General features: G+C 44.2%; 1 protein-coding gene across 8 annotated transcripts; it reads right to left on the bottom strand.

The window, feature by feature from the left end:
- Positions 1-109477: 109477 nt before the first annotated feature.
- Positions 109478-380807, bottom strand: CFAP20DC (CFAP20 domain containing). Of its 8 annotated transcripts, XM_084840504.1 has the most exons (19): positions 380586-380644; positions 377707-377772; positions 365761-365795; positions 362788-362877; positions 359340-359433; positions 351394-351466; positions 318424-318553; positions 290703-290817; positions 287520-287676; positions 279377-279517; positions 264812-264948; positions 262791-262971; positions 245717-246033; positions 223434-223808; positions 196792-196995; positions 173862-173923; positions 122753-122844; positions 114101-114190; positions 109478-110075 (listed from the first exon to the last, which is right to left on the bottom strand). In XM_084840504.1, exons 6-19 carry the CDS (start codon positions 351428-351430, stop codon positions 109966-109968), a joined length of 2148 nt encoding a protein of 715 aa, XP_084696630.1. In that variant the 5' UTR covers positions 351431-351466; positions 359340-359433; positions 362788-362877; positions 365761-365795; positions 377707-377772; positions 380586-380644; the 3' UTR covers positions 109478-109965. The 8 variants fall into 8 exon arrangements, with proteins under 8 accessions (XP_084696630.1, XP_084696627.1, XP_084696625.1 ...); XM_084840501.1 differs by lacking the exons at positions 114101-114190; positions 318424-318553 and having other exon boundaries at positions 380586-380807; XM_084840499.1 differs by lacking the exons at positions 318424-318553; positions 377707-377772 and having other exon boundaries at positions 380586-380807.
- Positions 380808-471269: the final 90462 nt, after the last annotated feature.

The raw sequence follows: 471269 nt of genomic DNA, 5'->3' as shown, positions 1-471269 counted from the left end.
TATCTCTCTCTCTCTTTCATTTTCAAATTTTTCTCTACCATCTCTCCAATTTACCCTTCATGATGCCCATCCCTGTGTCACTACATTCCGAATTTGGCCCATTGCACCTAGACCTGCAATTTGTTGTTTATTCGTTCAGTCGCTTCCAACTCTTTGTGACTTCATGGAAGAGCCCATGCCAGAGCTTCCTGTCGGCCGTCGCCACCCCCAGCAACCCCAAGGTCAAGCCCGTCACCTCCAGAATATCATCCTTCCATCTTGCCCCTCTTCCTTTTGCCTTCCACTTTCCCTAGCATCAGCATCTTCTCCAGGGTATCCTGTCTTCTCATTATGTGGCCAAAGTACTTCCGTTTTGCCTTTAATGTCATGCCCTGAAGTGAGCAGTCTGGCTTGATTTCCTGGAGTATGGACTGGTTTGATCTTCTTGCAGTCCAAGGCACTCTCAGCATTTTCCTCCAGCACCACAGTTCAAAAGCATCTATCTTCCTTCGCTCAGCCTTCCTTATGGTCCAGCTCTCGCAGCCATAGGTCACTATGGGGAATACCAGTGCTTTAACTATGCGGACCTTTGTTGTCATTGTGATGTCTCTGCTCTTCACTATTTTATCAAGATTTGTCATTGCTCCCCTCCCAAGAAGTAAGCGTCTTCTGCAGTCAGCATCTGCAGTAATCTTTGCACCTAGAAATACAAAGTCTGTCACTGCCTCCACGTTTTCTCCCTCTATTTGCCAGTTATCAATCCAGCTGGTTGCCATAATCTTGGTTTTTTTGAGGTTAAACTGCAACCCAGCTTTTGCACTTTCTTCTTTCACCTTCGTCATAAGGTTCCTCAGCTCCTCCTCGCTTTCAGCCATCGAAGTGGTATCATCTGCAGATCTGAGATTGTTAATGTTTCTTCCAGCGATTTTAACTCCAACCTTGGATTCATCAAGCCCAGCATGTCACATGATGTGTTCTACGTACAGGTTGAATAGGTAGGGTGAGAGTATACAGCCCTGCTGTACTCCTTTCCCAATCTTAAACCAGTCCATTGTTCCGTGGTCTGTTCTTACTGTTGCTACTTGGTCGTTATACAGATTCCTCAGGAGGCAGACAAGATGACTTGATATCCCCATACCATCAAGAACTTGCCACAATTTGTTATGATACACACAGTCAAAGGCTTTAGAATAGTCAATAAAACAGAAATAGAAGTATTTCTGAAACTCCCTGGCTTTCTCCATTATCCAGTGGATACTGGCAATTTGGTCTGTAGTTCCTCTGCCTTTTCGAAACCCAGCTTGTACATCTAGCATTCCTCGTTCCATGAATTGCTGGAGTCTACCTTGCAAGATCTTGAGCATTACCTTACTGGCATGTGAAATAAGTGCCACTGTTTGATAGTTTGAACATTATTTATTTTATTGATTGATTAAATTTATTAATCGCCCATCTGGCTGGTCACCCAGCCACTCTGGGCAATGTACAACATATAATAAAACAGTTTAAAACAATAAAATTCTACAATAAAAACATTTTCTAAAATACCCTAACCCACCCCAAATTTAGTGTTTCCGTTTTTTGGTATGGGGATATAAATTGATTTTTTCCAATCTGGTGTTTTCCAAATTTGCTGGCATATGGCATGCATCACCTTGACAGCATCATCTTGCAAGATTTTAAACAGTTCAGCTGGGATACCATCGTCTCCTGCTGCCTTGTTATTAGCAATGCTTCTTAAGGCCCATTCAACCTCACTCTTCAGGATGTCTAACTCACTGACCACACCATTAAATCTATCCCCAATATTATTATCCTTCCTATACAGATCTTCCATATATTCTTGCCACCTTTTCTTGATCTCTTCTGCTTCTGTTAGGTCCTTGCCATCTTTGTTTTTGATCACACCCATTTTTGCCTGGAATTTACCTCCGATGTTTCTGATTTTCTGGAAGAGGTCTCTTGTCCTTCCTATTCTATTATCTTCTTCCACTTCCGCACATTGCTTGTTTAAAAATAATTCCATATTTCTTCTGGATAAACTCTGGAATTTTGCATTTAATTGGGCATATCTCCCCCTATCACTGTTGCCTTTTGCTTTCCTTCTTTCTTGGGCTACTTCCAGTGTCTCAGCAGACAGCCATCTTGCCTTCTTGGTTTTCTTTTTCTTTGGGACTTTTTTGTTGCCGCCTCCTGAACAATGTGGCGAACTTCTGTCCATAGTTCTTCCGGGACCCTATGTACTAAATCTAGTCCCTTAAATCTATTCTTCACCTCCACTGCATATTCATTAGGAATATTCGTGAGCTCATATCTAACTGATCTGTGGGTCTTCCCTATTCTCTTTAGTCTGGTTCTAAATTGTGCAATAAGAAGTTCGTGATTTGAACTACAGTCAGCTCCAGGTCTTGTTTTTACCAACTGTATAGATGTCCACCACCTTTGGCTACAAAGGATGTAGTCAATCTGATTTCGGTGTCGACCATCTGGTGAAGTCCATGTATAAAGTCGTCCTTTAGGTTGTTGGAAGAGAGTGTTTGTTATGCACAGTGAGTTGTCTTGGCAAAATTCTATCAGCCTATGTCCCGCTTCATTTTGTTCTCCCAGGCCATGCTTGCCTGTAATTCCAGGTGTCATTTGACTACCCACCTTAGCATTCCAGTCTCCCGTAATGAAAATAACATCTCTTTTTGGCATATTATCCAGTATGTGCTGCAGATCCTCATAGAACTGATCTACTTCTGCTTCTTCAGCATTTGTGGTTGGGGTGTATATTTGGATCACTGTGATGTTAAATGGCTTACCCTGAATTCGAATTGAGATCATTCTATCGTTTTTTGGATTGTATCCAAGCACTGCTTTAGCCACTTTATTATTAATTATGAAGGCTACTCCATTTTTTCTGTGGTCCTCTTGTCCACAGTAGTAGATCTGGTGGTCATCTGATGTGAAGTGGCCCATTCCAGTCCATTTCTGTTCACTGACACCCAAAATGTCTATATTTAATCTTGACATCTCCCCAATAACCACATCCACTTTGCCCTGGCTCATAGATGTTACATTCCTGGTCCCTATGGTGTATTGATCTTTAGAACATCAGATTCGTCATTCACCACCAACACCGTCAGCCGCTAGCCATCATTTCGGCTTTGAACTAGCTGCGTCATCACATCTGGGGCTAGTTGAACTTATCCTCTGTTCCTCCCCAGTAGCATTTTGACCGTCTTCTGACCTGGGAGTCCCATCTTCCGATGGTATACCGACATATCTCTGGTTGTACTGATCCATTTAGTTTTCACGGCAAGAATACTGGGGTGGGTTGCCGTTACCTTCCCCAGGGATCGTATTTAGTCTGACCTCTCTGCCATGACCCTCCCATCTTGGGTGTCCCTTCATGGCATCATTGAGGTGCTCAAGCTCCAGCACCATGACAAGGTAACAATCTCCTTTGCTGGAGAGACCTGCAATACCACCTACCAAACCTCTAGCATCTTCCCCATTCTTTTTTTGGGCAGCTGTAACTTCCTTGTCTTGGCCACTTTCTTTCACTATTTCTGGGTGCTACATATATATTTCTCCAGCAAAGGAGATCATTACCTTGTCATGGTGCTGGAGCTTGAGCACCTCAAAGATGCCATGAGCTAAACGGTGAAGGGACACCCAAGACGGTAAGGTCATGGCAGAGAGGTCAGACTAAATACGATCCCTGGGGAAGGTAATGGCAACCCACCCCAGTATTCTTGCTGTGAAAAGTAAATGGATCAGTACAACCAGAGATATGTCGTTATACCATCGAAAGATGGGACTCCCAGGTCGGAAGATGGTCAACGGCCAACAGGAAGCTCTGGCATGGGCTGGTCCATGAAGTCACGAAGAGTCGGAAGTGACTGAACGAATAAACAACAGAACATATATATTTAGTGATGGGTGCCGGTCCAAGCTGACTTGGCTTAATCTAATCAACATTCTGTGTCAAAGACTTACATTCAGCAATCACAGATATATTATCATTAAGCTTATATTATTTGATTCAAGTCTTAGCTTGTGTTTAATAGATAATTTCCTCTTTGTATACATGTAAAACATATACCCCTAAACCCAGGGTCAGTGCTTACATGTGTCAGTGAGTAACATGTGTACACTTGCGTGTTGGAGTGCATGTGCGATCAAGGACATGCGGTAACAGTGATGATCCCCATGATGGCTACTAAGACTGGTATAATCAGCACAGGCAGCACAGTTATCATGGCAAAATGATGACAGGCCTTCTCTCCACCCCCTCCCACAGAGATCCTGATACAGACCAATCTTTCCTTGCTATTGCTATCAGGAAACAGCAATCTGTATCAGGATTGCAGGGGTGGTGGTGGTGGTAGTGGAGGGAAGACTAGCACTTGGTGGCAAATGTAGCAGCCACAACCACAATGGTGCAATCAAGGGGGGGGGGTGATGGTCATGGGCTGGGCTCAGGGAACCCTGAAGGGCCACAGTTAAGGCCTTAAGGGGCCACATGTGGCCCCCAGGCCAAGGTTATGCACCCCTGCTCTAAACCCATGAAACAGGGAGTACCTCTTTTGCATTACTACTTGGATCAAGTATCATCCAGAAGTCCCCTTATTCCTCTTTCAGTTTTCTCACTGGTAGCTCCAAATTCAACATGGAGTACTTTGAATTTTTATGTTTATTGGGATCCCTAGTAGAAAATTTAGTTCCAGTGAAAAGATACAGGTTTAGATAAGCACAGGAGGCCCTTATGTCTCTGGGGAAATATCCTCACTATTAGTTTGTTTAGCTGCTGGTAACAGTGGCTCAGCACAATAATAAACAGCCTTAGTGGTATGGGGCTCTGCTGCCTGTCCACAGAGGCAGGATCCTTGTGATTTGGGGGAACTGTAATTATTGCCATTTCCTACCTTAGCTCAGACTAGGTTTCCTGTGCTGAGCCTGGAGCTCTTTTCCACCAGGATAATAACATATTACACTATTTGGAAATACGCCCCACTGGTTTCACTGGAGCTTTCTTTAGATATAGAATGACAAGGCTCATCTTCGTTCTTACTTAAGAAAACAAAAGTGAGAGAGAGAGAGAGAGAGAGAGAGAGATCCTCTGAGCTTGCTTAGAATCTTTTGGTGGCAGTTCCCTTTGTGGCTGAAAAAGGGAAAGGTGGCTGCAAGCAATGATAACATGAACAATGATAATGGGGTCTGGATTGGAGGAACCATTCCTTAGGAAGACATGGAAGGAAAGATAACCTAAGAATGTAAGAATGGCTTTGCTGGATCCTCATGGTAAGGACCCAGGCCTACAGCCAGAAAGTGTATGGTGTTTACGCTTTAAGGGTACAATAGCTCTTAAGAGGCAACAGTTCTTAAGACTTAACAAAATATTATTGATAGCCCATTATATTGATGTGATGTATCTCAATAGGAGCTAAGATAGCTCAAGAAGGCATAGGCGATGGGCGGAGAGGACTCATACTTATTCCCCCACTCCCACCCACTAAACTGGGGATATGGGCAAATTTGGTCTCTGTGTAAGCAGGAAAGCAAAAAACAAGCCTGCAGTTTTGGACTAGGACTGGAAGAGACACACAGAGAGTCATTCTCTGCAAGAATCCTATGGCACTGGTGACACCCCCTCCCGCCCCTGAAATCTGACAGAGGAGCATTGTTTGATGGAGTGGGTTTAAGCTGTGACCCTCCATCTATGCTCAGCCGGTAAATTTGTAATAAACACAAATACTACATGTCTCCAGTGACCTCATTCAAAGGAAACCAAACCCTAGGTAAAATGCTTGGACACTTTTGAGTTCTCACCACTCAAGAGTTTTGCAGTGCAAGGCCATAACAATAGTATACTTTGATAATTAGTGACAATTATGGAATGGTTAATATTTGTAGTCATATACTTTTTTCCAGTTTGTTAGCGCTAAACTTTCCTGCAGCACTCCCCAATGTATGGTGTCTTACTCCTTTTCTAGTTTGTTATAAAAATGTTAGAACCCAATGACAGATTTTCCAGTAGTTCTCTGTTCCTTTTTTATATTGTGCCTTTTATTATTTAATAAAATGACCTGCAGCAGAGGCATAAATTCATTTATTTCCCTATGAACTTCTAATATGAACTTTTAAGTAACTTTCCAGTGCCACCAAATATGTAAGAAACTAGCATCTTTAGCCTGTCACTTCTAGCATCCACTAATGTTGGTATTATGAGTTTGGATGTCTTGATTAGGGTGAATTTTCCTGTTGTTAAAGGTTTCCTTAAATATTATCTTAAGGAGATAATGGATCTATCAAAGAACAATAATGTTCTTTGATGGCTGGAGATCATTCTCCTCTTCCTTTGGAATGTGACACCAACCAGAGTTTTGAAAAGGGACCAAGAGAGATAGAAACAGCAAGAAATACCTGCAACTTTAATTGAGACAGACGTTGGAGGAAGGTAGTGAAAGAGCAAGGCTATTTTTTCAGACCAAGGACTCCATCGGGTATCTGCTGGGGCTGCGGGAGCCACATGTATGTGCACATACACATGCATGTGCATGTACACACATTCACATACAACTCATATATAATGTTTACAACTCTTTCTCTCTCACACACCTCTCTCTCTCTCTCTCTCTCTCTCTCTCACACACACACACACACACACACACACACCACCACCACCACTCCCTCACTGAAGCACACACACTCAACACTCAGTCACTCAATTCCTGCCCAAGAGTGCTTCAGAGGCCTGGCACCCACTTTGCTCTTCCCAGAAACCTCCATTCTCAAACCACCAGCCATCCAGGCACCTAGCCCTTCCCCCTCCTCTAATCTTCTCTAAGCCACCTGGAACTTTTTCTTTTCTTTTTTTAAAGAGTGGGGGAATCACTCTAGAAACAGGCTCTATGATTCCTGCCATAGAAGCCCAGTTCCTAGAGCAACCTAGGGAGCAGGCAGGAGCCTTCTAGCACTGTTTCTTGGGACACTCCCAGGTGCTATAGGAATGAGGCTTCTATGGCAGGAACCTTAGGTCAGTATCCACTGGAGCCTTTGTGCAGGAGGCCCAAGACTGCTGGCCCTGGTGTGCGTGTGGCCAACCCTGCCACCACAACTGCACACGTGGTCCCTACCACTGGCGGCTGCCATGTAGCGCTTCTGGGGGCAAGCGCCACAAAGAGCAGAAATGCTCATTTCTGGAAGGGACAGGTCACGCCTGTTGTGTCCTTTCTAACTTTTTTTGGCTAGAAAGACACAGGAGTCAGGAGTGGGGGGTTTCTGCTGCTTGCTTTATTGAAAGTTCTAGAAGAACTGAGAACACAAAATGGGGCTTGCCTGGATCTGTTTGCAAGGAGCCCTAATCCAAAGGGGAACAATAGATCACAGACACACTCAATCAGCTAGAGTCACAACACTACTGACCCACTATATATACTCCTCCCCCTTCGATATAACCCACAGTAGATGTACAAATTCAGCTGTTCTGGTGGTTTTATTTAAGTGGGCTGGCATCTGTCACTGCAGGGAGAAGCATTTAGTGTGTCTGGCGATACGGGTAATTGTGGAGCAACCACTAGTGGCACATTCACTTTGGGGGCAGGTATTGATGGAGGTAGCTCAGAAATTTCAGTTGGAATTCCAGCCACATGTGGTGCTACTCGTTTGATCTGTACTTCTGATCTCCTTAGCTGGTCAACGTGTCGTCTCCAAATATTGTTGGGAGCAATCTCTAGTGTATAAGAGATTGAGTGTTCTTTGATTGTTCCAGCTACCCACTTCTGTTCTCCTCTGTAGCCTCCTGCTAGTACAGGTTGTCCAATGGATAAGTGTCATGCTTGTTCATGAGAAGATTGCTCAACTTGTTTCCGCTGTTTTGAACACTTCTTCTCAAATTAAGCTTGAGATGATTTAACCTGGAACATAAGGTACGACCCAAGAACAACACTGCAGGTGCTTGGTTTGTTGCTGCGTGAACTGCATTGGGATATGCAGTTAAACAATTGGCAAGCTTTTGGTTCAGTGTAATGTTTTCCTCAGTCATTGCTTGCAAAGCATTCTTCAGGCTTTGAAGAAACCTTTCAGCCAATCCATTGTAGCTGGATGATATGGTGCTGATGTTACATGTTTAATTCCATTCTTTTTCAAGAATGTCTAAAACTGTTCAGCTACAAATTGTGGTCCGTTGTCACTCACTAGTCATTCAGGAACACCTGTTCTTGCAAAGAGTTCTCTCAATAAATCTGTGGTATGTGTGGCTGTTGTTGAAATCACTGGACACACTTCTGGCCACTTGGAACATGCGTCCACCACAACTAAAAGGTTGTGCTCAGACATGGTCCTGCAAAGTCTATGTGAAGCTTTTGCCAGGGCAATGCAGACCTTTTCCACAGGTGAAGTGGAGCCATTTTTGGCCTCTTTTGGACACGTTGACAACCTGCCAGCTGTTCCATTTGTTGGTCTATTCCCAGCTACCAAACAAAACTATGAGCTAATGCCTTCATCTTTACTTCTTCTATATGTCCAACATGTAGCTCCTCCAACACTCGAGTTCTCAGCTTGGACAGAATGATGACTCTTAGCCCCCATATTAGACAGCCACTGTCAAGTGTAAGCTCATCACAGCATTGATAGAACTTTATGAACTGAGATTTGTGCTGTGCATTTCAGCCATTTTGGGTTGCTGTGTAGACTTGAGACAGAGTTGGGTCTCTTCTAGTTTCTCTTTGTATCATCTTCACTGTGATGGGAAGACTCTCAATGTCTGTGAGAGAAAACATGTCAAAGGAATCTCCATCTGATGTGTGTGTCTCGGATTTTTCACCCTCTAGGGGCCAACGGGATAATCCATCTGCATTTGTGTGACTGTGTGGCTTCTTAAATTCTGTGTTCTGTGTTTATTTTTTGTTTTTGTTAAGGTTTTTTTGTTTTGGTTTGTTAGGGGTTTTTTTTTTTTTTGGCACTTTTTTGATATTAGATAAAAGAGGTGGACCCAAATTGGACTATTTGAGTTTTATTTTTATTTTGTTTTTTTTTAATTTTCAACTATTCCTATTTTTGAATTATTTTATTTTTTTCTCAGTTTCTATGTAATAAGAACTATTCTGATGATGTCTGAAATGGTTAGTCCTACATGTAAACTAAGGATGCATTTGTTATACCACTTATGGTATATAAATTTAGTTATTGTTTGTAAATTTGGAAAAATGTGCTTGGGTGGAGGGGCAAATAATTTGCTTTTGTTTTTTCAATGTTTAACATGACTTCATGGAATGTCAAGGGGCTGCAAAATGTAAACAAACAGAAAAGAGTTCTTAATAAGTTAAAAGAGCTTAATGTTGACATGGCTTTTTTTTTTTTTAACAAGAAACCCATTTGATGGCTGCAGAATGACAAATGTTGGGAAAGGACTGGGTTGGTGGGGCTTATGTCACAGATACCTCAACACGGTGTAAAGGGGTTGTGATTTTAACTCATAAGCAACTTCCTATTTCAGTTCAACAGGTGATTCTTGATACTGAGGGGCATTTTTTTGATTCTGGTAGGAAAGTATATAGGTACATTAATTGCTATGATCAATGTATATGAACCAAATATTGATTCTCCAGCTATGTTCTATGATTGTTTTGCTAAACTGATATTGCTTATGATTATTTGATTGTGGGTGGGGATTTTAATGAGGTCTTAGATCCTTTGTTAGATAGGAGTACACCTTCTCCTAAGACCCAATCTGTTGTGAGGCTGGCATATGATGGAATATAGTTTAATTGATGCTTGGAGAATTTTACATCCTGCTGACAGAGAGTATACTTTCATTTCACCAGTTCCCCATAATTGCTTTAGATTAGACTACTTTTTTATTTCTATACCTTTAGTGTGTCAAATCAAAGACTGCAAGACTGACACATTGGTAGTGTCAGAACATGCCCCAGTATATTTGGAACTGCAATTTTCTGATACTCCTAGGGCCCCCAGTCTTTGGCGTTGTAATGTTTCTCTTCTCAGTGATGAGGAGTTTAAAGCACAGATGTTAGCTGAACTAACAGAGTATTTCAATACTAATGAGGATACAGTGGGTTCATGCACCATTGAATGGGAGGCTAGTAAAACTTTTATAAGGGGACAAATTATCTCTTATGCGTATCAAAAGAAGAAGTAAAAAACTCAACAGACACTTTTAAACAAGAAGCTGAAATCTCTTATAACTCATTTTGCCACTTCCCCCACAGCACAACTTTATCAAGAGCTACAGAATACTAAGCACGAGCTGAATAATATTCTTTCACAACAGGCGGGATTTGCTCTGACCTGTCTACAACAGAAATATTGGGAAAATAGTGAATGTCCTAGTAAGATCCTTGCACATCATCTTAAACAGCATCAACATCAAAATATCATTTCAGCCATTAAAGATGAGAGTGGCAAAGTACATATTTCTCCTACAGACATAAACTCACAATTTTATACCTTTTATTCTGATCTGTATAGTACTGGTAACAAGATACCAGAGCAAGATATGGATGGGGTTTTTCTCAGATTAATCTTCCATGTTTAGATTCTTCACAGCAACAGCTCCTTTCAGCTCCTCTACATTTAGAGGAAATTATGAATGCAATAATGAAAATGAATACTGGGAAATCACCCAGACTGGATGGATTCCCAACTGAATGGTATAAAACAGGGGTCCCCAACCCCTGGTCTGTGGACTGGTACTGGTCCGTGGCCTGTTAGGAACCAAGCCGGAAAGGGGTGTGTGAAACCCCCTTACCTTGGGTCCGCGGGGGTCCACGGGGGGGGAATCCATCCCTCCTCCCCAGAATCCTCGCTGGCCCTGGCTGGCTCCACTCCATGGCAAGTCCGCGGAGCTGTTGGCCAGCCCCGGCTGCCGGGCAGCCCCGGCTGCTGGTGGACTTCCGGCTGCTGGGATGCAAATGGTGTCTGCATAGCGGACGCCATTTGCATCCCCGTTCTTCAAGTAATAGGCTACATAAATCTTTACATAGCCTATTACTGCAAAGAACAGGGATGCCATTTCATAGAATCATAGAATAGTAGGGTTGGAAGGGGCCTACAAGGCCATCGAGTCCAACCCCTACAAGGCCATTTGCGTCCCAGCGGCTGGAAGTCCACCCCCCCCCCCGGTCCATGGTGCAAAAAAGGTTGGGGACCGCTGGTATAAAACGTTCTCTAGTTTTTTAGCCCCAAAGATGTATTGCCTCTATAACCATATTTTTGAGGTGGGCTCCCTTTCTTCATCGTTAAATGATGTTTATATTACCGTGATTCCTAAACCAGACAAGGATCATACTTATTGTGCTAACTATTGACCTATATCATTAATTAATGTAGATATCAAATTATTAACAGCAATCTTGGCCAATAGATTGCAACAAGTTATGGCTGCATTGGTTAGACCAGACCAGGTGGGATTTATTAAAAATAGACAGGGGGCTGATAATCTTAGATTAGTTATTGATCTAGTTGCTTTAAACTCTGAAAGAACTGACCAGGCAGCCATCATTTCCTTGGATGAAGAAAAGGCTTTGATAAAATTCATTGGAAATTTATTTTTACCACATTGACTAATTTTGGTTTTCCTATAGAATTTTTGAAATGGGTTAAAATCTTATACTCAGCTCCAAGAACAAGAGTAATGGCTAATGGTTTATTTTCAGCTTTTTTTTTCTTACTTGGGTGGGGCACCAGACAAGGTTGTCCACTGTCCCCATTGATATTCAATTTATGTTTGGAACCCCTGGCATGTGCTATTAGACAAAATAGTAGTATTCATGGATTTATCCATTTTGATTTAGAATTTAAAATTAGCCTTTATGCTGATGATCCTTTGTTGTTTCCAGTCGTCGGTTTCAGCTTTGATGAAATTGATTAATACTTTTGGTGAATTGTCCGACCAACTAATTGGTCAAAGTCGGAAATAATGTCAATTGGAGATAGGGTATACGCTCATGTATTACTCAACTGACAATTTCAACGGTGCCCAGAGTTTATTACTTTTGTTGTTGCTGTTCAGTCGTTCAGTCGTGTCCAACTCTTCGTGACCCCATGGACCATAGCACGCCAGGCCTTCCTGTCCTGCACTCTCTCCCGGAGCATGCTCAAGTCCATATTCATTGCATCAGTGATGCTATCTAGCCATCTCATCCTCTGCCGTCCCCTTCTCCTTTTGCCTTCAGCCTTTCCCAGCCTCAGGGTCTTTTCCAGAGAGTTTTCTCTTTGCATTAGATGGCCAAAATATTTGAGCTTCAGTTTCAGTATCTGTCCTTCCAATGAGCACTCAGGGTTGATTTCCAGTTTATTACTTACTTGAGAATAATTATCCCTAGAGATATATCTCAAATGATTAGGCTAAATTTAAAAAGTTCATTAATTATATTTCATGAGATATAGATAGATGGGCATCTTTAAAGTTGAGTTTATGGGGTAAGGTTAATGCACTTAAGATGAATACCATACCTCGAATTATTTATGTTATATGTGGGATCCCCATACTTAAATCTGGCAAGTATTTCCAAAAACTTAATGCTTTTTTTTCATAAATTCTTTTGGGGTTCATTTCCAGTCCACTGCCATGTCTTCCCCACTTGTAGCAAATCATTCAAGGATTGTAGCACAGAGGCTAAGTTGGGCAGGAATCTGCTGGAATAATTAACAAATCCTAAGAAAGATTGTAGCTGTGACACATCTTTTGGCCTTGGAGTGTTTACGACTGCTTGGATTTTTGTCTGCATGCTTGTGTAGGCCTTGCGCATCAGTAGTGTGACCACAGTATGTAATACTAGGTTTAAAGAAATCACATTTGTCACTTCGTGCTCTGAGTCCATAGTCTGCCAGTCTCTGCAGAACTGTCTTGAGGTTTTGTAGATGCATCTCATCATTCACTCTGGTGAGAATGATGTCATCTAAGTAGCACTGGGTGCCAGGACAACCTTGTAGCACCTGATCCATGGCTCTCTGCCAAAGTGCTGGTGCTTCTGCAAAGACATGTCTTTATAACGATAGAGTCCTTTGTGTGTATTTATAGTGAGAAACACCTTAGAATCTTCCTCCATTTCCATTTGTAAATAAGTCTCTGCTAGGTCTATTTTGCTGAAACATTGCCCCCAGCTAGGTTAATGAAAATGTCCTCAATTCTGGGCAGTGGATATTGTTCAGCCTGTAATACTGGAATAATGGTAACTTTAAAATCACCACGGCTCTGGTCTTCTTAGCTATGGGAACCACAGGTGTAGCCTATGCTCTCCAATCAACTTTTGAAATAATTCCCTCAGCTTCCATGTGACCCAGCTCAGTTTCCACTTTCTTATGTATGGGATATGGAATTGGGCAGGCCTTTGAAACTTGGGTTTGGTGTTCTCTTGTAACACTGTTTTACCCTTTTGTGCCCTAGTGTGTCAATGCCAGCTTTGGACACAGGCGCAGCATCATCCAACACCTTTTTTAGACTACTCTCGGTCCACTCTGACATGGCGAGTGTGGCATGCAGACTGCTGATGGCACTCCAATCCAGCTGCAACTCCCTCAGCCAATCATGATCCCAGAGCGCAGGTCCACCTGTTTTCACAACATATAAGGTCAATACCTTTTGCTGGTTATTATATCTCAGTTACAGGCTTCATTCTAATGGAAATGATATTTTTTCCAGTATAAGTTTGTAACTGTATTTCTAAAGGCCTTAGTTTAGCATGTTTGAAATGTTGCACAAATTCATGTTGTGATATAACTGATACAGCAGAACCAGTGTCCAACTGCATGGATATTATTTTTGCCATTCCCTTCTGTGCAACCCATATTGCTCGTCTTAGTCCGCTCATTATGTTATAAATTTCCATGCTAGCTAGCCCTGTTTCACCTTCATTATCAGGTTCTTCATCCATAGAATGTACCTCTGCATGCTTGGTTGTTTATCTTTATCTTTGTCATTAGCAGACAGTTGGCTTTCTTCTGAGTGACAGGCTCTCTAAATATGTTTCATTTTATTACATCTTCCGTACATTTCACAGCTAAATTTGCACTGGGCTAGTGTGTGTGAACCTCTGCCAAAATGATAGCCCTGCTCATTTGAATCTGTTACTCCCTTTTTGTATCTTATTGCAAGCTTATTCACATTTACTTTCACTCCTGACTGCAACTCTGTTGCATCTCTGGCAGCCTTTTCCATGGATACAGCAATTCCAATTGCTCTCTTAAATGTTAACTCTACCTGTGTTCAGATTTTATTTATTTATTTATTTACTTACTTACTTACTTACTTACTTATTTCATTTCATTTCTATACCGCTCAATAGCTGAAGCTCTTTGGGCGGTTCACAAAAATTAAAAATTCAGAGTCTTTTCTGAATGCTTTCTTTTAGAATCCCGCAGATCACCTGGTCTCTCAATGCATCATTTAGCCCCTCTCCAAAGTGGCAATGCTCAGATAAACTTTAAGTTCACCTACATATGCTGCAATTGACTCTCTGATTTTTTTATGGAAGCTGAAACGCTCTGCAATCAGTAATGGTTTGGGTGCAAAATGCCCCTGCATTATTTTTACTAATTCTGCAAAGCTGAATTGGGAAGGTTTTTGTGGAGCAGTTGAACTTCTCAATAAGCTGTATGGTTTGCCTCCCACAACACTTAGTAAAACTGGCACTCTTTTTTCAGCAGCAATCTCATTTGCTTCAAAATGCTGTTCAAGTCTCTCTGTATATAATGTCCAATCATCTGTTGCACTATCAAACACAGCAATCTTTCTAATACAGCTAGTTATCCTGCTGTGGTCCCCGCTCCATTGTCTTTACTCACTGTGGCTAGGCCTAGTCTTGTTTTTGGGTGCGTGTTTTTTTTTTTTTTACAACTCCTCTCTCCCCCTCTGGAGATGAGGCTAGGCTTGAGGGCTTCTAATATTCCATCTTGTCACCACTGTTGTGTCCTTTCTACCTTCTTTGGCTAGAAAGACACAGGAGTCAGAAGTGGGGTTTTTCTGCTGTTTGCTTTATTGAACTTCTAGAAGAACTGAGAACACAAAATGGGGTTTGCCTGTATCTGTTTGCAGGCAGCCCTGAATAATGAAAAGGAGAACAATAGATCACAGGTACACTCAATGAATCAGAGATCGGAATTAAGATTGCCGGGAGAATTATCAACAACCTCCGATATGCAGACGATACCACCCTAATGGCAGAAAGCGAAGAGGATCTCAAGAGCCTCTTGTTGAGGGTGAAAGAGGAGAGTGCAAAAGCTGGTTTGAAACTCAACATTAAAAAAACTAAGATCATGGCATCTGGCCCCATCACTTCCTGGCATATAGAAGGGGAAGAAATGGAAGCAGTGACAGATTTTACTTTCTTGGGCTCCAAGATCACCGCAGACAGTGACTGTAGCCATGAAATTAAAAGACGCTTGCTCCTTGGGAGGAAAGCTATGGCAAACCTAGACAGCATAGTAAGAAGCAGAGACATCACCTTGCCGACAAAGGTCCGTCTAATCAAAGCTATGGTTTTCCCAGTAGTAATGTATGGCTGTGAGAGCTGGACTATAAGGAAGGCTGAGCGCCGAAGAATTGATGCTTTCGAACTGTGGTGCTGGAGAAGACTCTTACGAGTCCCCTGGACTGCAAGGAGGTCAAATCAGTCCATCCTAAAGGAAATCAACCCTGACTGCTCATTGGAAGGACAGATAATGAAGCTGAAGCTCCAATATTTTGGCCACCTAATGCGAAGAGAAAACTCTCTGGAAAAGACCCTGATGCTGGGAAAGACTGAAGGCAAAAGGAGAAGGGGACGGCAGAGGATGAGATGGCTAGATAGCATCACGGATGCAATGAATATGAACTTGAGCACGCTCCGGGAGAGAACGCAGGACAGGAAGGCCTGGCGTGCTATGGTCCATGGGGTCACGAAGAGTCGGACACGACTGAACGACTGAACAACAACAACAACACTCAATCAACAACAGTCACAACAACACTGACCCAATGAATTGCAGCGCCCCTTCCAGAAATGAAGGTTTCCGCTAGGGATGTATGGACTGTGTAAAATCTACTCTATGTTTCGCAGATAGTCAGGTGCCGTTTGTTCTTTTGTCCGCTCACAGACGGATGCAAATATTTTTTTTCGTCATGCGGAAAAATATGCAAATAATTATGTAAGTATTTACGTATTTACATAATTTACCTTAGTATGTAACATTTAACATATTGTCTCCCATTCCATTCAATGTTTCCACAGCAGAAACATAAGTATTTTCCTACGAATTTATATGCGTAAATTTTGGGAAAGTAAAAAAAATCATCTGAAAGTCCACGGACTCTGTGTGGCCTGAGGAGATTGCTCCGCAGGGGATTCCGCAGGTTGGATTCTTAGAAATCGGAGCTCATGTTAGTCCATCTCAAATTTCTCCAGCATCCCGAGTTTCCGCTCGTTGTGGCACTTGCCCCCAGAAGCGCTGCATTGTGGCGGCCAGTGGTAGGCCATACGCACACCAGGACCAGCAAGCTTGAGCTGCCTGCGCATGAGCTCCATCAGATACTGCCCATAGAGCCCAATGCTAGAGTGTTTCCTTTATTCCCCCTTGTTTTCTTCTGGGTTGCTGCTTGACAAGGCTTGGTGGGCCACCTGTGGGCAAGACGTTTTGCACCCCAGCTTACAGTTTAGCTGAGTGAAAAGCAGTCTAGGGGGCTGTGAAGATTTGCACTGTTGGTTTGAGAATGTGTTGCAGATGGTTGTGCTGCCCACTGTAGGAGTCATATTATTTACCTCATGCTCTGTTTCTATTTGTAAAGAAAATAAATATTTCTATATTTTATTTTAAAACAAACATTTTATTTTAATAATTCATATCCCACTTTTTGAACAATTTTTTCAAAGCAGCTTATGGACCCAATCAGAATATAAGAACAAAATTACATACTTTTAAAGAAGATCAGTTTCGACAAAACATAAACATGCAGCAGCATTAAAATGAGAAGAAACTGCTGAAAGCAGCAAATATCAATTGTGACATACCATCTGGAATAGAAAACATCAGTACCTATCTAAAACAGGAACAGAGGGGGTTGGATGAATTTCCATTCTACAATTGTGGTGCCACCAGTGAAAAGGCTCTATCCCTGTTTCCCACCAGCTGGATTTTTGCTCATGACAGGCCAGTGAGCGGGGCCTCTGAACTCACAAAACAGAAAATCTTATGAAAGAATTCATAAGGCTCAGGTGCCCTGTTGTTCAAAGGAAATTGAATTCTGTAGCTCTGCTCCTGGGCTTCTCACCCCTTGGGGAGTAGGGAGCAAATAATTTTTAACACATTTTTAATTCTTACGGATATATTATACCATTTGCTTCTTCTTCATCATGAATGCTGGCAAATCAGAGAAGGGTCCTGGAAGAACCTGCAGGGTGGTGGGGAGGAATGCTATGAAGCAGCCCTAATGGCTTCTGTCTGGACCGTTTGATACAAGCAAGAATCAGTTTCCTTCTCTGTGTAGCTTATGTATGACAGCTTGCAAAATTGTATTCTCTGCTTGTGGCATTTGACTCAAACAACTTTTTTTTGCCCCAAGAATGGAGCCGCTGTCTGCAGAAATCTCCAAATGGGTGCCATAAGCAGGTCAGTTGTTGCGAAATTCATTGGGTTCATTTTTTAATGCAAACCTACCAAATTTGCACTCCCCAAAGCAAAAGTGAACTGGAACAAATGAAATCCATATATTCCTGAAATTTGTGATGCAGTTTCCAAAAAAGGAATTTTTAAGAAATGTGCACATAAAAAATGTTCACAAGAATGTGTACATTTCAAACAATGCATAGGTATGAATAAATACACACAACAAATGCTTTATTCATTGGAAAATTGCTTTTAAAAATGTGCACATTTGCAAAACATGCACAAAAATGCACACATTTTTAAAAAATGCAAACAAAAATGTGAATTTTTCAAAACATGCACACAAAAATCCATACAAATTTTTATGCAGACAGCCCCCCCCCCCACACACACACAATTGATGCAGAAATGAAACAGAATGAACTTAAAAGTGAAAAAGATGAAAATGAGAACCCAAGGTAAATCGGTCTTGGCAGATTCTTTCATCCCTATTTATTTATTTTTACATTTATATCCCACCTTTCCTCCAAGGAGCTCAAGGTGGGGTACATGATCTTCCTCCTCTCCATTTTATCCTCACAACAAACCTGTCAGGTAAGTTAGGCTGAGAGTCAGTGACTGGCCCGAAGTCACTCAGTGACCTTCATGGCAGAGTGGGGACTAGAACACAGATTTCCCAAGCCCAGTCCAACACTCTAACCACTACACCACACTGGCTCTTAAAAGAGCATTGGCCTTCCCTTCATTCTTTTACCTAAACAGAACCAACCAGATTTGTGTGTGAGGGTGTGTGCAAATGTGTCTGCTGCAAAATTAAGTCATCTGAATGCTTTTTTAGAAATTAGAAAACTACATCGTTATGAACTATTCTTTCCAATAAACATAAACTATGATATAGTACTTCTAAGGGTCAACTGTTCCATCCTACACTCGAACTTGTGCTGCTTTCTGCCCACCTACTTTTGAGTTCATTCCCACATTTCTTCCAGTCTGGTTTATCTATAGCTGAAGTCCCATTCTCAATCACAGCAAACCGTCACGGAGGTTGCAATTAAAATGACACATGATGTTACTCAACAATAAAGTGAATACATCAAAACTCTGGAACAGATAATTAACTCGATCACGATGGAGTAAGCAATAAACTATTAGTGGTGCAATAATATCACATCCATCACAACTTGTCATCTCTCCACAATTGCTGGGTGTAATTTTCATGAGCTTCGCTGGGAGCAAAGAAAAAGTCCCCTCCACTCTGAAAATTATCTCAGATATTGAAAAGGCCTGAGGCAGGAGAATAACATGCAATTAAAAAGCTAGCAGCAACTCTCCATGCATTCTCATTAAAGGCCCCATCCTGTTTCTTTTGGAGACTGTGGTAAAGTTGTAAGATGGAACAAATCAAACAGCGGCAACAAAAACCACTTAAGTTTGCTCTATGCAAGAGTTCCTCATCTGAATATCCAGGTTGGTTAATCCTATGGTCTGTGGGAGGGCATCCCAGGAGCTGTAGGATTGTGTTGGATACAGTAGGCCCAAAGCCCTCCCATTCTCCTAATAGTTATTTATTTTATGTATTTACAATATTTATATACTGTTCCACATCAAAAGATTTCGGAGCGGTGAACAGCAAAAATAAAAGAATAAAACACCATGTTAAAACAGTTAAAACATTTTTTAAAAGACAAGTTACAATAAGGCTGAATTTAATAAACTGCAGCTGGTCACTCAAGGAAGGCCTCTTGAAATAACAATGTCTTCAGGCGGCGCTGGAAGGAATGCAACGTTGGCAGCTGCCTGACCTCCAAAGTCAGGGAGTTCTACAGGAAGGGGGCTACCACACTGAAGGTTCTTTTCCTGATGGACTCCAACTGGGCCACGGAACAGGTTAAAAAGTACACTGGCTCAGGGAGGGACCAGTGTGAGAAAGGTCTAAAAAACAACAAACCACCTGCAAAATGTGGGGAGGGGAACCCCCCTTTGGATTTGGCTGCTCTTCTGCCCCAGATTCTCTCTCCTCAGCACCTGTTGGATTGCTCTGTAGTTAAATAGATTTTAACTAACACGCAGCTCATTCCTATGTTTATTTACTGAGAAAGAAGCCCTGCTATGTTCAGTCACTCCCAAATAAATGTGTATGGGGTTAGAGCTCTATTCCGATAGAAGGATGTGAAATGGAGAAGCTGTGGGGCCCTGGCTGCACCAGGGGTATTTCAGTCACCTTCCCTGAACATTCACCTTTCATTTGTTTTTCTTTTAAGTTTCTAGCCCTTTTATTTATGAAGAGATACAAGCTGCATTTTACTCAATGGCTTAGAAAGAAGTTAACCTGCTCCTGCCTTGAAGTGTTCTGGCTAATGAGTATAACATCAGGTGGATGACTGGTGGGTACTTCGTGCTTATTGCTGAATTTGTATTCAAATTTAGTTTAATTTAAGATACAGTCCTATGCATGCTTAGACAGAAAAAAGTCTTACAACTCCCAGTATCCCTTCAGCTAATAATACTGGGAATTGTAGAACTTTTTTTTTTCTGTCTAAACATGCATAGGATTGCACCCTTAATCGCAATTTGTCCATGAAATAATTGTAACTTAAATATATTAGACCATTTGTATTTAGGCTTCTGTGGTTTCAAATGGTCAAGCATCACCAAAGGGCCTGTTGGACTCTGCTTGTCCCATGAGGTCAACAGAAGAGGGGATAGCTGTAGCTCAGTGGTAGAGCACTTGCTTTGCATGGGGAAGGTCTTATGTGGTCCTGAAAGAGAGAGAGAGAGACTTGGTTCACATGTAACAAGAAGCCACCATGGGGGAATTTCCCCATGGGGCTTCTCGTTGTGGTGGCAGCCACCATTTTGAATATTCAAGCCACAGCAGGGGCACGCTGTAGCTTGTCATGGTGAGGGTGGGTTGTTGGGGTGCTTGATAAGACACCCAGAATGCATGAGCTGTTTTGGGGTTCTGAGTAGCTTGTCATACACCCCAACAACTCACCCCAGTTGGATTCGCACATAACAGCAAGCTATGGCATGCCCCTGCCACGGCTTGAATATTCAAAATGATGGCTGCTGCTGTGATGAGAAACCCCATGGGGAAATTCCCCCATGATGGCTTCTTGTTACATGTAAACCTGCCCAGAGAGAGAGAGAGAGAGAGAAAGGACTTGGAACAGGGGTTATTCAGAGGAAGAAAGAGAGAATGGGGAAAGGGCCTTTTGGTCTTTGTGGTCTTGACAGAAAGATCATGTGTACATTTGGTGGTGATTTAGGAAGAGGGAGGGTGTGGATACGTGTTTGTGTAGTAACTGGGAAGAGAGAGAGTGTGCATGCATGTTTGGGCGGTGATCTGGGGAGAGGATTGTGTTCATGTTTTGTTGGTGACCTGGAGAGAAAGTGTGTGCATGTGTATGGGAGACAGAGAGAGACTGGGGGAGAAGCAAAATGTCAGGCAGCAAAATGATTAAGGCTGGGTGGGTTGGCTGGTAGAGAGAGAAAGGGTGGGGAGGAAAGTAGGTTGGGTGGACTGAGAGTAACTGAACAGGAACTGATTTCAGGAGGAAATTGATTTGAGGGTGGCCTCCCTATCAATTTGGAGGAATCAGTTAATTTTAGAGGAATTATTTAGAAGTGATTTGAGGAATTAATTGGCTTGCCTTCTGCGAAATGGATGTTCTGTTGGAGCAAAAAACTGAGGGTTCAAAGGAGTGGTTTGGTATGCTCAGATTAATACTCTGCCTTGAACTCAGTTTGTTTGGCAAGTTACTTGTATCTGAGCCTCACCAGTTTGCCTCCCGTGAAATTGGTATTTTGCTATGTTACTCAGGTCAAAGATATGGTTTGGTATTTGGAACTCAAACCCACTTTCTGCCTTATACCCAGTTTCTTTCACAAGTCACTTTCTCTTTGTAACTAGCCACGCCTCCACAGCAGTCATTTGGTGATTAGCCATGCACCCCATGGAAGCCATTTTGTGGTTGTGCCCATGACAATTTCTCAGATTTCCAAATGTGCCCATGGGCTCCAAAAGTTGGTGATCTCGATAAGCAATACTGAACTAGATGGACCAATAGTCTGACTAAATATTAGGCAGCTTCCTATGTTCCTTCTGTCTGTTGTAGACACCATCAGAAGCGTGATTGGCGTGGCAGCCACCCCAGCATGTGGGAGATTTGTCAATTCCACTGGCTTTCTGCTGCAACTGGAAGACATCTTTGTTTCAGTGGGCATTTGGCCTACCATTTGTGTGATTTTGTGTGACATCCAGGAGAATGTATTTTATTTTATTTTCTGCTGCTGCTACTGTTTCCTTTGGTACGTTTGAAATTGTTATATTGGTTGTTTTTAAATGTTTGATATTAGCTTCCTTGAAAGCTTTGCTTAGGAAGGCTGAAGACTAGTAGGGGCCCCCACCCCCACCCTGTCCCTGGAAGCTCATGTAAGAATAAAATTATGTCATCATGTAGCATCACGCACTGTTGTGAAAAGAAAATGTTGCCAGCGTCCACTAGAAGGAGCTCCTCACCTTGCTATTTTTGGCCAAAATCTCCCCCCCACCCCTCACTGTGGACTGTGAAAGTGGGGAGGCCATTTTTTTCAGCACTAAAACAAATAAAGAAAAACCTGTTTAGTCACGTTTCTATTGATTTTTAAATAAGCTTAAAATCCAGGTGTTCTTCTTAGCTTTACCCTGTAGATGGAGTTGCCAACTCTTTCATTGGCAAGAGTCTTGTTCCTTTGACAGTTGCATAATAGGCAAAAATAAGCAGCTGAGGTGACGTTTTCCTAAGCACTTAATCTCCAGACAAAGAAATGTTTTTCACCTGCTGGTTTCTTTGCATTATAACTGTTAAAGGAACAACTGCTCTGTCAAGGGGTGGGGGGAATAAAAGGTTACTTTTAAAAAAAAAGGTATGTAGAAAGACTGCAGATGGCAGACACCATCTTAGAAAAGGCATTTCCCCTTCCCATGCAAAAAGAAGTCCATCTTTAAAGATGGTGTTTTAAAAGTGATGCATACATGCATCATCTAAAAATGAAGTACATTTCTCTTCAAAACATTTGCTATCAATGGATTAAATGACCCGTGCATTTAACAACTCGCCTGGTAGCCACAGACAGTGAGGAATTCCAGGCAGTCATGTGAATGGGCTGGCAGAAGGGGAATGGTTCTCTCCAGGGCCAGCATCAAGGGTAGGCACTGTTGGGCATCTGCTGAGAGCTCACACTCTGGCAGGGGCCCACTGACAATATCCCCCTGGAGTTGTTCCTCCCCTTCATCTTTGCAACCTGCTTGTTCACCTGTCTCACACTTTGGCCCAGGCAATGGTGGTGGCAAGGAGGAGGAGCAGTAAATACCACGGCCTACTTGCTATCTGCCTGGCAAGTAAAGCAAGCTAGTGGTAGCAATGACAGGAAAGAGGATAAGGAGCAAGAGCAGCTGGTGACAATGGTGGTGAGACAATAGATGCACTGAGGGAGGGGGTCCCACTGAGGACATCTTGCCCAGCCCCCCTCCCCCCAACCTGGAACTGGCACTTGTTCTCTCTACTCTGCTTGATTTCCATGCTGACTGTGCAGGAAGGGAAACCTCTCCTTCAGCTCTGTCCCTCCTTCAACAGCCTGTTCAGTAGAAGGCCTTTAAAACAAACAAACACCCAAACCTGCTACAAGCCTAGTATCTTTATTTATTTTTTATTTTAATGTATTACATTTATATCCCACCATTTTCCCTCTTTTAAGAAACCCAAGGCAGCATACATAATCCCCCTCCTCTCCATTTTATCCTCACAACAACAACCCTGTGAGGTAGGTTGGGCTGAGAGTCTGTGACTGGCCCAAAGTCACCCAGTGAGCTTCCATGGCTGAGTGGGGACTAGAACCTGGATCTCCCAGCTCCCAGTCCAACACTCTAGCCACTACACCACACTGGCTCTCTTGCATTTCCATGCTGGCCACAGAAGAAAGGATCCCCCCCCTCTTTTGCAGGCAGCATGGAAACACACAGAGCAAGACTACCTTACATTGCTGTGAGCTATGGCGTTGGAGTTTCCAAGGAATCCAAAGCCCTAACGGTGGAGGCCCAGCATGGCGGAAGAGTGGAGAGCAGCATTTCTGCTTATTTTCCCTCTCTGGGGCTGTTCTTTTTAAAATGACCCCCCCACACACATTGGTTTAATTGGGAGGGACTTGATTTACACCAGCTTGAGGGGTGGTGTAGATCAGCAGCAGGGGTGCAGGGGGCAGAAGGGCTGTTGATTTGCAGGATCTTTCCCCAGCATGCCTCCTGGTTCGCCCCTCGTATGCTTTCCCCCTTGTTCTGATGGTGGAGTTCCAATGTCAGAAAAGAACTGGCCACGGAGGTTTCCCACAGCAACTGGGAGAGGGAATCTGAGGTCAGAACTCCCCCTCTGAGGGGCAGGCTTCTCTCTCCCCCTTTGGAGAGGGAGGGATATTTGAAAAATCATATGGCCCCTGAGACACCCTCCCAGAGACCATAGGATTGCAGCCACAGCCTACCAACCTCTTAGCAGGCTGATCAAAACAAACGGCAAGCAAGCCCCTTTTGTGTGTGCCTATTTACAAAGCTGAAGATGTCCTTGAATTGGGTTAGAGCCCTAAGCTAGATCTACACTGCTGCTTTATGGCGATACTGAAATGCACTGATAACTGTTGGGGCACATTACACATTCGATATACTGCTATCCTAGTGTTATTTCCTGCTTTTTTATTCCACTTTATCCAAAATGCCACAACAAATGTCCTTGTGTGTCCTCCGAGGTATAAATGCACAGAAGGGATATAGCATTACCATGACTGGATCATAAAGATATGACACAAGTTGTAGATTTGGTCCTAGTTTCGGATAGTGGGCTAAAGGCTTTGGGAAAGGCAGGGTAGAAATGTTTCAGATAAATAAGTAATGTTCATAGCCTTTTCACAGACAGCTTTGATTCAAATTAAAATTCATCAGGGAGTTTTGCAGCAGTGCTGTGGGGGGAAAAAATAACACTATCACAAGCCACTTGCCTGCCTACGCAGCGACATAATTGACAGAAGTTCACCAAAGGTCCACGCGACGTTGTCCTCCGAACCATGATAATGAATGTTTCTGATTAATGTTTCAACCCACTTCCTGGGCTGAGAATAAGGATGCTCTATTATGACAAGTTGCACTCCCCACGCTGTCTGCCAAGGCATTTAGCTCCCTCATCTGCTTCTTTAGTGCACACTTATGTAATTGGCAAAACAGAAGTATTAATTGAACTAAAGGATGAGGCACATTAGCAGTCTGATTACACATTCAATAGGCTTTGCCACAACATGGCGCAAATGGCTTTTCGCATTAAGGTTTATCGCCAAAAACATTCCCAGGGTGGGGTGGGGAAAACGAGAGTGGAAACATTTCCAGTCTGCCTTGTGGGCCAAAAGCAGCAAGGGTGGGGAGGAAGGGAAAGGGATACAAACTTAAAACTTTGTGTAAATAAATATAGATCATAAGAGACAAGCAACAAGGGGCATAAATGGTGATGCATATCATGGAGAATAAAAGGGAGAAATGAGCATCCCTTCCGTTCTTGTTGCTAGCAGCCAAGATAACATCTGACATCTTCCCAGTAGCACCAGAGCATTGTCTATAGGTGGTGCTGTTGTGCAACTCATAGCTCGGCCAGCTTCTTTTGGCTAGATCCCTGCACCATGAAGTTGCTGCTAGAGGTAATGGGGCAGCTTCTTCTGCCATTAAAAAACAACAGAATTCAGCCTATATGCATTTTTAAAACTTACAGTTCATAGTCCTAATCAAACCTACTGGCAATCTACTGTCATTGTTTCCTCACAGGTCTCCGGAACCAAAAGGACACTGCACACACTAAGTGTTTAAGAGGGGGGTAGTTATTCCATATTAAGCCAGATTCACACAGAGTATAGACACAGGAAATAAGCATCCACTGATTATCCTGAATGTTGCATTTGTAACATTTTCAAATGCAGTAATTAGGCCTGTCTTAGAAAATAAGTTTTGGTTGCACTTTGTCAAAGCCTCATTCATCATCCTCTACTTAAGATGCTGTGTTATCTCCAAAAGATTATATTCTATGTTATATTGGGAGTTTAAAATATGCATACTGAATATTTGGCTGTTGGAGGGCTGTAGAGATGGGCTGTTGTTGGGTAGCACAGAGGCGCAGCAATGAAATGCCCTTTTGAAGGCTGTGTGAAGCTTTTCCTTGTGCGTAAGGTCGGCCTGGGGACCGCGGTGGCTAAGTGGTTAAGATGCTGAACTGCAGACCGGAAGGTCGGCAGGACAGCAGTTCGAGACCCGAGTGCCGCGTGACGGAGTGAGCTCCCGTCTTCCGTCCTAGCTCCTGCCAACCTAGCAGTTCGAAAGCAAGAAATTGCAAGTAGATAAATAGATACCGCTTCGGCAGGAAAGGTAACAGCGCTCCGTGCACCTCGGTGTTCAGTCATGCCGGCCACATGACCACGGAAGCGTCTTTGGACAGCGCTGGCTCTTCGGCTTAGAAACGGGGATGAGCACCACACCCTAGAGTCGGACACGACTGGTTGGGGACACCTTTACCTTTACCTTTTTAAGGTTGGCCTGATAATCATACTCAGTGCTGGTGATGTGTGGACAACCCGCCAGCCCAATATGGACCACTAATTATGAACTTCCTCTGTTTTTAAAAATGTAGGGTTTTTTTGTGGGGGTGGCTTGTAACATTTCGGTGCATAAGCATTCTCAGAGCACCACTTGGGGACTGTAGTGCAGGAGCGGACAAGTAGCAGCACATTATCTAACCATCAGCTCAAGGATCCTGCTTCTCTTGCATGAAGAGCCCCAACATCCTGGCACCTGATTGGCTGTTGGAATGTGCAGGAGGAGGAGTCAGCAGTGGCAGTCTCCCTAGCCCGATGGTATAGTTGACCTAGAACAGGCTTCTTCAACCTGGTGCCCACCAGATGGTTTGAATGCCTACAATTCTTGACCCTTGGCTATGTCAGCTGGGGCTGATAAGGCTGAAGTCCGAACAAGTGAAGACACCAGGTTGGGGAAGGCTAGCTTAGAACAATTTATCTATCTATCTATCTATCTATCTATCTATCTATCTATCTATCTATTTGATCTATTCCCCAGCTTTCTACCAAGGAAATGGCACTCAAGGTGGCTTACAACCATAGATTAAAAAAAAACTTGATTAAAATGTTAATAAAACCAATACTTCAAAAGCACAATAGCAGAATAAAATAGCACCCAACCCAAAAAGACCTGCTTACACACCAAAGGCTTGCTGGAATAAAAATGTATTTGATTGCCAAAGGAAGGACAGCAGAGAGGGAGCCAATCTAGCCTCCCTCGGCAGGGGGTTCCACACCTTGGGAGCAGCCACCGAGAAGGCCCTGTCTCAAGTTGCTACCAAATGTGCCTCTGAAGATGGCTACCGAAAGAAGGGCCTCTCTTAAAACCCAGGCAGGTTCACATAGGAGAAGGTGGTCTTTCAGATAGCCTGGTCTCAAATGATGTATCAAATCAAATGTTATTTGCATCAAGCCATTGCAATTTGGAACAATAGTCATACCGGTATACAGAATCAAACATAAAACAAATAGTAATGCTGTCCAGTGTCCATAAAAAAATCTACCAAAGGTTCACCAAACAAATAAAAACATTAAACTCAAGCCATATAGGTCTTTATAGGTCATAACCAGCACTTTGAAGTGTGCCTAGAAACAGACCGGTAGCCATTGCAGCTGTTGTAAGAAGGGAGTGATGTGCTCCCTTTAACTGTCCTCAGTCAACAGTCTGGCTGCAGCAGTCTGTACTAGCTGACATTTCTGAACAGTTCTTGAAAGCAGCCCCACGTGGAGTACGTTATAGTAATCCAAAGGGGAAGTTGTTGTTGTTCAGTCGTTCAGTCGTGTCCGACTCTTCGTGACCCCATGGACCATAGCACGCCAGGCCTTCCTGTCCTGCGCTCTCTCCCGGAGCGTGCTCAAGTTCATATTCATTGCATCCGTGATGCTATCTAGCCATCTCATCCTCTGCCGTCCCCTTCTCCTTTTGCCTTCAGTCTTTCCCAGCATCAGGGTCTTTTCCAGGGAGTTTTCTCTTCGCATTAGGTGGCCAAAATATTGGAGCTTCAGCTTCATTATCTGTCCTTCCAATGAGCACTCAGGGTTGATTTCCTTTAGGATGGACTGATTTGACCTCCTTGCAGTCCAGGGGACTCGTAAGAGTCTTCTCCAGCACCACAGTTCGAAAGCATCAGTTCTTTGGCGCTCAGCCTTCCTTATAGTCCAGCTCTCACAGCCATACATTACTACTGGGAAAACCATAGCTTTGATTAGACGGACCTTTGTCGGCAAGGTGATATCTCTGCTTCTTACTATGCTGTCTAGGTTGGCCATAGCTTTCCTCCCAAGGAGCAAGCGTCTTTTAATTTCATGGCTACAGTCACCGTCTGCGGTGATCTTGGAGCCCAAGAAAGTAAAATCTGTCACTGCTTCCATTTCTTCCCCTTCTATATGCCAGGAAGTGATGGGGCCAGATGCCATGATCTTAGTTTTTTTAATGTTGAGTTTCAAACCAGCTTTTGCACTCTCCTCTTTCACCCTCAACAAGAGGCTCTTTAGATCCTCTTCGCTTTCTGCCATTAGGGTGGTATCGTCTGCATATCGGAGGTTGTTGATAATTCTCCCAGCAATCTTAATTCCGACCTCTGATTCATCCAACCCGGCATTTCTCATGAAAAGGGGAAGTAACTGACGGCATCTCTACACCAGCCTAAAATTCTGCATTTAAAACGGGGCTTTCTGCTTCCATTTTAAATGCAGGATCGCCACTGACTCCCTTTACATGCGCTTCCTTCCCCCCACCCTTCTCCCCATATCTGAGTCTTCTATTATCTTTCACTGATCTCGCTCCTCTTCTTGACGCTTTAAGTCTTTTCATGGAGGAAACTGAAGCGGGACACAACGGGGTAATTTGATAGCTCATTATCTGCAATCTATTTAAGAACGGAACAAAGGGCATTTAGTGCAGGAGGGTCACGGCATCATGTAAAAAGCCCGCAAACTTCCGTGAAGGAGCAATCTCAATCGCAGGATGAAAGCTCTGTGTGATGAAGCCCTAAGGCATGTGTGACCGTGGCCAGGTCAGACATCTCTAGAAAAAGCCTCTGTTTCAGCTGTAAATGAAATATTTCCTGGTGTGTGTTTTCAAACCCTTAAAGCAGGGGTGGAAAACTTTTCCATTCTGGGCTGCATTTCCTTGTGGGTGATCTCAGGGAGCACATGTCAGTGGTGGGCAGTGAAGCCAGTGGCAGGTGGAGCCAGAACCAAAGGTGGGTGGGTCACCCCTTCTCTCTTTCTTTCACCTCCTTTTCTCTCTCTTTCTGCCCCCACTTTCTCTCTCTCCCCTCCCCCCTCGCATGAAGCAGGCTGCCAGAAAAGGGACAGAACTCTCTTGCCAGAAGTCTGAACTGATTGCAGGCAGGTTTTTTTTTTAAGAGCTACATGAAATTAGGCCAAAGGCTGCCCAACCCTGCCTTAAAGGGAGGAATTGATGGGAGACTGTGCTCAACAACAGATTTTATTTGTAAGATAACAAATAAACACACAAAACTAAATTGTGAAGCCATGCAGTGGCACCATGTGGAAAATGCTGTTTTGCTTAGAAACGTTTAACACAGAATATCCTATTCCTAAACCTACTTCTAACCTGCCACTCACATCCCATTTCCACCATGTCCCAGGGCCAACATCTCTCCTCCACCTCACCCCCAAGCCCAGGAACTGCTTCAGCTGCTTTTCCTTAATTGCCTGACTCCAGGCTCTGCCATTTCCTTACTGCCCTCCCCAGTCCTTATTTTGTTGTTGTTGTTGTTCAGTCGCTCAGTCGTGTCCGACTCTTTGTGACCCCATGGACCATAGCATGCCAGGCCTTCCTGTCCTGCGCTCTCTCCCGGAGTGTGCTCAAGTTCATATTCATTGTATCGGTGATGCTATCTAGCCATCTCATCCTCTGTCGTCCCCTTCTCCTTTTGCCTTCAGTCTTTCCCAGCATCAGGGTCTTTTCCAGAGAGTTTTCTCTTCGCATTAGGTGGCCAACCTTCCAATGAGCACTCAGAGTTGATTTCCTTTAGGATTGACTGATTTGACCTCCTTGCAGTCCAGGGGACTCGTAAGAGTCTTCTCCAGCACCACAGTTCGAAAGCATGAATTCTTCGGCACTCAGCCTTCCTTATAGTCCAGCTCTCACAGCCATACATTACTACAGGGAAAACCATAGCTTTGATTAGATGGACCTTTGTCGGCAAGGTGATGTCTCTGCTTCTTACTATGCTGTCTAGGTTTGCCATAGCTTTCCTCCCAAGGAGCAAGCGTCTTTTAATTTCATGGCTACAGTCACCGTCTGCGGTGATCTTGGAGCCCAAGAAAGTAAAATCTGTCACTACTTCCATTTCTTCCCCTTCTATATGCCAGGAAGTGATGGGGCCAGATGCCATGATCCTTGTTTTTTTAATGTTGAGTTTCAAACCAGCTTTTGCACTCTCCTCTTTCACCCTCAACAAGAGGCTCTTGAGATCCTCTTCACTTTCTGCCATTAGGGTGGTATCGTCTGCATATCTGAGGTTGTTGATAATTCTCCTGGCAATCTTAATTCCGACCTGTGATTCATCCAACCCGGCGTTTCTCATGATGTACTCTGCATATAAGTTAAATAAGCAGGGTGACAAGAAAGGAGCCTTGTCGTACTCCTTTCCCAATTTTGAACCAATCGGTTGTTCCATGTCTGGTTCTTACTGTTGCTTCTTGACCCTCGTACAGGTTTCTCAGGAGACAGGTAAGGTGGTCTGGTACTCCCATCACTTTAAGAATTTGCCACAATTTGTTGTGATCCACACAATCAAAGGCTCTAGCATAGTCAGTGAAGCAGAAATAGACGTTTTTCTGGAATTCTCTTGCTTTCTCCATGATCTAGCGACTGTTGGCGATTTGATCTCTAGTTCCTCTGCCTCTTCGAAACCCAGCTTGTACTTCCGGTAGTTCTCGGTTCACATACTGCTGAAGCCTAGCTTGTAGGATTTGGAGCATCACCTTGCTGGCATGTGAAATGAGCGCAATTGTGCAGTAGTTTGAGCACTGTTTGGCGTTGCCCTTCTTTGGAATTGGAATGTAAACTGACCTTTTCCAGTCTTGCGGCCATTGTTGAGTGTTCCAAATTTGTTGGCATATTGAATGCAGCACTTTAACAGCATCATCTTTTAGGATTTTAAATAGCTCAGCTGGAATACTGTCATCTCCGCTAGCTTTGTTGTTAGTTATGCTTCCTAAGGCCCACTTGACTTCACCCTCTAGGATGTCCGGCTCAAGTTAAGTGACCGCACTATCCTGGCTATCAGGGACGTTAAGATCTTTCCTGTATAGTTCTTCTGTGTATTCTTTCCACCTCTTCTTAATCTCATCTGCTTCTGTTAGGTCCCTGCCTTCTTTGTCCTTTATCATGCCCGTCTTTGCACAAAACGTTCCCTTGAGATCTCCAATTTTCTTGAAGAGCTCTCTAGTCTTTCCCATTCTATTGTTTTCCTCGATTTCTTTGCATTGTTCATTTAAGAAGGCCTTCTTGTCTCTCCTTGCTATTCTCTGGAACTCTGAATTCAGTTGGATATATCTTCCCCTTTCTCCCTTGCTTTTCGCTTCCCTTCTTTCTTCAGCTACTTGTAAAGCCTCATCAGACAGCCACTTGGCTTTCTTGCATTTCTTTTTCTTTGGGATGGATTGAGTTGCTGCCTCCTGAACAATGTTACGGACCTCCGTCCATAGTTCCTCAGGCACTCTGTCTATCAGGTCTAATCCCTGAAATCTATTCCTCACCTCCACTGTATATTCATAAGGGATATGATTCAGGTCTTACCTGAATGGTTTAGTGGTTTTCCCTACGTTCTTCAATTTAAGCTGAAATTTTGCAACAAGAAGCTCATGATCTGAGCCACAGTCAGCTCCAGGTCTTGTTTTTACTGACTGTATAGAGCTTCTCCATCTTTGACTGCAAAGGACATAATCAATCTGATTTCGATATTGACCATCTGGTGATGTCCATGTGTAGAGTCGCCTCTTGTGCTGTTGGAAAACAGTGTTTGCTATGATCAGCGTGTTCTCCTGGCAAAACTCTATTAGCTTTTGTCCTGCTTCATTTTGTGCACCAAGGCCATGCCTGCCTGTTATCCCAGTGATTTCTTGACTTCCTACTTTAGCATTCCAATCCCCTATGATGAAGAGGACATCTTTTTTTGGTGTTAGTTCTAGAAGGCGCTGTAGGTCTTCACAGAACCAATCAGCCTTGGCTTCTTCGGCATCAGTGGTTGGGGCATAGACTTGAATTACTGTGATGTTGAATGGTTTGCCTTGGATTCGTACTGAGATCATTCTATCGTTTTTGAGATTGTACCCCAGTACTGCTTTTCCCACCCTTTGGTTGACTATGAGTGCTACTCCATTTCTTCTCCCCCCCCCCCCGCTCTCATGTGTAGTGGAAATAGTCTGCCAGTCTAGACCTAGGGGGCTGATGATGTGCCAACCTAACCTTCTCCTTGCTGTAAATGTGTAAGGTAAAATAAAGCTGTGTTATTTCCTCACAACCCTTGTCAGTGAGCTCATTTCCCCCATTTGGGTGGAGTACAGTGCATGATCTGCAGTGTGAGCACCATGCAAAAGATCCCTATCCTTCCAGTTCCTCAAGCCCGCTTGTACACATGGGAGTTTGCATATGAATGAGGGAGGGCATTGGGTAACAGACCCCATAGGGCAGATCAGGGTAATGTGCCCAGGGACTGGTCCAGATGCTCCACTAGGTACCTCGCAACCCTGCATTTCTGTTTCTATTCTTCTAGCCAACACCTGTTCATGTTTTTAAGACTGCACTCATATGCATATTTGTCAAACTCCTCAGACATCACATTCAAGATGGTCAACCAGCTTTGCCATGTTTTCTGAACCCGTGCCTAGGAATTAAATACATGGACACATGCCCGGTCATTTGCCAATTGAAAGGGGGCATATCTTCGTGCCACTTTCTCACATCACTCCTTCAGGATGCAAATCAAGAAACCAGCAAGGGAAGCAGCCTCAAACATATAGACATTTATCTAAGAAACACATTTTTGCTGTGCGAAGGAAACGGCATCAGATCCATGCGAGCAAACTGTAATGCCGCTTGGCATCGCTGTGTACAGCACACAGCCCACAGCAGTTTAATTTCCATTTGCTCTTTTGACAGCTATAACGTTTGCTATCTATTTCCCATTGTCAGCTATCATCTCCAGTCCTGGGCTATTGATGGCAATAGGCCTGAAGCAACCACCTGCATCCAAACATCCCTTAGTGGGTGTTCACAGAGGCAGCTTTGCCTAGTGAGGGTGGGGCACATGCAACAGGCCTGACACACAGAAGGGCTGTCCCGTAGCCTTGGCTTCCTCCGTCTTGCTGCAGATGCAAGAAAAAAACAACAGCACAGCTCTCTCCTACTTAAGGTGCTCACTTACAAATTGTCAAAAAAGCGGAAGTGCGTCAACCCAAAAGAGGGTGCCAATTTGCATAACATTTGCATATGCAAATTTATATGACTAGGTAACTACCATTTAAATAGAAATACCATAGTGGGGAAGACTATGGGCAGGTGAGCTGGGTGCCTGCTCAACGTGCTGTCCAGGTGTAGCTGTTGATGGGCAACTTCAGGGCTCCTACTCTGTGCTCTCCCTTCTTATGGTGCTTTATGTTTAAACCAGACATAGACTGGACAGCCTGTCAAACAGAGGACATCTTCAGGTAGAGGACTGTCCTCTGTCAGTGCTCCAAAATAGACGACTGTCCTCTGCAAAGTAGGTCACCTGGCCACCCTAGCAGTCTTCCTGTTTTTTCCCCCAGTTGCAGGCAGGAAAGGAGAATGGTGCAGTAAGCTAGGGAACTCTCTTGTTTTTTTAGGGGTATATCTAAGATAGTTTATGCATACAGCTAAAAATGTAACCAAAGTGTGAACACAGCAAACACACATATGAAACAGGTACACTCACCTGAGGACTGAGATGGAGCATGGTTCTCTGTCAAGAACTCACCCAGGTTTGTTGCCATATCATGTGTGAAATAACCTTCTGAGGTGCTAGTTAATTAATTGTATTAATATACGCAAATATATTGACCATTCTCACTGATTTCTTACAGCTCTGTCAACTCTGCCGTATAATGCCGGAAAAATAGTTATTTCTTAGGGTAGAAATAGCCAAATCTGTATGGTCAAGCATCACTGTACTTCCAAAACCACAGAGGAAAGTGATCGTGGTGAGGAGGCATCTTATGGACGACCAGCTCTGTCTCAACCACATCGGAAGTGTGTGTCTCTTTCTTTGCCCTTAACCTCACAGGAGTTGGAATGATCATCAGCGATGTCCCCCAGAGGATTGCTCTGTGCATACAGGCAGGATAAATATTGTAAGACACTTCTCATATTTTAAAAGGGTTACATAACTGCTAAAAATAGCATATAGGCTCCAAGGGAGAACAGACTAGTGAGATTCTTATTCACAAGGAAACCTCTGAGGAACATCCTAAGGCTAAAATCTGCACATTTCACAGGTGTAACAGGCTTTTTGGCTCAGGTAGGGTAAAGTTCTCCCACTAGGTCACAGTCTCTGCTCTGCTTAAAGCAAACACCCTCAAAGACAGGGTCGCCTTGAGAACCATCTTTTGGTAGAAAGGTGGGGTATAAATCCAATAACTAAATTAATATTGAGAGGGATATGCCTCAGCCTAGAGCAGGGGTGGTGGATCTTTCTTCCATGAAGGGGTAATTACCCTCAGGGGTAATTTCTCAGGGGCCACATGCCGGCAGTAGGTAATTACCCTCAAGGGCAGTCGGTAATGACCCTCAGGAGTAATTTCTCAGGGGCCACACGTTGGCAGCAAGCTGGGCCAAGGCCAGCGGTGGATGGGGCCAGAACCAGAATTGGATGGACCCACCTCTTTTCTCTCTCTCTTTCTGTCGCTCTCTTCTCTCGCTTTTGCCCACCCCTTCTTCCTCCTCACCCGGCAGGCTGCCAGAGGAGGAACAGAACATTCTTACCAGAAGCCTGAACTGATCACTTGTAGAGGGCTTTTGAAATCAGGCTGTGTGCTGCATTTGGCTTTAGGGCTGCAGGTTGCCAACCTCTGCTCTAGGGGGAACTTAGGATGACATATACTGCCTGTGCCTGCTGAAGATTCCCCTCTTCAGGAGGCATGGGCAGTGTCTGTCCTGTAGGCTGCAGCTTGATTTATTTACACAATCCTATTGGATACGCCCTTGATACTCGTGAGCCTCTGAGTTGACCCCAACTTCTGTGCAAATTTGCTATAGAGACTTATCGGGCAAAGCCCGTGGTGTGGGGCCAGGGAGAGGGAGTATATTCTGCCTTGTGATATGCACTCCTATGGCCACTAGACAGAGTCTGGAGGGCCACAGGACAGTTCAAATTCCTGGATCTGAGGTCGGACCCAGGAGTCCAAGCCCCCATACACCTCACAGCTGGTGTGGAGAGAACCATGCCGGCTGCCTCTCTGAGGTCATAAAGGCACCCTTGGAGGGAAGGGAAAGGGGGGGTGCCAGTGGGTGAAGAAGGAGGGGGTGGCTTAGACCTTATCCCCAGGCCTCTCCAGCCTCCTTCCTTTCCCCAACACCTCCACTGGAAAGGCAAAAAAGCCCGTCTAGCTAAACTGCAGAGCACGAGATGTGCCTCCCACTCTGCACTGGATACTCATGAGCCTCTGGTGTGGTGTGGGGCCAGGGACTCTGTCTAGGGACCATAGGGTTGCTCTATTAGTTGTTTAAACCCTCTCCTCTCCTTGAGAAGCTGAACACTCTGTTCTTGGTGCTGCCTGCCTGCCTCATCCTACCAGTTGCTTGGGCAGGAAATAGGCTCTTTAAACCTCATCCCCTCTTCTCGCTCACGGCCACACAAGAGCCCAGGGCAATACAGTTCGATATCTTGCATATCGCAAGGCAGAATATACTCCCTCTCCCTGGCTTCACACCATGGGCTTTGCCCAATAGTCCTCTATAGCAAATTTGCACTGAAGTTGGGGTCAACATGCTAAATTAACCCCAAAATACTATCCACTGCTGTTGTAGCTGGACTAGGGATACTTAAACAAGAGGATTAATAGGTCAGCACTCAATTGCTTCCCTGGTGAAGCGGTCAAGAAAGAGTTATGAAATAAATGCTGAGGGAAGTTATTCTTAATGCTCACCCAGGATGTTTCTAAGCCTTTCAATATCATATTATTCCATTTGTTTCTTAAATGTGAGCCATGATTTTATTAAAAGGGGCAAAGATAATAGTGCAACACTGGATTTGCTCAATTAACGGCAAGGGGTTGGGGTGAGATGAGGTGAGAAATGCATGGTAAATTGTCAGCCGATGTCTTTCTGAGGGCTCCATTTTGAATGACATTGCTCCAGGCCTGCAGTTCTTCGCTTCGTGGCGTGTCTGATAAAATTGCAAAGGAAGAGTCAGGTTAGCGGTACCATGAAAGGGAGGCATGGAATAGAAATTAATGCCTGGAGCAGCATTAATTAAATGGTTGGGAGAGACAGCCCCAGGCCTTAACCTACTGCCTGAAGGCAAGAACGTATCATGCAACACACTTGTAGCTTCACATGGCAATAAGGAGGTCTCACTCCAAGTTGCCTGCTGCTGTGTTCTTTTTTTAAAAAAGTGCAACTGACATTTTGGCAGCAGCCGTGGGTGCAAGCCCATACCACACAGGGGCTTGGATGCAGCTTTACGTTGGATCAACTGCGCTGGCAGAAGTGGGCTTCCCCACCCCCCTTCCCATGGCAGCCTCTCCAGCCCATCCTCTGAACATGCTACACAGAGATGCAGGAGGCCCTGCTGAATGGGGTGAGCTGTGATATGGAGTGGGGGGGGGAGAGGGAATCCCGCAAAATTGAGTGGAGGGACCTACTGCAAATGGAGCCTTTCCTCTTGCAGAAGGTCTGTTCCTCTAGCTTGAGGCAGATCCTGCATCTGTTCAAATTTGAACTGAAATTGAATTGAAATTGAAACTGAATTGAATTTCAATTGAATTGAAATTGGAATTGAAATTCAATTGGAATTGGAATTGGAATTCAATTGAAATAGAAATTTGATCCAAATTGAAATTGGAAAATGGAAATTTCAAAATGGAAATTTGAATTGAAGTTGATTTCAAATTTGTTTCTCTCACCCGAGGCAAATCCTGCATCTGTTTGAATTTGGTCTGTTCAACTTTGAGTAGCGGGACCTACTGCAAATGGAGCTTTTCCTCTTGCAGAAGGTCTGTTCTTCTCAGTTGAGGCATATCCTGCATCCAACCCACCCTGTGTTGGTGTCTGTATGGATCAGAATTACTGTGGTGATGGTAGTTAACGGAGAGCTGAATGGTGGCTGTAGCATATGATTTATGACCCATTAGGATGGTCCATAAACAAGGGAATGGCATCAGTCCATAGGTCGGTGGCTGAGGGGAAGGGGAAACATTAAAAAGTACTGTGGAAACTTCTTTTTTAAGGATTATCCAATAAATTCTTTGTTCAAAGATAACTGAAATAGAAATACAGCACAACTCCTCATAGTGGGGAGGACTGGGACCAGGTGACACGTGTGCCTGCCTGCTCTGTCTGCTGTCCAGGTGCTAACCCTGGATGGGCAACTTCAGGGCTCTCCCTTCTTATGGCTCTTTATTTTTAAACCAGACTTGGACCGGGCGGCCAAATAGAGGACTGCCCTCTCTAAAGTGGGATGCACGGCCACCCTAGACTATTCTCTGTCCATACCGACCAAGTTGAATCTGTCATATGTATTGTGGCCTTCCAGGTGCTTGATGAACATTCTGTTTTTTCAGGTCCAGGGTCTCTTTTTTCCCCCAGAAGGTTTATTAAGACTCTGGTGGAATGTGTTTGGCTTGGTGTCCCGCAAGTCATGTGGTGGCTTGTGTAGTACTTGTAAGATTATAAAATGAAGCACAGAGGTTGAATCAGAAGAAACAAACTTGACTTAGCAGTGTGCTGTTACCCAACTATATACACAACTGAAAGTAGTCAGATACTCCTTAGCTTCCCTTCCCTGTCAGTCTCCTCCCAGAGATTCCCCCAGTAGCACCATTTCTAAATCACTTTAGTTCCTATTCACATTAGAGCTCGTGCAGGCCTGACGCATCCTGTGTCAGTTGGTGCCAATTAAATCCACATGAAGAGCACCTACCAGTTATATTTTGAGAACATTTAATGGAAGTAGACGTCTCTTAAGCAAAGAACAGGAAGCGCAAGACAGCTGCTGCAGCATCGTGGCTAGAAACATGAGCTAGGAATGGCTTGGTTCAGCTTTCCCACCTCAGCCATGAATTCACAAGGTAGCCTTAGGCAGTCTACTGCCTCCCAGCCTCAGCCCCCCATGTGTGGGCCACATGCCGCCCTCCAGATGTTTTGGCCTACAACACCCATCAGCCTGAGCCAGCATAGCCAATGGTAAAGGATTATGGGAGTTGTAGGCCCAGAATCTAGTTACAAGTTGCCTGCCCTGATCCACAACATGGGGATAATGATTGTGAGCTTTGGGGAAGTGCCAAAGCTCAGTGGTAGAGGACATACCTTGCATCTGGAAAGTCCCGGGTTCAATCCCCAGCATCTCCAGGTAAGGCTGGGAAAGACCCTTGCCTGAAACCCTGGAGATCTGCTACTAATTTGTACAGATGATACTGAGCTAGTTGGACCCATGCTCTGATTCAGCATAAGGCACCTTCCTATGTACATGATTGGTTCACCATAAGACAGGGCTGGGCAACGTGCAGCCCTCCAAATGTTTAGGCCTACAACTCCCATCAACCCTAGTCAGTACAGCCAATGGTCAGAGATGATGGGAGTTGTAGGCCAACACATCTGGACACCCACAAGTTGCCCATCCCTGTTGCAAGAGTGCTTTGCTATTCAGTAAACTCTATATAAATGCTAAGTAAGGCTGCAACATTTAATTAATTACAAAACTCATCCATTTCAAAAAATTGCCCCCAATTAACTGGGCAGCAGATTTTTTAAATATAATTTTTAATACAAGTGCTTATAAAAACTACTGAGGACAAGCACCATCCAAACTGCAGGTGCGGTTAAGTGCATCTTTCTATCTAACACGCAGGTGTTTTAAAATGCAAATTGCATTGGCTGGAGTGTGATAATTAATGGGATCAGAGCAGACATGGAAGGGGAATATATAACCCTCTCCTCTCCTGCTGTGGTCCTGAGGAATATCCCTCTTCTGAAGCTGGTATTTGCATGGGGGGGGGGATTCCCCCACTGCACCACTTAGGAAGGCATGGGACTGAGTTATTGTGCTGCTGCAGTAGCAAAAAATGAAAGAAAGAAGAGATATTTAAATGAGACTGCCATAATCCTGCCCATTGTTCTGTGTACAGGCTTTCTTTATCGTTGGTGACTGAGTGGGGCTATGGGGAAGCATCATTTGAACGCAAGGAAATTGCATGCTATTTGGAGCAATTAAGCAGAAGCAAAGCTTCATGGATTGCTTCGTTTAAGGCTGAAGAGATAAAGGAACGGAGAGCTAAGCAGAGAAAATGAAAGCAGATTCCAAGGGCAAAATAATCAGCACCAGGCAAATAGAAGCAGGTAAAGACCATATGAATGGTGTGGAGATGAATGGAATTTGCACTGTGAACCCAGCCATCCAGCCCTGGAAGCTGGTTGTTCAGCTTCCATGTGTAAGCTACAATGCCTGCACTGCAGGGCTAATCCCCACAATGCTAGGAGCACATCCTGAATTCGATGCTAGTAGCACAGGGTTGGCAATGTGTGGATGCTTTCGCCTACAGTTACCATCATCCCTCACCATTGGCTATGCTGGCTGGGGCTGATGGGAGTTGTAACATCTGGAGGGCCACAAATTGCCCACCCCTGTAGTAGCACACAGGGAACTCAGATTGGCTACATGCATCTTGACCACCATCATACACACACACACACACACACACACGTATGCACGCTTTGTATTTTTAAATGAAAATCTGTACTTTTGCATGGTTGGTAGTGGTGCTTGATTTTCATGATTCCTTGAACAACAATTGCTGACACTTTCAGGTGGTTAGGACTGTATTTGCATCCTGCTAATGGGAAGAGATAGCCAAATTTAGGAAGGGCCAGTTTTCAGCTATGTGCATGGGAGGAATGGAATGGAATTGTCATTTGAAGTGTATATATGGCTCTATTTAGTGCCTGTCGCTAAACTATTACAAGGACAGACCAAATTCCTTGACGCATTCACACAAACATACAGTAGAAAATCAGGAGCAGGAATGGAAGCTACAATTTGTAGAGAAATGACCTCTAGAAAATAGAATAGGGCTTAAAGATACCTTTCCTGGGATGCTGTCAGATTCTTCCTAAAGACGGTGTGGGGAAACTTGTGAGATTGCAGCAAAGGGAAGGCATGGGCGAGGTTGTAGATGGGCCACAGCTTCAGCTAAAGTGGGGGCATAGGCAGCTGGACTCCTGGTGGTCTGAGTGGCGACATGGCAGAACCCGGGTGTTCTGTGGCTCAAAGGGATTTCAGCAAAGGAGCAAGAGCCAATGTATGCAGCCAGGACAACTGGGCTTGTGAAGCAACCAGAACGCAGGGCCCTTGGGAGGTCACAGAGCTGAACAGCTTGCCTTGCACCAGGAGTAAGTGTGCAGAGGGAACCAGGAACCAAAGGAGTGATTTCAGCAAAGTGGGACCGGTGAGGATAACCGGACCACTGCGGGCTTGGGGCTTGCACGTTCTTAAGAGGGTTTTGACAAAAGAATCAAAGGAAACAGTTCTGGGTCCAACGGAGACGAAACAAACAAAAGAGGGGGAATGGCTTTCAGCACTGCAGGCAGTGGATTCAATAGGATGGATATAGGTTGGACCCAAATCTAATCACAACAGTACTTCTCAGTGATTGCGGTGCTGGAAAGCATGAAGTCTTTGTCTGGGTCCTGTACTTAACATCAATTTCAAGCGACACCTCTGAGGTACACAACTCTGTGCTGGTACATTCAGATGTATTTCCTGATTACTATGCCTGAAGCTAATTGTGAGGTGTTTAATTTGGTGCTGTTTGATGAACTTGTACTTTTTAATCTCTTCCTGCGTTTGTGACACAGGCTCTCAAGACAAAGCAGCTCGCTAAATGCTCTCCATTCAGCCAAAGATACAAGCTCTTTAGGTTCATCTTGATGTCAGGTGCCCCCGCTGAACTTCTTATGGAAACTATAGCATAATACCAAATAGTGGAGAGCGATGGCTTTTCTGCTCTATGTCAACCAGACTAGTAACACTGTGGTTCTCTAGACCTCCTTGAACCTGGCGTCTTCCATAGCTCAATGTGATAGAGCACATGCTTGGCATGCAGAAGATCCCAGGCTCAATCCCTGGCTTCTCCGGGTAGGGCAAGGAAAGACTACTGCCTGAAACCCTGGAGAGCCGCTGCCAGTCAGTGTTGACAATACTGGGCTAGATGGGCCAACGGTCCGAGTCGGTATAAGGCAACTTCCTATGTTCCCGTGCTTTGAACTACAACTCACAGCATTTCTGACCACTGGCCATGCTGGCTGGGGCTGATGGGAGTTTGTGTCCAAAACATCTGGAGGGCTCCAGTTTGGGGATAGACTGCTATTCTATCAGTGTGTCCACAGATTTCAGGGGGGGGGGTTAATATGGCTGCCAGATCAGTGTGCTAGTATGCGATGGTCACACCTGTCTGTAGGGATTTGTTCTACAACAACCTTCCCCAACTTACCATCCTCCAGATATGTGGGACTTCAGTTCCCATCATCCTGGAGCAATGGCAATGCTGACTGGGAATTATATGTTAAAACATCTAGGGCAGGTGGCTTGGTTGGAGAAGGATGTTTTAGAAAGAGTGCCTTTTGCTTTAAGAGAAGGAAGCTATCACACAGGAAGTGAGGGCTTGAAGGAGGAGGGGCAGAGAGTTAAGCCAGGATCAGCGACTATTTGTTCAGTAATACAGTGTTAAATGTTTGAAGGAAGGGGTCTAAGCATTTATTCACAAGCAGTAGTATAATGTGGGATGCCACCACAGCTTATTTCATTGCTTCATTTGAACAAAGCATGGACAACAAGCTCTTACAAATCCAACCCCCTTGCTGATTGCTGTCTTACACTCTGCTGTGAGAACTTCAAAAATGTCATACATGTGAAGCAGCTTTGCAAGTCTAATTAATTTTTGGAAGATTAAAAAAAAAATAAATAGAAAAAACTAACAAAGCCCACAACACTCCTGGAGATGAAAGCTGGTTTGAACAGGTGAGAATATAAAAACACCCCCACCTCAGAGCCGCTCCTTCTAAGTCATTAAGATATTCAGATGAGCTCTGAGTTTATTCACGCCAAGCACCATGGGGCCTTATTACAGACACAGCCTAGTTTGCCCAGCGCAGACCACCCAGGAGTGGATGCCTGGACTTAATTGAACCTCCTTCCTTACAGGCCTTTGAAGATCATGTCAAGATAATGAAATTTCATCCTTTCCCCGCCCATTCTTCTCATCCCCCCTCATTTGTGCCTGCAAATACAGCAAGCTACATTGCCTTGGCTGTATCAGCCCACAGATTTACAACCAAGATCCAGGAAAGAAACAGGCCAGGTAATTTGCTAGGAGGAAGTTTGTTCTGCAGCCTCCTAAGGGATCTATAGCCAGTGATGCTGCCACAGCCTCTCTGCACACATTTTGCTGAATTCTCCGGGGGCATCTGGCATGATTCTCCAAGCTGGGCAAATGTGTTCCTTTTTGCTGCTTTTAAGATATTTTTCACCTCCCATATTCAACCAAACACAATATTCCATTAAAAAAAAAGGGGGGGGGGAACGTCAGCCCCATATCTTCCTGTTCCTTACCTTCCCTGAAATCAATGTTAAAAGCTTCCATTCTACAAATGACAACAGCAGCCACTCCCTGTATTGAAGCCATACTCTGGATGCTTATTCTTCAGCTTAGGAATGGTGAAAGGCAGAGATCACGGCAGGGTCAAGGGCAGGTATGATTGGGCACCAGCCAAGGGCCCACACCCCAACAGGGGCCCACTGAAGAGCTCCCTGGAGTTGCTCCTCCTCTTCACCATTGCAATCTGCTTATTCACTTGCCTCTCACTCTGGCCCAGATAATGGTGGTGGTAAGGAGCAAATGCTACGGCCTACCTGCTCGCTGGCTCCCTGCCTGCCAAGCAAGCAAGCGGATCCAATGATGAGAAGAAGGATGAGGAGCAATAGCAGCTGGTGGCAATGGCGGTGAGAAGGAAGCCCACAGAGAGAGGGGGGCTTTAAGGATGTCTTGCCCAAGGGCCCTCCAAAACCTGGAGGATGTCTTGCCCAGGAGCCCTCCAAAACCTGGAGCCAGCAAAGGGGAGGGAAGTAGGTCCTCCTAAGGGAAAGCTGCAAACTCATCCCAGAATAACTAGTACATGTTTGTATTAGTTTCCCCCTTCCAGCGCTGGCTGTCTTCTTTCTTTGCAGCAAGTAAGGGCATGGGGGGGGGGAGGGCTCTGCATTTGATAAGGACAAGACAAAGGGGGCAGCAGTCTGCAAGGTCTACTTCAGGGATGGGGAACACATGGACCTCCAGGTGTTGCTGGATTGCAACTCCCATCATCCCTCACCATTGACCATGCTTGCTAGGGCTGATGGGAGTTGCAGTCCAACAACATCTGGATGGCCACATTTTGCCCACCCCGGCCCATTTCTTTATTATTAGAATTCCCATAGTCCACTGATGTGTTACAAAGCAAGAGTTTATACTCAGGATCTTTTAACAGTTATGGCATAACTAATCTGTGCTCAAGTTGCCCACTCCTAACGTAAGCAAAGCCTTGCTATAGCAGGCCAAGGCGCACCTAATCCAGCATTCTTTGACAGAAGCTCAGCAACTAGCAGACGCAAGGTAGTCCACTGGAAATTGGCCAGTGGTCCACCAGTGAGCCAATGGTCTACTTTCTGCCCTTACTCTAGACAGTAGTTTCTGACTGAGCAGTTAGAAGCAGTTATTCTTAATCCAAGAGCTATTCATGCTGCCCCCTCCCCTTTGACGCTGATTGGCGTGGGACCCTTGGAAAAACTGGTGGATTTTCCCAGTGTAACTCCTAGGGAAATGCAAACTCAAGAGGGGTACTTCAAGGAGTAAGCCGGTGGCCTCTTCAGCCAACAAGAGAGCCAAATAAATATGTAAGTTTACAGAATATGAAGATAGGCATAAGAGCTTTTAATGGACAATGTAGATTACAATGGGTGACTTGCTTTTTACATCCAAGTGCAGCTTGGGACAGTTAAATACGGGCAACACATGACTGTCCAAACTTCTTGTGCTCTTTGTTATATAGTGAAGATTTTCCTTTAGAGTCCTCCCAGCTCTAAGATCCTCTGTGGCCATCTTTTATTTTGCCATTTCCATGCATTTGCTGCTGGGTGCCTTGGGACACATCTGTATTGCAGTTGCCCACACTCTGTATCGGGCACTAGAACTTGCAACCTCTGTTTGGGCATTCCTTTGCTGGACATGCTGCAGTCATCTTTATCGTCGGTGGAGAGAGAACCAACGAGACTGAAGACAGACCAGATGCGTTGCATAAACATATCTCAACACACCAAACTACACCTGCCTTCATTAACATAGTTCTGCCCTTGGGTGCAGGGTTGTTTTTCACAAATTGCCATGGCAGCCCCCCCATATGGGTCGGCATTCTAGTGGGTGGGGCAGGTGGGCTTTAGCCCTTTGCCCCCTGCTGCAGCCCCAGCCCTGATGAGGCCCCCTGCACCTGCAATTCACATTGTCAAAATAGGTTCCACTGAAAGAAATGGGACCTTTTTTGGCAGTGCAATTTTCAGGTGTGTGTGTGTGTGTGTGTGTGAGAGAGAGAGAGAGAGAGAGAGAGAGAGAGAGAGAGAGAGAGAGAGATGGAACATGAAAACAAAAGATTAAGGCCCCCTACTCCCTATGCCAGGGTCCTGTGTAGTTTGGCCCTAAGGCACCCAGCATAATCAACATGCGACATCTTAGGAGTTGGACTTTTTTGTACTAGACCCATATTTTGCAGTCTAGGGTAAAAAGGGAGAAAGAGAGATCTCTTTTCATTAGCTTACTCCCATTTATTCTCCTGAAGTCTCTGTGGTTTAGCAGTAAAAAGGAAGCAAAGATTTTTCCAGCTGGCTTACTTTTTGGGGCGTGATTTTTTTTCTTCTCTCTCTCTCTCTCTCTCTCTCTCTCACATTGTATAGTCACAATGGTCTCATTAAGGTTTGGGAGGTGGCTTCTGCATAACCTCTTAATGCATTCACTAGATAAACCAATGGGCTTTTATTGGGTTGAAATGTAAATTTAGCTTGGTAGAAGGATGTTTTGCTAGAAAGGAAATACTGACTGAAACTAAAAGAGCCTCAGTTCTGTAGCAATTTTGTTTTCATGTCCGGAGAGACTCAAAATTCATCTTTGTCAGGGCTGTGTGTATTCTTTGCACTCACAGTTGCACTGTAGAAGAGTAGAATTTGGTTTCTAGAAGGAACATATCACCCTAAAAATCTCCGTGTTCAGTTCTTTTAAAAAGCAGGTTTCTAGTGTTTATAGAGCTAGAGATGAGCTTGAAAAAATACCTGTACTGTGCCTGATTAAAATCTCAGAAACCAATGGGGGGCAGAGTTGGATTTCAGATGGTCAAAGCGTGGAGCTTCATGGGAGTATCCAATGTTAGTCCTACTTAGACTAGACCCACTGAAATGAATGGGGCAAGTTAGTCATGACTCACTGAAGTCCCATTCATTTCAATGGGTCTACTTGAAGTAGGACTAATGTTGGATACTATTCTGGGTTCCCTGCATAGCCCCATGGATGTGACTCTCAAAAATATTCCATTAGCCAAAGACAAAGAGCAGCCTCGCAAACTAACCTGGGATGAGCAACTGTGGACTGGGCTGGCTGTGCCACCTGGATGCTCTACAAAATTGTGATCAAGATGTAGCGACTGCTTGCTCGTTGTTGTTCAGTCGTTCAGTCGTGTCCGACTATTCGTGACCCCATGGACCATAGCACGCCAGGCCTTCCTGTCCTGCGCACTCTCCCGGAGTGTGCTCAGGTTCATATTCATTGCATCGGTGATGCTATCTAGCCATCTCATCCTCTGTCGTCCCCTTCTCCTTTTGCCTTCAGTCTTTCCCAGCATCAGGGTCTTTTCCAGAGAGTTTTCTCTTCGCATTAGGTGGCCAAAATATTTGAGCTTCAGCTTCAGTATCTGTCCTTCCAATGAGCACTCAGGGTTGATTTCCTTTAGGATTGACTGATTCGACCTCCTTGCAGTCCAGGGGACTCGTAAGAGTCTTCTCCAGCACCACAGTTCGAAAGCACCAGTTCTTCGGCGCTCAGCCTTCCTTATAGTCCAGCTCTCACAGCCATACATTACTAGTGGGAAAACCATAGCTTTGACTGGATGGACCTTTGTTGGCAAGGTGATGTCTCTGCTTCTTACTATGCTGTCTAGGTTTGCCATAGCTTTCCTCCCAAGGAGCAAGCGTCTTTTAATTTCATGGCTACAGTCACCGTCTGCAATGATCTTGGAGCCCAAGAAAGTAAAATCTGTCACTGCTTCCAATTCTTCCCCTTCTATATGCCAGGAAGTGATAGGGCCAGATGCCATGATCTTCGTTTTTTTAATGTTGAGTTTCAAACCAGCTTTTGCACTCTCCTCTTTCACCCTCAACAAGAGGCTCTTGAGATCCTCTTCACTTTCTGCCATTAGGGTGGTATCGTCTGCATATCGGAGGTTGTTGATAATTCTCCCAGCAATCTTAATTCCGACCTCTGATTCATCCAACCCGGCATTTCTCATGATGTACTCTGCATATAAGTTAAATAAGCAGGGTGAAAATATGCAGCCTTGTCGTACTCCTTTCCCAATTTTGAACCACTCAGTTGTTCCATGTCCGGTTCTTACTGTTGCTTCTTGACCCTCGTACAGGTTTCTCAGGAGACAGGTAAGGTGGTCTGGTACTCCCATCACTTTAAGAATTTGCCACAGTTTGTTGTGATCCACACAATCAAAGGCTTTAGCGTAGTCAATGAAGCAGAAATAGACATTTTTCTGGAATTCTCTTGCTTTCTCCATGATCCAGCGAATGTTGGCGATTTGATCTCTAGTTCCTCTGCCTCTTCGAAACCCAGCTTGTACTTCCGGTAGTTCTCGGTTCGCATACTGCTGAAGCCAGAAGCATTCAAGTTGTAAGACAGCAAGGGAATTGAAATGCATTGTTCTGTCTTTCTTTTGATTTTGTAGCGTAATAGTCCAGGTATGCTTCAGCACTAGTGCTTTATAACTCTGAAGTCCTGACTGCTAAATGGCACTGATTTGATTAAGGAGACAGACTACCCAGGGGGAAACCAAACCGTGTTCTTGCCCTCGGGTCATTGCTTGTACCAAAACCAGTGGGGAATGCCACTTTGCATGAAACCTATGGGGAGTGCCACAAGACGGTATAATCAAAAATAATTATCAAAAGGGAGAAAAAGCTCAGTTTACATTCTTAGGGGCATGATTCAGCCATGATTCAGTACTTTTAATCTGACTGATTACAGCGGGCAAGATTTGAGCATGCACTTAACTCCCCTACTGAAATCAACAGGACTTGAAAATGCTCAGTTGCAGTTGGATTGTTTCCTTACTGCATTAAGCTCTTTGGTTAAAGATGTGACTGACTTTACTTTTATATCCACTGCACAGTGATCCTACATTACCATGTCATTGATATCCTACTCTGGATTTATCACCAGAGGAAATCTACTCAGCATTGCATCGCAAGTAATCCTTATTAAGATGGAGGATTTTGATGCTCAGTTGCGATGCAGAACAAATTACTTTGTGGAGTTTGCTTGGTGAGCATTACATGGCATCAGTAATCACAGTAGCATCACAGCACTATCTGGGGTTACATAACAGAGAAATTTGTTAGAGATTTTGAGGAGTAAGAGGTGGAATTTTATACCTCACTGAGTTGGAGGCTAAATGTTGACATCTCCTCCAGTTGCTTAGACAAGGTCATCATAGCCTATGCACAGGTTTACAGATAAATGTGTTACGCAATGCCGTGTTAAAACACACACACCCCAGGAAAACAGAGCTGTACACTGAGTTGTAGAAATGTTCCTTGGGCCCCAGGCTTGTACAGTCTGCTTCACATACAATCAAGCATCCTTGTGTCAGCCAGGGAAGAGAATGCTACTCAGGTAGACTGTTATAATAGTACAAGTGGGACATGCAACAAAGTGTTGCAGCCTAGAGTGCTCCTGCTTCGAGTGCCAGCCAGTCAGCCACCCATACCAGGATACTCCAATCCATTACCCTTCCCCGCTGGGTTCCTCAGTTTCCCCCAGCAGACACTCAACCTTCTGCAGCCACTGAGCATGCTCAGTCTCCGTTGGGCAGTTTTTCACCCCAACTCTTAGGGTCCCCAAGTTTTGTGTGTTTTGAACTTGGGCAAATTATTATTACTCACTCTAAGCTACCTCACAATGTTGTGATGATAAGATGAAGCCACCCTGTGTATTTTTTTTAATCTAACTGTCTGAACAGTAATGGCAACAACACTGCTTCTGGGGATTTCCTAATAAAAAGGTAGGTTCTGTTTTTGAGAGATGCTTCTTACACCTCTTGGTTTAGTACAGTGGTGGAGATCATGTGGCCCTCCCAACATTGTTGGACTGCAACTCCCATCAGCCCTAGCCACTACAGCTGTCTTACATTTGCTACAGCAGATCCTGAGTGAAAAGGCTGACCAAAAAGCAAGGTAACCAAGCAGACAAATGTTAATGTACAATGGGGTTCAGGCTGTGGCAGGAGCAGTCAAGATAGCAGACAAAGGTTAAAGCACAGGCAAGTGGTCAGGTACATTGCATAGTCCATAAACAGGGTCAAGCAGAAGTCTGAGGGTCAGTAGCACAGAGCATCAATCACAGGTAAGGTCCAGGAGGCAAGGTAGCAGACACAAGAACAAAAGAAGAGTGCTGTTTCCAGCACCACTTAGGCCAGCACTGCAGGCTTTTATCACCAGAGCCTGCCAAGCCCCACCCAGGGCTCAGCTGCAGTACATCAGAGCTCTCTGGCCAGAGCCCTACTCATGAGGAGTTGCTTTCTCCTGAGTAATCCTTCTCTGCAAGCAGGCATTCCTGCTCACGGGAGTCTTACTGGCCTGTCGCTTGAGGCAACAGTACTCCTGGGGCCCAGGGGGTTGCTCAGCCTCTGCTTCAGAGGCAGAATTCACTCCCCCTGACAGGGATGGATCTGCAGTCATCTCCCCTGAGGGCCCAGGCTTCTCCTGGTCTGGTGAAAGTGGCTGCTCTGGGGTGCTTTCAGTATCTTGGAGCTCTAGCTCCTACTCCTCCGAAGATTCCTCCAATGGGGGCATTACAACAGTCAATGGTGAGGGGTGAGGGGAGTTGCAGTCCAACAATGTCTGGAGGGCTAAATGTTCCCCACCTCTTTTTTAGTGCTAAAGAGTTTTTAGCGCTAAAGAGTTAACATGAGTTCTTCATGGTCTCTGTGCATCACACATATGGGCTCTGTGCCTGTGCAGAGACTTGTTCGGGAAACTTCCAAGCTGCATAATTTTTTTGGCGGGAACCCCTCCCCCACTGTCTCTGGCATATATAGCATAGGTTCCTGCCTTCCCCTCAGTTCCTTCTCGACCGTCTTAGCGTTACTTCATGGGGAACTTCTTTCGACATTCTGCCACGCTGTATTTCTATCTTATCTTATCTTATCTTATCTTATCTAAACCTCATTTCTTCCTTCATCTTATTTTTCTTCTTTATCTTCAAAACAAAAAAGAGAGAGTGAGAGAGAGCGGTGGAGAGAAAGAGAGAGAGAGAGAGAGAGAGAGAGACTGAGATTGTTGGTGGTGTTGGGGAGTGTCATTCACCTCAGCAGCGATGCGTTTTTTCTTCCTTAGCCTATGGCCCCAAAGCCTCCATTTAGAAGGTGCACAGCCTGTGGCAGGAAGGTGCCCTCTTCGGATGGCCACTCCTTATGTCTTCTTTGCTTGGGGGAATTCCACAAGGTTGAAACTTGCCACCACTGCCAATCACTATCAAAACAGGCTTGCAAGAACAGGTCCAATCGACTAAAAGCGATCCTGTGGCAACGGGCCCCTAGGCCCTTCATGCCTAAGGCAAAAACACCGAGGGACCAGCCCTCCGCGGCCCGTTCTACAAGTACAGAAGTGGTCATCGCGACCCAATCTTCCTCCTCGCTTATCACTAAGCCGGTGTGAGTAGACCCACCTACTCTGGGAAGGAGCTTGGCCATTTTGATGGCAAAAAAGCTCTCAAAATGGGCAAAATGCCCTAAACTGGCAGCGGATGCACTGGAAAAGAAGAGGGAAAAGAAATCCTCCGAACAACAGGAAAAGGAGCGGGATCTCCCACCTCCTCCTCCTTTACTGGATTCTCATATTTGTGTTGTGCCCACCACACACACGACTACTCTGGAACTGGCCTCTATGGTCTCGGAGGATGAGTTGAGGGATACACCAACCCCACCACCCTGTCCAACTCAGACAACCACAGGACGGAAATCCAGGTCTCCAACACTGTGCCATTATGACATCCAGTCACCTTGGTATCAACTGAGGGCTTTCCCCTTGACAGCCTTCTCGATACCGATCTCCAGATCAATACCATCAGGATCATTGGATGGGACAATATGACTGTGATCACTCACATTTTCCATCCCGAGATTGCGACCGTCTTTCAGCCTCGTCGTCTCCCCTGCACTGACAGTGTTCGGATGCAGATTGGAAACTCTGTAGGGACCACGATCTCTTCCTTGATTGCTTCTGCTACCTAGGAGCTACTTCACCATCACATGCTCCCTTTCAGTCTGGACAATGGTCCAGCTTCGACACCCAAGATGTTTTCTGCCCTACTCCTCTGGTACCAAGGCACTCTGTGTCCTTAGCGATACGCCAAACCAGTCAGGAACATCAAACCCTGCCACCTCCTGTTCCACCTCATGCCTCTGCTGTGGTTCAACGACCTATGAGCAGGAATCTGGGGAGGACTACCAGTCCAACTCCTCCTCATATTCCTCAGTCCCTCCATCTATCTCATCACCAGACGATGTCATCGGGACATGAGATAGAGCCTCGCCTTCTGAAGACATGGGCCACTTCTCTGAACAAGTGCTGAGAATGGCGCAATTGTTGGGCATCAAGGTGCAACAACCTCCCTCCAAAATTCACGATCTAGTATTCGATGCCATTGCGATGGACCTGTCCACACCAGTGGCCATCCCTTTTCTTCCAGCCCTGCTGAGTGCAGTCCAAAAGATGTGGAAAGCACCTTCATCTTTGACCCTGATGTCCAAGAGGCTGGAATCTATGTACAGGGTTCAAGAGATGGACGCATCTAGGGGTGTACAGATTCCCCACCATCTGTTCCGGTGGGGAATCCATGGGTGGGGAGGCGATCCGTTCCTCCCCCCGGAATCCTCCAGAGCGGTTCCGCTCCGCTCGGATTCCGGGGGGGGGGGACTGGCTTGGGGGCGCTTACCTTCCCTCCTGTTAGCCAGAGCCATTCGCCTCCTCCCTGTCCCTGTCGATTGCCATGTCTTTAAAAAAAGAAAGAAAAGGCGATCGGGAGGATGTGCCCATAGACTTATACGCAAAATAGAGCTGTGAATCTTGCATATAAGCCTATGGACACATAGACTTATACGCAAGATTCATGACTCTATTTGCGTATAAGTCAATGAGCACATTCTCCCGATCGCCTTTTTTTTTTTTTTTAAAGACATGGCAATCGGCAGGGACAGGGAGGAGAAGAATGGCTCTGGCTGGCAAGAAGCAGCCGAGTGCTGTGCCGCCTCCAGTCCTCCTGGAGTGGAGGTAAGTGGTCCTGATCCGCTGCAGATTCCTGAGGCCGGATTCCAAAGAATCCGGCCTCATTTGAATCTGCAGCGGATTTCTCTGACATCCCTAGACGCATATTTCCTCCTTTCACATCCGAAACCGAACTCCATAATTGTGGAGTCTGCCTAAGGTCGTTCACAGAAAGTGCATGCCTCGCCTGTGGATAAGGAGGGTCACAAACTTGATATCGTTGGATGTCATCTGTACTCCTCAGCAGCACTGGGGCTTAGAATTTCCAACTACCAGGCGGTGATGGCCAAGTATCAGCTCTTCCTCTGGGAGAAAATGGACTCCCTTATCGCATATCTCCTGAGGATCAACGCGACTTAGCTAGAATGTTTCATGTGGAGGCATCCAAGCTCTCTCGTCAACAGATCAACGCTGCTCATCATCAAGCGGATTGCAGTGCTAAGAGCATGATGGGATCCATTGCCCTAAGGCGGCATGCCTGGCTCCTCTCTGCGGGCCTAACTCCTGAAGCCTGCTCACGGATGGAATCTACCCTTCGACGGCGAGGGTTTATTCAACGCCAACACGAATGACTCCGTGCAGAAAGCCAGAACGACTGCTCGTAAGATGGGCATCGGTCAAGCCCAGAAACAACAGCAGCAGCATGCTGACACCAGACCTGTCCTCTTCGGCAATCTGGGGACCAGACACCCAGATTCCCACAGCAGCAGCACCAGCAGAGAAAAAGCTACTCCTTCCCTAGGTTCCAACAAAAGGTGAAGGGTGAGGGATTCTCTAAATGTTGACTTTGACTTCAGCTCCATTCCCTTCCGTACCGACAATTACAATCCACCTTTCGGAGACCTCTTGAGCCAATATTTCCCAGCGTGGGCAAGAGTGACGTTGGACAGCTGGGTGCTAGCTATTGTCCATCATGGATACAGAATAGAATTCAACACCCCCACACACCTTTGGGTCCAGTCTGGGTCACTCCACCATCGAAGGTCCTCCACAAATAAACTCAACCTCTCTTATGAAAGGGCGCCATTCAACGCGTTCATCCAAACGTCGGTACGGAGGGGTTCTTCTCCAGGTACTTCACGGTACCAAAACGGGATGGAGGCCCATTCTCAACCTTCGCGACCTGAACAAATTTGTCAACCCCAAGACGTTCAGGATTGCAACCACAATTCTCCCACTCCTATGGAAGGCCTCTTGGTTTGCCACAATCAATCTTGAAGACACGTACTTCCACATAGCCATAGAACGCTCACACAGAAAGTTCCTCCGCTTTGTGATCAGAGCGGAACTGTTCTAGTTCAACATCTTGCTATCTGGCCTCTCAACAGCTCCACGTGTATTTACCAAGTGCATGGCTGTGGTCTGCGCTTACCTCCATCTTCAGGGAGTAGAAATCTACCTGTATCTAGACGATTGGCTACTGGAGAAGCTCTTTTGCATGATATCGTGATCGTCTTGGATCTTCTTCGGGCATTGGGACTATGAATCAATAAGGAGAAGTCTCACTTGACCCCCACCTGAACAGTTCAATTTATAGGGGCCGTCCTCAATTCCAAATCAGGCCAGCGTACCTCCCAACGACTCGTGTCATAAACCTCATCGTGCAAGCCACGTCGATATTTTCTGCCCACTGTGCCAGGGCACATGACGTCCAATGCCTCCTTGGCCACATGGCAGCCATGGTATTGGTTGTGGAATGGGCATGGCTGTGAATGAGACCACTTCAACATTGGTTCATCTGGAACTTCAACTTGACCCATAACCCTCTCTTTGTCACACTCTTGATACTGGAGGTCATGGTTCTCAGCTTGGACTGGTGGATGGACTCCAGGCATCTGACCCAAGGGATGCCATTCCTTCCCACTCCTCCATCCAGGGTTCTCACCACAGATGCCTCTCTCCTAGGTTGTGGCCCCCTTCAAGCACAAGGTCTCTGGTCCTCCAAGGAAACGTGGTGCCATATCAATTGTTTGGAGCTGTTGGAGGCTTGGAAAGCTCTCCATGCCTTTGACCCCTGCCTCTGACATCAACACATCCAGGTCCTCACAGACAATGCCACAGGTCTCTGGTATATAAACAAACAAGGTGGAACGCACTCTTCCCACCCCCTTGCTCTCACTCTACACCTTTAAAACTGGATCATCACCAAGGACATTCGCCTGACCGCTCTATATATTACAGGACAGGATAACCTGTTAGCCGACTCCCTCAGCTGCTTCCTCTGGTGATGTCACAAATGGCAGCTGGCCAGGATGGTCCTACAGCTACTTTTCATCCAGCGGGGCCAACCACAGATCGACCCCTTCACAACTCCAGTGAATATGGTTTGCAGATAATCCTGCTCCAGAGCCGGGATTGGGCAAGGATCGCTAGGTGATGCCTTCTTCCTGGAATGGAAGGAGCACCTGTTCTACCTTTTCCTTCCATTCCCACTCCTCATGAGGGTGATCTCCAAAATCAGACAGGATGCCATGAACTGCATCCTGACTGCCCCTTGGTGGCCCAGATAACCCTGATTCATGATGCTGTTGAACCTAGTGCATGGACGCCTCCTACCGCTACAGCAGATAGACAACTTGATTTCCTAGGACCGGGGCAGGATCCTTCACCCCGATCGCCACACTCTGAATCTCACAGCATAGAGGATCATAGAATCATAGAATAGTAGGGTTGGAACGGGCCTACAAGGCTATCGAGTCCACCCCCCTGCTCAGTACAGGAATCCAAGTCAGAACATCCCTGACAGATGGCTGTCCAGCCTTGTCTTGAATGCCTCCAGTGTGGGAGAGCCCACCACCTCCCTAGGTCATTGGTTCCATTATCGTATTGCTCTAACAGTCAGGAAGTTTTTCCTGATGTTCAGCTGGAATCTGGCTTCCTGTAACTTGAGCCCATTATTCCGTGTCCTGCACTCCGGGATGACCGAGATCCTGGCTTTCCTCTCTGTGACAACCTTTCCAGTACTTGAAGAGCGCGATTATATCTCCCCTCAGTCTTCTCTTCTCAAGGCTAAACATGCCCAGTTCTTTCTCTTCATAGGGCTTTGTTTCCAGTCCCCTGATCATCTTTGTTGCCCTCCACTGAACCCTCTCCAGTTTGTCTGCATCCTTCTTAAAGTGTGGTGCCCAGAACTGGACACAGTACTCCAGATGTGGCCTAACCAGTGATGAGTAGAGGGGAACTAGTACTTCCCGGGATTTGGAAGCTATTCTTCTATGAATGCAGCCCAAAATAGCATTTGCCTTTTTTGCAGCCACATCCCATTGTTGGCTCATATTCAGCTTGTGATCGACAACAATTCCAAGATCCTTCTCGCTTGTAGTGTTGTTGAGTCACGTATCCCCCATCTTGTAACTGTGCATTTGGTTTCTTTTTCCTAGGTGCAGAACTTGGCATTTATCCCTATTAAATGTCATTCTGTTGTTTTCTGCCCAGCGCTCCAGTCTATCCAGATCACTTTGAATTTTGTTTCTGTCTTCCAAAGTATTAGCTATCCCGCCCAATTTTGTGTCACCTGCAAATTTGATCAGCATTCCCTGCACCTCCTCCTCCAAGTCATTAATAAAAATGTTGAAGAGCACTGGGCCCAGGACTGAGCCCTGCGGTACCCCACTCGTTACCTCTCCCCAGTTTGAGAAGGTCCCATTGATAAGCACTCTTTGAGTCTGATTCTGTAGCCAACTGTGGATCCACCGGATCGTTGTTTCATCTAGCCCACTTTGAGCTGGTTTGCTCATCAGGAGATCATGGGGCACTTTGTCGAACGCTTTGCTGAAGTTGAGGTATATGATGTCTACAGCATTCCCACGGTCCACAAGGGAGGTTACTTGATCAAAAAATGAGATCAGATTCATCTAGCAGGACTTGATTTTGACAAATCCATGTTGGCTTTGAGTCATCACTGCATTGTTTTCAAGGTGCTTCCAGATGGATTGCTTTATCATCTGCTCCAGACTTTTCCCAGGGATTGATGTCAGACTGACTGGTCTGTAGTTCCCAGGTAACTCCTTTTTGCCCTTTTTGAAGATAGGGACAACATTAGCCCTCCTCCAGTCATCTGGCACTTCCCCCATCCTCCATGATTTCTCAAAGAGAATAGATAGCGGTTCTGAGAGTTCTTCTGCCAGTTCCTTTATGACTCTAGGATGCAGTTCATCTGGCCCTGGAGATTTGAACTCATTCAAAGTAATTAGGTGTTCCTTGACCATATGCCTATCAATCTCAAGCTGCAATCCTGCCCCTTCAGCCTGTACTTTGCCTTTGCCAGGGGGGTCATAGACCCTCTTTTGGGAGAAGACTGAGCCAAAGTAGGAATTGAGCACCTCTGCCTTTTCTTTGTCATCTGTTATCATTTTGCCATCCTTATTTAATAGCTGAACAGCCATTTTTTTCCACTGCCTTTTACTATGCATGTAGCTGAAGAAAGCCTTTTTGTTGTTTTTAGCATCCCTCGCTAACCTCAGCTCATTCTCAGCTTTAGCCTTCCTGACACCATCCCTGCAATTCTGTGCAACCTGCCTGTACTCTTCCTTTGTTACCTGGCCTTCTTTCCACTTCTTATATGTGTCCTTTTTTGTTTTCAGGTCATCCCTAAGCTTTTTGTGAAGCCACATTGGCTTCTTCTGTGGTCTTCCACCTTTTCTTCTTGTTGGAATTGTTTGTAATTGTGCCGTGAGAATTTCCTTTTTTAAAAGCTCCCATCCATCTTGGACTCCTTTTCTCGTTTGTGTTGCTTGCCATGGGACCTTACTGATCATTGTTCTGAGTTTATTAAAATCAGCTTTCCTAAAATCCAGGGTACGCGTTTGGCTACACTCGGCTTTTGCTTCCCTTAGAACCAAGAACTAAAGTACAACATGGTCGCTTTCCCCCAGAGTTCCTGTAACTGCTACTTTATCCACTAAGTCATCTCTGTTGGTTAGGATCAAGTCAAGGATAGCCGATCCTCTAGTTCCTTCCTCTACTTTCTGTAGGAGGAAGTTATCCACCACACAAGTCAGGGATTTCCTGGAGGGGCCATGTTTTGCAGAATTTGTCTCCCAACAAATATCGGGGAAATTGAAGTCCCCCATTACTACTACATCATGCTTCCTTAAAACATTGGCTATTTGCTTTTCAGAAGTTTCATCCTCGTCTTCTCCTTGACTGGGTGGCCAGTAGTAGACTCCAACCACCAGGTTCCTTTTATTCTTTGCTCCATTTATTTTGATCCAGATGCTCTCGATGGGGCTACCAAGCTCATCCTCCTGTATTTCTGTGCAGAGATATGTATTTTTCACATACAGTGCAACCCCACCCCCCTTTCTGTTCCTCCTATTCTTTTTGAACAAGTTATATCCTTCAGTTGCTGTATTCCAGTCATGAGAGTCATCCCACCAAGTCTCCGTTATACCTATCAAGTCATAATTTCCCTCCTGTATTAAGAGTTCAAGTTTGTTCTGTTTGTTTCCCATACTCTGGGCATTAGTATATAGACATCGAAGACCATGTGCTTCATAGTCTGGATTTCTTCCTACATGTGTCTAAAGACTATTATTGGGTGCTATCAGAGCTGTTCTCTCCGTTTCAGTGCATGCACCTACGTCCATTGTTACCCCCAACATTACATCTCCCTTCCTCGTAGGATTCAGTTTAAAGCCCTCCTGATGAAGTTCTTCATGCTGTGGCCAAACACATTCTTCCCAGCGTTTGTGAAGTGCAACCCGTCCCTTGCTAACAGCCCATCTTCCAGGAAGTATAGGCTGTGGTCCCAGAATCCAAATCTCTCTCTTCGGTACCTCCTTTGTAGCCAGTCATTCACCTGGAGTATTTTTCGTTCCCTTTCTATCCTTCTTCTAACTACTGGAAGGATGGATGAGAAAACTATCTGGGCCCCAAAGTTCTTGAGTTTCCTTCCCAAAGCTTCAAAGTCTGACGTGATCTCTTCGTAGCTCCTCTTGGCGGTATCATTTGTTCCCACATGGATGAGAAGAAAGGGATACCTGTCAGTGGGCTTTATGAGTGCAGGCAACCTTTCAGTCACGTCTCTAATCTATCCTCCCGGGAGACAACATACCTGGCGAGTCCATGGGTCTTCGCGACATACTTGGGTCTCAATCCCACACAGCAAGGAGTCTCCCACTACTACCACTCTTCTCTTCTTCTTGTTGTAGGCCTGGGTTTCATCGCCTCTGTTTGACTGACCTTCAGCCTCTTGCTCACTCTCATGTAGGTTCCCCTGTGATTCTTCCTCTGCAGGCTGTCCTCCAGTCTCATCCTCAAGTACCTGGAATCATTTCCACAGCTCCACTGCTTCCACTGGTGCAGAGTGGCGTCTTGTTCTTCTTCTCCTGTCACCCTTTTCCACGGAGTATCCTCTACTCCATTTTTCTTCACCTCAGCATTTCCCACTTCTGCCGCATTTTGCTGTTGCTCTTCAAGCTTCTGGTCTTCCCTTTGCTGCTGTAGTTCCCCCATTCTGTCCAAGAACGCTTCGTGTTCTCTTATTCCCTGGAGGGTCGACAGTTGCCGCTCCAGTCCACTTACTTTTTCTTCCAGCAGCGTGATCAACTTGCACTTGTTGCAGGTGTCAGCCATGTTGTTCTCAGGCAAGAAAACAAACATTGCACACACCTTGCAGGTCACCACCACTGGAGAGTCCTGTCCTTCCATTGCCTCTTTTCCCTTTTTGTGTCTAGCTTTGTGATTGTTCTAGACTAGCCTGTGCCTGCTCCTCTACTCAGTAGAGGTTAAAAGCAGAGTCCCACTGGTGTGGAAGTGTTTGTTACAAGACAAATAAATGAAAAAAGTTAGTAAAAAAAATAAAAAAAGGAAAAAAAATTAAAAAATGTTGGGGGCCTCCCCCTTGACCTCCCCTGCCGAACTCCCCTGGCCAACTCCTGTTTGCTCCCCCTGTTTGCTCACTCTGATCGCTCGCTCTCTGGGAGCTTGCCTGCTTCTGTAGTCCCTGGACCAGCTGGAGCAGCTTGCTCTGCTCTGCTCTGCTCTGCTCTGCTCTGCTCAGCTGGGAGGCGGCAAACAGACAGATCCAAACACCCACTACATTTCCCCACTGATTCCACCAACAGTGCAGGCTGTACTTGATGCAGCGAGGAAACCATCCACACACTGCTCGTACTCAGCAAAATGGGCTTCATTTGTTTGGTTCGTGACCAACAACAACTGTAACCCTAATGACTGTTGTCTAGTGGACATATTGTTTTTCCTCCAAGATCTTTTCAGCAAAGGCCTGAAGTACTCCTCCATCAGGGTGTATGTTTCAGCGATTTCTGCTATGAGGGACAACATTGAATGGTGCTCCATATTCAGCCACCCCTTATGCAAGCAATTTCTGCGAGGACTCAGAAACTTGGCTCCTCTAGTGAGAGACTTCGTTCCTCAGTGGGACCTAACTCTGGTGCTTAACACCCTCACGTCGGTACCGTCTGAACTGCTTGCTACCATGGATTTGCAGCTGCTCCCTTGGAAGGTCGCCTTCCTGATAGCCATTACGACATTGAGGAGAGTGAGTGAACTCTCTGCGTTGCGAATAGACTCACCTTACACTGTATTTCACAAGGAAAAGGTGGTCCTGTGGCTGGATTTAGCATTCCTCCCGAAGGTGGTCACGGACTTCCATCTTAATCAACCAATCATGCTCCCTGCCTTCTTTCCATTCCCAGCTTCTGATTTGGAATGACGGCTACACACTGTAGATGTCCGGAGAGCACTGGCCTTCTATAAGTCACAGACCGAGCCTTTCTGCAACTCCCAATGGCTCTTGCTATGCTACAGGGGACCCTATAAGGGCTCTCCAGTCTCCTCTCAGAGGCTGGCATCCTGGATTGTACACACCGTTCAACTGGCGTATGAGGTCGCTGGGAAACCCCTACTGATTTGAATCCGAGTGCACTCAACAAGGGGAGTATCGACTTCTCCTGCCTTTGCGAGAGGGGTTCCCATCATAGACTTGTGTAAGGTGGCCACCTGGTCTAAGGCTTCTACCTTTATTAAGCACTACAGACTGTATGTCCGAGCTTGAGCGGACTGTGCCTTTTTTGGCAGGGCTGTGCTTTTGTCGGTACTACACCAACTACACTCATTTCGTTGGAACGAGTCTCCGTGCAGGTGCAGAGCCAATATGTGTGAATGCACAGATGACCACTCGAAGAACTACAGTTACAGGTAAGCAACCTGACTTTCATAACCAGCTGCCACATGGGCCTGTCCTGAATCAAGAATGGAGCTTGATCAGATTTCCAATAGTTTCCTGTTGTCGTAAAGGCATGCTGTCAAATTAATTTCAGGGTATGTTTGACATAGTGGACACGGTCAGGCCTGTTCCATCCATGGGGACAGTTCAGAACCTCGTCATGGGTCTGTGCCATCTAGAGAACATTACAGCAGCACTCCGCTATGCAATGGCTTCTTATAGCCTAGTTTCAGGCATGATTCAAGGTGCTGGTTTTGATTTACAAAAGCCTGATCCTCTCACACTTTCCTTATATCCTCTTTATCTGAGCTGTTTTCCCACCCAGAATATGGAGTATTAATTGGTCAGGATAGTTTAATTTGAACATTCACCATTTTATTTATTTTTCAGTCGGTTTGTAACATGATAACTCTTATTGAATACTGAGGTGTCAGAATGAAATTTGGCACACACATTCATTACACAATTCTGTTTCAAGTTCAAATATCATTTCAACACCTCTCCTACCCCACCCCCAGCACAAATTTTCAAGGGGAACAGGAAAAAATGTACAATGCAATGTGATATTTTCCTTGAAGACTGAAATATGGAAATGAACATTGGTTTGCACATGATTAAGACAACATCATGCATTCCAAGGATAACTGCCAAATTGATCCCTCCAACCATTTTCAAGGGGAATAGCACTAGTGATGTTGAAAGTTGACATTAGTCGTTTTGTAAGGCAAATTAGTCAGCTTGTAATTCTTGAATGTATAACAAGCTCTGACTATGATCTAATGAACTTTAATATTTTTGTCCTTCAAACCGAAAGTAACCGTTAATTTATATATCTGCACTTGCATGGTTTGCCTGGCTAAGCAGCATTTGTGTCGGTAACCCTTTAGTTTCTAAAATTAATGACAAAGTCCCATTTGAAGAATTCTTTTACTTTAACCCGTTAGTTACATTTTGCCAAAGGAACCTATTAGTTTACAAGTCTGATCTGAAACCATACAAGAAGATATCATACGGAACAGGTATTTTTGTTGCTGATTGTTCTGCTTCTACAGTTGCTGCTGCCACCATATCTCCATGTTGATCTACTGCTGTAAACAAAGCTCATGTGATAGCCAATCAGAGAAGGAATGTGTCAAGACACCTGGGGCGGAAAAGTCCATAGGTGACAAGCATGCACAAAAATGCAAAGATGCTTTGAAATCTCATAGTAGAGACCTTTTGTCTGAGTTTATAAAGTTGGATTTGTAATTTGGAGAGCAAAGGATGAATTATGACATGGTCAGTTTGCCCATCACTAATAATAACTCCCCTGAAGTTGGAAATATTGGAATGAAGGTTGGAGTGCACATTGAGGACTTAATTATATTTCAAGTTCAAACACAAGGCCCACAGCCACATTAATTTTATTTCAAGAGGCCTAGGACTCAGTGAAGCCTCACAAATACCATACTTTTCTATTAGTTTTATGTACAGTTTTATTTCAATTAATATTTTATTATTATTATTATATTTATATCCCGCCTTTTTCCCAATACTGGGACTCAAGGCGGCCATACTGGGACTCAAGGCAGCCATACTAGGACTCAAGGCGGCCCATATTTTATATGTTAACATTGTTAAATATTGTGACCTAATGGGTATCGTTGATTTTCACTTAAAAGGATTGCTGATTGTCTTGACTTTAGCTGAAGTGAGAGCAAGGAAACATGTTAGTCTACTGATAAACTTCTGCCTGCTAGAGACAGACAGAGGAAAAGGAAGCCATGACTTTCCACCTACTGGCAACACTGAACTTTTGGAAATACACTGGTGCAGCACAACAACATGGCAATTCCACCTTAGGGATGTCAGAGAAATCTGCAATGGAATCAAATGAGTTCAGATACTGCAGTGGGCCGGCTTTTCCCAAGTCACATGGATTCTGCAGACTTGTGGAGTGTTTTTTTTTTTAACTGTCCAGAATTTTATGCAAATTTAGTCGTAGAAAAAATATGTAAACTAAAAAAACTGTGGCCAAAAATGCACATGTCCCCCATAGGCTAAAGCATGAAAATGCACCGGGGGGGGGGGGGATTTGCACATTTTTGCAAGTTTGTGCAAATTCAGGAAATTGGAAAACATCCAATTCTGCCAATGAGCAGACAACAGACTGAAATGTACCTGACAATCCATGAAATACAGATGGAATAGATTTTACAAAATCCATACATCCCTACTCCACCTATGTTCTCCCCCCCTCCAAACAATTGGCTTGGATCTATGGAACTCCCTGCCACAATATCTAATAAAATTCTCAAACATACCTCTCAGTTAGAGAATTCTGTATTAACTGTAAAACCCTTAATGGCTCTCACAAAAAGAAATCCAATGTATCTTAGAGATGGCCAGAGAAATCCAGTAGCATGGGCATGGGATTGAAACCACCATTAGAGCCAAGTTTATAAGACTAAAAATAAATAAATCAAAATGCTTATTTAGGGAATAATTTACATAAGATAATAAAGGGTTGCTTTTTAGATGGTAGGATGAGATTGCTTAAGTGCACATTTTTAGTTATCCAGGTTACATAGGCTTAGTTACAGTTCCTAATATTCAAGGGAGTCATCCCCAGCCGAATAAGCTCTCAATAGGTTTCCCCTCAGATCAGATTTGCCCAGCCAATCACTCACAAGCAGGAACAGTTACTGTATATCACTGTTCCTCTGCTTCAATCTCTTTCTGATGTTTCTGGCTTTGAGGATGGTTCAGATGTTCCAAGGAGTGCTTGCTGAAGTTCTCCCTCTGGGCAGACCTTTGGATGAAACCTACTGGTCCTGGGCTCTGTAGTTTCACCAGTCTCACAGCACAGCTTCTGGGTCTCCTCAACTTCCAGCCCCAGTCTTCAGGTCTTCCTCCACAGGGTTCTCCCCAACTGGAAGACTTTCTCCTTTCTGAGGTCTCCTCTCTTCATCCACCAGCTCTGGTCTTCAGATCCTCTTCCAGCTGACAACCAACTGCCTGTGATGGACTGATTTGCCTCTTTTTTTGTCTCCTGGCCAGAATATCCAACCAACCAACCAACCAACCATGTTCTTACCCCTCTCAGGGCCCTCACCTATTAGTGTTTTTTTTTAGTGACTAATCTGTGGTTCTGTATTGACTTTCTAGGAACCAATCAATTTTTTGACCCCTTGACCAATCCAAATTGTATTTTTTCTATCCACCTTGCCCATATATAAACAAAGGCAGCTTCTCCCCTGAGTCATTTTTAACTGTCAGCTTGAAGCTCCCCTCCCTATGAACTGTTAGTAAGGCATCCACAACTGTCATATGTCCAATACAAAATACTTTTGGCCTATGTAGTTACATTATAACTTCACTCAGAGGTTACTCACTGTATATGCACATTTAAAAGCACAAAAATACAGTATTTCTTCACAACAGGTTTTGTGCAGAGACAGGATACTGAGCCTTCTGTGAACCAAGGACTAATTATGGATATAAACACATTCCTCTCTCCCAGAGAGATTAGACATTGAGATGGCATGGACAATGTCTGTGTAGGAACTGCATAAGTTTGCTTGTTAGTCAGGATGTTGTAAGAAGGGAGAGGAGGAGGAGTTTTGTCAAAACAAGACTTTAGGTTGTTAGTCTGGGTTGTTAGAATCTGTGGGCTTGCAAATAAGGGAAACAGGGAAAATGCTTTTCAATACTGGCCTATTGAATTTAATGACAAGAAGCTGTTTCACAGTTTTACTTTTTCATACATGTCTATGACTCCACAGTGACAAAGGGAGAAAACAACAATGGGAGATGGAACGGGCGAGGGGAGAGACTCATTATAACTGTAATACCTTGTCTATTTTTTAGCTGTTATGCTGGCTCGTTTACTGGATTGGAGTTAAACTGCTAAGAGCCATAATGTAAATATCTTCCCATACACACACACACACACACACACACACTGATGGTATGAAACATACATAAATGAAATCAGGAAGTTAACCTTGCAGTTTAAAGTGATTGTTTCTGACAGGGATTGTAATAGGTGTTATCAATCCCAGTTCTGGTGGGATGTGTGTACTGTGGTTCTCAAATTCCTTCTAGGCTCTGGGGACTGGTCTGGACTCTGGAGCGGAGGGGAATCCTCAGCACTGCCATAGACTGTTGGAACAGAATGGGTTAGAAATTCAAAGAATACAGTCACTCACTCAGTAGATTGTGTCAGTGGGCTTGAAATGAGGAACCACCTACTGAGATGGAGGGAGTGGATGTAGCATAATTCTTTAGGAGGAAGTGGTGGCAAGTTGGTTCTCAGGAATGAGAAGGAATGTAGAATATGCTGAAAGGGAAAAAAAGAGCACATGATATTACAAGCCCTGGTGCTGAAGAGGAAGAAAGAAGGGTCTTCAGACCACAAACCCTGTTGGCAGTACTCAGGCGGCAGTTTTGGAGGAAAAGGAGCTCTTGGGAGTCTTCTCTTCATCATCACCACCATCACCACACACCTTAAGCTTTCCAAATTGCTTGTACATCTCAAGAACTAATTAGATGGACCCAGGTAGGATACTGTTGCATACTGCTGCATAGCCTTCCACTTGCCACAGATGAAAATATGGGTGCTCTTGTGTACCTGTCATACCCCTGTTCTCTTCCCAAGGCTCATCGTTTGAATAAGAATGTGATCAGACCAAAGATCCATCTAACCCGGCATCCTGCTCCCCTGCACCCCATGGTCAACCAGATGCCCCAATGGGGAGCCCACATGCAGTGCTGCTGCTCCTTGTTCTCACTCCCCAGAAAATGGTATTCACTGGAATACTGCCTATGAATATGGAGCTTCTAATGAATAAATTAATGCCCCCCCCCACCTTACACTTTGCTTCAGACTCTACTCTGCCTTCTATATGTTGTATTAATTTTCTCTGCAGTAGCATATCTTGCCCTAGCTCCTGACGTAGGTGTGACCATAAGCTGTCCATTTCTCATTCTTACTTTTAACCTTTTCACTAGGGCTGTACAGGGACCCCCCTGATCCGACTCGGAAGCAGCTTTGCAGCTTCAGAGGTGGGCCCAATGTGGCTCGGGCAGATTCGGGGGGCCCCCCAACCCGCCTCGGCCCCAAACCCAAAGCGGGTTCCCCCCTGATGCCCCCACGCAACCCCCAGCTCCTTAACTGGGCCGCCTCCTCCTCCTCTGCTGCCGCCACCTTCTCTGTTGCACTGCCTTCGCCGCCTCAAATGGCGACTCCCTGGAAGAAGACCAGTCCCCGCGCATCCAGGTCTCAGGAGGCAGCGACAAAGATGGTGGCGGAGAAGGTGGCAGTGGAGAAGGTGGCGGCGTAGCAGCAGTAAGGAGGCTCAGGTAAGGACCTGGAGGCACCGGGGGGGGGGGCTGGGCCAGGAGCTGAAGCACACCGAGCACTTCGGTGAGCCCCCAACCTGCTCTGGGCCGCTTCATGCCCCCTCCGCTTTGCCTCAGAAGGGGCACAAAGTGGCCTGAAGCAGCCTGCTTCGACTTGGGGTTCGGGCCTTGGGCCGAAGCGGTGCACAACCCTACTTTTAACTTACAAAAGCTTAATAGAATGTAACGGGTCTGATTGTATTCATTATGGAAAAGCTACAACTCAAACATTCATCAGCATTTAATCAGGGCCAGTGTCAAGGACAGGCATGGTTGGACACCTAGCAAGGGTGCCCACACCCCAGCAGGGGCCCACTGACAAGATCCCCCTAGAGTTGCTCCTCTTCATCTTTGCAGCCTGCTTTGCAGACAAGGGTGGTGGGAGAAGGGGGAGCAGGAGATGCCACTAACTACCTGCTTACTGGCGCTCTGCTTGCCAGCCAAGGAGGAATTTATGGAGGAATTTATGGAGGGCTGGATAGGAAGGCAACTCTAGAGTCAAGATGTGTCTCCTCACGCCCCGCCCTTGCCACCCAAACCTGGCCACGTGTGGTTGGCCACCTGAGTGCTTGACCCTTGTCTGTCATGGTTTCTTACATCTAATAGGGAGGGGATGTCTGGCTGGCTCCAGGAGGTTATCAACTCCTCCCGGAGAGAGGAAGTGGTGCCGGCCACTTTAGACAGTTATTTAGGCCACTCCTGAAAAAGGCTAACATGGGCCCAGAACATGCTAACACTTATAGGCCGGTTGCTAATATCCCCTTCCTCAGCAAGGTGCTTGAGCCAGCTAACTCCAGGTGCTCTTGAATGAAACTGATTATTGATCTATTTCAATTGGGCATCAGGCCTGGTTATGGAATGGGAACTGCCTTGGTCGCCCTGTGGGATGATCTTTGCTGGGAAAGGGATAGGGAAGTGTGACCAGGGGGGTGTCTCCATGAGCGATTTACTCCGAGCTGGCTGCATTAGGGATGTATGACATCGCGGCCACCCAGCAGCCACCCCGGAGCTTATCAGGAAAAAACTGGATTTCCTGAGACTGCTTGAAGTCCGATTCTTTTCCTCAAGCAGGGTTCTTCCCAGTATAGTTGCTGTGTGCCCCAACTCCCGCATTTACCTTGGGTATGCTAGCCCTGCCCAGGGGTGTGCCTTTCACTGTGACCCTGGTCAAGGGTTGTTTCCTGTGTGTTTCTTGTCCTTGCACAAACCAATTAGTGTCTACTCAGAAGTAACTCCCATTGTGCTCAGTGAGGCTTGCCCCCTGCACGTCCACATCAGAATTTCCAGAGATCCCCCTTAATTGAAATGGCACAGTTTAAAGCACAAATTCCCTAAATGCTGTAAAGCACAATCTCTAGGCTCCTATTCTCTGTTGTTCGATATATTGCCTTAGGAAGTAACTACTTCACACCTTCATTATAGAGATCCTGCACAGCATTGGGTTAGAAAGGGGGCTGGTTTCCCATCCCTGTGTCCTCCCCCCTTTCCCAGCACAAGCATATGTGCGTCTACTCAGAAGTAACTCCCATTGTGGTCAATGAGGCTTGTCCTCTGCAATGCAGGTGCATCTAGAGCTTCAGGGGAAAGGAGAAAGGGGAGGAGGGGGGAAGCCTCTCTTATTGGTTGAGCAGCCCCTGCCAGTCAGATGTTATTCACTCCAACCCCACCAAGAAGTATGTTCTATGAAGGGATTTTTACTGGTGTGGAGCACTTGCTTGTGGAGTCCTGCACGGACCAAAGCACAGCAAAGTTGATTCCTTTAAAAAAAAATCTGGTACTTCTCCATTCACTTCTCCTTTGGTTGTCATAGAAACAATGTTGATTCTTTTGGACCCCTCAGCGGCTTTCAACACCATTGACCATGGTATGCTTCTGGATAGCCTGTCTGGGCTGGGTGTTGGAGGTACTGCATGGCAGTGGTTCTACTTCTACTTGGATGGCTGATTCTAGAATGTGGTGCTGGGGGATTATTGTTCTGTCCCTTGGCCATTATGCCCGGGGTGCCACAGGGCTCTGTTTTATCCTCCATGCTATTTAACGTCTATAGGAAACTGCTGGGGGAGGTTTTCCACAGATATGGACTGAGGTAACACCAATATGCATTTGACACCCAGGTCTCTCTCTCCTTTTCATCAAATCCAGGTGAGGCAGTGGGTGTTCTGAACCAGTGCCTGGATGCAGTAATGGACTGGGTGAGGGCCAATAAACTGAGGCTGAATCCAGACAAGATAGAGGTGGTTCATCTGCCTTGCAAAGTGATATCTAACTTGTTGTGGAGGGGGTTGCACTCACCCTAAAGGATCAGATTTGTAATTTTGGGGTGCTCTTGGATCCAGCATTGTCACTAAAGGCACAGATGGACTCGGTGGCATGGAGTACCTTTTATCATCTTAGGCTGATATACCAACTATGTCCTTGTCTGGACAGAGATAGCCTAGGTACAGGTATCCATGCTCTGATAACCTCTCATGTGGATTATTACAATGCGTTATATGTATATGGAACTCGTTTTGAAAATGGGCTGGAAACTTCAGCTGGCCCAAAATAGAGCAGCAAGATTGTTAACAGGGACTGGCAAATGTGATGAAATTATGCCAGTACTTTTCCATCTGCATTGGCTGCCGATCCATTTCAAGGCTCAAGTCAAAGTGCTGGTATTAACATTCAAAGACCCAAATGGCTTGGGGCCAGGTTACCTGAAGGATCGTCTCCTCCAATATACACCTGCCCAGATCCTAAGGTTATCTTCAGCAGTCCTTCTCTGGGAAGGAAAGGACCAAAGGAAGTGAGGTGGGTGGTTACTAAGAATAGGGCCTTTTCTGTTGTGGCACCCTAGTTGTGGAATGAGCTTCTCTGCGAGGCTTGCCTGGTGCCCTACACTGAGCCCTTTTCAGTGCCAGCTGGAGACCTCCTTGTTTTCCCAGGCATTTTAGTTTTTCAGTTTCTATTTTTAATCGGGTACAGTAATTTAAATCTTTGCACTGCTGCCAGGTTCTATTTGGTTATTGTTTTTATTTTACATGGTTTTAAAAAACTTTTATATTGTATTTTATCATGTTGTATTTTATAGTTTTAATTGTTGTGAATCACTGAGAGAGCTTCACCTATTTGGCAGTATAGAAATGTAATAAATAGATACATATTTTTATTCCCCCACATGCCTGTGTCTGGGCCCCAGCGGCATTGTGGGGGAATCAAAATGGTGGGCTCCAGCAGCAGGGATTACTGTCTGGGTCAGCTTTTTTTTGCTGCTGTTACACCTGCTTGTCACCATGGGTGCAGGGGGTGGGGATGAGGGTGTTCCTGCTGAAGGGACTGTCTGGGGTGGAGAGTGCTGAGGGCCCTGCCAGACCAGGCCCCAGCCATTCTAAGTGCAAACCAGTGCACATCTGTGCAATTTTTTAATGGAAAGGTGAGGGTATTAACATAACCAATAAAAAAACAGTTCTCAGGTCAAAGTAGCCACCTGCTTTTTCCAGTGGCTGCTATTTTGGAAAAGGTTCACAGGCTGTAAATAGAAAGGGATTCCAGCACTTCATACTTGAGATGTGTAAAAAAATAATAAGAAAATAGAGCAAATAGGTCCCAAAGTGTACGGAGTGAATTTGGACCCATACAGGATTACCCCATAGTTCAGGCCCTAGAGGCCAGTTCATACACCATAAGTAAAGTGTTTTGTGTGTGAAGTATCTGAATGTGTTGTACCGTTGACATGCAGCTCTGTCAACAAGAGGGACTCTAGGGATTTCAAAAACATTTTGAACTCTGAAGCTTTTAATCTGTGCACGCTAGAAGTAGAACATGAATTAGTGATATGAAAATTTATATTGATGAAGAAAAAGAAAAGACCTGGCAGGAAAAAAAATCAATACTGTATGATGAAACATACCATTGCTATCTCTTGCTAGGATAAATGGCAAATCTGCGGCAAGGTTTTGTCATTCTATTGTGGTGTATAACTCATACAAAGGCATCTGAGCCTTTACAACTTCACTTCAGGGTCTGAGGCAATGTTATTTATGCGACTGAAGATGTCTCCCTGTTATTGGGAGTTATGGCAGCTTTCGTCTTCTAGTGATTCAGAGATGTGCTTAAGGTCAGAGGGGACCTTTGTCATTTAGAACATGGATTCTTTGACACAGTCCACCTCCTCTGAGAGGGCCAGGTGCCACAGAAGTTGTGTGTGCCCCTCAGGATGGGCAGCTGCCAGCTTCTCCTGCAAAATGCTTTCTCTGTAAACATGTTTCATATCATGAACTTCATCCACTTCCATTGGCACCCTGAGTGCAAACGTAAGAGTGCCAGGGGCAGTGGTAAATTGGCTCATCATGAGAGTCCTGGTTGCTATGTTCCCAAGAAGAGGTAATGGCACGCTGAATGGGAAACAATGTGCATTCACATTAAGATGCAGGGTAACCATTTAGAAAATCCTGCCCTTGCAAGCCGTTTCCTCTTTTGTAGATAAACATCCCACATATGCTTTCGGGGAGGTGGAACTACCCACAGAAATAACAGGGAAGTTTCTGCACATTGCTTTAAGTAGGGTGTCCTTTAATATTTGCTACTGTGAGTGTCCACCTTGAATGCTTTTGTAACATGACCTAAGAGGTTGGGGACGCCCATGTGGGTTTGGAGGGAAGGATTCAGATCTCATTGCAGTACTGATGATGTCACTAGGAGCACAGCATGGTTTGAATTGGGTTCATAATTAGCCGTGTTATTTTCTGATAGTGGGGGAGAGCCCATTCCGAACTGAAGTGTGTATGTGTCCAGAGGCTGTGTGTGTGTGTGTGTGTGTGCTCACCCATCACTAGTGTAAACTAATTCCCTCCCGGCATGAGAATTAGAGAGATTGGTGGAGTGGGGTGGCTAAGATTGTGAGCGAGGTAGTTGCCCATTCAAATCTCATTGCACTAGTGACCCATATAAATCATCACATCAGTGACCATATATATGCTAAGAATCATTAGTTCATCGGGGGGAGCAATCCTATGGCTGCTAGTCAGTGGCTAGATAGCCATAGGATATCTGGTTTTTGGGCACCAACCTTGGAGCCCATGCTCTGAGGTCTGTTCCTGGAGAACCGACCTCCCCCCCTTTCTGCGCTGCCTTGCAGGCAGCGGGGAACAGCCCTGCCTCTGCGCTCCAAAGAGGAATGCCGAGTGGCCAAAACGGGGCATCCGGGGGTGGGTGGGTGTTTCAGGGCGGGAAAGGCGGAAATGCTGGTACGACACATCCTATGTGTCATCCAGCAGCCTCCTCCCTTGCTCTGCCTCTGTGTGGCTAGACAGCTGAAATCGGCTGTCTAGCCACAAATGCAGGGCAGAGAAGCGCAGAGGGAACAGTCCCCTCCATGCTTCTCCTGCCCTGCATTGGATAGGTGGTTGCCTCCGAGTTCAGAGGCAGCCGCCTATCCCCATGGGATTGTGCCCTTAATATGTTTATTTTGAGAAGCTGCTTGCTACAGCCCATGAATTTGCTGTATGGAAGTACTCTCTGCAATATGCCCCATGCCCGTGTCAACAAAGTGCTGACTTCTCCAATAGCTTGGTGGGTTCACTCTCCAGTAGGGATGGGCAAACGTGTCAATCTGGCTTTCTCATTTCCCCCTCTCAAATTTTGAACAATCAGATTTTTAAAATCTCAAGGTCTTCTTCTCCCAGACATGAACTTGGTGAATTTAGGTAAATTCTTATCGAAAATGAAGTGAAAGGAAATTCTCACCCATCTGTACCAGTCAGATTCAAGCTGTTCCCAGCATGGAGAGGACCCTGATGTGCCTGCCTGCCATGCAGCTGTTCAAGCTGAGGAGCCTGTCGGAAAAAAAGAGGAGGCAACGCTAGCACTAACATGGTGAATACACCAAGATTCAAACCCAGACTTTTAAGAGCAAAGTTGTCAAAGCCCTGGGCCTGGATGGATGCATCTGCCAGTTCCCCCGCCCCCCACATTCAGTAGTGAAGTGGCAAATTCAGAAGTGCAGGGCCCCTTAGTGACAGTCACAGCCACGCCTCCTTCTGAGATTGTACAACCTTGTAAGATATACAGCTTTCAACTGGGATCCAAAAACAGTGCAGGTGAGAGTAAGGCAGGGGTATTTCATTGGACGTCTGAGAAAAAATGCAGGGGTGTTAATCTTTCTCACTCACTCACTCAAACACAAACATTTTAGGTTTTCAAAATATGATACTCTGTGGAAGCTTCACCCTCTCAACTCAGCCCTCATGGACAGATCCCTTCTCATTTAAACAGCCCCCTTGCACACTCCCTTAGCTCCCCAACATTGCCCATTAGCCTTCCCTAAGCTCCTTCATTATATAATCTCTCCCATCCCTCAGCAACACAAACGTCCACACACCCAGCTGAATTGAAACACACACACACACACACACACACACACACCTTCCTTCTTTCTCCTCTCCCCCCAACTGATATTTTTCTGTTTCCCTTCCCTTGTACCAAAAAGTGTAGCTGACGGAGCAGGCTGCATTTGGCAATTCTGCTTACTGTAGAAATGAATGTTCAAGCATTAACTGCAATCCAATGGGTCTTTTCAAATTAAATTCACAGAGATCTTGGGAAGGCAGCTAAGGCTGCAGTCCTACTCACACTTACCTGGGAGAAAGCCCAGTTGGCAATTGAACATAGTGGGACTGACTTCTGAGTAAACATGAATAGGATTGTGTGATAAATCCTAAGAACTGGCACAAACCAGCCACCCACCCTGCCCCATAAGTAAATCATGGCGGCAGCGCCCCCCCCCCCACTGCTGTGGCCAGCAGCAGCCGCAGCAGCCCTGAATGCCGATGTTGCAGGGGACGAGGGCAGCACTGGGCGTGCAGGCATGGAGCAGGGATGGGCGGAGAAGCCAAGAGCTGAGGGGCAGGGGCGAGAGGAGGCTGCAGAGCTCCCTCAGGCTCCCTCTCTCGCTCGATCCCTTTGTCTGGCAGGCTCTGCGTAGTAGATGAGAGGCAGCCAAGAGGCAGCCACCCACTCTCCCTCTGCTCCCTCCTCTTTCCCTAGCAGACTGCGACCCAGCTTCAAAAAAAGTGCCGGAGCAAAGCCTTGGCACGACCCGCCACCACTACACTGCTGCCCACATTCATTTAAAAATCAAAAAACAACTCAAGTTCATTTTGTCCCAGCTATGGAGAACTTTGAAAATGTTGGTAAATTCTTCTCAAACCCAAACTGAAATGGAATTCTCACCCTTCCCTAGTTTGAGCTCACTAATTTTCTCCTTGAGCCTGGTTTCTCACATGCGCCCACCAAGTGTTTGGATGTAGCCACCAAAACACTGAGTTGTATGGAAAGGGTCCTCAACCAGGAATGGTAACCATCCTTAACATGCTACAGCCTTGTCTGCAGCCATTGCACATGCTCTCTGTGGCTGCCTCACATTCACAGCTAAAGACCACTTTGAGAACCGATGGACTAGTGGCATTCTTGGCCTGTACAAAATCTGGTGTGTGAATGCACAAACATTTAGGTACCATTTAAAAGGAGTTGAGCAAAGCATCTGAGAAGGGCGTTGTCCGCAAGCAGATATAACCTAAGTAGTAAGAAGCTTAAAATGCAGGGAGTAATAAATACAGCCACTGTCATGCCCAAGGACAGCATGATAGCGGCCGAGCTGATTCCTCGCCCATATATCATTATGTGTATCCTGACCGTTTTCATTGAGTTAACTACTGCAGAGGAATGATGCACCTTGATGCTGATGATTGTCTGTACCAAACCTGCTATATTTTATAAAGTTGAGCCAAGTTGCCTTTATGTAATGGAAAAGTAGTTCTCCAAAGCAGGCACCATATCCGCTTCTTTGATATGAATTAATTAACACTGTGGATTATTAACTCGATGCTTAGGATCTTTGGTGGCTTACTGTCGATAATAATGTGGGTAATGAAAATCATTAGTAATACAATTTTCTTGTTCAGTTTCCTCCAATATCTCACCCAGCTTGTCAGCATCTTTGGGCGATAGAACATCTCCTACTCTATTATTTCACTTGATTTATGAATATTAGCTTCATCTTTTTGATCAGTCTTACTAAGACTATTTGCTTGAACTATTTTACCTCTCCATTTAGTGTGCATTTTTGTAGGATAAAATGTCAGCCAATTGCCTGTCCAGAGAAAGCGAGGTAGGTGCTCTGTGTTGATTGAGGAGTAGGTTTTCCCAGCCATTAGAAAACGTATCCTGTAAAGTGCCATTGTTTAGCAAGAGAAACCTCGCCCTATGTATACTCAAGCATCACCCACTGTTGAGGATTCTGCCATTGCACATGCATTGCTTGTGCATCGCTGGCTTGGACCAGAGATGCACGAGCAGAAGAAATTTTGGCAGTGGTGCTGTGCTGAAAACTGTTGTGCGAGGGCTAGCGGAAGAGATTGTGTGATGTTATGCAAGATCTTGTGCTAGCACATATCTTGAGACATTGTACTAGACCTTGTGCAAATGGGAACACAGCTCTGGATTCCGGTTGTCTTATTTTATGTATTTGGTTGGTATTCCATTTATATCTTGCCTTGTCTTCCCTTTCAAGGAACCCAAGGTGGCCTACATGGCCCTCCTCCTCTTCATTTTATCCTCACAACAACTCTGTGAGGGAGGTTATCCAGTGTGCATCATGGCCAAGTAGGGGCTTGAACCTGGGTCTCCTGAGTCCCATTCCAACACTCTAAGCACTACACCACACTGACTCTCCACAAGGATGTGGTGCTACGTCTGAAAAGCCCACCCTTCTGCATGCAGAAAAGGCCTTCCGCTCATGGATGGGCACCTCTGGATCCATCTCACAGTGTTTTTAATTGCCTTATGGTATATTTTTAATGAGGAAGGGGGGAGCAAGCGAATGGGTAAGCAGCTATACATCTGCTGAGGCAGGCCCCTCAATGCAGCAGTTCCTTCTTCTAGGTTGCAGTGTTTGTTCTGTTGTGCTTTACTGCATTTTTCAGCGGCTGCAGCTGTAATAGTGTTTTATGGGCAGAATGCTAGGGTGGCCACCTATGAGTTGCCAAAAAAAGTGGAAACACATCACCAAAAGGGAGAACAACAGATGCTACTGATGTGCATAAAATTTACATATGCTGATTTAGAAATTATTCTTATAATTTATATAGAAATTCAGTACATCTCACCGTAGTGTGGAAGACTGTGGCCAGGTGACCACTGTGCCTGGCTGTTCCCTTTGCGGTCCAGGTGTAACTGCAGATGGGCAACAGTTCTTACGGTTCTTTATCTTTAAAATGCTATTGAACAGGGCAGCCTTCAAATAGAGGATGGTCCTCTGAGAGCCCTTCAAATAGAGGACCGTGCTTTGTAAAAGAGGACACATGCCCACCCTGCAGCACTATTGAGTTCCAATGGGTTGTTTTTCTACAGTTGTGCAGAACTTTTGATTCAGGAATATGTGCACTGCTTTCCAGCAGTAGTTAGTTGGTATTTCATCATGTCAAGCTAGACCAAAAGATAAGTTCTGTTTGTTGTTTTGTGTCGCACCTGTCTAAGTTTTTGTCCTGGACTTTCCCAAAAGTTAGTAACAAATAAATTGTTCTTTGTGAAACTTTGGAAATCTCTCAGATTATTCTTGCTGTTCCTACAAGACAATCTGTGCCTCTCTCTTCAGCTTTTAGATGGGTGCATCATGATTTCCACATACAGTTTCCTGAATTAACATACAAATTCTTGATTGAACCCAGAAAAATGATGTTAATTCTTTCCTCCCCTGCTCTCTTACTTGGATTCCATAGACTATGATTTTTACCTGTCTTTTTATGTTTTTGCTTTCTTCTCTTTGACTAATCCAAATCATTCACGCAGTTTGTTTGTGTTATGTATGCCACAAGACTGTTATTGATGCCCACAATTTTGTCAGAGCCACAAATGAACAAGCAAGCCATTCTCTGCAGAAGGTCAGTGTCCCTTTACTTAACTCCAGGGGAAGAAATGAGTCAATTAACCATGACTTGTTACTTTTTGCAGACATGTGGATCAGGGGTCATTGATACCTCCATTATGAGTCCAGGAGCTTGGTGTCTAAGATGGTCTTTTGGTGACCACTCTCACCTCTGTGACTCATGCTTTTTAGCTTTGACTACAAAGGACATGTGCACATGGTTTGGAAGCCTGTAAATATTTTATTCCTTTGCTACTAACACATATAGCAAACTTTGCTGTAGCATTATAACTTTGCACTTGGAATCATAAGTCTGGGAGTGAACAGAAGGCCGTAAGTTCAGGCCCAGGTCAGCAGTCTTCTACATATATAAAAGGAAGTGTTTGTATGGACTCAAAAACCATACTTCCGATTGTTCTGAAACTTTGCAGATTTGTTCTACCTCTATCTGGGATGGTTTTAGGCATAGTGAAAATTTTATCCCCCATCTTGAAACAAAATGGTGGCCAATCAAAATTTTTAAAGATTTACTGCTTCAGTGTAACTGTCTGTACGTCCTCCAAGACCATGAAGCCTAGACACCTGAAGATCCAAGTCCGTGAAACGTAGGCCCTGTCTCCATGACAATGGAAGGAGTGGCTTACCCGCATTTTCCAAGGAGCTGGTTTTGGTCTATGCAGGGCTCCAGGGGCGCCTGAATTGCACCATTGTGAGTCATTTTACAGAACATACTTCCAGGTAGGATGGAGGAGGGTTTGGCGTGAACATCATCTGACTGGCAGGGGCTGCTCAACCAATAAGAGAGGCTTCAACCCATCCAGGCTCTCCCCACCCTTTCTCCTTCGATAAAATCTTCCTCCTGTGTCTTGATAATCTCAGTAATTCCGGGAGTGCACATTTCAGGAACAAGGCTCATTGAGTACAATGGGAGTTATTTCTGAGTAGACACTAATGGGTTCATTCTGAGAAAGAGAGCAGTAAACACAGGGACAGGGAAACAGCCCCCATTGTAACCCGATGCTCCACAGGGTCATTGTAACGGAGGTGTGAATTAATTACTTCCAAAGGCAATAAACCAAGCCATGGAGAATCACAGGTTCGGTAGAGCGCTTTACTGCCTTCAGGGAATTAGTTAGGGATGTCAGAGAATTCCGCCACGGATCTCAGGGAGGCCAAATGCTAGCGCATTCGGCCCCCCAAAATCGGTGGTGGAACGGTCTGCCCCCCCGCCCCCCCGGGACGGGACTTACCTTGGGCGGATCTTCCTGGCGGCGGTGGCTCCGGCGGTGGTTCGGCGGCTGGTCTTCAAACCGGCTGCCACCGCCGCCATTTCCAGTTAAAAAAAAAAACAAAACAAAAAAACGTGATAGGCTATGTAAACATTTACATAGCCTATCACGGCTGATTTAAAAAACAAAACAAAAAACGCCCATGGGCGCCGCCATTTGCGTACGCGCGTTTTTTTTCCCCTTTTAAATCAGCCGTGATAGGCTAGGTGAACATTTACGTAGCCTATCACGGCTGACTGCAGGGACGCAAATGGCAGCGGCTATGGCCGCCGCCATTTGCGTCCCTGCTAGCCGGCGGCTGGATGTCCGGCTGCTGGCGGAGCTGGCTGGCGGCTCCGCAGAATCCCTGCGGAGCGGAGCCGGCCGGTCAGCATTCGGGGGGGAGGGACGGAGCGCCTCCCCCCCCACGAATGTCACCCTTCGAAAAGGTAAGTGACTTTCGTACATCCCTAGAATTCGTGCTTTAAAATTTATTTCAATTCACAGGAATCTCTGTAAATTCTGATATGCACAAGCCTCATTGAGCACAATGGGAGTTACTTCTGAGTAGACACTAACTAGTTTGTGCTGGGAAACACAGGGGACAGGAAACACCCCTTGACCAGGGTCATGGTGAAAGGCACACCCCTGGGCAGGGCTAGCATACCTGAGCTAAATGTGGGGGCTGGGGCATACAACAACTATACTGGGGAGAACCTGACTTAAGAAAGATAATTGGACTTTAAGCAGTCTCAGGAAATCTGTTTTTCCCCTGATAAGCTCTGTGGTGGCTGCTGGATGGCCGTGACGTCATGTATCCCTAATGACCTCAACATACAGCTGGCTTGGAGTAAATCGCTGGTGGAGACACCCCCTAGACATCTGAAACTTGCCATGCAGACCAAGGGGACCTTACGGCTGTACACCTCAGGGTAATTTGTTTCTTAAAAGTGCATTACTTAAAAATTAATGTAAATGTGTCTGTGAGGTTGAAGCCTGCAGACTGTATTCAGGCAGTACATGGCAGACTTTCTTAACCAGGAGATAGTTCTGCAGATCAGGCAGTTTGAAGCCAGGAGGCAGCAGTCTGAGGGAAAGAGTTAGACAGCTGCCCCCTCTCCTCTTCTGCTGGGCAGCCCCCTGCCTCCGGGGGAACACAGTAGTGTAGTGGCAAATTCAGAAGTGCAGGGTCCCTTCATGATGATCACAGCCACGCCCCTTCACAGCCACACCCTTTCGAAGATTGTACAACCTTGTAAGATATACAGCCTTCAACTGGGATCCAAAAACAGTGCAGCTGAGAGTAAGGCAGGGGTATTTCAATTGGACATCTGAGAAAAAATGCAGGGGTGTTAAAATCATTTACACTCACCCACTCACTCATTCACTCAAACATGAACATTTTAGGTTTTCAGAATATGATACTCTGTGGAAGCTTCACCCTCTCCACTCAGCCCTCATGGACAGATCCTTTCTCATTTAAACAGCCCCCTTGCACACTCCCTTAGTGCCTCAACATCGCCCATTAGCCTTCCCTAAGCTCCTTCATTAACTCTCCCCCCTCCCCCAACAGAAACGTCCACACACCCAGCTGGATTGAACTACACACACACACACACACACACACCCCTCTTCTTTCCCCCTCCCTCCAACTGATTTTTTTTCCTGTTTCCCTCCCCTCCACCAGGGTTTGTTTGCCCAGATACATGCCAACCTTGTACCAAACACTGTAGCTGACAGAGCAGGTTGCATTTGGCAATTCCGCTTACTGTAGAAATTAATGTTCAAGAATTAACACTGCAATCCAATGTGTGTTTATTTTGAATTAAATTTACAGAGATCTTGGGAAGGCAGTTAAGGCTGCAGTCCTACGCACACTTACCTGGGAGAAGGCCCAGTTGGCAACTGAACATAGTGGGACTGACTTCTGAGTAAACATGCATAGGATTGTGTGATAAATCCTAAACGTTGGCACAACCCAATTCTTACAATGAGTATTAATAATTCAGTAGCTGAACAAGACATCATCTTGCTTCTGATTTGCACCACCCATCTGCCTCCATCTTTCTCGTGTTCATCAAGATGTGAAAGAAACTTTTCCATAAAATCCCCCCCCCGCCCCCCCGTAAAGCACAAAAAGGCACCAGTCCTAAACACACTTACTGAGGGAGCTGGTGTACTGCTGTGGCCCTGTTCTCCTTTCCTTGCCTCAGAATTGTGGGAGTGGGATAGGATGGTGCTCTAGCTGGCTCTGGCTGCTGGTACTGGGGTATAGTTTGAAGAACTGCCAAGAACAAGTTTAAGCATCAGGAGTTTCAAGGGTGATGCAGTAATGACCCCCCCCAAACAAACTTCAGTTAAAGGTATGTAAATCAGCTTTATGTGTGTTTTTAAATAAAAGGTACAAAACAATGTATGTGAAATTAATGTTCAACCTTTAATTAATTAAAATTAATTAAATAAAAATTTATTTTAATTAAAATTAAAATTATTTTTAATTAAAAATTAATGTATGTGAACCGAGAACTACCAGAAGCACAAGCTGGGTTTTGAAGAGGCAGAGGAACTAGAGATCAAATCGCCAACATTCGCTGGATCATGGAGAAAGCAAGAGAATTCCAGAAAAACGTCTATTTCTGCTTCATTGACTACGCTAAAGCCTTTGATTGTGTGGATCACAACAAACTGTGGCAAATTCTGAAAGAGATGGGGGTACCGGACCACCTTACCTGTCTCCTGAGAAACCTTGTACGAGGGTCAAGAAGCAACAGTAAGAACCAGACATGGAACAACCGATTGGTTCAAAATTGGGAAAGGAGTATGACAAGGCTGCATATTGTCACCCTACTTATTTAACTTATATGCAGAGTACATCATAAGAAACGCCGGGTTGGATGAATCACAGGTTGGAATTAAGATTGCCGGGAGAATTATCAACAACCTCAGATACGCAGATGATACCACCCTAATGGCAGAAAGCGAAGAGGATCTCAAGAGCCTCTTGTTGAGGGTGAAAGAGGAGAGTGCAAAAGCTGGTTTGAAACTCAACATTAAAAAAATGAGGATCATGGCATCTGGCACCATCACTTCTTGGCATATGGAAGGGGAAGAAATGGAAGCAGTGACAGATTTTATTTTCTTGGGCTCCAAGATCACCACAGATGGTGACTGTAGCCATGAAATTAAAAGACGCTTGCTCCTTGGGAGGAAAGCTATGGCAAACCTAGACAGCATAGTAAGAAGCAGAGACATCACCTTGCCGACAAAGGTCTGTCTAATCAAAGCTATGGTTTTCCCAGTAGTAATGTATGGCTGTGAGAGCTGGACTATAAGGAAGGTTGAGCGCTGAAGAATTGATGCTTTCGAACTGTGGTGCTGGAGAAGACTCTTATGAGTCCCCTGGACTGCAAGGAGGTCAAATCAGTCCATCCTAAAGGAAATCAACCCTGAGTGCTCATTGGAAGGACAGATACTGAAGCTGAAGCTCCAATATTTTGGCCACCTAATGCGAAGAGAAAACTCTCTGAAAAAGACCCTGATGCTGGGAAAGACTGAAGGCAAAAGGAGAAGGGGACGACAGAGGATGAGATGGCTAGATAGCATCACTGATGCAATGAATATGGAGTTGAGCACGCTCTGGGAGAGAGCGCAGGACAGGAAGGCCTGGCGTGCTATGGTCCATGGGGTCACGAAGAGTCGGACACGACTGAACGACTGAACAACAACAACAGGGAAAGATAAAGTAGATTGATTAGCATATTGTTACCAGCCCTGAGCCTTTGGGATGAAGTAGACTATAAAAAGGTGTCCCCAACCAGTCGTGTCCGACTCTAGAGTGCGGTCCTCATCCCTGTTTCTAAGCCGAAGAGCCAGCGCTGTCCGAAGTCATGTGGTCATGTGGCCGGCATGACTGAACACCGAGGTGCACGGAACGCTGACTGAACACCGAGGTGCACGGAACGCTGTTACCTTTCCTGCCGAGGCGGTACCTATTTATCTACTTGCAATTTCTTGCTTTCGAACTGCTAGGTTGGCAGAAGTTGGGACTGAAGACGGGAGCTCACTCTGTCACACAGCACTCGGGTCTTGAACTGCTGACTTGCTGACCTTCCAGTTTGCAGTTCAGCGTCTTAACCACTAAGCCACCGTGGCCCAATCAATTAATTAAATAAATAATACTTCAGATATGGACAACAATGATGATGTATATTTTTTTCTACCTCAGATAAAACAGTAACCCTATCATATGGATAGAATAAAGCCCCATGGCCATGGGGTTTACGCTCAAGTAACCACCAAGCAAATATATGGAGGAAGTGTGTGTGTGTGTGTGTGTGTGTGTGTGTAGAGGGAGAACAAGAGAAAAGCTGCTTTACTTAAATTTATTTAAAGACCATCGGGGTTGCTTTGAATGGGCACTTTAAGCCCTCACCCCTTGCAGGAACAGGCAAGAAGGAACGCAGCAGGCTGCAGCCTCCCCCAACCTGGCGCCCTCCAGATTTGCTGGACAACAACTCCCATTGGCTCCAGGCAGCACATTGTCTATGCTGGCTGGGAGGGGGTTGATGGGATTTACAGTCCAACACATCTGGAGGGCACAAGGTTGAGAAAGGCTGGGTGAGCGACGCGACGGGGAAGTTCTGCGGCCCCCGCTCAGACCTGCGCGGAGGCAGGCGCTGCGTCGGGGCTCCCAATATCCACGTACATGTCTTCTCGGAAGTAAGCATATAGATGTCAATAGGGTTTATTCCCAGGCATTTATCATTTTAATTTAATTTTAACATCTCATTTATTTTTCACTCGTACAGACTTCCTCTTTCTTCGCTCTGCCCTCCCCACGCCCCGGCCCCACACCCTGCTGCCTTTTTTGGCCGCCGCCGCCGCCACCCAACAGACGGACTGAGCTGACCTGTGTGGGCCTGATGTTGGCCAGCGTGTCCTTGGGTGGCGGCTGCTGGGCTGCCGCCGCCCTTCCACTGGCTGGGCTTGCTGGGGGCGCGGGACTGACGAGCAGCTCCGCGTCTCCAGCAAGCAACGCGGCCGGGCCCACGCGCTCCCGTCCTTCCCCGAAACCGGGTGGCGACGGCGCAGTGTCTCAGGTGCAGGCGGGGCGCGCAGCTCCTCCATCTCCCCCGCTCAGAGAGAAGGAGGGCTGCAAGAGAGGGTGGATTCACCCTTTGCCGGGCGAGGCAGCCTTGCCCAGGCGGGTCTCCGGACGGGGGAGGGGGGAATTCGCCACACGTCCTGCCCCGTGCCTGGTGCTCTTCCAGCCGCAGGACGGGTGGGGAAGCCGAGAGCTGAGGAGGAGAATAGGGGGTGCCGAGAGGAGGCCGCAGAGCTCCCTCAGGTTCCCTCTCTTGCCCCCTTTGGCCGGCTCTGTGCGGTAGGCGAGAGGCAGCCGGCAGCCGCCCACACTCCCTCTGCCCCCTCGTCCTCCCCTAGCAGACTGCGACCCGGCAGGGGCCTGGCTTCAGTAAACGTGCGGGAGCGAAGCCCCGGCGTGACCTGCCACCACTACACCCCTGAGGGAATGAGGTGGACAGACCCCTCCCTCAAGGGGCTGTGGGGGTCACCGGGGCAGGGGCTGTGCCTAGGACCAGGGCAGGCATAACGTGGCCCACTCTGGCAGCTGTGTAACTTTGCTTGAAGGCTTTGCCGTATCAAACTACATCCAGAACAAGTAGTCATCTGATAGAAAAAATAACTGATGGTTCTAATAGCCTAACCTAACTTGTGTGATCTCACTAACTGCTATCCCTGTCAGCTCCCACCTCTAACCCAACTAATTCTCTCTCTCTTCTAACCAAACAACTGCCTCAGCTCCTAGTCACTAGCTGACTTTCCCAACTGACACCAACTCCACCTATTATTCCATTCTGCCCACTGCCACCAGCACATTTCATCCTCTTCCCTCAGTCTCTTTCTCTTTCTTGATGGAGTCGTTCCATTTGGAGCTTTCTATACAACTTTTCTGCTAATGCAATAATATCATCTGCACAATTCAGACCGCATATTTGTCAACAAGTTCATCATATATCACTACACTAAGCACTATAAAATTAATAGCAATTAAGAAACAAAACCTGAAATTGGCTGAAAATTAATACCAATGCAATACACAGGTAACTCCATGGCAGAGGCCATGCCTGGGTTACCAGTGGGCGTGGCTTCGCTCCGATGGGGCAGGCACAACTCTTGTCTCCAACTCTGACAGGTGTGTAACGCTTTGTTGTATCAAACTAAGGGCTCTTCCCAACCTGTGCGAAGCCGGGTCCGTTTGCTAGTAGTGAATAAGCTGTGGCTGTATCACATTCCGAGACTGATTCCTGGCATTTCAGATGGTATTTCAGACCAGGGATGCCTCTTGCCTTAAGAGATTTGGGGAACCACTGCCCCTTAGAGAAGATGGCACAAGGCTAGATGGATAAATTGTTGTTGTTCAGTCGTTCAGTCGTGTCCGACTCTTCGTGACCCCATGGACCATAGCACGCCAGGCCTTCCTGTCCTGCGCTCTCTCCCGGAGCGTGCTCAAGTTCATATTCATTGCATCCGTGATGCTATCTAGCCATCTCATCCTCTGCCGTCCCCTTCTCCTTTTGCCTTCAGTCTTTCCCAGCATCAGGGTCTTTTCCAGGGAGTTTTCTCTTCGCATTAGGTGGCCAAAATATTGGAGCTTCAGCTTCATTATCTGTCCTTCCAATGAGCACTCAGGGCTGATTTCCTTTAGGATGGACTGATTTGACCTCCTTGCAGTCCAGGGGACTCGTAAGAGTCTTCTCCAGCACCACAGTTCGAAAGCATCAATTCTTCGGCGCTCAGCCTTCCTTATAGTCCAGCTCTCACAGCCATACATTACTACTGGGAAAACCATAGCTTTGATTAGACGGACCTTTGTCGGCAAGGTGATGTCTCTGCTTCTTACTATGCTGTCTAGGTTTGCCATAGCTTTCCTCCCAAGGAGCAAGCGTCTTTTAATTTCATGGCTACAGTCACCGTCTGCGGTGATCAATGGTCTGGCATAATATGAGGATTGATTAAAATGTGAAGAAATGGCACACTGGACATCGCTTCTTGGACTGTATCACTTCAAGGGACAGCATGTTTGAGCGCTACCTTGTATTAAAAAAAACACACCCTTGTTGATGGAAAGGGAGAAGGCCAAGCTAACACCCTTCATCTTGACATCCAAGATTTTGTACTCAGAGAAACGAAATATTTTCAGATGGGATATGAAAAATGAGATTTTCTCATTCCCCACACCAGCAGCCTGAAGTAGTGCTGGTGCTGCATGCTGTTTTGGCATGTTTGAATCTCATTACCCCCCCCCCCCATGTGCATATATCCTGCAGCCCTCTTCAAAATGGTTTTGTCCACAGATAACACTCTCCTTTGAAATCCCAAGCATTGTGCCACAAACAAAACCCAAGGCCAAGCAAGATGCACCTGGGTTTTCTGGAGACATGTAGGGGATTGCACTGTCAAATAAATGAATGGAAAATCAGTGATTTCCTTATAACCCACCCAAGCTTCCCTCATCATTAGTAAGGCTGATGGAAGTTGTAGGCCAAAACATCTTGAGGGCTACAAGTTGCCCAGCCCTGCCTTATAAATGCATCAGTAGGGAAAGAGAAAAGTAAAAATAGGGCTATTAAAAACATTGGCCACCAGCAAAGAGAAACTAGACTACATTGAACACTGGCAATAGTAAACTGAATATGAAGCAAGTGAAGTGGGTATAGGATTGCTGTCTGAATTCCTATCTGAAAATATGGCAACCCATCTAGTGGCTAAGGCCATGATTTCCCCCTTGGGAAGACCTATCTAAGGCCCTCCTCCAGGAGCCTCCTCTGAGGGAGGCTCGGAGGGTGGCACAAGAGAGAGGGCCTTCTTGGTGGCAGCCCCCCATTTGTGGAATAATCTCCCCGATGAAGCCCGCCTGGCACCACCATTGCCAACTTTTCAGCACCAGGTTAAAACCGTCGTCTTCTCTCAGGCATTTGGCAGCATTAAAGACTCTCTTTGATTGTCTCTGGCTGATTGTTTTAAATGGTTTTAGATATATGTTGTTGTTGTTGGGTGTGCTATTTGTTCTATCTTTACGTGAATGGTTTTATACTTTAAATAATGTATTTTAATGGTTTTTAATTTTTGTGAACCTCCCAGAGAGCTTTGGATACGGGGTGGTTTAGAAATAGAATGAATGAATGAATGAATGAATGAAGTGTCTGCCCATTCGCCTGATCACCTAGAGAGATGCTGAACTCTTTGATGACGTCATTGTTATCAGTGGATTTATTCACTGGGTGAGCTTAGTGATGGGTGTACTGACTGACCCCATCAGAATTCGCCAAATTTCACATCCAGTGTTATAAATGTTGGTAAATGTTTTCTATCATCACAAGTTTTCAAATTATCTTCAATTTTTTTGCAAATGCATGTCACCAGAGTGCATCACGTGAATATGCCATGTGTAATATGGTGGTCTTTTCTACCATCATTACAGAATGCATCATGATACATTCTTCTTTGATTGGCTGTTATGCTTTATTTACAGCCATCAACATCTCCGCACAGGAAAAGATGGCAGAGTCATGGAGAATATGTACACATATGCAAGCACAGAAAATATACATTAACTCATAATCAATATTTCTGTAGTTCAAACTGAGATTGATTAGGAGTTAATTTATATTATCTGTGCATGCATTGGATTCCATTCACTGGAATGGAACTGGGGCTTATTATGCATTTGAGAACGCTGAACCTAATAGATTTGACTTTCAAGAGGACTCATTTTGGGGTTTGGTGGCATCATGACTAGGTGAGACCAGTATTAAAAGCTCCCTGGCCCTAATTACCCTTGGTCCATTTAACTCCGGTTGCAGTGAGGCTGTGGCAAGGTACCCTCCGCCTCAGCATGGCTGAGATGCAGCAGAAGCCTCCCATCTCATGAGGGGGGCTGGTGTGTCTGTTCCTAAGCTTTGCTCATGCATGCAATGTTCTGCTCCAATACCATATTGTGCCCTAATTAAGCTGAATGTGATAGCAGCACCATTTTCACCCTGTTAGAGTTAATGTTGTTGTTGTTCAGTCGTGTCCGACTCTTCGTGACCCCATGGACCATAGCACGCCAGGCCTTCCTGTCCTGTGCTCTCTCCCGGAGCATGCTCAAGTTCATATTCATTGCATCGGTGATGCTATCTAGCCATCAGAGTTATCTGCTATCTGAGTTAATGGCCCATCGCTAAAGTAGAAAAGGTGCAATGTTCTCCCTAAATCCTAAATTCCTAGCTGCATCTTTCTGTTCACAGCAGTGACCAGAAGTGCTGATATTACCGATCCTGCATGTTAAAATGGCAGCACCCAGGACTGCCAAATCTTCATACTGATTTAAGGTGGCAACATTTTAAGACAATGCGTGCAGAGCCCTTCTTTAACCTGGCTTCTTGTTTTCTGAGCCTTTAGCATATACTGCTGCCATCATCTTTCCAACCTTTTCTTGACCTGATATTTTCACAGTTCAAGCAAAATACCAGGGGCAAAATCAAAACATCTTTTCTCTTGCTGGATTATTATACATGTAACCCCCCCCCCCCCAACAAACTAACATGCAACAACAACAACAAAACACCTCACAAACCAAACAGGACACTGTGAATTAAAACAAGGTCTATCTTTTTTCAACATGGCAGCGTTGCTAATTTCCACTTTCCCCTGGTATTTCACGGAAACAGCATTCTCAACAGCCACCTTTTTGTCAGTGCTAAAAAAGCTATTTCAAATCAGTACCCCCTACAAAGTGGAAGCGTTTGCATCTATTCACCCCAGCTAGTGAAAGTGCTAAAATGCCTGTGATTTCACATTGCCAGTTTAACTTGCTTGTTAGCTGTGTGAATAGCTGAGATGTTTCGGGCTCCCTCCTTCCAGCTTTCTGACATGTCTCAACACATATGAAACATAGCAAAGCCTCAGAAAGTAGCATGAACCCTTCTGAGCCCGTTTTTTTGTTTTTGCTTTGTTTGTTTTGCAGGTTGCCTTTCTGAAGAACAGAGCAGGGTTGAAGAGAGCAGAAGCTTTGATTATCATCACATCCCAGCTTCTTGGTTTAGTAATACCCTTAGGTATTATATTTATACCATTTATATTATATTATATTATATTGTCCTATATTATATTATAATACAATAAAGGATGATTAGACATTCTGCTGCCACTGGAGCGGTTACTTTGGTTGTACAACTAAGTTGGGAAAAGGAAAAGGAGTACTGGAACCATCTTATCTGAACATTTTTAAGGAAGAGCTGTACGGACAGTAGTTGTATTGTTGTGCATTTGGGTGGTGGGGTGAGCAGGCAGAAGAGAGTCAGTGGGGCCAGAATAGCTGTTATTGTCCTGTAATAGCTAGTTGCTAGGCACATCTTCTGTTAGGGGACATTATAGGGAAATGGTTCAGGAAGGCTAGGATATGGTTGGAGAAGGTTCCTCTTGGGTGGTGGGGTGAGCAGGCAGAAGAGTGTCAATGGGGCCAGAATAGCTGTTATTGTCCTGTAATAGCCAGTTGCTAGGCACATCTTCTGTCAGGGGACATTATAGGGAAATGGTTCAGGAAGGCTAGGATATGGTTGGAGAAGGTTCCTCGTCCTTATTCCCCTATCTGGCTGGAGGGAGGGGTCAAGCCAGGTGTGACTGGGAAACAATAGAAGCATTTCAGGTGACAGACTGTAGTTAGAGCCAAGGAAATGATGCAGAGAGAAGGTTAGGCAGAGTTTTTGGCAGCTTGATGGATTTGATTTCGGCAGGACTGTGAATCCATTCTGGGTTTCAGTCAGAACCAGCCAGAACTCTAAAGGAGCTATCCAAGGTGCTGGAACCCCCCCCCCCCGAATAAGTCCAGCACCTTGTATAGCTCCTTTAGAGTTCTGGCGGGTTTTGCCTGAAATCCAGAATGGATGCAGAGCCTCACCAAAATCGGAGCCACCAGCCTCCACTGGTTTGGGGGGCTCTGCGAGCTCACCACTTCTTGGGATGCATGGCTGCCTCTTTCTGTGGATCTGATGTAGGGCTGTTGGAGTGTTTAAGATGTTTGCCTCCACATATGCTCAACCTATATATTTGTAAATAAAATATTACAAATATTACAGCATGCCATAAGCTTCCAGTGACCTCCTTCCAAGGGAAGCCAAACCCGAGTAAGCACTATGGCCCTGTAGCTTCTCACCGTTTGGGGGCACATGTGATTGCATTATGGCTAGTCCAGCTCATCACTTCCAGGGGTGTGTGTTCGCTTTGGACAAATCCTGAATTGAATCGGGTGCTTTCTAAATCTGTCCAAACCAAATCTAGATCGTTGTGAAACTTTCGAGTGATTCAGAGGGACAGAGGTACTGACAGCATGTTTGCAAAAAAAGATACGTTTTTGCCCAAGCTTTTCCGATAAGGAAAATGCCAAGGTTGGAAGAGGGACCTCGAAAGGTAAATCACTTTGTGGTGAATTTACACTTCGAAAGTAACATGGGAATCAGGCCTTAGTTACACCTACAACAATGGCTCTCTCTCCTGCACAGACAAAACAAGATGTCCACATTTCACATTTTGTTTGAATGAAAGAGAATATGAGAGAGAGAGAGAACAGGAACCAAATAATGTTGGTTGGTGGTTGGTTGGTTCTTTTCTTTTCTTTCTTTTTCTTTCTTTCTTAACCCTGCATATTTACTAGGCCATCTGTTTGCATGGAATTGGAGGTAAAACTCTTACTACAGGCAGTTTATTCATGGCTGCAGTTTTATCACCCGATGTGCAAAACCAAAATAAGACAAGTGCCCAGCGCACTTTGTGCATTTATTCTGGCACTGAGTAATCCAGGCTGAGTTCTGCAGAGCATTTTTTCTTTCCCGGGGAGCAGAAGGTGATATGATACAGCTGTTGAAGCTCGTGGGGTGAGCTTTCTACCTACTTCCCTAGAACACACAGGCTAATCATGGAAATGCTGTTTTGCCGGGAGGGGATTTTCCTAGCAACAACAAATGATGGTTTGATTGCTGGGGGGAAGAAGTGATTTTCTTGCAATGGCTAGACTAGCCAGGGGACTAACATCTGGATCCCCTGAAACAACAAGGCGATACTGTGTTTCCCATCTGGTACCATTGGACACAGTAGTGTACCACGGGAATGGTTGAGAACTGTTGGGTTGAAATCTCCCCTCCCCCTCGCCACCCTTAGATAGTTTGAATAAAATCAAATCTGTTTATTATGGTGCATGATGAGATTGATACATAGAGCAAATTTTCTCTACCAGGCAACATAGATAATAGAGACCTAATCAGTTCTCTCCTAATATCCTGATGGAAATTACCATAATTACAATAAGACATGCATTACATTAAGCCCCCTGAGCCACAAGGGCAATAAGGTTGCAATGAAAAATCCTTGTTGAATCTCCTCTCTAACATGGCAGATGGTAAAATGTTCATAAGGCCAATGTAAAAGCAACCCAAAGCTTATAAACATATATAGTTTTTCAGTAATTTGCCCCTTTGCTCCCATTTGGGAACGGAATGTCAAAAAAAGAAAGGAGCACAAAATGTAGCTGCCAAGCAGATATATATACAAAAAAAGTGGAGGACAGCAGCACCAAAATAGAGTCCGTGTAGTGTAGTGGTTAGAGCAGGAAAAGGCAACTTGGTGCCCTCCAGATGTTTTGGAGCACAACTCCTATAAGTTCTAACCATTGGCCATGCTGGCTGGGGTGGAGAGTTGTAGTCCAAAACATCTGGAGGGCACCAGGTTGCCTACCCTGGCATTAGAGTGTCAGCCTGGGCCAGGGGTGGGCAATATGTGGCCCATGGCCTACAGGACACATGCAGCCCCCAGCCCCCCTGCTTCCCCCTAAATATTTTTTAAAAGAATTTTTTGTTTTTAAAAATTGTGTCCATAGTGGCAATGGAGTTCCCAAATGGGCAAATTTAGCTTGTTTGCAAGCTAAATTTGGTCCTTTTGGCACTCCATAGCTGCTACAGAGCACTTAAAGGGTTAACGTTGGCTTGAAAACAAGCTAAAGCTAAGCACTGTAGTGCTCTGTAGTGCTACAAAGACGTTTGCTGCTGAATTTTGGTGAAGAACTGGCATTTGTTGTTGTTGTTTCTTGGGAGATGCCCTGTGGTCTGTAGCCTGCACCAGGGATCCAGGGGGCAAAAATGGCCTCTGGAAGTTTTCCAGCCCTGCCCTAGGTACTAGGCTCTCGGAGCTGGGGAGACCCAGGTTGAAATCTCCATTCAGCTGTGAAGCTCATTGGGTGACCTTGGGTCTAGTTACCACCTCTCAGCCTAAGCTACCTCACAGGTCTGTGGAAGGGCAAAATGGGGGAGCCAGAGAGCTTCACTATCGGTAGTGATTGAATAGTATATTTCTACAGTATAGAAATGTAATAAATGAATGAATGGCAGAAAGTGAGGGTCCCTACTGTAACGTCCCTTTGGTGCAAGGCAAAGCCCTTTTTATTTTACCAAGCTTTTCAAATCCCTGTACATTTGTGTTGGCATGGTGTGTTTTAAGGGCTTTGGGGTGGTTTTTAAGTCTGCACCAATTTCTTAGGTCTCTTCATTGTTTCTTGCTTGTTCTCAACTGACTAATTTTTTTGAATGTGTACATGTGAATTTCATTTGTGTTTTTTATTTTTTGTACGTTGCCCTGAGATAGTCGCCTTTTTCTTTAAAAAGATCCAAGGCAACTTACAACAGAAGTATTAAAATATACAAAATATAGAATAGGTTAAAAACGATTTCCATTAAAAATACCCAAACATAATAAAACTATAATCAAAACAACTGAGGCATAAAAACCCATTATGTGTCTCCAAATGCCTGGGAGTAAAGGAAAGTTTTGATCTGGCGTCAAAAAGATGACAGTGTTGGCACCAGGTGGGCCTCACTGGGGAGAGCATTCCACAGTGTGTGTGTATACATGGGGTGGGGACACCACCAAAAAGGCCCTCTCCCTTGTTCCCATCCTTTGAACCTCCCTCAGGAGAAGGCAGTCAGAGGAGGACCTCAGATGTTGATTGCAGTATATGGGAAGGTTCCTACCAGGGTATCTAAGAAACTGATTACATAGAAATTGAACAGGCTATGCCACCTGGAGGAAGGGCATAAATAACAAAAACACAGTCACACTGAAATGTTCTCAGTGCATGGTGCAGCTCCATAGGCCAGGCCAGTGCATTCCTTGCACTGAGTGTGTGTCCTAGAATACATCATGGATCCTGTGGCAGACATGCAGGGTTTCCTCAGTACACAGGTCCCTGGGCATGCTGTGATGGCACATGATGCAGCCACCCAAGGCCAGCACTGTCATTAGGTAGAGCGAGGCAGCTGCCTCAGGCTGCTGATTTGGGGTGTCATGAAAGGCAGCAAATGGTTAGGGTGCACTCTGATACCCACTTCCCTGAGAATTGGTCCTGTTGAACTTCCTGAAACTTACTTCCAGGGAGTAGGAGTGTCCTGGGTTATGCTGTAAATTTGTTATTTGCATTTTTATGGGGAGAGGTGTGTGTGGCATTTTCTGCCTCCTGTGCCAAAATAACCCGGGCATTCTGCACCTGGATGTGGGAGGGTGTGGGGCACCATTTCCTGCTCTAGGCCAGACAACAGCATGTCTTGGGTGGGCCCACTTTCCTGAAATGAAGCTGGTCAGTGCCTGAATGGGAGACTACCCAAGAATCCCATGTATGCCACCTTGAGTTCCAGGATGCAAGAAAGATGGGATATAAAGGATCTCAATAAATAAGTCAACGTAGAAAGAGCTGGATAAAAAGTTAAAACTTTCAAATAGTTTTGAAATACAAGCTAGCTGAACAGTGCAGCTGTGAAAACTGCCTTGGTTGGTTCCCCTCTCCCCTTCTTCTTTCTTCCCCTCTAATCCAGAAGTAACAGACATATGAAATGTTTATAGGAAGAGCTTGTAGCAGATGGCTCTGTGCCTGCATGCAATGCACAGGGACAAAATATTTATATAGAACCATTATAGTCAATAAAGCGTGAATTAAGAAGGATTTACACGATAGCCTGTGAAAGTGCTTTAAAAAGCTATTCCCTTCCAGGAGAGCTTCCAGTACACACCCTTGAATGAAGCTCTTAAAATGCTGTTATGGACCATTGCACTGGAGAGATGGAGCACCTGAAATATTCAGAGGTACTAAAGGCACTTAGCCTTTCCCACACATTACTTTGGTTTACACAGCGCATAAAAAACAATTGTCAGAATGACTGGAGGAAACGCAAATCAGGATGAGCAAAGGTTTACATGTGTTTGTGGGTTTGTTTGTTTTTTAGATGGTACAAAATGTTAATGTTAGCTGTACAATGAGAGAAAAGAGACGTGCTAAAGGAGGAGAAAAGCACTCATGAAAATAGCAGTTACACAGAATAAGCAAACTTAACTTTCGAAAATATAAAATCCAGGAGTTACCTGGATATGTCTCCAGCCTTAAGCAGTTAAGGTTGGAAACCAATCTGGGTAACTGCTGGATTTTAAATTTTAAAAAATGAGGATCAGCCTGTTAGAGTCATATTTGTTTGGTAAATTATAGCTGCACAGTTTCAGCGTGTAACTGGTGCAAGGCAAATGCTATAGAAATAGACACACTGCTATTTCAAAAGCAAGCAGCATTGTATTGGGATTTCATTGCTCCTGGGAAAGCAAATACAGTTTGTGATAGAAAAGGTTGAGAGCAGCCATTAAGGTTGCAAGTTCAGACAAAGGAACACTGACAAAGAAGGAGGAAGGAAGGAAGAAAAGCCTGAGAGTTGCAATCTACATTAAAGAGTACTTACAAGAAGAAACTAGGGTAGGAAGAAAACAAGTTTGCTTTTGTGTATTGCCCCCCACTGGTTCAGATGACTTATCACAAGCATTGATGCTTCACTCCAACTCAGCTTTGGAGTTTCTCTGTCCCAGCAAACCTTAAGCGACATCTGAAATCTGCATACCACCTAGTTGCAGGGGTGGGCAACCTGTGGCCCTCCAGATGTTTTTCCTACATCTCCCATCACCTTGGTTACCCTAACCGCATCCCTCTTCCACGCCTTAGTGTGGACATTTGAGGCATTGAAAGAAGCCTCTGTGCAGAGACCACTGCATAAAGGCTTCTCCAGATCCTGGAACGCTGATCCTGTGGGCATCCAGAAGCCCCCACACATAGTGGTCCATGCATGAAGGCTTCCCTGCCTCAGATATCCATGCTAACACAGCGACTGCAGGGGTAGGGCGGAGCTGCATGCCATCAGGGGGCGGGGTCAGCGGCATGGAGCTGCAGCACCTTTCTACAGGCTTAGCCCCCACATATGAGTAATGCATGAAGGGTACTTTTGTGGCTACATCATCAAACCAGCTCCCCCTGCCCCACTTTGCTTAACATTCAGCCTGATGAAGAAAAGTTCTGGAGAACCTAAAAGCTTGCTCACTATTTTGTGACAGTTTGGCTGGTCCTAAAAACAGTAGTGCCCAACTGGATTTTGGAATTTTTCCTGTGATCCAGCATAGGTTCCTTTGCTTTTTTGTTTATTTAAAGATAAAAAATTCCTTTGCTGTATTTTCACCCTAGAGATCTTTATCCAGTGTGTGTGTGTGTGTGAACTGTATGTAAGCCATTTGACACTTCCAGTAATATTATCCTGGAAAGAATCCTTTAACTCAAGAAAAGAAAGTAACCAGCTTCTCACCTGGGTTGTTCTCCTGCCCTAATTGGTATGTTACTTCTTTTTCCACTGCTACCCATGGAACACTTCCTCAGTCCCATTAAGATACTGCAAGCAATTGGGAATATAACATGAGAGGTGCCCATTCATTCCACCCTCCCCCCACTTTGCATGGATGTAATACTAGATTTTCCACCAGGATTATTTCTTAAGTGTAACCCCCCCCCCCACATGGATTTGATTCAGGCTTAATCATGCCTGGAGTAGACCCATTGAAATCAATGGGACTTGAATTAGGCATGACTAGCTTATCTAGCTTGATTTTAATGGATCTATTCAAAGTATGACTAAGGGCGCAATCCTATGGCCGCTAGTCAATGGCTAGACGGCCATAGGATAGGTCGGTTCCTCGGAACTGACCTTGGAGCCTGCCCTCTGAGGTCGGTTCCCTGAGAACTGGCCTCCACTCCCTCCCGCGCTGCCTCGTAGGCAGCGCAGATCAGCTCCACACTCCGCGCTCAGAAGAGCAGCACGGAGTGGCAAAAACAGGGTGTTCCTGGGGCCGGGCCAGGGCGGGGAGGGCGGATGTGTCTTTCCGACGCTTTTTGTGTGTCGTCTGGTGTCCACCCCCCTGCTCCGACTTCCCACGGCTAGACAGCCAAAATTGGCGAGGCAGCTGAAGTGCGGAGGGGAAGATTCCCCTCTGTGCTGCTCCTGCCCTGCATTGGATGAGCGGTCGCCTCCAAGTTCGGAGGCAGCCGCCTATCCCGATAGGATTGTGCCCTAAGTCTGGATCAAACCCAGTGGCTTAGATCCAGGTCTAGGCAAACTCCCGATTCCCCAACAGCCCCCTGGTGCCCCCTCCCACATTGCACAGGAAGGCCTTCCAACCCTCCAGAGGGGTTCTTCACGGGGTCCCAGGGTGCTGCAGAGGGGAGGAGGGGACAGGCAACTTTCCTTCCATGAACTTCTTTAATTTAACTTATTTTAGAATCCAAACAACATAAGGATTTGCATTGTTGTAAAACCCACCTTCATTTAATTATGGTAATCCTGTCTATCCAAGGAAATTTAAAATGATACTGTTTTTCTGCATCTCGCTTCATCATCATCAGTGAATTATAATTGTTCAGATATTCCCTTTGCATTATAGATTTCTGAATAGTAGCACATTTGTACTAAATTTGCGGCTATCAGTCCAAGACATTTTACTGGGGTTGGCTTCCATAGAGATCTAAGGGGTGTCTGTCTCTAGTTTCAGCTATTATGGAGTTTGAACACTTTGATAAGTGAAGTAGAAACGCAGGGAGAAAAGGCATTGTTTGAATTCAGAGAGGAGATCAGGTGTTGATTACTGGGAATTGGTTATTTCCCAGAAGTAGCTGGCTTTGGAAGTGGCTCAATGTCCTTCAGAGAGGAAAATTAAACAAACAAGCCACAAAATGTTCTTTACTAGACACTTCAACTGACACACATTAGCTTTCACATGGAAAAATGTGCAGTTATAGATCACCATTCGTTACTGAAAAATAAAATAAGTTATGATTTTCTCATCTCCAGTCAGTGGGCTATAGCAGAATGGTTTGCGAATATCCACAGCCAAGGGCAACCCCCTCTCCCGCTCCCAGTATTATAAGAGCTACATGCCACTTCATCACGAGGAGCTGAGAAATGTTTATTTTGTTGTAATAACAGTGTGTTAAAGAAACGCCACATGATCTTACTAAGCAAAGAGATACAACAACAACAACAACAACGAGACCAAAGAACTGAATGTCTAGTCTGCCTAGACGTTTGGATGGCGAGCAGTGAGTTTATCAAACCCTATCTGGACCAGGGCTATAGCGCTACAATCAGGGCTTTATTGCAATATATATTCAAGAATCATCATAGAATCATAGAATAGTAGGGTTGGAAGGGGCCTACAAGGCCATCGAGTCCAACCCCCTGCTCAATACAAGAATCCAAGTCAGAGCATCCCTGACAGATGGCTGTCCAGCCTTGTCTTGAATGCCTCCAGTGTGGGAGAGCCCACCGCCTCCCTAGGTAATTGGTTCCATTGTCGTATTGCTGTAACAGGAGGTTTTTCCTTATGTTCAGCCGGAATCTGGCTTCCTGTAACTTGAGCCCATTATTCCATGTCCTGCACTCTGGGATGATCGAGAAGAGATCCTGGCCTTCCTCTCTGTGACAACCTTTCAAGTACTTGAAGAGTGCGATCATATCTCCCCCCAGTCTTCTCTTCTCAAGGCTAAACATGCCCAGTTCTTTCAGTCTCTCTTCATAGGGCTTTGTTTCCAGTCCCCTGAGCATCTTTGTTGCCCTCCTCTGAACCCCCTCCAGTTTGTCTGCATCCTTCTTAAAGTGTGGTGCCCAGAACTGGACACAGTACTCCAGATGAGGCCTAACCAGTGCTGAGTAGAGGGGAACTAGTACTTCCCGGGATTTGGAAGCTATGCTTCTATGAATGCAGCCCAAAATAGCATTTGCCTTTTTTGCAGCCACATCCCATTGTTGGCTCATCTTCAGCTTGTGATCGACAACAATTCCAAGATCCTTCTCACTTGTAGTGTTGCTGAGCCACGTATTCCCCATCTTGTAACTGTGCATTTGGTTTCTTTTTCCTAGGTGCAGAACTTGGCATTTATCCCTATTAAATGTCATTCTGTTGTTTTCTGCCCAGCAGTCCAGTCTAACCAGATCACTTTGAATTTTGTTTCTGTCTTCCAAAGTATTAGCTATCCCGCTCAGTTTTGTGTCATCTGCAAATCTGATCAGCATTCCCTGCACCTCCTCCTCCAAGTCATTAATAAAAATGTTGAAGAGCACTGGGCCCAGGACTGAGCCCTGCGGTACCCCGCTCGTTACCTCTCCCCAGTTTGAGAAGGTCCCATTGATAAGCACACTTTGAGTCCGATTCCGCAGCCAACTGTGGATCCACTGGATCGTTGTTTCATCTAGCCCACTTTGAGCTAGTTTGCTCATCAGGATATCATGGGGCACTTTGTCGAAAGCTTTGCTGAAGTCGAGGTATATGATGTCTACAGCATTCCCACGGTCTACAAGGGAGGTTACTTGATCAAAAAATGAGATCAGATTTGTCTGGCAGGACTTGTTTTTCACAAATCCATGTTGGCTTCGAGTAATCACGGCATTGTTGTCAAGGTGCTTCCAGATGGATTCCTTTATCATCTGCTCCAGACTTTTCCCAGGGATTGATGTCAGACTGACTGTTCTGTAGTTCCCAGGTTCCTCCTTTTTACCCTTTTTGAAGATAGGGACAACGTTAGCCCTCCTCCAGTCATCTGGCACTTCTGCTGTCCTGCATGATTTCTCAGAGAATAGACTGCGGTTCTGAGAGTTCTTCTGCCAGTTCCTTTATGACTCTAGGATGCAGTTCATCTGGCCCTGGAGATTTGAACTCATTCAAAGTAATTAGGTGTTCCTTGACCATATGCCTATCGATCTCAAGCTGCAATCCTGCCCCTTCAGCCTGTACTTCGCCTTTGCCAGGGGGGTCATAGACCCTCTTTTGGGAGAAGACTGAGCCAAAGTAGGAATTGAGCACCTCTGCCTTTTCTTTGTCATCTGTTATCGTTTTGCCATCCTTATTTAATAGTTGAACCACCATTTATTTCCACTGCCTTTTACTACGCACGTAGCTGAAGAAAGCCTTTTTGTTGTTTTTAGCATCCCTTGCTAACCTCAGCTCATTCTCAGCTTTAGCCTTCCTGACGCCATCCCTGCAATTCTGTGCTATCTGCCTGTACTCTTCCTTTGTTACTTGGCCTTCTTTCCACTTCCTATATGTGTCCTTTTTTGTTTTCAGGTCATCCCTAAGCTTTTTGTGAAGCCACATTGGCTTCTTCTGTTGTCTTCCACCTTTTCTTCTTGTTGGAGTTGTTTGTGATTGTGCCTTGAGAATTTCCTTTTTTAAAAGCTCTGACCCATCTTGGACTCCTTTTCTCGTTAGCGTTGCTTGCCATGGGACCTTACTGATCATTGTTCTGAGTTTATTAAAATCAGCTTTCCTAAAATCCAGGGTACGCGTTTGACTACACTGAGCTTTCTGTCTTCCAAGGTATTAGCTATCCCGCCCAATTTTGTGTCATCTGCAAATCTGATCAGCATTCCCCGCACCTCCTCCTCCAAGTCATTAATAAAAATGTGGAAGAGCACTGGGCCCAGGACTGAGCCCTGCGGTACCCCATTCGTTACCTCTCCCCAGTTTGAGAAGGTCCCATTGATAAGCACTCTTTGAGTCCGATTCTGTTGGCACATTGGCTTCTTCTGTTGTCTTCCACCTTTTCTTCTTGTTGGAATTGTTTGTAATTGTTTGTAATTGTGCTTGAGAATTTCCTTTTTTAAAAGCTCCCACCCATCTTGGACTCCTTTTCTCATTAGAGTCACTTGCCATGGGACCTTACTGATCATTGTTCTAGTATAGTAGAAAATATACATTAACTTGTAGTAGGCTCCGACCACCAGGTTCCTTTTATTCTTTGCTGCATTTATTTTGATCCAGATTCTCTCGATGGGGCTACCAAGCTCATCTGCCTGTATTTCTGTGCAGAGATATGTATTTTTCACATACAGTGCAACCCACCTCCCTTTCTGTTCCTCCTGTTCTTTTTGAACAAGTTACATCCTTCAATTGCTGCATTCCAGTCATGAGAGTCATCCCACCAAGTCTCAGTTATACCTATCAAGTCATAATTTCCCTCTTGTTTTAAGTTCAAGTTCGTTCTGTTTGTTTCCCGTACTCTGGGCATTAGTATATAGACATCGAAGACCATGTGCTTCATAGTCTGGCTTTCTTCCTACATGTGTCTGAAGACTATTATTAGGCGCTATTAGAGCTGTTCTCTCCGTTGCGGTGCATGAGCCTCCGTCCATTGTTACCCCCAACTTTATATCTCCCTTCCCCGTAGGATTCAGTTTAAAGGAGTGGCAAGCAGTTCTGTAGATAGAAGAGATACATGGTTAGGTCAACTTGGGTTATCTGTCCAGTGAAGGTAGAACTTTGTGTGGCCATCACCAAACGCATAAGAACATAAGAAGAGCCATGCTGGATCAGACCAAGAGTCCATCTAGTCCAGCATTCTGTTCATGCAGTGGCCAGCCAGCCAGCCATCAACCAGGAAACCACAAGCAGGATAGGAGGGCAACAGCACCATCTTTGATATTTCAGCACAGCACCTTTGATATTTCAGAGTGCTGAAGGTTGTATTTAGTGGCTATCTAACCTATGGATGGCAAAACTCTGGACTTCCTCCAGCAATTCACAGGTGTTTCAGTGAGCTAGTCATGTGTATGACTCTTTCAGGCAGACCATCTGTGCAAATATGAAGACAGGAGGATGCTGCAGTAATTTTTAATGTTGCAAAAGGCAACTTGGCAAAGAGCTGAGCTGTTCATCTTCTGTCATGATTCCATACATTCAAGTTAGCAGAAAATACATTAGATGGCACAGAGAATCCTGAGAATCTCTGATATTAATTTTTTCAAAAGCAGGTTTCTAGTCCACAATGAAAATGTACTGGTGATACAAACACATTTCCCCAAATTTCAAGGAATGCTGATTCAATACCCTGCCACCTGTACGTTCAATCAAATCCCTCTATTTATAGTTGGGACGGACAAATCTGTCAGTTTTGCTGTTTTCTGCATTTGCATTTTTCAAATCTCAAGTTTTTTTTCTCTCCTGAACATGAAGAACGTTTGCAAATATTTGTAAATCATTAAGAAAAATGAACTGAAATGACATTCTCACCCATCTGCACCAGCCAAGTTCAATAGTTACAGCTTTTCCCAATATGGCGAGGACCATGTTGTACCTGCCTGCCATACAGATGTTAAAGGGCTGTATTTGGATGATCATGATGGAAGAAGAAGCCATCTTGGTGCATGCCATCCACACAACCACCATTTGCATAATCCCTTGTGATGCAGTGTGTGTTGGTGTGTTGTCCGAGTTGGGCATGCAGTGTAGTGGGCATGACTTCATACCCACCCTACAACCTCTACTGCATATCATGGGTTTTCAGGGTGGGTATGAAGTTACCCCGCTGTGCTGCACGCCTGGTATGGACAACACACCAACCCACACTGCAGTGTGGGGGATTATGCAAATGGGGGTCATATGCATGGCATGCCTAGGGGCAGGGGGAGAAGCCATGATAGCTTCTTTCCCCATTGTGATCATCCGAACCCAGTCAAGGAGTCTGTCAGAAAAACATGGTGGCAAACCTAATTCAGCACTAACGTGGCTAAATAAATGGGGATTCAAAGCCAGACTTTAAAAAGGTCAGTACTCAAAGTCCTGGGCCTGGATGGGTGACTCTGTTAGCTTTGGGTTCTCCTGCATTCGTTTTTTTAAAATCTCAAATTCTCTCCATCCTGAATATGAATAAATGTGCAGAGTTTGTGCATGTCTTATCAAAAACTAACTGAAACAAAATTCTCACCCATCCCTAATCTATATAACTTTACTACTTCTGATTTAATGTTTGAAATAAACCTCTGGTTTATTCAAAGCTCTGACCAAAAACACAAAGCCTTCCTTAGATTCAGGAAACCAAAAGGTACATATAGCCTGACATGAGCACATTCTTAATTGTTTCTGGATGATGAGCGCCCCAACCTGCTGGTAGACTGGGTAGCTGCTCTGTAGGTACTCTGATTAGGCTGCAGAATGACATCTAATCTCATTATGAATGCTATGAAGGTACCCAGCATGGTTCTTGGAGTGACACATACCTAAGTGGGATCATTTCCAGTCTCTGGACTGTGATACAGGTATCCCAGCCTCCCCCAACCTGACCCCTTCTGGATGTTTTGGAGTACAGCTCCCACCAGCCCAAGCCAGCATGGCCAGTGGTCATGGATGATGGGACTTGTAGGTCAAAACATCTGGAAGACACCCGGCCAGGGAGGGCTGGTTTCTTCTATAACTTTGACCACTGTGTGGAAAATAAAGCCATCAAAATTCACACTGTCTCCAGCCATCTCCCTCAGGTGGGCGGGGGGGCAGGCGGAATGGACACCTTTGCCTCCTGCCTCCCAGCCGTGTACCACCTCTAGCTGGGGATCAGGAAACGTAGTGCTCGGGAAGGCTGACAAATGGCAATGTTTGAGACTGTCCTGGGAGAGATGAGCCTTAGTGAAATGGTGGCAGAGAAATTGACTAATAGGAGCTGCAGCAGAAGGAGCGAAGCCAGCCCTTCTGAGTGCTTTGCAGGAGTCATCTCAATTAGGCAAACAGCGCGCATGCGGGGATGGGGCAGACAAAAGCTCTGCTCTGCCATTTGACAGAATCAGGAGCCGTACAAAAGGTATGTGTGCGGCGGGGAAGGGGTGTGTCTGTGTGCGCACGCGCACACACACAGGATGAAGCTTGTCTGGAAGCCCGTTGGTTTAAGAGAGATTTGCCAACTTGGGCAATTTGAAATGTGCAGAGGAGTCTGTCACTCCTGACATATACAAGGAATATGCAGAATGGAACCAAAGGCTTTGATTGATGACCTTCTGTCAAGATGTGCTGACTGCAGGCAGCCCTCGCCCCAGCTTGTCCGCATTCCTGCTGCTGCACAGCACATCTGCGGCACACTAATGAGGCCTTATGAAAATAGATTGGATTTCAAAACTCCAGTGTGATGGTGGGCTGGCTTCCCGAAAAACGAGCCAGGGCCTTCAGATAGTTTCATTAGACAAAGTAGGATACTAATTATACTTAATATTTATATCGCTCCATTCCTTAAGTCCCTAGCCAGCAGCTAGATTTCCTGGAGGGCTGCTTGCAACCGCAGTCAGGACTGGAGCACTAAGAGATGACACACACCTGTGTTGCCGCTGAGTTTGAAACGGTGGGCCAGACGCTCCCCCTCAGGGAGATAGGTTTGGCCCCGGGTGCGGTTGGGGTGGGGCTCTAGCTGCTAGCCTCTGCCTTAAGTGCTCCACATACTGAAGGAGTGCTGAAGGAGTTGCATTGGTTACCAGTTGTTTTCTGGGCCAAATTCAAGGTGTTGGTTTTAACCTTTAAAACCCTATATGGTTCTGGCCCAGCCTATCTCAAGGAGCGCCTCCAGCAACACGAGACAGGCCGCTTAACAAGATCAGCTTTGGATGGCCTTCTCTCTGTCCCATCAGCCAGGACAGCTAGGCTGGTGAGGACGAGGGAGAGGGCCTTCTCTGTGGTGGCCCCCACTCTGTGGAACTCCCTCCCTAGGGAACTCTGCCATGCCCCCTCTTAATGAGCTTCCACCATGCATTAAAAACATGGTTGTTCAGGCAGGCATTTGGGGTGGGTTAGGGTATTTTTAGAAAATGATGTTTTTATTGTACAATTTTATTGTTTTAAACTGTTTTATTACATACTTGTACATCACCCAGAGTGGCTGGTGACCAGCCAGATGGGCAATTAATAAATTTAATAAATAAATAAACAAACACAATGTCAGTAACCTTGGTAACACTACAGTAGCGTCATTCACAGTTCTACTCCCCATTTTACAGACAGGAAGCTGAGTCTGATTAGAATATGGCTTGCCTACCCACCTGGTGAATGACTGGTTGATGCTCAAATGGGATACTTGAAGCTCATGTTCCTAACCAGTAAAGTGCAGTGGAGGCTGGTGGCTCTGATATCAGTGGGGTGGTGAATTCACTCTGGGTTCCAGTCAGAGCTCTAACGGAGCTGTCCAGGGTGCAAAGCAGTCAGAGCTCTAAAGGACCTAGCTCTTTTATAGTTCTGACTGGTTCTGATTGAAGTCCGGAGCAGATTCACCACCCCACTGACATCACAGCCACCAGCCGCCACTGGTAAGATATCCTGGCTCCTGAGGGCAAACTGCACATGATATGGGTGAGCACCTAACTTTTTGCTTAAAAGCAACTGTTGAGAGGGGCCAACAGGATCATAATGCCGGGGACAGTGGTGTAGTAGAGGGGGAACACAGGGCTCTGGGACAATTGTCAGAGCAGGAGCGATGACATTATCTGCCGAAGCACCGGAGTAACTGATGGACCCCTCTTGCTCTAGCAAGTGAGTGAGGTGATGACGAGGCTTTCAAGTTTGATCATTGTCTGTGAACTTAGCATAGAGACAGGGAGGGAGCAATCCTATGGCTGCTAGTCAGTGGCTAGACAGCCATAGGATATGTGGTTTTCTAGGAACCGACCTCAAAGCCCGCACTCTGAGGTTGGTTCCTGGAGAACCGACCTCCCCCACTTTCCGCACTGCCTGCGCTCCGTGCTTGGAAGAGGAGCACGGAACAGCCAAAACGGGGCGTTCCAGGGAGGGGAAGGCAGAAATGCCAGTACGACACATCCTATGTGTTGTCCAGCAGCCTCCTCCCCCGCTCCGGCTTCCCGCGGCTAGACAGGTGAAACCGGCTGTCTAGCTGCAAATGCAGGGCAGGAGAAGTGCGGAGGGAACAATCCCCTCTGTGCTTCTGCCCTGCATTGGATAGGTGGTCGCCTCCAAGTTTGGAGGCGACTGCCTATCCCCATGGGATTGCGCCCTTAGAAAATGAGGCTGGCTCACTATTCTGTGATTGTCAGCTGATCCTAATAATTTGGATATTATGCTATGCGCTTCTGCTTTTTTGGGGGGTGTGTGTGTGTGTGTGTGTGTGTATATGTAAAATATATAAAATGTAGAGTCATTTTTGGACTCTATTTGGGGGACTGCTTTTCAGTCTTAAAGAAGGCAGAAGATCCTGTCCTGACTTCCTTCACAGCGGTCCTGAAATTGTAATAAAAATACTCATTTTTCCTGTCTAATAAGAATGGAAGCCTCAGAATTGCCCGAATAAGACATCTCTCACTGAATTGCTAGCCAAAACCTTGTGACCCACTGGCCAGGATCAAATCTGCACATTTCCAGAGGACTTGGCCTTTTCAGCATAAAACGCTGACGCTGACACATTGGCTGAAGAAAAGAATCAATATCCCGCTTCACCTCAGTAATGCTTTACACTTCGAAGCTCACTGAGTGACAATGATGAAGAAGAATGCTGACAACAGAAGGCTGGCTGCATCTGGGTGCTTTTCAGTCATCCCGTCTGCATTGTGGCAGAGCTGCAGTAAATAGGAGGGCAGCTGGCTGCAAAATTTTGCAAGGCGTTGACTCAGAATGTGCAGTTTACGGGATTTCAGGTTTCAACCCATTCCTTCGCAACTTCATCTCGGTGCTTTGATGTTGCTCGAAAATCTGCCCCCCTGCTCTTGCGAGATCCAGAGATATATCTGCCATTGGACGACATGGGTGTAAGAGCAAGTCTGCCTTGTTGCTTTGCACTGGACTCTGAAGAGCTATAGTTCAGCACTGGGAGCGTTGCTTGTATACGTCGTCTCTCTACTAGGTCTACACGATGGCAGGGTTGATGTCACCGCTGGCTCGTCCTTCGCCGCTGTACTCCCACTTGTGCCTTATTGGAGAGGAGGGAAGGAAAGGTGAAGACAGTGTTTGGGAAGCGGCAGCACCAGGCAGCAAAGGTGGACGGCGATTTTTTCCATCTGCACTGGCTGCTGCTTTCACCAGGTGGCCCGGTTCCTCCCCACTCACAGAGGCTCTCAGAACCAGCTGGCCAACTGTGAGGAGCAGGAGCAACTGCCCTGGAGGTGGTGGCACCATCTGCCCCCCCCCCCCCGTGACTTACCTGTTATGGCCCAAGTGGTGTGACGACAGATTCCAGCAAAGCCCCAGAAAGTGGCGGCCCCACCCTATGAGGCCAACAATGTCTGGCTGCATTGCAGGTCTGTTTCTGAACTGTAAGCAGCCCCTTTCCATCCCAGCTGGTCATTAAAACTCTGTGACATTAAGAACTGGTGCCCGAGTTTGCTTCTTTTCCTCTTTCCTCCCCATCTCTTTTTCTTTTTGCGTTGTGTCTTTTTAGATTGTGAGCTTGAAGGCATGGGCTGCCTTTTTTTTTTTTTTAATGGGCGTTGAAGCCACTCTAGAAGCCTGTCCAACTGAAGAGCCAGGGAAAAATGCTTTAAGTAAATACAAAGGGCTTCTTCACATGGAGCTTTTATCCTGCTATTGAGATTGGTTACTCATGGAAGTTTGTGGGTCCTTTAGATGATGTCGTTAACTTCCAGGGCATCTCCTGCACTAAATGGCCTTTATTCCATTTTTAAGTAGATTGGAGATAATGAGCTATCAAATTGCCCTGCTTTTGTTCCGCTTGATTTCCCTCTGTGAAAAAGGAAAAGCCGCAAGAAGAGGAACTAGACCATAGTGCCATCTAGCGGCTATATAATAAAACGTATGGAAGAGGAAAAGGAGTGGGAAAGGAAGCACGTGTAAAGGGAGTCCGTTGTGATTCTGCATTTAAAACAGAAGCAGAAAGCCCCGTTTTAAATGTGGGATTTTAGGCTGGTGTAGAGATGCTCATAGTCTGTACACCTTTTAGTCTGGAATGCATCCCTTGTGAATGCTGCAAATGCAGTATCGAAGATGGAAGCGACAAGAGAGCCATTTAGGAATTGTATTTACAGTCTCTGTGGATCTTTTAAATTCCAAGAAGCAGAAATACTGTTGTGTGTGCAGTTCTCACAAATGTCACAGTGCTGGAGGTTTAGAAGACTTTCATGGCTCTAAGAAGCTCCAGGGGAAGCTGGAGGAAGTAGGCTCCCGGAGCAGCTGTCTGGTCACCGTTAGAAAAAGGAAGCTGGACCAGATGGAATTACTGAGGTCTAACGAGAGTCAGACCCCAAGTCCCAGGTTTTGTTTGAAGGAGTTGGGAGAAGTGTGTGTGTGTGTGTGTGTGTGTGTGTGAGAGAGAGAGAGGTAGAGAGAGAGAGGTGACTTGCATGGTCCAGTGCAGACGAGGATAAGCAGCAACCAGAGATTGGAAGTACCAGCATCCAGAAGGCTTAATCAAAGATAGGCAAGAGAGTTTGATAAGCTGCAGTGGGGAGAAAGGGAGCAAGAGTTTACCGTGTCAGGTTCCTCTCACTGCGAGATGAACTGCTCAAGCTGAGGAGGCAAGCTCTGAGGCTGGGCTTTAGAGGGTCTGATGGAGGCTGACTGGGCCTTGGGATCTGCTGACAGTACTCAGGCATGTAGCAGGGCCTATCTGGCACTCCTGAACAACAGAGCTTCTGCAAAGGGAGTCCTTTTTCACACAGCACCTAATTAAATTGTGGAATTTCATGTCCCGGGGCGTGGTCTGAAGACACACGAGGCAGCCACCTTGCTGAAGCTAAGCAGGTCTGGGTCTGGTCAGTGCTTGGAGGGGAGCCCACCTGGGAACATGTAGCCACCTTGAGTTCCACAATGGAAGAAAGGTGGGATATAAATGTAATAAAATAAATAAATAATAATTTACTACCAGAAGATGGCTGCTAGTCATGATTATGTATTACCTCCAGTATCAGAGGTACTATGCCTCTCTATACCAGTTGCTGGAAAACACGAGCAGGACGTTGCTCTTGTGTTCATGTCCTCCTTGTGAGCATCCCATGAGCATCCAGTTGGCCCCTGTGGGAAACAGGGTGCTGGACTAGATGTGCCTTTGGCAGTGGAGGCTGGTGGCTCCGATGTCAGTGGGGCAGTGAATCCGCTCTGGGTTTGTCAGAACTGGAAAGAGCTCTAAATGTGCTATCCAAGGTGCTGAACCCTATCTCCAAAATGGATCCTTTAGAGTTCTGATTGAAACCCAGAGCGGATTCACCGCCCCACTGACATAGGAGCCACGAGCCTCACTTGGCCTTTGGTCTGATCCTGCACGGCTCTTCTTATGCTCGTATGCAAGGCTTGTGGCAGAAGCGGAGCAGTGTGGCACAAGAGACAAGGTGCTGGAGCCTGGCTGCTGTGACCCACACAGTGCCTTAGGGAGCCCCTTGTCTAAAGCAGCAATTGTCTTCTTATGTTATGTCTACTTGCACTTGGTGTGAAGCCTCTCAAAATGCATATTGTTCCCACAATCAGGGTGAATGTATGTTCATTTCTTGTTCTAGGTAACATATTTGAGATTGTACTCTAAATTAATATTTGTTACTTTTGTGAAAGCAAGATCTTCATTAAAAAGCCTCAAAATGTTACCCAGCGGGAGATGCTGCTAATCAGTCAACCTGATTAACTAAAAAGCAAGACTATTAAAATAACTAAAACAGTAACAACAATGGACAGACCTAGGAAAGTTTACCTCATTCTTACTTCTCCGTTGTATTAAGAGGTTTCCTCCACCTTTTTGCAGGGAGAAGATTTCCATGTAAATTTGAATTTTTTTCTGCCTTTTGAAAACAAGGACAATAAATCATCACATATTTATGAAAAGCAAGATTTGGGGCACTGTGTTGGTATGGTATCCATTTGTACAAAAATGTGTTCTAGTGAAAACTTCATGATTTAGTATGATCCTTCAAGGGATCTATGCATAAGGATTTTATTAATCTCTTTGCCCTTTCTCACCTTCCAATTCCCTGTCTCCAAAACACTTAGCTAGCAGTTCTGCATATGGTTTTTCTTAATTCCCTTTCCTTTCCTCCCCTTTCTGTTGTCTGTGACCTTGTTATTTCTGAGGGAAAAGCTGTCAGGTGGCACATTTGCATTTCTTCTTTCCAGAAGGCTCCTCAAAGAAGAGGAAGCAGGCAGAGCGAAGTCTCAAGTCTATTGTAACAAACCACCAGCTCCAGGATGCTCACGCACACAAAGGCCGCATCCAAATCCTCCCTTGTCATTTTTCATATGCCACATGCCAAGTGAGCCATGGAGCTCAGTAACCAGACACAGCTGGTGTGACATCCTGTAAGTGACACTGTCACAAAGTTTGATGCTTTGTCAAATGAGATCTCCTGTTCGGCAGCCGTGCCTGCACTTGCCTTGTTTTGAAAATTGGCAGCAGGTACGGCTGTTTGCTTTGCGACAGACGCAGTCTGTTCAAATCCTATAGCCCAAAGGAGCTTAGCTAGCGTAGGAAGGCCGAGTCTGGAGAACAATGAGGCAAACTTATTGCTGGGAAGAGCTCAGATAAATACAGGTCTTCAGAATTTGGCAGTTATCAACCTCTGACCTTAACCCTGCTTTCCTTATCTTTTCTGTCACTGTGTGAAATATGATTAGTCTCCCGCATCTCAGAGGTGCACACAACTTTTGGAACCATATTTGACTCCTCTGTAAAGTTGGGAAGAGAGAGCGCCACCATAGTATTGCACTATTGTAAGAACACCCAAGATACATCACTGCAAAGGAGACGGATTTACACGTTGGGTGGAGCTGCAATCGGCTTCTTCACATGGACCTTTTATTCTGCTATTGAGATTGCTCACTCACGGAAGTTTGCGGACCCTTTAGATGATGTCTTCAACCTCCAGGGCATCACCTTCACCTGTATTCCATTTTTAAATAGATCAGCGATAATGAGGTATCAAATTACCCCACTTATGTTCTACTTGAGATCCCTCTGTGAAAAAGGAAAAGCTGCAAGAAGAGGAGCTGGACCAAAGGGGAGAAGGAGGGAGAAAGTGGAGCGGGAAAAGGAAGCATGTGTAAAGTCCATTGTGATCCTGCATTTAAAACAGAAGCAGAAAGCCCCATTTTAAATGCAGGATTTTGGGTTGGTGTAGAGATGCTCACTATGTTTAAGTTTTACAATATGTTAAAGAACAAATTGGGGTACCTGTTGCTTTTCCCCAGTCCCAGCAACCCTCAGGAAGAATCCATGTCCTGGGTCATCTTGATAAGGTACTGGGACCACTGGCATGCAGCTTTTGTCAGAAAAAGAGTTTGAGGTGGGGAATGGCCTCTTATGGCAGGTGTAGGGGACCTTTTTCATCCTGAGGGCCAAATTCTAACCTGAAAATGGACTCAGAGACCACACTGCACCACTCACATCTGTGAGTGGTGCAAAAGGCAATGTGGCTGTGGCCAAAGGTGGAGTGGAGGGAGGTAATGTATTATCAATTTTATGCTACTCAGAAGTAAGCAGGACAAAGTTTCTGCATGTATATTCAGAAGTAGGCAGGACAGCAGCACTTTCAAATAGCATCCCAAGTACCAAATCTCTTCATACCTACTCAGAAATAAGCATGAGCAGCATGCCTACTCACAAGTAAGCAGGACAGCCGCTGCATGTCTACTCAGAAATAGGGATGCTGGAGAAATTTGAGATGGATTAAAATGAGCTTGGATTTCTAAGAATCTGACCTGCGGAATCCTCTGTGAAGCGATCCCATCAGGCCCTGCGGAGTCCGTGGGACTTTCGGATAATTTTTTTACTTTCCCCAAATTTATGCATATAAATCCATAGAAAAATACGTACGTTTCTGCTGAGGAAACCGATAATGGAATAGGGGACAATACACTAAATGTTATGTACTGGGGTAAATTATGTAAATACTTACGTAAATACGTAATTATTTCTGTATTTTTCTGCATGATGAAAAAAACATATTCGTATCCATCTGTGGGCAGATGACAGAATGAAAGGCAGCTGACAATCCGCAAAACACAGCCGGAGAGGATTTTACACAGTCCGCATATGCCTACTCAGAAGCAGGACTGAGTCAGTCAGCAGCCCTTTCAAATAGAATCCAAACACCAAGCCTCTGCATGCCTACTCAAAAGCATGAGCAGCATGCAAGTAAGCAGGGCACAACTCTGCGCATCTCCTCACAAGTAAGCAGGACAAGCCTCAAAAGTAAGTGGGACTGAATCACTCCACAGCTTCCTCCCCAGGACCTGCTCCTTTCCCCTAATCTGGATCAGCAACAGAGTGGAGATAAGAGTTTTTTTCCTGCAGGGAGAGGGGAAGAAGCTGGCAGGCCAGATGGGGTACCCCTGCAAGCCATATTTGGCCAGCGGGCCAGAAGTTCCCTATCCCTGCCTTATGAAGTGAAGAGCTGACTGGTTGTTGTTAGATCTTGTTGTTGCAGGGTCTGTAAGAGCTGAAATACTGATGTCCTGAATGTCTGAAAGAGGGATTTGCTGAACTTTACAATTCCTGTTGGCCGTTCTGTACAAGTCATATCCTGTCAAGCCCGCTTTTGCCATTTTCTTCCATTATTTGGAAGCCACCCATCATCCAAGAAGTGGCATACTTGGTGTTCCTATATGGTCTCTCATCTAGGTCTTGGCTGAGCCTAGGCCTGCTTCACTGCAGATATAAGAGCTACATGAGGCATCTTCAAATCATGCTCAGACACTGGTGGATAAGCAAGAGATCTGAGTGCAGAGTGCCACTTTTTTTGTCAGTGTGCTGTTTCTTAAGACAACTGCATGCATGGGTGACTTCTCAACAATGGAGGCCTATCTGCTCATGCTCTCTCTGGTTTAAGTATAGCAAGTTTGGATATTTCCCTTTTGTTTTCCAATTTCTGTTGTGTGTGTTGTGTTGCAATTCTAATACGCATTAGTAGTATGCATTAGCAGGGGGTGGCTAATTAATCTGGAATACAAGGGCTGTGTATGCATCTTTTCAAGGTTTATGAAATTTATCAAAAGAACTGTACAGCCATTTGAGAATTCAAAACATCCAGAAATGACATGGGAGATTAAAAAAAAGAAATAGAATATTGTTTTATTCAGTAATAAAAAGGGGAAAAGAGAGTTCATGGAACACTTCCCTTTGAACATCACATTGTATTTTCTGAAGTACAAAGATGCAATACACCTACTTAAATTATCAGAGATGAAAGAATGATTTTTTTTAAATCACACAGTCACAGATTAACCTGGCAAACATCTTTGATTCAGCATAATTTGCTCACACACAGGAATCTTTCCATACTTTCCATAATGTCAGCTGGCCCAACAAATGTGCATGAAAACCAGAAAAACCTCCAAAGCAATCTATTAAAATAGTGCACAAATCTTTTTTTTTTTTTTTTAAGATTGTATAGTCTTTTCAAGCATTTTGGTTTTTCTGCTGACACCACAGACTTTTGGAGCCCAGACTACAAAAATGTTGTTTTTAAATCAGGATTTTGCACAGACCTAGGTGCTGGGACATTTCTGAACTGGGGTTACACTCCTTGCCCTTGCAAATGGCTATGCCAGCTCATAGTATTTCCCAGTTTCGGGATCAAAATAACAGTTTAGGCAGGGGTCATACAAGAGAGTGAGAACTTCATCTTCTTCAGCCCCGAACTCACCTTCACCTAAAAAGAAATGAAGAGTCCATTAATTTTCATTTGTGCTGGAAATACAGCAGGTGAAGAGCTATAACATTCTGAGATGATTGCAAGATCTTCACATGTTTTTGCTTTATTCATGATTGAAATATTCATAGCAGTTAAGTCAACATTACCTTATTTACAGGCAGCTGAAAAACTAGGAAGTGAAGAACTTGCTGGAATGCTTTAAAACAGGAAAACGTAAAAACTGCCTTCCTGGATTACACCAAAGCAGGGCTGGCCTGAGACATTTTGCTGCCTGAGACAAAGGATAGGATGGTGCCTCCCTCCATGCCATGTACAGAAGCCAGCAGGAATCACAGTTAAACCATACTTCAATGCTTGCAGCAGGACAGTATCCTCCACCACACGCGGGGGCAGCAGGCTAGCTTAGGAGGTGAAAGACAGGCCACGTGGCACACCCAGCTCTGTCTTCCAAGAGAGGGGAATGGCTGGGGGACTGTCACGGCTGCCCCTCAGTATCTGCCAGCTAAGGCAGTTGCCTCACTCTGCCTAATGGTAGGGTCAGCCCTGCACGAAAGGTCCACCTAGTCCAGCATTCTTTCTCCAATGGTGGCCAAGCGGATGGCTCTGGGAAGCTCACAAGCAGAGCATGAAGGCAACCGTCCTTCCCCTTCTGACAGATGAAGGTACCACTTGGTTGTTAATGGCTAAGTTTGAAAATGATAAAAGTGGGCCAAAATCACCCCACACTTTCACAAGACCATTTATCTCCCATAAAAGTGGGGGACCCTTTCCTGCCGCTTTTGGAGGGTGGTTGGGGGAATATCAGGGAAATTTTGGAGGGTGGGGTGTTTGGCACTTAGCTTCCTCTTACCTTTACAAGATGGCTGAGGGTTATTTCCTGCTTTTTAAATTTTTTTTAAAAGCCTCATGGCTCCTGCCAATAGGATCATGGCCAGAATACAGCCATTGAGAAACAAGAGGGAGCTATTAGCATGTGTGGGAGAACCCTGAGGTTTGTAGAAGTAGAAAAAAGAACAGCCCAATTGGGGCTGAGCATACTCAGTGGCCACAGAATGCTGAGTAGGATCTGTTTGAGTGGGAATGAAATGGAATGGAGTGTCCTGGGAGATGGCTTCACTAGCTGGCTCCCTGAACAGGAGCACTCCACAACATCTTGTTGCCAGTTCCACTTGGTATTTTTGAAGGTTAAAATCAGAACATCCATCCATTTCACCTAGGCAATACCTTGCTAATGATCACATTCACAAAAGGTGAGATCTGTGTAGCTGCATTCAGTACATCAGTGCCATTTCTTTCCCTTCACAGCAGGATAATCCCCATGAAATGAATTTCAAAAGCTCTGGAGTGGTGGTGGGACACATGCGATCTACCGCTTGAGATGGGATTTCACCCTGCCTCATGGAAGGGCCAGCCCTGAGCAGGCTGCGCAACGTGACCTACCAAACCAAATACAGCTCATCAAATAAAATAAGCGAAGAATCTCAAATAAGCAAAACAATAAAATAAAATAAACCTCCTGCTGTTGCCACCCCACTTTGGACTGCAAAATCAGGGGAGAACTACCATACAACGTGGAGGCAAGGCTTGCATTCAGCTGTATGGATGACAATTTGAATAGGCTGGATCTATAGTACTGAGGACCAATAATCCAGGGGGATACTCCGCCACAATGCAAATCGAGACATTTGTGAAAATCAGAGATTGTCACAGTCACTTGTCTCCCTCCACAATCAAACAACATGGGGGTGAGGAGACACATGGCTGGATGCAAATTTACTCCTCGTTTAGGTGCTGCTTGTCCGGGGCTCTGCACCTTATGGCTTAACCCAGACTCACAGAGACGTCAGACTGGGAACACAGGCAGCTGCCTTATACTGAGTCAGACCCTTGGTCCATCTAGCTCAGCACGGTCAACACTGACTGGCAGCAGCTCTCTAGAATTTCAGGCAGGAATTTTTCCAGCCCTACCTGGAAATCCTGGGGATCGAACCTGGGGCCTTCTGCATGCAAAGCATGGGCTCCATCACACTGAGACAGGAAACCCAGAACTCTGGCTAGCAGCTTCCAGCATGTCTTTAGTCTGTCACACACTTTTAAGCTACGGCAGAGAGCTACAAGCCTATTTCTTTAAAGAAGTCTTTTTATAAAAGCTAAAAAGTAAGGTAGATGATGGATAATAATGTGATGGCAAATAATTCAGAGTTGAATGCAAGCTGTATTCCACATTTCATCCTAAGTGTTTACCTCTTTCTCAGAACGACAGTACAAAGTAACTGCATTGTATGCTCTGCTGGTTCAGAGTGATGACTTGTTATGTCAACAGTGGTGGCTTCACAATGTTCAGGACGTATTTACAGCTGAGATCCTGAGAACTATAGGTCATGCTAAATAGAGGGTACAGATTGTGCACAGATACCCCTACTCTATACATTCCAGTGCACCTTTTCCTTTCAGAAGGAATTCTACACTTTGTTCCCTGATTTGTTTTTTACATCATCAAGAACACAAAAAACCCTAACTGGTGCAGTGGGGAGAATTTAAAGATCTCAAAGCGTTAATGGCTGGATTGCCAAATGATGCTGTGCCATAAATGCTTGGAAGCTAAACTGGCCTGAATCTGTTGGATGGCATTATATAACCTTGTATGTATAATAAAAGAATTAGGATAAAAGAGCCAGCACAGTCCAATAGATAAACAGCTGGACTAGGATATGGGTTCAAATCCCACCTTGATATATGCCCAGTTTATAAATCCAGTAGAATGAAGTGGTGAATCTTCTCCTAGAATGTACTACTTCAGGCTGCAGGTGTGCATATAAGGGTGTGTGTGTTTGGAGTGCGTGCCTGACATGACTGTATAGCTCAGACCTGGAAAACTTGTGATCTACCAAGCCACGTGCAACCTAGCAGGGGCTCAACAAACCACCTGTTTTTGCTCCCTCCATGCAGTCAGAGCAACTAGCAGACTGTAATCATTTGGGCTTGGTGCATCACAAGTTGTGCAAAATGGGGTGCAGAACCTCTTTCAGCAGAGAAACACTCAGGGGCCACATTCCAGTGGTGGCAGAGCCAAATCAAAGGGGACGGGGCCAAAAATATCAATATATTTCAGCTTAAAGCTCTTACTGCCACACATTGAGCCTTAGGAGAGGCATTTCAACCTTTTAAAATGGAGAAAAAAACTGCACAAAAGCGCCGAATGATTGGTGGTCAGGGGAAAGGGGTGGGGCCAGAGGCTGGAAACAGGGCCATCTAGGGAGCCCTGGAAGGCTGGATGGAGACCCCAGGAGGGCTGGATTTGGCCCTTGGGCCAGAGAGTCTGCATGCCTAGTCTAGATGCAGGAACCACATGAGTGTGGAGAATGACATGGTTCCTTCCCATAGCAGAGTCACCCTTGCTGGGTGCTGGTTAACATCACAACACTTTTGCAGACCAGGAAGCAGAACCAACTGACTGACTGTACAATCACTGAGAGCCAGTGTGGTGTAGTGGTTAGAATGTTGGACTGGGATTCAGGAGATCCGGGTCCTAGCCCCATTTGGTCATGAAGCTCACTGGGTGACTTTGGGCCAGCCATTGACTCTCAGCCTAAACTATCTCATAGGGTTGTTGTGAGGATACAGTGGAGAAGAGGATGACCATGGAAGCCGCTTTGGGTTCCTTGCAAGAGGGAAAAAGGCATGGTATTAATGTAATAAATAAATAGAAATAAAATAAAAATATATAGGTACATAAACATATCTGCTCAGAAATAAGTCCCACTGAGTTCAATGGGACTTACTCCCAGGAAAGCATGTACAGGATTGCAGCCAAAGTTGCTCAACAGGATCACCAAGTACAGCAGCCTTCCCCAACCCTAGTACCTTCCAGATGTGTTGGACTATAACTCCCAGCATCCCCCAGGCAGTATGTCTGAGATGTTGGGAGTTGTAGTCCAACACATCTGGAGGGCACCAGGTTGAGAAACGCTGCCATACAGCATGGAAGGGGGACAAGAAGCAGAGCAAGGCTGAGTGGTTACCTTCACACTCTGCTTGTGTCTGGCCGCCCCCTGTTGGTAACAAAATGCTGGAGTCCATGGACCTTTTGGGTCTGATATGGCAGGGGAATTCTTAGGCAAGAGAGAAAACGGAATAAACATGACAGTCATTATGAAAAGGGGATTTTTATTTTTTACAAAAGGAAACATTATTCACATTCCTTCAAGCCTAGATTTATCCCTCAGTTAAGTAAAGATATATTTCTGAAGAAGCAAATGCTTAACAAGCAAATAAACAGGGATCTATAAAATGGAAAAAAAAACCCCAAACACCCAGGCCTTGTGTGTGTTTTCCATGAGTTATGCCCCAAATAAAGGATATCCAGAGAACTTTTATTCGTATGAACAACAAAACTGATTTTTTTCAGTTTTTGTTTTAGGATATCATTACGGATGTATATAAAAGTTGACAAGGATATGCCTTACCACTAGTAAATAACCACAGGTTTTCCTGGCTGATAACTTGGTTTTGTTATCTTCAAGCCTTCACATGCCTGTGATTCAAGAGGCATCAACCTCCTTCAGTACTGCAGCTTCCATTACGTTGTAATCGACACAACCATGATGCAGCTTCGTTCTCAGATTAAAGGTACTGCACAGTTTGGTCCTATGGACATCTACACCACAGAAATAGCTCAAATATGATACAGAGGGTTGGATCCAGGCTTAGTGACGCTTAGCCTAGACCCACTGAAATTGACGGGACTTAAGATAGTCGTGGCTGGATTCTCTTTGGATCCAACAGGCTGAGTAAGTCTGAGTAACAAGCAGGAGTAAGTCTTGATCCAACCCATGATCCATATATTTATGCAGGAAAAGGAGGCAGCTACTTCTGGGACATGACTCCTTGCCAGATCTACAGGGAGAGCGGTCAACCACATTTAGTAGTGAGAGGATGCTAGCTGCAATGCTGTCCTTGGCATGGGAGGGGCTTATAACAGTGTCATAAAATGGTGTAAAATTCAGGGCTGGGATCTAAGGAACTCCACAACTAGAGGACCTCGGGCGTCTGTGTTTGTGGTGAACATGGACAGATAAGGTGATTTTTACTTTGGATTAACAGGTGGGTGCCGATGATGAGTTTTTGTCATTTTCTATCTTGCATGCCAAGTATGACTTGCTAGCTAAGGCAGAATGGCAATATTTGCAATTGCAGCATTCGTTAGTATCTAGGTTTGGCCCAGCTGCTTTTACAGTATCAGAGTCTCCATCATTATTGGAAACACTTATTAAGGCTGGTCAGGCAAAGTGACCCACGACCCATGTCTATAAATACTTGTTCTTGGTGAGGAGAGGTTGCAGAAGTCCCATTCCGCAACTGGTAGCCTCCACTTGTGGTATCACGATGCTGGATCCAACCCTTGGTCTATCACAAATGGGTTGTAGCCTGACCTAAAGTGAGTCACAGAAGTGACACCTTCACTTAAAAAAAGAAAGCAAAGCAAAGTAGAAAGACAGGAAGGAGAAAGAAAGGGCTTCTTCACACCAGGCTTTTTATCCCGCAACCTTACTGGGGCTTCTGCTTCCAGATTCTTTGCAGGATTAAGAGCGGCTCCTTCACATGTACTTCCTCTTTTCCCCCAGGGACTGCCTTTATCTGCAAGTTCTAAATGTTTCATTATATAGCCACTAGGTGGTGCTGCTGTTACAGTGCAAGTCTTTCATTACATGCTTAGATTCAAATAGTTTCAAACTGCCATATTTTTAATAGCACATTAACCCTGCTGCAAATAAAGCCGTGGAAATGATCACAAAGCACGGGAGAGGCCCTGGAGGGGCCTTTACAATGTCCTGTAAAGGACGTACAAACTTCTATGAGCAACCAATCATGATTGCAGGATAAAAGCCCTGTGTGGAGAAGTCCAAAGTGTGTGTCTGTTCTAAAAATTTATACTAGTTCTATACAAGTCCTGCTGTCAAAAGAACAAAAGAGCCCAGTTAGATCAGACTAAAGCTTCATCTAGTCCAGCACTTTGTTTCCCACAGTCAACGGCCAGATGCCTCTGTGAAGCTCCAAGCCTGCCTCTGAACATGGAAGCTCCACGTGGCCATTGTGACTAAGAGCCATGAATGTATCTAAACTGCTTTTAAAGCCAGTGGTCAGCCCCATATCTTGTGGCAGTAAATTCCATGTATTAATTATGCATTATGCGAAAAGTACTTCCTTTTGTCTGCCCTGCCAGTCAGTTTCATTGGATGACCCCAATTTCTAGTGTTATGGGAGAGGAAGAAAAAACTTCTCCCTAGCCCATTTTTCCACATCATACACAATTTTGGCTTCCTACCAAGAATCCTGGGAATTGTAGTTTGGTTCAGGGGCTAAGAACTATTTTTGTTAGAGATTTGTAGCTCCCCCTCAAATTACAATTCTCACAGTTACCTAAGGAGAAATAATGAGTATTAAATCAGTATGTTTGTAGTGTAGGATGTAAATAAATAAATACATCTGGATTCCATGTTGTAGGTTAAAGGTGGATTCAGGGTCGGAAAAGGCTGAAGACTACTGCATTGGATGAACCTGGATAGCCACAGCCATATCACCTCAAATCAGCCAATTTAGTCTGATCTCAGAAGCTAAGCAAGTTCGAGCTTGGAGATGAGCATGGTTAGACATAAAACAATCCAACAGCAATAGGAAACTATCAAGGAGGAGGAGGATCAAACCACTGCATCTGCGGACACATTCCAGTTGCCTTAAATAACCAGACATGAGGGCACAGGAGGTAGGTGGATATAGGATGTGATACGGGGGTATTGGAAGAAGCACTGAGCTATATACCCTTATCAAGGCAATGCAGCACCAGGTCAAAGTGATATTTAGTAGGCATAGCCCACAGCCTGCTGGGTCTAATCCATTATTTTGGGCTACATCAGATGTTATCCAGGAATTGCAATAAGGCAGCTGGGGTGGAGTAATAGATTCCCAGATATCCTCTCTGTGTTTCTGGCAGTCCAAGATATGTCCCACCCTGATCTCCATGGAGAAAACACAAGGTACAAATGTGATAAATAAATACATTAATATATAAAATAGATATAGGTGAAATGAGTATGAAGATGCATGATCCTATCTTCTTGGCCAAATACACACTGGTATGCTTTTCATTCATTAATATTTTTAGCAGCATTTTGAACTGGCAATACACACACATTCAGTGGTAGTGAGTTCTATAGGACAGTTGAACACTGCATGCTCTTTTTGTTTTATTTTAAACCAGGGGCTTTGCATACAAAATATTTTGAAATGAAATTCTGTAAAAGGCAAAGCATAAATGTCCCCATTCAAATTTTCCAAACCAATGTTAAATGCATTATTTTAAGGCAGGTTAATTGAACAGATTCATGCCATACGGAGCAGTTTCTAAAGTCCAACTCCTCAGCTGTTAGATTTGTGGGAATTGCAGCATGGCTGCAGGAAAAATTGTACTTTACGAGGTTGACGTTAAGAATTTTCTCAGGTCGCTATCAGAAATATGTATCTAATGTGTCTTTAACTCAAGGATTACCATCCCATTCCCTTTGGCATATTTAAGGCCCTTAACATAAACTATTGTCAGATTCCTCAAAGCAAGATCCTGTCTTGACAGCTATTCTGCTGTCATAAGCAATTACAAATTTATACACCCATGAAAAGATTCCCAATTTGAGGAGCATCACTGATATTAAAGAATAAATCACTGAGATGGCTTCATTCCAAACAGTAGCCAAAATGCACAACTGAGCAATCTCACATTGCGTTCTATGCATTTGGAGGAAAATAATAGGATGCCTTATAATCATGAGGGCAATGGCCTAGTGAAAGAGAGAGAGACGAGTGTGTGTGTGCGGGGTGTGTGGGAGGCTTTTATTTGAGTGTTGTTGGTTCATCAGTACATTCATACCAGAATTGCTTGCTTAAGACACTGAACTAGTCTTGTGAGACTGATAGCACCACCCTGCAGATTTCTGCAAAGGGTTATTGCTGCTCTCGCAGTTGCAGTAGCGCAAGCTGGCCAGCATTCTATGCTCTATTTGGGCTAGGGATGTCAGAGAATTTCGCCACGAATCTCGGGGAGGCTGAATGCCAGCGCATTCGGCCCCCTAAAATTGGTGGCGAAATGGTCTGCCCCCCCCGCACCCCCCCGGGACGGGACTTACCTTGGGTGAATCTTCCTGGCGGCGGCGGCTCCGGTTCGGCGGCGGCCGGTCTTCTGACCGGCCGCCGCCATTTCCAGTAAAAAACAACAACAACAGCAACAACAAAAAAACGTGATAGGCTACGTAAAGATTTACGTAGCCTATCACGGCTAGATTTTAAAAAAATACCGTGATAGGCTACGTAAATGTTTATGTAGCCTATCACGGCTGAGTAAAACAACAACAACAACCGCGCGTACGGAAATGCACCTTATGGCTTAACCTAGCTTAACCTTAACCATTTGCATTACTTATTTTGGCACGTCTAGTCTACGTAAACATTTACGTAGACTACGGCGAAAATAAGGGGAACGCAAATAGCGTAGCATCTATGCTATTTGCGTTCCCCTTATTTTCGCCGTAGTCTACGTAAATGTTTACGTAGACTAGACATGCCAAAATAAGGAATGCAAATGGCGGCGCCCATGGGCGCCGCCATTTCCGTACGCGCGGTTGTTGTTGTTGTTTTACTCAGCCGTGATAGGCTACATAAACATTTACCTAGCCTATCACGGCTAACTGCAGGGATGCAAACGGCGGCGGCTACAGCCGTCGCCATTTGCGGCCCGGCTGGCCAGGATTTGGGGGTGGAGGGACGGAGCGCCTCCCCCCCGGCCAGAATTTCGGAGGGGAGCGACAGAGTGCATCCCCCCCGGCCAGAATTTCGGGGGGGAGGGATGGAGCGTCTCCCCCCCGGCCAGAATTTCGGGGGGAGGGACAGAGCACCTCCCCCCCACCGCGAATCAAATTTTGTTCAAGGTAAGTGACTTTCGTACATCCCTAATTTGGGCTATGGGGCTAGGCACTCCCTTGTTTAAGCTAATACTTAGTTCTTGTGGCTGACCTTTTTAAACTGGTAGAAGGTGCATATGGTGGGGCTGTGCTTAGGAATTATTGAAATCTTAGATGCTTCCTCAACATGGAGACCTCCAGAACTTTGGGCTACAACTCTCATAATCTCTGACCATTGGACATGTTGGATGACAGCTCCCAAGCTAGGAGTTGTCATCCAAAACATCTGGAAAGCACCAGGTTGGGGAAGGCTGGATTGACAAATTCACGGGGGACAGATCAATCAGTCCTGATAGCAAGATGGAAGCCCTCTATTCAGAGGAAGTAGACATCTGAATAGCTGGGGACAAACAACAGAGGAGATCTGTTACCTTCACAGCCTGCTTGTGAACTTCCAGGGGGCATCTGGCTGCCTATTATGGGAAACAGAATGCTGGTCTAGACAGAACTTTTGTCTGATCTAGCAAGGCAATGCTGATTGTCTGGGCTTAGTGTTGCCACTTGCTCCTCTATATAATCCTTGCTATTCCTCTCCATACCTCTCTCTCGTTCTCATGTAGGATCTTGCATGGTGCATTTGTGTGAATTGCCCAGAGAAATGGCATCAGAGCAATATCTTTTATTTTATTTTATTTATTATTGAAGCGATTTCTAAGCCACCTTTCAAAACATACATTTTTTTCCAAGCCAGCGTACAAATATGATAACACCATCTTAAAACAAACTTTTAAATTAATGTTTAAACTTGCCACCCACAGGATCCAGATATTTTGCACTGCAACTCCCATCAGCCACAGCCAATGTGGCCAATGGCCAAGGATGTGGGAGTTGTAGTCCAAAATACCTGGAGGGACCCAGTTTGGGGAAGGCTGGTTTAAAACAATACAATGGAAAGAGCAATATAAACCATTTCAGGCCATCCATCCCATCATAAGTTCTAAAAGAACTTCAGAAGAGCCGTGTTGGATCAGAGTAAGGGTCCTTCTAGTCTAGCATTCTGTTCACATAGTGGTAAACCAGCTGCCTATGAGAAACCCACAAGGAGGACATGAGTGCCACAGCACCCTCTCGGTTGTGTTCCCCAGCAATTGATGTCTAGAGGCATTCTGCCTCTTATACTGGAGGTAGCATCTAGCCACCAGGACTAGTAGCCATTGATAGCCTTATCCTCCATGAATTTGTCTAATCCCCTTTGAAAGCTGTCCAAATTGGTGGCCATCACTAAGTCTTGTGGTAATGAAGTCCACATTTTAACTATGTGCTATGTGAAGAACTTCCTTTTATCTATCCTGAATCCCGCATCTGTGCTGAATCTTCTATGCATCAGAAGTAAGGATGTCAGAGAAATCTGCAATGGAACCAAATGAGTTCAGATTTTCATGAATCCAATCTGAGGATTCTGCAACAGACCGACTTTTCCCATTAGACGGATTCCACGGACTTGCGGACCAATTTTCTAACTTCCCTGAATTTTGTGCAAATTTCGTAATAGAAAAATATGTAAAATAACCCCCCCCTCCGGCCAAATATGCACATTTCCCCCATAGGCTTAAACATGAAAATGCACATTTCAGGGAATCTGTGCATTTTTGCACTTGCGAATTTGTGAAATTAAGAAACAAACAAAATCCGATTCCGTTGAAGGGCAGATGACAGAACAAAAGGCACCTGACAATCCGCGAAACACAGACAGAATGGATTTTACACATCCCATATATCTCTAGTCAGAGGTCATGGCTTCCAGGAAAGCTTGACTCATAATGCCTTTCATTTTATAAATCAAAGATTGAGATGTTCAGAATCACTGGGGGGAAAAGAAGATTCCCATGGGCAGCAACTACAGTCAGGGCCAGAAATATTGGAACAAGGATGACTGTTTTGGCAGTTGGCCTCTGTACACCACCACATTGAAGTTGAAAGGAAACACACCCAGATGGGAGCAAAGTCAGGACTATCAGCTGTAATTCAAGGGGTTGGACAAAAGTGGGGCACTAACCATTCAGGAAGTACAGCCAGTGGCATACACACACCCCCATCGTTGGTGGCTCATAAGTAATGGAACGAATGGCTGACAAGCAGCTGCATGGCCAGGTGTGGCCTGTTTCCTGGGTACCCCATGACCAATCAAGCAGATAAAAGGCCTGCAGGTGGTTCTGAGTGTTACATTTGCATTTGGTAGCTGTTCACTGGAACTCCCAACATGAGGTCCAAAGAAGTGTCCATGCGAGTGAAGGAGGCCATCATTAGGCTGAGGAAACAAAATGAACCCAACAGAGAAATAGCAAAAACAGTGGGAGTGGCCAATACACAGTTTGGAGCATCCTGAAAAAGAAGGAATTAACTGGCAAGCTCAGCAACAGCAAAAGGCCTGGAAGACCACGGAAGACAACTAAAGTGGATGACCGCAGAATTCTGCTCATGGTGAAGAGGAACCCTTTCACAACATCTACCCAGGTCAAGAGCGCTCTTGAGGAGATAGACATGTCATTGTCAACATCTACAGTCCAGAGACAGCTTTATGAATGTAAATACAGAGGCTTCACAACAAGGTGCAAACCACTGGTAACACTCAAGAACAGACAGGCCAGATTAGCCTTTGCCAGCAAACACCTAAAAAAGCCTGCCCAGTTCTGGAATAAGATTCTTTGGACTGATGAGACCAAGTTTAACTTGTACCAGAATGATGGGAAGAGAAAAGTATGGAGAAGGAAAGGAACAGCTCATGATCCAAAGCATACCACATCATCTGTCAAACATGGTGGAGGCAGTGCTATGGCATGGGCATGTATGGCTGCCAATGGAACCGGGTCACTGGTGTTTATTGATAACGTGACTGCTGATAAAAGCAGCAGGATGAATTCTGAACTGTATAGGGCTATACTTTCTGCTCAGATTCAGCCAAATGCTGCCAAACTGATAGGATGCCGCTTCATACTGTAGATGGATAATGACCCAAAACATACAGCAAAAGCTACCCAAGAGTTTCTCAAGGCAAAGAAGTGGGATGTTCTTCAATGGCCAAGTCAGTCACCTGATCTCCACCCGATACAGTATGCTTTTCACTTACTGAAGACAAGACTGAAGGCAGAAAGACCCACAAACAAGCAGCAGCTGAAGGCAGCTGCAGTAAAGGCCTGGCAAAGCACCTCGAGGGAGGAAACTCAGCATGTGGTCATGTCCATGGGTTCTAGACTTCAGGCAGTCATTGACCACAAAGGATTTTCATCCAGGTATTAAAGGTGACCCTTAAGTTTGAAATGATGTTGGTTTGTTCCATTACTTATGAGCCCCCAACGATGGGTGGGTGTGTATGCCACTGGCTGTCCTTCCTGAATGGTTAGTGCCCCACTTTTGTCCAACCCCTTGAATTACAGCTGAAAGTCCTGACTTCGCTCCCATGTGGGTGTGTTTCTTTTCAAGTTCGATGTGGTGGTGTACTGAGGCCAACTGCCAAAACAGTTATCCTTGTTCCAATATTTCTGGCCCTGACTGTATTACACTGGAAGTGGCCCATCTTTACACAGATGTATGAATTGGGCCATTCCTGGTTACAGGAAGAAGTATGGCCTGTTGCAACTTCTTCCTTACATGTCTGTGTCCTTCTGCTCCCATTTAAGCCCAGTAATGACTGAGTGGGAAACGTCTCTTCACAGCCACGAGTCTTACCTTGAGTGTTCAGGTTTGCTGTGGTTTCAGTGTGGTCTGCCAGCTGCTGGCTTGGAGAAATTATAGGAGGGCTGAACACGTTCAACCAGTCCCTGAAAAACACAATTTTAACTATCATCTTTCTGAAAAAGAAAAAAAAGGCTTGTGAAACAAGCTGTTTCACAACTGCTTGTTGTGAAACAGCAGATGCAACTTTTTGTAACATGTAGCCATTAAGCATCGAACAACACTTCCTTCTCTCCCTCTTCTGTCCCAACACCTCCACTTCTTTACTTAACTGATTCCTGACCAAAATATGATATAAAAAGAAAGAAGGTCAAATGCATATTAACCCTACTTTGTAGGGAAGTATTCCTAGAAAGTGGCCCAAACCATTCCGTCATATCTTACTTTCGTATTCTGTTCTTTATGGATGGGCAAGAATAGCCTGCTGTGGTATAACCCCTCCTTTGTATTTGGCATGACTAGCAACTTCTGATATTGTAGCATGAGCATCGGGTACTTTACCACCAATGAGTTATATTTCATATAAGTAATTCAGTATTTGCTTTTATCAGATCAGGATGGTCGGTATCCCAGAATGAGATGCACAAATGCAAATTCATTCATTATATTTATGAGATGCTCTTTAACAAAATGTTCTGAGTGACAAGCAGTGAACAAAAAATATATAAAGCAAAACATGTGCATGTGTGCATGTATCTTGAGTGTATATCAAATTTAACACTAAAATGAAGAGGGAAAAGCAGTACAAACAACTATGCTCATATCAGTTAATACAACACAACAAATATGAGAGAAATCGCTTGGGGCTAAATCACCAGTATAAGTGAAGACTAAAGTTGTCCAATAATTCAGTAATATCAGCTGAATTTAAAATATTACAAGCATTAAGGCTGCAATCCTAGGCCAACTTACCTGAGAGTAAGTCCCATTGAACTCAATGGATCTTACGTCTGCGTAGCCATGTATAGATTTGGACTAAAAGACAATGGGCCAGTTCACATGTCACTATAAGCCACCCAGAAAATAAGCCTTGCTGGTTTGGTTGTTCATTCACTAACCCACGTTACTCCAGACTGACAATTTGGTGCTCTGCAGCTGGCCATGGCTTCTTTCCCCCTTAGCCATCCAGCCAACTCCCTGCACACATTCTAGTGTCCTTTGCAGCACAACCTCTTTTTTATCCTTGTCCCTCTGAAGGGAAACTTCTCTGCTTCCCACCCCGCTCTGACTGTGACCCCTTTTCTGTGCAATTTTTCCATTTGCAACTTTTTGGGGAGAGTGCTTCTGAAGCATGCAATCGGGTGGGTGGTTGGGTGGGATGTGTGCACTTGCAAATGACACAGAAATAAATAAATAACAAAAAACGAACCCATTTGCACAGTAAGTACACCCATACACCTGCAGTAATTACACCCGCCCACCCCACTAGTTCTGTCTCGATCAGCCGCCACTTTTGGAGTTCAGGGTTAAGGGAAGTGCCGAAGTGGAGGATGAAATTGACAAGTGGGAGTTTATTGGCTCCCCCCGCCCCCCCCTCATGACCCCTTTTCAGAGCAATTACTTCATTCTCAACTTTTTTTTTCTTTTTGGGTGCTTCTCTAAAAAAAAAAAAAAAAAAGGTTGCAGATGCATTCAGGACATCCCCAAGTGTCATTTCTGTATTGGTAGAGAGGCAGATATCACTGATGAGGGAGAAGGGAGGCTGGAGGCAGAACTAGTGAGATTCTGAGGAGCAGCCAGGCTTTTTGCCGCTCTAGCCAGGTGGCTCTATGCCGAGAACCCACTGACAAGCCATGCTACCAGATTTGCATGACACAACAAGCCACCTTGAGAACAAGCCACCCTCAACATCCCTACAATTCTCAGGGTGGCTTGTGCATGGTTCACAAACCATGCCAAATCATCTACACCAGGTTCGGACATCATAATTAGCCACACTGACACAAACAAGGCTCACAACCCATCATGGCTTATCGTGTTGTGCAAGCCAGGTCAATGGGTTGGATCCAGATGTACACTGGATCAACTGCTCTGGTGGAAGTGGACTTCCCTGCCCCTTTCTTTCCATAGCAGCCCCTCCAGGTATGACAGAGAAAGAGGAGACCCTGCTGAATGGGGTGAGGGGTGTCTGTGTGTGTGTGTGTGTGTGTGAGGGGATCCCCCCAAATGGGGTGGAGGGACCTTCTGCAAGCAAAGCCCTTCTCTCACAGAAGGTCCCTTCCTCTTGTGGAAGGCAGATCCCAGATCCAATCCAATACATGTTTAAAAGCCTGGAAGAATAACAAAGTATTTGCTTGGTGCTAAAAATATGTCAAAGTAGATAATTTTTGGATTGTGTCGATATGACACACCACCTCCTCCCCAAATGGGGCTACACATAGACATTTCCAAAGTTTGTTACTGTCCCTGTTTTAAAATAGTGGAAATGTAAACTTATGGAGGGCAAAGAGCAATAGAATCCATGGTACATCAACAGGCACTGAGTAGAAACATAGCAGCAGGGGTTAAAGTCTCTGAGGAGGAACTCTAAATAACTCCTGCATTTTTGGCCACTGGAAGCTCTGTGAAGATGGTCTCTAGACTCAGAGCTTTTAGCAGATATTTGCTTAATCCTTTTAAAGCATTTCTAGGCAACCATGATAGCTACAAACCATTTTTTTTTAAATGAAAGCTGAGACTTCTCTCTGGAAACCAAACTCTGCCATTCACTGCATGATTGTAGTGCTGCAAAGAAGTAAAGTTCCTGCCCCATGGATCAATCGTTCAGTAAAATAGCATTATAGAAATCCCCCAACATTTCTAGTAGTGCCTAAACCAGTCCATTTGGATGTGCAACTTGAAGAAAATGCTTCTTTGACAAAGTGCTCTCCTGTGGAAATAATTTAATACTGACATTGCTTAAATGCAGTGTGCAACACTACTTAGAGCTGATCCAGCAAAATATAAAGGTCAAAGGCTTCCAGAATCGCATCTTGGAACATTAGTTCAGGATCAGATCCTTTATAATAAAAAATACATGGCAGTTCCTTCCATTAGCATTGGAGAGAGACAGATAATAGGCAAGATACTGCCTCTCGTTCCAATCTCTAGAAGTGTATTGTTTTCAATGTGTGAGGAAACTTGGTCACCTTCCACTTCTGGCAGAGGCGGAGGAGTGGTGGTGGTATGAAAGGCTGGAGATGGACAATTTCTTCCCCAAAAAGTTGAGGATATGGTATGAAAGAGGAATAAAACACCTGCAAAACCTGTTTCACTAAACAAAACAATGGATACAAGAACGCTTAGTACATCATGAGCACCAAATGCCCTTATCTCACCAACTTCAGCCCTTTAAAAAATCACTGTCTATCTCCAGCTAGAGAATGTAAATGACTGTGCAAGAGTGTGAGCTTGCATCATCTACTGAACAGTCAATGGGCAATTTAAAATTACAATATGTTCTCCAGATCAAAAAAGTTCCCTTCATTAGATAGAGATATATCAGCCAAACAGCTATTTGTCCAATAAAAAGGTATCCCCTTACTTTGTGTGTATACACAATGTCTTTACTGATTTTACTCTCCAAACATAGACAATGGGCAGTATTCAAAGGTATCATTCTGCAAAACTCAAATAGTGCTAGTGGAGCTCTGCCAAATCTTTTTCCATTGCGCAAGTGGTTGTGCATTATGCTTGCGTAACCATTTGTGCAACTGTTTGCACAAGTATAATGCACAACTGCTTGTATAATGGGTTGCGCAACTGGAATGCCCAACTGCTATGCCCAACTGCTTACCCAAAATTTTGCGCAACCGCTTGCACAACCGCACTTGCGCAAACATAATTTTACCTGGATTCTCCTTTTGCGCATTGTTTGGAAGCTAGTTTCCGCTAGCACAACGTCATTTGTACATACAGTGGGATACTGCCCAATAACGACTAATGATAAGAATAAGTTAAGTTACTGGACCCAGTATCAGAAGCCTGCAAAATTCCTCATGATACTTTTATGGCAATGGGTACATTGAACAGACAGGCTTTAGCATGACTTTCAAAGATGCCCAGGACTTACAGCTAAAGAACCCCTTGAAGATATAAATACATCTGAAAATCAAACAAAGTGGCAAACTATAGATTTAGTCACAGTGTAACATTTCTCTACCTCTACCTCCAACATCCTGTGAATCAGTTCATGCAACGACTATGCATTTATGTCCCCTCCTTCCATTATAAAGTGATAGGATTTATATTCTGGACATCCATTAGCTGTGGATTGTTTTCTGTCTGCCACAGCATCTGGATAAATGACACCAAACTGTACTAATATATTATTCCAAATCCATTGAAAAAGCACATTAGATAAGGGTGGCCTACATTTTCATCTTATCCTCTGACACCTGCATGAAGTGTATGTCCAATTTCAAACCAGTAGGTGAAACTCAGCCCTCTCCCACCTCAGTGCCTTGGTCATCCTGCTTTCTTAGCTCCCCAGCTGACAACCTGCCCAGCTACCAGACTCTGTAAGTCCCTTCTACTGCTGGTTCCGGACTGTCCCCCTCTGTAGCTTGATGATGCAGTGGGGAGGGGTTCCTGCAAGCATGCCATTTCTTAACAAGGGAGATGGCAGGCAGGGCTCAAGCAGGCTTGGAAGCTACATCCTGTGACCTGGGCATCCTGCCCCCTGTTGCCAGCTGTTGGGTGCTGGATGCGATTGCCTAGCAGTGAGGGGAAAGCACTCTGCTCTTACAGGGTCCAAGGATGTCAGGCGAGGGGCTATAGCTTTGAGTGCAGAAGGTCCTAGATTCAATCCCTGGCATCTCTGGGTAGGGGAGGAAAAAACTCCTGCCTGGAGCCTGGGAGAGCCACTGTCAGAGTTGATACTTTTGGCCAATGGTCTGACTCAGTATAAGGTAGCTTCCTACGTTCTTATGATGAGTCTGAGAATTCCAAACACCTGCTGGGGCTCTGGGCAGGTGAACTCAGGTTTAGGCTGCCAGGAAAAGGGGAGGGAAACCCTTGAATACTGTTTGGATCCCCCATCCTTCTCTTATCACCACTTTGTCAGCGGCCGCTACCTGGGCTGGAGCAGGGAGACCTCTCTTACGAACCATCTTGCTGGACTACACAATTTCTGTTGCCTGAACCTTTGATTCCATGGCAGACATGGTGACTGCAAATACAGCAGGGAAATTGGGGCTCCTTTTGAAATTGGGGCTGGGCTGCGGGAAGCCAAAAACACACCTTCTCACATTGTAAGGTCTAATGTATAGCACAGTACAGTGTTTTGTATATTAATGTCTAAAGGAAGCAGTGCCCAGCTAGGTAATTTTAGACCCTCGACTTAATCGTCTTAAGGAGGCCCCTCTTTAGACAGTCATGTGTGTTACTTCAGTTGTGAAGCACACCATTGACACCTTTCTTCTCCCGCCTCGCCCCCCTACCATTCAGTGTTTTACAACTGCTTCTACATTCCTGATGTCAGAGCAAAAGAAAAGAAGAAAAAGATACTCTTTTTTGTGAACCACCCAGAGAGCTTCGGTATTGGGCGGTATAGAAGTGAAATACAAAAATAAATAAATAATAAAATACTCCGAGCCTGTGCAGTTCTGCATTTTAAACTCAGTTAAATCATAGCATCATTATGACTACACAAGAATATACTGGAGTTTGCTTCTGCTGTCTTGATGCTAAACACATTTGCTTCAAATAAGCAGTTTTCTAGTAGCAAAGGATAATATATTTTAAAAGTAAAAAGAGTAAAACAAGCATCCGTAACCATGTACATGTGCTGGTAACATGTTTTTCAAAATAAGACAAAAGGATTCTGTGATGACCAGTGCCAGCCCTGGTGGTCCTTGGCATGCCCATGGTAGCCCAGGTGCTGACAGGGCTCATTGCTTCAGGGCCCTGGACTTTGGCCCCAAGGTTCAGCCCTACCTGCATCATTGAATCTAAGGATCAGACTATACATTATGTTAATAAATCATGTGTAATTCCACCATCCCCCATGTTTTTGTACTTAAAAACACACTAACACAACCTCCCAAGCTGTAGCCTTTGATGGGAGACCAACGTGGGGCACCTTAATCTTTTTCTTTGCCAGTTTCCTAAATCAAAATAGCCCCCCTTTGCCCCATGACTGAAAAGATGAGGAGGGCAGGGGGAAGCAGCAGGGAGAGACAATATGGAGGTTGAAAGCAGCAGGAAAGAAAAGCTTAGTGCAGTCCCCCCACAAAATATACACACATACACTCTCACGCTGGTTTCCCATTGAAAATTAGAAGCCTGGACTTTAGGTTAAAAAAAAAAATCAAGGGAGTTTGACTCTAACCTCTTGTTAGAGTCTACAACATTTAAGTAATCCAGAGTCCTGGCTGTACAGAGAAAATCACAGAATACCATGGATAATGGCTCCACTAGGAAATGATTGCGGAGGCAGTGTTTTGCTCCAGTAAATCACAAGTTTTGTTGGGGACTCCTATAATTAAGAAGGGAGTTTGGGTTGGTTAATCCACAATACCACACGCCGTTTACTTAGTATCTCATTTAACCTGATCTCCTTTTTTTTTGGAATGTGTTCTACAGAATGTTTTGAACACATGTCTATGTTAAGTCAAAACAACAATGAGTCTTAAAGACCAACAAATGTTTTATGGCATAAGCTTTTGTCAACTAGAGTCCACTTCATAGGATGAATGAAGTATTATTCTGGGCTGCAGGTACATATTTATTTTTCATTTAAAAATTTCTAAACCCATCTGCAAGGAATTCTAGGGTGGTGTACATAAAATACACATGTGGGGTGGAAGTAAACAGTAAGGCTAGAGGAAACTACAGTGATTCTCACTCTTTGAAACTGTGTCATCCCCGTAATAGTTAAGAGATCATCTATACCTCTCTTGGCTTAGAAGCTCACTGGGCGTACTTGCCTGGCTCCTACAACCCCTATGCTCTACCTCTTGTTCTAATCTTCACCAAGCTTGGCTGTAGAATCCCTGTCCAAATGTCTGGAGACGGTGAGTGGCTGGATGGGGAGGAATAAGCTGAAGCTGAACCCTGACAAGACTGAGGTATTTTTGGTGGGAGAAAAGAGGAGGTTGGGGGATGTTGACCTGGTGTTGAATGGGGTACACTACCCTTGAAAGACCAGGTCCGCAGCCTGGGGGTCATTTTAGACTCCCAGCTGTCCATGGAGGCTCAGGTGTCAGCTGTGAGCCGGACAGCGCTGTACCAACTCCATCTGATACGGTGGCTGCGCCCCTACCTTCCTGACCATCTGCTCCCATCAGTAGTACATGCCCTGGTCTCCTCTTTCTAGACTACTGTAATGTGCTCTACATGGGGTTACCTTTGAAGACAGTTTGGAAGCTGCAGCTGGTACAGAACACGGCGGCTCACCTGATTAAAGGCAGCCGCCAGCGAGACCACATCACTCCAGTGGTTACCAGTTGTTTTCTGAGCCAAATTCAAGGTGTTGGTTTTGACCTTTAAAACCCTATATGGTTCCAGCCCAGCCTATCTTAAGGAGCGCCTCCAGCAACACCAGACAGGCCGCTTAACAAGATCAGCCTTGGATGGCCTTCTCTCTGTCCCATCGGCCAGGACAGCTAGACTGGTGGGGACGAGGGAGAGGGCCTTCTCTGTGGTGGCCCCCACTTTGTGGAACTTCCTCCCTAGGGAACTCCGCCATGCCCCCTCTTTAATGAGCTTCCGCTGCGCATTAAAAATGTGGTTGTTCAGGCAGGCATTTGGGGTGGGGTAGGGTATTTTTAGAAAATGATGTTTTTATTGTACGATTTTATTGTTTTAAACTGTTTTATTACATACTTGTACATCACCCAGAGTGGCTGGTGACCAGCCAGATGGGCAATTAATAAATCCAATCAATCAATCAATCAATCAATCTGCTGCTTCTCTTACCACCTCCCATTTCTCCACCCGCCCCCACCCCACCCCACCCCAGACTCCTATACAGGCTTGTCAGTCATTCATGTTTTTTTATGAATTGTCCAAAAGCAGTAAACAACATTATGTACAGAATTTGCCATATTTTCTTATACAAATCAAACTCCCACAAGCCAAGTATTTCACATGGAGCACAAATGTGACAGATTTGGGGAGGGGTCATAGGTTGGTGTCAGGGTACATACAATCCCTAGTAGTTAAAAGGTTCTCAGGCAGGAAGCATAGGAAATGTCCTCTTCCAGAGGCCTTGGAGAGCCCCTCCTGTGGGAGTAGACAATACTGGACTAGTTGGACTGATGATTTGACTCAGTATAAGGCAGTTTTACGCTTTCATATGTAGAAGACTAAACTAAAGGCGACATTCTATTGATATGGTGAAATTTACATTGCCATCATCAACCTTGCAACACTGCAGTGCCAGATTGGGCAATTTCTCTTGCTACAGAAAATATTGCCACAATCTTGGTGTGTGTGTGTGTGCGTGTGTGAAGGGTACAGGGAACTCTGAATCTGTATTTCCTAGGAGCTCTTGTGCACTACACCAGCTTATAGAAGGCAGGCAGGGGCAAAAGGTCCTTTGGTATTCTTCTTTGCCCCACTAATACTGTCCATCATTTCTAAAGTTAAAAGGCGGCAACCCTACTTTGACACATACACCCCCCCCCCGTTACTTTTTCAACCTGAAATAAGTGGACTCATAGCTGGCTGGGATTCACAAGTCCCAAGGGTCTTGCAACCATTTTTTTGGTCTTTGAATACATATAGACTGATGACCAATAGGATATGCACGGTTGCTTGTGTCTCTGGGGTGGAAAAGGCATCAGCGTACATGATCATGCAGATCCACATCTGAGGCTGACTGACAGTGTGATCCTAGATGGTCCATTGGTCTGACTCAATATAAAGAAACTTTATATGTCCACTATGGCATCCCTTGAAAGATAAGGTGCTTATTCTGCTTTCAGGAAAGCTATGCTGATTCAAGATAAGACTGGTTTCCTAGTAAAAGTCTTGGCAGGCATTGAGAAATGTTGTGACAGGTAAAACTGCCTTTGGCTTGCCATCTCTCTGTTGGCTGTTCTGCTGCTGGTGCACATGATGTTGCTTCCACGTCATCTGCTGCTGGTGCATACACACAATCTGGAGTGAATCTAGGGACAAACACCATCTCCTTTTCAGCCAAGATAGAAGTGGGGAAAACTCTCTTAGTTTTCTGCCTCAGCAAACAGAACTGCTGATGCAGAAATTCCACAAAGTTCCATTGTGGATTAGGGGAAATACATTTATCAAGTTTTTCATAATTTCAGTACTAACAAAAATAAATGTGAACATGCTTCTCTCCTCCCTATTCTTGTACTCAGACCATATGGCTAAATAGATAATCAGCTGTAAGAATTAGAATTAGCAGCATGCATGCACTCATGCACATTTCCATAAGGGGTCCATTGCATTTATGAGTTTAAAAATGCCAGTCAATACCTAGGCACTTCTAAGTGATCAACAGCAGAAAGAGGCACTGCTGGATGATCACTGCTGCAGGATCAATATGTGCAGTTGACCAGTTGGTCAGTCAAGACCTCTGGGAGAAAGAATGAATAGGAGGTTGCCAGCAGAAACAGGTAGATTCTGGTGAGATTCGGAAGGTATCTCTAACTCTGAAGGGCTCACAGTATGAAGGATCAAATGTGCAGATGGAGGAATGTTTAGAGAATTTTAAAATTATCTAATTATCCCATGGAAAATATTGTTCCCTTCCTATCTTAGCCCAAATTGTGTCTACAAGCACAATGAGACCCCTACCTCCATTCAACTGAACACCTTGTTTCACACAATACTTAACCCGCACTCAAACTTCCTTCCCTTCCAATCCCCCATCAGTGCCTTCCTTTGTTGATATGCACCGGTGCAGAACAAAGGACATAAAAATCCTTTTCCCTAACTACTAAACACACATTCTTGAAAACCTGCAGTGGATAAATAAAATGGAGCTTTCTCTATATATGCCCAAGTAGTCACAAAATAGCAAATGTTTCTTTGAAGCCATTCACTTTTTGCTTGCAAGTTCCACCAAACCATCACCACTATCCGTATCTATGTATTTTTTGTCAAGAACAATAGTAAGTTATCATCTGAAGCATTACTGTGAGTCAGTGCCAACTTTACAGAGTTGCTCTTTATCTTTAAAAAAATAAATAAATTAAAAGTAAAGACTGTGGGTGTTGACCAGAGACTGACATCTAGGCAAGCCACATATGGCTTGCCAAGTACTCCAAAGCTTTTATTAGAAGTTTTGAAAATCCCCGCTTTCATTACAAAAAGATAAGCTACAAGGCTTTGTGACTGCAGAGATAGGATATGACTTATGGTGGCTATGAAGTCATAGGATTGGAAACAAGTCATAAGAAACCCAAGTTCATTATGCATTTCAACTCTCACAATTTGAAATACTATCAAAATTTTAGCAGGCTGGCTCACATCTTTCATTTATGAAAGTTACGGTTCTAAATAAAGAGTATGGGGCATTAGCCAATGCCGCTGAGCTAGTGGGAATAAATGCTAGTGCAACAGGGAGCTAGTGCTTGGTAGTGCAACTGCAAACTAGCCCAAATTAGTGCTTCCAGAATGGGACAAGTCAGAGGAGCTTGTGGAAGGGAGCTCCGCTGACTTGTCCTGTTCTGGAAATGCTAATTTTTGCTATGTTCTGCAGTTGCTGTAAAGAACAATATTGTTTAGGAACCTGGAATGTAAATTTTAGGGATGTATGAAAGTCACTTACCTGGTCTCGCAGCTTGCTTTGCGGTCGGGGGGAGGCGCTTCGCTTCTCCCCCCGAAGTTCAGGCCGGGGGGGGAGGCTTCCCGCCTCGCCCGGCCGAAATTCAGGCCGGGGGGGAGGCTTCCCGCCTCGCCTGGCCAAAATTCAGGCCAGGGAGAAGCGCCCGTCTCCCCGGCCACGAACTTCAACAGAAAAGTTAAAAAAAAAACAACACCCCGTGATAGGCTACGTGACGATTTACGTAGCCTATCACGGCTAGATCTGCAAAGTCAGCCATGATAGGCTATGTAAATCGTCACGTAGCCTATCATGGGTAACTTAAAAAAAAAAAAAAGCGCGTATGCAAATGGCGGCCCCCATAGGGAGCCGCCATTCACGTTCCTTAATTGGTCGCTGTAGTCTACGTAAAGATTTACGTAGACTACGGTGAAAATAAGGGCAACGCAAATAGCGTTGCCCTTATTTTCGCCGTAGTCTACGTAATCTTTACGTAGACTACAGCGACCAAATAAGGAACGCGAATGGCGGCTCGCTATGGGGGCCGCCATTAGCCGTACATGCTTTATTTTTTTTTAAGTCACCTGTGATAGGCTACGTGACGATTTACATAGCCTATCATGGCTGACTTTGCAAATCTAGCCATGATAGGCTACGTTAATCGTCACGTAGCCTATCACGGGGGCGTTTTTTTTTTTTACTTTTCTTGGAATGGCGGTGGCGGCAGCCAGTCGAAAGACTGGCTGCCGCCCCCGCCCCTGTCGAAGCCCTGCCGAACCGCCGCTGCGACCCGCCACCGGGAGCGACATTCGGGAAAGGTAAGTCCCATCCCGGGGGGGGGGGGCGCGGGGGGCGTGCGGAGAATTTCTCCCCGAAACTACTTCGGGGGGCCGAATACGTTGGCACTCGGTCCCCCGAAGTTTCGGCGAGAAATTCTCTGACACCCCTATAGATCAATGAATCAAGGTAAGCTGGAGGTGGTCAAACATGAGATGGCAAGATTGAACATGGACATCTTGGGAATCAGCGAACTAAAATGGACACGCACGGGTGAATTTAATTTAGGTGACCATTACATCTACTACTGTGCACAAGAATCCCTTAGAAGAAATGGAGTAGCACTCATAGTCAGTAAAAGGGTGGGAAAAGCAGAACTGGGGTAAAATGTCAAAAACGATAGAATGATCTCAGTACAAATCCAAGGCAAACCATTCAACATCACAGTAATGCAAGTCTATGCCCCAACCACTGAGGCCGAAGAAGCTGAGGTTCATCGGTTCTATGAAGACCTACAGCACCTTCTAGAGCTAACACCAAAAAAAGATGTCCTTTTCATCATAGGGGATTGGAATGCTAAAGTAGGAAGTCAAGAAATCACCAGGATAACAGGCAAGCATGGCCTTGGTGTACAAAATGAAGCAGGACTAATAGAGTTTTGCCAAGAGATCACACTGATCATAGCAAACACTCTTTTCCAACAGCATAAGAGGCGACTCTACACATGGACATCACCAGATGGTCAATATCGAAATCAGATTGATTACGTACTTTGCAGCCAAAGATGGAGAAGCTCTATACAGTCAGTAAAAACAAGACCTGGAGCTGACTGTGGCTCAGATCATGAGCTTCTTGTTGCAAAATTTCGGCTTAAATGGAAGAACGTAGGGAAAACCACTAAACCATTCAGGTATGACCTCAATCATATCCCTTATGAATATACAGTGGAGGTGAGGAATAGGTTTAAGGGATTAGACCTGATAGACACAGTGCCTGAGGAACTATGGACGGAGGTCCATAACATTGTTCAGGAGGCAGCAACTCAATCCATCCCAAAGAAAAAGAAATGCAAGAAAGCAAAGTGGCTGTCTGATGAGGCTTTACAAGTAGCTGAGGAAAGAAGGGAAGCGAAAAGCAAGGGAAAAAGGGGAAGATACATCCAACTGAATGCAGAGTTCCAGAGAATAGCAAGGAGAGACAAGAAGACCTTCTTAAATGAGCAATGCAAAGAAATCGAGGAAAACAACAGAATGGGAAAGACTAGAGACCTCTTCAATAAAATCGGAGATCTCAAGGGAACGTTTTGTGCAAAGACGGGCATGATAAAGGACAAAGAAGGCAGGGACCTAACAGAAGCAGATGAGATTCAGAAGAGGGGGAAAGAATACACAGAAGAACTATTCAGGAAAGATCTGAATGTCCCTGATAGCCATGATAGTGTGATCACTGAACTTGAGCCGGACATCCTCGAGAGTGAAGTCAAGTGGGCCTTAGGAAGCATTACTAACAACAAAGCTAGCGGAGATGACAGTCTTCCAGCTGAGCTATTTAAAATCCTAAAAGATGATGCTGTTAAAGTGCTGCACTCAATATGCCAACACATTTGCAATACACAACAGTGGCCACAAGACTGGAAAAGGTCAGTTTACATTCCAATTCCAAAGAAGGGCAATGCCAAAGAGTGTTCAAACTACCGTACAATTGCGCTCATTTCACATGCCAGCAAGGTTATGCACAAAATCCTACAAGCTAGGCGTCAGCAGTATGTGGACTGAGAACTACTGGAAGTACAAGCTGGGTCTCGAAGAGGCAGAGAAACTAGAGATCAAATCACCAACATTCGCTGGATCATGGAGAAAGCAAGAGAATTCCAGAAAAATGTCTCTTTCTGCTTCATTGACTATGCTAAAGCCTTTGATTGTGTGAATCACAACAAACTGTGGCAAATTCTTAAAGAGATGGGAGTACCAGACCACCTTACCTGTCTCCTGAGAAACCTGTACAAGGGTCAAGAAGCAACAGTAAGAACCAGACATGGAACAACTGATTGGTTCAAAATTGGGAAAGAAGTATGACAAGGCTGTATATTGTCGCCCTGCTTATTTAACTTATATGCAGAGTACATCATGAGAAACGCCAGGTTGGATGAATCACAGGTTGGAATTAAGATTGCTGGGAGAATTATCAACAACCTCAGATTCACAGACGATACCACCCTAATGGCAGAAAGCGAAGAGGATCTCAAGAGCCTCTTGTTGAGGGTGAAACTGGAGAGTGCAAAAGCTGGTCTGAAACTCAACATTAAAAAAAAAAAAAACATCATGGCATCTGGCCCCATCACTTCCTGGCATATAGAAGGGGAAGAAATGGAAGCAGTGACAGATTTTACTTTCTTGGGCTCCAAGATCACCGCAGACGGTGACTGTAGCCATGAAATTAAAAGATGCTTGCTCCTTGGGAGGAAAGCTATGGCAAACCTAGACAGCATAGTAAGAAGCAGAGACATCACCTTGCCGACAAAGGTTCGTATAATCAAAGCTATGGTTTTCCCAGTAGTAATGTATGGCTGTGAGAGCTGGACTATAAGGAAGGCTGAGCGCCGAAGAATGGATGCTTTCGAACTGTGGTGCTGGAGAAGACTCTTACGAGTCCCCTGGACTGCAAAGGAGGTCAAATCAGTCCATCCTAAAGGAAATCAACCCTGACTGCTCATTGGAAGGGCAGATACTGAAGCTGAAGCTCAAATATTTTGGCCACCTAATGCGAAGAGAAAACTCACTGGAAAAGACCCTGATGCTGGGAAAGACTGAAGGCAAAAGGAGAAGGGGATGGCAGAGGATGAGATGGCTAGATAGCATCACCAATGCAATGAATATGAACTTGAGCACACTCTGGGAGAGAGTTTAGGACAGGAAGGCCTGGCGTGCTATAGTCCATGGGGTCACGAAGAGTTGGACACGACTTAACGACTGAACAACAACACTGTTTCCCGCCTCCCAGCTGAGCAGAGCAGAGCAGAGCAGAGCAGAGCAAGCTGCTCCAGCTGGTCCAGGGACTACAGAAGCAAGCAAGCTCCCAGAGAGCGAGCGACCAGAGCGAACAAACAGGGGGAGCAAACAGGAGTTGGCCAGGGGAATTGCAGTGATAGAAGAGACAAAGGAGACAGAGGCTAAGAGGTAAGTGGGCTGCAGGAAGCCCAGGGGGCTGGCCTTTATCCTTCTGAGTGGCTGTGAGCTCACCAGATGCTTCTGAGAGCTCCAACTGAATTGGGGGTGTGTGGCCTGAGTACGCTCAGCAGCTGAGTGGGCGGGAAGCTTCAGTCTGTTTCTCGCCTCCCAGCTGAGCAGAGCAAGCTGCTCCAGCTGGTCCAGGGACTACAGAAGCAAGCAAGCTCCGAGAGAGCGAGCGACCAGAGCGAGCAAACAGGAGTTTGGCAGGGGAGGTCAAGGGGGAGGCTTGTAACATATACTTCCACACTTCCATTTATTTGTCTTGTAACACATACTTCCACACGAGTGGGACTCTGCTTTTAACCTCTACTGAGTAGAGGAGCAGGCACAGGCTAGTCTAGAACAATCACAAAGCTAGACACAAAAAGGGAAAAGAGGCAATGGAAGGACAAGAATCTCCAGTAGCGGCGACCTGCAAGGTGTGTGCAATATTTGTTTTCTTGCCTGAGAACAACATGGCCTACACCTGCAACAAATGCAAGTTGATCACGCCGCTGGAAGAAAAAGTAAGTGGACTGGAGCAGTGACTATCGACCCTCCAGGGAATAAGAGAACACGAAGAGTTCTTGGACAGAATGGGGGAACTACAGCAGCGAAGGGAAGACCAGAAGCTTGAAGAGCAACAGCAAGATGAGGCAGTGGGAAATGCTGAGGTGAAGAAAAATGGAGTAGAGGATACTCCATGGAAAAGGGTGACAGTTAGGAGAAGAACTAGACGCCACTCTGCACCAGTGGAAGCAGTGGAGCTGTGGAACCAATTCCAGGTACTTGCGGATGAGACTGGAGGACAGCCTGCAGAGGAAGAATCACAGGGGAACCTACATGAGAGTGATCAAGAGGCTGAAGGTCAGTCAAACAGAGGCGATGAAACCCAGGCCTACAACAAGAAGAGTGGTAGTAGTGGGAGACTCCTTGCTGCGTGGGATTGAGACCCAAGTATGTCGCGAAGACCCATGAAAGCCAGACTATGAAGCACACAGTCTTCGATGTCTAGTATATACTAATGCCCAGAGTATGGGAAACAAACAGAACAAACTTGAACTCTTAATACAGGAGGGAAATTATGACTTGGTAAGTATAACTGAGACTTGGTGGGATGACTCTCATGACTGGAATACAGCAATTGAAGGATATAACTTGTTCAAAAAGAACAGGAGGAACAGAAAGGGAGGTGGGGTTGCACTGTATGTGAAAAATACATATCTCTGCACAGAAATACAGGAGGAGGAGCTTGGTAGCCCCATCGAGAGCATCTGGATCAAAATAAATGGAGCAAAGAATAAAAGGATCCTGGTGGTCGGAGTCTACCACCGGCCACCCAATCAAGGAGAAAACGAGGATGAAACTTCTGAAAAGCAAATAGCCAATGTTTTAAGGAAGCATGATGTAGTAGTAATGGGGGACTTCAATTTCCCTGATATTTGTTGGGAGACAAATTCTGCAAAACATGGCCCCTCCAGGAAATCCCTGACTTGTGTGGCGGATAACTTCCTCCTACAGGAAGTAGAGGAAGGAACTAGAGGATCGGCTGTCCTTGACTTGATCCTAACCAACAGAGATGACTTAGTGGATAAAGTAGCAGTTACACGAACTCTGGGGGAAAGCAACCATGTTGTACTTGAGTTCTTGGTTCTAAGGGAAGCAAAAGCCGAGTGTAGTCAAACGCGTACCCTGGATTTTAGGAAAGCTGATTTTAATAAACTCAGAACAATGATCAGTAAGGTCCCATGGCAAGCGACGCTAACGAGAAAAGGAGTCCAAGATGGGTGGGAGCTTTTAAAAAAGGAAATTCTCAAGGCACAATTACGAACAATTCCAACAAGAAGAAAAGGTGGAAGACAACGGAAGAAGCCAATGTGGCTTCACAAAAAGCTTAAGGATGACCTGAAAACAAAAAAGGACACATATAGGAAATGGAAAGAAGGCCAGGTAACAAAGGAAGAGTACAGGCAGGTAGCGCAGAATTGCAGGGATGGTGTCAGGAAGGCTAAAGCTGAGAACGAGCTGAGGTTAGCGAGGGATGCTAAAAACAACAAAAAGGCTTTCTTCAGCTACGTGCATAGTAAAAGGCAGAGGAAAGAAATGGTTGTTCAGCTATTATATAAAGATGGCAAAACAATAACAGATGACAAAGAAAAGGCAGAGGTGCTCAATTCCTACTTTGGCTCAGTCTTCTCCCAAAAGAGGGTCTATGACCCCCCTGGCAAAGGCGAAGTACAGGCTGAAGGGGCAGGATTGCAGCTTGAGATCGATAGGCATATGGTCAAGGAACAACGAATTACTTTGAATGAGTTCAAACCTCCAGGGCCAGATGAACTGCATCCTAGAGTCATAAAGGAACTGGCAGAAGAACTCTCAGAACCGCTGTCTATTCTCTTTGAGAAATCATGGAGGACGGGGGAAATGCCAGATGACTGGAGGAGGGCTAATGTTGTCCCTATCTTCAAAAAGGGTAAAAAGGAGTTACCTGGGAACTACAGACCAGTCAGTCTGACATCAATCCCTGGGAAAAGTCTGGAACAGATGATACAGCAATCCATCTGGAAGCACCTTGAAAACAATGCAGTGATGATTCGAAGCCAACATGGATTTGTCAAAAACAAGTCCTGCCAGACAAATCTGATCTCATTTTTTGATCAAGTCACCTCCCTTGTGGACCGTGGGAATGCTGTAGACATCATATACCTCGACTTCAGCAAAGCGTTTGACAAAGTGCTCCATGATATCCTGATGAGCAAACTAGCTCAAAGTGGGCTAGATGAAAGAACGATCTGGTGGATCCACAGTTGGCTACAGAATCAGACTCAAAGAGTGCTTATCAATGGGACCTTCTCAAACTGGGGAGAGGTAATGAAGGTAACAACTTCATGAATGAAGGGAGGTAACAACTGGGGTACTGCAGGGCTCAGTCCTGGGCCCAGTGCTCTTCCACATTTTTATTAATGACTTGGAGGAGGAGGTGCAGGGAACATTTATCATATCTGCAGATGACACAAAATTGGGCAGGATAGCTAATACTTTGGAAGACAGAAACCAAATTCAAAGTGATCTTGATAGACTGGAGTGCTGGGCAGAAAACAACAGAATGATATTTAATAGGGATAAGTGCCAAGTTCTGCACCTAGGAAAAAGAAACCAAATGCAGTTACAAGATGGGGGATATGTGGCTCAACAACACTACAAGCGAGAGGGATCTTGGAATGGTTGTTGATCACAAGCTGAATATGAGCCAACAATGTGATGTGGCTGCAAAAAAGGCAAATGCTCTTTTGGGCTGCATTCATAGAAGCATAGCTTCCAAATCCCAGGAAGAACTAGTTCCCCTCTACTCAGCACTGCTTAGGCCTCATCTGGAGTACTGTGTCCAGTTCTGGGCACCACACTTTAAGAAGGATGCAGACAAACTGGAGGGGGTTCAGAGGAGGGCATCAAAGATGATCAGGGGACTGGAAACAAAGCCCTATGAAGAGAGACTGGAAGAACTGGGCATTTTAGCCTTGAGAAGAGAAGACTGAGGGGAGATATGATCGCGCTCTTCAAGTACTTGAAAGGTTGTCACAGAGAGGGAGGCCAGGATCTCTTCTTGATCATCCCAGAGTGCAGGACACGGAATAATGGGCTCAAGTTACAGGAAGCCAGATTCCGGCTGAACATCAGGAAAAACTTCCTGACTGTTAGAGCAATACGACAATGGAACCAATGACGTAGGGAGGCGGTGGGCTCTCCCACACTGGAGGTGTTCAAGACGAGGCTGGACAGCCATCTGTCAGGGATGCTCTGACTTGGATTCCTGCATTGAGCAGGGGGTTGGACTCGATGGCCTTGTAGGCCCCTTCCAACCCTGCTGTTCTATGATTCTATGAACAAATGTGTTTAGTGGTGGCTGAATGACAGAACTGAATACTGCCCAGGGCATTGTGTCATCAAAGATAGTTTCGGTAGGAAACATTCATTACAATTACAAACACATAAAAGAAGAAGTTAAGGCTATTCAGTTTGTGACAGATTTTTGCTATAGCCCTTAGTAGCATACATGCTGCCTGCCTAGCTTTAGAGTCTCAGGGCAGAATCCATCAAGAACATCTCGCCTCCTGCATAAATCCCATTGAAACATATAGAATGTACCCCAGAATGCACATGGCGATGCCGCATAAGATATATCCCTTTCCACAGGGCTTTCACAGGTGAAACACCTGGATAATGCTGTAAGCTAATTTACTCACAAAAATGCACCTTTAAAATTCACATGTGTTTTTAAAAAGAAATGACTAACCCAACCCCTCTCTTTAAATCGGTCAACAAAAAACAAAACAGAACATCTGTACAGAGATCTTGTCTGCCAATTTTCAACAAAAATCTGCGGTTGATGGATAGACATTTGAAAAGTCATTTTATAATGGAAACAGTGGCAGATGCTCTGTTCTAGCAGCCAAAGCAAGCGTCAGGCATGCTGCCTCTTAAGTTGCATGGGTTTTCTAGCAAGTGCTTCAGAACATATATGTGTTCAAGGAAGACAGTGAACAGAGGGGGCATGCAACTTTTAAAAATATAATACTTTGTCAGAATACGAACATATACCGAATCAGACCATTAGTTCATCTTGCTCAGGATTGTCTATACCGAGTGCCAGTGACTGCAGGGTTTCAGACAAAGGTTTTTCCTCAGCATTACCCTGACATGCCAGGGATTGAGCCTGGGACTTTCAGCATGTAAATCATGTGCTTTACCACTGAGCTATGGCCCTGCTTTCCTCCCTTGTTGCCCCAACCCGATCCCTGCTGGGAAGGAAATAACGCAGCATGCAGTTATCTTGGGTATTGGACTGCAGGCCAATGTGGATTGTCACCTGTCTCTCTGATTTCCAATGTGGGCAGAATTCCATGTGGGAATTCTGCCTGTTTCCCATGTGACAGAATTCCTACACTGGAAGCACTTCCATGTGAGAAACCGCACACTGCCTGTGCGTGCAATTGCAACTCATGGCAATTTGCATGTGAGAATTACATGTTTCCTACAACGACTGAAGAAAATACTTGGCTTGCAGAGCATGCCTTTAAAGGTTCCAGTTTTATCTCCTCAAAACAGGAAGAAAAAAGCTAATCAAAGATTTTGCTTAATTAGAGACATACTCTCATTATGTTATCACAGCCTAAAGCTGAATCAATACAGTCAACATGCATGGAGCTATCTATGGGTTTCCTGATAATAAAAGGTAAATGCAGAGTCTTTGTGACATTGGGATTGATATTGCCTAAAGAACAGAGAGGGTCATCTTATAAGGAGTCAAAGTTAACTTTACCCAGGCTAGCCTTAGTCTTTGTTGTTGTTCAGTCGTGTCTGACTCTTCGTGACCCCATGGACCATAGCACGCCAGGCCTTCCTGTCCTGTGCTCTCTCCTGGAGCGTGCTCAAGTCCATATTCATTGCATCAGTGATGCTATCTAGCCATCACATCCTCTGCCGTCCCCTTCTCCTTTTGCCCTCAGTCTTTCCCAGCATCAGGGTCTTTTCCAGTGAGTTTTCTCTTCGCATTAGGTGGCCAAAATATTTGAGCTTCAGTTTCAGTATCTGCCCTTCCAATGAGCAGTCAGGGTTGATTTCCTTTAGGATGGACTGATTTGACCTCCTTGCAGTCCAGGGAACTCGTAAGAGTCTTCTCCAGCACCACAGTTTGAAAGCATCAATTCTTCAGCGCTCAGCCTTCCTTATAGTCTAGCTCTCACAGCCATATGTTACTACTGGGAAAACCATAGCTTTGATTATACGGACCTTTGTTGGCAAGGTGATGTCTCTGCTTCTTACTATGCTGTCTAGGTTTGCCCTAGCTTTCCTCCCAAGGAGCAAGCGTCTTTTAATTTCATGGCTACAGTCACCGTCTACGGTGATCTTGGAGCCCAAGAAAGTAAAATCTGTCACTGCTTCCATTTCTTCCCCTTCTATATGCCAGGAAGTGATGGGGCCAGATGCCATGATCTTAGTTTTTGTAATGCTGAGTTTCAGACCAGCTTTTGCACTTTCCTCTTTCACCCTCAACAGGAGGCTCTTTAGATCCTCTTTGCTTTCTGCCATTAGGGTGGTATCATCTGTGTATCTGAGGTTGTTGATAATTCTCCCGGCAATCTTAATTCTGACCTGTGATTCATCCAACCCGACGTTTCTCATGATGTACTCTGCATATATGTTAAATAAGCAGGGTGACAATATGCAGCCTTGTCACACTCCTTTCCCAATTTTGAACCAATCGGTTGTTCCATGTCTGGTTCATACTGTTGCTTCTTGACCCTCGTACAAGTTTCTCAGGAGACAGGTAAGGTGGTCTGGTACTCCCATCTCTTTAAGAATTTGCCACAGTTTGTTGTGATCCATACAATCAAAGGCTTTAGCGTAGTCAATGAAGCAGAAATAGACGTTTTTCTGGAATTCTCTTGCTTTCTCCATGATCCAGCGAATGTTGGCGATTTGATCTCTAGTTCCTCTGCCTCTTCGAAACCCAGCTTGTACTTCCGGTAGTTCTCGGTCCACATACTGCTGAAGCCTAGCTTGTAGGATTTTGAGCATAACCTTGCTGGCATGTGAAATGAGCGCAGTTGTACAGCAGTTTGAACACTCTTTGGCATTGCCCTTCTTTGGAATTGGAATGTAAACTGACCTTTTCCAGTCTTGTGGCCACTGTTGTGTATTGCAAATGTGTTGGCATATTGAGTGCAGCACTTTAACAGCATCATCTTTTAGGATTTTAAATAGCTCAGCTGGAAGACTGTCATCTCCGCTAGCTTTGTTGTTAGTAATGCTTCCTAAGGCCCACTTGACTTCACTCTCGAGGATGTCCGGCTCAAGTTCAGTGATCACACTATCATGGCTATCAGGGACATTCAGATCTTTCCTGAATAGTTCTTCTGTGTATTCTTTCCCCCTCTTCTGAATCTCATCTGCTTCTGTTAGGTCCCTGCCTTCTTTGTCCTTTATCATGCCCGTCTTTGCACAAAACGTTCCCTTGAGATCTCCGATTTTATTGAAGAGGTCTCTAGTCTTTCCCATTCTGTTGTTTTCCTCGATTTCTTTGCATTGTTCATTTAAGAAGGCCTTCTTGTCTCTCCTTGCTATTCTCTGGAACTCTGCATTCAGTTGGATGTATCTTCCCCTTTTTCCCTTGCTTTTCGCTTCCCTTCTTTCCTCAGCTACTTGTAAAGCCTCATCAGACAGCCACTTTGCTTTCTTGCATTTCTTTTTCTTTGGGATGGATTGAGTTGCTGCCTCCTGAACAATGTTACAGACCTCCGTCCATAGTTCCTCAGGCACTGTGTCTATCAGGTCTAATCCCTTAAATCTATTCCTCACCTCCACTATATATTCATAAGGGATATGATTGAGGTCATACCTGAATGGTTTAGTGGTTTTCCCTACGTTCTTCAATTAAGCCTTAGTCTTAGGTGACCTTAACTGGAGGGGCTACTTTGGGTCTGCTACAGAGAGGAAGGGCTGCAGCCTCTTATCCACCAGTGGATCTGTTTGTGGGGAAAAGCTGCAGCCTACCAGATGGGACTCTTCCCGGCCCACAGATGTGGAAGAAAGCTGTTGGGTATGTAAATTTATATCAGCTTACACAATTTGTACATCCCAGAACTGAATGTGGACCCAAATGCTATTTGTGATCAGATATCTGCAATCTGATTTGCAATCTGAGCTTGCAATCTGATTTGCACACCAAAACATACGTATGTTTGAAAGATGCACACATTTGAAAAAAGCATGAAAAATGCATAATTTGAAAAATGCGCATACAAGTGCATACATTTAGAAACAAGTGCATGGAAATAAGTATGAACTTCCATGTGAGAAAGAAACTGTTGCAGTCTGTTATGTACTCAGGTTGGAATGAGCTTCAAGGTGGAAATCGGAGAACCTTGATGAGCTTGAGTTCTGCTGATTCGCACTGTCACATCCCTAGTTTGTACATAAATGTCCCAGTGGAGTGTTCAAAAATGGAGTTTGGAGTGGCTTGCAGGCCTTGCAGGGAAGTCTATTGATAGCGTGCACAGACTGCTGTAGTGTGATGTTGCTGCCCTCTGTGTGAGCACAGGGAGGCCCAGCATCATGCTGGGACATTCCAGAAGCTGGTGACCTCACAAAAGAAGTGAGGCCACCAGTTCCTTTGGATCCTCTTTCCTCTATACTTTCCTCCATCCCCTCATTTCCTCATTCTCCTTTCCCCACTTGCCATTTGATCAGGACCCTGTTCCCTTACTAAACTATAGCTTCTTAGAGATATTTAATCATGCAGATTGGTGCAGACAGAGGGAAAGGATTGGACTGCAGGCTGCTGATGTGAGGTAGTTACTCAGGTCTGCATAAACAGCTTCTATGCAATTTTCCTTGACATCAGATCCTAGAATAGGGGTGGGGAACCTGTGGCTCTCCAGATGTTGTTGGACTCTTAACTCCCATCAGTCCCAGACAGCATGGCCAGTGGTCAGGGATGCTGGGAGTTGTAGTCTGGCAACTTATGGAGGGTCACATGTTCCCCAGCCCTGTCCCAGAAGGGATGGGCATTTGGGTGTTTTTCCCTGGGTGATAGGACACACATTCCCCCAACAGCTTACTATCCTCTCTTCTCTTTCAGCTTTCCAAACTGTACTCCTACTGCTGTTAAAACAGCTTAGGAGGAGAAAGTGGACTTGCAGATAGAATTATGAATGTGGGAGATTAGATAGGTAGTGATAATAGTTTATATTCACTGGAATATTAATTGATTCTGGAGCAACCTATCATACAACATTAATATACATAATAGAATCGGTAGTGTCAAATTCAACATTTATATGCAACTGTTCTGACATGATAAAGGAGTATAAAGCTGTGCACCTGCTTGTATATTCTAATTATGGTATATTAACATTGATCAATTAGGTACCATGTATAAATCAATACAAGGTGACCGAGCTATTAAAAACATGCCAGTTTAAGGGAGCTTTGGAGTATATGATAAATGAACATTCAAAGTTTGCTCTTCTTTTTTTTTTTTTAGAAAGCCAACCTTCTCTGTCTTTGCTTTTAGCCTTCATAACACGCAATATGTTTGTAGAACTGTGTTTGTCATCTTACTTTCTCTAATTATAAGTATTAAGGATGCAATCTATTTCCTATTGAAATTAATAGAAATGGTACTGATAATACAGCTCAGTTGCAGGTTTATGGGCTGATCTAGCAAATTCTGCAAGTGTTGGTTCTTCAACATGCAAATAGAGGTCCCCACCCACAATTTCTTCTCCATTCAGTTCAAGAGAAGGTGCAGTTTCACATGCACATTCCTTTGTGTACAGAGCTGCCCTTTGCATCAAAGTTAATGAAGAAATTAGACCATGCAGAAAACTCATAGGTGCACTGCAGCACACCCAGGACTTGAGAAGGGTGCTAATATCTATATTATACATATATGGCAACCCATATGCCAGAAATCCATTAACAGGAAGGAATGACAAAGAGATTTAGTGAGTGCTTCCAGATGGACACCTTCTAGTGATAATAAATCAGTGCTCTTCCACTGTAAGCTACAAGCAGAATTACAATTGACTTCCCACACTATCGGGAGATACTATACTTGTACATCCCACTATGCTTCGTCCACTCCAGTGTCCTTAAATGAATGGTGTTATAGTGCAGTACTCCTATAATGGTATAATAGTTCTTTTAATGTTTTTTTTTAATTAGTAAAATTACCCCCTGTAATGCTACTTTAAAGAAAAACTATAACGTTATGGAATTGTGGCACTATAACACAATAATGCTATTAAAAAAAAAACAGTTTAAAAAGGTCATTGCTGTTAATCACATTGCTATCTACCTATTCAAAATATATTGCATTATAGGGGTGTAGCACTATAACACTCTTTCATTTAAGTGGCCTTTTGCTATAATTATTATTTTAAAAAATAGCCAGAAAATGAGTACTACTTAAAAAGAACGGTGCTTTTTTAAAGGTGTGTGTGTGTGTGTGTGCGCGCGCGCGCGTGTAAAAATGGCACCTACTACGAAGGATACAGTCAATATGTGCTAAGCTGTAGTAGATTCACTGCCTGCCAACATAAAAACCACACCTCTTAAATAAGACAGAAAAGTAGTGCTAAGGGCATCTACACCTGTGGAGTTTGAGTTACTCTTCCATCCTAATAAAGAAAAAGTCAGACTCTTGGGGTTAGAAAAACATTGGGACAGAGCACTGGGAAAAGATGGGATGATTACAAATGATATTCAATGGACCCCCCCTGTAAAATGTGAATAAATGAGCTATGGTGATTCCACAATAAATGGAATCAGCCATGGTAACTTCCAACTCATTATATAACTTGTGTCTTAACCAAAACCATTGATTTTGGAACAGTCCTACTGGCGTCAGGGAGCCTCTTAAGAGTATATAGCTTTAGAACAGCTTGCTGTAGCACCATAAAAGCATCAAGGAATCTTTTTTTGTGAGCCGCTCAGACAGCTTTGGCTATGGGGCAGATATTTTCATTTATAATAAATGAAATAAATGAAGATTAACAAGTTTATTGTGGCATAAGCTTTCATCAGAAGCCGCTGGAAGGAGAAAGTTGAAGTCACATTTCACGCTGCTACTATCAGCTGCATTTAACAATGCAGTGGTGATCTGACTGCTGCCTTTTTCAATGTTTCCTTTTTTTTGCAACCTCAGAAGTTTCCCCACACCCTAGAACCATCTTCAAGAATGATCCAAAGTTATCTTTCAGCCCTATTCTACCTTCTGAAGGTCCTTTCTCTACAAACTGTACCTTCCACTCCTGTACCCACTTTTCCTATGGTGTTTGTGTGAAGGTGCTTAGCAATTCAACCTATTTTTAAACCAGCTTTTGGGCAGAAGCTTGGCCACCTTAGTGCAGCCTTGCCTTGTTCCTCAAGCGGGAAGGACTGTAACCAGATTTCCTTAGTAGGATCTCCCTCTTGTTTCTACTTCATCTCCATTATGATCAAGCTATATTCTCTGGAGAAGTTAGCTTGACACACGATGTGTTCCAGAACACCATTTTGCACAATACATGTCTGAAAAAGGAAGAAGCAGATTTTATTTATTTAGGGCGCAATCCTAAGTAGATAGGTGGCCGCCTCCGACCTCGGAGGCGACCGCCTATCCAAAACAAGGCAGGAGAGGCACAAGGGGATCATTCCCTCCATGCCTCTCCTGCCTTGCTCTTTTTTGCTAGACAGCCCTTTTCGTAGGGATGTACGAAAGTCACTTACCTTTTCGCAGGGGTGTTTCACGGTGGGGGGGAGGCGCTTCGCTTCTCCCCCCGAAGTTCAGGCGAGGGGGGGAGGCGTCCCACCTCGCCCGGCCGAAATTCAGGCCGGGGGGGGAGGCGCCCCGCCTCGCCCGGCCGAAATTCAGGCCGGGGAGAAGCGCCCCGTCTCCCCGGCCGCGAAAGAAAAAGTAAAAAACACACACACAAAAAACACCCCGTGATAGGCTACGTGACGATTAACGTAGCCTATCACGGCTAGATTTCCAAAGTCAGCCGTGATAGGCTACGTTAATCGTCACGTAGCCTATCACGGGTGACTTTGGGGGGAAAAAAAAAGCAAATAGCGTTCCCTTATTTTCGCCGTAGTCTACGTAAATCTTTACGTAGACTAGACGTGCCAAAATAAGGAACGCAAATGGCGGCGCCCATGGGCCGCCGCCATTTGCGTACGCGCATTCCCCCCCCCCAAAGTCACCCGTGATAGGCTATGTGACGATTTACGTAGCCTATGATGGCTGACTTTGGAAATCTAGCCGTGATAGGCTACGTAAATCGTCACGTAGCCTATCACGGGTGTGTGTTTTTTTTTACTTACTTTTTTATTTTGTAATGGCGGCGGCGGCAGCTGGTCGGGAGACTGGCCGCCGCCCCCGCCCCACCGAACCGCCGCCGGGACCCGCCGCCGAGAGGGACATTCGCTGAAGGTAAGTCCCATCCCGGGGGGGGAGGCCGGCGGAGAATTTCCCCAACACTTTCGGGGGGCCAAATGCCTCGGCGCTCGACCTCCCGAAGATTCGGGGAGAAATTCTCCGCCATCCCTACCTTTTCGGCTGTCTAGCGGCGGGGGTCGGGGGCAGCAGCTGGGAGAGGAAGCTGCCGTACGATACATAGGATATGTCGTACACGCAGCTCCCCTCTGCACTGCCTCCGAAGCAGCATGGACAAGTGGGGAGGTCAGTTCTCTGGGAACCGACCTTGGAGTGCGGGCTCCGAGGTCAGTTCCCGGAACATACCGTATACTATGGCCTGCTAGACAGTGTCTAGCACTGAATGTAGCTTTTTATACATTCTTATAATCTCTTACATAAAAAATGGCATAAAACTGCGTAGTGCTTTATAATAAGTTCCTAATTCAGATAACTGTGTAATTGCTCTCAGCCCCAGGTCAAAACAAAAGGAATGGAATTCTCTAAGAGATGACAAATACATAGCTGGAAAATCAAACATTATAAAAAAATAATGTATTACCTACCTGCATAGAGAGCAGTAAATTCACATAAACAAATGACTTAGTGGAGACTGAGCAACTGTAATATATAACACATTTTAGGCTTTAAATTGTAGTAAAAGTTTGCAGTTTTGGGGGGGAGGGGGACATATATTGTTTAAAATTATTTTAAGGGAAAAACTAGCAATGTGTTGATGATCTAAAAATGCAAGACAAGAATGACATTATATTACTCTTCTAGAATGTTACTGTAGTGTTAAAATATCATTAAATCAGCACAAACCAACACTTATCATTTCCTGCACATTTTTCACAGTAAGCTGCATTCTGACTATGAGTAATCTGTTAATCTGTTCTTTGCCTCACAATCTGTCAAAGTGACAGATTCATTCCATCCCTAATACATAATATCTTCATTTACTGTATGTGCCTTACTGGAAACTTTCCTTTTTTGCTAGCACTGAGATTTAGAATATAATAAGCAAATACAGAGTGTCACAATCCTTGCTCTTGCCTCTTTCTACACCACTTCAGAAAGTCCAGCCAACTAAATTTCAAGAGCTCTTACTCTAAACAAAGATTTCTTTATATCAAGCATTTTTAATAGGTTGAAACCACAATCCTCAAACCACTTAGCTCTAAAATCCTTTTGAATTCCGGAGGGTTGGCTTGGCAGTATGAAGGAGTTTGATGAGTGCTGCCTGAAGAACTAAAGAGGCCACATAACAATATTCTGCGTGGACATCCTAAGGACAAATGCACACCTCCTGATGACTCTAACACTGAATGATTACTTGCATGTGTAACAGACAGCACAGATCAAACATCACAGAGAGAGCTGTCATATCACCTGACATCAGCTCCAACACAATTAGGGACACAACCTTTAAAATCAATGTAATTGGTAGACTGATTAACTGGTTGATCAGTAATTAACTGATTAATTAGTTGATTAATCAGTAGAGGGCCAATTTTAAATGGTAAAGCTGTAAGTTAGCATGAGAGTGAAAGAAAGAAAATGTTCAAGGTGTGAGAGACAGTCAACACGTAGTTCAGTCCAATCTAGACTTTGAAAAATATGTCACCCTTCCTCCATTGCCAAAAAGGGGCAGCCCAAGAAGAGCAAGACAGAAACTTCTGCTGAGAATAAATTCAGTCTGGATCCCATCCTATGACAGTTAAATTGGAGGAAAATTGACAGAGGTTTGTAGCACAGAAACAACCCTGTGACTGCAGTTCAGTAAGACTTATGTACACAAGTGAATCTTACCCACTGCCGGCTAGGGAAGATGAAGGAATTCTGTGAATTCATGGCGGTCTCTCTGTAATATCTAGTGAAGGGAGTCCCATCCCATGTTCACTGTGGGGGCTTTGGATTGTGGCCTTTAACTCTAATTTTACATATATCCCAAATTTGTTATAATAACTATATTGCAGCATTAGCTTTGTGACAATATAAATGGTGCCAATGGAGAAAAAGCAACAAAATGTTTTATTACCTAATTTAATAACAGCAGTGGCAGCAGCAACAAAACCCCCATACTCTCCTTTTTGCTAACTTTGATTCATGTGTTTATCAGCCTATTAGCCATATAAAAATTGCATTAAGGGACTTGCACAGGGGAAAGCTGATACTCGGCAAGATCCCTGCATATTCTCATTTCATCTCCGTCAAACAGGCGATAATGAAGCCTATCAGTTATGGGCTGTCAGTGCTTGGATTCGCTCGTCTGCTGCTTCATATGCCCACACATTTAACATAGTGTCAATTAGCTGTTTTCTTATTTTTAAATCGTGAAAAGCTCAGCACAAGCAAACCATTCATTTTAGAATTATGTTTTAATGTTTCAGCAATTCATAAAACACCTGAAGCTGACTTCTAATAACCAGCCATCTCACGTTTAATAATGCTTGCTTTCTCTCTTATGGCCCACTGCTGAAAGCCTTCTGCTGTCTTGTACTATAGATTGCCACCCATTCATTCTTAATGGATGACTAGTGAACAAAGGGCTTTCAAACTACAAAATCAATGGACAACAGAGTCAATAGAACAATAGCTTATGGTAGCATAATCAGGAAGGCTATACTGCCAAGGACATGGCCTGAACAAGTTCTACCTTCTGTACGGTAATGGCCATTTTAATGCACACATGTGAGGCCAACAAGCCAGGCAAGTACTCCGTGGGGCTGTTCAGACAACAAGCTAGCCCATACTCAGTGGTTGAGTGAAGGTTGTTGCTACACCATGGGTTAGCATGTTGTCTGAACATCCGCAGGGTGGCTTGTTAACCATGTAGTGTGGCTTATTTTCTCAAACAAGCCACCTTGAGAACCCATGGTTTGTTGCTGGGTTGTTCAGGATGGCTAACAAGCCACATTGCATGGTTAACAAGCCACTATGTGGACATTCAGACAACAGGTGAACCCATGGTTCAACAACCCACAGTTCAACAACAACCCACACTCAACCACTGAGCATGGGTTATCATGTTGTCTGAACAGCCCCAATGTGAAATGTACTGTGCTAGGTACCTTAAAATGCCCCAGAAACTTGTGCAATGTATAGGGGTTCCATGGCAAAGATACAGGAGATCTTCAGCAAACTAATTGATGTAGAAATGGATTCCTGGAGTTAAAATGTTTGCTGTCCTACAACAATAGGCCCAGTTTCCTGCTTTGCCATTTTAAAAGCCCAATGGCCTCCTTGATTATAGAAAAATAGTAGGGTGAGGTTTCAGGATCAGTCTCAGATATAGCCAGAGCCCTCTCTTTCCACACATTACCGTGCATTTGTTGTACTTAGCCAGAACTGTTGGCAGAGCAGGGGTTTTCAAACTTTTAGGAAACCCTTTCCTCATGAATGTATCTGCCAAGGAAGCCATGCAGAGATTCTAGGAGGTGTTCCATGGGCACATGTTCATTTTAGCCAGGGCACCTGACCAGGCCTTTGGACTTTACCAATACCTCACATGAACTGGAAGTGTGCCCTATAACAGAGGTAGGCATAGTTCAGGCTTGCGGGATCTATTTTGTTTTTTTTTACTAGAACCCTGATAACCACCGACTGTAGCCTGCTGCAAAAGAGATTCACATAGAATTAAATAATTCTGAGACCAGGAATTTGCTTTGAGCACCAAAAATGAATGGAGTTCACAGTCCTTCTGCACAAAAATCTGCTAGTTTCTTCATTTTAACAGTATAATTTAGGGTGGGTGGAGAGTTATTATGAGTCTCAAAGAGTCACAATTGGGAATCAGAAATCCTTGATAATCAACCAGAAATCACCCAGAGATCTACAAGTAGATCCCAATCTACCTTTGGCCCACATCTGCCCTATAACACCATGTCTGCCCTATAATACAAACTTGTCCTGTAGCTGTGAAATGCAAGTGAAGGTTGATATTGATCAATAAGTGTGTCTACCATTACTAATTCCCTGTCTCTGGTAGATTTTCATATTGTATTCCAGAGAACGCTGGAATGCTTCATGACTCTTGAAAAGTAAAACTACTGAGGAATTTCAGGGTAGAGAGCAATCAAGATAGAGCTGTCCTGCTCAGGCTGGGTCAGACACAGCATCAAGACACATAAAGGGGCAAATCCAATGGCAAGTCAATAAACAGGGAAAAGGATAACACAGAGGTATTAGTTCAGCAAGAGAGCAATTCTAGGCAAGAGTAGTCAGTACAGAGACAATGGTCAAAGTAGTCAGTATTACCAGACAGGAGGGAGTGTTCCAAGAGAGAGGTCTGAGGAACAGCCAAGGTCAAAAGACAGGTACACAGTCCAAGAAGCAGAGTTAAGCAGGAGTCCAAAGGTCAGTAGTATGAAAGTTCAGTCACAAAGCAAGGTCAGAAAAGCAGTTAAACCTCAAAAAAACCAAGATTATGGCAACCAGCTTGATTGATAACTGGCAAACAGAGGGAGAAAACATGGAGGCAGTGACAGACTTTGTCTTTCTAGGCACAAAGATTACTGCAGACGCTGACTGCAGCCAGGAAATCAGAAGACGTTTACTTCTTGAGACGACAGCAATGACAAATCTTGATAAAATAGTGAAGAGCAGAGAGATAACACTGACAACAAAGGCCTGCATAGTTAAAGCAATGGTATTCCCTGTAGTAACCTACGGCTGCGAGAGCTGGACCATAAGGAAGGCTGAGCGAAGGAAGATAGATGCTTTTGAACTGTGGTGCTGGAGGAAAATGCTGAGAGTGCCATGGACTGCAAGAAGATCAAACCAGTCCATACACCAGGAAATAAAGCCAGACTGCTCACTTGAGGGAATGATATGAAAGGCAAAACTGAAGTACTTTGGCCACATAATGAGAAGACAGGATACCCTGGAGAAGATGCTGATGCTAGGGAAAGTGGAAGGCAAAAGGAAGAGGGGCCAACCAAGGGCAAGGTGGATGGATGATATTCTGGAGGTGATGGACTCGACCTTGGGGGAGCTGGGGGTGGCGATGGCCGACAGGAAGCTCTGGCGTGGGCTGGTCCATGAGTCGGAAGCGACTGACCGAATAAACAACAAGGTGCTTGAATTGGTAAGACGACGCTGTTTTCAGCAGCTCTCAAGCTCCAACTGAAAGCTGATATAACCAGAGCTACCAGAGACCCACCCAGGGTTCAGCTGCATCACATTAGAAGCTTGTGTAAGATGCCATCCTCATGCAGAGGGCCCTACTCACAAGAAGGCCTTTCTCATGAGGAGTCTACTTCAGAAAGCGAACACTTCTTTCACCTGGCCACTGTCCTATCCTGAATCTTAAGGGGGCTAGGTGATGGCCCAGCGTCCTCGCCTGCCTCAGAAGCAAAGCTCTCTGCCTCTCAAGGAGGCAGATCTGAAGGCAAAACACCTGAGGGCTCTGGACCACCTTGGGTAGTGTGGGGGTCCTCTGAGGTGACCTCTTCACTGTTGGTTCTGATGGTTCAAGCTCTTCCTCTGAGGATGATTCCAGTGGAGGCATGACACCTGGGACCAAGACAACAGCCTACTTTCTTGGGAAATTTGTTCTTATGCTTTTTACACACAAAACACACTTGAACACTTAAACAAGAAAACCACAAGAATTTAGATGTTCTTAAGAGATAGATAGTTAAGTTTCTTTTTCTTAGCATATAATTCCCTTCTCTCCATTTCTCATAGTTAAAATCTGTTTTAAACGGATTCCAATGCTATCCTTTTGGATTCCATAACATGATCTGGTTGCTTTATTCGTTCGTTTGTTCGTTCATTTGTTCATTCATTCATTTCATTTCTATACCACCCAATAGCCGAAGCTCTCTATATAAATAGAGTTGTGGTTATCTTCTCCAATATTTGTCATACAAAAATAAGGATACTTTATTTTGCTATAGAGGAAGCAGCGCACAGAGTGAACCATTTCTAAAAACTACCAGGGATGCTGCCAAATTCCACTCAGAAGGGATTTCTAAACATACAGTTCTTGCAGCTCCCATTTTTGCATCAGATTGTGTTGAATATGAACTACGTGAAGTAATACTCAAAGCTGCTTTCAGAAGTGATGCTAAGAATGTATTTTTGTCTAACACTCTCAATCCATGCCCCCAAATTTGAGAATAAAGTTAAAGCAGCATGCAACACAGGAAACATTTTTTATTAGAATAGAGTGTGGCATTGTAATTCAAATGAACTCATCTGTGAATAGGAAAGACCTACAGTAATCAGCTGCTGATTGCCATTTCTTTGCTATAGGAAAACAGATAATCTTCATTGCCTTCAGGAGACATGACCTGTCTCATGCTAGAATGTGATAGGTGAAAAGTAATGGAAACATTACAATGTGAAAATAGATTAAACTGGCTCTTGAGAAAGGAGCTTAAGATAAAGTAAAGCTGAATGCTGTAGTTGGCAAAAGGTAAATAGACCACCTGAGGGTGAGAGAGACTGACAGTGCAATCCTATACAGGTTTACTCAGATGTAAGCCCCACTGAATTCAATAGGACTTATTCCCTGCTAAATAGGGATGGCCAGATTTGTCAGTTTTGCTTTCTCCTGCATTCACATTTTTTAAATCTCAGGTTCTTTCCATTTCATAATATGAAGAAAAGTGAGGATTTTGGTCAAGTTGTGAACCGCCCAGAGAGCTTTGGCTATGGGGCTGTACAGAAATATAACGAACGAACGAACGAATGAATGACTGAATGAATTTCTTATAAAAAAAATAAATAAACAAAACTGAATTCTCACCCATCTGCACTGGTCAAATTTAACTATTATCAAATGACAACTATTCCAAGTACAGAGAGGACCATATTGTGCCTGCCCACCACATAGCTGTTAAAGATTAAGAGCCTACAGTAACAATAGGTGGCAATCCTAATTTAGCACCACAAACAGTTGGACACACAGGGATTAAAACCCAGTTTTTTAAGAGCTAAGCACTCAAAGCCCTGGGCCTGGTTGGATGAATCTTGTCAGTTTTGGTTTCCCCCACACTTGAATGTTATTAATCTCAACTTCTTTCAGTTCCATTTATAAAGAAATGTATGAATTTTCACACATCCCTACTGCCTACCGCTAAGTATAAATAGGATATCAGCAGCCTGACACACTATTTTCCCATAGAAAGCCAGTGGAGATCTGTCAGGCTTCTTCTTTGGCCTTTTCTTGCTCTAAACTGAAAAAAAAATCTTTCAACAGGCTTTCAACATTTAAAGTTTTACTTCCGCCAGGTTTTATATGGTTTTCAGGATTGCTGCTTTTTAGTTTATTTAGGGAGCAATCCTATGGCCCCCAAACATTGTCTGAGGGCCATAGGATAGTCAGGATTCCCCCCTCCAAGGTCAAAGTCAGTGCTCCGACCTTGGAAGGGGGAGTTGGAAAGACAAATTCTCTCCCCTGCTACCTCACAGCTGGCGCAGAAAGCACTGTGCCAGCTGGCTTCCAAGGTCAGAAAAACGGCCTTGGAGAGGGGGGAAGGGGGGGCATTCCAGTGGGTGGGGAGGAGAGGAGACCAGAGAGGCCAGGATATGAGCTATTCAGATACTTTTCCAGCCTCCTTCCCTCGCCCTTTGAAGCACTGTTGCTAGGTGGGCAAAAAAGCCCATCTAGCAAAAAAACCCAGTGATCTGAGGACAAGGAGGTGAAGATTGCCTCCAGCGCTCCTCCTGCCCTCCTGGCTGCAGCCCAGCAGGGCACTGGATACATGGACACCTCTGGGTTTGGAGGCTTCCATCTTGTGAAGGTGCAACTCACAAGATTGCACCCTTACAACAATTTTTAATTTGTTTTTTTTTCTTTTTTGAGATATATTTTCCATTTTGTATTTCTCAAGTTGTAAAACTGCTTTGAGTGCTATATATGCAGAAGAGGATGTTGTAATTAAGGGCACAATCCTATGTATGTTTAGACAGAGAAAAGGTCTACAATTCCCAGCAAAGCTGGCTGGGGAATGCTGGGCATTGTAGGCCTTTCCTCTGTCTAAACATGCATAGAATTGTGCCCTAAATTACTTACATACTTGTATTGGTTGTATGCCTCTTTAGCAGTCATGGCTTTCACCAAAGAATCCTGGGAATTCTTTGTTTCGTTTTCATTTAATTCTCACAATTCTCTGTTAGGAGAATCTCTAACAGATCTCTCTGTAGGGATGGCTCTGTCACAGAACTATAAGTCCTAAAGTTTCCTAGGAAGAAGAGAATGATTATTAATCATTCTCTTCTTCCTAGTTTAAGACTGTAGTCTGGATATGCCTTAAGGGTATGGAATCCTTTCCCTGTAGCTGAGATGACGAAGTCTCCAACCTATTAGAGACAATTCTGATCTACTATCTTCTTTATTCTCCTATTTCCTTTGATGCATGAGCTGAGCTGACAAATATGGTGGAACAGTGCTAATTCAGATTAACGACTGCACAGGCCCATTGCAAATTATTGAATTCTCTGAATTAGTGAACAAGCCCAATATAAAAGCAAAGTACATTTCATGATACATTATTGCTGCTCGCTTATTTTGGCATTTGCAAGATAGTTCTATGATACTTCATAACATCATGCAGTCTGTTGTGTATGATTAATGAATTTGTATGACCTCACTCATCTAATGAATCATAAAAATGAATATGCCCTTTTGGTATAGCTGAATTCATTTTTTAAATGTACACATTCAACCTTGAGTTATTTTGCTATTACATCTTTACTACAATTTAAATCTTTACCATTTTTTTTGTAGTGTTGATTTCTAAGTTCAGTATGTAGGATCTGATGACGTATAAATAAATGCTTATGTATTTTTTAATGGATCTATGTTTGTAGAGATATCTCGTAATGTCTGGTCTGGGTCTGGTTTATTTGGTATTTTGTATACAACAAAAACAAGTGCTCTTAACAGAAAGACACCAGGCATGATATTTAAGACAATGTAGACAAGACTTAGGGAGGAGTGCATGTGGAGGTGTTGTAGCTTGCAGTACAATTTCAGACATCTACAACGTATTTCAAACAGTTCGATTAATGCAAATGCAACTGTATATGCAACCAGGTGACTTCCAACTCTCCCAGGCCACCTTGGAGAGTGTAACACGCCCATTCCCTGTACTCTTTCAGCTAGCTTAACAGGGACTGGCCAACAAGATCAGATTACGCTAGTACTTTTCCAGCTGCACTGGCTGCCAGTCTATTTCTGGGCCTGATTCAAAGTGCTGGTATTAACATTCAAAGCCCTTAATGGATTGGGGCCAGGTTATCTGAAGGATTGCCTTCTCCCACATGTGCCTGCCTGGGCCCTAAGGCCATCCTCAGCAGTCTTTCTCCATGAGCCCCTGCCAAAGGAAGTGAGGCAGGTAGCTACCAGGAAGAGGGCCTTTTCTGCTGTGGCACCCCAGCTGTGGAATGAGCTCCCTAGAGAGGTTCGCCTGGCACTTACGTTGTGCTCCTTCTGGCGCCAGGTGAAGACCTTTTTATTCTCCCAGTATTTTAGCATCCTAGTCTTTTAGCTTTGGTGCTTTAAATCTGTAGTTTAAATCTCTGCATTGCTGCTAGGTTTTATTCTGGTTGTATTGTTATATTGTGGTTTTAATGCTTTTATATTTTATATTGTTTTATCCTGCACTTTTTGGTTTTAATTTTTGTTAACTGCCCAGAGAGCTTCGGCTATTGGGTGGCATAGAAAATAAATAAATAAATAAGCAATCAAGCAAGCTTTGATACATCAACAGAACCAGCAATCTGCACTCATCATCTTAGGCAGCATCTTGGAGCACATCTACTGCATACGTATAGTACGAACTAATTCAAAGTGCTGGTTATTACCCTTTAGAGGCCGAAATGGTTTGGGCCCAGGATGCCTAAAGGACTACAGTCAGGGCCAGAAATACTGGAACAAAGATAACTGTTTTGGCAGTTGGCCTCTGTACACCATCACACTGAAGTTGAAAGGAAACACACCCAGATGGGAGCGAATGGTTAGTGACCCACTTTTGTCCAACCCCTTGAATTACAGCTGAAAGTCCTGACTTCGCTCCCATGTGGGTGTGTTTCCTTTCAAGTTCGATGTGGTGGTGTACAGAGGCCAACTGCCAAAACAGTTATCCTTGTTCCAATATTTCTGGCCCTGACTGTATCTCCTCCTACATGAACCTGTCTGCTCTTTAAAATATGCACTGGAGGCTCTTTTCTGTTATTCAGTGGTGGTGGTGGTGCACAATCAGTAGGGATGCAGGAAAGTCCAGGTCTTCTCTGTGGCTGCGCACAAACTGTGGAACTCCCTTTCCCGGGGAGTTTCGTTGGCCTGCTCTCTCTTGACCTTTAATAATCTGGTCAACATTGTTTTTTTCAGCAGGCATTTGGCCTGACAGGTTGAGTAGTTTTAATAGACAGATCCTGTTTTTTTATGTTTTTATTCAATCCTTTAGATAAAGAAAAGCAACATAAACCTAAAGAGTGAAGATTTGAGACTATCTTCAGCATGGTTCAATTGATACAAGGGTATACATGAGTGATAACTATGCATGTCAGAAACTAGGTTCTCATGTACTACTGTTAACTGTAGCCCTCAAAGAAAGCAGCTGCAAACATGCTTGCCCTGACAAGCCCTTGGGACAACTGTGCATCCCTATTAACTGTAAGAGGGTCACTTAGCTAGGTTTATTTGCCTCCAGACATCTTATTTTGCCCAACTAGCATGTAAATTGCACTTTAACACAAAATAAAAGTGTGGTTGAATATAGGACACCCCCCCCCCCGTTAATTATAACTGCTCTAGCAACCTGAACCTGACCTTAGCCTTAGGTGGCTTGATGATGTCACATTGCCATTAACTTACTGTAAAAGGAAGTATAAGAACCACAACAGATAAACTCCACTATCTCATGCCGTGACATGGACATAGCAGATGTTCCCAATACAAAAGGTTTATGTTGCAGTAAAAGATGGACACTTGTCAATTATTAATAAAAAATATCAGACATTTTTGTTCCAGTATTTCACCAGACATATTTTCCTCTTTTTCACTCCATTATATTCAGCTGGGTTTTAAGTATTTGCTTGTATCAGTGTTATTTATTTAAACTGATTGCCCAACCTAATATTCAGGAAAGGTAATGGCATTTGATTTGCTAACTTCCTAAATAAAGCACGAAAGCAAAAATCAACAAAAACGTGGGCCACTTAATGCCTACAACTCATATGCTACATGTGATGGAGTAGCTACATGTATTTTAGAGATGTCTACCCATTCACATGAATAGTTCTTTATACAAAAAGGAGCATATGGGAAAGGGGAATAAAATTCACCTCTCCTATTGTACCTTATTGCACTCATAGAATCATAGAATAGTAGGGTTGGAAGGGGCCTACAAGGCCATCGAGTCCAACCCCCTGCTCAATGCAGGAATCCAAGTCAGAGCATCCCTGACAGATGGCTGTCCAGCCTCGTCTTGAACGCCTCCAGTGTGGAAGAGCCCACCACCTCCCTAGGTCATTGGTTCCATTGTCGTATTGCTCTAACAGTCAGGAAGTTTTTCCTGATGTTCAGCCGGAATCTGGCTTCCTGTCACTTGAGCCCATTATTCCGTGTCCTGTACTCTGGGATGATCGAGAAGAGATCCTGGCCTTCTTCTCTGTGACAACCTTTCAAGTACTTGAAGAGTGCTATCATAGTCTTTAATTGCTTAAAGCCACTCTGCAGCTTTAAGCAATTTTCTCCTTGCCCAGTTCACTTCTGGTATTGGATGCAGATTGGGGGGAAACTGCTTAAAACAGTGGAGTACAGGGTTGCATAGGTTCTGTTCCTCTACATCACATATGGTTTTTCATATAAAGAACAGGCACATCCCGCCACTTTATATGCAAATGGCACAGATTCATGCATGGCTGCTTAGTCGCATCTACTTTGGCCCTCAGATTGCGAGTTCTAAGGCAGACATTAGGTAAAATGTACAAAATATTGAAATGGTACTCTCGCTGCACCCCGTTTTATAAGATGCCAGGGGTCATAGGAGTGTTGATGCCTCCTCATGGGCCCTTCAGGGGCTGATGGGGCCAACTCCCAAGCTCCATTATATAAGATTCTTTCATAATCTGCTGGAAAGCCCAGTTGGACTCTCTGAAATTTTATCCTTTCACTTTTTTTACAAATAAAATTAAAGTGGACACCTAACTATTAACAATTATGCCCAGAGAACAATGAAAATTGACATTTTCTTTCCTTTTTGTTACAGATTTATAGGCCACCTTGAAGCCATGCTCAAAACATGCAGCAATTTGCCTTATATAGGTTAGTGAGGTAAGATGAACTTCCTTTGACAGAGAGCTCAAAAGGCACTGAAATATTGATGTCCCATCTTAGCTTATTTACATAGCTACTTAAAAAACTCCAGCTGTTGGATTTTTGGATGCATGGGTTTCACTGGTGACCTGGGATGTACCTGAAATGACACTGATTCAGTTCTGGGACATCTGGTGAGATGTAGTCAGAGCCAATTTTTATAAAAATCCTTTCCTAAATAGCAAGTGACAGAACATTATTTTGTTTACAGAAACATTTTCTGAAAACATTAAATTTACCTTTCAAAGTTTTTTTCCATTGTCTCCTCAAATGTTAACCATGTATTGCTATTGCAAGGAGGGCAATGGCTGACAATAAGCAGTGCTGATCAGCAGTGGAGTTAAGCATAAGGGGAAAGAGTGCATTCGCAAAACCTAGGAGCCGGTAAAACAGACAGGAGGAGAAATTTTATTTAAATTTGTTAAAAATTATTTCCGGGCTGCCTTTATGGATGGAACCCTTTCCACTTCCTAACATCTGCAGCAATCCAGGTGCTAGTAGCCAGTTCCAATTTTTGATGCAACAGTGGCTACTGATAACACTGGGCTAAAACTATTCTAGGGAGAACTTTTGGCCAAATTGAGGGGGGGGGAGAGAAATGGGGAGCAAAACTACTTACCCCCTTTGGCTTTCTTAATTACTGTCACCTCTGTTTTACAGCAGATGGGAGTTGGCTGTCACCACCCCCCCCCCAAGTCTCCTCTGTATGATGCTGTGTTATGACTTAGTAGGGATGGCGGAGAATTCCGCCACGGATTTCAGTGAGACCTAATGCACTGGCATTCGGCCCCCGGAAACCCATGGCGGAATGGCCTCCCACCTCCCGCCACCACGTGGAATTCCCCCTGGAACTAAACTTACCTGCGGCAGCGGCCATTTGCGTGGCTGCCTTTACCATGATAGGCTACGTAAATACTTACGTAGCCTATCACGAAAAGAGCAGCGGTGCAAATGGCGGCCGCAAATGGCGGCCGCCATAGCGGCCGCCATTTGTGTTCCTGCTCTTTGCCGAGATAGGCTACGTAAATAATTACGTAGCCTATCACGGCAGCCTGGCAGGACGTAAATGGCGGCCGCTACGGCGGCCACCATTTGCGTCCGCAGCAGCCTGGCTGCAATTTTTGGCCAGGGAGGATTCCTCCCACGGCCAGGGAGGATTCCAAGGGGAGGGACGGAGCGCCTCCCCCCCCGCCGCGCATCACACCTGCGAAAAGGTAAGTGACTTTTGTACATCCCTATGACTTAGAGACACATAGAGGTGGCTTCTGAGGGAAAAATTGTGACCACCATTCTTTGGACACCAAGAAGAATGCTACTGCAACCCAGTAAGGCCTGTCCCTGAAACTTCCACACTCATTTTGCCTCTCCTCCGAAAACTGCCAAAATATTCCCTCACCTTTTCACTGCTTGTGAATGGGGCAGAAAAAATGGGGGAAACTGAGAAAGATCTGAAGATCTGTTCAGGAAGGTTCATGTTCACCTTTTCCCAGGTGTCTAATCAAAAAGGGAAGAAATAACACCACATCCTCTGGCTCTGGAGCAAGAACACTGATAAGAGAGGGATTAGAGGTTCACAAGAAGGTATCCATCCCAATTACAGATCCTACCAGTCAGAGAATTTCCCCATATGCTTGGATCAGCATCACTCAAGTCCATGAAGAGACAGGGAGTGGATTGTAACCTGGCATGCCAAGACTTCTGTCTCTGTCCAAACATCCTTGAGGATGTGGCCTTCCTTTTTTGATCTTGTCAAGTTGTGGTCCATAAAACCAGGGAAATACCAACCTTGTAGATGCAGAGTGAAGTGGGACACAGTTTGGGAATTTTCCATGAGATAGAACAAAAGCAGTCACATCACACAGACAGAAGATCCCCAGTTAGGTCAAGGGAATGTAATGGCAGGAATATCATGCAGCACTGAGAATAGGGAAGAGCCACAGCTGGTGAAGAGAGGATGATTTGAAAAGTGAATTCTTTTTCTCTATCAAGACCTTAAAATACTGATATGGTATTCACATTTTTAAAATCACATTCATATCCCACCTTTTCCAAAGAATTTATGGCAGCATGCATGAGGATATCTCATTTTATCCTCAAAGCAGCCTTGTGATGCAGATTGGGCAAAATCTGAATGACTGGCCTAAGGTCATACAGCAAACTTCATGGCTGAGCAATCTGAACCCAGTTCTCCCTGGTCTATTCTATCTACTACATCATACTGACTTTTCAGTCACTGAAGCCAGAACAAAACCCGCAAGTTACATTTCCGTTTGGGTTCAAATTAGGCAGTGCATTTTGTTGTAAGTTTTCTCTAATGCTTCCCTTAATATCAAGGGTGCCATTTGCAAATGGAAAGGGGGAGGCATTGCCCCCATCCTGTGCTTCAGATTACATCTGATTATTCCTCAGGATAAACCGGTATCTTTGGCCAACTCACCGGTTCTACACACAGACTGACTAGTGATACACACACACACACACACACACACACACACACTTAAATGGGCTATGTACTAAGTTTGTGTGCCGAAGGGAGATATCATTTTGTTTATTTAAAAAGCCGCCATTCTACCTGTGTTTATAACATTGCTATTGATGTGATTAGAAATAAAGACGTAACCACAACAAATACTCCTAAAATATACGTTTTGATGCAATTTAATGTTAAATCTTGCTGAGAAATCTCCCCATGAAGTCTCTCTGCTCCTGCAAATCTTGAATCCTTTCCCAACACTCTGTACCTTCGTAAATAAGCCTCTTTGCATGTCGCTATGATTGAGTTGTCTCAATATCTCCTGCTAAACCATACATACTATACTCATTTCCCAAATACTGTCTTCTTGCCTGGTTTTCTGAATGAGATTTTGCTTACAGGACTTCCCAAGTAACCAGATTTCGATTTCTTCCTTACAGGAAGGAATTTGGTAAACAGATTTAGATTTTAAAGAAAACACCTGGATCACAGACTTGAAGGTTCAATGATACTTCCTTTTAAACTTTTTTTTGCATGCTGTAGCCTCTCCAAGAACAGCTGCTCAGTTTTTCTATTTTAAAGAGCCAAGCAATGTGGATCATGCCTTCTCAGGCTATATATTACCCCTTTACTATATCCATCTCCTCCAGTTTTATATCATGATGTAAGCTGACCTCATAACAGTGTCACCCCCTATATTTACAGTCTAGTAACACCTTTCTGACAGTTCACAAGGGCCACTGAATTTATGGAGGCAATAGCAAGTCAGCTGTTATACAGATTGCCTGTGCATCTCAGAAATAAAAATCAAGACTATAAACTGAGGTGGTGGCACACAGTGCTTCTATTTTTACTATACTTCCCCTCACCATGGTTTTTGGAGATAACTATAAAATGTATACCTCCAAAACCCTTATGCTGTGCAATTCTAAGCATGTTTACATGGAAGTAAGTCATATTGAACTCAATGAAGCTTACTGCTAGTATGTCTTCTGAGGACTGCACTCACAATAGAGTATTTTGGAATTTATTTATTCCACTGGTTACAATGGGAATATAGGAGCTTTCATCAAAGTGCTCTAGACTTAACTGGATTAGAATGCTTGCTGGAAAAAATGAAAGACTGTTGCAAGCTTGGGGGGGGGGAGTTAGACCTGATGACCTCTAGGATCCCTTCCAACTCAGTGATTCTGTGATTCTAAGATTGGAATCTTATGAAACCTTCCTCTGAGTAAGATTGATTACTTGATGTTACTGGCTCAGAGGAATGGCTCAGGAGATACTGATGCTCCTCGCCCAATGAAGGGCATAAATATAGGTACTTGCAGGGGCGTTGCTAGGTTCTTAAAAGATGTGGGCCACAGACCCATAACACAAATTTGCATGTGCTTTTATATATATATTAGTGGTGTGCACTGATCCCCTGATTCAACTCAGACCCTGACTTGGCACTTTGGAAAACATCCTGGTTCTGCTTGGACCAATTTGGAGTTGGTCCACTTTGACTCAGTACTGAACCTGAGTCAAGGTCCGGAAAACTGAAGCTTTGTGCTTCCTGTTGACTATCATGGGAAATTACACACACACACACACACACACACACACACACACTTTTTTTTCTCTTGGTCAGAAGTAGATGATAGTTGCAGGCACTGTAGCCCCTTAGGAGAGGATTACATCTGCCCAATGTCAGAAAAATAGGTGCAGGGTTTTTTTTGTGCTACATGCCTTAATATTTTGATTTTCTTTTAAAGGGAACTGCCAAGAACTTTCATATTTCTTGGCAGAATTGGATGAAAATTTCAGGATTAGTTGCCTCATCCGAGGGGATCACATCTGCCAAATTGCAGAATGACAGCCACAGGGATTTTTATGCAAGAGCAACCTTGACATTTTGAGGCTCTCCAAAAGAAAACATACTTATCTCCCTATATTCATTGTGGAGCATTGTTCTGAAAATTACAGACATCCTACAGGTGTCCCTAAGTAAAAACCAGTGAATTTTTAGAAGGATAGGTGAAGCAGTTCATGTGGAAGGAGAGTTCTCCAATTTGAGGGGTGGGGAGTGATTTGCTTCTCCTTCCCTTCACCCATGGTTTTCTGGTAAATTTATATGAAAATGATACAGGTCACAGAGGTGTCACCAGGCAAGAAACCTGCAACGTTTTGCAACGATAGGACCAGGGGCTAGGGAATTAGGATGCTTGAAATTCAATTTAAGGCTTCTTCATAGTGAAGTGTGGTGGCGTTGGAAAAATGGTCATCTCACAGTCCCATCCTTGCCCTTCCAAAAGCACAGTGATTGGAGCCCATGGTAAAATGTGGATTAGAAGGTGAGCCTGTCAGTCACTCAACCACACTCTATCCCACCTCCTGCAGAGTTTAGAGAAACTAAACGAAAATTCCAAATTCCAGGCACATTCCTATCATATTGATTGATTGAATGCATTTATATCCCGCTTTTTTCCTCTTGCAAGGAACCCAGGGCGGCGTACATAATCCTCCTCCTCTCCATTTTATCCTCACAACAACCACCCTGTGAGGTAGGTTGGGCTGAGAGTCTGTGACTGGCCCAAAGTCACCCAGTGAGCTTCCATGGCCGGGTGAGAACCCGGATCTCCCAGCTCCCAGTCCAACACTCTCACCACTACACCACACAAGCTCTCTATATATGTGCGCATGCATGGAGATTTAAAATTACTAGGCTTTATTTACATTTCACTAATGTTAGCAGTGAAATAAAGAGTGCTTCTGAGCATATCCAAAATGCTTTTCTCTCACCACTGAGCATTTACAATCTCCCCCCCCGTTCTACTCCCCTCCATACAACAATCCCTCCTTATTCTTCCATCCTCCAGTAACTTTTTATAAAAAGAGATGTTTTGTTTTGTGCAACTCTCCTCTACTTCCTCCTTGTTATGTGCAAGCTTTCATTGTCTCTTCCTCCTCCCCATAAATTAATTTGTGCTGAGACTTCACCAGGATTCAGCCAAGGAGTCTGTTTTCAAAACTTGGGCTAAATTATGGAGAAATTCTGATCTAGGGATGGTGCAGGCACCTGACTTGTTCCGGGAACCCATAGATTCCCCCCCTCCCCGCGCCCCTGAACCCAGCTCGGCGAACCCCCATGCCCACACGAGGCTGGGGCTCACCACAGCCACTTGGTGTCCATGTGAGCGACCATTTTTGTGCAAAATGTGGCTTTGAATTTTCATCAATCTACTGTTTGCACAGTAGATCTACACAACAGTGGCTGTAAAGGTTCTTTTCAGTCATAGAAATGAACCTTTATGGCCACCGTTGTGTAGATCTACTGTGCAAACAGTAGATTTACAAAAAGACAGAGCCCTATCTTGTGCAAAAATGGAAGCTCATTGAAAAAAACGAGAGCCCCCTGGACAGCCCAGTGGCTTGGCCCACGCTGCTCACTGGGTTGGGTAAGTAGCAGGGATTCACTGAGCAGTGTGCAGGGCAGGCAGGGGAGGTTTCGTCCATCCCTACTCTGAGCATGTACTAAGTGGCTTTCCCTCACCGCTGAAGCTGATGCAAAAAGAAAAATACATATGACAAAACATGCATAGGATTGGGCTGAAAGGGTAGTCAATTCAGTGGATTGGAATCAGATGGGGAGTTTATTAAGTCTGCACTACCACGTTCACAAATCAGGGTTTATTTCTGAGTAAACATGCTCAGGCTGCAAATCTCCCTGCAAAAATAACCGTTGTTGGAATCCTATGTACACATTCCTGGGAGTAAACCCCACTGAACACAGTGGGACTCAACTTCTGAGTAGACATACACAGGATTGTATAAATGAGCAGTATGTATCTCCCCTCCACCCCCCAAATTAACACCTATTTTTATTAAAGCTTTCTGTTCATAGGAACATAGGATATTACCTTATATTGGGTGAGACCCTTGGTCCATCAAGCCTAGTATTGTTGACACTGACTGGCAGAGGCTCTCCAGGGTCTCAGGCTTTCCTAGCTCTACCTGGAGATGTCAGGGACTGAACCTGGGACCTTCTGCATGCCAGGCATGCCCTCTGCCACTAAGCTACAGCCCTTCCTATTGCTGGATAATGGCAACTCACAAACAAAACAGCCTCAGATTCCTTCTTCTGCAACCACATGAACCCACTTTTCTCAAAGACTTGGGTGAAGAGGAAGAGGAGAAAAACACATCCTTTTGTCTGTTTGCATAAAGTAAAATACAGTTCAGAACTTCTCTTGCCCATCACCGTCCCCTTTTGAGAATTCCCCAAGATGTGCTCTGGGTGGAATAAAGGAGAAAAAGAAAGAAAAAGGAAGAAGAGAAAAAGAAGAATGGTGATTAGAAATGGAAGGTGGGGGGGAGAGAATTCCCCAAGCCAAATGGCTCCTTTCAGAGAGGTAGCACTTCAGAGGAACTGCAAACAAGCTCCCAGTAGTGGGCATGTAAGAGTAGAAAAGTAGGGAGAGAGCTAAAAACAACAACAACAACGAGCAGACTGTCAAAGGAAAGGTGACAGTCTCCCCTCTAGTTTAAAAGGGTGGTATCTTCATGATACACTTGCTATTGTGTAGTGTGAGTGAGTCCCAAGGTCTTCCAGTAACTGCAAGGCTACTGAGCTCAGAGGGAAGAAGCAAGCTTGTATTAAGTAGGGATGGTGGAAGAATCTGTCCAGGGGGTTAAGCCCACTGGGATTTTGATGGCTCAGCCCCCTGGACTCCAGCTTGTTTGTCCGTTAGCTGGCCTGACTCAACACAGGTCAAGTCAGGCCAGTTTGCGGACTTCTGCCGCTGCCATTGCTAGCTGAGCTGTGTGCAAATGTCTCTTCCTCCCAGGCCCTGGGAGGGAGAAGGAGAGACTTGCACAAAGTGACCCCACCTCTGGCTGCTGTGTGCAAATCTTTCCTTCTCCCTCCCAGGCCCCAGCGGGGAGAAGAAAAGACTTGCACACAGCGACCCACCGCAGCTTGGAGTCTGTGAGTTCTGGCGGGGAGCCCATGGCTCGCTAGTACAAGCCAACCTGGTGGCTCAGGGGAAATCCGTTGAGCCCCAAGAGGGTCAGATTTCCCCATGCCAGATATCCCTAATATTAAGGCAGATGATGACATCAGGACAGCTCTAAAGATCTGGGGCACATTCCCAGGTGCATCTTCCTACAACAACGCCCATGGGTACTTAAAGGAGTAGATTTCTGTAGCTAGACATCTGGAAAACTCACCAGCTGCAATGCTGTATGCCGTTGTATATGTCATGTGGACATTTACAGCTCACCTTCACTACTGCCCTGCATCAGTGACAAACTTTGATTGGGACTGCTGGCATAATAGTTAGTTTTCATTATTTTAAGACCACATCACACTCCTTCTTCCAACATATGGATAATTTAGACTGGGAGACTTACAGGTAACAATAGCAATCAACCCTAACCAAGCCACAGAAGTATGACTTAGCTATGGCCTGTAAAGATTCTCGAGCTGTTCATTGCCACTGACCTCCCAGCCATTTTTCAAGGTTAGGAATAGGTGGTGGACTAGGATCTGTGTTTGCATGTAGAAGCAGTGTGGGTGGGGCTGGAAGATGGAGTTGGGCCCTGTTAAGAGTCCTCTATGGCTGGCCCTGTTCAGTCTCAAACATAGTATAACAATTTGTTAACAATATGTGTCAAAAATAATAACCTATGATTGCTATCCAGTAGCTCTACTTGTGATTAACACTCACATGGATTGGGAGAGCAGGGCCCGGCCCACTGTCTACTGCCATCTATTAATGGGGGAAACGTCTGTAGAGGGGAGCCTGTAATATCCACGTAGGTTCCCCAGTGACTTGGAACTATACACATTAAGCAGACTCCTCTCTACAGACATTCCCCCACATGGACAATGGGGGGCAGGGATGGGGTTAGAGGGTACAGCCCTACTTTCCCCTCTATTCCATTGTTAATCATTGTTAATGCTCGAATAGGGTTTATGTTCTGGAGAAACAGACCCCCATACAATTTCTTAATAAAAGTAATAAAATTATAAAAATCAGCTGTTTTCAAGGGTGTTGAATTAAGGGATGGAATCAATCCTAAGTCTTATCAGTGAGATAAAAGTCAGTTTTAGATGGTATCTTGTAAGTAAATGTTGGGGAATGAGTGATCTCACCTAAAAGATAAAGGCGATGGAATATATGTTGGAAAGCCATCAGAAACAAAAGACATTTTAAAATATGGTTAACACACTGAAAAGATAATTAAGCAGCAAAACTACTTCCATCCCAAACCTGATTGGGGCCAATATCAATAGAAGGCATGATTCACATTGTTAGTCTCAAGTTACTAATAGGAACACATACACTCACTTGCAGTCTAACATTTAATACCTTGTCCTCCAAGCCTGTAACACAACTTGCATAAAAACAAAAAAAGGCGATATATATATATATATATGTACACATACACACACGTGTGCGTGTGTGTATGTATGTGTGTGTGTGTGTGTGTGTGTGTGTATATATATATATATATATATAAAAATTGAAAAAAGTGAATCTACAACTCCAGGAAAGACGGGGAGGAGATCTGGAGCATTTTGTGTGTGTGCAAATTACACTTAAGTTGGTTGAATTCCTCACATCTGCAATTGAAATCTAATACCTACTTTGTCTAGAATGAACTTCTAGGGAAAAATGTCTCTCTTCTGCTTTCTGTCTTGCATTAAAACATCCACATCTGCACACAAATAGTATGAGAGAGACTTCAAAATGTCTTTAGTGTAATATGTGAAAATATGTGTGGGACATGATCCTGTCTACATCTGGATGCTCTGAGAGTGACTGGGTTTGGACAATAATGGTGGGGGAAATAAGCCACTATGGCTTATTTCCCACACCGCGTGTGCTGGTTACATGCTGGAGGAATTTGCCTAATTACGCTCGCCAGTGTGGGTTGCTGTGTCATGCGAACCTGGGTGGCATGGCTTCTTGGACTAGGCAGCAACCGTCAATTAAGCCATAGGCTGTTGTTAGGTTGCTGCCCACTCCCAACAAGACATGCCGTTTGGGTTCTCATGGCATGACAAGCCACTGTAAGGCAGGTACCCGCAGGCACCATGCAAAAGTGGAACCCATGGGCCCTCAACATGACAGCTCCCATGGGTAAATTAAGCCACGGTGGGTTGTCATGTCATGTGAACCAGCCCAGTGTTTTGTATTCTTGCAGCTCTCACCCTCTCAAGCCAAAATCCTCACTTTTCTGAGAGTGCAGTCCTATAGATGTCTACTGAAAAGTAAGCCACATTTAGTTCAATGGGACTTACTCCGAGGAAAGTGTGCATAGGATTGCAGACTTCATCTGGTGTGTTTTACTCTCTCCAGTGTATTCTGCTGTGGCAGGCAGTTTACATGGCAGTCTGTTACTATGTCCCCTTGTTCTTTTTGGTCAGGACATCTCTGCGTTCACTGCGGGAAGAAAGCCGTGTGCTTCCTGTCAGTTGTTGATTGCTGGGTTACCAACATAGGCTGAAGTACCCTTCCTGTGTTTCTTGCAGTAACTGGATGTGCTGAAAGATACACACCCACCTCCTTCATTGAAGCTGCACAGACATGCCCTTAGAGTTGGGAAGTTTACCACAATGCATAAACTAGGGGTGGGTGAATCTATTTCTGGTCTGAGTCACTTTCACATGTTTTCACGTATAATTCCATTTCTGCATTAATCTGTGATTTTTTTTAAAAAAAGAAAAATATTCACAAAATACATATTTAAACATATATTTTCTCTTAAAACAATATTTAGTTGCATATTTTGATACGTTTAAAATGCCGAGAATTGCACTCCAACATTCTGAAAAGTGAGAAAATTGTTGGATAGCTACGTTCTTATCTGCGCATTCATCTCAATCTGTGAGATGTAGAGATTAGGTCATTTCATATAGGGATTTGGAAAGATCAAATTCCTCCTAGCATAAACTAATCTTTGTTCCTCTTATTAAGCTTTGTTTTGTTTTGAGTGGATATACTGTTCTGCTTTTCCCTACTGATGTGCTTGGAAATTGTCAACATGGCTCATCAGTCGTCTTTTTCTTTAGGCCAGTGGTTTTCAGATGGTGTTCTAAGGAACCCTGGGGTTTCTTGGAAGCTTATTAGCCTTCCTTAATGAGAAGATCAGTAACTGATGACAAGCTATCCTGAGAGCTAGCTTGTTCTCCATTCTCAATCTTCCCCTATAATGTACAGCTGCAGAAGAGGCTTGGGTATGTTTTTAGATATACTCTCAATTCACTCAAAGGCCCAATCTTGGCCAGAACTCTGCATGAAAAACTGTGCTCCCTGAACATGCTCCAGAATCTTCTACAATGCACTGTGGTTGCTGTGGCAGACACTGAGGTAAAAATGTCAGAGATAGACAAGCTCTCCTCAGATTGGCTCAGAAATGAGCGGAGCTATTTACGCCCAATAAATATTTACCCCCACTGGTGCCTTGCTGAACCTAATCAGGCAGCTCTTCAAAGTAGTAACCAGCAAAGCAACAGAAGTGGAATTTTGGCTCCCAACCCTCATGGTGGACTGCAGATGGGTGAATCTGTCAGATCTGCTTTCTCCCGCATTCAATATTTTTAAATCTCAAGCTCTTTCTCTCCCGAATATGAACTTTGCAACGTTTACTAAATTCTTATCAAAAGGAACTAGGAGAAAATGTTCATCCATCTGCACCAGCCAAATTCAATAGGTACAGCTGTTCCCAGCATGGAGAGGACCACAATGTAGCTGCCTGCCATATAGCTGTTAAAGATGAGGAGCCTGTCAGAAAAAAAGAGGTGGCAACCCTAGCACTAACATTGCTGAACACATGGGGATTCAACCCCAAACCTTTAAGAGCAAAGGACTCAAGCACTGGGCCTGGATGAAGAAATCCACTAGTTTTAGTTTCTCCCCCATTCAGTTTTTTTACTTGGATACGGCAAAGTTTATTCAAGTATGGAGAACTTTGCGAATTTTGGTATATTCTTATCAAACCTGAACTGAAACAAATTTCTTAGCCATCCCTCTAAGCCCAATGGTTCCCTGTGGGAGGTGTTTTTGGCTCCCACCACAAGTTTTCCTGGGGCCAGCTTTTCAAAACAGTCCTCTAGCAAAGTCACAGAAACAGTTCTCCATGACTTTGCCCCCAGGAAAACTGGGGCATGGGGCAAAAGCCTCTCCCACAATGGGAGAACACCTCTGTGGGGATGGGCTTTCCTTCCTAGCCCTTGTTTTATCCAAACTGTCTAAACATAGCCAGTTCTCTCAAGCTTTTCATGTTCTTATAGTGCTTTCCAATATGGTAGGATTCTTTTCCAAGATGTCAACATTGTCTTTAAATTGTGGCTCCTAGGAATCACTGCACATTTCCAAATAAGCTGCAAACATGGTTGAGCCACACACCTGCAGTCCCTTCCCTTCCCCTCCCCACTCCACATTTTTCTCTCACATTCAGACACGCGCACATACATATTAGCAGTTGCAAAACCTTGAGTGTGTGGGGAGGACTGGGGGTGGACATCTCTTTCGAAGACAGAAAAGCTGAAAATAAGATTTAAGAGCCTAGCAAGGAAAAGTCACATTGATCGGTTCTTTAGAACATTCTGAGCACATCTTTGTTGCCTGGGCTGTAAAGAGCAGCTTACCGTGGGTTGGAATGGGAAAGCGGGTTCATTTCTTTCTGATAGTGACACCCTTGATTGACAGGCTGTGGAAGACACAAGAAGCAGGAGTGAGGAAATTATTTTGCCAACATCCTTTTAATATGGCTAAATCTACAGTATTATTAACTATTTAGCATAATCATGGTACGTGGTCCTTACAGAACCATGCTAATAAAGAGATAGGTTCCTGCCACCCCCTGCACAAAGGGAGTGGAGGAGGGCACAAAGGGAGGGAAGAAATGAAGAGGCAAAGGTAAGAAGGGAAGCATCTGTGTAGTATAACCATAAGCTCACATAGACAGGAAAGTAGTACATTTTGTATGCATGATAGGAAAATAATGTCATGCTGCCCTGATGCACGGGGCAAAGGTCCAAACATATTCACGTTTGGAAAGAAATATCAGTAGTACGGATTTCCATATTTTCTCCCTCCCTCCCTCCCTCCCTCCCTCTCACACAACACACACACACACACACACACACTTTGCAAATAATATTATGGTTTGTTGTTGTTGTTCAGTCGTGTCTGACTCTTCGTGACCCCATGGACCATAGCACACCAGGCCTTCCTGTCCTGCGCTCTCTCCCGGAGTGTGCTCAAGTTCATATTCATTGCATCGGTGATGCTATCTAGCCATCTCATCCTCTGTCGTCCCCTTCTCCTTTTGCCTTCAGTCTTTCCCAGCATCAGGGTCTTTTCCAGAGAGTTTTCTCTTCGCATTAGGTGGCCAAAATATCTGAGCTTCAGCTTCAGTATCTGTCCTTCCAATGAGCAGTCAGGGTTGATTTCCTTTAGGATGGACTGATTTGACCTCCTTGCAGTCCAGGGGACTCGTAAGAGTCTTCTCCAGTACCACAGTTCGAAAGCATCAATTCTTTGGCGCTCAGCCTTCCTTAAAGTCCAGCTCTCACAGCCATACATTACTACTGGGAAAACCATAGCTTTGATTAGACGGACCTTTGTCGGCAAGGTGATGTCTCTGCTTCTTACTATGCTGTCTAGGTTTGCCATAGCTTTCCTCCCAAGGAGCAAGCATCTTTTAATTTCATGGCTACAGTCACCGTCTGCGGTGATCTTGGAGCCCAAGAAAGTAAAATCTGTCACTGCTTCAATTTCTTCCCCTTCTATATGCCAGGAAGTGATGGGGCCACATGCCATGATCTTAGTTTTTTTAATGTTGAGTTTCAAACCAGCTTTTGCACTCTCCTCTTTCACCCTCAACAAGAGGCTGTTTAGATCCTCTTCGCTTGCTGCCATTAGGGTGGTATCGTCTGCATATCGGAGGTTGTTGATAATTCTCCCGGCAATCTTAATTCCAACCTGTGATTCATCCAACCCGGCGTTTCTCATGATGTACTCTGCATATAAGTTAAATAAGCAGGGTGACAACATGCAGCCTTGTCGTACTCCTTTCCCAATTTTGAACCAATCAGTTGTTCTATGTCTGATTCTTGCTGTTGCTTCATGACCCTCGTACAGGTTTCTCAGGAGACAGGTAAGGTGGTCTGGTACTCCCATCACTTTAAGAATTTGCCACAGTTTGTTGTGATCCACACAATCAAAGGCTTTAGCATAGTCAATGAAGCAGAAATAGACGTTTTTCTGGAATTCTCTTGCTTTCTCCATGATCCAGCAAAAGTTGGTGATTTGATCTCTAGTTCCTTTGCCTCTTCGAAACCCAGCTTGTACTTCCGGTAGTCCTTGGTTCGCATACTGCTGAAGCCTAGCTTTTATGATTTTGAGCATAACCTTGCTGGCATGTGAAATGAGCACAATTGTGTGGTAGTTTGAACACCCTTTGGCGCTGCCCTTCTTTGGAATTGGAATGTAAACTGACCTTTTCCAGTCTTGTGGCCACTGTTGAGTGTTCCAGATTTGTTGGCATATTGAGTGCAGCACTTTAACAGCATCATCTTTTAGGATTTTAAATAGCTCAGCTGGAATGCTGTCATCTCCGCTAGCTTTGTTGTTACTAATGCTTCCTAAGGCCCACTTGACTTCACTCTCGAGGATGTCAGGCTCAAGTTCAGTGACCGCACTATCCTGGCTATCAGGGACATTCAGATCTTTCCTGTATAGTTCTTCTGTGTATTCTTTCCACCTCTTCTTAATCTCATCTGCTTCTGTTAGGTCCCTGCCTTCTTTGTCCTTTATCATGCCCGTCTTTGCACAAAACCTTCCCTTGAGATCTCCCATTTTCTTGAAGAGATCTCTAGTCTTTCCCATTCTGTTGTTTTCCTTGATTTCTTTGCATTGTTCATTTAAGAAGGCCTTCTTGTCTCTCCTTGCTATTCTCTGGAACTCTGCATTCAGTTGGATATATCTTCCCCTTTCTCCCTTGCTTTTTGCTTCCCTTCTTTCTTCAGCTACTTGTAAAGCCTCCTCAGACAGCCACTTGGCTTTCTTGCATTTCGTTTTCTTTGGGATGGATTTCGTTGCTGCCTCCTGAACAATGTTACGGACCTCCGTCCATAGTTCCTCAGGCACTCTGTCTATCAGGTCTAATCCCTGAAATCTATTCCTCACCTCCACTGTATATTCATAAGGGATATGATTGAGGTCATACCTGAATGGTTTAGTGGTTTTCCCTACGTTCTTCCATTTAAGCCGAAATTTTGCAACAAGAAGCTCATGATCTGAGCCACAGTCAGCTCCAGGTCTTGTTTTTACTGACTGTATAGAGCTTCTCCATCTTTGACTGCAAAGGACATAATCAATCTGATTTCGATATTGACCATCTGGTGATGTCCATGTGTAGAGTCGTCTCTTGTGCTGTTGGAAAAGAGTGTTTGCTATGATCAGCGTGTTCTCTTGGCAAAACTCTATTACCTTTTGTCCTGCTTCATTTTGTACACCCAGGCCATGCCTGCCTGTTATCCCAGTGATTTCTTGATTTCCTACTTTAGCATTCCAATCCCCTATGATGAAGAGGACATCTTTTTTTGGTGTTAGTTCTAGAAGATGTTGTAGGTCTTCATAGAACCCATCAACCTCAGCTTCTTCGGCATCAGTGGTTGGTGCATAGACTTGAATTACTGTGATGTTGAATGGTTTGCCTTGGATTCGTACTGAAATATTATGGTTTAAGCACATTCATATTTAGAAAAAATAACGTAGTAATAATTTACATTCTCTCTCTCTCTCTCCTCTCTTTCCCCATGCCTGCCCCCACCCTTCAAATTCCAGTATTTTCAGTATTGGGTGACATGCACGCAAATGCTAACATATAATTGATTTTTATTTTAATATTTAGATTCTTATTTTAAATATTCATAATTTCAGAAAAATGCTCTATGCCTGATTTAGAAACTTAACATTTTAAAAAATATATATTTTAAGAAGATTTAAAACTCACTTTAAAGAAATTATTACACCTGACAGCTAAGAAGAATAATATGCAGTTCTCAATGCTATTATATTCCTTTCGGCCTGACAGTTTGGCGCAGCTGCTAAACAATGTATATTTCAACAATTTCTCCTGACAGTCAAGTTATTACATTTCAATTCTTGGTAAACTATCACTGGCTATAAAGTACAGTTTTTAGTATATCACTTTTATCGTTGCATGAGAGCATCTGTTCATGCATTTGTCTTACATCTTGGTTATAGGATTCTGTATCTTTGTAGATCAAGAGAGAATTCTTTTTCCCTTACTCCTGGATTAAAACTACAAACTGAAAGACACTTGATAATCAAGTTGCATATTATAGGGCTGAGGTCAAAGTACAAGGGAAGAAAACTCATAGTAATTGTGTAAATAAACCTGAGTATTTATTATCCAAGAATGTACAAAGCATACAAACTGAAACTCACAGCAAAGATATATGACAGACAAAAACAGCCTTCTGGTGGTGCTGTTGCCATAGATTAGACCAGTGGACAGACAAAGAGGTTATGTAAAATTAGCCAATATCTAGAACAAAAAGCCTTGCTTTCTGGTGAGAAGCTGTTTATAATCTATATGGAAAAAATTAGCACAGATTTGATGAGCACGGAAGATTGGGGAAAATATGATTAATTGGAATGAGACAAAATTTTATCATTTTTCACAAGAAAGGAATGCACCAAATATGATTTTCTCCAGGTTCATCAAGGGAAGGAAATCTTAAAAATTAGTTTTTAAATACAGGCATCAGAACAGTACTAGTGCAGTATACAAAAGGAGAAATGATGTTGGGGCACTGCAATTTCATTTTACTAGCATAAAAATATAATTCTTATGAAGGGCCTAATTTTCATCACCCCTGGAACTGTGGGTGGTAAAACACTTCTGAAAGTAAGTGCAAAAGCAAGTGAAAATTTGCCTTTTCTAATGGCAAATTCAAGATCTCAGAACAGAAGGGAAGAAGTTGTATATTTGTTTAAAGAGGAAATGTACCTTATATCTTAATGTGGGGAGAGAAGCTGTCAGATGCAGAAGAGGACTCTTAATGTGTTCCCTCAGACCCAGAACAGTCCCTGGGACCAGCTGTCTTTGCTTCTGGACTTCTGTTCTGAAGCCACCACCAGAACCCAGTTGACTCCATGCCATCACAGCCAAAGGCTTCAAAAGCAGCCACGACCCCTTTAGGGGAAAAGGCCTCATGCAGTTTCTGGGAGGAGATAGCAGCTTCTAGGAAGCCTAAGTCTCCTTTAAGGTTGCACAGGTCAATTTGGAGCACTCTATAGTGCAATCCACTCCTTGATTTCTCTAACTACCTCACCATGGCTTTGTTTGACCTTGCTTCTGGATTCTTTCCAGTGATGACCATCCTGGAACTCAATCCTTGCAGTACCTGACCTGTCTTCTTGGAGCTGAACCCCTGTTTGTTGAGTGGATCCCTGAGAATGGTGCAGCATCAACCCAGATTAGAGGATCAGGGGTGGGGGTGTTGTTGCTGAGGTCCATAAGAATACTATCTCACTCACCAGGAAACCCTCCAGACTGTATTTGTATTGCAGGCTGTGAGAGCCAATACCTGGTGTTAGGCCAGTGAGAGACTTGGGATATTGCTGGTATACCGCCCACCCTGCTGCCCAACAGTCTCCCTGACTGAGCTGGCTAAGGTGGTCTGGAGTGTGGAGTTGAAGAACCCCAGGACGTTGGTCCTGGGAGACTTCACCATTCACGTCGAGGTGGCCTTGATTGGGCCGGCTCAGGATGTCATGGCCTCCATAACAACGATGGGGCTGTCTCAATTTGTCATCTGCCCAACGCACAGGGGAGGACATACTAGTCTTTAGATTTAGTCTTTGCCTCTGGATGTGCAGGGTGGGGTGGTCCAGATATTGGGGGTGGGGGAGAGGTTGAAGTTCCTCCATTGTCATGGTCAGACCACTAGCTGATGAAGTTTGTGCTTACAGAATCAGTCTCCCCCTGCTGGGGTGAGGGACCCATTAAGATGGTCTGCCCCCAGTGTCTTATGGAATCTGATGGATTCCTGAATATGCTGGGGGAGTTCCAAGCAGCCAGAGCCAGCAGTCCTGTCAAGGCTCTAGTTGCACTATGGAATGATGAAACATGATGGGATGTTGACATGATAGCTCCTGAGCACCTTCTTTGGGGCTGTGGAGTCCAAGGTGCTCCCCTATTCTCTGGTGAGCTCCAGGCAATGAAATGGGCTGGGAGACAGCTAGAGCATAAGTGGTGTAAGACTCATTGTGAGGCTGACCAGATACACATGAGAGCACATAATCGCACCTACTGTGTGGTGGTGAGGGCAGCAAAGAAGGCCTACTTTGCTGCCTCCATTGCATCCTCAAGTAGCCATCCAGCAGAGCTTTTTCAGGCAGTACAGGGTCTGTTGTCATCTTCCCCAGTAATTCCTATGTTGGAGCTCTTGAAGGCCTACTGTGCTAAATTTTGTGAGGCACTTTGAGGATAAAATCACTTGGCTTCATGCTGACTTGAACAGTGCTTGTAGTACAGTTTCTGGTGAGGTGTCCAATGCACCATCTGGTTCAGCTGATGGGGATCAGTTTCAGTTTTTGAGGCCTAAGGATACAGACAAGACATTTGTAGCTGTTCAGCCCATGACCTGCTCTCTTGGCCTTTGCCAATTTTGGCTTATCCGAGCCAGCCAGGAGGTGTTGAGTGGATCAAGGGAGTGGTGAATGCATCTTTGCATGATAGAGTGGTGCCTGCTGCCTTGAAGGAGGCAGTGGTGCATCTGCTCCTGAAAAAGCTCTCCCTGTATCTGGAGGTTTACACCAACTAGTCCTAGTAACTAATATTCCTTTTCTGGACAAGGTGCTTTAGAGGGTGGTGGCTGGGCAACTGCAGATGTTCTTGGAGGATATTGATTCTATTGACCCATTTCAGTCTGGGTTCAGGCCTGTTTGGGGGCAGAATTGGCTTTGGTCGCCCTGATGGATGACCTCTTGCAAGAGGAAGTGCAACTCTGCTAATCCTGCTTGATTTCTCAGAGGCTTTTGATAATGTTGACCATGGTATTTTTTTAGATTGTCTCTGTGAGTTGGGAATTGGAGGTACTGTGTGCTACAGTGGTTCTACTCCTACTTTCAGGGATGGTTCCAGAAGGTAGCACTGGGGGATTGTGCTCTGGCTCCCTGGCAAATATGCTGCAGTGTGCCACAGGGTACCATTTTGTCTCCCATGCTATTTAACATCTATATGAAGCTGCTGGGGGCAGTCATTGGCATACTGATGACACCTAGCTCTATTTCTCTGTAACATCTGAGTCACGAGAGGCCTTGCATGCTCTGAACTGGTGCCTGGATGCAGTGATGGGTTGGATGAAGGCCAACGAACTTGAGACAGAATCCTGACAAGACAGAGTCTCTAAGGATGGGTGGCTCCCAGGTATGGGTCTTAGGGAGTTTGCCTGTACTAGATCCCCTTCATGGATCACTGCCTTGTTGTTGCGAAGGGGCTTGCATAACTCAGTGAAGCCATAAGCTATGCCGTGCAGGGCCACCTAAGACGGACAGGTCATGACAGACAGTTCTGACAAAATGTGGTCCACTGGAGAAGGAAATGGCAACCCACTCCAGTATTCCTGCCAAGAAAACCCCATGGAACATATCACAAGGCTAAAAGATATGACGCTGGAAGACGAGCCCCTCAGGTCGGAAGGTATCCAATATACTACTGGGGAAGAGCAGAGGGAATTTCCTAGTAGCGCCAGAAAGAGTGAAGCGGCTAGGCCAAAGCCGAAAGGACACTCAGCTGTGGATGTGTCTGGTGGTGAAAAGAAAATCCGATGCTGTAAAGAACAATATTGTTTAGGAACCTGGAATGTAAGACCAATGAATCAAGGTAAGCTGGAGGTGGTCAAACGTGAAATGGCAAGATTGAACATTGACATCTTGGGAATCAGCGAACTAAAATGGACAAGCATGGGCGAATTTAATTCAGGTGACCATCATATCTACTACTGTGGGCAAGAATCCCTTAGAAGAAATGGAGTAGCACTCATAATCAACAAAAGGGTGGGAAAAGCAGTACTGGGAGAATGATCTCAGTACGACTCCAAGGCAAACCATTCACCATCACAGTAATTCAAGTCTATGCCCCAACCACTGAGGCTGAAGAAGCTGAGGATGATGGGTTCTACGAAGACCTACAACATCTTCTAGAACTAACACCAAAAAAAGATGTCCTTTTCATCATAGGGGATTGGAATGCTAAAGTAGGAAGTCAAGAAATCACCGGGATAACAGGCAAGCATGGCCTTGGTGTACAAAATGAAGCAGGACAAAGGCTAATAGAGTTTTGCCAAGAGAACACACTGATCACAGCAAACACTCTTTTCCAACAGCACAAGAGGCGACTCTACACATGGACATCACCAGATGGTCAATATCGAAATCAGATTGATTCTGTCCTTTGCAGCCAAAGATGGAGAAGCTCTATACAGTCAGTAAAAACAAGACCTGGAGCTGACTGTGGCTCAGATCATGAGCTTCTTGTTGCAAAATTTCGGCTTAAACTGAAGAATGTAGGAAAACCACTAAACCATTCAGGTAGGACCTAAACCATATCCTTTATGAATATACAGTGGAGGTGATGAACAGATTTAAGGGATTAGACCTGATAGACAGAGTGCCTGAGGAACTATGGGGACTCGTAAGAGTCTTCTCCAGTACCACAGTTCGAAAGCATCAATTCTTCGGCGCTCAGCCTTCCTTATAGTCCAGCTCTCACAGCCATACGTTGCTACTGGGAAAACCATAGCTTTGATTATGCGGACCTTTGTCGGCAAGGTGATGTCTCTGCTTCTTACTATGCTGTCTAGGTTTGCCATAGCTTTCCTCCCAAGGAGCAAGCATCTTTTAATTTCATGGCTACAGTCACTGTCTGCAGTGATCTTGGAGCCCAAGAAAGTAAAATCTGTCACTGCTTCCATTTCTTCCCCTTCTATATGCCAGGAAGTGATGGGGCCAGATGCCATGATCTTAGTTTTTGTAATGTTGCGTTTCAAACCAGCTTTTGCACTCTCCGCTTTCACCCTCAACAAGAGGCTCTTTAGATCCTCTTCACTTTCTGCCATTAGGGTGGTATCATCTGCGTATCTGAGGTTGTTGATAATTCTCCCAGCAGTCTTAATTCTGACCTGTGATTCATCCAACCCGGCGTTTCTCATGATGTACTCTGCATATAAGTTAAATAAGCAGGGCGACAATATGCAGCCTTGTCGTACTCCTTTCCCAATTTTGAACCAATCGGTTGTTCCATGTCTGGTTCTTACTGTTGCTTCTTGAGCCTTGTACAGGTTTCTCAGGAGACAGGTAAGGTGGTCTGGTACTCCCATCTCTTTAAGAATTTGCCACAGTTTGTTGTGATCCACACAATCAAAGGCTTTAGCGTAGTCAATGAAGCAGAAATAGACGTTTTTCTGGAATTCTCTTGCTTTCTCCATGATGCAGCGAATGTTGGCGATTTGATCTCTAGTTCCTCTGCCTCTTCGAAACCCAGCTTGTACTTCCGGTAGTTCTCGGTTCACATACTGCTGAAGCCTAGCTTGTAGGATTTTGAGCATAACCTTGCTGGCATGTGAAATGAGCGCAGTTGTACGGTAGTTGAACACTCTTTGGCATTGCCCTTCTTTGGAATTGGAATGTAAACAGGTATTAAGGCGGGGCTGCCAGAGGCTGCTCGGGAAGGAGCACTTAGCGTTGCACTTGGAGTCGTACGGAACAGCACCTGCAGACCCACCCACCTACTTCTCCAGAGACACCAGCAGCCACAGATACCAGCAGCAAATAGCAGCAGCAGAGGGCAGCAGCTTTAAAGACCAGGGAGAAAGGGGCAAACGTGGACTTTATTTGCTCCTTCTTAGATGCTGTTCTCTTTTATCTTTTTTATATTCTTTTAAACTGTTGTGCAGTTTATATCTTAACATTTTAATATGTGCCTGGGAGGACTATTGAGCAACTCAGGGGGTCGGGGAGGTGCCACCATAACTGTGGTCACGGGCAGGGGGAGGTATGGTGTTGGGGGATTAACAGGCCAGCTGAGGAGAAGAGGGGATAGACATCTTACAGCTGTCCCCTCTTCTGGTTCTTCCCCCAACCTGATGGTTCCTGGCAGCCTTACCAGTCTGCCATCGGGTCTGGTGGTGCTGCTGCTGAATGCCAGGTCGGCCCAAAATAAAATCTCCCTCATCCATGATTTGATTGTGGGTGAGGGGGCTGACCTGGTATGTATTATTGAGACCTGGGTGGGGGAACTGGGAGGGGACACTCTCTCCCAGCTGTGCCCTCCTGGGTACTCGGTGCAGCACCAACACCAACTTGAGGGTCGGGGAGGGGGGGTTGCCGTGGTCTATAGGAATTCAATCTCCCTCTCCAGGCTTCCTGCTCATTCGAGTGCAGATCTTGAGTGTTTGTACTTTGTGTTGGGTACCCAGGACAGATTGGGGATTCTGTTGGTGTACCGCCCACCCCGCTGCCCATCAGTCTCCCTGCCTGAGCTGACGGAGGTGGTCTCGGACTTGGTGTTGAGGACCCCTAGGATGATGGTCCTGAGGGATCTCAATTTCCATGCCGAGGCTGCTGTATCTGGGGCGTTTCAGGACTTCATGGCCGCCATGACAACCATGGGGCTGTTCCAACATGTCATCGGCCCAACGAATATAAAAGGACACACGCTTGATCTGGTTTTCTCAACTGGGCAGGAGGATGGTGATCTGAAAGTGGAGGAATTAACATCTGTCCCTTTGTCATGGTCAGATCACTTCCTGCTGAGGTTTAGACTCCTGGCGGCCTTCCCCCTCTGCAAGGGTGGGGGACCTATTAAAATGGTCCGCCCCTGGAGATTAATGGATTCTGATGGATTCCAGAGGGCTCTGGGGGATTTTCCTGCTGGTATGGCTGGTGCTCCTGTAGAAGCCCAGGTTGCTCTGTGGAATGCAGAGATGACTTGGGCGGTTGACACGATCGCACCCAAGCGCCCTCTCCCTCTGAGCAGAGCCCGGCCAGCTCCTTGGTATACACCTGAGCTAAGGGCAATGAAGCAAGAGGGGAGATGGCTAGAACGCAGGTGGAGGAAAACTCGTGCTGAGTCTGACCGAACACATGTAAGAGTCCACTATCAAGCCTACTCTGTGGCAGTGAGGGTGGCAAAGAGACAGTTCTTTTCCACCAGCACTGCATCTTCTCAGTGTCGTCCAGCGGAGCTTTTCCGAGCGGTTCATGGCCTGTTACAGTCTGGGCCAGGGAGAGAGACGGTGGAACCCTCGGCGGCACGCTGTGATAAGTTTGCAAGGCACTTTGAAGATAAAGTCGCTCAGATTCGTCATGAATTGGACACCACGATTAATGCAGTTCCATTGGTAGAGGCGTTCAGAGCACCATCTGGTCCAGTTTTATTGGATGAGTTTATTGGATCAGTCCTGGGCCCAGTGCTCTTCAACGTTTTTATTAATGACTTGGAGGAGGAGGTGCAGGGAATGCTGATCAAATTTTCAGATGACACAAAATTGGGCGGGATAGCTAATACTTTGGAAGACAGAAACCAAATTCAAAGTGATCTGGATAGACTGGAGCGCTGAGCAGAAAACAACAGAATGACATTCAATAGGGATAAATGCCAAGTTCTGCACCTAGGAAAAAGAAACCAAATGCACAGTTACAAGATGGGGGATATGTGGCTCAACCACACTACAAGTGAGAAGGATCTTGGAATTGTTGATCACAAGCTGAATATGAGCCAACAATGGGATGTGGCTGCAAAAAAGGCAAATGCTATTTTGGGCTGCATTCATAGAAGCATCACTTCCAAATCCCGGGAAGTACTAGTTCCCCTCTACTCAGCACTGGTAAGGCCTCATCTGGAGTACTGTGTCCAGTTCTGGGCACCACACTTTAAGAAGGATGCAGACAAACTGGAGAGGGTTCAGAGGAGGGCAACAAAGATGATCAGGGGACTGGAAACAAAGCCCTATGAAGAGAGACTGAAAGAACTGGGCACGTTTAGCCTTGAGAAGAGAAGACTGAGGGGAGATAGGATAGCACTCTTCAAGTATTTGAAAGGTTGTCACAGAGAAGAAGGCGAGGCTCTCTTCTTGATCATCCCAGAGTGCAGGACACGGAATAATGGGCTCAAGTGACAGGAAGCCAGATTCCGGCTGAACATCAGGAAAAATTTCCTGACTGTAAGAGCAATACGACAATGGAACCAATTACCTGGGGAGGTTGTGGGCTCTCCCACACTGGAGGCGTTCAAGACGAGGCTGGACAGCCATTTGTCAGTGATGCTCTGACTTGGATTCCTGCAGTGAGCAGGGGGTTGGACTCGGTGGCCTTGTAGGCCCCTTCCAACCCTACTATTCTATGATTCTATGAGTTTCAGTTACTGAGGCCTGAGGATGCGGACAAGGTGCTTGGTCAAGTCCGATCGACCACTTGTGTTCTTGACCCTTGCCCTTCATGGCTTATTAAATCAAACAAGGAGGGGATGTCCGGCTGGGTCCAGGAGGTTGTAAATTCCTCCTTGAGAGAGGGAGTGGTGCCTGCTGCTTTAAAAGAGGCGGTAATTAGACCACTCCTGAAAAAGCCTAACCTGGACCCAGAGGATGTTAACAATTATAGGCCAGTGGCCAACAACCCTTCCTCGGCAATGTGCTTGAGCGAGTGGTTGTAGGACAGCTCCAGGCACTGTTGAATGAAACGGATTATCTAGATCCATTTCAATAGGGCTTCAGGCCTGGTTTTGGAACGGAAACTGCCTTGGTCGCCCTGTGGGATGACCTCTGCCGGGAGAGGGACAGGGGGAGTGCGACCCTGTTGATTCTTCTGGACCTCTCAGCGGCTTTCGATACCATCGACCATGGTATCCTTCTGGACAGGTTGTCTGGGTTGGGAGTTGGAGGCGCTGCATTACAGTGGTTCCGCTCCTACTTGGATGGCTGATTCCAGAAGGTGGTGCTGGGGGATTATTGCTCTGTGCCGTGGCAATTGTGCCATGGAGTTCCACAGGGCTCTATTTTATCCCCCATGCTGTTTAACAACTACATGAAACCGCTGGGGGAGGTTATCCGGAGGTGTGGGCTGAGGTGCCATCAATATGCGGATGACACCCAGCTCTACCTCTCTTTCTCATCAAATCCAGGTGAGGCAGTGGCTGTTCTGAATCAGGGCCAGGGCACGGTAATGGACTGGATGAGGGCCAATAAACTGAAACTCAATCCAGACAAGACGGAGGTACTGTTAGTGGGTGGTTCGTCTGCCCGGCTAGGTGATATTCAACCTGTTCTGGAGGGGGTTGCACTCCCCCTAAAGGATCAGGTTCGTAGTTTGGAGGTGCTCTTGGATCCAGAACTGTCACTTGAGGCACAGGTGAACTCAGTGGCACGGAGCACTTTTTATCAGCTTAGGCTGGTATACCAACTACGCCCTTATCTGGACAGAGATAGCCTAGCTACAGTGATCCATGCTCTGATAACTTCTCGTCTGGATTACTGCAATGCGTTATACGTGGGGCTGCCTTTGAAAATGGTCCGGAAACTTCAGCTGGTCCAAAATAAGGCAGCAAGATTGTTAACAGGGACTGGCCTGCGAGCTCATATTACGCCAGTACTTTTCCAGCTGCACTGGCTGCCAGTCCATTTCCAAGCCCGATTCAAAGTGCTGGTATAGAATCATAGAATAGTAGGGTTGGAAGGGGCCTACAAGGCCATCGAGTCCAACCCCCTGCTCAATGCAGGAATCCAAGTCAGAGCATCCCTGACAAATGGCTGTCCAGCCTCGTCTTAAAGGCCTCCAGTGTGGGAGAGCCCACCACCTCCCCAGGTAATTGGTTCCATTGCCGTATTGCTCTGACACTCAGGAAGTTTTTCCTGATGTTCAGCCGGAATCTGGCTTCCTGTAACTTGAGCCCATTATTCCGTGTCCTGCACTCTGGGATGATCAAGAAGAGATCCTGGCCTTCTTATCTGTGACAACCTTTCAAGTACTTGAAGAGTGCTATCATATCTCCCCTCAGTCTTCTCTTCTCAAGGCTAAACATGCCCAGTTCTTTCAGTCTCTCTTCATAGGGCTTTGTTTCCAGTCCCCTGATCATCTTTGTTGCCCTCCTTTGAACCCTCTCCAGCTTGTCTGCATCCTTCTTAAAGTGTGGTGCCCAGAACTGGACACAGTACTCCAGATGAGGCCTAACCAGTGCTGAGTAGAGGGGAACTAGTACTTCCCGGGATTTGGAAGCGATGCTTCTATTAATGCAGCCCAAAATAGTATTTGCCTTTTTTGCAGCCACATCACATTGTTGGCTCATATTCAGCTTGTGATCGACGACAATTCCAAGATCCTTCCCGCTCGTAGTGTGGTTGAGCCACGTATTCCCCATCTTGTAACTGTGCATTTGGTTTCTTTTTCCTAGGTGCAGAACTTGGCATTTGTCCCTATTAAATGCCATTCTGTTGTTTTCTGCCCAGCACTCCAGTCTATCCAGATCACTTTGAATTTGGTTTCTGTCTTCCAAAGTATTAGCTATCCCACCCAATTTTGTGTCATCTGCAAATTTGATCAGCATTCCCTGCACCTCCTCCTCCAAGTCATTAATAAAAATGTTGAAGAGCACAGGGCCCAGGACTGAGCCCTGCGGTACCCCACTCGTTACCTCTCCCCAGCTTGAGAAGGTCCCATTGATAAGCACTCTTTGAGTCCGATTCTGTAGCCAACTGTGGATCCACATGATCGTTGTTTCATCTAGCCCACTTCGAGCAAGTTTGCTCATCAGGATATCATGGGGCACTTTGTCGAAAGCTTTGCTGAAGTCGAGGTATATGATGTCTACAGCATTCCCACGGTCTACAAGGGAGGTGACTTGATCAAAAAATGAGATCAGATTTGTTTGGCAGGACTTGTTTTTGACAAATCCATGTTGGCTTCGAGTAATCACGGCATTGTTGTCAAGGTGCTTCCAGATGGATTGCTTTATCATCTGCTCCAGAATTTTCCCAGGGATTGATGTCAGACTGACTGGTCTGTAGTTCCCAGGTTCCTCCTTTTTACCCTTTTTGAAGATAGGGACAACATTAGCCCTCCTCCAATCATCTGGCACTTCCCCGGTCCTCCATGATTTCTCAAAGAGAATAGACAGCGGTTCTGAGAGTTCTTCTGCCAGTTCCTTTATGACTCTAGGATGCAGTTCATCTGGCCCTGGAGATTTGAACTCATTCAAAGTAATTAGGTGTTCCCTGACCATATGCCTGTCGATCTCAAGCTGCAATCCTGCCCCTTCAGCCTGTACTTCGCCTTTGCCAGGGGGGTCATAGACCCTCTTTTGGGAGAAGACTGAGCCAAAGTAGGAATTGAGCACCTCTGCCTTTTCTTTGTCCTCTGTTATCATTTTGCCATCCTTATTTAATAGCTGAACAACCATTTCTTTCCTCTGCCTTTTACTATGCACGTAGCTGAAGAAAGCCTTTTTGTTGTTTTTAGCATCCCTCGCTAACCTCACCTCGTTCTCAGCTTTAGCCTTCCTGACGCCATCCCTGCAATTCTGTGCTACCTGCCTGTACTCTTCCTTTGTTACTTGGCCTTCTTTCCACTTCCTATATGTGTCCTTTTTTGTTTTCAGGTCATCCCTAAGCTTTTTGTGAAGCCACATTGGCTTCTTCTGTTGTCTTCCACCTTTTCTTCTTGTTGGAATTGTTTGTGATTGTGCCTTGAGAATTTCCTTTTTTAAAAGTTCCCACCCATCTTGGACTCCTTTTCTCACTAGCATTGTTTGCCATGGGACCTTACTGATCATTGTTCTGAGTTTATTAAAATCAGCTTTCCTAAAATCCAGGGTACGCGTTTGAGTACACTCGGCTTTTGCTTCCCTTAGAACCAAGAACTCAAGTACAACATGGTCACTTTCCCCCAGAGTTCCTGTAACTGCTACTTTATCCACTAAGTCATCTCTGTTGGTTAGGATCAAGTCAAGGATAGCCGATCCTCTAGTTCCTTCCTCTACTTTCTGTAGGAGGAAGTTATCCGCCACACAAGTCAGGAATTTCCTGGAGGGGCCATGTTTTGCAGAATTTGTCTCCCAACAAATATCGGGGAAATTGAAGTCCCCCATTACTACTACATCATGCTTCCTTAAAACATTGGCTATTTGCTTTTCAAAAGTTTCATCCAAGGAGAAGCCAAGGATGAAACTTTTGAAAAGCAAATAGCCAATGTTTTAAGGAAGCATGATGTAGTAGTAATGGTATTAACATTTAAAGCCCTTAACGGCTTGGGGCCAGGTTATATGAAGGATCGCCTCCTCCCATATGTGCCTGCCCGGACCTTAAGATCATTGTCAGCGGCCCTCCTCTGTGAGCCCCTGCCAAAGGAAGTGAGGCGGGTGGCTACTAGGAGGAGAGCTTTTTCTGCTGTGGCACCCCGGCTCTGGAATGAGCTTCCTAGCGAGGTTCGCCTGGCACCTACATTGTATTCCTTTCGGTGCCAGGTGAAGACCTTTTTATTCTCCCAGGCATTTTAGCATTTTAGCTTTCGGAACTTTTAGCTTTGCTGTTTTAAATCTGTATTTTAAACTCCTGCACTGCTGCTAGGTTTTATTGTGGTTGCATTGTTATATTGTGGCTTTAATGTTCTATATACTTTAAATTGTTTTATTGTGTGCTGTTTGGTTTTAATTTTTGTGAACCGCCCAGAGAGCTTCGGCTATTGGGCGGCATAGAAATGAAACAAACAAACAAACAAACAAACAAACAAACTGACCTTTTCCATTCTTGTGGCCACTGTTGAGTGTTCCAAATGTGTTGGCATATTGAGTGCAGCACTTTAACAGCATAATCTTTTAGGATTTTAAATAGCTCAGCTGGAATACTGTAATCTCCGCTAGCTTTGTTGTTAGTAGGGGTGCACGAAAGTCCCTTACCTGCCCTCGAAGCTTTTTGCGGTGGGGGGGAGGCGCTTCGCTGCTCCCCCCGCGAAGTTCAGGCCGGGGGGGGGGGAGGCTTCCCGCCTCGCCCGGCCGAAATTCAGGCCGGGGTGAGGCTTCCTCACCCGGCCGCGAACTAAAAAGTAAAAAAAAAACACAAAAAACGCCCCCGTGATAGGCTACGTGACAATTAACGTAGCCTATCACGGCTAGATCTGCAAAGTCAGCCGTGATAGGCTACGTAAATCGTCACGTAGCCTATCACGGGTGACTTTAAAAAAAAAAAAAAAAAGCGCGTACGCAAATGGCGGCCCCCATAGGGAGCCGCCATTCGCGTTCCTTATTTGGTCGCTGTAGTCTACGTAAATCTTTACGTAGACTACGGCGAAAATAAGGGCAATGCTATTTGCGTTGCCCTTATTTTCGCCGTAGTCTACGTAAAGATTTACGTAGACTACAGCGACCAAATAAGGAACGGGAATGGCGGCTCCCTATGGGGGCCGCCATTATCCGTACGTGTTTTTTTTTTTAAGTCACCCGTGATAGGCTACGTGATGATTTACGTAGCCTATCACGGCTGACTTTGCAAATCTAGCCGTGATAGGCTACGTTAATCGTCACGTAGCCTATCATGGGGGCGTTTTTTTTTTTCTTTTATTGGAATGGTGGCAGCGGCAGCCGGTCGAAAGACCGGCTGCCGCTCCCACCCCGGACGAAGACCCGACGAACCGCCGGCTGGACCCGCCGCCGGGAGGGACATTCGCCAAAGGTAAGTCCCGTCCCGGGGGGGGTGCGGAGAATTTCTCCCCGAAATTTGTTCGGGGGGCCGAACACGTTGGCACTCGGCCCCCCGAAGTTTCGGGGAGAAATTCTCCGCCAACCCTAGTTGTTAGTAATGCTTCCGAAGTCCCACTTGACTTCACTCTTTAGGATGTCCGGCTCAAGTTAAGTGACCGCACTATCATGGCTATCAGGGACATTCAGATCTTTCCTGTATAGTTCTTCTGTGTATTCTTTCCCCCTCTTCTGAATCTCATCTGCTTCTGTTAGGTCCCTGCCTTCTTTGTCGTTTATCATGCCCGTCTTTGTACAAAACGTTCCCTTGATATCTCCAATTTTCTTGAATAGATCTCTAGTCTTTCCCATTCTATTGTTTTCCTCGATTTCTTTGCATTGTTCATTTAAGAAGGCCTTCTTGTCTCTCCTTGCTATTCTCTGGAACTCTGCATTCAGTTGGATGTATCTTCGCCTTTCTCCCTTGCTTTTCGCTTCCCTTCTTTCCTCAGCTACTTGTAAAGCCTCATCAGACAGCCACTTGGCTTTCTTGCATTTCTTTTTCTTTGGGATGGATTTCGTTGCTGCCTCCTGAACAATGTTACGGACCTCCGTCCATAGTTCCTCAGGCACTCTGTCTATCAGGTCTAATCCCTGAAACCTATTCCTCACCTCCACTGTATATTCATAAGGGATATGATTGAGGTCATACCTGAATGGTTTAGTGGTTTTCCCTACGTTCCAATATTGAGCTGGCATGGTACCTCTTTTTCTAACTGACCTCTGCCCTAGGCTCCCTTGTGCTGCATAAGCACAATCCCTGAATGTATTAACTGGCAACAGAAGAGGGAGAAACACTAACCAATTTGCTCCTCTCTGCCTCCCCACCCCTGGTGCCTGGCCATCTCTGTCTGTCCTCTCCCTGAAAGGGGATTTCCACCCTACTTCCTCCTGTATACTAGAGACAATGACTTTTCTGAGGTTTATTTATTTATGCAGGAAGAGTGGGAACATGAAGTTCCAGTTTTACTGAGGGCTTTTCCCTTAGGTTGGTATCTTCAACCTCTGATTCACTCCTTAAATGCATAAAGCAAACCAGAGGCTGAAGTGAATTATGGGAACAAGCCCAGAGCCACTTATCTGATGATGGAACAGAAAGGGGTCACAAGCCACTCAATGTCCAGAGGCTCTTTCCCCCTCCCTCTTTTCTTTCAGTCAGATTAATCGCTTGACCATGTAAATAAATCAGACACGTGAATGAATCTGAGGCTTGGCTCCTACCCTAAGTCTGCTCACCAGCTCTGCAAATATAATTGGGGGAATTCTGAGTCAGTGGCTCTACATCCTGAAAAAATGGAAAAATTGGCAGAACAGGCATTTATGCTGGCTACTTTTGGAAAACAATAATGGAGGCAAGCAGGCTTCTTAATCCTGGAGGAAGACTTTTTCACTAGACAATCAGCTGAAGCATGGTGGGAAGCACAGCTTAAGGAAGCTTGTCTTTCAGCTGTGCTTTCTCTAGTGGCCTTGTGAACAAGCAAAGAATTTCAATTGCCAGTGATGTCAACTTGACACTGCATAAAACTTACAGTCTCTTTCTAAACTAAAACAAAACAATTTCAAAAGCCTATTTTGAAGTTAATAGGGCAGCCAAAGTCAGCTCCCACAGAATGGTTATTTGGGTTTTAAACGGTTCATTTCTTTGAAAAAATGTTTTAAAAGAATTTTGGTCTCAAGTTAAAAACTCTGGCAAAATCCCCAAACTCGAATGACTGATACATTATATCTTAATAGGGGGAGAGAGAGACAGAGGGACATTAGTCCAAACCCATCATCATCGTGGCGATCACTTGTGACCGAGTAAGATTGTCTTCCAAACATTGTGGGATCAAACAGCTCACTTTGTATTCCAATCTGAATTTGCTTAATACCAGAATACATTTAATGTTTAGTGTTTTGTGATAAAATCATGTAAAACTAAACTTGACATATGTAAATAATCATATAACAGGGATAATTGAGATTTGGAAGCCAATATATTCTTTTTGAGAGGGATTAAGGGTTGAGCTGTGTACCCTTAGAAAGAGCGGCTTTTCTTAAATGTCTCTAATTTGCATCGAGGCCATTTTACATACCGTTAAATTTCTCTCTCTCTCTCTCTCTCTGGGTGTGGATGAGAAAAAGAGAAAGGTAGGAAATTTGAAAGATTTGTGGGGAGTTAAGATGCCATCTTGTTAAGAAGAGTTAAGAACCTACAAAATAGCCAGACATCTGCAAAAGGAGAAAAAAACTTGAAGACTGCTTCTTTAGTAAAGACTGCTGAATATGCAGTACATTAAAGACTCAACAGAGGTAAATCTCTGAGGTAAATCTCAGTGGTTTTAGAAGGATTTTTCTGTGCAGCACGCTTAGGATCACAGCATGAAACTCTAACAAAGTTGGTAGACAAGGAGGGCAGTTAGACAGTATTCATGATGCAAAGTCTAATGAAAATTTTCTCTGGATGACCATGGGCAGTGTCAAAGGATATTACAATAAGTAAATAGTAATTTTGTAAGGAACCAGTTTTCTGATATATGAAACAAAGTACATATTAAAATAGATGCTGATTATGCACACTTCACGCAGAACAGCAAATTATGCAAAACTGGCGGGGTGCTGGATCAGATATACCCTTAATCACCTTAAGTGATTCCAGTAAATTCTGCATTCTGGTTATAAGTTCCATAAAAGAAAGTATGGTCACTACAATGCAGAACAGATAAATATGCTATCTGAGTAAGTGTTAAAAAGGGCAGGAGCTATTTCTGTTGGTAATCAAAAATGTATTTTTCCTCCCTCTGAATTTAAAATATTTATTATCTTGATTGTTGAAACACTTTAAATCAACATAAATAGGGTAATCATATCCTCTCAAGTGAACAGAATATTTCAACCTTAAGACCATTATCCTGTTATTTGAGCAGCATTTTATGGTTCTTTGCTCACTTTCCAAGGGCACATTAAAAATAAGGGCTTCTCTTATTTGGATTTCTTGCTTTTGAAGATAGATAGATAGATAGATAGATAGATAGATAGATATATGGAGGGGGAACCATAGCTTTAAGGTAGAACACTTGTTTTGCATGCAGAATGTCCCAAGTTCAGTGCCTAGGCTTCCCCAATCTGGTGCCCTCTAGATGTTTTGGAATACAACTCTCAGCATTCCTGACTACTGGCCATACTGGCTGGGGCTGATGGGAGTTGAAGTTCAAAACATCTGAAGGGCACAAAGTTGGGGAAGGCTGAGGTATCAGGTGATGCGAAAGACTTGAGACCCTAGAAAGCTGCTGCTAGTCAATCACAATATCAGGCAAGATTAAAAAGTAGTCCAGCCTGATATAAGTCAGCTCCTATGGACACATATGTGGGGGCAAGGCCCACTAAACACAGTGGGATTCCCGCATTTCATTCTAACATTAACTTTGACTTATTATTCAGAAGTGACCATCTTCAGCAGTGGGAGGCAATGAAAACAGAATTGAACTGTTTAGATAATACAACTCTAGAACTTTCTTTAACTGGGATCCAAAGACGCAATGGTAACTTTGGGACCCAATTCTCCTCTGCACCTTTCAAATCTCAAGAATCCAGTAATTCTTTTTTTAAAAAACAGAGCACTTTGATGGGAAAATACAAAGCAATATAAGATCTGTTACTTCTAGGTATGATGACTGCTGAGGGTATTCTGATGCAGGTTGTGGAAGGCCAGTCTTACCTTCGGGTCATTTGCCTTCACACTAGTCAAAATTGCTCTTCTGTTTAATTCTTCATGTGCTGCTCTGAAAACCAGATCTCACAAAGATGAGAACTGGTGTTCCCTGCCATGCCAGAAGAGCTGGAGGAGATTTCTCAGAAGCTAAACTAACATGAGCTGAATACTCTGTTTGGGTCTGGTATGTGTCCATCTCTCAGTGGAGAATTATGCCTGGCAGCGTTTCAAGTTTTCCATAAAAAATGTTTTCACCAAGTTCCTTTTACAAACAATGTTTGTTGAAAACACACAGAAGACATCACTGAGGACAGCCATAGCCATTCTAAAGCCTCCAAATAAAAATAATGTTAGCAGGCTTGTCATATTGAATCCTCAAGTCCTTTGCAGCCTTTCTACACCAGGCCCAGTACCTTGTCGATCACTCTCCCATTCCCACGACTGGGGACTTTGGCTTGCCCTTTTCACCCCTAAATATGCCCCAGAGTCTAAGACTGCTGCTCACTTGCATGAACCTGCCCCTGTGCTCACTTGTGACCTTTGGGACCCCCAGCTTGTATTATGAATAAAATGGGACCTTAGATTTAATAATTCCATGTTGTTGTTTTTTAACATGATCACCCCACTGAACACTAAGATCCAGGAATGAAATCTGGTACACATATTCAGGACATAGTTCTGCATTTCAAGTGTAACTGGCTACCCGTCTCTTTCTGGGCACACTTCAAAATGCTGGTTATGACCTATAAATTCCTATGTGATTTGGGACCAGGTTATCTGAAATACTGTATTCTCCCATATGAGCCTGCCTGAGTTTTAAGATCTTTGGATGGGCAAGGGTGGGGGGAGGCCCTTCTCTCAGTCCCTCTGTCATCAGAGGCATGATTGGTGGGGAGGCAAAAGGGGGTCTTCTCAGTGGCCACTTTCAGGCTCTGGAAATCCCTGCCAAAGGAGGCTAGGTTGGCTCCCTCCCCGCTGTCCTTCTATTGCCCTTTTATATCACCTAATATAAAAATTACATTTTTATTCAGGCAGGCCTTTGGCACATGAACTGTTCAGTTGCGGAAGGTTTTTTTTAATTGGTTGTGTGCTATTTATCTCTTTTACTGTTGTGTTTTTAATCAATTTTATGTTTTAATCTATTGATTTTATGTTTTATTGATATCTCAATAAAATTGAGATTTTATTTTTAAACTGTATTTTATTGTTAGCTGCCTTGAGCACCATTTCTTTGGCTGATAGACAGGATATAAAATGAATGTGAAAGAATGAATAAAGAAAGAAAAGAACCCCTATACCTCTTTTCAAGGAGGCCAAGAAAGATGTGAATCACAGGGGAATGGGGTATCTTCCTTGAATATTGGGACACTGAAATGAAAGTTGGTGTAGATGTTCAGAATAACATCCTAGTTTCAAGTATGAATCCCAGCTTAAGTCCCCGCATAGCTCCCTGCCGAGTCTCCAAAATCCAGAAACTTTTGGAAGAATAGTAAATATTTACTTCTTTGGATTGGACACAGTGATAATTTGAGAAAGGGTAGGAAAATGTCAACCAACTTGATTTAGTTCTGCTGTTTTATAGAGCACAAACCTGAACGGAACAATACATACGGAACTGTGTATTGCTACATCACAGCTAGAGCTATGATGTAGCAAAGACCTACCAGGTAAAACATTCAGCAGTTTGAAATGAATGGAGATGAGAAGGAATCCTGTCCTGCTTTATAGGGCCATATTATCTGTGGGAGGGCTCTCAGGTGCATATGGAGCCCTCCTGAAATGCTAACTGCCACTGCTGGGAAGTTCTAAGTGGTTAATCCTTGGCTAGTGTTCACCCACATGTGTCTGACTGTAGATGGACCTAACCTGAAGGCAGCGCCCCGAGAGAACACAAAAGTATGAAATAAACATGTTAACAACTCTGTTATTTTCAGGTCCTATAGTATTTAGGATGTTTTTTAAACAACAGCATTCAAGCCAACACAAACCTTTACATGAGCTCAGAGTAATTGGAGATTACACTAGGAAATATTTTAAATAATATAGTGGATACATTTGAACTCACTGCTGGGAGACACGAATTCCAGGTTGTTGTGTCATCACTGCTTGTGCTGATGCTGATGTTACAGTTGTCAATCTGTGATGCACTCAGCCCATGTGAAGGTCCATTATCTTCCAGTTCTTCATTTTGCTGCCTTTTCATGCTAGCTAACATTTGAAGTTCAGAAGCACTCATGTTGCCTGGTTGGTAGTTTCTCCAGTCATATTCCTATGAATTAAATTGAAATAAATCAGAGGAGTGGTACAGAAGAACATGGAAAACACATCCATGCATTTCTACAGTCGCTAAAAGAGGTGATATTCCTTGCAATCCAAGTCCTGCTTCAGCTGTGGATAGTAATTGTTTCTACACCTTAACAGAAAGGAAGCTGAATAAAAACTAAAAGCAGCTACGGATGGCAGCTTGCATTCCAGCAGCTTAGCTCTCTGTTCTGTGGTTTTAAAAGGTGAATAAAATCTCCAAGAAGTTTTAACTAATACTGTATGAAAGAAAACTAATTTAACTAGGCTATGTTGCTAGGCACTTCAAGGAGAAAGTCGCTCATATTTGCTCAGACCTTGACACCACAGTTATTGCAGAGTCTGGGGAGGTGTCCAGTGTTCCATCTGGTTGTGTTTCCTGGGATCAGTTTCAGTTGTTGCAGCCTGATGATGAGGACAAGACACTTGAATCAGTCCGTCCCACCACATGTAAGCTTGACCCTTGCCCATCTTGGCTAATATGATCTAGCAGGGGTGGATTGATTGAGTGGGTCCAGGGGGTGGTAAATGCTTCACTCTGTTAGGGGGTGGCACCTGCTACCTTGAAAGAGGCTGTAGTGCACCCTCTCCTGAAGAGGACCCCCCTGGACCCAGAGGTATGTGAGAACGATCACCTAATTGCTAATTTGCTAATCTCCTTTGGGGGCAAGGTACTTGAGTGTGTGGTGGCTAGGCAGCTTCAGACGTTCTTGGAGGAAGCTGATTACCTGGACCAGTCTGGTCTCAGGCCAGGGTACAGCACTGAAACCACCTTGGTTGCTCTGACTGACGACCTACTCCAGGTGAAAGACAGGGTGAGTGCTACCCTGTGGATCTTCCTGTGGCTTTGGATACAATCAATCTTGGTATCTTACTGGATCAGCTCTGCAGGATGGGAGTTGGGGGCACTGTGTTATGGTGGTTCTGCTCCTACCTGCAGGGCTGATTCCAGAGAGTGGTATTGGGGGTTTCCTGTTCTACCCCATGGCTATTAAGCTGTGGGGTGCCACAGGGTTCTATTCTGTCCCTCATGCTGTTCAACATCTATATGAAGCTGTTGGGTGAGGTCATTAGGAGTTTTGGGGTGGGGTGTCACTAGAACGCTGATGATACTCAGCTCTATTTCTCCTTGTCATCGGAGTCGGCTGAGCCGGTGAAGGTGCTGGACCAGTGCCTGCAGACTATAATGGGTTGGATGAGGGCCAAAAAACTGAAGCGAAATCCTGACAAGATGGAAGCTCTGTAGATTGGTGGTTCCCGAGTCCAGGAATTGGGTACGTTACCTGACCTGGATGGGGCTGCGCTCACCCTGAAAGAGCAGGTGGATAGCTTGGGAATACTCCTAGATCCATTCCTCGGCTCGGACTACTTGCGGCCATCTTCGGCTGATCCACCAACGATGGCCTTTCCTGTACAGAGATCGCCCAGCCACAGTGGTACATGCGCTGGTAACTTCCTGATTAGACTCCTGCAATGCTCTTTACGTGGATCTTCCCTTGAAGATGACTTGGAAGTTGCAGCAAGTGCAAAATGCAGCAGCTAGACTGCTGACCAGAAGCATCTCGTAAAGATTGTATAACACTAGTTTTAAAGGAATTGCACTGGCTGCCAATACGCTTCCAGTTGGAATTCAAGGTTCTGGTGATGACATTTAAAGCCCTAAGTGGCTTGGGACCTCGATATTTGAGGGAGTGCCTCTCCCTATATATGCCTGCCTGAGGACTGAGATCTGTTGGAGGGGCCCTCCTTTGCATCCCACCAGTGTGAGTCATACACTATAGTAGGATGTGAGAGAGGGCCTTCTCTGCTATGGCACCCTGGTTGTGGAATACTCTCCCCTTGGAGGCCCAATTGGCGCATACACTGGTTTAACTTTGGCACCAAGTAAAAACATGGCTTTTTACCAAAGCCTTTGAGGGCTAAATGCATTCCCTAAAGTAGCACACTGTTTTAACTGTTTTATTGTTTTCGATTTTAATTGGTATTAGCTTAATGGTTTAATATGTTTTTAACTGTTTAAATTAGTTATTGTTTTATACTGTTTAAACTGATTGTATCTGTACTGAGATCTTAATGATATAGGGCAGAATACAAATATTTTAAATAAATAAATAAAATTATTAATTTATGCCATTTCACTTTGATACTGCCCAATAGCCAAAGCTGTCTGGGTGGTTCACATTATAAGCCACAAATACAAGATAATTTTAAAAAACATAATATAGAATCTTTAATATACAAAATTTAAAAACAGTTTAAAACAGCTGAAAAAACATTTACAATAAGATACTGGACTTGATAAAACAACTCACATAAATGCTCCATTACATGCCATCAAATGCCTGGGAGTAGAGGAAAATGTTAGCTGGGCAAGATGACAAATGTTGGTACCAGGCGGACCTCAGTGGGGGAGCATTCCATAATCAGGGGCCATCAAAACACTGAGAGGCTCAGTAATTGCTATAATCCAACGAATTCAATAAAACCAGAGCATCTAAAGGGACGTATGAGAAAATTTGTTTCTGTTTATTTTTGATCAGGATTTACCCAGTTCGCACCTTCTGAATTGCATGGATTCAGACTCAATGTGCGGTCAAAGTCTGTACATTTCCGAGCGTGCAATGTGATTCGCGGATGAAAAAAAATTGCATTCGACAGCATGCATACATTTGGACAGGTTTGTGCAACCACTTCCATATTAGATCGTTGCCCTTCTTGTCTTATAAAAACTGGCAGGGAAGGAACTGCTGGCTGAGCCAGGGAGGTGATAAATGCCCCTTGCAAGAGGGAGTGGTCCCAGGCTGCCTCAAAGAGGTGGTGGTGAGACCACTCCTGAAGAAACCTTCTGTAGGCCAGAAAATCTTAATAATTTCAGGCCAGTGGCAAATGTTCCTTTTTTTGGCAAGGTTCTAGAGTGGGTGGTTGCCAACCAGTTCCAGACACTCTTGGATAAGACTGATTATCTAGATCCATTTCAGTCAGGGTTCAGGCTGGGTTTTGGCATGGAAACAGCCTTGGTTGCCCTGTATGATAACTTATGTCAGGAGAGAGGCAGGGGAAGTGTGACCTTGTTGATTCTCCTTGATCTCTCGATGGCTTTCAAACCATCGACCATGGTATCCTTCTGGGATGATTGTCTGAGTTGGGAGTGGGAGGCACTGCATTGCACTGGTTTCACTCCTACTTGGATGGTCGGCTTCAGAAGGTGGTACTTGGGGGATACTTCTTGGCCCCGTGGATTCTCCAGTATGGAGTTCCACAGGAGTCGGTTTTGTCCCCCATGTTATTCAACATCTATATGAAACCACTGAGTGCGGTCATCCGGAACTCTGGAGTGCGCGGTAGGGATGGGGGAGAAATCCTCCATGGACCCCAGTGAGGCCAGATTCAAAAGAATCTGCCCCCCCCCCCGGAGTCTGTGGAGGATTGGAAGACTTACCTCCGCCTCCTGGAGGAATCCTCGCTGGCTGGATCCTCCCTGCCAGCCGGCTCTGGAGTGCCAGCGATACGGCTGCCACTGCCTTATTGCTGGCTGGGTGGATTGACTGCGGACACAAATAGCGTCCACTGCGCTATTTGCAGCCGTAAAGGCCTTAGTTTAAGGTAAATGCAGCAGTAAATATTTGTGTAGCCTATTGCGTTAATGAAAAGCCCGGACGCAAATGGTCAGTAGTCCCCTTCTGTCAGCGATATGGCATAGCAGCCATATCGCGGGCACTTCAAAGCTGGCCGGCGGCTCTGTGGAATTGCTGTGGAGCGGAGCTGGCCGAAGAGGATTCCAGGGGGAGGAACGGATCGCCTCCCTCCCCCCGGACTGGCAGGTAAGGGATTCGTACATCCCTAGTGCCTGGTCACCGGTATGCTGACGACATGCAGCTCTATTTCTCCTTCATCTTCTTCAGGTGAGGCTGTGGATGTGCTAAATCAGTGCCTGGCTGCAACAATGGACTGGATGAGGGCTAACAGACTCAAACTTAATCCAGACAAGACTGATATACTGATAGTGGGTGGTTCTCCTGGCCGGATGGAGGGTGCTCAACCTGTTCTGGATGGGGTTACACTCCCCCTGAAGGAGCAGGTTTGTAGCTTGGGGGTCCTCCTGGAGCCATCTTTGTCACTTGAGGCTCAAGTAGCATCAGTGGCATGGAGTGCCTTCTACCAACTTCAGTGGCTCAACTACATCCCTATCTGGTTAGGGATAACCTGGCTTCAGTTGTCTATGCTCTGGTAACCTCCAAGTTAGATTACTACAATGCACAATACATGGGGCTGCCTGTGAAGAAGGTTCAGAAGCTGCAGCTTGCGCAAAATATGACAGCACGATAACAGGGACAAGACAGTCCAACTATATAACACCAATTCTGGCCAGCTTGCACTGGCTGCTTGTACGTTTCTGAGCCCAATTCAAGGTGCTGGTTTTGACCTATAAAGCCCTACATGACTTGGGACCACAGTACCTGATGGAACACCTCTTCCAGCATGAACCAACCCATACACTATGTTCCGCATCCAGGGCCCTCCTCCAGGAGACTCTTGTGAGGGAAGTTCAGAGGGCGGCAACAAGGGAGAGGGCCTTCTCGGTGGTGGTCCCCCATTTCTGGTATGATCTCCCTGACAAGGCCTGCTTAGCGCCAACACTGTCATCTTTTTGGCGCCAGGCTAAAACTGCTCTCTTCCCTCAGGCATTTGGCAGCATATAACAAGTCTTTTGATCAGGTTCTGGATTGTCTTTGATTATTTTAAACTGTTTTCGATATATGTTGTTGTTGTGTGTGTTATCTGTTTTATATCGAAACATATAACATATAACATATTTTATACAACAACATATATCGAAAACAGTTTAAAATAATCAAAGACAATCCAGAACCTGATCAAAAGACTTGTTATATGCTGCCAAATGCCTGAGGGAAGAGAGCAGTTTTAGCCTGGCGCCAAAAAGATGACAGTGTTGGCGCTAAGCAGGCCTTGTCAGGGAGATCATACCAGAAATGGGGGACCACCACCGAGAAGGCCCTCTCCCTTGTTGCCGCCCTCTGAACTTCCCTCACAAGAGTCTCCTGGAGGAGGGCCCTGGATGCGGAACATAGTGTATGGGTCCTTATGGGAATGGTTTTACACTTTATATAATGTATCTTAATGTTTTTACTTTTTGTGAACCGCCCAGAGAACTTCAGCTATGGGGCGGTATAGGAATATAATGAATGAATGAATGAAAATACACATGAAAAATTTGTACTGTTGAAAAATGCGCACAAATATACTTTAATCAATGGGAGAAGAATGAGTACCTTTCAAAGATTCGTACATCTACAAAAATATGCACGAAAATAGTCCATGGATTTTCACGTGAAAAGAAAAAAACAAAGCCCACAATATGATATAGACTTGAGTTGGAATGAACTTCGAGGTGGAATTTGGAGAACTTTGGTGAGCTCGGGTTTTGCTGATTCGCACATCCCTAAGCATCAGTCAGAAGGTGGATCTATCCAGCTTTCATATTTAGTTTACGACCGTGTCAAAGATGGACAAGGGCCATATCTTAAGAGATGGAACACATGCTTTCATGCAGAAGGTCCCAGGTTTAGTCTGCAATTCTGTACCCACTGACCTTGAAGTAAGCCCCATTAAACACAATGGCACTTGCTTTTGAGACAACATGCATAGGATTGCACTGTTAATCCCTGGCATGTTCTGTTAAATAGTCTCAAATGATACAGGTTGGAAAGACCTCTGTCTTAAGTGACAGAGAGCCATTACAAGTTAGGGTAGACAATACTGGATGAGATGAACTAATAGTCTGTCTCAATAAAGGGTCACTTCGTATGTTCGTATATCAGATAGTCAAAAATATATACATTGTTGGACTTGCAGTGTAACATATGTGGATATAAAATTTCCTCCAAACAGCAGATTTTGTGGTCTGTCCTTCTGTAAACATATATGCTCGATAAATTTCATCATTTTGGCAATATCCTACATCTTATGTTCATTAAAGGAAAAATAGCACCCTTCCAATGTATAACACAGTATAACCAACCTGGTCGCAATGAAGGACTCTGTGTCCATTTATTCAAAAAACCCAGGTGGTCTAAAATAATCCAGAGGTCTTCCAATGATAACATCCAATGATAACACTGACCAATTTTTAAATTATTTTCAGACCATTTTCTTTTACAAGCTCACCACAGATGAAGATTAAGTCCAAGCATTGCTGCTTTTTGGCAAACTGTAATGATGTCTAATGCCACTGAAATTTAAAATAACTTTCTTTCAAGTTTATACAAAGAGAGAATCTAGACCTGCTTGCCCCGAGTTCCTTTCATAATACTTCTCTGACAGTTATTCCCAAACCTATTTAAGCCGTGAAAATATTTTAGACAAAAAACTAAGGCACTTGAAGGCCCAAATTGACATCTGAAAACAACAATACAAGAATGCCTGCCCCACTTCCAAATGTTTATTAGGAAGGCTGCAAAACAAATACATATGCTACGACACAAACCAGTACCCCAACATTGTCATGAGGCACAGATGTGAGAAAACTGAATTCCAGAAAGTTACTGTCCTCTTTACAAGATGCAAAGATGCTAGAGGGCTAAATACACATAGTGGGCAAATGTGTGAAAGTTGGCCCTGATGTGTTTTAAGAACAGCAACTTTAAGAGACAGTAATTTGAAATAAACTAGTAGTGGCTGGAGGACCTGCTTAACTCTCTCCCTGCCTGCAACTTCTATATTCCAAGTTACACCTCTAAACCTGATTTTTCCTCCATAGGGTTCAAAACACATGTCAAAACCCTACAGCAAGAAAAATCAGCTGGCTGGCACAATTTGTATTGGAGAAACTGCAAGTATGGAAAGGTTTAAACACCCTCTCCCCCACTTGCTGCTTCTCCATTCCAAATTCTTGCCTCCCAAAACTCCTTTTCTTTAAAAAAAAATTGAGTCAGGGTTATTTTATGTGTATTCTAATAATTAGATCCTCATTTTACAATAAATAAATTTTAAAATAATTTGAAGGGGTTCACTCATAAGATTTCATCTCATAAGACTGACAGGCCAATTACTCCCAATTAAAACCAGAAGTTCATGCTGGTAGCAATCTAATGCTTTATTTTGCATCCTCCAGGTGGCCACTTGTCAATCGCCAAAAAAGAGACATAACACAATTCCGGAAGAGGACAATGATGTGCATAAAATTTGCATATGCAAATTTATATGAATAGATGCAAATTTATAAATGTTTATGAGAATTTAAATGGGAATACAGTACATCTCAGCATAGTATGGAAGACTGAGATCAGGTGACCTGTGTGTCTGCCTTGTTCAGTCTGCTGGGTGCTTTTGTCCGAGGCAACTTCAAGGCCCAGCTCATCCTTTTGATGGTTCTTAATTTGAAACTGGGCTTGGACTGGACAGCCCTTCAAACAGGGGACTGTCTTCTGTAAAAGAGGACACATGGCCACCCTAGTTCAGAGGCAGTATGTTACGAAATATCAACTGCTGGAGAAACGATAGGTGAGGTATTTTGCCTTCATGTCCTGCTTGTAGGCATCTTAGAGTCACTGGGTAGGGACACTATGGGAAACAGGACGTTTGATTAAGTGGATTGGTCTAATCTAACAGGACTAGGGATGTATGAGAATTCCGTTTTTGTGCAAAACATGTGAACATACCCTGTTTGAAACGCCAAACACAATGGCAAGCATGGGTCCACTGAAAATATTTGTAAATTGCCGAACATGTGCTTGTGTTCGATTTGTGCAACTTTCCCAGTTCGATTTTGCACAAATTTAATAATTTGCGCAAATTTCCCCTGTAGACTGAATCAGCCCTGCTTTAGTCTATGGAGGAAATTTGCACAAATTAGGAGATTCGTGTGAATGTCAAGTTTGATGGCTGTTGTGATCCTCTTTGAAAAAAGCCGTACAGCTATTTAACATAAATGCCTTGATGTTTTACCTGTGCATATTACTCTTAAAACTTTCCCTTTCTAAGGTTGCAAATCCATCACTAGCACACTGTAATGACCATTTCAAAATCAGTAGTTTACCAAACAGGTTCAAGAGAGAGTACCATCTTTTCCAACTTTAATGAAGGGTGTGATCATACCTATCTTTTATAGGAGGAGGAGGACTCTGTGCACACACTAACTTCAGCAATTGAATGCTTTGCTTATGTATTTGCTTGCACTGCCACTTGAGCGAGCATTAAACTACTGCTGTTCCTCTCTGCTTTTCTCCTGAGAAGAAAGCAGTTATCCCTCCATATTCCAAGCATATTGCTTGAAAGGAGTATGGAGAATATTTCCTTAGAAAAAGGTATTTTACTGAAAACAAACAACAACAAAAACCTACATAGAACAGACATACGTATATTGGCGTTTTGCCATTATTTCAAGTGTAATGCATGGAATTACTGTTGTTATAATAGCTATTGGTACAACATAAGCCCTACGTATGTATATACCATAATCCCTCTAAAAAAAAGTTGTCTGGGAACTGTAGGCACAAACAGATTCCATTTCACCCTATTACAAAGTTCTAAAGCAGGGTTGGGCAACCTGTGGTCCTCCAGATGTGCTGTCCTTCAACTCCCATCGTAGCCAATGTTGAGATGATGGGAGCTGTAGGCCAAAACATCTGGAGGGCCACAAATTGCCCATCCCTGCTCTAAAGGGCTCTGATGTGCATACCAAACCTGCCCACGTTGGGCTGCTCTGTTTGCTTCTGTCTTGAGGAAAGCTTTGCACATGTACATTGATGCACAGCTCTACCCACTGAAATTGATAGAGCAGCCCATGTAGAGTTTCATTGCACATCAGAGTCCAGCCCCCTCCCATGTGCCATGAGTATGTCTGGAACAAGCCTTTCAAATGGATATAAAAACTCTCACAAATAAAGCTCAGCAGAAGTGTATTCCAGAATTTGCAATTTCCCTTTAGTGTCCTGAACTGCACTCAGGATGGAGTCAGAAATCTGTTCCCCTTCCAGCAGCTCTGTCCCCTACCAGAACACATCAGTAATGATGCCAGCTACACAAGGCCAAATTATATCCCTGCCCTGCCTGGCTGCGCCCTTCCCAGAACATCATGGCTTATTAGTGTTGCTAAGCAGTTGTTATTCCTTTGAAAAAGGCTTTTAAAATAAACTTGCTTCCCCCACAGGTGGTTGAACAACACTACTTCATCAACAGTCTTCAACATGTGCCAAGTTTTTTTTGGGCGGGGGGTAATAGTCATTTATTACTTAGATTTTAGTGGCAGCCATAATGTTCTAGGTACCTTTACAATTCAGAACGACAACATTTCCAAGTCTCCCTTGAAAAATCAATGCTCATTTTATTTTGAAGCATTTGGCTATGCAATTTTTTTTTTTTTAGGTGGGTGTGTACTCAAGTCCTTATCAGTTTTCGCTGACATGTATTTGACAATTCAAATAAGCCTGGCTCATTTACCCAACCTGAGAGTCAATTATGGAAGCTCTTTTACTAAGAGCCCCCCCCATTTCTCCTCCAGCTCTACAAAGCTCACCATCCCACACATGGGTCGGACTGCAATGTTCTGTGATGCATATACATTTAGAACCAATAATTAGTGTTTCTTTATATTGTGAAAAGGAGTAGTTTGAAGGAACTGGGGGATGGGGAAGAATTCCTCATATGTTCTCTATTCTTTAAGAGTCCAAACATTAACTCATACTGTGAGCCCCTTTGATCATAAATAGCAACGTGCACTTAAGACTTTTAATCACAATCCTGAAATTTAAACAATGGATTGAACATAATTCTCTGAAAAAGTGAGGGGGGGAAAAATATATGTCTATTGTAGGTTGGCCAAGTGAGATTTGAAAGTGACCAAGAAACAATTCCAATGTTGATTTGTAAGGACAGGAGCCAAGGCAGTGGCATATCATTCTGGATACGCGTTTGCCTTTTGGCAAATATATCTTCATTTTTTGCGAGATGCACACCCTAGCAGATTTCCCCCATGCAATATTTCTGTGCTAGAAGACCTAGACTTCAATGAAGCTGGCTATTACTTTCCCCTTGACACCTTGGAATAAACTGGACATATTAAAAAATCAGTTCTGTCCAACACAGAAATCAAGTTTTGCATATTTTCTATCAAAATATCTGTACAATAAAGCACTTTTGAAAACCATCTTTCTAGAACAGGAGTAGGCAACCTTTTGGTCCTGTGGGCACATTTGGAAATCTGAGGAATTGTCCTGGGTACAACCATAAAATGGCTGCCATGGATGGGCATGGCTAGTCACAAAGGACAACTAGCATGCCCAGAGGCATTCATGAGAAATTAAGATGACAGAAGCTAGTGGTTTCCACTTTGCTTTGAAGCAATCCCAGATGCCAGTAAAAAAATATAAAAATATAATTTAAATAAACATTCAGAGGAGTAGGGTGTCTCAGTGGGAACCAAGGAAGGTATCTGGGAGCACAGTGGTGCCTATGGGCACCAAGCTGCCCAACCCAATTATAGAATTTAGACTTTTGATAGCCAGCCTTTTCAGCACGTAAGGCCAGACTCTCACTAGCCAAGCTGATGAGGGATCAGGGGCTCACAAGTTGTGGCATCATCCCCCCCCCCTCCCAAGAGCACTGCCCAACCTTCTCCTATTTGGTTGGGCAGTGGAGTGCCAGCCAGCTGAATGTAACACAGGAGTCTCCGCTTTTGTCATGGGCAGTGCTGCTTCCCAAGCAAATTTGTTTGGGAAGTGATGCTAGCTAGGCTAAAAGCAGTGCATAAGGTGCCACTTTTTATTGAGTTGGGGCCTCTACCACTGAGAAATGAGAGCTTGCTCCAATAGTTGGCATCATCAGAGATAATTCTGAGGCAAGGCCACCTAACCTTGTGCAAAGAGGGGTTGGAGGTGGAGATCTATCATGTTTCACAGAACTTTCAAGTTGGAAGATAACCAAGCTAATCTAATTCCATGTAGTAAAATAAAACAGACCACTTACTTGTCTATCCTTCTGCCCTAACCCCAAATCACCCTATGCATTCCAGACCTCAGTATGCCATATGCAGAGATCAAACTGTGTGCTTCCCTCAGAGCAATAGCTCTAGATGACTGCAGCACAAAGTTATGTGTGCATCTGTTAGTTTGTATGCACACTGTGCTTCAACACACTTTTCCATAGGACCCATATGTGTTTCTAAGTCTCAGGAAGGAAAAAATATAACCAATGAAGGTGCAGACAGTGTGAAACCCAACAGTAAACTCTGAGTTTAAGGTGACTTATATCCCCAAAATAGAAAGAAGCAAGAAAGATAAGACAGCAGCATATGACAAAAAAAGAGACTTCAAAAGTGCATAGAAGTTTGTTCCAGTTAATTTGCTATTATGGGCCTAAGTGCTTTGTAACTCTAGGGTAAATCCCCTTTCTGTGCCCAAGAATTGTTTCTATTCTGTCCATACCACAACTTGTGAGCCCCTGTCCATACCAAATAATTAATCCAATTATTGTACCTAACAGTCCAATCACCCTTCTGTCTTTTGTAAGCAATATTTCTGACTTCTTTTCTCATTTGGCTGTATATGAGCCTTGTGGGAGTGGGGTATCTGGGAGGCATAAATTTTACTTCTGAGCTCAGTCTTGAAAATTACTCTGAGATGGTGTGGAGGACAGTTTTGGTTATCCTTTGAATGAACTATGGCGGCACTCCTATGCAAGTGTAATTGGGAACGAGCCCCATAGAACACAGTGGGGCTGTCCAACACAAGACAGACTTTGTATGAAATATTAGATAGGGGTGAGAGATGAGAGTTCTTAACAGACTTTTGCTGTTATGAGTTTTGAGAATTTCAATTTGTTAAGTTATGTAAGTTATTATACGTATTTCAATTGCATAGCTGAGACCTCTGTGTGTGTGTGAGCACGCGTGTGCACATGTGCTTGTGTCTGTAAAGAGCAATGGCCTTGTTGCATGCCCTGAAAGTGCTCAGGGCTTTTCAAGTGGTTAAAGTTCCAGGATGTGTTCATTGCTGTTGCCTCCTCTGCTGCCTTGGCGTAAAAAATACCTTGGGGAAAGGGAAGGAGGAGGTAGCAGCTACAAACAAACACCGCACAGACAAGTAGTATCCCACATGTGAGAGTCCTTGAATGGGGGCTCATATCAGTGTCACCGTTTGCAGGTTCATGGCTTGGAGCTGACTGTCATATGCAGCTGGACATCATGGGGGCTTGGAAACTGCGCTGTATCCATCTACAGATTGGGGAGGCAAGAGTGAGACCCAGTTTGAGGATAGGCAAGCTCAAAGGGCTGTGCCCACTTCAAGTTATGATGGCTCCACTCATCTGAGCAGGGGTGCTTGCATTGTGAAGCACCCCATCCTTAATAGATAATATAATAACATTATTAATAACCTGGTGTTCATGATATTGTTGTTCTTTCAAGAAAAAAGGGATTAAGTTGCATTGAGAAGAATCTTATGCTTCTTTATTTGTTCAATTATGCAGGCTACGTTATTTTATATATAACATCAATGTTCATTTTTATAATACATTTTCACCATTGTGACATTAATGAGTTGTTAATAGACTACACATAAATTCTGCTTTTATAGTTGCCCCTGAGGATGAGTTGTAAGACTTGAAACATTGGTTGAATAAATCATTCTCTGTGCACTGTTAAATCTCTCTCTCTCTCTCTCTCTCTCTCTCTCTCTGTTTTTAAGATGACAGACCACATTCCTCAACATTTCCTCTGGAGTAGCCATCTCTTATGTAAATGAAGAGAATTAAGGATGAAGACAGACACAGCATTCTAAGGGGTATGTAACTGGGGTCTAGTAAACCAACTCCGCAACTAATGTTATAGACATAGATACCACAAATCAAATACTTAATAGTCATTTCCTGCATGGTACCAACTTCTTGTGCACCAAGGGATTCTCTTTCTTTCTCAGCATGTATTCATTCATTCTTATAAGGACTGCTCTGCGGATATCTGTGTCTATTGACGATATCACTGGCTCTACCTAATAGACACCCACCACAGCTGGCTTAATGAAATTGAACCATGCCAAAAATTTGCAGAACCAGTTCTTTTTTTGGAGCTCACTCCAGGACAGAAGATATATGTTTCTACAGAGGGCAGCAATGTTGCTATCATACCACTGCCAGGTTTAACATTTTATGTCCATCTTCACCCATATTTGCTCCAGAGACGCTTTCTTCAAACAACAAAGGCTAGTGGAAAGTGAGATAACCAAACGCTGAGATGTTGGCAGGTGCTTTGTGATGGATAAGACCATGCCACACATTTTGTTGAAATCTCTGTTGTGAACATTAGCATTTTTGGAAAAACAACTATGTATTTCTTTTTCCTGGTAAAATGCCATTAAGGTATATAGATGTGTAGGCAACAGTAATGGGGGCAGCTAGCAAATAGGCTGCAATCAAACACCCAGCTTTGATATTACTTGTATACAAAGGAACACAGTGCATAGTTAAACTATGGAATTTGCTATCACAGGATGTAGTGATGGCCACCAATTTGGATGGCTTTAAAAGGGGGTTGGTCAAATTCCTGGAGCAAAAGGCTATCAATGGCTACTAGTCTTGATGGTTATGTGCTACCTCCAGTACCAGAGGCAGTAAGCTTATGTATACCAGTTACTGGGGCACATGGGTGGGAAGGTGCTGTTGTGCTCATGCCCTGCTTGTGGGTTCCTGGTCGACAGCTGATTGGCCACTGTGTGAACAGAATGCTGGACTAGATAGACCCTTGGTCTATTCCAGCATGGCTCTTCTTATATTCTTATTAGGGATGTATGAATCCCCTTACCTGGGCTCTGCAGGGGGGTCTGCAGGTGGGGGGGAGGCGATCCGTTCCTCCCCGCCATAATCCTCGCTGGCCAGCTCTGCTCTGCGGTGAGTCCGCAGAGCCGACGGCCGGCTCCGTTCCGCAAGCGATACAGCTGCCATTGCCGTGCTGTATCGCTGATGATGAGAAACAGGAAGTGATCCAGACACAAATGGCGTCTGCTATGCCATTTGCATCCCTGTTTCTTCTTGAGATAGGCTACGCTACTGCATTTACGTAGCTATTTACGTAGTCTATCACGTGAAAAAATGTCCCTGTTACGTAAATAGCTAAGTAAATACAGACGTGTAGCCTATCGCAAGAAGAAACAGGGACGCAAGTGGTATAGCAGATGACATTTGTGTCCAGATCACTTCCTGTTTCTCATCAGCAGCGATATGGATGGCAATGGTGGCTGCATCGCTTGCGGAATGGAGCCGCCGGCGAGGAGGATTCGGCTCTGCAATGAACCGGCAGGAGGCGGAGGAGAGTGGGAATGTTCCACCACGGACTCTGGAGGCCAGATTCCCTGAAATTCGGCCTCATTGGAGTCCATGGCGGAATTCTCCGCCATCCCTAATTCTTATGAAGGTGAGTAATGCTGACTTTTATTTAGGTTTCCCTCAGGCTCTGGGTTGTAATCTAGCATCATCTTAGGAAGCTCCTTCAATTTCAAGGATGGGCTGGCTCTTGGAAATATTTCACAAGTTTTTGATCCTATCTGGCTTATTTGCTGACCTGTACTAGATTTTGGTCTTTTCCACTCAGATTTCATTTTCCACCTTGGTCAGTGTTGGAATTTTCTTGTCTGGAACCTCTTTCTAAATGGATGGCATTAGTTCTTGGCATCTTAAGGCAGATAAAACTCCTCCCACAATCTTGACAGTTAGAGATGTGTGGCATATAATGTCACACCAATTACAATTATGGGGAAATCTAGATTTAAGAATTGGAAAGAAAATGTTTTTGTGGCAGACCTGGACAGATAAAATGATCTTTACGCTGGATCAATTATTGGGTGTTGATGATGAGTTTTTGCTATTTTCAACTTTATGAGATAAATTTGATTTGCCTGCTAGAGTGGAATGGCAGCATTAGGGGTGGACGAAAGTCACTTACCTGTCTTCCCGCCTCGCCCAGCCGAAATTCAGGCCGGGGCTTCCCGCCTCGCCCAGCCGAAATTCAGGCCGGGGAGGAGGCTTCCCGCCTCGCCCGGCCGCGAATGCGGAAGTTTTTTTTTAAAAAAAAACGCCCCCTGATAGGCTACGTGACGATTCACGTAGCCTATCATGGCTAGATCTGCAAAGTCAGCCGTGATAGGCTACGTCAATCGTCACGTAGCCTATCACGGGTGACTTTAAAAAAAAAAAAAAGCGCGTACGCTAATGGCGGCCCCCATAGGGAGCCGCCATTCGCGTTCCTTATTTAGTTGCTGTAGTCTACATAAATGTTTACGTAGACTACAGCGACCAAATAAGGAACGGGAATGGAGGCTCCCTATGGGGGCCGCCATTATCCGTACACATTTTTTTTTTTTTAAAGTCACCCGTGGTAGGCTACATGACGATTGACGTAGCCTATCACGGCTGACTTTGCAATTCTAGCCGTGATAGGCTACGTGAATCGTCACGTAGCCTATCAGGGGGCGTTTTTTTCTTTTTTCTTTCACTGCAATGGTGGCCGCGGCAGCCGGTCGAAAGACTGGCTGCCGCTCCCGCCCCGCTCGAACACCTGCCGAACCGCCGGCCGGACCCGCCGCCGGGAGGGACATTCAGCGAAGGTAAGTCCCATCCCGGGGGGGGGGGTGCGGGGGCGTGCGGAGGATTTCTCCCCGAAACTTGTTCGGGGGGCCGAACACGTTGGCGCTCGGCCCCCCGAAGTTTCGAGGAGAAATTCTCCGCCAACCCTAGGCAGCATTTGCAACTGAAACATTTGTTAATATCTAGATTCGGTCCTGCTGCTTTTACTGCTTTAGAGTCTCCTTCACTACTGGAAACACTCATTGAAGCTGACCAGATATATCAACCCACGATTCATGTTTACAAATATTATTATCAATGAATAAATATGGTACTTGTGGTCTACAGCAGGAATGGAACAGGGAATTGGAATGTCCTATTTTGTCTAATCAATGAACTGCCGTTTTGGTGTCTGTATCAGATATCTCTATGGATCTTTGGTTACAACGTTTGTTTCGGGTTTATTGGACGCCGCAACATCTCTTTAATAAAGGCTTGTCAAACTCAGCTAATCGTTGGAGGTGTAATGCAGTTACCACTTTTCTTATTCATATGTTTTGGAAATGCCTAATAGTTGCTTTCTTTTGGGAGGAAGTTATTATACGGATAAATTTTGTATTGGAAAGCTCTTTAATATTTACTGTTGTAAATGTTCTCTTAAATTACTTACTTGCTTTTTGGAATGTAACACATGGACAGAGTCAATGGATCCTTCGTGCCCTTTTGGTTGCTAAAAGCCTGATACTACAATACTGGAAAGATAAAACCTCATCACCTATAATGCAATGGATTGAAGACTTAACAACACTAGCAACATTTGAAAGAGTGGTATTTAGGTGTAACTTGCAAATGGACTTATATTTGGATATCTGGTCTGCTTTTACTGAAGTTTACGTGCAACCTATTCTTTCTCTCTTTTTTTTCTCCCTAGGAAATTGTAATATTTGAAACTGAGGATTTTAGAATATGTTATTTTTGTTTGTTTGTTTTGCTAAAACTCACAATAAGAAACTGATTTTAAAAAAAAGGTTTTGATCCTGAGAATATGACCCGCTTACCTGATCTCTGACAATTCTTTTGCTGCTCTGAAATACAGTCCTGGCTCATGTTTTACAAACCCATATGTCTTTGGTGATATTCAAATGGGGATTTCCAAAAATGGAACTCAAACTGAAGTTCGCTTTTATCCTCGAAGGGATTTTTGATGCAAAAAGTAATTTCACATAGCTCCCAAGGTTCTTCTAAATGCAACACTTCAGCTGGCAATTAAAAGCTTATCTTGTCTTTCTGTATATACTCTCTTTATGATAAGAAGCATTTTTATTAAGCTCTTAAAACATTTGACAGATTGACAAAGCCTGTTATAAAAGACCATTTTTTCCCAGTTTAGAGATGCACGTAATGACATTTGCATTCTCCTAGGTTCAAATGATTTATTCAGAATTGTTTAAATTTAGTTATACGCACGGAGAAGTTTAATTACCAGCTATCTACTTGGTTGCAATATTACCCAGAGGGCTACACTTCTTTCTTAATTAAAAAATATTTGAACTTAATAATAGAGAACTCTATTAAAACATGAATAAAACATTGCAAGCATGCAGGTCCTTAAAGTTTACTAAGTAGTTAGCAAATCAATTTCATTAAGAGTTGTTTGAGCATTTTTTCTGCCGGTCATGTACATGAGGGGATTAGCAGAGAGTTCTTTATTCCTGGTTCCCAATGCAGAAGTCCTTTGACACAAAACGGTATGTGATAGGCTATATCTGCACCACCCTTTCCTATTGCTCTAAGAGATGAGGGAATGGGAGGAACAGTTATGACAACCTTGTAAACTGCAATTTGTCTGGTCACGTGTTGTGAGTAAGAATGTCTTCCAGGTGAGCAAGGAGGAAAGCTTTTATAAATTAAAAGAGCTACTGCTCTCCCCACTCCCCCTTTAAGGGTGTCAATATGCCAAAAATCAATGTGAAAAACACCCTTACTGATAAGATCCCTCACAGCTAATTTAGCTTCTCTACAATCCTTAACAGAGCTAAATATTTCTCAGCCTCGACTTTGGCCTGGGGATGACTGGGGGAGCATCACAGAGGTCAAAGCTTTCATTATACCCCCTGGCAAGCTCAATAAATCTATGTTCTAGCTCTGTAACCTCTCCCAATCCCCAGGAAACAAAGCTTGCCTTATTCTTGTCACTTCTCACAAAATGGACTTCCAGCTCTCACTCTCCCCTGCTTCCTCCTGGAGCATCTCTTTCCCATGCTGTTTATATAGCAACCTTTGCAGTTTAGGTTCACTGCCCAACCCTGTCATTCCACCCAACCCTATTTCTGGAACACCGTAATTGTCTTCAGGTGGAGCAACATCAGGCGCAAGACCAGCAGACACCTGCAACATCTCTTACAATTACTAATGGCATAGTGACACTTGAGGACTAATAACATTTGAGGACTAATAAGTCTGGTGTCATGTTTCTACTAGGGATGTCAGAGAATTCCGCCATGGATCTCAGTGAGGCCGAATGCCAGTGCATTCGGCCCCCTGAAATCCGTGGTGGAACGAAGCCCCCCTGCCCCCCCATGAAAGGCACACGAAATGGGACACCTACCTGCTGCTGTTCGGCTGCATGCACGGTCGCCATTCGCTTCTTCACTATAGCCGTGATAGGCTACGTAAATACTTACGTAGCCTATCATGGCTAATGCAGGGACGCCATTTGCGTCCCTGTGGAAGCTGTGATAGGCTGCGTAAGTATTTACATAGCCTATCACAGCAAAAAAAGGGGAATGCAAATGGCGGCGGCTACGGCGGCCGCCATTTGCGTTCCCTTTTTTTTTGGGCTATGATAGCCTATGTAAATATTTACGTAGGCTATTACGGCAAAAGAGAAGGGCGCAAATGGCATAGTGGCTGCCATTTGCGCCCATCTCTTTTGCCGTAATAGGCTACGTAGATATTTACATAGCCTATCATAGCAAACCCCCCCCCCAGCCAATGCAAATGGTGGCGGCTACGGCGGCCGCCATTTACGTTCCCTTTTTTGGGGGGCTGTGATAGGCTATGTAAATATTTACGTAGCCTATCATGGCAAAATACAGGGACGCAAATGGCGGCAGCCGCCATTTGCGTCCCTGCAGGCTGCCCAGCGGCCGGATGTCCGGCTGCGGGCAGCCCTGGCCGGCTGCTCCGCAGAATTGCCATGGAGTGGAGCCGGCTGGAGAGAATTTCGGGGGGAGAGACAGAGCGCCTCCCCCCCACCGCGAATGTCACCCTTTGAAAAGGTAAGTGACTTTCGTACATCCCTAGTTTCTACAGGTGGATTTCAGGAGGTAGGACCCATTTACTGCGGCCTAGAGTAGGGACAAATGAGGACTCACCTCATCATTGGCTCCTGACATTTCTTAAATTCCATCCCTATCAAAAGGAGTTGCTTTCCCTTTAAAAATTACTAGAACATATATATGGAACATATGAAGCTGCTGCATACAGAGTCAGACCACTGACTCATCTAGCTCAGTATTGTTGACACTGACTGGCAGTGACTCTCCAGGGTCTAAGGAAAGATCCTTTTGCAACCCTACCTGGAGATGCCGGTGACTGAATATGGGAACCTCTGAATACAAAGCACATACTCTACCACTAAGCTATGGCACATACTCTACCACTAAGCTATGGCACATACTCTACCACTAAGCTATGGCCCATCCCTGGAAATGGCTGCTTCTAGTCTGCCTTAAATCCACTGTCATCTGCCAGGGTTTCCTCAAATGGGCATGCATTTCAATATGGCTTTCTCCTCTTCTCAAAGATAGTGTCCTGACCACTGGTAAATTGATTCCCTGAGGTGGAGGGAACAACCCCTGGATTCTGTCTCCTGTACCCTCTTGCGGAGGTATAAGTAACATAAGAATAAAAGAAGAGTCCTGCTGGATCAGACCAAAGGCCAATCTAGTCAATCATTCTGTTCCCACAGCGGCCAACTAGATGCCTATGGGAAACCCACAAGTAGCATGTAAATTCCACTCATGTTCCCCAGCAACTGGTATACAGAGATATACTGCCTCTGATACTGGAGGCAGCATATTGCCATCATCATTTTTCCACACATGTATAATTTTATATACCTGTATCATGTCTTCCCTTACTTTTTTCTAGGCTAAAATGCCCCAAACGTTGCACCCTTTCCTTATAGGGAAGTTGCTCCAGCTCCTTTCTGCATCTTTTCCAGCTCTACAGTATCCTTTTGAGGCACATTGCACCATAGCTTTGCATTATGCTATTAGCAATTTGCTTTTGATTCCTTTCCTAATGACCTAATAACATGGAAATTGCTTTATTTTCATGGCAGCTGCACACTGGGTTGACATTTTTATCAAGCTATCCACTGTCAGCTCATATCCTATCAGTGTCTATGTGCTGGGATTTTTTGCCCAATGTGTATCACTTTACACTGGCTTATATTGAACTGCATTTGCCATTTTGATATTGATTCTCCCAGGTTGGAGAGATCCTTTTGGAGCTCTTTGCAATCCCTTTTTATTTTAACCACCCTAAATAATTTGGTGTCATCAGCAAACATGCCCACCTCATTGCTCAGCCCAACTCCAGATCATTTTAGAGTAAGTTAAAAACAATGGTTCCAATATAAATTCTTGGGAGATTTCACTATTTACATTCCTCCGTTGTGAGTAATGTCAATTTATTCCTACTTTCTGCTTCCTATTCTTTAACCAGTTACCAGTCCATAAGAGGGCCTCTCCTCTTATCCCATGACAGCTAGGTTTGCTCATGAATCTTTGATGAGGAATTTTGCCAAAAGGGTTTTGAAAGTCCAAGTAAATTATGGAACTTGCCTTTTTTGTCTGTTCCTTCCCCTTCAGGTGTGCTCTACTTCTTTTCATTGTTCCCCTTGCTCTGGGCTGCAAGAGTTTATGCCGGGGTTGGGTGAGGTGTGCCTTGGGCCATTGCTGTCCTCCCACTGGCAACATCATGGCACTTCCACGCTGTCAGGTTCCTCTTCTGGCTGTGCTAATTGGACTGTGGAACCCCTGGCAGTGTGGCTCTTTACACTTTAGTTAAGAGAACCATGGTAGTACCATTAATCATATCTCTCTGCCATTCAGATGTCTGGCTCAACTATGACCAAGACTTATGGTACAGCCCATAACCACCCTGGAAAACCCCCCAACTCTTGTCATAAAAACATATTGCAGAGATGTGGCTTCTCTTACACAGGAGCTCCAGATGTACTGGCTCTCTGACATGTACAATGTGTGCTACGTATTTAATTGGCATTATCCTGACACCTTGGCTCAAGAATTAATTTTGGTTCCCGAAGAGGCAGCTCGGAAAGCAACAGGAATGTCATCAAGGCTCTGGAAGGCTGCAAAGCCATGGTGTGCATGTGCTTCCCCTACTGACTAAATTAAAGGGAGTTGCTCTCATATACTATGGAAACATGCAAATGCCTGCCTTATTGCAATGCCACAGCCCAGCCAACAAAACCACAAGAGTACCATTGAATGGGCAGTCCCAGTCCTGAATTGTTTTTTTCCTCCTAGACAGGTCAACAGCTTCTGATACCACCTCGATGAGATTAATGGTACTTTTTGTTTTTGAATATTGGTAGCTAATTATCTTCTACTGTACTGCTATGGCCCTGAATAACTAGCCAGATGTCAATCAAGGGACAAGGAATCTCACTGAAATTTCTTTTAATTCCCCAGAGCCAAACTATTGTTCTCACTGTTTTGACCCACCCTGGGACCAGCCTCTGAGCCACTGAGCCCTTGGTTCCCGCTGTTTTGAACCCTAAAACTGCCTTGGAGTTTCAGCAGCAGTTGTACATTCTTTCAGCTTGGGTATCCCTCACGCTTGTAGATCTCAGGTCTGAAAATAACCTGGGTTCCCGGTGTGTTCTACTGCCCCATATTTCCAGGGCCAGGGTCCCTGCTTCCCTATCCCATTTGCCTAAGATAGATCTGTTTGCTTTGTATACCCAGACAGAGAAGCTTTATCCCCTGGTAAAGTGCCTCTTGAGCCCAGAACTGGGTTCCATGCATAACACAGCATAACCTGCCAGCTCCATCCAACCATTCAGACACTTGCAGAGGACAGTGACCTATGTGTGAGATGTCAGTTCCGAATCCAAGGGTGGAATTGGTCCCTCAGGGAGCATAGACCACTGGGAAGTGGTTACCACAGGGTTTTATATTGAATGCAGCCATTTCCAGATTTCATTGGGAATTCTAAGGAGACATCAAGGTTCTCCATCCAAATTCTATTTATAACCAAATTGTGGTGGCTCCAAGGTCTCTAATGGTGGCTGGGCCTCTTGTTTGGTCTCCTGATGCTGCAAGTGCTGGATTGTCAAGATCATTCTTTTGTCTGTTTATCAATGATTTGGCATTTAGGAGCGATTAAGTGGCTCTAGGCTTATGTCTCATTTTTTAGTTTGGAAATAAGGCTGAGAAATCCAAAATTATTCTGTGCCCATAGCATTTTCCTATTTGCAACCAAGAAGTGAAGGCCTGTGCATTTCCTTCCTTCTGAAGTCAAGAAATTAAAACTGCTCCTGCTCTGTTTGTTCCTTTCCTCCTCAATCCATCCATTTCCACCCCGCAAAACCCACTATTGTCACCAGTGACTGAGCTTTCTTGGCTGCATAGCCTTCCAGTCCCCTTGCTCTACCATTTCCATAGCCATGTTACCACAGTTTTGGTTTCCAAAAACTAGGAATGTCAGAGAATTCCACCATGGACTCCAGTGAGGATGGATTATTAAGAATCTGCCCCCCCCGGAATCCGTGGCAGAACGGCCTCCCCCCCCGCCACCCCGCGGAATCCCCCCGGGATGTAGCATACCTGGCGGTGGATGCGGCGGCTCTGGCTGGTCTCCCGGCTGCTGCGGCCACAAATGGCGGCCGTTGTAGTGGCCGCCATTTGCATGGCTGCCTTTCTTCATGATAGGCTACGTAAATATTTACGTAGCCTATCACGGCAGACAGCAGGGGCACAAATGGCAGCTGCTACGCCATTCGCGCCCCCGCTGTTTGCCGTAATAGGCTACATAAGCATTTACGTAACCTATCACAGCTTGGCAGCCACGCAAATGGTGTAGCGGCCACCATTTGTGGCCGCAGCAGCCCAGCAGTGGCCGGAACTCCAGCTGCGGCTGGCCCCGGCTGGCGGCTCCGTGGAGTTGCCGTGGAGTGGAGCTGGCCGAGGAGGATTCCAGGGGGAGGGACGGCACGCCTCCCGCCCACTGCGGATGCCCCGGAACGGAGCCAGGTAAGTGTTTCGTACATCCCTACCAAAAACCACCTTTAGGTTTTTATTTGCCAAATTCTAATTTCCCTAATCTTCATCTTTATCTCTTAGTTAGACCTATTAGAACTAGTATATTGTTCTCTGTGTTAGGAGGTTGGTATACTAACCAAGCAGTTTTTCTCTTCTGTAACATGTGTGCATGTGTGTGTTGAGAACAAAATTTGTAAAAATAAGGTCTATGCTTTTGGACTTTAATGAGTGTTTGAGCTGATTTCTCAATTTTAGAAGTAGTTATTCTCCACTTTGGTTAAGAACACAAAGCAGCCTTTCCCAACCTGGTGCCTTCCAGATATTTTGGACTAAAACTCCCGGCATTCTTGACCATGCTGGCTGGGGCTGATGGGAACCGAAGGCCAATGTATTTAGAGGGGACTAGGTTGGGGAACACTGGCACAGTGCAGCAATCCGCTGTGTGCATACCATATTTCTGCTTAAAGGCTCTCTTAGACCTGTATTCATCATTACACATACAAGTTCAAATGTGCATGTGAGGATGCATGGCAACACTTTTCTGGCAACACATAATAAGTTCTATAAAACGTTTTAGCTTGCCAAGTACTTCAAAGTAATTTTCTCATTTCTCTTACAGGCACACAGTTTTATGCTTATAATTTAGAGATGGGAAACAAAGGCTGAGGGAGAATGACTTACATAAGGCCACCCAAACTGGTCTTGTATTCTGAATTTTGGATTTCATATACTCCCAGGACTACCTCCTGCTGTTCTCATTGCCTTTCCATTCATTGCCTGAGTTCTACTTCACATATCCAGCTTCAGCGTTCAGCTCCCCAGCAATCAACTCAAACTTTGTTCTTGATATTGTCTAGTCTGACCCCTTGGCCATCTGATGTGTGTGGACTGATTCTTTGGCTATAAGACCAGTTCATCTATGGACTTCAAACGTGTTGAATGCCTGATAAAGGCATGCCACTGGAGAGGAGGGTATATACAGATCTAGACCAGGCATAGGCAACCTTGTGCTCTCCAAATGTTTTGAACTACAACTCTCATAATCCTGACCATTGGCCATGCTGGCTAGGACAGACAGGAGTTGTAGTTGTCAACCTGTGATCAGGTTGCCTACCTGTGATCTAGAGGCAGGCAGAAGGTACCTGGGATGACCATAGAGTGAGAACTCTTATGCCTGAGCTTGTTTGCATCAAAAACATCCAGCCAAGTAGAAATGGATCTGGAAAGTCAGGAGACATTACAATAAACTGTATATTCCATACAGCAAGGCATTTGTCCAAAAAGTCTCATAAGAAACTGTCAGCTCAAAGCAGCTATCACCACAATAGACATCCCATTTTAAAACTCTATAAATGTCCTATTCATAGCAGACTATTTAACATATAACTTGAGGGGGCAAACCTTAACTGTTAAGAAAGGCACAAACCCATTTCATTTTATTTGCAGTGGACTCAATTGTTCTTGCATAACTAACTGTTGCTGTAACTAGAGTACATGCTGGCAGTAAAACCACATGAGGAAGAAGAATCAATTTGATGGACATGAGTACAATCCTCCCAAAGCCTGGGGATTTGGTATATGATACTACCTTACTGTTAGCCTTCAATCGTATCATTTATTATTTTTCTGGACAGCTGTAGCAACACTATGAAGTGCAAAGACTAATGATCTTATGAGCTCACCTGCAGCCAGATTGCTACTGAAAATGTGTCAATTTTCCTCACCAGGATTTCAGCCCTCTAAACTGAGTCTGCATTGGTAATTCACAGGCTTCAAAAGTTTGTCTGTAAAACTACAATAAACTTGCCATCTTTCTCCTTCAAAGTTTGAGATACCACAATTTGTAATGAAATTATTAATTCCTACCCCCCCACCCCCCAGGAAACCCAGTATGGAACCAACTGGAAAATTAAACAGAACAGTACAACTATCTGAAAAACAAGAGACACTGAAACAGACCAAAGGACTATCCATGACAGTGCAGTGCCCTCTGTACATGTTAAATATGAGCAGCTGTCAATCATAGACAAACTTGGGAAAGGGCTGCAAAATTTAATAGGAGGGGAGGGCGTTGGGTGCATTCACTCCAGTCTTTTCTCTTCCCTTTTCTTAGTGAGATAAAGAGAGAATACATTTAGAACTATGATGTAATCTGGCACTCATTTCATATAAAGGGCAACATGCTGCTGCTGATTGTATTGTCTGCCCATAAAAAAACCAAATCCATTTGGTAATGGTGTTCATTACTGAGCGCCACATGAGAAAAAAACATGCTATGAGTGAACAGCTGGGTGAATTTGAATATTTTCACTGCATGTTGAATCTTAAGCATGCAGTGGACAAGATAGTCACCAGGTCCTCCCCTCCAATTCACAGCCACAATCACCAAATGTACTACATAATAGCGCTTGCAGAGTAGATAGCCACAACTGGGTCAAGCAAGTAAGCCAAGTCACGAGCTACAGAAGATGACAAAAAATCCTCTCAGGGCCTGCCTAATCTATGAACTAGAGAGAAATTCCTTCCCAACCGAGAATGTGACATTCAGTCAGATGGTGAATGGATTTTTCTTCCTTCTCACAAAGTATCTCACAAGGAAACTATATTGTGGTATATATCCACCCACTTGACATCCCATTTGCATTCATCACAGTTCAAGGGTACGGAAAAGTTCCCCCAAATCTTGGGGCTGTTGATTTGATTTTGACCATAGTAGACACCAACTAAGACAGCAAAGCAAAACACTCTCAGATACCTTTCTCTCCATCTATAAATCTCTCCATCTTAAAACTAAACAACTGCAACTGTTCTAGGGAACTTTTTCCAAACATCCCCGCCCCCCCAGTCATTAGAAACTTTATCTTGATTTACAAGCTATATTTATGATTGGCCAATTGGTATTCATTAGTCCTTCTACCCACATTCTTCTTTCACTGTCATCTTGGAAATAACTGTCAAACTACAATTGGACAGATTGCACTTATTCAAAAGTTGTTGAGTTTTTTTTAACATTGATTATCCTAAATGTTCTAAACCTACATCAGCCCTTGACAAATCTTGACACATGGACTGACAAACCACAACAGATGAAAAACATGATAGTTTACTTCTTGAAAAAACAAAAATTTGTCTCTATATTCTCTGTCTTCAGTAACTTTGTTATAACTTTTTCAAATGTATCCCTACAAACTAAGGACAAGCTACTTGTATTTAATAATCCCCACCCAGATGTACAGTACCTCAGAGGCCACATGCAGCCTATGGACAATAATGCTGTTAATTTGCCATCAATTCATCTCACCTTTTTCTGACCTTGATTTGATTTATCTTTATATTATGGATTTATCTTGCACTTTTCTTGTGCTTCATATTATTGGTCTTTGCCCCATCCTGTGCCAATGCATTCAAAAATGTTACCCAGTTACTCAGCAAGAGATGCAAAATGTTTATACAGGGCTACAGAACCTGCAATGACCCCTTTATTCAAACAAGTTATATAGAAAACCTTAATATTTTCCCAACCTTCCAGAATACTTACAGGAATTTGGACTATCAGATTTGAATTCTCCTGTGGTATTTCTTTCAGGGATTTTCTACTTATGGAAGTTGATATACCAGATCTTTCTTTACATAGCTCAGGTATGCTTCCTGTTGGAGACAAGCAGGAAGCTGGTAACAAGCTTCTTTGAATGTTATCTGCCTTTCCCATCATCACAACCGAATCTTCTGCACTTGGTGATAATGCTTCCTCACAGGTATGTTTTGCATACCCTTTGTTTGCCCAGTTTTCAGGACTCCTGCATGTCATTTTGAGGGGAATCTGTTTGGAAATAACAGGTTCAGATGATCCTGATATAAAGCAGCTGGTGCAAAGATTCTGAGCCTCTTGCGTAAGTTCAGTGTAGCTATCATCCTAGGATAAGGGAAAAATAAAATAAAATGTTACCGTAAGCATCAATACACCCACCAGTACCATAGGTTCTTCAGCCTCCCTGGAATGACACATAAATCCTGTCTGTCTTGCATGATGGTGGGGAAGTTTTAAATTAATCTTTTTCAAGAAATTTTCTTAGCTACTTAAAAAAAACAAAGAGTCACAACTGACATATTGAAATTGTGAATGCCTAACATGAAATGAATGATGAAGAGAATGTATCTTTCTCATCCAACAGTGATTCAGGGTTAATGGAGCTCAAGCCTTATTTATAACAATGAGCAAATGTCACAGTTAAGACTTGTTTACATAATCATTTATTCTGGGATACGAAGAATTCACTTCAGTCTCAGAATTATTCTCATGATAAAAGATTTCCTCTGAGGGTGAAATATGTTGAATGTGAGGGAAAGTACCTCTTGTTAATTAAGGGGTACTAAGGAATAATAAGAGCAAAGCTCTCAGCAACTAAAACACCACAGCATTAAGATTTTCTATTTCTTAGGACATTGACGGTGTTTAGGCAATCATATCATAGCTTAATAAGCTAAGACATGAACAAGCTTTTTGTCTGTGCATGCAGCCCCTTCGCCCCTCCCTTCATCTGAGCCAGCAGACAAATTAGTGTCTTTAATTTTCTCCAAACCAGGAAACTATGGTTAAAAGCTTCAGAACAGGCCACATTACTAAATCTGCAGTGGTTTAATATTCTGGCTTGTTCCAAAGCTACTAACCATAGTTTCCATAGTTTGCATAAAGGGGAAACTATAGTTAATTAAAAAGTTCCTCATTTCTTTGCCAGCTTACTCCTGGGGCTGCATGCACAGACAAAAGGCTCATTCATATCTCAGCTAGGGATGTCAGAGAATTCCGCCACAGACTGAAATGAGATTGAATTCCCTTCAGTCCATGCCACGGAATCCTCTGCGGAATGGCACCATGAGGTCCTGTGGAGCCAGCAGTCATGCGGCTTTTTTTTTCGTCGTCCGCAAAGAGTTGCAAAATTTTCGGAAATAAAAACACAGTGTAGTATATTCTGATAATAAATACGCCAGTTTTTTTAAAAAATGAATTGTGCTCACCGCCTTGTTTGTGGGTGTTCTTTTCAAAAATCCTCTGTCTCCGTTTACTTTCAGCCAAAACACTTCCTCTTCCTAGGGGCTTCCCAAAAGAAGGCTGTCTTAGGTGTGCCTGAGCAATAAACTATTTGTTTAAAGCAACGTTGTTTTAAAGAAAGAAAAAACCTTTTTAAAATGACCATGCCGCTTCAGGACCGGCATGATCATTTTAAAAGGTTTTTTCTTTCTTTAAAACAGCATTGCTTTAAACAAATAGTTTATCGCTCAGGCACACCTAAGACAGCCTTCTTTTGGGAAGCCCCAAGGAAGAGGAAGCGTTTTGGCTGAAAGTAAACGGAGATGGAGGATTTCAATTATATATATATATAAAGTAAATATTTAGGAAAAATAGCGATTCTTATGGAAGTTATGCAGACTCACGGAGACAGCTGGACACCAGAATTACGGTTGTTGGTACGGGTTTATCTTCATAATTTTCGGAGTGGAAAAAAAGAGGAGAATTCTGGGGGCCTGTGAACGGTGGAATGGAGCACTGGCCGCAAACTGAGGAAGTTAAGCGGCACTGAAGGTACACAATTCATACATCCCTCATCTCAGTTTATTAACTCCCAAACTCTCCCAATGTGTATAGTCAAATCAGGAAGTTTTAACTTTTTTAAAAAATCAAAGGATAAACATTTGTATACCAAATGGCAAAGAAGTGTCATTAATTATTATAAACTCTCAACTACTGCACATTTACATGGCACTTTACAAACAAATTAACAGGTTAGCTGCAATCCCTTTAACTATATATACCTGTAGTAAAAAATGCAACTTTAGCATGCTTACTTACAGCATTTTCTTAACAGAAGGCTATGCTCCTTTGCAGCACAATCCTATGCATGTTTATTTAGAAGTATGTCCAATGTGTCCAGTGAGGATTATTCCCTAGTGTTTAGGATTGCAATCCCAGTTGCATAACCTTACCTCTTTATTGCTTATTGTCTGAAGCTCTGAGAAGCTTACAACTAGGGGAGTCAAATTAAGCAAAACAAAAACAGACTGTTCCATTTAGGTTTCTTTTAACCAATTCCAATTAAGTGGGTGGAAAAACACACACAATTTAATTTATTTCCAAACATTGTGCTGGTTGGAGGGAAGGCCAGAAAGTGTGACCGGGGGGGGGGGGGGGAGAGAAAGTACTAAGAGCCCTGAGAACAGAGTATCATACCCTTTTGGATTAGAAACGTCATGTATACCTCCTCAACATTATCATGCAGAAATAGAAAAAAAAACTCATGGCCAAACTGGATGTGACAATGGTGGACACGTGTTTCCATTCAAATACAGAGTGTGTGCATGGGGTGGTGATGGTCTTACTCTAACAGTAAAAGGAGCATGCTCAACCCTTCCCACTACCGTGCTTAACTCCTCTCACTCTGGTGCTCCAATCACTTTTCCTATAATGGAAGTGACACTGGAACAAAGAAAACCACCTGGAGCAACTGACTGGGGAGAGGGAAGGCATGGGGGTGGGAGAGTCCAGTGCCTCCTCCTGAGCGTTCCCAGCTTTGTAGGCAAATGAGGTGGGCATGTGAATGATGACCCTGACACATCTAGTTTGGCTCACATTTTCTATTAATTAATTTAATTTCACTGCTGAAAAAGAAATCACAAGAGCCAACAGTGGCTCTTCACCATTAGAGGTTTGAGGAGCAGCAATGGCAGCAGAAGAGTGGAGTGAGGGACTTTGCCATCTATCCCCCACACCCCACTCTGACTTTCTCTTCACTCTTGAGGAGACCAACTGGCTCTCAAGTAGACCTGCCGGGAACATCATGCCTAGTAGCTGAGACTATTGTGCCTGCTTCCCAACCTGAAGGAAGTGTCATTAGTGCCTTCTGAGTTTGCAGCAGGCTGGGATATCAAGTCACAACTACTGCCAGAAGCCTCTGGCATTTGCTGTGTTTGGCGTGAGAATAGTGCTTCCCTTTCCTTCTGTATTAATCTGTGGTAAGAGGGCAAATTTGACATGAGGGGTTTTTAGGGTATTGTAGTTCTTTGTATTCTGTACAATTATTGTGTTAATTGGTTGTGCCTAGTATTTTCCAGGGTAGATTTGTCTCTTTTAATGGTACATTCAAACAGTTCACTTGCTGGAGTGGTATATAAGTGTGTATTTTTGATTAAAATATGGGTTGTATTTTATTAACCCCTTGTTTGATCAATATATTTGTGAGCTTTGCATTTATTAACTGATTTGTTGTTTTAAGTTCTGAACTGGAAGTTTGTTTATAGATTTATTGTATTTTTATTATCAGATACTCTTTCATATTGTTGTCTTTTGATATTTTATTTGATACTATTGTATTTGTTATGCATGATGATGTTGTTAAGCTGCTTTTGGCTTCCTTTTGGAGGGAAAAGTGGGGTACAAATAAATGATGATGAAGATGGTTAAAGTGCTGGATTAGAACTGGGGAGATAAGAATGCAATTCTGTGGGCCAATCACTATTACTCAGCTTAACCTACCTTATAGGGTGCTATGAGGAAAAAATGTGTGTTTGTGGGAGGACTATATGTTGCCTTGATTTAAAAAATTGTTTTAAAAGTGCAGCAAGCAAACAAGACTTCTGTCCATATTTCCCCCTGAATTTCCAATTTTTCTACATCAAGATTTGAAAACATTTACCTTTTCTTCTGAACTGCATTACCCCTTCCCCCCACAACCTTTACATCTTTATACATAAGATATATTCATTATAGAGTGTAGCAAATATTCCTTCATTCCCTTAGTGATTGCATTAAGACACAGAACTCTATTTTCTACAAGCGCGCGCGCGCACACACACACACACACTCCTCGACTTTTAAGTTACTGTGAAAGCTACTACTTTAACATTAGGCTAACATAATTTAGAAGATTACTAAAAAGAATTGGCAATATTACATTTCAACTAACTGACCTTTACCTCTATCCCCACACTACCCACTAATACCCGTTTCAATTTCTATATAGCTCAGTTTCTTAGAATCCTACTTGCTTCCCCCCCACCCACCAAAAAACTCCTCTTCAATCATGCAACGGTGCCAAGAACTTCAATAAAATATGTCTGATTAACTGTAGCATGGCATATGTACACTGAAGAGACTGATTTCCCCAAGGAGATGGCTCTTCTATCACCATACCACATTCCTTAAAAGAACATGCAGATGGGTATTTGGACAATAATTTCTGGATACAGAAAACTGATTGCTCTTGCTGAGCTGTAATTTTAAAAAGATCATTCCTGAGAGCTACCCACTTTGGAGCAGATGGGACCGAGTCCTTTTGTATCCAGATCTTTAATGTTGAGGACCCAGAGAGTGAACATGCTTTGTGAAGAGAAGTACATCTTATTCATTTAAATGTGAATGAGAACAGGAGTGGGAATCACTTTGTAGGATTAGAGCTGCAATGCTGCACACAGTCATAAGAGTATAAATCACACAGATTTTCATATGATCATTTAACAATTGCTGCCTCAGGAATACAGTGAGAACATAAGTCAAATCATATGACTGACCCCCACCAGCAAATTGGTTAGATCTGGATCACATGAAGTTGAGGACAGGGTGAGGTAAAGCAGTTTTACCTCGCTCCTCAGCCAAAAAGTCTCCAGGTAACTGAAGACCTGTATCTGGGGAAAAAACATTTAGAAAGGGTCACAACCACCATAATATTGATGTGATATGAGAACCCTTTCTAATATAAAGTTTATTTTGTGGCAGTGTCAGAAAGCAATTTGTTCCTTGGGCTAGTGCAGCAGAATACACCGAGAGTGCTCTGATGGGCGATAGCCTCTAATGACAAAATGGATCACTGCATTACTGCTATGTGCAAAACACAGAGAGGGAAAAAGGGACAGAAGTATGGTATACACCATCTGAAAGCATTCTGTGCAGAATGGAACTATCTAAACCAGCAACTCCTAGTATCTTGTAGTAGTCAATCAGGTTGGGAGTGGAATGCAGCACAAAAGGATAGACCTGCTGCTTTGCAGATGTTATCTATGGAAATATCTTAGGTGTAGGCCACAGACATAGCAATAGATTAATGGAGTAAAGAAAGGTCTATAGCACTGCTTGTCCTGAACTTACTTACTTATTTATTTGATTGATTGATTGACTGATTGATTCATTAGCCACCCATCTGGCTGGCTACCCGGCCATAACAATACAAAATAGTCTTAACTATCCACTGAGAGAGACAGTGGGCAAAGACTGGATCACTTTTGTCTAGCCCCATTAGGCAACAGAAAGAGCTAGATCTGTAGAACAACTTAGTTCTGTTTGCATGCAAGGCTAAAGCACAACACATATTAAGAAAGTGCAGAATTCTCTCAGTCTGCTAATGAGTGGAAAGTTAGAAAACAGGCAGAAAAATCTGTTGAAGAACATGGAACTGGACATCACTTTCAGTTTGAAACTAGAATCTGAATATATAATACCTTTGTAAAGAATAGAAGCTACAGAAGATAGACTCTGAAAGGTGATATTTAATAGGTCTAATACAAATTTGCAAAAGGTCACTTAACATGAATATGTCTAACTGCAATACTAGAAAGTTTATTCTAGGAAGGATGAGCATGTAAAAGGCAAGGAAGTAAAGTCAGCTGGGGATGGGGACCATAGAAGCAAGAGGCTACGGAGGTCTAAAGTTTTTATCAGAGTGGATGTAGACTTCATGCCGATATGAAAGAAGCAAGATGTTTCTCTACACTGACCTGATTCACACATAATGGTATCCCATGGTTTATTTAACCATGGGTTGTTGAATTCAGGTTTGTTGTGATGTGCGAACCCAGACACTCTAACAAACCATGCTTTGTTAACCATGAACAAGACAGAAAGTAAACCTATGGTTTGTTGTTGGGTTGTGATCTCTGGGTTGTTTAAACCATGGGTTGTCATTACGTTTGAACCCAGAACGGTGGGTTGTTCATGGGATGTTTTGCTAGGCTACAGAGGTGGCGGGCAAAAGTGGTCAAAACCCCCAGTCACTCTACGTGCCAGTAATACAGTGCCACAAAGCATTTGGGATACAGGGAGGGAACAGGCAAAGGTGGAGGGAAACAAGCCAGGGATTGAGAAAACAAACCACAGTTTGTCTGCCAGACAAACCATGGGTTAGCATTATGTGCAAACCAGATCATTGAACCATGGGCTATTATTGAAACATGGGTTACTGTGTTGTCTAACCCCAGCTGCAATAACAAACCATGGTTTGTTAGCCACGAACAACCCACGGTTCACAATCCAGCAACAAACCATGGGTTTTCTTCATGGGTTGTTTGTGGTTAACAAGCCATGTTTTTTTAGCGTGACTGGGTTTGGACTAGGGATGTACGAAAGTCACTTACCTTTTCGCAGCTTTGCTTCGCGGTGGGGGGGAGGCGCTTCGCTTCTCCCCCCGAAATTCAGGCCGGGGAGACGCGCCCCGTCTCCCCGGCCGCGAAAGAAAAAGTGTAAAAAAACCCCAACACAAAACCCTGTGATAGGCTATGTAACGATTAACGTAGCCTATCACAGCTAGATTTCCAAAGGCAGCCGTGATAGGCTACGTAAATCGTTACGTAGCCTATCACGGGTGACTGAAAAAAAAAAGCGTGTACGCAAATGGCGGCGCCCATGGGCCGCCGCCATTTGCGTACGCTTTTTTTTTTGTCAAAGTCACCCATGATAGGCTACGTGACGATTTACATAGCCTATCACGGCTGACTTTGGAAATCTAGCCGTGATAGGCTACGTTAATCGTTACATAGCTTATCACGGGGGTGTTTTTTTTTTTTTTACTTTTTTTTTTTGCAATGGCGGCGGCGGCAGCCGGTCAGGAGACCGGCCGCAGTCCCTGCCCCCGCCGAACCGCCGCCGGGACCCGCCGCCGAGAGGGACATTCGGCTACGGTAAGTCCCATCCTGGGGGGGGGGGGCGGGGGGCCAGCGGAGAATTTCCCCACCAATTTCGGGGGGCCGAATGCGTTGGCACTCGGCCCCCCAAAGTTTCAGGGAGAAATTCTCCCCCATCCCTAGTTTGGACAACACAAACATCCATGGTTCAACAACCCATGGTTCAACGATGACCCACATTTGACCCACACTCAACCCCCAAGTGTGGGTTATTGTGCTGCCTGAACCCAGTCAATCTTTATGCCTCAAACAGATCCTTCGCATGTTCCCCAGTGGGATGCTGTGCAAGCCCTCAGTGGTTGGATAACTTCCCCACCAAGAGAGATGTGAAATACCCATTTTGGACATTTTGACAATGCACTTGCACCTTCTGCTTCCTTTGCACCACCTCAACATGCGAAGCAGCTCCCATTTCTGTACCTTCCGTGGATACTTGTCTTGATCTACAGCCCTTTGTGCATTCAGTACACAGAGGAGGCACTTGCTTACTTGGGCTGCCCCATTCATTTTAATCTAGATAAATATGCATGCAGATTTTCAGTCTTAAAAGTCTAAAAGAAGTCTGACTGCTTACTTGAAAGAAGAAAAGAAAAAAAATTGAGAATCTACAGAAGCTGAACTTCAGAGCAGAATTCAGATACCACCCAGACTAGACCCTAAACATAGATTCTCTATTACTTTCTTCATCCTAGTACCTCTTCTGTGGCACAGGACAGGGTTCCTGCTAGTGTGAACAACTGTGTCAATTTTTCAATAGATTTAAATGCAGAAAATGGATTTTTCATGTTGAAGGGAAAATCAACAATGCATACCCATTCAGGTTTTACTTTTATGTAGGAAATAAAACACCAAAGTAAATGTCAAATGGGAAACAGCATGAAATACCAAATATCTATATGAAGAAAAACACTATACAAAGAAAAACATAATGCAGTCCTTAATGCTCTTTTCCTAATCAGGAACTGGTCTTATCTTTCCAGAGCATAACTGACATAAAGAAACTCTTCATACTGGTAAAGAGTTCCCCAAACAGACACTATACAGTAGTGATGACCAAGATTGCTCAGAATTCATTATGTCAACTTTAATTGGCTTAACCCTGAAATCCTAGAATCATAATAACAATAATGAAACCTGACAGGTCTAAGGTAAAAAAGTAAGCAAGAGATACAGGAAGGTTGGAACTCAGTCATTAACTATATTTAGCAACCACAATGTAGTTTTCTCAGGGAAATGGAAATTTTTTCAAAAAACCTGTTTAATCTTTCTGGCTGCAATATAACTATGCTGTATTTCTTAGTCAGTGAAAAAAAAAAGATTCAAATGATAAGAAAATATTTCCATAATTAAAAAGGAAAAAGCCTGGAATGTTAATAAAGGCACAGACACGTAATGGTTACCATAACAACCTGATGCAATGGTTGAGGTGGCCTGGAAGAGCCAGGGAAGAGGGAGTGCCTGCTGCTGCCGCCGCCACCATCACCACTGCTCTCTCTGCGGAGTTCTGCCTGGCGGTATTTGTAAAGGGGACGTATTTTTTTATTTTTCTTTAATTGTTGGTGGGGGGTGGGTTTTGGGGGGATTCTGTTGTGTTTTTAGGGGTGGGTAGCCTGCCTGATAGGCGGGAGCGAGGGGGCATGTGTCCACCTGACGGAGGCAGAGGGGGGAGTGTTGGGGGCCAGACTATATAGAGGCTGGGCGGCAGGTGCTGGCGGAGCACAAGGGGCAGGCCATGCCGGGTAAGGAGAACAAGGGAGAGATGTGTAATACCTGTCCCCTGTTCCAGGCCTGTCCAGAGCCAAAGGATGACTGGGGGAGGCGTGACTCCACCTTCTGGCCTTCGTCTGCTGCTCTGCAATGCCAGGTCTGTTACCCAGAAAACATCCCTCATCCATGACATGATCCGGGATGAGGGTGCAGACCTGGCATGTATTGCGGAGACCTGGCTGGCTGAGGCCACTGCTCCAACTCTTATGGCCATGTGCCCAGGCAGTTTTTCGTATGCACAGCAGCTGAGGGCTGGGGATCAGGGAGGGGGAGTGGCTGTTATCTACCGGGAGTCCTTGGTCTTCACCAGACCCCCACTTCGGGAGACCAAGGTTGCTGAGTGCATGTACTGGACGTTGGGCCCGAAGGGCAGTCTGGGGATTCTGCTCGTGTACTGCCCACCCTGCTGCACAACTGACTCCCTGGCCAAGATGCTTGAGTTTGTCTTTGATGTGTGTGTACAGTCCCCTAATTTATTGATGTTGGGGGATTTCAATGTACATTCAGAGGCTGTCCTCACGGGGGCACCTCAGGACTTCATGGAGACCATGGCATCCTGGGAGCTGCACCCTATTCCACCTGGGCCCACCCATGTAGCCAGTCATGCGCTAGACCTTGTGTTTGTTTCTGGAGAAGTGGGGAGTGATCTGGAAGTCAGGGGTATATCCACCACCCCCTTGACATGGTCAGATCACTATCTGGCGATGCTGGACTTCTTGGTCCCACAACCCCTCCGCAGGGGTGGAGGACCCATTAAAATGGTCCGCCCCAGGTGTCTTATGGATCCAAATGGATTCCTGAATGCGCTTGGGGATTCTCTGGAGCACGTAAATGGCCACTCAGTGGGTGGGTGGAATGCTGCAATCACTGGGGCATTAGATTGGGTGGCTCCGAAATGACCTCTCCCCCTGGGTTCGAACTGCACCATGGTTCAACCTGCGGTTACGAGCCCTGAAACAGGAGGTGAGACAGCTAGAGCACCGGTGGCGGAAGTGTCGTTCCAAAGACGATCAGACACGGGCTAGAGCTGTATCTTCAGCCTATCACGTGGCGATGAAGGTAGCAAAAAAGGAATATTATGCTGCCTCTATCACGTCCGCAGAGTGCTGTCCCAGGAGGCTGTTCCAAGTGGTCTGGAGCCTGGTCGGTCCAGTTGCTCCGGAACCGCTGGAACATTCTAAGGCCTCCTGTGAGGCCTTGGCAAGGCACTTTGCGGATAGAATTCATCAGATTAGGAGTGTTATTCCGTGCGCCGTGGATACAGTTAGCTTGTGAGAGGCAGTCTGTGGCAAACCGGTTTTGTGGGATCGATTCCAGCTTCTTCCTTCTGATGAAGTGAACAAGGTGCTTTCATCTGTAAAGCTGACCACCTGCTTACTTGATCCTTGCTCATCTTGGCTCATTATGAGCTGCAGAGAGAGGCTGGGTGAGGGGATCAGGGTGGTGGTGAACGCCTCCCTTGAGGAGGGAGTGATGCCATCAGCCCTCAAGGAGGCAGTGATAAGACCACTCTTACAAAAGCCCTCCTTGGATCCTCAAGTCCTGAACCACTTTCGCTCAGTTTCGAATCTGCCATTTTTGGGCAAAGTGATTGGGCGGTGGTGGCAATGCAGTTGAAGGCACACTTGGAAGAAGCCGATTACCTAGATCCATTTCAATCGGGCTTCAGGCCTGGGCATGGGACAGAAACGGCCTTGGTGGATGATATGAGAAGGGCTCTGCATACAGGTGAATGCTCATTCCTTGTTCTTCTCGACCTCTCAGTGGCTTTCGATACTGTTGACCACGGTGTCCTCCTGGACTGCCTGGAGGAGTTGGGCATTGGAGACACTGTATTATGGTGGTTTCGGTCCTTCCTCTCTGGCAGGTACCAGAGGGTAGCACTGGGAGAGGAGGTTTCGGACCCGTAGCTGCTCACTTGTGGGATGCCACAGGGTTCCATCCTCTCCCCGATACTATTTAACATCTATGTGAAGCCACTGGGAACTATCATCAGGAGGTTTGGGGTGCGGTGTCATCAATATGCAGATGACACGCAGCTCTACCTCTCGTTCAAATCTTCACCAAGGTTGGCCGTAGAATCCCTGTCCGAATGTCTGGAGATGGTGAGTGGCTGGATGGGGAGGAATAAGCTGAAGCTGAACCCTGACAAGACCGAGGTATTTTTGGTGGGAGACAAGAGGAGGTTGGGGGATGTTGACGTGGTGTTGAATGGGGTATGGCTACCCTTGAAAGACAAGGTCCACAGCCTGGGGGTCATTTTAGACTCCCAGCTCTCCATGGAGGCTCAGGTGTCAGCTGTGAGCCAGACAGCACTGTACCAACTCCATCTGATACGGCGGCTGTGCCCCTACCTTCCTGACCATATGCTCCCATTGGTAGTACATGGCCTGGTCTCCTCTTGTCTGGACTACTGTAATGTGCTCTATGTGGGGTTACCCTTGAAGACGGTTCGGAGGCTGCAGCTGGTGCAGAATGTGGCGGCTTGCCTGATTAAAGGCAGCTGCCGGTGTGATCACATCACTCTGGTGCTGAAGGAGTTGCACTGGTTACCTGTTGTTTTCCAGGCCAAATTCAAGGTGTTAATTTTGACCTTTAAAACCGTTTAAATCTCAAGGAGCGCCTCCAGCAACACCAGCCAGGCCATTCAACAAGATCAGCCTCAGAAGGCCTTCTCTCTTTCCTATCAGCCAGGACAGCTAGGCTGGTGAGGACGAGGGCCTTCTCTGTGGTAGCCCCCACTCTGTAGAACTCCCTCCATAGGGAACTCCGCCATGCCCCCTCTTTAATGAGCTTCCGCCACGCATTAAAAACGTGGTTGTTCAGGAAGGCATTTGGGGTGGGTTAGGGTATGTTTCCCCTTCACAGATCACTACCTTGTTGTGGTGAAGGGGCTTGCGTAACTCAGTGAAGCCATAAGCTATGCTGTGCAGGGCCACCCAAGATGGACAGGTCATGGCAGAGAGTTCTGACAAAATGTGGTCCACTGGAGAAGGAAATGGAACCCACTCCAGTATTCTTGCCAAGAAAACCCCATGGAACGTATCACAAGGCTAAAAGATATGACGCCGGAAGATGAGCCCCTCAGATTGGAAGGTGTCCAGTATACTACTGGGGAATTGCAGAGGGTATTTCCAAGTAGCGCCAGAAAGAGTGAAGCAGCTGGGCCGAAGCCGAAAGGACACTCAGCTGTGGATGTGTCTGGTGGTGAAAAGAAAATCCGATGCTGTAAAGAACAATATTGTTTAGGAACCTGGAATGTCAGATCAATGAACCAAGGTAAGCTGGAGATGGTCAAACATGAGATGGCAAGATTAAATATCGACATCTTGGGAATCAGCAAACTAAAATGGACAAGCATAGGCAAATTTAATTCAGCTGACCATTATATCTACTACTGTGGGCAAGAATCCCTTAGAAGAAATGGAGTAGCACTCATAGTCAACAAAAGGGTGGGAAAAGCAGTACTGGGGTACAATGTCAAAAACGATAGAATGATCTCAGTACGACTCCAAGGCAAACCATTCAACATCACAGTAATTCAAGTCTATGATCCAACCACTGAGGCCGAAGAAGCTGAGGTTGTTCGGTTCTATGAAGACCTACAACACCATCTAGAACTAAAACCAAAAAAGATGTCCTTTTCATCATAGGGGATTGGAATGCAAAAGTAGGAAGTCAAGAAATCACCGGGATAATAGGCAAGCATCGCCATGGTGTACAAAATGAAGCAGGACAAAGGCTAATAGAGTTTTGCCAAGAGAACACGCTGACCATAGCAAACACTCATTTCCAACAGCACAAGAGGCGACTCTACACATGGACATCACCAGATGGTCAATATCAAAATCAGATTGATTACATCCTTTGCAGCCAAAGATGGGGAAGCTCTATACAGTCAGTCAAAACAAGACCTGGAGCTGATTGCGGCTCAGATCATGAGCTTCTTGTTGCAAAATTTCGGCTTAAATTGAAGAACGTAGGGAAAACCTTTGACCTCAATCATATCCCTTATGAATATACAGTGGAGGTGAGGAATAGATTTAAGGGATTAGATCTGACAGACAGAGTGCCTGAGGAACTATGGACGGAGGTCCATAACACTGTTCAGGAGGCAGCAACTCAATCCATCCCAAAGAAAAAGAAATGCAAGAAAGCAAAGTGGCTGTCTGAGGAGGCTTTACAAGTAGCTCACGAAAGAAGGGAAGCGAAAAGCAAGGGAGAAAGGGGAAGATATATCCAACTGAATGCAGAGTTCCAGAGAATAGCAAGGAGAGACAAGAGCAAGGCCTTCTTAAATGAACAATGCAAAGAAATCGAGGAAAACAATAGAATGGGAAAGACTAGAGATCTGTTCAAGAAAATCGGAGATCTCAAGGGAACGTTTTGTGCAAAGACGAGCATGATAAAGGACAAAGAAGGCAGGGACCTAACAGATGCAGATGAGATTAAGAAGAGGGGGAAAGAATACACAGAAGAACTATACAGGAAAGATCTGAATGTCCCTGATAGCCAGGATAATGTGGTTACTGAACTTGAGCCGGACATCCTCGAGAGTGAAGTCAAGTGGGCCTTAGGAAGCATTACTAACAACAAAGCTTGCAGAGACAACAGTATTCCAGCTGAGCTTTTTAAAATCCTAAAGGATGATGCTGTTAAAGTGCTGCACTCAATATGCCAACACATTTGGAACACTCAACAGTGGCCACAAGACTGGAAAAAGTCAGTTTACATACCAATTCCAAAGAAAGGCAACGCCAAAGAGTGTTCAAACTACTGTACAATTGCATTCATTTCACATGCCAGCAAGGTTATGCTCAAAATCCTACAAGCTAGGCTTCAGCTGTATGTGAACCGAGAACTACCGGAAGTACAAGCTGGGTTTCGAAGAGGCAGAGGAACTAGAGATCAAATCGCCAACATCATGGAGAAAGCAAGAGAATTCCAGAAAAACATCTATTTCTGCTTCATTGACTACGCTAAAGCCTTTGATTGTGTGGATCACAACAAACTGTGGCAAATTCTTAAAGAGATGGGAGTACCAGACCACCTTACCTGTCTCCTGAGAAACCTGTACGAGGGTCAAGAAGGAACAGTAAGAACCGGACATGGAACAACTGATTGGTTCAAAATTAGGAAAGGAGTACGACAAGGCTGTATATTGTCGCCCTGCTTATTTAACTTATATGCAGAGTGCATCATGAGAAACGCTGGGTTGGATGAATCACAGGTTGGAATTAAGATTGCTGGGAGAATTATCAACAACCTCAGATACTCAGACGATACCACCCTAATGGCAGCAAGCGAAGAGGATCTCAAGAGCCTCTTTTTGAGGGTGAAAGCGGAGAGTGCAAAAACTGGTTTGAAACTCAACATTACAAAAACGAAGATCATGGCATCTGGCCCCATCACTTCCTGGCATATAGAAGGGGAAGAAATGGAAACAGTGACAGATTTTATTTTCTTGGGCTCCAAGATCACCGCAGATGGTGACTGTAGCCATGAAATTAAAAGGCGCTTGCTCCTTGGGAGGAAAGCTATGGCAAACCTAGACAGCATAGTAAGAAGCAGAGACATCACCTTGCCGACAATGGTCTGTATAATCAAAGCTATGGTTTTCGCAGTAGTAATGCATGGCTGTGAGAGCTGGACTACAAGGAAGGCTGAGCGCCGAAGAATTGATGCTTTCGAACTGTGGTGGAGAAGACTCTTATGAGTCCCCTGGACTGCAAGGAGGTCAAATCAGTCAATCCTAAAGGAAATCAACCCTGACTGCCTATTGGAAGGACAGATACTGAAGGTGAAGCTCAAATATTTTGGCCACCTAATGCGAAGAGAAAACTCTCTGGAAAAGACCCTGATGCTGGGAAAGACTGACGGCAAAAGGAGAAGGGGATGGCAGAGGATGAGATGGCTAGATAGCATCACCGATGCAATGAATATGAACTTGAGCACGCTCCGGGAGAGAGCGGAGGACAGGAAGGCCTGGCGTGCTGTGGTCCATGGGGTCATGAAGAGTCGGACACGACTTAACGACTGAACAACAAGGGTATGTTTAGAAATACGATGTTTTAATGTGAAATTTTATTGCTTTAAACTGTTGTATTATTGTACATCGCCCAGAATGGCAGGGTGACCTGCCAGATGGGCGATTAAGAAATTTAATAAATAAATAAATTGATTGATTGACATGACTATCTGCTGAATTATTGTAATTATAGCAGCAGCTGATGTGTTCAGTTAAGGTACTGGTTGTTTTTCAGTCATCTTAGACGTCAATATTTTTCACATTGCCAAAGATTAAAAACTATTAATCACACTCATGTAGGTACTACCCATTTTTTTTAAGGGATAAAAGTCTAGGCTACTGGAATCTTCTGAAAACCTGATTATTTTTTTTCTGGTACACATCCACTATGAAAAAAGAAATCACACACTCCACATGTTTTTGCAGTTTCATCCGTAATATAATGCAAACTTAAAATAGCACGCATGAATTAACTGAAATTAGTCCTCTTTAAGGGTTTAGAAAAGGGGTTGTAACAACTGACAAAGAAACAAACAAGAGGCAAAACACAAAAGTATTTAACATATGAAAGCTGTGGAAATTTATCCCAAGCTTCTCTACTCAGTCTGTTATTTTTATAGAGCCCTCTGCTGTTAATTGTTTTAGTTAACTGGCATTGCAAAACTTTTTTAATAGAGCAAAGACTGGAAAATCTGAGAGGAGGTATTCAAGAAAGGTGTTCACCCAAAGCGAATATGACATTAGCACCAAGATTTGGGTGGGCTGCGGGGGGCCCAGGGGGCTGCCCTTTATCCTTCTGATTGGCTGAGAGCTCACCGGGTGCTTCTGGGAGCTCCGGCTGAGTTGGGGGTGTGTGGCCTGAGTACTCCCAGCGGCTGAGTGGGCGGGGGGCTTCGGTCTGTTTCCCGCTTCCCAGCTGGGCGGAGCGGAGTGGAGCGAGCTGCTCCGGCTGATCCAGGGACTGCAGAGACGGGCGGGCTCCCAGAGAGCGAGCGGCCGGGGCGAGCGAACGGGGGGAGCAAACAGGAGTTGGCCAGGGGAGTTGCAGTGGTTGAAGAGACAAAGGAGACAAGGGAGACGGAGGCTGGGCTGCGGGAAGCCCAGGGGGCTGCCCTTTGTCCTTCTGATTAGCTGTGAGCTCACCGGGTACTTCTGGGAGCTCCAGCTGAATTGGGGGGGTATGGCCTGGGTGCTCCCGGCGGCTGAGTGGGCGGGAAGCTTTGGTCTGTTTCCCGCCTTCCAGCGGAGCGGGCTGCTCCGGCTGGTCCAGGGACTACAGAGGCAGGCAGGCTCCCAGAGAGCAAGCGACCGGGGCGGGCGAATGGGGGGAGCGAGCAGGAGTTGGCCAGGGGAATTGCAGTGGTTGAAGAGACAAAGGAGACAGAGGCTGAGAGGTGGGTGGGCTGCGAGGGGCCCAGGGGGCTGCCCTTTATCCTTCAGGTTGGCTGTGAGCTCGCCAGGTGCTTCTGGGAGCTCCAGCTGAATTGGGGGTGTGTGGCCTGGGTGCTCCCAGCGGCTGGGTGGGCGGGAAGCTTCAGTCTGTTTCCCGCCTCCCAGCAGAGCAGAGCGGAGCAGAGCGGAGCGGGTTGCTCCAGCTGGTCCAGGGACTGCATAGGCAGGCAGGCTCCCAGAGAGCGAGCGACCGGAGCGAGTGAGCAGGGGGAGCGAGCAGGAGTTGGCCAGGGAAGTTGTGGTGGTTAAGGAGACAAGGGAGACAGAGGCTGGGAGGTGGGTGGGCTGCGGGAAGCCCAGGGGGCTGCCCTTTGTCCTTCTGATTGGCTGTGAGCTCACCGGGTGCTTCTGAGAGCTCCAACTGAATTGGGGTGTGTGTGGCCTGAGTACTCCCAGCAGCTGAGTGGGTGGGAAGCTTCAGTCTGTTTCCCGCCTCCCAGCTGAGCAGAGCAGAGCAGAGCAGAGCAAGCTGCTCCAGCTGGTCCAGGGACTACAGAAGCAGGCAAGCTCCCAGAGAGTGAGCAACCACAGCGAGCGAACAGGGGGAGCAAACAGGAGTTGGCCAGGGGAGTCGGCAGGGGAGGTCAAGGGGGAGGCCCTTAACGTTTTTTTCCCCATTTTTTATTTTATTTTAAACTAACTTTTTTCCATTTATTTGTCTTGTAACACACACTTTCACACAAGTGGGACTCTGCTTTTAACCTCTACTGAGTACAGGAACAGGCACAGGCTAGTCTAGAACAATCACAAAGCTAGACACAAAAAGGGAAAAGAGGCTATGGAAGGACAAGACTCTCCAGTGGTGGTGACCTGCAAGGTGTGTGCAATGTTTGTTTTCTTGCCTGAGAACAACATGGCTGACACCTGCAACAAGTGCAAATTGATCACGATGCTGGAAGAAAAAGTAAGTGGACTGGAGCAGCGACTGTTGATTCTCCGGGGAATAAGAGAACACGAAGAGTTCTTGGACAGAATGGGGGAACTACAGCAGCAAAGGGAAGACCAGAAGCTTGAAGAGCAACAGCAAGATGAGGCAACGGGAAATGCTGAGGTGAAGAAAAATGGAGTAGAGGATACTCCGTGGAAAAGGGTGACAGTTAGGAGAAGAAGAACTAGACGCCACTCTGCACCAGTGGAAGCAGTGGAGCTGTGGAACCAATTCCAGGTACTTGCGGATGAGACTGGAGGATAGCCTGCAGAGGAAGAATCACAGGGGAACCTACGTGAGAGTGAGCAAGAGGCTGAAGGTCAGTCAAACAGAGGCGATGAAACCCAGGCCTACAACAACAAGAAGAGAAGAGTGGTAGTAGTGGGAGAGTCCTTGCTGCGTGGGATCGAGACCCAAGTATGTCGCGAAGACCCGTGGACTCGCCAGGTATGTTGTCTCCCGGGAGGACTAATTAGAGACGTGACTGAAAGGTTGCCTGCACTCATAAAGCCCACTGACAGGTATCCCTTTCTTCTCATCCATGTGGGAACAAATGATACTGCCAAGTGGAGCTACGAAGAAATCACGTCAGACTTTGAAGCTCTGGGAAGGAAACTCAAGAACTTTGGGGCCCAGATAGTTTTCTCATCCATCCTTCCAGTAGTTAGAAGAGGGATAGAAAGGGAATGAGAAATACTCCGGGTGAATGACTGGCTACGAAGGGGGTGCTGACAAGAGAGATCTGGATTCTGGGACCACGGCCTATACTTCCTGGAAGATGGGCTGTTGGCAAGGGACGGGTTGCACCTCACAAAGGATGGGAAGAATGTGTTTGGCCACAGCATGAAGAACTTCACCAGGAGGGCTTTAAACTGAATCCTACGGGGAAGGGAGATGTAATGTTGGGGGTAACAATGGACGTAGGCGCATGTACTGCAACCGAGAGAACAGCTCTGATAGCACCCAATAATAGTCTTCAGACACATGTAGGAAGAAAGCCAGACTATGAAGCACATGGTCTTCGATGTCTATATGCTAATGCCCAGAGTATGGGAAACAAACAGAACGAACTTCAACTCTTAATACAGGAGGGAAATTATGACTTGGTAAGTATAACTGAGACTTGGTGGGATGACTCTCATGACTGGAATACAGCAATTGAAGGATATAACTTGTTCAAAAAGAACAGGAGGAACAGAAAGGGAGGTGGGGTTGCACTGTATGTGAAAAATACATATCTCTGCACAGAAGTACAGGAGGATCAGCTTGGTAGCCCCATCGAGAGTATCTGGATCAAAATAAATGGAGCAAAGAATAAAAGGAACCTGGTGGTCGGAGTCTACTACTGGCCACCCAATCAAGGAGAAGACGAGGATGAAACTTCTGAAAAGCAAATAGCCAATGTTTTAAGGAAGCATGATGTAGTAGTAATGGGGGACTTCAATTTCCCCGATATTTGTTGGGAGACAAATTCTGCAAAACATGGCCCCTCCAGGAAATCCCTGACTTGTGTGGTGGATAACTTCCTCCTACAGAAAGTAGAGGAAGGAACTAGAGGATCGGCTATCCTTGACTTGATCCTAACCAACAGAGATGACTTAGTGGATAAAGTAGCAGTTACAGGAACTCTGGGGGAAAGCGACCATGTTGCACTTGAGTTCTTGGTTCTAAGGGAAGCAAAAGCCGAGCGTAGTCAAACGCCTACCCTGGATTTTAGGAAAGCTGATTTTAATAAACCCAGAACAATGATCAGTAAGGTCCCATGGCAAGTGATGCTAACAAGAAAAGGAGTCCAAAATGGGTGGGAGCTTTTAAAAAAGGAAATTCTCAAGGCACAATCACAAATAATTGCAACAAGAAGAAAAGGTGGAAGACAACAGAAGAAGCCAATGTGGCTTCACAAAAAGCTTAGGGATGACCTGAAAACAAAAAAGGACACATATAGGAAGTGGAAAGAAGGCCAAGTAACAAAGGAAGAGTACAGGCCGGTAACACAGAATTGCAGGGATGGCGTCAGGAAGGCTAAAGCTGAGAACGAGCTGAGGTTAGCGAGGGATACTAAAAACAACAAAAAGGCTTTCTTCAGCTACGTGCATAGTAAAAGGCAGAGGAAAGAAATGGTGGTTCAGCTATTAAATAAGGATGGCAAAATGATAACCAATGACAAACAAAAGGCAGAGGTGCTCAATTCCTACTTTGGCTCAGTCTTCTCCCAAAAGAGGGTCTATGACCCCCCTGGCAAAAGTGAAGTGCAGGCTGAAGGGGCAAGACTGCAGCTTGAGATCGATAGGCATATGGTCAAGGAACACCTAATTACTTTGAATGAGTTCAAATCTCCAGGGCCAGATGAATTGCATCCTAGAGTCATAAAGGAACTGCAGAAGAACTCTCAGAACTGCTGTCTATTCTCTTTGAGAAATCATGGAGGACGGGGGAAGTGCCAGATGACTGGAGGAGGGCTAATGTTGTCCCTATCTTCAAAAAGGGTAAAAAGGAGTTACCTGGGAACTACAGACCAGTCAGTCTGACATCAATCCCTGGGAAAATTCTGGAGCAGATGATAAAGCAATCCATTTGTAAGCACCTTGAAAACAATGCCGTGATTACGCGAAACCAACATGGATTTGTCAAAAACAAGTCCTGCCAGACAAATCTGATCTCATTTTTTGATCAAGTAACCTCCTTTGTAGGCTGTGGGAATGCTGTAGACATCATATACCTCGACTTCAGCAAAGCATTCGTCAAAGTGCCCCATGATATCCTGATGAGCAAACTAGCTCAAAGTGGGCTAGATGAAACAACGATCCGGTGGATCCACAGTTGGCTACAGAATCGGACTCAAAGTGTGCTTATCAATGGGACTTTCTCAAACTGGGGAGAGGTAACGAGTGGGGTACCGCAGGGCTCAGTCCTGGGCCCAGTCCTCTTCAACATTTTGATTAATGACTTGGAGGAGGAGGTGCAGGGAATGCTGATCAAATTTGCAGATGACACAAAATTGGGTGGGATAGCTAATACTTTGGAAGACAGAAACAAAATTCAAAGTGATCTGGATAGACTGGAGCGCTAGGCAGAAAACAAAAGAATGACATTTAATAGGGATAAATGCCAAGTTCTGCAGCTAGGAAAAAGAAACCAAATGCACAGTTACAAGATGGGGGATACGTGGCTCAACCACACTACAAGCGAGAAGGATTTTGGAATTGTTGTCGATCACAAGTTGAATATGAGCCAACAATGTGATGTGGCTGCAAAAAAGGCAAATACTATTTTGGGCTGCATTCATAGAAGCATAGCTTCCAAATCCCGGGAAGTGCTAGTTCCCCTCTACTCAGCACTGGTTAGGCCTCATCTGGAGTACTGTGTCCAGTTCTGGACACCACACTTTAAGAAGGGTGCAGACCAACTGGAGAGGGTTCAGAGGAGGGCAACAAAGATGATCAGGGGACTGGAAACAAAGCCCTATGAAGAGAGACTGAAAGAACTGGGCATGTTTAGTCTTGAGAAGAGAAGACTGAGGGGAGATACGATAGCCCTCTTCAAGTACTTGTAAGGTTGTCACAGAGAAGAAGGCCAGGATCTCTTCTTGACCATCCCAGAGTGCAGGACACGGAATAATGGGCTCAAATTACAGGAAGCCAGATTCCGGCTGAACATTAGGAAAATCTTCCTGACTGTTAGAGCAATACAACAATGGAACCAATGACCTAGGGAGGTGGTGGGCTCTCCCACACTGGAGGCGTTCAAAATGAGGCTGGACAGCCATCTGTCAGGGATGCTCTGACTTGGATTCCTGCACTGAGCAGGGGGTTGGACTCGATGGCCTTGTAGGCCCCTTCCAACCCTACTATTCTATGATTCTGTGATTCTATGTTGTTGTTTTGTTTCTTTTTTTATGATTGCAAACTGCCCTGAGGGGACCTGCCAGTTGGGTGACATACTAAATAAATAAATCTGCTTGCTGCAAAGGCCAAGACAACAAGAATGCTGTACACAGGCACACAGTTTTGAGAAGAAACAGATGAACTTGTTTCCAACTGTTTTTTGTTGCCTTGAGATGATTCGTGTAGATTGAGGATTTATAAAGGTTTTATAAAAAAGCATTCGGCTAAATACAGGTGTATTGTTATTTATAAATTTCTCTAGGAATTTCATGTCACACCAATATTTAACATATTTTTTATGCCATATAGATTTTTGTTCTCACATTACCCTAAAATATGCATTTTTGTATAGATTTTATCTTAAAATACATATTTTTGTACATATATGCATTTTGATATGTTTCTTAAGCCAAGAACTATATTTCAAAATTCGAACAAGTGGAAAAACTGGAGGATAACTATGTGCCAATCTGTGCAATAGTCCAAGAAGAGCGAATCAGGATGTTTCACTTCAAAATGTGAACTAAACAAAATCCTCAAGCATCCCTACATGTAACTGAATTTTGCTCACATTCAAACCTGCCCCATCTTCCCTGCTGTTGACATTTAGATTTTAAGTTCCCCAGGGAAGATACCTGTTGTGCTGATGTAACTCTGTTAAGCACCAGTCCAACTATTTTGAGGAGCAGATTGTTCCCCCACCCCCGCCCACAGAGCTCACTTTTTAAGCTGAAAGGAGCTCCAATTCCAAAGACCCACTCATTCATAGCAGTGGAGTACAGCAACAGCAAGTCATTACTACAACCAAAGTAACTCACTTCATTGCTCTCATTTCCATAGAAATCATCTTCCATCTGAGCTCCTCGCCAAACCCCGCTGATCTCTTCTTTTAAATCCACAGAAAAGCTGCAGCCTTCTGATGAAAGGTTCAAGGGCTTCCCATGAGGTGCTGATCTAGGTTTTGAGGAATAGGTGAAAATATCCTCAAGTTGGTCTTCAATTGCTTGCTTATTTTCACATGCTTGATCATCATTCAATGCCAAAGTTAAAAAGCCGTAAGATGTTTCACAAGCCATCAATGTTGGATTGCTGGAATCCAGTTGAGAACTTTCCTTGTCAGGAAATATCCATTCATCTGCAGAAGAAGAAAAGTTCAACACAGTTACGATGGCAACTATTTCCATATAAAAATGTCTATTTTAGGAAAACATCAATACTGTATTGTGAAAAATATGGGCGGACATTATCAAAAGTCACAAATAGAAACTGTATTATCACTATGTAATGATATAAGCAAAGTAGCTTACCAGAATCAGACCACTGGCCTATCTAGTCCACCTTTGTCTATTCTGACACAGTAACTCTCCAAGGTCTCAGGCAGGGATTTTTCCCAGTCCTACTAATTGAGGTACTGTTTAATGGAGATATCGGGGATTGAACATGGTACCTTCTGTGTACAAAGCATGCAGTATACCAATGATTTATGACCCCTTCATGTTATAATTGCTGCTATATGTTCCACCTTTGGCCTGCTGTATATCTTGAGGGTTGTAAACTTTTTACACTCATTCACACACACACACAACTTCCGGATAAATTATTTTAGTTAGTCACAGTAATTTGTCTCTAATTAACCAACCGATTAAAATATCAGCTTCTCTGTACCTATAACATACTGAAGACATTTTAAGGTTTCTCTCTCAATAATCTGTTAATTTGGTGTTTAGTTTGGCAGATTGCGCTACAGTGCAAGGTTTTGGACTCAACCTGGGGTGCCTATTAGCAGTCATTATAGTAGCGTGGTATATAGTATTTTAATAAGACATATATTTTTGAGGTGTGGTATGCATGGAAGGACTGGCTGTATACTGCAAGAGTGGGGGAAGGGTATATAATGAATGTTTGCATGCTCTACCCCAAGATCACTATTCACCAGTGTTGGGGAGGGTAGTAGAATTTTGTTCCTAATGCAACATTGTGTCCAAGTGTAGATATTTACTTTTACCCATAGGAAGGAATGGCAGCCATTCACATATTGGAGAAAGTAGGGGGTCATAGAATCATAGAATAGCAGGGTTGGAAGGGGCCTACAACACCATCGAGTCCAACCCCCTGCTCAGTGCAGGAATCCGAGTCAGAGCATCCTTGACAGTTGGCTGTCCAGCCTCATCTTAAATGCCTCCACTGTAGGAGAGCCCACCACCTCCCTAGGTAATTGGTTCCATTGTTGTATTGCTCTTACAGTCAGGAGGTCTCTCCTGATGTTCAGCTGGAATCTGGCTTCCAGTAACTTGAGCCCATTTGTCTGTGTCCTGCATTCTAGGATGATCGAGAAGACATCCTGGCCTTCCTCTCTGTGACAACCTTTCCAGTACTTGAAGAGTGCTATCATATCTCCCCCCAGTCTTCTCTTCTCAAGGCTAAACATGCCCAGTTCTTTCAGTCTCTCTTCATAGGGCTTTGTTTCCAGTCCCCTAATCATCTTTGTTGGCCTCCTCTGAACCGTCTCCAGTTTGTCTGCATCCTTCTTAAAGTGCGGTGCCCAGAACTGGACACAGTACTCCAGATGAGGCCTAACCAGTGCTGAGTAGAGGGGAACTAGTACTTCCTGGGATTTGGAAGCTATGCTTCTATGAATGCAGCCCAAAATAACATGTGCATTTTTTGCAGCCACATCACATTGTTGGCTCATATTCAGCTTGTGCTCCACCACAATACTAAGATCCTTCTTGCTTGTAGTATTGTTGAGCCACGTTTCCACCATCTTGTAACTGTGCATTTGGTTTCTTTTTCCTAGCTGCAGAACTTGGCATTTATCCCTATTAAATGTCATTCTGATTTTTTCTGCCCAGCGCTCCAGCCTATCAAGATCACTTTGAATTCTCTTTCTGTCTTCCAGAGTATTAGCTATCCCACCCAATTCTGTGTCATCTGCAGATATAATAAGTGTTCCCTGCACCTCGTTCTCCAAGTCATTAATAAAAATGTGGAAGAGCACTGGGCCCAGGACTGAGCCCCGCGGTACCCCACTCGTTACCTCTCCCCAGTTTGAGAAGATCCCATTGAGAAGCACTCTTTGAGTCCGATTCTGTAGCCAGCTGTGGATCCACCTGATAGTTGTTTCATCTAGCCCACTTTGAGCTAGTTTGCTCATCAGGATATCATGGGGCACTTTGTTGAAAGCTTTGCTGAAGTCGAGGCATATTATGACCACAAGGGATCAAAAAAATGATCAAAAAATGCGATCAGATTCGATTTTTTCTTGACAAATCCACATTGGCTTCGAGTCATCACTGCATTTGTTTTCAAGGTGCTTCCAGATGGATTGATTTATCACCTGCTCCAGAATTTTCCCAGGGAATGATGTCAGACTGACTGGTCCCTGTTCCCAGGTTCCTCCTCTTTGCGCTTTTTGAACATAGGGCCAACATTAGCCCTCCTCCAGTCATTGGGCACTTCACCCATCCTCCATGATTTCTCAAAGAGAACAGACAGTGGTTCTGAGAGTTCTTCTCCCAGTTCCTTTATTACTCTAGGATGCAGTTCATCTGGCCCTGGAGATTTGAACTCATTTAAAGTAATTAGGTGTTCCTTGACCATATGCCTATCAATCTCAAGCTGCAATCCTGCCCCTTCAGCCTGTACTTCGCCTTTGCCAGGGACCTCATAGACCCTCCTTTGGGAGAAGACAGAGCCAAAGTAGGAATTGAGCACTTCTACCTTTTCCTTGTCATCTGTTATCATTTTGCCATCCTTATTTAATAGCTGAACCACCATTTCTTTCCTCTGCCTTTTACTATGCACATAGCTGAAGACAGCCTTTTTGTTGCTTTTAGCATCCCTCGCTAACCTCACCTCGTTCTCAGCTTTAGCCTTCCTGACGCCATCCCTGCAATTCTGTGCTACCTGCCTGTACTCTTCCTTTGTAGCTTGGCCTTCCTTCCACTTCCTACATGTGTCCTTTTTTGTTTTCAGGTCATCCCTAAGCTTTTTGTGAAGCCACAGTGGCTTCTTCTGTTGTCTTCCGCCTTTTTTTCTTGTTGGAATTGTTTGTAATTGTGCCTTGAGAATTTCCTTTTTTAAAAGCCCCCACCCATCTTGGACTCCTTTTCTCATTAGAATCGCTTGCCATGGGTCATTACTAATTATTGTTTAGAAGTCAGGAATCTCTTGGAGGGGCCATGTTTTGCAGAATTTGTCTCCCAACAAATATCGGGGAAATTGAAGTCCCCCATTCCTACTACATCATGCTTCCTTGAAACACTGGCAATGTGCTTTTCAAAAGTTTCATCTTCATCTTCTCCTTGATTGGGTGGCCAGTAGTAGACTCCGACCACCATGTTCCTTTTATTATTTGCTCCATTTATTTTATCCCAGATGCTTTTAATGGGGCTACCAAGCTCATCCTCCTGTATTTCTGTGCAGAAATATGTATTTTTAACATATAGTGCAACTCCACCTCCCTTTCTGTTCCTCCTGTTCTTTTTGAACAAGTTATATCCTTCAATTGCTGCATTCCAGTCATGGGAGTCATCCCACCAAGTTTCAGTTACACCTATCAAGTCATAATTTCCCTCCTGTATTAAGAGTTCAAGTTCATTCTGTTTGTTTCCCATACTCTGGGAATTAGTATATAGACATGGAAGACCATGTGCTTTATAGTCTGGCTTTCTTCCTACATTTCTTTAGCATCCCTCGCTGAGGTTAGCGAGGGATGCTAAAAGTAACAAAAAGGCTTTCTTCATATATATGCATAGTAAAAGACAGAGGAAAGAAACAGTGGTTCCGCTATTAAATAAGGATGGCAAAATGATAACAGAGGAGAGGACAAAGAAAAGGCAGAGGTGCTCAATTCCTACTTTGGCTCAGTCTTCTCCCCAAAAACTGTTTCTGAAGACTATTATTGGGCGCTATTAGAGCTGTTCTCTCCATTGTGGTGCATGAGCCTTCATCCACTTTTACCCCCAACTTTACATCTCCCTCTCCTGTAGGATTCAGTTTAAAGCCCTCCTGATGAAGTTCTTCATGCTGTGGCCAAACACATGCTTCTCGGCCTTTGTGACGTGCAACCTGTCCCTTGCCAACAGACCATCTTCCAGGAAGTATAGCCCGTGGTCCCAGAATCTAAATCTCTTGCGCCAGCACCACCTTCGTAGCCAGTCATTCACCCGGAGTATTTTTCTTTCCCTTTCTTTCCCTCTTCTAACTACTGGAAAGATGGATGAGATGATTATCTGGGCCCCAAAGTTCTTGAGTTTCCTTCCCAAAGCTTCAAAGATTGATGTGATTTCTTTGTAGCTCTGTTTGGCGGTATCATTTGTTCCCACATGGATGAGAAGAAAGAGATACCTATCAGTGGGCTTTATGAGTGTAGGCAACCCTTCAGTCACATCTCTAATCCATCCTCCTGGGAGACAGCATACCTGGCGAGTCCATGGGTCTTCGCGACATACTTGGGTTTCGATCCCACGCAGCAAGGAGTCTCCCACAACTACTACTCTTCTTGTTGTAGGCCTTCGTTTCATCGCCTCTGCTTGACTGACTTCGGCCTCTTGCTCACTCTCATGCAGGTTCCCCTGTAATTCTTCCTCTGCAGGCTGTCCTCCAGACTCATCCTAAAGTACCTGGAAATGGCTCCATACTTCCAATGCTTCCACTGGTGTAGAGTGGCTTCTAGTTCTTCTGCTCCTGTCACTCTTTTCCAAAGAGTATCCTCTATTTCATTTTTCTTCACCTCAGCATTTTCCTCTTCTGCCTCAGCTTGCTGTTGCTCTTCAAGCTTCTGTTCTTCACTTTGCTGCTGTCGTTCCACTGTTCTGTCCAAGAAATCTTCGTGTTCTCTTATTCCCTGGAGGGTTGACACTCACCACTCCAGTCCTCTTACTTTTTCTTCCAACAGCGCGATCAACTTGCACTTGTTGCATGTTTAGGCTATGTTGATCTCAGGCAAGAAAACAAACATCGCACAGACCTTGTAGGTCACCACCACTTGAGAGTCTTTTCCTTCCATAGTCTCTATTCCCTTTATGTTTCTAGCTTTCTGATTGTACTGGGATAGCATGCGCTTTGTCCTCTATTTACTGGATAAATAGAGTGTTAAAAACACTGTCCCACTGGTATGGAAGTGTGTGTTACAAGAAAAAGAATAAAAAAAAATGTTAGGGACCTCCCCCTTGATCTCCCCTGCTTAACTCCCCTGGCCAACTCCTGTTTGCTCTCCCTGTTCACATGCTCTGATCACTTGCTTTCTGGGAGCTTGCTTCCTTGTATAGCCCCTAGACCAGCTGAAGCAGCTTCCTCTGCTTTGCTCAGCTAGGAGACAGGGTGTACTTGGGCACACCACTGGAGTGTATTTCGAACAATAAGGTATAATTTAAACAACAGAGGATAAAATAGCTCTTTTTGTGTTTATCAGGCGCAGTCATCCCTAAACCCTTTTCAGTGGCTATATGTTTACAAGAGGATTAGCACTACCTCGTATCCTCCAATAACCCCTTCAGAACTGAGCATGCTCCTATCACACCCCTTCATTTAAACATCCCCACCTTGTATTCTGTTACTTGGTCATGCTCGAATGTGACAGAAACTTGAGAACTGACTCACCTATAAAATTAGTGATTGATTTCTTGAAAAACAAATGATACTTTTCCTCTTCAAAAGGGACTTCTCAAATACTAAAGCCTCTACTTTCAGATCCTCATCTCTGATTTATATTTGAATCTCAAATCTACAGCTCTGTGCTGAAAAGGGTATGACATGAAAAAAATGCATGAATAGACCCATTTTACCAGGTTCCCCTGTGAGCAGGCAGTACTAATCTTCTTGTTTTAAAACAAACATAAAGTCACTGAAATGGATTTAAAGATTGACTGTACTAGATAAACACAGAAAGGAGCTTTTTTTTAACCTTTCATTGTTAAATTATACTTTACTGTTTGAAATTACGTTAGGGAAAAATGTCAATGTGATTGATTAAGGGGATCTCAAACAGCATCTAGGGAAAAGGAGAACTGCTCAAGTATGCATCACTCCCTTATCTTCATTAGATGTAGCATTGTATGGCTTGGTTACTAGAGCTTGGAACTCCCCAGCTCCATAAACCAATTTTACCACCAGCATCATTTTTTAAAAAGGTCTCAGCATAAAACACTAACATGGAAGTCACATTGTAACAGCAACATGGCCTGGCACTGTCAATAGAGGGGGTGAGTTGGGATGCGAACAATCATTACACTGTTAGGGCAGAGCAACACATTATAGGTAACACAAGGACTGCCACGCTGAGTTCTCCTTCTCCACAATACATAGTAATAGCTAGTCCATTTAGTGACTAATATTGCCCCAATCCATCAGTGAACCACTGAAGGCAAAGATATGAATTGGAGGCAGAAAAAGAAGAAAGGCATGACCATCATGGAATGGGGCAATCATTACTACGCATTACAGAGAGGGAGCAGGGAAATGTGACATACTGCTGCTGTGCTCAGCAGCAATTGCAGATCTCCCAAAATGTGCAGTTCCACTATTTCTATGGCATTCCAATCTAACAAAGGCTTGATCTGAAGACACATGATATAGCAACTTTAACAAAGCTAAGCAGATCTGGATCTGGTCAGTGCCTGGATGGGAAACAACCTGGGGGATATGATGCACACCACCTCGATTAGCCTCTGTACCAGAGGACTGGGAGATGGCCAATATAACACCAATTTTTAAAAAGGGATCCAGGGGCGATCCAGGAAATTACAGGCCAGTTAGCTTAACGTCTGTCCGGGTAAATTGATTGAAAGCATTATTAAAGATAAAATTAGTAACCATATAAACGGTCAAGCCTTGCTGAAAAAGAATCAACATGGCTTCCTTAAAAGTAAGTCTTGTCTCACTAACCTTGTAGAGTTCTTTGAGAGTGTCAGTAAACATATAGACAAGGGGGATTGTTTACTTGGACTTTCAAAAGGCTTTTGAATTGATAAAGTCCCTCACCAAAGACTCCTGACCAAACTTAGCAGTCATGGAATAAGAGCTGAGAGGTCCTCTTATGGATCAGTAGCTAGTTAAAGAACAGAAAGTAGAGAGTAGGAATAAATAGTAAATTCTCCAGTGGAGGGATGTAAAAAGTGGGGTACCACAGGGATCTGTAGTAGGACCAATGCTTTTCAATTTATTCATAAATGATCTGGAATCAGGAGTGTGCAGTGAAGTGGCCAAGTTTGCCAATGATACCAAATCATTTAGGGTGGTCAAAACAAAAACGGATTGTGAGGCGCTCCAAAAGGATCTCTCCAAACTGGAAGAATGGGCATCCAAATGGCAATGAGATTTAATGTAAGCAAGTGTAAGGTGATGCACTTTGGGGCAAAAAATCCCAACTTCAAGTATAACCTGATGGGATCTGCGCTAGTGGTGATTGACCAAGAAGGAGATCTGGGGGCTGTGGTGGTCAGGTCGATGAAAATATCAACCCAGTGTGCAGCCACTGTGAAAAAGTGACTCCATGTTAAGCATAATAGAACTCCATGTTAGGGATAATTAGGAAGGGAACTGAGAATAAAACTACCAATATCATACTGCCTTTATGCAAATCTATGGTGAGACCACACTTAGAATACTGTGTACAGTTTTGGTCACCACACCTAAAAAAACGATATTGTAGAGCTGGAAAAAGTGTAGAGGAGGGCAACTAAAATGATCAAGGGGCTGGAACAACTCCCCTATGAGGGGAGGTGACACCAGCTGGGATTGTTTAGCTTGGAAAAAAGGTGAGTAAGCAGAGACACGATAGAGGTGTACAAAATTATGCATGGTGGGATGAATAGGGAGACATTTTTCTCCCTCTCTTAGAATACTAGAACCCGGGGTCATCCCATGAAGCTGACTGATGGGAGGTGCAGGACAGTTAAAAGGAAGTACTTCTTCACAAAGCACATAGTTGGAATTTGCTACCATAAGACATAGTGATGACCAGCAATTTGGATGGCTTTAAAAGAGGGCATAGACAAATTCATGGAGGAGAAGGCTATGATCAGCCACTAGTCCTGATGGCTATGTGTACCTCCAGTACCAGAGGCAGGATGCCTATGTGCACCAGTTGCTGGGGAACATAAGTGGGAAGGTGCTAATGCACTTGTGTCCTACTTTTGGGTTCCCAGTCAACAGCTGGTTGGCCACTATGTGAACAGAATGCTGGACTAGATGGACCCTTGGTCTGATCCAGCATGGCTCTTCTTATGTTCTTATGATTGACAGTATATAGGTAGGCAGGATATGAATAAACTAAATTATTATATTATTAATATAATGAACAAAACATCAGGAAGAATTTAATTTCTAATGATGATACTACTTTCCACTACCCACACTCTATAGAATGAAGAGAGAGCAGGATTTTTGCACCATGCCCGTCTACACGTCCATTCAATAGTAACAGAATCAAATGGTTAGGAAGTGGGGGACTCTGCTCTCTCCCTTTTAGGTAGATACTTTGGGAAAAGTGGATATACTTTTTAATTCAGTGGTATTACAAAGCAGAAAAAGAAGCTAGTTTCTAAGACTATTTTATCCCTATTACAGAGTTCAACAAGTCATGTGACCTCTAGTCAGTGTACCATCAAAATGTTTTTACAACTGAATGAGATGAGTGTTCTAGATCAAAATAAATCTATTATCTCTCAACCACAAAATATACTGGAATTCTTCCACTGGAAAAAAAATCAAATGTTTCCATATCAATTGTAATGAATAATTTCATGTATTTTCTTAGTAAAAAAAATGTAAATTACTGTGTAATCATGCTATTGCAGAAAACAAGTTAAATACAAGAATGATCACCTAAACGTCTAATTAGTTTCTCTGCAGAGTCAGATTTATGCTGGAGCTTCTAATTGCAGCCTAACATTTTAATGAAAGTTTCAATATGGTATAAATAAGACTGACAAATGACAGACAGTATTCATTCATTTTATTTCTTCCTTTGCCCCCAAACAATTTCCCTTTTATAATGGTATTTCACACCTGCCAGGGAAGATATGTTTATGCATTCTCTCTGCCACCAATCTAAAGAATTCCAATTCTAAATTGGAAAGGACCTCATACAAAGCAACATGGATAATTTCTGGATTATAGGTCAATCCAAGATAAAAATCATGACTGAAACGGATATGTATTCTTCATTTCCTTTACATGTTTTCAGTTCCTCTACATTTACCGCTACTACCACATTACCCTATTATGTATCTCTGAAACAATAAGGGATATATATATATATATATATATATCCCTTATTGTTTCAGAGATACATAATAGGGTAATGTGGAGATAGATAGATAGATAGATAGATAGATAGATAGATAGATAGATCTATCTATCTATCTATCTATCTATCTATCTATCTATCTATCTATCTATCTATCTATCTATCTTATATGCAGAGTACATCATGAAAAACGCCGGGTTGGATGAATCACAGGTTGGAATTAAGATTGCTAGGAGAATTATCAACAACCTCAGATACGCAGATGATACCACCCTAATGGCAGAAAGTGAAGAGGATCTAAACAGCCTCTTGTTGAAGGTGAAAGAGGAGAGTGCAAAAGCTGGTTTGAAACTCAACATTAAAAAAACGAAGATCATGGCATCTGGCCCCATCACTTCCTGGCATATAGAAGGGGAAGAAATGGAAGCAGTGACGATTTTATTTTCTTGGGCTCCAAGATCACCGCAGACGGTGACTGTAGCCATGAAATTAAAAGACGCTTGCTCCTTGGGAGGAAAGCTATGGCAAACCTAGACAGCATAGTCAGAAGCAGAGACATCACCTTGCTGACAAAGGTCCGTCTAATCAAAGCTATGGTTTTCCCAGTAGTAACGTATGGCTGTGAGAGCTGGACTATATGGAAGGCTGAGCGCCGAAGAATTGATGCTTTCGAACTGTGGTGCTGGAGAAGACTCTTACGAGTCCCCTGGACTGCAAGGAGGTCAGATCAGTCCATCCTAAAGGAAATCAACCCTGGGTGCTCATTGGAAGGACAGATACTGAAACTGAAGCTCAAATATTTTGGCCACCTAATGCAAAGAGAAAACTCTCTGGAAAAGACCCTGATGCTGGGAAAGACTGAGGGCAAAAGGAGAAGGGGATGGCAGAGGATGAGATGGCTAGATAGCATCACCGATGCAATGAATATGGACTTGAGCACGCTCTGGGAGAGAGTGCAGGACAGGAAGGCCTGGCGTGCTATGGTCCATGGGGTCACGAAGAGTTGGACACGACTGAACAACAAATATAGGATTCTCAGGAGCCTAACATTACGCTGCAAAGAATTAATTCAGGTCTTGTGTGGTGACCATATATCATCCACTGTTGAACACTGGCTACTGTATCAAGGAAAGAATCTTGAGGATCAAAAGCCAGTTCCTTAAAAGTTTTTCTTCCAAGTTTGAGTCATATGCCCACTATGGTGGGATGTGGGAGAGGGCCTTCTCTGCTGTGGCACCCCAGTTGTGAAATGCCCTACCCTTAGAGGCCTGATTGGCACAGACATTGGTTTCATTTTGGCATCAAGTTAAAATATGGCTTTTCACCAAAACCTTTGAGGGCTAAGTGAATTCCCTAGAATTGCACAGTTTTAACTGTTTTATTGTTTTTAGATTTTCTAATTGGTATTAGCTTGCTCAATGGTTTAATATGTTTTTAGCTGTTTAAATTATTCATTGTTTTATGCTGTTTAATTATCTCAGGTCTTAATGATATAGGGCAGGATACAAATGTTTTAAATAAATAAATATGTTTCTAGGGCATGGGACTTGAAACACAGTTAACACTGTATGTGTGATTTTTAGAATGTAGTTTGGAGACTTGGAGCATTACTTGTTGTTCTGCTTTGTCTATGAAGGCAAGGAGATGTCAGAGTGGAAGATATTAGGGAAGCTGTGGGACAAGGGTATGTTGCCAAGGGAATGTGTTTCCTTACCACTGTGTCTCCTTAACACCTTGATTCCAAAGTCTCCATTTTGCCTGGGAAGGGGGCTGGTAAACTTACATGGGGCAGAACAGATTGCAAGCATGTATATGCTTTCCTCAAATGGTCGGGAAAGAGGAGAGGTACCCATGCTCTATTCAGCAAGTGTGGTACCTCCAGAATGTGTACATGCCCTACTCACTATGCGGTTCCAGTCCAATCAAGCTTCAAGTATGCACACTGAATTGGCTTTGAGAGCTGTCAGAGTACCTCCAGGAAGCACTAAAAACCCCATTCTAAAATAATATCATGGATACTCTGCTGCCCATTAGTACCCCTTAATATTAGGATCCAACACCCAAAATATGCAAATGACCTACTTTTGCACTCAGCACTTTTTTGTACCAAACACCATCTACACTCCACATTTTCTGTTGTATTAGGGGGGAAAAAAACCCTCCCACAAAACTGACTCTTTAAGAAAGAATCCCTTTTAGTTAAAGAGTTTTTCCTGGGAACTTGTGCTGTCCAGAGTAGGAGCGCTGCTCCCCTTCCCATTTAGAGTCACTACATTCTGTTTTTGTACTGTCTTGGACAAAACCCAGATGTGGAAGGTTCAAGCAGAACTCTCTATAGAATAACTTCTGTACCATATCGGCCTAAAGGGAAATCTGAGGCTTGTCAGCACCTGTGTTCCCCCATCATAGCTTGATTCCTGGATGTTTGTAGACAACAAGATGCATCTTGTCTTCTAAGAGTTAGGGAGCCATAGCCCACCAGAAATTTGTAAGGAATAATCGCACATTGCCAGTGATCTGATCCAAAACATGAACTCCTGGTTCATGGCAGACCTCTGAGAAGAGCCCTGTTCTACTCTCTTCACTCTGCGATGGGTAATATTTGTAGCCTAACTTCTAATTCCATCTCCTCTCTTGCCTCTCTGACTTTACAAATAGTTAACCATGCTGCCTCGGAAAAAGACCTTATCAACATTTTGGGCCCTTTCTTCAATCTGATTAGGCTCCTCACATGTCAGGCTCCTATTAACCTCCTATTACCTGTATTTTATTTTAGATTCCTCCTCCTTTGCTTTCCTTGCATGCCTTTGCATATCCCTTGCATGCTGCGTCATCTCACCCAGTCCTTTTCCTGTCTCCTTTCTCCTCTGTATATATGCTGCTCCCATCTAAATGTTGCTCATGTACTTATTCTTTCTGTCTCTAAAATAAGCTGCATATTCAAGAACCCCAAACTTTGGTTTGTTGTCTCATTACTCCTTTCTCCACCTACTTAATTCCTGCCATGGCACACCATGACTTTTGGTTAAAGATTCCAACACATGTCATTCAGGCATACATGTGTATTGTCATATACATGTAGACCAGGTCACATACTAACATGGGACTGAGTACCAGGTTCATGACAGTAAGGTGCCTGATAATCTTTTGTCTTGAACTCAGGTTGCAGTGATGAACAGAAGCTCCTTTTATCAGTTCTATCTGCTCTGAAAGCTGTAAACCTTTTAATCAGATTGGAAGTAGTCTTCACTATTTATGCTTACATAGCTTTGAGGCTAGACTGTCACAATATGCTCTACGATCACTGGCTATCGAGGACTGTCATGAACTTGAGCACATTTCAGTGGCACTGTAAGAATTTGCATTTGGAGTCCCTTTTGTGGGCAGAGGTTAAGCTGGTAGAAAGTTGGAAATATTAACCTGTTTTAGCACCTTGAGTTTTAATGGAATTATGTGTGTGCGTGTACTCAGAGAGGGAGGGAGGGAGGAGGAAATGCCTGGTTGCTAGCAATGCCCTAGTTTTTTGTTCCCTCCGTTCTCTGCCCATTCTTGCCTACCATATGATGAGTTTGGGAAGCTTCCTGAGTTAGGTTATTCTAATGCTGGCCAGATTGCCTAGAAGTTAACCATGAGGTGGAACAAGTCTGATTGGTTAAGTACAGGAGACCAATTGTTCTTTAAGTAGCTGTCTCCATGTCCAGAAGACAAACTGCATAGCAAGCTAACCAGGTTGGCTTCTTATTTTTTAAATGAAACCTGCTCCATAGAGATATCGAATGTAATAGTATGAAAGGCAGACATTACTAACTAACTAGGACAAGTAAAAAGTTTCACTCTTCTTGATGATTGGGTTCTTTTGGTGCTTAAATTTAATAAGGGCTTACAAGAATAATTTATTTTTAGTTCTTTCTCTTTAATCATGAAAGCATGGGAGTTCTTTATTTATACGCACTGCTCTGGTAGTCTTTGTTTAATCCTGCAAATCTTTATCAATGCTCTGAAGAAAATTTCGTTGCAGGGTGATTTCCATAATCCCTGCAGTGCAGACATTTATATTTTATATGAATTGCTTTAGAATCCTTTGAAACACAGAGATTTATTCTCTTTGGAAGAGCAGTGATGTTAAAGAACATACAATTTGTGCCATCCCAGTGACTTCTATCTCAGGGCATTTTTGGCCATCACTTTTTGAATATACTCTTCTGCAACCACTCTCAGTTATTGGGGGAAGAGGGTGTGGCTGCATAGCAGAAATGGTTTTAAAAACGCACATTAACTTTCAGGGTGCAACCTTAAGCAAATATGGAAAGAATATACATAAAATCCATGAGATTTGCTTCTGAGTTTGCAAAACAGTTTTAAAAGAGGAGGGCTGATTCATACATGCATGTTCATTCAATGGTGATTTGCATTTGTAATTAGGTCATCGCATATATTACTTTCACTTTGTTCACATCATTCTCCTTCAACATAATGGCTTTTTAGTAGAGACAGTTGACACAGTCACCTGCCTGTTACTAAATACACAGTAAAGATATATCAAGTGATGTATATGCATGTGTAAACCAGCCCAGGGCTGAGTGTAATGTGATATGCATGCATGGGTGAAAAGAGCTTAGAAATGAATTCCCGGTAGATAAGAGACTTTTAAGAGGTAATTTCTTATAGTGGATAAGAATGCTGTGCTTGGTCTGGGACACTCTGGGCTCAAGCCATGCAATTCATTGGGTCACTTTAGGCCAGTCACCGTCTCTCGGCCTAGCCTGCCTCACAGGAACATTGCAATAATATAACAACAACAGAATATACAGGTGTACCTCTCCACCGCAGACTTCTCTCACATTGTCCTGTCCCACATCTCAACCTGCCTGTCTGATCTTTCCACTTTGATGCCTCAATGCCATCTCAAACTCAACATACTCCATTGTGAACTACTTCTCTTTCCTCCCAAATCTTTCTCTCCTCAATCCCTTTTCATTTCCATTGAGAACATCATCTTTAATTCATCTTTGATTCTTCTCTCTCTTTGCTTTCCACATTCATTCACTTGCCAAGGTGTGTCTCCCTGCACAGCATTGCAAAAATCTGCCTGTTCATCTCTGTCCCTCTGCTAAAAGTCTGGTCCATACTGTAATCATCTCCTACTTGGACCACTTCACTGGTCTGGCCCTCCTGTCTCATACCTCAGTACTCTCAGCTGCCAAAATCATTCATCTCTCCCCTCACTCAGTCCATGTGATGCCCCTCTTCAGAACCCTTCACTGGTTTTCAATCTTCTTCAGTATCCGGCACAAACTCCTTTACTTTTAAAGCTATCCATGGCCTCTATTCATCTTTGTTTTTTGTATCCCAGTCCTCTTCCAACTCTTAGCTGACCAAAGGTCTCCTGCTTCCTTAAACAACTCCACACATTCTCCCTTGCTGCCCTCTCTGCATGAATTGTCTCCCTGAACATACTGTATGTACTGGAACTTCTTTCCTTTCCATCAAATTGCTCTTCAGATATCACCTTTTCTGTGTGGCCTTTGGCTTATCCTCATATTTCCAAACGTAACCAAGTTTTAAGTACATGTAAAGACATTTCCTGCAGCTTTTATCCATCCCATCTTCCTTTGTCTATTCTTTCCCCGCTGTCTATTATAAATTCATTGGGAGCAGAATTTGTCTATGTTGCTTATGTAAGGTGCCATGTACAGTGATGGCAACGTCATTGTCATCATCATCTAGCATTTCCACTTTCTTGATTCAACATAAACATAGCAATCTGAGAACTGGCTTACACAGCCACTGTATAAACATCTGTTGAAATTAATGTGAGTTGAGAGCTACCAATTAAAAGTTGCAGCTATGTAGAAGCCGTAATATGGTTTTTGCAACTGAATACTTGATAGGTTAGGAACAGGAGAGAGTAGGAATAAATAGTCAATTCTTACAATGCAGGGATGTTAAACAGTGTGGTTCCACAAGGCTCTGTATTGGAATCAGTGCTTTTAACTTATGATCTGGAAACTGGCCAAGTTTCCCGGTGTCATCAAATTATTTAGGTTGGTCAAAACAAAAAAGGATTGCGAAGGGCTCCAAAGGGATCTCTCCAAACTGAGGGAATGTGCATTAAAATGGCAAATGTAGTTTAATATAAGCAAGTGTAAAGTGATGCATGTTGGTGCCAAACATCTCAGCTTCATGTATCTGCTGGTGGCTGACCAAGAAAGAGATCTTGGGGTTGTGGTGGATAGCTCAATGAAAATGTTACCCCAGTCCATGTTGGGCATAATTAGAAAAGGAAATAAAACTACCAATATCATGCTGCCCTTATAAAAATCTATAGTACAGATTTGTATAAATCTTGGAATACTGTGTACTGTTCTCATCACTACACCTGAAAAACGATATTGTAGATTTGGAAAAGGTGGAGAAAAGGGCAATCAAAATCATCAAGGGATTGGAGCAACTCCCTGATGAGGAAAGATTACTACTGCATCTGGAACTGTAAGGCAGGTAGGGCTGACATGACTGAGGTGTACAAAATTATGCATGAAGTGGAGAGGGAGAAGTTTTTGTTCCTCTCTTACAATACTAGAACCTGGGGTCATCCCACGAAGTTGAATGTTATGAGATTCTGGACAGATAAAAGGAAGTACTTCACAGAGCGCATAGTTAAGCTAGGGAATGCACTACCATAAGATGTAGTGATGGCCACCAACATGGATGGCTTTAAAAAGGCATTAGACAAATTTATGGAGGATAAGGCTATCAGTGCCTACTAGTCCTGGCAGCTATATAATACCTCCAGTATTGGCAGCAGTATCCCTCTGTGTACCAGTTGCTGGGAAACATGAGCACTCCTGTCTAACTGGTTGGCCACCACGTGAATAGAATGCTGGACTAGATAGGCTTTTGGTCTAATGCAACATGTCTGTTCTTATGTTATTACAGGGTTACCATGGGAAGATCATTATAATGGAAACAACTGACTCGTAGGTTTACCACAGATGGAAACACACCATTCATAGGGTTGGATCCAAACTGCCATTCTGTGAAGGGAATGTATGTGGAGGGAACTGGGATCTAACACAGGTTTCCTGTTGGAGGAAGGGGATGGGGAATTGATTTTCTTGATTCCTCCTTTCTCCTGCAATCCCAGGCCCTCCAGAACAGTATGGGAGGTGGCGTTGAGGGCTGAAGGGGGAATCAGAGAAAATTGCCACCTATCCCTTTCCTCTGGAGCCAGATGCTGAGTGCAAGTCTGGATCCAAACCATCATGTTCACAGCTTTTATTGGACAAAATGTGTTCACACCAGAATGTCTTTTATTCTCATGTAGCTAGCTAGCACAGATCAACATGAGCAATGCTGAGAAAAGTTATATTAGAAAATTATTATGCTGTTACAAGGATAACACAGCTCGAAGGTGCACATTCAATCAAGGAGAAATATATGATGAGCTGGGAAGGAACAATGAGTGTTTCAACAAATATCTTCCATAATTAGCTATGACAGGACAATCATCATAAAGCAATAGACTTATGTTAAACATGAGATATACACAAAAGCTTCTTGCAGCCACAAGGTGCTGCTATAAATAGGCAGTTCATTAACTGCTTCATTATCAGCCTTATAGCCATTGTGTTAGCACCTACCCTTGTCCTGTGATATTTGACTCATATGATGGATATTTTCTTTGTTTCCTTGATCCAGAGCCATATCAAGCGGTGAGGGAGATTGTTTTGACATGCTAGTGTCTTGGACTGGCTCTCTTGCCTTCTCCAAAGCTGGCACTTGGCATGATCTGTTAGTTTTGATGCTCGCAGATTTTGTTACCTTTAAGGGGAAAAAACAAAATCTTAACAGAAGGTAGAACACTTAACAATTAAACCAATTCAAAATTAGAAGCATTAGGGGAAAAAAAATACTATAATGTGGATTTTGAGCTCAAAGTTTTCAGAATTGGACAAACTTGGCACAATGATAGCAAATGGACAAATATAGTCTACACAAGATATAAGCTTAAGTACTGTGAGATGGACCCCCACCCACCACAGTTTCAATAACTACAAATAAGAAAAGTTTAAATAAATGAACTTGGTTTATCTCACATACATAAATCAACATATGGAAAAACATTAATTATAAGTAGGGAATCTAAAGGGTTATTGGCAAAAATGTATGCTCTATTATGAAGTTTTCGCAAAAAGAGGTAAAATATTGAGGCTCAATAGGAAAGGGACCTGGGAATCCCAGTCTCCGAAGAAAAATGGTTAAATATATGCTGATCCATTAAACCTTTCATTAAACCTTTCAGTAAGGGAAATGCAATACAAAATGGTGCTCCACTGGTACTTAAGGCCTGCATGTCTTAGCAGGATATTTTCTACAGCAAGATTTAAATGTTGGAAATGTAAGGCCCTTCAGGCAGTTCCACTCCACATGCTCTATCCCAACGCTTAGGGCAAGAGTGGAAAAAACAATTCTGGAGACACTTTTTGGAATAATATCACTAAAAGTAGGACACAATTGTTGGTTAAACCATTTATTGGTATTATTCAATATAACTGAAGATGACATTCCTAACATTAAGAAATAAGTCAATATGAATGTACTGACTGCTGCCAAAACTGTATGGGCCAGACATTGGAAGAATCTTCAGCTTCCATCTACTCAAGAATGGCTGGCTGGGGAATGCTTGTAGGACTTTTTAAAAATCTAAACATGCATAGGATTGGGCCTTTATTTATTTAAATTTCGTATACTACTCTACTGTATGGGCTTGAAGCATGTTACATTATACTACTATCTGCAATAAAGGCTCACAGTCTGAAGTATACACTTACACTACCCCCTTGTGAACTATTACAATATAACTAGACCCAACATCAAGATACATCTGATAAAAATATCTTTAAGCATACCCTTTCAAAAATGTCCATGTTATTCCCAAAACAACTGAAATATCTTCCTCTATATCCATTCCAAATGCTTAGGTCAAGGGTGGAGAAACTTTTTTGTGTCAAGGGCGGTATTCCCTTGGGGGTAATATGCTGAGGGTTGCCTGATGGCGGTGGGCAGGGCTGAATCTGGGGACGCCGCCGCCCTTCTCTCTCTCCTCCCTCCTTTCTCAATGGGCTGCCAAGAAAAGGGCAGAGGCTCTTGCCAGAGGTCTGAACTAAATGCTTACAGAGGGCTTTTGAAATTAGACTGTGGGCTGCATAGAGCCACAGGCTGCTCAACCCTGCCTTAGAGCAATTCATACTTTATTACACCATGAATCCTAACCCCAAAGATGTCAAGAACATACTCCCTCATGCATCCTGATATTATGATTTGACACATAGGATGTTTCCATAAGTAGGGCTTCTAGCATTACCAATTATGCAGCTCTTCTGTCTTTTTTTCCTTAACAGATTTTTGGTGGCAAGAAAAAAAAACAAAAGAAGTGGTGGGAAAACATGAGAGTGTTAAAAGAGGAAGACGTCATTGTCTGTACCCCTCATAAAATTCCCTGAATGTGGCAGGGTGATGTCAAGATAAAAGCCTTGTCTGGAAGCACCCATAGATTCCTTTGCCAATTTGTCATATCCAGCACTCACTATCATATACCTTAGCTTTGTTTTCTTATTAATGGCTCCAGATGTGTTCTGAGGCAACTGGGAGTAATTCCTACCTCCTCAGATGCTCTTGTGCTGAATCTTCGACCTAAAGGCGGAGGTGGCCCAAGGACCTTAGATCCAAATGCAATGTGGGATACATCTTGATTTTTACCATTTCGAGTGGCTGATCCTCGGTTGATTAGATGGTCTACTAAAGAGAAAGATTGACTATTTAAAGCCTGGTATTGTGAACAAACTGATTTATAAGCAGTGGGTCATATAATTTAACAAGAGAAATCATAGGAAAAACAAAAACTCAAATGAAGAATCCTGCCTAGATATTATTCTTATAATGGCAAAATCATTTATGTGGAATTTTAGTGTGCACTCGGGTGTAGGCAGGAGGTAGATTGGATCTACTATTAGATCTATGGATGATTTGTGGTAGACCATCAAAGGTTTCTGACTCCCAATTATTTAACAGTAGCAACAAAAATAAGGCTACACTACATCCTAAACTAGCGAGTTAAAATGCAGTTCTGGTATTGAAAACAAAAAAGACACCATTTTTAATTAAATGTATGATCTCTCTCCCCTCTCCCTGTTTTGCACCTGACTCTAGTTGGTGGATTTTGGGGTTCAAGTACAAAACAAAGTAGATCCTGCAAGCTTGGTCTGTCCAGCCCTGCATTAACTGAATTAGTTCACTCACTGCCACTATTTCCCTCAGTCCCATAAGCTTTTGGTAATAAACCCTACAACCTATATGACATGATCTCAGTATGCTGTGAACAAGGACAGAGCAAAGAAACTGGTGATCGGCTTGTCAGTCAGCTGTTTGTGGACTGAATGTTTCCATCCTATTCAGCCACCTGACCTATGGAACAAGTTCTCTAACAATGCAATCCTAAACCCGCTTACCTGGGAGTAAGCCCTACTGAACTCTATGAGACTTTTGAATAGACATGTATTGGGTTGCATTATAAATCTGGTCGACTGGGTCCACACATGTTGCCAACACCAGCCTCCCGTATCATGGGAGACCGATTTTCAGTGCTTTATTCTGTATTCTGGTTACCCATCTTATTTCTGATTAGCGATCTCCTAAAATATTGTATATCACAAGTTAAAACACAGCAAGCTTAGGTAGAATTACTTTTAATTAATCCACAATTGACTGGTACAACTTTTATTTAAATCAGCAGATAGTTTTTCCATTGAGGCTTCTCATTGTTGCACCAGATGAAACAGATTCTAAAAACTGTTCCAAGTATAAACACTGGGGACTGTTATACATTAAGAATATTTGAAGGTGCAATAAAAACTTCACTAAGAACTATTTATCATAAAATGGCCCTCTCTTATTCATTGTTTCGGAGCCCAGCTGGTGTCTGTCTGTCTGTCTGTCTGTCCTTCCTCAACATTCATATACCACCTCGTTAGCTAAAAAGCCATTATTTGTATGGTACTGGAACAAGGACACTGAACTGTGCAACAGCTACAAATGAATTTGACGACTGACTAACACTGTCTTGATTTCACAATTGGACATACATCCCTCTGTTTCTACAGATATTAAAGTTGCAGCTTAATTTAATGAACGTCCAGAAATAATTCCTTATTTTCCATTTTGGTTAGTATCAGCTAAATAAAGTTTTTAGAAAAACATTGTTTAAGCTGTACTTGTCATATTTTAATGAGAATGGCTTCCTGTATATTTCAGTACCTTTTGCCTTGTGCTTGTATTCTATTTATTAGAAGAGTTGCAATGTGGAGTGCTCTTACTCAGTGTTCCAGTCAGTCAGCCATATCTTCCTGCGTGATCTTCCATCCCTCCCACCTGATCTTCCATTTCCTCCCCTCTCTCACAGTCAGTTAACATTCCATGGCCACTGAGCACACTCAGTTCACACTGGACTGTTTTGGTTCCCATTTCTTACTGTTATTTCCCTAAGATTCATTATACTTCCCAAGCCTGCTGATACCTCCCTCTCTTGTGCCTGGATGGTGCCATTTTAGGTACATAAGGACTGGCACTCAGAGAGCTGAGAACACTACTAGTATATATGACTTATTTATTATCTGTTACAAGTACTTCTAAACTGCAGTGATATTCCTAAGGAAGTTTACAAAAATAATCAAACAATCAAAATGTAAACAAAAGAATAAGCAAAAAGCCACAAGATCGTATTTTGTATCACCACTATGTTTTATTATGATTCTTTAAAGTTGTGTTTTAATAGTTATATTTTACTTTACAACTAGTTCACCTTTGTATATCCAGTGTCATCAATTCCAAGTTTGGACTGTTCAGGTTGTATGAAAAGCTCTGAAACTGAATACATTTATTAAAAAAAAGTCAAGGTTCTATTTTAACTGCCAGGTTCTGCTAGATCCCCTGTAGACCAGTAGCCAAGGAATGGTAAGGCTTTAGTCAGTTTTAGATCCAATGGGTCAGACCTAGACTTAGTCATAGTTAGTGTAAACCCATTGAAATTAATAATGAACTTAAATTCCATTGATTTAAATGAGTTTACTGTAAGTACGATGGGTAGGGCAATTCTAACCTTTATCATGGAGAGCTCCGATGTCGGAGCCTCCAAAATATTCAGAGGTCTGCTAGACTCAAGCCAGCAGGGCCAATCTGAGGGAGGAATGGCATTTTTGCTCCTTCTCCCTCTCCTTTCCTCGACCTTTTCTTTCTTTTTCTTTTCTTTGCATCAATCTGTACCAGCTCCAGGGCTGCTGTAGATTACTGCCTGGTTTGGGGTTTGGCTGGGGGCCAGGACAAATATGTATCCACTCTTGGACCTCCCCCTGACACCTCTCCCTCTCTGATGTCACAAAGGTAAGGGGTTTGAATGCTGCCACGGGAGCTGTGAGGGGGATATAACCTATGGCTCCTGGGATGCCATCCCAAAGATCAAAGGACTGTACTGCAAGTCTGGATCCAACCTGTTACATCTTTTAAGAAATCAGTACAAAAGGGTACTTGCAAAATATTCTATGAGACTGGAAAAAATCATTTACAGTGCTGAGCGAGGGTAAATCTGGTACAGATAAACAACAGGATGTTCAAACTATTATAAAATGTACCTAGGTTTTAAGCATGCTGTTTCTACCTCATACCAAAGAAAAAACAAGAACTTCTAAGACCATTCTGTGAAAACATGGCACCCAGAGGTTTAGAACCGAAACAAAATTATTTTAACGTATTTGAACTGAATGAGTTTGGCTATTAACAATTTCCACATAACAGGTAGAAAATAAACCGTAATTGTGTATTTAATTGTAAAAAGAGAAACTATTGGATAGCTTCCTGGATATGTATTAAAGGCACTACTGATAGAGGACACTGTAAAATACTGGCCATTAAAAGAAACTTCAATGGATATTGAACTTTGAATCTAATCTAGTCTCCACTCATCTTCTTGTTAAAAGACGTTTGTTTAATAAAAGGCTATGTACAAAAAAAGGCAAGGAAAAATTGTAGTTAAATAATGCGCAGCTTAATAATGAAATAAAAATCATCCCCATACATTTTTAAACAACAGCCAATCATACTTATTACAATTCTTCCATCCAGTGATGATGTTTGATTGATTCTCATGTCCCACAGTCTTTTAAAACAATACATTAGGGGATGTATGAGAAATTAATTTCGGTTTGTTTATGACCAGAATTTACCCTGTTCACAACGCTTGAACCTGAACACAACCTGCCATCAAAGTTTGTACATTCCCAAGCTTCTGATGCTGTTCACGGGGGGGAAAGGTGTACATTAGAAAAATATGCATGAAAAAATGCATACTTTTTTTAAAAAGAAGTGCACACAAACACACTTTAATCAATGGGAAAATATTATGTACTTTTGAATGCATACACAAGTATGTTCCCTAGTACTTCGCAATTTTCATGTGAAAAGAAAAATGAAGAAGTTTGCAACCTGATGTGGACATGAGTCAGACTGAGCTTCAAGGTGGAACTCAGAGAACCTCAATGAGCTCTGGTTTTCCTGATTTCAACATCTTATACATCACAAGTTTCTTTGTTTCTTCCCTTGAATGTTCTCACCAGAAAGTAGCTATTATGCTTTCCATCATATTAAAACTGGAACCATACTATACTAACCTTCAGCACCTCCTTCCCATACTTAGGGATGGTGGAGAATTCTGCCATGGACTCCAATGAGGCCGGATTCTAAAGAATCTGGTCCCCCGGAGTCCGTGGCGGAACAGAAGCCTTAACTCTGCCTCCCCACAGAATCCTGTTCAGCTGGATCCTCCGGCTCCAGATTGCCAGCGATACGGCCGCCATGCCATATCGCTGGCTGAAGGGACTGACTGCGGATGCAAATGGCGTCCACTACGCCATTTGTGGCTGTAAAGGCGTTAGTTTAAGGTAAATGCAGCCATTTACAGCTGCATTTACCTTCAACTAAGGCCATTATGGCCGCAAATGGCGTCCTGGACACCATTTGTGGCCGCATTCAGTAGTCCCCTTCAGCCAGCGATACGGCATGGCGGCCGTATCACTGGCACTTCGGAGCTGGCCAGCGGCTCTGCAGAATTGCCGTGGAGTGGAGCCAGCCAAAGAGGATTCCTGGGGGAGGAACAGATCGCTTCTCCCCCCTGCGGACCACCCCCCCCCCGGACTGGCAGGTAGGAGATTTGTACATCCCTACCTATACTTGCGTAATAAGGAAGATGTCATGCTAAAAGAGAGAAAGATAAGCATATGCATGTTGCTAGGCCCGAGGAGTATTTGCAAGCATCAGGTCTTCCTCCTTAGCTTCCACTTTGCTGTCCAGTGATAGAAATAGGCTGGGAAGAGTTATGGCTGCAATTACACACCAAATTTGCTTCAGAACTTTTCTGCATCTAGTGAAAGTGAATAATCTTCTATGCTTTGATGGGTTTTGCCCATACAAAAATGGGAGATTCAAAAATTCTAAGGAGTGATGGTATAGCTCCCTCAGGCTGGGTGACCTGCTTCAGTTTAGCATCAATGTCTTTAATATTCTGACTACCTTGTGTTCTCTGCCCCCATATCAATTAGAAAAACAGATTAACACGAACGGTTCCCATTCATGATCACATTAATCGACTGCAATTAATTGGGGACATCAACACGTACAAGTCATCTGTTAGACTGAACTAGGTATAGTTAAAAGAGACTAAAAAGCAATTTGGACTTTTAATTAGCAGTGGAGCAACAACATAAAAAATACATTTTAAAAGATAAAAGATGAAATTTCTAATTAAATCGAACCTTAAACTTATCAAAGCACTCACTTCTAGGAAGTCCTAGTTTGGGGACTTTGAAAGGAACGGAATGGCATTAGAACTCATCTCCTATTCATAGTGCAAAGTTAAATAAAAATATTAGATTAGACTCTGAAGCTCAAGGCATTTCCTCTAGTTAAAAAAATGAACTTGGCATAGGTCAGGGATGCACCCACTAATTATTTTACTACTTTACCAAGGGCGATATACCTTTGTAGTTTGGATGGTAAAACCTGAGGGTGCAGAGTCTAATTGCCTTTTAAAAAATAAACAGACATTTTTTCTTTAGATTAAAATAGTGAGAATGGTCAGCTATTTAATTATAGGTTCTGTTTTTACTGTAATATTTTAAGGAATTAGTATAGATTTTTTTGGTTTGCAATGATAGCATTATTATATTTATATCTTATTACAATCTAAGTTTGGGGAAAGACTAGATAACATAAAATATTAGACAAATAAGTTTAGGTTTTATATTTCTTCCGTCAAGTGGCAATTTTTCTGTGTGCTGTGGTCATACTTCAGGCTTCCCTTTACTAAATGTAACCACTTTAGGAGGATATATACCTGAAAAGGATATATTATTACTATAAAACTTTAAAAATAATAAATAAATCTGCAACCACAACACAAAAAGTAGGATTGTACATCCAATTTGGTTGAAGCCTAAGATGAATAGGGTCCTTTCAGACTGATTCTGGTGCTTCCTGAGGTGAAGCAGTTTTCCCTCTGAAGTGACCAGAACCGAAGCTGGACCCTGCACAAGGTTTTGTTCGCAATTCGGCTTTGGGAAGGCAGACAGTGTGACTTCAAAAACAGTCTTTTGCTTTTGTTTCTCTAAATGCTGGGGGGGGGGGCAGGGAAAAATGACTGATAGGTCTACCTTCTAATCATAGGGCATGTTTTACCAGGGACTCTTCAATAATTGTGCTTTGGTGGCAGGCAAGGACAGGACCATAAGATGGCCATTCTTCCAATGCTAGCAGGTTTAACTATGAAAAACCTTAAATTGGTTTTTAATCATCACAACTCTGTTGCCCCTATCCTTCTGAAACTTTGCAGGTTTCTTGAGCAGAGACACCTCTCTGATATTTTCATACAAATCCCCCTCCCGCCGCAAATGTGGAAAGGAAAGAGGGAATAATTCACTCCCTGTCGAATTTAAGTATTTCCTTTCCTCATAAACCGCTGCACCTATCCTTCTGACACTGCAGATTTCTTACTTATGATTACCTCTACACTGCCTGATATTTTCAGAAGAATAGTCTACAAAGAACATAAGGTGGCAAGTGTGTCCCTTTTGGGGCACCCTCACAAAGTTGCTCTAGCACAAAAATCCCTGAAGTTATTCATCTGAAAATTGGCGAGAAACTATTCCTACAAATTTCATCCAAGTCTGCCATGAAATAAAACAATTATTAGCAGTTCCCTTAAAAAACTCAAAATATAAAGCAATGTAGCATAAACACTACTGCACCTATTTTTCTGAAATGTGGCAGGCATAATCTGCTCCTAAAAGGCTATTTTGTCCACAAAATGCACCCACGTCTGACAAACAGAAGTGGATGAGCACTCTTTTCTGACGAACAGGAAAAAAGATAGCCATTTTTAAAAAAATTACATGGTAGTAAATCACATGGGAGGCATGAAGCCTCAAATTTCCAAACCTTGACTTGGCTTCTATACCTGAGTCGAAGCGGACACCCTCCAAATTGATTCAAGAACTGGACTGTCTTTCAAAGCACTGAATGAGGGTTCAAGTTGAATCTTGAAGCACAGAAGTTTTAATTTCAACATCATTTCAAGTCTACACTGCCTTTCAGATAACTAAATTAAAACCAGGCTTGTACATCACTGTATATATAATACAGCAAGGAGTACAGCAAGACCAGCACTAGCAATTGGAACACCTAGGAAGCTGGGGAAGAAGACTTGCCATCGTTGTTGCTCCTCAGCTCTTCCTTTTTACTGTTGCCGGACTCTTTTGGAGGAGAGACGAGAGAACCAGCAGTGAAACATCTATCCTGCTAAGAATTCTCCACCACTTCTGAATTGTATTAAGCTAAGTTACTGAACAGCAAGACCAGCATTGGTAATGTAGATTATCTTTTTGAGGGGGCTGGTCTGCTAATTTTGATTTTGCCTTATATTTGTTATTTCATTGTAATATTGAATTTATTCTACATTTATTGAATTTTTTTTGTCTTATTTCAATTTATCGATATGTTTTGTAACAAATTGCTTCTTTTAACAAAAATATTTTTATTGAGTTTTAATCACGTTTTGAATGTAATCATTGAGCACTTAAAATATTGTAACACAACACAAACATTACATAGGAAATCCAATCACAGTCAACAGGGATCACAGGAGTTTCAATGTATTAATAACCTTATATTTATCCACAGAAGTTCCAACAACTTGCTTCTCTCTCTCCTCCACCCCCTGTACAATATTTTGATAAATTAATGCTTATTTGTGAGCTGCTCTGGGCACATTTTACTGTGGAGAAGCACCATATAAATGAACTAAACTTTAAAGTAGACAAGAGGGCCACTTCCTTCTATTGTACTTTCCATTGCACTGCTTGTTTAAATCTTCCTCAGAGGCCCTGTGCCCAGTTCCTCTGCCAATGCGGATTACCCTGGATAGGGCCTGTAACAATTTGCTGTGCCACAACTGCCTTGTGTGTGTGGGGGTGGGGTGGGGCAGTTGTGCACACATCTATGTGATCAGTTCGATGTTACCACCATCCCCTTTCCCTCCTAACTCTCACTAGGGGAATGGGGATCCCAGAGCTGCAAGCTAGTTACCTGCTTGGGATGAGGTAGCAACCAGCTAAGACCTCCTGTCACTGCAGGCAGGCAGCCTTCTTTCCTCTTACTTCTCTATAGATATAAATAGCTAAACACAGGTAGGTGAGCCAGCCAGGTGGCTAGACAGTAGGGATGGCGGAGAATTTCTCCACGAATCTTGGGGAGGCCGAATGCCAACGCATTCGGTCCCCCGAAGTTGGTGGTGAAATTCTCCGCCCCCCCCAGGATGGGACTTACCTCCCTTGAATGTCCCTCTCGGCAGCGGGTCCCGGCGGCGTTTCGGTGGGGGCCAGTCTTCCGACCGGCCGCCACCGCCGCCATTACAAAGTAAATGTAAAAAAAACAACAACCACACACGTGATAGGCTACGTAATGATTTACGTAGCCTATCACGGCTAGATTTCCAAAGTCAGCCGTGATAGGCTACGTAAATCGTTACGTAGCCTATCACGTGTGTGTGTGTTTTTTTACATTTACTTTTTTATTTCGTGGCCAGGGAGACGGGGCACTTCTCCCCGGCCTGAATTTCGGCCGGGCGAGGCGGGGCGCCTCCCCTCCCGGCCTGAATTTCGGCCGGGCGAGGCGGGGCACCCCCCCCCGGCCTGAACTTCGGGGGGAGAACCGAAGCGCCTCCCCCCCACCACGAAGCAAGCTGTGGGACCAGGTAAGGGACTTTCGTCCATCCCTATGACAGGTGAGGACAGAAGCCTTTCTTGGAATCACCAGAAACTCATGCTCAAACCTCAGGTCCAATTGAAAGAAGATATTTATTAAAGGAATATAGTAAGAGACAAAAAGGGAGAGCAGAGTGTGGGTACTTTAAAATAAACAAAATTTTAAAAGCTTGTTAACCTACACAAAACTCTTTGAGGTAAAATACTCACAACACAGGGGTCACCTGGAGAGTTGCAACACGCACAGCATCTTCAGGTGATGAAAGGAAGGAGTGCACAGAATTACAAAGGTATAAAGAAACATATTCCATTTTTATTATATTTGGCCGGGGTGGTGAGCTGGGCAGAAATGACCACCAGTCAGAGAAGTGGTATCTAAGCAGGAAGCTCCTCTTCTTACCTTCAGGGTATAGGAGATGGACTATCACAGTGTTAATTAAATAGGTGATGGCTTTAGCTACCTCTGCCAAACTGGATACATCAAAAGACTTCCTGCTGTGGATCTGCAAACCTCGTGAAAGACATGTGTTATTCCAAGTTGGGGATGGATGACTGTAGCTTTAAAGAAATACACTGAAGGGCAGTTCTGTTTCACACTGTTGACCAACACTGGCCTCCAACAGCTCTCAGGGTATGTGACATGACAGCGGGGACACTCAATAGTGGCAGAGAATTAACTGAGCAATGGTAAGATCCCATATTATTTTTTCTAGCTTCAGATGTTTTGGATGACAACTCCCATAATCCCTGACTCTTGGCCATGCTGGATAGAATTTATGGAAGTTGTATTCCAGAATATCTGGAGGGTACCAGGTTGCCTATTCCTGGTCTATGGCAAGTAGTAACCAGACTGGAAAGCTCACCTATGAGCTGGGCTTTGTTGTGCAAAGCACTTCAACAGGTTCTATCATATGACTATTCTTCATGCAAGTGTACCATGTTGATTCATGTCTGATACAAATTGTATCATTTTGTACACGGAGCAGCCCCTGAAATCCCTGGATATTCACTCACAGGAACAAGCAAAATGATATAATGTGTGAACTACGCAAATGTGGATATAGCACGCAATCCGAAGATGGTTTGGTTTTCCAAAAAAGGCATGATCTCCCCCCAAAAGCATGTCATCGGAGGGTGGTTCACACTAGAAATTAAGAAAGGAGTGGACTGAGGCATACATTTGCAGATCAAATCAATACAATTGTATTGTGTGTTTCATAGTGAAATAATGCAATTTCCAAACAAATGCACCTGCCTATACTTAAAAGCAAGGAGCAACCAAAGCCTAAGAATATTGCTGCTATGGAAACAAAAGCACTCAGGCAAAGAGAGTGCTAATTTTTAAGTAAATTACCAGTTTTGATTTGTGTTTAGTGGACCACTACATCTTGTCATTAGCAAGTTGAACTGCTCAATTTGAGCAACCAGACTTGATTTTGTGTTCAATTAAACCATGGTCCCATTAATGAAAAAAAAATTACTTCCTACAGTCCTACACTGACTAAGTCAGTACTTAATCTGGGCTGGGAATTGAAGGAATTAACAGCGTAAAAATTTTAGTCAAATTACACACGTAATGATTAACTGGATACATGCTGGTTTTATTAATTTTGTTGAAAGCATTCAAAACACTGAATTGCTCTTCAACAGCATATAATTATATTTGTAATTTGGGGAAATTAGTTGTACACGATGAATTAGGAACTTTCAGTCTAGCAAATGCATGAGGAGGAGGGAGAGAATAGAAAACCTCTTTGTAAAGGAGGCTGATGTGTGTGTGTGGACGAGCAATGCACCTTGCCAGATGTTTCCTCCCAGGATTTGTGGCTGTTTTAAGGCAGGAAAGGGCCTTGTACTCTGGTTTGTTTCATTATTAGTTAAAGCAATGAAGATGGGCAAGATTGGAGGACGGTTGGAATAAAAATGCATTAAAAAAATTATTTAAGATAAAATTGCTTCCTCCCCACCACAGGGCCATCTGCCACCAGCTGCCCTCTGGGAAGGACCCTGATGAGTTTATATATGATATTGTTTATTGTGGTTTTAATATACTTTGTTACGTCTAAGCCGCTTTGGAAAGATCTGTATCTTGGAAGGCAGATTATAAATAATTGTAATAATAGATAAATAAACCAAAAAATCATTACATATAATTGTTTCACAATAACAGCTATCTAATATGAAAGGGGAGGTTATATGTTGAGTTGAGTATTACAGCTACTGATGATTATTCTCCTTGTTAATGCTGCCATAGATAGGACTGGTTGATATGTACATGTTAATTACTTAAAGAATGGTGAATTAAGTGGTTGACTTGCACATGTGAACAGGCCATCACAGATCTAGCACTACACATAGAACTTTAAAATCAACTAAAATGTATATCACCAATATGATTTCACACATTCAGCTGCCAGCCATCAAGTGCAGAGAATCAAGTTATGTACATATATGTATGAACCAGCATCCAGAATCTCTGGCCATGGACATAATGTCCATAAGCTTCTTGAGGGCTTTGCCCATTTGTATACTGAAGAGATCCTTGCCATCAGAAAAAAGACCCTTGAACCTGGCTCTGCTGACTGGCACCTCTCCATTATCTCTAGGATTTTGTTGTATTATTGGCATATTAAGCTGTTGCTTGGCAAACTTCAAAGTTTTGGACTGAAACATACCAGCTTCCCGCATATATCCAAACCAGATGGGAGATTGTACAGATACACAAAGGACAGTAATTTTAAGCCTTGCATACAGATGCTCTTTAGATGCACCCATGTCTAATATAGGTATTATATGAAAGTGTAAATGTCTGTTACATACTCGTTATTTGAAATAGCTCTCAATAATATATACTTAGATTGTCTCCTCTTATCCACCTTCTTCCCAACCCACCCCTTAAGCTGAAGAGATCTTGGCAAGCAGAATTTACATTCATTGCCTCTGTAGTGGCACTGAAATTACTCAGATGAAATCATGAAAATGCAAGTCTGTTATCCAATTACCTTCTATCTGTAATCACCAAAATCAAGATCACATTCAAACTTTGGCTCCCCTTCAAAATTAATGACTGATGAAGAGGATAGGATCCAAAGAAAATTCCCAGAAGAGAACAATGCTTGATTGGAGACTGTTTCAGTATTACACTGACTGGGTACAATAGCCCAGACTTTCCATAAAGTATATGTATGTAGATGAAAAATATGGGCTGCTCCTATGCTTGGGCAATGGAGAAAGGGTAGCATGACTAGGGGTGACATGTCCAGCCCCAGTGAGATTTTAAAAAGGGACCAATTGGTGCACCTTGTTCATTGCTGTTATGTACAAACAATGATTAGCTTTTGCTAAGAGCCACTGAACACATTGCAAAGGAGTTGGGGGTACCCTTCATGTAGGAGAAAACAGAAAGGCCTGCCAACAAGCATTGAATTAACTTGGGCTGAGGAGATTTCAACTATACCATGGGACATGACCGCAACATTACTGCAGTTGATATTATGCATGTTAACCAGAAAGACGTGCATCCTCAGCAGGTCCTGTTAGGCCACTTGAATTTTGTGGGCTGGGTTATTGCACACATTTTGTGCAGAGCGAGTCAGAGCAATAGTGAGAGTGCCTTGGGCACCCCACAACATCAAAAAGGTCAAAGGGATGTGGGAGGACCTCAATAAATGGCTGATTTTCCTGTCAGAATGTAACAGTACCCATTTGACAGGAAAACATGGCCATAGGGGCTGACGTGTAGGTCCATTCAGAGTGTCCACATTGTCTTCAGGGGGATGATTCAGGTGATCAACAGCCAATCTTCTAGGTCCATACAAGTGGTGGAGCTATTTAGGCCTATAGCTCTGTCAACATCATGGCTAATCTAGCCTTGATGGTTGGCTAAATTCACCCCATGTCCTTCAAGTAGCACATTAGTGTAGTCTTATATAAGGAGCACTTGCATTTATATGAACATCTAATCTGAGTGATTAGCTACTACCTAGACCATTAGGGTTGATGATATCTTATTGTGATGTTGTATGCATGTTTATGAAATGGGATTTATCTCATGCTCTCATGATTGTATGGGCTCATAATAATGCATAGTCACTTAATAAAGGGCATATTTAATTTGAATAATCAGCAAAGGTAGTTTTTATGTTATTCATAAAAATATTAATAGTGTCATTAAAAGTTCTCAATTCATCCACCCCAATGCACCCATGCCCATCCTTGCCCCCTCCCCTACATTTTATGTCATGCATCATGATGTCCTTGAACTTTAAAATAAAATACACTGAAATTCTTGGATGTAGTCTTGAATTTTTATTCAAACATATAATTAAATGTCTTGTAAAATTAAAGCCGAACAGGCTGTCATACAGAGGATGAAATAAAAATAAAGAATAATTATACCCCTAAGTGGTTATCCAAAATTAAATGAACTCTATTACCTTTTTTGTTTTCATTATATTAGGCACAGAAGTAGTGCCACAGTATTCTAAATTAAATTATTCACCTTTCTTATTTTGTTGCAGTTCATATTAATAAAGACCTTTTCTCATTAAGGAATTTAAATAGGAAATGGGCTTCTTTTGGAGCAAGATATTAACATATCTTGTCTTGAAAGAAGACAACATCTTTGCAAGTATTTCTTTCCTTAAATGGAAGCTTTAAGCAACATTTGCTATGTGGCTTAGAGGCTATGGAAGTGACTATATCTTCTCAAAAGGGCACATTCAAATGGCAAATTTAAACCACAAAGGACGTTATCCTGTACTTGATGCTTGCTTCTCCAAACCAGCCCAACAGCAATTCTCTATACTGCCCCCCTTCCCCCACCATCAATTGCTTACTTTTTCAAACTTGCCTTATAGATACATCATTACAATATCCCACCTTGCCATCACTGAGAACAATAAATATAAGAAAGGCATCCAGAGAGGCACATTTACACAGTGCCCTCTCTCCTACAGACTAGCCAAACCAGCATCTTATGAAAATACTACGAGATCTTGTTTTATGGGGTATATTTTATTGGTTAGGTATCTACAGGTGCTTAGGTTTGCTATCCATCTATCTAAAAAAGCCAGTTCCCAATGTTTACTCACACCCTAGCCCAGCCTTTCCCAGCTTGGTGCTGTCCAGATGTTTTGGACTTCAGCTCCTATCAACCCCAGCCAGCTTGGCCAATGGCCAGGCATCCTGGTAGTTGTAGTCCAAAACAGCTGGAGGGCACCAGGCTGGGGAAGGGTGCTCTAACCTGACCAAGAAATGTAATCTAAGGTGATGGTGGGGGCAGTGGTGGGGGCTCTGCAGCCAGGAACTGATTGGGTTGTCAAAGGCTTCCACTGAGTTCTGTTGTACAAAGTAGGTGTGTGTTACCTGAGAATCAGCTAGCCGGAACAGGGACAAAACCAGTATCCTATCACCAGCACTGAAGTTCACAGGGCAGAAAGAGGATTTAGCTCCCTACCCCTCCTCCAGTGTCCACAAGCACACCCCTTTACTTTCTCCTATGTAAGTTAATGGCTGGAAAAAGGAAAGCGCTGCACTCAGAGACAATTTTGTAAGTTCAGTGGCAGTATATTGGTTATTATTTATTATTTATTAATTTGATTTGTACCCCACCTTTCTACCAAAAAATGGCACTCAAGGCAGTTCTATCCACTCCCTTATTCAGAAGGGAACACAGAACACATCAACTAGCCCTTGAGTGAATTCCTTTAGATTGCTTATACCAGATTCTAATAACAGACTGATATATAGGTCACTATAAGATAATGTCTCTTGAGCAGAGAGCATGAGCCCGAAAAGCACTTTTGATGTTGTTATCAGGCAAGCACAGTATTTAGTAAGCATAAATGAATCTTACAGCCTACCTAATTCTGGTGAGGTTAAGGGCCGACTGTCAGATTTTTGTTCTGCTGGGCGCAGCTTGTTCATATTCAGCAGCTGTGTGACTTGTGGCACATCTGAATTTAACTGACAGGCTCGAGGAATCGTATCTGTTTGCCCATCAGCTGTGAATGGAAGATCAGTACAAGGTTGAGTAAAAAATGGCAAAGGCATCGCTTTTCTATACTAACTACCTGAACAAACAACACAAAACAGCTGAAACTAACAAGGGTGCAATGCAGCCCACATGGCAATTGCCACAACCCCACAGGCTTCTTCAGTATACACTGTGAAATTCATAATCCGTATTTTAAAAGCTTCTAGCCCTCATGGTTACAAAATGAAAAATCTTGTGGCACTTGGCACATTCAAGGCTCAAGAACAAGAAAGCAAATAAAAAGAAGCTCATACATCTGTTCAATTTCAGAACCTTTCAATTCTTAACTCAATGTCATGATTTTTTCTGGATACGACTCATTATTTCTAAATTAGGAGTTAGCAGTACTAGTGATCTTTATTACCTTATCTGGACAAGACGATTCAGTTGGTAAGTAACGTGCCAGAGCTTCCCATATCCCAGAAACATATTGAATAGCACCACAATGTCCCAACCCTAACCCTTTCTTGCCAATTTAAGAAAATGTTGGACCATAACTACTTTTTAAAACAATGAGGCTCACCTCAAATAACTGATGTTCCCTTAGGAAAACATCTTAGCAAACACCTGTTTCACTCAGTCATGCATTGAAGAGTGACATGTGGATTGGGGCGGGGAGAGTGTTCAAGGCTAAAGGAAAAGTAGTCCTATGTAAGGAGAGCATAATGGTACCAAAGTGGTACCTGGACATGTACCATACAATGATCCCCCAAAAGCTGTAGGTTTATCTACTCCAATAACCTCTTCATGGAAGTTTTATCTCCTTAGAGTAGGGGTTGGGTGGGTGGTATTGGACAAGCCAATGATCTTCCGGCCCAATAAATCTATAACTAATCACCAGCTGTTATATCTTTTCTAGGAAGCATAACTGTATATGCATGATTGCTGTTAATTTACTGTTAAAATAATTTATGTGTGGGGATAAGAATTAATTTGATTTCAGAGCGGAGGGATTTTGCAATTAAAATACACTTCGCAATTAGCTGATCTCACAATTTAGATCATAGAGATTCCTCTGAAGTATCTAATCTAGCCACGCTGTGCATGGGATTCAGTTTCAAAGTAACCTCATGAGGTCATTCCATTTGAGAGAGCACAATAACATCTCAAACAAGTGGGGAGACTTTGGCCCTGTTCTTGTATCACTCTGAGCTGCTCTTATGCCACTCAGTAATATGAGGAGTACCCACTGCAGTTCCTCTCCGTGCCAGCATCAATCCAACATCAGTTTTAACTGTACAAGTTTTTATTCTTGTAAAGCCACTTTGAATCCCAGTACTGGGAAAAAGGCAGGCACTAATAATAATAATAGTAATGTGAGTACAGGCCTTTTGTCCTTTGCTCATTTCATGTAATCTAAAAAAATTAAACACCATAATTTGTTATTATTTTTAACACATATATTGATTTTTTTGTGCTGATACTGCAAAGATAGCCTCCCAGACATGCGCGTTATTTGACAAGGCCAGATCCCAGAGCAGTGTTGGTATCAGTAGTGAAGAAGAAAACTATTGCAAAAAACAGAATTCTGTTTGATGATACTGTTCTACATAATCAGCCACAGCACTAGAAAAAAACAAAGTAAACTCCCAACTGGAGAAAGGATGCAAGAGGCCAAGAGGAGCACTGGCTGAGGATGCCAATCATTTCATATCAGAAGGCATATCAACTTCCTAGTTTAATAAGAAATGAAAAAGTTGAAACAAAATGTGAGAATACAGCTCAGCCTCCAGAGAAATATCTGAAGAGCTTTGCAGAAAGAAATCTACTTATCCACCTGATTCCCAATTCCATGGATCACCCAAAGGCTCAGCCTCACTGCTCTAATCCTGAATGGAATGAATAGAAAGTTTCCAACTTCAGTGCAAGATAATTAGCCTGCATTGTTTCACAAATGAGACCGATTTTTGTTCACTCCTTTTGTAAAAAGGCCCAGCCACAATTGTGCTTTTCCCCACACTTTCCCTTCTGTACAAATACTCAGGGAGTATCACGACTGGGTCAGCTGAGTAAATGGAGGCATAACTCTCTAGTTAAGCAACATTGTCACATGAAGACCACACGCATATGAATTTATCAACACTGTTCCTTACAGAAATATTTCCCATGTCTACTCAAAGAATGAGAGTTCACTTCTTAATAACTGCATTTCCTGGCAAAAGTTTTTATCTGTTCAGAGTTCAGTCCTGACTAGCCCTCAAGGGTGAAGCTGCACCTAAAGAGGTAACCATTGTTTCAGAAAAAGGTGAGTGGCAATCGAAATGCAACTCTCAGGCTGTCAGAATCGGTATGTCTCAGAGGAGTTGAAAGAAAGGAGTGAGAGGTTTCATTTAAGGTATGGCAGGTAAAGGTCAAGGAGAACTCCCCCATAGCTCCTGTACCTCCTCTTTATTGAAACATAGCAAAAAGGAGGATCCACCCCTCTAGAGCTTAGGCCTTTGGGGGAAGAAAGGGAGAGAGAAATGTGATCAAACCCTACTTGGGGGTCTGGAACCCTACACCAGCTGTTGAGAAACTCTGATCACTATCCAGGTAGTATTGCCACAGTTCAGTGGGAAATACTCTTGCACAAATGCCACTGAAACATGGAATCTGAGCAAGAGCAGGAAATGTTCCCAGCTATGTCTTTGATTAGATTAAATCAGGGTTAGTAGGGTTATGGTAACTGATCCCAGATGTTAAAAGAAGCCTATTATGCTCAATAGGTATGCAACAGCTCAGGTAAACTTTGGAATTAAAAATGTATAACCACAAATGTGATAAGAATATGAGAGGAGTCCTGTTGGATCAGATCCACGGTCCATGGAATCCAGCAATCTGTTTCTCACAGTGATCAACCAGATGCTTCTAGGAAGTCCACAACCAGGTCATGAAGGCAAAAGCCCTCCCACGCAGATGCTTTTTGTTCAGAAGCAGACTGCATTTAAACATGAATGGTCCATATAAACATCATGACTGATAATCATTGACAGATCCATCCTCAAGGAAATTGACTAATCACCTTTTAAAGCTATCCAAGCTAGCAGCCATTATTACTATTCTGTGGCAATGTATTGCATAAATTAATTAGGTATGAAGTACTTCCTCCTGTTCAGTTTTATTGGATTACCCCAAATTCTAGTATTATTAGAGGATAAAAACTCTCTATGCATGTTCTCTACTCCATGCATAATTGCATAAACCTTGATCATATCTTCCCTTAGCTGTCTCTGTTCTAACCTAAACAGCCTCAGTGTTTTAGCCTTTCCTCATATGGTGTGAACCTTGCCCCAATCCAGGGGAAGCTATAGCCTGAGACACTGATTCTGAGTCAGACAGGAAAGCTGTAGTGATCAGGCCCAGCCATGGGAAGCCAGGCGCTTGAAAACTCAGTTGTACCAGGCCTCCCACTGGCTTATGAGCCAGAAGGGGGTGAGATGCAGGGCACTGATACAGCCTATCTTCCAGCTGGGAGACCTGACCTTGATGGAGGCCCCTGCTTCCCAACCAGGGATGTCTTCCATGAAAGAAAGGCAGCAGCATGAGGTCTCCGTGGAAGAGGGAGTTTCAGGGGTGTCTCCTTTGTGGCGTTGTCAGCAGAGGGCAGGTCAGACGTGTCTCGTGACGTGCAGCAACTGCCTGAGAGCCAGGTTTCCCTTACAGGATTAAATGTCCAATATAGATCTGTAGTGGCCACTCCCCTGTATTTAAACCAGAGGAGCCAGCGGTAGACTTTGCTGGAAACAACGTATTAGTAACCTAGAAAGCTTTCTGCTTTCACTGGAGTTGTGAACTTATTGGGATTTATTCTGTGTGCTGAACCCAGGCTGGTTGGGTCTTTTTGTTGTGAAACCCATGAACTGATTCTTGTCAGAGAACTCTGTTATAATCTGTTAACTGTGGATCTTTATTGGGATGGTAAAGGCTTATAGCTAATTACTGGAATTACTGCAATAAAAGGTTTTACTGAGACTTGTGCCTCTCCTAAGGGAAGTCAAGTTCCAACATATGGAAGATATTCCAATATCCTTTTCATTTTGGTTGCCCTTTTCCATTTTTCTTAGATGGGGCAACCAGAACTATATACAGTATTCCATATGTGACCCCGTGAAGTATCTGTAGAATATTTTATTTTTAATCCCTTTCATAATAATCCCTAACAAGGTGTTTGGCTTTTTCACAGTTGTGACACAACGAGTTGATGTTCGTTGTGAGGTGACCCCAAAATCTATTTGTTGTTAGCCACTGCCATTTCAGCCCCCATATGTGATCTGCATTCTTTGCTCCAATGTGCATCACATTATGCTTATTTACATTTGCCATTTTGTTGCCCATTCAACCAGTTTTCCAGAGATCCTGTTAGAGGTCTTCACAGTATGTTTGCTTTTCACCACTCCAAATAATTTAGTGTCATTCACAAATCTGACCACCTCACTGCTCGCCATTAACTCCAAATCATTTATAAGTTAAATAGCACTGGCTCCAATACAGATCCTTTGGAAAACCTACTTATCTCACACCACTGTGAGAATTGCCTATTTACCCCTACTCTCTGCTTCCTGTTGTTTAATAATCCATAAGAGGAGCTGTCCTCTTGTCCTAAGAATGCTAAGTTTACTCAAGAGCTTTTGGTTTTGAGGTATTTTTTTTAATCAAACACCTTTTGGAAATCCAAGTATTTAATGGCTACACCACATAATTTCTATTCACATGCATACTGACATGCTAAAAGAATTCAAAAGGCTGGTGAAGCAGGACTTCCCTTTGTTGTAGCACTCTCTCACTCAGACAGAAACATATACACCCTTATAATTCTTGGAAGATGGCTAGCTTGAGATGTATCTCCCAATATAGACGGACAACCTTCATTCTACGGATTGGGCCCTGCTTCTCATGTTTCACTGTATAAGCTAAGGTCAACTGTTAGAAGGGGCAGGGCCTTTGCTTCAATTGCCTCAAGGCTATGGAATGACTTCCCTGAGAACCAATAGGGTTGTTCTGCCTCTCTCATTTGGAAGGACTTAGGCAGCTGATTATCTTCTGCTGTTTTTAACTGTATGCATCTTGGATTATTAGTCTGCTTAAATTCTGTGGAGTTTTCACTGTAATGTATTGAAATATTTGAATCTAATTTTATGCAAGCATGTTGAAGCTGTGGAGACAGGGTGAAATGTTTTAAATAAATTAAATTTTGACTGCCTTGAAATGCAACATAAAACATACATATTAGCTATCGGGATCTCAAAGGGGAAAGGATCTCTTCCTCCCAATCACAATTGGGAATGATCCACTAGTAATCTTATAGGCATTCACTGTTTAACCTAAAAGCAGAGATACTGCAATTCAACTTTATGATCCTATGCCCTGTAGCACATACAGGAAGAATCCACCTTCATGTCAGTTTGCTGGAAAGCAGTGCCAATTCTCTTTTGCCTTCAGCTGGTAGAACCCCCTGTTCAGCTGTCACCCTTATGAACACCATTCAATAAACATTTCAGTATGACAGACTTTCTCCCAGACTGACACATAACAAATCAACTAGGTAATGGATGGCAAAAGGCTGCCTGCACAGATGGCAGAGCTCTGTTAAACAAAATGCCAGTCCTTGAAAACCAAAGCCTTACAAATTCAAATCACCTGGAGAAAATAAACACAAAATTAAAATGCCATCTCCATGGTATCATCTTTTTTTTTTTTTAAATAAACCCCAACAACAATATACTTGGATCAGAGCTCCAGGAGTGTAGAGCAGCTGAAAAAATGCAGTCTATTTTAATCAAGACACATTTACACATGAGTAGGAGCATCCAAAATTCACAACCAGGTTCCAGGGAGACTGTAATTGCAGGCAATAATCTAAAACTGTCTCCTCTTCTACTGATGGCCTGCAAGAATGCCCACAGTCAGTGATAGCTCCTCTCTGTGGGTAAGCAGGGCTGTATTCTGCCACGTCTGAGAAGCTAAGCTAATTAAAAACAACAACAACCCGAAAACATTTGCAAAAGCTCACTGAAGATGGCCTCCCCACAGAGGTCATACATTTCTGTCCTCCTACACTAGAAGGATTCTCCTTCACCTTAGAAGTGCTTATATATTTGAACTAATGATGCCTCCAAACTTTGGGGGAGGTGGCAGTCTGGAATACAAATCTGTCCAGCTTGCAATGCTATGGTGTTCTCCACCTCCTTTCCATTTATCTGGCCTGGAAATGACTGCAGCAGAAACAATAGCAGCAGCAGCAGCAGCAAGGGAGATCTGAGGACTTGAGGGGCTTCTTTCCCTCATCATTTTGCCTCGAATGTTAGTGTTCTAGATCCCATGGGCCCCGGAAGATGAAGTTTTCTACATCTCCCGAGGATCCCTGGTTGCTGGAATGCTAACTTTCCGTGTGCATGTCGGGGGGGGGGGGTCAAAAGCCTCTTAGGCTTCCAGATTTCTCTTAGGCCTCTTTGTTGTTGTTAGTGCTATAGCTCCCACCATGTCAGGTAAGTAAAGAGGGAAGGAGACAACAGGAACAGTGCCTGGAGTTTACTGGGGCGGGGGGCATCTGGGAACCTCATTATCCACATCAGCAGTGGTTTCTGAATTCGAATTGGGCTTGAAAAACTGAGGGTTTTTTTTCCTGATCTTTCAAAAAATTGCTTGGTTCACCAAGCCCAAGCTCAAATCAAACTGTCACATTCACTTGTATATGCCATTTCTACAGACAGGACCAATATGTCTATAGTGGGAATAGGCTTGTAGAAAACATTTTTGAAACTCAAATTCCCTATTGGGGTAGGGAGGTGACAGGACTAGGTATAAGCAGGCAAAGATATAGGATCAGAGAGTTAGAACGAAAGAAAGGCCTTCTATTCCAAACTCTTGCCTCAAATGATAGAGACATCCACCTGGCTGTCTCCCACAGATGAGCCTATGCAATCTAAAACTGTATTCCAGAAGCAGAGAGCTATCATGAATAGCTTCAGATGATTGAAATAAAAAGAACAAGATCAAAAAGGGCACAGGAAGTAAAGCAAGATGATCCAAAGTTTAGACAAATAAGCAGGATAGAGGAAATGCAAAATTCGAAGCTTCTGAATGGTTTCCTGCCAACAGCCTCCTCCTGCTTCCTTCTGTAGAGGAAGCTAAGAGGCTGAGTAGTAAACAGTGGGGGTGGCGTGCAGCAGCATCATTTGACTGGATGAAATTTAGCCCAGGTGCTGTAGAGCAGAGTTTCAGAGAAAACTGAGGGCTGGACCCAATTGGGAACTTTGTGCTCATTTTGGGGCTTGCCCCCAGAATTGTTACATCAGGGCTGAACATGGAATGAGGCCAGCGGGGCTGGGTGTGCATGAAACCAACCATGACCCAACTGGATCCAACCCACATACTTCTGTTGTTAAGACATGGTGACAGTGCAGAATTCAAAAGGTAATATATGATTAATGAGCAGTAGGATTCCCCTCCCCCCCAGTACATTGTAACAACATTGGGAATCACGTTATGTGCAGTCCATCATCAACTCTATAGTTTTCCTTCTTCAGATGTCCAGTTCCCAGTAAAGGCTGCATTTTATGTGGGTAGTGTGGCAGGTTTTCCCTTTAGAAGCCACCTTGAGACAATGACATCTCTCAGCAGAAGAGCCTTCTGATAATTAGATAACAAGCTCTCTTTCAAATTGCTTAATGAAATACTTACCTGAAGGTAGCTTACCAGAAGATTATTAGCAGTTTTGTATGCTAATTTAAAGATGGGACCTTTTCCACAATGCGGTTTTAATGAAGGTGGTGCTTTATAAAAAAGTAAGTGCCTACCTACATTGTAACCACACTTCGCTAATGTCATTGACAGCCCATGAGCCAGAGGTGTGCATGACCTGTGTTCACATTAATCACAATGAAATCATTTAAAAGCTCAAATAATTAATCATAGAAGCTTGATGGGCAAGCCTGGAATTGTACAGCACAACAGTAATCCAATGGAGTTCCAGGAGGTCCAAGCAAACACACCATCTTCATCAGCTGTGTCTAGGGGCTTTGACTTCAGTGTGAAGATCTTTCGCAGTTTACAGTTAGCAGAAATAATAATGCCATCCAAGGACTGAAAAACAGCTCCTTTGAATATCTCGCTGGTGAACGCCACCAAGTCGATGCACAGATTACACCACTAGGAAAAGATTAAAACAGGTTTAGTGACCTCTTTGCAGAATTTCCTAAATCGGCAGAAGAAGCCAGTATTAAGTTTGGCATTAAACAATATGCAACCCTCACAGCTGCCCCTAGGAATTTACACTTCCACCACATCAAAGAATTTTGTTAGCCATGTGAGATCTCATTTGACTTTCTTTGAAGTGTCTCACCTTTAGACATCCCTCTCCACCAAATTTGTTTCAAGTGATAGCATATTAGATTAACAGAAAGAAATCGCTGACTGCAATAAAAATGGCAACTGGAAACTACGAATTCAGGACCAATCTATCAAAGTTCTGTACATAGGAGGATTTAGATCAGCCTGTCAAACTTACTGCTCCCATGACACATGTAGCAACCTAGTCAAGTCCCATGCTTAAGTAAGCAGATTAATTCTGTATTTGTAATCCCTGGTAAACAGCAAAACTGGAAGTGTATCAAGCACTTGGAAGGCTACACTACATGGCTGGTGAGCCACATACCACCTGAGGGCTCTAGACAGCTCTGCCATAGCAACATAGAAAAGCTGTAAAAGTATGAAGGTATTTCAAAGCTACCAGGGAAGCTGGTCTGAGTAATTAACTGAGCACTGTGTATAAACAGGAACAGTTGAGTACCATGACTCCAGGTAGAGATATGCCCTGGAACAACTTTAGCTTCTTCCATAAGTGTCAATGAGACTCAGCTACATATTTTGTTGGACTGCAACCTTGAAGCCACACAGTCATGGAACTGGTGTATAATTGCCTTCAGCCTGAACTTTTAACATGTATTTTGTACTTGAAATTGATTAAATTTGCTTCCAAATTAATTGTCTTCAGGTATGATTAATTGTAAACTTAATAGAGGGCCAATCAGTACCATCAGTTCTGTGGCTGCTCTCTACTCTTCTCCGCACTCTTCCAATTTGTTTTCTCCTCCTCTTCCTCTGCCCTATGTATTTAACCCAATTCCCTTCATGCCATTGGCTGACCTACTCTGATGTCACAATGGGCCCGTGTATGCAGGGAAATAGCGGTGTACGTGGTAGTCTCAAGTCACAAAGAAGAGGGCCTGCCTTTGCCCAGACAGCTGAGTACTTAAGGTTCCATTTTATAGCTTAAAACTTGAATTCCAAGGATGATGAGTATCCTTTATGACATTAAACTCAGCAGTCTAAGCAGTACACAATGAATTTCCAAACAACACATTGTTTAAGTGTATAACTGAGCAATCTCTGACCTTTGTTATTGAAAAAGTCACACCACCTGTTGTGTCTTACAAGCAAGGATGGTTGAATTGTCTGTATAATATTTATATTTTTATATATGACTGTGTGTGTTCATTTGTGTGTTCTTCCTTGTAGAAGAACTTGCTAGTTTGTGTTGGAAGCTATCAGGTTTGAAGCCTCAGGCGTGATGGCCAGAATATTGAATGTAGTATGCAATTCTACAAAGAATAAAAAAAGCAAAGGATCTGATTTGGGGTGTCAAACTCAACATCCTCAGAATCTCAGCTCCCCCCCCTTAAGCATGTTGAACCCTTCTGGCAACAAATATCGGCTTCAAATTGTATGGGCTTGGTGAAATCTTCAGAGCCACAGCAGATTACTTTTTAAGGGGCCTCCAGGCCCTTCATAACTCCTTGCCCTGTTCCATGATGACGAGCTGAAGAAACGGTTTACAATAAGCAAATATTTGCAAATTTGCTTTATTCTCCTAATTTATACAGGATACAGAATTAGGCTTTTCTTGGAACAGAATCTGGATTTTCTTTTCTTTCTCTCTTTGTACTTCTGTTTTTGTGGAGATTTCACACAACCCTGGAGACAGTTTCAGAATGCAAGCCCAGGTACAGAAGAAGCCAGCAGGGGAATCACTGGCATCCCAAACAATTCAATCTTCAGGGATGATGAAGTGATAGATATCAGACACACATCCCTACCTGATCCGCACATAAGGAAAACCTAATATGTGCACCAATGTCCCTTGCTGGACTGTGGCATATGTCTCTTTATAACAGGGGTGGCAATTTAAGATACAATATACAGTCATACCTGGAACTTCTTACAAATTGTGAGGGCAAGTTTATTTTTCATTCTGAATATGAAGCATTAACACATTCTGCACACAACTTATATGAAAAAAATGATGGCCAGCTGTAGGACAATAAGGTAGAGAACCAGATCAAATGGATGGTTGTTGCCAGAAGTTAGAAATGGGGTTCTAAGGCATGCATACCGAATGTAGTTAACTAGAATAGGAATGCTGAATAGTGATTAAAATATTAATCCATAATCCATAAATAAAAATCTTAAGTATCTTTCCCTATGTACATGAACCTGAGAACTATACCAGTTCCTTTTCAAATGACAAAAAGAACAAAAACAAGAAGCCTGTAACTAGGATTAATCCTTAGCATTACATTAGTACTAGGCTGGATCAAATGCCAGTGAAGCAATATCTCATACCACATGGAGAAATAGTCTTGTCTTGTAGTGGGATCACCTCTTGTACTTCTCATGACCCCTAAGTCTAGCATGAAGGGCTAGGGGGAGGCAGAATTGTACCAGAATCCCTGGCAAGAACTTGGTTGTCATCCTCTCATCCCTGGCTCTCATCCATTCCAAGTTCTGCCTATCTTTAGATGGGGCTTGGAACACACAAATAACAGCCTGAATATGGTAAATGGGATTCATGGTAGAGCTCCCTAACATTTCTTGTTCAAATCATCTGTTTTACCTTCATTCCACAGAAACTCCTAACAGTATTCCAGTTTGGAGTACTGTCTATGTACACCCATGTACACATACATGTATACTATTAATTCCAAATCACCACTGGGGAATTAAACAGAGTCAATACTCTGAATTCAGAGGGCATATATACTGAAATCCAGGATTGTGTATGTGTATGTGTGTGTGATCAACTTTTAACAGGTTCTTTCAGATATTTAAGCGTTGCAATGCCAAGAAAAAAGGGAACTATAAATTAATATTTTAAGCAAGGCAGGAATGATACCTACAATTTTGCGCTTGATCAAAAAGAGAGGAATTTTTGCATGTAGAGGGGTTACAGACAATTCCTTGTGGATCGTTGATAAATACAATCTTCTTTTAATGTTTCTTAGATCAGTTATCCTGTAAAAGAAAAAAGTGAAAGTGGGGAGGGATAGAGATAGATCTCCATCAATTCAATAACTGCTATCTCTGGGCAACCACAGAAAACTATCATTCATATGCAGAACCTTTATATCAACGGCAGCAAATGGAGAATTTAAGTATTACCCCTTTTACAAGATAAGTAATGAGATTTCTCTCTCAAATTCAAAGTTAGTGGCTACAAGCCTGAATATATAAAATCACTTTACATGCTAATTTTATTTCAGTGCTCTGCACTCTTCACTAGTTTTCCATAGCACTTCAACCTATGAAAGAATTCAATTTGTATGAACTGAGAAGCCACTAGCCTTTAATAATCATGCTTCTTTCAGCTCCTTAAGCTTGTGTTATCTTGGGACATGCTGTCACCCAACTAAAAAGAAAATTATTATAGGCTTTCTTTTTCTAAAAATGCACCTGCCATTTCATATGGGCTCGTTGTCTGCTTAAAGATAGGCACAAAACATAGTATGTCAATTTCACTTCCTAAGCACACATCTCCAAACCTGAATTAATAACACTCACGTTTACTGCTAACTATTCAGCTTGTTCCTCCAGTAACACCTAGCACACTGGATTTGAACATCACTAATAGATTTAGACTACAGTCATGATCAGCTTTGGTTCAGATTGATAAAGAAGCTTCTTTGTATGTTCTGCTTCCTTGTGGTTTCCAAGCATGTTCAAGCTGGCTTAATTTCTCCCTACAGAAAATGTCTCACTATTACCAGAAGGTATATTTTTAGACCTGGAAATTGATTCAGTGGCTATTTTATTGACCTATTTCCACCAGACTGGTAGTTCTTACTATCTGCTTTCCTCTCCTTAAGGAGAAAATGTGAAAATGTTTTTCAAATTCGTGCTCAAAAATATTGTTGTTGTTCAGTCATTATGTCATGTCCAACTCTTCGTGACCCCATGGACCATAGCACGCCAGGCCTTCCTGTCCTCCGCTCTCTCCCGGAGCGTGCTCAAGTTCATATTCATCACATCAGTGATGCTATCTAGCCATCTCATCCTCTGCCATCCCCTTCTCCTTTTGCCTTCAATCTTTCCCAGCATCAGGGTCTTTTCCAGTGACTTTTCTCTTTGCATTCGGTGGCCAAAATATTTGCGCTTCAGCTTCAGTATCTGTCCTTCCGTTGAGCACTCAGGGTTGATTTCCTTTAGGATGGACTGATTTGACCTCCTTGCAGTCCAGAGGACTTGTAAGAGTCTCTCCAGCACCACAGTTTGAAGGCATCAATTATTCGGCGCTCTCACAGCCATACGTTACTACTGGGAAAACCATAGCTTTGATTATACGAACCTTTGTTGGCAAGGTGATGTCTCTGCTTCTTACTATGCTGTCTAGGTGTGCCATAGCTTTCCTCCCAAGGAGCAAGCGTCTTTCAATTTCAGGGCTACAGTCACCGTCTGCGGTGATCTTGGAGCCCAAGAAAATAAAATCTGTCACTGCTTCCATTTCTTCCTTCTATATGCCAGGAAGTGATGGGGCCAGATGCCATGATCTTCGTTTTTGTAATGTTGAGTTTCAGACCAGCTTTTGCACTCTCCGCTTTCACCCTCAACAAGAGGCTCTTGAGATCCTCTTCGCTTTCTGCCATTAGGGTGGTATCGTCTGCGTATCTGAGGTTGTTGATAATTCTCCCAGCAATCTTAATTCCGACCTGTGATTCATCCAACCCAGCATTTCTCATGATGTACTCTGGTTATAAGTTAAATAAGCAGGGCGACAATATATAGTCTTGTCGTACTCCTTTCCCAATTTTGAACCAATCGGTTGTTCCATGTCTGGTTCTTACTGTTGCTTCTTGACCCTCGTACAGGTTTCTCAGGATACAGGTAAGGTGGTCTGGTACTCCCATCTCTTTAAGAATTTGCCACAGTTTGTTGTGATCCACACAATCAAAGGCTTTAGCATAGTCAATGAAGCAGAAATAGATGTTTTTCTGGAATTCTCTTGCTTTCTCCATGATCCAGCGAATGTTGGCGATTTGATCTCTAGTTCCTCTGCCTCTTCGAAACCCAGCTTGTACTTCCGGTATTTCTCAGTTCACATACTGCTGAAGCCTAACTTGTAGGATTTTGAGCATCACCTTGCTGGCATGTGAAATGAGTGCAATTGTACGGTAGTTTGAACATTCTTTGGCATTGCCCTTCTTTGGAACTGGAATGTAAACTGACCTTTTCCAGTCTTGTGGCCACTGTTGAGTGTTCCAAATGTGTTGGCATATTGAGTGCAGCACTTTAACAGCATCATCGTTTAGAATTTTAAATAGCTCAGCTGGAATACTGTCATCTCTGCTTGCTTTGTTGTTAGTAATGCTTCCGAAGGCCCACTTGACTTCACTCTCTAGGATGTCCAGCTCAAGTTCAGTGACTGCACTATCATGGCTATCAGGTACATTAAGATCTTTCCTATATAGTTCTTCTGTGTATTCTTTCCACCTCTTCTTAATCTCATCTGCTTCTGTTAGGTCTTCTGCCTTTTTTGTCCTTTATCATGCCCGTCTTGCTCAAAAATATAGCTTTCTTCTATCATTCCCTGATGTTAGTAATGTTCCAGGTTTAGGTGCTGTTACTTAGCCAAAATGGCACCACCCATGCACAAGTGAGAGGAACCCCAAGATTTGCAGAAATACAAATATATATTTAGAAAAATTACCCTAAAGTGGGGTGGGACAAAAAGAGCCCAGTGAGGGCTGAACTTCCTCAGTGGACATGGAATGCTGACTGACTGTTGGGGGACAGGAACTGGAAAACTTTAGGGGGGAGAGGGGTAATGGAATTATCAACAGCAGCACTCAACCCAGTAACGTTTTGTTGCAGGTCCCACTTGTTTTATTAAAAGCAATTTAGGTCAACTTTAATAGAAGCTCTAACAAGAGACTTGACCCTGTTAGGAAAGGAATATGTCAGTGAATCGGGTCTTTCCAGTGAAATGAATCAGAAGATATCATGTGGGAGGGTCTGTGCTGGCACTGGAATGACCCCCCACCCCCCGTGGGATGAAAAAACGCTTTGTACTTTCAGTGTATGAGTTTCTAATTTTGCTATAGGTATGAAAGCAACAGTCTAAATACTGTATTAATGTAATGGTTTCTGAGCTTCCTGATAAACTGTCAGAAGTAGACCTGTCCATTGCTTAAATTAATCTTGTTGAGAGACCCTTGGATCTGAAAGGTGGAGCACAAATTAAATAAGGTTTCAGCCAGCTGTTTAGTCATGGTAATGTAAGTGAATCCAAGACCTTCTTAAGATTTTTAAAACATAACAATGATGTCATAGACCTATCCATTATAAAAGCCAGGAGTGGAACTTTCATGCTCAAAGAAGTACATCTCTGATTATCAGATGGTGGGACCTAATTATAAGAATCGATATTACCACAATGGCCCATTTCCCTATGGCATCTAGTTGGCCATTGCCAGAATCCAACACCGGGGGGGGGGGGGGGCGCTGATCTAGCTTGTTTAATCAGACCTTTACCTTATGCGTAAGCCTTACTGGGGCATATTCTCAAGTAAGTGTGTATAAAATTGCAGCTTTGGAAAGAAGCTGGCAAGGCAGTATTGTTTCATTTACAATGCACACTTAACTGAGGTTTAAAGAACATAATTAACTACACCTTTTAAACCTTTAGAACACTGAATTAAGGACAGTTACTTGTGACTGCCTGAGCCCTTTGATTAAGAACACAATGTTACAGATTTATCTTTGTCTAGGGATAATATGATATAGGATTTTGTATTTAGCATGATTATACATCATAGGTAACATATCCTATGCCACATTCTAGGTACAAAATGTCACCCAGGAATTTGTAATATTATAATACTCCTGCTATTAACACCCAGAGGGGTTTTATTTTGAAAGAGGATTCTGAGATCGGGTGTTTGTTTTTGTTCTTTTACTTTAAGCAGTAGTCACATTTCATGATATAAAAGCACTGGACACACAAAGATATATAACAGTTACAAACAAAACACATCTTAAGCTTTTTAAGAATCATTTAGGAGCATTGCCTTTAAAGATTAGAGCATCTTACCAATGACATTTCTTAGCTGGGAGCAAAGTGGAGCAGAGAAGTCCATGAGGACGGGTGCAACTGTGCTCCTGAGGAGGACAGATGTGAAGTCCTGTGAGAACTGATGTTGGGTTCTGTTAGGTCAGGTGGAATGGCCTATAGTTCCTGCATTTTCCTCTCATATTTAAATGATTTCTTTTGAACTGCTGACATATGCTTCCTTTCCACAGAACTGAATGCCTTTAACAATTCGTTATTATTTTTTCCAAAGTTCTCAGCTATGATTTGGGGAAGTAATACTCCATTACTTGCCAGTTTTGCTGAGCCACATTTTCTTAAGTCTCCCAAACAGGATTCTACCTGCTTCTCTTTTGTATGCCCTGTTGTCTTTAAGATTAGTGTTTCTTCATTCTTAAGTGTTTCTTCATTCTGTTTACTTCCCACACTATTTTATGTTCCCTTGTTTATGTCATAACCTGAACATAATGTGAACGATAGTCCAGTAACTTTCTTATATGAAACACATTTTGCTTTTTTCCTTTGTTTAGCTGGGAAAATGTCACCTTTCCCATAGCAGGTTCCTAGGTCAGTGAAAAGTCACAGCATGTCAGCACAAAGGCTTCTGTTGGAATGCCTCTGTTGGAATCAAACTGATTCAACCGTCATATGATAATACATTTTAATATATAATTTGTTTCTCTATGAAAATTATAAACTTATGAGAGAAGTACATTTATAAGAAATGTATGTTAGACCAAATAACTCCATTATGGATAAATATTTCCAAGGTAGCCAATTATGCAGGTTGGTGCAGAAGTCTTGCCAGATGCAAACGCTTCTGGGGCAAATATTTGTCACAACAAAATATATGAATGACATTTTCTGGGAAATTCAGCCCTTACTTTTGCTGTTAAAAAGGCAGGGCTACTTATGCTAAACTTTTGAAACCACAAAACTGCATGGCTCTCATCATCATGGATCATTTGAAAAGCTCTACAAGAGTTAATGTCTTTTTATTATGTTGATGCGTGAGTCTTCATATCTAAGGGGTCAGATGTATGATAGAAAAATAATGAGACCACACTGAGAAAGAATGAGGTAGTCAACAGGAAAAATCAACCTCATTTATAATAATATCCCTCTGATCAGCAGGTGCATAACTCTTCCAGCAATGGTCATTAGCCGCATTCATTTCACACTTAATGTCTACATTTGCAAAACATTTTAAAGCAAAATTACTTTTCAGTTCAATTTTCAATTCAATTTTCAATTCTATTTCATAGCTTCAACTCTGATTGACTATTTTCATCATGACAGCAAATGCAACAAGAACAAGAGTTAAAATGGCAGCAACTACCCAGAAGTACAGATACACTTATTGACTCAGATTACCTATTCATTTTGTTCTTGTATATATGACAATTTACGGCAGTTTGTTAATCTTCTCTTCAAAGCTTAAAATGAACTCAGAATAAAAGAGCAAAAGCATTAGATTGTGGATTATTAGTTCATTGGGCTTCCTGGCTCTTACAAACTGTATCCACTTTGTTATAAAATATTCAGCATGTATATTGACCATAATGCAAAAGATGATCACTTTTCGGTAATGTCGCTAAGCACCTATGTAGGCCATCTAAAACCTGTTGATATGTATTTTTTGCATTCTGGTAAATACAGGCAGAGAGTACAAGTCGACAAAACACAGAAAAAGAAATGACTGCATACTAACAGAGCTGCTGGAAATCTACAAGTGCAGTGCTCACAAAAGTGCACTGCTATAACAGACAGGCTCTACAGAAACTCTCAGCCTTGCACAAAAAGGGCGTATTTAGATTTAGCGTCATTTTTGTCATGCAACGTTCTAGTACATGGGTAGGCAACATAATGCCTGCTGGCACCAAGGGCCCCCAAACACCTTTATTGGCACCCAGCAAGGTGCCCTACCCTGCCTATTTTTTAAAAAAAGATTAACATATTTTCTTACTGGCAGCTGGGATTGCTGTGAAACAGGTGTCTTGTTAGTGCTGAAAACTGTGGGTTCAAAGGACTTGTTTAGTGTGCTGAGGTTCAGACCCCTCCTCTGCCTTGTACTCAGTCATTGGGGCAAGTTATTTGCCCTTTTCCATGCCCCCTAAGGCAGCCACTTTGTGGTGGATTCCAGGGCAGTTTCTCAAAAAAAGGCCTAAAAAAGGTTGCCTACCTCTGCTCTAGAACAACAAGGAAAACAGCACATTACAGAAAAACACAACCACAATGGCTTTATGTTCACATGTAGTTTGTATCTTGTGTTTTTGCTGGTATCATCCTAACACCTTGGCTAAACCACCTATTTTCTTCCACAACAGACTGCAAGAACAGGAGGTTTGAATCCTAAATGGTAGCATGGGCGCTATCACCTAATTGACATGTGCGTATCCTCAGTCTACTAACTTAATAAAAGGACTTGCCCTGTTGCGTTATACAAAGCTTGGCACCTCCAAATAAATTCAAAAGCCCTCCTAACAAGCAAGTCACCACACCAGCCAGACAAGCCACAAGGACACCTTGTAAACTGGCCTATCTAGAGCTCTAGCAGGAAACATTGTCTAATCTTGAAGCATCCTCACCCTGATAAATCGGCAGGTTAAGGCTGCACCTGGGCATCTCTCATGGTATCCTTTTGTTCCAAGTACCTCTACCTCACTGTGTCTCAGAAGCATGACATTTGGAATGCTTAGTTAGCTTTGATGTGGTCAGGTAGCCATGAATCTCCTTGAGGTTCCTTTTTATTCCCCAGAGTCAAGCTGTCAGGAATGCCTTGGCAGCCTCCCCCAGTAGATCCCAATAGCCAACTCAAGACACAGAGGAAAGGGAATTCTTTTCAAAGCTTTAATCCCATTACAGCTTAATGACTCTTTCAGATGCTAATCACCAGCGGCTAGAGGAAGGGACAGGAGCATGGCCTAAGCTTCAGGCAAGCAGTTGATTCCCATTTGAAAGGGAGTCACTTGAAGACCCAGAACTTATGGGCTAGGGAGAGATCCTCCCTCTTTCCCTTGGGTCCATGGGAGGTGGCCGTTGCTTGCGTGCCAAATGGGCACTACGCCTCCTTTCCGCGCCCTCCATCGCTCGTCGCTCTTTGCGTCTGCGTCATCTAAGAAGCCCCCCTCCTGCACTCCCTCACTACCCGGGTCACTAAGTATCTCTGGAATGCCGGGAGGAGGAATCTCTGCCAAAGCAACAGGTCTATCTAGACAAACAAGGTAGCAAGATGCTGAGCCTGTGAGGGATGAGCTGGCTCCACTCCCATGGATTGCTGTTCCTCCTCAGAATCAGAACTGCTCTGGGGCTCTCTGGGCTCAGTTTCCACCCTGACACAAGCTATTGATCCCATTGTTCTACCCCATCCTGAGTCCGGCCCAGAGCCATCAATCCTTTTCTTTTTTATTCTTTCTTTCTTTTTTTTTAAAGTCTATAACAACCCAGCTACTGCTTTTCTTCAACTGTGGGACTCAACAGGAACAGACTTGCTATTGCTTGGCTCCAAGATCAACCCAGGGTTCACCTGGCTCTGAATCCCATTCCTCATGATCCTTCCTAGCACTCTCCCTCTCCTGCTCTAGTGCCTAGCCCACATTTCCAGTGCCACAGTTCTCCCTCTCTCTTCTGCTTGGAACCATCTTGCTACTTTGTTTGTCTAGATAGACCTGTTGCTTTGTATACTCAGATTCAATTAACAAGAAAACCTTTCTGTTTAACATGCGTTAACCATTTTCCATGTTCACTCATGCTCCAAAATGCTGAGTTATTACAACTGTTAAGTGCCATGCCCTTAAGAGAGATGTTATTTAGGCAATGTGGTTATGCTATAGTATCCCATGCTGTGGCTAGTTCCAGCTTCACTACTGCCTTGGAGCTGGATGGCTGTCAATAGCAGAGTGGTGGACCTAAGTCCCAGAGTTTTCTGCTCACTGGAATAGACACACAGAGTCTGTAGAACTGAAGCTACCATTCCACATTACAGGTGCCCAAATGGCAACCCCCCCCACCCCCGAACCATCTACTATCAACTTCCCTATAGAAAGGATTCCAGGAGAGATAGCAAGAGAGGCAGGTCAAGATGACCTCAGGGTCATCCAGCTGGACTTTCCCCTCCCTCCTCACAGGGCCATCTACCATCAACTGACCTTTGGGGCACAGACCCTACTCTGACCTGATACAATGAACTGTTTCCTGAAAGATGCTGTACAAATAGAGAAAGTGGCCCATAACTCCCGCAAAACCTATGGAAAAAAAACAGGCAATACCTGTCAAAATGCTAGAGATAACTCTTCAAACTTTAAATAAATAAGCCATCTCTCAACCTTTCCACCCCACAATCAGCACAGATCATATTTAAACCAACGTCTACTATACTGCCAAGTTTTAGATTAACCTGTTGAGCCATTTTCTGAGTATAAGCCATAGAACCTACTGCCCCTCTCCAATGTCTGCTTATAATGGTGGAATGTGATTCATCAGACTCACCCTTAAATTAGCACCATGACTGTGACCCTACAATAGAGCTTCAGTCCCTGGTGAAGCACCCATTGCAACTCTCTAACCAGCTTCTATTTGTGCATAGCTTCACCACACTGGAGAGCTCAGTTTTTGCCCCTGTGCCTGGCAGGAGGCTGTGTCACTTCTTATGAGTTGCTGACTCTTGAACTCTCATGAGTTGCTGAGCACAGTCCCTTATTTGTTTAGCGGGCAAGCTGGGTGTCTGGAGCATCATGCTAAGTTTTCAGGGTCTTAAGTTAAGGGCTATTTATACCTGGCAAATATTTTCAAAAACTCAGTGCTTTGTTTTGTAAATTTTGGGGGAGAGGGTTCCTCTCTGCCATGAATATACTTGAAAAGGATGCAACTTCCAATTAAAGAAGGTGGGTTTGGTTTTCTGGATCTCGCTTTATATCATTGGGCCTATCTGTTGGCCCATACTAAATTTTGGTTGTTTCCACTCAGATTAGATTTTCCACCTTGGTCAGTTTTGGAATCTTCCTGTTTGGGCCCTCTCTCCAAATGGATGGCATTAGGTTCTCAGTATATTAAAATGGATAGGGCTCCTCTTACAGGTATGGCTCTTAGAGACGTGTGGGTAATAATGGCATGTCAACTCGATTTCGACCCATTTTCATATGCTACACTGACTGTATAGGGAAATCCAGAGTTTAAAAGAGGCAAGAAAATATTTCTGTGGCGGACTTGGACAGATAAGTTGATTTTTGCCTTGGATCAATTAGTAGGTGTTGATGATGAGTTTTTGTTTTTTCAGCTTTGCGTGCGAACTATGATTTGCATGCTACGGCTGAATGGCAATACTTGCAATTGCAACATTTGTTAGAAACTAGGTTTGGCCCCGCTGCTTTAAGTGCTTCAGAGTCTCCTTTGCTATTGGAAACACTGATTGAGGCTGATCAGCTATATTGACCCATGATTCATGTTTATAAATACTTATTGTCGGTAAATCAATATGATACACAGGGTCTTAAGCAGGAATGGAATAGGGAATTGGATTGTCCCATTTTGCCTAATCAATGGAATGCCACTTTAGTATCTGTTTGAAGCGTCTATGGATCTTAGGTTACGTCTTATTCAGCAAAAACTCTCATTCCATGTCTATTGGAAGCCACAAAGCCTCTTTAATAAGGATTTGTCTAAGTCATCTAATTGTTGGAGGTATAATGCCACTAATGTTTCCCTTAATCATATGTTTTGGCAATGTCCAATTGTTGCCTCTTTTGGGAAGGAGGTTATTATACAGATAAATTTTGTATTGGAACACTCTTTAATATTTGCTGATGTACATCTTCTTTAAAATTATCTAACTGCTTCCTGGAGGTTAGCACACGGTCAGCATAAATGGATTTTCCACGCCCCTTTGACAGCTAAAAGACTGATATTACAACATTGGAAGGATAAATCCTCATAGCCTATAATGCAATGGATGGAGGACTTAATAACACTTTCAGCTTTTGAAAGGGTGGTATATAGGCACCACTAGCGAATGGATACATATATGAATATTTGGTCTGCCTTTGTTGACGTTTATGTATAACTGCTTTTTTTAGAAAGCTCTGTTTTCATCCACACAAAAACATATACATTTCAAATGTATCAACTTAAATTGATACATTCAATGTGGACAGGTCAATGAAGTTATCAACCCAGTGTGCGGCCACTGTAAAAAAGACAAACTCCATGTTAGGCATAATTAAAAAATAAATTGAGAATAAAACTGCCAATATCATATTGCCCCTAAACAAATGGATGGTGTGGACACACTTGGAATACTGTGTCCAGTTCTGGTCATCTAAAAAAAAGATATTGTAGAGCTGGAAAAAGCACAGAAAAGGGCAACTAAAATGATCATGGGGCTGGAGCATCTCCCCTATGACAGAAGGTTACAACAGCTGGGATTATTTAGCTTGGAAAAAAGGAGGGTAAGGGGAGACATGATAGAGGTCTACAAAATTATGCATGGTGTGGAGAATGTGGATAGGGAGACATTTTTCTCCCTCTCTCAAGTACTAGAACCCGGGGTTATCCTATGAAGCTGATTGGTGGGGGATTCAGGACAGATTGAAGTACTTCTTCACAAAGCGCATAGCTGGAATTCGCTACCACAAGACGTACTGATGACCACCAATTTGGATGGCTTTAAAAGGGGGGTTGGACAAATTCCTGGAGGAAAAGGCTATCAATAGCTACTAGTCCTGATGGCTATGTGCTACCTCCAATACCAGAGGCAGTGAGCTTATGTACACCAGTTGCTGGGGAACATGGGTGGGAGGGTGTGGTTGTGCTCATGCCCTCCTTGTGGGTTCCCAGTCGACAGCTGGTTAGCCACTGTGTGAACAGAATGCTGGACTAGATAGACCCCTGGTCTGATCCAGCATGGCTCTTCTTATGTTCAATCATGTCAACATTTTTTTCTTCTTTGTATGGTTTTATTTTGCTTTGTTCTGTTGAAATTTACAATATTAAAATCAATTTAAAAAAGTTAAGAACAACCATGTACACATACCCACTCTTGGCTAGTTTCCCTCCCTTGCCTCCTTCCTCCAGTTTCCTTGCCACTCTCCATGTTTGTTATTTTTCTTAGGATAGTTAGGTTCTAAGGAGAGACCTCCTTTTTTAAGCTCTCTATTCCACATTTTATTTTTGAATTCTGTAAAACCCTGTGACCTCTGTGAGTTTCTAACCAACCAGGAACTGAAGTTGTCGCTCTTACTCTGAAAAAAAGTTAAATATACCTGCTTTGTCTTTCTTTCTCCTGATATTTCTCTGGATCTATCTATTCTTCCCCTCACATGGCTCACTCTGTACTATTACAAATCGAAGCCCTGTGGTATTCAGCCTGCCATGCCTTGTCTTGCTATTTCCCTAGAATGCTCTCCACTCCTTATTTGGCAAGCATTAAAATGCTCCACCTCCATCTTTCTCTATCTTTTTAAATGCTATTAGAAATAGTGTGACAGTCCAAATGTTAGGGAACTGGTATACTAACCAACCAGTCATATCTTCTGTAAACTATTTGTGGTAAAATAAAATTTGTATGGTCAACCTTGATCATTGTTCTCACACTAATTTCCCCATTTGTAGCAACTAATTTCACCATTTTTTGTGGTATGGTACAAGATCTACAGTGTGCACACCACACCTCTGGGAAAGATGCCTGTATTTCTGGGTTCGTTGGACACACATCTACACATGAGAATTCATGTGCGTCTGTGAAGGAAGACATGTGGTAACAACTACAGCTAGGGATATTTGTATCAGCAAAATACAAGCCCGTCAAGGTTCTCTGAATTCCACCTCAAAGCTTGTACTGACTCCTGTCATATCAGATTGCAAGCTTTGTTTTTCTTTTTACATGAAAATTCATGCATATTTTCATGTGCATTTCACCAAATGTATGCATAAATTATGTGTATTTTTGAAATGAAGGCATTTATCTCCCATTGATTAAAGCATGTTTCTCCACATTTTTCAATTCTGCACAACAAAATTTTGCGAACACATTTTCTTTTTGTTCTGTGAATCACCTCACAACCTCAGAATTCTATGAACTTCAACTGCAGATTGTGTTTGGGCTTGCATTCAGGTACTGGAGGTGTGAACTGGGTAAATTTTGGTCAAAAACGAACTGAAATGAATTCTGCATACATTCCTAGGAACAAGCTATTCCGTGAGCAGAAGAAACCTTTCTGATGGAAGGACAACTTTGGATCCAATCCTATGGCATGACATTGTCATGTTTTCCAGCCTCAATTCCCCCTCTGGATCAGGAGGACCCAGAGAGAGATGAGGTTTCTTGCAGTAACCCATAATCTGCTACTCCAGGACCTTGGAGGCCAGAGGACATGGCTTTACCGAACTCCTTGGAGTCAGAGAGCACCTCTCTGAGCTAGTCATTACCACCTCCACACTGTAGGACCCAGTGGCTGCAGAATCAGACAATGGCCCTTTAACAAGTACACAGCTCCTCTGAGGGAGTGGGATTAACAGCAGGTTCAGAACTGCCAGCCTTCAGAAGACCTCTGCATCTAGCTGAGACAATAGCTCTTCCAGTCCATATCTGCCACAGTGATCTATCCAGTGTCCTGAGACCCACTGCCTGGTCTGATCTTGCCTTGACATCCTGCTTAGCCAGACATGACTCTGCTTCATTGGACATGATTCTCCCTCACCCTTCTAGTACGTGCAGGTGCTTCAGATCGGCTCTCCTGGGAACCTTGAGCTGAGCTAGAAAGGGAAGAAGCATCCTAAATCATGTCACCATTAAAAACACATGTATTGCCTTCACAGTTGAGCATAAAAGGTTTTTAAGATGTATTAAGCCAGGGCCTGCAGGAGAAGCTACCACCACCACCGGGGAAGAGGGGTGCCTGCTGCTGCCGGGCCTGCTGCTGCTGCCGGGCCTGCTGCTGCCACCGCCGCCACTACCACCAGGCCTTCCCTGCAGACTTCTGCCTGGCAGACCACCAGTCCCTGCAGGACCAGGCCCCCGGGTACCGAGCCAGCTGTGCTGCTCTACCTGCCCCTCCCTGGAGGCTGGCTGAGGTGGCCTGGGACAGCCAGGGCCTGCAGGAGAAGCTATCACCACCACCGGGGAAGAGGCGTGCCTGCTGCTGCTGCCGGGCCTGCTGCTGCTGCCGCCGCCGCCACTGCCACCACCAGGCCTTCCCTGTGGACTCCTGCCTGGCATTATTTTTAAGGGGATTTTTAATTTTTTTTGTGGTTTGTTTTGTTTTTTTTTCTGGGGGATTTTGTTGTGTTTTTAGGGGTAGGTAGCCTGCCTGATAGGCGGGAGCGAGGGGGCATGTGTCCACCTGATGGAGACAGTGGGGGGAGTGTTGGGGGCCAGAACATACCGAGGCTGGACGGCAGGCGCTGGCGGAGCGCTGGGGCAGGCCATGCCAGGTAAGGGGAACAAGGGAGAGATGTGTAATATCTGTCCCCTGCTCTGAGCCTGTCCAGAGCCAAAGGATGGTTGGGGGAGGCGTGACCCCATCTTCTGGCCTTCGTTTGCTGCTCTGCAATGCCAGGTCTGTTACCCAGAAAACCTCCCTCATCCATGACATGATCCTGGATGAGGGTGCAGACCTGGCATGTATTACGGAGACCTGGCTGGCCGAGGCTGCTGCTCCAACCCTTGCAGCCATGTGTCCAGCTGGATTTTCGTATGCACAGCAGCCGAGGGCTGGGGATCGGGAAGGGGGAGTGGCTGTTATCTACTGAGAGTCCTTGGTCTTCACCAGACCCCCTCTCCGGGAGATCAAGGTTGCTGAGTGCATGTACTGGAGGTTGGGCCCGAAGGGCAGTCTGGGGATTCTGCTCATGTACCGTCCACCCCGCTGCACGACTGACTCCCTGGCCGAGGTGCTTGAGGTGGTCTCTGATGTGCATGTACAGTCCCCTAACTTATTGGTGTTGGGGGAGTTCAACATACATTCGGAGGCCATCCTCACAGGAGCACCTCGGGACTTCATGGAGACCATGGCCTCCTGGGAGCTGCACCATATTCTAACTGGGCCCACCCATGTAGCCGGTCATGCACTAGACCTTGTGTTTGTTTCTGGAGAAGCGGGGAGTGATATGGAAGTCAGGGGTATATCCACCACCCCCTTGTCATGGTCAGATCACTATCTGGTGACGTTGGACTTCTCGGTTCCACAACCGCTCCGCAGGGGTGGAGGACCCATTAAAATGGTCCGCCCCAGGCGTCTTATGGATCCAAATGGATTCCTTAACGCGCTTGGGGATTCTCTGGGGCACACCAACGGCCACTCGGTTGAGACCCTGGTGGGTGGCTGGAATGCCGCAATCACTGGGGCATTAGATCAGGTGGCTCCGAAACGCCCTCTCCCCCTGAACAGGGCTCGGACTGCACCATGATTCAATCCGTGGTTATGAGCTCTGAAACAGGAGGTGAGACGGCTAGAGCGCTGGTGGCGGAAGTCTCGCTCCAAAGACGATCAGACACGGGCTAGAGCTGTATCTTCAGCCTATCACGTGGCGGTGAAGGCAGCAAAAAAGGAATATTATGCTGCCTCTATTGCATCTGCAGAGTGCTGTCCCAAGAGGCTGTTCCAAGTGGTCCGGAGCCTGGATGGTCCAGTTGCTCCGGAACCACTGGAGAATTCTAATAGGGGTGCACAAAAGTCACTTACCTGGTCTCGCAGCTTGCTTCGTGGTGGGGGGGAGGCGCTTCGCTGCTCCCCACGAAGTTCAGGCCGGGGGGGGAGGCTTCCCTCCTCGCCCGGCTGAAATTCAGGCTGGGGGGGAGGCTTCCCGCCTCGCCCGGCCGAAATTCAGGCCGGGGAGGAGGCGCCTCGCCTCGCCCGGCCGCAAAATAAAAAGTTAAAAAAAAACACCACGCCCCCATGATAGGCTACGTCATGATTTACGTAGCCTATCATGGCTAGATCTGCAAAGTCAGCTGTGATAGGCTACGTTAATCGTCACGTAGCATATCACGGGTGACTTAAAAAAAAAAAAGCGCGTACGCAAATGGCGGCCCCCATAGGGAGCCGCCATTCGCGTTCCTTATTTGGTCGCTGTAGTCTACGTAAATCTTTACGTAGACTACAGCGAAAATAAGGGCAACGCAAATAGCGTTGCCCTTATTTTCGCCGTAGTCTACGTAATCTACGTAGTCTACGTAATCAGACAGGCCGCTTAACAAGATCAGCCTCGGATGGCCTTCTCTCTGTCCCATCAGCCAGGACAGCTAGACTGGTGGGGATGAGGGAGAGGGCCTTTTCTGTGGTGGCCGCCACTCTGTGGAACTCCCTCCCTCGGGAACACCGTCATGCCCCCTCTTTAATGAGCTTCCATCGTGCATTAAAAACGTGGTTGTTCAGGCAGGTATTTGGTGTTGGTTAGGGTATTTTAGAAAATATTTTTATTGTAGAATTTTATTGTTTTAAACTATTTTATTGTATGTTGTACATCGCCCAGAGTGGCTGGGTGACCAGCCAGATGGGAGATTAATAAATTTAATAATAAATAAACAAAATATTAGCTATGTCTGCTAAGTATAAATTATCATATTATTTAATTAATTTTACTCCACCTTTGGATCACGAAGGTGACTTCAGTCAGGGCCAGAAATATTGGAACAACTGTTTTGGCAGTTAGCCTCTGTACACCACCACATTGAAGTTGAAAGGAAACACACCCAGATGGGAGTGAAGTCAGGACTGTCAGCTGTAATTCTAGGGGTTTGACAAAAGTGGGGCACCAACCATTCAGGGAGTACAGCCAGTGGCAAACACCCTCCCATCGTTGCTGGCTCATAAGTAATGGAACGAATGGCTGACAAGCAGCTGCATGGCCAGGTGTGGCCTATTTCCTGGGTACCCCATGACCAATCAAGCAGATAAAAGGCCTGCAGGTGGTTCTGAATGTTACATTTGCATTTGCTAGCTGTTCACTGGAACCCGCAACATGAAGTCCAAAGACGTGTCCATGCGAGTGAAGGGGGCCATCATTAGGCTGAGGAAACAAAATAAACCCATCAGTGAGATAGCAAAAACATTGGGAGTGGCCAATACAACAGTTTGGAGCATCCTGAAAAAGAAGGAATTAACTGGCAAGCTCAGCAACAGCAAAAGGCCTGGAAGACCACGGAAGACAACTAAAGTGGATGACCGCAGAATGTTGCTCATGGTGAAGAGGAACCCTTTCACAACATCTAGCCAGGTCAAGAACGCTCTTGCGGAGGGAGGCATGTCATTGTCAACATCTACAGTCAAGAGACGGCTTTACGAATGTAAATACAGAGGCTTCACAACAAGGTGCAAACCACTGGTAATGCTCAAGAACAGAAAGGCCAAATTAGCTTTTGCCAGCAAAAGCCTGCCCAGTTCTGGAATAAGAGTCTTTGGACTGATGAAACCAAGATTAACTTGTACCAGAATGATGGGAAGAGAAAAGTATGGAGAAGGAAAGGAACAGCTCATGATCCAAAGCATACCACATCATCTGTCAAACATGGTGGAGGCAGTGCTATGGCATGGGCATGTATGGCTGCCAATGGAGCCGGGTCACTGGTATTTATTGATGAACTGACTGCTGCTAAAAGCAGCAGGATGAATTCTGAAGTGTATAGGGCTACACTTTCTGCTCAGATTCAGCCGAGTGCTGCCAAACTGATAGGACACCGCTTCATATAGCAGATGGATCATGACCCAAAACATACAGCAAAAGCTACCCAAGAGTTTCTCAAGGCAAAGAAGTGGGATGTTCTTCAATGGCCAAGTCAGTCACCTGATCTCCATCCAATACAGCATGCTTTTCACTTACTGAAGACAAGACTGAAGGCAGAAAGACCCACAAACAAGCAGCAGCTGAAGGCAGCTGCAGTAAAGGCCTGGCAAAGCATCTCGAAAGAGGAAACTCAGCATGTGGTCATGTCCATGGGTTCCAGACTTCAGGCAGTCATTGACTGCAAAGGATTTTCATCCAGGTATTAAAGGCGATCCTTAAGTTTGAAATGATGTTGGTTTGTTTCATTACTTATGAGCCACCAACGATGGGTGTGTGTGTATGCCACTGGCTGTACTTCTTGAATGGTTAGTGCCCCACTTTTGTCAAATCCCTTGAATTACAGCTGAAAGTCCGGACTTCGCTCCCATCTAGGTGTGTTTCCTTTCAACTTCAATGTGGTAGTGTACAGAGGCCAACTGCCAAAACAGTTATCCTTGTTCCAATATTTCTGGCCCTGACTGTACATACATACATACATATATCTGTCCAAACCATTAAAACAATTCAATGAAAATAAACAACAGGAACTATCTGCATATTTCCTCCCTCTTTAAAAAAGCCCCTTCCCTTCTAATGCTTTGAAACAGATTCATCTCTGTGAGTAATTGGACTTACTTTTTCTCTCCTCACCCCTCACCAAAAACACCACTTATTTTGGAACATATATACACACCATCAACACACACAGACATACCCTCAAACATCCACTAATCATTACCTTTGGTACAATCTGATTCTACAACAAATTGAACACCCTCCCCTCCCCTCCTCCCCCCACACAGTTATCTTTTGGAGGGTGATGTTATATTTCTTTGGAACCACACATACTTTATAACATTTGGGAAAATCCCTCTTACACATTAGCTACACTGTGCCCTAGTCACTCTTAAAGGTATCTTAGGTTTTAAAAAATAGATTATTAACCTAGTGTGTTTTGAGGACTGCATGTTCTATTTATTATATTTACTTAGAATATTTACATCCTACTTTATAACCACAAGAGACTCTCAAAGAGATTTACCATCATTATTAGTTGAAATATTTTATTGTAATTTTGTAAGCCACATTGAACCTTTTGATAAAGGAGGTTATACATTCACCTAGTGTTCTTGAATGTACACAGAGCTTCCAAGAAAGTGGGCTCCTCCACTGACTTCAGTGGTAGAAGCAGCTCTCTATATACAGTGGAAGTGAATGCATGGAGTTAATTATATCACTCAATTCAATGAAAATATGAAGAAGTGTAATGTGTATAACTGTATTAACATACTTAGTAGCTGCCCCTGGACTGACATCGCTGACTACATGAAGGCATTGGTGGGGTTTGCTGTGGTCAAGAGGTGGAATCTTTACATAGAAAACTGGTGGGGAATGTGTGGCCCTTAAGATGTTGTTGGACTGCAACTCCCATCAGCCCTAGCCAGCAGAGTTAATGGTGAGGGATGATGGGAGTTGCAATCCAACAACTGGAGGGTCACTCAGTCTGTATCTCTGACCTAGAACAGCTTCTAAAAGCAATTTCTCATGAACTTCAGATCACATTTTCATGTGCTTACAGATTTCTCCTTCTGCCCCACACCTTTTCAGATTCCAGGAGAGTCCAGACTCTCTCTCCTTTGTCCTTCGTAACAAAGCAAAAATCTTAATATTCATATTTGTACTAGAAATACACCAGCTCCTTAAAAAAGAAAAGGAATTGTGCCAAAGCATCCATAATTTACAGAATTGCTGAGCTATGTAATTGATTTCAACTGCAGAAATTGGGTTTTCAGGTTACAGAATTCTAAAGGGCATATTCTTTTTTTAAAAAACTATATTTTTTCTGAATGTACATAAAGCATTGAACCGTAAGACAAAATCAACGATTTCCTAAAAATATATCATTAGTTCTAATAAGAGGGCGAACAATAGAACAGTTAGCACTAATATGGTCAGATTAAGTGACATAATACCATATTTGTTTCTGGAAACATATTTCATGGTTTAATGAACAGTACAATCAGTTGCTACAATCCAGGGATGCTTGAACTACAGATCTGCTTGAGTACTGGAATTTTCCTTTCCCCATGAATTCCTGTTGCCCTGCCTCACTAAATCCTCAAATTGTTTCTAAATTGTCTACTGCTGAATGAATTAAAAAGAAAAATCTAGTATGCCTCAGTAACTGTTCACTGCCTTACAGCCTTCATCAACTTTGCCTACACAACATCCCTTTGACAGCATTCCTGTTTTACATCATGGAAACAGCAAACCACCATGTGAAAAATGCAATCACATTCACACAGTTCAGCCAGTACAGGAGGTTAATGCTGCATATAGCAGCTCTGGCTCACAAGCCGGAGCTTCAATAGTCATACAGAACTCCATATGCTCAAGCACTTATCTGTTTACTTCTATGAGCCAGAGTGTGCTTCATGCACTCAAGTGGAGAATCCCCATAAATTTGTAAAGCATTTCAACACACACACACAGCCCTCTGCAAAGCCCCTGCACATATAAAGTCACACAGGCCTACTGGGATCACCGTGGGGGGGTTGGATTACACCAACATTGTTTAAGACTCAAGAGGACCTAGACTGGTCCATATCCTGGAATTTGGAGGGAAAGTTATGCGTCTTATAAACTTCTGTTTTTTAAACTTTGATGCAGGGCATTCCAATGCCTATTTTGGGGGGTTTAAAGTATTTACTAAATTCAGTTTTATGGAATGATGATTTGTTTAGCTGAATTTTGGGAGTCTGTGCCAGCTGATTTAGGAACATGTAATTCTGCAAAATAGGTTTTAATTTGATCTGTATAGACAAGTTCCTATAATGAGTATAAATGTGCATAATGCTCAACTAATGAATCGCTTCCAAAACCAGCTTATTTATAACCAAGAATGTGGCTATTTATGCTTCTAATTAATTTTGCTGGCTTCTCTTCTTTGTTTATTGGCAGCTATCCGTTCCATTTTGTTCTATCCGTTCCATTTTGTTCATTAAGGTTACCTACCGCAGAAGGACAATCTGTCTCTTCAAGATCGTGAGACCAAGACTGGCCCAAGGTGGTTTTGGTAGTCATATTGTCTCATGCTAGTTTAAGAATTAAGCTATTTCTCTGCTCTTATGAAGTTCAAGAAGATATATTAAAGGTATTCTTAAAACATTAAATTGTTAAATTTAGCAGTTTAGAGTGTTTCTCTTAAATCACAACATTAGAGGTGAGGATACATGCAATGAGAATGGTAATGTAGCAGCCATATCGGGGGTCAGACTAAGTAGCCTCATGCACTCTCATGCTTCATGTTCTTGCTGAGCTCTTTCTCCCTTGAATATATTGTTGTAAGCTGACGAGACACAGGAATTCCTTATCTTGTCAAAGGTCATACAATTGTATATCTTGTTCTCTGCTGTTCTCTTTTGTTCTCTCCTTATCATGGCTACCCTATAACCCAGTTCTTGTATTATAAACAATGGTGCTAGGAGAAGAAATGTTGAGGACTGCAACCCCACACGGGAGGGGGAGGAGGAGCTGTTTCATGTGTGTCATAATGTCTATAAAAACAATGTGCTGATGTATTTCGGGGCTTCTGGCTCTTTAGAAATGATTCCAGCCTTAAGCCTGCGCGTTAAATAAAGAATCTCTTTTTCCTTCACTCCGTGGTCTCTCTGACTCTGGGTTCTGCAACATAAATGGTGCCGTGACTCGGATGTGGCAGGCTCTGAGCCAGACAGGTGGCAGTTGCCTGCTCTTGATCGCTGCACCGGGAAGACGAGCTTGGCGCATGCCTCCCTTTCTTGGCGCCACCGACCTTTTTGTCGAGTGAATGGGAGAAAGCCTGCACCGGGATCGCCCAAACGGTAGCGAGCAGCAAGAGAACCTTGGGAAGCGGAGGAAGGAACTTGAGCCCTGCCTGTATCGCAGCTGCAACTGAGTTGAAACCCACACTGGAAGCCTTCAGGAGAAAGGCAAGTATATGGGAAAAAGAGGGCCCCGCCTTTAGGGAGAAAGGCCACTGGGCAGAAAAAAAGAGGGCCCCGCCTTATGAAGAAGGTCAGTGTTGGTGGTATACGTATATAAAAAGAACCTACTCCTTGCGGGTAGAAGGGGGGCCTGATCACACCCCCGAGTGGGCACCAGTACCCAGCACGCCAGTACTCAGTAGGAAGCTGAGGAAGCTGGGGAAGCCGTTTTCCGCTCTGGTAAAAAGTGGGAAAAGTGGGTGGCAGGGACATATGGATGCAGTGGACAGAATGATGATTGTGTGAGTGGCTACTGCGGTTTCTGAAGCATACCGTTGACCGTCGGGGTGCCCAGGCCAGTAGCAAAGTGCGTGGTGTGAAAAATCCTCTTATGTCGGCCAGTGAGACCCCTTACTCACTGACCAATTCCCATTCCCTAATTGTGTCTGTCTTCAATTTAGGAGGGAGGCTATGGGTGGTGGGGGAAGCAAACCTTGCACCCCCTTGGGATGTATGCTAGCAAATTTTAAGAAAGGTTTTAGTGGAGATTATGGGGACCCCTCCATGAATCCTCAATGGTTGCAGACTTTGTGTGAAATAGAGTGGCCGTCTTTTGGTGTAGGATGGCCTACTAAAGGCTTTTTAGAGCCCAGCAAAATCAGCCGTTTATATGCCATTGTGGTTGGGAGACCTGGGCACCCCGACCAATTTCCCTACATAAACTCGTGAGATTCCATAGTCCGCGCTTCTCCTCCATGGCTAAAGAAATGCCTAGAATCCCAGGCAAAAGTTTTGGTGCTCAGAAAAGAAAAATTGGCCAAAAAGAAATTACAACCAGTGTTAGAAGCCTCGTGTAAAGATCTGGCAGAGCTAACGGCGTTTCCACCAGCTTATGCCCTGCTTCCACCACGGGCCCATGTTACTGTAAGACCGCCCCATCGAGATCCAGATCCTGTGGCTCCTGAGCCCCTGCCATCCCACCTACAGAGGCATTGCCCCTCGCTCTGACTTAGAACTGTCGCCATCAGTTTCAAGCCCCACCGGCAGTAATTCGCCGATTTCAGCTACGGTCCTCAACTCCCAGATATTATCTGCCGAGACTTTCATCTCTACGGGATCGGGAGGTTCCCCTCTTACACCTCAATCAGCATTAATAAAAAAAACTGAAGAATTGAAGTGTTGGGCAGAAGATTTAATAAAATCGGCAGTGACCCTTAAAAAGATGTGTTCTCACAAAAAAAAAAGGGGAGGCGAGCTCGTCTACTGCTCAAGACTTGCACCCCCTTGAGATGTATGTCAAACAAAGAAGGAAAAAGGTTTTTTTTAAAAAAAAGATTCAGAATAGAGAGAGAAAACAGCAAAAAGCTCAAGGTCGAGCTGAGAGAAAAAAAAGAACAAGATCTGAGGCTGTTAATTAGAAAAATGTTGCAGGACAGTCTGGCTTTTAACAAAGCGTGGGAGCGTGAGAGTGTAAGGCCGAAGAAGTAGCTGTTAGCCTAGCGTGCCGAGAGAGGGGGGGCAGGAAAACTGCCCACAACGTTCTGAGTTGTGCAACATCATCACCTCGCCTAATTGAGATGAAATCCCTAAGAAATGGAAACTGAAAATGAAGACCCAGAAGATGAAGGCAAAATAGAAAATAAAGGTGAAGAATCAGCCCCCAGAGCACAGGCTAGACCCCTCTTCGAGTGAAAAGTGTGCCATAAGACTGGCCCAAAACAGAATGAAGCGGAAAGACCATGTTGAAGATCTCTGTCACGGTAACCGTGTTTAGCTTTGAACTGTGTTAAAATTGCATAGAGCCTGTAGCTACTGACCATCAGCTATATGATTTCTAAAGAGCGTAACCATTAAGCTTTTGCCGTGGGATTCCCTGCAATGAAGAAATCTCACTGATTTGAGTGTCCAGTGTTACACTGCCTAAGTGTGTGTGCTGAAGAGACCGAGAAACCAGACAGCATGTTCCTGGCCAAGCCAAAATCACGCTACTACCATGCTCCTGAAAGCTGCAATAAACTGTGTAAGCTGGGAGACCCAACCTGATTGAGAAGAAAAGAAAATATTGGAGCAACTGTCTTAAAAAACAATGAGATCTGTGTAGCTAGCTGGATGACGCTGTCAGTGATGTTACAACTTTAAATTAAGACTGTTTTCCTGTTTGAGACCCCAGCGAAGAAAGCTGACCCGAGTTATTTGTTGCCCGTGCCAAAGCAAAGATTTAGCTGCCCTGTACCTCATCATGTCCTGTTTTGAGCTTGGGATTTACAAATACAAACAAAATGAGAAGCTTGCCTTTGAAGTCCTGCAAATCACCCCACCGCCTCCCCGAAGATTAATGGCTGCCTGAAAAATGCAAGTATAAGGCGATGCCCATCACCCCCCAGCGTCCTGAGTTTCGGCACTCAGTGTTTCAGTGCTTTCGTGTACCAGGTTAGAAGAAAAAAAAAAAAGAGTAAGTTTTTAGAATGTCTGTGAGAACCTAACAGAAATAAAATAGAATTTACAAAGGAGTTGCCCAGGTTAAAGCGTCACGGCTAGAGAGCTGAGCTGTGCTGCTCTGTTTAGACAGAGGCCTTGCTAAAAAGTTAAAGGCCCTTGTCTGTCAGAAGGGGTGTAGGGCCACACTTCCTCTTTTTAAACTGATGCAAAGTGGAGAGCCTTTGCTGGAAACATCTCATCTTCATTGCCCAGAGCCTTCTCTGTTTGCCTCCATCATCATCTGGGCTTTTTAGAGACACTCTGCACATGAACTAAAATTTTAAATTGTCAAAGACTTGCCATGGACAGTGCTGTGAAGCTTTTGATAAACTTGAACTCTCATCGCTGTGGACTGTGTGTCTGTGTTTGTAGTCAGCTCAGTGTACAGCAGGCTGAGTTTGATCTATGACTTTTAGATTTCCTTCTGCCAGAACTCATGCAGCATAGAGTTGCCGATGCAAAAATGGTGACCTAGAACTCTTTGCGTGTGTGGGTATGCCCGTCCCTTGATTTTAATGGGCCCTGAGCTTTCAGCCAGAAGAGCAATATAATTGCTGGATCTGCTCCATCATGCCTTACCATGCAAAAAGTGTTTTCCATTCATTGTGTTAAATTGCAGAAAAAGTTTGTTGTGTATATTTTATGATTTCTTAAATATCATAAAATATATGTGATATTTGCAGATTAGTGTTAGTTGCAACTCCAAATAATACTAAGTGTGGTTCCCAATGGATGACAAGTAAAGAAAGACAGAAGCAAGTAGAAAAAAAGGAATAGAGAAAGTAGCAGACAGATAGAGAAGAGAAAAAAAAAAGAAAGAAAAGGCAAGAGGCAAAAAAAAAAAATTTGCAGAAAAGAAGCATGGCCATAGTTGCCCCCAGGGTAAATTAAAAGCAGCTGATTGTGCCTGGAGCTTATTACCTGGGATAAAGTAGCCACAATAATGTAATAGTTCTTTAAGATGAAGAAAATGTAACTAGAAGGAGAAAAAGAGCCTATCCCAAATGTGTGTCATTGAGACTAGTGTAAGGCAGAAAGGTTTAAGTAAGTGAGTTTAACTTGAAAAAGACAAATAAAGAGACAAGGCTGGTGCATGGAGCAGAAAGTTTTATATAAAAAGTTTGAAACATGATCTGCAATACAGGCAGATCAGCAAAGAAAAAGAAAGCAAAAGAAAGAGAAAAAATTTGTCTTCCCATACTAATAAATAAAAGTGTTATCAAGCACTTTGGGAAGCGAAGTTGTTTACAGGAAGCTGTGCCTGAGAACCAAACACTTCTAGCCTATGCTAAAAATGCTTGCTAGTGTTGTGCTGCCTCATGGGTAACATGCATGGTATAAAACCCATTTAGCCCAAAAGCTCATGGTTCAGAGAAGCTGTCTGATCCAACCATTAAGTACGCCTGTGTGCTGTAAGTTACCCAATAAAGTCTCCTTGTAAGTAACCCCCCCCTCTGGAATCCCAAAACACAAGTGGGGCTACAGCGCCTCACCCAGTATCAAACCCTGCTGTTAAAAGCCATGAAAGCAGGTATAAAGAAGTCAATTAATATGACCAAAGTGTCTAAAGTGCTGAAAGGTGCCACCGAGGCCCCAGAGCGTACTTGGAGCATCTTTCAAATGCCTATCACCAGTATACCCCCCTCAACCCAGAGGCCCAAGAAGACGTGGACGAAAGAAAAAAAGAAGAAGACCCGGCAGAAGCAGAAGATTCTTAAAAAAGAACCAGTGTGCCCAGTGGGGACAAGATAGACATTAGTGGCATGAATGCCCAAATAAAATAAATCAAATACACAAAGGAAAAAACCAAAGGGGCCAGAATGGGCGAAGAGGGAGACAGCTTAAGAGGGGCCGTGACATTGACTTCATGATTGACACTAGAGTGGCATCAAGAGCAAGCAAACGTTAGCCTTAAACAAGAAGTCCAAACACTGAGCAAAGTTCTTCAAGCCCAGCGTCGATTTGTCTTAAAAAATAAGCCATTCCCATCACAGAAGTTTATCCTTTCCAACCAAGAGTTAAAGTATAAGTTAAAGAGGGAAAAATAACCCTTTGACTCCCAGATAGAGAGAACTGAGAACTATCATACTTTCTACCCCAGCAGCTATGAAAGCAGCTGGAGTTAAACCCTGAATACATTAGACACGAGTCAAGAGAGCAAAAGGGGGAGAGTAGACTGTAAACAGAAATCCTGAAAATCCTTTAAAAATCATTCTGAAAAAGCAGTAAGAAGACTCAGGCTAGACCTTACTGTGGACACACCGGGAGACTGTCCCCCTGCGTACGGTCAGACCTGCAACTGGAGAATTGAAGAAGGGGACTAGACCCTACTGCAGCTTGCCAGGTGAATAGCTGCCCAGCGTACGGTCAGATCCCAAAGAAGATCAAACATGCGTGTTGTAGTGTTAGTAGTGTTGCATTGTGTTTCCTTAATAAGGTGCAAAAAGGGGGGTCTGCCCCTAGAAGAAGAAGTTTGTCCCAGTAATTTGCTGATAATTACTGGCTTCACCTGGCTAACATCACGAGAGTAAAACATTTTTGTTTGCCAAGAGATATACCTGCAAACAGGCTTATTAGCTCTTGCCTAATACCTGTCTGTAGACATCCTGGGAAAATTCAAAAAGATACCATGTTAAGAGTTTATAGTGTAAGTTTAACTTATTCCCAAAATGCTAATTGGGGCGTGGTTGCAAAGATCCTACCCCCTACAGAATTCACTCTATGCACCCCCATCGTTGCTGAAACAAATGCTACGTGTGCACGAATGCTTAATTGTCAAAAATTTTCCAGAAAATATAAAGCTATCCCTGGCCCCCTTCCACTGTAATAAAATTCAAAACATATCTTTTAATGATGCCCACATGCTTTTGCCTCATGGATGGTTTTAGACATGTAGTTCCCGCACTTGGTCATTCATTCCTCCCAACTTGTCTAATAACCACCCATGTTGCCTCAGCCGCCAATTGAACTGGTGCCAATTCTTCCCCTGTGGCCCAAGAAAATCTGTCGACGGCAGCCTCGAGCACTCCAACTAACTAAAAATTGTAATAGTCATGTGCAGTTATATTCTGACTCAGAAAAATTGGCCTTAGCAATGTCACTGGTTGGGGTTCCAGGTTTAGCCTTGGCTGATGGTCTGGAGATCAACCGGTTAGCTTGCAGCTTAGCCAAAAGCATAAATGCCACCTCACGAGCATTGTCATTGTTAAATAAAGAGTTGCGTGATCTAAGAGGTGCAGTTCTAGAAAATAGAGCTGGTATAGATTACCTCTTCCTTCTTCATCATTTAAGTTGTGAGACACACCAAAAGCTCTGTTGTTTTAACTTAACTAATAATGGCAATGCTGTAGATGAACAGATCAACAAGCTGCACAATATAGTAGCTAACAAAACAATAAGACAAAACAATTAGCTAAATTAGTTGACCCCTTGGCTTCCAGATCTTAGCTGGCTTGAAACATTGTTCATCCTAATTCTACCAGTGTTGTTCATAAAAGTTCTGTTATGTCTCTGCGTTCCTTGTCTTATGCGCTGTTTAACCAATCTGTTTTATGTCTCAGCTAGTAAAACTGCTGCCCTCTACGCTCTAATAGCCCAACAAGAGGCTAAGTAATATGTATGTCACAAAAAGCTTTGTATGGTTATCAGAAATGCTATAATTGTAATGAAATTATGCATTTAAGGGGGGAATGTAGCAGCCATATCGGGGGTCAGACTAAGTAGCCTCATGCACTCTCATGCTTCATGTTCTTGCTGAGCTCTTTCTCCCTTGAATATATTGTTGTAAGCTGACGAGACACAGGAATTCCTTATCTTGTCAAAGGTCATACAATTGTATATCTTGTTGTCTGCTGTTCTCTTCTGTTCTCTCCTTATCATGGCTACCCTGTAACCCAGTTCTTGTATTATAAACAATGGTGCTAGGAGAAGAAATGTTGAGGACTGCAACCCCACACGGGAGGGGGAGGAGGAGCCGTTTCATATGTGTCACAATGTCTATAAAAACAATGTGCTGATGTATTTCGGGGCTTCTGGCTCTTTAGAAATGATTCCAGCCTTAAGCCCGCGCGTTAAATAAAGAATCTCTTTTTCCTTCACTCCGTGGTCTCTCTGACTCTGGGTTCTGCAACAGTAAAAATACGTTGTACTACAAAAACTACTATAGAAATTATACACAGTTATTCCTTATCCCGCCAATATTGTCTTGAAATGCTGTGGTAGTAAGATGTCAAATAGCAAAAGAAAAGAAAAAAAGAGGTCCTTGAAAAGGCAAGTGGGATTGCAAAAATCATTTAACATAGCAAATATATAAAATACAACAGAGCCAAAATTATTTACCTAGGGTGAAATTCAATGGTGTCCATCTGCCAGCAGAACGGACCCTGCTGGTAGAATTCCCCCACTCCTGCAGCTTCCCACGCGCCCCTAAAATGTGCTCTGGAGGGTTGGGGGACCTTCTGGAGCGAATCTGGCAGGGGGCACAAAGGGAAAGGAGAAGTCCACTCACACAGCATTGAATGCCACCCCTAGTTTCTTATTCCTTTTCATGAGTATCAGAAAACCCCTCCTTTTTCAGCAACTTCTAACACACTGCTGACGTAATTATGTTTTTTCAGCGCTGTTCTGCACTTTTTGCTCCAATTGCTGCTGCTGCTTCTAGGTTCCATATTTCCTCCCTTGCTGCCGCTGCCCTCAGCCCTGGTTCCCCTTGCTGGCATTTAACTGTGTCATGATACTACATTAAAGCAGATGTCACAGGTGCTTGTGAACAAAATCATTTGGGTCATCGCAGCCAGTTATATTAAAAAGATACAAGGACAAATTATACAGTGAACAGTGAGGGCAAAGAAGAAATAGGGTGCTCACTAGTAGCAGCTAGGTCCAGTAGCAGCAAAAGGAGGCAAACTAAAATAGAAACAAATATGAAAATGTAGGTATTTTCTCCATAATTAGTTCAGCTGCAATGAATGCTAATTTTGAAGCAAATGTTGAAATTAGTAAATATTCTGCACAAGCCTAACACCAAAAACTTTCATGCAAAGGTCAACAGTGGGGGATCTCCATGACAATGGAAGGAGAAGCAGATGGAGGACTACCCACATTTTTCAAGGGATTGGCTTTGGTCCACCCAGGGCTCTACGAATGAGTGCACTGTACCACTGTTAAGTCACTTCACAGGAACATAGTTTCGGGTGGGGTGGGGAGATTGGAGTGAACATCATCAGATTGGCAGAGCCTGCTCAACCAATAGGAGAGGCTCCCCCCCTCCATCCAGGCTCTACCCCCCTTTCTCCTTCTGCCTGAAGCTCCTGTTGAGAAGCATCAAAGTGGTGCATTAATTACTTCTGAAAAGTAAACCGAACATCAAAGACACACAGCTTTGACCTAGCGCTTCACGGCCATGGGGGGGGGGCGTTACTCCAGTCTGCCTGTAACTAGGGATGTCAGAAAATTTCGCCACGAATCTCGGGAAGGCCGAATACCAGCGCATTCGCCCCCCCGAAATCTGTGGCGAGACGGTCTGCCACCCCCCCGGGACGGGACTTACCTTCGGCGAATCTTCCTGGCGGCGGTGGCGGCGGCTCCGGCGGCCGGTCTTCCGACTGGCTGCCACCATTTCCAGTTTAAAAAAAAAACATGATAGGCTACGTAAAGATTTACGGAGCCTATCACGGCTAGATTTTTAAAGAACACCATGATAGGCTATGTAAATGTTTACGTAGCCTATCACGGCTGATTTAAAAGAAAAAAAAAACACGCGCGTATGCAAATGGCGATGCCCATGGGCGCCGCCATTTGAGTTCCTTATTTTGGCACGTCTTAGTCTACGTAAACGTTTACATAGACTAAGACGGCGAAAATAAGGGGAACGCAAATAGCGTAGCGTCTACGCTATTTGCGTTCCCCTTATTTTCGCCGTCTTAGTCTATGTAAACGTTTACGTAGACTAAGACGTGCCAAAATAAGGAACGCAAATGGCGGCGCCCATGGGCGCCGCCATTTGCATACATGCATTTTTTTTCTCTTTTAAATCAGCCGTGATAGGCTACATAAACATTTACGTAGCCTATCACGGCTGACTGCAGGGACGCAAACGGTGGCGGCTATGGCCGCCGCCATTTGCGGAGCCGGCTGGCCAGAATTTCGGGGGGGAGGGACGGAGTGCCTCCCCCCCTGCCAGAATTTCGGGGGGAGGGACGGAGTGCCTCCCCCCCACCGCGAATGTCACCCTTCGAAAAGGTAAGTGACTTTCGTACATCCCTACCTGTAACCCTATGAACACTTGATGTACCGTGGCTCCAACCAGCCACCCCCCCCCCCGTCGGTATGCAATGCTGCGAAGTATCGAAGCTGCACATTAATTACTTCCGAAAAGCAATGAATCAAACATCAAAGACACACAGCATTGAGATAGCACTTCACAGCCTTTAGGGAATTAGTGCTCTACAATATGCTATTTTGACTGAGGAGGATTTTGGTAAATTCGAAAGTGTGTATTAGGGGACAAGTCTGATTGACCACAATGGGAGTTATTTCTGAGTAGACACTAATTGGTTTATGCTGGGAAAGACAAGGATGGGAAACAAAGGGATGGGAAACAGCTGTTGACCGGGGTCATAGTGAAAGGTACACCCCTGGGCAGGGCTAGCACACACAAAGTAAATGCGGAGGTTGGGGCACACAAGAACCATAGTGTGGAGAACCCGACTTAAGGAAAAGAATCAGACTTAAAGTAGTCTCAGGAAATCCAGTTTTTCAGCAAAAAGCTCCAGGGTGGCTGCAGGATGGCCACAATGTCATGCGCCCTGAATGACCTCCAAATGAAGCCAGCTTCCAGCAAATCGACCATGTAGGCACCCCCCAGGATAGTTTTTAGCAGGTAGCATACAACTCATGCTAATTAATTTTATCAATTTTTATATTGCTTTTCTATAAATAGTAGTTATACAGTGGTTATAAAGCAGAGTCAAAGTTTATCATTACAAAGACATAGATTTCATAGTGAATATTATTCAAAAAATTATTCACAGACACTGATGGAAGCAGTAGACAGAAAGGAGAAATAAAAGAAGGGAGTAACACAAATGTAAAGGTAGGTGGCAGGGAAGAGAAAGAAACAGATGGGGGGGAAGTAGAAGGCAAAGGGAAAAGGTGCAAAATGGTGCAGCCTTGGGAAACAATTTTATTTTCCTTTATATTGAAATTTGAGCAATTATTTGTTACCTTTAAAAAAAATTGGAAGGGGCCCCAGGGGCCAAATGAAGTTGCTTCAGGGCTGGATACAGCCTGCAGGCTATTAATTGGCAATCCCTGATGTAAAGCATATACTATTCACGGAGCTATAGAAAACTCACTTAGGGTGCCTTCCATGATCAGACCTGTTCACTGCAATCACATTACTTCATAAAAGAGTTTGAAGACAAGGATTAAAGTCTTGGACCTATAAGGAATTTTCTTGCTTTTCTCCCATTTTGACCTCCTCATCATGATATAAATACATGATATAAATACAGCATATATAGTTTTAAGCCAAGATCTCTTTGGCCAGGGCTTAAAAATGATTGAATACATAAGACAAAGAAGCTACAATATATATGTTGAGAATATCTGAGAAGTTAATAAGACCATTTCAATATGCAAGAGCTTCTTCATCACACAAAGACAAACATATGCTTAATTGGGTACAGAAGTTGCATTTACTATTTGTTCGACACACAGAGACTTCAAGAAGCTGAGTGGGCTTGGGGTCATGGGCTGCTGTTCTAAGCATGCAATTACAATTTTCACCCTTTCCAAATGGCGATTGCTTTGTGTAATTACATGTCCAAATTGAGTTCACACATTTGTAAATATCATTTACTTCGATTTCTTTTCCAAGCCCTCTTTTTACAAATCTTCATGTTCCACCCCTACGCATCAAAGCACTGACAAACAGTCTTGATTGCAGTTTTGTTTTCATGTCACTTTGGTATTAAAATGACAGAGTGGAGAACAGCAGAAATAAAACTGCACCTATGAGGTAGCCAATAATTGCACATATACTCTCAGTAGTAGTCTGCCACAGCCTTTCTTCGTGATTATTCTGTCACTAGTTAACCCTCTCCTCCCTTATCCTTGCTATTGCTTCAAGCTAGCCCCTCCCTTCTAGAGCTGTCTGTCTTACTTCAATTTTAAGATTTCTTGGCACTGAATGTCATTCCTGTCACAGGAAAACTGTTTCACACACTGTGCTAAATAAAATGTTAAACAGCACCAGTAATCAGCCCTATGTATTAATAAAAGAGCACACAGCCACCACTGTAGTAATCTACCTAAGAGAACCCCCATGAGCTTTAATTAAGACACCATGCTTAAGTTTCATTCATACCAAGAATAATCACAATGAACTAAAAATGAACACACACACATGATAAGTGCATAATATTTTTGTGATTGTTTGTACTAAAGTTCCTTCATGGTTCTGAATATTCTGTGGAAAGAAACTTCAGAATTTCTGTAGCCTGAGAACATCGCTAACCATAAAACTGAAACTTAACATACCCTCTGGAAGTCATTTGTATCAGCCAAATGACAACCAAGACCCAACCATGGTCATTTGAGCATAGCAAGCAGGAATAATGAATAGTGAAGACAGAAAAAGCAAATGTGGCAAGACTGTTCAGTGTCCGTGGTTGGCCCACTAGCAAATTTAGCTGCTGATATACAGCACAGGACAAGGTGAGGAGCTAAGTTACATTCCCTGTCCCCCACACTAGAGACCAAAAGAATATGCAGGGAATAGAGTTTGTAATAACTTGAAGGTTCCTGTCCTTCCTGAATGTAGCTATGAAGAATTACCCAGGGGCCAAAAGCTTTCCATTAACCATGACGAAGGCACACATGAACAATGAACTCATGGGCACCCATCTATGAAACACATCTGGCCTATGAGTTGCTGACTGTCTACCTCTTTTAAGTGTTTGCTTTGCTTTTGCATTCACAGAATGTAAAAAAAAGTGTCAAAAGGAAATAAAAACTATCATAGAATCATAGAATAGTACAATTGGAAGGGGCCTACAACACCATCGAGTCCAACCCCCTGCTCAATGCAGGAATCTAAGTCAGAGCATCCCTGACAGATGGCTGTCCAGCCTCATCTTGAATGCCTCCAGTGTGGGAGAGCCCACTACTTCCCTAGGTCATTGGTTCCATTGTCATATTGCTCTAACAGTCAGGAGGTTTTTCCTGATGTTCAGCCGGAATCTGGCTTCCTGTAACTTGAGCCCATTTGTCTGTGCCCTGCATTCTGGGTTAATCGAGAACAGATCCTGGCCTTCCTCTCTATAACAACCTTTCAAGTACTTGAAGAGTGCTATCATATCTCCCCTCAGTCTTCTCTTCTCAAGGGTAAACATGCCCAGTTCTTTCCGTCTCTCTTCATAGGGCTTTGTTTCCAGTCCCCTGATCATCTTTGTTGCCCTCTTCTGAACCCTCTCCAGCTTGCCTGCATCCTTCTTAAAGTACGGTGCCCAGAACTGGACACAGTACTCCGGATGAGGCCTAACCAGTGCTGAGTAGAGGGGAACTAGTACTTCCCGGGATTTGGAAGCTATGCTTCTATGAATGCAGCCCAAAACAGCATTTGCCTTTTTTGCAGCCACATCCCATTGTTGGCTCATATTCAGCTTGTGATCAACAATAATTCCAAGATCCTTCTCGCTTGTAGTGTTGCTGAGCCACATATCCCCAATCTTGTAACTGTGCATTTGGTTTCTTTTTCCTAGGTGCAGAACTTGGCATTTATCCCTACTAAATGTCATTCTGTTGTTTTCTGCCCAGCACTCCAGTCTATCAAGATCACTTTGAATTCTCTTTCTGTCTTCTAAAGTATTAGCTATCGCACCCAATTTTGTGTCATCTGCAAATCTGATAAGCATTCCCTGCACCTCCTCCTCCAAGTCATTAATAAAAATGTTGAAGAGCACTGGGCCCAGGACTGAGCCCTGAGGTACCCCGCTTGTTACTTCTCCCCAGTTTGAGAAGGTCCCATTGATAAGCACTCTTTGAGTCTGATTCTGTAGCCAACTGTGGATCCACCGGATTGTTGTTTCCTCTAGCCCACATTGAGCTAGTTTGCTCATCAGGATATCATGGGGCACTTTGTCAAAAGCTTTGCTGAAGTCCAGGTATATTATGTCCACAGCATTCCCACAGTCCACAAGGGAGGTTACTTGATCAAAAAATGAGATCAGTTTCGTCTGGCAGGATTTGTTCTTGACAAATGCCATGGAATGTTCAGCCCATCCCAATGAATCAAGTAAGCAAGGCACGTCCTCTTAACCCTTAGAACTTACAGTGTTGATGGAAGTAACTGAAGAAGACCCAGATCCCTATGTCTCAGAAGTGTAGAGAAAGGTAAACAAAGAAAGAAAGAAAGAAAGAAAGGAAAAGAAAGAAAGAAAGAAAGAAAGAATATCCAAGGAATTCTAGGCCAAGTAGTAAACTATTTAGCAAGGCACTGGAAGATTACAGAACAGTCAATGACCTGGTATGGATGTCACAACATCCCATCGTTTGTTGAACCATGGTTATTGTGAATGACTGAGAGTGAGCGAGCATGCTGGCTCTCAACCACTTGTTCACTCTCGCTGTGCTAAACGAGCCATGAATGCTCCACCCCTGGGCTGTTTAGCGTGACATGTGAAACCAGAATTGTGGATTGTTGGGAGAGGAACAACCCAGACTTGGAAGCCATAGTTAAACCATGGGTATCTTACAGTACATTGCCACCCCTTGAGGTACTGTAATCAGCTACCAGCTGTAACCTTGTGTATATATTGATAAATTATTAAACTGGTAGTCATATCATCCTTTGGAATCTTAGGATTTCAATCTGCTAAATATGATACCATGGAGAATTTATAGGCATAAGGATTGTATCAAGCTTTTGACCACAACGATAGTGAAATCCAATATAATATTTTATTGAAAAAAGCTACAACTTACAAAGATTTACAGTGTAACAAGCCAACTAAGCAGGAAAATAAATTAGTGTAAAAAAACACCCACAGTCTCCTAACCCTATCTTTATAAAACTCAACTTTCTATCAAACCTGGGGTTATCAAACTCATAAACTATACTATACAGAAACAGTATTAGGTAGTATAATATAATAAACTGTTTCTTTCAGCTAGTTCTGATCTGGTAGACCATCTATTTAGTTTCCCCCCTCCATTCTGTCCCCTTGCTCTAGTCAGTGCCACACACATGTTCCTTCAGGCAGCTCATCTCACTCCATTTTTCCCCACTCCACCCCACCCCTTCCAACTAATTTTACCTGCCCCGCCAGCCATAGAAATTAGCCTTCAAATCAGGCTTTGAATCTACAAAATAAACCAATATCCAGAACAAAAATATGGAATCACCAATCACACTGAAGTTCTATCTTTTTCCAACCAATAGGAGCGGCATGTTTTGAATCCCCATTTTCTCCTCAAGCCCAATTGTTGGGGTATTTAGTTCTCAAGTGCTCTCCTAGAGTTATAGACATAAGAAAAATGAGCAGACACCTGTTTCCTTCCTCACTACTCAACTCCTCCTCACATGAGTTCTTCGGAGCCAAGTATCCTTTTCAGATTTTTGCTCCGTGCCCCCCGCCATTCACCTTGCCACTCTTGATGCCAATTCGAGGAGTCAGCATGCTGTGGGTAATACATGAAGCTATACAGTACTGGCACATGTAGAAGCTTTATGTACATTGCAGTGAATGTCTGAAGCGTGGTGAATGATATTTACATGCCAGTATTGAGAATCACTGTATACTGTAGGTGAAACACAGGTTGAGGTTCTTAGAGGGTTGGAACTCCTGATGAGTAGATTCATGAAGCTACTGACAGGTTATGCTGTTATTGCAGAAGGGAACAGAAGACAAAGCCTGACAGTGTATGGTTAATTGAGATTAAATTATTGTTTGACTGGCCAACAGTAAGAGTTGCATTACTCTGCCCCCCCAAAATTTGGGTATCATAAAGGCTCTTCCTTCGTAAAACGAAAAGGACAGGTTGCTTACCTATAACTGTGGATCTTTGAGTGGTCATCTGTGAAATCACACATATAGGCTCTGTGCCTGCGAGGAGCCTCAATTTGGGAACATGCTATAGCTGAGGCGTTTTGGTGGGAACCCTTCCTGCACCATCCCAGTGTGCATGTCCTTACTGGGTTTCTGCCTGTTCCCTCAACTCCCTGAGACTGACACTGTGGCCTTGGGATCGAAGGAACCTTCAATATCAATATCAACTTAGGCCTGACACCGGAGTGGGGACAGCAGGTGGGTTGTGTGAATGCACAGATGACCACTCAAAGAACCATAGTTACAGGTAAGCAACCTGTCCTTCTTCTTCATGGTCTCTGTGCATCACACATATGGGTGGTTAACAACTTGACTTACCGGAGGTGGGTCAGTGCTTCAGCCTAAGTTTGTTGACAGTACTGCCCATCCGAAGGCACAATCCACTCTAGCCTGGACATCAAGTCTGTAGTGTCAGGCAAAAGTAGATGGCTGTGACCATGTAGCCGTTCAACACAGATCAGGTAACAGTATTCCCCTTTCAAAGGTGACAGATGAAGCGACACCCCTTGTGGAGTGAGCCTTCACAGATCCAATGAGTTGCAGGCCCACGAGAAAATATGCTAGCTTTATTGTCTGCACAATCCATGCTGCAAACCGTTGAGACGAAATAGGCATGCCTTTCCTAGTGCCCCCATACACTACAAAGAGTCTTGGTCATTGCCGAAACAACTCTGTTCTTGACTTATAAAAAGCTAGAGCACAATGCACATCTTGAAGGAGACGGAAAAAAAGTTGGGGGAATAATGTCCTGGTTGATATGAAACAAAGATAGGATCTTTGGGAGAAAAGCCACATCTGGGCACAAAACCACTTAATCCTTGTGGAATACTGATCTTGTGCAGGATGTTGGCATTCAGTTGCCATTTTTGCATCTCCTGTACTTTAGTGTATCTGCCAGAATACTGTCCACACCAGCAATGTGTATGGCGATAAGGCTGATCCCTCTTGGAATGCACCACTTGTACAGTTCTAATGTGAGGGCATTCAGGGTTCAGGACCGAGTTCTGCCTTGTTTGTTTAAATATGCCACTATAGTTGTGTTGTCTGATGTTACCTGAACAAGGTGGTTCCATAGCTCAGTATCGTATGCTAGCCATGCTTTCCTGACCACCAGAAGCTTGAGGAAATTGATATGGTGAGATTTTTCCCATAATGACCATATGCCCTGAATTCTTAGCTGCTCACAGTGGGCACCCCAGCTGCTTCATGATGCATCCGCTGTTAGTACTCCTAACGGGCGAGGAGGAATGAATGGAATCTCTTCTAGTAGGTTGGCACTGTCCATCCACCATCTCAGGGATTCTTGGACCGCTGGAGGGATGTTCAGTCAGGTTTGCCAGGTGTTTTTGGAACAATTGAAGGCTCCCAGGAACCATAGCTGTAGTGGTCGCATTTGAAGTTGTGCCCAAGCCACCACTGCTATGGTGGACACCATTAAGTCTGAGCAACCTTTGGATTGTGAGAGCCAACAAAGTCCCTCTTGTGAAGATGTCTTCTGCTGAGGCAACAAGCACCTTTGCTCAATCTCGAGGGGGAAAAGCATGGCCTGAATCTTTCAAATCCACAGACGTGAACCAGTCCCCTTTTTTCAGTAGTGGAAGGATGGCTGATAATGTTGTCAAACAGAATTTCCTCAGTATGGTAAACATGTTGATATTGTAGAAATCCAGAATTGGGCAGGGTCCTGAATCCCTTTTTGGCACTAGAAAATAACGGGATTAGAAACCACTTTGGACCCAAGAAAGAGGAACATGACAGATTTCTCCTTTCTGCTGTAGAGAAGCAGTCTTTTCTAGGACTGGTCTTGATGGTGAAGTGGCCCAGATACCTTGAAAGGGAGGGAGGGTATCGAATTCAATTCTGTATCTATTCTGAACGATCGACAGAACCCAGCTGTCCAATGTTATGGACATCCACACCAGAAGGAAAGACGACAGATAAGCTTAGAAAGATGGGGGGCCGGGAGAGGGATGATACGGAATGGGAGAGTCAAAGCTGCCACTTACTCAAGTTGTCCTTGCTGTTACCAGACACCCAATGTCGAAAGGAGGAGTATTGTCTTTTCGGTATTGGAGAAGGCTGCTGTTGTGGTGGACAGTCTACTTGGTGCTGGCTTTGATAAAAAAGTTGGTGTGGTCAGCAATGGTAGCAGTAAGAAGAGGCCTGCTGCTGTTGTTTTTGTCCCATCCCCATCTTTCCAGCTGTCATCCTTGCCTTTTGGACAGATTCCATTACATCATCTGTGCCAGTATTGAAAAGACCATCGCCATCAAAAGGGAGTTCATCTATACTGGATCTTGCTTCTTGCGACAACCCTGCTGAGCATAACCAGGCATGCCTCCGTAAAGCTATAGCTCTGACCATGGCCTTGGCACTGCAATCAGCCTGTATTAATAATATTAATACAGAAGTATTAATCTGTTGATGCAAGAGTCTTAAGGCTTCTGACTGGAAGCCTTGTGCCAGCTCCCTTTGGTCTTCAGGTAGGTAGTCACAAAGGGAACCAATTTTCTCCCATAGGAAAAGTTGGTACCTAGCCATGGTAGCTTGGTAATATGCTACCCACAGCCACAAAGTGAAGGATGGATAAATACACCTGCCCATTAAGTCCAGCTTTCTTCCCTCCTTATCCACTGAAGATGAGTACACTTTGTTGGAATGTCCATGTGATGATTCCATAATTACCGAGTTTGGTCGTGTTTGAGAAAACAGGAACCCCACTTCGCTGTCCTGCACTCTATACATGTTTTCCAATCTCTTGGAGGTTGGGGCCATCAATGATGGTGACTTCTAAGACAATTCACTGTCTGCAGCAGAGTAGGAAGAAATGGGATGGAGACTGGGGAGAGGCTTCTGTATACATGGCATCAAAGACAGGGTCTTTAATGTTTTGTGTATGCTGTTGGGTTTCCAGGCTCAGAGATTGGACCATCCTAAGGATTTGATTAGAAAAATGTTCCATATCCTTGGATGGTGAGGCCCCCTCCTGATTCCCCATTGCTATGTTCAGGGAAGAGATTGATGGAGTCACGTAAGAGGAAGATGTAGTGTCTGACTGGTAATCTTTATCAGATTGAGGTGACAGCGATCGCACCGCTGGTGTCTCTGCTTGGGAAGGGACAGAGGCTTGCATTTATTGGACTGGAGAATGCACGCTAGCGGCTTGGCTAGTTGTTGCTTGATCCGCAGGGCACTGCAGTATCGCATTAGCCCATCCCGAGAGAGGTGGCAGTGGTGGAATAAAAACATCTTTGTCTGGCAATCTGGAAAACGACCCTGACAGCACCAGCCAATCTCAAGGCAACACTGCTCCCAAGTGTTTTGTTTTATTATAAAGGTAGTCTCTGTCTTGATGGAACCACCAGTCATCCCAGTAGGAATGTCATGGAGGAAGGGACCAAGCCGAGCGCCTGTCCCATTCAGATACTGGGGATCAAGAGTGATCTTGGCAGGCTAGAGAGCAGTAGCCCAACTCCATATGGTCTCTCCTGTAGGAATCTGAGATGACCAAGTCCGGAGACCTTTATTGATATCGAGAGTCTTCTCAGATGAGACAGAAACGGCATTTGTTGCCTTGGTAGATGATATGAGAAGGGCTCTGGATAGGGGTGAATGCTCCTTCCTTGTTCTCCTCAACCTCTCAGCGGCTTTTGATACTGTTGACCACGGTATCCTCCTGGACCGCTTGGAGGGGATGGGCATTGGAGACACCGTATTGCGGTGGTTCCGGTCCTTCCTCTCTGGCAGGTACCAGAGAGTAGCACTGGGAGAGGAGGTTTCGGACCCGTAGCTGCTCACTTGTGGGGTGCCACAGGGTTCCATCCTCTCCCCGATGCTGTTTACCATCTATGTGAAGCCGCTGGGGGCTATCAGCAGGAGGTTTGGGGTGCGGTGTCATCAATATGCGGATGACACGCAGCTCTACCTCTCATTCAAATCTTCACCAAGGTTCACTGTAGAATCCCTGTCCAAATGTCTGGAGACGGTGAGTGGCTAGATGGGGAGGAATAAGCTGAACCCTGACAAGACTGAGGTACTTTTGGTGGGAGACAAGAGGAGGTTGGGGGATGTTGACGTGGTGTTGAATGGGGTATGGCTACCCTTGAAAGACCAGGTCCACAGCCTGGGGGTCATTTTGGACTCCCAGCTGTCCATAGAGGCTCAGGTGTCAGCTGTGAGCCGGACAGCGCTGTACCAACTCCATCTGATACGGTGGCTGCGCCCCTACCTTCCCAACCATCTGCTCCCATCGGTAGTACATGCCCTGATCTCCTCTTTGTACTACTGTAATGCGCTCTACGTGGGGTTACCCTTGAAGACGGTTCGGAAGCTGCAGCTGGTACAGAACGCGGCGGCTCGCCTGATTAAAGGCAACCGCCGGTGAGATCACATCACTCCAGTGCTGAAGGAGTTGCACTGGTTACCAGTTGTTTTCTGGGCCAAATTCAAGGTGTTGGTTTTGACCTTTAAAACCCTATACAGTTCTGGCCCAGCCTACCTCAAGGAACACCTCCAGCAACACCAGACAGGCTGCTCAACAAGATCAGCCTCAGATGGCCTTCTCTCCGTCCCATCAGCCAGGACAGCTAGGCTGGTGAGGATGAGGAAGAGGGCCTTCTCCGTGGTGGCCCCCACTCTGTGGACTCCCTCCCCCGGGAACTCCGCCATGCCCCCTCTTTAATGAGCTTCCACCACACACTGAAAACATGGTTGTTCAGGCAGGCATTTGGGGTGGGTTAGGGTATTTTTAGAAATGTGATGTTTTTAATGTAGTATTTTATTGTTTTAAATTGTTCTTGTTGTACATCGCCCAGAGTGGCTGGGTGATCAGCCAGATGGGCGATTAATAAATTTAATAAATAAATAAAATAAATAAATGTGAAGGCTCCTTAGCAGGTGCCTATCATCCTCATCTGGTCCTGGACGGTACCAAGGGTGGTGGTGGAATCCCTTATTTCTCCTTCAGAGGTGAAATATAATGTGGCCAGCCCGAGGTGGCATGGAGGATACCGCTGGCACTGGAATAGGCGATTCTTGGAGTGGGGGTGGGGGTGGCATGGTTGGCAACGGGCTCTTAGGCTGCTCTTTGGGGCCCTTGGAGTCCTGTTTCTTCTTTTTCCTCTGGGAATCTGAAGATGACTTTGATGTTCTAGCCTTATGAACTAGCTTTTTTTTTTGCCACAGTGAGATCAAGAGAACACCCCGGCATTGGGGGGTCAGCCTGAGTAGCAGGTCTAGCTGGGGAGTGTTTAATCACTACGGTCAGCAGCATCATGAGAGCCTATTGGAGAACTGGGGGATGGGGCTGATTTATGCAGGGATGGCAGAGAATTCCACCACGGATCTTGGGGAGGCCGAATGCCAGTGCATTTGGCCCCCCGAAATCTGTGGCGGAACGGCCTGCCACCCCTCACCTCCCCCCCGCGGATCCCCCCGGGACGAGACTTACCCGGGGCGGATCTTCCGGGTGGCGGCGGCTCCAGCAGCTGGTCTTTCACTACGCTATTTGCGTTCCCCTTATTTTCGCCGTCTTAGTCTATGTAATTATTTACGTAGATTAAGACGTCAAAAATAAGGAACGCAAATGGCGGCGGCCATAGCCGCCGTTATTTGCATACACATTCCCCCCCCTCCCCCAGAGCCCTCCACGGCCGGAAATCCAGCTGCGGATGGCTCTGGCCTGGCTGGGCCTGGCCGGCTGCTCTGCAGAGCTGCCACGGAGGATTCTGGGGGGGAGGAACGGAGCGCCTCCCCTCCCATCCAGGATTCTGGGGGGAGGAATGGAGCGCCTCCCCCCCGTCCAGGATTCCGGGGGGAGGGACGGAACGCCTCCCCCCCCCATAAACATAATCCGCAAACAGGTAAGTGATTTTCGTACATCCCTAGATTTATGGGATGTACTTGGTTTGGAGGAGTCCACTGCTACCAATGCCCTTTTCAACAGCTCCGTACGGAGCCTGTCTGCATGGTTTCGGCGCGCCTGTTTGATGAAAGACTAAGGGTGCAGGCAAGTCTCCACAATGTGTCCCTCACCCAAACTCAACAGGCAGAGGGAATGGCCGCCCGTTGGGGGAAGTTTGCCCCCACACTTCACATACTTGCAAAAGGGCATCTTTGAGGCCATACACCTCAATGATGATCTTGTGATCAAAAGATAAATGGCTAACTGAATAAACAAAAGTAAAATGAAAAAAGAATAATGAAAGAAAGAATAATAAACAATAAAAAACCTCAGCAATGGCTTAGAAAGAATGCAGTTGTTAATAACCAATGTTCCCTTTGAGGCACGCACAATGGAGGCTGAAGTAGAACTGAGGGAACAGGTGGGAACCTGGTAAAGACATGCATACTGGGATGGTGGGGGACAGGTTCCCCTCAAAATGCCTCAGCTACAGAATGTTCCTGAATTGAAGCTCTGCAGAGGCGCAAAGCTTGTATGTGTGATGCACAGAGACCACAAAGAAGAATCTTCAGTTGCTGCTGCAGATCTATATGCTCCAAAGAGCACCTTAACTGCTTTGTACCCTGCTTATAGTAGGTTAGTAGCCCCAGTCCACCTGCCCCAACTCTATTCTACTCATTATGGAATGCCTGCCTGGAACATTGTTCTGTTCAAGCCCACAATATTTCTTACCACCTGTCAGATTTGATCCTGCTGGAGGAACCACTCAACAAGCCTTGTTTTTGCAAAAGCCATTTAACTTCTTGTGCAACAGGATGGGAAAACTGAATGTTGAATCCATTGCAATTCCTGACTCAGAAAGACTTGCTGAGGATAGGAATTCCTCTGAGCAGGCACTTCTTTTACATTTGTTGTTGTTGTTGTTGTTCAGTCGTTCAGTCGTGTCCGACTCTTCTTTTACATACCTTTCCATTAAAGCAGGCTTGCTTGGAGAACACACAAGGGCAAGAAATTCCACTTCTAATTTTCTTTATTTGGAAGATTGGAAGGGTTAACACAGAGAAGATAAGCATGGATTTCGTCTAGATGAAAGTGTTCTAAAGCCGTAGAAAGGTGCGTAGGTTGATGCCTTTGTACAAGCCTCAACTGACAATTCTTTCACTTTCTTGCTTGCTCAAAGGCAACACTGCACTGCTATTTTTTGTACAATGGAGAGGACACTTAATATCTATTTTTTTCATGTTTTCAATCTCCTTTACTCTTGTTTTCTTTTAAAGGTACGTTCTTTCTCTTCCCTGCTGAAAAACCTAACTTTACCACCTATAATACTTTACCATGGCAACTAGTGGAAATCATTACCTTTTGCCACTACTTTTAGCCTAATAATACAGCTCATTCTTTTCAAAAGGCTATTAAGGGGTTTCTTTAGATGCACTCAAATAACCTTCCTTTTCCTGCTCTACCAGTTAGCAGAAGGGATCCTATACAACAAGTGCATCTTACAATCAAGAAACAAGATTTGTCTAAGAATCAAATATCATAATATGCCATCTATCTGAGTAGGATTTAACAGGATTCCAGGATCTAACTCAGTTTTCAAAAAATATACATCACAGGAATGCCAAAAGTTATTCTGTGGATATTGAATGTTATGCCAAATCCTTGTTACAGAGTAGTATCTCTTGTTTAATAGGATTAGTCAGCAATAAATGGTGATGGATCACCATTTATAGGTGTGGCTATATGGGACATTTTCCCCCAAGGTTCTTGCAGCTCATTTGATATTAGCAATTTTTCATTTGTATAAAATATTTATACCTTGCCTTTCTAAAGTTGTTCCCAACATAATAAAATTGATAACAATAATAGTAATAACAAACAGTTGAAATCAAACAGTAGTAGTAACACAGGTGCACAATAGGCACTCAGCAGCTCTAGGCCTTTCAGAAGAGGTAGGTTGATATGCATCCAGTCTGAAAAAATGCAGTCTGAAAAGCTGCAAAAACAGTTTGAACCTCATTGGAGATACTGTTCCACAGCTTTGGAACAATTGCAGTAAAGGCCCTGCTCTTCAAAACAGGACACTGGACTTGACACTGTACTTTATTGCCAGCAAAGAAGGCTGGAGCTAGGGGGAGCGGACTGATTTCTTGCTTTAACAACAACTGCTTTAATGACTGCCTATCCCCATCTCCCATGAAACTTCACTGTTTTTTTTTTTTTTAATGAGATCAGTTGCTGAGTGATAACACCTGCTGGAAGACCACCAGGCAGAAGCAGCAGTGTTGTATCTGAACCATCTGAGAACTTCTGAACCACCTATCTCAACTTGCAGGGCAAGGTATACATATGGGGTACACTGTGCATACCTGGCAGGAGTACAATCGGCACAAATTCTCCGATGTTACATCCTTGTGTTTTGGAGTTTTCAGGCTAAAACAAGAATGGGCAACGCCCACACAGTCACACCACAGCTTATCAAAATTAAAAGAATCCAATTGAGAGCCAGTGTAGTGTAGTGGTGAGAGTGACGGACTGGGAGCCGGGAGATCCGGGTTCTAGTCCCCACTTGGCCATGGAAGCTCACTGGGTGACTTTGGGCCAGTCACAGACTCTCAGCCCAACCTACCTCACAGGGTTGTTGTTGTGAGGATACAACGGTGAGGAGGAGGATAATGTAAGCCGCCTTGAGTTCCTTGCGAGAGGGAGAAAGGCGGGGTATAAATGCAATACATAAATAAATAAATAAATAAATAAATCATAATTTAAAAATACTTCATAAAAGTGTAACACATCTGAGTTAAAGATAGCCTGAAATGGGACCAAATGATAAAAATGAATGTTTCCAAGGGAAGGCTAATAAATTCATTCCAATAGAGACAGGTAAAAGGAACGTGTTCATCTTCTTTAAAAACTGCATTCTCATTGCAGAAAGCCTCATTTTTCAGTAACGTCTGCACTATTGCTGTTAATTCTGTAATAAATTATATCACACCTGCCAAGCCAGACAATTTACATGTGTTCATTTAGAATGTTCCCTTCATAGTTATCAGTGCTATATTGGTACTTAAATGAAAGGGGGAATTAAGGTATTTTATTTTATGGGTATCTGAAAATGGCAGGAGTCATCCTTTTTTCAAAGAAACTTTTTCAAAGAACTTTTTTCAAAGTAACGCACACATTTAAAAGCAAACAACATGTTATTGACTTAGCTGCAAGCTTTTACATTTCAGTTTGACTTCATCAGCTAAAATTCCTAAATGAACATTGCGTTGTTGTTCATTTAGTTTGCATCCTATGGTCCCTGGGGTGATAGGAAACTTCAATCTCCCTGTCAGAGGGCAGAGAGAGAGAGATCTGCCTCAGAGAGGGATATCTGGAGGGCGACATGCCCTTCCTAGACCCTGTGGAAACTGTGGCTCTTGCCTCTCTGATGTTGAAGCCCCAAGATCGGTAGAGGCAAATGGCGGTAGATCAGGGGAGGCTTTGGCTCCTGGAACTGGCATACATAATATCGCTCCCAACCAATGAGAGGGAAGTAGTTAGAGTAAAAGAAAGGAACAATAAAAATGCCACTTCTTCCTCCCTTCCAACAAAAGCCTGGTGGGGCTTTGAATAAGGGAATTCCTTCACCTTTGGATCTCTCTCTTAAACACACACACACACAGATTGCTCCATCCACATCTTATGTCTTCAGTGCTAGGGTAAGTGGTGGGATTAGTCTTTGTCCACGCACTGGTTCTTAAGCCATGTTGCACGCCAGATTACTTCATTTCCATTCTTTGCTATGTTGGTTCATAGCATCTGGTTCCCCCCCCCCCCATACTATTGCCTTCACTTCTTTTCTAAGTTTGTCGCGCTGTTTCCCCAAGCGCATTTTCTCTCCCACGTGTTTCCATGTCTCAAAAGGACCCAGTCTATCATCGTTGTACCCTGGCGGGCTGCACTATTTCCACAGAGTCCTAATCGCATTATTCTGTTGATGGCTGGGTGGAGCCTTTTTGGAGTGGGTTGGATCTGCTTACCCTGTCTGTTTTCCCACCTCCTCTTGTTTCCAATTCCCCCCTCCCTCACTCCCTCTGCACCACTAAAGTTTCCCACTCTGGCCAGTCTCCTCCTTGCCTTCCCAACCCTTTTGTTTTGCTTTAGAAAAGGAGTGAAAAATCAAAGCACTGTGTCTGGAGCATCCCACACCCCTTTAAACTTTATTTCTTGCCCCTAAAACAGGTGCTTATGTGTGCATCTTTTCATCTCTGCTTGACTGCTCCCTCCAGGATCATCTCCCCCTCTCTTTCACACAACTTCAGTGTTCCCGCCTCCTCGGCCGTGTTTCCAGGACAACAGAAGGAGAAGCTAATGGAGGAGTTGTTGTTGTTGTTCAGTCGTTCAGTCGTGTCCGACTCTTCGTGACCCCATGGACCATAGCACGCCAGGCCTTCCTGTCCTGCGCTCTCTCCCGGAGCGTGCTCAAGTTCATATTCATTGCATCCGTGATGCTATCTAGCCATCTCATCCTCTGCCCTCCCCTTCTCCTTTTGCCTTCAGTCTTTCCCAGCATCAGGGTCTTTTCCAGGGAGTTTTCTCTTCGCATTAGGTGGCCAAAATATTGGAGCTTCAGCTTCAGGATCTGTCCTTCCAATGAGCACTCAGGGTTGATTTCCTTTAGGATTGACTGATTTGACCTCCTTGCAGTCCAGGGGACTCGTAAGAGTCTTCTCCAGCACCACAGTTCGAAAGCATCAATTCTTCGGCGCTCAGCCTTCCTTATAGTCCAGCTCTCACAGACATACATTACTACTGGGAAAACCATAGCTTTGATTAGACGGACCTTTGTCGGCAAGGTGATGTCTCTGCTTCTTACTATGCTGTCTAGGTTGGCCATAACTTTCCTCCCAAGGAGCAAGCGTCTTTTAATTTCATGGCTACAGTCACCGTCTGCGGTGATCTTGGAGCCCAAGAAAGTAAAATCTGTCACTGCTTCCATTTCTTCCCCTTCTATATGCCAGGAAGTGATGGGGCCAGATGCCATGATCTTCGTTTTTTTAATGTTGAGTTTCAAACCAGCTTTTGCACTCTCCTCTTTCACCCTCAACAAGAGGCTCTTTAGATCCTCTTCGCTTTCTGCCATTAGGGTGGTATCGTCTGCATATCGGAGGATGTTGATCATTCTCCCAGCAATCTTAATTCCGACCTCTGATTCATCCAACCTGGCATTTCTCATGATGTACTCTGCATATAAGTTAAATAAGCAGGGTGACAATATGCAGCCTTGTCGTACTCCTTTCCCAATTTTGAACCAATCGGTTGTTCCATCTCTGGTTCTTGCTGTTGCTTCTTGACCCTCGTACAGGTTTCTCAGGAGACGGGTAAGGTGGTCTGGTACTCCCATCACTTTCAGAATTTGCCACAGTTTGTTGTGATCCACACAATCAAAGGCTTTAGCGTAGTCAATGAAGCAGAAATAGACGTTTTTCTGGAATTCTCTTGCTTTCTCCATGATGCAGCGAATGTTGGCGATTTGATCTCTAGTTCCTCTGCCTCTTCTAAACCCAGCTTGTATTTCCGGTAGTTCTCGGTTCGCATACTGCTGAAGCCTAGCTTGTAGGATTTTGAGCATCACCTTGCTGGCATGTGAAATGAGCGCAATTGTGCGGTAGTTTGAACACTCTTTGGCGTTGCCCTTCTTTGGAATTGGAATGTAAACTGACCTTTTCCAGTCTTGTGGCCACTGTTGAGTGTTCCAGATTTGTTGACATATTGAATGCAGCACTTTAACAGCATCATCTTTTAGGATTTTAAATAGCTCGGCTGGAATACTGTCGTCTCCGCTAGCTTTGTTGTTACTAATGCTTCCTAAGGCCCACTTGACTTCACTCTCGAGGATGTCCGGCTCAAGTTCAGTGACCGCACTATCATGGCTATCAGGGACATTCAGATCTTTCCTGTATAGTTCTTCTGTGTATTCTTGCCACCTCTTCTTAATCTCATCTGCTTCTGTTAGGTCCCTGCCTTCTTTGTCCTTGATCATGCCCGTCTTTGCACAAAACGTTCCCTTGAGATCTCCGATTTTCTTGAAGAGATCTCTAGTCTTTCCCATTCTGTTGTTTTCCTCGATTTCTTTGCATTGTTCATTTAAGAAGGCCTTCTTGTCTCTCCTTGCTATTCTCTGGAACTCTGCGTTCAGTTGGGTATATCTTCCCCTTTCTCCCTTGCTTTTTGCTTCCCTTCTTTCGTGAGCTACTTGTAAAGCCTCATCAGACAGCCACTTTGCTTTCTTGCATTTCTTTTTCTTTGGGATGGATTTCGTTGCTGCCTCCTGAACAATGTTACGGACCTCCGTCCATAGTTCCTCAGGCACTCTGTCTATCAGGTCTAATCCCTGAAATCTATTCCTCACCTCCACTGTATATTCATCAGGGATATGATTTAGGTCATACCTGAACGGTTTAGTGGTTTTCCCGACGTTCTTCAATTTAAGCCGAAATTTTGCAAGCAGCAGCTCATGATCTGAGCCACAGTCAGCTCCAGGTCTTGTTTTTACTGACTGTATGGAGCTTCTCCATCTTTGGCTGCAAAGGACATAATCAATCTGATTTCGATATTGACCATCTGGTGACGTCCATGTGTAGAGTCGCCTCTTGTGCTGTTGGAAAAGAGTGTTTGCTATGATCAGCATGTTCTCTTGGCAAAACTCTATTAGCTTTTGTCCTGCTTCATTTTGTACACCAAGGCCATGCCTGCCTGTTATCCCGGTGATTTCTTGACTTCCTACTTTAGCATTCCAATCCCCTATGATGAAGAGGACATCTTTTTTGGGTGTTAGTTCTAGAAGGTGTTGTAGGTCTTCATAGAACCCATCAACCTCAGCTTCTTCGGCCTCAGTGGTTGGGGCATAGACTTGAATTACTGTGATGTTGAATGGTTTGCCTTGGATTCGTACTGAGATCATTCTATCATTTTTAAGATTGTACCCCAGTACTGCTTTTCCCACCCTTTTGTTGACTATGAGTGCTACTCCATTTCTTCTAAGGGATTCTTGCCCACAATAGTAGATATGATGGTCACCTGAATTAAATTCGCCCATGCCTGTCCATTTTAGTTCGCTGATTCCCAAGATGTCGATGTTCAATCTTGCCATCTCATGTTTGACCACCTCCAGCTTACCTTGATTCACTGATCTGACATTCCAGGTTCTGACAATCCTTTGGACCGCATATTAAAGAGTGCTTTCTAGTGTAACAGTGACTAGGCAATGGAAGATGTACAGGGAAATCTGCTCTCAAAGATAGAGGCTAAATCAGCAGACCTGAATAATAAAACTGTTCCTAGATTGTACCATTTGGATTACAGGTTAAATATCTGCAAGTTTGAATTCTTCCCCATGAAAAACACTCCGTTTTCATAGAACCTTCTACCCCTGGATGCTTATCTAGTCCCTTCTCTGCTGGCATTCAATGGCCAAGTGAAATCAGTGTTATTCTGGTATGCTTTCAGCATTATTTATGCATTATTCTCTGTCTTCAGTGATACAGCTAAAAACAGTTTTTAACAATTACATATGCTGAATGTATACACTGTACATTCTAGGAGCCTAGGTGACTCTCTATTATTTACATTTTATCTCTAACCAGTCCTGCTATTTAAGTAACTAGCAATTTCTTCTCCAACTCTATGACTGGGTAGGATCTACTAATACCTTGAACAAATCTCACCAGAATGAATGTGGGCCATGTACCAGTGTGTTCCCAACAATTTTTTTTAAAAATGTGATTTTGAGTAGCAGGAGTCGAACAGAGAAACTTGGACAGTAACTCATCCACACAATAAGAACTGAGAGAGATTGAGAGAGAGAGAGAGATTCATGAGTTATCTGAGTGAGCATCAGGAGGCCCCTAGGCTGGAAGGCAAACTGTTCTGTAATATTTTGGTTGTCTTGAAGGAGTTCTGGAATACACCAATTAATCAGAGCTGACTTTTTAATTTCCTATAACATATTGTAATAAATAAGATTATTAAAGGGAATCTAATCCATCTGGTGTGCAGAGGTCATGATTTAATTAGGATTTATATATATCAGAAATTAAACTGGGAGAATAAGAAATGCCTAAAAGTAACAAAAAAAAGTTTGGACCTTTACAGCTACTAAGAATGCTCCCCCTCCCCGCTCCAATGTCTTAATTATGGAATTATGCTGAAGCAAACCATAACAAGACATATTTTGTTTGTTTACATTTCTAGTCTGCCCTACTGCTAAAGTTCAGAGCTTTATGTGTTTATGTCAATATCTAGTTAAAACCAGATTAGTAACCTGATTCTCTGCTGAGATAATCTGACCCCTTCCTCAGGCATTAAGAACAAACCCCAGTGACATCAGTGGCACTGCTGAATCAGATCTCCAAAGATACCTTAGCAGTCTCATCTGAGGAGTGCAAAAGGGTTTCCCTGGACTGGGAAAGGATGGAGAAATGGGTGGAGCCCTTGGCCTTGGATCCAAACAGCTGCTAGGGACACCATGACACTCTAGTGCTGATAATTTCTTGCAGCAAAAGGGATATGGATACTTCTGAGAAATGTTGATGCCAAGTAGGACAAAGTGTCAAGATTCCCTTAGCCCCCACTTCACTTCAATGCCCAAACAGACACAGATGAGAGGCTTCAGTCTACAGCTTTTAATCCATTTCTTCATAGGGTCATAAAGATGCAAATTCTCAAAGAAACTCTCCGTTTACAAGGAATGCCTTCAGGGGATCCAAATGGAATTTATGGGAGTTGCCCACTGTTTGAAGAGGGAGGTAGTCTCGGTAGCCTAACGTAAAGGGGGGAGGTCCCTCACTTGTCATGAGGCCTCTAAGCACAGCTTCTCACGCAAGGCCAATTGGGTAGACCATCTAAGTTCCGCCCCTGCCTTCTCGCTCTTTGCTCTGTGCCTGGCATCTATTAGGTCAACCTCCTGTTCACTGCCTCTCACGGGGGTGGGGGGGTGAGGAGGAACCCTCAAGCTCAGCCACCTGTACATTTGTAACCTGACAAGCAGGCCTACTCATATCTGGACTAGCCTAGGAAAACACCTCCCCCATGCCTGATGGTTCTCCTTCAGAATCTGAACTGCTATCCCACTCCCTGCGCTCAGAAACACCCCTGACATCAAGCTGGATGCCTACTCCATCTGTGTAGTAGAGAACGCTGCTCCAACTGCTGTGGCATAAAGTGCTCCTTGTGTTTATAGAAGCTGAAGTGGTAACATGGGATTGGACTGTTATTCAGTAGGTAAAACGTAGATGTAAGAGGTCTTCAGTCAAACACCCCATATGTGTTCAGGGGGAGTGGGGGTGCACTTGTCAGCAATGCCTCCCCCTATGCATTTGCCTTATGTTAGAAAGGGCCCTACAGGCATATATCAATACCTGCACGGAGCTCTTCCATGTGAGACGGCATCTTGGGGCAATCAAGATTCCCCTTCATGTAGAAGAGCTCTCTGCAGTATGGATATAGGGCCCCTTGTCTTGCACACAGACAGCGCAAGGAGTGGGGCTAGCCCACATAGTCTCCTCACATCTTCTTTAAAGCCATGAGAGAGTTTGTCTAAATCCTACCAAATATACATTGCAAGTCTAGCCACTAAAAGCCAACCAAAATTCAGAAGTACTGTATTTCCATTATTTCCTAGAGATGTTTTTTGTAATATTTCTATCCCACCTTTCAACAGCATCACCAAGGCAGTGTACAAGTACATTCAGGCATCAACTAACACCCACCACAACTAGCCTAACCCTGGCTATCAAAAGTTAGTCCAAATAAAAAAGTCTTGTACTCCTCAAAGATACTGAGGCTCATATTTTGGTGAGTCTCAGCGATGAAAAGCAGCCATCAAGTAAAGAGCACAGCAGGCTATCAGGCATCAGGTAGCTTGGTAGAGCTCCTTGATCCTACACTGTCCCTGGATCTTCAGGGGGCAGCAGTGAAAAGGAGAGTGTTGGTGCAGTAACACTTGGTGCGCCAGCTGCAATCCTTCCTGAATCAGTCTGACTTGGCAACAGTTCTCCATGCCTTGGTTACATCACTGTTAGACTACTGCAATGCGCTCTACGTGGGGCTACTCCTGAAGAGTGTCCAGTAGTTTCAATTGGTGCAAAATGAAACAGTTAGGTTGCTAACCGGCTGTACTGGGATCATATTACACCTGTCTTGAAAGATCTGCACTAGTTGACAATTGCTTTCTGGGTGCAGTTGAAGTTTAAAGACCTAAACAGCTTAGGACCTAGTTATCCAAGGGACTGCCTTGCTCCCTATAAACCTGCCCAAGAACTGAGTTCTGCAGGAGAGGCTCTTTTGAGGATGCCATTACCCACAGAGGCCTGTTTGTCGGGCACGTATGAAAGGGCTTTCTCCTGTATTTCCCCCGAACTGTGGAATGCACTCCCTCAAGAATTACAATTGGCCCCCACAAGAATTACAATTGGCCTTTAGGAAGAGGATAAGGGCACAACTTTTCAGTTTAGCCTTTTAAAATGAGTAGTCTTTAATGTTTTATTTATTTATTTATTATTAAATTTATTAATCGCCCATCTGGCTGGTCACCCAGCCACTCTGGGCAATGTACAACATACAATAAAACAGTTTAAAACAATAAAATTCTACAATAACAACATTTTCTAAAATACCCTAACCCACCCCAAATGCCTGCCTGAACAACCACGTTTTTAATGCACGACGGAAGCTCATTAACGAGGGGGCATGACGGAGTTCCCTAGGGAGGGAGTTCCACAGAGTGGGGGCGACCACAAAAGTTTTAACTACTTTTAATATTCTTGTTATTATTGTTGCAGGGTTTTATTGTTTTAAATTGTTAAATGGCTTTTTAGCAGGTAAGGCAGTATATAAATGTTATAAATAAATAAATCTCACTCCCTCTCCCAATGCGAATCTCTACCTGTACACTGTACAAGCATTAGCAGAAATGTTGTGGGAAGGAGAGGACTGATTTGCCAGGAGTGAAGCTTCTTGCATACAGATGGATATCAGCCTATTTCCCCACCAGCACTACAAGAGAGAAAGAATCCCCACTGCCTAGAGTGGGAAGAAGAGCTGGATAGCATAAGCAACTGAATGGGCTTATTCTGGTGAACGAGGAAAAAAAATACTTAATTGATTTATTTGATTTGTCACCGTTACATGATCCCTAAGCTGTTGTTTTTGTTCTTCTTTCTATGCATTGTTGTTTCTATTGTATTTTTTCCTTTTTGTTAGACGTCTGAACTGGTGGAGGGAATGTGAACTATAAATATTATAAATGAGTGTCAGCTAGCCAATATTCACAGAAATGCAAGTTGGAGGAAAGAGAAGAGTCCTTCAGTAAAGATAATACTTTCAGTAAAGATAATACATGGGTTCTCTTGGGGATTCCAATAGCAGATTTTGAATTTTATAAAAAGAGGGGTAGGGTAGGGTGGGGGTAAGAAAACAAAGAATGAGATAGAAAATGAAGATAATTAAATCAATCTGAAATCACAATACATATGCTCAAAGGCAACAAAATGATTGATGGCATTCAATGACTTGTCCAGAAATACAGGAGCTGTTAACACATCATCAAACACTCTGAGAAATATACCCTTTATTGCCACATTACAATGGAGATGATGATACATCAAGAGAAAGCCACGAAGTGCCAGTCCCCCTATATTTAAACATAAAGAAGTTTAAACCAAGTCTGGTAGAATACTGCAAAAATCTCTTGAAGAAGATGAGGGTGGGGAAATTGATGTTAAACATTAACTTCACTAGTTCTATACTTAACGTCTTTTTCTCAAGAGATAATAATTCAACATTAAGCTGTCTGCTCCTACGAATGAGATTCCAGGAATGCTCAAGGAAAGGCTGGTACCAGCATTACTTTCTCTTTAAGCTATACAGATAAAAATGTTAAAAGATCTATCATGCATATAAGCTAGAACTAGAAATCCTTGATCTTTACAGAACTATAAAAAGGTCTAACTCTTCCCGAAGGCTCTTGCTGGGAGCACAATACACCACTTGTTTATGGGAATATTTTAAAAAACTTTAGATCTATTATGCGTTTTAGCCAAGAAATCAATGTTGGATTTTGTAAGAATGGATACAGTCCTTCTTTAAAGTCTTCCGGGGCATCACTAGCAACTTACTTTCCCAGTGGACACAACAGATGGGATTACCATCTGGTTCTTTTTCAGTACAGAGAGCCCAAGAGATAATGCCCAGCTAGGAGAAAATTGTTCTCATTCCCCAGACAGAATGAAAGCATCTTTGGTTCCAGAGATCCTGGTAAGCGCAAAACTAAGGAGACATTCTGAATTAAAGGCAGATCAACAGTTTGGACGTGAGCCCAGAAAGGTTTTTCTGAAGTAAGACCAAGAATAGTGTTACATGTTTAGAAAAAATATGCATATTCTTTAGTCATTATCAAATTAACAGTTTAAAAACTAAGCAAGTAATAGTGGAGTGAAAGCACACTCCTAATATAGAACAGGAATGTGCAACATACCAAGGTAGATTATACAAGAGGTTATGTTAAATTATGTACAGATGGTGATCCAATATCTCATTGAAAGCTGCTACAAACTCAACACACTAGGGCAGTCATTTTCAAACTTTTGGTCTTCAGAACTTTGTTTCCTAGCAGTTCTCTCCCTATATATCAGAAGATAACCTGAGTGGCCACAATCTCATTATGCAATACAGAATTCCCTATCTTCCAGAGCAAAATCTACTCGATCCAGCAGAATCAGACTATTTTTAATTTCCATTGGGTTTGCAAATGTTTTTGCTTGCAATGCACAGTTGTGCAGGGACCCAGGATAAGTTTCTATTACAGCAACCCTGGAAAAAGCAGATAACTTTAATGCAGTACAACCACAAAAACAGAAAATCAAACCACCTGCACTTCAGACAAGTCCTGAGAAGCTAGGCTAGTAGGAAGAGAGAGTTTTCTCCAGGGGGGATCTTCATGACAACGGAATGAGAAGCACGTTGGAGTTTTATCTGGATTTTCATGGAATTGGCTTTGGTCCGTCAGGGACACACAAAGCAAGAAAAGCCAAGTGTACTGTACCTTAAAAAATCCGCTTTTCACAGGTCACACAGCACTTAAAAACCACATACTTCCGGGTTGGGTGGGAGGAGTAGAACTGAACGCACCAACTCAGCAGGTGCTGCTCAACCAATGAGAGCGGCTCGTTTCCTGACTGACAGCATCTGAAGGCTCCCCATGAGAGTAACCCACCAGTGCAATTTCACCCCGTTCCAGCCAATAGTCAGGAAGTCAGAGCTCCCACCCCCTTTCTCCTTTTTCAGGGAGTAAATACAGGGATCTAGCTGCTTCATCCATTTTTGGTCTGCAGCCCCTGCTGCCTGCTCCCCCCCCCCCCCGGAGAATGTGTAGCATCTTTTTCAAATTGAGAAAATCAGAGCCGTGCTGCCTCAAGTATTAGCTATCTAGCAAGAGCAGGCAGCCAGGAACGGGATCACAAAGAAGAGAAATGGGTTCTCAGGATGCAAAAATAAATTTATTGTAGGAAGCCCAATGTGTTGCGGCCTTGTTATTATTTTTAGGCCTTCTTCAGGGGGCTGTAACATTAATGGTAATTAAATTTACAAATTGGACAACACACATAATTAAAACATTACTGAGACACAAATTGCCACAGCCCTTGTGCCATTTTTTTCTGCTGATTCCCCTCCCCCCAGATACTGTTTGCCCCAAAACAGTACATTGGGGGGGGGGGGGATTTTCAGTGTGAGAACAATACAGGTAGGTAGGAATAAATTTATTTTTCCATCTTGAGAACCCATTTCTATTCTTTGTGATCTACTTTGGATGATCACTTCCTTCCGTTTTCTTGGCCAGGAATGGGAGCCTGCAGGCCTGCTGTATCGATATGGCAATACAGTGAAAACTAAAGAATGCAGGAGAGGGAGGAGAGAAGGCAGTAGCAGAGGAAGAAGAAGCAGTGCTAGCAAAGGGAGGCAACTCCAACCAGCCCTTTCCCTCCATGCAGAGAAGCAGCAAAGTAACAAAAGCATCAGAAAAGTGCATAATTATGGCTGTCAGTGGGGATGGGCCGAGAAATGGAGGCTACTTACTCCCGCTGGCAAAAAGGAAGTACGGAGCGATTCTGAAGGCACGGAAGAGCACTCTAGTACTTTGATGAGTTGTAAAGGCAGGCTAGTTACTCTAGTTACCTAGGTTACTGAGGTCATGGAAAGGTAAAAGACACCCCCCAAGGAGCACCTGATCATACCGAATTTAAAGTGGAAGGATGGGCACACAGCTGTGGCTTCCCCACAGGTAAACTCCAAGGTGGATGTAGACTGGCCACAACATCATGTGCCACAAAGGAACTCCAAATGGTCCCAATCCACAACTATTCACCCATGAAGACAGGCCCCTGGTCAGTATTTTAGGAGATTGGCTCACATCTGGCAAAAACGTTTTTAAAAACAGTTTTTTTCTTTATGTAATTCTAGCAATAGAAGTGGGATCGGCAACAAAATGTTGCAGTGTATCATCCCTCAACTCCATTTAGGAGAGTTCCTGTTCAAGGTTCCAGCCAGTGTCAGCCATTCCCTCCAATCAGGGCATTCCCCTCCTGCATTTTCCTTTTCCAACCATCACTCTACATTGTGTAGCTAGCTAATGAACATGCTCAGTCTTCATTGGGCTGGTTGCCCCCTTGAGTATTTTTTAAAGACTTTTTTAAACGTCTATTTTATTTATTTATTTCATATATATACCACCCAATAGCCGAAGCTCTAGGCAGTTCACAACAATTAAAAACATAAACTATGAAACAATAAAAGACAGATGATAAAATACAATATAAAAGTTTAAAAGCTTAAAACTACAATATAAAAATAAAATAATCAAACAGAAGCTAGCAACAAAAGATTTAAATACAGTACCAGATAAAAACAACTGAAAAACTAAAATGTCTTCAAACTTAGAATCATAGAATAGTAGGGTTGAAAGGGGCCTATAAGACCATCGAGTCCAACCCCCTGCTCAATGCTAAGTCAAAGCATCCCCGACAGATGGCTGTCCAGCTTCATCATGAATGCCTCCAGTGTGGGAAACCCCACTACCTCCCTAGGTCATTGGTTCCATTGTTGTATTGCTCTAACAGTCAGAAGTTTTCTGGGACATTCAGCCGGAATCCAGCTTCCTGTAACTTGAGCCCATTATTCCGTGTCCTGCATTCTGGAATGATCAAGAGATCCTGGCCTTCCTCTCTGTGGCAACCTTTCAAGTACTTGAAGAGTGCTATCATATCTCCCTCAGTCTTCTCTTCTCAAGGCTAAACATGCCCAGTTCTTTCAGTCTCTCTTCACAGGGCTTTGTTTTCAGTCCCCTGATCATCTTTGTTGCCCTCCTTGGAACCTTCTCCAGCTTGCCGGCATCCTTCTTAAAGTACGGTGCCCAGAACTGGACACAGTACTCCAGATGATGCCTAACTGGTGCTGAGTAGAGGGGAACTAGTACTTCACTGGATTTGGAAGCTATACTTCTATGAATGCAGCCCAAAATAGCATTTGCCTTTTTTGCAGCCACATCCCATTGTTGGCTCATCTTCAGCTTGTGATCGACAACAATTCCGAGATCCTTCTCACTTGTAGTCTTGTTGAGCCATGTATCCCCCATCTTGTAACTGTGCATTTGGTTTCTTTTTCCTAGGTGCAGAACTTGGCATTTATCCCTATTAAATGTCATTCTGATGCTTTCTGCCCAGCGCTCCAGTCTATCAAGATTACTTTGAATTCTCTTTCTGTCTTCCAGGGTATTAGCTATCCCACCCAATTTTGTGTCATCTGCAAATCTGATAAGCATTCCCTGCACCTCCTCCTCCAAGACAATAATAAAAATGTTGAAGAGCACTGGGCCCAGGACTGAGCCCTGCGGTACCCTGCTCGTTACCTCTCTCCAGTTTGAGAAGATCCCATTGATAAGCACTCTTTGAGTCTGATCCTGTGGATCCACCTGACTGTTGTTTCATCTGGCCCACTTTGAGCTAGTTTGCTCATCAGGATATCATGGGACACTTTGTCGAAAGCTTTGCTGAAGTCGAGGTATATTATGTCCACAGCATTGCCACAGTCCATAAGGGAGGTGACCTGATAAAAAAATGAGATCAGATTCGTCTGGCAGGATTTGTTCTTGACAAATCCATGTTGGCTTCGAGTCATCACTGCATTGTTTTCAAGGTGCTTCCAGATGGACTGCTTTATCATCTGCTCCAGAATTTTCCCAGGGATCGATGTCAGACTGACTGGTCTGTAGTTCCCAGGTTCCTCCTTTTTGCCCTTTTTGAAGATAGGGACAACATTAGCCCTCCTCCAATCATCTGGCACTTCACCTGTCCTCCATGATTTCTCAAAGAGAATAGAGAGTGGTTCTGAGAGTTCTTCTGCCAGTTCCTTTATTACTCTAGGATGCAGTTCATCTGGCCCTGGAGATTTGAACTCATTCAAAGTAATTAGGTGTTCCTTGATCATATGCCTATTGATCTCAAGCTGCAATCCTGCCCCTTTAGCCTGTACTTTGCCTTTGCCAGGGGGCTCACTGACCTTCTTTTGGGAGAAGACTGAGCCAAAGTAGGAATTGAGCACCTCTGCCTTTTCCTTGTCATCTGTTATCATTTTGCCATCCTTATTTAATAGCTGAACCACCATTTCTTTCCTCTACATTTTACTATGCACAAGCCTTTTTGTTGCTTTTAGCATCCCTCGCTAACCTCAGCTCGTTCTCAGCTTTAGCCTTCCTGATGCCATCCCTGCAATCCTGTGCTACCTGCCTGTACTCTTCCTTTGTTGCTTGGCCTTCCTTACATGTCCCGCATGCATCCTTTTTTGTTTTCAGGTCATCTCTAAGCTTTTCGTGAAGCCACATTGGCTTCTTCTGTTGTCTTCCGCCTTTTTTTCTTGTTGGAATTGTTTGTAATTGTGCCTTGAGAATTTCCTTTTTTAAACTCCCACCCATCTTGGACTCCTTTTCTCATTAGAGTCGCTTGCCATTGGACCTTACTAATGATTGTTCTGAGTTTATTAAAATTGGCTTTCCTAAAATCCAGGGTACGCGTCTGACTACACTCGGCTTTTGCTTCCTTTAGAACCAAGAACTCAAGTATAACATGGTCACTTTCTCTCAGAGTTCCCGTAACTCCTACTTTATCCACTAAGTCATCTCTGCTGGTTAGGATCAAGTCAAGGATAGCCGATCCTCCAGTTCCTTCCTCTACTTTCTGTAGGAGGAAGTTATCAGCAACACAAGTCAGGAATCTCTTGGAGGGGCCATGTTTTGCAGAATTTGTCTCCCAACAAATATCGGGGAAATTGAAGTCCCCCATTACTACTACATCATGCTTCCTTGAAATATTGGCTATTTGCTTTTCAAAAGTTTCATCCTCGCCTTCTCCTTGATTGGGGGGCCGGTAGTAGACTCCGACCACCATGTTCCTTTTATTCTTTGCTCCATTTGTTTTGATCCAGATGCTCTCAATGGGGCTACCAAGCTCATCCTCCTGTATTTCTGTGCAGAGATACGTATTTTTAACATATAGTACAAGTCCACCTCCTTTCCTGTTCCTCCTGTTCTTTGTTCCCTTTTTGGCTACAAACCTGGCAGCACTCATCATTTGAGTTTGCTATTAGAATTATAAGCAGATTAAGCAGCATGATGAAAACAATAAGCCCTGAGAGGGCTTTGATTGCAAAACCTTCTGAAAACACCAAGGGCGCAATCCTATGCATGTTTAGACAGAGAAAAGGCCTACAACTCCCAGCATGGCTGGCTGGGGAATGCTGGGAATTGTAGGCCTTTTCTCTGTCTAAACATGCATAGGATTGCGCCCTAAATCTTTTAACATTTGGGGGGGCTATCCATTTAGCAAACAATGAACTTAATATTTCCCTGCCAGAATAGCAGGGACTATAGTGATGCACAGAAATGTACAATTCTTCCAATTCTGTCTTTTGCAGAGTTAGAACAAGAGTGCAGGACCTCAGCCTAAGCTGTACTGAAATCAATGAAACCTACACACACACAACCAGGTGCAGAACTGCAACCTAATGCTTAGATTAAATGCACTAAAATCTCCACAAAGCAGTCTTATGGCCACAACCACAAGACTGTTCACATAAGCACCAAAGCACATTTCTTACCCAACACATTACATGAATCATTGCCAGAAAACTGCATGGTCCCTGCTCCCAACACAGAGCTGACCAATGTCCATAGCTGTGTGGTGGGCTTTAGCATCTATGAATCAGACCTTAGCTTTTCGCTGACACCATCACTTGACAACGGCACTCTTTCAATAAATACAAAATCATTTCTGTATGTGCAAGTTTTATTGCCAGAATTAAAGTGAGTTGTTTTAAAGTTATATATTGTATATATACATGGAGAGAGAGAGAGTGTGTGTGTATGTGAATTAATCCATCACTGTGCAAGCGAAATGTTTTAACAAAAATGTCCCTGAGTTTCTCTGGAAGCGGCTGGGAAACATTTATTTAAAACAGTTATACCCTGCCTTTCCTCCAGAGAGCTCAAGGAGTCTAACAAGGCTAAAACAATAAATTAAAACAATCCTTCCAATATAATAAGGATCCTTCCAATATAACAATATCTAAATATTAAAACATGAGTTCATATGTGGCCTAGGTCCTAAGCTGATCACATCCAACTGATCTCTGGCACTGGGTTTTCTAGGTATGCTGAGGTGTATCCATAATGAACTAAACAAAATCAATGATCTTTTAAGCTGAAGAACTATTTACTTCAAGCCAAAAATAAAACAGATTTTTCTCAATCTTTCAAAATGATAACATTAATTATCAAGACTACAATCCTATACCCACTTAACTGGGAGTAATTCCCACTAAACTCGGTGGGTCTTACTTCTAAGGAGACATGTACTGGAATGCGCTCTTAGTGTCTGTGACGATCAGGAACTGATCACCTGTGCAATTCCCTTTAGAAATTACACAATATAATGAAGTTATAAACAGTTTGTTCATATATTTTTACCATTAAAAACATACTCATATTGCATTACACAGAATTTGTTTTCCAATCCTCAGGGAATACACTGCAAAACTGTCTGAGAAACAGTGATCACATTAGCTTAATTACTCCATGTCAACTTGATTAGTCACTGTTCTTTAATGCAAAAGCTGCTGCTTGCAATTAATAGCAGTTGGTACGAGTTCAATTGATTGAGTGTCTATAGTGCATGAAACATGACAGTAAGTTCAGCATTATCTTACAGCAATTCAGTTGAGAAGTCTTTTCCCAATGGTACATAGATCTGAAGTACCAGAAATTGCTGGATCAGTCCAACTAGAAAGAAACAAAAGAAACAGATTAGGTGCACATTCCACATACGAAAAGAGGGAGGAAAAACAACAAAAGGAAACCAAATCAAACCGTGTTTTTTTTTAAAGATACTTTGCCAAATACCTAGTTGGTGGCTCAGATGGAATTCCAACAACCACAAAAAAGAACCTAATTCCTTACACTTTCTCATTATTATGACAAAGCATGAACACATGCACACTATACATCCTACGAAGGCATAGAAAAATCAGTCTAAAGATTCACAGACATGTTCCTGAAAAAAATGCATGCTTGGTAATTACTCTCAGAGGGGACAAATTTAAATGATATTTGAACCACTTAGCCAATTCATCACACAATAGAATCCAGATTAGGATAGCTGTGGGCAACTGAGCGTTTGATCTAATTTGAATGTCTAAAACAGAAGTGGCAGCTTAGACAAAAACCTTATAAAATTAAAGCCCATGCTCAAGCCAGAAAACCCCAAATAGTTTTGAGGAGTGCTGCCCACAGAAAATCTTAAAGGATGGTCTCTGAGATTGCTTGACCAAGAAGGAACATGTACTGCTCCTATCCTAACATGGTCAACTGAAAGAACAGCAGACTGACCATCATCAAACAACATCCTTCCAATTTTCTAACACCAACTGATTGTGACTTTTGATGTAACTGACTCACTGGCCCTATATAACTGTCTGAGTTACTCTGTGCTTGTGCTCTCTATTTTCAAGCTATGAAGAACTTGTTTCACTGCTACTTCTACCATATCCTATCATGATCTTTATTCTGTTTACCTCCGCTGTCTTCCAGTCTTCCAGTACTTGCTTAGTCCCTGGGCCTCATGCTCTGCCTACTGCCACATCTCCTTGAATATAAGAAGAGGCATGCTGGATCAGGTTTGTACAGTGGCCAACCAGATGCCCATGGGAAACCCACAAGTAGGACATCAGTACAACAGCGCCCTCCTGCTCTTGTTCCCAACAACTGTCATGGACAGGCATACTGCTCCTGATACTGGAGGTTATATGTAGTCAACATGGCTAGTAACCAATGATAGCCATATTCTCCATGAATACATTAATCACATTTTAAAGCCGTCCAAGACGGTGGCCATCACTACATCTTGTGATAGCAAACTCCACAGTTTAATAATGTCCTGTGTGAAGACATCCTTCCTTTTATCTGTTCTGAATCTCACTTTCTTCAGCTTCAAGGGATCACCCCTGGGTTTTAGTACTGTGAGAGAAGGAGAAAACCTCTCCTTATCCACTTTAACCACACCATGTATAATTTTATCCACCTCTATTATATCTCCTCATACTCATCCTTTTTCTAAGCTAAAAAGCCCCAAATCTTGTAACCTTTCCTCATAGGGGAGTTGCTCCAGCCCCTTGATAATCTAAGTTGCCCTTTTCTGCACCTTTTCCAACTCAACAGTAGCCTATTTGAGATGCAGTGACCAGAACTGTACACAGTATTCCGAGTATGTTCATACCATAGGTTTATATAAAGGCAGTATGATATTGTTAGTTTTGTTTTCAATTCTTGTATGCCTAACATGGAATTTGCCTTTTTCACAGCAGCTGCTTACAGGATTGCCATTTCCATTAAGCTATTCACCACAGTCCCAAGATCTCTTTGTTGGTCAGTCACCGCCAACGCAGATCCCATTTGCACATATGTGAAGTCAGACAATACTGAGCTAGATGGACCAATAGTCTGACTCTGTACAAGGCAGCTTCCTACATTTGCTGTATTTATGATCTTCTTAATTTACACCAAGAATCTTCTTTCAGGAGCACTGAATACAGCAATAGGCCCATGAGGATGTTTAACATAGCCTTGAGCAATTTCTCCAACATTTGTCTGCTGTGTTAACCCTTTTAAGAAAACATGTTTCAAAGCTTATTTTTAAATGATTTGGTTTTAAATATGCAGTAACTGACATGCAGGATAAAGTTCTAAATAAATACAAAGTGGTAAGAGTCAGAGTGTTTCTTAAATTCACTGCAAATCAAGGGAAAAAGTAATTCAAATTTAAGCTCTTTGTAACACAGAAAATGCAATGCAACCTTAGTAATTGAGAGTTCTCAAATCAAGACCAAGTATTTTGTTATAACACTACCAACAAAGAATTCAAAGTTCCATTTCTTATAAAAGATGCATTAAATATTTAGAAATCTAAAAATTTTATAGCAGAAATTTAAAATCAATTGAATCCATAAGCATTAATGTAGTAGCACACTTTAAAATGCCTCATTTCTCACATTGCCAATGTTTGGATAGTTAATTTCTAATTACAAAATACTGCCCAAGAAATACTGGAATATTTCCTTAAACAAAACACATTGCATGGCAATCAAATCACATGACTGAAAAATATAAATCCACAAGAGATACCCAATTTAATTTTCAATAGTAAGTTTCATATCACAACAACAGCAGCAGCAGCAACAACTTAGGGTGGGGAAGTGGCAGATATAATCTGAGACAGTCTTCCCCAAGCTGATGCCCTCCAGATGTGTTGCCAAATTCCCACAGGCCATGCTGTTTGTAGAGGTGGGCCAATCCATGCTCCAGAACAGCCTCCCCCAACCTGGCACCCTCCAGATGTGATGGACTACAACTCCCATATTCCCCAGCCAGTCTGGGGAAGATGGGAGCTATATTCCTTCACATCTGGAGGGCATCAGGTTGGGGCAGGCTGATCGAAGATATCCCATAAACTTCTCATTAAAATCTTGAGAATTTCAGTTTCATCTTTTTTTCTCTATAAAGCTTAAATCCAGAAACACAAATTTAAAACATTATACAGAAAGAACAAAAGATTTTTAACCCTTGTGTCTCTGGGTTTAAATTTGAAACTAATGGCATTTTAAAGGGGTTAATAACCTTTACATGACATTAAATACCTAAGCAAAGTTTCAGTCATTAGACAATCTGACTGCTGGCTGATTCATTCACTGTCCCAGCCTGTATGCTGGGATAATGTTGGGAGTAGCAAAAGTCTTGGGCCCACCACGGCATGGACTGATAACATGGCACCCTCCTGGTGTGTGGCACGCTTGCAAGCCACACACAAGCTGGACAGCTACCCTGAAGCTCCATCCCAAGATCCGTTATAGGGACCCCCCTGCCCTTTTAGGGGAACAGGATGTCCCTGCTTATCACCTTAAATGCATCTGGTCCAATGTCTCCAGCACCACAAGAGGCAGGCAGCTAAACATACCAGACTCACCACCAAACCTACTGCAGCTGCAACCAATTCAGCAGGTTATTAAGAACATCATTTAGCCAGCATCAGAGAGGTGGATACTATCAAACCTAAATACCTCAGATAGTTTAAAAAGATGCCTGCATGGTACACCACAAGATCCCCAAGGGCAGAAATGAAGCAACCTATAGCTTTTTCTTCCTGGCACCATTGACCTTTACAGGCCCCACACCCTCCCTCAATACCTGTTTTTCCAGGAGGTCCAACCATATGATTAAAAGTTCTGGGAACTGGGAGGGCTTCCAGTCCATATCTGCCTGGGCCACACAGAGATAAGGCTGAAGGCTTTCTACCTATTCAAGTCTTCTTTGCCCAGCTGAATTATCAAAGTATCTGTAGGCAAACCATCTTTGCAGGCTTGAGTACCATTCACATGAGTCCTTCCTACAACATGCCTTCCTTGCTAAGTTAGGTGCTGTGCAGCCTGTCACCATGACCTAGGTGGGTTCACCATCTGGATGACAAAAGAATAGACACATGCCCGGTGAACAATACTGTGCCCACAGATCCACACCATCCTGAGGTGAGGCCCTCTAGCTTATACAGAGAGATTAGCAATGATTCACCTGATGTATGTGAATATATGACCTATAGATTGAGAATCTCCACCTGCCAATGCATTGAATCCATGAGGTTTGTAGTTCCCATTTTGCTGCAGATGTAGTAGCCCCTACCTTGAATGAATGGGTCCCCAATTCATCACAAATTGATGTCTTTTTATTTAAGTTTTTCTTGGATGTTTTTAATGTTTTAAATATACATTTGCATGCTATCTGCATTTTATTGTTAAAATACAATACAATACAAATAGTTGAGGACTAGGTTTAGTGGAAAGCTAGGATACAAGTTTAATAAAGAAATAATTAATAAACTAGGGGAGACAAGCAGCTGTGATACACATGTGTAAAATGACTGCAAACCGGGTGGGGTGGGGTGAGTGAACATCTGCATGTATCAGTAACGGGCTTGAACAGCTCAGCCGAACAGCCAGAAAGGCCTGGGTGACACGTACAGGACAGGCCATCTGTGAGGGATACCTTGGGGTAAATATGGCTCCCCCGTCCCTCTAGTCAATTATAGATTGCCGAAAGTATAGCTGAACACTGCCCAAAGATGAGACATCCCACAGGTCTAAAGCGCATGCTGAGCCATCCATTTGGGATGATGCTACTAGCTCATCCATCCTCAGGGCGCCAAAGAAAGCTAGAGAGAACTCTGTCTTCAATAGGATGGCCCCAAAAGGGGACAGCATAAACACAAAGAAAGAGAAATTCAAAAGCTAGTCAAATGTGGAAAGCAAGCAGCATAAGATGCACTTCTGTCTTCATCTTTGCTTGATCCTCAGGAGCTCTTCTTTGAATAGCCAGTCTGTGATGGCCATAGCCGAAGCCATGTGGAGACCTCCTATTCATGTTCCATGAGTGGTCCAAAAAGGAAACTCTCTATCTCAGCTCCATCTCCCAAGCTCCACCCCTGGGAACCAACCAGCCCTGCTGATTGCCCTCTGGGGCTGCTCCCAAGTCACAGTGCAGCCAGATGGCTGCACCACAAGAGGACACCACCCACCCACTCTACCTGTGCCTTGTGCGACAGTGCAAATGCGGGCCCTCAGTAAGCAGGGACATGGGTATATGAAATTGGTTAACCAGCAGGTTACCTTGCTGGTCCAAACCCCTAAGCATGTGCTGTAGTATACACAAATCATTTGCCTAATGAGGCTTTCACCATCTACTTTAACAAAGCGTTCAGATCTGTATGTGCATGCATCGCTTGGAACATGCAGACCAGCCCCAGTGGTCAGGTATCTAATAGGTTCATGAAAAGTTTATACAAATCAAGTTAAATACATGAAAATGAAATATGCATGTGGTAACTTCACCTAACCAGCTCAAAATATCTTTTATCAGTGCTGAAAAAGTTTATCCTTTTCCTGTTCGGGTAACCCCTGAATATCTGTCAGGGATGCTCTGACTTGGATTCCTGCATTGAGCAGGGGGTTGAACTCGATGGCCTTGTAGGCCCCTTCCAACCCTACTATTCTATGATATTATTCTATGATTCTATGAATTTTGGACCATTTTTAAATATGAAGGCATTTGTTAACACCACAGCCCAAAAAAGTAAAAGATACCTTTGAGTTCTTCTTCTAAACAAGCAAACCAGGCAATATAGACTGAGCAATGTACCATACCTAGAGGCAGAGTGATAATGCTGTCATGGCAGAAATGGAACTAGATCTTTTTTGCCTGAGAGAATGGCAGTAGCATTTGGCTGCATTATCTCTAATTATAATTCCTCTGTTTCCAAAATATAATAATTTCAAAAACAAAATAAATGGCTAATTTTCTAGATCTTTGCAAAACACACACACAATATGAGCAAAGATGAGCATTAGAAATTGTAAACACATGCGGCAAAACATTTTTTAAAGAACCTTCTAAATACAGAAAAAATGACTTCATTTATTGAAGACTATTTCCATATGAAGTTACACTGTAACTCATTGCTACCACCCCATTTGTTATTGTGACTACCATAGAAAATATTTAGTGGCACAATAATACTCAGTGATATGACTAGCATATGGAATCATACTACTTCCATTTCAATTTCCAGAATTCCCATCGTACCTTTTAATCACTTTAGACAAAAAAATATACTATTAATGCTTCACATTTGCCTGCTTTTAGAGCATAACTTAGCCCATATTTTCTCAGTGCTTAGTAAGATGCCAGAGCTCAAGTATGCTTGGAAGCTATGCTACCTGCACCTTGCCTCCATGTGGAGGGCGTGCGGTGTATGTGTGTGACTGGCTCATCAGTGACAAATTTAAGGACAAAAGAAAGTCAATTTTCTCTTACTCAGACACTCTGCTTTCTAAGCAAAGAAAGACACAAGGCCAGCTACGGCATGACTTGTGAACTAGGGTTTGCCACCAGTGTCTTAAACAAATTACATAGCCTGATTGCTGAAGCCAGTATGGTGATCTTAGAGTGTCAGACAAAGACTGTGGAGATCTAAGATAAAATCCCCAGACTGCTTTGAAACTATCTCTCAGCTTAACCTCCCCCATAGGGTAGAAGTACTGGTGAGGCAGGAGAACTTTCATAAGGAAAACAGCCAAGGGGGAAAAGGCTTAAATCCCCAGTGCCACAATCCTGAACCAGACTTGGGGGAGGGGAGGGGATGGGGTGGGGGGAGGGGAGCCGAGATGGACTAATTTCAACAAGACACTGTCTGGAAATAGCCGTTGTCAGTTTCACCTGGACAACTATGCAAATATCTCAAGGCTAAAGACTTCCTGCGAAGTCTCCATCTATCTGATTCTTCTTCAGACCTTGCCTTGACATTAGTCAGTTTTAGATCCTGTGAAAGCTCACGTACTGGTGCTAGGACCATAACAAGGCATGCACATTGAAAGTGGTGATACACTGCACATCATCAGTGATGCCATGGCCAATATCAAGAGGTGTCCAGTTGTTCAAAAAAGGAATTATCCAGTTAGCATGCTAAACTGCAATGACTGCTTGTTGGGGAAAGAAAGCACAATATTTCCCCACAGTGGGAAGCTGCAATCTCCCTAGAACACAAGCATTTTCCTTGAGGGAAGGCACCCAGTTTCTACATAATAAACTGTGTATCTGTCAAGCTATCAAATGATCACCAGGGAGGGCCCTCAGTGAAGGCTGATATATGACAGTCCTTTCACACAAATCAAGTTATGATCTAAGAGATAAAATGTTGTGAGAAAAGTGACTTGTATACACCAGCTTTCCTCAGTAGGGCTCAAGGGAATGCCTTCATAACTCTCATAGCCTTATTTATAAAAAGAAGAAAGTGAAGAAATATATATTTCTCCCTAAAAATGAAATTAATGAGAATTCATCAAGCCTTACAACATTAAGAAAAACAGGATTACAGCTCTTTTTAGAGAATGCATGAGGTGTTATTTGTCATCTTTAGTGGGCCTATGTGATTTGCCAAAGTTCACATATGGCCTGTTACCATTAAACTTGGCAACAGGAAAGGAAAACATTTGGCTCATTAAAAAATAAACACTTTGTAAAGGGCAACATTTCCTTCAGTACGAAGGGACTTCTCATTCTTAAGAGTCACATGGCAAATGTATGCCTGATGTATGTATTTTTTACCATTTTATCCTGCCTTTCCCCCAAGAAGTTCAGGGTGGCATACAGGAACACCCCCTACCATTATATCCTCACAACAATCCTGCGAGGTAGGTTATGCTGGAAATTGCCCAGTTTGCTTTACAACCAAGTAAAGATTTACCACACCTAAGTACCACACAATATTCTCCATACTACAGCAGCTCAGAACAGCAGTAGGTGAAGGAAAGAGAGAATTAAAATATCAGGGCAAATGAAACTCTGACTAAGTAGCTCTTGCTGAAAATGAAATACAGATTTTCCTCTAACATTGGAGGATCCTAGCTTAAGATAAAACAAGCCAAACTTTGTATTTGTAGCATAACATTAGTTTAACTAATACTGATTGCATTTTATGATATATATCATAAAATGCAGTTAGGCTGCATGTAGTGTGTGTGTGTGTGTGGGGGGGGTATAATGATTTTGTACTTACGAGTTTGCCTTGTTTCCTTAGGAAGTTGCATCTTATTGGTTTGACTACTTCCTTCTAGAACAAAGACGAAGCCTTTCACTTCCTTATCGAACTCCTAGCAAACCAACAAAGATCATATCATCCTTAAGAGCACACAATGCAATTGAAAAAATACATGAACCTACTGCAAATACAGGGCCTTTATCAGACATCAAGTCCACCACGGGCAAAAGACAGCAGAATTGGTTGGCAACACTAAGTGCTTGCCTCATTAAAGATGATTGCAAAGGATTGGTTTAGATCTGGGGTTACTATTATGGTTTAATAGTTATTTAATTTTGTGAGCCACCTTGTGGGCTTGGTACACATTGAAAAGTGGAATATAAAAATAAACACATACTATGGCCCTACTTTTCTCTGTATTTAAAGAGAATGTGTACTGCCACCACTGCTCAGCAGTAAACTCAGAAAATGCACATTTGATCCACATATAAAAGTATCATACTAAAATTAAATGTTTCTGGCAAAAAAAACCCAAAGTTGTTATTATGTCAGGACATCATCTCCCATTTCATTAAAATTTAGCTTACTTATTTTGTTATTCTCCCTGCTCCTCTGCCTTTAACAGCTGCCCGACATGCAGAAAATAATGAGGGTGACCTTTCCTCATCACTGTCTCTGTGCCATGAAAAACCAGTCCTATTTACAGGATTATTCTTAGGGTTACTGATATAATGTATGTGAAATGCTATGCATTAGGAAAAGCATTCATATTTAATACTTATAACAATACTTATAAACAATAACCTATCCTATTAGAAAGATGGTACAGACCACTTGAGTAAACCACAGGTCCAGTGAAAGGACATTAGCAACTGTAGGCGAGAGGAAGGGAGACAAACAAAATCTCTAAGGATTCAACTAGAGGTAACTTTAGCCACATATTTTAATCCCATGTTTAGGATTCTCCTCTTATTTTCATAAACACCAGCAACAGCCCCCCTTCCCCAATTGGGATCAAGTCTGTAGCTCTGGGGGCTTTATTACTACCACTGTATTTAGGGATGACGAAAGTCCCTTACCTGATCCCGCAGCTTGCTTCGTGGTGGTGGGGAAGCGCTCCGTCCCTCCCCCCGAAATTCTGGGCGGGGGGGAGGCGCCCCATCCCTCCCTGCTGAAATTCTGGCCGGGGGGGAGGCGCCCCGTCCCTCTGGCCAAAATTCTGTTTGGGGGGGAGGCGCCCCGTCCTTCCGGCCACGAATCCTCCTGGCTGGCCAGGATGCAAATGGCGGTGGCCGTAGCCGCCGCCGTTTGCGTCCCTGCAGTCAGCCATAATAGGCTACGTAAATCCTTACGTAGCCTATCACGGCTGACTTCGGGAAAAAAAAAAAGTGCGTACGCAAATGGCGGCGCCCATGGGCACCGCCATTTGCATACGCACTTCCCCCCCCCCAAAGTCAGCCGTGATAGGCTACATAAGGATTTACGTAGCCTATCACGGTGTTTTTTGAAAATCTAGCCGTGATAGGCTACGTAAATCTTTACGTAGCCTATCAAGTTTGCTTGTGTGTTTTTTTTTTTCACTTGGAAATGGAGGTGGTGGCAGCCGGTCGGAAGACTGGCCACCGCCACACCGCCGCCAGTGACATTCGGCAAAGGTAAGTCCCATTCTGGGGGGTGGCAGACCGTTTCTCCACCAATTTTGGGGGGCCGAATGTGTTGGCATTCGACCTCCCGGAGATTCGTGGAGAAATTCTCCGACATCCCTAATTGCCATATCGATACAGCAGGCCTGCAGGCTCCCATTCCTGGCCAAGAAAACGGAAGGAAGTGAGCATCCAAAGTAGATCACAAAGAAGAGAAATGGGTTCTCAGGATGGAAAAATAAATTTATTCCTACCTACCTGTATTGTTTTCACACTGAAAATTCCCCCCCCCCCCATGTACTGTTTTGGGGCAAACAGCATCTGGGGGGAGGGGAATCAGCAGAAAAAAATGACACAGGGAAAAAGGTTAAAAAACTCTCTCCCCACATTGCAAACCAGACCTGGGGCCTTCACAACTGCTGTGTTTAAAAAGAGAACAGACAAATCTCAGTCATGGGACTGAAAGATGTGGCTAACATCATATCTAGTTTAATTCTAAAGATATGGACAACTGAGCCTACCTTCTAGCTTATGTACTTTACTCAAAGCCCTGCCATAATTAAAAGCTTTAAAAAAAAAAGGGCTTTTCTCTAGAAACGAGAATTTTTTTTACTATTGTTATATATGTAACTATATGTAGCTATATGTAACTATTTAATATAAGATATATTTAGCCTTTCAAGAAACAAAAAGAAGACAAACTGAGTAACAACTGGGTTTTATATTTTCAAAACCGGGGGAAATCAGCCATTACATGTTTCTTTGTCCCAACAGAACTGAAACCTGTATAAAACCTCGTAGAGCCTAATTAACCCATTTAAATGTGTGCCTCCCCCTACATTTCATCTTTAGACTCTGACCATATAGACTTTATGACTACAATATCCAGTCAGCTTTCCCCCCTTCTCCCATGCGCCCTCCCCCCCTGCTTTCTGTAACATCCAGCCTGATGAAGAAATGTGGAAATCTTGAAATTTCACTCAGAATTTTGTGCATTTTTACTGGTCCTAATAAAGGTACTACCTGACCATGGATTTTGGAATTTTTCTTATGGACCAATGCAGCTTATTTTGTTTTAAGAAACACAGACTCAGAAATATAAATTTCTACCCACCTAAGACATTTTCAGATTCACAAAAAGGGAGAAAATCTAGGAGACATTTTATTTCTGTCACTAGGGTTGACATGGGGCAGTAACCTATAAGTAAAGGCACCACTTCCATCTATAAGCCTGGGAAACCTGTTCAAGAAAAATGTAGCTCCCATGGATGGAAATCATGCCAAGAGTTTGAGACACAGAGAGAAACAGGCAGATACAGCAGAACCAAGAAACAAAGGTTACACTGCTTTGCCCAGAAATTAGTAAAGCAAATTAACCAAGAGAAAAGTCTCAAGTGTAAAATAAGTCAAAACTACCAGATGAAGCCAGTGTTCTCCCATTCTGAAAACCGCAAGAATAGTGACCATGGTCTGGAATGCAACATGGAGATACTATATATATAAATTCATCATACAGTAGTATATAGAATTTAGAATCCACTGGTCCTAGGCTTGATCCAACAGTAATCAGAAAAGCTAAGCTATTCTGAGCTTCCTTCTATTAGAATTTTTTAGATGTAAAACTATAGCTGTAACTAATCTCATTTGCAAGTAGGCATGAAGTGCTAACTCCCGTGGTCATTTATTCTGTCATGGTAAAAGAAGTGAAAGTGACAACTTTTCCACAGTCAGGTCAAAGCTCTTATGACTTTTTAATTTTAAGTTTCATGTACATTTTATATGGTTTATATTCCGAGGTCTTATCATTCCTCCATAACACATACTTTCCCAATTACCGATGGACTGCCAAAAACCTTCCACTTTGTTCCTGGATTCTTGCCTTGAGCACTGAAGATTTCAACAAATGGGCCACCCTGAAATAAAACAAAGAAGGATATACCCAATGTGGTTTCATTTACAACTGTGCTTACATGTGGTGGAGAGTGGTAGGCGGCAGTATCGCAACTGAAACTCTCGCCACGACCTGCGTTTGATCCTAGCGGAAGCTGGGTCTCAGGTAGCCGGCTCAGGTCGACTCAGCCTTCTATCCTTCCAAGGTCAGTAAAATGAGTACCCAGCTTGCTGGGGGGAAAGGTAGTCACAACTGGGGAAGGCAATGGCAAACCACCCCGCTATACTCTGCCATGAAAACACCAGCGTAAGCGGCGACCCTCTAGGTGTCAGTAATGACCCGGTGCTTGCACAGGAGGAACCTTTCCTTTCTTTTCCCTTATAATACTTGAATCACAAGCGTATTCATTTGAAACTCACACATCAACAGCCATTATAAGCTTGATTCACCTGGATGCTCAGGTGGCAACAGGGACTAGAAGTGCTTTTTCCTAGTTTCTGCTAACTGCATTCTTTCCTGAAGTAGATGGACCTGGCTGTGGACATTCACACTTTAGTTACTCCCAGATTAGACTACTGTAATGCATTCTGTATGGTGTTGCCCTTGAAAAGTATCCAGAACCTTCAATTGTTCCAAAAGGCTGCCAGCAAAATTTAACTGGAACTCGCTAAATGGAGCATGTTACTTTGATATTGGATCATCTTCACTGGTTACACATTTTCCCCCAGTACCAGTTCAATATGTTAATTTTTACCTTTAAAGCTCTACATGGCCTGGAAACCGATTTTCTTAAGGACCTCATCCTCCCAAATGTACCCTCCCGTACATTCAGGTCCACAGCAGAGGGCTGCTCCACATTCTCCTGCTATCTGAGGTGTGTCAGGTCGGTACAAGAGAAAAAGTATTTTTGTTAATGGCCCTATTGTTGTGGAATGCCCTTTCCAGTGAAGCCTGCATGGCACTATCGCTGCTGACTTTTCATCGTGTGGTGAAGACCTGGCTTTTTCAGAAGACATTTGGTGACTTATTGTCTTTGCTGCTGGTGCTACTGTAGTTTTGTGGGCATTTTCACTGCTGTGTAATTATTTTTGTAGTTCCTTCCACTGTTAATTTTTAAATTATTTTTAATATCAGTTCTTAGGCACCTTGAGATTGTTCTAAAGAAAAACAGTATATCTCTTTTTACAATCCATGCATCCATCAACCAATGAAATCAACATTTTGAATTAGTTCTTGAGAGAAACTGGGAGCCAATAAAATTGTTATAAATCCTGGCCCAATATGCTCCACTAACCAAGTCCCAGTTATTACTCTAGCTGCAGTGTTATAAACTAGCTGAAGTTTCTGAAGAATCTTCAAAAGGCAGACCCATGCAAAGTAGATTACAGTAATCCAATCTGGAGGTTACAAAAACACAGGCAACAGTGATCAGACCTGACCTTTCCAGGAAAGAGTGCAGATGGCATGCCAGCCAAAGCAGGCAAAAAACAGTCTTGCCTACCACCATCACTCAGGCATCACGGAGCAGGACTGGATCCAAATTATAAAGAAGAACCATAACAGCAACCAAGCATCACTGCTACTTCTGATCTAACCACAATTCAAGTTGCAGAAGAGACCTGGATGTATTTTAGAGAACACTCAGTTCACACAGGGTGAAAGATACAAGCAGCAGGCCTAAGCCAATATAAGCAAGGCATGTGCTCTAAAGTAGGTTCCAGATTTCTCTGTAATATGCAGGGCATCCTTGACAGACATCTCAGTACGGAAAGGATTCCCTTAAAAACCTGAAATTCATGGCCCTAGACGATCAGTTCTTCTGTGATCACAGTTGTTCTGTGATTTCCTGGGTGTGCCAATGGGCCTGGAATCCCCACAATATTTAGCAAATAAATTCAGTATCTTTTAGCACACCAAGGCACAACCTCTAGTCTGTAGGAAACACTCCTACCCACAAACATCTTACTATGGCTTATAGCCCAGGTTTCAATCTGACAAGTCTTACTAGAAAGAATATAGTTATTTCTTCAGACATTGCCCCACACATAGAGACTCCAAGTACATCTGATTCATCAGAAACAAGCCGAAGAAAGACATACTTGTGCACCTAATGTACAGTTTACATATGTAATGAATTGGCACCAGCATGCCCTTGGAACACCTTTCTTGGAGCCCGCTGAGGTGCCCTACCCCTCCTACTTTTTATTATATTTTTTAATAACAAAATTTCTTAATGGCAGCTGGGATCTCTTCAAAGCAAAGTGAGAGCCTCTAGCTACTCACATCTTCTTTTCCCATGAATACCTCTGGGCCACACATGGGGCTCAAAGACATTCATAGAAAATTAAGAGGGCAGGTGGCTTCAGGCAGATGCGTTCATCTTCAGCACACCCAGGTGATGCCCAGGACAGTTTCTCAAATTGCCAAATGTGACCACGGGCCCAAAAAGCGAATTAAAGTGAAAGAATATGCAACTTATGAAATGGTTAACTTCAAGATAATAGGAACTACTCATGTATGGAATGCAGTGTCAAGCCCAGAGTTCCACAAGTGCAGTTGTCATCAGCAACCATTAATCACTTCCTGATGACTGCCTGCCCAATGCCAACATGAAGTTAATTATCTCCTCCTTCGAGTCTTCTGATCCTGTCAGGGGATTCTGGAGAAGGAAGGGTTGAGAAAGGCCAGAAATAATGACAGAGTATCAAGGATAACCAACATTTGTGGACTCCTGCTCAATTCTTCAAAAAAAACTTAAAAAAATAACTGATCTATAGAATATTTGCAGATCAAAGTACAATTTTTAATGACCTACTTACAGACGAACATTTACAGTATTTTGTTCTTTTTTCAAGTTTATAGAAGATATGTAAGTTAACAAGAATTAGAAACATTTCTACTTTACCTGATATTCATTTTTGAACATCCTGGCAGATATTTCTGTTGGAAAAAATTATTTCAACACATCAGTGAGCAATATGGTGCTTCTAAAAGTCACTGGGGGAAAAAATAATCATAACATGAGATTCCACAAAAGGCTTCACTAAAAATCAAGCATACACATACTTTGAGTATTGATTAGCACTAGCACTATTCCATAATTTCAGAAGAGAAAGAAGTGTATTTTACTCTGGGCTTTCTTCATTCTGGCTGTGCTTGCTAGCAAGTTCAGCTCCTTCTGTTTCCAGAAGAAGAGCCCAATCTTAAACATCAATCCATTCTGACAGTCATTCAAGAATATAATGAATTAAAGGGCAATTGAGACAAGATTCCAATAGAATACACAGAAGCTTAAAAGTTAATTCCAAAAGACATCAAGAAAAATAATGTGAATATTGAGAGTACCAAATCACTTCACTGAAACCACTTAAAGAAGCTTAAAGTAAGTTCTGTAGGAGTGTTGTGAAATTTGAGCAAGGTGTCTGTACCAGGCCCATGCCTTGATTCTGATACGCACCCCATCCTCCACTGCCTACTACCCTGTCCCAAGGGGAAAGAGTACCTTGAGATCACGGGCCAATCTAAATGAAAACACTTTGTGAAGCGATTTGGGCAAAATCCACGTTTTCACATAATCAAATTAGCTCTTTGTATGGTACACGCAGTGCTGTATTCCTCCGCTTTTGCAGTGTGTATGGGAACTCAAGCATTAGTTGGGGGGGGGGGTGAGCAGGCAGCCGCTGCCACTTGGGAGACTGAACAGAATGAGCAGGAGTGCAAGAGGCACTGACAGCAGAGAGTGCAGAGCCAGCAAGGACGGAGAGCGACTAGCACGTTGTCTTGGATGTATATTAACTGCCCAAATAACAGGCTTCCCTCCCGCAACAAACAAACATGGGCTCAATGAAGTGCTTCTGAGTATTATTATTATTATTATTAATATTTATATACCGCTCCTCATCAGAAGATTTCGGAGCGGTGAACAATATGATAAAAGAATAAAACAATGGTTAAAAGAGTTAAAACATTTTTTTAAAAAGACAAATCCCAACAAAGTGGAGTTCAACAAACCACAGCTGGTCATGCAAGGAAGGCCTCTTGAAAGAACGACGTCTTCAGGAGGCGTCGGAAGGAACACAATGTTGACGCCTGCCTGACCTCTAAAGGAAGGGAATTCCACAGGAAGGGGGCCACCACACTGAAGGCTCTTCTCCTGGTGAACTCCAACCGGGCCATAGGTCCATGTGGAACCACCAGGACCATGCCCTCTGACCTCAGTGACCGGGCAGGTTGGTAGGGAAGGTGTTCTCTCAGGTACATGTACATGTTCATGAAAATCATCTGTCCTGGCATCCACCTTTTCTTAGATGCACAGCTTCAAATCAACAGGCATCCACTGTTTCCTTCATAGCTACACAGTTTCAAAACAGCAGGGCTGCCCCCCCCCCCATTCCCAAGCCCAATGGCTATTTAAAGCAAGAGGCAGAGACTGAGCCAGCGTTCTCAGCTGCGCTCCTTCACAGCTTCAAAACAGCAGGGCTGGCTCCCCACTCCCAATAACTACTTAAAGTGAGAGGCAGCGACTGAGCCAGTGTTTCTCAGCTGCGCTCCTTCATAGCTGCACAGCTTCAAAACAGCAGGGATGGCTCCCCACTTCCACGCCCAATGACTATTTAAAGTCAGAGGCAGTGACTGAGCCAGTGTCTCTCAGCTGTGCTCCCTTGTAGCAGCACAGTTTTAAAACAGTAGGGCTGGCAAAGTGGAACTAAAGGCAATGAGTTACTTCCAGGTAGACATGTTTACCCCTCTGCTCTCCCCTCATCCCATGCTACTTTCCCTTCTGCCGATCAGCACTGTTTCCACCAGCCTGTGCTGAAGTCAGCTGAGGTCACACAGACTCCCAGACAGCACTGAAGCCACTGTGACAGGAGAATCCAACACAAAATGAGTTTGGAAAAACAACAACTGGATTTCGGGCAAGAATCGCTGGGCTAGCTATGGAGAGCAGCATGAGTCATCTGATACTATTGATTTGGGGGTGGAGTAGAACTGGAGTAAAAGCCACATGTAGACGGGGCCCTAGAATGGAGCAGAACGTGGGAGCTCCTTCAAATATGGAAGAGGCACAACAGGCCTCCAGCTCTCTCACTCCCACTGTGATTGTTTTTAAAGTGAAGAAAACGCAGGCGGAATCTTTTTCTACTGGCATAATGAAGGCTGAATTCCATGATCCTTGACAGAAGTAGCCAGCGCTGTTTTCCACAGTTCAACTTCCATATTCCTTGATGGGAAAAGATACAATATCATTACACTGGTAGCTTCTTCCACACTTCACAAACACACTTTCCCTTTCTGGGGGAAAGAGAACAGGCCTAATGGCCTCTCCTATCTTCAAAGGAACTTTGGCCATTGCTTGATACCTCATTCTGACTCCCAAGGTAGTTCTTCTCTCCCTTAAGGATAAGGTAGCAGAGAGAATCAGACCATTTGAAAATTTGAATGGACTGCTCAAAGGAGCCCATTTCTATTCATGGCCAGCAGTAGGATGTTCATGCATCCCTAGTTATATAAAGCTGCATCAAACTAATCCAGAACTGATGGTGATGTTTCTTACACATCTTAAAAATATTTAAGCAGCACTTACAATAATGATATAAGACTTGCTACAGCAGCAAATAAATGCTTACAATACAGTGTGCTTAACTGCTATCTTTATTGGGCTTAAGTGGATATTGGGCTGGTGTTGCAAGCAGATAATCAGAGCACAGTATTAAGTGCTTAATACTGGACTGCCAGTAAAGAACAATGATTTAAAGTATTTCCTAAAGATTAACAGCCCTTCCCAACTCATCCCGGTAGCTAGACTGCCATACATTTGGCATGAGCAGTCTGGGACCACCAAGCATCACTTATGGAGACAAGGCTATGGGATCCATTTTCCCTTGGCAACTGCAGCAAACAGACACCAACAAATGACTACCATTAAATATTGGTGGACAGAAAGACTAGTAAAAATATTTGTGGGCTAATAACTTTCGTAACTTTAATTTGCATGGCTGCTGTGATACTCAAGTTCTAATAATATGCAAGGGTGCATCTTCTAGCTGCTTTTCATGGTAAGAGGCATCCTTCATTTGTTTTCATGTAAAGCTATCCCACCTTTCTGAATTAGTTTTACAGAACGCTTATGTTCAGATTTCTCAGGGCTGATTCATGGGGGCCTATTCTACCTAATTTCTTCGTGGCTTGAACTATGAACATGGCAATCTAAATCATTTGTCAGATCAAAATCCACAATTATGCATGAATAAAAAACCTGCAATGTATTAAAAATTAACAGGACATATTTATTAAGAGAGAGACATGCATTATTTTGTTATTCTGTAGTTCTCTGCAAAGACTATTATTTTTACTTTGGTATTCAAACATTGATAGTCAATAAAGAACATTAATACACTCTACTAAGACAATCTATTATGCTAACTTGTATTTTGAGGGAATAGATGGCATTATGATAGAGTTAGTTTAAAATATTCACTATGCAAAATTCATTTGCCTGAAAGATACTATGGCCCTTCATGTGTGATAAACTGACGTCTCATCTTCACATAAATCAGTACTATTTTAAAGCCTGATACTGAAATTATCTATCCACATCTATCTATATACATAACAGCAGCCATGGCTCCCCACTGAGCCTTCTGAGGAACTGTGCAAGGACTTTGGAGAAAGAGACATTTCCAGATAAATATTTGATTTTGGAAAGCCAGGATGATGTTGGTAGTTGTGCACAAGTTGTGTAAACTATAGACACAAAATAAAGGAGTAACTTCTATTAAAATGAAATTTACTATTATAGTCCTTAACTGGCTTTGTTGTTTTCCAATCTGCAATTGGTGCTGTGCACAAACAAACATAATACCTGGAGCCTCCGGTTTAAAGGATTGGGTAAAAGGTGAGGTAAAACATCTCTGCCTATGATCCTGGAGAGCCACTGCCAGTTAGAGGGTGCTTCCACACAAGACTTTTACAGTGCAATTGCCCTGGCTCATTCACAGAATTTTACGGAGGGTTCAGACGATGCTGTGATCCATTTGTATTCAGCCTATGTTTTCCATTGCTGCGTCCATCTTTTACTAACCACAAAAAACTGGCAAGGAGGAAAAGAGTGAAACAGCAGTGCAATTTTTCAGTAGGTTTGGTCAGAAAAATGTACAACTGAGGCACAGTGGGAGTTGTCCTCCGTGGAGAAGGTGGATAACGTGTTAGGGATGCCCCTCCTTTCTCTATTGCTTGATTTGCATTTCCAGTTTCATGTCCTGGAAAGCAAGTCATTTTCCCTCTCCCAACGGTTCTCCAAATGTATAAAACATGGAGAAATCCTACTGAACATAGCAGCATTTACTTCTGAGTAAACATGTGTAGGATCTGGCTGTAAGACTAATTCTCTTACCGGTGCTAGATGATGATGATGATGATTAAAGTGTCATTATGGTGGAATAGGACACTCTGAAATTGTGCAAAAGCTGCCTGGGAGACAAACAGTTTGTCAATTTCAACTGCTGCCTTCCCTTCTCCATTTGAAGAAACAATGTTTGGAAATAATAAGTTAAAGGAGACCCTTCAAATGTCAGGAGAAGCCATGGGGGTTTGAGAAATGGTTGACCAGAAAAATCAAGGGGGAGTTTGAAATTGCCTAGAAAAAGCAAGCCATGAATTTCCTAGCTGGATTGTGAAACAACAACAGCAGCAGCAGCAACAACAACAACTTTAAAATACACAAAAACAAGGTGCTAAAATGGTGCCCAGGAGCACCCACTTCAAAATGTCAGGAGAAGGGTTGCCTGGCAACCATGAGGAATCAGGAAAGGACAGAAGACAATACTGCCCACTGGTCTATGTTGTGCCCACTAGATGGACAGAACATAGTCAGATCCACACACACTAAAAAAGCAATAGACACCCATTGACAATCAATGGCCATTTCCCTTTTAATGTAGAGCAGAAAACCAATGACTGGTAATACCAGGAGCACTCCATCTAGAAGCACCCACAGTAGTCAACACGGGACTTGATGAACAAATAGAAAGCTAGACTATGTTCGTAAAAATTGTTCCCTCTTTTTCCAGAGATTAGTGTGGATCCTTCTGCAGGCAAAATGGCACCAGCGACACACAAGAGGGAAATATCAGCAGGCTTAGCGGAACCCCCACAATTTGCATAGGTACAAAAAAAAAAAACTTGGGAGGGAAACTAAGGGAGAACCCCCAAAACAGCCCAATGAAGACTGAGTGTGCTCAGTGGCCACAGAACACTGGCTAACTGTTGGGAGGGGGAATGAAACCGAGTATCGTGGAAGAGAGCATGGCTGACTGACTGGAATATGAAACAGGAGCACTCCACACTGCCGAAGTTTCTTACAAGTCCTACTTTTTATTTACTAAATAACCAAGGTATGATATTGTTATCAAATGAAAACTCCCTCCTGAAATTGGTGTCCATGATAATATTAAGATGTATGAATAATATTAATAACACAAATAATAATATTAAGAGGTATGTGTTGAAGACTTCACCTCTTTCAAAACAATTCTGTATCTGTAGCTACTCCTCCTCCTCCCTGCAGAAAGTTTTAAAGTGACTAGATTTAAATAGATCTTTAGTTTAAATCTCCATAGGACTAAAATAAGAAATAGCTTGGAGAAAGACAAAGGGGAAATAGTTTATAGAGAGGTGCCTCTTATGAAATTATTATTCTTATTTAGATAAAAGTCCAGGAAAACAAGCATTAACAGTAAATAGTGCATTAAGGATAAAAGCAAATGTCTGTTTTTAAACCAAGCCTGTGGCAAAAGTAATAAGAGATCCTTTGGGGATATTCTATGAGTACATTTTTAGTGTAAGAAGCATTACGGAACTGATAATCAAAAAGTTAATATACAGATCAATTTGACTATGAAGCATGGCTACAGTTGGGGGTCTATATTTCAGAGAATAAAAATGTATTTCAGTGGGACATGGCTTTAAACACTCTGTTCTGTTAATTTGTCATTAGCTGTAGTGCTGCAGGTTCTGTATCCCCAGTTGGACTGATGCAGTGTAGTAAAAGTACATGCTTTTAGGGCAATAAAATAATAAGAATTTTGATCCTTGTCTGAAAAATGAGAATGGCTACTTTATAGCATCCTATAAAGATGTCATCAACTGTCAATTTATTTGAAAAATATGCTAAAAACTGTAAGCATTTAAAATTCAAGGTGACATAGGTTTCATCAAAGAAAATCCCTGTGTTCTTTCTGGATCATAGATCCTTTTTACAAATAGAAGACTCTGCAGAAATATTAACCGTCTGAGAAGTCTGAAAGTAATTTAATCAACATTAAAGCTTTAAGGTGCAATCTTATGCATGTGTAGACAGAAAAAAGTCCTACAACTCTCAGCATTGGGGAATGCTGGGAGTTGTAGGACCTTTTTCTACTTAAACATACATAGGATTATACCCTTAATTGATGGTGAGTTTATTTTAATTGGAAGGCCTGCAACTTAGGGGCACACTTGTCTATTTTTTGAGGGTATTATGCTTCTGGTGTTACTACAATGGAAATCAAATAAGAAAATAGTAGATTTCCATTTCTTCTAACAGTGCATGGTCAGGTTTATTTAAACTGCAAGTTACATTATACTTCAGGTTCTCAAAAAAGGCACCTAGATGGAGGTTTCGGTAATATGAACATTTGCTTAAATTTAATTGCTTATGTAGTTAAAGGCAGATGGTTCATTAAAGGCAAAGTTTCCCTAAAATTATGTAGTGAGTTGACAGCTATAACTTTAATAGAATAAAAAACGTGGAATTATTCTGGGTGCATTGTATTTTAACTTGCACTATGGAAATAAACTGGAAAGTATGTATGCTACATTGTGATATTTAGAGCCTTATAAATACCCCCACTTAGTGTTAGAAGCATAAATACCACATTTAGTATTATCATAATGCATGGTACAAGCATAACACAAGCATAACACTAATGACAAATTATTACAGTACTTCTGCAGTAGCTACCAATCCTCATGAAGAAAATAAAGTCACCTGTTAGTTTTCTCTATTAACTTACAGCAAATACTCAAAACTGTTACAAGTAAGCCTAAACATAAGACAAATATAAGAATGTAGCACCATTCTCTGTGCATTTATTCTTGGGAAAAAGCTACTTTTCATTCATACACCTCCAGCAGTATTACAGCCCAAGATAAGAAGCAGCAAAGTCTCACACATCACTGAACTGACAATGCTGAAGTTGCATTGTTGGCTCCTGGCTCTTCTACTCCTTCTTAGACTGTCATAAATAACATCATGGGCAGTCTCCAATTGGGGCCTCGTGTGCACGGCCAGCCCTGCCAGTTGTGGTCCGTGCATGGCCCCTACTGCTCATGGCCGCAATGTAGCACTTCCAGAGGCAAGCCACAAAATGAGTGGAAAGACTGGCTTCTGGAAGGGGCTGGTTATTTCCGCTCATTTCATGGCTTGCCCCTGGAAGCACTTCATCGCAGCCGCAAGTGGTAGGGGCTGCACACAGACTACAACTGGTGGGGCTGGCTGCACACGCAAGGCCCAAGTTGGATCCTGCCCAACGCTGTATGAAGTATAATATGTCAAGGAATGTAAACTGTTTAACAAGCTAACTAATCTGTATACCACAGCAAATGTGTGTGCATATATTGCCTGGATAAAGGCCACAGCATGCCCCTGTTGCTGTCCTATTGTAGGTCATCCACCAAGGCGACCTTAACTTAGTTAATTATTTCATTCAATTTATATACCACCCAACTGGCAGATGCCCTCAGGCGGTTTCCAATCATAAAAAACAACACAAAAACAAAATGACAACCTAAACAATAAATACAACAATGAAATATACAAAATATTTCAACATTAAAAATAGTAAAGATCCAGCTTAATAATCAGAACATCAAATTAGGAACTGAATGCCTACTGGAAGAGAAAAATCTTAACCTGGTGTCTAAACATGTGCAGATGCCAGGTGGATTTCCCTGAGAAGAGCATTCCCAAGATGGGGCACCACTACAAAGAAGGCTCTTCCCTTGTAGCCACCATCACACCATAATAGGCAGCAGCACCCAGAGAAGAGCCTCTGAAAATGATCTTAGCAATCCGACAGGAACATATGGAAGAAGGCACTCCTTCAGGTATACTAGTCCTAAACTGTTTAAGGCTTTGAAAGTCACCACCAACTCTTTGAATCAGTCCCAGACACTGACCAGCGCCCAGTGCAGATGATGCGACACGGGAGTAATACGTTTGAAATGTCCGGTCCCAGTAAGCAGCCTGGCTGCTCTATTCTGCAGTAACTCAAGTTTCCAGAATGTCTTCAGAGGTAGCCCCATGTGTAATGTATTGCAATAATCCAGGTGAAAGGTTACCATTGCTTGGATGGCTGTAGCCAGGCTGTCTCTGTCCAGGTAGCTGATATATCAGCCAAAGCTGATAAAAGACACTTTGTGCCACTGAAGAGCTGGATCTTTGAGCACTGCCAGACTACAGACTTGTTCCTTCTGAGGGAGTACAAACCGATTTAGAGCACCACCAGACTAGCACCTACTAACTTGTGTCCTGTCTGGATTGAGTTTCAATTTATTGGCCATCATTCAGCCCATTATGGAGTCTAAGCAAAGGTTCAGGATAATCACTGCCTCACCTGCATTGGATGAGAAGGAGAGGTTAGAGCTGAGTGTTATCTGTGTATTGATGACACTTCACTTCATCTGCCTGGACAACCTCTCCCAGTGGCTTCACGTAGATGTTAAAAAGAGGGATGCCACAATGGGGTCTCCATGAGGTAGAACTATAGTTTCCCAGCACCACCTTACAGAACCAGCTGTCCAAGTAGGAGCGGAAACAATATAAAACAGTGCCTCTAATTCCCACTTCAGACAGCCTCCCAAGAAGGATGCCATGGTTGATGGTTGTTTTGCAGTATCACAGTGGGATTGGACTTCAGTTCACTTAGTAAGAAAAAAGGGTTGGCTTGCTAAAATTTATGGACCTCTGACAATTTTTATTCAATTCCTTGATAATAGTAAAGGATATCAAATGAAGTTGAAGGACCAACTTGGGGCTCTAAAAATCAAGAATCCTGTATTTTAAACTATAGTGGCAGTATCCAATACTGCTGCTGTGCTCCTGCTTGATCTGTTGCACAAGCAAGACTCACTGCATGCATAACAGAAAGCTAGCAGCTCAAAGAGCAACCCTGGAAACAAGTGAAAATGTTTGTTTCCGGATCAGGACAGGCCAGTGGAGCTTCCTTCTGCAAGCTCTGCTGACCTGCCCCATTCCCACTGGCATGCAGGCAGACTTGGATATGGCTTAGTTGTGCAATTGTTTCAATTCCATTTTTATTTTGTGTATTCCACCAACCCTGCCAATACCATATGTTTATATCCAATAAAGCAATGACAACTTTATGCTACAGAGATAGTACAGTAGAGATGAGGATGACGACTTTACAGCACATCACCAAGCCACAATGCAGAGCAAGGCAATGTGCAGTTCACATAAAAGACCTTTTAATATTACAGCCCCATTGCTTTTTATTGTGATGTACCTGCATGAAGAAGACACCAGCTCACAATGGCAGGGGTGAAGAACCGTCTGTATCTGCAGTTATACTGAGTAATAACAAGGTTGATATCTTAAGCATACTTCAGTTGGAAGAAAGTTTACTGAAATCAGTGGAACTTACTTCCAGGTAAGTGGATTTACGATCAGAGTATAAGACTAGAAGTCACAGATTCTGAAAGTCTCACTGACATTACTACAAAGCAGTGGCTTCTACATAATAGCCAGATCTTATGGAGGTAGGCACACCTACAGTGAATTCACGGGCTGCAACCCTACATGTATCAGAAGTCTCACAGAGTCTGAACACAATGGGACTCACTTTTGTATAGACAAGAATAGAATTGCATTGTGCATTCCCAAACGATTACCTGAAAATAGAGGGCACTCTGTACAGGATTAACGCTTAAGGCTACAATTCTATGCACACTTACAAGTAAACTTTTGAAGAAACTTGCATAGGATTGGAACATAAGGTTGTAATCTTTTGCATTCTTACTTGGGGTAGGGTTACTTTTTTATGGTTCATGCATGTTTAAAATCAGCTTGATCCACAAATATTAGCAGGTGATAGTTCTTATTTCCATAACATGAAAAGCTTCACTTGTTGATGTCTATAGCTCAATGTGCTGTTAAAGGCACAACAGCAAGTTAGGCTAGGCTTTGCTTGTTTTTCTGGTCAGTAAGGAATCCTGCTGGGGGTAAGCCCTACTGGGCCAACAACTACTAAATTCTATCTCATGGAATTCAGACAGAAATGAGATACACCCACACAGTTCTGAAGGTGCAGGTGTATCATATGGGGTAGCCCAAAGCTTATTGTGGGATATATACCTCCAGTTCCTTATCTGTAATTGTCATCATACATTAATGTGCACCATGCAAAATGACAGTTTTGATTGGAGGTAATTATTGCTTATCTTAAAGGGGACAATTCACCCATCATGGAGGCCTGTGATATAGGGTAGTCCAAAGCTTATTTTGTGGTGCAGGAGCATATACAGTTCTAAATCGGTGTCTGATGTGGGTAGTGGACTTGATGAGGATGAACAAATTGAAACTTAATCCAGACAAGACAGAGGTGATCCCAGTTAGTCAAAAGGCAAATCAGGGAATAGGTACTCAAACTGTGCTGGATAGAGTTACACTCCTCCTGAAGACTCAGGTTTGCAGTTTGGGTGTACTTCTGGTCTCAGCCTTGAACCGAGATGCCCAGGTTTTGGAGGTAGCCAGCCAGGAGTGCATTTGTGCAGATGAGGCTAGTGCACCAACTGTGCCTGTTCCTAGACATATCTTATCTGGTCACGGTCATAGATGTCTTAGCTAAGTCCTGGTTGGACTCTACATAACACGACTTTGAAACCCATTTGGAGTCTTCAGCTGATCCAGAATTCTGCAGCCAGGCAGCTGACTGGGGGCAGGTACAGACAGCATGTGACTCCCTTGTTACAACAGCTTCACTGGCTACTGGTCTGTTTCCAGGCACAATTCACAGCACTGGTTATGACCTATAAAGCTCTATATGGCTTGGGACCAGACTACCTGGAAGATTGCCTTCTCCCATTTGAGACTGCCCAGGTCTTCAGATCTTGGAGAAAGGCCCTTGTTTTGATACCATTGCCCTGAGAGGCATGTCTGGTAGCAACACAATGGAGGGCCTTCTTGGTGCTGCTCCCAGGCTGTGGAATTCCCTGCTGATAGAGGTTAGGTTGGTTCCTTCTCTGTTGTACTTCCTCCAGCAGGCAAATACATTTTTATTCAAGCAGGCCTTTGGCACGTAAGCAGGCTGTTGGGGTGGGTGCTGTTTTTATTCTGTTATTGTTGTATTTTAATGTGTTTTAATGTATTTATTTTATTGTTTTAATCAATGTTTATTTATCTATGATTGTAAGCTGCCTTGAGTGTCATTTTCTTGGTAGAAAGGCAGAGTACAAATCAGATCAGTCAATCAATCACTATAAATGTTAGATCCTTAATCAATTATGAATTGAGCTCTGTTTTGAACTTTCACACAAAAAAGGAACTGGGAACTACTAACCAAGTTCAGCATTATACTGAACTGAATAAAGTTCAGTGTTTATGACTTAATTCCAAATAACCATGCACTGGTTCGGGCTGCAGTCCCATGCACTTGGCAGTTAATCATGTTGGAGACCCAGCATGGTGCAGTGGCTAGAGTGTTGGACTGGTGTTGGGAGATTCGGGTTCTAGTTTCCACTCATGGAAGCTCACTGGGTGACTTTGAGCCAGTCACAGACTCTCAGCCCAACCTACCTCATAGGGTTGTTGTTGTTAGGACAAAATGGAGAGGCGGAGGATTATGTATGCTGCCTTGGGCTCCTTAAGGAAGAAAAAAGGCAGGATATAAATGTAATAAATAAACTCAATGGGACTCAATCCCAAGTAAGCAAGCATTGGATCAGGCAGTAAGACTACAATCCTTCATAAAGCTAGGGCACAATCCTATTGCTTGTACCCTCGATGATCAGAAGGCCTGAACTTGGAGGCTTCCTATCAGTCAATGCAGGATGGGGGGAGTGATGGAGGTGATCTTTGCCTCCCCATCCTCCTGCCCTGCATTTTTCACCAGAGGGGCTTTTTTGCCCATCTAGTGATGGTGTTTTGTAGTGGGAGGGAAGGAGGATGGAAGAGGCTCAGGACAGCTTATATCCTGGCCTCTCCAGTTTCCTCCCCTCCCCACCCACCAAAACACCCTTTCCCCCTCTCCAAGGTCAATTTTTCAACCTCTGAGACCAACCTGTGCAGTTCTTTCCACACAGGTTGCAAGGGGGCAGTGGGTCAGATCTCCAACTCTCCCTTCCAAGGTCAGAGTGCTGTCTCTGCTCTTGGACAAGGGAATCACCAGTATCCTATGGCCCTTCAGACAATATCTAGGTGCCATAGGATTACTCCCTCCGACTTCTTCAATTTCACTGGAACTCCAATGAGATCTTGAGCCGCCTAAACTAGCGGGTGTTCCCATATAACCTATTCTGTCATTCCTCCAGGAGAGCATCTACTACATGTGAAAGATGTACCCAAATCACAAATACCTTAGGTCTGGTTCACATCATTGTTTGCCTTTCCCCCCTCCATATGACCCATGGCCTGAAATGCAGTTGCGTGTAAATTACACAATGTGACACCACCAGAACATGGAAGTTAGCAACAATGTCTGCAACCACATTTGTGTACTGCACAATTTTTTTGTGTACTGCAAAAGTACAGTCTTTTCGGTGGTGGTCTCACAGATTTTGAATTCCCTCCTCCAAGAACTCAACATAGTTCCTCTATTTGAATTCCCTCCTCCAAGAACTCAACATAGTTCCTCTACTGCAACTTTTGAGGACTCTTAAGGGCACAATCCTTGGGGATAGTCAGCAGCCTCCAACCTCAGAGGTGACTAACTATCCAATGCAGGGTGGGCAGAGCACAGAGGGGATCTTCTCCTCCATGCTCCAGGCTCTCTGCATTTGTGGCTTGATGGCTGATTTTGGCTGTCTAGCCAGGGCACCATGAAGCAGGAGAGGGGGAGACCGGATGGCCCATAGGAAGTGTCGTAACGGCACCTTCACCGTCCCCTCCCTGCCCCCAGGAACATCTCCTTTTCCCCCACTCCATGCTGCTCTTCCAAGCTGGAGCCAGGGACAAACCGCACCATCTACGAGGTGGCGGGGGAGGGGGCAGGGAGGCGGTTTTCTGGAAAAGGACCTTGGTGCCCTGGCCCCAAGCTTGGTTCCCCGAAAATGCAAAATCCTATGGACTTCTAGTCGCTGTCTAGCAGCCATAGGACTAACCCCTGCTAAAGGGGGTCGTTCCACTGTCTTTACAGGGTTTTCTTTGGTGGGGCTTCCCTATAGGTGGGGACGTGGGGTAGAAATAAATAACATATTCAGATTCAGTAAAGGGGTGTGTGTGTGTGTGTGTGTGGGGACCCCTTATTTCATATATTGAAAGTGTGGGATAAACCACCCTTTTATCATCTTGGTTGGAAGAACATGGTATTTGAGAGCCAATCTGGTATAGTGGTTTGAGTGTTGGGCTAGGACTGGGGAGACCCAGGCGCAAATCCCAACTTGGCCATGAAGCACACTGAGTGACTTTGGGCCAATCACTGATTCTCAACCTAGCATACCTCACAGGGTTGTTTGGAGGATAAAATGGAGAGAAGGATCATGTATGCCACCTTGGGCTCCTTGGAGGAAAAGAGAGGATATAAATGTAACAAAATAAATAAATCGATAGATAGATAGTTAATGTGTAGTGGATGTGGTCACCAAAAACAGAAAGAATGCAATAGGCAAAGCTCTGGGGGAAATTCATAACCGTAGGAATTATTTTATGTCATATTTAAGTTGCTTATGTGTTGACACATATTTGTGATGATGAGCAAACCATGTTGGAAGTTATTTATTAAGTAACCATTGCACCTTACTGGCTTTGCAGGTTGCATTCTTACACGGTAACCTTAGGCTACAAATCCATACATATACTTATTTGGGAATAATCCTTGTTGAAAGCGGTGGAGATTAATTCTGAGCAAGCATGGGTAAGATTGCACTGTAATCCACTTTATGCAATCCTATTCATGTTTAGAGAGAAAATAGTCCTACAACTCCCAACATGGCTGGCTGGGGAATGCTGGGAACTGTATAGACTTTTTTTTTTTTCCTGTCTAAACATGCATAGGATGGCACACGAAGCGAGTTATCATAAACTGTTGCAGGCTAACAGGTGGAAATACAACAGAACAACGTTTGCCCTCATCACTGCATCTCCAACGATGAAAGGGAGCCGCACCTGTTAATTTTTAGCTGCTATGCAGCTGTGAAAAGCACAGAAGCGTCTGTCAGGAGAAACAAAAAGGTAAGAACCTCCGTGATCTTTTTAGTGTGTGCGCAGCCAGCAAATAAACTGCCACGGAAATGAATTTAATCTCAACTCGCCGAAAGAAATGAAGTTTTGTTCTTTTTTTCGGTCTAGCAACGCCTCCAACCTCAAGCCCTGAGAGCGCGCGCGCTCCTATGGAAGGTCTGCCTGGAAGCAATCCCCGCTGCGTTCGGTGGGATGACTCCCAGGGAAGCGTGCTTCAGACTGTATGCTTCTGGAGAAGGTGGTTGCTTGGGCTGGGCGGCCTCGAACGGGACCCTTACCTGGACGTTTGCCGGGGAGGTGAGGGAAGAGCAGGGCCGCCTGTGGAACCTGCGCCTCTGTAGCCTGGCTTGGCCTAGTCAAGCGCTACTTCTGCTCGGGTGCGGAGGGGGCGAGCAGGCCTAGCGCCGGCAGCCGAGGGTAGGGGACAAACGGCACGGCGAAGGTGGGGCGGTTCCCGCCCCGCCAGGCGCTTCGCAACGGCTCAAAATGGCGGCGGGCGCAGGGGGAGCCCTGCGGTGCCGACAGGAGAGAGCCGCCGGCGCCGCCCTTCCCGCCCCGGGTACGGCGTGCGCCCTCTGCCGCGTCTCGCTCCACCCTGAGGGAACGCCGCTCTTCCCGTCGTCCCCCCCTCATGGAGAAAGGGATGAGGAGAATGGCTTTGCTGCGCCGAGGTTCAGGATTTCCCCCCAGAGAAGTGCGGCCGCCGGGGCAGTGCCGTTCCTGGAAGCCCGGTCCGTTATGTTTGGGTTACCTTGGTTACGGAGGGGAGCGGGACGGCGGCTCTGCACATGCTCAACGGCAGCCGTCGCTGTTGCTATGCGGGGCACATCTTTTCGGATCTGAGGCCTGAAGTTAAAAAGAGAGTGGAGCCCCCTATCCTAAATCGAGCCCTTCTAGTTAGAGTATGGACAGGGATAGTTTCTGCCAAGCCAAGGTGAAAGAACAAGCCTGTTTGTGCGAGTTCTCCTCGCTGAATAGTTCCCTCTCCCAAGTCACATCACAAGCCGACAGGCACTCAAGTTTACTTAGGGCGCAATCCTATGCACGTTTAGACAGGAAAAAAAAAGTCGTACAGCTCCCAGCCAGCCAGTAAGACTTTCTGCCTAAACGTGCATGGGATTGCACCCTTACAATGCAATCCTAGCTTTCCCCAACCGAGGGCCCTCCAGATGTTTTTAATTTCAACTCTCATAAACCCTAGCCATAATGGCCAGTGGTTAGGAACCGTGGGAGTTGTAGTCGGGGGTGGGGGGATCTGGAGGGCACCAGGTTGGGCTAGGCTGCTGTAGTGGCTATTCAGAAGTCCTATTCAGTTCAATGGGATGTACTACCAAAAAGTGGGTATAGGATTGCAGCCTTCACATGGATTAAAACCATGTTGCCCAATCCTATTGTACTTGCAGTTGAGGCAAGGTAGAGGGGTGGGTGGGAGGTAGAGATGGATTTCTTTCCATTTCACCTAAAATTGCTTAATGTACACCTGAACATATTTCTCTCCCCCACCCCTGCTGCCCCGGCTTAACATAATAAACAGGATAGGTAGAGCAATAAAGCAAGGCTTTTTCTGCTCTTCCACTGCATGCAGAACCTAAAGGTTCTAATCAGCATCAGAGATCTGAGTGCATAATTGGGCAATTCTTCTGAATCTAGAATTAGTATAATGTACAAGGATGTGACCTTGAGTGTGTTTCTGTGTAATTGGCATAGGGATGGAAGAAAGCTCATTGGATAACTGGGTCAATGAGAGTCATTATCTCTCAGCCTAACCTACATCACAGGGTTGTTAGGGATCAAATGGGAGAGGTGGTACAATGTACCTGAACTCCATGGTGAAAAGTTGGGATAAAAATGAAAAGAAATTAAATGGTGGTTACTCTTGAATAGTCCTAAATAAAAGGGATGTGATCCTATGCACATTATATGAAACAATTTAAAGATCCATTCCCAATGGGGGCGGGTGTAAATGCCAGAATTGGAACATGGCCTCTTTATAAATAAAACTGATGTAAAAAAAAACCCAGTGGGATGTGTTAGAATCAGTGGAGAACAATATTTTAGAATTGAAACCCTTCCAACAGTATATTTTTATTAACACCATCACACCCAGAATCCATCTGGAACAAAACAGAATGGGCCAGAATACACTGGAATGTGCAAATTACACATGAGAACAGTTTTTAAAAGAAATAAAAGCCATGTTACTAACTAATTCCAAACCAAAATACTATATTTTGTATAGTATTTTGAGAGCCAGCATGGTGTAGTGGTTCGAGTGTTGGACTGGGAGCCGGGAGATCCGGGTTCTAGTCCCCACTCAGCCATGGAAGCTCACTGGGTGACTTTGGGCCAGTCATAGACTCTCAGCCCAACCCACCTCACAGGGTTGTTGTTGTGAGGATAAAATGGAGAGGAGGAGGATTATGTACACCGCCTTGGGTTTCTTAAAGAGGAAAAATGGCGGGATATAAAAGTAATAAATAAATAAATATATATATCTGACTCTCTCTCTCTCGACATATATATCCCACCCCACCCCCCAAATGACAGGTTAAAAAAAATAGGTGGGATTGATGTACTGACAGAGGAAACCTTCAGGGAATCCATGTTGTGCTACTCATAAACTATTAATAATAGACAGTATATATTATAAACAGTATTCTGGGAAAATAGTCCAGAACACCAACATCTGAGCTATGCAAATCAACCAAATTCACCAGTCACACATAACTAGATTGGATTGATTCAGGAAACCACAAAACATCCACAGTATCCATGTTCCAGGAACCATTCTGGGCAATAAATAGTATTCCAAGAAAACAGCGCAGAACATCAATGTCTGAGGCAGTCAAATCAACCAACTTTACCCATCGCTAGGGATGGGCAAACTCCCCCACACCCAGTTCGCAGGGTGTTCACCAGACTCACACCGCTTGCCCAACCCTGGCAGGCACGCGGACAGGCCACCAGAGAGTCCGCGGGCGCCTGGCAAGAGCTTGCGGTGGTTCCCACTTGGTCGCGAGCTGCCATTGCACAAAATTGCGGGAAAGCTATTTACAGAAATTGCAATTTTGTGCAAGATTACAGGTGTAAATGATCTAATTGGACCATTTACATCTGCAATTTTATGGAAATCCCACTATTTACTACCACCATTTTGCATAAAAATGTCCATGCCGAGTTGGTCAAGCTCAGGGATCTGCGAACTAGAGCCCAGGAGGCCAAGCTGGCGAAAACCCGCCGAGCTCCAACCCCAACATGGATCCCTCTGGCATCTCTACCAATTACAAAGAACTAGATTGAAATGGTGCATTGAGCCACAAAATCCATGTTCTGGTACCTGTTGTGAGCAATAAATGGTACTGTCATGGGCACCTCTTGAATAGAATCCATGATGAATAACATTCCTTTCCTCATGCCCATGGCAGTTTTAGAACTTTAAAAGAGTTGTTTAAAGAAAATACACAAAAGAATGAGAGTGAATAGGGGTAATTTGTATTTATTTATCTGGTTAATTTATACCCCAATTTTCTACCAGGAACTGGTACTCCAGGTGGCTAAGAACAATAAAAGACAACATTTAAAATAAAACCATAATTAAAACAACCATAAAGCAAAAATAAAAACAGCCCCCAACCCAACAAACCAGCATACAAGGCCTGCTTGAATAAAAATATATTTGCCTGCTGGAGGAAAGATAACACACAGATAAATAGATAGTAAAAAGTTACTTGGACTTTCAAAAGGCTTTTTTAAAGTTCCTCACCAAACACTCTTGCGCAAACTTAGTAGTCATAGGATAAGAGGAGAGGGCCTCTTGTGGATCGGTAACTGGTCAAAGAACAGAAAGTAGGAAAAAACTAACATTTCTTCCAGTGAAGAGATCGAACCACTCGGGTTTCCAACCATCTATCTGTATTGGGACCGGTGCTTTTTAACTTGTTCATAAATGATCTGGAGCTAGGGATAAGCAATAAGGTGGACAGGTGGGCTAACAATACCAGATTGTTCAGGGTGGTTAAAACAAAAAAAGACCGTGAAGAGCATCGAAGAATTTCTCCAAACTGGGGGAACAAGCACTAGGGGATTATGTACGCCCCTTGGGTTCCTTAAGGAGGAAAAAAGGATATAAATATAATAGGTAGGTAGGTAGGTAGGTAGGTAAATAAATAAATAAATAAATAGGCAAATGTAAGTGTAAAGTGATGCACATTGAGGCAAAAGGTCCTAACTGCATATATACACTGATGGGATCTGAGCTAGCAGTGACCGACCAAGAAAGAGATCATCAGGTTGTGGTGGTCAGCTCGATGAAAATGTCAACCCAGTCGACTGCTGTGAAAAGGCAAATTCCATGTTGGGCATAATTAGAAAAGGAACTGAAAACAAAACTGCCAATATCATACTGCCCTTATACAAATGTATGGTACGAATACACTTGGAATACTGTGTACAATTCTAGTCACTGCACCTCAAAAATGATATTGTAGGGTTGGAAAAGGTGCAGAAAAGAACAACACTATTATAACTCCACTTTGAGGAAAGGTTAAACTAGATGGGATTGTTTAGCTTAGAAAAAGGGTGAGCAAGGGAGATGTGATAGACATGTATAAAATTATGCATGGTGTGGTTAAAGTGGATAGGGAGACATTGTTCTTCTCTCATAATACTAGAACCCAGGTGTAATCCCTTGAAGCTGAATGATGGGAGATTCAGAACATAAAAGGAAGGACTTCCTCACACAGCACATTATTAAACTATGAAATTCACTACCATAAGATGACCACCATCTTGGAAAGCTTTAAACGGGAATAAGACTTATTCATGTCTAATTCATGTCTGAAAAGGCTATCAGTGGCTACTAGTCATGATGGTTACATCCTACCTTCAGGACCAGGAGCAGTAGGCCTCTGTTTGCCAGTTGTTGGAAACACATTCAGGAGAGTGCTGTTGTACTGATGCCGTGTTTGTGGGCCACTGTATGAACAGAATGCTGGACCAGACTGGCCTTTAGTCTGATCCAACATGGCTGTCATGTTCAAGAAGGCGTAGCAGTAGGCAAAGCATGGGGCCCAGGGACTAGGCAAGCACTGGAAGGCTGGAAGAAAGAAGAGGCACCAGTATTTGAAAATATAATGCCCTCATTGCATTTCTGATTTCTAAAAAAGATGTAACAGTAGTGCTACATGATTGTACATAATTTGTTGCTCAATTTCTGAACCCTATGGTGTTGATTATCACTATATCAAATTACAGCACGATTGTTGTTCAGTCATTAAATCGCCCCCGACTCTTCATGACCCCATGGACCATAGCACGCCAGGCCTTCCTGTCCTGCGCTCTCTCCCGGAGTGTGCTGAAGTCCATATTCATTGCATCGGCGATGCTATCTAGCCATCTCATCCTCTGCCGTCCCCTTCTCCTTTTGCCTTCAATCTTTCCCAGCATCAGGGTCTTTTCCAGTGACTTTTCTCTTCGCATGGCAGCTGCTCAGGGGGTGGAAGGTGGGGAAGCCGAGAGCTGAGGAGGAGAATAGAGGGTGCCGAGAGGAGGCTGCAGAGCTCCCTCAGGCTCCTTCTCTTGCCCCCTTTGTCTGCCCGGCTCTGCGTGGTAGGCGAGAGGCAGCCACCAGTCACCTGCACTCCCTTCCTCTGCTCCCTCTTCCGGCTGCATATGCCTCACAGCAGCACACTGTGACCTGGCTGGGAGCCGGCTCCAATAAAAACGCAGGAGTGAAGCACTACGCCACTGTTCAGGGCTGATTCCAAGACTGAGGGAAGTTAAACGAGACTGAACAACCTCTGGCAAGATTGAATCACCCAGATTTCCGGAGAAATTAATGTATATTTTCAGCAACTGATTTCACAGTCATGAGGCAAAATTTCCCAGTGGTACTAGGAGAGCTGGCTGCGACCCAAAATTATATAGTATGTTTATGTTTACTTGTAGAGCTTGCTCATATTTCTTAATTGACCAGTTCTCATCTAGAAAACACCGATAGCCTGTGGACCTCTCAAAAGACAACCCAGGGTCAGGCAAAACTGGCGTGACATAGGAGTATTGTTATTGTGCTGTGAAGCCAGTTAAACTGGCAACCTTCACAGAACTCCTAAAAAATTGAAAGGGGGAGAATGTGCTAATAAATTGCAGGAGGGCAGAACAGGTTTGCTAAAGCCAGGTCACTCAGATAATGACTTTTTCTACCCAAATACAATCCACAAAAGGAGGAGAAGTGGGTGGGGGGGAAGCACCCAAACTTGCTAGGTAGTAAGCTCAATATGTACTGAAGCAAAACCATGTGCAAATGAATAGGGTGAACAAATCCATCACGCAAGAACTGACTATAAACAACATAATATGCGCATTTCTCCAAAGGTCAGTGCACTGGACCAAAGCCAATAGATTAATGCAGAAGCAACACAAATAATGAATGCAGATAGGAGCAAATCAGGATGTCATCTGCAGAACCTAGGCTTGCATATTCAAAAATGCTGAGACAAAGGAAGTCTAGGAAGGAGTGTAGGGTGGGGGGGGTGTAGAGAAGAAAAAAGAAGTCTCTTGCAATCTAATGTTTACACAGTTAATAGAGTTAAAAGGCAATATAAAACATTCCATTGGCAGTGAGTTAAAATCTACTTACATGTGTTATGTCCTGCAGCCCTCTACCTGCTAAACCCCACGGCCCCCAAAACCAACTTAAAGCTCTTGCAGTACCTCTGAGAAATGCTCAGGTTGACTGATTAATTTTTCAAGAGGAGAGGGTTCCAGAGGGGTGGGGCAGCCATCACAAAAAACGCCTCTCTCCATACCTTATAAAACAGTATATCAACCCAAGAAGTAGTGGTTGGTATCCTGTGGCATTTTCACACAATCTCTAAACTTCTGATAGAAATTTGACTATGCCAGCTTTTGCTTTCAAAAGACCACACTCAGAACCCTTAGTTGCAGGCCGATGATTGAAACCAATGCCAATAAAATGCTAGAGATTTAGAAACGTGGAGGTCAAGTGAAAAGAGGTCACAATTGTACATGTGTTTCAACTCCTGTGATTTCTAATGCTGCAGTTCCATATACTGTTACAAGTGTGCACCCCGCTTTTGGACAATGGGATGTTTCAGGGGTTCCAGCACTTATCCACAGTTCATTTTCTTTAGAAGGAGGTCACTGGAGACATAATGGCTTTTCTGCAATATAATGTTTATTTACATATATATACAGGGTGAGCATAAGATGAAGGTTCACACCATGAACACTCCAACAGATTCCTGTTCCCCATCAGATTTCCAGGAAACCCATGGAACCATGGGGCTTCCTGCGAAGAGCAAAGTCAGTTCCCCGCTGCCTTCAAATCTAGTTCAAGCACAGGCAAACTTCCTGTTACACATAGACACTTCACTTGCCACCTCCTGCTGTATAATGTGTGTGGGGGGGAGAAAAATGAGTCATCTGCATCTATCACCTATGCATCTTGGGTCATTCTAGTTCTCTCAGTGAAATACATCACCAGAATGTTACCAGCTGTCAACTGTCCTTTGTCAGGTGTTAAGAAATATTGCATCAGGACACCTACACTGATAGCTCTACTTACTAATCATAATCAAGGATTACAGAGCTGGAAGAGATCTTCGATCTCTTTTCAGTCAGGCACTGGGCTGCATGGGATCCCTGAAAGGTCATTGAGACCAATCACAAATCCATAATAATACACTTACCCGGGAGTAAATCACATTGACCTGAACCGGACTCCCTTCTGACTAGACAGGTATAGAAGTGCACTGTAAATTGTTATAAAAAATACTTGAGGGTAGATTATACACAAGGGCTGCAATCCTAAACATTCTTACTGGGAGTAAGAACTGAACAGAATGGGATGTTCTGAGTAAAGATGGATAAGATTGTGCTGTAGATTGTAAGTTTATGGGTAAGGCCTGGTTTTAATTTTATTTGCTGCTTTGTTTTTGAAAATGCTATAACAACAACCGTATATACTAATAGTGAACTCATTTTCTGAGTGAGGATACTTATTAAGCCAAATCAGGACCATCCATGCAGAAGAGGGAGCTATCAGCATGTTTGGGGAACCCCAAGGTTGGCAGAACTGCCCCCCCCCCAAATCTGTAGGAAAAAAAGCTACATGGGGAAACAAAAACAAAATAGCCCAGTGAGGACTGAGCATCCTCAGTGAGCATGGAATGCTGGCTAATTATTGGTGGAAGAGGATGGGAAAAATGGGGGAGGGGAAATGGCATCCAGTATCCGGGAAAAGGGCATGGCTGGCTGCTAGCACCCTGAATAAGTACATGCCGCACTGCCACATTTGGTTGCAGGCCCCGTTTATAATAACTAGTAATCACTGTTCATGAGGAGCTGAACCACGCTCAGACTAAATGGTCTTGGTCTTAATTATCAGAGAGCAGGAAGGCCTTCTAGTCTAGCACCTGCCCTCAAGGCAGGGTCATCAGAACATCACCTATACCTCAGCCCATGCAATCCAGGTTCCAACTGGATCACAGGCATAGTACAAGTTTTCCACAGTAAGGTCGTCGTGGTGTCGTGTCCAGACCAAACTCCGCTCCGCCAAAATGCAGCCACCACCACACTGCCAAGCTGTGGTTCGATCAGGTGGTAGAAGGATTAGCCAGCGCAATGCACTGTTACCAGGGTACGCCCGATTGTACAACAATCTTCGAGGAGACTCCTTCCGTGTACCCCCCCCCCCCGTAAGGTAAATTTGCTGTAAGGTAAGGGCGCGGCACAGCAGCCTTCCCCAACCTGAGCGAGATCTACACCTCATGTCATATCTATACGATCCCACCACGGTAACCTCATTGGACAGTTTATTGGACCACAACTCCCAGCACCCCCAGTGGGGATGCTGGAAAATTGTAGTCCGACACATACAGAGGGCACCAGGTTGGGGAAACATAGCTATACAGATATAAGATGGTTCCAGATGAGGCTTTTATCCTGCAATTGCACAATGCCTTTTTATTGGTAGCCATAGGAGCCCTCTGACTGGAAGCACCCAGAGATGTAGATGAAGATATATAAAAATATTGAAGAATATTTGGACAGCAAAAATAAAAATAAAAATCCAGAGTATAGGTACTTGAAGCCAGAAGGAAGATATTACAAAGTATAGAAGCGATTATATTATTTTAAAAAATGCCCCCCCACACAACACACATCCTTGTACAATCCAAAATATTAGCTGTGTTTACAATAGGCACATATGTTTCCAGCTGCCCCCACCCCCTGCAATACACTCCAGATATTTGGCTAATTGGTATGCACTCATTTGACAGATCAATTAGTTTCTGAAGCAAAAGCAGCACTAAACTAAACTGATAAAAACACAGAGCTCTCAATCTCATCTGCTTTTATAAAGGTCATATTAACCACTTGGTCCTATGCACAGTTTGGCATGCCAAAGCCCATGGATTTCAATGTGCTTAGGTGCTTTTCACTCTGCACAGGACACAAGATCACATAGCCATCAAAAGTGCTTTACAAATTCGTACATATAGAAACCACCATACTCTCCTGGCCGTACTGCTTACTATTAAAATTGCATTTAAAATATACTGAAGGGAAGTCTATGCTCAGAGAGACAGACTGTTTTCATAAGACCATCAAGGTTATGAAAAACTGGTGGTTTAAACTCTGGGCAATTCCAGAGAATTAGTGCATTAGACCTGATTTTGTGTGCCTGAAGGCCTAAGGGGCAATGAGGACATGGCAATTCCACCATCCCCTTGCACTTCTGGATGCTTCTAGGCATATGAGGTTGACATAATGCAGTCTAGGAATATCTCCCTGGGCCATATTCTCACTTCCTAATGCTATTTCCAGAATGGGCCACAACCAGAACGTGGTTGTAGCTCAGTGGTAGAGCACATGCTTGGCATGCAGAAGGTACTAGGTTCGATCCCTGGCATCTCCAGGTAGGACAGGAAAAACTGTCTGAAACCCTGGAGAGCCGCTTGCCAGTCAGCGTTGGCAGTGCTGGGCTAGATGGACCATCTGCTGACTCAGCAGAGGCAGCTTCCTATGTTCCTAACTCTGGGTCCACTCCAGAAGTGTTTTCACCCCAATCAGAACCAGATCAGAACTTTGCCCCTCAGTCAATTCACACACCAGCATGGCATGCTGCTTCCCAATGTTTGGATGCCACACATTGGCATCCTGTGGTAACAGGAATAATGAGATGTATTTCTATGACAGCATCACCAGAACCCAGGAAGGGCTGATGCTGGTATGGAAAGGAAGGCCGTTACTAGGGATGTACAGACTGTTAAATCTATTCTATCTGTGTTCTGCAGATTGTTAGGCATCTTTCATTGATGGAACTGGATTTTTTTTAACCAGTAGAATTTTACATTCTAACAAATAAATTTCTATTCTAACAGAATTTTTCATTCTATTTGTGCTAATTCGCATTAGCGTTAATGTGCACTTGCAGTAATTTGCATGCACACATGTGCTAATGCAAATTAGCACAAATCCCCCCCTAAAAGTGAAAAAAAAACTGGTCTGCAAGTCTATGGAATCAATGTAACTCAGAAAAAGCCAGTCCCACTGCAGAATCCACAGGTCAGATTCATAGAAATCCAAACGCATTTGAATCCATTGGAGATTTCCCCTCATTTCAGGTTATTTTTAGAAGCATGGAAGCCCCGTTGCACAGGTGGTCACTCCTACAACTGCACAGTCATAATAGGATAATACCCTATGTGATTGTCTCTGTGGAGTTGCTCACTAAACATATGAGGAGGAAGGAGATTTCACCCTCTAGCCATGTACCCTGATGCCACACTGCCTGCTGGCCACATCCCCTGGCAGTTGCACATTTGGCTTCAGTGTGAAAGGATACATACATGCTGCTCTGCATGAGCGGGAGCCCTAAATGGCCAGCAGGCGTTTGGGCACATGGTTAGCGGGCGCAGTCCTACTCCCCACCTCACGCATTCAAAGAATGCATGGGAGGGGGTTGTTTGAACACCCTAAACTTTCTACTCTTGATCTCTCTAATGCTGGACAGAATACTTTGTCACACACCCAAAATAAAATGAATTGGGGAGGGGGACGATGCCGTCCCTCATCCCAAAGGTGAAAGTGAACTTCTGGCTCATTGGTGTGGAAAATCACATAGCTAGCTGTTCCCAGATAAAATAAGCAGCAGTAAATTATATATGGATTTATATATGAGTCCAAAAATAAGAAGGAAGGAAAGGAAGATTTTAAATAAAACTTGAAATAAAACTTTGTTGCATTATCTAAGTGTCCCTGACAAAGTACTAGTGGGGGTCATGCTTCAAACACCTATTTGCTCTTAATAATCTGTGTGTCCCAATCCTCCTCCTCTAGTTTTGACCAAAGAGAAAGCCAGCACACACCTGGCACCATCCTTACTTTTAGGCACTAGTCTATCCACTTGAGTTTTCAGTGGTATTGGTGAGCAGCTAGTAGGCTGCAGCAAGGAAGGCTGGGCAACTGAGCTACCGGGAAAAATGGCATCAGGGAACCTTCCCCCTTCCCCAGCAACAATCACAGTCTTCGGGTCAGAGGGTGGCAGTCAACTGAAGCAGACTTCTGCATTTCTAGAATGGTTTTGCCTTTGTGCAAGCATATACAGCAAACTGCTTCTTGTGATAAGTACATCATTCCATGCTAAAAAGTGAGGCTGGCGTAATCAGCCTTAGCCTGGCAAAGTGGTAAGCTGGCCCGTGATGTAGCTCTTCACCAGCTGTGTGTCTCCGCCGAGGATAATCACTCATGCATGCAGGTGCAGAGTACTTACAACAGTGAGCTCCTAAGTGTGAAGTGGGCCTCAAAGAAATCTGTATCTCTCCTAGCATTTCTCATACAGCATAGCAATTAAAGCCCTGCAATTCACCTCCTGCGAGCGAATGCCATTTGTGCCACTGCAGAACCGAAGTGCATAGTTATTCATTCAGGCCAAGTAAAAACTAGAGTTGCTGCATTTTTTTTTCCTGGCCCTACCCCTGTGCTTTAAAAACAGCTGGATACAGCGGTATGTAAGCTTTACCCCTGCTCTCTCCAGGCCAGGAAAGGCTTCACTTGCAGTGCACCTATGGACTTCGGGCATGGTCTGAAGAGGCATGATGCAATAACAGTGCCTAAGCAAAGCAGGCCTGGGTGTAGCCATTGTCTGGATCGGAGATCACCTACCGCATACCCTACCTTGAGCTCCACCATAGAAAAAACAAAGTGGGATACCAGTTGAATAAATAAACTTATCTGAGCCAGGCTGCTACTGAAGGAAAACAAAGAAAAGCTATGGAAAGGTGAGAATTTCATTTGGTTCATTTTTTTGACAGGAATTCACAAATTTGCAAAAAAATAAAAATAAATCAAAACTTGCAGGGTTTTTTAAAAAAAATGAGGGTGGGAGAAAGTCAAACTGATAGATTGATTCATCCAACATACCACAGGAAATGCACTAACAGACCCTCTCTCCCCCATAGCAGCTATTTTGACTCTGTGAGCAGGAGAGAGGGAGAGAAGTAAGCAAGGTGAAGTGATGCTTTGAGAGAAGAAAAATATGTGGAGACGAAAATATGACTGAATGCAGGGAAATGCGTGTGTGTGTGTGTGTGTGTGCGCGCGTGCACGCGTGCATGCACGCAGTGGTACAGCTGTGGCTGGGCCTTGGAGCCGAAGCCCACGGACCCACAGCCAGCCCCACCCCCCAAATGAGCACCCAGAGATCAGCAGGGGATGAGACAACAAAGCAGCAGAACCAAACTCCATTTTATTCCAGTAGTCATGATGTGCTATGATTTAAGTGAATTTTCAAATGCAAAACTGCCCATGTATTTTTGTTTCTTTAAATCAGGGTTGGCAAACAGCTTTGTTATTACTATTCTAACATATCAGGAATGCAGAAGCATTTGTAAAGCATGGAATGGCAGTTGAAAAGGGAAAGAGAAATGTCACTTGTGTGCTTCACAACTGAAGTAATACACATTAGAAAGCCAGTGTGGTGTAGTGGCTAGAGTGTTGGACTGGGAGCCGGGAGATCCGGGTTCTAGTCCTCACTCGGCCATGGAAGCTCACTGGGTGACTTTGGGCCAGTCACAGACTCTCAGCCCGACCTACCTCACAGGGTTGTTGTTGTGAGGATAAAATGGAGAGGAGGAGGATTATGTATGCCACCTTGGGTTTCTTAAAGAGGAAAAATGGTGGGATATAAATGTAATTAATTAATTAAATAAATAAATAAATAAAATACACATGGCTGTCTGAGGGGGTGGGGGGCATGAGACCATTAAGCTCAGGGTCTAAAATTACCTAACTGCATCACTGTGTGTGTGTGTATTTGTGTGTGTGTGAGAGGCAGAGGGTGTTTGTGGGCCCGGGGGATCACAGCACCAGAGGGTCCTCAGTCACCATCATATCTGTGGGCCCCCTGAATAGCTGTTAGTCACCTCATGCAGGTGTGTTTCCAGGCACTCAAAAGGTTCAGAGCCCAGGCCCACAGGCCACCGGTCTGCATAAAATTTACATATGCTAACATATCTATATATGCAACTTTAATAATAATTACTGGGATTTATTTAAATTTCGCAGAAGGCAAAGCCAGCCAATTAATTTCGCATCCAAATCACATCAAATAAAATAAATCCTTTAATTAAGTTGCATGCTCTCCCTCTCTACCAGGTCATCCTAAATCAGTACTTCTTCTTTAATTACAATTAATTTGTGAACAAGTATGAAAAAAATGTGCAAAAACAAGTGGCTGGTAAGGTTTTTTTTTTAACGAGCCCTTTCAAACAATTATACTTAGAAAAAAAGCTTCCATTGGCACCAAAGGAAGCTTTTTCAATGGGATTATTTGGAGCCTGTGGGGAGAGTAGGGTTAACCCCTCCCTCTGCAGCTGTGATCCCCCTTGAAAATTGCCCCTTGCATGGCAATTAACCTGAGAAAAAGGCTTTTCATTGTCACCAATGGATACTTAGGGCTCTGGGTAAAAGATCTGGGCCCTGGTAAAAAGAATCGGGGCCAAAGCTGCTTGGGCCCAGGCCTAGTGATGCCCCTGACCGCATGGCTGGCCCTACCATTAGGAAAAGTGAGGTGGCAGCCTCAGGAAGCTGCTTTTGGGTGTCCTGAAAGGACAGCATATTGTTATATTATTTAGGGCGCAATCCTATGCATGTTTAGACACCCAGCATTCCCCAGCTGGCATGGCCAGCTGGGGAATGCTGGGAGTTGTAGGACCTTTTTCTGTCTAAACATGGATAGGATTACACTTTTAATTTATTATTTTTGTATTTTTACTACCAGGGAGCAGGATAGGCACTTGTGAGATTTTCTCCCTCAGGTATCAAAATAAATTGAGCAGCCTTGGGTACTATGCACTTTGAATTATCATCACCACCACCACCACCACCACCACCACCACCACCACCACCACATTTCTATACTACCCATAGCCCAAACTCTTTGCATGGTTTACAGAAGTTAAAACATTAAATACAATATAAAAAGTTTAAGAGCCATTTACAAAGCCATTTGGGGGTGTGGGGTGTCAGTTGCTGATCTGCGTCAAGATGCAAAACGTCTTGGGCCAGCCATATTGAGGTAAAGGGTTCTGGCTCTAACATGAATTATGACTGATGCTGCTCCACTATTATTTCTGGTGGGCCCAGGGAGGGAGGGTGAGAGAGGTTGGATAATAGGAACAACTCCAGATGCTTCCGGACACTAGGGGGGATAGAGAAGGTTCTGTAGCTTGATCAGTTCCTTTTTCCTGCTCCCTCCCCTTCTCTTTCTTCTTCCTCCTCTTGCCTGTGCAACAAGCAAGCACTGTGCATCTCTCTCCATGAAGGAAGCAAGTAACCATATCTCATGTGTTCGCTTAGTTACACTCACACACCTGGTGTTAGAGGGTGCTTGTAGTTAAACAGTGTTAGATATCCTTCTCCGACAATGTGTATAAAAGCACTAATAAAGTAATTTGAACTTCTTTTGAAACTGGCTGTAGCCTGTGCTTATTGCCTCCAATACTAATTGTTGTGTTGCCACACTTTCTCTATATAAAGCAACTCTGCTATAAGTCACACCAGACTTTCCAACTGCAGCAACCCCTCCCCCCCCCCTTGCTGGTACATGGACTGCAACAGATATCTGAGTAGAAAGGAATTTTGTTTGTTTCCCCTTTGTTTCTTCAAGCCATCCAGCCTATTACTTTGATTGTGATCCCTTTGGGGATAGTAACAGATATAAAGAAGTTGCTGTCAGTCACCCTGAGCCCATAGGATAGCATAAGATATAATTAAAAATGAAATGAAATGAACAATTGAAAATAAATAGTAAAAAAGGTATGTGTCAAGAATGTTGCAGCTATCATGAATCTTTAAAAAATGTGAATGATTGTTTGCTACACAAGCAGTTTGTTGATGTATGAACCTCCCAGGGTTTTGTTGTTGTTTGCTGACCAGAATATAAGGGAAATGTACAATGTGTCACCACTCACCACCTGTTATTATGCCATTACTGACATAAAACTATGAATTCCTCCACGTAGTTCTACGGTGTCTGAATCAGAGTATAATGACTATAACAGCTGCTTAGCAGATACACAGAAAACTGTCTGAGCTTTTAATTTAACTGTTAAACCTAAGGATAGTTGCCCCAGAAGAGCAGTAAACTATGATGAACTGTCAGTTTTCCTGGATGTTCTCATTACTGTCACATACAGTAATGAAATACTCAGAAGGGAAAATATTGTGTGAAACTGCTTCATCTTTCTGCTTAATGGGGGGAAAGATGATGAGGATGCCATCCCCTCCCCCACCCAGTACAAACCTTTGAGACAACAACCTTGTCAGTTCCTATTGCCCAAAGAGGAAAGCGTCCAGGCAGTCACAGATGATGTGCTGCTTATAGAAGTGTGCCACTCCATGTTCCTGGGGATCCATGTGTTGTAGTCCAACACATCTGGAGGACACCAAGTTGCGGGCAGCTGCCCTAGCATTTGCAACATTCCAATTAGTCAACACACACACACACACACACACACACACTTATCTGCTCCTGTTAAGGCAGGGACAGTTGTCAGTTCAATGAATAGGTCTCAAGGCTCACACAAAGCCTTCGGAATAAGACTAATTTTATGGAGCAGGCTTGTTCTGTCTTCAAGGTGCAATGCATAGGATTGCACCTTGAAGGAAGGATACAGTGGACCGGGAAAGAGAAAGCTGAGGGAGGTGGAAAAGGTGGCTTGAGGAAAAGAGCAGAGGAGACAAGGAATGGAGGCAAGGAGCTGAAAGAGCCAGTGAAGCCTTAGAACACTTAGGGTCATGAGAGATTGTATGCTACGCCGCTCTGTACAGCATTGTGAGTTGGCAACTCTAAGGGGGCAACGAAGGCCAAACAGCAGTGGCCAGGGCTGGGGAGCAGGGATTTAGTTTCACCAGTTGTTTTGGCTAGTTGCCAATTTGGCAACTAGCCAATTTGTTGGTTGCAAGCCTCTGGTGTGATAAGTAAAGCACGGTAGGTTTCTTTGAGAAAGATTTTGCCCTTTATAATGACGGTGGCTGGTGCTCTCTCTAGTAATGGTGCTCAACAGTCCACCCAGTTCTGCCCATCCAGCTGAGGCCCTGACAAGGCAGGGCTGGCCAGATCCATCAGACCAGCAGCACTGGAGGCAGCTGGAAGATGACCCAGGCCCATCCATTTGACTCAGGGCTCCAGAGCCCATACCTTTGGTGCCTGCACACCACAAGGAACCACCCTCGTCCACACGAGGCACCCATATCTCCATGTTGGCCAATCACCAGGTAATGAGCCTCTCCGAGAGGAAGAGGAGTGCAAGGCTCCAAGTCAGGGGTCTGCCCCTTGAAGGCCTTCCATACCTCAAGGGAAAGGGTGGAGCCTGGTTTGTGTGTGAATGATTTAGCCCTGGAGGAATAAAAGGCTTCAGGACAACACAAGACTTAGGGGGTGTCTTCATAAGCAACTTACTCTGAGCTGCCAGCTTTAGGAGGTCATTAGGGATATATGACATTGTGGCCATCCAGCACCCATCCAAGAGCTTATCAGGGAAAACCTGGATTTCTTACTTAAAGTCCGATTCTTTTCCTTAAGTGAGGTTCTCCGTGGTATAGTTGCTGTGTGCCCCAACCCCCGCATTGACCTCGGGTATGCTAGCCTTGCCCAGGGATGTGCCTTCCACCATGACCCTGGTCAAAGGGTGTTCCCTGTGTGTCTCCCATCCCTACACAAACCAATTAATGTCTCCTCAGAAGTAACCCCCATTGTGCTGAATGAGGCTTCTCTCCTGGATGCCCACATCAGAATTTACAGAGATCCCCTCAGTTGAAGTGGCACAGTTTAAAGCCCAGTTCCCTGAAGCCTGTAAAGTGCGATCTTGAAGCTCTGATTCTCCACAGTTTGATTTATTGCCTGAGGAAGTAACTACATCACAGTTTTATTATAGAGATCCTGCGGTTAGAAAGGGGGCTTGTTTCCCATCCCGGTGTGTCCCCACCCCTTTCCCAGCACAAGCATATATGTGTCTACTCGGAAGTAACACCCATTGTGGTCAATGAGGCTTGCTCCTGAAATGCAGGTCCATCTGGACTTTCAGGGGAAAGGGGGAGGGGGGAGCCTTTCCTATTGGTTGAGCAGCCCCTGCCAGTCAGATGACATTCACTCCAACCCCTCACCGCTACCAGGAAGTATGTTCTGTGAAGCAATTTTTACTGGTGCAGAGAACTTGCTCATGGAGCCCTGCATGGACCAAAGTGCAGCAAAGCTGATTCCTTTAACAAAAATCCTGTACTCCTCCATTCGCCTCTCCTTCCATTGTGGTGGAGACAAGCCCTTAGTTAGAGGAGGTGGCTCACTCGGAGCTCTCCATGGTGCTGCAGCTTCTGGCCTGCCTTCTTCGTGGGTTTCTTTTGAACTTCAGGGGATTGTATTGTGAGTTTTCCGTGTTTGTTTGTTTTGCAACATTTGTATTCTGCTCTATATCTAAAACAGATTCCAGAGTGGTGAACATAACAGGTAAAATAGTAAAAAAAAAAAAGAAGAAGAAGAAGAAGATACAAAGCTTAAAACAACATTAATAAAATTATTCTTTTTAAAAACAGAATGCCAATAAAAACCATGGCTGGTCAGTTAAGGAATGCTTTCTGGAACAGAGCTACTTTCAGGAGGTGCCAAAAGCAACACAGTATTGGCGGCTGACTGACCTTCAGGGGTAGGGAGTTCCAAAGAAAGGGGCCCACTACACTGAAGGTTTATAGAACTATATAGGAAGAAGGAAAATCATCCACTGTTATTGTGCCTAGCATCATAGACATCTGCTGATCCCACCACCATCGTGTCCATCTACACTAGTGTAGGCATGTTGGGGGACCCTGTGAAGACTTTGGATTATAGCGTTTGATCGGAGGGTCAGGATGTCTGTCTGTCTCTCTCCATCGTCAGTTAAACCTGGGGTTCATTGTGTTCACTTTGGATGGCAGAGGAGCATTCCTATTCACTGTGAATACCTGCCAGGCTAATGAGGGACAGAAGGACTGCATTATTCAATGCATGGCACCAGATAGTGGCGAAGTGAATAATTAACATCTAGAAAGAGCCTGTGTCATTAGATGATCAGTAATAACAAGAGTGACAAGCAGTATTCCGACTGTAAAAGGTGCTGGACACCCTGAGGTTCTTACGAGTCATTAACATTGCTTTTTTTTTGTCTAAGTGTCCAAAAATGTGAAGCTCTGACATTGTGCAAGGTTTACTCATTACTGCTATAATTTTACCATGCTGCCGTTAATTAACAAGCTAAATGCAACGCTCTCCATTCCTCCTGGCTCCTGTTCCACTGAAACCAGAACGAAAGCTAACATCAGGAGAAGGGAGATAGTTTTAATTTTAATTAAAGTTCTTGCCATACAAACAGGGATTAAGAGTAATTTTTTTAAAAAAAGGCTTGGGGAGTGTTGGAGGTAAAGGGAGAGGAATGTTTCCAGATAGAGAGGAGAATAACCCAGCTCAAACTGCAGGAGGCATGATAGCATCATTAAAGCCATTCTAATGTATCTTATGTATGGGAACTTTGGGCAAGATCAGTTACTAGGTGAAAGGAAGCTTTTCAGCATGCTACTTCATGCTGTCTAGGGAGGGGCCATCGCTGGTGATAGGGCACATATTTTTCATGCAAAAGGATCCCATGGTCGGTCTTTCACATGGCTAGGATCTCAGGAAGCAGGGCTTGGAAAGAACCTAGATTGCTACTGAGAGTCAGAATGGCAAACACTGGAGTAAATGGGCTGATGTCAGATTCAGTATAATACCATCTCATTTGTTCACAATGTGCATAGCCTATAGCACATTTTGTGTTCTGCCAATGCAGGGTTCTCGAACCTCTTTCAGCTCAGGGCTGCATTCAATTTCAGAGAAGCTCTCAAGGGCCACATTCCAGTGGTGGATGGGGACAATGTCAAAAGGGGTAAGGCTGAAGGCAAAGGGGGTAGGGAGCAAAAACTTCAAAAGTACCAGCATATTGTAGCTTAAAGCTCTTACTGCCAGTCAATAAGCCTTAGGAGAGGCATTTCAACCCTTTAGAATGGGGGAAAGGGGCACAAAAGCTGGGAAACCAGAAAACCATCAGTGGTCAGGGGAAAGGGGATGGAGCCAGGGGAAGGGAGCGGGGCCTTCTGGGGAACCCCAGGCGAGCCAGATTTAGCTAGTGGGCCTGAGATTAGCAACTCTGTGCTGCTGTCTGCTCTCCACTTCCTGGTTTTCTTGCACAAAATCTTGGTGCAAAACCTCCTGCATGTTATGGCTCCAGGGGTGGCCAATGACATGCCTGAGGCAAAGGATGAAATACCCTCCCCATTCTACATGCAGCAGCTGCTGCACTGACAGCTGAATCTACTTCAGCCTTCCCTGCTCTGGTGCCCTCCAAATGCTTTAGATTTCAACTTCTATCAGTCCCAGCCAGCATGGCCAATGATCAGGAATGCTGGGAGCTGTAGCCCCAAAAGTCTGGAGGGTGCCAGATTGGGGAAGGCTGATCTACTTCAACCCTAGTAACAGAACAGCATTCTCTTCCATAAGAAAAGCCAGCAGGATAGCTGGGGGTGGACAGGATGACACATACCCCCCCACACACACAGACACTCCATCTCTTCCTGCCCTCAGCAATGTGGCTGCCTAATTCTGCCTAAAGCTGCCTAATGGTAGGGCTGGCCCTGCATGTCTCAGGAGCTGGACTGAGACACTTCAGCATCATAAGATGAGTTCTGAGTCATCAATGGGGAAGGCCCATCTCCCCAGACCATTTCAGAGAAAAGCCAGCAAGGCAACCCCTCTTGCCAAGACTTCCTCAGATGAAGAGGGATTGTGCTTCCTCTGTCTCCTGCTCCCTAGAAAGTTTCCTTGCCAATGTCCTCTGTCTCAACTCAGACCCTCCTGCTCAGAAGCAGGATCCTGTTCCTTTATCTGTGGACTTACGTTATCCAGAGAGTTGGGACATAAAGCACATGCCTCCCTGCAGAGCATTTCAGCCCTCGACAAGCTTCAGTCCAGTAGTGGAGCAATATTCCAGGTTAACTGCTCTTCAGTCTAGTACTCCACAGCCTTTGTCCCTCATGCCACTGGGAAGTGACCCCTTTTCAGCCTTCAGTCCCATCACACAGGAGTCCATAACTGGTCTAGTCAAAACTCTTGCACTCTCCTTGTTGAGTGATTGTCCTGGTTTTCCTCCTTCATCATCACACCTTTATTCTCTTTTCATCTAAAAAAAGAAAAAAGCAGTGACACTGCATGATTGCCTCTGTGTACCTATTCCCTTAGACAGCTTTCTAATTTTCTATGCTAACGTGCCCTAATAAATTTGTGAACATCTTGTGGCTCCTCCATGAGGACATGATGGCAACAATCTTGGATAACAATGGCTCTCAAAGTGATCCATTCAAAGTGGGATCAGGTGTTAAACAGGGATGCGTCATTGCTCCAACCTTATTCTCCATCTTCATCGCCATGATTCTACACCTTGTTGAAGGGAAACTTCCCACTGGTGTAGAAATGATATATCAAACAGATGGAAAACTTTTTAATCTCAGTAGGCTGAAAGCAAAAAGTAAGGTAATTACAACCTCTGTCATAGAACTTCAATATGCTGATGATAACATAATCTGCGCACATTCGGAGGAAGATCTCCAAACTATCCTAGACATCTTCGCAGAAGCATATGAAAAGCTTGGCCTCTCACTTAACATCAAAAAAACCAAAGTGCTTTACCAGCAAGCACAAACCAACCCTTTGTAGCGCCATCAATCCAGCTTAACGGTGTGATGCTGGAAAATGTCTATCACTTTTCTTATCTTGGCAGCCATCTCTCCATAAAAGCCGACATAGACGCTGAAATTCAGCATCGCCTGAGCTCTGTGAGTGTAGCATTCTCCCGAATGAAGCATAGAGTGTTCGAGGATCGGGATATTCACAGGGAGACCAAAATGCTTGTTTACAAAGCCATTGTACTACCTACCTTACTGTACGCCTGTGAAACATGGACCATCTATAAACACCACTCCCAACTTCTCGAAAGATTTCATCAACACTGCCTCTGGAAAATTCTGCAAATTACTTGGGAAAACAGATGGACTAATATGAGCACACTGGAAGAAGCAAAGACCACCAGTGTTGAAACAATGATTCTCCAACATCATCTTCACTGGACCGGCCATGTTGTTCGAATGCCTGATCATTGTCTTCCAAAGCAGCTACTTTATTCCCAACTTATGAATGGAAAATGGAATATTGGTGGACAGCAAAAGAGATTTAAAGATGTTCTCAAAGCTAATCTAAAAAAATGTAACATAAGCACTGAGAGCTGGGAAGCTCTAACCCAGGAGCGTTCCAACTGGAGGTCAGCCTATATTAAAGGCGCTATGGACTTTGAAGAAGCACGACTACGGGGCGAAAGGGAGAAACGAGCTCAGCGGAAGGCACATCAAGCAAACCCTCACTGTGACTGCCTTCTACCTGGAAACCTATGTCCTCCTCACCGTGGGAGGCTGTGTAGATCCAGAATCGGCCTTTATAGCCACCTACAGACCCACTGCTAAGACTCTACCCCAGAAGACAATCTTACTCGGTCATGAGTGATTGCCATGATGATGATTATGACTGCTGGCTAGTTCATGATCCCATCCCAAGCCTCACCCCTCTTGTCCATACAACATAAAATATGTGTGTGTGTGTGTGTGTGTATTTTCTCACTGAGGAACCCTTGGGTAAAATCCAACATAAGTCCTACTTAGAGGAGACCCATTGAAATGAATGGGAGTTATGTTAGTCAGGACTAACTTACATCTCATTCATGTAAGTCTTCTCTAGGTGGGACTTATGATGGATTTTACCCCTTGATAAGCTTCCAAAGTGCCCAGGGACCCCTAGAGCATGGTCTAACTCCCCCCTCCCCAACAGAAAACACCCACTGTATTAATTAATTAAAAATTATTTGTTAAGCCACCTTTAAGAGTGAAACCCTCCCAATCCATTTAAAGGGAAATACTGAATCAACTGAAGCTGCTTTAAGCAGTGGATAGACCTCATGACTATCCATCTTGCCAGTGGCAAGATCAGTGTGATATATCCGCCAACGAAATGATCAAGCGGGCCTTTGCTCATCAATGGGTCATATCCAGACTTATGGAGTTGTACTTAGGTCCCATTGAAACCAGTGTGAAAAGTTAGTCATGACTTAAGTCCCATTAAAACTAACTTAGTCTGGATCCAACAAACAAATATTTTCTCCTTACCAAGATTTCTTGAGGCTGGTGCAACACTTGATATTTTTAAAGACACCTGCTGGCAACTCATTATGTGCTGGCAGGTGTCTTTAAAAATCAACATCTTCCTAAATGTTTGGGTCTTGGAGTCCGTTGTCAATTATATCATTTCAATACAATAATAAAGCTCATGTTATGGAGGTGATGGCTTCTAGCTCAGAGGGCTTCAAAACTGGACTGATCCATGAAGTCTTTGTCTGTCAGTTGCTACTAGTTATGATAGCTATATGGTTCAGAGGCAATATGCTGGAATGAATACCAGTGGCTGAACAAAAATAAATGAAGAAGGCTCTTGTTTCCATGTCTTGCTTGTTGGTTTTCCAAGGACATCTGATTGGCCACTGTCAAGAAACAGGATGCTGGACTTGATGGGCTGTTAGACTGGTCCATCCAGGCTCTTCTTATCTTCTTTTAAAACTGATGAAGGAGCGTCATAGATTTACATCTTGTCAGATTTGCTGTACAATGTTGCTGGAATAAGCTGTAATGCTCTTTCAGGCAGCAGCCTTATGTCACGTTCCAGCCATAAAAGCCTGTTTTTCAGCAGCATTGAGACAACCATGATTCAAGGTGCAAACATTTACTTTCCTGAGTCTCTTACAATCTCTCCAAGATAAGGGCTCCTTACCCCATGAGTTCAGAAGATGAAATGGTGAGAAATGGATACAGCTTCCTTTTGAATGGCACATCTGAGGGCAGAATTGATTTTCTCCCCCTGCCCCACATTTCCACAGATCACATCCCTTCTCAGGCCTTCAAGAAAATGTGTCCTTTCACCACAGGCCTCCAAATAACAAAAAGGGTTGGATAACAGGAGAACAAAGCTTCCACAGATTTATAATGGCCAACATTTTTCTTCTCTAGAGCATTTTTCACTTAAATGGCATCCTACCCTGGAAATATATGTAAGGGAGATGGGTTTTTTTCAGTCTGGAAAATGACTCTTCAGTTTATTGTATAGCCTTGAAGATGGAAAAAGTCTTTTAAGTATATATTTTCCATTCATACACTGCAGACGGCAGCAAGATCAGTTATTGCAGAATTCGCATTGTTAGGCATAAATCAAATCTTGGCTGTTTTACAGCACATTCCTATACATGCCTACTCAGAAGTAAGTACCATTGGGTTCAGTGGGGCTTACTCTTAGGTAAGTGTATATAGGATTTGCATCTTTAGTGTTTCAGCGTGGGTTCTGCTGCTAAAGTCCCCCATATTGTGACTCCCTGATGCTAATGATATAATTTCCTTTCCTACCTTCTTCTACCAATCTAACCTAGAGCACATGTTACCACCACCAGATGGAGGTCAGTGACTTCTACGGATGTGTGAATCAGCAAAATGTGAACTCACCAAGCTTCTCCAAATTCCACCTCAAAGCCCATTCTGACTCAGGTTCTTATCTGTTTTGATTTATGGGATCCTTATTTATTAGGTCTCGATTAATCAAAATTCATATATCTGCCAATGTTATATAAATCACAGATGGATCAATATAACAGTTTATTGATTACACAAGATGATATATGGAGGCAGAAAGAATATACAAAGAAAGCTCACGTCTCTTCAGCTGATGAAGCAGATACCTTTGCCACAGCTGATAAGTATATCTGGGCCCCCAAGATATATGAGAGGCTCCCCTCAGGACTGGCAAAAGTTCTCGAGCCTGGTAGCATGCGTATTCCCCCTTGAAGCAAGACAAAACTGGTCTTCTCTTAGCACAAGCATATATCATTCCCTCCCTCCTTCCTGAAGGTGTTTGAAGCATCACAGGCTGGGAACTCAATCATCCTTTCCTTGAGAACAGGGCCCCAACTTTCCAGCATGGGAGGGGGAGTCTCTCAGCTCCTCCGTGAGAATCAAGACACAACACCCTTATCTCTAGAAGGATGACGTAACCAGGCAAAGGCTTAGCAAATGTACAGTTGTTGACATATGTAGCTGTACTTGCTTGGTACCAATTAATGTGTGAGACGCCCACTCAGAAAGCTGCCTATAATACAAGGGGCCTACCTTCATTAGCTAAGTCCTGCTAAAATTTACTAACTGTATGAGGCAACACAAGTTTTTATGTATCCATACAGCATATAGGACACTGTGTCAGTTCATACCTCTGACTCCTCACCAGTTCTTCTAGTGCCAATCAAACCCACTACAATATCAGATTGGGAGCTCTGGTTTCTCTTTTACGCACCAATATCGGTACATATTTGTGTGTGTATTTTCCAAAGTGTACGCACCAATTGTGCACATTTTTGAAATATATGCATTTTCTCCCATTGATTAAAGCATGTTTGTGCACATTTTTCAAAAGTACCAATCTTTTTCATGCTCATATTTCAATTGTACGCGTTAACATTTTTGTTCTGAAAATTGCACCACAGGTTCAGAAGTGCATGGACTTTGGCCACGGATTGTGTTCCAGCCCACATTCAGTGCTGGGAGATGTGAACTGTGTAAATTCTGATTAAAAAAATTAACTGAAGCTAATTCCTTATCTATCCCTAATGACTTCCATATCTAGGAGGTGGGTGATGGTGGTATAGAAACTCTCTATGACAGATCCCCAACAGCTGGCACTGCATGTTATGCTCAGCAGGGGTTGATCACTGAAATGATCAAGGGGCTGGATAAACTCCCCTACGAGGAAGGGTTGCCACAACTGGGATTGTTTAACTTAGAAAAAAGGCGAGTAAGGGGAGACATGAAAGACCTGTACAAAGTTAGGCGTGGTGTGGAGAAAGTGGATAGGGAGGCATCTTTCTCCCTCTCTCGTAATACTAGAACCTGGAGTCATCCCATGAAGCTGATTGGTGCGAGATTCAGGACAGACAAAAGGAAGGACTTCTTCACACAGAAGAATAAACTATGGAACTCGCTACCACAGGATGTAGTGACAGCCACCACTTTGGATGGCTTTAAAAGGGGGTTGGACAAATTCATGGAGGAAAAGGCTATCAGTGGCTACAAGTCTCCATGACTATATATTACCTCCAGTATCAGAGGCAGTATGCCTATGTATACCAGTTGTAGGGGAACATGGGTAGGAGGGTGCTGTTGAAATCATGTCCTGCTTGTGGGTTTCCCATGGGTGGCTGGTTGGCAATTCTGTGAACAGAATGCTGGATTAGATGGACCTTGGTCTGGTCCAGCATGACTGTTCTTATGGTATGTTGTCCATGCCCTGCAGAGACCTTTCCCAACAGCCTTCCACATGTTGTTGGTAATGTGTGCTCCAGCTTATACTAATATAGTTTCACTTGTTTCCTTGGAAGTTATCGGTGATAACTCCGCAATGTGTGACAGAATCAGCATTTTGTTTAAATTTCTTTCCTGGAAAAGCACAGATGTTGAGCAGCGATAGCTCTTGTCCCAAATTTGAAGGCTGATGGGAGATTTCCTCCTCTCACCCTGCTCCCATTTGAAAATTGAGGAGACCTCACTATGTGTCTCACATTATCCCTGTAATTATTAGTGTTTCACATCCATGAATAATAGATTCAGCTACAAAAAGTAATAATGAGAACAAAAATATTAGGGACCTTGAATGTCTTGACCTTTGCATGCTCCAGCAACCCACGCTTTGAAATTGGGTAAAAAGCTAGACCTTTGCAAAAGCCACATGCTGTGTCTGAGCGGCACATACTTGGATGAAAAAGAAATTGCCAAATAAATAACCCAATGTGGAGAAATGCAGTCCCAGCAGAAGTGTGGAAATTGGGGATGGCGGCTGCAATTGCTTTTAATAAATTGTTTAAATGTGTATTGTGTTTCTTGTGCTTTGCTTGAAATGACTGTGAGATGGGCCCAATCCTGTGAAGGTTTTTTCTTTTCATTTTTTTAAAGTAACCCTCCCAGCAAAAATGATGGATTGTTGTTATTGTTGTTGTTTAGAACACATTAACTTGAACCTGTAATATATTATAATAGCCTGCAAATTCCTTATTGTACTATGTGCATCTGCTATGACCTTTTGTACCTTCCTTGTCATTCATGCTTGATATAAACCAAAACTGCACAGGGGAAGGGGGGAAAAAATCCAGAGAATCTCATACATTTTGCCTGTAATTATTCTGCTGGCATGGCATGACCTGCTGATTCCATCCTTATTGAGATGAATATGAGCAGTTAGTGGAGCAAGGTTCTGTGAATGCATTAAATCTTGAGGCCTTAATCAATCATTCATTTTCCTCTGGCAGAGCTGTGATGATCACCGGGAAGGTAGGAAATACCGTACACCATTACAAGGTACCGAGAGGGAACAAGCGGTAGGAAACTCTTGCCTCTGAAATTGTCCTCCTTCTTGGAGGCATCCTGAATTTCATTTTATTTCATTCACTGTGACCTTCCCTTATTGACTTCAGAAGGGTTGATGCCTGGACATGAACATCTCAACCTAGAAGGGAAAGATGCAAAAGCAGATTCCATGGGCACAGATTCCATCGGTGAAGTGGGAACCCTAAGTGCAGCTGTATTCTCCTCAGGCTAACGTTGCATTTAACTAAGCTATGCTTTTGTTGTTTATTCGATCAGTTGCTTCCGACTCTTCATGACTTCATGGACCAGCCCACTCCAGAGCTTCCTGTCGGCTGTTGCCACCCCCAGCTCCCCCAAGGTCGAGTTCGTCACCTCCCGAATATCATCCATCCATCTTGCCCTTGGTCAGCCCCTCTTCCTTTTGCCTTCCACTTTCCCAAGCATCAGCATCTTCTCCAGGGTATCCTGTCTTCTCATTATGTGGCCAAAGTACTTCAGTTTTGCCTTTCATATCATTCCCTCAAGTGAGCAGTCTGGCTTTATTTCCTGGAGTATGGACTGGTTTGATCTTCTTGCAGTCCAAGGCACTCTCAGCATTTTCCTCCAGCACCACAGTTCAAAAGCGTCTATTTTCCTTCGCTCAGCTTTCCTTATGGTCCAGCTCTCGCAGCCATAGGTTACTACGGGGAGTACCAGTGTAGTGTAGAGTGACTTAGAGCCAGTGTAGTGTAGTGGTGAGAGTGACGGACTGGGAGCCGGGAGATCCGGGTTCTAGTCCCCACTTGGCCATGGAAGCTCACTGGGTGACTTTGGGCCAGTCACAGACTCTCAGCCCAACCTACCTCACAGGGTTGTTGTTGTGAGGATACAACGGTGAGGAGGAGGATAATGTAAGCCGCCTTGAGTTCCTTGCGAGAGGGAGAAAGGCGGGGTATAAATGCAATAAATAAATAAATAAAATACCATTGCTTGAACTATGCGGACCTTTGTTGTCAGTGTGATGTCTCTGCTCTTCACTATTTTATCAAGATTTGTCATTGCTCTCCTCCCAAGAAGTAAACGTCTTCTGATTTCCTGACTGCAGTCAGCGTCTGCAGTAATCTTTGCGCCTAGAAAGACAAAGTCTGTCACTGCATCCACGTTTTCTCCCTCTATTTGCCAGTGATCAATCAAGCTGGTTGCCATAATCTTGGTTTTTTTGAGGTTTAACTGCAACCCAGCTTTTGCACTTTCTTCTTTCACCTTCATCATGAGGTTCCTCAGCTCCTCCTCACTTTCAGCCATCAAAGTGGTATCATCTGCATATCTGAGATTGTTAATGTTTCTTCCAGCGATTTTAACTCCAGCCTTGGCTTCATCAAGCCCAGCACGTCGCATGATGTGTTCTGCATACAGGTTGAATAGGTAGGGTGAGAGTATACAACCCTGCCATACTCCTTTCCCAATCTTAAACCAGTCCGTTGTTCCGTGGTCTGTTCTTACCATTGCTACTTGGTCATTATACAGATTCCTCAGGAGGCAGACAAGATGACTTGGTATCCCCATACCACCAAGAACTTGCCACAATTTGTTATGATCCACACAGTCAAAGGCTTTAGAATAGTCAATAAAACAGAAATAGATGTTTTTCTGAAACTCCCTGGCTTTCTCCATTCTCCAGTGGATATTGGCAATTTGGTCTCTAGTTCCTCTGCCTTTTCTAAACCCAGCTTGTACATCTGGCAATTCTCGTTCCATGACTTGCTGGAGTCTACCTTGCAAGATCTTGAGCATTACCTTAGTGGCATGTGAAATAAGTGCCACCGTTAGATAGTTTGAACATTCTTTGGTGCTTCCCTTTTTTGGTATGGGGATATAAGTTGATCTTTTCCAATCTGTTGGCCATTCTTGTGTTTTCCAAATTTGCTGGCATATGGCATGCATCACCTTGACAGCATCATCTTGCAAGATTTTAAACAGTTCAGCTGGGATACCGTCATCTCCTGCTGCCTTGTTATTAGCAATGCTTCTTAAGGCCCATTCAACTTCACTCTTCAGGATGTCTGGCTCTAGCTCACTAGTAACCACACCGTCAAATCTATCCCCGATATTATTATCCTTCCTGTACAGATCTTCTGTATATTCTTGCCACCTTTTCTTGATCTCTTCTGCTTCTGTTAGGTCCTTGCCAGCTAATATAATCCATATTCTCTCCCTTCCCTCTCCTTCCCACTAAGAGTTTTTGACTTATCAATTATTCAAAACTACTCAAGCTAAAAACTGAGAGCACCTGATTTTCATGTCTGTCTTTGGACAAAAGCAAGAAATGATTTGTTTCTGAAGAAGGGAGAAGATGACACTTCTTGTGAGGAGCTAAGATGACTCATTGAGAAAAACAATCACAGATCCCTGCAGGAGAAGGTTACCTGATTCTCGAGAGAGACAGAGGAACAAATCTTTCTTTCCTTTTTTTTCTTTTAAACATGGAATAGTAAGCAAAATGTAAAAAAAGGAGAAAGAGAATTCTCTACTAAATGCAGCCACTTGATGGAATCTTGATGTTCTGATCATGGATTCTAATATGATGCGCTCACCTAGAATGAATTTTCAGCCACTGTTTTTCATGGGTTGAATGTACTCCCATGCACATCCAGTCACCAGAGATTCACCTTGATTTTTTAAAAACAACTTAGTTTTGGGGGATGTTTTATATTTTATGAAGAACCAATAATTAAAAGGGCAGAACAAAGGAAAATTATCTGAATGAACAAGTGTCCTTCTGAAGGGAGGACAGTTAGCATTCACATCGTACGGGACACCACGGTTCCATGGAACACAGTTTAGGAAATACTGGTGTCTACGGATGGGAGAAACAGTGAAGGAATGGGAGAAACAGTGATTTTCAAGCTCACCTAAATTCTCTGAAAATCACTCTAAAGCTGATTTTGCTCCCTCCATTTTTCATTTCTGACCTGTTTTTTGGCTTGTTTGAATGTGAAAAGTGCATACTTTTCAAAAGTGACCCTTTCCCCCATTGAATAAATTGTGAAACTGCATTGGGCGGCGGGGGGGGGGGGAATGTGCATTTCAAAGTGTTCTCTTCTTTAAAAAAACATTAACGTTTTTAGCACAATTGCAAATTCTGAAATTTGCTACCATTACTAAAAAAAATATAAGGAAATAAAAAGCACTCTTGTTTGCCTTTCCATCTGAGACTGCGAACAAGACATGTTCACATGATTTGCGAATATAAACAAAATTCTTGTACATCCCTGAGAGAGACCATCCACATCTGGCTTGAGGGTGTCACCTGCAAAAGCTCTATGGTTGCTGGAGGAAATTCTCATCTGGTAGCTCTCCACATGTGCCAATTTCTAAGGAAGCACTTATGAAATCTAGAGCAACATCCATGGGCTTTCAGTACGTGGATATTTGCTGTAGTGATGGCCACCACTTTGGATGGCTTTAAAAGGGGGTTAGACATATTCCTGGAGGAGAAAGCTATCAATGGCTACTGGGCTTGATGGCTATGTGCTGCCTCCAGTATCAGAGGTGGTATGCCCATGTACACCAGTCGTTGGAGATCATGGGCAGGAGGGTGCTGTTGCACTCATGTCCTGCTTGTGGTTTCCTGATCGACAGCTGGTTGGCCACTGTGTGAATGGAATGCTGGACTAGATGGACCCTTGGTCTGATCCAGCAGGGCTCTTCTTATGCTCTTAGAGACAGATGTGTGTGCATTGTAATTCTCATGTTTTGTTTGTTTGTTTACTCTTTTCATTTCTATACAACCCGATAGCCGAAGCTTTCTGGGTGGCTCACAACCCACTTATGAAAGTGGACCCATGTCTTTAAAATGTAAGCATGTAAATGTAAAGTTCTCACTCATTTTATTTAATATCTGGGCAATTCCCCATGTGCAAAAGCTCCAGTTAAGTAAAGACTGCTATGAACCCAGAGACTTCTTTTTCTTAGGGCACCCACAATGATATAGGGCCACTTCACCAGGATTTGAGATTATCGGCTACACTACGTAATATTGTGTATACTTATGTGTACTCCCATTGTGTATCCATGTATGTGTGTATTAATTTGGAATATTTTATACCACTCTTACAAACCAAAGTTCTCGAAGCACTTACAATGGTTTGAATCCTAACTTACCTCCTGTGAGCACAATTCCAGTCACAGGATACTCCTGCTGGTAAAAGTGGGGAGTGAAGGCAATACTTGCCAATTATCTCCCCGCAGATCACTCTGCCCTCCAAAAATATGCTCTGGAGGGCTGGGGGACTCTCTGGAGCAACATGGGAGGTGACAGTGGAGGTTGCGGGGGGAAGGGGGAATTGTCAAGAATTGCCCCCTCTTCCACCTACCACAAGTGGGCATCTGTTCTGTTCATGGAAGTACAATTCCAGATCCAAGACAATATGTTTAAAATTCAATAAAATAGATGAGTGCTATTAGGGAGGAGCAAGGGTGTATATAAATTGTCCCCTACCCCAATATACAGACATTCCAATTTCTAATCTGTTGATGAATCTCTGGGCTATAGATCCAGTGTGGTGTAGTGGTTAGAGTGCTGTACTGGGACTCAGGAGATCTGGGTTCTAGTCCCCACTTGGCCATGAAGTTCACTGAGTGACTTTGGGTCAGTCACCTACCTCACAGGGTTTGCTGCTGTGTGGATAAAAAGGAGGACCATCTTGTATGCTGCCTTGGGCTCCTTGGATGAAAAGGTGGGATATAAATGTAAGAAATAAATAATAAATATAGTAAGCCCTGGGAAAATGTCTTCACGTGAGGAGGTGCGCCCATCTCTACATGTAATAAATAACTACCTTAGACATGGTGGGATATTCAGCTGATACATATGGTGCACATGTTAACTTCATCACGTGAAAAGTAATCCAGTGGCTGAGTTCAGAATCTGTAAATCAGCCTTTCCCAACTGAGTGCCCCCCAGGTGCCCTTCCAGCATGGTCATTGGCTGCAAAGGGTTGCACTAGATCAGGAAGATCCAGGTTCAAATCCCTGCTCAGCCATGAAGCTCTCTTGGTGACAGTGGACCAATCATCGTCTCTCAGCACAACCTGCCACACTTGGCTTGCTGTGAAGATAAAGTGGGTGTGGGTAGGGTGGGGAGGAGAGCCATGTACACTGCCCTGCCCTCGATGGACAAAAGGTAGGATATAAACGTAATTCATAAAATGCCAAGCATCCCCGAGGTCATCCCACTACAGTGACAGCTGCCGCCTCCCAACAGGGATTTAGATTAGCAGTATGTGGTGGGGGGAGGCGGACATGGCCCCAGTCTTACATACAGCACCCCCTAATAAGTGACAGCTACCTGGCCACATAATGAGAAGACAGGATACCCTGGAGAAGATGCTGATGCTAGGGAAAGTGGAAGGCAAAAGAAAGAGGGGCCAACCAAGGGCAAGATGGATGGATGATATTCTGGAGGTGACGGACTCGACCTTGGGGGAGCTGGGGCTGGCGACGGCCGACAGGAAGCTCTGGTGTGGGCTGGTCCATGAAGTCACGAAGAGTCGGAAGCGACTGACCGAATAAACAACAACAACCAGTATGGTTGCTCCAGGTCAACCATGATTTTCCCCTTGGCACCAAATCCATGGCCACGTTCAGCACTGAAGATTTCAATGAATCTGAGCCAGTCCCTCGAGTGTGACCACGACAACTTTAAGAGGCGGTTCGATGCATCCAGGAACTCCACCGCAACCACAAGCACAAAGACTGCCCTACCAGTCGTTAGGGGTACACAAAAGTCACTTACCTGGTCTTGCAGCTTTTCGCGGTGGGGGGGAGGCGCTTCGCTGCTCCCCCCGCGAAGTTCAGGCCGGGGGGGGAGGCTTCCCGCCTCGCCCGGCCGAAATTCAGGCCGGGGAGGAGGCGCCTCGCCTCGCCCGGCCGTGAAATTAAAAGTAAAAAAAACCACACCCCCGTGATAGGCTACGTGACGATTAACGTAGCCTATCACGGCTAGATCTGCAAAGTCAGCCGTGATAGGCTACGTAAATCGTCACGTAGCCTATCACGGGTGACTTAAAAAAAAAAAGTGCGTACGCAAATGGCGGCCCCCATAGGGAGCCGCCATTCGCGTTCCTTATTTGGTTGCTGTAGTCGACGTAAATCTTTACGTAGACTACGGCGAAAATAAGGGCAATGCAAATAGTGTTGCCCTTATTTTCGCCATAGTCTACATAATCTTTACGTAGACTACAGCGACCAAATAAGGAACGGGAATGGCGGCTCCCTATGGGGGCCGCCATTATCCGTACGCGCTTTTTTTTTTTAAAGTCACCCGTGATAGGCTACGTGACGATTTACGTAGCCTATCATGGCTGACTTTGCAAATCTAGCCGTGATAGGCTACGTTAATCGTCACGTAGCCTATCACGGGGGCGTTTTTTTTTTCTTTTATTGGAATGGCGGCGGTGGCAGCCGGTCAAAAGACTGGCTGCCGCTCCCGCCCCGGACGAAGACCCGACGAACCGCCGGCCGGACCCGCCGCCGGGAGGGACATTCGCCAAAGGTAAGTCCCGTCCCGGGGGGGGGGTGCGGGGGGCGGGGGGGGTGCGAAGAATTTCTCCCCGAAACTTGTTCGGGGGGGCCGAACACGTTGGCGCTCTGCCCCCCGAAGTTTCGGGGAGAAATTCTCCGCCATCCCTACCAGTCGTGGGAACAATGCCACTGCCAGCTTTTCTCAAAGCAGAAACAATGTATTAGGCAGGGCTGTAGTAGCAAAGGGGACAAATGGGAGAGGCTAAAATAGGTTTTTAGATACACAACTGTTCTTGCATTTGCAAAGTGAACACCAGCTGCTCTGTGGGAGCATTCTTCATCGCTGTAAGGGTTTTTTTTCCTATTACCCCTTTGTCATAATGTTCTATTTATTGAATGCTTTTATTTAAAAAACACATTACGGAGGTGGCATTTGTTTGCCTTTCATAGAAATAATGTTAGCATTCTAACTGAATCACTTGAACAGGAAGGTAAGATGAGAGTATATATACTCCATCCCTCCCCACCTGTATTTTAGGATGGAACTAGCCATTTAATGTCTGGCTGCGCCTGAAAACAGAAACCTTGTGTTTCCTCCCCTTTACTTCATCCCCAGGGAAAGTCTGCTACTATAAAATGCATGGTATGATGATGTCATCATACTATTTGATGGCATCACCCCCTACAATGACATACTACTAGATATTATATGTGATAAAGAAGAGGATGAGGAGATGCTGCTTTTGCTGGCCACCATGTGGCTCCTGTGATTTCTGGCTCCAGACTTAGACTGTGTATTCAAACAATGAATTAGTGAAGTCCATTGAGACAGAGTATTGGACTTGTACTTACCTACCTCCTGGAATTTTTGTGCAGATGAACAAGTTATCACCATCATGAGAATTGTAAGATGGAAGTCATACAGTCTTCTTCTTACTTGCTTCCACAGTTTCACATCTCTGGCAACTGTGCTGATGGATAGGTACACCAGAAGGACTGCCCCAAATTTTATATTGCTCAAATGTAGAATCATAGAATAGTAGGGTTGGAAGGGGCCTATAAGGCCATCAAGTCCAACCCCCTGCTCAATGCAGGAATCCAAGTCAGAGCATCCCTGACAGATGGCTGTCCAGCCTCATCTTGAATGCCTCCAGTGTGGGAGAGCCCACTACCTCCCTGGGTAGTTGGTTCCATTGTCGTACTGCTCTAACAAACAGGAGGTTTTTCCTGATGTTCAGCTAGAATCTGGCTTCCTGACACTTGAGCCCATTAGTCTGTGTCCTGCATTCTGGGACGATCGAGAAGACATCCTGGCCTTCCTCTCTGGGACAACCTTTCAAGTACTTGAAGAGCGCTATCATATCTCCACTCAGCCTTCTCTTCTCAAGGATAAACATGCCCAGTTCTTTCCATCTCTCTTCATAGGGCTTTGATTCCAGTTCCCTGATCATCTTTGTTGGCCTCCTCTGAACCTCTCCAGTTTGTCTGCATTCTTCTTAAAATGCAGTGCCCAGAACTGGACACAGTACTCCAGATGAGGCCTAACCAGGGCTGAATAGAGGGGAACTAGTACTTCCTGGGATTTGGAAGCCATGCTTCTATTGATGCAACCCAAAATAGCATTTGCCTTTTTTGCAGCCACATCACATTGTTGGCTCATATTCAGCTTGTGATCTACAATAATTCCAAGATCCTTCTCGCTTGTAGTCTTGTTGAGCCAGGTCTCCCCCATTTTTTAACTGTGCATTTGGTTTCTTTTTCCTAGGTGCAGAACTTGGCATTTATCCCTACTAAATGTCATTCTGTTGTTTTCTGCCCAGCGCTCCAGTCTATCCAGATCACTTTGAATTTTGTTTCTGTCTTCCAAAGTATTAGCTATCCCGCCCAATTTTGTGTCATCTGGAAATTTGATCAGCATTCCCTGCACCTCCTCCTCCAAGTTATTATTAAAAATGTTGAAGAGCACTGGGCCCAGGACTGAGCCCTGCGGTACCCCACTCATTACCTCTCCCCAGTTTGAGAAGGTCCCATTGATAAGCACTCTTTGAGTCCGATTCTGTAGCCAACTGTGGATCCAACAGATCATTGTTTCATCTGGCCCACTTTGAGCTAGTTTGCTCATCAGGATATCATGGGGCACTTTGTTGAAAGCTTTACTGAAGTTGAGGTATATGATGTCCACAGTATTCCCACAGTCCACAAGGGAGGTTACTTGATCAAAAAATGAGATCAGATTTGTCAGTAGCCAGCCCCAGTTAGGGCTGGTTAAACAGAAGAAAAGGGAACTGGGACAGGGGCTTTTCAAATGGATCCAGGACTCTGAGGGAGGAGGAAGAGGTGTGGCAGAAGCACAGGATAAAAGCCTGAAGGCTAGATGCTCAAGAGAGGAGGGTGCTGGAGGAAAGAGGGTCAGGAAGAAAGGCTGAAAGGAGCAACTAGAAGGAACAAAGACTGGAAGGTAAAGAAGGGGATAGGCAGAAGGGGGGAAGAGCAGCTGGGCTTCCTTGAAGGCCAGGGACCTAAAGCAGAGGAGGTGCTGCTAGCAAACCCAGAAGAGACCTACCTGTGTGGTCAGAAGCCAGCAGGAGCTGGTGAATGAGAAAAGACTGGCTGAATTCCCAAGCGAGCTCAGGAACTGATCATCCTGACTCTGCAACTACTCATCAACCTCAAGCAGCAGTATGTAAGCAGTCCCTTAGACTCTGCAGCTACTGCTCTGGGGTTATGCAGTCTAAACCCACAGTGACCTGCACTGTAGACCTTCAGCCTGCTCTAGCAGATACTTACCAGTATTGCCCTGAGAGTGTCCAACCCATCCTGCAGCTACTTACATCATGCTGTTTCCTTCTATCCAGGGCCCTGCAGATACTTACTGTTATTGATCAAGAGACTCTGTGCCTTATCCTGGAACTACTTACTACAGGTGCTGAGAGGGGATCCTGATCCTACAGCTACTAATTTGACTGATCCTATGCTATAATAGGGATTAAAGTCTATAATTGCTGCCTTTATGTGGTCCCCATAGTCACTTGGGATGGAAACAGGACAGAGGGACATGTTCCCCTTGGCAGAGGGGGCACACTTTGTGACAATGGGGCGGTATCCAATGAGGCCATTCCTTGCATAACAGGGCTTTTGCACAGATAAAAATAACCCACGGAAATGCTTGTTCCTTGAGTGGGACAGGTCAGCGGAGCTCCCTTCCATGAACTCCGCTGACCTGCCCTGTTCCAGAAATGAGTATTTCCATTCATCTGGGGCTATCTTTAGACCCACAAAAGCCCTGTTGCATAATGGTGAGTCCTGTGACCACACAGGTGCTCTCTCTCTCTCCCCCCCCCCCGACTTCTAGTCAGTGCACCACACAAGTTCTTGCAAATCATATTTTTGGGTATTTAAGACCCACCTCTTTAATTTGGCCTTTTGAAGTGTTAGTAGTGGTGTTAATGTTATTTTAATGCTTGAACATGATTTCACAGTTTTTATGTATTAATTGAATTGTTATACATGGCCTTGGTGACATTTGTGGAAAGGTGATCTATTAATATTATGAATAAATAGTAATATTATATATAAAAGCACTACATTCCACAGTGACACATTAAGGGAAAACAGAACTTCTCAGAGAAATTGTTTGTTAATCTCCCGGGCCATCTGAAGAAATTTTGGCAATGGCTGATGGAGTGCTATTCACCTGAGAACAATGGCAACTATTAGCTGCCTGACTCAACCAATGCCTTCAGGTTGTCTGGGCAGCTCCCTTTCAAGGTTTTGATCCTCTCTTCTATTGCAAAAACCCAGGAGTAAATGACAGAAACTCAATGAGACATACTAGCCTGACACAGGCCTAGACCCCGAAAGCCTAACATACCCTAATGGTTAATCGTGTATGGTGAAATCCCTGCTTGCTGTGCTTCATTAGGTGCGATACTGGAAGAACCAGCTCCAGCTATGAGAGATTCCTCAGCAAATAGCACTTTGGTGAGCCATCTGCTGCATTGGTGAGCCTCTGGCCACGGACTTAAAGTGCAGCAGTGGCAAGTGGCTAAAAGCTGCCATTTTAGATTTCCCACAGTACTCACTATGGGCACCATTTCAATTTCCTACAATGGTCCAGAGCAATGTTGCATCACAGAGTTATTGTGGGAAATGTTAAGGGGCAGCTAGCACACTGAGTCAATGACGATAGGGGCATGAGGGTAAGTGTCAGTGCCAAAGGGTGTCAGGGGTCTGAATATGCTGGGTCTGAATATTGGTCTACCTTACAGAGTTGCTGTAAGGGCTATAATATAATGCAGGTGAAGACCTTTGAATACCTGAAAGGCGCTATATTAATGCTGCTGCTGTTAATTTATTTTGTTATAAGCAGGGCCTGCAACAAAATTTTGCAGTGTCATGTGCTCCTGTTCAGGGTTCCAGCCAGCCATGACCTCTTTCAGGTTTCTCCATTTCTTCCTGACCTTCCTGATTTTCTGTGTCCCCCCCCCCACCCCCACAGCAGACGCTCTGCATTCTCTGACCAATGAGCATGCGAAGTCCTAATAAGGCTGTTTCCAGGGGGAGAGGATTGTCCCCTTAGTCCCCCCATTTTTTGTATTTGTGCAAACATTGGGGTTCCCCAAAGCATGTTGATATAGCCCTCTTGTTTCTTATGGCCTCATTTTGGCTACATATAGTAACTGACACTTGGTATCTGAATTGCTAATAGGAGGAGTCGTTGTTGCCAACGTTATCCTTAGTTTTGGATTTGTGAAAAAAAGAAGTAGTTCTTATTGATTTAGCAAAAGCAGACCCTGATACGTTGATTTCAAAACCTGGTATCCTATTTTTCTTGCATGGGAAGTATCAGGGCAGCTTATAAACATTTAAAATAGATACGATTAACCACAAGAATTAGGCAATATCACAGAAGGATAAGGTATTTTATAAAAGAGCCAAGGTAATATAGGAGCTGGCATAGCTCACAATGCTAACACACAGAGCAAACTGCCCTAATACTCAACTGCGTATGTTGTACACAGAGGTGCCTGCCTGCTCCTCTTTGTTCGCATACACTTCTCAGATTGCATATATTGATTGCTTTCTGCTAGGAAAGCACAAAGGAAAATAATCATCTCTGTCCTACATCAATCACTAGAAACTCAGGGAATGGCTTCGAAATCACCAAGGCAGCTACTCTGGTGACATTTTGCTGGAGGGCAACATATGAGTTGTCTTAGGAGCTGAGGAATTCACTTCTGAAAAGGGGCACTGGATAAAAAGGCAGTGCTATTTTGCGAGGGTGGGCATGTTTGGACCAGTGCTGTTTATTTGGAAGACATCCGGGGATTACAACACCATGGCAGCTTCTATTATGGGCAATAACCCAAAGAGGAAGCTGACTTGTGATGGCTCAAGCCCCTGTATCCGACTGGCCACTGCTGAAAACACAATGCTGGATCAGGTGCCTTTTTAGGCTGATCCAGCAGGGAGGGCTCTAGTTACATTCTTACATTAAGGCAGTGATCATAAACACACATAGAAACCTCAATGAAAACAGCTGGGCTTTTCTCTATGTAAACATGCATTTAGTTGCTCTTGAATTGATTAAAGGCACAATCCTATGTATGTGAGAGCCAGTGTGGTATAGTGGTTACGGTGCTGGACTAGGATGCAGGAGACCCAGCTGGTAATTCTAGGACTTTTTCCCTGTCTAAACATGCATTGGATTGCACCCGAAGTTACTGATTAAGGCACATTTGGAAATTTGAGAAACTTTCCTGGGCACCACCACAAAATGGCTGCTGTGGGAGGTGTGGCTAATCACAAAGGACAAGGAACCTGTCCAAAAGATGGAGTAAAAGGCAGCTGTGAACCCACAGTTTTCAGTAGCAACAGAAATCTATTTCACAGAAGTCAAACTTGTTTTCTCTCCCCTTCCCCTGCTCTGTCAGCCAACTCATTTCCCCCATCTCTTTCACTCTGGATCACTACCTATGCATGTGCACACTCTCTCCAACCATCCACCACATGCCCCTGGCCATCCATCTATTCATACACACATGGATGAGTGAATACAGATCAGGTAACCTCCCTTATGGACTGTGGGAATGCTGTGGACATAATATACCTTGACTTCAGCAAAGCTTTTGACAAAGTACCCCATGATATCCTGATGAGCAAACTAGCTCAAAGTGGGGTAAAAGTGGATCCACAGTTGGCTACAGAATCAGACCCAAAGAGTGCTTATCAATGGGACCTTCTCAAACTGGGGAAAGGTAACGAGCAGGGTACCTTAGGGCTCAGTCCTGGGCCCAGTGCTCTTCAACATTTTTATTAATGACTTGGAGGAGGAAGTGCAGGGAATGCTGATCAGATTTGCAGATGACACAAAATTGGGCGGGATAGCTAATACCCTGGAAGACAGAAATGGAATTCAAAGTGATCTCGATAGACTGGAGCACTGGGCAGAAAACAACAGAATGAAATTTAATAGGGATAAATGCCAAGTTCTGCACCTAGGAAAAAGAAACCAGATGCACAGTTACAAGATGGGGGATACTTGGCTCAACAATACTACAAGCAAGAAGGATCTTGGAATTATTGTAGATCACAAGCTGAATATGAGCAACAATGTGATGTGGCTGCAAACAAGGCAAATGCTATTTTGGGCTGCATTCATAGAAGCATAGCTTCCAAATCCCAGGAAGTACTAGTTCCCCTCTACTCAGCATTGGTTAGGCCTCATCTGGAGTACTGTGTCCAGTTCTGGGCGCCACACTTTAAGAAGGATGCAGACAAACTGGAGAGGGTTCAGAGGAGGGCAACGAAGATGATCAGGGGACTGGAAACAAAGCCCTATGAAGAGAGACAGAAAGAACTGGGGATGTTTAGCCTGGAGAAGAGAAGACTGAGTGGAGATATGATAGCGCTCTTCAAGTACTTGAAAGGTTGTCACAGAGAGGAAGGCCAGGATCTCTTCTCAATCATCCCAGAATGCAGGACATGGAATAATGGGCTGAAGTTACAGGAAGCCAGATTCCAGCTGAACATCAGGAAAAACATCCTGACTGTTAGAGCAATACGACAATGGAACCAATTGCCTAGGGAGGTAGTGGGGTCTCCCACACTGGAGGCATAGAAGGTGAAGCTGGACAGCCATCTGTCAGGGATGCTCTGACTTGGATTCCTTCATTGAGCAGGGGGTTGGACGCGATGGTCTTATAGGCCCCTTCCAACCTTATTATTCTATGGTTCTATGATTCTATGAGATAGCCATTTATTAAGTGATTACTTGGCATACAACTGCACTAATGAGCCATTTGTCTCTACTGTCCACTTACAGTGTTGGAATTTGACACATCCTACATGCCTGCTCAGAAACCTAGATAAATCTGGGGAGTAGTAAAATAATCCTCACCATTGCCACCACCTGTCAGGGGGTTGTTTGAGGGCCCTCTAACAGGTGGGTCATAGGGCCCCAGACCTGTGCCCTGTGATCCAGCCCTAGTGGCACCAGTGGCTGTGGAAAGTAATTAACCATTGGAAAATGGTTGCTTATATACACCCAACAAGACACTTTGCTTCTGTACCTGCTTTATTTACTTCCTACACATCCATTTCAGTGTGCAAGCACTGACAAGAAAGCATGCATAACTGTGCATGTCCATACTTCCCAAATCACAAGAAAGGGCTGCCTGATGTCAGCACAAGCACTGTGCTGAAAATGTCTTCCATCTTTTTACCATCCTCATTCAATATGGTATAAAAGAAATTGCTTAAAAAAAAAATCCAAATGAAGAACTAGGGATGGACGGACTCATCTCTGTGCTGCCGGGTGCTCACTAAGCCACTGCTACCCTCCTGCTCCTGTTAGGCTCCCTGGACAAGCCACCGTGCAGTCTGCAAGTGCCCAGCAGCCGTCTGACCCCTCAGGAAGCAGCCATTTTGTAAAACAATGGCAGCTGGGATTTTCCATAAACGTAATGTTGCATAAATGGCGGCCACAAAGGGGCCATTTACGCAATATTACAGGCATAAATGAACCATTTACGTCTGTAACGTTGTATAAATGGCCCCTTTTACGCCTTCTTCTGCATCAACTGAAGCCAGGGGAAGTCATCATGAGGTAACTCCTCCCATGGGGATTTTTCAGATCAGGAAGTGCAGTGTGTCAAGGAGGCTGCAGAGGCTGCATAGGCTGCAGGAAGAAGAAAAACAGACGGCACGCTCAGCCACCTCACAACAGTAAGGTAAGCTCAGAAACACCACCAAAAGAAATTCAGAAGAAATTCTAAAGCACCCTGAGAATGAGGCAGAAACTGGATGACAGATTTTGGCCCAGCACTAGCGTACAAGTCTCTGGCAACCGTATGGCCCAGCCTGTTTGACACGGCCTCCTCCCAGATGAACCTGCCCAGGCTTTAACATCAGCCTTGAGTTCCTGCTCTTTGTCTCATCCACACATGGGATGAGGTAGATGGGTGTGGGAGACCAACTCTTTGGGGAGATTGTGGAACTCCCTCCCTGTGAAGATCCACCAGGCTCCCTCTCTTTTTGTTGGTAAAGACTTAGAAATATTTATCTGGCATTTAATATCTGATCTTCTGTTTAATCAGATCTTAACTTGTATTTGCTGCTGTGTGTGTGGCAGATTTTTGTACTGCTATCTTGAGATTTTTTAACTACTGCTGCTTATACTGTTAGGTTTGTATTGTTTCTACTTTCTTTTTCATTATATCTCTGATTAATTTTTCGTGTTTATTGTTTGACAGAAAAACAGAAGGAATTATTAATAATAATAAGAATGGCAAAATGGATTTGCAGGATCCTGAAACACAATATGGCCACCAACCACTTCCATTACCCACATTTGAAAATATTGGGAAGCATCCAATGTTTTTCCTACTTGGAGTAGTAGTCACAACTGCCTTAAGTCCCATTCATTTCAATGGGCCTACTCTACATAGGACTAACATTGGATAGGCATTAAATCTACCCATAGGCATTAAATCTCTGCCCTTAGCAAAGAAAGGCTTAAATAGAAATCTAATGGCAGGTTATTAAGTGGTGCTCTCTTTACCCATGGATGTGCTCTTCCTGTGCCAAGAGAATAGTAAATAACAACAAGAAATGCATCCATGCCTCACTGCTATTTCCAGCTTGAACTCTTTGATCCGAGCCTCTCTTTGGATTTCTAAGGAGAGGGAGGGGGAGGGGGAACAGAAAGTTGACAGGCATGTAAACGAAGCTGGGCAGCTCCTTAACACAATGTGACGGCAAAGTAAAGCCAATGACTTTGTTCCATCAGGGGCCGCAAATATCTCATCCTTCAGTGTAACATGCGAAAACTCAGTCTCTCCCATGACTGTTTTCAGTGGGAACGTTGCCTAAGGGTTTATATAAGAGAGACATTACAGACGCAGCGCTTGACTTTAAAAACAGAGGAGAGAACAGAAGCCATTCCAGCAACACGGCAGCATGAAAAATCTAGCTCTAAAACAACCATCTGTCTGGCTCTGGATGGCAGCAGTGCCACAGAGTTGTGAGATGACATCGCTTGTAACTGAAAGTGTGATGTTCCTGACTGAGGAGGTAAGGCTTTGGCGGTTGTTACCTATGCTTGGTCACATGGGTACAAATGACTGGATGTTTTGGGCTGGGGCAGCTGGTTTCCACCTATTGCCTCAAGTTCTTTGTACATTCTTCCCCCAGATACCTTCCACAGGCAAGGGCCCTCAGTTAAACTCATTCAGGATGCAATCCTATTCATGTTTAGACATGAACATGGTGGCTGGGGAATGCTGGGAGTTTAGGACTTTTATTTCCTGTCTAAACATGAAGAGGATTGTATCCTAAGCCAACCAGCATCACCAGGCCAGTTTCCAACTCCAGATTCCTAGGCTTGAGCAATGGTCTCTCCTGTTGCTCCACACCACAGAACTTAGCAAATATCTTCTTCTAACTCCTTTTGAGGTTAGGGTGACGACGTGTCCTCCTGCTTTAAAGAGGAGAGTCCGGTATTTGAAGGCATCCTCAATTTCAAGGGCTGTCCAGTCAGGTTTAAAGATAAAGAACCATAGTAGCAGGGGCCTTGGAGTTGCCCAGGTAGAGGTCTGTGTCCCACAGATCAGAGGATCCCCAAATGTAGTCCTTGCCCCCAGTATTCCTCCTGACACTCTGCTCACTTCCTCCCTCACTTCCTTTTAACTTTAGAAACAGGTCAGGTGTGCACCAGAGGAAGCTGCAGTTCTGCTGGCATCTCCATTTTCCCAGATGGCCACATGGGCCCATAGGCACACTGCTTGAAATGTACATGCTCAGCAGGATTGCAGCCTTGTGCTGTAGTGTGTCTGAAGTCTTCTAAAAATTAAAACAGAAAGAGAGAAAGGTGGTGCTGCTGCCTGGTGGTGGTGGGTGTAGATGCGGGGGGAAGGTCCACATGGGGATGTGGAGAGGGTAAGAAAGAGTATCAGGACTGTGGGGAAGATGAAGAGCGGAGAGAGAAGGCACTAGGGATGTCCTTTCCTGGGAAATCTGGTTTCTTTTTTTTTTTACTTGACAGAGTTCTGCGGCATAATTTTTGTGAATTGCCCAGACAGCTTTGGCTATTGGGCAGTACAGAAATTAAATAAAGAAATAATACTAATTGTATGGCTCAATTTGTGTTTGCGAGCTGACCTGTTGGCTTTTCCTTGAACTGCGAGAACTTTTGTTACCCATTTTTGGGCAGGTTCTGCAATTTGTGCACATTTCTGAGCAATTTATACAAATTATGGTGAAATTTGTGCAAATTCAGCCATAATTTGCATAAATCGCTCAGAAATTTGCACAAATTTGCTCAAAATTGTGCAGATTGTGGAACCTATGAAAAAAAGTGCAAAATGCCTGAACTGCATTGACTCACTGCATGTGGAGTTGGGCACAGCAGTGGGAACTGAAACGAAGTCCTGGGGGCCGAACCTAGGAAAACTCATCAAGTTCCACCCCCCAGATGGATTTCTCCAGCATCGCTAAAAGGCACTGCCCTGGGGTGGTGGCTGGGGAAGAGAGTGTGCTGGGCCAGTGAAGCCAGGGAGGAGTGCTACCCAGGAATGTATGTGTGCACCCCCAGAGGGCCTCTTCTCTGGGGGGCCCTCAATCCTGGCAGTGCCACAGCCCATCAACTGCCCATCAACAATTAGCACACAGACAGCGGACTGGGCAAGGCAGATGGGTCCACTGGTCTCAGTCCCCCCTCCCTCACTATGGTGAGGTATAGTGTTAAATTACAGTAATGCTTTCTAAATTTGCATCCATGCATATAAATGAGCATAAGCATATTTAATGCAAATCTGCATCCTATGTTTTGGCAATGCTTCTCCTCTTTTGGGGGCCGTGATGTGTGAGTGACCGAACTGTTTGGGATTCATCCACAGCCAAGGATGCTAGTTCCTGACCCAGTACTGGTTGCTTTAAAAGCCCAGAGGCAAAAGGATATTATCTGAGAACAGCATCTCCTGGCCTGCTGTCAAACCCCTCCTCAGAGCCAGGATAAGAAGTCAAGACTATATTTATTAACATATGCAATGTCAACATAATAAAACTGGCAGCATACCCAAAGCTTTCTTCTTATGAATTCCAGAAAATCTGCTGCTTGAGATGGCTTATAGAAAAAACAACAACCATGTAAGTTCAGCCAATGCATTCACTGAGTTATTTTCTCATAGTATGTGTTAATATTTGCATATTTTCTGAGCGTAAGGATTTTTTCGGATACAGAATTTTAGTTAGGCTGGTATTCCTTTCCCTTTCATTGTCTCTCCTGACCTACTGCTTATTTATGGTAAGACAAATGTTTGCCCACACAGATTTAAATACAAATGATCCAAGACCCATTTGGAATATGTATGGCAGCAGGGAATTCAGTAACAATAGTGTGTAAAGACATTATCTGTACCAATCTACACAATCAAGTGGTGATGCTTTTCTTAAGGCTATGCCACTTTCATGAGCTGCGGGTAGGGTGGGGCGCTATTTGAAATCTGCTCTGTTCATTCTTTTCTTTTTTTCCTTAAGAAAATAAGAAGAGCCATGCTAGATCAGACCGAGGGCCCATCTAGTCCAGCAATCTGTTCACACAGTGGCCAACCAAATGTCGACCAGGAACCCACAAGCAGGACATGAGCACAACAGCACCCTCCTGCCCATGTTCCCCAGCAACTGGTGTACATAGGCTCACTGCCTCTGGTACTGGAGGTGGCACATAGCCATCAGGACTAGTAGCCATGGCTAGCCTTCTCTTCCAGGAAGTTGTCTGACCCCCTTTTAAAGCCATCCAAACTGGTGGCCGTCACTACATCTTGTGGTAGCGAATTCCACAGTTTAACTATGTGCTGTGTGAAGCAGTCCTTCCTTTTATCTCTCCTGAATCTCCCACCAATCATCTCCATGGGATGACCCCGGGTTCTAGTACGATGAGAGAGGGAGAAAGATGTCTCCCTATCCACATTCTCCACATCATGCATAATTTTGCTGTTCCTGCTCTTTCTCCAAAGAGTTCAGCGCAATATACATGGTCCCAACTCCAACTCTACCACAACAGTCTTCTGAAGCAGGCGAACAGGAAGTGATTGGCCCATGACAATCCAGTGACATTTTTGGCTGAGTAGGAATTTGAACCTGGGTCCCTAGGTGTTCAGCGCTCTATCCACTATGTTGCACTGCACTTTGCAGCATATAGAGAAGCAGCACAAGTAGCTTCAAGCAATGTTAATTCTACTGTCTTTGAGAGCTGATGCAGTGTAGTGGATAAGAGCTGGGAAGGCTTCAGCACTCCAAGAGCTGCAAAGACTCTCAACCAGTGTGGTGCAGTGGTTAGAGTGTTGGCCTGGGACTTGGGAGATCCGGGTTCTAGTCCCCCCTCAGCCATGAAGGTCACAGGGTGACTTTGGACTGATCACTGACTCTCAGCTTAACCTACCTCACAGGGTTGTTGTGAGGATAAAATGGAGAGGAGGGGGACTATGTAAGCCACCTTGGGTTCCTTGGAGGAAAAAAAGGTGGGATATAAATGTAATCATTATCACCACCTCAATCTGAGAGCCATTATGGTGTGGTGGTTAGAGCTGGACTAGGACTGGAGAGGGGGGGAATAGGGGAAATCCAGGTTCCAACTAGTCCTAATGGCTATATGGTATGTCCAGTATCAGAGGCAGTATGCCTATGTACACCAGTTGCTGGGGAACATGGGCAGGATGGTGCTGTTTCACTCATGTCCTACTCATGGGCTTCCCACAGACATCTGGTTGGCCACTTTGTGAACAGAATGTTGGACTAAATGGACCCTTGGTCTGATCCAGCACGTCTCTTCTTACGTTGTTGTATTCAAATTCCCATTCAGCCATTAAGCTAACTAGGTGACCTTGGGCCAGTCTCTCTCTCTCTCTCTCTCTCTCAGCCTATCCTGCCTCACAGGGTTCTTGTGAAGGGGAGTGTATACCCCATCATAAGGTCCTTGAAGAAAAGTTGGGGTTTAAATATGGGGATAAGACTACTGGCTTCCTTTGCAAGGCTGTTGTGAGGTTTTCTGAGGTATTCATTTATTTGTGTCCCACCTTTCTGTTTAAATGCCAAAGGCAACTCACGACAAGAGTGAAAATAAGTCATACACAATATAAAAGTCATAAAGAGACCAGGGGACAGAAGATTACAACTGCAACAGCAACAACAATGAGTTCAGCACATCAGTGGTTTGGCAAGCTGAATGCCTGCCAAAATGTCAGAAGGCCGTCAGGGTGGGGGCAAGTTCAGCATCCCTCAGAAGGGAGCTCCACAGTTGAGAGGCAAGACTACAGAAAAGGTTCTCTCCCTCAGCCCACCAAACATGATCCAGTTGTTGATGGGGTGCAAAGAAGAGGCTCTCCAGCAGACCTGAATGGGCTCATGTGGCAGGAGACAGTCTTTTAGATATCCTGCCCCTAAGCCAGTTATGGCTTCAAAGAAGGAATGCTGAAACTCTTTCACCCCGACAGCCAAATTCCATTTTGGAGAAGGTCTGGGGCTGCATTCTTATGTTGGGTGGGACTAAAGGCAAAATGGGTGGGGTCAAAACACCAGCCTATTGTAGCTTGTAGTGCTGACTGCCAGTCACAGAGCCTTAGGGGAGGCATTTCAAGCTTTTAGAATGGGGAAAAACTGCACCAAAGCCAGAAAGCTTCCAAATGTGGTTGGGAGAAAGGTGGTGGGGGCCCCTCTGGAGAACCCCAGAGGGCCAGAGTGGGACTCCAGGCCTGCTGATCTGCACACCTGATTTAAAAGTAATCTCCAGGATGTTGCATTGGGGCGAGAAATGAACTGGAAGCCAGCAAGCGCTGTTGTAAAGCTAGGGTGGCCACTTGTGAATTGCCCAAAAAGAGGACAAAAGAGAACATCTGTTTGCATAACATGTGCTAATTTATATGTATCGATGCAAATTCTGAAATAATAATAATAATTTAAAATACAAATACAGTATATTTCACAATAGTGTGGAAGACTGTGTCTAGGGGACCTGTGCGCCTTGCTCAGTCCGCTGTCCAGGTGCTGTGGATGGGCGACTTCAAGGCCCCTCCTCTTCCTCCTGGTGGGTCTTTATCTTTACTTTTTGTATTTCTCTCTGCCAGCAGTAATGAGGGCGAGCTCGAGCAGCCATGTGAACAGACTGGCCAATCAGCCGGGCTCTCCTTTGATCTTATGTCATCACACAGCAGGGTTAGCTAGATCAGCACAAGGAGAGGGCATCCCAGCAGTCAACAAGGAGATGAACTACAGATGGAACCTTCTCTGTCATTGTCAGGACAGAAGTTAAAAATGCCACAGAATCCCCAAGATTACTGCCTGGCCCCTATTCTGTGAAAACAGATAACTCAAAAATACATTTTCAAACACCTAAACAAATCCAGCAGCAGATACAGTGGAGCAGTTAGGCGGTTTTAGACCCTGGACTTAAGATGCAATGCTATCCATGTTCAGACAGAAGAAATGCCTACAACTCACAGCCAGCCATGCTGGGAGTTGTGTCTAAACACCCATAGGATTACACCCTTAGTGGTCTTACCAGTGCAGCTTTAAATGGGCATATGTATTGCTTCAGTTGTGAAGTACACAGCTAACATTTCTCTTCCCACCCCAAACAGCCACTTCATGTTTACAACAGCACCTTATACTCTCCTGATACGTTGGAGTGAGCAAAAGAAACACCAAACCATTTTGCTAAACCTGATTTTTTTTTTTTACCCCCCCAATCCCACTCTGAACATGGGTAGTTTCATATTTTAAATTCACTCAAATCTCAGCATCATCATGACAGCAGAAATAAAATAGAGTTTGGTTCCGCTGCCCTGATGCTAGCCAAGTTTACATGGGAATAAGCACCATTTTGTTGTAGAAAAGGAGAATGGATTTAAAAATAAAAATAATAAAATGAGCATCTGCACCACCGTGCATGCCTGGCCAGCCCCCTCCCCACAAACCGACTATGATTTAAAAAAAAAAAAAAAAAGTAGGAAGAAAGGATGCTGCAGCGAGCAGAGACAGCCCTGACATGCCCATGCAGACCCAGGTGCTGGTACCAGGCCTATTTGCTGCTGCCTGCATCATGGCCTGTAGGCCCCCCCACCCCTGCTGTGTGGCCCCTGTGGTTCAGCCCTGAGGCCCAACCCTGGCTGCACCACTCGTCAGGTATGTGCTAAGAAGAAAGCAATAGCAAATCAAATGTATAAATCTGCATACTGCTAAACGTGCAAAATGGCCTCCTGTGATCCCACACTTGCCAAGTGGGAGCAAGTCCATCTTGCTTTGCTGGCTGTCAGCAAGCCTGAGAACTCTCACATGCCTGCATTGCTTTCTGCTCAGGTCCGGTCTTCCCACCTTGATTAGGAAAGTGAAAACAGGGGACTGCATATGCAGGGTGTCAGTATATGATCACCTCATGCAGAGGGCAACATATGAGATTTAACAGGGGATCTTGAAAAAAACAGTCCAACATCATGTTTCCCCATATTGCAAATGGGAAGGGGGCGGATTGAGGCTGAGGGCGAGTGGCTTGTCTAGTGCCACTGAAGGATTTCTTACCTAAAATAAGATTTGATCCAGGGAATCCCTGGCTTATAGCCCATTCACTTAAGCCTCCATCGATAGAAAAAATGACTGTGCTGATCTGGTATTGGGGTCAAATGTACCCCAAGTAAGCCAAAGAAATACAATACCTGGTGGAAGTTATTAAGCATGACACCATTTGCAAGTTCTATGGAGATCTTCCCTGTTCCAGTAAAACAGTGGTGGGCAACCCATGGCCTGGGGGAAGCACTAACACCAAAAAAAGATGTCCTCTTCATCATAGGGGATTGGAATGCTAAAGTAGGAAGTCAAGAAATCACCGGGATAACAGGCAGGCATGGCCTTGGTGTACAAAATGAAGCAGGACAAAAGCTAATAGAGTTTTGCCAAGAGAACATGCTGATCATAGCAAACACTCTTTTCCAACAGCACAAGAGGCGACTCTACACATGGACGTCACCATATGGTCAATATCGAAATCAGATTGATTATGTCCTTTGCAACCAAAGATGGAGAAGCTCCATACAGTCAGTAAAAACAAGACCTGGAGCTGACTGTGGCTCAGATCATGAGCTGCTTCTTGCAAAATTTCGGCTTAAATTGAAGAACGTCGGGAAAACCACTAAACCGTTCAGGTATGACCTAAATCATATCCCTTATGAATATACAGTGGAGGTGAGGAATAGATTTCAGGGATTAGACCTGATAGACAGAGTGCCTGAGGAACTATGGACGGAGGTCCGTAACATTGTTCAGGAGGCAGCAACGAAATCCATCCCAAAGAAAAAGAAATGCAAGAAAGCCAAGTGGCTGTCTGATGAGGCTTTACAAGTAGCTCACGAAAGAAGGGAAGCGAAAAGCAAGGGAGAATGGGGAAGATATACCCAACTGAATGCAGAGTTCCAGAGAATAGCAAGGAGAGACAAGAAGGCCTTCTTAAATGAACAGTGCAAAGAAATCGAGGAAAACAACAGAATGGGAAAGACTAGAGATCTCTTCAAGAAAATTGGAGATCTCAAGGGAACGTTTTGTGCAAAGACGGGCACGATCAAGGACAAAGAAGGCAGGGACCTAACAGAAGCAGATGAGATTAAGAAGAGGTGGCAAGAATACACAGAAGAACTATACAGGAAAGATCTGAATGTCCCTGATAGCCATGATAGTGCGGTCACTGAACTTGAGCCGGACATCCTCGAGAGTGAAGTCAAGTGGGCCTTAGGAAGCATTAGTAACAACAAAGCTAGCGGAGATGACAGTATTCCAGCCGAGCTATTTAAAATCCTAAAAGATGATGCTGTTAAAGTGCTGCATTCAATATGCCAACAAATCTGGAACACTCAACAGTGGCCACAAGACTGGAAAAGGTCAGTTTACATTCCAATTCCAAAGAAGGGCAACGCCAAAGAGTGTTCAAACTACTGCACAATTGCGCTCATTTCACATGCCAGCAAGGTGATGCTCCAAATCCTACAAGCTAGGCTTCAGCAGTATGCGAACCGAGAACTACCGGAAGTACAAGCTGGGTTTAGAAGAGGCAGAGGAACTAGAGATCAAATCGCCAACATTCGCTGCATCATGGAGAAAGCAAGAGAATTCCAGAAAAACGTCTATTTCTGCTTCATTGACTACGCTAAAGCCTTTGATTGTGTGGATCACAACAAACTGTGGCAAATTCTGAAAGTGATGGGAGTACCAGACCACCTTACCTGTCTCCTGAGAAACCTGTACGAGGGTCAAGAAGCAACAGTAAGAACCAGACATGGAACAACCGATTGGTTCAAAATTGGGAAAGGAGTACGACAAGGCTGCATATTGTCACCCTGCTTATTTAACTTATATGCAGAGTACATCATGAGAAATGCCGGGTTGGATGAATCAGAGATCAGAATTAAGATTGCTGGGAGAATGATCAACAACCTCCGATATGCAGACGATACCACCCTAATGGCAGAAAGCGAAGAGGATCTCAAGAGCCTCTTGTTGAGGGTGAAAGAGGAGAGTGCAAAAGCTGGTTTGAAACTCAACATTAAAAAAACGAAGATCATGGCATCTGGCCCCATCACTTCCTGGCATATAGAAGGGGAAGAAATGGAAGCAGTGACAGATTTTACTTTCTTGGGCTCCAAGATCACCGCAGACGGTGACTGTAGCAATGAAATTAAAAGACGCTTGCTCCTTGGGAGGAAAGCTATGGCCAACCTAGACAGCATAGTAAGAAGCAGAGACATCACCTTGCCGACAAAGGTCCATCTAATCAAAGCTATGGTTTTCCCAGTAGTAATGTATGGCTGTGAGAGCTGGACTATAAGGAAGGCTGAGCGCCGAAGAATGGATGCTTTCGAACTGTGGTGCTGGAGAAGACTCTTACGAGTGCCCTGGACTGCAAGGAGGTCAAATCAGTCCATCCTAAAGGAAATCAACCCTGAGTGCTCATTGGAAGGACAGATAATGAAGCTGAAGCTCCAATATTTTGGCCACCTAATGCGAAGAGAAAACTCCCTGGAAAAGACCCTGATGCTGGGAAAGACTGAAGGCAAAAGGAGAAGGGGACGGCAGAGGATGAGATGGCTAGATAGCATCACGGATGCAATGAATATGAACTTGAGCACGCTCCGGGAGAGAGCGCAGGACAGGATGGCCTGGCGTGCTATGGTCCATGGGGTCACGAAGAGTCGGACACGACTGAACGACTGAACAACAACAACAACAACAACAACAATTGACATTTGAAGGCTAAATTCAGTGCCCCCAGCGAAATGCAACATGGCAATTCTTTCTTTCTTTCTTTCTTTCTTTCTTTCTTTCTTTCTTTCTTTCTTTCTTTCTTAATTTACATTTATAAATCACATCCTCTTCCTAGCATATTTAAAAAAGTGGTTCAGGGAGCAATCCTATGGCCGCTAGTCAGCGGCTAGATGGCCATAGGATAGGTTGGTGATCCGAGGCTGGTTCCCTGAGAACTGACCTCCATCCCCTCCCACGCTGCCTCGTAGGCAGCACAGTTTGGCCCTGCACTCCGCGCTCGTAAGAGGATTGCGGAGCAGTGAAAACGGGGTGTTCCAGGGGGTGGGGTGGGGAGGGTGGAAGTGCCATTCTGACACTTCCTATGCATTGTCCGGCATCTGCCTCCCATGACTTCCCATGGCTAGACAGCTGAAATCAGCTGTCTAGCCACAAATGCAGGGAAGCTGAAGCACGGAGTGGACGATCCCCTCCACGCTGCTCCTGCCCTGCCTCGGATAGGTAGTTGCCTCCGAGTTCAGAGGCAGCCATCTATCCCAATAGGATTGCTCCCTAAAACTTCTCATAAAATGAATTGCCCCCATAAATAAGAATCGAAAGCAACATTAAAATTAAAAGTGAAGTGTGACAAAACATTATATGGAATGTAAAGCCTTTAAATGGAACAGAACAGACTTTACTACCCGTCTGAAACAAAACAAGGAAAGAGCCAATCTCGCTTCTCTTGGAAGGGAGTTCCACAATCAGGGTGCAGCTACCAAAAAGGACCTATTTCAAATACCAACCAACCTCTCTAGGTGGTGAGACATATAACAGGACCTCTGATTATGATGAGGAGTACCAGGAATATGGAGTTCTGGAAGACTGACACAATAGTTTTATGATTGTTTTTTCCCAGTGCTGTCAGGGTGTGATTGACCCCACTTGTCAATGGAGGATTAACCACTACAAAGCACTAAATCCAGTGTATAGAACCTGTATTTTTTTAAATGTGGAATTCCCAGTCCTCTGCCCTAGGTGCTATAACAAAAGAAAGGTTTGGAACACTCGAGTGGAGAAGATATGCATGGAAATGTGGGTGTCACATATATGCAATCTGCAGCCCTTTGGAAGAAAGTAGGGTTGGAAGATGCAGCATGAATGATTAGCGAGTGGGGAGCAACTAGCTGGAGAGAGAGATATGCTACAACTAATGCCACATAGCCCTAATTTGGACACTTATCCAGGCAGTGACAGACTTTGCATGATGGACTAGTGGTCGTGTTCCATCTCCCACAAGATAGCATCATGTATGACATGGGCACTCTACATGCACATGTGATTGTGCATACACTTAATTCATGTAGCTTCTTCTGAGATCATAGTCCTTTTCAGACACTGTTCGTCTGTTGGTCTAGAGACATTTCACTGCAGTGTACACATGCCCAGTTTGCAGAGTGTGTATGTGTATGGAAACATTTATACACTCAATTGTAAATGCACTCGTGTACACCATAATGTCTCAATAGGGCTCATGCCAATCAGTAATCTAGCTACTGGAGGGCTCACCTCATATGTGACATTATTTGCACAGTGGAAGGGAGGGAGCGTACCCATTCCTTGTGTTGTTGTTGTTGTTCAGTCGTTAAGTCGTGTCCGACTCTTCGTGACCCCATGGACCATAGCACGCCAGGCCTTCCTGTCCTCCGCTCTCTCCTGGAGTATGCTCAAGTCCATATTCATTGCATCGGTGATGCTATCTAGCCATCTCATCCTCTGCCATCCCCTTCTCCTTTTGCCTTCAATCTTTCCCAGCATCAGGGTCTTTTCCAGGGAGTTTTCTCTTCGCGTTTGGTGGCCAAAATATTTGAGCTTCAGCTTCAGTAGCTGTCCTTCCAATGGACTTATTATTGTGAGCTTTCCGTGCAACTCCTACCTCATTCATGGTGCAATCCTGTGAATGTCTACTCAGATGCAAGCCCCACTGAGTTCAATGGAACCTACTCCCAGGTAGGTGACTATATGGTTGCAGCCTTAAATGCATTTACCATGTGTCCATACATGTGCAGCATTACTGCACCATTGATCTGTGGCTTGGGCAGATATGCTGATGGTGTGCTAACAGACCAGTGCACGTGCTAAACACATTTAAATGTAGTGGTTAGAGTATTGGACTAGGACTGGGGAGACGGGTTCTAGTCCCCACTTGACCATGAAGCTCACTGCATGACTTTGGGCCAGTCACTTGCTCTCAGCCTAACCTACCTCACAGGGTTCTTGTGAGGATAAAACAGATAGGCAGATGATCAAGTACGCTTCCTTGGGCTCCTTGGAGGACCTTGGTGGTCTGTCATGTTGAAATCAAATCTGTGTGAATTGTGATTTTTACACACACACACACACACACACACACACACCAGAATGTGGTTGCTAATATTCAGTCAATAACATTCCACTTATTTGAAAAACACTGTCTGCAAATGCCAACGTTCAATAAGGTGGCACAAAGCCAAGAGCACCAAATGTTAACATATTTTCATCTTTGTGACATTATAGCAAAATAATCACTTATACTTGCAACGCATCTCTTAAAGAAAAAAAAATAGGGCCATCAAGTGATTAAAGGATTTTCAGTTGATTAATAATCTGCCTTTTACTGATTAATTAATCAAATTTAAATAAATTGCACATTACAAAAGCCTCAAAATAGGTGCCTTGTTTACACCGAAGGAAGTATAAGATAAGTTACAAATGCCATCATCCTGTTTAGAAAGAAAGGCCATCTTTTCTAGGTTTTTCCCTCCCCTGTGCCCTATTTCAGTAACACACCGGAACCAAAATAGCCTCTGAATATACCAGGGCACCCCTAACTTGCAGACTCACTGTTTAGAACTCACCCCTGCCAATTAACCCACAAAACCAGAACAGTTTAATTCAAGTAATCAAAGCTCAAAGCCTTTAGGAAACTCTGCTCAATTTGTCTGGATCCAGGAATCAGGAAGCAAAACCATTTTTCTTGCCTTGTATTGGGCTTGTGCCACCCTGGGATGTGGAATGAGAGAGTGCTCACAGGCAACTTCCCAGGAGAAGAGCCCGCCAAAGGGACCATGGAAACCTGTTGTGAGTGGCAGCAATTATAGCAGCTTATGACAGCAAATGGGAGGCTGGTAAATTCAATAAATGGACTCGGTGGATCTGTGGAAGGCGACTCTCCGGGTCACTTGGTTGTGACAGTTCTTCAAACTCTCCCAGCCAGAGGCTTTGCAATGAGGCAATTAATCAGATGACATGGATACAAAGATATGTTGTTACCACACCCTTCACAGACAGGACCAAGTGTCTGCCTTTGATGACTGCATTGCTTTTTGATTGGCATTAATTGTAGAGTGGAGCGACATGTCCCGAGGCCAGAGGTCCTTCCAAATGCAGGCAATTAATCAACCGAGATTGGCATGGGGAAGGGACAAACAGCGCCGGGCACGTACATCCAATTAGTGACCGAAGGAATGGGAGAAGAATTAACAATGAGATTACGGAGCAGGGATGTCTGTTTTCACTTCAAAGAGCCACAAACTCTAAACAAATCTAGAGATAAGGCAATGTTGTTCAGACAGAAGTGTCAAAAGGGTTTCTTCTCCATTCAGGCCGAGGCTGGTGGCTCCGATGTCAGTGGGGCGGTAAATCTGCTCCGGGTTTCAGCCAGAACCAGTCAGAACTCAAAAGGAGCTATCCCAAAGCACCTTGGATAGCTCCTTTAACATTCTGACTGGTTCTGACTGAAACCCGGAGTGGATTCACTGCCCCCCTTGACATCGGAACCGTCAGCCTCCACTGGACTGAGGTGAGGTTTTCAGATGAGCTCACTGAGGCTGCAGTTGTTACTGAAGCTGAGGCTCCATGGTTGAGCACCCACTGTGTATGTAGAAGGTCCCAGGATCAAACTCCTGGTGTCTCCAGGTAGGGCTCAAAAAGACTCCAGTCTGAAACCCTGGCGAGCCCCTGCTAGTCCGTGTCGATCAGGGCAGGGGCCTTTTGTGTGCCCCCTGCCACTGCCCCTTGCTGCCATTGCCGCTGAATTTGTCACAGTGGCAGCAAAAAGACAATGGTTTGACGGTGGCCCCAAAGGGCCAATTTAGCTTTAAAACAAGGTGCATGTTTACCACACACCTTGTTCTAAAGCTGAATTGGCTCTTTTTAGCTGCTGCCACTGTGCCAATGGTTGGACTTGGTAAAAGCCAGGTTCTTATGCATTTTAATGTCATAATGAGAACATTTACATACCACCTATCATCATACTATATTTAAGCACGATGTACAGCATAAAACTAATACAATAAAACACAAAAATGAAGCGAAAAGCAGCAGATTCCTTTGTTTGAGATCAAGGTTGGGGAACTTGGGGCTCTCCAGATGTTGCTAAACTACAATTCTCATCTTCTCTGACCACTGGTCATGCTGGCTGGGGTTAATGGGAGTTGGAGTCTAACAGCATCTGGAGGGTCACAGGTTCTCTTAGGGGTGTATGAAATCTACTTACCTGTCTGCTGAAGGGGTCCGTGGGGGGAGGAGGTGATCCATTCCTCCCCCTGGAATCCTCCCTGGCCGGCTCTGCTCCATGGCAAGTCCGCTGAACCACCGGCCAGGCCCGTCTGCAGCCGGACTTCCGGCAGCTGCCATGCAAATGGCATCAGGCATAGCAGATGCCATTTGCATCCCTGCCCTTGGCCGTGATGGCTACATAAATATTTACATAGCCTATCACGGCCAAGGGCAGGGACGCAAATGGCATCTGCTACGCTGGACCCATTTGCATCCGCAGCCTGGCTATGGAATGAAGATGACGGACCTGGATTGGCTGCCACCTGGTAGGGTCTGTCCCAACAGGCCTTCGTGGGGTGGCGGGTGGGGAGCCGTCCATTCTGCTGTGGACTCCAGGGGGCTGGATTCTAAAGAATCCAGCCTCATTGGAGTCTGTGGTGGATTTCTCCACCATCCCTAGGTTCCCTACATGTAACGCTGTGAGGCAAAATGGGAAGCTCCCACTTACGCGAGGGAGCATCACTTAGATTTTCTGCTCTAGGTGCCGAAATGTCTTGAGGCATCTCTGGTGTTCCTGTTGTCAGTGACAACAGGGATGTGCGAATCAGCAAAACTGGAGCTGTCTGACATTCTCCGAATTCCATCTCACAGTTTGTTCTGATTTGAGTCTGTATCAGATTGCAAGCTTTGTTTTTGCTTTTCGCATGAAAATCTGTGCTTATTTTCATACGTATTTTTCCAAAGGTATGTAGCAGTTGTATGATTCTTTGAAATGGACGCATTCTTCTCCCATCGATTAAAATGAACGTGTGCACCTTTTTCAGAAGTATGCATTTTTCATGTGCATATTTCAAATGCATGCATGCTGTCAAACACTTTTTTTGGGGGGGGGCTGCAAATCACATTGCAAGCTCAGAAATGTATGGACTTCGACTGCAGATTGCGTTTGAGTCTGTGTTCGGTCTGTAAGCTAGGTAAATCTTGATAAAAAATGAACTGAAACCAATTTCTCATACACCCCTACAGTGACCACCATCCAACAAATCCTGATACTTGCCCTAAGAGGCCTCATGCTCCCACAGGTGATCAGCCTTTGCCTCCACCCCCAAAGAGAGGTGGGGATGCAATGGGCCTGGCATGTACATGTACTGTAGATGCACACTGAGTCCCGATATTGATGTTGAGGGTGCGGGGCTTGGAGGGACCTATTTAAGCACCAACACCCCTTATCGTGATGAACTTGCTCTTCAGTTTGCTCCCATCCTCCTGCTTGGGGTAGAACTCAGGATAGGCTATTGTTGGTTGCACTTGGACCCTACTTGGAATTTTTCTTGCCACACACCACAATTGGCTTATGGCAAGTGGGGTTTTTTGTTCTCTGTACTGAATCACCTGTGTGTGTGTGTGTGTGTGTGTGTGTGTATGTATGCGATTGCCTAGTAAGTGTGTGGTGTTCGTTTAATTAGGTCAGGTTGGTCCTCATGTGGGCTAGACAGTGCAAGCAGTGCACATGGGCACAAGACATCTGTGAGCTCCCAGAGGTGTCAAGAAGGGGCCAGGGGATTCTTGTGATTTGCATGCCAGGGCTGTGGGGCTCAGGGGCTGGGAAAGGAGTCCTTTTGGAACCCAGCTGGATGACACACCTAGGTTCATGGGATCCAAGGGGACTGTGGCTCAGGAGGGCAACTAAAGATGCTGCTGGAAGGATGGGGACAGCCATGGAACTGTCTCCAGACTCAAGGCTGGGTTAAGCTTAGGGATGGGCGAATCTTTCCCAGACATATTTCTATCCCAGATGTAGGGATGGCGGAGAATTTCTCCATGAATCTCCGGGAGGCCGAATGCCAATGCATTTGGCCCCCCGAAATTAGTGGAGAAACGGTCCACCGCCCCGCCCCCCCCGGAATGGGACTTACCTTTGGCGAATGTCCCTGGCACTGGTGGCTCCTGGCGGCGGTTCGGCGACCGGCTGCCGCCACCGCCATTTCCCTGTAAAAAAAAAACAAACCTCAAGCAAATGTGATAGGCTACGTAAAGATTTACGTAGCCTATCATGGATAGATTTTAAAAAAACACCGTGATAGGCTACGTAAATCCTTACGTAGCCTATCACGGCTGACTTTGAAAAAAAAAAAGCGCGTACGCAAATGGAGGTGCCCATGGGTGCCGCCATTTGCGTATGCCCTTTTTTTCCCCCCAAAGTCAGCCGTGATAGGCTACGTAAGGATTTACATAGCCTATCACGGCTGACTGCAGGGACACAAACGGCGGCGGCTACGGCCGCCGCCATTTGCGTCCCGGCCGGCAAGGAGGATTCGTGGCCGGAGGGATGGGGTGCCTCCCCCCTGGCCAGAATTTCGGTGGGGAGGGATGGGGCGCCTCCCCCCCACCAAGAATTTCGGGGGGAGGAACGGAGCGCCTCCCCCCCACCACGAAGCAAGCTGCGGGACCAGGTAAGGGACTTTTGTCCATCCCTACCCAGATGTGAAGAACTTCTGAATTTTGGTAGATTCTTATTTGAAAAAAAGTGAAATGAAATTGTCACTCATCTGCACTGGTCAAATTCAATAGGTACAGCTATGCCCGGCATGGAGAAGACCATGTTTTATCTGCCTGACATGTAGCTGTTAAAAATGAGGAGCCTGTCGGGAAACTGAGGTGGCAACCTTCATTCAGCTCTAATGTGGTTGAATACCAAGGGATCCAAAACCAGACTTTTAAGAGGCAAGCTCTCAAAAACCCTGGAGCCTGGATGGACATATCTGTCAGTTTTGGTTTCGCCCAGATTTAATTTTTTTTTTATCTCAAGTTCCTTTTGTCCTGCATGTGGAGAACCTTGTGAATTTTGGTAAATTCTTATCAAAACTGAACTGAAACTAAATTCCAACCCATCCCTAGTTAGGCTTGCCCATATCAGCTAAAACTAAGAATGGCCACACAGCTAATTCTATTGCAGAGCTCCTTGTTGTAAGTTAATAAAGCTGTGACAGTTGTTCACCCACCTTACCACGTCTCTCCTCTTCATTTCTGGGTCTGGTATAGGGATGCATGAGAATTTCATTTTTGCTCGTAAAACATGCGAGCATGCCCCATTTGAAGCTCTGAACATGAGCATGAGCATATCCCCACTGAAAATACTTGCAAATTGTCAAACTTGTGCTCATAGTTGTCTCATTCCTGATGCCCAGTTCAATTTGCGCAAATGTCCTAATTTGAGCAAATTTCCTTTGTGGAGTGAATTGGCCCCACTTTAGTCTATGGAAGAAAGTTGTGCAAATTAGGAAACCTGCTCAAATCTCCTGTTCGATTGCTGCTCAAATTGAGCAGCACTTGCAAATGTGAATGGGAACTGGGGACAAGACAAGCAGTGAGACAACGTTTAGAGAGTCCTGTGATCTCAAACAATGCTCATTCACCTATCCAATGGCAAATGCAGTCCAAGTAAATGTAAAGTGATGCACATCGGGCCAAAATCATCATCACCCAGCTTCACATATACACTGATAGGGTTTCAGTTAGCAGTGACTGACCAGCAAAAGGAGCTTGAGATCATGGTGGATGGCTCCATAAAACATCAACCCAGCCACAAAAAAGAAAAGAAAAAAAAAAGCATTCCATTTTAGAGATCGTTAGGAAAGGGATCAAGAATAAAATGACCAATATTGTAATGCCTTTATATGAGCCTATGGTGCAACCCCTCTTGGAATACTGGTCACCACACCCCAAAAAAGATATCGCAGAATTGGAAAAGGTGCAGAGAAAGGCAAGCAAAATGATCGAGGGGCTGGAGCAACTCCCATTTGGAAAGGTTACAATGACTGGGGCTGTTTAGCTTAGAAAAAAGGCAAGTAATAATAGACATGTATAACATTTTGCATGGTGTGGAAAAAGTAGATAGGGAGAAGTTGTTCTCCCTCTCTCACAGTATTAGAACTCGGGGTGATCCAATGAGGCTGAATGGTGGGAGATACAGGACAGGTGAAAGGAAGTCTTTCTTCACACAGTGCATAACTAGACTATGAAATTTGCCACCACAAGATGTAGTGATGGCCACCAACTTAGATGGTTTTAAAAGGGATTAGGGAAATTCATGGAGGATATGAGTCAGTCAGGATGGCCTGGTGAAGTTATCCATGCCCTGGTTACATCATGGTTAGACTTCTACTATGTGATCTATGTGAGACTACCCTTGCAGGGTGCCCGGAAGTGTCAGTTGGTGCAAAATGCAATAGGTAGGTTGCTAACAGTATCTTGTTCATGTTACTCCAGTGCTGAAAGTTCTGCACTGGTTGCCAGTTGTTTTCCAGGCTTAATTCAAGGTGTTGGTGTTAACCTTTAAAGCTCTAAAAGGCTTAGGGCCAGGCTATCTGAGGGACCACCTGTCTCCGTCTGAGCCTGTTCCGTTAACAAGAGAGGCCCTTTTGAAGATGCCCTTACTTACAGAGGCTGCTTGCTGGGCACATGGGAAAGGGCTTTCTCTGATATTACTCCCAAACTGTGGAAGGCACTCCCTTTGGAGTTGCGATGTGCCCCTGCTCTCTCTGCCTTCAAGGAGTGGGTCAAGACACATCTTTGTGGCATGACTTTTTAAATCATTGGTATGGTTTTTAGTATTGTTTTTAATGATCGACTCTGTTTCTCCCTCTCCCCCCCCCTCTCTCTTTTTAATGTTCTGAAGTCTTTTTTAAGCTGCTTTGGTTGGTCCCAGAAAGGTGGTATAGAAATACGATTAATCAGTCATTACAATGGAGAGGAGGAGGACTATATAAGCCGCCTTGGGTTCCTTGCAAGAGGGAAAAAGGCAGGGTATGAATGTAATAAACAAACAAACGAACAAACACATAAAATCAGGCAATCAATGGCTACTAGTAATCGCAGCTATATAGTACCTGCAGTATCAGAGGCAGTGTACCTCTCAGTACCAGTTCCTGGGACATGAGAGCTGGAGAGAGCTATTGCCCTGATGACCTGCTGGTGAGTTTCCCACTTGTGTCTGGTTGGCCAGTGTGGGAAAGAGGATGCTGGATGAAATCCACCAGGATTCTTCTTACACTGATGATCCTGCCCCCTCTTCAAGTGTTGATTGACCACTATTTACCAGTGTCTGAAAGGGGTGACAGTGATTTTTAAGCATCTCTCATCCTATAATGGATGTTTTAACACATCCCCTTTTGTTTTTGCTAGAGCAAGACTGAAAGAAATAGATTTGTGAAACAGAAATCTCTAGCAAACCGATGTATGATGGATGAAAAGGGAGGCATTGGGTTGTGTCCAATGTTAGTTCTACTTAGAGTAGACCATTGAAAAGAATGAGAGACTAACCTAAGTCCCATTAATTCCAATTTGCATATGCAGCAGCTGCCTCTTTTCAGAGAGACTTCTTTCCTGGCTAGTTTTACTCTCACTTTCCTCCCTACCGCTGACTTTTTTGGTGGTGGTGGTATGGTGGTGGAATTTTTTATTTGCTTCTGCAGCAGGAGCACAGTGTATAAGAAGGTCGTACAGACAGCCTTTAGATGACAGAGCCAGATCAGTTAATTTCAAGTGTAGCTTGGACAGAGTCTTTTCATGTGGGCTTCCCCATCAGTCCTCAGTCCACCACCTCTCATGCTCCAGTGAGAGAAAGAGGGCAAAGGAGCAGCAGCCCAGGGGTCCCAAAACCTACCCACAGGCCAAATGCACTATTCTCTGCCATGCCCCTGGTGAACTATGGTTAAGGGGGAAATCTGGCAGAAATCTGTCCAACGTTTTTTCAACTGCCTTCCAAAGAAACATGAAAGTAGCAGCAAAGAAGGAGCAGGAAGATCAGAACCAGATCAGAACCAGCCAAAACCTTTGCTTGCTAATGTTTAGCTTGAATGAGGGAGGAAGGGAGAGTTCTAATTCCAGTCCATGTTCGTTTCACATGTATTCATTCATAAATCCATTCCATCCCATTTCCACATCAATCTGCAAATTTTTAAATTAAAAAAGCTTGAAAGGTCACATTTAAATAGTTCAATATGCATTTTGTATGCATTTTATCCTAGAACATGTTTTCGTACACACTTTGGTACATTTTGTGAGCCAAGAACTGTATTGCAAAATTTGGAGTAGTGCATAATCTGAAGGATAACTCTGTTTTGATCAGTGTATTTCTCTGGGAAATGCGAATCAGTTCAGTCTTTTGCTTTAAAATGTGGACTCAGTGGAATCCTCAAGCATCCCTAGTTTGAATTTCCCCTCTTTTTCTTTATTAGGTGTTTTACAATGAAACAGGGTTTGTTGTAGTAGGAATGCTCACAATCACAAGTTTTTTGGACTATAGTGCATACGATGACGGTGGAATATATACAGAAGCCTGCAATACCTAAGGATCCAAGAGAAATGAGTTCTTCTGCGCCTTTTTAAACCTAATGTTGTACTCTCATCAGGTGTTGTTTTGCAGTTGCTTTGTGGCCAAATCTTTACTAAGGCTGAACTCACTTCTCAAATTTGTGAAAAGAAAAAGAAATATCCTAAGAGTCTGGATAACTTTCTCACTGTCTGGTTCCCCTTCTTTTCCTATGTGCAAACACCTGGAGAGAGAGAGAAAAAAGGAAGCTATCACAATATGAATGTATCCTTGTACTCAATTTTGGGGAGTGTTTTGATTCTAACTGTATGTGTGTGTGTGTGTGTGTGTGTATATATATGCAATTTTGGTTTTGTTTTGTGCACTTTTCCCAATAAATATAATGGGTTGGATCCAGACTGAGCTGGTCATGGTTTTGTCCTATTAAAATAAATGGAAATTAAGTTAGTCATGACTCAGGTGTGAGTGTGGCTAACTTAAGTATGGATCCAATCCAATACGTGTGCGTGTGTGTGTGTGTATGCATGTTTTCATGAGACTGACACATATAAACAAATATGAAGAGCAAAGGGCTGGATACATGTGATCTCGTCTGATCTCGGAAGCTAAGCAGGGTCAGCCCTGGTTAGTACTTGGATGGGAGACCACCTGGGAATCAGGCTACCTGCGCCGAGCAGGGCGTTGGACTCGATGGTCTTGCAGGCCCCTCCCAACCCTACGATTCTATAATTCTATGATGCTGAGTAGGGTTGCCTGCTAACCCGCACCTCACAGGGCTTCTGTGTTTTTAATGTCTACCTGACAGACAGAAAAGAGACTGACTAAGCTATACTTCTCTGTTAGGAAATGCTGTAGCAGTTGATTTTCTGCCCTTCATGCCAATGTTTCAGACACAGTAACAGAAAGTCTAACTATGGGGCTAAAGTGACTGTATTTTGAACAGAGGTGCATGGCAGGGATCAAGGCTTTGCGGTATCTCTCTCTCTCTCTCTCTCTCTCTCTCTCTTTCTCTCTCTCAACAGTGCCAGCTAGTACTGCCAGCTCCAAGTTTGTGTGTGCTCTCAACATGCCTCTCCTGCATGCTCATGTGCCCCCCAAGCCTCACTTCGCCTCTTTGTCCTCCTGCCTCATCATCTTATAAAAATCTACTCTCAGCAGACAGGCTGGGGAGGAGGAAGGGAAGCAGTGATGAGATCAAGGGTGGTGTCAAGGGTAGGCATGGCTGGGCACCTGCTGAGGGCCCACACCCCAGCAGGGGCCACGGCCAAGAACTGCCTGGAGCTGCTCCTCCTCTTCACCGTTTCATCCTGCTTGCTCACCTGCCCCTTACTCAGGCCCAGACAATGGTGGTTGTGAGAAGGAGGAGCAGTAGCCGCTACGGCCTACTTGCTTGATGGCCCTCTGCCTATCAAGCACGCAGGTGGCAGAGAAAGAGGAGCACTTGCATCTGGTGACAATGGCGGTGAGAAGGTCAACTCACTGAGGGAGGGGGCCACTGAGGGTGTTTTGCCCAGGGGCCCTCCAAAACCTGGAGCCGGCACTGGATGAGGTGGTGCCAAGTTGCCACAGCTGCCTGAGTGTGCCGCCTGGTACTGCCAGGCCTGGCAGTTCGTTTGTATGAAGTCCTTTTGGGACTGTGTTTTAGAAACGCTGTGGTGTTTCTGTCTCTGTCTTGCAAATGTCTTCATTTCAATGCTGCAAGAGACACCTTGGTTTTGAAGTTAGATACCACTGAAAGAAAAAGAAGAGTGAAAAGAGAGAGGCTCATAGCTTTAAAATGTCCTTGCTAAAAACAGCAACTGGGTACGCAAAAGCTAGCCCCCCACAACAACTTATATTTGTAAGGCTGGAGCTGCAGCTTGGGAGGCTCTGCTTCAGGGGGAGGCGCTGTTCCAACCAAGGCATTTTCCCCCTCATCTGCTCTGCACACCCCTGCCTGGGAAACCTTATAAGGAGCCCTGGATTATTCCCGCTCTACTCTGGCATGTTTGCTGATGGGCTTTTGCTTTTGGAGATGTAGGAGGGGTGTTCAGGATGCAGGGTTTTTAGTTGTTTTAGTTTTAATGATATTAAAACTGTGATATTTCTGCTGTTGTGATATTTCTGCTTTAAACTTGTATTTAGTGTATTGTTTGAATATTTTATTTGTATATTTTTGTGAGCCACTTTGGGGGTCTTTTGGCTGAGAAGCGACATAGAAATAAAGTATAACATAACATAACAAACAGCATCTTCACACTGACACACACACACAGAGAGAGAGAGAGAGAGAGAGAGAAATGTAAACAGCAAGGTCACACTTTAAACTGTTGGTGAATGATTAAGCTGAGGGCCATTTTATTACCATTTGTATTCAAAGGCCCTTAGTTATGGAGAACTTCTGACTGTAAGGTCATCGTGTTATAAACATTAGTCAATGCTTCCATCAGTTGAAGGCCCCCACCCCCATGTGTTGTCATCTGACATCACAAAGCATTAATCTCACCCCGGCTGATATACGGAAATGCAGCCCTGCTCTCCCATTAAAGGATGGAACGACTAGCGCTCAGCCCTTTGCCAGCAATGCATTATGGTGCTGCTAATCAGCAGCCACACTCCCCTGCAACGCATCGGTGCCGGTGACTTGTCATGAAAGTGACTCTGACTTTTCATTAGTGTACATAAATCTTTGCCTTTCAAAATAGTAAACTTGGAAGGGTCACTTTCGCACCCATCAGTGCCAATATACTGCTGTAGCAAGACGTGAAATAATGCAAGGACTCTTGTCTCCTGCTCAGCACCATCACCAGCGTCAGCAGCATCAAAATCCAAAATGCCTCTATAAATTTGTATTCTCTCCCATAAAAAGTAAAACACATACACACACCCAGTTCTTTGAGATGTTAAGAAGCTTCACAACTAAAAGCAACAAATAATAATACATGTAATAATAACAATATAACAATAACAATAATGCACGAGAGTATTCAAAGCACTTCACATATTTATATTGGAGGGGGCGATTCGATCACATAATGCCTGTACTGTGCCAGCTGCACAGATTACTGGTGCGTTTCCAAGCCCAATTCAAAGTGCTGGTTTTGACCTTTAAAGCCTTAACTTGTTTGGGACCAAGTTACTTAAAGGACCATCTTCACCCATATCAGCCTGCCCAGTCTTTAAAATCAGAAAGAGAGGCCCTTCTCATTTGCCCACCTGTGAGAGCAGTCAGGTGGGTGATCACACGTGAGAGGGCCTTCTCTGCAGTGGTCCCACACCTTTGGAACAAGCTGCCATTGGAGGTCCTCCATGCTCTGTCATTGCAGACTTTTAAGAAGGCCTTGAAAACATATTACTTTACCTTGGCCTTTTCTTAGTATGACTGCTATTGTTGCTGTTACTGCAGCTATTATTGTTGCTGGTTTTACTGTTGTTTTTGTTGTTTTTATGTTTTATCACTTAATATTTTAACTGTTTTTATGTATTTTATTCCTGTGAGCCACCTTGGGAGGGCTTCTGCCCTGAAAGGCAGCCAAGAAATATTTTTAATAACAATAATAATAATATATTATGTCAGTAATCTTGAAGAACTGGTCTGACCCAGTACTACAGGAGCCCTGTAGTTCTGGGTCAGATCAAGGAAGTTGGTCAGCTTAGCTGCCTGCTTTTGAACGTGAAGCTCTGTCCTGTCCCTGCTTTCCCAGCTTTTGTGCAGTTTTTTCCCCAATCTAAAAGGTTGAAATGCCTCTCCTAAGGCTTAGTTACTGGCAGTGAGAGCTTTACACTACAATTTACTGTTTTTTTTTTAGTCCTACCCCTTTTCCCATTGGCTCCACCCCCTTTGCTGTCAGCTCTACCCATCACTGGAATGCAGCTGTCGAGAGCATCTCCAAAATGGAATTTGTCCCTCAGGCTGAGAGAGATTCCCCACCCCTGATGCTGATCATGGCTCTCAGCACTGTATTGGTGGGCCTTTACTAAGCAGAGAAGCCCCTCACGTGCAAACGCTGTTGTAAGAAGTGAATTCCCAGACTGGTCTCTAGAAGGAGAAAACAGAATGTTCCATAGTGTCCACTGTGGTCCAAGCAGTGCTGGGTGTGTCCTTGTCGTAAGTGCAGGCTGTATACATGATCATACTTTTGTCCTAGCCTTGATCCAAAGATAGCATCTTAGGTTCAGAAGCAGCATGCTTCTGAACACCAGTCATGGGTGGTGAGGTGTCCATGTCCTCTTTTACAGAGGGTGGTCTTCTATTTGAAGGGGTGCTAGAGGACCGCCCTCTATTTAAGAGCATTCTCTCTTTGAAAGGTAGTCCTGTCCCATTCTGGTTGAAAGCTAAAGAACTATAAGAACTGTTGCCCATCAAAAGTTAGCACCTGGACCACAGAGCGTCCAAGGCAGGCACACAGGTCTCAGTCTTCCACAGTATTTCTGTTTAAATTATAATAAGTATTTCTAAATTTGCATCTATGCATATAAATTAGTATAGGCACATTGTATGCAAATCGGCGTCCTCATTTGGCCTCTTTTTTGGCGACTCAGAAGTAGGGGTGTACGAAACCCCGCTTACCTGGCTCCGCCGGGTTCCACAGGTGGGGGGAGGCGATCCGTTCTTCCCCCCCGGAATCCTGCCTGGCTGGCTCCACTCCGCGTCCAAGTTGCGGAGCCGCAGGCCAGGCCAACCCGCAGCGGGGCCTCCAGTTGCTGCCAGGCTGGTGCGGACGCAAATGGCGTCCTGTGTACAGGACGCCATTTGCGTCCCTACGCTGGCCCGTGATAGGTTACGTAAATATTTACGTAGCCTATGACAAAAAACACACAAAAACACAGCGAACACAAATGGCGGCAGCTACGGCGGCTGCCATTTGCGTTCCCTTTTTTTTCAGCCGTGATAGGCTATGTAAATATTTACGTAGCCTATCACGGCAAAACAGAGGGGCACAAATGGCGGCCACTATGCCATTTGCGCCCCTCTGTTTTGCCGTGATAGGCTATGTAAATATTTACGTAGTCTATCACGGCAGAAAAAAAAGGGAATGCAAATGGCGGCCGCCGTAGCTGCCGCCATTTGCGTTCCCTTAGTTTTGCTGTGATAGGCTATGTAAATACTTACGTAGCCTATCACGGCTTCTGCAGGGACACAAATGAGTCCCTGCATTAGCCGTGATAGGCTACGTAAGGATTTACATAAGCTATCACAGCTATATGGAAGAAGTGAATGGCGGCTGCAGATGTGGCCGCCTTTCGCAATGCAGCGCGGGCAGCAGCAGGTAGGTGCTCCGTTCCGGGCCCATTTCGCGGGGTGGGTGGGCAGGGGGGCTTCGTTCCGCCACGGATTTCAGGGGGCCGAATGCACTGGCATTTGGCCTCACCGAGATCCATGGCGGAATTCTCCGCCATGCCTACTCAGAAGCATCCACCCTTCCAGGAAACAAGAGAAGGAGAGGGTATTGCCTTCATGTCCTGCTTGTGGGCTTCCCATAGGCATCTGCTTGGCCATGGTGGGAAACAGGATGATGGACTAGAGGGGCCTTTGGTCTGACCCAGCATGGCTCTTTTTACATCCTTATGGTCATCCTCTTCTAACAGCATCATCCCTAGCTACTTTTCACCTATATATTATGCTCACAGCTTGTACTTCACTTTTAGCTGGGCCAGTCAATGAAATGACTGCTCCATTTAATGAATGCTCCATCTAGCTGGCGTGGGTGTCCCACACCTGTATTAGGCTCACAATTTACTGCTTTCCAGTTTGCAAATGTTAACATCAGCCAAGCAGTGCCTTGAAGCTACTCACAAAGTGTCTGAGGATGAAGTATTCATCATTCCTGCCAACAAGCCTGGCCTTTCCTGCCTTAGAGTTGCAAATTCCACCCTCGGGGCAATAGGCAGACTGTTTTTATGAATTTGCCCCGGGCAGAAACATGGCATTTTCATAGTGGAGGCAGTTTTTTGTGATGGAAATGAGTTCTTTACCTGGAAAGAAACAGAACCTTGCTGTTTAACCTTTTGAGGGAAAGTCAAACGGGTTGGGAGGAAATACTTTCACACTGCTCATGCCACCCTCTCCAATTTTCTAAAAAGCGTAACTTATCGGCTGTACCACACTGGTTGGGCGGCTGTTTATGAATAACATGTCCTGGAACTGGGTTTCATATAGGGATGGGTGAGAATTTCCTTTGGTTCATTTTTGTAAAAAAATGAACTTTCCAAAATCTGAGAATTTCTTCATAAATAATACAGAATGAACTTGAGATTTTAAAAAAAATTGAATGTAGAAGAAACTGAAATGGACAGATTTGTCTATTCATCTCCTCATCTTTCTAGGTATGGGTGGATTACTTACCCTGTTCCGGGTGGGCGCATCCGCTGGGGGGGGAGGTGAGCCATCCCTCCCCCTGGGAATCCTCCCCAGCCGGCTCAGCTCCGCGGCGAATCTGCGGAGCTGCCGGCCAGGCCCGCCTGCAGCCAGACTTCCATCCGCTGCCGGGCTGCAGCCGGAAATGGCGTCCAATGTAGCGGGTGCCATTTGCGTCCCTGCATTAGCCGTGATAGGCTTCGTATATATTTACGTAGCCTATCAAGGCAAAGGGTAGCGACGCAAATGGCGTAGCGGATGCCATTTGCGTCCCCGCTCTTTGCCTTGATAGGCTACGTAAATAGTTATGTAGCCTATCATGGCTAAAGTAGGGAGGCAAATGGTGGCCGCAGACTGGGGCAGCCATTCGCAGCCACAGACTGGGGCAGTGGACGGACCGGAGCAGCCGGCACCAGTTAGGGTCTGTCCTGGGAAAATTTCGCAGGGTGGCAGGGGGGAGTGCTCCGTTCCACCACGGGCTCCGGGGGGCTGGATTCTAAAGAATCCGGCCTCATTGGAGTCTGTGGCGGAATTCTCTAACGTCCCTACATCTTTCTCAGTTCTATGGCAGGCAGGCACAACATGGTCATCTCCATGCTGGAAATAGCTGTACCTGTCGAATTCGGCTGGTGCAGATGGGCGAGAATGTTATTTGGTTTGGCTTTGATAAGAACTTAGCCAAAGTCTCAAATTTCTTCAAAATGGCATAGAAAGAACTTGAGATTTTTTTAAAAAACTGTGAATGTGGGAGAAAGCAAAAAACGTGTCCATCCTTGGTTGTGTGTGTGTGTGTGTGTGTGTGTGTTTCCATTGACTACTGGCCATCGTAGCTCAGAACTTAAATCTCCATTTTGGTAAGATGAGGGACACATCGCTTATTCTATTTATTTATTTTTTTAAAGCTGGTTGGGTGCTATTTCTTTTATTGTTGCATTTTTAATTGTTTTCAATTGGTTTGTTTTAATGTCACATTTTAATTAAGAATTGGTTTTTTAAATTTGGGTTTTATTATTATTAGCCACCTTGAGCAGCATTTTTTGTGGCAGCAAGAGGGATATAAATTTTATAAATGAAGAAACTAATACACAAACTTAGCTTTCCCCAAGTGCCCTCCAGATGTGTTGGACTTCAACACCCATTATCCCCAGACAGCATGACCATTGGCACTGTGGCCAGGTGACTTGTGTGCCTGCTCAGTCTGTTGATGGGCAGCTTCAAGGCCCCTGCGCTTCCTCCTTGCGGTTCTTTATCTTGGACCGGGCAGCCTTTTGAATAGAGTAAGGATGGGCAGACTTCAGATGTCAGATCTACTTTATTTTGTTTTACTAAAAGACCAAGATCTGCCAACCAGTGCGGGTGCAAGAGACTTAGAATTCAAGAACAGGCTGCCTCTGAGCATATTCTATGCCCACAATCCTTTTCACACAGATGTCTTCTCCTGGTTACCCCAACCTTTCTTAATTTCAGCAACCTAACTTAGGTGGGAAGCACCATTTTGTTTTATTAAATGACTGGAAGGCAGAAACCCTCTCTGATCTCCTGCAAATCACCCAGAGACCTATCAGTAGATCCCAATCTACCTTTTGCCCACCGCCTGAAAGAGATGACACTGTCAGGTAGAGGACTGTCCTCTGACAGCCCTTCAAATAGAGGACTGTCCTCTGTGAAGTGGGACACCATATATATAGCTATTATAACAACACCATTCACAAGAATGCTGAGAACTGTAAAGTTAAGGTCTATAGTCCTAAATGGGTGGCTGTAGGGGGTGCTTGGGAGGCAGCATGGGAATTTGTGAATGGCAGGGATTGAAATAATGAGCAGATTAAGAGGCTAGGATGTGGGACCAGTTCTGGCCTTTCATGAAGCCACACACGCAGCCCTAATGCAGACAGTGTATTTGCCCCCTGCCCCGTCCTACACGACACCAAGGCCCTCGGGGTGAGCAGAAGGACCGACCCGGTGCGCCATGCATTGTTCCACGGATCTTTGCTCCCCAGTCTCTAAACTGCTTCCATCTCCCTCTAACTGCTGCCCTTGGATGCAGCACCGAGTCCAATTAAAAATTGCGTTATCACCACCTTCCCAGTTCACCTTCTATCGCGGTCTTACGGGGTGCTGTACAAAAGCTTCCTTGAAGTCCAACTACACTGAATTTTCAGGCTTCACTCCTGAAAGAGTTCTTCATTGTTGCTCTCACAAAAGATTTTTCTGAGCATGACCTCCTCTTTACAAACCCTTTGACTCACTCTGACCACTTGCTGTGAGACGTGGCTGAGGTTTCTGCCCATTTTCGTCACTTGGCATGGAACGGAGGACCTTTTCCTGCCTGAAGGCCTGTTGCTTTCCCCTTCATTCCTTAATTATTACATTTTTGTTAATGCAGATGGCACATGTACCTCTCTTAAAAGCTTGAAGTTATTACAATTTTCCCCGGTGATGGCACAAAATGTTAACTCTTTGTTAATTGAAGCTCTCAGTGCCATGGTTTGAACTGCCGATTACAAAGTGACTGCCGATTATAAAGCAGCTGCCTGTTTCGGGTGAGGATCTTGCCCCAAGCAAAATTTTCTATATCCCAACACAAGGAGCTCTAATAGAGACCTCATTACTTCCAATCTGATTTGCCTTTAAAGTGTTCAGATACTGCTGCAATAGGTGACTGCACAAAACCTGAGAGTAGAAATCCATGGTGTTTTACGGCTTTCTTTGCTTCCACTTTCATTTTCTCAGTTGTACTGAATGGAAAGTTAAGTTACCCTGTCTTACAATTCCGGCATATTTTACTTCTTTTCATCACTACCCATAAGAATGTGTCTTATCAATCTTGTCAATCAGCTACATCATATATTGTATTGTGCTTGTGACGATGAAGCCCTGTCCCACAAACAGCACAGAAGTCAAGGAGGCGAGAGTAACAAGAGATGGGGAGAGACAGGAGAAAAATGGGGAAGGAGTAGTCCCTTGCTCATTCACCAGCAGTAGCTGCTACTGTTGCCTGACATCCTTCCTTTGCCCCTCCAAGAACATAAGGGCCAGGCAGTCCCCCACAAAGGCAGTCACTCACGTAGCGTCCCTCCTCATTTAAGTTTTCTCCTTTGGCATTGTATCTCACATCTACCTGGCAGGACATCCCTGGAACGTGAGGACAGGGACGTACGTGAATTTTGTTTGAGTTTGCAAATCATTAGAACTTGCCCTGTTCACAACCCTGAATATGAATGGGAGCACATTTTTTTGGAAAAAGCTTGCACATTCCCAAACTTGTGATCATATTAGGAAAATGTGGTGTGTGTGTGCGTGTGCGTGTGTGTGTGTTTAAATGCACATTTGAAAATGCACATTTTTCAAAAACATACATTTTCATGCTTCAGTCAATGGGGGCGGGGAAGCGTGTACTTCCGGAAAAATGCACAAAGGAATGTGCACACTTCACTTGTTGGAATGAGAAGAAAATCAGGTTGCAACCCAAAACAGGAGTGAGTTCGGATAATCTTGGTGAGCTTGAGCATCCCTGGTTCACTCATCCCTACTTGAGGAGACCTTGGAGGAGGAGGAGAAGCGTGTCCCTCGTCCTAGGGGTTGCAAGGGCCAGTTGGAGGAAGCTGATAGCCCTCTTGAGACAACACCAGGAGAGACGCCCCACTCAAAGGCCATGGATTTAGAAGAACCACAGCACTTGGACCAGTCCAATCCCCCTGCTCCTGAGGTCCCCAGGATTAAAGGCAGCAGCACATCTGGAGAAAAGTCCAGAGTCAGAGGTGCAGTGCCCATCTGACAGCATGCCAAATATCTTTGAATCCTAATCATGAGGGGGAAACATGCCCTGGATCAGGGCCCTAATGACAAGCCAGGAATTGCTGGGGCATCAGTATCCTCTATAAAGTTGCTTAGTTGGAGCCTAGTCCTTGCTGAAGCTAGGGGTGGGTGAACTTACCCTTGTCTGTGCTGCATGCCCCTTGCCACTCACCAGACCCCCACTGGCTGCTTGACCCTCCGCTGAGCCACCATTCTGCGCAAAATGGCAGCTTGGCCTTTTCCATAAAGGCCAATTTTGCGTAAATGGTGGCTGTAGAGAGGCCCATTTATGCAACATTACAGGCATAAATGGTTTAACTGCACCTGTAATGTTGCATAAAAGGACTCTTTATGGCCACCATTTGCATAAAATCAGCCACCATCACCATCACCATCAGTAGAATGGCAGCTTAGCAGAGCAGCAGGGCAAGTCTGCGGACTCCAGTCCGGGGGCCTGAGGTGGCGGTAATCTGCCGAGCTCAAGCCCCCAACCGGACTCCACCACCGTCCCTAGCTGAAGCAACCCTTTGCTTATTCTCTGCTGGACAGCTCCCCTGCTAGCCTGACCGTCCTGATTCTTCAACTACAGGACTGCTTTTGATAAGGCTGGAATTGGCCATCACAGCAGGGATGGAACACTCAAGGAGCAAAGAGGAGAAATCTTGCAAACAAGCTCTTGATGTGATTGGGTATTGTCAAGGAGCATCCAGTACACATTCTTTGCGGTTCTGTGGTATACCTTAGAAGCTACCTTGTACCAAGGGAGACTAAACTTCTGCATGAAAAGCGTGTGCTGTAACTCTGAGCTATGGTCCTTCCTAGGAATGGTGTGGGCACCTGATTCCATCCAGGAATCTGGCAGAACCGCCCCTACCCGCACCTCCAAGCTCCTCTCACTAAGTCCCTGCCCACTCTTGCCCCCTGCCCATGCTCAGTGAACAGCCTGCACTCACCCTGGTGGCCTCGTCGAGATTCCTGGTTGCCATTTTTTGAGAAATAAAATGGCAATTGCAAAAATGTGTATATTTGCATATGCACAAAAATGCGCATTTCTGCACATACATAAATATATGCATTTGCAAAATGTGCATTTTCACGCATGCACAAATATGTGCATTTTGCGATAGCCATTTTATTTTTCAAAAAATGGCAGCTGCAGAGCTCAGTGAAGCTGCTGGGGTGAGCATGGGCTGCTCACTGGGCACAGGAGGGGCTCGAGCACTGCCTGGGGACTGGCGAGTGGGGGCAGCGGCTGGGTGGGTGCCTGGAGAACCCAGACGGGGGTTCTCCTAGTCCTTCCCATGGAAGGGAAGAGTGCTCAGCTATTCCTTCAGTAAGTGAGAACTGCACAACTAACAAATGAAGCAGATCAGAGATGGGTGAAAAGGTGTGTGTGTGTGTGTAGGAGACGGTGAGAGAGATATCATGCATTGGGAAGAGGGGGGATTTTTTGAGAGGTTCTTGATACGGGGGTTAATTCTATGGGAATTTCTCATCCAAACCATTGGGGGGCAGGCCTGTCATTGCTGATGGTTGTGCCTTTGGAAATTACACCGGAAGGCACCCTTCCTTCCCGCCCTTCCACATGGCAGCTTGGAAACAGCCAGTTTATTGAACAAATAGGTCATATATATCCCAAGTGCCAGTTCTATAAAGATCAGCAAGCATACAAAAAATGCCCTCGCTGTTGGTACCATTTGAGGTACAACTACTGCTTGTTGCAACCGTGGCTGAGTCTGGGGCTGCTGTATCTCCAGCTGAGAAGCTGGATTGGATTCCTGACATGGAACCTGAGGCTAGTGTTCAGAAGCCTGCAGAACCCAATCCAGGACCTTTGCAGATGCCTTTCCCCAGGCCTGATTCACTTGATGAATCAAGAACCTCCGGCTTCATTGCAGTTGCCAGACAGGTCAGGGACTGGTGGTGCACCAGGCGGGAGCAGGCAACTGATGCATTGGCAGGACCCCAACGATGCTGACCCGTGACATCAGCCCTGATTGCGTGCTGCCTATGAAATACTCTAATGTAAGCAATACCATTGAGCTCCTACATGTGTTACTCATGTGAAAGGGAACTACACCAAGCAGGGACAATTAGGCCTCACCCCCAATGTCACATGGCTCCCCAGCCTGCCCCCCCACAATATGAACATTGAGCCTAGGGCGTAAAGCTCTAAATGTGGAGGCTTTCAGACATTCTAGAACTCTGTGTGATCAGGGTCCCAGAACATGTATGTTCGTGCATAGGGTTCCCTGAGGCAGACATCTGCATCACTGTGTGGATGTGGGGGGCAGGGCTGGCTGGTGCATGCATGCGGGGGCAGGGCCAGGAGCCACCGCCCTGCTTCCCTTTCAATGAACAGATCCCCCATCATGTGAGTAATGCATGAAGGGGGCTACTGAAATCCAAACACAGGTCCAAAATATGTGGGTATTCAAAGAATATCTGGAGAATACTCAATATCAGCTTTCACAGAGGAAAGTTTACAAGGAACAAGATTTAGTTTTGGTGCTTTTTTGTTTGTTTGTTTGTTTAAGTGAGACCTTTCTTGACTTCTCCCGTTGCTACTTTCACTTCAAGAGAAAACATTTATCATTGTTTCCACAGATGGTGCATGTTTGGCCAGATCCAGATCCAGATGCCAAGTTTGGGAATGTTCCCAACAGCAGCATCTGGTTTGGATTCTGGCTCCTTGCCTGCCTTCTTTGCTGACACATAACAGCTGGCTGAGGAACTGCCTTGGGGACCACCCTGGGAATGGTGAGGCAAGATCTGGCTGGGATGCGTCCCACTTGTGAAGAATCATATCAATGATTCAGTACATCCACCTGCAGCACAATATCCTAGCATACAGTTTGGAGGATACCTCCACACAGGGGGACTTCTCCTTGGCTAATGAACTGAAAATGAGGTGTGAGATGGAGGATGCCATGTCGTCCCTAGGGGAGCTGATGTTGGCAGAATTTACCTGTCGGTTCAGATTATACGAGCTTCGCAAGTCATATTCCTGTGAGCTTTTGTCGCTCAAAACTGAAAGGAAGGCAGCAAATGAAGACTATGCCAACATTGTGATTGGTTAATTAATACTATCACCTGTCCAAGTCATGCCATGCCACCTTCTGCTATTCTTGTACCATTTTTCAGAACCCAGGAAAATCAGCGTAACGGGATCAAGGATGAAGTCCCAAGGGTGGAGGTATGGTCAGCTCCCTACCCCCAAACAAACCCTGCAGAAGTGTTATAGGGTTTGAAAATGTTGTAAGATTATGTGTGAACTGAAACACTTTCATCCCTAGCGCTTTTCAGTGGGAATGCACCAAATGTAGGGATGTCCATCATTAGACAACTTGGCCCCCAACAGAGCCCACTACCTGCCAGGCTCATAGGGATGTCAGAGAATTCCGCCAGGGACTGAAATGGGATCGAATTCCCTTCAGTCCGTGCCACGGAATCCTCTGCGGCATAGCACCTCAAGGTCCTGCGGAGCCAGCAGTCATGCAGCTTTTTTTTCATTGTCCGCAAAGAGTCACGGAATTTTTGTAACTAAAAACGTTAAAAAAAAGGTTTTTTAAAAAAATGAAGTGTGCTCAGCACCTTGTTTGTGGGTGTTCTTTTAAAATTGAAACCCTCCGTCTCCATTTACTTTCAGCCAAAACGCTTCCTCTTCCTAAGAGCTTCCCAAAAGAAGGCTGTCTTAGGTGTGCCTGAGCAATAAACTCTTTGTTTAAAGCAATGCTGTTTTAAAGGGAGAAAAAAACTTTTAAAATGACCATGCTGGTCCTGGAGCAGCATGGTCATTTTAAAAGGTTTTTTCTTTCTTTAAAACAGCGTTGCTTTTAGGCATGACGGAGAATTCCTCGATGGATCTCAGTGAGGCCAAATGTCAGCGCATTCAGCCCCCCAAAATCTGTGGCGGAACAAAGACCCCCGACCCCCCACCCCGTGAAATAGGCCCGGAACAGAGCCTACCTTGGTTGGCTGTTCCGGTGCTCCTTGAATGGCGGCCGTGTCTGCAGCTGCCATTCGCGCATCTTTCGAATGGCCGTGATAGGCTACGTAAATACTTAAGTAGACTATAATGCAGGTTATAGTAGCCACCGCCATAGCCACCGCCATTTGCGTTCCCTTTTTTTTTGGCCGTGATAGGCTATGTAAATATTTACGTAGCCTATCACGGCTAAAGCAGGAACACAAATGGTGTAGGGGATGCCATTTACATCCCTGCTTTAGCCATGATAGGCTATGTAAATATTTACATAGCCTATCACGGCAAAAAAAAAAAGGGAATGCAAATGGTGTCCCCTACACAGGACGCCATTTGCGTCCGCACCAGCCCGGCAGGGGCTGGAGGCCCTGCTGTGGGTTGGCCTGGCCGCAGAGCGGAGCCAGCTGGGCAGGATTCCGGAGGAGGGATGTACAGATCTCCTTCCCCCCGGTCGAGGATTCTGGGGGGAGGAATGGATCGCCTCTCCCCACCTGTGGAACCCGGCGGAGCCAGTTAAGCGGGGTTTCGTACACCCCTAGTTGCTTTAAACAAAGAGCTTATCCCTCAGGCACACCTAAGACAGCCTTCTTTTGGGAAGTCCCTAGGAAGAGGGTTTTGGCTGAAAGTAAACAGAGACAGAGGATTTCAATTAAAAAAAAACACAAATATTTACAAAAAATAGCTATTCTTAAAGAAGTTATGCAGACTCACGGAAACGGCTGGGCACCGGAATTACGGTTTTCAGTACGGATTTATTGTCGTAATTTTCAGAGTGGAATAAAAAGAGGAGAATTCTGGGGGCTTGTGAACGGCAGAACAGAGCACTGGCTGCAAACTGCGGAAGTCAAGCGGCACTGAAGGTACACAATTCGTACATCCCTACAGGCTCAGCTTGCATTCATGAGCTGAGCTGTGGGTTTTTCCCAGAATCTAGGAACTGGGGGTGGGGGGATAAAAAGAAATTTGCACAAATTGCGGCTGCAAATTACACAATTGTGGAAATGTCTTTTATGCAAGAAAGGAAAATTTGCAAGCTGGCCTGACCCGATGCAGATTGAGTCAGGCCAGGTCGCATGGAAGTGGGCTGAAGTCTGGGGCATGAGCTGCTAAAAGCTCGGTGAGCTTCATCCCCTAGACAGATTTCTCTGACATCCCTAACCAAGTGCCACCTATAAATATTTTCAGACTGAAGAGGGGGGGATTTTGGGGGAAAGTTTCAAGGAAACTCTTTGCTTTGTGTTATTGTGCGCTGTTCATTGCCATCTCTCTTCGATGCCTCACCTGCAGCTCCAGCACCAATTATTTTTAAATACTGGCTTCTTCCTGAGGCAATTCCAACCAACTAGTGATCACAATGGCAATGTTATGACATCACTGTCACATAAACAACAGAATTTAGCTATATTATGACATCACAAAGCCAAATCAGAGTGAGGGCAGGAAGCATTAATCTCACTCTTAGACTAGCTTTGTGACAACATCACCAAGCCAAATCAGAGGGCAATGCTTCCTGGCTTTGCTCTGAAAGAGTGAACATTTCATCCTGGTTTACAGGAGCCCCCCCCCCCCCCCCGCTGAAACATGTATACACATCTTGCAGGGGTGTAAAGGTCTTCAAGAAACATCCACCACCTATTTTCACTCAGCCCTAGTTCTAGGCTGAATTCACACATGTATGAACCAATGTGTGACATCCAGTGATTAATTTCTTGCTGACCATGCTCAGGGATCCTATATCAAATCATCACTGCATATGTAGGGATGGACAGGCACCCGCCAAACCCCTGCCTCTGTTTGCATGTCCCCAGGCCCGTGCCTGACCCCCCCGTCTTGCTGAGCTGCCCGCACTCACCCTGGGCCTGTCTGGCGATCCTATGGAAAATGGCACTGTTAATGGCCGATATATGCAAGATTACAGGTTTAAATGGGCCATTTACATCTGTAATCTGGTGTATATTGGCTATTCACACCACCATTTTGTGTAAGATCAAATGTGTGCATTTTCACAATTGCCATTCCCCCCCCACAAAATGGTGATTGCAGAATTCACCGGACAGGCTTGGTGAGTGCGCCATCCCTATGCATAAGATCACTATTTCCTCTCCTGGCATAGCGTCTATGCTTTTAATAGCTGCAGAACAGTTGTCTAACAGAAACTAGGGATGGCGGAGAATTTCTCCACGAATCTCCGGGAGGCCGAATGCCAACGCATTCGGCCCCCCGAAATTAGTGGAGAAACGGTCCGCCCCCCACCCCCCCCGGGATGGGACTTACCTTTCCCGAATGTCCTGGCGCTGGCGCTGGAGGCTCCCGGCGGCGGTTCGGCGGTGGCGGCGGCCGGTCTTCTGACCAGCTGCCACCGCCACCATTTCCCTGTAAAAAAAAAAAAAAAACTCAAGCAAACGTGATAGGCTATGTAAAGATTTACGTAGCCTATCATGGCTAGATTTTCAAAAAACACCATGACAGGCTACGTAAATCCTTATGTAGCCTATCACGGCTGACATTGAAAAAAAAAAAAAGCACGTATGCAAATGGCGGCGCCCATGGGCGCCGCCATTTGCGTTCCTTATTTCAGCACGTGTAGTCTACGTAAACATTTACGTAGACTACGGCAAAAATAAGGGCAACGCAAATAGCGTTGCCCTTATTTTCGCCGTAGTCTACGTAAATGTTTACATAGACTACATATGCCCATATAAGGAATGCAAATGGCGGCGCCCATGGGCGCCGCCATTTGCATACGTGCTTTTTTTTTTTTCAATGTCAGCCGTGATAGGCTACGTAAGGATTTACGTAGCCTGTCACGGTGTTTCGGCCGGAGGGACGGGGCGCCTCCCCCCCAGCCAGAATTTCGGCGGGGAGGGATGGGGCGCCTCCCCCCCGCCAAGAATTTCAGGGGGAGGAACGGAGCACCTCCCCCCCACCGCGAAGCAAGCTGCGGGACCAGGTAAGGGACTTTCGTCCATCCCTAAGAAACTCAGCAATTTCTTACCCCAACCCCTGTCATGGATATGCAATGATGCAGAAATCTTCACCTGCTGATGTTTTGTTCGTCATATAGCTGGAAAAGTCACAGTAGCCTTGGGAGTAAAAAGAACAGGCTACCCTCCATGTGTGATGGCTCCTAGCATGGTCCAACATACCTTAGTTGGAATCCCAGCATCTGTCTCACCCTGGAACTCATGGTTCTTCTTCCTGCAAGTGAGATCCAGAAGTCTGCACTTCACAGACTACATGAAAAATGGGGATCAGATATGCAACTCACACTTCTGAGATACTCCACTTGTCAGGCTGCAGCAGAGGGAAAGAAGGGAAGCAGGTCCACTCCACTGGCTCTGCTGAGACCAGCCCCTCCCACCCTCAATGGTTTCCATCCCAGCTGGTAACTTTAAGAGCTCTGTAACTTTAAGAGCTGGTGCTGGTGGTGAACGACAAATCTGATGCTCTAAAGATCATCACACCATAGGAACCTGGAATGTAAGATCTATGAGCCAGGGCAAATTGGATGTGGTTATTGGGGAGATGTCAAGATTAAATATAGACATTTTGGGTGTCAGTGAACTGAAATGGACTGGAATGGGCCACTTCACATCAAATGGCCACCAGATCTACTACGGTGGACAAGAGGACCATAGAAGAAATGGAGTAGCCCTCATAATTAATAATAAAGTGGCTTGGATACAATCCAAAAAATGACAGAATGATCTCAATTCGAATTCAGGGTAAGCCATTTAACATCACAGTGATCCAAATATACACCCCAACCACAGATGCTGAAGAAGCAGAAGTAGATCAGTTCTATGAGGATCTGCAGCACCTACTGGATAATATGCCAAAAAGAGATGTTATTTTCATTACAGGAGACTGGAATGCTAAGGTGGGTAGTCAAATGACACCTGGAATTACAGGCAAGCATGGCCTGGGAGAACAAAAAGAAGCAGGGCATAGGCTGATAGAATTTTGCTAAGACAACTCACTGTGCATAACAAACACCCTCTTCCAACAACCTAAAAGACGACTTTATACATGGACTTCACCAGATGGTTGACACCGAAATCAGATTGACTACATCCTTTGTAGCCAAAGGTGGCCGACATCTATGCAGTAAAAACAACACCTGGAGCTGACTGTAGTTCAGATCACAAACTTCTTATTGCACAATTTAGAATCAGGCTAAAGAGAATAGGGAAGACTCACAGAGCAGTTAGATATGAGCTCACGAGTATTCCTAATGAATATGCAGTGGAGGTGAGGAATAGATTTAAGGGACTAGATTTAAGGGACTAGATTTAGTAGATAGGGTCCCGGAAGAACTATGGACAGAAGTTCACCACATTGTTCAGGAGGCAGCAACAAAAAAGTCCCAAAGAAAAAGAAAACCAAGAAGGCAAGATGGCTGTCTGCTGAGACACTGGGAGTAGCCCAAGAAAGAAGGAAAGCGAAAGGCAACAGTGAAAGGGGGAGATATGCCCAATTAAATGCACAATTCCAGAGGTTAGCCAGAAGAGATAAGGAATTATTTTTAAACAAGCAATGTGCGGAAGTGGAAGAAGATAATAGAATAGGAAGGACAAGAGACCTCTTCCAGAAAATTAGAAACATCAGAGGTAAATTCCAGGCAAAAATAGGGATGGCAGAGAATTCCGCCACGGATCTTGGTGAGGCTGAATGCCAGTGCATTCGGCCCCCCGAACTCCGTGGCGGAACGGCCAGCCCCCCCGCCCCCCTGCAGATCCCCCCCGGGACGAGACTTACCTGGGGCGGATCTTCTGGGCGGCGGCGGCGGCAGCTGCGGCGGCCGACCAAGGGCAAGATGGATGGAGGATATCCTGGAGGTGACGGACTCAACCTTGGGGGAGCTGGGGGTGGCAACAGCCAACAGGAAGCTCTGGCGTGGGCTGGTCCATGAAGTCACGAAGAGTCGGAAGCGACTGAGCGAATAAACAACAACTTTAAGAGCTAGTGTCTCAGTGTCCTTGTTTTCCTCTTTTGTCCCTATCCCTCTTTCCTTTTGTCTTGTGTCTTTTAGATTGTAAGCCTGAAGTCAGAGACTCTTTTTAAAATTATTTTTACTGATCTATAAGCCTCGCTGGGAGCCTTTTTTGGCTGAAGAGTGAGGTTAAAAAGTGGTCTTGAAATGAATGAATGAATAAAGACAAGGGTGACGCAGCTGTAACTTTTATGTCTATAGCTAGGCCACCTGATCATTCTTTCTTTGTACTGTCTCTTCTTCCTTCTTTAGATTGTTTAATCTCTTGATGGCAAAGATCATTGTATCCCCCCCCCCCAATTCTTGCGGTGTGCTCCATTCTTTTAAATTTGAATTTTTAAAAATCACTAGAGGGAAAGATTATAATTATTAATTAGAGTAATGGCTCTGTGGGTAGGGAGAACTTGGCAAAATATTTTTACTTTCTCTGATAACTGCGTTATGTGTGTGTGTGTGTGTATATTCATTCTACAGCTTAAAAAGAGAAGATCTTTTTTTACATTTCCAAGGTTATCTCTTCAGTGGAATAAAACCTCTGTGAATATTTTTAGACTAAGTACACTGGATCAGTCACCTCCCGCCCTCCCAGGAGATGTTTTAACTTTGAGATCACAGGGGAAAGTAATCTCCACACTGGGCTCTGAGCAATTGTCCCCTTTTGTCAGTTAAGCTGTTGTCAGAGATCTTACCAGTCAGTAGGACTACAGAATCACTCCTTCAACTCCCCCCCCTTTGTTTCTTCCAACATGGAAGATATGAGACTCTTTGTTGAGATTGGAGAGGTGTGAGGGGGAGAGGGAGGGAGGGAGGGAGGGAGCAGGGGCTGGGTAGAACTGATGCTTAAAGCTGGAAACATCAGATAGCATCAGGAGTTGTATATTCCAAGGAACCTCTGCCAGCCAGGTCAGGTCACCTGTAGCATCATTCTTCTCAGTATGCTTTGAAGCTCCTCTGTCATCTGGTTGCTCAGTCTCTATCCTGTCTGTGACAGAATGCATATCATGGCTGGTATAAAAAAGAGAGGAGTTTAGGGAGGTAGGGATGAGGGATCTGTCATTTTCACTTCTTTCAAGATTTGTTGTTTTTTAAAATCTGTTCTTTCGCCAATGAACAGGAAGAACTTTTCAAAGTTTGGTAAATTTGTATCAGAAACAAACTGGAACAAAATTCTCAACCATGTGCACTGGCCAAATTCAAAAGGTGCTATTCCCATCACGGAGAGGACCATGTCATACCTGCCTGCTATATACCTATTAAAGATGAGGAGCCTGTCAGAAAATAAAGGTGGCACCCCTCATTCAGCACCAATAACATGGCTGAATATGCAGGGTCGCAAACCCAGAGTTTTGAGAGCAAAGCACTCAAAGCCCTGGGCCTCGATGGATGAATCTGTTTTACTCCCACATTTTCTCCCACTTTCTCTCACATTAAGTTCTTTAAATCTCAAGTTCTTCCTGTCCCAAACATGGGGAGCTTTGCAAATGTTGATAAATTCTTTTGTTAATTGTTCTTAGAGTTTATGTGTGTGTGTGCATATATATGTGTGTAATCTTAAAAATACAATATTGTACATAATATAAAAGCTATTTACATACAAACATATAAACAGACAACACACACATGTTTATATGTAAATTTTTTAAAAATAATACGTACAATATTGTATTTTAAAGATTTTTAATATTTGAACATCACCCAGATTGCTTTGGTTATTGGGCAGTAGGATGGTATAGAAATGAAATGAATGAAATGAAATTCTGATCACAACCAAATTGCAATGGAATCCTTACCCATTCCTATGGGAGAGGTGGGGATCTTCCACTTCAGGATTCAGCTTTCTTTAAACTGTTTGCATCATGTGAAAGGACTATTCAGTCAATCTTCATGCATATTGTGAACATGCATTGGGAGGAAGTAGGGATTCTTTTGGACTCCAATTCCTAGTATGACTGACCATTGGCCGTGCTAGGTTGCTAGCTGGGGCTGATGAACATTGAAGCCCAAAGCATCTAGAAGGCACCAGTTCTGGGGAAGGCTACATGAGTCTGTCTGAGCACTCTCCAGCTCTGTGCTATCATTAATGTAAATGACGCTGCACTAGCATGAATGATCTAGTGCAATACAAATAGTCCTTGCTGGCATAATGCATTTTCTGGGGGAACCCATTGCACCAGAAAGCACTATTGGCACAACATTAGATTTAGTTGATGCTAGCGCCCAAAATCATTTACATTAGCAGTAGCGCAGCATCGGATATTACCCTCTGTATGGTTCTTATATGTATGCAAACTGTACATGCTTTTTGCAGAATCCCTGTGGGAAAGGTACAGATGGTCTAGTGAGCAAACATAGCTAGGCAGGGTGGTGGTGGTTTGCTGCTATAATCCCCCTCCCCTCCACCTCCCCACATGTTTACTGTATGCATATAGGTTACCCTGTATTATTTATTTTATTACAAACAGAAATTGAGAACTACAAAGGCAGAAGGCCATGCCTTTTTCATGGTGGCCCCCACCCATGCCATGGAATGCTCTGCCAATAGAAAGCCATCTGGTTACTTCCCTGCTGGCTTTTGGGGGGCACTTAAGCAAAGTGTGGCTTTTTTCAGAAGGTGTTTTATGTAGGGATGTCAGAGCATTCTGCCACCGATCTCAGTGAGGCCGAATGCCAGTGCATTTGGCCCCTCGAAATCCGTGGCAGAACGAAGCCCCCCTGCCCCACCACCCCACAAAAGGCACGCGAAACGGAGCACTTACCTGGTGCCATTTGTGCTCGGCTGCCACTCGCTTCCCCATTTTTGCCTTACTTACATAGCCTATCACAGCTAACACAGGGATGCCATTTGCATCCCTGCAGAAGCCATGATAGGCCACGTAAATATTTACATAGCTTATCACGGCAAAAAAAGGGAACACAAATGGCGGCTACGGCAGGCGCCATTTGCGTTCCTGTTTTTTTGCCGTGATGGGCTCTGTAAATATTTATGTAGCCTCTCATGATGAAAGACAGGGGCGCCAATGGTGGCCGTCGTAGCTGCCACCATTTGCGTCCGCAGGCTCCGCACGCCTGCGAATGCACCTGGCCGGTGGCACCATGGAGTTGCCGCGGAGTGGAGCTGGCCGGGTTAGGATTTCAGGGAGAGATGCGGAGCACCTCCTGCCCACCGCAAATCACCCCTTCGAAAAGGTAAGTGACTTTCGCACATCCCTAGTTTTATGCAACCTATTGACTGTTGGAGCTGGGCTTTCTTCTGATGGGCCTTATGTTGATGTTTAGGGGCTCTATTTTAATTATGGTATTGATGAATTAGGGCATACCAAAATTCAAAAGGATAAGGTTACCAATGGCTGCTAGTCATGTTAGGTATATGCTACCTCCTGGATTAGAGCAAGCACGCCTCAGAATAGAATTGCTGAGGAACAAGAGGTGGAGAGGGCTATTCTCATGGCAACCTGGTTGCCCAGTGGGAGAAAGAGGAGGCAAGACCAGATAGACTTTTTCACTGGATCTACCAGTGCTTTGCTTGTGTTCTCCTACTCTGCTGGATCGTCACCTTGCTGTGGTGAGTGGGCTTGTGTGTTCCAATGAACCCTGTGAGTGAAGCTGTCGGGAGTTATATACTCCCAGCAGGGTTACCCATGGCGGCAAGGTCAAGGGGCAGAAACCAGACAAAGAATGATCCAAGAAATTCCTCAATGGCAGAACAGGCGGAAGATAACAAGGTGTATGTTACAATGGCTGAGAAGGTGGATGAAGGCTGCAGCAGATAAAGGACTACCAATTGTCATGATATTCATGCCATTGGATTAGAGCTTTTCTGTGAAGACTGTGTGTGTGTGTTGATCATTGTGCACTGATCTCCACACATAAAACAAATTCATGCACTGGCATCTTCCAGTCTAAACCCAACCAACCAAAAGTCCCATGGCAATCAGTGAATGGCAACGGGGGCAGGACTGTGAAATCTGGAAGCCCCTAGTCACGGAGCAGCACATGGGCGGCGGATACAGATTCAGTCGTCCTGACTCAAGGACCAAAGCAGTTGAGTAGTTTGGCAGCTGTATCCATGACTGAACAGTCCTATTCAGGATCCACTCTGCTCACCCCATACAGGGAGGGGGCTAGAAAAGGTGCCCTAAACATAGTCTGTCTCTTCTTCTCCCTGACTGGATTACCGCGTCCAGTGGGGTCACCATTTAGCAGTCACAAAAGACAAATGAACTTTGGAACATGGAATATATGGACACTGCTGGACAATACAGATAGTGAACACCCTGAACACAGGACTGCCATAATTGCAAGGGAGCTGAGACATTTTAACATTGACATAGCAGCACTCCAAGAAACTTGAAGAACAGTAGAGGGACAACTGAAAGAAGAAAAAGGAGGTTACACATCTTCTTCTGGAAAGGACTGCCTGAACAAGAATGACGAATACATGGAGTAGGCTTTGCTATTAAAAATGATCTTATGAAGCTCTTGTCAGAAGTTCCTACTGGCATTAATGAACGACTCTCAACCCTCCAAATAAAACTCGCCAAAAACCAGCAGGCAACTATTCTAAGTTCCTATGCACCAACATCATGCTGATGAAGACATCAAAGAATTTTTTTACTCCCAACTGGACACCATCTTATCAGAGATACCTAAGGAGGATGAAATCATCCTCCTGGGTGATTTTAATGCAAGAGTTGGGTGTGATTTTGATTTGTGGCCAGGGACCATTGGGAAAGAAGGAGTCGGCAATAGCAACCAGAATGGAATTCTACTTCTGACTAAATGTGTAGAGCATAATCTTGTCATTACCAACACACTTTTTCATCAGAAAAATAAATTTAAAATGTCATGGAAGCACCCCTGGTCAAAGCACTGGCATCTTCTAGATTATGTAATTGTCCGTGCCAGAGATCGCCATGACGAGTGCTGACAACTGCTGGACAGACCACCAATTAATTCATTCCATGATTAGGGTTGGCGGAGAATTTCTCCACGAATCTTCAGGAGGCCAAGTGCCGACGCATTCGGCCCCCCGAAAGTGTTGGGGAAATTCTCCGCCGGCCCCCAGCCCCCCCGCGATGGGACTTACCTTCGGCGAATGTCCCTCTCGGCGGGCGGGTCCTGGCAGCGTTTCGGCAGCGTTTCGTTAGGGGCGGGGGCAGCGGCCTGTCTCCCGACTGGCTGCCGCCGCCGCCATTGCAAAAAAAAAAAAATAAAGTAAAAAAAAACCACACACACACCCGTGATAGGCTACGTAACGATTTACGTAGCCTATCACGGCTAGATTTCCAAAGTCAGCCGTGATAGGCTACGTAAATCGTCATGTAGCCTATCACGGGTGACTTTGAAAAAAAAAAAAAGCGCGTATGCAAATGGCGGCGCCCATGGGGTGCCAACATTTGCATTCCTTATTTTGGCACGTCTAGTCTACGTAAACATTTACGTAGACTACAGCAAAAATAAGGGAACGCTATTTGCGTTGCCCTTATTTTCGCCGTAGTCTACGTAAAACTTTACGTAGACTAGACGTGCCAAAATAAGGAACGCAAATGGCGGTCCCCATGGGAGCCGCCATTTGCGTACGTGCTTTTTTTTTTTTTCAAAGTCACCCGTGATAGGCTATGTGACGATTTACATAGCCTATCACGGCTGACTTTGGAAATCTAGCCGTGAGAGGCTACGTAAATCGTTACGTAGCCTATCACGTGTGTGTGTGTGTTTTACTTTTTTTTTCACGGCCGGATAGACGGGGCGCTCCTACCCGGCCTGAATTTCAGCGGCGAGGGATGGGGCACCTCCCCCCCCTCGCCTGAACTTCGGGGGGAGAACCAAAGCGCCTCCCCCCCCACTGCGAAGCAAGCTGCAGGATGAGGTAAGTCCCTTTCGTCCATCCCTATCCATGATGGCCATTAAGACTGTCCATCAACGTAGGCTCCAAGGAAGAAAACCAAGCCGTAAAATGAACACCCAAGCCCTTCAAGACCCTATTAAGCGAGCCTGCTTTCAAACAACCCTCAAGGAACATCTACCTATGGAAACCCCTGAAAATGTCGAGGAACACTGGAATAAACTGAAGACTTCCATTATCGCAGCCTGTGAACCAACTATTGGATACCAAACTAAGAAACACCAGGACTGGTTTGATGAGAATGATAGGGAGATTGAACATATTATTGATAAGAAAAGGAAAGCTTTCCAAATATGGCAAAAAGACATCAACTGTGCTGCTAAGAAAAAAAAACCTACGCCAGCGCAAAGGCTGAGGTCCATAGAAGAACTAGAGAACTTAAGAACATCTGATGGATAAAGAAAGCTCAAGAAATCCAGCATTTTGCAGATGCCCATGATGCATGGGGCTTTTTTAATGCCACAAAGGCCATCTACGGACCAACAAACCATGGTACAAACCCCTTACGCTCAATAGATGGTGCCGAACTTCCAAAGGACAAACAGTCTATTGCACTGCATTGGAAAGAGCATTACCACAACCTCCTTAACTGTAACTCTATTGTGGCTGATGAGGTTTTCTTGCAAATCCCACAAAAACAAACCAGAGATGAGCTTGCAGTATCCCCTAGTTTGGAGGAAGTCAGTAAAGCCATTAACCAAATGAAAAATAATAAAGCTAGTGGACCCGATGGGATCCCTGTTGAAGTCTTTAAAGAAGGTGGGCCTGAAGCTACACAACAGCTTCACAAGCTCATCGAAAAAATCTGGATGAGGGAGGAGATCCCATTCCCAGCAGACTTCAGGGATGCCATAATTATCGCTCTCTTCAAAAAGGGTGATAGAACAGATTGTGGAAACTATTGAGGCATCTCCCTTCTAGCTACGGCAGGCAAAATCCTGGCAAGGATCCTCACTAACCGCCTTCCACCTATCTCAGAAGACATCCTCCTTGAATCCCAAAATGGCTTCCGCCCTTCCAGGGGGACAGTGGATATGATCTTTACCACACAACAGCTCCAAGAAAAATGCAGGGAGCAAAACCAACCCCTGTACATGGATTTTATTGATCTGACTAAGGCCTTCGACACTGTAAATCGTACTGCTCTCTGGGTCATCCTTCTAAAAACTGGATGCCCTAATAAATTTGTGAACACCTTGCAGCTCCTCCATGATGACATGACGGCAACAATCTTGGATAACAATGGCTCTCAAAGTGATCCATTCAAAGTGGGATCAGGCATTAAATAGGGATGCATCATTGCTCCAACCTTATTCTCGATCTTCATCGCTATAATTCTATACCTTGATGAAGGGAAACTTCCCACTGATGTAGAAATCATATATCAAACAGATGGAAAACTTTTTAATCTCAGTAGGCTGAAAGCAAAAAGTAAGGTAATTACAACCTCTGTCATAGAACTTCAATATGCTGATGATAACTAGGGGTGGACGAAAGTCACTTACCTTTTCTCGCAGCTTGTTCGCGGTGGGGGGGGAGCACTTCGCTGCTCCCCCCACGAAGTTCAGGCCGGGGGGGAGGCTTCCTGCCTCGCCCGGCCGAAATTCAGGCCGGGGGGGGGAGGCTTCCCGCCTCGCCCGGCCGAAATTCAGGCCGGGGAGGAGGCTTCCCGCCTCGCCCGGCCGCGAACACGAAAGTAAAAAAAAAAAAAAAACAACGTCCCCTGATAGGCTACGTGACGATTCACGTAGCCTATCACGGCTAGAACTGGAAAGTCAGCCGTGATAGGCTACGTCAATCATCACGTAGCCTATCACGGGTGACTTTAAAAAAAAAAAAAAGCGCGTACGCGAATGGCGGCCCCCATAGGGAGCCGCCATTCGCGTTCCTTATTTAGTTGCTGTAGTCTACGTAAATGTTTACGTAGACTACGGCGAAAATAAGGGCAATGCAAATAGCATTGCCCTTATTTTCGCCGTAGTCTACGTAAAGATTTACGTAGACTACAGCGACCAAATAAGGAAGGGGAATGGCGGCTCCCTATGGGGGCCGCCATTATCCGTACACACTTTTTTTTTTTTTTTTTAAAGTCACCCGTGATAGGCTACGTGACGATTGACGTAGCCTATCACGGCTGACTTTGCAAATCTAGCCGTGATAGGCTACGTGAATTGTCACGTAGCCTATCAGGGGATGGTTTTTTTTTTTCTTTCATTGCAATGGCAGGGGCGGCAGCCGGTCGAAAGACCGGCTGCCGCTCCCGCCCTGCTCGAACACCGGACGAACCTCCAGCCGGACCTGCCGCCGGGAGGGACATTCAGGGAAGGTAGGTCCCGTCCCGGGGGGGTGCGGGGGGCGGGGGGGTGCGGAGGATTTCTCCCCGAAACTTGTTCGGGGGGCCGAACACGTTGGCGCTCGGCCCCCTGAAGTTTCGGGGAGAAATTCTCCGCCATCCCTAAATAACATAATCTGTGCACATTCAGAGGAAGATCTCCAAACTACCCTAAACATCTTCGCAGAAGCATATGAAAAGCTCGGGCTCTCACTTAACATCAAAAAACCCAAAGTCCTTTACCAGCAAGCACAAACCAATCCCTCTATAGCACCATCAATCCAGCTTAACGGTGTGATGCTGGAAAATGTTGATAACTTTTCTTATCTTGGCAGCCATCTCTCCATAAAAGCTGACATCGACGCTGAAATTCAGCA

The sequence above is a fragment of the Heloderma suspectum genome, chromosome 2, assembly GCF_057233095.1.
Source record: "Heloderma suspectum isolate Gila_16-S chromosome 2, 16-S_ref, whole genome shotgun sequence".
Taxonomy (NCBI): Eukaryota; Metazoa; Chordata; class Lepidosauria; order Squamata; family Helodermatidae; genus Heloderma; species Heloderma suspectum.
Note: the sequence above shows the minus strand (reverse complement) of the source record. Positions and strands in the feature narration are given on the sequence as shown.

Coding starts and splice junctions, on each gene's coding strand:
- CFAP20DC (XM_084840499.1), bottom strand. CDS start 365,781: ATGTTCAAAAATGAATATCAG. Junction 359,434..362,787: donor GTCCATCGGTAATTGGGAAA/GTATGTGTTATG, acceptor TTGGTTTGCTAG/GAGTTCGATAAGGAAGTGAA. Junction 122,845..173,861: donor CTTTCCCATTCCAACCCACG/GTAAGCTGCTCT, acceptor TGTGTTTTTCAG/GGACTGGTTGAACGTGTTCA.